Raw genomic sequence first — 505602 nt, forward strand, 5'->3', positions numbered from 1 at the left:
CAAATACAAGTGATAAAAGTGCAAATCCTGTTTCATGCCATACAAAGAAATACAGCATAGTTTTATGTAAATACAGTCCACATTAGGCCTGCAAGAAAGAGGATTGTGCTTTGTAAAACAGAAGGCATGTGGAGGGTGAAGATGGTAGGTAAGAAGGTGTGTGCAAAAAGTAAAAATAATTTCGGGGAATGAGGAAAGAGGTGAGGACACTGGAAAAAGAGAAGGAGAGGCAGAAAATGATATAAGAATAGATGAGAGTCAGGAGAGCAGTCCTGTGGTGTTTAATGAGGAAACAAAGGTACCAGAGTTAAACTAGGGACAGCAATAAGTGGGACAGATGGATGGCTTCTGAATATATAAACAGCCTCCGTCTGGAAGCCAGACTCCCTAAACTGCTTGAACTCAATCTGAGTTGCCCCTGAACTGCACCCACAATATGCCCACCAGTAGCCTATTTATTACTGATTTGTATTTTTTTTGCCTACCACTCAGCTCTAAGGTTCGTAACTGCGATTCTTACATCTTTGTCAAAAAGTCAGCTGGCCACATTCAGCTGTGAGGCGAGACAAGCATTGTTTTTTATTCATCCATAAAACTTTGAAACAGATGCACCCACCCTATATTTCATCCCTTTTAACTCTGAACTTGGTACTTAGTCGCAGAAAAGCTTGTTGCTCCAAATTCCCTTAATCAGAACTGAACTGAGAAAAAGTCATTCTCTTACAGTGCACCTTGAATATGAAATAATCTACAAAAGAACTTAAACTTGAACAGTCTTCTACCATTATGGCTGTTTAAAGCCCTTATTTCACATCTTGTTTTATTTGAGTGTAAATGTTTTTAATTATACTTCTACACCATAACATGTTTAAAGAGTCCCCTCAGAGATGACATCTTCCAGGCCATCCTGGAAGCTAATGTCAACCGGTTTCCTGGATTTTGCCACAAATAAGCTCTGTGTTAAACAAAAGTTTATTTTTAGTTGTTATACATTGCTGTTATTGTTTGTTGTTTTGGATGATTTTATTTCTATCTAAACTTTAAATGTCTTTGTTCATGCTCGGCATCCTTTAAAGTGAGGTCTCTGTCAATTGATTTCCTGAGATTTTTTAAATTTTTATACCTTTTTTGTTTTTGTTAACTTTTAATTCAACATTTTTCTTTAGAGACATTAAATACTCAAAACACACTTAATAAAAACAATATAATCAAACGAAAAAAAAACAAAAACAAAACAAAACAAAACAGCTGTTTAGGTGATGCTGTGTTGTGTATGAACCATACACTGTATATGAACCCATGCATGGATGGCTCCATGTTATTCTGCTCCAGCACCCTACCAGAACGTTCCCGAGTGCGCATGCGTGGCTAGCGCGCGCTGCCGCAGACAGGGGGCGTCAACATGGCGTACTCTCCTCGACGACCGCACTGACTGCAACCTGCCAATGAGAGAGAGAGACACAGACACAGAGAGAGGAGAGAGAAAGGAGCGTAGGCTACCATTCTGTTAAACCTCCATCCCTCTTTTTCCAGCCCTATGAGTCCCTACACATTTTCAGGAGGATAGGGTGAACTCCGAGGGTTTTTGAAACGCCGCTCTCCCTTGTTTTTCCTGCGCAGTGGATGTTTTTTGTGCAGCAGCAGACGCTCGAGCTTGTAGAGCAGGTGTGAGAGACAGCGGCGACCGCTCCTCTCCTCCCTGTTTCCAAGGGGAAATGTCGAGCGAGAAGCCGGTTTCAGCACCACCGGGCTCTGCTTCTTCGCTCACGGACACAGACTCCCATCCTCCGCCGGGCTCCTCCGTGCAGCAGCAGCCGCAGCAGCAGCAGGTCGCCGCGGGCGCTGGCTCCGGCTCCGCCACCGGGGAAAGGATGGTGTCTGCAGCCGGCTCTATGGTCCTCCCGGCCGGGGTGATCAACCCCGCTGTCCCGATCAGGAATATCCAGATGAAATTCGCCGTGTTGGTGGGCCTGATCCAGGTCGGGGAGGTTAGCAACAGGGACATCGTGGAGACGGTGCTGAACCTGGTGAGTGGATCAAACTGTAGAAAACACAGAAAGGCAGCCATAGAGAATCACTGTGTCCTAACCCGCTATGTTTTATTTACGATGCTTCACTCCCATGGTTGTGTGGCTTTCAGAGGATGATGTCATTTGTTTGTTCGGGGGATGGATGTGGGCTTTTTCTATTTTCTGCAGATATAAAGGAGCATAGCCTACATGGGGCTGTTGTGTTGCAGGATAAATAGGCTGAAGCTTTATTATTGTAAAGCCTGAATGAAGCATGTGACCCCACCAAGGCATGGAGGGTAGTCAAATCACCAGCCATTGTTGACTAAATGACCCGTTTGCGGTGCAACAAGGAAAACACATTTGCAGTGAAACTAGTGGATAGAGGAAAGTGTATGCAGGCTATTCTCCTGACCCCGATATGTACCCTGAAGTGATGCATAGGCAGGTTGTAGCAAACGGCAAATGGTTACAATGTTGCGCACAACACCGAGACCCAAACGGAAATATTTGGTTTTCCTAAAAAGCGAAATTATGCAGGAATGCAAGTCAGTCGAGCACCAAACTAAATCAGTTCGACACCGACAAAGGCCGACTAGCATTATGCTATCCATCGACATATGTGTGTGTATGAGAATGGCTCAAAATTATGCATAGGCCTATTGTTGAAGGCAGGGCCCTGCATCCTGTGCGCAGAGGAGTGATGTATAGGTAGCTGTGAAACGGTCAGTGCTTTATATTGCTGTGCTTCCAAAGGCGATCATTTTATTTATGGATCAGATATATGTTGCCACCCCCTCTCTTCCATCTTCACCCCTCCATTAGAGGTTGTATCGGCGATGCTGGGCCTACCCTACACAGGAGACGATTTAATCCAGCTGGGGCTTTTGACATGACTGGTGTTTCCCGTTACGAAACAGATGAGCAAAATGTACAGCAGACGTTGGTCTGGGAGACTAATGCGTTAGGAGGATATAGGACGTGTGTGTGTTGGATGCTGCTAGGCTGTTTTCCCTCCTCCATGCATCAGGCGATGGCGTGTACTGCATGATATTACATATCTGCCATGAAGAGGAGGGCTCTGATCATTATTTATTCTCTTTTGAGGAAGAAGTAGAATAATATAGGCATAATTTATAACCACATTTTAGTGCAGTGCTTTCTGGAGGTTAACTATTTCAGGGGTTTTCATGTAGCTGGTGGCCTATTTACTGAGTGGATGCTTGGAGCAGGACAGCCTACAGCTGGGCTAAACCATTTTCTTCTCAGTCAGACTGGTGAGCCGTCCGGATTCAGGTCGCCTCTCATCTCCCAATCGATTATTGGTACTACACGGAAGAGCAGGGGGGCTTTGCTGGCTCACTCCGACCTTGTCTCCTTCCCTTACAACCCCCCCACTGCCCCCCACCCCCTGGCTGCACAGGCTGATAACCATCCATCCTGTTCCACGGCCTCCTCCTTCACTCTGGAGGGGCTGAGAGGAGAGATGCTGCCTGCATAGACTGGCCTGGCAGGGCAGCGCCATGCATTTAAAAGCAGGTGGAGAGGAGGAGGAGGAGAGGGGGTTGAGGGAGGGTGGGGGAGGAGAAAAGAGAGAGTGGAGGAGGATGAGGTGGTAGGATGCTGCAGTGGCTATGTGCTCAGAAATCACCAGCTGATGCAGCGGAAGAGGAAAGGACTCTGGATTGGTCCACATCAGATCAGTGAAAGCTCATCAGAGCGTTCAACTGAAATGTGCCCCGTTTTACATAAATACCTGCGTTCAGGCACACACTTTATTTTGAGAATGCTGGTCCGATGCATTAACACACAAAGGCCCCGACACCCTGATAAATTAAAGCACTATGTGTTGTCCATACAAAGCTTTACTTGCTAAATCCTGAATTGAACAATCAGTTGTGGTTGCAAGGCTGCCAATAGCTAAGCCTGTTAGGGAATTCTGTTGCCCAGCTCCTTAATTAAAAGAGTTGAAACAAAGAGGTGTGGAGGCAGGAACCTCAGTGGTCATGCTGCTGGTACAATGAGTCCACTGTGACCCAAAAGCTGATCCATTATTCCAGTCAATGTGGGAGACCACAGCAGCCACATTCACCATCCACTGTGGCCGTATTGATCAGATCCCACTGCGGCTTGGGTGAACAGATGGCCTGTCCACTGGATCAGATATGCTCCCTCTTCTGTAGAGTAGGATGCTGGCCTTTTGGCGAGTGATGAACTGTACTGTCTGTAGAAAGAAAGAGAAGAAAAGGAGAGCGAAGACAATAATAATCAACTTGGGTTCTGGCTGTACTGATGCATTTGCGGTGGCAAAACACAGGGTGCAGCAACATAGGGCATGCTATAATTTGTAATAATATGTTATTTAAATAAAATCTACAGATGCAGTACATGCAGCGCACACATATGGAGACACTTACATTACGTGAGTGGGCTGCTGGTGGCGAGGTGCTCGGCTATTATCATCAAGGCATCACAGTTGTCAAGGCAACACTGCTCTTTGACTGCCTGCCTCCAGACGCTGAACCACCTGGTGTTGCTTTCCACTTCCGGACTCGCAGTACTCTGCCACAGCGTTTCTCTCTATCTCTCACGTTCTTTCTTTTGTCTGGTTGTCTCACCATCTCCTATTATGAGCTGATATTTTTTTGTCTTAACAGCAACAACAAACCACACAGCACTGAATAACTGAAAAAGTTGCTCACTAGTAGAGCAAAATTTGAGTGGGATCGTCTGTGAATGACCCTGGTTTGTGTACAGTTGGGTGTTTTAGATGGTGGGTCTTGATGAGCCACTTGATCAGTTTCAACGCTCCTCGCTTTAGGTTACACAAGTCTCTAGATGTCTAAAATATTCCCTAATTTTGTGTGCAAAGTATGTTGGACACATCACTTAAATCTCCCCTAGTTTTTTGCTTGGGTTGAGATTTGGGGGCCATAAAAGCTGGAGCATATGATTCACATTATTTTTATACTTATCAACCCATTCAGTGAAAGCATGTGTATTTGCAGTGTAGCTCCTTTCAGTTATTCATTTCCCACTTCATTGAAGTATATAGATGTGCATCGAGCCTTTTGGGTATTGTAGATGATAAATCTGAGGGGTCAGTGGATGAATAAAGAGAGACAAGGGAGCGGAAGAACACTTGTTTCTTCAGATGTTTTTTTTAATCTTTGCTCATTTAACTTAAAACTTACGGAGCAGTTCAGTATTTTTAGGCCCCTTGAGATTAGCTGGATGAAACAGGGCAACATAACCCCCTGTGGGTCAAGCTGGTCTTAACTAATAGGCATATTCAACTAGCGACGATGGGTTACAAGTTGGGCTGCAACTAACAATTATTATTGATTATTGATTAATCTGCTGATTGTTTTCTAAATTAATCGTTTAGTCTATAAAATGCCAGAAAGTAGCGAAAAATGTCCATAACAGTTTCTTAAAGGCCGAGGTAATGTCATATATAGTCAATTTAATGCAATGTAAAACAGAAACAGGAGGGAACAATCACAGTTGAGAGGCTAAAAACAGTATTTTTTTTCCCATTTTTTTGCATGCAAAAATACTGTAATTATTAATCATCAGAATAGTTGGCGATTATTTTTCTGTAGGTCGACGAAGCAATAAGTCCGCAACCGTTACAAGGATTATTATTAAGACTTTCCACTGTCACCTCATTTGCAGCTGTGTGAAACTTTTCACTCTGTCCTCTAGTGCCATCTATTAGCTGTATCTATGCCATCATAAAGGTTGCATGGAAGTATTAGGGCACGGACGTTTGCAACATTTGAAATGGACGCATCTATTTTTGTATGGATGTATAAATGGGCTCTTAAGTGAAAATGCATGAGTTTGGTAAGTACTGGGCATTCGACTGGATAAATGAAACTTGGATTATACCACAAGCTGTGTGAGAGATTGTAAATGGATATTTTTGACATTTCTTGTGTGTGGTCAAAGGCAAGGTTGGACACCGCTGTAATACTTGCCACTCTAGAGGACAGGATACTTTTTTGATGGACCCTTTTACTGATTGTGTCATCCCTTTGGAGGTCAGCGCTTTCTTTCCTATCTCTGCACTGGTATTTCTGTGGATTGAAACCTCATATTTCTAGTTAATGGTCAGCCACTTCTACCGCAGGCTGTGGTTATTTGCTTTGACATGTTGTGATGCTAGATATTGAAGGAAGCCAGGTGAGGAGGAATGTTTGTTGGCAGAGGGAAGAGGGTTGACGTGATCTATCTGAACTGTACCGTCATATCTTTATTTGAAGAATTCAGAGGTACATTTCAAATACATCTACAGGCAGTACTGTCAGTCTGGCCTAAGTATGGCACCAGCTGTGCTTATTTATAGACAGCTTTATCTAGTTGTAATGCCTTTTTTGGGATCAAAATGGAGTGTTTGTCTGGCAGAAAAAAAAGATTGGTGACACACTCTGGCACGCTCTTGATCTCCATGCCTGTTCTTGGCTTTTCATTCTCTCTTTCACCTTCCTTCTTGGTCGGATGAGATGTCTTCTGGCAGTGTCAATCCCCACCTGAGCCTTTTTAGTGGTCCCACTGAGTCTCTGTTAGCAAACGTCTCATTATTCTTGTCCACACACTCCACAATCACCAAGGTCACCTGATACTGAGTCCACAGCCAGCAGAGTCGGAGTCAGCACAACACACCGAGTCAGACACGATCACACAGACCCAAAAAATACACATACACTCACTGTTTGACATTCCGACACATAGGCATACAGCAGCAGGTTATACAAAAACCAAAAAAAAAGTCAGCAATAGAAAAAAAAGTGTTTCTATATTTTGTAAACACTGCTTGACTTCTTGTCTGGAGTGCAGTGACACTGGCATGCTCATTTATACCACACAGATTGGTAAAAGAATAGGTCACCCAATTTCAAACCTTATTACGTGACATGTTATTTGGCCCTAAGGGGTTCGAACTGCCAGCACAAAATTCAGTTTCGTTGTTTTCCTGAGTTTGCCCTGTGGCTGCACACTCAGGGCAGAGGCTAACTATTTCCCTGCAGCACTGTAATCTGCTTGCATGGCCATGCAGAGGAATAACAATGCGCCATCGTGTGCTCGCACAGCCGTGGCAGATGACTCTCATAACAAAAATCCCACTAATGGATTTAAATAGACTATTAAATAAAGGGTGGCCTTGCCCGGGCGTGTAGAAGATGAATTTTGATGGACTTTTGCATAAATACAATTAACATTTATTTGAAATTAGCAGTTTTCTGGTTAAAGGTTTTTCAGTTATGGAACATAGAGTACATGGTGGATTATACTATAGCTACAGCACACAACTATATTTACTATATACAGCATTACTATTTTATTATCATATGATATTTGGTGGTGGTTTTGCATTCAGGCTATGCTTTAGATAACAAGCTCTATGTCACACTAGCTCTGCAGTGTTACGAAGCTCACTGCCATTTTGCAAAGAGCATGTTGCTAGTTTCATCATCATGTGCTTTTTGTGCTTTTTCTTAACATGTTTTGAGTAATTCTTGTGTTTCTGTGAGTTTTTGCTTTAGTCTCTCTTTGTGTGGAAGCTGCCGAGCCCTCCTGCCTGGTTTCTGATCCAGGCAGTGTTGCCTTTTGCCGTGAAGTGACCCAAATGATTTTATATGTGGAATCTGATTCAATAGCACACTGATTCTCAACCTTTTTAGTATCAATGACCCCTAAATTGATACACATTAGGACACAGACCACCATTTGATAAGATTTGTGTCAGAGAGCTCCATCTGAAAAGACTTTGGTTGTTAGATATAAATAAGACCAGAATTCTGCATTTGTAAACTACAGCTGAGGAGATAACCATAGAGAAAGTGAAACCTATTATCAGAATAGTCACTGTTACGACTCTTACTCACATTGGACTCACATGTACAGTGAATTAAATAGTGAAGATTTATTCTTCATATTTCTGGGGACCCCCTGGAACTCACTCAAGGACCCCTGGGGTTCCCAGATGCTGGACTGGGAACCACTGTAGGGGATGTTGAAAAATAGTATAGAGGCCAATTGAGATCTCCAATGAGCTCAGCGGCGGTCTCATTTGATCATAAAATTTCATGTATTTATACAGTGTGCACATAAATAGCCTTTCCACAATCCTTTGTAATCTCTATTAAACAACAAACAAGGCTGCAACTAGCATTTATTTTAAGTATTGATTATTCTGCCAAATGTAGTATTGAGTCATTTCATGTTACAGTACACAACAATTTAGTCACATAGAAAAATGACTGACAAACATTTACGTGAACACATGGATGTCTTAATTATTATCATTAATTATTACTGTATTCTATAAAATGTCAGAAAATAGTCATTGTAAATAGTGTCCATCACAGTTTCCTAAAACCTGATGTTACAACTTCAAATGTTCAACCATCATGCCAGAATATTCTTACTGTCACAAGAAAAAAGAAAAGCTTGGGAATAGCTGTAACTTAGGATCATTTTTCTTCAGGCATTTTTACTCAAAAAAAAAACAAAACAACCACTGAAACAGTTAAACGGTTATCAAAATAGTTGCAAACTATTATTCTGTCAATCACCTAATCAATAAATCAACCAGCTTGAAATGTAATATCACTGTGGTTATATTTAAACGGAGTACTGAATTAATTTCTGTGCAGCAGAAGTGCTTGTGTATCCTGTCTTCATGAAGGGAAAGGAACATTAGCCTCAGGCTAACACTGCAGCAAAGAGAAGCAAAGTGTTTGGAGAAAACCCTGAAATTTCAAGACAAAAAATGTCTCAGAAAGAGGATGCACATTTTGTCAGTCTTCAGCGAGTGTTTAGCAGGCCCCTGTTAGATGCTGTCGGGGGTTATTTTTGGGGAAGATTAGCTGCCGTAATGCTTCCGGGAAGCTTAGTCAGTTTGTGCCTGGGGGCCACAGCCAGCGAGCAACGTTAGCTAACAGTAACAACTGTGTTGGTGCTGACCCAAGGAACAAAATAACAAGACAAAATGTTTTTAAATGGGCTGTCTCTTTCAGTGCATGAACACACACACACACACACACACACACACACACTTTATGCCTGTTTCTCCCTCACACACATATACATAGAGGTGCTGTCAAAGAGGTGGAAGAGAAAGGGTGTGGCTCCCTCTGCAAGGTCATGAATGACTTTGGTATCTATCACACAGCTGGGTTGTCCTGTCCTCTGCATGAGCCAGAAAGGTGGAAACAGATGCTATGGCAAGGATGCTCATCTTTACTGGACTAAGAGTGATAAAGGGAGAAAGATGGTAAACTAAAGGGAGAGAAATGAGAGAAGGAATCAGAAAGTTTCAGAGGTGGAAATTGGGAAGCCTGTGATTGTCCTTCAGGTGCTCTTTTCTTCTTGAACGTAACATAGGTCCGGCTATATGGTGTTCTGTGGGGGTCTGATGAGCTCCGGCCCCCCTGTGGAGCCTCATCACGCTGTGTGTATCACTGCACTCCTCTGCTCTGCTCCTGGTGATAGAGGAGTGAAATGCAGCAGGAATCTCAGTGGACCTGAGTAAATGGAGTGCTGCTTGCACACTTTTTTACATAAAGCACAAAGCCTGTTTGAAACACCCTGACATTCTGAGTTTTAATTGGCCATTTTTCATCATCAGTCACTTGTCACATTGTGTGGTTAGCCTCTCATGGCTTGTTAGCATGGTTAGCTGTGAAAGCGAGGGCTGCAGTTATAGTGAGCACGCTCTGAAGCATGCTGGACATATCTAGAAACCATTTCCCCTTTGTGACAAACATCTAAGGAAGGGAAAATAACCAATTAAAAATCTAAATGTTAAGTTGTCCCGTAATCCCGTAAAACCTGCTTAGACATAACTTTACTTATGCTGCCTTCAGACCTCTTTTGCAAGCTATTTAACACCTTGAACTCTAAGAATATTGGTTTGATTTCTTTTAAAAAACACAGGGGAATATCCAGTGACCTACTTGGCAAGAAATGTTCTGCAAATTGCAAGAAATGAATCAAAAGTGATAAAGAAAATGACCTGACAATGACCCGAAAATTAGTTTTAAAAAGGGGGTGGCAATTATTACAAAATTACAGTAAAATGCCCAGTAAACTATATGAATAATACTTAGAATTATATGTTTAACAGTATGCTACTTTTTGGGCCATGTGTTGTTAAGTTGCTTATTGCCCTCCTCCCAAAAAATCAAACCAATTTTGTCAAGTTTCATAACATCTCTAAAACACTGTTGCTCCAAAACCCTCTCATACCATTCTCCATGATAATGTACTTCAGAGCCAAATGACTCTTTTTAAGGTGTCATGCTGATTCTTCCTGGTTTCATTATAAATTCTATTTCGGTTTTCCGTGCTTAAATCACAACGCCATTTGTGTTTAAGTCTGATTTGTGTGTGAAAGTACAACGTGTTAAGCACCCAGGCTAAACCGTTGGTACTATCCGCGTCTTACAGCGCTTGAATTCTGCTCCAATTCTCTAAATTCCTCCTCATCCTTCGTTAGCTACTATTTCCAGATGCCGGGATTTTTTTTTTCCTGAGGATAAGCCACGACAGATTTTGGGTGAGGGCACCTTCTGGGAATTGGGGAACACAGAAAAAAATGTCCCATGCTTGCTTAACGACACCTTTTGTTACTTCTCTGTCGCTTCCTTTGTCTCTCCATGCTTTATCTCCTCTAAGCACATCCATCTCTCTAACCCCTCGGTGTAATCTCGTCCCTTGCTCCCTGAATCCCTGGTTGGGTGAAGCGGCTGGTGGATGTATGTGGATGATCCCCATTGTGAGGAGGTAATGGAGCTGTCTGCAGTGCTATTCCTCTCGGCTTCCTTTTCTCCACTCACTCTCTCCTTACACTCATCTTTTACACATTTGGGCTAAGAGACTATTTGCTGTTATGTCTGCCATACTTTGGCCACGCTTTTGTAAGAGTGGACGTAGAGTTGAGGTGAAAGACAGAGGGAGACAAAAGGAGCTCTTTAATATTTCCAGTTTTCAAGATTCTAGCTTATTTGTCATTTCTGAAGACGGTGACAAAAGTAAATCGTAGAACTGAGTAGCTGCGATGGCTTTTTGAACCTTCTTAGTTGTCATACAAATACACTGCATTGTATTTTTTGCCTCTTTGAGATGCAAGGAGTATTACACAGTCTTTTCCAATAGCGCTGTTACAATTCACTTTGCATTGATGCAGAAATCGCTATCAGACGTCAGAAATCTATTATAAATATATTGCACTGGCCTGCTGCAAGTGTGGATATTATGAATTAAACATGGGTTTTGCATGCAGAGCGTGTGATCACTGCTAGCTGCAGAGCTATACATTTTAATTACTGTTAAACCAAAAATTCACACCCCTTTTGCTACATTATGATGGCTTTTTTCAAATGCAGGGGTATTATTGGCAATCTTGACTATATTTCAATGAAAATTGTAATTATACTTAAAATATTTGGATATTTAAATAGGAGGAGTCTAGTTAGGTGTGAACTTGGGCTGTCTCGATGGCTTTGAAATTTCTATGTTGGCCATGGTCACCAACATGCAAATCAGTATTTGCTTTGTTGATGTTGTTGTTGATTTAAATATGCATTACCTCTAGGGTTACAACATTATGAGATACTCACGGTAACCATCACAGAAAATCTTCCGAATCCATAATATAGTGTAAGTGTTTCACGATTGTTATTATTATCAGTTAAAATTACCTTTTAAAGGATTTCTTAAAATTGAAAAAACACTTAAAGTGCAACTATTTTTTTTAATGTAAGTTTGTGTAATTTTAAGTACTGTAGGTAAGCAAGTTTACTGACAGGATATTTGACCTGAAAGTGACGTTTACATTTGTAAATTTAATGTTTGTTTTCTTTCACCCCCAGGGATTATATATCAAACATAAACAGGGATGGATTGTTCTTTGAAAAAAAAACCCAACTATAACATATTGGGCCCTTATAATAATTAACCCTATAAAATGTATAACCAAATAAAATGAAAACGTGACTAGAGCCCAAAGTAATGTCTGTGTGGGAAGTGTTTACTTCGTTTAACAGCTAACACTCAAAGTACTCGTTATATAATGAATGTGGACCAAAGACAAACAAGCGTCTCTTTGCATTTGTAAAACTAAGTGAAACTTCATTTCATTTTTACTCAATAAATAAATTGGTTATCGAAATGTTATTCAATACATTTTCTGTTATTTTACTAGTCCTAAAAATTATTCATTTCTTCATTCGTATCCATGTAAAGGCTTATGCTCTTATTTATTCTTGTTTTCATCCTCGATCCTCCACGTTATTGTGTCTGGCAGATTTGTGCTATTGTGTCTGGCTCTTTGGTGTTTCTCCCTTAAGTGTGTGTGTGTGTGTGTGTGTGTGTGTGTGTGTGTGTGTGTGTGTGTGTGTGTGTGTGTGTGTGTGTGTGTGTGTGTGTGTGTGTGTGTGTGTTAGAGAGAGAGACTGTTAGGAGGGGTTGTGGGTGTCATTTCTATGGGATCTTCATACAGCACATTTGGATCAAACACGCTGTGGAAACATGTTTTCGTTGCCATGTATTCATTTGCATTTGCCTGTACAGCATGTGTGTATGTGCGTGTGTGTTTCAGTCTAGCACCCCTACAATGCACTAATCTTCACATAATAACAAGCTGCTTTGTTTGCATTACCTGGTGTTTGTGAGCTGATGAGTGTGTGCCCCCAACATCCCAGAGAGTTGATAAATGAGCGCTCCTACAAACCCTTGCTTGCTTTAGTCTCCTACACCTTAATCTGCACATTTTTGCTGGCAGCATGCGCGCGCACACGCACACACACACACACACACACACACACACACACACACACACACACACACACACACTCTAACTCTAACACTTGCACAAATTCACACAAAAAATACACACACTGCTCCCTTCCTTCTTGTAGCCCACATCATTGCCTGGCAGGGGTGATTTTATATTCATGCTGGCCTACTTCGCCTTTCTCCCTTGGCTCCCCCCTCTCTCTCTCTCTCTCTCTCTCTCTCTCTCTCTCTCTCTCTGTGTCTGTCTCTCTCTCTCACACACACACACACACACACCCACACAAACACATCTGCTTTACTGTGAAGTATAGCTAACTGTGTAGCTATTCATCATGCTGCATACTGCAGTGGCCGAAGGTTGATTATAGCAAACTTTGTAGTGTGTGTTTATGTGTGTCTGTGTGTGTGTGTGTGTGTGTGTGTGTGTGTGTGTGTGTGTGTGTAACTTCGTTATTCAAGAACTCCTCCTAGTGTTATTTTATACCTTAGACATCTAGCATCTCCCTGCCATGCTCATACATCCCCCGCAGCATTGAAAACAGTGCCAGTTGTAACAAGTCATTTAGCATCACATTAGACTGGTTAGTAGATCTTCACTCGCTATCAAACCGACACATTTCCTACTTTAGTTTCTTATTGCTTCCATTTGTATTCTGCACCAAGTGAACAATGTTTCAGGACTGCATGTTCTCTCCATGAAATAGACTTTAACTAGTGAATGCAGATGAGAGCTACGATCCCTAAAGGAATTCATCTAATAAACCCACTTCAGTAATGACAGGGAGCTGTAGATGAAGCAGAGGGTTAAACAAGGATTTTTAAGCTTTTGGATGGGGATTTTTCATAAGACAGCACAGCTTGAAAAGAGACAGGCCTTGGTAATGTCTTGAACACGCATACGAAAACTAGTTAAATAGACCAAGAAGTGGCACAGTATGCTGCTTTATTGTGTCGCTTTTCTGTGGATGTGATCTTGCCTGGCCAGCACTGTGGCAGCATCGATGTTAGCGCACATAATAAAGTCAGGTCTGTGTGCTTTGGTCCATGTCAGCAAGGGAAATAAGAACAGTATCCTAATCTTCTGCGGGGCACTGAGACTTAATTCAACAATAACGTTTTGTACGAGTGCTGACTGTCATTTGGTACTGTCGACCACTAAAATTAATTCATTTGGTGCCAAATCTACATTGTAAAATCTTATATTAATCACATCTGTTACAAAAATATACAATATGAATATAATACATAAATATGTGACTAATGTATAGGGTTGGATACTATTCACTAATAGTAGTACTGCACCATTTGGGGAAAAAATGTGATACATAATGTGCAATAACATCGAATATCACAGTAATGGTATTACTTGCGATAAGTAAATAATGTTAAAGTGTACTCATTTCTGCCTCTGCTAAAATACAACCAATTGCTTGTTGAATTTAAAAAATGAAAGGAATTATTTCCAACTTTCTTGTATTGACTAAACTGAACCCCAAAATGAAATCAAACGGCACCAATAAAAAAAAGAAAAGTAATAACATTTGAAAGTTGTTTTTTTTTTTTTTTTGCTTATACTATCTGTTAACTGACTAAAAAAATCTGTCAGTGCAATATTGCAGTCTTTCGTGATGTGTTTATTGTGCAAGTCGACATCGAAATGACGATTGAAAAATTAGAAGTTGTACAGCTCTACCCATTGGTATCTTTACTTCCTCTGTAATAACAAAAATGTTAGGTCAGCTTTCCAAAAAGAAGTCCAAACTTCACAGTTTTAATATTGTTAATTTATTTACAACATTTCGTCGTTTATTTAGACACCAAAGAAAATGAAACTCTCCTCTCTCTACCTTCCTATCCCCTCTTACACTTATCCCTACATCCTCCAGCCTGTGACAGTCTGCACTGCAAGTTTCGCAGCGAGCGTTGTCTACATCATATTTTAAAAAAATTGGAACCAGATGTGTGACCTTATTCGTCCTGCTATTGCCCTGTCTCATTGTGACTTGAACAAGAAGCCAGAGTGACGTAGTCTCACTCACTGTTTTCTCTCTCTCTTCTCTAAATTAATCTCCTGATTTGGCACTGATTGATTTAACATGAATTGTTACTTGGTAGTACTGACAAGTACAGAATTTTGTATCCAACCCCACTTAAGAGAGATTTCTTGCTACGGAGGCAGAAAAAAGAAATTTGCAAGTTGCTACACATTTATCTCTTGCAACGAGGAAAAATATCAGATAAACACTCCAAATTCACCAGTGATGTTTAGTAAAGCACTTGATTGCATCATGCAAGGGAAGAAAGCTATATTGTTCAAGTATCAACACGTCTGCAGAATGGCTGTTTGGGTACAGTGGTGTTTTGAGCTAAATGCTAGCATGCCAACATGCTCACAATGACAATGCTAATGCTAAGCAAGTAAAATGTTTACCGTGTTTGCCATCTTTCAGCATGTAAGCATGCTAACATTGGCTAGTTAGCACTAAGCACAAAGTACAGCTGGTTTTGCAGGTATTGTAGTATTGTGCAAATTGGAATTTTTGTTCTGTGAAACATGCAGATAATCAATAATACACTGATTTCACCCAACCCAAGAAGTTACCTGTACTTGTATAAGTACACTACCAGGATTGATGCCCTGTAGCACCATGCCAGGTTCAGCCTCACCTCTCCTGCCAGCACTTTCACACTCAGAAATGCTGGTAGATGGGGGTGGAGGAAGAGGCTTTGCAGCCAACAACTGGCAGTGGTGACTCACTGTATTACCCCTCCCGCCTCAGCCCGCTCCCGCTACATTCAGACTCTGGTTCCAGGAAAACTATTAACTTGGAATAACAAATGTGAATGCAGAGGAGCATACTCTTATAATCAAGCTAATGTATGGATCCATAAGGGTCTGTGTTTGTTGTGTTACCACAGGGGTCATATGGAAATTTTAGTTCAATCTCAGTTAAACAATGAACTAAATGAGTGTGACTAATTTGCCATTGTTGTTATGAATCATGCACACATATTATTTATATGCATATATTTTTTTAAACTTGACCAGTGGCTTTAGACAATCTTTTGTTGCTTGTCTAAGGGGCTGGATTTTCACAGGGATATATTTTGCTTCCAAACTTAATATTTATAATGTATGATCTGTCTGTGTTTGTTTTTCAGAATTGATTCCCTTCCTCCTACCCTACCCCCAGGGTTGACAGTTTTTTTAAAAAACAAATCTTAATCTCGCAATCCATTTAAAATCAAATGTTTATTTTCTTTTTTTCTGGCATTCTCAAGGACGACAGTGTGAGCTCTCAAGGCTGCGAGTGCATGCTGGCACTGGGGCTGTGATATTTGAGTATGGATTCTGATGTTGATTTGACCTTTTGGTAGGAAATTGTTTTTTTCTGAGTGAATCTGACATCTGACATCATCTTTTTAAGGAAGTATCTAAATAACTTTATGCAATTATTGCTTGTATGTTAAGTACGTGTTGTTATAGAGTACAACACTATTGTAATAATTAGTTTCACTGTTAATGTTGTATTATTATATCTGAATTAGACTGTAACTGGAGTTAGTTTACCAGTGGTTCTCACAGAATTCTTACCTCGTCATGATGGTAGCTGCCGACAGCAGGAGTGGGTCGGATCAGAAAACTCAGATCAGTGCTTTTTTTTCTTGTGTCCCTTTGTGATCACCGTGTCCCCTCTCTGACTTTGGAAGTTTTTTTTTAACACAGGCGCAGGCGCTTTTTCCTTTTTCCTAGCAGCAGTTTGTTGTGTTTGTGTCGCTGGTTGGAGAATTGCTCATTTGATCAGTTTGTGATCAGGTCAATGGATTAGATGAGGAGCAGCTGCTGCAGAGGCAAATAAAAGCAAAATTGTGTGTGTGGTGCTCTGAATACCTAAATGGTATTCCAACGGGGCTCCAAATGAAAGGTCCAGCTCTAAGAATAGAAAAAACAATAAGTGGCAGCAAATACTAAAATTGTGGTTGATTGCATAAATAAATGAATGTGCGGGGAACCCTGTTGTCGGCCTCTAATACCCAACTGAATGGCAGCTTCATTGGGCCATTTAACTTTGATGACTTCACTAGCCCTGTTAGCGAATGGAAATAAAACATCAGTAATCTGCATTTCAGTCGCTGAAAAAGCCTTATAGATATTTGTGGCAGTTATGAAAAATTTGGACCTCTTCATTCTTCATTCAATATCATTCTTAACTGCAGTTGTAGCTATGTTGTTCTTAGCTTACTCATATCTGTTAGTTATCCATTAGTATTTATGAAAAATATCCTCCAGGATGATGTTTGTAAATTATTCCATTGTAATGGAAACCACGAAATTAAGCATTAATGCATTAGCTCCCCTCAGGGCATGCAAATAAGGCAAACTTCTCCAATGTAAAAACAGAAGGAGCTGATTTAAAAAATATGGTTTATGTTAAAATTTCACACTGGTCAAAATATGCAAAGGATGTGGATCTTAGTTGATCACCACAGATGCAAACTTCAAATGGTTCCCTTTCAAGGTTTTTACTTCCAAAGCACAAGCTTCTGACAAGTGCTACGCTGTTAGTGCTGTGTCTGCTGTACTTCAAACAACATGAGCTTCAAACAGCATGTCTTCACCACTGTCCACTGTGGAGGACAACTCTGAAGTAGAGCTGATGCCCTGACAGGCCCGTAGCACAGAAACACCTCGACAGATAAGAGGTTGGTGCTGATTCTTTGCACTGCACTTTTCATTAGAAACAGTTTTATCTAAATATTTAAAATAATAATACAGTTTCTGCATGTTTCTTCCGCTTAGTGTTGTTGTATAACTTATTATTATCTTGTGTGTACAGTATGTATGTGGTCTTTTTGCACAATAACATACCGTACATCATGCTCCACTAACCCCTCCAACCCTACTTTGTAGCTGTGCGTGTGCATGTGTCATTCCCAACCCTGTCTTATGATGATGGATTACTGAGACTCATTGGAGCTGCTTGCTGCCTCTCTTATCCTCCATCAGCTGTGGCTCAATGGAACAGTGCTCTCTATTGTTTCAGTGGATGGTGAACACGTGCACAATCTTGTGTGGGTGTATTTGCGTGCACGTACTAACACACAAGCATGCACACATCCTATCTGCTGCGGCACAAACTCTCAACCAAACCAAACAAAGAGATTAGTAATCCTGAATTGCCACCAGCCTGGCCTGAGTCGGGTCTGCAGGGCTTATCTGCTAACCTTTGAACTTAGCATCAGCTAGTCTACACCTGCCACATCTCACAGGCAGACACACACATACACACACACACACACACACATGCCCAGGTGCTTTCAATGAAAAAGGCAGTTGTCATTCATAAACGAGTATGAATCATTGATGTAACATATGAAACATGCATGCATTTGTTTTGTCATCCAGTAAACAAAAACTTTTCTTTTATATCTTTACTTAAATTTTAATGTCAGTTACATGAAACCCGAAAAAATGGTTCTTGACAGAGGATTCTTCTTTCTGTTTTGGTCTTTATCCATTTCAAAGTACTAGTTTGTACTTGTAATTCAGTACTAGTACCCCCTTTATTTGGTACTTTACTTTCTCTGTAAGAACAAAAATTGATTTTTTTGACCAAGCTGCAGGGGTGACGTAGACTAAAAAAGCAATTCTGCTCCTCTGCTCTCAAATCTTCTGTCTCTGCATGTCTTTGTGTGTCTTTTCTCATCTTGCAGTGATAATATGCTGTTACCAAAATAATATAGAAAAGAAAACAGACCAAATGCCAAAACTAACGCCACAGATCTGCGCTACAGAGATGGTTTTGGCTCGCTTGGAAGCTGATGGAGCGGACATGGAGGTCTGTGGCTTCCTGGCTTTAGGGTGCTTCAGTGTGTTGTATGAAGTTTAACCTGGCGGCTCTGTGGAGCTCTGTCGCTGGCTTCTAGGCTTTGGTGGGCTTTGCAGCACTTTGCCCCTTGTCTAAATCTGGTATTCACACCCAGATGCACTTTCAGATAACGAATTTTGGCACTGCTTTTCAGTCAGTACTCTTTAAAATACCAAGTTAGGTACCTAGCCCTACCTGTTCACATCCTAAATGTCTATCTTTATTTGAGGTTTTGCTGTGGCACATTGGATTGTGTAGGCTTGTTTCAGTCTCCTTGTCCACTGAGCTTGCACTGCCAGAAGGGCTTTTCTCCAATTAACAGTTACCATTTTTCTAGGAATCAGTAGAAGTGTGTATAGTATTTATCTTGCAGTATAAATAAACTCTGGTCTTTGTTGTCACATTGTTTGATGGTTCTCCACATAAAAACAACACAGGATTCATTAGGGTGTCAATTTTCATTATTTTTTTCAATCTCCTCTTCTAAATCCTGCCAAAATCCCTGCAGAATGCCTGAAAAATCCCTGAAAAAATGAGATGATCTCTGGCCATCCCACATTTTTTCCAACATACTACATACTATACTATACTACACCTTTATAAAACCCTGAGTCATCCTATAGAATTATTTCATAGAAGGCCGCTAATACTTCTTTGGCTACTCATTTAGATATCCTCAATACTCCTATCCTTAATAATCAATCAGTAGACCAAATTCTGATCCATTTCTTTGATGGACCAATCATTCCTTGTAGGTGCACAGTGAGAATAAGGAGTTCATAGTGACTTGTAACTCTCAGTTACATGCTCTTGCTCCTGTTTTCGTATCTGATAAGCCCAGTGAGGTGTAAGCAACATGCAGGATGCCCTATAGGACTTCACTTCCTGTCAGCTTCTTTGAAATGAGCACATTTGAGTTGAGTCAGGAGACAAGGCGCGAAGGCCTTGTCAAAGTACCGAATCTCAGCCTTGAGTCCTTCCTTCTTTAGTTCCCGTGACATAACACACAAGAATGCCCTGTTACTGCCTGTCTTGAGGAAAAAATGAAAAGAGAAGAAAATTGAGTTGCCTCTTGTCCTCGACAGAATGTACTTTTTTTTCTAGCCAAAGAGGGGGGTAAAAAACCAACAGCCAACACCTTAACACCCTTCCTACATCTTATGTCTCCTTTCTGCTCTCTCTGTGTCTGGTAGAATTCAATAGCATGTCTCATTTGTTGCATGCTGTCCGTTCAATGGTGCCCTCTCAATCACCTCCTCTCCTTGATGCTATTTTCTCTTTGCCTCTTCGGTGTTCTCTTTGCTCTTTGTTCTTTATCTCTCTCTCTCTCTGTGCCTTGGCACTTCTCTCTCCCTCTCTTACTCTTTCTTGCTCTCCTCTCTTATAGATCTCTTTGTCCCCTGGTGAGAGTAGTTGCCTTTGGTCCTTTTCTATTAAACCATAAGTCTTGAGGTCTTAACACATACTTTACAACAGTTTCTAGCCTGGTAAGGTCTTGGTATTTCATGGCAGAGGGCATGTGTTCCACTGCTACCGTAGCTTTAAGATTTTCTCTTCATCTTTTGAGGTATCACCTTTGAGTGTTGAATTAACAAAGATTACAGACTCATCACCTGCAGGGTTTCTATTTGTTGACATCTTTCGTAGCAAGTAATGATTCTGGAGTATTTTTTAATATAATGAGTTGTTAGAGTTGTGGAAAGGTTTTCCCTGAATAAAGGGACTTCTTGTAGATGTTAATGTTTCCAGTGTTACCTCATCAAACATGAGGGCTGGCATCACTGATGCTAAGCGTCCCATCCTTTGTATGTTTATTCCATATGATCCTTTTCTCTTCTTTTATTAAAAAGGACTAAACTATTGATGACATAGGATGAACCGCAAAGAAAAAAACCTCTATTGAAAAGGCCATAGTTTGAAATGTTATTGTGTTGAATAAAAAAAGATGTAAATTTATTCATGAGAAAGTGCAGCGGATTATTATTTTAGCTGGGAGGCATTATTCTAAGCAATTCTCCAACACTGTTAGTCTCAAACACATACTTTCTGTCACTAAATTTAAATACTAAATCATTTTTTTCTGCAGGGAATATATATAGAAATTAAATTCAAGTCTCCAACCCTCTCATGGTTAAAAAAATGACAGTTGGTTTGTAATGCCAAGAAATCCAAATCCAGATAACCACCAAAATTGAATTAATTGTTCATTGTCTCACAGCCTTTCTGTCCTTCAGATGTAGTTGAAATCAAAGACACTTCTTTAGACATCTTGCGGACAGTCATACATATACATGGTCATCTTTGCTTGCGTATTTGGTAAGATTTTGCATTACTCTTGACACATTTGAACTGCAGAATTTCTGTCAAACAGTCCCATATGGTGCAAATTAACCATATTAAGGAAATCACCTTTAAGTAGAGACCACCTTTGATGGGATCACTCCAGCCACAACTCAGTCCAGGACTTTAAAGGAGTGTGTGCCAGGGCATACATGGGGGGCCAGTGGGCCCTTACCTACTTCCTACCCACCTTCTTCTGGTGCCCTTGCTTGGAGCAAACCCATCATCAAACTCAACCTTCACTGTGATGTCAACTTGAATACACACCTATATAATTTAGTGACATTAGCTTGTAGTGTTGGAATGCTATCATGGTGACAAAATCTGCCCATAGACATTCATATACTACAAACACATGGTAAAATACGTTGGATGGCTTCTGTGGTAGGTGTCTCCAGGACCACATTTTGCCATGCTTACACATTCACAGGCACATCAATTGAAAACACTATCAGCCCAGCTGTTGTGGCTAATAAATATGGGTTATTATGCAGATGTTTTTGATCATCTAGTTTGGTGATTTGTGACGGCTACGTGAACGTATCTATCTATATCTAACAATGCGCATAGTAACGTAGGTCTGTGTGTAAGTGTTTCATATGCGGTGTTTTGCAAAACAAAAAGAAAAAAAGATGTTTTGTTTGTTGCCCAATAGCATGTGACAAGGCTTATTGCTAGATCCGTTAGTAAGCCTCCTTGGCCAATCAGGTGGCAGACATTTTAAACTGCAGTTGGATGAAGTCAGAGTTGTGATCACTTGGCTGCGATCCTCAGTCTTTTTAGTGTGTATGTGCATGCGTGTGTTTCTGACCTGGATTTTTTTTTTCTGAGAATATCAGCCGTGAACAGCGTGATTCTGTTCTGCTGCAACTACAAACGGCAGAGCTCTCACAGCTTCAGCTTTTATGTCAAAGCCATATTTTGCTGTCACAAACGTATAGGCCCTGAAAATATTGACAGTATTAATACAGCAATTAGTACAGTTGCAGTTTCAGCTGTTTGTCAATGAATTTTGCAGCCGTGGTGAAGGATTTCTACTGTAGCATCTCACCGCATTGTATCTGTCAGCAGAGAGAGCAGGAGCTGTCCATTGTGCTGAAAAGAGTCTCTGTATTTGTCTGTCTGCTCTGTCTATCTGTCATTTCTCCCTCCTTTCCCTAGCAAACATTCAGGCCATTACTGTTGCTGTGCATTTGCTATCTGCCCTGTTTGTGATGTCTGGCCTCACTTTCTTGCAGTCTCCCTTTCTTCTCTTGATCTCTTCCTCTTTGCTCTTTTTAAAGCTCCTTCGCCTCCCCCTTCAGTAAACAGACTTTTGAAAAATTAGATTTTTTTTTTTTTTTTTTTTACAGGCGGCTCATATGCTAATGAAATGGCGCCTCATTATTATTGGATTATTTTGGGAAGATTCTCTGTATCCCTCTACTTCTCTCACTCTTCCTCTATCTCCACCTCTTTCTCTTTTTGTGTGTGCTCTGGCTGTCATTCATGTGAATCGCTGCTGCTGCTGTGAGTGTGCATGAGTGTGTTGGTGACGAACCCAGCGAGAGTTTATGTGCAAATGACTAAGACCTACAAGATTTTTTGCAATGAATTGTTTAAAAGGCTTTTGCCCTTCGAACGCTGAGTATGTGTGTGTGTGTTGTGGCTGAGTTTGTCAAGTGTGTGCAAGTGCGCATTTGTCTGTATGTGTGTGTGTACAGTATGTTTTAAGCTTGCACTTGACAAGCTTTGAGTCAGATGTTGGAGGCGGGAAAAGGCACACTGAACTGGTCTGCTGAGAACTGGAGACTTTCATAAAGACAGATCACAGCAGGTATTACTGTCTTATCTCTCACTCCTCTTTTATCCAGCTCTTCCTCTTTGGTTTCTGGCAGTGTTAATAGAAACTGACAAGCCAATACATGGGAACGCTCAATAGCTTTGCCTCCCTTTGATGTATGCACAGACTCACATTCATGGTTATTTTTGTGGAAACTGTGCCCAGGGTACAGCTCTTGGCACCGAGAGCACAATTCTCTGTCTTTTGAATCTAATGGAACTGCAAAGCATACAGTTATTTGCAAAATTGGAGGTTGCAGTGGCTTGATTGGAATTTGTCACCTTGCCCGCTCAGCGCCCTTGACAGGATCACATGAGCTGATTGGAAACAAGCCTTCTTTGCCTAAGGACCACACTATTTACGCGTACATGACTTTTCCCATATGCCAAATTAAGCCATGAAATGGGCCATGCTGGAATAGCCTATTTTTCATTCAGTGCATCATGGCTCATACATACAGAAAACTTATTTTTAGCTCATCTCCATCAATAATCAATCAATTTGCCCCACAATCTGCCCTTCCTATTTAGTTTGTAAACTATCCCCAGGAGCTTTTGAAAAATGAATGCAGAAATTGATTGCCAGCTATGATGATCTCTTATGATTTTGCAGATTCACTGAATTTTTCCTTTGAAGTTTTATTTTATGTATTAATGCAAAACACAAAAATTCATGCATTCTGTAGCTTTGTTTTTTTTTTTTTGTACCGTAGCTGCTTGTAGGTTTTTGTTAGTTTGTGTTTTTTTAAATCCAAAATGTGGTCCATACTCTTAAAGGGAACAAACAAGCCAAAACTGTATGGGGGGATTGCTGATCCAAGAGTACAGTGGATAAGCAGCATTGTAAGGCAAACCAAACCTTTAGCCTAGCTTATTTTATCCCATTCCCTCTGCATTGGCTCGGTGATAGGATGGCTTATGTGTGAGAGAGAAGTGAGAGGGATGAGAGCAGTGTTGAAGTCAAAGGAAGTGTGGTTGCTGCATGGAGCTGCTGTATTGTATGTGGCTGATGAATCAGCTTGTAATAAACTGCCATCTGTACTCTCCTGCTGGGAAAATGCATTGTATGTAAAAAGATGCAATGAGCATGTTGTATGCCTTGTTCTGGTTTCTGATGGTTGTTTGAACCCGTAGGATTTTTGTTTTTTGATGGTGGTTTACAAAAGTCTTATATGCACACCAGCGTTATGTTTTTCTCACACATAAAATGCAACTTAGGGCTGGGACAATACACATGACCTTCGAAGTACCCATGAACTCGGGGTCGATACTAACCATCCTGCACTTGGGGGCTGATAGTAGCTTTGCGTCCATGGATCAGATATAGACAAAAGCCTTTCTTGGAATGCATCAGCTCCATCGAAGGGGAAGACTGACATGATGCCATCATGGTCGTCTTCTTGTTCCATTTCATACCTGTCTGATTTGTCAGTAAAATCCTCAGGCATAGTCGACCGTGGTGGAAACAAGTCCCTGACAACGAAGAGCAGGCTGTTATTGCTGTTCTCTATGTTTAGCTCAAAACATCGTCAATTTGAAATTTTGTGGAGACGGTGTATTGCACTTTCAGCATACTTGCTGCTGTAAATACTAGAAAGTATCCATGATATGCCCCCCCCAGCTTCTTATTTTTCTTATTTTTATTTTTTAACACATAAATATATTGAATCAAACACACTCTGCTAGCTGTTTCATGGGAACTAAAAAGGTAATGTAATTATTTTTCAAAGTTAGGCATATTTAGAGCTTTTCTTTTATCACAAAAAATACCCAAACATATTTTTAACATATGCAAGTACTTAATTAGAAAACAAGGCCAAGTACAAGGACAAGTGTCCAACAGTGATAGCCAAACTAACAGCTCTGTGAGGCAGTATTGAAGCACACAGGTGCTTTGACCTAATGTCAGTGTGCTAAAATGCTGATTTTTTTAACACACTGATATTTAGCACGGTGTTTTGCCGCCCTCACCTGCTCCTCGGAAATATTGTATTTACCAGATTCAGGAGTCACAAGCACATGAACAGCCCTCCGAAGTTTTATTTATGAGGGTGAAACTGGGAAAGATTGATGATATCCCAGTTAACAAGTACAGCTGAGGTTGCTGGGAATGTTGTTTTGATTGTTAGTTTTGCAGGTATTTGGTCATAAACTTACGTAATGGACAAAGTGCAATTTTGGTCTGATGATGGTGCTGGATGAAAAGTCAGGTAAACATAAGTTATTACAGTTCATCCTGAGGGTAACATGATCATCTGTTCCAAATATCAAGAAAGGTACAGTTGTGAGTTGTAAACTGAAATCACTAACTTAAACTAACAGTACGAACATTGATGACGAAACCTAATCCCTGCAACACTCATCAGGTGTCAAGATTTTTACAATGATTCATCCCTAATCTAACAGAATCTTGTTAGGGAGGCGCAGTCTGGTGTTCCTAGTACTGATTAAATGTAAGCTAATACAAGTAAAATTATTCAGAGGGACCACAAATTCTACAAAAATAATGCATGCATTTTATATCATGTTTTGGAGCTGCACAAAATGTTCCTGAGGGCCCCTCGATGACCCGCAGGCTGCACTTTGTGCGACAGTGCGCTAAATTAAGGGGATCACCAAAGTCAGTAACATTCATCGTCTAAGGAATATGAATGGCTGTGCCAAATTTGATTTAATAATTGTTTAGATATTTCAATCTGGAGCATGGCCTGAATGATAGTTGTAACAAGCAGTAAGATAAATCAATTAGACATACTGTGCATGTTCAGTACCACTCATTGTAGTTACAGAAGACTTCCTGCAATGCTTAACAGCACAGTTATTTGTTAGTGTCAGATTTTGCTCAATTAAATCACTTTCATGTCCAGAGGAGACTTTACTGCCTCTGGGAATCTGTGTCACTGTTGTTTTGTTGTTTGCCGAGACACGTTCCTAAGTCACTTTATAGTAATGTTCCGATTCAAAATAGCTAGTTACTTCACAGAACCAACTGTGAGATTGTTTGACAGTGTAATGAAATTACAAAGTCATAAACATCTGAGCAGAGCATTTAGAATTTCTTCAATTTCTTCATCACACATCCATAATGTAACTTGGCATGCAGTATGTACGCATAATGCTACTCTCTGTCCTTTTGCAATTTTTATGGAGGTGAAAATTATGTGCGGTCGACATCAAACATTCCTTATGATGTTTTGATATTTAGACATTTTATTATTGGCCCTCACCACCACCACCACGCTCGCACACACACACGCAGACACACACACAAACCTGCCTTGCTTGTGCTGGACTTAAACGCCCTTATATCCCCAGTGTGGATTTACGTAATCGTTGATGTATTTTTGCAGTGGTGTCTGATGTGTGTGTTGAAACCTTGTTTTTCTCTTCGTACCTCCTAAAACTGCTCTGCTGTGAATTCTGCAGTGCACTTGCCTTCTCTGTCTCCCTCTCTCTCTCTCTCTCTCTCTCTCACTGTGAAATCTGAGGTAAAAATCCACATTTCATGCGTAACAGCTCTTGGATATTCCATACGCTCATGGCTTATAACGTTTGTTTTGCTGACTCTGCGTGTGTGTGTGTGTTGACTGTGACATTGTCTCCATAAACAGGGTTTCATAAGTGGGGGCTGTGTGTTGTCCCATCTGCCATCTATGCAGACACTGGTGTAAAGGCCCATGGGAAATGCAGTCCAGCCCCCCTCCCGCCCTCTGTGTCTGGAGGCAACAGTCCGTCAACATGTCACTGTTGGTCAAAATCACAGAGGCAGAGACAGACATTTATGCTGCCCTTTTCCACTGCAACTCCTCATCCCCAACTTTTTCCTTTTCTCCTCTCTTTAGCTTTCCCTCCTTTATTTTTTATCATAGCAGTCTACCAGAGTTAGTAACCTAGGGCTCCAACTAATCCTTTTTTGTTATTATCTATTTATCTGATGATTATTTTGGGGAATTATTCAATTAATCATTCAGTTTCTAAAATGCGGGACCATAGATAGATTACTGAACAGGCCTACCGGGTACAGGCCCAGGGACCCAAAGTGTGAATGGACCCCCGTGGCCATCACCTGCGAAATTTCACTCAAATTAGCACATACTGACCAGTCTTCAGATTATTTGTTTTGTCCAAGAAATCCCTAACATATTTGGCTGATAATGATATAAAACAAAGGAAAAATAATCTGCATGTGTAAGAATTTGTGAAGCCCAAGATGACATATTCAGAATGCTTGTTTTTTGTGACCATCAGTCCAAAACCCAGAGACATTTCGATTTGTATCATGTAATGCAATGGAAAGTAGCAAATCCTCATTCATGAGAAGCTGGAGCCAGCAAACATTTGGCAGTTTTGCATGACAAATGACCTAAAAATCATTATTTGATTATTTTCTGTGGATAGACTGATTCCACGTAGATCCTCAATCTAAAGCCTTGAAAAACCAAGATTAGGAGAAGTTCATCCTGAATATGAATCTGAGCCAGTGATAGAATTAACTGCTGCTCTTATCAATGCTGTTTACCCAAAATGAGGTCATGCAGAAAACAGAATGTGGATTATTGAGTGTTTAGTGGCCAGTTTAGCCCCAGTGTAATCCATATCTTTTTAGAGATTTGCTATGGTCATCATCGAAGCACTAAACCCTCCACTGCACATTGTAAGGCTCTGGGCAATAAAATTGCTCTGCCACCCTGATAAGAAAGCACAATAGCATTCAGCCGCCGTCTCGCCCTCATTGTCTTTTTCGCTCCATCTCTCTTGTCCACACTCTCAAACATACACACACACACACACACACACACACACACACACACACACACATTCTCATCACTGTTTTCTCTTCTGCCCAATCTGCTTCCTCCTGCACTTCACACCATTCATTCTCTTGTTTGTTTTTCTGCCTTTTTCGCCTCCCTCTCTCTCGTTCCGTTTTTTCCTCACCCTCCTTCAATTTTGCTCTCCTGCGCTCCGTTGAGCCCTCTTGGCGAAGCGTCAAGTGTATAATCTGTGATCTCATGTCTAGATGGGCCTCTCGTCTCCTCACTCGCTCAGAGCACAAAGGGACTGAATGGCCGCGGCTCACTCAGGGGACACAAATGAGTAATGAGCCACACACACACACACAGCAAACAAACACACACACACACACGCCCGCACCTCTCCAGCTCACTCTCAGGGGCTTTGAAGTTGCATATTGATGATGCCAGCTCCAAAGGCTCAATTGAATGTGCAGAGGCAGAGGAGGTGGCTATTGACCGGCCACTCGCCTCTCTGACCTGTCATCTCTGACAGCAGTAATGAGCAACAGGTGCCTCTTTTGCCAGGTTTGGCCTTGAGTCATCCAATATTCAACAGACAGTCGTAGTAATCAGCCAGCGTAATGGCTCGTTTGATGTGCCATCACAGCACTACATAATGGGCTGTGGCTGGTCTATGAGAGATCGTTTTCAATTAAATAATGATCATTTTAATTAACATAGCACCTTTCAGAATACAAGTGAGAAAGCAGTGTTTAAAGTCTAATACTAATGAGGTTAAAACCAGCGGTATGAATAAAGAGTGTGATAAACAAACAAACAAACAAGTCAAGTCAGACAAGTCAACAGGAGTGTAACTTTAAAATCTGCAAGCTTATACATTGTAAAAAAAACAATGATAAAACAGTGCGGTGCCTTACAAGATAACCCATGTTTTAGTATGACATTTTGATGAACACACATTGATTTATCACAGTTATGAATAATACAATTATGGAAGGCCGAATTCCATTTAGCTGCTTCAGGTATAGTCCACATGAACACTTTTTAAAATGTAGCTTTTTTTTAAGCATTTTGGCCTTTTGTCCACATGGAAACTTCATTTTAGATCACTAAAAACTGACCTTTTGTAAAACTCCTTTCGCGGTGAGGTGTTTAGAAACTGCTCTCAGTGTTGAAGCACAGACAGGGAAAACAGATGTGTGCCCTTTTCTCCTTTGTGAGGCGCAACAAATGAGACATTTAATGCAACGGCGGTAATGGCCAAGATAATGCTGGTTCCTACCTTGCCAACAGGATTTTTTCTATGTTTACACATAAATGTACAGTTACTGTTTCCCTGAAAAACAGAGATATCCTAATGTGTGGCATTGCACATTTGCAGCTAAGTAGTCTTCCAATCATTTTTTTTTTTACAGGCTTCTTATTGGCCGACGTCTTCTTTGTCTTTGCTTGATTGAGTTATATTGTCACCTGTTAGTTTGGTATGGTCTTAACAGTGTTCACTGTTTTTGTTGATACATTTGCACAGATTTCTTTTAAAAACAGTGCTTATCTGGATAATACCATTTTCAAAAATAGACCTGTATGTATGGACTTTCCCTAAATGTCCATGTCCTGGTATTTATGCATGCAGGCTCATGTTTGCAATGTCAAGGCTTACTGGGACTCCTGATTGAACAAAGAAGTTCAATTATGTTATTAGTAAAACCTGTGCTTTTCCTACTCAAATTATCTGTTTTGAAAAAGGCCCTTACACCTGACTAGGACAGCATTTTCACACAAAATACTCTGACTTGTTATAGTTTATGTCTTTTGCTGTTTTTTAGGATTGACAATGTTTAGGAAATTGGCAAATTAACTGGTAAAAACCTTTTTTTTCTGGTGAAAATAAGTTGTATTTGTTAAAGTGTTAAATCTGCATAGCTATGTATTGCCTATTTCTAACAACCCCAGTGAATTACTGAGACTGTTCTCACCAGAAAATGTCAGCAATGGTTGTTTGTTCAAATGCTGAAAAAGACCAGTGTTGACATTTTTTGACAAGTGATAATTTTGGCACAACAACCGCTGTCCTTTCGAAAAAACAAAATTTTAAGTAGTGTGAAGTTGCTACTGATTTGGTTCACTCTCACCACTCTTATTTCATTGTTTTTGGCCACAGAAGCTTTAAAACCCCACTGTATGCTACCTGCTGAGCACCAAAAGGCAGACATACAAAGTCAGCAGCTAGGTGGAGAACATAGTGGAGCATTTAGCAGCGTGAGAGACAGATATTTCCCACAGGAATACCAGAGGCCAAAAACAGAGCTAAAAGATGATAAATATTGGGCTTAAATTCTTCAGATGCCTACAAATTTGAGTCCAAATAAGTGATAATCTTTCTCTGTATCTACTAGATGTGTAAATAAGCAATGGTTTGCTTACAAGTTTATGGTATAAACTTCTATGGTGATAATATGCCATTTTTTCCCCTGCTGCCCCCAAGTACAGCAGTTATTGCAGGTTTAACCACAGTCAAGGTGGCAGATTATAACGCTCATTTTTAAGGCAATGACAAAATTCCTTTTCTGTTGTTTAGGTATGAAGACTTGTTGGGATAAAAACAGCAGATATTTTGACTTTTGCAGGTGTTATTAATAACATTAGATCTGTACTGTTGAAGTGTGACAGTGAGCCAACAATACCAGGACCCTGAAACTGAGGCAGCTTAATGGTATTCAGCCATCATTAATTTTAATTTTTATTGATTTATACCACTGTGACATGTCAGAATGTCTTCAGAGTAAAAAGACTGTTGCCCTAAGAGCAACTGAGGACTGTTTTTGAGCAGTGCGGCTGGTGAGAAAGGGTCAGATGGACAGAGGGAGTGTTTGTTTTACCAGCCTCTTATGAGAGCTGGTTTTGGCTGGTCGAGGTGCCTGCTCATATAGGCTCTTTGTGGTGTGAAGACGGTCTTGGCACTGACCCCGCACCTCCCTTAAACTCCAGCCTCCTCAACACAGCCAGAGTGATGCCAAGCTGAGTGCCAGCTTCCTTCAGGGTCTGAATGAGCAGCGCTGCAAAGCTGGTCAGGCCAAAATTAGAAATACAAGGGACACATGTGTGCAAGTGCACAACTGATCATTGACATGAAATGAAATTTAAAAAAAAACAACAGTTAACTACAATTGAGTGAATAAAGTGAGAAAGAGGGTGTCTGGCAGACAGACAGACTTTCATAATGCTCCACAATACGAGTAGATTAGTCATCAGCGATAAAACCCAGTGGAAGTTATTCTTACACTTCAGGCTGTTACTGAAAATGTTTCAAGGTCACTGATGACAGACTCAATGCTCTGAAGCAAGAAATAAAGTTTTTCTCTCTAGTCATAACAAGAGAATAATATAATCCAATATTATGTGGCCTTGAGTATCTGTCAAATGTTCATAAAAAGCAGTGGGGATGTCCTGATCCAATCTCAAAAATTGGATAAAGGGCCGATCAAGGCATTTTTTTGACTGATTGGGAATGGGAATATTTAGCTTATAGAGCATCTGATCCTTTGTTTTATGTCAGCTGTCACGCCCAGCAACACGGAGCGCAGCCTTTGTCACCTCTGCTCCACTAAGCTGTCTGTCTTTCCTTTCCACTAAACATAAGAGCAGAGGCTGAGCCCCGCCCGCTGCAAAACACCACACACCATATACGAAAGCACAGTATGAGCTCAGTGGGAGAGTCTCAAGACAGCGAGGAAATGTTTTCTTCGACGAAGAGATTGAAGGGAGTTTTTTAAAAATGTTTTAATTGCATATTTTATTATGTAAAATAAATAAATAAATTGATAATGATAATAAACTAATACATTTAAAAAACATCAAGAAACAACTTGGTCGCAGGTATTTTTAAGTGTGCACTGTGCAGCTATATTATCTAGGAAAACAAACATAATCAAACACAATAGACCCATCCTTCAACTCCAAAGATTGTTAAACTTTGTTTAAAAAATGACTAATAAATCTTCTTCCTCCTTCTACTCGGTAACAAATGACTCGGCTTCGGGGGCAAAAAACATGTCAAGACATCCTCAAAAACCAGTCAACCATTGATCCTGCGAAAGAGGTTTTCACTCCCTTAGAAACTGCAGGACAACAGGTTCTTTGAGTCAGCTGGTCATTTCCTTGTTTTCTTTTTTTGTGAATGGAACATACAGACATGAGGGACACTTGGGGAGCAATCATTGTCATAATGCTGCCAAAGCAAATGTCTCGTCGAACCAGTTGCCAAGAAGACAGTGAGGTCGGTGTTCGCATCGCCTCCGAGGAGAGAGGGGGTGGCACTGCCAAGCCCCTTTATCCTAAGGCGAGTGGCATAATGTGGGTCCCTGTTTATGATTTACCCACCAGGGGTAGTGTCGGGGTAGTAGAGGCCTCTTGTGCGTGCTCATTGATGTGATTACTCGTCCCTTTGTGGGAACTTTCCCAATAGGTCTCTGACGCAAAGACGAGCTGACATTATGGACGCGCAGGGTCGGGTGAAGGACAAGATTGTAGGTTACAAGTGTTTATGCAAAACAAGCCTGTTCCCTCATAAAACTAATTAGCAATCTTTTGTCCGTGTGCATAGTGGCGGCGATGATGGTGCTTGAGTGCGCTCAATTGTGCTCAAGCTGCTCGTGATCAACCTTGTTGCCATCTCGTCAGCATGTTTATTTATACATCAATAAAAGCCCTACTCGAGCAAATAATCGGCGCAGAAGTGCTCAAGCATCTATCATTTTTATGGAAGCCGCATGAAGCGGAGGACATATATTTGACTTGAGCATTTTCATATTAAAAAATCTTTCTGTTTTCATTTCTCTCTCTGTGACTGTCCTGCAAATCACCTGATGTTCCTGGTCCAGGAGGCTCTTGGCAGTGTCACCCAGGCATTAGTCGCCTTTCCAGATGTTGTTTCTGGTGGAGGAGAGATAATAATTATCTGGGCACTTCCTTCTTTTCCTCCCCCTGTATTCACTGCGCTTGTCACCCTCCTTTTTCTCCGTATTGTTGGTCACGAGACCCAATTTGTTGCTGTCGTTTGCATCACCCCTCTCATCTTACTGAGATGTTCTGTACACGGATGGGAAGTGTGAGCAGAGAGAGATTACACTTGTGCTGTACATGTGTAGGTATGCCCCGAGGATGTGTGTGTTTCCGTGTTGAAGTTACTGCGTATCTGCGAGCAAGTTTCTACAAAGACTATCCTGGCTGTCTCCCCTTAAGCTTCCGTTGCGTGGTGTATCGAGCACCTTCAGACTGGCAGGTTATATAGATGTTGTAGGACGCAGTAGTCCCCAGCGTGCTCTATAATTGGGAACCTCAGAGGAGAGGGGAAAATTCGATGTGGGATGAATTAATTCTTCCCCCTTTTATTCCGTGCCTTGTTCAGAGGTCCTCTCTAATCTGTGCTAGTGCGTTGGCAGAGAGCACTGGATCAATTCACTTCACTGAGAGAGAGGAGAGGGAGAGGGGCAGAATAAAAGTGAGAAACAAGAGCCAGTTGGTTTGTCCGAAGAGAGGGAAGGGAGGAGGAGCGTGTAGAAGAATATGGAGGTTTTGCACTTGAACAGAAGAAGTCTAAAACCTGATCAATCACAAGGTGACATTAGTGGAACTTGACATAAAAAAAGAGCCACATCTCACAAATCTAAACCCTTAATCTTAGAGATCTCACTGGCGCTGAGACCTTTCGATGGGCCAACATGAAATTAAAGCAATCAAATATGATAAAGCACAGTATGGTCATTTTAAAAGATTAGTGTGTAAGATTTAAGAGGATTTAGTGGCATCTTGTGGTGATGATTGCACCCAGCTGAAACATCTCCCGGTTAGAATTCCTTCAGTGTTTTTTGTTCAGGAGGTTTTAACTGGGAACTAATTCATCAAAACCAGGAAAAAAAACACTAAATAAAGCAGTTTCACCTCACAAATCAGTTTCTTCAATGCTGTTTGGCATGTCGCGATGGGCTGCTTTTCTAGAACCTGCTAATGTGTGCACACATTTTTTTCTTTGATAATTTAAGATCCAGACGTCCAGGAGGATTTTACGGGGAGCCAAATGATCCTCTCCAAAGTAAACAGACCCGGTGATTTAAGCCAAAAAAAAAAAGATTTAAACAGTTTCACTTTTGAAAAATCTGTGTCTGCTCATGGCGAAGTGGCTGCTAACTACTATGGCACACGTGAAAACACGAACAGCCCTATCTAGAGCCAGCGTTTGGTTTGTCCATTCTGGATTGCTGTAAAAATATGGCGGTGCAAGATGACAGACTTTGGGACAAGGACGTGCTCCTTATGTAGATATAAACGGCTTATTCTAAGGTAATGAAAACACAACAACTCTTGTTTTCACAAATATTATACACAAATATAATAAACAAAAGAAAACATACTTTATTATATTACTTTTCTGCCAATATATCCCCCTAAATCCTACATACTGGACCTTTGGACTGGACGGAATAGTGGCAGTGTCATCATATAAAATTAGATATACAGTGATGGGAGATTTTGTCCATATTGCCCACCCCTACACCCACCTATGCAAGATCATAGACAGGTTTCCATCCTAATATAGAACAAATTTTAACACAAATTTCAGAAAATTTACAAGAGAATGCCAATTCTCTAGTTGGGTACAGTTAAATCATTGCGCTGACTTAGTTGTTGATGTTCAAACCATAAATGTATTCCACTTTTTATGCAATAAATTAGGAAAAAAAAAATCATTTTTTTTGTTGTTTGAGGTTTTTATTGATACTAGTGACCCTGACCGTGTTATTCACTGGATCCAACACCACTTATTCTCTAATTCTCTTCAGATAACATGCTATCCTCTCCTTTATCTCATTGTGAAACACACTAACTGTACTTGAGTTATCTTTTACTTTCATTCTCTCTGCCTGTGCAAAGACCGTCGTCACAGTCCAGCTTGGTGTGTTTACTCCTGCTTATAATCTTTTGTCTGGCTGCCTCTCATAACCTATTGCACGTTTCTGTTCCATCTGATTTAATAACCTCAATTGTCGTCTCTTAGCTTGTTGGTTGCCATGGCTACCGATTCCTGGATAGTGTAGTGTGCTGAGGATGAACTGCGTGGGTATGCTCATGTTCATGCGGTTCACGAGTGTGCAAGTGTGTGTGTGTGTGAGGCACAGTGATATGAAGGCTGTGCTCACATGTAATTAGAGTGCACCACCAGCCATTAAGAAACAGGACATTTGCACTTGATTTTAAAAGTATGATGTCCTCTGACTAATGCTAGCTGAGAGGACGGAGACTGAAATGTGTATTTGTCAGTGTCTGTGTGTGCTTGCATGGTTCTGTGTGTATCCGAGACAGTAGAGGGGGCCATTTTTATGCCTGCTGTATTTTGAGAGTGATTGTAGTTCACAGAGGAGAGTGCTGTGCTCCTCCTCACATAAGAGAGAGAGAGAAGGCAGAAGAGGAGATGTTGTGTGTGCACGTGTGAGTGTGCACAGATGAAGCACATTTATTTGTTGCAGTATGTGAGGCCCCCGGCAGAAGAAATGCTTTGCTAACCACAATCAGCATCCATCAGACGCCAGGCTTACCTCTCCTAAAGACAAAAGGTTAAATGCTTCACTAAATCATTCTCTCTTTTTGTTCCCTGTCTCCTCCCACTTGCTTCATCACCCTCCCCCTCTTTTTCCACCCCTGCATCCTAACACTTCCTCCATCCACCTTCCTCGGTACCCCGCCTCCCAAACCATGTCCCTCCTCCGCTTCCTGTCTTCTTCCTCCTCCTTCACCTTCTCTACAGCTGGTGGGCGGCGAGTTTGACCTGGAGATGAACTTCATCATTCAGGAAGCAGAGAGCATTGGGTGCATGGTGGAGTTGTTGTCCCACTGCGAAGTGACGTGCCAGGCTGAGATCTGGAGCATGTTCACCGCCATCCTCCGCAAGAGCGTGCGCAACCTGCAGACCAGCACTGAGGTCGGCCTCATCCAGCAGGTGCTGCTGAAGATGAGCACTGTGGACGACATGATCGCAGGTGAAGCAACTGTACATTTATGAGCAGGGTTTCCCACCCATTCATTTATTTGTGGAGGTCCATCATTGATTTTTTTAGTTTTGGACCATTCATTCAGAGTGCATATACCATTTAGTTATTCACCATACTCTCAGAGAGTATACTCTGGGCACAGAGGGAGCACCAGAACTTCAGGCACAGTGAATAAAGTAGGTAAATGACATCTTAGTTTGGGTAGGCCAGTGTCAGTCAACTAAGCAAATATCAACAGATACACTGATGCATCTCTATTACCTGCTTTTACCACCCAGCTGTGAGACAAACACACACGTGTTGAGAGATAGCTTTGTTGATCTTGATACTTTCACAAAATGTTAATTCATTAGTCTAATAATATTATCATATACAAAGGCTGTGCTCTTGCCGCAGTGGCCGTGAGTTCAGTTCCGCCCTCAGCCATTTGCTGCATGTCATCCCCTCTCTCTTCCTGTCACGCTAATATATCTGTCCTATCAAATAAAGGGAAAATCCCGCCCAAATTAAAAAACAAACAAACTTTGATCACAGTTTTACTACAAATATTGAAATCATTGCAAGTTGGCCAGATTTGGAAGTACAGAGGAAGTGCTTGTAGAGTATAAAAAAGTCTCACTTTTACACTCATATCAGCACTATAACATGTCATATTTGTATGATGTTAAGTGAGTACAAAGACTGTTGTTGTGAGGGTTTGTTATTCTACTCATTGTCCTCAATATGCTTGGCCAAGGTAGTGGTTTCTCACAGGTAGTCATTTTCCCACAAGTGCCTTTCAAAATCACACAAAGAGCATTAACTCCTGCATTCAGCCGTGGGTTGGGTGCGTAGGTGGAAAAACAACTGTAATACCATAGAGAGGAGCGAGTGGAGGCCACATGCCAGGTTTGAAAACACTGCATGTCTTGAGACTGTAGCTGAAAATTCAGATGCTCCTGGTGGAGAAATAAGCATCTCTGTCTCTTCTATAGTTGAATTTGCAAAATGGTGGGATAAGTTTGCCTTTATGTTGTATTTTTTCTTAATGTTCAGAACCCATAGTTGAAGATTTCTGTCACTCACTTCCAATTTTTTCTTCATACGGAACTATTTTGTGTGTGTGTGTGTGTGTGTGTGTGTGTATATATGTTTGCCCTGCAGTCAGACATTGATAACAACCAGCTGGTGCAGCAGGAGCCGAGCAATGACCTCAGTATGTTTCTGTGTGTGCTGCGATTTGTACGCAGGGCTTGATTGCAAAACAGCACATACACAGTCGACTCTCTACGTGATCATATTGACCTTGACTTCCCTTTAATGATGCCTCAGAGTGTGTGTCCTCTCCTTCCCTCCCCCTCAGTGTCCTCTCTGTCCTACCTACCGCCGCAGGATAATGTGCTTTATAACTTCTATGACTTATTACTGCTCACCACAGTAGAGCATACGCCGATCAAATCAATTTAATGCCAATTCTCACAGACTCCCTTTCTGAACCATGATTCTAACACTATTTAAAATGACCTACATGGATTGATTCTACCAAAAACAGAGCTTAGGGGTTTTGAATCTAGGACATTGTGTATTGCGTTTTTTCTCTCATACCAAGCACCTCAGTGAGCGAGCCTTCTGCTTTATTCCCTGTCGCTGGGCTCTGGCTAATGAAATATTATGGGAAGGCTCTATTCATATCTAGCAGGCCTAATGGGAAAGAAGAGCCTTTGTAAGCAGATTGCCTCACTGAGAGGGCGGTGCTGTGTCTCTGCCATATCCACACTGATCTGTTGTGGCCGTGTAAAATGAAAGTCAGTGAGGCCAGAAGGTCATTTTGACTTAACAAATATCTTTTAACACAGTGTACTTAAAATGACCTGCTTAAGCGTTTGTAGGAAAATATTTTTGAGATGTTATTTTTTTCAATTATATGACATTTAGTCATTAAACAAGAGCTCTTTGCCTGTTCAAATTAAGGATTGACCAGTTATCTGCTTCATACACCAGCATTGTAATGGTATCAGTCTTCTCATCTAAGTCTCAGTGAAAAAGCACTTTTCCCAATATGTCAAACAATTCCTTACAACAATTTTGACATAGATATGCAGCTTTTTAGTCCTGGACATACAATTTTGAGTCCAAGTTGGTTGAAGATAAAAGTATATGCCATTTCTCCTTAGATTGATTTCTTTGAAAATATCAGCTCATTGATACAGTGTCTTATAGTAGATCAGCATTCATTGACAAGCTCCTTGTACATTATATGTGAGTCTGTCACTGGTGTCGGTAATAGCTGAAGTGATATGTTGCTCTTAGTTTGTTTACCTTGTAGCTGAGAGCACTTAGCACTGTCTCCGTGTGCTTGGCCTCATATTACCTGATGCATTAAGATCAATATACACTAACACAAGAAGAATTTACATTGTGGTGTACACATTCAAGGTAGTAAGTAATGCTGTGTACTGCAACTCTGCTGGAGAATCAAGGCTATACATACTGTGTGTACAGTAAAGAAGCTCTGAGCACTTGGAACACACTTGAAGTTTGACTGCGCTGATTAATGCTCAGCATTTACAGTACACAACCTCTGTCTTATTAATGACCTCACCTTATTTTATCCATGTGTGTGAGGGCTGACTCACAAACACACTGACACACACACACACACACACACACACACACACACACACAATATGGTTGTTTCTGCTTTCTTGCACTCACTGTATTCACTTGTGTGTTTTCTCAGACCTCCTTGTAGACATGCTGGGAGTCATGGCCAGTTACAGCATCACAGTCAAGGAGCTGAAGCTGCTCTTCAGTATGCTGAGGGGAGACAACGGCATCTGGGTAAGTTGGTGGACATTTAAAGGGGTTTTAGAATGTGTATCAGTGGATATTGTTACTGTTTTAACCACAGTAATGTTTTTGTCTAAAAGACACATTAAAATCGATCAAGCCTTTGCAGGTTTTTGGGAAACAAACATACAAAAAAGTGAAAAAAGTATCATCATCATCATCATCATTGATATATACATGTGTTTATCGCAAAAAAACACTTTTGCAACTCCAAATAACACTGAAGTGGGAGAAGGAGCTTCACTTCCAAACACCTTGGTGTCCCTTAATTGCAAAGGAGTAACAAATACATTTGTCTCTTGTCTGTTTTGACTTTTGTTTAAAGGAATACTTCAACCACCAAAAGATCTTTTGTGGTTCAGTTACCCATCCTGTCTTAGGTTGAATTTGTGAAGAAAACTTTGTTTTTCTTGCATGCATCCATGGTGAATGAAGAATAAAGAAAAGTCCAAACATTCTTGATGAATCCAAGTAAATGGGGGCCACAGTGACCAATAGCAAAACTATATCAAAACATCAATTTACAAACTGTCAAACAACTCATGCAGTATAATCCAGGTCTCATTTAACCAGTCATAGGCCCAGGACTTCCCAAACATACACATTTTTAACACTTTGACAGGGATGAGTAGTGCACCCGTGCCGTTTCTGCTGAAGTGTTTTTAAATATTACAGTTTTAGCAAAAATGCCTATGTTTAGGAAGTACTGGGCATATGGCTGGTTAAATGAGACGTGGATTATACTGGAGGAGTTGTGTGAGAGTTACTAAAATAATGTTTTAGGACGTTTATGGCTTCAATTCATCGAGAATATTTGCCATTTGTGGATTTTCTGTGCTCTGTGGAGACATGCAAGAAAAAATAGTTTTCTTTACAAATTAAGCGTAACATGGAATGAGTAATATATATATATATATATATATATATATATATATATATATATATACATATATATATATATATATATATATATATATATATATATATATATATATACAAATGGTCATATGGGGGGTTATGTGATCCTTCACTAGAACTGCTATTCTTGATTGGATTCAGTTCAGTTCAATTTTGATTTTCTCCAATAACACAATGCCATATTTCCAGTTGGCCAGTTCTCTATTAATTCTACAAAAAAGCCTAAATTGAAGTTTATTGTGTCATTCTAACTGGATATATAGATCAACTTTATTTTTTAAAATAAAAGCAACTCAGGGTATCAAATTGACTATTAATGCTAAAAAAGAGACATTATACTTTTTCGTGATATGCCAGTATTCTGCAGTTAATAGCTATGGAAGCTATATTTATTTTATACTAGATTAATTATACAGTGTGAGCTTGTTTATATGCCATTTGTCTTGATGTCACTTAAGGGGATGGTTGTGCTAATAGACTAGAGTAATAGAGGATGGGTGTGTGTGTGTGTGTGTGTGTGTGTGTGTGTATTTATGTTTGGATTGATTTGCGAGTGTATGTCAAGACAAGGGCAATTTAGCTCGTGTATATTGTTTCTTTCTCTGTTAATCAACTTTATTAATGCAACAGAGGTTTAAGTGTGCTATTTTTATTAGCGTGATGGAGAAAAAAAAAGCCTAATCAGCTGTGAAGGTGAAACACTGTGAATTCAGTATTATTTTTCTCCAGGTGAGTGCCTGTGGGAAAGTTGACATTTTTTTCAGCATCAAATCAACATCTTCTTTTCCTACCCACCAAGCAGCTCCACAGGAGTAAAAGCATTGCTCATGGCTCATTGCTTTCTTCTTTCTGTCCTCTGTCAGACTTTTTCACTAAGTGAATAGAGATTACAGTTCGCCTCAACATCTCTTCATCTCTAACTTTCTCTACCTTTGCACAAGCAGCCCAGAAACTTTTCTTGTTGTGTGCTGCCAAAGAGGCAGTTTCTTTGGTTGGGAGTACTGTTAGTGGATGTAGGCCTGAATTACTTTGTAGGTGATCATTAGATTTGATTTGTACTTTTCATCATGAGCCACTCTTAAAAATAAAAAATGCTCACCTTAAGTCTTGTCAATCATGTTTGTACACTGATTTGAAAACTTTTGTCTGTCATTAAAGTTTTCTGAACAGTTTGATTTTTCTTTTTTTTTTTTTTTTGCATCCGTCTGTATGTGTTTGTTGCTACCTCAGACATGCTGCCAGTCACCGTTCAGGGTCAATGTGATCGCAGAAATTGGCGTTATTCTTTTTAATGTGTGATTCCAATATTGCTATCAGTGTATCAAACTGGACCACTGACATCCTGAAATAGATCTGGAAACAATCTCTACTTCCTCAGCTTTGCGGGTGACACGCTCTGGGTGCCTTCTCAGGATTGGATGGACCACATATTTTCTTTCTTTTTCTTTTTCTACTTTCACAGAATCATCCTCACTGTTTGACAACTTCATTTTGTTTCATATTTGGAATTTTTGCAATGAATAGAACAATAAAATGCGACACTCAGTGTGCATAGTTCCTGTGCGTAACGATTTTTTTCTTATGATTTTTAAAAACGCATACAAATTTGGTGTGAAAAGGCCTTTATACAGCTGTCTGCTTCAGGCTTTCAACCTGAAAATATGCAGTTTTAAACTTTAAACTGCAGGTTCATCTAAATTATCCCAAAAAAGAGTTAGATGAACTACTGTAGGCCTTGGAATTGCTGATTCATGCTTACTTTTAGAGCTACAATTCCATGTTTACTTTGATTTCCTCCACAGGAGATTAATTCTGGAGTTGTTGAGCATTGGGAGTTGTTAGTCCAGATTCCACTTTCAGTGCTATTTGTTGTCGTCATCGTAACTGCTCCCTGTAGTTGGATGATTGGCCAAACTTCCACTCTCTGGGTTTACTTGATGTTTTAAAACTGAGCTGTGGATAATTGGGATGGTTCTGTGAAGCTAAAACCTCTCTTCTGCCAACCCTGCTCACTTGTAGGGTTGGCGCGGTGTACAGGCAGTGCAATGCTTTGGCAGCTACTGATGTCCACCAGCTAAGTCAATACACCCTGGTCCCTTCTCGTCAATCTCCCCTGTACTCACGCTCTAGGACTACCACAATCAACAACCCCTGGTCACTGATCAGTGGTCCATAGCGACTCCATCATCCATCCCTTCAGCCCTCTCTCAGTACCTCCTCTGTCTAATAACTCCCCCCGCCCCATTCACCTCGCTTCTACTTCCCAGTCTTTTCCAATTTCTCCTCCCCCAGCAGCCTTCTCTAGAGACAGATCGATTAAGGGTTGCCATGGTATTGATGAGGTGTTGTCGGGGGATGGCGGGGGTGATTGAAGAGGTATTGATCCAGTAGGGTTGTGGTGGAGATTTGATGTCACACCATGTTTTTTTTTTAAACAGAGCCCCCCCCCCCTTGCCTCTGATAGTCGGCAGTTGGCACATAATGATGACAATCGCCCTCTCCTCTCCTCTCCTCTCCTCTCCTCTCCTCTCCTCTCCTCTCCCCTCCTCTCCTCTCCTCTCCTCTCCTCTCCCCTCCTCTCCTATCCTCTCCACTCTCTTCTCTTCCAGCCTAGACATGCTATCAAGCTCCTGTCAGTGCTGAACCAGATGCCTCAGAGACACGGTCCTGATACCTTCTTCAACTTTCCGGGGCGCAGTGCAGCGGTAAGACTGATCACTATGCAAACACACACACCTGAGCGTCATTATCAAAAATTAGCCAAATTTGTTCTTTGTGCACCCAAATTGCTCAAGAGCCCTCCATGGCATTCTCGTTGCATTTAGTCAGCACATCTTAATTGGCACTTTGCTCTGCCAGTGCACTGAGTTGAATGGTGAAAAAGAAGTAATGACTGACTGAGTGGTAAATTGATTATTATAAACATTGGCAAGAGCTGATCTGATGTGTGTTTCCTCCCGCCCCCCCCCCCAGGCCATAGCATTGCCGCCAATTGCCAAATGGCCTTACCAGAACGGATTCACTATCAACACTTGGTTCAGACAGGATCCACTCAACAACATCAATGTGGATAAGGACAAACCGTACCTCTATTGGTAAGTAGACTGCTGTTCATCTGGACTATTACATAATTAACATAAAATCCTTGAAAAGGAAACTGGGACTGAAAACATTTTAAACTAGAAGGGCTCTCAGAGAGCGCAGACCTCTGCCCAGGCCAAATGCCCTATCTTGCAGTGTTAACGAAAGTGAAAAATAATTAGTGTGTCTGCCCTGTGATTAGGATCCGCTCCAAAATTTAATGGGTTTGTCTTTGGTCCATGCTATAACCTTCCACCAAGTTTCCCAAAAATCAGGTCAGTAGTTTTTCTGTAATCCTGCTGACAAACTAACGAACCAAACCAGCGACATTACCTTGTTGGTGGAGGTAAAAATCCACTCTTCTACATTCAGTCCTGTCGCTATATTTCCACTGGCCTTGAATCTTTCATTTCTTTGTGTGTTTTGTTGACCCACTGACATCAGATTGATATTTTTGCCAGTGCAGTTACAGAGGAATCACAGTCACATCATCAGTGGCAGACATCAGGTTTTTGTGTCAGTCCTTCAGGATCACAGATGAAGGGCTTCTTTGTAGACTCTCTATTTTCAACACTCAAGCAGAGAAAAAACGATGCAGAAATACTGTTTTTCTACCAGCAGGAGTCCTAAATGTAGCACTGCTTTAAGAAATTTTACTTGTTGTGTAAGAAGTTTACCTCTTGTTCACTGTACAAACTGTCTCTTTTGCTTCTGCCATCGCTATTGATCCAAGCAAAGAAAAGCACACAGCTGAATAAAGCGAGTTCAGGCCTGTTCCCTCTGAGTGTCAAAAGGCATTCTGGTTAAAGTAAGAAGAAACTAACTGAAGTGAACATAAATGACGCAGGTTGAGGGTGAGTGCACTGTACTTAATCACAGTATGAGAAAGCACTCAGTGGACTGCAGACTTCTGCTCGGGCCGAATAATCTCCCACATTAGCTGTCAACACTGCACAGGGAGGGTGATCGAGTGCTTACGTACATGAACCTTAAGTTTTGCCTGCTGCTGGATTCTAGAGTGTTTAAAGGGGACCTATTATGCTCATTTTTTAGGTTTGTACTTGTATTTTGGGTTTTTGCCAGAACATGTTTACATGCCTTAATGGTCAAAAAACACTTTATTTTTCTCATATTGTCTGCGCTGGAACATCTGTACTCACCTTCTGACTGAAATGCTTCATTTTACCCTTCCTGAAAAAGCCTGGTCTGCTCTGATTGGTCAGCATTTCAGGTTTTTTCCAGGTCCTCTGTATCTGTGCTCTTGGTGTCTCTGCACCGTCATTTTAAGGGAGTAAAGCTTCACTTTCTGCTGCGAAAAATCACCAACAAAAGCTCCTAAGCTGGACATGTTCCAGCAAGAATATGATCCAAAACTGGGGAGAAATTAAAAACACTGGCAATAAAGATTACATATTTTTGTGATGCTAGCATGTAGCTCTGTGTAGCGGTGTACTCACATCCGGTAATGACTGAACATAGCGGCACTCTCTACCATCAGAAATGACCAATAAAAGCTTCTAAACACAACTGCACATATTATAGTCAAAATCTGGTCTGAAATCAGAAGGAAATTACATCTGCAGCCAAGATTACAGTGTCCCTTGACCTTAGTATGAAGCTACATGTAGCCATATACTTCTAAATGAATGATGATTGTAACAGAGAACTGCAGCAGTATCTACGGTTAAAAATCACTAATAAAAGCCTCAAAACCAAAATCTTTACAACCAAACATGTTCCAGCAGGAATATGATATGAAATCAGGGAGAAATTAACATCATTGGCAACCAAGGTCACAGGTTCCCTGAAGTTAGCATGTAGCTATATGCAGCAGTGTAGGCAACATAATGTAAACACTTGCAGTAGAATGCCTTGAGCAGATGACCACATAACGAAATCCATCATGTTTTCGTGTTAGCCTGTCAAGTCAAAAAAACTGTTGGAAACATGGTATTCAGAACAGTCTGAAGCCCGAGGCTTTTGCTCATAGTGATTACTTTTACATGCATAAACCTCATTATTTAAAACTTTGTAGGTGTTTAATATGGACATCCGACATTATAACATTATGACAGAAAATAAAGAAAACCATAAAAGGTTCCCTCTAAGGGACTTTTTTAGATTTCAGGGGTTGGTTTTCATGTTACAGTTTGTCATAATTTTAAAGCTCAGCCTAATTGTGAAGTCAAAGCAGAGGTCGTAGGATCAGCAATAATTTACAACTTCAGTATTATTTCTTTTATCAATGAATTATTCTTATTGAACACTTCATAGTTTAGCCTATCGAATGTCAAATTTTACAAGTCTATAAAACTAAGATCCGACAAATCTTTACATCTGAGGAGCTGTATTCAGATAAAGTGACATTTGTGTCCAATTGTTTCAGTGCTACCAAAAATTAAGTTTTTTTTTCTTTGTTTTTTTTGTGAGTTCAGCTAGTTTCTTAAAAATTAACAAAAGATCTGTCAGCCTCAGGCAGAGACGTGATCACATAGCTGATTGCACCTTGTACAAGATTAAGGGATTTCTGAACCAATCTAAAACTTTTCTGCATCTTCTTTCAGAACAATAAATTCTGCATCATTTTTTTAGTGCCTTTACTGAAGTGCAATGATGAAAATTTAACTTATTGGACTGAATGACACAGACACGAAGTTAATAGATAAACAGATAATGAATCAGAACATAACTTTAAATGTCAAGACACTCCATTATGAATGCGCTGTTGGGTGGATGCCTTCGCTCCTAGTTGTACAGCTCTGGACCTCGCTGGCCTCAACGTTAGTGTTGTAAGTGCAAGCCGTTAGCCACTATGAAGCTTCATTAGCTTTGACCTTTAATTTAATTGAACTCCTTTACTCCGCTGCTCGGCTTTTTCCTTCCACCTTTTCACTCTGTAACGCTAAGCAGCAGCGTCCCCTCTTTACCCCTCTTCCAACCTCACTGAGTCAAACTTCAGTTTATTATGAACAGAGATGTTTTTCTTAACAATCAGGGAGCTCGTTGTCCACAGGATGGATGACATGCATCCTTACATTCTCCAGATACCATCACAGGAATAAACTGTGATCATGCAAAGTGTTGGGACGTAATCTTGTTGCCTTAGTAACTGTTTTTCAAGTTGTCATGGTAAGTGCAGAGCGGGAGAGGGAGGGTGCCCCCCTCTCCTCTGGCCCAGGTCCTATCGTCCTCCCCCAGATACAGCTGCTACTCCAGCCGCCTGTCTCACAGTGGCCTCCACAGCTGCATGAAGGCCGCGATAACACACTGTACGCTCTCCTAACGTTCACCAGGGATTCACTTGAGAGGGATTTATATCTGCTCTCTGGCTCCGCTACGTGTGTGATCCTTCTGGGCCTATTTTAGAAGTGAAATTGGTCTTCTTGTTTTTGTGAGGAAGCTTAGTTGCGAAGCTGGGTTTTACGTGGAGGGTACCAGTGCGAGAAGAGAGCCATAATGGTGGAAAAATGGAGGGAGGGAGATTAGGAGTGTTTTCTCATAAACCTCTGATCTGAGACCCCTGCTACTGCTGCTGCTGCTGCTGCTGCTGCTGCTGCTGCTGCTGCTGCTGCTGCAAATAAAAAAATACTTTTGCTGTTATTTTGGTAGCTTCGAGAAACAAGAATATTATATACAGCCTGTCTGACATATCGAACTAGACAACTCGTTTAACATGTAACTTATTAGACAAGCATTTGCTTTACTCTTTTTGTAATATCCATTTAAAAATGTAAAGTCATTCAGTTTTACTCAAATCTAATGAAATACCATGAGGAGCAGTTGATATAGGCTCACAGGAGCTCAGATATTGTACCATTCATGAAGAATTCCCATCTAAAATAATCTTTTTTTTGACTGAAAGATGTTTTTCAAACACAAATCTTGGATGAGAATTAACATGGCAGCGCACAGGGACGCAGCCGCTTTGCTATTTCTGAAGTGGATTTTTGATTTAAATAGTTAAATAATCACAGTAAAACATATGAGCAGTATCCACTGAGTGGAATATCCTGCATATGTGCAATATTATTGTGACTGTGCAATATTAGTTATTGTTTACATATTCTGCTTCTGTGCCCTGCTTTTTCACAAAATTTTTTTTTTGCTCTTTGATAAAGAAGTTCTGCATCCTGTTTGTACCACAGGAGACACATAATTTCATTGTGCAGCTGTGCGATGACAATAAAGACATTAAACTGAAATTGAAATTTAAAACAAACTGAAATGTGTATAATTCTGATTCCTCCACAGTTTTCGCACCAGTAAAGGAATAGGTTACTCCGCACACTTTGTGGGAAACTGTCTCATCGTGACATCGTTGAAGTCAAAAGGAAAAGGCTTTCAGCACTGTGTGAAATACGATTTCCAACCTCGCAAGGTAAATAACACACACCAATCAAATCACTCAACGGAATAATACTTTGTCTTTGTACAATTTGGTAACCACTTGTTGGATGAGAGGGCGTCAGGGAGGTGTTGCTGCTCTCTTCTTCCATCTATCCTCACACTCACTGGGAGTGTTGATGAGTGTAGATAAGGTCTGTCAATTAAGACCTGCACACTGCCCCTTTACCGCACTGTCAGCATTCTGCAGCTGTTCTGTGTGCGCACACACACACACACACACACACACACACACACACACACACACACACACACACACACACACACAGACACTTGATGAGATGGCCTTCTGCAGTATTTGCTGACCCAGTAGAATCTCTGTGCTGCCTAACAAAGTTCCCAGTGGTTCCATTTGATCAATTTATAAGTCACCATGTCTCACAGCATTTTGTCCACCCTGTGCATGTGTTAATGTGTGTGTCAGTGCTTGCATACACGTGGTGTATTGTCCACTCCTAAGCTATGCATACAGCAGCAAAAAATTCTAGCTCCCTCACCCCCACCACCACCGCCACCACAGTCTTCCCTCCAGTCTCAGTATTCCCTCTAGGGAACCTGTGCGTATTGTCACCAGGGAAGATGCTTTCTAATCAAAAGACACACATACACACACTGTTATTGGAATATTAAGCTGAGCAAAGGGATACAAGCTTTGTGAAAGAGTTGTGGCGAATGAATACACATTGTAATCATCCATGTTTGCTAACCAATGCTGTTAGCAGGAGCATTTTCAGTATTACAAATGATTCACAAAAACATTAGATATTATAGACCAGGCCAGTTTAACCCTCCTTCCATCCAACTCCGGCCTTGATCAAGCCATACCGCCACAGCAATCAGCTCTGTTTACAAATAAATAAAAATTAAAGAAAAGTAAAGAAAACCAAAATGTGACTATCAGACATTTTGAAATGATTAATTCTTCAAACCAACAAAGGGCTCCTGCGCACTGTCCCGAATTGCCTCTGAACCCTACAATCCGCTGATGGGTTTGAACGGCAAGTTTTCTTTTAAAAAACATTTTAACATGTCGTACAAGGAAAAGCAAAGGTAAGCTCCCAAACCAATAAAAATGGGTTAGTTCCATTAAGTGTCCCAGTAAGCTATCCTAGGGAGCGAACATGCCAGCAACCATCATTAATGTTTATAAATACAACTGTGCTTTTTCTACCATGACAAGTCAAAATGTTTACTGTGAAAAAAGGTCTATCTGATGTTAAAATACTGATATTTCATCAAAATCACTTTATTCTACATGCCTCGTTTAAGTTTTAGCCAAAAATAAATCATTTGCACTAACCAGATCCTTTAAAAACCATCAAACACTAAAAGGCTCCTCAGCACATCTGGGAAGCATGAATGACTCAGCTGAGACCAACAGTCACGTGACAGAAATTCAGTGAAACTTCAGCTGAACTGCAGGCTGTTCAGAACAGACAGGAGAGGACAAAAGAGGCTGTAAATTACAGTTTCACAAAATAAATAAAATATGCTGTGGCATGTTTTGTCAAGATATAAAAAATGAAAATGATGAGAAAGTGTGGCCCCTTGAACAATACAGTTAATAGCCCTTGTATAAACACTGAAAGGCAGCGAGGCAACACCTTTCAAACACAAAGGCGATTCAAAGTGCATCACTAAAGGCAACGAAATGCATTACAATAAAATATAAAAACACACACATACACGAAAACATTCATTTAAATTCAAAACTGTTTACATCAAAATCACCAGAGATGCCTCCATCATTTGTTCAAATATAAGAGCCTGAAGGAAAAGAACAAAAACTGGCATTCTCATTCTTTAATATGAAGCTTTGTTGCACATGGAATTCGGTTGTTGCTCTTTTGATTCGTCATCTTGTCTCTTTCTGAATGTGTTTTTGTATTTTTCAGTGGTACATGATCAGCATCGTCCACATCTACAACCGCTGGAGGAACTCCGAGATCCGTTGCTATGTCAACGGTCAACTGGTGTCCTACGGCGATATGGCCTGGCACGTCAACACCAATGATGTAAGATGTTGGCCTATTGCTGAGGCGTTATGTTGTTATGTGTACTGATCTATTACATAAAAGATAAAAGAAAAAGCACACAGACGCAGGAGACAGCGGTGCAGAGACGGTTATGAACAGAGGTGGAAATAGTACTAGAATTTTGTACTCAAATAAACATTTGTAACTTTAAAGAAAGTGTACTCAAAAGTAAATGTACTTGTGTAAAAATACACTTAAAAAAACCCTAAAAAGTAGTTCAGTTAAAACGTGCTCTGAGTAAACGTTACTGTGACATTTTTATACAGGAAAGGGGGGGTGGATGCATGGAGGGATTCTTGACTGGGTATACTGGGCACACCTGGGGACCCAAGACTAAGTGCGTCCCTCTGGCCTTCACCTGCAGAATGCCACTCAAATTAACAGTTATTGAGCAGTAAGAGACTCAAAGTAACCACAAAGTGATGCAAAGGAACTACAAAGAGACACAAAATGACCAAAAAATGACACTAAATTACCTCAAAGAAAAACAAAACGACTATAAAGAGATACAAGACAAAAATATGCATTACAATGACAAAAAGATACAAACAACAACGCAAAAAGAGGCTCAACTGCACAGTGGCTTCAGCCACATATTACAACAAGTACTGCAGCAAAGTAGAGACTGCACAATTTTAATACACACCACGTAGCAGACAATATTGCTTGTTGTTTTTCTCACCTGTCTGAACATCACTCGGTGAGGATTGTTTTCATACAGTTTTTTATGACTGATTTATGTAACTTTTGTAACATATGCAAAATGAAATGTAGTGAAGTACGATACTTGTGATTTAATGTACTTGAGTAAAAATTAAAATTTCTCATTTTAAAAGTACAAGTATGAATGACTTTGTTACTGTATCAAGAGTCACCCCTAGTTCTAGATATAAAGAGAGTCCTCAAATAAAATTAGGCTGTCTCTGCAGTAGAAAGATGCATATATTTCTTAAATAGAGTAAACAAAAAAAGGACACTTGCTCAATAGGTAGAAAACCTCAAAGTACCAGCACGCCACGCCGGACCAATAAAGGAGAGCCCAGATACGAGACAATCTAAAGTGCTTCACATAAGAAGAAGAAATGCTTTGCAGGATGCATTTTTGAATTATATCATTATATCGTCGTGGAATGGTGACCACTTCCTGTTCGCAAACTCTCACTATTACTGCTGAACAGGGCGTTAAAATATGTTTATGAAACATTTAAGGAGAGAAATGGGCAGTGCAGTAACATTATCTTGGTTAAAATTTGATGGGCACTCTGTAGTTTTGATACGGACATTTGATTGGATTTACAAAGCACAAAATTGGTGAAGTGTCCCTTCAAGTTTATTATTCAGGTCTGTCTGGTAAAATAAAATAAAATAAAAAATAATAATAATAAACTTTGATCTTTGCTGAAAGACCTGTTTTCTGTAAATCACATGTTGCGATCAGAAGTTTTTCTCCCAAACACACTTCTGTAACTTCTGTAGCATCAGAAATCCAGTGTTGGTCTGGCTCCACACTTCCCTCCCACCGTGATATTGGCAAACATTCGAGGTTTGCCCTCTGCATCCGTCAGCTGGGGCAGAGTTGTCCTTGGGCCCCGTTCCAGCGCAGCTCGCCCAAACTCCAACTTCTAACTTTTCCATTTAGCTGGGGACAGGTAGCCTGACCTCTCTGTGGCAGCGGAGCCTTCATTACACTTCCTATCGGCTCACTCTTGACATTGCTGCAATTACCAGGGGCTGGTGTTATTCTCTGTAAGAAATTCGTCGGCCTTAGGGTAAAATGTCATACAGTTCACGCGGCTCAACGAAAGTCTCCTTAGCAAAAAAAAAAAAAAAAAATTACAGTACATGAGTGAAAGAACAGGTCTGAAAATGTGTTGATGTTATCAGGGTTTGTTTTGTCCTGAAGGCTGAAGATAAAACTTATTTCACTTATTTCATCACTTTGAAGAAGCGGATGAGTAAAGATCTCATTGTGATAAAAGGTATCAGAGGGACGGAGTGGATGAAAGGCGAGTGGACAGAGAGAATGTAATAGCAGGTGATGGCAAAGTTGTAATGGAGCGATTAGAAACGAGCGCCCATCAAAAGTTTATCTGCTTTTTCAGCATCCGCTGTGTTCATCGCTGCAGAGCACCACAGACTTCTGACCAGAGATTGAAAATTAGTGTTAAATCAACTCATGACACATAAAAAACTTTAAAGATTTCTTTTCTTTCTTCCTTTTTTTTCTTGGGTTTTATCCACGTGTGGTGACTACAGTCCTTGTTGTTAACAATGCACCCTCTAACAATAATACTTGGTGAATTAAGAAATGGATGTCCAAGTAGTTTTAAGTAGTTATTTTGTTGGGTAAGAGATTTATTTTTGAATTAAAAAAAAGGCCATTTGACATTTCCTAATTTTCTCTCTTTTTTTGAAACATTATTTTAGGTTGGAGGGCAAAATAGACAGGGAGCAATAAAGGACTTTGAAAGAAAATAGAGTGAATTAAGGCCATGTTTAGAAGACTCTTTAGTAATAGTGTCTTTGTCTCTGTGTCCTTTTTTCGGTCCTCTGTTTTTTCTAACTTGTTTTGTGGCATCTGCTTGAGGCATGTTGAGGGTTTGTGATCTGTTGGTAATAGGGTGAATCATTTAAATAGAATTAAAAGTTAATTAATTGATTAATTAATTAAAGAAAATCTTTAAACATTTATTTGTCAAAAGTGCCCTGAAATAGAAAAACACACAATCTGTGAGGGAAAAGATGTGAAACTTCAATAATTAATTTTGACTTTAACTAATTTTTTTGTGTTCTACTTTTTTTTCCAGAGCTATGACAAGTGTTTCCTTGGTTCATCAGAGACAGCGGATGCTAACAGAGTGTTTTGCGGTCAGCTTGGAGCTATTTACGTATTCAGCGAAGCTCTCAACCCAGCTCAGATCTTTGCCATTCACCAACTTGGCCCAGGATACAAGGTGAGGCGGCGCCCATGTACTACCTTATCATCCACTGTTCTGTATATTCTCTGTACGCTTTACAGAGCATCAATGTCATGCACTGTTTGGCAGGAAGAATCTCCTGGCAGCCTGAAGATTTCATTGTCAATGTTACTTAATGCTGTCGTTCCCGGCTCACGTCGTCAGCTGGATTTAGTTGAAACCATCAATCATTCTCCGGCTGTCAATCACAAAAATAGCCTGTACAGTGTACTGGTGCCAGGGTTTCCTTGTGGTCTGTGGGATGAGGTTTTTGTTGTTAGTTAATGTATGTGCTGTAGGTTTTGCATCCTTTGGATCCTCTCAAATAGTGGATTAAAGCTGGAGCATGAGTTTTATGACACTTTTTGTGTAGGCTAGAGCAGTGATTCCCAACATGTTTTTGTATTTTCTTTAAAGCCATTTCACCATTAAACCTATATCTCTTTATCCTTTCTTAGCTAACCACTTCAGGAATGTATTCATTGGTTTTAGCTATTGAACAATTTATCCAAAGCTATCAATTTCAAATATTTCAACTGCTCATCTTTTAAATGCAGTGTGGTAGAGTCAGAAGTAAATCAATCTCAGAACCCACTGGCTATTGTACTGGTAACAATTTAGCCTCTGGGACCAACGGCCAAAATTTTGGGTATTGTTGTGTAGCCAGCGGATGTCTGGATAATAATGATGGGCATTTGGCCCAAGACTTCCCTTTTGTGTGTCAGCCATTGTTCATGGTCCAATAGGCAACTTAAAACACAAGAATGGAGTTGGAGTTTACCAAATTAAATTCAACCACATTATTTCCATTCAGTGCATTCCTACGCTTTTGCTCCACACACAGCAGAGGTGGTGGACTTGAGTCATATGACCAGACTTGAGTCACCAATTTGAAGACTTAAGACTTGTCTGACCAACAAAGATAAAAGACTCGACTCCGACTTGATTTTTATGACATGAGACTTGCCTTACACTCTAAAAAATATGACTCAAAAGGGCTTAACTTTTCTAATTTAATACTCAGGTTTTTCTAGACATTCAGAATTTATGTTTTGTTAATGAAATGTTAATTGGTTGATTTCTGGTGCAGTGCGTGACCACCATAATATCCAACTTTTTTCATTGCTACAAAACACACAAAAAAGGAACATTAGTGTGTCTTTTTAGCTAACATAATTACTTATCGGCTGCTAAGATTAGATCATCAGAATATTATACGTGACGGACCACCCCTGATTTCTGATTTGCCACCACAAGGGCCATCCCATTGTAACTGGCTATCTGCCCAGTCAGTCTGAATTTTTGTTTGTAGGTGCAAATTCGGTTTCTAAACTTGAGAGGCACTAATATGTCAAAGTAGTGTCTAGCCTTACTAATTTTACAAATACATTGATACAACTCTTAAACATTTTGTTCACACAGGCTTATTTATTTTAATTTTAGGCACTTTCATTTCACTTTTGGAAGATTCATTTCTATAACAGCTTGTTGGAAGCTTTAGTTTACATTTATGTGGTCTCACTCTTTGGTTGTGATTGGTAGGTCTATTTATCTTTAAAACTAAATTTTAAACAGGAATATAAGACATTGTAATATTAGTAATTAAAGTAGGTATGGGTATTGGAGACAAAAATGGTCAATTAAAGCTATACCGACACATGCCTGCAGCAGTGCTCATACTTCATGTCACCCCTGCATAAATCAATGCCTCACTTGGCCACCCTACTATTGATTCTCAATACAGTAACTTGTGACTTGCTTTAGACTTAAAGGTTAAGATTTGAGACTCACACATGTATGACTCACCCCCACCTCTGCCACACAGACTGCTTACCTTCATGCAAACAAAGCCTGCTCAAATGTGATTACTGCTCAGACTACAACCATGGAGACTACAAACTGAAACCAAAATGCTTCAGATACCAATATCTTGTCTTGCATACATATGCAGATTTAGAGAGAATAGAGCTAATCAAATGTAAAACATCACTCCACACTCGTATTGCAACTTTGATGCAACAAATTTTATTGTCCAAAACCAAGCTTTTGACAGGGGAGCTGTCTTCCACTTGGTAATCTAGTAGGTGCAGGAACATTTTTCATTTTGATTAATTCTGCTCCTGTCAGCCAGAACATCACTGCTATCTGTGTGCATTTCTAACTCTGCTTCAGACAAGGCAGATATTCCAAAATCTCAACACTGGATCATGATGTCGTGCAGCTGAAACACGTTGTGATTTTCGTGAGAGGCGTAGCTGCAATTACAACCAAATTTTCAGGGAACTTAGTGGCTTTCTAGGTTTAAATGCGACACTTGCCTTTAATGCTTCCCTGCCAATGAACGAAGTCACTATATAAAGTTAAAGTAGATGAAACAGATTGAGATTAAAGGGTCCCAGCGGAAAGTAAACGCAGTAAAAGCACTATCTCTAAAAACCTCCTGGGAGATCACGAATTGATGATTGGAGTTTGCAGTTTGGAGGCGTGCGAGGCATGTTTTTGCCTTTAAACTCAAGAGTCTAGACACAGAACTTTGCGTTCCTGTCCTAATACAAAATTATTCAAATGAGCTTCACAATGTTGGGTGTGGAGCTGTGATAGCTTTAGAAATCACCATCTCTGCCTTTTGGCCTGGCTATCGGAGACAGCTGAGATGTCGCAACACCTTGCCAGCTGTCTGCTTCTTGTTTTGGCAGACTCGCACGCCTCGGGCCACTTACAGCTTGTTTATGAAGGTGTCCAAAGCTGTCAAGATTTCAGCACTGCAAGACTGCACGGAAATCTGAGGGTGCTGATGTGCGTGAGCAGCTGCTGGTATTTCAACAGCTCCTTAAAAAAGGGTATATACTGAATCAGGAATTTTTGCTTTAAATAGCACGACTTGATAAGGTGATACGTTAAGGAGGAACATATTGGCAGCATGCAGAGTTCATGTAGAATGCATGAGGCAGAGCAGAGATCATCCTCTCCTTCTCTCAGACTCTCTCACGTCATAAAGCATAAGGCACGTTATCAACGCTCGTGTTCCTCCTAATGATGGCATGCTTGGGGTTTGCTGTTTCTCGGCCATGAATACTGATTCCTCTCTCTGTCACAGCCCGCAGTTTCCTCTGGGCTGATCAGTCAGATGATTGCCTCTCTGCATGCCACAGAATGGGCTTCTCAGATGCCCAGAAGAGACCATTAAATGGCTCAGTTGTTTCAAAGCCGCAGGCCTCGGTGCTGCTATTGTAATGATGAGTGTGCGGGTTTTTCGGTCGGCTAAAGGAGAGCGCTACTGGGACTCAGCTTGTGTCGCACAGCTTCCTGTCTTAATGCGAATATAGGCTGGTGCTTGTTCGTACGACTACGCGCAGGATGTGTATATATGACAAGCTGCTCCTGAAATGTTGCCTAATCGCTGCTGAAGAGGACTGTGACTATGTATGTACTGTACAGTATATACAGTATGTGTATGTGCAGTCTCTTGGTCTCATCCACTGTCAGTGTTACTGTGCAGTAATGAGGAGCAAAAAGCAGACAGACACTCTGCTCGCTCTGCTAAACAAGCCTTCAGCACAGTGAGGGTGTTCAAGGTCTTCTCGCTCGACGCGGCTCATGATGGCCGACACGCTGTGTGCACTGAATGTCTGTACGTGTGTGCAGTTCACCTCTTCCATGCTCTCCTAATGACAGAAGAAGGTGGACGGTAACATCTTTTTTTTACCGTGTGGGCTATGATTGAAAGAAAGCTGGTGTTTTTATGTCTGTGTGTGCGTTCTGTGAATGTCCTGTCACTCATGTGTTGTCGAGTGTGTCACTGGTTGCACTCCTCATCAGGAGTCCAGATGTCCTCATGGCAGAGCACTGCCAACAATCTGGCCACAACGTAATTAATGGACCATGTGAGTCTATTTGGACACCTGTGTTGTACGTCGTTGTTTGTGTTTTTGCAGGCACATGTGCCCCATGTGCATTTGTCAGGTTTTATAGTAGTATTATTGAAAATCTTTTTCTTTTGTACAATATAAACTTTTAGAGAGTCATTTTCTAAAATCAGATTTGTGTAAGGCTCAGTTCGGTATTTAATAACCTGTCGTCATCTTAAAATACAGATTACTGTCCCAAAAGCTGGTATCAAGTGTTTTGGTAGCGTTTTAATATTGTTTATCTTTTTTTAATTTTTTTTTATGTATTTTGATAAATTTTATATATTATAAAAAGCTGTAGTTGGTAACCTTTACACAAAATAACTTTTTGGTCTACTGTCACAATATCCAGATAGAAGTACATGAGACAGATAATCTGTAAAAAAAACCAAGTTCCTCCGCCCTCTTGATTTGCTTTTAAAAGGTATTTGCAAGAATTCAGAGTCAAGCACTGTCACTATATCCAGACAGTAGTAATTGAGAAAGATAATCTGCAAAGAAAAAGCGTTTCCCTTCCTCCTTGCAGTGCTTCTAATGGCATTTGCTAAATTCTGTTGCTGCTTAATGAAAACAACCAATCAGAACTGTCTTTAACACAGCTGTCAATCATATCAGTCAATGCTCTTGCAATCAAACTGTCAAACTAGCAAGATTCAAGATTCAATCAAAATTCTGTCACTGCATTGCCTGTTGTTTCAGAAATGTTTTAGTGTACTGTTGTGACCCAGCTGCCAAGTTGAAAACATTTGATGCGAAAATGAAGCATCAATTACCAGCTGAAGCAAAAAGGCCCTCATTTCACAGCTACATAGTACCCTAAATTATGTTTATGAAAACATTTTGGGTGAGAAACAGGCAATGTAGTAACAAAATCTTGATTCATATTTGATCAGGGCTGCCAGTTTGAAAGTTTGACTGCAGTTATGAGCCGTGATTGACATTATTTAACAGCTGCATTAGATAATACTTGCCTCTGAGTGGTTGTTGCCATTAGAAGCACTAAGAGGAGAAGGAGGAGGAACATGATTTTTTTCACAAGTGTCTGCCTCATGTACTACTGTCTGGATATAGTGACAGCTTCATCAGATATGAAGTTTCATCAAATGTAAGCAAAGTTCTTGCATTGCTGTTTAGTATCACAACTGAAACTCAAAGTTTTGAATTGTCATATTCAGTACTGAAACAGTATTTTCATTTATTAAGATATTCATTCATCTGATAGCCTTACTAAGTTGCCAAAATCAGTTACACGACACTGTTGCCATATGCTGGAGAACTAATTTTGGAAGACTGCTTGTCATTCAGCAAATTCTGTAAAGATGCCGGCAGGCCCAGGCTGAGGTGAATGGAGTAGATGTGTGTGCGTGCTGTTATCACTGCAGGCCAGTGTCGTACCTGCAGCTGTCAGGTGTGACAAAGGCGGGAGTTGTTGCTTTCCTGTCTCTGTTTGTGTAACCAGATGAGGGACACATATGTGCTTAAACACAGCTGTGTAAAGCTCTCCACATGTAAATATTTGCACTTTCCTTCACCCTTGCCTTGCGTGCTTCTCCTACTGCATGTCATATGCCTCCGTACATCCCCTTAATACTTTAAAGAGTCAGCAAAGCTCTTTTACACTTTCAGCTACCTGCCTCCATCGTTAAGCACAGCAACATAAATACAAGCCCACATCTGCACAGCCACATCTATGCATATGCACAAGTGTACACACCTCATAAATGCGCCACAATAAATTGGCTTACACTGCACAAAATGTGCATCTTAATAAGTGTATTAATTTCACATTGAGGCTATTCAGTATTTTTTTGTGTGCAGAGGGCCCACTAACCTTCAGAATAAACCGAAGAGCAATTTATTTGTGTTTGTGATTGATTATCCCTGCACATAGCTGCAGTATTCTAGGTAACTTTAATGGATAAGCTTTTTAACACAGCTGTTTCATAGACTCACTTTTTAATGCCGGTGATCTCACTGAATTATTATCTTCAAAAGTCAGAAAATATAAACGTCCAGTAGGCATGCCTCCCTATCATGTAATTGCCACTGATTACTTATGAAGATTCTGCAGGAATGTGTGTGGAGGTGTGTGTGAAAAGTGTGCTTCAGATTTAGATTATAGGTTTAAACAAGTGAGTTTCCTGTGTCACAACTGATCCTGATAATTGAAAGGAAGGAGAAAGTAAAAGCTGCAGTGCTAGAAAACAGCAGATCTGTATTCAGCCCCTGGACCGAGATAAGGACGTTAACGCTGTGGAGGGGCTGTTTTCTCTTCAGATGTCTCCATTGTGCAGTGTGCTCTTTACTTCAGTGTGAAATTTTCTGCTGCATGGCTGAAACTGCTCAGGGCACATTTTCTACAGCAGACCTCAGATGAAAGGTTTAGAACAAGATGGGGCCTGCAGGTCTGTGAACAGCCCGGGGCTTTCCTGTACAGTAAGGCTGAGCAAGGCACCTGGGGACCCAGCCTGCTCGAAGGGGAGAGTACCCCTTTCCTGGAGCTGCTGCAAAGGATGGCACAGCAACTCGCTGGCCTTTTCATCTGCAGGGCTTCTTGTGTGTATCAGCACTGCTGCAGGAGACATGGACCCACTGACCTTTGCACACAGACAGATATAGACATGGATGTACACACACACAAAAACACACAAAACGCAGCCTACACTTTCTTCAATATCTGCATGGACAAAAAAGAAATCATTTTTACAAATAATTTTTCTTTAAGGTAGCCAAAGAGACAACATTGAATTCAGTTTTTTATATTTTAGTTTCCCCATGACAAAATGTTGGTCTCTATTTCAGTATTATTCTATTACAAACTGATATCCCCTCAAGGATGAAAAAGGATGAAAAGAAAAAGTCCATGATAAAGATATTTTAGATTTTTACAAGATAAAGATTTAAAAGGTTAAATCTTGTGTTATGTGAAGGACAAATGTAACAAAGTAAGGCAGCAAGTAACGATTATTTTCATTGACGATTAATCTTAACACTATTCCTCAATTAATTGATTAATTGTTTGACCCGTTGAAACTTGAACAAATTGGCTTGTTTTCTTTAAAAAACATAGGAAGAGAGCAATGAACATTAACAAGAAACTACCCCAAAAAAGCACAAAATTAAAAAAAGAAAATGACCTTAAGAAAATGAATGCATTTTTTTCTTTTAAAAAAAAATTAAATATAAAATGTATAATGAGAAGTCATAAATATAGTTTCATAATATAGTCTCAACATTTTTCCTTTTTTAATTATGTCTCACAAACTCCCCATCACTAATTTTCAGTAATTTTCTTGTCACCTTTTACTCATGTTTTGCATTTTTGCTGGACATTTCTTGTTGCTCATTGCCTTTTCTTTTGTTTTTCAAAAGAAATCAAATAAATATTCTCAGGTGTCAGAGGCTTTTATTGTTGTGAAAGGAATCTGAATGGAGTACAACAAAACTATTCTCAATCCAGTTTCTAAAGGGTTAATCTATGAAATGTCAGAAAGTGGTGAAAAATGTCAATCAGTGTTTCCCAAAGCCTAGGATGACATCATCAAATGTCTTGTTTTGCCCGTAATCCAAAGATATTCAGTTTACTGTCACAGAGGAGTAAATAAAGCCGAAGATGCTCACACTTAAGAAGCTGGAATCAGACAATTTTGAATTTTTCTTCTGAAAAAAATTACGTAAACCAATATATTAATTATCAGATTTGTTGGCAATTAATTGATTAATTGATGCAGCTCTAAATTTAATAAGTAGACATTTGATAAAACAAATGCTCTCAGTTTGTGTCCATACTCTAGTGTTTTTTGTTGGTGGACTGTAAAGACAGGAGATAAATTTGGATCTCTGGGTGCCTCTATCCCACACATCCGCTGGCCCTTTCCATCTCTTATTCTGGGCTAATTGAATTAGTGCCCGGGTTAGCGCTGTGTTCATTAAGCTAATGCTGTGTTGTTTACACATGGCTCACGCTGCAATTAAGCAGACATCATTTTGGGTGTTGTACTTGTACACACAGACACACACTCACACTTCTCTAGACAAGTCATTTGTCTCTTTGATTCAAAGTTTTTCCCTCACATGACCCCTCTGCAGAGCACCTTCAAGTTCAAGTCAGAGAGCGACATCCACCTGGCTGAGCACCACAAACAGGTGTTGTACGATGGCAAGCTGGCCAGCTCCATCTCCTTCACCTACAACGCCAAGGCGACGGACGCCCAGCTCTGCCTGGAGTCATCGCCCAGGGAAAACCCCTCCATCTTTGTCCACTCACCACATGCACTCATGCTACAGGTCAGTGTGGCTGGACTCTGCTCATCACTCGCTCTGAATCACTGCAACATCTCGTGATTTTCAGCAGTTCATGTATGAATGATTGATTTGAAATGAAATGGCGGTTCAGTCAGGCTAGTACACCACAGGCTGAATCCAATGCACTTCTGAAAAATCTGTATATTTACTGAAGTGCTGCATATATGAGGCTTACCGCAGCAGGACAATACAGGTGTTTGTTAAAAAAGTAAATATAAAATGCACCTTGTGAAAGACAGCTGCCACTATACCCTTCAGTAAATACCAATGTCTCGAAGCTCACATTTTTTAGACTTTAAGCTGTTAATGGTGCACTCTCTTTCTAGGGTATTGCTTTATTAAGCAAATATCTTTCCAGGCACCCTTAATTCAGGGCTTGTTGTTAAAAGTGGTTCTTTGTACCTCATCTTCATTCAAGATTTTCTCTCTGTTGTTTGTTGTGTGAAAATTTTACCAGCAATCCAGGCAGTAATTACTGTAATTTACAATTACAATGGCAGCAAGTGAGTCTCATTGTATTTTAGTTATTTCAATTTGTTAGTAGAGGTCACGCAATCATCAGTGAGTTTGGACAGCAAAAGACAGGCTACAAAGCTAAACAGGTGACACTTACAGCAGCAATTCATAATTAGTTCATTTTCAGAGTATTACATTTTTTCTCACTGAAATACAAAAGACAGCTTCTGTTTTGGGTTCCCATGGATCCTTAAAAAGCCTTAAAAGGCAATGAATCCATCACTCCGAAACTAAGGTACTTATTGGTATTTAAATGTTTTAAATCAGTATTTCAGAAGTCTTAAAGATGCTTGGCTGCTTAGACATGGTATGTAGGATTTTATTAATTGTTTTTTTCCTAACATTGTAAAACGCCAAAGTAATTGGTACCATTTTTTAAGAAATGTATAGATTGCCTCTTCCGCATGATCAGAGCATAGGATCACTAGTTCTTCATCGCTGTTTCTCTGCACGATGAAAATCAAGGCACTGGAATCCAACCTGCAGAGCGAAAAACAAAAAATCAACCAGAAAACCCACCAACAAATGGCAGATACTTCCCAAAAAAGTCATGCTTTATGTTACAATAAACATTTGGGCTAAACTGTCCTTAACACTGAGTAACTGATGTAGGTTAATATCGTTTTCTTCAGTTTTGGTTGCTGTAAAGTTGGTCTTTATGTAGGAACCCTATTATTACAACTTCAGAGAGATGAGAAATTGGGTTGTGGGAAAGGCAGCTAATGGATAAACAACAAAGAACATTATGTCCATCCATTGTGAAATCAGAGCTCTTAGTTGTCTCTCTGACAAATAAGTCTCAACAATAAATTCTGAGTAATAAGTCCCATATTGTGGTGGACGTTTTGAGGTTTAATTACCATTTAAAATTGTAGTAATGTTGTATTTGAGACCTGAAGTAGATGTTCTACTGTAAGTCTGATGTGAGATATGCTACATGGCAATGAGTGAGTGATTTTATCTCTGTTTGTGTGTCGATACAGTACAACACATGTTTTTGTCTGCTCTAACAGTCCATTTTCGTCCCACAGGATGTGAAGGCCATTGTTACCCACTCCATCCACAGTGCCATCCACTCCATAGGAGGCATCCAGGTCCTTTTCCCTCTCTTCGCTCAGCTGGACTACAAACAGCTCAATGACAGCAGTGTGGACACCACAGTCTGGTGAGTGGTCTACAAAAAATAACTGGATCCCAGTGGCTGCCTGGAATACAGTGATATCAACAGTACAAATTATTTAAAGCTTGTTTTGTTATTTAATGTGAAACATCTACAGTGGCTGATCCTGAAATTGAACCAAAAATCAAAGAAGAAAATGAAAAAGAAGTAAAACAAAACAACTATGAGCAACATTTTATAGAGATGAGTCCGCTATGTGTGAGGATTATCTTCCCTCTGAAAGACCAACCTTACAATTACGCCGCAGGCCAGAAATAACTGATTATAGAGAGCAGGGCATGTAAGAGTGAAAGGAAGAAGAGTTATGTGGTTTTCCCTGGAGCGATGAGCTGCTTTTAGAAAGTCGGAGTGTCTGCGTTCTTCTCACTCCAAGATACTATTCCAGCACACTAGCTTTAACACAGTTACATATCAGGCAGCATCTCCGCATCATGTTAGCAGCATCCGAGACGATTTGTCAAATATCATCAGGAAGATAACGATAACAAACAGAAGGAAAAACACATTCTTATTAAAGATAAATGATGAAGATGAATGTGGAGCGAGCAACGTGAACGTTTTTTTTTTTTTTTTTTGCCTCGTCACTCACATACTCCAGTGGAGAAATCCATCTGTGATTTCAACGCAGGGTCACTGAAATATGTGTGCACAATGTGTTTGTTTCAGTGCCACTCTGCTGGCGTTCCTGGTGGAGCTGTTGAAGAGCTCAGTGGCGATGCAGGAGCAAATGCTGGGAGGGAAGGGCTTTCTGGTGATTGGATACCTGCTTGAGAAGGTCAGTGAAAAGAAAGGCCTCCACAATTAAGCATTTTAAGTGTCACGCGTCATATTTATTTATTGTTGGGTGAATACATAGAGTGGCCTTGTATTTGCCATGGCCTCCATGGAAGTTTTTTAAAGCTTACATGTTTTGAATCCCGCTCAGTAATCAGTATCTTAGAACTGAACTTTTCAGTTTGATATGCACCAGATCATGGTCTTCAATGTTTTTCAGGTCCAGGATCCCTTAGCTGAAAGAGAGACAAAGCAGGGATCTCCTAATACATATACTGTTAAAAAAAAAAAGAAAAAAGTTGCCTATTAAACTGGGGCTACAATTATATGTATAGTGGCCTAAAGTGCCATGTATAAACATAGCCTTTTATGGGGCATACAATACTAAGCTACTCAAATAATAATTAATGGCAGCTTCATGGATTTGTGCATCATGTTAATTTCTTAGGTGGACAGTATATCACAGTCTCTTGCTTGAAAAGTTAAAAAATGTCCCATAGTGGCTCATAAGAATGTCCGCACACTTGAAAGATTACTACAGGTAATTGACCAATATGTTTTAATAGTACACAACTGTTAGTTAACCAGTTTGCTTCGCTGTTCTGGACCAGTGCTGCACAGTTAGCTAACTAATATGACTGCACAAAGATTTTGGGGTAACAGCCCATTAAAGGAGTATTATCCACAGAGGCCTCTTCCAAAACCAATAAAAACACTGAATAAAGCAATTTCACATTAAATTTTTTTTTTTTAAAAATGCTGTGTTTGTTAAAACGAATGACCCTATCTAGAAGCAGAACTAGGTTTGTTTGTTCTGGGCTACTGTAGGAACAGGGCAGTGCAATGTAGTGATCTATATACACAAGGACCTGGTCCCTTCTAAGGTAGCAAACACACAGTGATTCGTATTTTCAGTTGATTACATGCTGAAAAGAGCATACTTATTATATAATATTCAGTTTCTGCCAGTATATACCCCTAAATCCTACATGCTGGACCTTTTAACAACAATGTCATTTGCAAAAAAAGAGGGGTTTTATTACCATTCTGGTTAAATGACAGTTTATGTTTCTCATCTTTTGTCCAGTCATCACGAGTCCACATCACCAGGGCTGTACTTGAACAATTCTTGTCCTTCGCCAAGTATCTGGATGGTTTACCTCATGGAGCGCCTCTCCTCAAACAGCTCTGTGACCATGTCCTCTTCAACGCTGCCATCTGGATACACACCCCTGCCAAGGTCTGTTTATATGTGTGCATCTACTGCATATGTGTGTGTTTTTACGACCTTGCTGCAAAAAAAACAACAGAAGAAGATGGTCTGAAAAAAAGAATTAATGGCTTAATAGACTCACAGACAAAATAGAAAAAGAAAAAAGAATTTTCTGCTCATAGTTTTCAAGGAGATTTTTCTGAATGCAAGGAAAATTGAGACAAGCAAGCAAGTATGAAATGAAGAGGAAGAAGGGACTGACATCTTAGTGCCCATTGCCCTTTGCAATAATATAACAAAGGAGGTTACAGGACATGGAGGGAGGAGCTGGCACATCATGCAGGGAAGGACAGAACAGGCAAACGAAGGAAACAAAGAGAAACAGTGACATTTGAAAAGACCCCGGGACAGGCGAGAGATGCGTAGCTCCTTTTTTCCCCCCTCCTCACTCTGAACTAGACGTGAGTGTTCCTGGCGTTCCCGCGGGGCCAGTCAGCTCTTGCCTCCATTATTTTCAGAACTTCCTGACTCCCCGTCTTCTTCCCTCTGACCCTGAGACGTGATTGGCTCCTGGGTGCAGCAGTATCACTCTCCAGGGCAGGCTGCAGTTAAGACGGAGGAAATGTGACTGAGCAGGTGCTGCAGCTCAGGAGAAAAAGGGGGGTGTGAAAGTCAGAATCCAACACAGCAGAAACATGTAAACCACAGTCTGAAGTGGCAAGACTATTGCCTTCAACTGAGCACCAGCACAGAGACTAACAATGAATTATTAGTAAACATTACCACAGTTCAGCAGGGTCATCATGAGAACAAGACAAGCACAATAAATGTTATAAGCAGCAACAAAATAATAGCAAAAAAATAATCCTTTAATCTTACTTCACTGTACCATTCTTGTCTCCCACTGAGCTTTATTATTTTCCACTTCTCATGGTGTTATCATCACCCTCATTATTGGCAAGAATAGCCTTGGTCATATTCAGGACAGAAAACACTTGAAGAAATCATGTCTGAACCTCATCTCCCATCTCTCATATGGTCGCCCTCGCTCACACTGAAAATAAAGAGCTTGTTTTCTTCACCAAGGACTTCTGGCAAACATAATCCTCCCAGAGATGGGAGAATGTTTGTTACTGTTGCAGCAGCGCAGCCCAAACTATTGTGCAATGATGATCAAGGAGTTCCAGGTTTTCCTCCCCCCCAACCTGTTGTAAATCACACCACATAAACAGCTAAATGTTTGAAAAGTATTGTAATGAAGGCCATTTAAGCCAGCTGAGTGCACTCTCCATTCTAGATGAGCTGTGATGCGGTATGGTCAGGCCGCGGCACTCCGCTAATTTCATCCGCTTAACCAGCGTTACCTCGTTAAGGCTGGTCCTTAGCGTCGTGGTCACTGTAATGAGCTCAGAGATTTGTGAGCATGCAGCAGACGTGAGTTCTGTGTCGAGGCGATGGAGAGGATTGGTTAGTGGAATATTAAGAGAGGGAAAAAAGGAACGGTAGGAGGCAGGGAAGGAGCAAATAAGGCAATTGGAGAGCGCCCTCCTTAAATGTCAGCGCTGCATACGGAGCTCCTCAGAAGCTTGATGGCTTCAGGCACAAAACATCAAAAATAACACAAAGCTGAAAACATTGGCGCTTTTGCTGGAGGGAAGAATCCTTTCATTCCCCCATGGCAGTCTTTTCACAATAAAACTGCCTTTTGTTTGAACACCAGAAACACACAGATAATTTGTTTCTCACCCACCAGGTGTCTGACAATTTGTTTTTGTCCATCGACCTTTGTGTGTGTGTGTGTGTGTGTGTGTGTGTGTCTGTGTATGTGTATGTGTATGTGTATGTATATGTATATGCACTGTATAAATGGATGTGTGTGTATTCAGGTCCAGCTATCCCTCTACACATACCTGTCATCGGAGTTTATCGGCACAGCTACCATCTACACCACAATCCGCCGTGTCGGCACTGTGCTGCAGCTGATGCACACTCTGAAGTACTACTACTGGGCCATCAACCCGCTGGAGTGCAGTGGAATCACCCCCAAAGGTCTCGGTAGGTTCACACCTGCACAGACATTTGCACACATGAAGACATTATCGCTGTAAGACAAAGAAAAAAGATAAATCATATATACAATTTTTAATATCACGAGAACTTAACTGCTCACCCAGCGTGTTTGTCTGTACACTATATGACTTTGTTTGGTCTTATTCATTTCTGTCTTAAATTCTTTCTTAACCTTCTTCTTCTTTACTATCTCTCTGCCTTTATTCATCTCATTAACAAGGCTGTCTTGTCCTAACAAAAAAACACCAAAAAGTCCAAAGACATTGATTGATTGGTTGTATGTATAAATCTGAGCTTGTATGGTTGTCCGTCTTTATGTGTCAGCCCTGTCATAGTCTGGCAAACTGTCCTAGATGCACTGCGCCCAGTGTCGGCGGAGTGTCGGCCCCCTGCGACCCTTAACTGGATAAGCAGTTTTAGATGATGAATGATTGATTTTCGGGCTTTAACTCTACACTAAATAATAGCAAACAAGGATTACTTTTAATTGTATGTGGTTTATGATTAGCTTTTAAGATAAGTTACTAAGGTTCTGAATTCCTGTAATCGGTTTTAGTTTTAGCTTACAGCTGAAAACACCACAGAGAATACATTAAGTCAGTAGTCCTTAGACTTTAAAAAGTAACTAGATGTTTAATGGCTTTGAATTGCTTTGCAATTTTGTCAAAGCACCTTATGTAATGTCAGGTCAAATAACAACAGCTTCTTTAAAGTGTATGGAATAAAAAGTGATACTGACTGGAAAGAAAGTGGTCATTTATGTCATACACAGACACTTTATACATGCGTTCTCTCCTTCCCTAAACAACCTGTATGTTGCTCGTATGCACAGCTGAGCAGCTCCCTTTTTGTAAATCTTTTTGCATGTTAGAGAGTGAATAGGACTATTGTAGAAAAAGAGAATGCATATTCTTTTCTTTTGTAAAAAATTGGTTGTTGTCTCTTAAGTAGAATAACAGTGTTATGTGCATGTGAAGCCTGTGTAATAGAAGTCTATTTTTCCCTTTATTTAGAAGTGAAATGCACACACATCCTTTTGTGCTTCCTGTGAATACAGTGCATGTGGAAACAAAACTATGAAAGATTTGGCCATATTTGAAAAAGAAGTGCAATTATAAAACACATCTTATTCCAGACACAACACGGCGACAAATCAGATATATTTTCAGTGGCTTTGTAATTCAGCAGAGAGCAGAGGTAACACAGCCACTGTTGCCTCACAGCAGAGCTTCAGAAAGGTCGGAGCAGGCCTTTTCACTTTAATCAACATCTTCTTTCGCCTGGGACCCTCCGCTGACTATGAGTACGCATCCCATGTTGCCATGGCAACAGACGGATTTGATTGGCAGATCCAAGGGAGCTTTTGGAATTTCTAATCAAGTGGCTGTCTGGCTTCCTTTCTGTTTGGCGATATTGCTGTTTGACTGCAGGGATTCAGCCCCATAAAGAACCACTGATAACAGCAGCAATTAGCCTCAGACTCGTACTAATGGCCGTTCAAAGCTACAGGATGTGCTACTTGTGGTTTGGAAGTCTGCATGTGTGTGTACTTGGCTGTACTGTAAAAGTGTGATATGCATTGATGGAATTCATTTGCATAGTAATGAACAGATATTTTGAAACCCACAATGGGCTTTGTGGGGAGAATGTATTTAACTGTGCCTCAGTCTGAAGTAATGAGGTTGAATTCAAGTTGTAGATAGACAGTATTTTTTTGAATAAGTATATTTTTTCCCTGAACCTGCTTTAAGTCTTTGAAACCCTGCTTAGAAATACAGTTGATTCCCAGGCTTTTCTCGTATTTTACAAAAAGCTCCATTTAATGTTTAAAAATTGTTTTAAGAAATCACAAAAAGGGAGTGTGTACTGTACCTAATAAAAACACCTCCGACCTTTTGCACTAGTCAGGTACATTGCTTTTGAACTCAATACAACTGAAACAGCGATTAAACAGCTTCTATTAAGTGAAACAAGAATATGCCTGAAAATATTCATTATGATTTAAAAGTGTCTCCCTTTTTATTTATTTTTGTTTCATTCTGCTAACCTCAGTGATACAGTTAGTGTTATATATTATGTTTTAATTTTGTTGCGTTCTGCAATGTTTTGTATTATAACATAATGCAGTTTAACTGGCGTTAAATCCGAATAAATATCCTTCAAGTCCTTAAGTAATGAGCACTCACAGACTGAATGTAGATCAACAAACAAGCCTCAAATGAAAAGACTTCAACAAACTGCAAAAATTGACTATATTTTTAGATCAACTTGTGTGTGTTGTTTTTGCAAGGAGCCCATAGTCAGAATAAACACACGCTTATGAAGAGTCACTCACCCACATTCATAGGTTCATAATAAAAAAAACCCTCTTTGACTCCTTGCAGGTATGCATTATCTGGCAGAACAAAACAGTGTTTCCACAATGAATGGATAAAACTGTTGAGTCAGATTTGGATAAAAGGAGCATAAGAGGGAGAAAATTAATTTCAAAGAGTAAAAGATGATAATTAAAGCTGCCCTTGAGAAGCGGTTTAGATGAATATAAGCTTTGCTCAAATCTGCTTAAAAGGCCATTAAAATGAGGTTGCACTGGCACACACTCACCTGGCATGTTCACGTTTGACACAGAGCTGCTGCGTAACCGTGATGGATGGCAAGTGTCACTATTCCACCAACATGCACCAGCTTGACAGATAATGATGATGAATCATAGGGGAGTGCTTCGTTGTCATGTTTTGGCTTTGTGAAGAGCAGGTGAACAGACTGAGACACATACACAGTCATATGATTCAAGGCGAAACGGAAAAGCTTCCTTTTCTTTCACACCCTCTGTTTTTTATGTTTCTCTTTGCTTTTATTCCGCTGGCTAAGCAGCTACGGGTTAGATATCGGTTTAAATGTTCTGAGAGGGCAAGGTGCATTTTATTGAGCTTACAATAAACACTGTTTTCTATTGCAGTACTCTCGCTTTGTGTAAAATAAGGTCAATTCCAAATACCCTGACACAGCAGAGTGCACGGTGGCAAATGCACATAAGCCGGACATCATAAATGTTTATTGTAGCCTTATAAACTCAACAAACCTCTGTTGGGAATGTAGAGTGCTGATGAGAACAGGCAGCTTGTGAGGTTTATTGCGTACTGACTGTTTGTTTGTCAATGACATCTGTAGGAGAATAGTTGAAGAAGATGGAGGATGAGTGGGAAAGTTGGATAGAGAAAGTCATCTTTGTCTGGCTGCAATGGCCACTGGGACCATTAAAGGGATAGTTCAGAATTATTGAAGTGGCGTCATATAAGGTAATTATCTATACTCAGTGTTTAAAATAGAGTAGATGGTGGTCATCATGCCCCCAGTTTTAAGAAGCAGACAGGAGTACTATCAATGCACTGCTGTGGACAAGGGCAGTAGCAAAATGCATCTTGAGCCCCTTTCCACACCCACTAACGTCTGGCTTTTTTTTAATTAAGGAAAGATTATAATGGATATTCACTCCTGCATCAAATGACTGCAGTAGTCACGGGAATTTATCAGCACCATCTCCAACTGGCTTCCTTTAGCAGAGATGGAAATAAGACAACTGGATAGACATGCTAATTTTAGCCTCTTTGCTGGTGCAATGCAAAGACAGGCTGCCCCTAAATACCGTCCTTTTCCTCCCAAGCAGCGCTCAAACATTGTTCCAAATACGCTGCACTGACATTAAAAGAGAGACTGAATAAAAGGTGATATTAAAAAGAAGAAACCACCATAACATTTTCACTGACCTCCATGCTGCTTTCTACTGAATACTAACCATTTTCTATTTTCTGGCCCGTCCATGACATTGAACATGACACACCAGTAAAAAGGTACATGCTGGTAATGTGAGAGGAGTTTATAGCAAATTTTCAGCAAATCTTCACTTGTTTAACAAGCCCACAAATAAGCACTAATTTTGGTGGAAAATGGGTATTAGCCATATAAAAGAAGAAGTCTCTCTCTCTCTCTCTCTCTATATATATATATATATATATATATATATATATATAGTATATATAGTTTACGCTATATTTTGAATATTTTCATCTCTTTACCTCGCCGAATTCTCTGACAAGGAAATGATCTGAAAATGATGCTCTTTTCAAAGCCAGAGTCCACTGACAAAAACAGTCATTGTACCTCTCAGAACATGGGAGTTACTGGTCTACCGCTGCCTCAAGCGACTTTGGTGTTTTAAAGGGGTCGTTCAGATTTACCTGAGGCACAAAATAACAAACAAACTAAATGATCAAGGCAAGGGAGGAGTCTGCTGGCTTTAAAAAGAGTTATAGTGTGGCTTCAGTTTCCCATCAGAAAGTAGTGAAAATATTCTAAATATAGCGTACAATACATGTACTACACATAATATACTGATTGCAAATAAGTACCTCATACAACCCCACTTCAAAAAACTCAGAACTATCCCTTTAAAGGGAAAAAAAATGCCCGTATTTTTATTAAAGGCTAGGTCTTATATCATTATTGCTTTGATCCCAAACTATGTATCTTTTTTTCTTTGGCACTTAGATCCATTAGTTAGTTATTTGGCAGCTGTTTTGAGCCGATTCATCACAGCCGTAAGCTTCTGAGGATCTGGCGCACGCATTAAACACCTCAAAAATGACTGAAATGCTGTTACAACAATGAAAATGGATTGCCAACATCTGAGTTGTCAGGGTTGTTTTTTTTCTTTTAAAATGGGCTACTGTGCCATAGTGTCAGAGGTAAAAGGAAGCCTTTGCTGAAGCTAAAAGCACCCAAATTGCAGAATAAACTAACACAACAGTTGGAAACAGTGTCCCCAAACCTGGTGGCTCTTTGTGGCTCTTAAGGCACATGTTTAAAGGTAGTGGAGGTCTGTGGCAGTTATGAATCACAGCAAAATGGAGCTAAATGTGCCAAGAAGGGCAAAAGACCTTTCAGATATAAGCTATGACATCAGAACCACATGAAAAATTTTTCCTTTTGTGTGCGTCAGATGCTTTTGTGTTTTTAGCTTTATTATTTCTTGGTAGCTCAGCACAGCAAACAGCTGATGGAGTGCCAGAGCTTTAAAGTAGATACAGTGGATTACAGTGCTTGTTTGGTTTGGATCATTTAGACCATCAATCAGGTTTTTGTAAATTGCCATGTCTTTGCTGTAATCAGTTAGATTAGTATTACTATAAAATATCAAGATTGCCAAATTGCTCAGTTAATGACAGTGATGTAAAGTATCACAGATCTGTCGTGATCTGAGTGCTTGTATGTGTATGTTAACATGTTTTTCTCTGCTCTCCAGGAAGCCTAATAAAACCTAATATCGGCACACAGAAGGGCTCACTCAGACTGAGCTACAGACTTATTTAGATGATCATTATCGTGCATAAAAATGGATTTTTAACAGGAAATTATTCTTTTGTTTGGGTGTGTTTGTTTAGACGGACCACGGCCATCCCAGAAGGAGATCATCTCACTGAGAGCCTTCATGCTCCTCTTCCTCAAACAACTCATACTGAAGGTACAGTGAGAGAAACTGATTACCATTATCTTCATTATACTCCACGCATAAAGTTGCAAGAAATCGCTGTTTTCCATTATGTCCTCTGTTGTTTTCCTCCCTTCTGCGGATCTCAGGCTTAATCTGAAATGTGTGTGTGTGTGTGTGTTTGTGTGTGTGGAGGTGTGGAGAATCGCATTATAGATCAGAGTCCTGAATAAAGCACTGTGTCTTTTGTGTTTGTGTGTCCTTTGTATTGATTTCTTTCTGCATTTAGGTGTGTGTGTGCGCGGGAGCACACGTGCATGCATGTGTGTATGTGCATTGCTTCCTCATGGTTAAAATGCATCACCAGGAACAGAATAAATGAAGTCATCTGAGGTTAAGAAGATGTAAAAACAACTGAAGATCATGAATGTTTCAATGAAAGATGCCATGTCTGTTTTTCACAGGACCGGGGCGTGAAGGAGGACGAGCTGCAAAGCATTCTCAACTACCTACTGACCATGCATGAGGTAAACGCTAACTTCTGTGCCAAAGAGACACTGTGAGAGAGGGAGCAGTGAGAATGGTTGAGTGGAGCCGGTGGCAAAATGTGCATTATAATTTGTGGGCCGGAGTTATGGTCCACTTAAACGAGAGCGAGTGTGAGTCAGCTCAGGCGCTGTGACAGCGTGAAAAATGGCGCAACAATGGACTGAACAGAATGTACTCTTCTGTAACAATTATAGCTATTCTTGTTCTGAAATACCACCTGCTCCTTGCAATACTGGCTTCTTGTCCCCTACAACTCTCTCTCTTTTTGTCCTTTTAACCCTCCTCATGCTCCTTTTTTTCACCTGTTCAACTTTGCTTTCGTTTCTCTGCAGGATGAGAATATCCACGACGTGCTCCAGCTATTGGTGGCTCTTATGTCCGAACACCCAGCGTCTATGATCCCTGCATTTGACCAGAGAAATGGAATAAGGTGAATGCTGCCTGCCCACACACACACACACACACGCATGCACACACACAAATAAAGACATGAGGCAACACCGCATCGTACTGACATGAAAAAGAGCTTTCTTTATTAATTATGACACTAATCATTGTATGCCTGAACATATTTTGTTTACATTTCAAGTTAAACCTTTTTCTATTTATATATTTGTATTACAACAAAAGCCTCCATATGGTCTTAGATTTTGGATATTGTAAAATCGTTCAGTCTTGTCTTTTCTTGGTTTTAAAGAAACAACCAATCACAGTCACGGATATCTTTCATGTCTTCTGTAAATATCAGTCTGAGAAACATGGAAGAGACGTTGCTAATTTTAGTGAAGGGCTAGCTAGAGCCTCACAAGACAATATTTTCATACACACTTAAAAAAAAAAGTCTGGAAGAAGATCAGCTCCAGTATCTGAGCCATGATAACCATGGCGGTTATGGCCACTTAACAACATCAGGCGCAACTTTCAACTCTTATTGAAAGTTGCATCACAGTAGGCACAATATTATCATTCCCAGGCTATAAAATGTTTCCCTGGGTATTATTTCCACATTTCTGGTGATTATTTATCAAAAATATAGTTGTGAGTATTTTGTGAAAGCACCAATAGTTAATCCCACAATATCAGTGCAGTAATTATATAGAGGTATTTGGTCAAAAGTATTTTCTCCTTATTGCCTAGTCCTAATACTTGTGGATAAATAATATGAGCTCCTAAAAACTTAAATACATTTATAAATAAAAAGGCTGTAGCTTATGAAGTTAAAATCTCAGAAGAAATACACAAAGCAGTTTTATGCACACTTCCTGTTATTGATATTCCTTTGAGACTCAAAAAAATAATTGTGAATATTTTAAAAGCATGAAGAGACCTATGGATTTAAAGTGTTACCAAATGCAGTTATATTATCTGTTCTTTGTACAAAATAACATTTGTAACCTTTGTCTTTATTATATGATTGATGATATGATATTCTGATGAGCAAATAAATCTTGCACTGTGCCACAACAATAACATTAATGTGCTACTGCATGGTTTAGCCATTGTTTATACATTCATTTACAATACCGATGTTACACATACAAAGGGGAGCTTCATCCTCGCAGCGTGACTTCTCAAAGACGGCCCTCTAACTGTGCTGATAAGTCCCCTGAAGCACAATTGCACGTGGAGTTTCTGGTTGCTATGGTAAATCTGCTGTTGTCAGAGAGCTAGTCAGCAAACTGTGCTGTGTTTTTTTACTTTTATGTCCTCTGAGCACAGTCCTTTGAAGAAAATGCTTCAGTCAGCGCACGTGTTGCTAACTTTGAGGATGTTTACTGAGTATCAGGCAGCAGGTGTTTACTACCTACACAGAAAAACTGGGTTTCTCACTTTTAGCCTACATCTAAGGTATTATAATTCCTTCACTGATTTGTAATCAGTGCGGCTTTGTGTTTGACGTGTTACAGGGTGATCTGCAAGCTCCTGGCCTCTAAGAGCGAGAGTATCCGGGTCCAAGCTCTCAAAGTCCTGGGCTACTTCCTGAAGCACCTTGGTCACAAGTCAGTACCTCTTTGTCTCTGTGCTTTCTTTCTGGTATATTTCTTTGTGTTGCGTTTAGTGCTCAGTAAATGGAGAATTGTTGAAATAAGGGAGCACTTCAAATCTTTTTTTCTGTCACGGCTAAGACAGAAACACTGCATCAGGGTAGTGAGACTGAGGGGGCCTCGCATTTAGGTCTGAGAGTGAAAAAACACACTGCAGTAAAAACTGAAAAACTACAGCAGCGCAGCCTCCAGTGAGCCTTAGAAGTGCTGTTTGTTTGTGTGTGTGTGTGTGTGTGTGTGTGGAGATAATGTCCTCATCATCACGTCCAGGCGGAATAATCATTTTGACAGTGTGCACTGGCAGGGAGGTGGAACCTTGATGAGCAGCAATGAATGCTGGGGGATTTATTCATCCCATGTGACATACACGCCGCTCACTGCACGACATGGGAGCAAGCTGCTGAGCTGCACCTGAGCCCCCCACCTTCACCCCCCCCCCCACCTACTTAACATCTGCTCCAACCAAACATCCTGTCGGGCTGCCTCTTTAAGTTTACATGTCACTTCAATTTATTGATCCACACAGCAAATTAGTGATACATCAAACAGCATTTACTTCTTGGAAAGTAAATGCTAACTATATTTTTCCAAAATCGATTCACATAGCCTGATGTCATTCATTAATAAATAAAAAAAGAATTACAAATAAATAAAAAAATAAGATACAAAAGATATAATAATGCTTACAGCAGTAATAATAGTTTTAAAATATATATATATATATATACATATATATATTTAAATAAAAAAAAATCGAATTCTATGACAAACACAGAGCCATTGAACTGTTATCACAATTCAAACCACTAGATAGTTTACCTAGTGCAAAATTATACTGCATAAACACATATAAACATGCATACGTATGTACACGTAAAACAGGCATATGAAGCAAAATGTCAGATGATTTGCATGTATTTCCAGAAAAAAAATCTTAAATTGGATAAAGTCAGGTACAGAGTTCTTTCAGAGGGAAGTTTGGATGTTTCTTCTCAGCACTGAATCAGGAAATACTGTCAATAGCCATAAAAATATAAATTCTTGCCATGGTTTTTGGAAATAAAATGTTATATAAATCAGGCTATGAATTATGTCTGAATAAATGCCTCTGTAAAACCCTTATAGAATATAGAAAGGAACTAAACTGTAAAATTTTGCTTATGTAAGTATATGTATTGCAAAATTAAATACATTTGTAGACCAAAAGAAGACACTAGGGTTCGTCCTAAATGTAATTACTGATAACCGCATTTTATTTTGAACCAAATTATTCACCATACGGAATCACAGGTGCATCAACAGAGCAACATGAGCTATGATGGATGAGATTTTGCTGCCTGATTATGAGTGGATTCATAGACATAATGCATTTATTTCTGCGTGAAGTATGCTATCCTGCCCTCAGTTTTATATCTTCTGGTTGCTTTTTTTCACTTTACTTGCTCAAAAAGACAAAGGGGGCTGGGGCTGTATGTCAAAAACATCCACAATAAACTAGTTTAAAATGTGATTATGGAAGTTAAATGATTTGTTAGGAATATATATGATAAAACTTTTTTCTTATTTGTGATGACCTTGATCACAAACAAAAAATACACAGAAGCTCTGAGCATTATTCCCTTAATTCAATTTTTTAAAAGTTATTCTGAGCATCTTAAGCTAAAAGCCTCTTAGAGACACAATTTTCACCCACTGGCAAGGTTAATCATCAAAGTTAATACTTTGCAGCCATACAAACGTTGCCCCAGCGACGCCTGCAGTGTTGCCGTTCGTTAATGTCTCTCCTTAATTTCTCTTGTTGGTATTCAGTTCTTGTCCTCCTTAGTCCCATCATAACTGACAGGGCCACATGGTGCCACTTGCCAATATCAGACTGTCATCAGGGCAGTGACAATCAATGTCAACTTCAACTGTCATAAAGTCAGTAATGAACGGCAAGCTGTGTGTGTCTGTGTTTCCCTGCAGGAGGAAGGTAGAGATCATGCACACACACAGTCTGTTCACACTGCTGGGGGAGAGGCTGATGATGCACACCAACACTGTCTCTGTCACCACCTACAACACTCTGTATGAGGTAGGTGATTGGCTCATTAACATGAGGCATTACTATAGCAACGTGCATGAAGTGATGCCCTTTCTGTCTGTAAGTTGTCAGAATTTAAGTGATATTCTTATTTAATTGACGTCTGTTAACTCCTCTGTGTGTACAGATTCTGACAGAGCAGGTTTGCACTCAGGTGGTTCACAAACCCCACCCTGAGCCCGACTCTACCGTCAAAATCCAGAATCCCAGTAAGTACAAAAGCACTGTAGCCCACTTCTGCCTGTCTCTCTGTGTTCTTTGGTCTGCCAATAATACAGTGTTGTTTTAATGCGAGTAAACAAACAACAAAGGCTCATTTCAGAAGCCGACACCGCTGCCATCTCCCACTTATTGATCTGTCTCTCACTCTCTTGTCCTTCACATTTTTTCTCTCATTCAAAACTCTTTTTGACGACTTTCTTTTCTTACACTATTATCTCTTTCTTCTTCCGCTTCCTCTACCCATTTTTTGATTTTTACCTCCCACACAGTGATTCTAAAGGTAGTGGCCACCCTCCTGAAGAACTCCTCTCCAAGTGCAGAGCTGATGGAAGTCAGAAGACTCTTTCTCTCCGACATGATCAAGCTCTTCAGTAACAGCCGAGAAAACCGGCGGTAAGAGCACGTAAATGACGGGACTTGCATTTCTTTTGTTACATGTCTTTTGCTTCTTACACTGATTGTTACATTTTGATAATAAGCTCACACTGCTGCCCAACTCACAGTGTTTGTGTTTTGTCCCAGCTGCCTGCTGCAGTGCTCTGTATGGCAGGACTGGATGTTCTCCCTCGGATACATAAACCCCAAGAACCCCGAGGAGCAGAAAATAACCGAGATGGTGTACAACATCTTTAGGATCTTGCTTTACCACGCCATCAAATATGAATGGGGAGGATGGAGGGTCTGGGTTGACACCCTGTCCATCGCACACTCAAAGGTGAAGTCGAAATGTGCAATTTAAATATCAAAGACCAAATGCTTCTCTGTAGACTCACCATTTTGCATTTACAATCAACAAACAGATATGAATAAATCCCGTAGAGGTAAAAGCCAATTTGAGATGTGACTAAATTCCAGAGAAGCAGAGTTTAAGTAATAGCCTGGCGTCTGCGTTAATCTGGGACTTTTCAGTTCATTTTTGGTTTCCAAGGGGCATTTTCAACAGCTGTTGATAAAAAATGCCTCTGGATGGTATTGGATGCATCTACAACCACTCAGAGCGACCAAACATGTGACGTAACTCTGAGCAACAGAAGAATGTAAACAGACTCCAGCTTGTAGAGATGAGCTGTGATGGTGTTGCATCAGTTTGTCTGTGGATGAGCGCTGTGTTTTTGTCATCAAAATTTAAAAATAGTACTTCAACAGAAAGTTCAACATCAACTGCAGCCGTCGTGGTTGTTCTCAAAAGCTAAAGTTCAAGTTAATGTTATAACACAGCATTTGGGCAGCATCGTAACTGATTCAAACGAGGAAAAAAGAAATCAGTTTCATCAGTAACATTAGATGTATAGCCACAGAGACCTGACTCTGATTTATGAACATGCATAATGTTGAGACAGACTGTAAATATGTCTTTTTACAAAAAAAGACAGAAAAAGATGTAATTATGGTGTTAGTTTTAAAACACTTAAAATAAAAAACAAATCAAGACATTTTCTCCAAATTTCAGAAACAGAATTATTTCTTTTGTTTTTATTTGTTTATTTGTTCAAGTGGGCTTTATTTCTTTAATAAAAACATGAAAAGAGATAACCCAAAAATTAGCAAGAAATTGGTAAAAAGTACAAGAAAATTACATGAAAATTGGTAAAAAAGTTAAAATTTTAGTTAAAATTAATAAATAACTAGATTAATAACCAAAACAAACAAAAAATACTTGAAAAAGTGCCTAAAAAAATAAGAATTCTGTAACGTTTATATATGTAATATAATTATATTTTTGCAGGTAATGGAATATTAAGTTGCTAGCTGCCTTTTCCCCATGTTTTTGAAACGAATGGCACGCATTTGCTCAGTCTCCAGAGGTTTAAATACATGTCAAAGGTGTTTGAATGCAGCACATGAAAAGTGATGTCCCTCCAGGTTTCAGAGGGCTTATGTTGAATAAAGCCTTATTGATTTTTACATATTGACTATCGTTAATCATACTTGACCCGTAGGCACAGAGGGAGTACCATGCTGGCTTATTTATCATCATGGATATCATTTTCAATAACTGATCACCTCTCTGTTCACTGTTCATTGGTGGGAATTTCACTCACCCATTTTCTCATGGCAGTGCAACAGCAAGGGGACATCATGGATGAAGGTCTAATGGCCCTGTTAGGCTAGTGTCTCAGTTTTATCCGTGCAGCCTTTGGTACATTTGATCTATGAAGTCTGTAAGGACCACCTGGTGAACAAGTTCTTGATGTGAAGGTTAACTTTTTTCAGTGCTTCTGTTCTGATCACACAACCAATTATATCCCCACCATCTGTCACAGGTGACCTACGAAGCCCATAAAGAGTACTTGGCTAAGATGTACGAAGAGTATCAGCGCCAGGAGGAGGAAAACATGAAGAAGGGAAAGAAAGGTTCTGTGTCCACCATCTCTGGACTTTCCGCTACGCCCGCCCCTGTGGTCAACGGCAACCTGGAGATCGACGACAACTCCCAGACACAGACACCTGAGAGTGAGGCTGAGTACAGTGAGGGGGCTGGAGGAGACTCACGCAATCTCCTCGCAGAAGGCGCTGTGAAGAGACCCAACGGAGAAGCCCTGACACCTGGGGAACAGAGCGCTGGTCCAGGGGTGAGGGTGGAGGTCCACGACCTGTTGGTGGACATTAAAGCAGAGAAAGTAGAGGCTACGGAAGTGAAGCTGGATGACCTGGACTTGTCTCCAGAAGGCCTTGGCGGAGGTGTGGGTGGAGGAGGTGGGGGAGGAATAGAGAACGGACCTCTGGTGGAGGTGGATTCTCTCCTGGACAGTGCATACTGTGCTGTTGTTCAAAACCTAAATGGGAATCTGGCGCCTAAAGATGACACGCCAGTCTCAGGGGTTGGGATGGGGTCGAGTCTGGGGCTTTCGGGAGTCAGCCTGGAGGATGATGGGAACATGGGTCCGCTCATCACACTGGCTGACGAGAAGGACAGTGTCCCGAGCAACAATGGATTTCTCTTCAGCAAGGTAGGATGTGATATGAAGATTATTGTCTGTTATTATCTAAAGTCTGTGGAGCCACATATTTTTGTTGGTTTGTTTGTTTATTTTGAAGTCCTTATTGACAAACAGTCATACAACAAAATTAACATGCCAGGGGGTTGCATGTATACAGAAAAAAATAAAGAAAAGAAAATACAAAAATTAACATAAATAATAAAGAGCAATACAAAATCAAAATAATGTTTTAATTTCATGTGATTTTTTTCAAAAACTGCCTTTTTGTTCTAAAGGCCTCTTATTTTGGTGCCGTAATGTTTAAGTCCTTTTAAGTTTAAGCAATTGCACAAAAAAAAAAGATATCTTTCTCCATTTCATGGCTTATGAAATACTTACAAAGATATTTTTCCTGCAATTGAATTGTTTGTCCATTTGACCTTATTCCATAAAGTTGAACATCTGCCCAAAATATTCTGGTTTACATACAGTTATAAAACAAATGTCAAATTGTTTCTTCTTCTAATTCACAGAAATAGCAAGAATACTCAATATCACCCTAAATCTCTACAATGTCCGTTTTTTGTATTTGATGCTGTGGAGCCACGTATTCCCCTGCTGATCGAGGATAAACCTCATAGTTTTTCTACACTCTTAATGTTGTTATGTTCTTTTCTTTTCTTTATTGCGCCCTCTATCTCTTCCAGGTTGACGAGAAGCTGCTCCCAGCTCTGGCGGCCACAGACCCCCTTGTATTGCCGAGTCCAGACCAGCCCACTCCATCCGGCCCAGTCCCGGCTCACTCCACCACCAGCGCCAGTGATGACCTCAGCCTGCTGGCCCACATGACCAGCTGCGGCTCTGATTTAACACAGACCCAGAGCCACACTTCTGGGGAACTTCCAGAGGACGGGCCCTTCAAGATCCAGAGCCCTCTTGCTGACATCAGTTCGATTGCTGAGGCAGAGAGCCAAGCCCAGATTCAGGGAGCCTCTAGACCAGATTTCCCTGAGGGAGAGGGTACATCCGGAGCAGAGGGAGAGGTTGCGGGGCTTAAGACTGGGGGAGACACAGCCAGCACCACCTCGGATACAGAGAGGTCAGATGATGGGAAAGACAAGGACACAAAGAAGATCCAAACTACTGCGACTACTCAGGTGTGTTTATGTGTGTTCACGTTGTTCGCACAAGTCTTGAAGTTGCAGGGTCACTCTGATTGGACTGATTGTTGGCTGCAGTTGTACCTGCTGTGATGGTTTCATGCAGCTACAGTCCATACTGTATTTTAAATCATTTTTTAACTCTACTTTATATGAAAAAAAAATATAGAGATACATGTTGCTTCTCATGAGGGATATCTATTTAGGATCCTAAGCGCTATAGTCGGGAAAGCCATATTTAGAAAGTGGCTAAAACCAGCAATATCTACAGGTGATGATTGGATGACATGAAATGAAAGGATTACTTTTGCTATTAGACTGCAACAAGACAAATTTTTTGGGGAAAAAAATGGAAAAGCTAGAATTACACCTGTACGTCCTTCATTTGTTTATGGTGAATTTATGTGGGTGTTTTTGTTTTTGTTTTAAATATTTTTCACATCCTCGATGATGATTAGAGTGTCATGAAGACACACCCCAGCATTTTGGTTCTGTTTATTAAGTTCATTGTTATTTCTATGTTTGTACCTGTATTTATATTAACTTCATTGGCCCCCTGTGGCTTCTCTTTGTGTGTGTGTGTGTGTGTGTGTGTATATGTGTATGTATGTATGTATATATATATATATATATATATACACACACACATATATATATATAACTTTATATATATAACCTTAGGCCACGGCTGCCCCAATGCGATTATCTGCGTGTGCTGATTAGCGTAAAAAGCTCAGCCATGGACATTTTGTCTCACCAGAATAGCCAAGAGACTGCCCACACATGAACTAATTCTCTAATAAATGAGGGAGTACAGAAGTCCCACAGAGTCTTCTGTGGTTTCTATTATGAAATTGAATTTCAGAACTGTGTGTATGCCGAGTCTGACTAGTGAGAAATGTACTGAAAGTCCTCTGCCGGCTGAACGAATCTTTGCCCCCACCATGTCGCAGGCCCTCCATGGCCGTACCGCAGCTCAGCTGGAGCGGGACCTACGCGTTGATCTGGGTTTCAGGGGCATGCCCATGACGGAGGAGCAGCGCCGGCAGTTCAGCCCCGGCCCGCGCACAACAATGTTCCGCATCCCAGAATTCAAGTGGTCTCCCATGCACCAGAGGTTGCTCACTGACCTGCTGTTCGCTCTGGAGACTGACGTGCATGTGTGGAGGAGGTGAGTTAGGGTGGTGCATGTAAACCAACCTGTACTTTGGGTCAAACCTCGACAAGATCTTTATCCCATAAACCACTACGACTAGCACTCATGGCTTATTTTCGGTGCATCTGTTTTGCGCACACGTATATTTAAATTTAGATTAGACTGAGGATATATCTAAAAACTGACGTGTTAACTGTGATGTCTTCTTCCTATTATTTTTGTATCATCCATCTCACTCTTATTTTCCATTTCAGCCACTCCACCAAGTCGGTGATGGATTTTGTGAACAGCAACGAGAACATCATCTTCGTCCACAACACGATCCACCTCATTTCTCAGATGGTGGACAACATCATCATCGCCTGTGGAGGCATCCTGCCTCTCCTGTCTGCTGCCACCTCCCCTTCTGTAAGTGGCTCTACTCTGCCCCTCTGTGGTAGGAGGGAGAACTGCAGGTCAACAGCTGCAACATACACGTGTGCCTGTAACTAAGGTGCTAAGGCCAATCACAGACTTTGAGGAACATGTCCCTCTCCATGCTCAGGGCAGCGTTGATCTTGCATTATTGAATAGAAGGGCTTGACGATACCAGTACAAATACCAGTACCCTTAAAGTAATACCTTCCGATAGAGTACTTCATTTAATAATTTCTTTTTTATTCTTTACTCATCATCAGAACGGAAGCATAAAGTTGTGCAAAATGCCACCACCACTCCCCATCCAAATGGTTTTTACAAAAATACATTTAGAAAGTGTTCAAATTTTTAAAGTATTTATAAAATAACTGTACAAATAAAGACATCAAATACTTTACCACACCACAGACTGTATGGGGGTTTGAGCTGCTGCTGTAGTGGGCCAGTCACATGTTGCATTGCATTAAATCAAAGAAGGCTTGTGGTGATTGGCTGCGAGAAAAAAACATACAAATAGTCATTTTTTCCTGGATCTTCTTATCATTTGACTGAATAAGTTTAAATACTGCTTGGTACTTTCTTATTTTTAACTAAAAACCTTAAAAATGTTGAGTACTAATACCCAGCCCAATTTAATATGTTAAAGAATTTGTCATGTGTCATATTTTGTAACTTTTCTTAACCTATAAAATCATGATAGATCCAAAATGACTTTATAAGTCTTACGGGTTGAATTTTCTACTATCAAAAAGTTCTGTTAACTTTGGCCTCAAATTTAAAAATGGGTAAACTAATTACACTTTCAAGAACATTTTCAGGATTCTTCTCATCTGTATCTCCATATATTTAACTGTCAATCTAACACTTCTTGCACAGTATTTTATTTAATCTTTGTTCTAATCCAATAACAATCTATTTAATTTGATAGTTTGATAATCTATTTATTTTAATCATCTTTCTTTTTCTTTTTTTTTCCTCTCTGTGTTACATGTATTCTGTGTATTTTCTCGTCTTTTTTGTCTCTGTTTTTGTCTGTTTTTGCATGTGCAGAGTTCTAAGAGTAGTGCCAACACTGTAAGTTGCAGTTTCCTTCTCTCTTTCTATTCTACTAATACTTTGTTCTGGTTTATTTACCATTGTGACTGACACTAAACCTTGCTTGTCTGACATCCATAGTGTTTCTATTTGTTGTGCTTCTTTGCTGCTAATCAGTACTCCCCCCCTTATACTGTTTGTATCTGTTGTGGGTATGCATTGACCTCTCAGCCTCAGCGTATCTAGTTCTTTAAGTTAATTGAACTAGATATACTGAAGTAGATACACTTTGTGTAATATTCAAGTGCTGTTAGAATATTATACAAATAAGGGGGATAGAAAAAGCCAGGGGGTGGATCGACATTAAGGAGAAGATATTTTTGGAGGTGAAAATAGATGTTTTATGAAAAAAAGCATGAGAGATTTCCAGAAGTCCTTGGGGGTTGCATCTGCTAAGCCTGTCCCATTTGTATCAACACTAAAGAAGGCAGGAGGAGCCGGACCCCAGAGAGGGTCAAAGGGAGAGGAGGTGACCCCTGTTCCAGGGGGAGGAGGCGCAGGGGGAGAGGTGCGTAAAGAGCCTGAGAGTCCCACCATCACCAGAAGAGCTAAGAGCACCAACCCAAAGCCCTTCTGTCCTCCCCTTGTGTGTCTGTTCTTCCCCAAATGTCTGTGCTCACTTGCTCTGACAAGCCTCAAGATGCTTGCACTTTGTCAACTCTCCACAGCCCTGCACATCCTGCTTACTGAAGCAGAGATGCAGCAAACCACACACTTGGTTTGGTTGCAAGTTTTAACCCCTGCTTTGCTGCCTCCAGATTTATTTCCAATATAGAACATACAGAGCATATGGGAATTCGGATTGGTGTCAACATGAGGGGACTGTTTATTTTTTATGCTATAAACTCTAGGCGAGCTTCACCTGTCTGTGCACAAATACTGGGCCACACTGCTACTGTCACGATCCCACTGTTGCCATTACCTGTGTGTCATCAGGCTGTACTTCCTGTGTGTTGTGTAGAACACCTCATGTTGCCAGATTTCATCATTCAAGTATGTATTTCACCTAACCAGCATGATACTCAAATTTTCTTGTTTGCTGGTGCAAACATCTATGACTGTTGTGGTCATGCTCATGTGAGAGGTGATGATCATACATTTTCTAAAGGTTACTTCTGGTATTTAATAAAAAAAAAAAAAGAGGATGATACATTTTCTCACCATCTTTCCAGTGAGAGGGCATCCAGTTTATTGTGTTTACATGCTGGTTTTTCACTAATTAACTGGCTAGCGTGTGTGTATTTATCCTCCCTTTCTCAGACGGAGTTGGAGAACATCGAGGCAACACAGGGCATGTCGTCAGAGACAGCGGTCACCTTCCTGTCTCGTCTCATGGCCATGGTGGACGTACTGGTGTTTGCCAGCTCTCTCAACTTCAGTGAGATTGAAGCTGAGAAGAACATGTCGTCAGGAGGGCTGATGAGGCAATGCCTTCGCCTGGGTGTGTGATACTTCATTTTATTCAGTCCTGACCAAAGTTTTACTGCAGTTCTGAGTATGGAGTTGGTATATCATACAAGTTCATGGATTGCCTTGTTGAGTGGTGCTGCTTCTAACAATTATTTTCATTAATATTAACCAGTTAATCATTCTTTTGATGAAATGCTTTGTCTAAGATGTCAAAAAAATGCAAAAACATTCATAATTCGCTAGAGCCCAAGGGGACATCTTTAAATTTTCTTTCTTTTTTGTCTAAGAGTTCAAAACCCAAGGATATTGAAATTAGAATGATATACAACAAAGAAAAGCAGACACACATATGTAATTTATGATAATAAACGACGTAGGAAATTGTTGCATATTAACCTTCTGTCAATCAGCCAATTAATTAAATATTAACTATGTAATTCAGCACTATTATTCACAGGGAAAGAACATTTTCCACCAGTTGAAAAATGATATTTAGGACAACTTAATCTTTATAAACAGATAGCTGCATATGTGTTCAGAATTTGTAGGACGCAGGACAAGATTTTGGTATAAAAAAAAAAGTCTGTAGCCTGAGTAGTATTGGCCAATCAGGTTTGAGCCAGCTTTGGTTGTATTCAGGTATACAGTCCATGTGAAAAGTAGAGGAGGCAAAGGGCATTGGGTGGAATGCAATCTCAGAACCCATTGGCTATCGTCTGATTATGATTTAGCTTTTTATTCGCTTTTTAAAAAATATATCTCCATCCATATGCATATATCTGTTTGTAGAAATGAACCATAATCAACTTAAACTCTGTTTTCACATCTCAAGATGCTAATTGGACTGTTAACAATGACTGCTGCACAAAAGATTACATCTTTGCCTGGATATTCATTATCCAGATATCCACTGGCTACAATATTGGCTGCTGCCCCCAGACGCTAAACCGTTATCAGAACGACAGCCGATTAGTTACGAGATTAAAGATGACCTCAAATGAGTGTGCAATGCAATAGATGTGCTCACAGTCACTTAAAAAGGATAATATTTTGCAATACGAACTGTTAAACTATTAAATTCCATCTTTTCATTTATGCACCTACTTCCCTAATAAAGGCCCTATTTGTGTAATAGCTTTATATTGCATTTTCATTTTGTGGTATTGGTCTTGAATCAAATGTACATATCCTTAAAACAAATACATTTATGTAGGCCTTCCAGTATAAAATACTTACATGTTCTCTACTGTGTCCACCAGTGTGCTGCGTTGCAGTGAGGAACTGTCTGGAGTGCAGGCAGAGACAGAGAGACCGCAGCTGCAAGTCCTCCTTAACCAGCAGCAAGTCGCAGGACAGCCTCCACAGTGCCTCCACCACCAGCAAGGTATCACGCACATGCATACACACATGAATCAAATGCATATCCTACTCACAAGACTCAGGATCTGACATGGAGACATGCATTTGTATGATGCACCACATTTTACACCCTGCCCTCTATATTTAGCAGGATCCAGACAGACTCCTGCAGGATGTAGACATCAACCGTCTTCGAGCTGTGGTTTTTAGAGACGTGGTAAGCACGTGTTTATGCGTATTTTAAGTGTTCACAGAATCCCTGTGTAGGTAAAAGTTCAAAGAAAAAACACCTGTATATGTGTTTGAGTGCTGTTTTTACACTGAATAAATCTGTGTGTGTGTGTGTGTTATTTTGTTGTAGGATGACAGTAAGCAGGCTCAGTTTCTGGCACTGGCAGTCGTCTACTTTATCTCAGTTCTGATGGTGTCTAAGTACCGGGACATTTTGGAACCCCAGCGAGAGATTGGTAGGTCCACCAGCCTATCGGGGAGAAGCATCCGCCATGAGATCAACTCCCCAACCAGTACAGGTGACACTCCTTTTTCTTTTACTGCAATACCCTCAATGTTGGAGAGAAATCTTGGATGAGCTGGTGGTGACTCATCATTGTAGCATTTGTATAGTGAATACAGGCTTCAGGCAAACAATAATACCTTTGTCAGAGCGTGAGATAATTAGAGGATGAAAGAGAAGAAGAAGAAAGAAAGATATAACTTGACAGAGGGATAAAGCTTACAAGCATGATGAAATGGCTGAGAATGAATAAAAAACACAATATGTTGTGGAATTTCTCGGCAATGCATTTTATAAAAAGAAACTCTTTCATTCCTCCAGAGCACCCATCCACAGCCTTCTCCGACCGAGACAAACAGACCCCAACCCCCGTTGACGACTCACCCAGAGCCGGCCTCCCCCACACAGACTCTGGCATCGGTGAGGAGGGCCACGTGGCCGGATCCCTGAATGGCTCGGAGATGGGTCTGGGTCTTGGCCTCGGCCTGGTGGGGAGAGAGACGGACAGAGACAGAGACAGAGACATGGGGGGAGGAGGCGGGGGAGGAGGCACAGATCTGTTGTGTAGTCTGTCTGACGTGAGGAGGTCACAGGAGAGCCTCCTGGATTCTCCGCACAACCCCAGTTCCAACCCCAACTCCAGCCAAGCCCCGCCCTCGTCCATCTCCAGCATCAGCCAAACAAACAAAGGCATCAATGTCAAGGTGGGCCTGTGCGACGTCCTTTCAGACCTGGCTGCTTGTGTCAAGATATGCTAAAATTTGCTCAAAGAGATAATAAATCTGGTCAGGAAAAGCGTTTGCATTTAAAATACAGTATTGAGATCTTGCGCATCCTTGAGTGCTTTCAGATATGGGTTGAATGATTAAGCCACATCTGTATTTTAAACTCTGGTGGGATCACCTGAGACAGATTTTAAAAAGTAAGTATGGTATTGGTTATCCATGATCCAATTTGCCCATGGTTTGTGTCCAAGTGGGAACAAGAATTTTTGAAATTGGTCTAAGTCAAAGCAGTATTGAAACAGGCTTTATTGTAACCACTCATGGGCATTTGGTACCATCAATTAACGTCCATTCAAAGTGCTTGTTTTTGCCACTGACAGGCTAATATTGTTATTATACATGTCTGAAAATTGATGGATGTATCTCTACAGAAATAGAGCTTAATATATTTTTAGTTTAATCAAAAATAGCCCCAAAACCAAACATCAGAACCTCCAGATGCCTATTAAATAAACAGTAATTTTATTATCGAAAAAATACATTTAATTCAAAATCAACAAACAAAATGAAACACACAAATACTGCCTTGATTTGTCTTTCCTCTGTTCCAACAATCAAAAGCTCTGGTTAATAATAAACCCGTAATCTACCCAGTTAGATCTGAAAATATACTGGCTCCATACTTGCTAAAATTGCTGGGGATTTAGGGGCTGTTGTTGGTTAAACAAAAAGGATCTTACTCTTTAACATTAAAGTGTATCTCTGTAGGGATTCTTTTCATAAGTTGTCAAACACTTATAATAATAAGCCTGTCAGTGGAAAAAACAGAAACTTTTAGCAGATGTAAGTGACAGTGCAAACATGCCCCTGCTGGTTTCATCGCGGCCTGCTGCAGCACTCTCGCTCAATACTGGAAGAATTTCAAAGATTATTGTACCCATTAGTCATTTAAACACAAAAACAACTGCAAAATATGCTTCAGGTTGGAAAATACACAGCTCACTCTTTCAGGCCAAGTCTGACGAGGGACAGGATCATTCCACATCGGCAACTTTTATTGAGGTCATATTAGGTCATGTACTCTTAAACATGCCCACTGTTCTCATTTATGTACATTCAGAGTTTAGTGCTGAACATAATTTTTTTGGAGTCATGATACTATTTTAAGTAAAAAAAGAGCCAAGAATCAGTAAATCCATTAAACTCCTCACACTTTGTGACCTGTAGTCACCAGATGGGTTGTTCTCTCTGAAATGCAGGAGATCCTGAAGAGTTTGGTGGCGGCTCCAGTTGATGGTGGTGATTTGGGACAAGAGTCTGGGCCGACGCCCTATCACCCAGACCCTGCCCTGAAGACGCACCCCATGCTGCCCATGCAGTTCCACTCCTTCGACAGGTCAGTTACCTCCTGACCTAAAAGATGCAGAAAAATGTCAGAAAAATCAGAGTCAATGCAGCCCAGTGGATCTACCATAGAATTAATTTTGCAGCGAATACTCTTTTTTTCTGATGTTGTAGTACACCACAATTTGTCAAAATGCTGTGCATCAGTTTTGGAAAAACAACAAAAATCAATCAATTGATATTCTGGATGGTAGTATTTAAAAGCATACATAATGTGCTTTACTTGCCAGCAGTCATTGATTTTTTCTTGTGAAACTCCAATAATGCAGAGATAAGAAAAAAAGTGAATTCTGCACAATAGCTTGTCAATAGTGTCTTGCATTTGCTGGCATGTTTAGTTTGAGCATTCAATATAAAAACAGAAAACCAATCATTTGTTTTTCGTAGCAGTGATACCACTGTCAAAAAACATGACTGAGGTACTTTGGATTTAATTTCTTCTTCCCATTTTTGACATTGATTTTATACTCTTGTCAGATTAAAATCTTTTGAGAGAGATACTGTCGCTGAAAAATAAAGTTGTTGGACATGACAGGACATAAAGTCTGAGCAGAGGTTCAAATTTTTCTCTCTTGTCCAAACTGTTCACATATAGACTCCTGTTCACAAAGAGTGATGACCTGCTTATATCTGCCGTGCATCACTTAGTCTCCTTGATCCTGCTCTGTGGCAGTCCTTGAGAGCTAAGTTATTGATTGACGACAGTGTGCATAATAGATCATGAAAGGCTCCATATCTATCTCCAAGATGTCCGCAGCCCATGCAGACAACCTTGATACATAAATAAATGACAAATTCATAGTTACAAACAGAATTTTAATAGTTGTTTTTACACAAAAATATGATGGTTCCTCTAAACAATCACTGCTATATTAGACATACTTTTGAAATGTAAATGCCCAACACCCATACTTATAGTTAGAAGCTTAAAAGAAATGGAAATAATGTGATTGTATTGTGCTATATATTGTTAGAGGCAACTATTGTGACACCTTTGTATTTGTTTGACATGAAAATACTTCCTGGTGTTGATTTGCTGAAACCCCATATAGATATTCTAGCTCCCTGATGTGTTCAACTGTGTTGAGTTTTAAAACATTAACGATCAGGACACTCCTAGACCCTAACAATAATTAGCTGGTTAAGCTTAACCCCTTGAAACCTGAAAGAATTGGCTGGATTAAAAAAAAAAAAACATGGAGTGAAGACAATTAGCAACTAAACAGTGTTGGCCTGAAAAATGAGCAAGAAATTAGTAAAGGGTTACAAGAAAAGTACAGTTTCATTTGGCAAAAAAACTCCAAATTCATTGTATTCAGTTAGGAGAAGATGCCAATTCAAAAACACATGCAAAAATCCCAGACAAATACAGCAATGGAAACCTGCTGCAAATGAAAAAAAAACATGCTGCGCAAAGCCAAAACAAATACATTAACAGCAAACACACTGCACATAGAGAAACGATGCAAAGTCAAAAACACACACTCTTGAAAACAAATGCAACAGAGAAACACTGCATACTCAGTCAACGCACGGGAAGTGCTCCAGGCCTCTAGGGGGGGATATGTAAACTTTTATAATATTGTGAAAGACCAAGGCGAAATGTTAAAAAGAAACATACCTTTTTATGGTGCCTCATTAGTGCCCCCCAGACATTCGGAACTTCTGCTGTTTTGACTGAATATGCAATATTTTTCTAAAGGACGTTTTTTTTTCACTTTGAGTTATTTCTGTATTTGCAGCATGTTTGCTGTTAATGTATGTTTTATCTTTCTGCAGCATGTTGTTTTTTTCTTCAATTGCAGCACAATCCAATGTATTTTTGTACATGTTTTTGAATGTGCATCTTTTAAAGCTGCAGCACGTTTCTTCTAATGGGCTGTTAGACTGCGTTTTGGTATGTTTGCCTTTGTCAGCCACTGTAGTACAGACAGAATGTGCAAGACTTAAACCAACAACACACAGGCTTGAACATCCAATACAATCATCATACTGCTGTCAGTTAATCCTCACAGATGTTATCACACACTGACCAAGACCCAGAGCCAAGACATCACTGAGAAGTCTTTGCTAAAGCTTAGTGTGTGTGCAGGCTTGTCTGATGCCTTTGTGTCTCGCTTCTTACAGGAGTGTCGTGGTTCCGGTCAAAAAGCCGCCACCTGGCAGCCTGTCAGTCAACACTGTTGGCACGCCTACCACTAGCGGAGCGGCTACTGCAGGCAGCACACCCAACATTTTTGCAGCCGCAACCGCAACACCCAAGAGCATGATCAACACTACAGGTGAGAAATAACGCTGAGATGTTGTGCAGGTGAAAACATGTGTGTTCTTCACACCCATGTCTATTCATTTAACTACTAAATCTACATCTCTGGGTATTTTTACCCTCTTAACTTTTTGCTCTGCATCTATTCAGTGGAGAGGCAGCAGACAGACACGTGCAGTATGACGAAGGCGTTTGTGTGAAAGGCCTCCAGCTATTCAAAGACTGCTCCATGAAGCAGGGCCGAATTTCTTCTCTTGTTACTAAACTCTTTGATACCACGCTCTGCTGTCCTTTGAAAGCCAGAACAAACTAGAATAGAAACAAACTGAGCCAAAAGAGCCAGCAGATGCTTTCATGATGAGTTTTAATCTATTTCAAGGGCGGGATCCAGATCAGTCGAGCTGCAAACCACACAGCAAGTGAAAGATATTCTGGCCATGAATAAGAAAGTTCATTTGGTGAACTCTTTAATGTTGGACCATGTACCATTCACGCATTTTATTCTCTATGCAGGAATAAACAGATGAAAACAAGAGTGTGTGTTAGATATTCTTTGACCCAGACATGGTATTAAATAATAAAGTGATAACAAGATAAGACTCAAGTGTGCATCAAATGACATGCAGATCAGTGCTGTTTCCATGCAGCTTCATACTCGGCAGAGTGGATTTGTATTCACGGCTTTGTCAGCCTGTCAGACATATTGGACTGTATCATACATGCATAATGGACAAGGAAGGGATTTGTTCCCCGGAATGGATTCTGTATATTGATTGCAAAGCTATTTTCACAAACGGGGACCATTACCAGAAGACAAGCAGAAGGACATCAGCTGAAATACTATCCAAATTGAATTTGGTTGCAACTGACCGGGACATTAATACGTTTTCCTTATTGTTACCCCGCACAATAATCTTGGTCACACTTGATTCATCTTACGATAATACCCATCTTTTTTTTCTCATCACTTTCCCTTCTCTCTCACTGCCTAGGTGCCACAGACTCTGCCTCCTCTTCCTCCTCCTCTTCTTCATCGTTTGTGAATGGCGCGACTAGTAAGAATCTGCCAGCGGTGCAGACGGTGGCGCCAATGCCAGAAGACACTATGGAGAACATGAGGTCAGAGCTCTCCACACGACAAAGCTCTCTATCGCTTCAACCATTCACTCTCCTCCCGCTCTTTCTTTTTTTCTTTCTCCCTTTGGCTTTTGTTTTTATGTTGATTTGTCTGTTTTCTTGGGCGCCTGTCGTTTTTCCACTCCATTCTTGTCCCTCTTTCGCTTCACAGTTAGGTCTTCATCCTTTCCATAGACTCCTCACTAGCAGCTCACTCTCACGGTCATTACTGATATTATACAGTAGGGTTAGATTTGGAGCAGCTGGGGTGCACCCACATGTATTTTGAAGCCTAGGTCAAAACATACCTGACATTGCTCTTAACTTTTTAAGATTGTCAGAAGCAAAGCAGGTGAAAAAAAACGTTCTGACACGTTTAAAAAATTAAATCACTTTTAAACAAAAGACTTGTACTGGGTGACAAATGACTAGAAATTAAGTTACAAAAACACCAGTTTCACATTGCAATATCAGCCACAAAAAGAATATTGGACTTATTCCAATGATGCTCTTTAAAGCTGATATCTGATAAAAAATAGTCATCTGAAAGCTATAGTAAAAGTACTCAATCTATTGTAACCAATGACTGTATATAAAGCTGGACGACCCGTCTCCACTTTTTCCCACTGTACTGAAAATACGACCATTGCCATCTTGCCCTAGTGATGTCATTAGGAGCCAGAGTCTGCACAGTAGAAATGTCTACAGTATTGAGTTCTGCTGTCCAACCAATTGCAAGCAGCGCCATTAATCAGGAACAAACATTTTGGGATACACAACTGTCATTTATATTGCCATATACCCCTTTTTATGATGTCAAAAAAATAATTAAAGTCAAACTTATAAAAACAATAATAAAAAAAAAGATGAAAAACAGCTGAACATAAATCAGAGTGATAAAACTTCACAGAAGAACTGAACATATTTTTTGGAAGTGGCATTTGATGAACTTCAGTTTTGGCGCTTCTGCATTGGCTTCATTTCTCAGCCTCGGAGGTTGCTGCTTGAGTTTGGCCCATGTCCCTAATGCTAAAACGAAGGGGGCGGGGTTTATGACCTATACTACAGTCAGCCACTAGGGGGGGGCATTCACGAGGTTTTTGGCTTCACTTTTGGGGAGCTGTCGTTTCGTTCATCTTTATCATACAGTCAAAAACGGTAACTCACGTGCACATGTTTTCTGCTCACATGCACGCATACCACCCACACATCTCACTCAGTCCACACTATGGTGCTCTTCATCCCTAACATGGCAACTGTGTTTTAATGTCACAATCAATAGACCTTTATCATTATGTCAGTACACTGTAGAGTATGAAAATATTAACAGTCCTGAATGAATAACTTATTAAATATTGTCATAAACATAAATCTGTGTTTTAGTTGTGTTTTCATACTCTGTATAGGCATCTGATACTTGTTAATAAAATATAAGATGACATGCAGTATGTTAATAATAATTAGGTACTTGCAATAAGAAATAATCTATAATTCCGTTAAACATTGTAACAGTTTGTACTGTAACATTTTTGTTAATGTACTCTCTTCTTAGACATGTTAGACAGTTTGTTATGATATGTGCAGTTACGTGTGCTTCTGACAGTGCACACGCATGTGAGAGGCTGCGTGCGTGCGTGTGCATGTGTTCTTTAATCAGTGTGCATGTCTGTATGTGTGTGTTTGTATGTGTGTGGTTTGTATTGCAGTGCCTATTGTGAGGTGGCGCAGTGTGCGCTGCGCAGCGGTCAGACGCCCCCTGAGCTCAAGTCTTTTAGCTCTCTGGCAGGCTTCCAGGCAGCTCCCCGAGATGCAGGACAGTGTTTTAGGCAAGGAGATGCTCGTCCTGTCCCCATGCCCCCACCCCTCCCCTCCTCTGCCCCACCTCCACCACACACCCTCTGCTATGCCCAGCCACTACTAAATGTTCCCAGAATGCCATGGGAGAATGGACAGACTTCTTTGCTAACAGCTTCAACAGCTAGCTCACTCATATTTATACTATTAGCACAGTAATCTCTGTCAATTCTGGCATGGCCGTCTCCTCACACTAACCCCAAACTCAAGATCAGACCTGAGTCAAACTGTTTTGAAAATAACCTGTAGCAGCAGTTTGCTTTACTCAAAATGGTGTTTTAAAGCTATACTTTACCTCAAAAATGACTTGCTTATCAATTACTCACCCTACGTTTCATTGAATATGTGGAGAAAACTGTTTTATTCTCTTGTGCCTTCATGGTGAACGGAGAATCTAAAAACTGAGAACATTTTTTGTGAATTTAAGTAAATTTGGGGCCCTGTTTAACAACACAAAACTATATCAAAACATCTCTTTACAAACTCAAACAACTCCTGCAGTATAATCCATGCATTTTTACAAAAACCTTATAATTCAATACACTTTTGCCTAAATAGTCACAAGCACAGATGTGTAGCTACTCATATGCAGAAAGTATTTTAAATAATAAGGTTTAAATGAAAATGCACATTTTTAGGAGTAGTAAGCATACAGCTGAATATATAAGACTTGGATTATACTGCATGAGTTGTGTGCGAGTTTGTAAAAGGATGTTTTGATGTAGTTGTAGCTGATGTTAGACGTGGCTCCATTTATTTCTTTTCATCAACAATTTTTGAGTTTTTGAATTATTCATATTCCTAGAAGGCATGCCAGAAAAAGAAAGTTTTCTTCACAAATTCAATGTAACATGGGGTGAGTAAGTGGTGCCCTAATGATCATTTTGTGTGTGAAGTATTCCTTTAACCTTCATTGTATCTTTAGCAAATGTCACCCATCTGCTACTCTAAAACAAAATTATGATTTGAAAACACTAGTGACCCAGGTCTGTTTCAGAAATCACATACTTATTAGACCACGAATTTGCACTTCACTGCCATGGCTCCATATTTTAGTCTGCTTTGCTGTACTTTTCCTGCCTTTCTTTCTCCATTTCTAAACTGAACATAGAAAAGTTTTACTCAGCACGTGATCTGCACACACAAAAGCACTAATGTGTAGCAAGCAAACATACAATATAAAAAGTATTTTCTAATGCTGTTTAAAGTAAGGACAGTTTTTGCAGGTTTAGCTTCTAATGCACAAACAAGTTTCAGCCATCCCACAATGCTAAGTTAATTAACAATGAATCTTAAAACTGTAGTACCATCAACACTAACCCAGGCATAGTGCTTCCATACAGTCATTACACATGCTTCAACTCTGTACATTTTTTGTGTCTTGTGTGTCCATTTCAGATACTTTTTTTTTCTATTTTTCTGTTAAACGTCTCTTAGCTTGGCCTTTCCCGTCTCCTCTCCTGTGTAATATGTCTTGTGCTTTCCTGTCCTCCAGCACAGCTCTCCTCATTACCTCTTGCATGTCTCTCTCGCTCCTTTCTCACCTATTGTAAATCCCCTGAGTTTTTCCTCACATGCTCTTCTAACCTCACCTGTATGTTGCTTATTTTATCTTCACTCCTGTTCTCCTCATCTTTTCTCTCTCTCACTTATCCCCTGCCACAGCATCACCACCAAGCTGGAGCGCGCTCTGGAGAAGGTGGCCCCCTTGCTGAGGGAGATTTTTGTGGACTTTGCTCCCTTCCTGTCCAGGACACTTCTGGGTAGCCATGGGCAGGAACTGCTCATAGAAGGTACAGGTGCTGTACACGGCTCCTTTTTCTCTAACTGGCGTCTCTCTGTGGAGTCTCCCCATTCACTGTCCCTCACTGCGATGTTTGTGTGTGAGAAAGACTAGGAGAAAAAGAAACGAGAGAGTGCACGAGTGGATGTGTTACTGTGTGATTTGTTGAGAGTGAGTGGGTGTCTTTGAGCTGGCTGCTTCACTCATTCGTCAAGCAGGTATGAAATCAGCATTTTGCACTATTTTAAACAGCTAGCTAGATAATGTCAACATTTTTTAACTCAGATTATATTCAGTTTTAGCAATAATACTACTGGTGTTACAGATTGTACTAAATGTGATGCATTCCTCCCTCTGCCCACCTGCTTCCTGGCGTCCTGTTTTCGTGATCCACTGTCTCAATGTTGATCTCTCCCTCTCCTCACTTCCTGCTCCTTCCCCTCCCTCATCCCACTCTCTCCTTCCTCATCTTTCTCTCTACTGTTTGTTCCTGTCTTCTCTGTGGCATGCTTTTTATAAACCTGACTACGATGACTGTATACAATACCAAAAACCACTGACACTACAGTGTCTTCTTTGATGATATTTTTGTATCTTTCGGAGATGTGTGTGTGAGTGTGTGTGTGTGTGTGTGTGAGAGTGTGTGCGTGTGTGTATGTGTGTTTCGGAGAGAAAGAAAGCGAGCCTCCTGACGGCTGTATGTCTCCGTGCTGCAGGTCTGGTGTGCATGAAGTCTAGCACGTCTGTGGTGGAGCTCGTAATGCTGCTCTGTTCTCAGGTTGGTAACCCCTCACCTCTCCTCTCCGTCTCTCTGTTTACTGCCCTCACACGTGATCCATTTTGTCAAAGCCTGAAAAGTGGTCCTTAATTTGTCACGTTTCTAACTTGGGGTAGGGGAGAAAATTGATAAGGGATAAGTACTGCAATATTATGCTTGGCAGTACTGTATAGATACATGGATGGCAAGTATTGGTTTTTTTTTCTGAAATAGATTGTAAATATTATGATTTAAGACACTTATTTGCCATTGTAGATGAACAACGAAATGATGTTTGGCTGCTCTCAGACTGAAAGCTGTACACAAAGGAAATAAAAACATTCAAATGAAAGCTAAATTTAAAACACTAAGACACGATAAGAATAAGATAAAACCACAGATAATGACGTCATAAAACAGTGACAAATAACCGTAAGCATGAATAATAATAAATAGTAATAATTTTGGAAGCTATAATACTAAAATTAATTTCTTTTTCAGTCCACTAAATACATTTTTGCTGGAATAAAAATGATTGAAGTGAGATGAACATCTTATCTTATTATAAAACTGATAGTGTCATAGTGACCTTTTGAGACATAATTTACAGTGTAGAAAGGTTAATAAATTGCAGTTCATTGCAATATATCTATTACAATACTTGTGTATTACAATATAGTGTATTGCAAAACATTTAAAATATAATATTAATGGTATAGTATTGTGACTTACGTATCGTGATAATATCGTATCAAGAGGCCTCTGGTGATTTCACCCCTAATCCTAACCCATTATCAAAGTGTATTTGTTTTTTAGACCCATGGTGATCGGCTGAGTCGGTTGCACTTAGGAAACTGTCGAGTTATTGATCTGCCCTGAGAGGCAGGGTCGACTGTAATGAGCGCGTTGCAGATGTAACATAATATCAACTTATGAGCATCATCACATCCTGATTTTCCCTCATCAGTATCAAGGCCACAAAAAGACATTTCCATGTCAGTCACATGCACATGAACTTGTCCGACTGGACCTTTAAGAAGAAAATTACATCACAAAGGCATCACAGACTTTTTATCACAGAATTATTTTAGAATTTAGAAGTATCTCTATTTTCATTAATAATGCTGTAAAGACATAGAGACAACGGAGAGGCACTTACCATGACAGAGCTTTCCCCTAATGGCGACCAATATCCTTTTTCTTTTATATGATGAATTTTGTCTTACAACTGTTGTTAGTTTACTTGCTACTTCTAAGAGCCTTTGTCCTTGGAGGAGTGCCTCACTTCTTTTCTCGTCGTCTTCTTTTTCTTAAACTCTACAATCATGGTTGTGGCTTTCTTCTCTCCTTTTTTAACGGCTCCATCTTCCACCCTACCATCAGACACCTCCGCTTTTAGGTCCATTTTAACTTAGTGTTTCAGTGGCAACTGCTTTCATCTTCTACCACTCTCCAAACTGCCCTGTCCTCTCACCACTCCCTCTCCTGTCTCCTCCCTTCCACTCTCTGGTCTGGCTGCTCGTCAGCATGTATAGTATTACCCCTGGCTCTGGCCTTGTCTGCCATTAGATGCCCAGGAGAGCGAACCCTAGCCCAGATATCGATCCTCCGGATGGTGTAACAGGAGATGCTCCCACGTGTCCTTCACAGCCTTAAGAGCTAGTGGAGCTAATGGAGCACTGATAGTTTGAGGCTTTCAGCAACACTCTCATCCTGCTCAGAAATCTCCACTCTAATATGCACAGGCACATAAAACACTTAGATGGATGCATTTTCATGGAAACTTTTAAAGCTCTTACGATGTTTCCTCATCCTTACTATGTGCTGTTTTGTGCTACCTCTGCACTGGTGATGGAAAACTGTATATTTTCTCTCTATGACACTATTTTTAATGTACTGCCTCTAGCATTTTGATCAGCTGCTTAACCGTAACAAGCCGCCTAGCTCTGTGACAAGACATACTGTGAGACCATAGACATTGTGAGGGATTTTAGTCTACCATGCATACTGACTTAGCTCTGGTAACCATACACAGTTTACATTAGTCAAATTGATTAGCAAGACTGTTTATTAAAATTAGTTATTTTATTATTATTATTATTATTATTTCTTTCTGTAATTTGTTTCAGGCATTTAATTCACGATATTAGCCTAAAACAGACATTCAAATCTGGTTCTTTTATCTAAAATCTAAAAACAGGTTTTCAATTAAATTTCCAGTGTAAAATGTACTATATCAGTATAAAATTGACACACGTATTGACAGGTTTAATCCATAACAAACACCCCTACATCCAACCATATTAATTCTGGTGTATGCTCTCTACTTAGGAGTGGCAAAACTCCATTCAGAAGAACGCTGGTCTGGCCTTCATTGAGCTTATCAACGAGGGAAGGTAATCCATCACACAGACTGATTATCACCCCATATAATTCTCTGTGATTCACACATTACCAGCAGCACTGTTATCAGTGCTCCACAACTAATGGGTACCATAGAGCCCTAATGAGAACCTTGCCAAGATAAGTGCGCAGTGCCACATGTGTTCAGTAGGAAGTCGAATCATTACAGTGTAATTAAGTGTACAACTGATCTGTGCTGGCCTAATTTCAGTGCAAACTATTTTATATTGTACGTGATTAAAGCGCAACATAAAAAAGGATGCTACTTTTTTTAATAGTCCATTTACCCATACATACACACATAAGCGTCAGCAAAAATGGACTAGTGTTGTTGATTTAGTTAAGTAAAGGTTTCCATACTGAGGGAACTTTGTGTGCATTCCCTCTCAATGAGAATTAGATGTTTTCTAAATGGAGGTGTTGCTAATGCCTGTAATGTGTGTCGCTCTCTTCACTCTTTCATCAGACTTCTGTGCCACGCCATGAAGGATCATATTGTGCGTGTTGCCAATGAAGCAGAGTTCATCCTGAACAGACAGAGGGCGGAAGACGTACACAAACATGCTGAATTTGAGGTGAATACACTGAGCGTCACTTTTGTTTAAAGTTTCAGTAGGTAGGGTTTATATAAAATAACTTTTTTCATATTTAATAAAACAATATTCTGACAGTAGTGCATAGAAACAGATAGCTTACAAAGAAGAAGCAGGTTTCTCTGGCTCCTGATGGCGTTTGCCAGAATTCACTGTGCCTGAATGAAAGCAAGTTCTCAGAGCCAGGAGGAGTCTCCAATGCAATCATTGCACATGCTCTCACTGATGTTATTTGTTTTATCATAAACTTTTTCTTTTTAGCTTGCTTTTTGTCATTGGTACTCTTCTGTTAACTTGTCTTTGCCATGTATAATGTTGTTAGCAGTGCAGTGTGTGCACAAGCAGTGATTTTCACTGCATTTAACACTCCGTCTGGCTCTGATTGGTTGTTTTTATTCAGGTGTGGTGGATTCCTGCAAATGCCATTAACAGCATTAGACTGAGCCAGAGGGACAGATGATCAGTCTCATGTACTACTGTCAGGATGTTGTGACAGTTTGAGCAAATATTACAAACATTTTCTTTTAAAAGTCACCTATTTAGCTTGAAAGCCATGTGAAGTGGTGTTCTGCTTCTATTTTTAATGATTGTCACCAACAAATTCCTTTTTTTTTGCACATACCTCCAATTAGTACATTTAAATTGGTTGTCTGTTCTCTTACATCAGTAAGTGTTTCAGGAGAACGTTCTGTACAGCAACTGTCTCCTCGTCAACACAATCTCCTCATCACTGACAGTAGCACTCTGTGGTTTCTTACTGTTTCTATTCACTCTTTGCCTCCCACTCTCCTCCAGTCTAACTGTGCCCAGTACGCCGCAGACCGGAGAGAGGAGGAGAAAATGTGCGATCACCTCATCAGCGCCGCTAAGCACAGAGATCATGTGACCGCCAACCAGCTGAAACAAAAGATCCTCAACATCCTCACCAATAAGCACGGAGCGTGGGGGACAATGTCACAGAGGTGAGCGGGAGACGCGAGGAACTGCGTGTCAAATTATACCCTGGGACATTTTTAGATTGCTGTTCCACAGGATGTCATTTGACAGCAGACGTTACACCGGTTGAGTGCACATGGGGCGCTTCTTGCATATAATGAGATACTGGTATCAGTGTGTGTCGTGAGGCTATTATTTGCGTAAAAAAGTAGTATCATTTATATCATAAATTCACAAAGCCAGTGAAGTATCATCAGTGTCATACCACAGTCGGAAAAGCTTTTTCAAGTTTTCACATGCGTAATATGATCAGTGCTGAAATATAGACATTTCTAAAAGATGATATGGTTCGTGTACAGCAGGCTTCGTGAAACAATCAAGCCTTATTTAACGTAATTTATAGCACATCATCTTCAGCACACACAGACAGCTGAACCCTAACATCGCAGCTGCCTGGTAGCCGTGCAAGACTCATCTCCTTATTTAGCACACTCACATACGCACATTAAATCAATGATTGCTTGTTATCCAGATCTGCCTCCAGACTTGCGGAGGACATGTGATTTAATTTGAGGACATGTGACATGCAACATCTGAAGCCTGTCTTCCTCATGTCACTGTTGATTAAGTTAATTAGATGCCACAACGTGCATGCTGTTAATAAACACCTTTAGCGCTCAGATGAAAAATTAATTAAAGTTAAATTGCATCTGAAGTGGTCTGGCGTCTATTGTATTTTTAAAGTTTGTTCACATTAGCATAATGCTTATTGAAAATCCCAACAGTTGCATGACTGAACAATTTTTTTCATCTGTTTTCTTTGCTCTTGGGTACAGAACTCACTTTTATGTTTTTCCTCTCATCTTAAAGCCAGTTATTGGTGTTTGCAGAGTTGGAAATGTTTGTCAGACTCACCCCTCTGGTCAAATACTGCCCTTTATCCCAATAAAGAGGAACCTTTCGACGATAGAAATTAGTTTTGGAAGTTTCTCGTGTAAATGTCACCTGTAACTTCATCTCAAACTTTATTGTCCCTGAAGAAGAAAAAGTTCTAAAATGCGTACCTTGTTTCCCTCCCTCTACTGAAATTACTCATCTTTGTTCCTCCCCTTTTATGTGTGCAGTCAATTACATGACTTCTGGCGTCTAGACTACTGGGAGGACGACCTGAGGAGGAGACGAAGATTTGTGCGAAATGCCTCTGGATCCACTCATGCCGACGTGCCACTCAAAACTCTGGAGGATTACGGTGAGTAATGTGTGATGATGTCAACATGGTGTGTGCCTCTTGCATACACTCTGTCCTTACACACACTTCAAAACACACTTGAACAGGTTCAGAAGAGGACGAAGAGGGGCTTAAGTCGAAGAAGACTTTCCGCAGTCAATCAGTGGTCACCCAGAACCCAGAGGCAGAGTTAATGCTGGAGGGAGACGATGACGCCGTCAGCCTGCTGCAGGAAAAAGAGATTGATAACCTTGCAGGTAAGATGCACACTCCTAAACACACATACACAGACTTAATGCCACAGTAAGACTGAACAGTAAACTGTCTATGACTCTTGTTTTTAGTACGTTTCCGTCCAAGACTTTTTACCTCCAAAGGCAAGTTGGATATTTGAAAGTTTTGCAGCTGCACTAACCATCCGGCTGATTACCATGAAGATCAAATCATAATTCACTAAAAACTGATGCAAATCAGACCAAACGGCGAAATTAACCAAGTGGTTCCTCTCTGACTTACACGCCTGATGGGTTGCTTAACCCACTGAAACCTGAGCTTGATTTCCTCAAAAGATGGGAAGAAAGAAATGAACAATTTAACAAGAATTGGCCCAAAAATTGGAGAAACAATTAGTAGTTTACAAGTAAGTTATAAGAAAATTAGTTTTCCCTAAATAGTATAAGTTTTCTTGAAAAAAAGGAAGAAAGTAAAGTAAAAAATAGAAAAACTGAGCAAATCACCTGAAAAAACCATGTATTTATTATGCATGTATTATTATATATATATATGTATTTATTTTCTTCTGTAAATGTATAATTATAAGAAATAATACTGGGGGATTTTCCCTAGTTTTTAGACAATATTTCAGGTAATCTTCATGTCATCTTTTACCTTTACAGGGTGTTTCTTGATAAGTTGCTTATTTCATTTTTTCCCCATGGTTTAAAAAAAAACCCAAAAAAACAATTTGCCGGACTTTCCGAGGTTTAAACGCTTGTGAAAGGCGTCTGAACGCAGCATGATGTCGATCCAGGTTTCAGTGGGTTAATAAGAAGGCAAAGTAGAAGAAGCAAATGAATATTAAATCGAACATGAAATAACTTAAATTCTCTGCTATGTGTGATGATTATGTATTAATGTTGTGTATCATGAGCTTGTCAGTACTATGAATGTCTAATGTAGTGATACCTGACTAATACGTTTGTCCTCCCGCCAGGCCCTGTTGTTCTGAGTACTCCAGCTCAGTTGGTAGCTCCAGTGGTGGTGGCTCGAGGCACTCTGTCCATCACTACTACTGAGATCTACTTTGAGGTGGATGAAGAGGATCCTACATTCAAGACGATTGACGCTAAAGTAAGGGCAAGCTGTCTTTCTTTTGGAGACAGAATAGATAACCATGACAACTGTTTTCATGTTTAGGCACTGTCTTTTACTCATTGATCCAAATCATTTGGGATCAATTTGTCCATTTTGTTCTTTTTTCTTTATTTTAAAATACTTTATGTCCAACTTCAACAGGTACTTGCCTACTCAGAGGGTCTGCATGGCAAATGGATGTTCAGTGAGATCCGAGCTGTGTTTTCCAGACGCTACTTGCTGCAAAATACTGGGCTAGAGGTCTTCATGGCCAACAGAAGTAAGTCTTTCAGATTTCTGACTACTTACATCAACATGCTCACGTTAATTCATTTCTCAATATTGTATGCACCTGCTATAAAAAGTCTTTTACAAAATCTAAAGCACTGATTATTTATTTATATTAACTGATTATTTTCCATCAATATGGTCAACTCATCAGGTCTATAAATACATAAGGAGAGGCATGGCAGGTTGGCAACAATGGCACACATGCAAGCAGCGTATCTTTTATCCACTTAAAGGTGCAGTATGAAGGATTTAGTGGCATCTAGTGATGAGGTTGCAGATTGCAACCAACTAAATAACCTGGCGCCCACCTTCCCTTTCTAAGAACCCATGGTGGCCTTCGGGAAAGCCTCATTCCCACTGCACAAAACCCACCAACACCTGCAAGCATCTGGCTTTTTAATGCAATGGGAATGTGTATTATCAGCGTACACACCCAGGTTAAATGACTGCAGTAGACATGTATTTATCGACTCTGGCTCTGATGGAAACAAAACACCTGGGTGAACATGCTAATTTCAGTTCTTTAACCGGCAAAATGCAATGACAAGCCACCACTAATTACCATCCTTGTCCACCTAAGCAGCACTAAAACATTGTTTCAAAGTACTCTAAGAGATACATAAAGAGAAGTAACTACAGTAAAGTTTTCACAGACCTCTGCCCATACTGCTTTCTACTGTTTATCCCCTGCCTGTCTGTGACGTCAAACAGACACACCAAAATACCCCACAAACCCACACACAGAATACTCATCTGCTGAAGCGCCGTGTACACGGCTCTGCTCCACTGGCAATAGGAAAGCAGTCTATAGCCTATTTTAGTGGTTTTTTCCATGTTGGAAAAACCTGCCTGCATGCACCAATTTTGGTGTGAAAGGGGTAAGAGAAACATGAAGGGATGTCTCTAGAGCCAGTGTTTGGTTTGCCATGCAACATGGCAGGCTGTGTGGAGGAGCTCATGTGTTGATAAAGAGGGCTCATTCTAAGCCAACGAAAACTTGACTATTTGTTTCTGGTAATAATAAAATTATGACAACATAATTTAAAATATTATATTCTATGTCTGTCAATAGATGCCCCTAAATCCTACACACTGTGCCTTCAAAGTTCAAGTTGAGCACTTTTTTGGCACCAACATTCATTGACATGATGACTTGTCTCTTTGTCTCTCCAGCCTCTGTGATGTTTAACTTCCCTGACCAAGCCACAGTCAAAAGGGTGGTCTACAGTCTCCCACGGGTGGGGGTAGGAACGAGTTACGGCCTGCCACAGGCCAGGTGAGTGCAAGGTTCAATCAGCTGCTCCACCACTATTCTGAGAGAATAGATAGAAAAAAAATTTCAATGTGTGTGTGTGTGTGTGTGTGTGCGTGTGTGTGTGTGTGTCCCAGGCGGATTTCCTTGGCCACCCCTCGTCAGCTCTTTAAGTCGTCCAACATGACACAGCGCTGGCAGAGGAGAGAGATCTCCAACTTTGAGTACCTCATGTTCCTCAACACTATTGCAGGTAAAGTTCTGCTTAATCGGTTATTGTGGATCTTAGCTTCTAAGTAATAAATGGACAGGTAAGTCATTAAACCCACAACCCTGTGTAATGTTGCCTTCTTGGTCCTCAAACCAACAACTGAATATTTTGAGAGACTACATCCCGTTTCCATCATTTGCTCCCTTTCTTCTGTGTGGTGTTGACTTTGTCTGGCTTACTTTCTGTGAAAATGTTCCTAATGTGACCTTGTTTGGTTGCTCTGACAGTTCCTCTTGTGCTGTGTTGTTCAAAAATAACTCTAGAGACAAAAATTGCAGGCTCACCTCGTTTGTATTTCTCTCCATGTATAAAAAGATTTCATAGAGGAGACCAGATAAAGAACCTGGGAAATTTGAATAAGATGAACCATTGTCAGCTACAGTCTCAGCTCAGCTGCAGTTTACATAACAACAGTCATCAGTTTGACCTATAAATACATTTGCATACAAAATTAATATGAATAAAAGCAGCCATAATGACAATGTATGAATTCATTTAAGTAATGTATTGAAAACAATTACCACAGATGCACATTTGTTATTTAATTGGGTTTATAAGGGCTGTAAGTTGTAGAGAAAAATAATAGAAATTCAGACTAGATAAATGGCAGCCAATGAAAATGTGTTTAACCAATGAATCAATCAAATTAATTTATATAGCACCTGGAAACAAATCAATGCATTTTGAAGTGCTTTACAAGCAATTCAATAAACGGATATTAAAAATAGTAAAATGTTGATAAAATTAAATAAATTGTGATGATCAACAATAAAATTTTGATAAAAACCAAAAAGGGTATAATAAATACTATGATACTATGATAATAAAATATGCATATGTGATAAAACCACAAACTAAAGAAACAGCACTCAAAAGACAGACTAAAAAGATGGGTTTTTAGTTAATGTTTACAAATATCAGTATTTTCAGGACGCCCAGTTGCTCACCTGGTAAAGCTGGTGCCCCATGTACAAAAGCTGTGTCCTTGCTGCAGCGGCTGAGGGTTCAGTTCCGGCCTTGGCCCTTTGCTGCATGTCATTGTCACTGTCCTGTCCAATAAAGGCAAAAAAGCCCCCCAAATATCATTGAAACAAATCAATATTTTCAGCTCATCGCAGATCCTTTGGAGCGTAACGGCTGATAACATCATCACCAAATGTTTCTGCTCTGCTTTGTGGAACAGCTAAATGCTCATAACTTGAGGATCAACAAGAGGTTGTCTTGTGCATGAACTATTATATCAGTTTAAATCAGTGAGAAAACTAAAAGGTAACCAGTGCAAAAACTTAAAAAATAAGTGTAATCTGTGATCTCCTCTTGGTCTTAATCAGCACATGTGCTGCAAAATTTTGAATAAATTGTAGCTGATTTATTTAAAGGCCCTTACATGTGCTGTTGCAGTTTGTCAACAGCTTGTGTTTTTATGCCTCTCAGTTGGAAGTCTTTTATCACACTAACATACAACCTTGGCCAGTGTGATTGTAATACCAGTCTGCCATTTAATCTTTGCTGGCATCAGGAAGTTAGTGTCATTAATTAAACGTTTGAGTCTTCATTATTGGGTGTGGAGGTTTTAAAACCTGAAAATTGGTAGCATCAGTTCTGTAAATCACTATTCTTTTACAGTTTATACATTTAAGCCTGTAATGTAAAGCTTATGTGACAATAAGCAGACCTATAATGAAGCATGTCATCATAGCATGGGACCTTCTTGTGACAAAACTATAAATGCGATTTTGATCCTCTCTCATCTATCTTTTGTCCCTGCAGGGAGGACCTACAATGATCTGAACCAGTATCCCATCTTCCCCTGGGTCCTGACCAACTACGATTCAGAGGAGCTCGATCTCACTCTACCCGGCAACTTCAGAGACCTCTCCAAGGTTAGACTGCTCTGACACACAACGCACATATGAAAAGCATGTGGAAGGAATGTGCTTTAAACCCAGATTAGGGGATAATACAGGTTTAACAGAGCCACTCATGTACCAAGACTCAGCAGGAATCTCTTTGTGGTGCTTTTTCACCAATTAGAGTAAGAACAAAACAGAGCTACATTACATTACTGTGGAGGTAATTCATTGCATTCTCTTTTCCTGCAGAAGGTCAGAACTGGCACAAGCTTCTTAGCTTTATTGTCTGTTTTTGTCTTTATTGTCTAAGTTTTTACTGTTTTAAAGTATAATGTATGACCCACTTTCTGACAGGAAAAGAAGAGAAGTGCATATACTGTTTCTTGTGTAATTTAACTCAAGCCAGTTATTTGCCTCTGGTTTCTTCCAGCCAATCGGTGCACTGAATCCAAAGCGAGCAGCGTTTTATGCAGAACGCTACGAAACGTGGGACGACGACAGCACACCTCCTCACCACTATACTACCCTGTACTCCACTGCTCATTCAACACTGATGTGGATGCTCAGAATAGTAAGTACCTGCTGCACTTCACACACTTACAGACTTTAACCTTCAGCAGCCACTTGAGCTCACGGCAGGCACCTAAGGCTTCTGTTTTGAATGACTTTGTCCATTTGTGTGCCTGTAGGAGCCCTTTACAACATTTTTCCTCAACGCTAACGATAACAAGTTTGACCATCCGGAGAGGGCGTTCTCTGGCATCGGCTGCTCGTGGAGGAACTGCCAGAGGGACACGGCTGATGTCAAGGTAACCATTTTCTGATTGGCTGAGGGAATGTCCTGCTGAAGCCACTATTTTTTTGTTAAACAAAAGAAATCGGTCTGAAATTGGTCAGCACTAAGACACACAACTGGTGTTTTTCATCTAAATAGGTTAAAGAAAATGAAAGAGTTTGAAAACATAAGGTTCCTTGTCATTACTATCAGTAATTGTACCGTTGCGACATCCACACATTGTCAAACGCCCTTAATCACAACAAATTTCCTATTATCTATCAGTCATTAAAAAATATTTTTCCTTCGAACAAAGTAAGTACTGTGTTGAGAGGAGTGAGTGAATGAGCAGTACATACTTTATATAACAGTCCAAATAGTTAAAAAATACCTAATGTTTTGATTTTATAGCTGGAAAACTGAAGGAATTGTATGTTCTTGAGGGAATGGCTAAAGTATTGGTGAAAATGCCAGAATGTAAATATAAATGGAATTTTTTTTTTTTAAAAAAGGGTATTCAGGGATTTCAGTTCTAATAAACAATATGTTTCTATCGTACCCATCAGGAGCTGATCCCAGAGTTCTACTATTTGCCTGAGATGTTTGTCAACAGTAATGAGTACGAGCTCGGAGTGCGTGATGATGGAGTTCCTGTGTGTGACGTGGAGCTTCCTGCCTGGGCCAAGAAACCAGAAGACTTTGTCCGCATTAACCGGATGGTGAGAAAAAGGAAAAAAAAGAAAAGTTTTCTGTCTTTCTTTCAATCCATTGGAGAGATACTGACAAATATTCTTCTGTCTTTCTTCCTCTCTCTGAACCTTTTACTGCGACCAGGCCCTGGAGAGCGAGTTTGTGTCATGCCAGCTTCACCAGTGGATTGATCTTATATTTGGTTACAAGCAGCGAGGGCCAGAGGCAGTCCGAGCTCTCAATGTGTTTAACTTCTTGTCCTACGAGGGAGCAGTCAACCTAGACAATGCAGATGCTGCACAGCGTGAGGTCCGTTTCTATGACAACACATCACTCTTTTTGACTCACAAATTGATTATCACAAGGCAGAAATCTCCCCCTCATGAGTTTCTAATGCTGCAATAGAGTGCTATCTTCAATCATATCAGAGCATCAGATTGATGTTATGCTTAAAGCCCTAAAATAGTTACTAAATGACTACTCCTCATGGCTGAGAAAATAGTTTATTTTAATAGTTCTCACTAAGGATGAATTAAGAGAACATCAATTGCATTCAGGAAGCATACACAAAAGACAAACTGGCATATTTAGGAAAAGTAAAGCACAAGGGAAGGTACATGGGGAGAACATGTCTTTTCTCAGCTTGTTTTTAATGTTTCTCAAAAGTGTGTAGCCTTTCCCCTCCTCCCCTGTTTACCCCATCTTTGTCTCTCCCACTGCAGATGATTGAGTCCCAAATTCAGGCATGTGGTCAGATCCCCTCCCAACTGCTGATTGAGCCGCATCCACCTCGCTCCTCTGCCATGCACCTGGTGAGAACACCTCAACATCCTGAGCAAATCTTCCTTTACTTCAAGATTTCATAACAGTATTCACTGTATATGCTGACCAAAACACTCCCTCGAAATCTGTGAACCCACTAAAATACAAAACAGAACTTTTGTCAGGTCAACATTTATTATAATTTCATGTCACAAAGAATGTCTCATAGGGCTGTACATAAAATAAAACAAAAATAAACATCATCAAAATATGTAAGAATATAAAAGGTCAAATAAAATACATATTAAACATTGTCACAAAATGTTTTTCAAAAAAGCAATATAAAGTATGCGTGCCCAAACTGTACATGTATAGCTGGATACAGGTGAAAAAACATGCATACAAAAATCTTATACGTAACCATATACATACATAAAACTGTAGATATGCTGGATAAGTGTAGTTCAGTGCTTAGGGCAGACTAAATGAGGTTGAAGGCTAATATGAACACAAGTTTTGCATTGGCTTTTAAATGAGTCGAACAAGTTAGCCTCTCAAATTGGATAGTAATAAGATTCTAGAAAAGAGGAGTCCGGTAAGAGAAAGCCCTGCCACTTATTGAAGGTTTGTTTATTAATGTACAAAGGGGCAAATTAGAAAAGAATTGGGCCAGGTACAGATACTTGTGGCACACCATAACTCACTTAGTTTAGTCTCGTGAACAGTTCTGTCAGATCTGTCAGTTAGATATAATTTAAACCAGGAGAGAGCAGTGTCAGTGTCAGTGGGACCATTAAGACTTAGTAGTCTGTCTATAGTGTGCTGTAATCAGTTGTGTCGAATGCTGCGCTGAGGTCTATGGGTACTAATATTAAAATACACATTCTTATTTTTTGTATGCTTCTTAAGTTTATGTTTTGAGAGCTTGTTATTGAGGAAATGTTCACTTTGAGAACAGTGGGTCAGTATTGTGGGGTTTACTATGCCTCCGCACTGGTCATAGCAGAGGCTGGAGGGATTATGTTTTCGGCTGGTCCATCCGTCCTGCATATTCTTGTGAATCCGATAATTCAAGAATGCCTTGAGGGAAATTCTTAAAATTTGACACAAACAGTCACTTAGACTCAACAATGAGCTGATTAGATTTTTGTGGTCAAAGGTCGAGGTCCCTCTGACCTCATCTGTGTCATTCTTGTGTCTTGTTCTTGTCCCAAGAAAACCATAAGGGATTTTTTTCTAATTTGGCACAAATATTTGTGTGGACTCAGTAATGAGCTGATTAGATTTTGGTACTCAGAGTTCAAGGTCACTGTTAGCTTGCATCCGTCTGATTTTCATGAACACAAAATATAAAGATGGCCTTGAGAAGTTGTCCCAAATTTGGCACAAAAGTCCACTTGGACCCAATAATGAACTGATTAGAATCTGGTGGTCAAAAGTGAAAGGTCCATGTCAGTGAACTCAACTTGGCCTATAACCTAAGAACCTTGGGTGTCAACCTTGAAACTGTGCTGATTGTATAGATCTCCTGTGCTGCTGGGGTAAGATGTGTGTGAAACATCCATGTTTTCACAGAGAGGGATGTAAACTGTAAGTGTAACTTGACTTGAGCCACATACAAAAATGTGGCTGTACATCTAGTTTTTTCTTTTTTCCACTCATTTTATCCCTACATACCAATGTGAGATTTTGTTACATACAAGTGTATGTAATGGTGTATTTTCCAAGCAAGTTCTGTCCTGGTTTCAGCCTCTCTGTCCTCCCTGATACACAGCAAAACGAGACCTCAGTGTCCCCACATCAGCGCCATTCATGTCAACCCAAACCTGTCAGTCCTAAACCCCGACCAACCAACCAGTGCCTCCACCTCCTCTCCTAGACCTAGAGCCACCCTCAGTGTGTGTACCTGCTCTGACCCTGTGCTCCCACTAATATACCTTTTCCCTTCCCTCCCTCTGTCCCATCTGTTCTGTCTCTCCCTCTACCCTCATCTCCATTTTCCCCTCCTCCCTCTCTCCCCTGACCTTCCCTTCCTGCTCTGCCCTCCTATTCTTCTCTGTCCCTCTTGCTCTCTCTCTGTCTGTCTCACCAGTGTTTCCTTCCCCAGAGCCCACTGATGTTTAAGGATCAGATGCAGCAGGATGTCATCATGGTGCTCAAGTTCCCCTCCAACTCTCCCGTCACTCACGTCGCAGCCAACACGCTCCCCCACCTCAGCATACCAGCAGCCGTCACCGTCACATGTAGCCGGCTGTTTGCCGTCAACCGCTGGCACAACACAGTCGGTGAGTGTAAAACATAATCATCTACATATAGAAATGAAATCTAAACACCCTAACTTATGCATATTTTTATTTTTTTTAAAAGTTATATAACTTTGAAAAATGGAGCATCCAAAGTCATTTTAACAGTATACATTGTTGTTATTTTAGCTATTTTTAGCAAGTTTCTGGAACTATATTATTGCATTCCCTTGATAATACAGATACATGTTAAGTTTATAGTAGGGGTGACATTATTAGATAATTAAGCTACAGTTGCTAACTTACATAAAACAACTCTTTTTTCATATTTGCTGAAACTGTCATTACATCCACACAGCAGTACATGAGTCAGTCTCCAAAAAAATCACAGTCCTCCTCCTCCTCGTAGTGCTTCTGATGGCATTTGCTAGAATCTACCACAGCTGTTGGAAAACAACCAATCAGAATTGAGGAATCTCTTACACAGCTGTCAATCATGTCAAACACTGCTCGTGAACTATGGTCAAACTGTCTAACGCAGCAGCACTGATTAAATATGAATCAAGCTTCAATCACGGCATTGCCTATTTCTTATTTCAGATGTTTTCAGAAACATATTTTAGCGTACTGTTTAGCTGTAAAATGTGAAAGTTTGTGACCCAGCAGCCATGTTGGAAAAAGTGGAGCCAAAATGAAGCAGTGCCCACCAGTTAGAACAAACTTTATTATTTTACAGCTAAACAGTACACTAAAATATAATATAAGAAAATATATTAAAAAAGTTTTAATCAATAAAATAAATAACAGAAAATTAATTCACAAATATTTGATGTTACTTAATTAGTTGTTTAGGTCAGTTATTAAAAAACATGCTGCCAGCCTTTCAAATGTGGAGATTTGCTGCTTTTCTCCTTACTAATGGAATAACTTTTCTTCTTTTAGATGAGTGGCCAGACAAATACATTTTAAAAGCATCACTTTTGTAATGTAATTGGCATTTTTCATCATTTTCTAACATTTTACAGACGATAAGATTAAAGAATTATTCAAACATGTTCATATATTTCACATAATGAAAATGTTATCAGTAGCTATGCAATCAAGACAAACTTATGAACGATTCCTGAAGATGCTTAAAAACTCAATGGAATTTTAGTTCATTTCGGTGGTAGTTCTGTTAGTGTTTACTCATTTTGTTCACATGTTGTCACAGAAATATTTGTCAATTAAATCCCCAATTAACCTTTAATGACCTCATTAGCACAGCAGGGTAGGTTAATGAATCGTGGTAATGTAATTATGGAGTGCCATAAGGCAGCTAGAGTGACTTTTGTTATTGAGGCTTTTATTTTTTAACATAAGCATGCATCAGAGCTTTTATCAGAGAGCAGTTAACCAGGGGATTATATGAGAGGGTGTTTAGCTTTTATCCTTCACTGTTTTATGATGTGTGCATGTGCGGGGGGTGTGTATGTGTAACTGTCTGTGACGTTTGACCTTTATATCCTTCAGGCCTCCGTGGAGCTCCAGGATACTCCCTAGAGCAGGCTCATCATCTACCCATTGAGATGGACCCTCTCATAGGTCAGTGCACAGAAGTCTACACAGAAGATTTAATTGGTTTAACGTAATGACTTTATTAGGGACACAAGTACTGAAGTCAATATATCACACTCATGATTTATGCACATATATTGCTGAGACACAGGCTGCAAAACTAACCAGAGTGGTGAAAGATCAGGAAAGGTTAGAGGTCGTTTGATAAATTGTGAACCAAATTGCATTCTGATGCCCTCATTAACCTGTTGACGTCTTTGTGCTCCCACGTAGCTAACAACTCAGGCGTGAACAAGCGTCAGATCACTGACCTTGTGGACCAGAGCATCCAAATCAACACACACTGTTTTGTGGTTACTGCCGACAACCGCTACATCCTGGTCTGCGGCTTCTGGGACAAGAGCTTCCGTGTTTACTCCACTGAAACGGGTAGGTTTTGTATTATTTATGAGACATTTTGAGTACAGTAGAAATTTACTCTGAGCTAGCAGTTTATTTTTGTTGTTGTTGTTTTTTAATAGTGATACTGTCAGAGGTCCTAGTTTGAATTTGGATTATGGGGACTTACGCATTTGCAATTATATTTAGATTTGTGTTTGGGTTTAATATTGTTATTATTATTATTATTATTATAGTTACAAAGTGCTGTACAATAAAAAAAACATATAGAGAATAAAATAAACTAGGAGCCAAACACTAGGTGCAAAGTAAAAACAGATATGATGAGTAACAAATGTCATAAAACATAAGAAAATAAAACATTCTAAAAAAGTGGGGTTTTAAACATAATTTCTCAGGCAGGTTATTCCAAAGTCTTAGGAGCTCTAAATGCAAAGGCTCTATCCCCTTTATGAGTTAACTGGGACCTGGGAAGGACAAGGAGCGACACATCTGAGGATCTCATGGTGCAAGAAGGAGTGTAGGGCAATAACAGATCAGATAGGTAACTTGGAGCAAGGCTTCCCAGGGCTTTGAAAGTCATCAATAATATCTTAAAATCTATTCTAAAGCGGGGCGCCCAGTAGCTCAGCTGGTAGAGTGGGTGCCCCATGTACAGAGGCTGTGTCCTCGCTGCAGCGGCCATGGGTTCGATTTCGGCCTCATCCCTTTGCTGCATGTCGTCCCCTCTCTCTCCCCCTTTCACACTTAATATGTCCTATCCATTAAAGGCCAAAAAGCCCCCTGAAAAATATCTTTAAAAACAAATCTATTCCAAAGCAACAGATAGCCAGTGTAAGGAAGCCAGGATCTGTGAAATGTGATCATGTTTCCTAGTCATAGTCAGAATCCTGGCAGCAGAATTTCGGATGAGCTGGAGGCGGGAGAGGGCTGATGCTAGAGAGCAAGTATGACAGTAGTCTAATCGAGAAGTGATGAAGGCATGCATAACAATTTTTGTTTAAAAGTGACACCAAGATTTCTGCAATACTGGGTTATGGAATGGGACAATTAACCAGAGCTGTTGGATATTTAGAGTTTACACAATGCAACGCTCTTTTTTTTAACATATGCACCTCAACATAAAATACATTTCTCTATTTATCAGTCCAGAGATTTACTGAAACTCTAACCTGTTTGTTTAACCTGCGTATAAGTATCCTGAAAATTTAGCACTCATGGCCTTCACACTAATGAGCAGAAGGCACACACTGATGTAAACAACTCCCTTCCTTCTCTCTATAGGAAAGCTGACCCAGATAGTTTTTGGCCACTGGGATGTAGTGACGTGTCTGGCCAGGTCAGAGTCCTATATCGGAGGGGACTGCTACATCGTGTCAGGCTCCAGAGACGCCACTCTTCTTCTGTGGTACTGGAGTGGACGACACCACATTATTGGGGACAACCCCAACAACAGTGAGTGTGTGAATGTGTGCTAATCTCAGTGTGGACATGAGTAGATTTTTTGTTCATAAATTAGTTCAGAAAACACTGCAGCTCCCAAAGGTTTTATGGTGTCTCTAACTTGTCTTCCAGGTGACTACCCAGCCCCCAGGGCAGTACTGACAGGACATGACCACGAGGTGGTGTGTGTGTCCGTCTGTGCAGAGCTGGGATTGGTCATCAGTGGAGCTAAAGGTTTGTGTGTCCTCACGTCTGTCTGTGCCCCAGAGAGATTTCAATTTTACATTTATGTTTTACACAAAGTTTGTTTTCTGATTTTTTTAAGGTTGAGCTAATTTTTCCAAACAAATACATTGTTAACCCTTTGAAACCTGGAGCAACATCACTTTCTTATGCTGCTTTCACAGTATTTAAATCTTGAACTCTGGGCAAATTCGTGCAATTTCTTTTATAAAAACATGGGGAAAAGGCAATGAGTAACTTGGTGAGAAATGACCCCCTAATTGCAATAAATTAGTAGATTTAGAAAATTATTTTTAAAAAGCAAAGTAAAACTGTCTAGGGAAAAAAAGAAAAAAATCTAGGAAACTATATATAGGATTATCATTATTACATATTTAAAGTTATATATAGTTATAATTATATTTTTTTCAACACTTTTTTGAGGTCATTTCCTTTTTTTAAAACTATCTTTTTCTTTTCTTTTCTTCTTTTGAAATTGATTTTTGCTTATTTTCCTGCTAATTTTGGGTCATTTCTTTTTTTTTTTAGCTTAGTACATTCTTCCCATGTTTTTGAAAAAAATCAAGCCACCCTGCTCAGGTTTCAAAGGGTTAACTAACTTTACCATCACAAAAGCTGTCTTAACATTAAAAAAAAAATTGCTTCTTCACTATCCTTCTTTGTTGCTCCTCAGAGGGCCCGTGTCTGGTTCACACCATCACAGGGGATCTGCTTAGGGCCCTGGAGGGGCCAGAGCTGTGCCAGCGGCCCCGCCTCATTTCAGTATCCAGTGAGGGCCACTGCATCATCTACTATGAGAGAGGTCGCTTCTGCAACTTCAGCATAAATGGAAAACTGCTGGCACAAATGGAGGTCAATGATTCCACGCGGGTAAGGCTGTCAAAGTCGATATTGTTTATGTAAATGTACTGTAATATTCTTTTTGGTGTATATTCATGCATGAATACTGTCCTTATTCACCCCTAAACAATGCAATATACCATTGTCCAACACACTGAACACACTATTCTTTTTCTCTCTTCAGGCGATCCTGTTGAGCAGCGACGGGCAGAATTTGGTGACAGGAGGTGATAACGGAGTTGTGGAAGTGTGGCAGGCGTGCGACTTCAAACAGCTTTACATCTATCCAGGCTGCGATGCAGGAATCCGTGCCATGGACCTCTCGCATGACCAGAGGTAACACAGACAGGGTGCTACTCTGACAGACAAAGACAAAGCAGACAGTGTGACTTTTTTTAAACTGTTGTTGGGGAAAATGGGTCATCTCAAAGCAGACAACGTAAAATACTGAATGATCAGTCAGAGGGTTATTGTGCCCGAACCTCAGACTGATGCTCTGCAACCCTAAAAGAACTATTTAATGTCTGTAGTTTGGTTTCCAGTTGTGACTTTCTGTGTGCTCTGCACTCAGGACTCTCATCACCGGCATGGCGTCTGGCAGCATTGTGGCGTTCAACATAGACTTCAACCGCTGGCACTACGAACACCAGAACAGGTACTGAGGTGGACAGTGTGAGGAAGAGGAAGATGGAGAGAGGAGAGAAGAACAAGAGGGAGAGGAGGTGATGCATTCTGCTGCGTATCTGCAACGCGGGAAAACTAAAGGTACCGAGAGGAAGGAAAAACAAGTACCGGACCTTAGGCTCTAATCCCTTGTGAAGTTTACTTGATTTGAGGATGCAGCAGCGCTGGTGGAAAAAACTTCCTCTGTGCATACGTGTACGTACACACAGGTGTGTAACCACAGACACATAATACCCCGAAGATACACACCAAAACCTGCTAATAAAATAGACAGATTGCAGAATGGGGGGAAAAAGAGCAAGTCAAGCAGACCTTGTAGAGGTCGATCATACTCGTACCACTCACAGGACTGGTGCAGTTGCCGTTCCTGGTACGCTTAATGCTTCACACACAAAGAACCTAAGTTTTATTTTCCGTTATATTTTTCTTCTTTACCAATTTTTGTTGTATACTTTTCATTTTGCGGGGAATTAGTCTGGGAATTATTTGGGTGGGCTATAAATTCAGACTCCTTCAATGTGTCTAAACTGATTAGATATGGTCAGAAATGAACCAGCCCCGCCCACTGTTCAAAACCGGTGCTATTGGCTCAATCTTAAAATTCCCCTCCTTGAAAAATTGCTTGGGGTTATGATTTTATTTGCTTTTATCTTTATTTTATTTTATAATGCTAATTTAATTTCTTCTTTTACCCGCAGCAGGGTTAAATCTGATTTTTATGTAAATAAGGCTCTGCTTCCGTCAGAGTCTACACGTGTTCTTTCACTACACAAACTGCGCTTATCACCTTTAATTTATTAATGACTTGCTGTATGTAAAATATTGTGTAATAATTACTATAATGTCGACAAGACTGATGATAATAATGGCAGTGTCAAGGATGGTGATTGTTTTGCCGGAGATGGTAACGATACAGAGATGTTGCCAGTGCCACCAAGGATGACAACCACAAGACTGACATGATTTCCTTTGTATATTTGGTGATTGTTTTGTCAAATATGTACATATAGTCTTGGTTCAGGCTTGGTGGGAGACTTAATCAGCTGAATAAGACTGAAAGCGCAAAGGAAACCTTCACTTACCCACATTTGTTGATTATTTAAAAAAAGAGAATCGAATCAATGTAAAAGTTTGTTTTGTATTTGCACTTTGCACCAATCACATATCATTATTTATTAGCTTGGTTCTTTCTGGTCGGCTGCCATTTTGTTTAGGTCCATTTCCCCTTCGGGATTATTTGTGCATTGATGTTTGTATTTAAAGCGTTGAGCTCATGTGTGATTATTAGGTTTTACAACCTCACAGTTGTAAGCAATATCATGATTCTGTAGCTGATAGAGATGGGAAGGTGGGAGGAGAGGGGATGAAATGTGAGATGTACTGTATGTGTGAAGCCATCTTGATCAAATGCGCACATGCACATACTCTATCGACAGGTTCAACTTACGTATCCAAAAAAAGGTTAAATATTTTTGGATCTATGAAACCCTAAAAACTATTGTATTCATGTTTTATTGCAAAGATGTAAAATATGACATGTGTGAGTTGAAAAAAAAATCATGATAAGAAAAATAAAATATGCAAAGAATTTGATGACTTGACATTTCATTGGTCACATATTCTTTGGCTGAAAGGTTTCTTTTTGCTTCATGACAGTAGCGCTGCACAGAGGGAGCGAGCCATCAAGGACGTCTTATTGTAGCGTTCACAAGACATTATCCCGAAAGAAATCCTCCTCAAATGATTTTCAAGAGACTCCTGAGTTAAAATGTTGCACTCTGAACACACTTGACTATGTGGTTGAACTACCTGCTTTGCTGTGTTTTTTAGTTTCAGGCTTCTGTTTCTGTCAGTCATTTAATGTAGCACTTCCTAAGAACACAAACAAAGAAAGATAAATGTTAGTTTAACAAAATGTCCAATTTCTATTTGTAGCACTTGCTTTTCCATCTGTAGAGTCTGGTCCTGCGTCTCCTGCTTAATACAAATCCATAAAACAGTTTAAGTTCCCTTGAGCAAGGCAAAACCACTTCTGTGGAGCTTCTTAAAAGAAAATAGTGTAAAGTTTCGGGTGTGTGTTCTCTTTATTGCATGCGTCACGAGTTACTGTGGACTTGCTGTGCTCATGGTGCTCTGATTTTGAGTTAACAGGTTTTGAACGCACCTCTCGCATCAGCTCCAGTAACCAAATCAAGATAAAAGTAGGAATTAATTCCCTCAGAAGCATTAAAAAAAAGAGAAAATGTGCAAAGAGAAGATGAGATCATTAGTCGCATTCATTTAACCCATGGACAAAAGTCAGTTCAGTACAGTAAAGCATGTATCATAAGATAAGGTATTCATATAGGTATAAAGACACAGGTTACCCAAGATGGAAATTTAAATATATTAATCTACTATGTATCATCATTGATTCATGCTTTGTTTCCAGGACTGGCACTAAAAATAAGAGCTCCAATTAAAAAACAAAAAAAACAACTAGGGGATTTAATCTTTTTAACATCAGCAGACTTGAAAACAAATGTTAAGTGATTAAGTGTTAAGCCTCTTTTGTACAACATTAAAGGGAAAATTCATTAGAAATACAAAAATACATATTTTTCCTCTTACATGTAGTGCTGTTTATATACAGACTGTAGAGATGTCTGCTGTCTCTCTACTGTAATGGAACTAGATGGCACTGGGCTTGTGGTGCTCAAAATAAATATAAATATATTATAAAAAAATAAATATAAAAAAATATAATAAATATAAATAAATAAAAAAGCATTTTGAAAAACTCAACAGTAACATCTTTTTTTCCAGAAATCATGGCCTAGTTACTCAACATAATTCACAGACCTTGTTGTCAGCAGTTTCATGTAGGAACTATTTTCTACCGAACTACACCCCCCAACTGTATCAGTCCGCAGAGAGAAGCGTGGCTCTGCTCGCGGATGAGCGGCTCCTGCGACAAATGTAAACATTAATGGCGTCCTCCTCAGCTGAGCTGTAAGGTTAGCTCGCTAAGTGGTGCTAGACGAGCTAGCAGCAGATGCACATTCTGTCCTGGTTGGCTGGTGGAGTTTGGTAGAAAGAAAATAGTTTCTAAATTAAACTGCTTCAACTGCAATGAATAACTGGAATAACTTGAGTAAGTGGGGTCATGATTTCTGGACATGACATGCTGATGAGTTTTTTGAAATTTAATGTTTGAGCACCACACAACACAATCTACACTGATAAATAGCACCACAGGTAAGAGGAAAAATATGAATTTGGGATATAACCAAACAAGTTCTGGTCATGATAACATGTCGAGTGACGTGCATACAGATTCATCAAAAGTAATGTAATGAATATTGAACAAATATGTAAACACTGTGACTGTAACTGAGGCAACCAAAAAAAAAATGTCTGACAGTCACATCACCTGGCTGTGAAACACTTTGAGAAAACGACGAGGATTTATCAATAACCACGCTGACAGTCGTACCTCCTCGTCGTGTTTGTGGCTTGGTTGCCACCGTCGCTGCTCTCGGAGCCTTCAGTTGTTTTTGCATTTTGTGGGGAAAAAAGTGTGACAAAGACGAATAGTCCTCTTTCTAATCATTTGTTTTGAGCGGTGCACTTTTGCTGCCCTGTCAAAGACACTACATCTCTCCGTATTAAAACTAAAATGATGTCTTTTGAGCAGAAACAACCATTACTGAGGCTTAAGCCTGGAATACAGAAGAGGCTGACGGCTGCAGGCTGCAGTCAGAAGCCGTGTGAGCTGACAGGCAGGACGGCTAATCCGTCACGCTGGTCGACCTGCCTTTCAGGAGCAGGATTTCATCTCCTTGTTTATGCCGCTTTTGACCTGGTCTGTCTGTAGCTGCAGGCAGAGGCCGACTACCTGTCAATAGTAAGACACAGCCCTCATTTCTCTCTCACCTTCACATCCACATCAGCAGTTGTAAAATGTAACTAAGCACATGAACTCAAGTTCTGATTTGAGGTACTTGAACTTAACTTGAGTATATTCTTTTCATTCCACTTTATGCTTTTAGCCCACTACATTTGATAGGAAAATATTCTCCTTTTTGTTCTTAACTTCATTCATCTGAACACTTCAGTGACTTCACAAATCAAGATTTTTGCATTAAAACATTACAAGAGTTAATAAAATATGATGTTTTGTAATACATGAAATTCCCAAACAGTTTCTACAAGTACAGCTGCAACAGTAAGCTGATTATTAATTAATGTATTGATAGAAAATTGATTGCCAACCTTGTTTTGTTTTTTTAAATAATTTGAGTGTTTGGGGGTGTGTTTTTTTTTTATTTTTAAGTAATTTTTAGTTTGGGGATGTGTTGGTTTTTTTTTTTTTTAATAAAATAATTTTGAGGTTTGGTGGGGTGTATTTAGCGTGTTTTGCATTTGCTTTTTCTTTTTCTAAATTTGAGTTTATTGGGTTTTTTTGAAGAATTGTCTGCATTAGGTGCTTTTACTTTTAGCCTAATACTTAAAGTATATTGTGCTGAAAATAATCAGTTTTACTTCAGTAGCATTTTCCATGTCAGACTTTTTCTTGTAACAGAGTATTTTCACAAGGTGGTGTTAGTACTATTATTCAAGTAAAGGTTCTGCATACTTCCTTCACTACTGCACATCAGAACGTCTTATGTTCTTTTCCACTTTTGAAATCATGAAGCAATTTAATATGTATGCAGCTTTTAGGATATCTCACCCTTTGTCATGGTAAAAGCCTCCTAAAGTCTTATCAGACACCTGAGACACAAGCATGCATTTCTGTACAAAGTAATGGGCTTTAATATTATTGGAATTCTGATTTTACAACATAGACTGCAGACATTATGAGACATGCTGTGCAAACTTGAATATTATTGTCCTGCGGTAAACATGACAAGTACAGTACAAGAAATGAACTCTACAAAAACATAACGATTATAATGCACAGGGAAAGCAGTTTCTTGGGTTATTTGTCTTCGTTGCTGAAATGAGGCAAGAAGAGTTCAGTGACTCTCACCCCTCAAGACCTCCTCAGCTATATTTCCCCTGTGCCTGTGGAAAAATTGTATGGACACACAGTTATTGTACCACTGGGATTAGAATATGCATGCATGGAGTGCACAATAATGCCGTGCCGTCAGCTTCTTTGCGGCTGACAGAGTGTTTTTGTGTTTGTATGTCACAGTGAGGAGGTGCTAGGCCTCCATGTGCTTTGTGTGTGTGCATGCTTGCCGGCTGTTTGCACGTAAGCATGCATGCACAAGGATATGCACATGGACACATGTCTGTGCGTCCCATCTCCCTCAGGTGGACAGTGAGGAGATAGTGGACCTCTGAGACGAGATGCTGCAGATCTCCATGTTGGTAAAGGAGCTCCCTCCCTCGCTGCTGCAGTCGGGGACAGACGAGGAGGAGGAGATGATGTTCTTCAGCCTGTGCAGGGAGATGATGAGCAGCGTCAGGAGGAACACCAACAGGCCAAGGAAGAGCCACACGTAGACGTAAACGTTGCCCGGACGTCCTGGCGAGGAGGCGGCTGCAGACGTGGATGCAGAAGTTGGGGAGAAACGCAGGAAGGTCCCATTGTCTATTGGAGAGATTGCAGTCTCATTGTGGTCCACCAACAGGACGTCCATCCCTGACATCCTGGCTGGTGTTTGGCACAGATTTGCATGAGAGAAAAAGAAAGATGAGTGAGAATTACTGTGAAACAATAGAGAGACACTTCAACATTCATAATTTAAATGGCCTGAAGGAGAAATTCTCTTTTGTGTGCTGAAGCTGCCACAGATTTACTTTCTCCCCTCGGGACACTTCAGCATGGCAGATGCTTGCTGACACAAGCTTTCACCCTCATCCACAGCTTTGGCTGAGATTAAGAGGAAGACAGAGAGCACTTCTGCAGCTCTGATTCAGGGCCAACAATTTACTTCAAGAGTCCCTAGATACAAAACACTTCTATGAAATAATGGTTGAAAATAATAATCATTACTTTTTGGCCTTGTGGAGCACCACATGAAAATTAAGAAACACGAAATTGATTTGCAAATTCTCATATATTATTAATAAAAAATATATGACTGTGTTAACTAAGGTGCTTGACCTTGCCCATTTACCATCAGTCTGCCAAATAAATGTCTGAAATTATTTTTTAGGGCTACAGCTTATAAACTGCAGATAAAAATATTTGCATGTGTTAGCAGCAATGAAACGAGAAAAAGGTGCAAACATGTTATAATGTGTGAAATACCCCAAATATGCAAGTCTAGGTTATTTTATTCCGCTACAAACAGAATATGATACTTTAAAGTGGGCAGTTGCAGAAATGTTGTTTGACCCTTTGAAACCTGAGCAAATGGGTATTATTTGTTTCAAAAACACGGGAGAAGGCAAAGAGGAACTTAACCCTTTGAAATCTGGATTGACATTGGTTTGTTGTGCTGGATTCAGATGCCTTTCACAAGTTTTTTAATCTTTGAACCCTGAGCAGTTTGGTTGGGTTTCTTTCATAACATGGCAAAAGGCATATATGGCCCAAAAATTAACAAAATAATTAGTAAAAAAGTTCAAATAAAATTACATGAAAATAAGCAAAAACAAACAAAGGAAAAATGAAAACAAACAATAAAATGACCTATGAGAAAGTGCTGGAAAAAAATCTGTATTTTTGAAAAAATATATTTTACTATATTTTCTTCCTACAACATAATTTCATATAACCTTTTATATTCATGTGTATTGTTTTCTGGGTGTTTTTCCATATTTTGTAATTATCCCCCCTCCTTAAAAAAAAACAAAAAACATTTTTTGGTAATTATCTTGTCCCCTTTTTCTAATTTCTTAGAATTTATGGGACATTTCTTGCCATATTGGCCATTGCCTTTTTCCCCATTTTTTTGAAAAATCAAAATAAAAAAATAAAACCAATTTTCTCAGGTTTTAAAGAGTTGAATACCTTAGGAAAGACACCTGAACGCAGCAAATGATGTCAATCCACTTTAAACACTAAAAATTTGTGCAATGTAAATATTTATAATGATAAGGACAACTTTCTGGTTTATCAAAAAATAAAAAATGAAAAATCCCATGTATGCTACTCCTCTGTGTTCATCAAATAAAAACTGCGTCTCTGGGAGTATGACAGATATAAGGAGCAGCACTGAACACACTATATTGAACAGTAACAGCAGGGGGAGTGCTTGTCCCGTTGAATGCCTGTCAGGTTTGGTGCCTGGAGCCCGATGTGCTCATAAAGGAAGGCATCCTTATCTGATGAAATTAAACTCCTCATAATCAGCTTTCACAAAGACAGCTGAGAGCCAACCCTCCTCCACTGCATATTAATACTGCTAATAATGTACCACTGCAAATTGCTGCATGGCACGAAAGTGACCAGAAGATGTGACTGAGCATCGTAGTGTAGAAATGATCAGTCTTATTGTTATAGTGAGGCAGAGGGGATGTGAGGCTGTTTTGTATTTTTAGGGCCAGCTTTGTGTCTTGACTTGATCTATGACAGTGGAGAAAGACACTTCAAAGGGAGGAATGATTGACCATGACCAGAATGAAAGCACAGGGTCAGCACACCCTCTCTGCCTCACAGTGATGTGTGCTCATTTCTCTATTATCCGCCAGCTCTCCCCTCCTTCCTTCATGGTTATGCATTTCACCATGGACCATATGTGCGCCTGGTCACATTATATTCATGGGGGTAAAACTATATTAACCACACCTTCCCCACGAGCCTTTGAGATGCGATACAATACAATAACTGCATGTGTGGCCCCTAAAGGCTTAACCCATTTGAAACCTGGGCAAATCTGTTTGATTTCTTTCAAATACATGGAAAAGGGGCCATGAGCAAGTAAGGAAGAAATGACCAAGAGATTGTCAAGAAAAAAAAACAAAAAAACAAACAAAAAACCCCCCCTAACAAACAAAAGATGTGAAAGTCGAATACATAAATAATGGCCTTGAAAACTGCTTTTAAATAGATGTATAGTTTGCTGGAATTGTTTCCTAGCGTTATTAAAAATAATTTTCTAAATCTACTTATTTCTTACAATTTGCCGGACACTTCATGCCAAGTCCCCCCTCCTTTCCCATGTTTTTCTAAAAGAAATTGCACCAATTTTCTCAGTTTTCAAAGATTTGATTAATGTGTCGCAATGCAGCACAAGAAAAGTGGTGACGATGCAATTGTGATTTAAGGTTTAATATACAATTTTGAGTACTTTATGAAGTAGAAGACGGTAAAATTAGGTCATTTTGTAGTTTTACTGTGCTTTATTTACTATGTGTGTCTGTGGTAGTACACGAGTAGGTCAACAGAGGGCGTTCAGAGCTCAGCTACCTCAACATAAAAAACAAAAAAACAGCCTCGTTCACAGTCAAGACCGATACATAGCCGCACTCATGAACGCCGGTGTCTCGCCGACTATTGTTATAAAAATGCTTTGCACAGGTAAGACTACCATAATGCGACTGTTACCGTGACAAAATACATCATCAGGTTTTGTAAACACTACAAACATTTGTTCGGCGCTGACCTAATGCAGCGAAAGTGAGTTAAATATGTGGGGCTGGGATACGTGTATATGTTGGAAGCGTTAGCGATTAGCATTCGCAGGCTATGTAATGCTAGCTGTTAGCGGTTAGCATTAAGCTAATAAAAGTGTTAGATAGGTCATTAGGATTCCCCAAAGCACGGTAAAATGTTAAGTTAATGGATACCAACCATAGGAGTTTGTTTGGTGTTACTTGATAGGTTTTTATTGTGATCTTTAAACAGTGTTTTGTGTTTGGAGTATGTTAAATCCAACTACATTGTTACAGTCAGCTAGCTAGCACAGTTAACACTGTCAGTTTGTAGCAGATTAGTCAACCTAAAACAGTTGATAGGGGAATTATGTGGATTATGGAGAATTTTGCTCATGCATGTTGTAAAATATTGTTGTAGCCTGTATAATTTATGTAGTTTTTGTATTTTTGGAGCACTAAACAGTTTTTACTTTTGCACTGTCAGAGAGTGTGGGTGCAGTAAAAAGCCTTTACAGTGAAGTATTATAAGTTTATAGTAAGACTGTGGAGGATCAGGAGGTCAAAAGTGATAGCAGAGCTGATGTGCATTGTGCTAAATGGGTAGTTTGGATTGCTCTGGTGTGGGCATGTATGGGGTACTTATCCATAGTCACTGTGTTATCTACAGTGGATGTCTGTCGGCACACCTCCAGTTTGGAGAAGCAGGCTGGATTCTGACATGGAAGCTAAGCAATGCACTGCTGTGGATGGGGGTCAGCAACAGTGTCTAAATGTATGAATGTATTTTAGCCAGTCCCTCCTAAAAAAATCTTCATCGGGTTAAGCATACGCCATACTGAAAGTATTTTCACCACTATTTGTCAGACAGCCTGCTCTGACAGGGAAGCTGATAACGGCATTAGTTCCCTGTTTTAACAATTAGCTACAGACACATTCATCAATACAGTACAAACAACATTTACATGTAGTGGATTGAAGTGGGTAAAGGCAAATTCTAAAACAGCTAGCACACTCCAGAAAATTACATCACTCTGTAATGCAGCATCTAAAACCAGGAAAAGACAACACTTAACAATACTGAAAATCTTAATCTAGTCTCATATCACAGTATTGCCATAGACTAAGTAACACTACACATAGACAACACATTGCCCAGCCCTAGTCCCTATAATAAGTAACAATAGGCTGATTTAAATGCGTTGCACCACTTTGGACCGAGAAGTTAATTCTGTGCCTGTAACACTTGTCAGTGTTGGTACAAAACTTTTCTTAATCTTCTATTGAGCAATGTCACTTTTGAAGCTTAAGCAAACCACTCTGTCCCCAAACTCTTTTCTTCTTCACTTATTTGCTCTCTTTTATTCTCCCCGTTTGTCGCTCTCTGGGTGATACAGTTGACAAGAACTCTGCTCTCTTTAATTTGCGGCCCACTGTACCTTCAGGGAGATACACAGCATTAATGAAGAGGGAAGAGTTAGGCAGCTCTCTCTCTCTTATGATTGCATGCTCTCTTGCCCCAACTCTGTTTTCTTTATCAAATACTCCCAGTGGTGTTCCCAGCCCAATGAAAAACTGTCTTGTCACTTTTGTTGACTTATATGCTCTCTTTCTCTCCTGCAGTTTTCTTTTGAGTTGAAGTATTGATCACAGCACATGCATTGCCCTTCCTATCCTGTGCTGTCCTCTAATGATTTATCTTTTCTGTTTTTTTTTTCATCCTCAGGCCGCACTGACTTGACCATCTGGATTTCAGGTATACTAACAAGATTTTCATTCAAGGTTTTTATCACCGATGGTGGCAAAAAAAGGTACAACTGTAATTTTGTATCTCCAATTTCCACCTCAATTTTACTCTTGTAATTTCAGCTGAAAATGTGTCAACCACTAGTCATGTGCTTGTCAGAAATGACCATAAATGTGACACCGGTGCCCAGCCTGCTCGCTCATCTCTCTGCCCTAATTCGTTCCCCTCCTATCTTTTTCCCGCTCTGTATTGGTCGCTGTCATTAATGATATGTTGTTTTCCAATCTGTGATGAAGCTTGTTCATCGTGAGCTGAAGTGGCTGATAATTGGGCTTAATGATGCTTTTTGTATCCAGGCAACAGTGTACGCTCAGTTCTTTTTCAGGCTAATCTACTTTAAGAGGTCAAGCCATGCAGTCCCGCTGAGGCTGAAGAGGTCAAAGATATGCTCGCACACATACATCCGCCTACGTCAAATAAATACCAGTAGTTATTTTCCTTAGGAATAGCTACAAGCGTAATACAGAGTACACCAAGGGCTAATTGGGAAAATGATGCATCCTTTTTGAGGATAATTATATAAATGCTGAAAATGGCGTGGCTTTATATGTGATTGAGGTATCACGACATGTTGACTGAGTTTATTCAGGTCTCCAAATGGTCAGTAATGGTATGCATGCTTCCTGCTGAGCAACACAGTGTAACCTAACATCAGACACAAGTAGCAACCTCTGTGACTGAAAAATAAAGCCAACATGGAAGTGCCAAAAACTGCAGTTCCTAGATTGGCTACTGAAGACTGGCTGCAGAAGCCAATCACTCCTGTAGACACAAATATTTAAATGCCCAATTTTACAGCAGAAATTAACATGTTTACAGCCTGGGACAAAAAATGGTTTTGGGTTCTCTGTAGCTAATTCTCCCCTCCACAACAACTGTAGAGGTGGTGAATTTTTATAGAACTCACCCTTTTATTTTATTAAGGCTCAAAGTTACGCATTATCATAAGGGGGCCACTTCAGTGACAAGCTGTCTGCAGACTATCTTTGGGTTCTTAGTCAGATCTACTCTTCTCTCCTCTACAACTCCAGCCTCTTGCCCAGATATAGTCACTCTCGCTCCAAAAAAACAAGATGGAACTGGTCAAAATGCCAAACTTGAGGCTTCAGAATCAGAGTCTCCAAACCAGTGAGTGACATCTCGGTAGCTATGACCATTATTTTGACCGTTTAGGGTCAGGCACCAAGAAAAACAGTGTTTCACTGCAACACATCATGTGTAGGAAGGGAGTGGTCGGAGGATTTCTTTGTTGAACCTCTAACTACACCCAACAGTGATCACGGTGTGCTGACCACACCTCACCTTTACATCACCACAGCAAGGAGAGAAGTTAAACCACTTAGCAGCAGCAAAAATATTTTCATTTATCTCAATTTTCCTCTAAATGTGATGGATTTACTCTTCTTCAATATGTTATTTTCTCCAGTCATGCTTTGCTCGCTACACGTTCGGCTGGATGAAGTCACTCGCTGATCCCCAGTCTCCATGCTGCTTCTTCGTTGCCCAGGTCAGGACCTTTGAATCAGCGTACTCCACAGATTTGACTGATGCATCTTCGGTTTCTCTGTTGACAATCCAGTTATCTAGTGAGCGCCTTGGGTGCCATTAACGCTGTTGTCAAACAGTTTTCCAGCATTGTCAAGCTTTGCACCGCAACCAATGAGGAGTAATAACAAAGGTGACTGCTATAGACAAGATAAGAGACGCTGCTATCGAGGCTGTTCTAAATGGATGAGTCTTCCCAATATTGCCTGACATTGTAGTTTGTTTTTACTTTGCTTTGTCCCACTCTTAAAACCCTGGCAAAATCAGTACATTGACATGGCTACGCATAAGTGTGTACTTATAATGATGTTAGATTCAGGGAAATATGTTGGTCTATAGGGTGGTTTATTAGGGAAAATTGAATCCCCCAATGAAATCGGAGTGAAGGCGATGTGAGATTGAAGACGGAAACGGGTTGTAACTAGTTGACAATTCTGTCTGACATCAGGCAAGATTTTTTCCACATCCCAAAGACTAGTGTGACTTTGGTCAGTTCTTTGGTCAGCTAAGTTTTACTACATTTCTTATCTGAGACTGAGAGAATACATTTCTGCGCTCTTGAAGATAGACTTGATTTTATTTCTTTGTGCCTCATTTTTATCTCTGTCCCATTTAGCTGTAATCTCACTTGTTCCCCAGTTTCTGTAACGGGAGTCTGGCTTATCTTCAGCTGTTTCTTAACCCCTAGTGTTCGCGGAGACCTTGGGTCTTCTTAAACAATGCTTTTAAAAAAAGAAAACAAAACAAAAAAACCCCATAAAAATTAGTTTATCAGCTTAATACCTAATGACTTTTCCTAAATTTCTGAGGATTGCTTCTAAGCATGAACATTCATCAACAACTCGGTCTCATTTCCAACTTGTCAAATACCAACTCTTGGCTGGTGGCTCTTAGCGTTGGAGACTGACACAGGGGGGGCACCCTTTAGCAACAGCATGAGATGCCCCAGGTGGTGGATTTTTTTTTTTTTTTACAACTGCCGTAGTATAAACAGTGGGAAAATCTGCAGAGGATTGGCTGGTGTGGAGGTAAATGGGACAGACGAGCTCTGGACTTTCACCTGGGAGGCCGCTTTTTGTTTACAGTGTGAAACCAAAAGTCAATTGAGTTATTTTTAATAACAATATAGTGAGCCAGTATGCGTAGCATGATGTTGTCACTTGATGTTACATTAGGTTAATAGCAAACAAACGTATTTTAAGCCAAGCCATGTTTTTTTCCCTGAAAGCATCCATGTGCTTGTTGTCTAAACTGAGGAAAGTAAACATAAAAATGTAGGGTTTTTTTTACCGGCCCTCTAACATTATTTTGAAGAGATTGCAAACATTTGATAAGCAGAATCTGTATATTTCCTGTGAAATGAGCTTGTGTTGTCATTAAATTTGAAAGCTTATTTGGTGGCAAAAGGAATGTCTACCACTCCAATATTTATTGGAACCCCATATATACTGGGTTTTATTAAGGTAAATTTGGGAAAAAGTCACAAAAGTCTGTAAATAATGTGCAATTAATGTTATTTGTACAAACAGAGCAGAATGGTCTGCGGGACCTCAAATTACCGGGAATTTAAGCCATTGTCGACATAACCAAAGGGTTTAGGTCTGACACGGAGGTCCTCTGGGATCTCTGAAGTTCTGCTATAGTTGCTCTCTGACATTGCCAGTTTTTAAAGTTTAATTGAGACCATGTATAGCTGCCGCTTGCTCTTCTTGCTGTCATTCTTCATCTCACAGAGGAAAGGAAACTCACTCAGGTGTGATCTCAGCTGCTCCTACACTTCTCTCTTGAGCTGATGCAGCCTTTTTTCCATCGGATAGCTGGTCCAGGATAATAAAGACTGCTGGAAGCTGCTTCTCTGAGAAGAGGACATCACAGCCTGATGTTTTTTGACTTGCATTTACTTGACTTGGCTTACGTCTCGCTCCTTCTTTAACAATTCAACATAGAAGACCTGTCTCTTTGTCAGTCCCCGTAAGGGTAATGTGGAGTTCAGGCATTTTGAGACAGTTCTGCCTCTCGGCCTCCTCACTCTATTTCCTCCCGAGTCTTTCAGCCTGGAGCTCATCAATGGGTCCTTGCAGAAATGCCCTTCCTTTTCACTTCCAGCTATGAGTTTTTTTATGATTATATATTTCAGCTTTTTCAATGTCAGCATTGCCCTCTCGGCTACATCAGGAGCTTTTAATATACTCTATACAGCCTCGGCTATCTTTGCTGAACACTCTTCAAACCAGGCTGCCTTGAGAAAATTTCTCTACATGAGTTCCACGACTCTCTTCTTACTCTACTCCACTTCTGATGATTTGGTCTTGTTGAGCATATGTTTTGTCCACCGCCAGTCTGTATCAGTGACAGTGAGCCTTGACTTCTAAAGCTCCCTTTTGTCTTGATCAAACTCTTTCCAAAGCTGCGCAATCACTCCTCGAACTCATCCTCTGATGGTGGAGTGTGTTCAGCAAAACTCCTCCTGAGACATCGTGCCGTGAAGCTTCCTCTGCTCCACTTTCTCAATCTGTTCCTCACCCTCCTTCATTTTTCTCTTCATCTCACTAAAATCTTCCTCACTGTCAGTATTCAGTGGATACTTAGCACAATTTGTCTTATCTAAAGAGCTCTGTCCACAAAAATATCCTGTGCTCTTATTGGCTGCAGTATATTTTGTGGTTGTATGGTCTTGTATGTATTTGTATAGAGTCTTTTGCACAACATGTGTTTTTAACTACGTTTTTAGACTGCCAGACATTTTTTTAAATGTAAATGATAGCAATTCTTGTACATGTCTTTGCAGGTTTATACTCTGCAGGTGTTTGAAATGTTAGAATGTGATCAACCAGCTTTAATAATATGAAAGTAAACTCATAAAATAAAGCAATTATTGCTGTTTTCAGTGATTAGATTGTAATAGTTTGTTATTTGGTATAGCTGAAACCACATTTAATCTATTCAATTTCTATCTTTTTATTGCAAGAATTTACATGAGTCTGGCTTCACTTCTAAATGTATCATTTTTTTGCATTATTGTTTGTTTTTTTTACAATCACAATAACTTGTCCATTCAGGGATAAGCAGAGACAACATAGCCTTGGACCTTGAAGTGTTTGTAATTGAAACCTTGACTCTATCAAATAATGAAAATAGGCCTGGCCATAACTAGCATTTTTTTACAGTCTGTGCATGCAGCACATGCAAATATTTACTAAACCATAACCTCCCAAATGAACACAGTCTGTTGTTTTGTTCAGATCTGGTATTAGCTCTTCACTTCATGCATAATGGACAAGATCGATGTGTGGCAAAATGTCATGGCATTTGGCTCATATTCTTTTGTGCATGTGTGTGTGGGTGCATGTGTGTGTGCATACTTTCTCATAGTGTATTCATGCCACATGCCTGAAAGACAGACTCAGCCAATAGCAGGGATATCTATTGATTGACACACATGCATATATGTGGAAATATGCACAAGCATACAAATCCACCTCAAACAACAGATTGCCAGGAGATAAACTCAGCCTGAATTTCAAACATGTTAGATATTTCACATGCGGAGCCAGATCAGCTGAAAACAGACCTGAGGCTCAACCACATGAATTCCAAATCGCCTCTGCAGCCCCAAATACCACAGATAACCCACTTAGGGGTCAGAGATATGCAGGAATGATGAAAGTATGAAGAAAGTGATGCTCCAATGTGCGTCAGAAGCTCTCAGCCACCCCCACCCCCCCACCCCCCTTTTTTTTCCAGGACACTAATCTGTTTTTCTTGAGTGTTGATTGTTTTAGTATTTACTTTAAAATTGTGTCCCTCTTAAAAAACTATTGACAAATATAAATACAAGCAATGTATGCCGGACTCCAAATGTAGAAAAACAGGTTGAATCTTAATAAATCCACAAAACAATAAACTAATGTTTTTATTCATTGCTTTTACATTTGAATGATGAAAATCTCACACCGCACCTGAGTGCACTTGAAACGCCACCAGGGGTCGAGCACCACTGTTCAGGCTTTGTCTGAGATAATCAGTGTATGAAAGCGGGGATTTCAGAAAAGCTAGACTGTAATAAGACCTTAAAGGGCTTACTATAATCGACAGAAAGATAACAGGAGTGGGAACCTGAGAAACGGTGATTATTACAGATAGGAAATATTGGAAGATATTTTGGTCAGTGGCCAGTGTGGATAATGAGCTCTTTTGCTTTGATGTCTGAGTGTTTGTGTCTGTGTGAGTTCATCCCTGTGGTGAAGTGTATTTTTACACCTCGTTCTCATATCTGTTAATTACTCCTGCTACTTCTGAGTGCAGTTGCCAATATATTTGATACTGATTGTATGCAGCGTTATCATGATGAGTGAGACATCATTTTAAACTCAGACACATGCTGCTCTTGTTCTCATTGCCTTGAAAGGACACTTTTTTTATGTCCTCCTTCCTCCCCCTCAATCTGGGGGCACAATTGCTTCACTCATCACTCACCTCTTCCCTCTTTTTCTCAACTGCCACATAGGAAGCCCGCTTATTTCCCTAGTTAGTGAATGAATGTATACATAAATTCCTTCCCCACCACCATTATCCTTTCCTGTAAGTCTCATGGAACATTTATAACTTTCTCCTTCTTCATATTACTATATCATCCTCCTTTTATGTCTTCTTTTTCCATCTCTGTAACAATGTTTGCTCTCACGACTGCTCTGCAGGCAGTGATAACACATTGAGTAAAGTTGCTGGCAACTGCAAAGCGACAGATGCATTAGAGATGAATAATGGCTCTTTGTATTCAGATGGAATCCCCTCTTACAGAACAGATTAACGCCGTCCTCGTTCTGTCTCCCTCTTTAAAACAATTTGGAAACATTTCATAAAAAAGCACCGCAAAGCATCAGCAGCATACATGAAATTGTTAAAAAAAAGGAAAAGTTACAGACCTATTTTTTAATGTGTGAGGCAGGTGTTCCTCGCTCACGTCGTGCAGAAATCCATTCCGTTGTGTTTGGTGTTTTCAGCCGAGCAAACCAGATCTGTTGCCCCTGAGATCTTCCTTGTGAGTCTGTCCGCTCTCTCCCTCTCCCCCTCTCTCTTTCTCTGTCATTCAGTATGACACACACACACACACACACACACACACACACACACACAGAGGCACTACAGCCGGAGTAGACACTGTCAGATGTGGATCCTCTCTATGAATGGGCTCACATTCAAAAGGAAACACACGCATGCACAAGGTCTGTAACTGAGAGGCTGTAACTAATGAATTTTGTTTTTTTTTACTTGAGAAGTGGTGTAGAGGAAAGAAGAAAGAGAAGAGAGGGAGTAGAGCTTGCTCTAATCCCATCCCCTCTCTCTCTGTTGTGACTCCCTCGGTCTCTGCCCTCCCACTTTTCTCCCTGCTGCTCATCACCTTTCAATAATGATCCTACGAACAGTCAAATCTATTCTGTCTTTTGTGCTCTCTTTTTCGCTCAGCAAATATGCCTCACAGTAAGCGAGTTAGGACAGGAAAATTATTAGATCAATCCACATTAGGCCAGATAAATGTTTTGATAATTGACAAATAAATCAATATTTGTCATTACATGCACACCTTCCCACACACCTAATCAACCCTTTCTTTGGCTTGTCTCTAGTGTTTGTGTGGGGGTATGGCCTTGCTCTCAGCTGTCAGCAAACTGCGTCAGTAAACAGTATCCAGCGGTGAGCAATAACTGGATGTCGTGTGCTGGCGAACCCCAGATTGACAGATGATTGAAAAATGGCGACCAGAGAAGAAAGAAACGTACTTAAAAGCCTCTTATTTTTTCAGCCCAGTGCTTCTTGCCTCTCTTTATCCTAAAGCTTGTTTTTTTACTTCCCTCTATTTCAACAATAAGCTCTTAATCCAGAAATAGTGTTCAATTTGCTTTGCAGAACATGCTGTCAACGGTTTCCATAATTCATAATTTCTCTGATAGAAATTAGGCTACTTTAAGTTGAGAAAATATATTTTTGTAATTTGGGTGAACCCTTTAAAGTGCTTGACTATGATTGCACATGGCTCATTTTACAATCATACCCTCCAAATAAAGTTCAGTCTCCTCTGATCTAAAATAAATTTTGCTCATGACCCTGAATCTCACATAGGCTATGAGCTTGTTAGCACCTTAATCATATTCATGAAGGTGTTAATCAAGTGTCACATGACACCTGTCCCCGCTCTGTGAAGGGGGAAAGGCGCCCTCCTCTTTCACAGATGCCTCTGTCCTCCACCATCTGCCCGCTGACATAGGCACCAGAGGGGAATAGCAGCACTGGAGAACAGAGAGAGTAGAGATGAGAGGAAGACGACTTTATCCCACATCCGAATCCAACTTACATCACATGGTTCATATTCATGTGTACTTCACACAAAAAATGTGACAGGTCTGGGAATCATCCGATGAGCACAAGCTATATCCGTTTGTGAATATTTTCTTAATCTGAACTACCCAAAGGAAAAAAAAAAATGTTGATAAATATTTTTAATGAGATGCTGTAGGCTGCTTCACTGGTGTTGACTGTATTGAGGGAGAAACCAAGGACAGAGTAAAGGAACATCATTTCATTATTCAAATAATTATTTCCCCTGACCCCCACTCTGCTAATCACACCCTGAAAGACTGTTTCTAAATGTATCACAGGGAATCGTTACATTCACATAATTCTTTATTTTCCTGTAAAGGGAATATGTTTGGCAAAGCTAATTATCTCTGTGTGACTACATATTCTTGTGCTGTGCAAACTCTGGTGTTAATGTGTGCTTTTGTGTTGTGATGTGTGTGTGTGTATGTGTGTGTGTAAGAGAGAGAGAGAAAGAGACGACTGAAGGATGGAGATAAGAGCTTTGGCCTCAGCTGGTTTTTGTCACTAATCCCAGAAGGCGTGGCCGCCAATTCCGTGTCATTCCCTGATATCCCAGCCTGTTCTGACTCCATGCCATCCTAACACTGCCCTTGTGAGGACACCAATCTCTGCTCTGCATGTTAATGAGGGGGAGATGTGCAGAAATGAGGGGGGTGCAAATGCATTTTGGGACTATTTTGGGCTTAAGTGTGCATGTGTATGTTTGAGGTTTTAACAAGCTCATTCTGTTGAACTCAGGGGAACAACTTTAGACTCTTAACATACAGGAAATGGTGTCAAGATATTAGTTATTAGAAGTTCTGGGTATTGTAGATGTACTACCAGATATGCCTTACATCTCTGGTAATCTGCAGCATTTTGCAAAGCTCCCCACTGCGAGAGAGGCCCACCAAAGCAAAATTCAAGACTTTGATGAGTGCAGGAAAGCTAACTTTCACTTGTCTTCTCCTTTTTGTAGGAGAAAGCATTTTTGCATCCATAATCTTGGAGAAACAATTTGATATTTTAGTTATTTTTTATGTTCAGTTTGGTTTTTCAAAGATTTTGCAGATCAGACATCAGCCGGTAAATATGTACTGGCTCCGCTCCAGCTTTTTGTCTCATGGCAGTGTCATGCCAGTCAAAAAGAGCTCCACAGATCTGTTGGCACGGAGCAGAGAAGACATACTGAGGCATAACAGTGGCACACTCACACAGACACACACAGGACAGCAGCCTGACAGGCTCGTACTTGTCTGGAATAACAATGAGAGAGATGGAAATATGATATTGGCACTGTTTGGAAAGGGGCATAAACGACAACACCCATGTACAAGAACACATGTCTGAGCAAGATGCTCAAAACTGGAATGAAATCACTGCTCTACTAAAACCTTTACTACTAATAGTCTTGGTAATTTTGTCCGATCCCTCTGAAGGGTATACACTCTAAATTCATGAAAGAAGAGAAGAAAGGAAAAAAATGTCCTCAAAGTCAGATTCATTTGAATATATGAATAATTTAGTGCACCAAAAGATTTGGGGCCCTTAAATTGCAAATAAAAAAAAGCCCTTACTCTTCAGACATTCATAATTTATATGTACCATGGCTGAGGCATGGAGAGACAGAGATATCTGATGCACAAGTTATCCATAAAAGGTATAGTTGAATCAAGGACAAAGGCTAAAGCACTTTGTCTTTTATGCATTATTACTGAGTCAATTTATGCCTTTTTACATTTCAGTCAGTCAGTGAATATTACTTCTCCCGGTCGCTCACTGTCGTCCTGTGATTCACCCCAAATACTTAATGAATCGGAAGCAGACCCCAAAAGTAAACAATTAAACTTTAATCAAAGCATTGTTGCACGATGGTGGTTATTACCACATGTAATATCCTATGAAGTCTCGCCCTCTGGTTATAGTTTTTCTTTGTCTGTGTGTGTTGTAGTATCCTGGCTTGAGCAGCATAATTATTCCACCATCATGCAAAATCTACAATAAGAGATCTCAGTCTTGACACACGCATCCCTCCTCTCTCAGAGCTTATTTTCTTTCCGTGCCCCTGGCTCATTACAATGACAGGCCTTTTAATGGAGGAGATTGGCACTGAATTTTCACATCATATCCTCCAAGAAAATGTTCTTTGATCAGCTAGAGGATCATTAAATAAAGCATTATTATAGCACAAAGACTGCGTGAAACATTTGACCCCCAGACAGCAGACAAAGTGGAACATAGATTCACTGATGGATAAATTGCCTGTTGGTTGTTTTTAAACTTGTGATCACTACTTCTCATATTTGATGTACTGTGTTGGTGTTTGTCAGTTTTTAGACTCTTCCCCTCCGCATATTAAATTATTTTGCAGTTTTTACTTCACTGATGCCCCTGCAGCTTGGCACAGATGAGTTTGAGTCTCTCTGTTCTGTGAGTTGTCTCATGTTGCTTTGAAAACTTGGATATCAAAGTGCTGATTGCCAGCCCTCTTTTAGCGCCAATAAAAGCTGCTAATTGGCCCTCAACCTTACATGACCCATCTTTTAGCAGTGTTCAGTTTAAGACCTTTTCTAAGGGGTGTTTGCATTATTCAGCGTAGCCTACACACACATACAGTCCATAACAGATGGAAAAGGAGAGCTGATTGCTTGAAAAGTTGGGCATCAGCCTTATGTTCCCTCATCACCTATGAATTTCTTCCCATCTAAATAAGGCTCCATGTGCTCACAGACCAAAGTTTCTTCAGGTACTTTCTTCCATCCCAAATCAGCTCTTATGTTCGCTCATCTCCATGTTCCCTCAGCACCAGAGTTGACCCTTCCATATCTTGGTTACAGTTACCCATATTATTACAATGATGAAAACATGACATTGATGGAGGAACTGATCTGAGGGAACGTAGGGTTGAGGGAACAGTCCTGACATAACATAGGGCTGAGGAAGCAGAGGGCTAAGTGAACAGGGTTGTGGGAACGCAGGGTTGAGGGAACATAGGACTAAGCATATTTAGGGTGAGGGAATGTAGGGCTAAGATTATTTAGATATTATGGAACATGGGGTTAAGGAACAGCGTTTGAGGTAACATAGGGCAGAGGGAACATAGGGTTGTGTAAAGAGAGCTGAACTGACAGGATTGAAGGAATATAGAGTTAGGGAACATATTTCTGAGGAAACAGGGTTTGAGGGAACAGGGCTGATGGAACATTGGATTAAAAGAACAGAGGGCTGAGGAAGCAGAGGGTTTAGGGAACATGGGATGGAGAGAACTTACTGTGGGTCTGAAGGAACATAGTGCTTAGAGATCATTGGGTTTGAGGAACAGAGGGCTGAGAGAACATAGGGCTGAGGGAACAGGGCTGAGAAAAATCAAGGTAAGGGAACATAGGCTTGCAATCAGCTAAATGTGTAACTGCGCTCTGACATTGTTGATTTCTAGACCCATTTACTAACCCGGCTGGATGATTACTCACTCTGTCTCTGAGTGGTCATGTCAGTGGAATGAGTGGAAGTGGATGATTGTAGGTAAAATGACAAATGCTAAGGAGATGAAGAGATAACTGGGAAATTACATCGGCTGTGATTCTTAAATTCGGATTAATTCATGATTAGGTTATCAGCTTCTATTCCTGCAAAAGGCAATGGGAAAATGCCCGTTCAGCATGGATAAACCTCGGCAGATAATGTGCCTTTTCGTCTCTTTATCCTGCAGGTAGCATGTTTTAGTGTTTTCTGAATGCGTTTTTTGTGCTCAGGGTGAGAGACAATCTCAGCTGTGATCCTTCCCAACAGGGGTAACACCAGTGGATGAGGGTGCCACTGAGAGATGAGACGTGTCCATCCCCAGCTGGGAGGATTTTCCTGGATGGCACAGTATTTTAGAGGTGGTGCTCAAACCTCCAAAACCCATCTGGCCCAAGCCTGTCACCAGCAATACATCACGTTAATGAAATGGCAGCAGCCCAATGCTATCTGTCACAAGCAATCTGCATCTGCTGAGGGACTGAACGGAAATGAGGAAGAGGGATAAAAGACAGAGGAAGACAGAGAGACTTTGTGTCCCCCAAGCAGGTGCTGTGTTTGTGTGTGCAAGTTTGAATGTGTGTGTGTGTGTGTGTGTGTGTGTGTGTGTGTGTGTGTGTGTGTGTGCGCGCGTGTGTGTGGGTGTGTGTGGGTGTGTGTGTTCAGTCCTGCCTTTCAGCACAGTGTGAAAAATATCGATTTTACTTTGAGAGGAGAAAATAGCCACAGCAGGCCACCATATCTTACATCTCTACTGGACCAAATAGGTGAGGATATTTAATCGGTTCCGCAGTAGAACAAAGTTCCAATGCATCTTATCTGTCAGAGAGAAAATGACTCACTGCACCTCGTCTTGGCACTCGGGGCAACTGGTATTGATAGCTGTCTCAGCTTCACAAACTGTGAAATTTCACACAAATGATAAACTTCAAATGATTGTGAAAATGTGCGCTTAACACCCGAAGAACAGCAGTTGAATTACACAAAGATTCAGGAGGACTGAGAAAGAAGTGACTTCATTATCTTTAACCGTATGATCTTCTGTGCAGATACCAGCAGAGATATTCTTGTCAAATTTAATTTAGTTGAACTGAAATATGCTTTTCAGTCATGATATTTGCCCTGTAAATACCAAATCCTCGTCAGTGCCATTAAAAGAACATTATCAAAGTGTATTTTTGGTGTTAGCTATATTTAAGTGGCCTTTTCTACTCGAAAGGGTTCGTTTTTCAAATCTATTCAGTTGTTATCACAAAGTGGGGGAGGTTTTGTAAAATACAAAGCAGTTAGATTTGTCTTTCACCCAGTTTAGCATTTTATGTAGTTTTGAATTGTGTAAATATCATAAGGTATTTTACTCTAATATAGAATTGTATTATATTATGAATTAATGGTTTTGTAGAGGTAATATACTCTGTGTCTGACATGATAATGGAAAATGATAGAGTAATGCTATTGCTTTTGTTGTTGCATAACGGAAGCTTTTACATTTTGACTCTGGAAAATGGAAATGTTGTGTTTTAATCTGGCAAAAATGATGACAAATGGTGGCACCTGGCATGTTTAAGTTTTATTCCTAAATATGATGGATTGGAACTCTAGTTCATCATATCTGGGTAAGCATTAGGATGCAACTAAAATACTGCAAAAGAGTGTTAGGGTCAGGCATAAGGGAAAAAAGAGTAGGAGTATTTTTCAAAATATTTTGCATTTCCAAAATAAAGTTAAATGTCAAGAATAAAGGCTGAATTTTCAGTATTTGTGCTAGGCACGAAAAATTAAATCAGAGAAGTTTTTCTTTTTTTTGTGGTCGAAATGTTGGGAATAAAGTCAACTCCTCTGGTCCATTAAATTATATCTTGTAGTAGAACATATCCTCTCAATATTGCATAGTATAACCATTGTTACCCTTGTATCTGTCCATTAGCAGCCATTTAAGTTTGCAAGAAATCCTTTCACATATTCTAAGTTTATATGGTTTCTCCTTTACAGATGCAGTTTTCAGCACAATCCCTTCAAAGTACCAATACTTATTAACACACTGTGTTGATAATCTACTATTTACTTAAACCGATTTCTAAAGTACTATTTCACCAATTCATCTATACAAGGCATTGTGTAGCTGCAGCCACATGGACTAATACTAGTGGTTTGATTTATTCTCCAACAATCAGCTTTAATCTTAAAATGTCAAGTTTATTTTTGACTTTATTTTCAAAATGTAAAAAAACAACCTCTTTTTTTGTCCTCATGCCTAGCTCTAAAGCTCCTTTCCTTGAACTAAATTAAAGAAAGAAAAAATTAAAAAAAAAAAATTACATTTAGTTAAGAGGTGAAACACACTGCTCTTGTCAAATGAGGAGGGTAAAAGAGTTTACAATGATAAATGCAGAAAAAAATGACAAAATTTAACAAAAGTAGCCCACAGCTGTCAGGAAAGCATAGGAGTGACGGTTGGCTGAAGGTTCAAGAAGCAGCCATGTGACCAAAAGATTGCAAATTGGAATCTGTAATCCCCTGTTGCTCCACTGGAGCTGCTCAGCAGCGGCAGCATGACAACACTTCGGTTAATGCTCCCGGGTCCTCCCAGTCTCCCACTCCTGACTCTTCAGTTTACTGCCTGTAGTTCTTGCTGTGATCGAGATGTGAAAATAATATTCATCATAATAATTTCGGGCAATTCTAAACATCCGCTTGGTTTGAAGGCAAAGAAAGATACATACCACTTTGAGTCATTTTTTAAAATCAGCTGAATATTTCACTGCTTTGCACCATCTCCCTCCCTGAGGAGTTTGAGTAAGCAAAGGGTTCGTGGTAATTTGTAAAATTAGATTTAACAGGGTCACAATGTCATATGATCAATTATGAATGCATCTGAAATTATTCCTGTTATTTGACTTCTTGGGGCTGTAGCCTCATGATACGACTTGGCGTCTAAAGTTGCATATACTGACAAGCCCTAAAATGGTTATTTGACATAACAACATGTCAGACCTCTGCTCAAATTTGCTGCAGATGAAAAGCAGCCTACCATTATTACTGAAGAGAAATCCTGCCATCTGATGGACAATGGAGAATTTACAGGCACGCTGTAGTTCGAAATCTGACAAACATGCATCTTACTATACAGTATAGACATTTTGTCCAATGCATATCTTTCTATTGTCCTCAAATATCTGGCTTTTATTACATTATTTAAAATTTTTCTGTGTAAATCACGTTTCTTCTTGTACTGTCTATGGAGGTTTTAAACTATTCTCTTGCTTTGTTAATACTTACAATATAACTTCGGAGAGGGCCCACAGGACGATATACAGGCCCATCACTGTGAAGTCTATTGTAGATGGCTGTGTATTATTCACTGTCAATACTGTTTTTCTGTCCTGTCCCTGTGTTATCTGTACCTATCTTTGGGATAGAAAATCATTGGTACTTCTTTGACATGTGATGTAACCACACAGCTTGTGCAACAGCAACAACAAAGGCAACTGCAATGACAAGTAGAGTAAATAATCCAGTTCACAGTTTAACCCCAGCTGAGGACAAAACTGACAGGAAGGCATTTAACCAGCAGCAGCATCGCTTTCATCTTTGCAACGAAAAATCATGGAAACCGGGAGAAAAACAGTGTCTATGCTCTTGTGAAACAGACAGGACATAAATATAAATATATATAACACTTTGCTAGAACAAGCAGTCCTTGTGACGCTTGGTTTAATATGGCTTGGTATTGTAGTTCTGGAGATGTGAGAAATTTTTAAACATTTTGATGACAACTAGAAAAGGTGTGAGATTTTGCTGGTGCTGAGGTTGTAAACAAATGTCTTGTATTTAATTAAATGGGTAGCTGTATACCCTATACGATTGATTACACAATTTATGGCAATTTATTGTTCAACCACATGTCTCCACATGTTTATAAGCAACAGGCCACAGATGGCTGACTCAAAAGTAGACTTGGTTATGTCATGTTATGTCACAGCTGTGGTCACCAACAGTGGACCAGCCCATGGCTTTACGCCTTACCTTTCTACTTTCTTAAATCCATCTTGTCGCTCACAGTCCAAGTGTGACACTTCCATTCTTGTCCAACAACTTGTCAACAGTCCATACGTCATTTCATGGTATGGAGATAAAAGCTCCCTAAAGTGTCTCTAAAGTGACTCACGATGCACAGCCACACCCAAAAAGTCTTCAGGTTTCTGTGCTTTGGTTTAAACACCCAAACAGGTAACAGACTGAGTGTTTTCTGCAGGAATCATGTTCAAAACCAAATGTTGGTACTAACATTGTAAAGATTGTGAAGATATGTAGGCTATAAAACAAATTATAGTTAGGAGAAAGGACAATAAAATGAATATCAGATTAAACTTGATTTTTTTTTCTAAATAGTAATAAATTTCTTCTAATGAAATCTGGAAGTGCTTTCCAATTGACAAAGGATGTAAGAAATATGTTTTTATTCTATTTTAATTTGTAAATTATAGTTTTTACAGAAATGAGGTAGATTCACAAGATTGGCTTTTTGTTAAAACATAATTTATTGGCAAAATTAAGCAAAGCATATGAAGTTTTACAGTGGATCTCAGTTATTGTGAGAACAGTAGATAAAGATAGCATCCTCAACGTCAAGTTACATCAAGTCTAGTCAAGTATTTTAATCTTTCCTAAAGACACCTAATGAATATCTGCTCCCTCAAAAAAATCACTTGTGGTCTACATGGAATAGCCATGCAACACCGTAGCCAAATCAAAGGCCTTATTGATTAAAAATAGATATTAAAAAAGTGAGGGATTCCTGACGCACGACGTCTGCTCCTGTCAGCACGTTCGTGCACGTGATTGGCCAGAGCACCGTTTGAGGAAACAGCTGATTAGTTTACAGGGAAACCTGAAGGAAACTTCCCCGCAGGATTAATAACATCTGAGACAAAACAAGCTGCTTTAACTCGCTTGAACACTGCAAGAGGTCGCTGTTTGACTCCAAATAAGATACAAACTGAGATTTACCGGCCGTTTCTCCGCTTTAGTGGCATGCACAAGTTTAACGCTTCCACCGTCCCAAACTAACGTTAAACGACGTTGATCGTGATTATGGTGAGTTTGCAGTCAAGAACAAATGATGGTCTGTTTTATATTTGAAGCCGACAGGACACTGTTGTTGGGCTGTGCTTTGTGATACACTCGAGATGCACTAAGTTTGCAGCCCTGTTTTGATACCTCTGTTGTGTGTTTGTGGTTGAGGGACTGTAGTTTAAGTCTTGTAACCATGGTAATGATGTTACTTCAATGCGAATTCCTGCTGCAGACATTAGTAGAAATTAGTGCACCCCATTTTGCATTTTACTCAACTTTATTAAAGTTTACTGCTAAATATAATTTTAATAACATACTTAAAAATACTCATTTGGTTTTCCATAATTTTCTAAATTGCAAAAACATTTTTCTGAAAATTTCGGTTTTTCTCCTTTATTTCTTTATGTATTTTTTGGACTTTTAGGTGAAAAAACTACTAATCAGTTAATCGAAAAATTAATTGGCATCTATTTTCATACTTTGTTAATCATTTCAGTAATTTTTCAGGCAAAACTGACAAGCATTCACTGATCCCACCCTCTCAAATGTCATGACTTGATGCTCCCCTTTGTCATACATGACAATTAATTGAATATCTTTGTTTGTTTTTTAATGCAGACTATTTTCACTTCCACTATTTTCTGTCATATTATTGACTTTTTTTTTTTTTAAAGAGTCAATCAATATTGACCCCGTTTATGTGCTGTGGGCTACATTGGTCAGTGAGGCCATAAAATAACCACCCAGCCAACGTGACTAACATCATCCATTCTGCTTTGGTTTCCAACAAGTAATGTATTCCTCATTACAGGATGCACATCTAACACATTGCTGTGGGTGATGTGGGTGAGGCCAGAACAACTTGCAAACCCTCAGCATTATTTTGCAACTCCTTTTGGGCCTCTGACCCCATTTGGGGAACTATAAGTCTGCTATGGGAACTGACAATACAATATTATGTGGTTCACCTTTCAGTTGTAATGTTTTATGTACTTGTTATTATTATTATTATTTTCATGAAGTATGTGTTTTCTTATTTTATTTCCCCCACCATCTCCTTTTTAAAGATGGACTTAAGCACAAATGCCCATTGTGGCAGTCACACTAGCAAAGAAAACATCCCACCTTCAAGCAAAACAGATGCACTGCAGGTCCAGAGAGCCAAGCAGAGGACTGTCCTCGGTGTCCTGTCAGAGAATGAGCAACGTGGTCGACCCTTTAGCCAGGTCGGTGAGAAGGACACAGCAAGAGAGCATTCAATTTTAAGATTCAATTTCCCATCTCAGAACATTCACATTTCAACTTAACTTTAATCATCCTGACTCCTTTCTCTTCACAGGGCAGCCAATTTTCCAAACACAGTTCGATCTCAGACAGCTCCCTGCTCGTGTTCCTCGGCCATCCCTCCAGTTCCAGCTTCGATATTTATGTTGAAGAGGCTTGTGAAGTTGTTCTTGCTGCTTCTGGTCAAGAAGTTGTTTCAGACAGCTGTTACCTTGATTCTGAAACTGATGCCCTGCAAAATGAAGATTTTAGACTCCTGCTGGAACTGAGTTCAGGTGAGTTTAACAAATACAAAAAACATCTACCAGCGTCTTTTCTTCGTTCCGTCTATTTTTTTTTTACTCAGCTGTTGATCACTCTTATAGGTTCATGCCAGGATGCTTCTGTGCAGTCTGAAGCAGATGAATCTCTGATGTCAGAGGAGGTGCTGTGTGTGTCCGAGTATGCAGAGGACATTCACCTGCACTTGAGGGAGCGTGAAGTGCGTAATTATCTGAACTATGAGCACTGGCTCATTTCCGTCATATTACTGTGTATGCATTGTAGTTATTAGGTTCTCAGTTCACTGCAAATACCTCATAGTAACTGCTTCTGTTTCTACTGCCAGTTGAGGTCCAGGCCATGGCCAGGCTACTTAGAGAAACATAAAGACATCTCCAATGGCATGCGGGTCATCCTGGTGGACTGGATGGTGGAAGTCATTGAGGAATATAAGCTTCGTTCTGAAACCCTGCACCTTGCTGTCAACTATTTAGACCGCTTTCTCTCCCTCACTGCAAATGTGAAACGGAGCAGGCTGCAGCTGGTTGGCACAGCTGCATTGATGATAGCTGCGTAAGTAAATGTGTGTGCGTCTGTATGTTAATAACCAGATACCGGATGCCAAGATGGCACCTAATCATGCCAATGGAGTTGCTTGCCTGAGACAGGTATAGCTGCAGCCACATTCTGTCTGACGCCTACACAACACGTGAAACTACAAGTTTCAAGTTTATTTGTCACATGCATGATCATACAAGTACAATGCACAGTGAAATACTTACGTACCTGAACTGCTTAAGGCCACATACATTTTTTTCCAGAAGCACAAGACAAACCCACTACTGCCACTGCCACTCTACTAAAACACCACTTGTAGTGACTAAATGAAGAGGCCAAATGTAACAATCATCCACTTCATCCATTTAATGTTACTTTATTTAGTCATTATACATGAAGATGTGATTACCATATACTGCAAATCTTATAAGTAATAACCAGACGTAGTGCTTGGGGCCTGATTTATGCTCCTAAAGATTTGCAAACATTTAAAGATCCAGTGTGAAGAATTTATTGGCATCTAGCTGAGAAGTGTGGGAGAACTAGGGTGGCCAACACAAAAACCAGAATGGATTTATCTGGAGACAGTGTTTGGTTTGTCCATTCTGGGCTACTGTAGAAACAACATGACAGACTCTGTGTAGGAGGACCTTCTCAGTATGTACTGACAAACATAAATGGCTCATTCTGGACTCCGGAATATTTTCTGTATTTCAGTTAATGTGTCTGAATAATCCCATGTGGGATGGCTCATACAAATGACCAGACAGGTAAATAAATATTGATTGATTGATTGATTGATTCGTTCATTTCAAGGTAACAAAAACACAACGATCCATATTTTCGCATGATTATAACCAATGAAAGCATACTTGTGAATGTTAAATAATGCTATACGTCCTTAAATCCCACACACTGGATCTTTAATGGTTGTGGTAGGACGCCACCTTATTGCAATGCAGTCGCGTTGATTCGGTGATTGATGACAATTACGAGCCTAATGTGTCCTGATCTGTCACTTGTAGAAAATACGAGGAGATCTTCCCTCCAGAGCTGAACGAGTTTGTGTACACCACAGACAGCACCTACACCAAGAAGCAGCTGGTGCGGATGGAGCATGTGCTCCTAAAAGTGCTGTCTTTCGAGATGGCAGCCCCCACCACAAACCAGTTTCTCCGCCTTTTCATGTCCATCCATTCTGTCTGTGCCAACACTGAGAATCTTGCCCTGGTGAGCAAAATCAATAACGCAAAAGCCAGCCAGATTATCGATTTCTGCCCCACTGCAAACTAACTTTGTAGTTAGTTTTCTATTTCCCTTGATCATATTTTTGCTCATTGATGTGTATTTTTTTCTGCTTCTAGTATGTAGCAGAGTTAAGTCTGATGGAAGTTGATCCATTCCTGAAGTACACCCCATCTATAGTGGCAGCTGGAGCCTACTGCCTCGCCACCTACACAGTGAGCAAATCTTTGTGGGTAGGTTGGTCCAGATTGTTTTCTGGGGTCTCTTTTATGAGTATTTCTCAAAGGAAGTAGCTAAAACGTGACTTTTTAGACTAATTTCTTTTCACATTTCAGCCTGATTCCTTACATGCCTTTACTGGTTATACCACGGCTGAAATTGTGCCCTGCCTGACTGATCTCCACAAGCTATACATCAGCGCAGAGAGTCGCCCACAACAGGCCATCAGGGATAAGTATAAGAGTTCAAAGTAAGGCATAGCTTAGCTTTTTTAATTAAGTTTAAATATGTATATTTATACAGCTTATGTAAACTGTGGGCCTTTGGGATCTTTCATGTGTAGCTTGTAGATTGTTTGGGTCGGTAATACATCCAGGTCACAATTTTATATCTCTAAATTGATGTCTATTATCTCTCCATTTACAGGTATTGTCGTGTTTCATTGATCACTGCACCTGCTGTTCTGCCTTTCTCATGAATAATCGCTCCACCCGTCCTCTAATACTTCTGCCAGAGCCTAATTAGATTGAGAAAAAAACAAACACACCCGATTCTACTGCCAATCCCATATATGCTTCTCTCCTCTGGACACCTAATCACTTCATGATTTTTTAATATAGTTTATGCAAATACAATTAATCATTTTGAATAAAGCTTACTTCATGACTGAAGAAATTTAATACTTGCAGGTGTTCGTGCAGAAGAGTTTGAAAACTGGCAAGTCATCAGTTTTAACATATTTTGTTCTTAAATATGTTGTATTTAAACTATGAATAACAGAACTTTGCATATCTTTAGGAGTGATGTTATACAGGAATTATGTCCATTTTCAAAATTCATATATGCTATTTCTATGGGAAAAGACAGTCAAAAAATATGAGTAGCCATAACCAACTCTCCAAATTTCACAAGTGCTGAAACTCAAATTTGTGATGTCATAGGGTCTAAATTCTTGAGCTACTCTATAGACAAATAACTGGGAAAGATGTTACAGATTGCACTAGAGTGAGCAGGGCAATTTGCTGAGTATATGAGTACAGTTTCTCTTTCACAACGGAGAAAACTACAATAGGATGAAGCAAAAAATCAGTCTCCTATTAATTGTATATGAAGCAGCTCCAGACATTATACCTGATGACATCACATGTTTGAGACTTACTTCTCTGGTTTCTGGCTTTGAGAAAATATGTTAACAAATATTAAATGAACTAACTACCCCATAGAAATAACACTGGAATTCTTAATTTTTGTGTTTTCCTTAAAAATCTCTAAAGCTTTTCAGTGAACTTTATCTCACTGTAATGCTACATGTGTGACTGAAGGGTTTTAAAAAAACTACAGTTACACTAAATTAAATAAGTCTTACTGATCTCAGATTACCTCAAGTTTTTATTTGTTTAATAGTTTGTTTTTTAAACGTATTTTTTTATTTTCACAAAAAAACATCATAGATGTTGAATTTTAGTATATGGCTTTTATTTTGAAAGTGTTGTCCGGAAACCATTTTTGTCGCTCCAGTTGGTTTGACGCTCGTGTGACGCTGCATTAACCCAGTGAGTAAGTGAACACATATAGTCTATTGATAGATGTCGGTATTTTCACGTGTATTAAAGTACAGAAGAAGGGTCGGAAACTATAATAAGGACTTTTTGAAACCACTTCTTTTTTGACAGTTTTTTTTTTACTCTCCCTGGATATTGAAGTTTGCCATTTGAGGTAAGAAAATTTGAATTTTTTAATTTGTTCAGCAGTCAGACATGATTGCTGAAAAAATAACTTTGCTACATTTGTGACAGATGAGGAATAAACGTGTAAAGTGCCGTATTTAAAGTGTAAATCTGCTGTGTGGAGAGGACTCCTTAAAGGAAAGCTAACAGGCAAGTCCATGGTCTTGTTGTTCAGGTTAAACCTGATGTGTTCGCCAGTTCAGGCTATTTAAAACCTGCCACTGCTGCTAACAGAGATTTTTCTCTCATGAACTCATCTACTGTGTAGTAATGTGTCGAGAGTACCCAAGCCATTACTGAGGATGAATTCCAGCTCTTTCTTACTGTCTTTCCACACCTGGTTTAGTTTAAGATTGGTGATGGGTACATGCGCTCTCTTTTTCTGTTTCACTGTTACTTTATTTCTAATTCAAGTTTGGGGGGGTGCATATAAGAGTGGGACTTTGGGGGTCCTCTGCTGGTAATTTTTATGCATCCAACAATTAATGTCCTGCATTCTAGTGAATTATTATACACCAATTTGTATCTTTTCTGCATTACTTTATGGTGTAGATATCTTTAAATGCTACATTCATGATTTTTTTTAGGGCTGACAAATCCACATTTTCTGAATACTGTGGGAGCCTTGTCCCCTGCATCAACCCCCAAATCTACAACTACATTTGTGCATTGTTGGAAAAAAGACTTACTTGATTTCATTTATCTACATATTTTTTTAGGATTACTGTAAAATACTTAAAGAACTTAAAACTGCAGTTGCATCTCCTGGTTTACTTTGGAAATAACACTTGTGATTTGTTTTCCGCTTCCATTCTTAACTTCCCAGTCTCTTGTATCCCATCTTCTACTTAGGATGGCTGAGCCTGCTGAGCTGCTGCTCATCAAGGACCAGTATGAGATGGCGTTTCATTCTCTGAACTGTGGCTTGGCTGCTGAAGAGGCCGGGAAAAGAGCAGAGGCCCTGGAGTATTACAGGAAAGGTCGACAGCACCTTGCCCAAGGACTGGAAGTTCCCACTGGGGCAGAGAGGCAGCAGGGGGCAGTCTGGGACACAGCCAGGCAGCTTCAGCAAAGAATGAGGGAGACTCTGAAGACTGTCAACATTCACCTTTCTGACCTGGAGACCTCTCAGCTGACAACAGGAGCCCAGAGGGGCCGCCTATTGATGGATCTTCCTCCCAGTCTTTACCCAGACCTGGCACCAAGCAGCCAGCCTCCCCAAAGCTCCCTCCACCATCTGTACCCCACCGTGCCTGCCACCACCCAGAACACAATCCCAACCCCAAAAGTCCCTCCCAGGCCTCCCTCCCCTGCTGTTCTGCATAAACACACGCACCCTGCAGCAGCGCCAGGGACTGTAGCCATGGCTAACCCAGGGGACCAGCCTCCAGCATACACACCTAAGCCAACAATTGGCCACCGCAGTCTGTCTTACAGTCCTCCTGGAGGTGGCCTCGGGTCAGCAGGGCAGACCGGAGCAACATCAACAGATGGGACTGAACTGCTTTTTATCCCTTCTGGGGTGCAGATGTTTTTTGTGGCACCAAATGGGCAGGTCAGCTCCCTGTCTTACCCAGGCTACCTGCGCATCATCACATTTGACAATCAGCACAAGGACTCCACCGCTGGACAACCCTCAGCATATCTACATGTGAGTAAACAGTATGTTATATAAGTATATGTCATAATATGTTTCCGGATGCACTTAGGTGTGGGTACATCAGCAAAGCATTTTCCTCGACTGTGTGAAGAGTGACCCACTTCATCATTATTAGACCAGTTTTGGAACTAATTATGATTCGTAATATTGGTATATAGTGTATGTAATAAGTACAAGGCACAAATAATTACTCTGCTTACAAACTATGGTGTTGTCCAAGTAATATCAACTTTTGATTTGACAACACATGCACATTGTGATCAACCAAGCCAAAACTGAGCTTTAAAAGTGGCCTTGGATGTAGCATTAATTTGTACTTTATTGCTAAAGAGGGATTTGTTCTTCTTTGTACTGAATTTGTTAACTGATTAAGGGCTTTACAAAAACAGTTGCAACTGTTGATTGTTTTCATTAGGGATAAATCAGGTGATTATTTCCTAAATTTAAAAATCATTTTTTTCGTCTATAAAACATCAGAGAATAGCGAAAAGCACCTGTCACAGTGTTCCCATGGTCATGGAAAACCTCGAGAGGTTACTTTTTCCAGGCCTGCAAAAGTCATGAAAGTCATTGAAAGTTTTGGAAAGGTCATGGATTTTTTAAAACAAAATTTAAAACGAAAATTCGTCCATGAAAACATTTGGGAACCCTGCTGTCACTAATTTCCAAGAGCCCAATATGATTTAAATGTTGACCAACAGTCCAACACATAAAGATATTTCGTTGCAATAATGTAAAACAGAGAGAAGCAGAGTCCTCACATTATAAAAAAAAAATAACCAGTGAATTTCAGACATTTTTGCTTAAAAAAGATTAATTCATCATTGAATTGATTTTGAATCAATAGTCTAATTAAGTAATCAGCTTTTTTTAAGCTCTGTGATGTCATCAGTGCACTTACAGTCTTAACTATGTTTAGAGTATATTTATGTGATATGAAACTTAATATATTTACAGCTGAAACTGATATCATTGTCCTTGCATTTATGTTTGAGCAGGATTACTTTCCATTATGGCTTCTCTATATTCTAAGAAAGTGATCTCAGTTGCTTAAAGGAATACATCACTTACAAAGTGACTGTTTGTATCTTGATTAGTTATGCTGTGTTCCCTTGAATTTGTTTTTCTTGCATGCCTCCATGTAAAGTGGCATCATATTGATTTATTAATTGACTGGGGATCACCTTTTACAAAAGCAAAACTTTACCAAAACCTCTCCCCTCACCCTCTTATAAACTCTCACAACTCATGCAGTATAATCAAAGTATTAGTACTTCCCAAACATGCATGTTCACTTAAAAACCCTTAGCATTGGAGTGTGGCATTGAAGTTTAACTGCACTAAGTGTTAAATAGAAAGGTTTTAGCAAAAATGCATGAGAAGTACTGAACATACCTCTGGATAAAGATTAAACTACAGGAAATGCATGAGAGTTTGTAAACCAGTGTTTTGATATAGTTTTGCTGCTAAAGATTGTCCCCAATCAATAAATTCATACGTTAGCCATGTCCATGGAGGCATGCGAGAAAAACAGTTTTCATGTTCAAGGTAATATGCGATGACTGATATACAAAAGGTCATTTTGTGAGTGAAATAATCATTTAAGTAACTGAGATCAGTTTCTTAGAGTAGCCATGTGTATCCCTGTCATGTGGAGCTTTTATATATTGAGTTAATGTAGAATGTATAAAGTGGTAATACTGTGTTCTAGCAGCTCTACAATGTGTGAAATATGCCATGCAATATTCTGCAATGCAACCCATGACTGTGTTTCCCACCCGAGCAGGCTGGTGGGCTGCTCTCCTGTATTCTGGCCCTGCTTTGTTTCCCAGAAAGACAATGGTCCCATTAACAGATGACTCGGCGCTTCTGTTGTGCTGCTGGTCAGTGTCCTGCACCCTCACAGGGGTCACTCTGTCAGGCGGCATACCAGTGTCACGATGCAGCAGCGAGTCTGTATCTGTATTATGTCTGTGTGGATGACTGACGTCAGTCCTGATGGGGCTAAAATCCTGTAATGTGTCTTTGAGAGGGAAAAACATTGGGTCAAAAGGAGAGGTGGACACTTTGCTTGCTGGGAAATGCCGATGCATTTTTGTGCACCTTTGAGCCTCACAAGAAACCACCGTATACATATGAAGTCATATGGGAAAATAGCAGTTGACATGTTAATTTTCAGTTTACATTTTATGAATTGAAGAAACAATAAGGAATCAAAATAGAGGCTACCATGTCCTGTTTTTCTGTCTAATTTTATAAATCGGATAGAGTGGATGCAGTCCTCTTTGGTAATGATGGCACATGGATGATCTTCATTTCCAAATTCTTAATTTTGTGTGTCTTCTTGTTTTTTAAGGTGTGTGACTGGCTATACCCGCTGACTCCAGATACTCCGGTGCTGTTGGCTAACTCTGGGATCTTCATGTTCCCTGACATGTTGTCAGAGACGCCAGGGTCCTACGTTGGCTTAGTGTTGTCCTCCGAACTGCCTGCTGCCCAAAGAGAGACGTTTCAGGACCTCCTCTCGCAGCTCGCTGAACTCAGAGTCCAGGTCAGTCTTTAATATCAGTAAGAAGCAAATTTAAGGATGAATATGTATATTTTAGAACAGTATGTTTAGGCTTTTTTTCTGTGTTTGGAGAGAAAAGGAGGATGTTGTAATTAAACAATAGGCAATCATAAGTACACCTTGTAAGATGTAGTGTCTCATAGCATCACTTTTCTCTTTTGACACCTCAGGAGGAACTAAATAGTTGTCATGTTGTGGGTAAAACATTGTTAGCCAGCTGAGTCACGGCTTTAAAGGAATGTATGTAACCTGTTTGGGTGTATGCACATTTAAAAGCCTCTTACTGTGTGTCTTGTCATGATAATTGACTTAATGGATTCCCTGACAGGGTCCAGAGGGGTCAGGGTCAGAGATCATCAATCTGAGTGAGAAAATCCCCCTCGGTCCCACGAAAGAACTCGAAGGACTGATAGCGCCAACAGGGGTGAGGGATAAACCACCACTTCCTGGATGGAGTGAGAAGATGGCACAAGGAATCTTGACAGGTGAGTCTGTGTGAGTCATAATAAAAGAAAAAAAAAATCTAAATATCACAACAGTGTTATACACAGTCTGTGTACAGTGGTCAAAATCTAAAAGGAAGCAGTGAGCTCACTATCAATGCTTGCCAGGGCATGCACACTTATTTTACTCAATAATGTTATGATGTGAACAACTAATCAGTGTTACAATCATAAAAACAATGATGTCACATGTCTGCTTGTTTTGAAAGTATTTCTTATGTCGCAGAAACCAGTAAAAGCTTAACTTATAGGTTGGCTGTTATTATCATACTGTTGATGATGTGTTGATGTTTTTATTCTGGTGCTCTGCGCCGGTCTGATTCCTGTCTGCCGTCAGCTGTGGCGGTGGGCTGGCATGGAGGTCCCCAGGGACCACCAGTAGAAAGTTACATTATATTTTTAGGTTCATAACATGTATCTGAATTCATAAATATGTAGAATATTACTACAGACATTCCTGTTATCTTACGTCGCAACATCTGCTGTGACAGCAGATGCTGTATTCGCTCAGCATGTTGAAAAAATGTTTTCACTGGCAATGCCACTTTCTTACAGCATATATAATATATCTGGCACAAGACGAGATCCTGTTTTGTTCATAGCATAGAAATAAAATACCTCTATGCTTCATGGTCTACATTAGTGAAAGGAAGACAAAGAAACCCATCTCAGAAACAAAGAGAATAAATAATTCTCAAAACTTTAAACCATTAAATTTGATGAGGTTCACATTTTAATGGATTATCCTCAGAAATGATATTTGTATGGGAATATTTCATATTACAGTCATATATCACATTTAAACAGTACTGTTTTTGTCCCTGCACTTATGTGTGTCCTTGTGTGTTTTAAAGGATCTCTTTAAAATAAAATGTATTATTATTATTTGATTTACTTGAAAGTGGTTAGATGATATCAGAGCCTTTGTGTATTCTAGTGCACTAGCTGATATTAGTGCTCTCTATGCTCAACTCAAGATACAACATTTATATAATGTTTTGTACATACACTGCATATAAAGATACAGTCTGTGGTTTTGCAAATAAAGTTTTCATAATTAGGAATTTATTTGTTTCTTTTTCACATACATTTTCAATATGGATAAATTTATTTATTACAACCATGCAAAATCAAACATGACAATCAAAACAATTTCTCAAAAAACACAAATTTTGTTGGGGACTTACTCAAATGACCCCCTGCTGGTCCTCCGGACTCACTCACAATAACCCAGCAAAAAACAAAACTATCAATATCTTTGTTGATAGTTCACAAGATGTTCATCTGCTTACAAAAAGGACCACTGGAGGGCAGTATTACCATTGCAGCAGTCTCTCCTGAACAGGATTGAGTGCTGCAAAGACAACTTTATCCAACTACCTCCTAATTGCTTACAGCAGATATTTTAATGAAACAACAATCAATAACATTGCTAATTTACACGTAACACACATACTCTTTCTGTCTGTAGGAGCTACACGGTTGAGTGTAGGGTTTGTCAAAGGAGCCGAGGCCACCGGCAGGGCTATTCATAGAGGAGCAGCCAAGATCCGGGACCACATCACACCTGAGGAAACTCCCTCAGAGGTCAGCCCTCGGGTCACCAAAGGTCTGCATGTGGCTAAACAGGCCACGGGGGGTGCTGTGCGAGTCAGCCAGTTCTTGGGTAAGGACTTAAGGTCTTTACTGGGTACAGTGATGATACAAATGCAAACTTACACACAGCTGATGACACCTCTGATGGATGCTTGATTGCCTTATTCTTTCAGTGCATGCTGATCAATTCCTGTACTGTAAATTAATGTCTATGTACTGATATGCAATACAGTTAATGGAGTGAGTACAGTGGCGGAAAAAGTTGCAGATAAAGTGGCTCCCCATGTGAAGAAACAGGGCGCTAAGCTGGTCCCAGAGTCTATGAAGAGCAAAGATGGCAGCCCTTCCAACTGGGATGGAGCCAAGTTTGTGGCAGCCAAAAGTTTTCAAGGTATGTACCAATATGATGGAAATGACAGGATCAAATATAAGTTACATAATCACACACGTATATCTGTGTACATCGTTTTACACTGTTGTTATATCATTATGTAATATAAAATGTATTGAGTCATGTTTTACCATTTGAAATGTGTTGGCATTTTGGATATTTGCTTAATAATGGGTGACTGGATGATATGGATGATGGATGGATGATAATGTGTGGTCTTTCTGGAGTACTTAAACCTTTTTTTAAAATTTACATCCAAATCAGGTTTCACTACTGTTTGGTCTAGTCTGGAGACCGGAGCAAAGCTTGTTGGCAAAAGTGTTGCAGCAGAGACGGTCACAACTGTGACATACAAGTGAGTTCTGACATTTCCCATTTCTGCCTTTTTATGTATTGACAGAAATGTCTTTATTACTATTTTAGATCTTGTTTCCTGCGTGTTTCTGAATCGGTTACTCTAAATAGCAGTAGAACACTGGATCAGAAACCAGCCTACTGTGGTGCTTTCTTCTTGGTATGTTGGGAAACTGATCCTCTCTCTTTCACACCTATTTCTTTTCAGATTTAAGGGCTTAGAGAATCTATTAAAAATGTCCGGCAACATATGACTGCACTGGGGAGTAAAGACTTGCGACTGATCATCTCTTTCACGTACACTATTTCATTAACCCAAATCAAGTCAGAAAATAACCCTCAATAAGACCATTTCCAAATCTAACGCAAAACTTAAAACTGAATTGTTTTGTTTCATCAAACTGACTTTCTTTAATTCATACCTGGATATATAAACTATGCGTTTAGGGTTCTTTTTTGACTTGAAGCTTTTGTTATGTGTGTCTTTCTGGGTCTGCTAACTGCAGCTAAACATTTGCATGTGTTGGGTGGTGCTGCTTTTGCTGTTCATACTTTCTGTAGCCTCTTTTTCTTGGTTTGTTACTAATAAAACCACTACAAAGTGAAATATGATTTTTTTTCTTGACCTCTGGGGTGTTAATGGGAATGACAACAGTACCAATATCACATTGCTTCAGCATTTCAGTTCTGTACACACCCTCACTTTTTATTTTTTTACACCAAATCACTCTTTCCTCATTCCACCATATTATCCGTGGTGAAGGTATGGTAACAATGCAGGTGCAGCCACAGACACTGCGCTCAAGTCAGCGATCAATGTCGGTGTGACTGCCTACAATGTCGACAATCTGGGTCTCAAAGCCATCCTGAAGACTGCAGGGAAGAAGACAGCCAAGGCCATGGTCAAAAGCCCGGAGGGACAGACAGCAGAAGCTGAGGGGAAGGAGGCTCAGAAACGAGAACATCAAACAGAGACTAATGGGAAGGAAAAGATGAAGAGAAGGGAGGAAGCGCAGAAATAATAGATTCCTAGAGGATGTTTAACACTTTGCTTGATGCTTTCTGCCACACTGATGCATCAACTCCTCATTTACATATTTATACACCAAAATAGGCCACTTATTTCTGAAGTGGTTATTTAGTTGTATCAACTGGCAGTGTCAAAACAAGGAAGCAAAAATATAGGATTTAGCCCATTAAGTCAAAGTGCAATTTTACTTTACAAGTTATTGAATACTAACTTATTTATATCTCTCTAGGTCAGGGTTGGTTGCAGTGTTTTGTCTTACCTTTTTTTGTAGTGGTATTTAGGCATTTCATTATGCATTTATTGGTTTACATTTTGTGTATGTTTTTTAGAAGACAAAATATTAAGTATATATACCAGTAAAGAGTTTACTTATATATTGACCAAGCTTTATGTATGATATGCATGCAAGTGTAACATAATGTAGAACAAACACACAGATTGTGTTCATGAAAAATATCAATTTATCATTTTAACCACAGTTATACAGAGGTTAATTTCCCATGGGATGTTTCTCAAAAGGTGCTCTTGTAGACATGGATGTTTTTTTTGAATGAGCCTACAGGGCAAAGGTTCAGGGGCCCCAACTGTCAGGGGCCACCCTGGCCTTCACATGCTGACTGTCACTTGAATTAACATGCACTGACCAGGAGGAGTCAGAGGAGACAAAATGAGTACAAAGAGATACACAAAAAACAAAACTACAAATTGACAAAACAAACACAAGTAGACACAAAATGACTACAAAGATACATAAAATTAATTAAAAGGTACACTAAATCACAGAAAAAAAGATGCAAAATTACCAAAAAGATAAACAAAATAACCAAAAAAACAAAATGATCTCTAAGAGATGTGAACCACAAAAAAGATGCTTAAAGATCACAAAGGGACGAAAACCACCTTAAAGTCTCCGTGTTTTACTTTTATGTAGGCGAGGTGGTGGGGGGGCCTTACATGTCTGTGCCCAGAGGCACATTTTCTCATCATCTGCCCATGCTTCCCTCACACACACTCACACATGCACAGCTGTGTTACACCACTTGCGTGTTTTTTCCAGTTTTAATAAGATGCTCTGTGAGATAAATCAGCTGGCATTCATTGGCCATTAATGTTAACTGGTAAATTAAGAGCTCGGAATACAGAGGAAGTCAATTTTCAGGCCTAATTAAGCGCGAAATGAGCTTCATAAAAATGCCTGCTTGCAAAAATAAACCACTGTATGTGACGAATATGTAATTTACGAGTTATTTATTCGCATTTTGGCACATTAACGCCGAGGAGGAGGTTTTGTTTTCAAACCTTTCCGCTGATCTACGCCGTTATTGTCCGAGGCTGCCTGAACGAGCCGGAAACAGCGGTCTCCATGGAAACCACGGGGCACAAACTTTTCTTCAGCGGAGACTTTCAGAAACATGACTGGAGATAGCGACTACAGCAAATACGATTTGGCACGCCTGCGGGCAGAACTCGAGCAGGAGAGGGAAATTAAGTAAGTTTTTGTAAATCTATCACTGTCAAAGTTATGAATGTGATGAAATGTTATTTTCCACTGTAAAAAATAACGTCCTGATTCTTGTTTACAGAGAAATGCTTGAAGAGTCTGTGTCTGATCTGCGGAGTACCATGTGTGAACTGCAGGAAAGACTCCACAGTGTTGATGGGGAAGGTGAGTGACATTTAAGTGATTTTTAAAGAATATAGTTACATAGCCTATGAGTCACTTGCACCCAGTGACAAGATGTCACCCAACAGTGCACTGGTTTCCATCAGCCCATTCATGCCTCAGTGTTATCTGTAATGTGTCCTTGAACAAACATATATATATATATATATATATATCTTAGTAAGCTTAAGCAGGCTTACTTTAACAATGTATTTTTACCTCATTACATTACACTACTGGTCTTGTCCAAAATGTGACTGTAGTTTGGCAGTTTGCTGTGTTTATTCTGTGCCAGAAAATGAGTGGAAGACAAGGTATGAGACACAGACTGAGCTTAATGGGCAGTTGGACAGACAGATGTCTCTCATTCATGAGAGACTGGAAGACCTACGAGGAAACCCGATGGGTAAGTTCACAGGCTAGTGCCAGCTTTTAAAGGGCTTTGTGCTGGAAGTTTGTTATTAGAATCTGTAAACTTACAGTTACATATCTTAGACTAGTACAGTATGGTTTGATTTCACAACAGCAGTATCTTGCACTGAGGGTTGCATGACATGCAAAAATCATAACATTACGGTTGTTTTGAGCGATCATGCCATTTCAAGTCATGATTTTAGCGCGAAGGGTCATTTTTGCATGTAATTTTCACTGAGAAAAGCAAAAGAATGATGATGTGATTTTTGATGGAGTAACAAGCATTTGACACCTTTTACCCTTACCAAAAATGTTCAGCTCCTGCAATTTTGATATTGCACTTGGCCATATTGCAATTTCAATAATATTTCATTAAGTCTTGCAACCCTACTCACAAAACATCTTATGTAATACTTTTAAATAGCTACTCCTGTCGGATGTTTGGCCACCTTAAAAAAAAAATAGAGAAACTATTATGTGAGCCATATAAATTTACATGTGCTGTTGACATATCTCTGAAAGCTGTTGCAAGCATTTAGATATACTATATGCAGTGCCATATCAGACCATTTAATTTACAATGTCCCGATTTGAAATATATATTGTTTAAAGTGTGTATTATTGTATTTGAACAGCTGCTGTGGCAAACATTTGCCATAATTACTTGGATGAGTTTACTAGCATCCCATGAACGAACAATCCCTAACAAGTCTTCAAGTCATCTTCACCTTTAACTCTATTATATATCAAAAATTAAGAACTATGTTAACTGTGATATGTTCACCCATCTCAATGAAATTGTATTATTTAAAACATTCACACATAATTCTTACACACATTTTTTTTCACAGATCCATTGGCCTCCATCCGAATGTATGATGACATGCCGATAGTGAGTACAGACATATTCATTTTCTGTTTAGCTTTACCTTAATCTGTTTTGCTGTATTGGTGTTATTTAGTGTGTTCATTTCTTAGTGCAGATTAACAGAGAGATGACCCACAGGGAGCTGGGAAGGCATTTAAGTTAAGATTTAAGACAAACCAGCAGAGAGAGCCCGAGACACAGAATGAGGGGCGAAGGCAGGCACGACAGAGAGGATTGTAATGCCAGCTGCTCTCCATCCTCCCGCTGATGCAGGCTGAATCAACTAGAGTTTAATCACAGCACTGTAATCACGGGATTACAAACCATGGGAGAGCAATACACACTAATTACAATGCACAAGACACACTGAAATGTTGGACAATGCAGCCTAAATATGTGTGTGTCTGTTTGCCTTAAGGCAGAACTAACAGATGCTCATTAGTGTGTCCAAGGAGTGACTGTAAGACTGCGGACTGAAGGTCTGTAGACAAACTGTGAGCATGACAGTTAGATATATATATATATACATATATATATATATCTAACACATTACTCTCTCTCTCTCTATATATATATATATATAGAGAGAGAGAGAGAGTATGTGAGGAGAAAATGTATTATTTTGAATTAGTACAGTGTATACATGTTAAAACAATAGTGTTCTGTAAAAGCAAGAAGTACAAGACCATGTCACAGTTTCTGCAGCTCCAAAAAAAACCCACCAAAAACAGCAGAAGTTTTTACAGCTGCTGCTGTTGTGACATGATGCGTCACAGTCAGTGACTGAACTATTCATTATATAGTATGTAAATAAACAGAACATTTATGCTTTGCTCATATTCAAATGCACACATTCATGTTGCTGTAATTATGTACTTGTACAACAACAATGCACTTGCAAATACTGGGAGTACATTTACTCAAGTACAACACTTACTACAAATTCAACGCCATTTGATGCTACTTTATACTCTTACTCCATTACATGTAAGAGAGAAATACTGTACTCTTTACTTTACTTCATATGTTTGAGTTACTTTACCGTTTTAATACCCCTCATGTCCAGTGAAAACCATTTATCTTCAAATTTGGGAATTTAGATTTTTTTCTTTTTCTGCTAAACTGAAGGATGAAATTTTCCTTTACAGGTTGAGAAAATCCTCCTACATCTTAAGCTAAATATACTCTTTTAAAACACTAATGGATGAACTGACACTTCAAACATATATTATATCATATGATGCATTGTTGTGGATAAATAAATGAACAATATATAAAGGAGTTAAAATAAGCACAACCACATTTACCCAAAAACATCACATATCAGCGAAATACTAATAGGGACCAACTTTCTGCAGAATGACTACTTTTACTCATCATACTTTTTTTATGCTGATAATACTTGAATAATTTGACTGAAAGCTATAGTTGGTCACTTTTATAGATGACATAATTCCATCATATTTGCTGAAAATGTTGCTATATTTACATAGCACTAAATGAGACAGATATTATGTTAAAAAAAAAATCAGACTCCTCTTCCAACTCTATTGCCTTGTTACACTTCTAATGGCATTACAGCACATGGCTGAAAACAGCCAATCAGAGCAGAGGAGCCTCCCACACAGCTCATGTGTGGTCAAACTGTCCAAGTAAGCAGTGTTGATCAAATATGAACCAAGATTCTGTTACTGAATTGCATATTTCTTGCCTTAAGTGTTTTCAGAAGAGGAAATTTTAGTGTATTGTTTAGCTGTAAAAATAAGATGGCTGGTGTGGTATGGTTTGTGGTACTGTTGGTAACCATTTTCCAATGGTTGGGTCACAAACTTTCTCATAAACAGTGCACTAAAAGATGTTTCTGAAAACATTTGAAGTGAAAAATTGGCAACGCAGTAACAGAATCTTGATTCATTCGTTCATGCGTTCAAATATTTGTGTGCTCACTCAAAAAATTTGGTTTTGGCAATTTGACTGCTGTGTACTGGCAGTGATTGACAGTATTGACAGTTGCTTGAGAGACTCCCTAGCTCTTGATTGGTTGTTTTCGGTAAATTCTAGTGAATGCTAGTAGAAGCAGTAAGAAGAGGAGAGGGACATTTCCATGACAAATAAGACTTTTTTTTCCCACACACTATCTGTCTCAGGTACTTCTTTCAGAATATAGTGACAGTTTCAGCAAATATGATGCAAAGTTATTTTTAATAAAGTTAACAGCTGTAGCTTTAAGCAAGGTTTTGAATGCGAGGCTTTTACTTTTATTTTCACAGTGTGGTATTGCTACTTTTACTAAAGTGAAGGATCTGAACACTTCTTCCACCACTGACTGTAACATTTAACTATAAATACAATATTCAGCAGTTGGCTGATCCACAGGCAACGGCTGGGTTTGATGCATGTATAATGCTGCCCCTTTAAACATGCTGCTTATAGTATTATTCATTAAAGCTGTCTACAGCTGCTTATTTTGGCAGCACAGGAACAAGAAAGCTCCAAACCCAGATATATACTGTACCAAGACTCATTGCTTTGCTCTGTGCTCGAAATCTCATGTAGTTTTACCATATCTAAGCTCTAATGTGCTTATTTGGTTATTGAATAATGCATGAGCCTAATCCATTTTCATGCTCATGTTTTCTGCATTAAGTAATCTGTTATTGTTTGATCCTATAGTAGATTGCACTGTGTAATTCCAGTACAAATTGATTTGTAATTAGACATCAGCAGTGCAACACCTTCTTGGAGCCTTTTTGTTTTTAATGTTGTAAATTAATAGAAACACTTTGCCGCAGGAAACACTGAGACAGCGTCTGAAGCTCCTGACTGAAGAGAAATCCGACCTCCAGAGTCAGCTGATGGACTGTCATAGCAGAATTGAGCAGGAAGGAAAGGTGTGGACCTCAGCTGTTAAAGGGGTTTTGTGCTCAGTGTTGTTGAGGGTCACAATGTCTGCTGATCCAGTTTTATTATTTCTCAGAAATCTAAATCTTTCCAGGTAATAAATATTTCAGTAACAAATTACCATCATTAGCAAAGGATTGAGAAAGATTTGGCTGATATTTTTGTTTTGCATTCTTTCTTTTGAACAACCATTCATGCAAAAATTGAACTGCAACCTTTGTCCCGTGCTGCTACGTCCAGGCAGATATACCCCTTAGTTTGGCGACTCGGTTCTTTGTTTATTGTTCTGCTCAATAAACAGCGAGATATTAGTTGAATAAAGGTTTAACAAGCAGCATGTGCAGCCAGTAATCCATGCTGTAATCTGCTTGCTCAGTAACACTGAAGACCTCCTGAAACTCACTGTAATACAGACAGGCAGCAAACACATTACAAGCTCTTCTGAGAAAGATGATAACTGACACTTAAAACAAGTTGGCCTGATAAAACCATCCTGATCACAGGAGTTCATTCTGTTTTTCTCACTGTCATCAGTCTGGACTCGCTTTCAGCCCAAACAGTTTCAATCCACTGCAGTCTTGTCGGGCCAATCAGGGATCCCCTCTGTAGCTGAAGACATAGACAGCCAATCAGGGACTGCATTATAGTTGATGATGTAGCATGCAGGCTGCTGCTTTCAAAACAGTAATGGTGGCTCGTGCAGCAACAAGTATTAACCATAGACTGCATAAAAAGATGGATGATGCACACCCACTTACCCCCACTGTACTTAAGTAAGGATAAAATATCCGAGATACAGGCGTTGCCATCTTGCGATGGTAATGTTATTGAGAACTGGATTCTGTGCAGTAGCGACATCTGTGGTGGGGGAGTTCGCGCCAAAATATCTGTCTGACCAATCGCAAGGAGCCCTATTGAATGCAAGCCCATGGATCAGCTGTCACAGCTGTCAATCATGGCAGAAATCCCCTTTTGTATAATTTAATAACTCATTCAAACCAAACTTATCATAAAAACAAACACAAACAGGGTGATGAGAACTACCTTCAGTGACAGAAACAATCTTTGGGAAACATTTATTTGTTGTGTACTTTGAGTTTTTAGTTTGGCCTATGTCCCCTTCACTGACACGGAGGGGTGGACTTTATGACCTACACTGCAGTCAGACACCAGGGAGTGATCGAGATTGAAAAGTTACACTTTGGGGGAGCTGTCATGTACTGCACTAGCCATCATTATTTCCAGTTGAAGGTGACGTAGGTGTGTTATGTAAGTGATAATGAAAAGGTTAGCCCCCTATACGTGGGAGCGGCTGTGTGTGAGGAATTTCTGGGAGATGATAGTCCACAATTTCATACAGGAATTGTGGATTCAAAACTTCCAGATGATCCACCCAACTGAAGAGTTATGTGATGCCATGACACGTCTTGTAGCTCCTGCTGCATCATGCCTGAACAAGCCAGTTCCTACTGACAAGTGCATAGCGATAGCATCATGTGACCTATAAAAGCAAAAAAAGTGTTTCCGTTGCAGTTATGGGAAAATGTGCTTTTTTGAATTGCCTGAAATGCCACCTCATGTGAGCATAACAACTTTTTTTGTGAGAAATGGGAGTATTATTGAAATTGATGTGTTTCCATTAGCCATATTATATATTTGCAATTTCAATTTGCACAATTTAAGGGTTAATAGAAACCTGCCTACAGAGAGAAACAGAATGTAGAGCTCACATGATCAGTTTTTACCAGGCTAAGAACAAGTGTAGTGCATGAATGGAAAAATGTGACACTGTAGTTCTCTGTTTTGTTCAAATATTAGGCTTTTCATAAAACCAATGACGAGAGGCGGGCGTACCTTTCGGAAATCGCTAAGGTAAGCATTCTCTTTTATCCATGTCAAAAATAGGCACACATCTACTCGAGCAAGTAGCTCACAAACTAAACCTATTTCCTACTAATTGCATACATGCCACACTAAAGAACAGCCATCATGGGTAAATGATACAACAGTGTCGAGAGAAGGCTGTGTGTGCTCTCAGGCTTTTCTCTTTCAGGCCTAGTTATGATTTCTCATTCATCCTCCAGTGCTGCTCTCTCTTGTTATATAATAGGTGAGTCTGTATTCAACCAAAAAAGTGAGTCAAGGACTTTCTGCCTTATGCTGCAACAAAACTGGTCCCTACAGGGCTGAATGCAGCTTTCTGGAAACGACATTTCTCCTCAACCTTTTACCAACCAATTTTTACATTGGAAGTTAACTCAAAATCACATAAACATTACATGTGCATACAGCTAAACACAATGTTTATGTGTGAGTGCACTAACTGTTATGATTTTTTCCCCCATTGCTGTAGCTGTCCTCCACCCTTGAAGCCCAAAGAAGACAGTACTCCACCCAGCCAGAGAGGGCGCAAGAGAGCAAACAGAGGAGGTCAGTGAGGCACAAACATAAGGTTATGGATGCAATAATATTAACTCTCACAAACTCAAATAAAACTGGAGTTTTGAATTTCTTAAAAAATGAACATCATGAGCTCCATTTTAGGTGATATTTGTTTGCTTTGGTGTCTGAATTTGTGAACTTTGTTTTTTTGTTTTAACATTATTTTCACTTAACTTTGAAGATAACTTTAAATGCTTTAATTTTAAAGGGGTGTGTACAATATTATATACACAATAAGTGCAACCATTTGATGTATTTCAGTGTTAGCAGAGGCCTAATTTTCTTCTGCAGTCCATTGGCTGATCACAATAATCAGAATCAGGTTTATTTGTCACATCAATAATATACATTAAGCATACATTGGAACAAAATACCTAAAATATAAAAGACATTTAAAACCACTTAGACACATTAAATTAAAAAAATATATATACAATAAAGTGCAGGTGCATATATACTGTATATGTGCAATGTCATTTGGTGCAGATATAAAGTGCTGGTGAATTTGTTTGCATATTTATCATCCCATGGTGTTGGAGGGATGGATGGGGAACAGCATCTGGAGTGTGCTCAGTGTTTTGATGGTTTATTGGAAAAAATATTGCACAGTCTGGCAAGTCTTGCATGGATGCTCTGGAATATCCCTCCAATAAAACCCAACCATAAAATTACATCACTTGTACAATAAAAACATGAAACTTAAGTGATCAAATTAAAAGCAGCAAAAGTACATATAGAGCAGAAATTTAGTAAAATGCAGAGTCAGCAAGTACAGAGCAAAGTTACTGTTTTTAACCATTTAAAAAAAACAACAACTTAAAACCGCAACACTTCAAGGCTCAGTGACACCAAACTGACATCACAGAACTAGTGATGATGAAGGCTGATCATTTCTTCACTTCCTGACGCCTGTTTGTTACCCCAAAAGTTAATTATGACCACACCACAAGGACTACAGCCAAATATGTCCTACACCTACGTGAGTGGAAATGCAGTACAACAAAAGGGGGAACATTTGCTATGGAAGATATTCAAGGATACATAATAAAGGAGAATACAACATATTTAACATTTTATGTACAAGACATACTGAAATTTGTTTATAGACATGCTTGACTCTTTGTGTTTAAAGCATGACACATTGAATAAATATCATCTTGTAAATCATAATAACGTAATCATGTTGTAAAGATGTACTCAGCATCAATAAATAAATAAATTCTTAGATGTGTTATCTTAGACTATTAATGTTGCACGATTTGAATTGAGAAATTCTGTGATATTTTATCTCTCTGAATCACTTAGATAGAAAACAGTGTGGTATCTGTGACATGTTTCTGTTTAACTGACTTTGTTTTCTGATTGCATAGAGGGAGGCAGACCAGCAGGAAGGCAGAGGCTGAGTCTAAGAAAGGAAACGAGAGAGAAAATGATGGAGGAGGAGTGCGTGCAAAAGGAGGAGGAGGAGGTGGTGGTGGAGCAACAGCAGAGAGAAGAGATGAAAAGAAATCCCAAAGGGGAAGCAGGTTACCCACCCTAAAGTACTACCTGAAACACAATCCCTAACCGAAACCTGGTGTTAAAGCCCTTTTAAACAAGAGGTAATGTCTCTTCTGGGTATGATTGCAGTTAAAATTGCCATATGCTTATGTTTTCAGTGCCAAGTGTATTTAAAATCTTCCCATGGCTTTGTTCACTTTTCTTAAAGGCTGATTGTGAGGAAATAATGCAGTTCTTATATCGATTATTCACCCATGTTTACCAATCAGTATTGTGATTCGGCGATTATTTTACAATTTATGGCATATACAGTGTTACACTGATCTCACAGTACAAAATGTTACGTTTACGTTGAAGTCTGGCATTATTTCCTTACAAGTGTCTTTGTTTCAACAAAAAGTGAAGAGAGAGGAATATTACAGGCTTTGAGTGCAGTGAGGTCGCCTACTAATGTGCCAGAAGCCTGCTGAGTCTGACATTTCTAGTGTCACTGCAATTTTTTTTTCAGAACACCTACGACTTGTTTTACGTAAGCAACACCACATTCACCACTCTCTGCGAGTGTAGTTCATCCACAGAGCAACTAGTCAGCCCCATCCCACCCACTGACCGCCTTAACAAATGTAGGCGTAAGAAAACTGTTGCCATATGAAATGCAGGAGTGGTAAGAAAATTGCCAGAAGCAGTTTCTCTTGTGTATGACAAGTACTGTGGAGGATGGGCTCAGTTCTTGTCAGTCTCCAAACACTGAATTGAAACAATATCTCATATTGAAGGCATGGTCTCATAGGCAAAACCAGCATGAATTCATCATTTGTGTTTTCCCTTTATCTTTATAAATACAGCAGGTTCCTTGTTCACTGATTGGTCTGTAAATGCAATGGCATCATATTAATTAGCTCATAGATTGTGAGCTAAAATTAGGTTTTGAGACAAATAGGTCGCAAGGAAAAGAACAGTTCATAAAGGTGAATTATGTATTACCTACTCTGCGACTATATGTCCAAAGCCAGCATGGCAGTGCGTTGTACTGACAAGGAAACTAAAAGGTCAAAGAAGCCCTGGTGTCAACACGCATCAGGCCAGCTGAACTGTACTCATGCTGGACACCAATCCAGTTGACAGAAGAATTGTTGGCATTGTACATTTCTGCCACCCATGGATACATTACATATGTACGTTATGATGTAGGGCTGGGTTGGGGAAACTCTGGTCTCCTGGCCCTGTACGGCCCATGAGATCATTTGATCTGGCCCGCCACGCAATTCTAAAAATAAATATAAACAAAAAATGTCAACACCAATTATTTTTCTGAGATAACACTGACGGCTCTGCATGTCCGAGTCTGGTGCAGGGTCAGCGAACAACATGTCAGGTTACGTGCCATCGCGCTATAACATTGGGGATTGATTGACAAGTGATATGCGTCATGGCTAGTGCCAAGAAAAGGAAAGTGGATGCAGAATGACGTGTTTTCCAGACACGAAATACACTCAAGTTTGGTGGCGCAAAGTCTGCTGAAGACACAGCGACAACTAATTACAAAACACCCATGTTTGTTGGCTAAACCGAATGAATGCTTTGTAAAAAATCAAACAAACATTCATTAGGAAACAAACACTGCTTGAACCCCAGTGACATTTAACTTAAAAACACCCACATTAGGTGGCAAAAATGCCGCTGGAAACACAGTGACAACACACTAAAAACCCATGTTCTGTGGCATTATCACTGCTAGGAATGCAGAGATTGCACGCTAAAAACACCAGAGTTAGGTGGCGCAATCGCTGTTAGAAACACAGCAGTGGCTTGTTCAAAAAATACCTACATTCTGTGAAACAAACACTAATGGAAACCTTGGTAAAAAAAAAAAGCCGGTGCTGTTTGTTGGTCTTGAACAGTTTTCTGCAGTAGTCTGCTGGCAGTCATCTCAGTAGCCCAAACTCTGCTTGAAATGCAATAATGGTTTTCTTAAAACCACCCGTGTTCAGTGGCACAAATATCACTGGAAATGCAGCCACAGTTCGCTAACAAAGGATCATTGTTGGTGATGGTCTTGAAAAGTGGTCTGCAGCTTTACAGTCGTTTCAGGTGTCACATCATTCACCATCCTCGCCGCCTCCTGATGACAAAGTCTGCTCATATACATTTAATCAGCACTTTACTTTAGAAATGTTTTGATATGTGTGAAACATAAGAAGGTATCCGTGGTTTGCAGAAATGTACAATGCCAACATTTTCCTCTGGCTACTGAGCTGGTGATATTGAATGCTCATTCACCTAAAAAAATCCTTATATGAATTACTAGAAATAATATTTTTAGGGACAAATATGTCTTTTAAAGTATGTGATAGCAGAAGTCCACCCAAAAATGTGTGATATTATGCAACTCACTTCAGTGTGACCACTTAAACAAGTCATCATATTGCAGTGAAGCTGTATAGATACACCAGCACAATGCATCACAAATTTACCCTTCCATTTATTCAATAAAACAATTCCAAAAAGTATCACGTGATAACATCATCAATCCAAATCCAAACACTCTAATTTCCCGCTCTTTGTTTGTATTTGCTGGTACTGACTTTACTGTCTTATGTCATTGCAACAGCACAGTGTGATTTTTATTTTTGGGTGTACTTTTCCTTTTCAGGTCCACTGGTATTTCTGATATGGTCGGCTGACTCGGTGTACAATCCTAAATGTGCTGCAGTGGCAGGTTGTTTGTCTTAGATTAATGACTTAATTTAGCGATAGCCGCTCCATGTTGCCTTATGAAAGAGTGAGCACATTTACAGCACACCGCCCTCTACCTCTTTCTCTTCCTTCTCCTCTGTTTTCCTCTTGGTTTTGTGCAAAAGCTCGTATTACCACTGACTGCATCTAGCTCATGAATCACACAGACAGAGTAGCCACCTATAGTTGTCTTCTGCTGACAGGTAAAACACAGTGACAAATGACTACAGTATCTGTCAAAACACCACGAGACACACCACTGCTCATGCTAATTAAGTTAGCTCTTCTCTGTACACAGTGAGAATGCTGCAAATCAATTATGTGCATGTGCATATGAGAGAGTATAAGAAACAAATTTTAAAGTTTGCACACGTGCATTTACGTGACACGTGTCAGAGTGACAGGCTTTTACAGTCGTCCCTTTGTTTACACACCTCATTGTATTGTGTGAAATTGTAGTATAAAGATGCAGTGGTTAATGACAGAGAGGCAAGAGTATCTTTTACTGTAGCATCTGTCAACAGGCTGAGTGGGTAGGTTTTTAAATGTCTCTCCTAGGCTGTGAAATTAAGACAGATTTAATTTTCGGAATTATTCCAGATGGGTTACACCACAGTATGAATCATCAGTCCATCTATCCACATCTGAATGAGCTTCAACTTTGTGTTTATCATTCACTTCACAAGAATGCATCAGCAGATATGTGCTAAATTGTGCTTTTGCTTGTGTTTTTTAGTGTTTCTGAAACCAGGGGCTGGGGGGAAGGGGATCCTGGTATATTTTATTTTGCACTGGGGCAGCTATATACTCTATTTGTTTAACCCATTTGAGATAATAGAATGCCTCAAAATCAATATATAATTTGGAAAAAAACATTTGGAAAAACATGATAATTGTATGTAATGGTTTTTTGTCCTTAAATGTTGAGGATAAATAATTTTGCTCCTGCCACCTTAAAAGAGGCAAAATTATCTGAAGTTACTATTTTTTACATGACAAAGGTACGGGAGAAATTGGCCTAACTAGCATTATTAATCTTGAAACATATATTTGTCATACTATGCTGGATTAGAGTTCACAGAATTAATGTTTAGCTGACAAATTAATTGATGATAACTTCATCACTGCAATGCTGCGGCTACCGCATCACCATTGTCACCGCAGCCGATACAGCTGATGTGATGATTTCATTGAAAAACGTGCTTCTTTAGCTTTGATGTAGTCACCAGCCTGTAGCCTTGCTCAATGTCCTGCCAACAACATTATTTGGCTGGTTGTACATCACGAGTGTTGGCATATCAACACGGAAGCCTAATGTGTTGCAGAGGGTTAAGATAGTGACTGGAGCTCCTCGGGTGAGCAGGTGGACTGGCTTTACTCAATTAACTACCAAACTGCAGCGAAACTTTTAGTTTTCAAGGCAGAAAAGATCAAATCCATATTGTCACAGCTTAAGAAAAATGTGCTCATTTTGAATCAGCGCCACAGAACTCAATTATATTAGATTTCCTAAGGGAATAGCACAATAGGATAAACAGTGTGCACATATTTTAGTATCTAATGACACAAAGTTAAAAGTATTTTAAATACCTAAAATATTGATGGATTTTGAGAAAACATTCAAGGCTGGAGCTGCAGAGGCCACCTTTCTGCTCCGTCCCTGTCTGAAGCAACTTTTAGCATTGAGAACTTGCAGTCTACTGAGAGAAAGTGTTGGCACAAATTAAGTAATCTCTGTCCTTTTGTTAAGAGGGACAGCAGATCATAAAACTGTCCGATCCACATTAAATGTGCCCACAGAGACACTTTGACAGCCTTTATCACAAATGCCAAAATTCTCCATCGCTTTATATACAAGTCAGTTGAATCTCGGGAAATTGCCTAGTCATGCACCTGGAGCAAATGAACTCTATGAGGAATTGCATCCATTTTACTACTTGTATGGATGCAAATTTCACAAGTCTTCATCATTCCTATTTTATTTTGGCCAGTCAGTAGTTAGTCAGCTGCAGTCCTGATGTGGATGCAATTAACTGTTGTATTCTATATGCTTGATTACTTGGAAAGTTGCTGCATATATTATACAAAGCTGCACTTAAGACTGAATCTGGTCCAAATGTATTTATTCATATCAAAATCCATTTAATTTTTATTTCTCCCTCTGGTTATTTGAATCCATGTGGACACTGACAAATATCTGATTTGACTTGCAAATTCTGAGGCATTAAGAATGGAAATGAGACCACAGGCCAGCTGTTAAGTCCTTCACTGCGTCCTCCATCTTTCTTGGTCTAAAGACACATTCCCCCACGTGTGCTCTGTTTCCTCAGGATTAATTCAGACAGGAACACCTTGTCAGCCCTCGGTTTGTGACGCACATTGTGTCTTTGTGTGTGTATCTCCCCAAAATAGAAAATCTGTGTGGCGGAAAATGTATTTTTTTTTCTTGCTGTCACTGTCTCTCATTCTGATGCATTCATGTGCATACTGGGAAACAGCAGGTCATAAAACATGCAATCACATACTGTATCTGATCATTATAATGTCACATATATTCATGTATGTTCTAGATTAGTTGAACTGGATGGTATTATGATGTGTGACCTTTTAAAACAAGTGTCACAATCATTACATAAATGCAAAGTAAGTGAAGCATTTTACATCTTATCTGTTCAATGCATAAAACCTGTTAAACCAATGTAAATACAATGATAGGACAGAGATTGGGGCTGTGACTTTCACCATTAGTGGCACAGATGCTGGGGAACACACACACACACACACACACACACACACACTCACACACACACGCACACACACACACACACACACTCACACACAGTATATAGTTCATCAGGAAGTGGTGATGGAGCGGAATTGGGAGGTCTCTGGAGGCCATCCATGTAGGTCACTGGTCTTTATCTCTTCCATTGCTCACAGAGACTATTTCCTGCCGTCACACACATACAAACAAACTTCAGAGTTTTTAGGAAGAAACAAGCTTATGATGATGATGAGACAGCAGCATCCTCTCCTGTGCTCATCTGTCTTCCAGCATGTCATATTACGGAGTTGTGTGTAACTCAACCCAGTATGTTGAAATCATTCAGACATGTAATCCCAACTGAGACGTCATACACGACATAGATAAATGGGATTGGGTAAAAAGCATACTTGTCAAACTGCATTTGGATGGCATAGTTTGAATCTTACATAACCCTTTATTTCAATAATTCACCCACAGATAGTTTATAGGGTATCAGTAATATTTCAGTAGCTTATTAGTCGAGATGCAAAATTTCAGCTGTTGTGCTTTATTCTGCAGAACCAGAATATGCTAGTTAGAGTACTCTGAAATAAACAGCAAGCACAAAGGGAATGTGAATAGCCCAATTTCTCTGTGCTCATTTAAACACCATATATTGAATATAACCATAACCAGGATAAACCTTGTCAATGAGTTATTCATGACTACGTAACCGCAGTCATTGTTTTGCAAATTTACAGACATTAACAGCTGCTGTTCTTTTTCTTTGAGTTAGCAGCTAACAGCTAACCTGCTGACAGCTTCTGCCTTTTGTGTTGGTTTTGCATCTCTTTGTAGTTATCATGCATGTCTTTGTGGTCATTTGTGTCTTCTTGTGGTTGTTTTGTGTCTTTTGTAGTTGTTGGGGTTTCTTTAAGGTAATTGTGTCTTCTTGATTTAACTTTGTGTCTTCTGTCTGTTCTGTAGTCATTTTTGGTCTCTTTTTGGTTGTTTTGTTCATTTTCAAGTGATTTCGTGTCTCCTCTTTGTTCCTTGACATCTCTTTGTGGTCATTGTGAATCTCTTCTTGGTTTGTATGTGTTAATTTGAGGGACATTTTGCAAGTGAAGGCCAAGGGACCCCTGACAGTTTTGGACCTGGACCTGTGGCCAGTAGGCCTGTTCAGTAATCCATCCAAGAGGATCGATAGTCTAAACAGTTCAAGGTCGGCTAAATTATTCTGAAAAATGTAGTTAATTGTCACAAATGCTTTATAGATAGTCATGTACAGACAAAGTGAAACATCTGAATTGTTGAGCTAAACTAGTAAGCTGATGAAATGTTACAAATAAACAATCTGTAGGTGGACTATCCAAATAAAGAGTTACCTAATCTTAATGTTCAGGCTTTAGTTGCCTGGAGACCTTTAGTTCATGCACCTGAGTTAGTGTTACATAACATCTCTCATGCAAACATTCTTGTGAGTTAAAGCTGTTCTTTGCTTCATGACATGGATGTAATGAAATGTGATTACCCTTCATACCAAAATATAGCCTATATTGCTTGTTTTGATGATGAATTCACTTTTACAAACATGTCCTACATAAAGCCTGTATGTGAAATACAAAGAAAAGTAATACATAGATCAGTTGAGATCTGCGTGATGATTCTATGTGCAGAGAGATTCTCAGAAGTGTATATATTTTTGTCAAAGAAAGGCTAAAAAATGACAAACAAATAGATATTTTGATTTCTGTTCTTACTAATTGGGCATCAGAGTTATGTCAAATATGAGAAGTTGATCTTACTTAAAATAATCTTGGAAGCCGTTTGCCTTTAAAAAGGAAAGTATATATAACTATTAATCTTACTTTATGTGTACTTTATATCTAATTAAGTTCACTCGAAATGTAGCTGTATTTACTTGATTTTGTGAAGTTGTTGCAAATTAGAAAGAACAAGGTAATTTCACTTGTCATTTTTAAGTGTTAGCAACTTCAGTAAACCAAGTTTGTATGACGTAACTTGATAGACAAAGAGGATTCAGTAATGAAGTTTGGACATCTGTGTGTTCTGTTTTGTTATCATGTTTAAGAAAATATGAATATGATTGACAAGTTTCCATCACATGAATACAGATATATGGCACAGTAAACTTGGTTTGTTCAGGTTGCAAAAACTTTGGGGAACAAGTTTAATTAAATATGTCATTTTTAAGTTGCAACAACTTCACAAAATCATGTAATTATCACAAAATTGTGAGTAAACTCAACAAATATATATATATAAAGAAAACATTAATTAAGAATAAAAGTTATATTAACTTACATTTTTCAAGCCAATCGGTTTCCTAAATTTTTCTTTTCATAAAATCAACTTGTCAGATTTTACAGTGTAGATCATTTGTAATGTAAATGACAAGTCTATGATCAGAGAGATGTCTTTTTTTTTTTGCCACTGAAATACTAACAAAATACAGAAAAAAATACTTATTTTGATTGCTGCTATTCCTAATTGGGCATCAAAGTGATTTGGCTTGAAGCACTTAAATTGCCATAAAAGAGATCGACCCCCAGCTGACGCGTGTCTTCGGGGGCTGGGGGGTGCTGGTTGCAGGACCAGCAGCACCCCCTAGCACGAGTGGGAAGCGTGGGTTTGCATCCTAATGAGGGGCAAGGGTGGGTAAAGGGGGGGGCGCTGAATGAAAATCACGACAGTGACGTGGAGGAGGAGAGAGGAGGTGGGTGAAAAGAGAATGGGAGGGGAAACAGCTGCTGCCTAGTTCATTCCCAGTCCAGCCTCTGCTTGCTTCTCGCTTACACACATAAACACACACATACACACAGACACACACTGGTGTTTGGTGGTGGTGGGGCACTTCAGCCGGACAACAAAGGAACGCACAGGGGAGCTCACTGCAGCCAGGAGAGCATCACACGCTACCAGCATCCTGTGTCATAGATATTTAACTATTTTTTTTCATTTCTACTGGGAAATAAAGCATCAGTCAGACTGGAGGTGACCGTCACAGAAGCGTTAATTGCTCACGTAGGTAAGCAACGTCATCCTCGTCAACTGATATGAAAGTGAGTAATTCTTAAACATGTCATTTCCACCATTGTCTTATTGAAACAGACTTCTCGTAACGATCTTAAAAGTAGAAAGTGTATTTTAGCGATTGTTATGGGTCGCAGTTTGATGTTAGGCAGCTCCTGGTTAAGACTGCTGTTCGTCCGGCTGCGCGTGGAGGTTGTGAATATTTATAAAGAGGAAAATTAATAGGCTATTATTGATTCGTGACTGGCGCTCTCTCTCCATCCATCTGCGCCTCAAAGCAACTCAGGCGCACTCTGACAGGCAGTCGTCATGAGGCATGCTGTCCGCTGCTCGGCTTAAGAGCACTTAATCTGTCATTAGGGAGTTATTTTCAGACAGAGCACCAGCACCGGACACCGGCTGGCTACTTTACCGGCCGACCAAACCTCTCCTCGCTCCTTGTTTTTGTTTACTTCCTCGGCAGTGAAAACTTTTCACCGCAGCCTCTCCTGTGTGTCCCCCGCAGACAGTACGGCCGTACTTGTGAGCCTCAGCAGCGAGATGGAGATGGAGCACTTCGACGACCGGGACAAAGGTCAGAGACACGGCCGCTCCAGTGCGAAGATGAACGGGGTGCCGAGTCCCACGCACAGTGCCCACTGCAGCCTGTACCGGACCCGAACCCTGAAGACTCTGACCGCGGAGAAGAGAGCCAAGAAGGTCCGCTTCTACCGCAACGGAGACCGGTACTTCAACGGGATAGTGTACGCCATCTCCATAGACAGGTTCCGGACCTTTGACGCGCTGCTGGCGGACCTGACCCGCTCCCTGTCCGACAACGTCAACCTGCCGCAGGGCGTCCGGACCATCTACACCCTAGATGGATGCAAGAAGATCACCAGTATTGATCAACTGATAGAAGGTGGGTAGCTTACACAGCATTATAACACTCGAGACTAAACTTGCAGGTTTTGTGAGCCTCTCATGCACCTGGACCAGGACTGTTGCTGACCATTTGGGTGCCCTAAACAAAATTACTTCGGTGCCCCCAAACCTATCCAAAACAAACAAACAAATGTTTAGGAGTACTTTTAACTACAATAAATCGAAGAAACATACAGTGGGTGCCGGATATTAATAGCATGTCCAAAAGATGTTAAATTTTAGTTGGAATCGAAATTGTGCTAACAACATTTCAAATGTCCAAAGATGTTAGAATTTCATGTTGTGTGGTTGTTAACATTATGAAATTTTGCAGAATTTCATATTGAATTTGATTTAATGTTATCATTCTACGTGAAGATGACGGTGGCATGAGACGTTTTGAAGACGTTGTATTTCTGCTATTAAACAACGCCACATAACCTGTTGATACGTGAGTGAATTTCTTTTAAAAACATGGGAAAAAGGCAATGAGGCAACAACACAGAAAATACCAAGAGATTAGTAAAAACGTTATATGAAAATTACCTGAAAATAAGATAATAAAGAAAAGTAAAAAAAACAACAACAAACAAACAAGAAAATGACTTGGGGGGGAAAAAGTATAGAGAATGTTAAAATATATTTAAAAATGTCTTTCTGTATCATAATTTTAAATATGTAATCATAATTATTATAAATATAGTATTCTGAAAATTTTCCTTGGTTTTTGATACTTTCTAGTAATTTCCCACCCTTTTTAAAAATGGATCAAATTGCTCATTGCTTTTTTCTCTATGCTTTTGAAAGAAATCAAACCAGTTTGCTCAAGGGTTATATAGCTTATGAGAGGGGAATGAATGCAGCAGAAGAAAGCTGATGTTGAACCAGGTTTAAATCAACAAAATATCAACAAAATCAACAATATATCAACGTTATCTGATGTCAGTATTCTATTTTAAATTGAAGTTGGCAGTAGTTGTTGTCCTGGCATTGAATTTTGGTCACCCAACCTCACAATCAGAATTCAGCCAATGATGTTGGTGGCCAGCTGGGATATTCATTATTGTTATTACACATAAGTATACAATCAAAGTATATATTAAACTGTAAAACAAACTATACAACAGGCAACAAAACATACACAAATAGTCCCAACTCATTCCCTTATCAGCATCTATAATAATGTCTGTCTCTACATCTCTTCCTCTAAAAGAGCAAACACTGTCTCACATGTCAGCTGCCATGTTGTATGATCTTAACCTGCTCACTGTTGTGTTGAATGAAGTAACAAAGCTATGAAAAATGTGAAGTGAACCGTTTTTTACTGCCAGGTTTAAAATCAGGCTTAACAAGGGCACATTTTATGGGCACAGCTCTATAAAACTGGCTAAGCACACTGCAGATTATTATTATGAGGATTATATCACACATTTGGTGTCCATATGGTGATACAGACATATGTTTCAGCTCAGATTAGCTCTCTGTTGATCTGTTTTACTCTGTAAGAAGTGACATGGCAAAAGCCCCGGATGTTGTCTTTGGTTGATATGTGATATGACAGTATAGGAACCATATAAAGCCTATAATAAGTATGAAGGAAAGCAGTAAAATATGCCATATCAGTAAATTTTACCTTTTAATCTCTTTAGTAGTGTATTGTGCTGCCTGCTACTAGAATAATAGTGCTGTTGCATAGTTAAGAAATGTTGCACAGAGCAAAGTATTATGCTTCTGTACTTGCTTCCTATCTTTATTCTCTGTATTCTGTCATATTCTTCACCAAACTTGCTCTCTCTTTATAGAGATTCTCATCTCTTTTGTAATTTCTAGAGTTCATCTAATTTCTTCACATTTTCCTGTAAGGAATCTCTCATTGCTTCTCCTCCCCTCAACCCCATCAGGTGACAGCTATGTGTGCAGCTCCATCGAAGCTTACAAAAAGTTGGATTACACGAAAAACGTGAACCCCAACTGGTCAGTGAACGTCAAGGCCTCGGCCGCATCCTCGCGTGGGCCTCCTTCCCTGGGCAGCGCCAAGGCTGGTGCGGCCGAGAGCCGCGAAATCAAGGACTTTATACGTCCAAAGCTTGTGACGGTGGTGCGGAGTGGAGTGAAGCCCCGCAAGGCTGTGAGGATCCTGCTGAACAAGAAGACGGCCCATTCCTACGAACAAGTCCTGACTGACATTACCGATGCCATCAAGCTTGACTCAGGGGTGGTGAAGAAGATCTACACCCTGGAGGGCAAACTGGTGAGAAATCTCAAAAACATTATCATCATTGTTGTTTTTATGGTTGAAGAGGGTAAACAGCCCATTTTGTAAGCATTTGTTAGAGTTGTGGAGGGCAACACTAAGCCTTTTTCTGGTATTTGGCCTATTTTTGCTGGCATTGCTGATTGTCTGCCTGCATTTTTGGTAGCAAAAGTTTCTAAAGCTTCCTGTTTGAATGAGGTCTCTGGTGATGTTTTGTTGCAAGTGTCACACATGATGAGTGGTTCCACTGAAAGAAATAGACCAGACACTGAGACAAGAGAAAGTTTTTGTATTGCTGTTTTGACATGCAATAGAAAGACTCAAAATCACAGTGACTAACAGCTGTTGTTCTTTCATGAAGGCTGTGATGATGCTGGAAGAGGGGAAACAAAGATCAACAGGCTGATAGGGAGAATCAAAAAGGCTAAATATTTCAAGACCGTGCTCTCATTTTTCTTTCATGACCCTTTTATGAATGAAGAGACGTTTGTGTCCCCGTTCGCTGCCAGAGCTGTGGCGAGAACGAGTGACACAGAGACCGCAAAAAGGGTCGAGAGAAGGTAGAGATGAAAGAAATCTATGAATGGAGTCTGGGTTCTCACCCACGCTGCAGTGATGTGTGCCAGAGCTTTGCCTCCGAACACAGAGATAAATCAGAGTCACGGCCCCCTTGAAAGTCCACCCACCTATTCTGCTCCCTCTATCAGCTGTGGAGGGAGATGCTATAAAAAGACCAAAACAGTACTGTACATGTATATACAGTATGCATGGACCCGTATTTTCCACTAGAGCACTAAAATGGATGTGGAAATGGCTCTAAACTTGGCCTGTGCTGCTGTTGAATGAGGTCAAACACACTCTCCGTGCTGGCACATGTCCATGTTTGTGTGTATTTGTTAAAGAGGGGAGAGAAAGACGGTGTCTCTGCCAGCATGTCAAGGTTTCAGGTTGTATGCGAGACTTATGTTAGCGCTCTTGTCTCTTCCTGTTTGCCTCTGTGTCACCTCTCACTCTCTCAAGCCACCTCCCATCTGCCTCTCACTGGGTCACATTGTAGCTCCAAGTCATTGAATGTAGCGACACTAGAACCACTTCTCTCCTGGCAGCAGCATCAGAACGACGCCATTATTTTGAAACAGATTGCGTTTGACGTTGAGGGCGTCCTGCCATTTTGTGTCGCGCAGCAGTAATCATCTCCTAAATGGCCAATTTGTGACTCATCCTTATGAATATGCTCTTTGCCCCATGAGCTTTCCATCCTTAATTGCCAGCTTAGTGCTCAGTGTTAGCATTTATCCCACTTCTAAACATTAATCTTCATGTGTTGGCACTAGCATGTCCTGTCTCTGAAGCCATGCAGTCTATTTAATCATCCACTGTTAACCCATTAAGAAGTCATTCCAGATTTCCTGCCCTGACCTGCTGTCAGATCCCAGCACCAGCCAATAAAATCCCAGGATCAGGTTTTTCCTTGAGAAACCTCCTGTTCGGGATTAAACTCACGCTTTTGCACAACTAACTCTGTGGTTGCCAATGGTTACGATTATCTTGGAGATTACACAATAAATGCTGCTCTTGCCCTCTGCGATTGGAAGTAAGACTATTATGGTCATGCTATTTTTAGACATAGTATTGATTGGGCCTGTAGGCATGGTAACACGCTCACTGCCAAATTGGCTGGGTTGGGCTGAGTGCAGAACCAACTCTTTTTCTTTTTTTTTGTGTATATGTGTGTGGGTGAGTTTGTGATTATGTTATTATGAAAACAGAAAAGTGCGGAGTGAAGGACTGCAAAGAAAGATGGGAATTAATATTGATGAAACAGATTCAAACATGTGTGTTTAATGCATGAGAGGAAATCCTGGACAAGAGCTGAACAGCCTCCTGTTTCTGAATAGGTGAAAGGTCTCAGGAAACATTACAGTAGATAAGCTTGAAGCAAATTTAAACCCCCAAGGAAATGTGGTTAATCCATGTTAACTTGAGCATTACAGAGAGAGAGAATCAGGCTCAGTAAAACTGAAAAAAAAAAAAAACACATTACACATTACATAACCTGTGCCTAGAACTGCATCTGATTAAAAACATCATAACAATAACACACTTACACAAGGAAGGAACGATGAATAGTGAGCAAACTGTATATTAATGACACTTGAATATACATTATTGAATATCAGGAGTGTGCTAAAGGTAATTACCTGAGTGCACAGTGGGATAAGGTTACTTTGAGGGTTAAGTAGAGTACGTGTGTGCGTACACGTTTTTGTGTGTGTGGGCTGCTGCCGTCAGTTGAGCTGTGTCAGTCATGGAGCCCACGGCAGAAGTAGGTTTCTGGGCCTGACTGCCAGTTATGTTGAGTCCCAGCAGAGCTGCAGAGCCTAGAGAGAGAGAGCATATGAGCACCGGAGCTCAGCCTTCCTTGCTTTCATTAACCCCAGTAATGAGGCCAGAGACAGTGGGGCAGGATGTATGTGCATTCACAAAACCATTTTCTTTGTTTTCTGTGTGTCTTCAGTTGTTCCAAAGCATTTCAACAGCTTGCCATATATAAACTCCTTTTAGAGTTATTTTGATACAGATCCCAGTATCGGAAGTGTCTCCGATATTGTCTAAAATGCTGGATTGGATGTCAGCGAATATGCGAGTCTTTGCACTGATCTGATACCACATAATTTTGTAATAAACCTGAGAGTAGTGTCACACCTGGATAAAACATGGGTTTTCACAGAAATCAATTATTTGTTGCCTACAAAGCATGCACTGTGCAAAAATATGTGAATCCTAGAATAGTGAAGGAATGGCCTGCCTTACTCTGCCTCTGATCGGCTAACCCTGACCAATCCCATTCCTCTTGAACCCAACCAATCCAGACAATGAAGGCAATGAGTGCTTCTCATAGAGACAGAGTGTATTTATGTCCCGCCCCCACTGGGGGGGGGTGGTGACAGTCTATTGCTCTTTATTGATTGCCTTCTTGACGTTTACGTCTGCTAGCAAACAGAAAAATGGCAAAAAGCTGCCGTGTGATGGGATGCACTAACAACTGTGAAAAAAACCCAGAGCTAAGTTTTTATGAGCCGATGAACAAAAACAAAACTGGCTTTTAAGAGAACAAAAGTGGATACAGAAGTTAGCGATCAGCAGAGAGAATGGGAGGAAACTGTGGGATCCTGACACTCAAGTGTACCCCGAGCAGCAAATATTTTACTAATCTGACCAGACAAATTGTAGAGCCAACTATGGTTTTTCTTCTAATAAGGTGCTAAAATTATCCCTTGATCTGCAGATATCTTGTGTTTTTAGCAAGCTACAGGCATTTTTTTAAGCCTGTCAGCCCTTTTTGCATATATTTGTATATTTTTTACACAGGGTTTAACCTGGGCCATGTCATACAACACTGATAAAAAATCATGTCACATCCATACAGGGTTAGTAAATAGCTTTTGATTTTTTTAATGGAATGGGATCAGTACTCGGTTTGGGCCCATATGCAAGTCCAGATATGGGAATCGGTATTGGGAAGGAAAAAAATGGGATCGTACAAGCTCAATTTTCTTTTACATAATTTGTTTTATTTATTTATTTATTTATTTATTTTCAAAAGTTCATTTGGGTTCAAAAATACTGCAGCCAAGTGTGCTGAGATGAGTAATGGATTATGTTTTTGGTATTTGAAGTTTGGATAAGAGTTCAGCTGAGTCTGTTTTCAGCTGCAATTGCATCTGTCAGTCCTCGTATTATGTGTGTGTGTGTGTGTGTGTGTGTGTGTGTGTGTGTGTGTGTGTGTGTGTGTGTGTGTGTGTGTGTGTGTGCGTGTGTGTATACTGTATGAGTGTGCACTAGGTCTTTTTAATTCTATTTTCAAATAGATAACTGAGTTAAAGTTTTGATACCAAAACAATACTGTTTATGATAACTTGCTTGAAGGAGCATATTTCTACCAAACCCTTTTTCTTATTTTACAAACCCAAACTTCTCAAACATTAAATGTTGTCTAAACACAAGCAACCACAGAAGAACTTTGCCAAATGAAACACAGAATATAACTGCCAAAATAACATGTTATACTGTATGTCAGCTATGGAAATTAGACTCCAGGCATTCAGTGCCATTTTTAGCACTTGATTTCTGCTATGAGCACATTTCAGCAAAAAAATTCTCGCCTGCATGTTTGCTAAAATAAGGTTTAGATGTTTGTTATTACAGCATTTGGCAGTATCCTGCGAGAACTGATAATGATAATGAGATGGGGATAGAGAGGAGATGACATATGGCAGGCTGATGAATGATTCCCTGTGAGCATCTGATACATGACATATACTCGTCTGCCCACTTTACCCATGGGGAGCTTACTCTACTGTGATCCTTCTGGATATCGTATTTCTGTCTGTAACACGAGCAACTGTGTGAGAAAGAATATATCAAGTTTCACCTCCACTGTCATATTGATTCTGTCACTGTCTCAGGTCTCTCTGATAGGGGATATTTTTAGCTCTGCCCCCTCTCCTGTGGGGGTTACCACAACTTCATTTTTCTCGGCAGGCTCCTCACCTTGGCCAGTTTCTATGATGATTTGATCTAGTTGCCTAGAAACCGTCCGACCTGCTGTGATGTCATACAGTAACACAATGTGATGGTGTGGCTGGATTGGTCTGATAGAAGATAAACGACCCGTAAGTGGCTTAGAGCACGGACATGGCTGGCCTATTAATACATGTAAGCTCTGTTTACACACACAGACACAGACACGCACACACACAGACACTTTGTCGGACCCCAGCTGCCAGCCTTGAGCCTTCCTAGGCTCACGCACACTTGGGCAGGGGTAGTGACATACGCTTTTTTTAATGGACTCATCTAGATTTCTGCTCATGCATCAGTAGCCATTAACTGTAGGCGATTATCAACCAGTGCATGAAGTGAGGCCACTTAGTCTTCTCTAAGGTTGATTGCATTCTGTTTTTGAGTATCTCATTAATGAGCTCCTTTGGTGCATCAGAGTGTTTAGCATGGACAAAAGCTACGATTCCCACAATGACCGCCTATGCTAAAAATACATCTTAAACACTTTCAATCCATCCAAATGCCAAACATTTCTCCCTCATAAAGGGTACTTTGCCGATTTTCAACCAGCTTTGTGTCATGTGGGTCGTATGTGCAAATTAGCGCTGATAAACTTTCCACCATCTTAACAGAGTACACTCTGCTACTCCAAGAGTGCAGTGCTCTGTGAAACCGAATGGTTGTCTGAAATTTGCAAATGGCCCAGTTTGTGCCGGAGTGAGCTCCAGCACTCAGAGTGAGTTTCCAAACACACCCCAAAGTTCTGTTACTGCACTACCTATTTCTTGCCTGAAATGTTTTGGGAAACAGATTTTAGGTTGACTGTTTGGCTGAAATATGAGGATCTGTGAACAGGAAGTGGGTGCCATACTGTTTCATGTACTGTAAAAATGGAGGCCGAAAAAACTGAAATCAAATGATAAAACTAAGTAGCGCTGATCAATTCTAAACCACATTCTGTTACTGCGTTGCCTATTTCTTGCCTAAAATGTTTCAGTTCAGAAACATGCTTTAGCTTACCATTCAACTGTAATACAAAATTGTTTCTTACCAGCCAGCCTTCATGGTGTCAAACTGACAAGTTCGCATTATGTCACCTAGCCTTTATTGCGCCGTTGTGGCGCAGTGCATTCTGGTAGATGTAGATTTTCTACCTCTTAAGCAAAAGTGAATACCTCAGTCCTTTTTTTTTTAAAAGTATTTTTTGTCTTTCTACTGCAGACAGCCTAGTTTATTATTAAGACCATCTTTCCAGCAGTGAATATGAAAAATACTTCTTTAAGTAAAGCCTCACAGAGTGGCTGGCATGGCTGTAGACATATATTCTTCCTTTTATTGCACATACATACATACATACATACATACATACATATATATATATATTTACTCCAAACTGGTTCACCTTGACAATTTTAGAGATAAACTGACCTTGCTGGAGCTGCTTGTTGTCTCATGCATGGAAATGCTTATGGCCTTAATTGCATATATTGCTTCTTGCCTCTTCAACTTAATGTGATAAGTCCTTTTGGCAACATTCCTAATTGTAAACAAGATGCTTTAGACTTCATGTCCTTTTCTGTCAAGCATTATTTTTACCTTGACATGTTTTCACACTAATTAAATCAAGGTTATATGTAGGAGGAGAGTGTGCATGAACCACTTGTTCACTATCTGCAGTGCAGCTCTCACTTCTCAAACCGCATTGTTGGCCTGTTCTCCTTTTTGGCAAGGCTGAAGAGCTTTTAATATCCTTTTATCTTCGGTTTTCTCTGCAGCCTCCTTCTTCTCTCTGTGTCTCCCATTTTATTTTCATTTTCTCTCCACCAATCACCGTGTCTGTTTCTCTCTCCATCTGCGTCATTATTCCTCCTCTTATATAATGTTTAGCTTTCAACAAATTTGCTCTCATCACATCCATCAGCCATCCATGCTTTGTTTGATCTTTGATCTCTCACCTTCCTCTCCTACATTTCTCTCAGACTGTCTTTTGCTGTCAACTTGCCATTGTTTTTACGGCTATTTAGTCCCCATTTAATTAGCACACTCGGCATGCACCCTCAAATCCTAGAGCTGCAACATATGGCATTGCTCTGTCTCCCTTGTTCTCTGTCCCTCCCTCTCTCCTCCCCCTTCTCTGTCTCTCTCTATGTCTCTCTGCCACCCCAATCCACCGTAATTTTTCATCTTTCAGTTTTCTCAGTTTGTTCATCACTTTTTTTCCTACATTTGTTCCCTCCCTGTCCTCCTCTCCTCATTGGCCTGCATCCAGCTCTGCAGGGACTGAGTGCTACAGCAATTACTTTAAAAAACATGAAATATCAAAACATATTATAAAGTGCAGGGATTACTTTCTGCTCATATGCAAAGCATCTAGCTGTTTTTTAATCTTAATTTGATGGATTGTGTGATGATGATGTCACTTTTTGTTCTGCAGAGGAGGATTGTGGGAAGCAAAGTCCATCTGCTCCTGCTGATTTGCTGAGTCACAGCTACTCAGCACAGCATGGAGTGTGTGTGGAGGAGGAGTGTGTGAATGTGTGTCATGCACCTAGTTTGCAGTGATTTTGCTACTATATGGTGTATCAACAGTCAACGATCGATATCAAATCAGTAGAAATTTTAAGATTAAGCAGCTGTTCTTGTGTGTAAACAGTGTATTCAGGATATGCTGTTGGTTGATTGGTCTTTCTGTCTCTCTGTCTCGGTTTCAGCCAGTCTGTTAGCTTGTGTGTCTCTGTTTACCAGCAGAGAGTGACTGTGGCAGATTGGAGGGCTGTCTGTAGTCAGAGGACCCGCTGCCAAATTAGGATCGATGGCAGACGTTTCCAGCACTGGCAGACTGTTGAAAACCGAGTCACACCACAACTTCATCACACATACTGTCTGACTAATGCACTCTCTCTCTAATCTCTCTCAACCCAATCTGCATCTGAAAGATTGTGTCCCAGCTTTGTGCTTTTAGTTGCTTAAAGAGCAGGACCAACTCGACCCTCACAGGTTTTTTGTGATCATGACTCTGTGTGGGAGGCGCTGAGATGCCAGGTTGCAAACATTAGAAGGTGTAAACTTCTCCAAGCCAATTGGAAGGTGTAAGTGTTTTGCTTTGCTAACACTTTGGATTTTGTACCATCTTTAACATTTCAAGCACTTCAGTGACCCACTTTGAGAAAGTACATAGCAAATTCTTGTACTGCGCCATTTTGAACTACTATAAAATTCCTGCATCTGTAGAGTTGCAACTTCTATAAACACAACCTCTAATAATAAAAAAAAGCTATCAAATAAAGTTGTAGTTATTAACCTCAAAGATCAGCTAAGTTCATTCTGTGTGTTTGCTTTTTTTTAGTACCTTGTATTCTACTTTACTTTACTTTACTTTACTGATTAAAATTTGGTGACCAAAGGTCACAAAACATGTTTTTAGCCATAACTTAAGAATTAATTGTGGCAAAATTTCATTCAAATGTTTAAAAGGATAAAATCGGGATTACAATATCTCAGAAGGTCAAAGGTTGGCTTGCATAATGATCTGCAAAAACACATCTCTGCTCCATTATTAAACATATTATCTCAGGAAGAGAAGGGGAGACATTTGATCAGATACTCAATTAGTGACACTAATCGTGGGTGCCCCTTGCGTAGGCATACAACCGCAAAGCAGTAAATCCATTAAAAAAATAAAAATAAAAATCTGTAAATCTTTATATCTACACAGCATTTAATGCTTAAGATTGAAAAATAGTATAGTTTACTATATTTTTAAAAATATTATCACTATTATTATTATTATTATTATTATTATTATTATTATTATTATTATCTTCATCATCATTATTATTGTTGTTGTTGCTGTTTTTACCAGTTTTCAAATGTAGAGTACATGTACTGCACATTCAAAATGGGGCACGTTTTGCCATCCCTCAGTTAAACTGGGCAGTAACCTTTGTTGTATTGCTTAAAGACCCAAAATTATTTGCTGATTTATAAATTAGTCAATAATTGGAAAATTGAAAAAAAAAGTGCCAAAAAAAATCCTTCCTTTCAGCTCTCAAATGTAAATATTTGCTAGTTTTCTTTCTCTTCTGTGATAGGCAATTGAACAGCTGTAGGTTTTGAACTGTTTGTCGGACAAAACAAGACATCTGAATGCAGAATAATGGATCATGAAAACAATCATTAGTTGCAGCTGTCATCCTTGTATAGAGGTCAGTTAACTAAACTAAGAAGCAAACATACAAACAAACTCAGCCACCCACAATCCTCCTGCCTTCTCTTCACACAGTATTATGTGCGTGTGCTTCTGTCAGTGCTCCCTCGTGTATCCTGTGTACTTACACCTTCAGCTGCTCCTTAATGTAGTATAGTCATTATATTTTTGCACACACACGCTCATGCATGCACACATCCTTGGAAATGGATTAAAGCCAACATACTGAATGGGGGAGAGAGATCAATGTGGGGGAGATGAAAGAAACAAGTGATGGAATGAGGTTGGAGGAGAGAGACAGAAAGAGACAGATAAAAGCAAGACAGCATGACAAGACAACAGAGATGGGGTGAAACTGAGGAGACCCTAAAAAAATGGAGAGAAAAGGCCTGGAAGAGGGAAAGGAAGTTGAAGTTAGTGCCATGTTGTGTCCGATTTATGTCCTTATGGGAGCTGTGCTGCATAATTTCTGATTTTTTATTCATGATTGGCTCCCTTTAGACACATGAAGGACAGGAAAAAGCAGCAACACTCTGAGAGAAACACAGATACAGCTCCAAAAGAAAGTTTGCTCTCCCCCCATGGAGAGCAGAAGCTGTTACATAAGTTGTTATGCAACAGAGCAGCCAGTCTGCTGTGCTGGTTTGAGGCGAACGCAGTAACACCAGTGCCAACTCAGCCCGCTGCACAGTTAATTGGCCTCACGTCACCGCTGCTCTCTTTTCCTCTATTTGTTTTTATTTTGTGCTCTTCTTGACTTCCCTCGTTTCCTGGCTCTTGCTGTCTTTCTCCATCACCTCTCTGTCAGTTGTCAGCGTGCAGCACGCTGATTGAGGCAGCAGGAAGGCATGCGGCGTGTGCATTCTCCCTCGGGGATGCAGATGGTTTTATCCTTACCTATTGCCTCTTTCAGATCGATTTCTGCCTTCCTTCTCGCCATGACTCTTTGCCTGCCTGTGTCTCTGTGTCTCCCTTTGGCCCAAGATGAGATTACTTAAAGTCCTTTAGAGAGCAAGGAAATGTATTTTGTCAGTTTCATTTTGAGAGTGAGAGCAAGAGTTTTTCCTGCAGATATTTTGATATGCTATATATTCCTGACAGTGACAAGGAATTTGTTTCAGGGGGTTGTAACCCTACAGAGCCTCCAGTAGCAGCTGGCAGCATATCTCAAGGGCTGTACAGGAGTCGGATTGGTCTTTGGGCTCTAATGCAGCCATGATAGATACCAGTGAATGTCTTATGACAAAAGTGTGTATGTGGTAATACTTGTGATCATGTGATCATCACAATAATACAGTACATAAAGATATAATCATACAGACTCATACTTGAAGTAAATGTAGGTAGATAGATTGATTGGTAGATAAATTGATTGATTGATCGATTTAAATTTTTATTTCACACGTTAATGAAACAATAAAAAAAAGTAAAAGTAAAAAATCTATATACAGTATATGTGCGCACACACACACACACACATAAAAACACAATATATAAGATAATCCTTTATTAGTCCCACAGTGGGGAAATTTCCAAATAAATATATTTAAATAAACAAGCCTTATATACTTATGAACCTATTTAATCCTACCCCATCCCCCATAATGAAAATTAACTCTGTCTGTCTGTCTAGAAATATATCTATCTATAAATCTATAAAAACACATCAACATTGACCTGTTTTTAAACAAATTTATATAACATGACAACTATCATTCAAAAACAGCAAAGAATAGACATAAACATAAAACATACAATAAACATACAATAATACTTAAAACTCTCTGTTGTAAATGAATGTCAAACTCATTTTGTTATATTGATTATGTTCCCACCCCTAGGCCACTGCATGCAATTCCAAAAAAAACAAAAAACAACTGATGTCTGTTGCCGCCCTGACACACTGCTGCACAAATTTTAAAGCTCTGTCAGTCAGTTTTACGTCTTTACCTCAGACGCTCCTCTTGTTTACAACAAGCCCTTTGCCCTTTCTGTTTCTGTCTTGTATCAATACACCCACCTGTTACTATGTCAGTCTGCCTGTCTATCAGTATCCATCCTTCTGTCTCCTTGGTCTCTCAGTGGTTAGTGTTTCAGAGCAACATGATGTGCCTTGCTGGCCAGCTGCAGTCGATTCAGCACCATGGACAGCTCCACTGAGCTTATCTCCCCTGTCAGGGACAGCTCTTCCCTCCAAAATGTAGTCTTTCCATGGGCAGGATAATGTTGACCTCACCGTGTCCTCTGTGTAACCACTGTGAGTCCATTGTGGCGCAGGAGATTAGTGGCTGAGTCTCCAATCTCTTTTGTTTTTTTCTTTTCCTGGCTCTGTAGCCGTCTGTTTGTTTTTGTCTCAGAGAAATGCCTCTGCGTCTTATCAGATAAAAAACAAGCTTAAGAACACAAATACACACAAAACAGTTGAATTGGGCTGTTTTCAGTGTATAGTAATCAGACTGTATGAAAATAATAGATGTAGCAACAATAACCCCACCTATCTTTACCTATTGGTTTGTGGACTGTTGCTTAAATGCCTCCAATTTGGCATTTTGGCTGTTGCCATCTTGGATTTTTGGAACCAAAAATGACCTGAGGTGACCTTATTTGGATGAGAGTGAGGAGCTGTGGAGAGGCCTTGCAGACAGCCTGCCAGTCAAAGTGTCCCTGCCCTTAATTGTGCATAACTTAAGTCTTAATCAAATTTAAACAGGCAAGTTAAATAAAAATTCACCGACTTGCAATTGTCATGAAGGGGGACATTAGATTTAGAGACCAAAATTGCATTTTGTACCAGGCTGTAAATATATTTATTTCTGCTGTTAAGTTATACATTTTAACAGAGGGATCTATGGGGATTCAACCTGTTTTGGAGCCAGCCTCAAGTGGCCATCTGCTTTAGCTGCATTTTTGAGTAACCCTTTGATTATTAATCAAAGGGTTATTCAGTCTATAAAATGAATAAAAATAGAAAAAAAACATTCTATCACAAATTCCTAAAGCCAGTGCTAAACATTTTTTTTTGTCCAACCAGCCTAAAATCCAAAGATACTCAGTCTGACAGCAAATCCTCACATCCTCAAAAACACATCAACATTGACCTGTTTTTAAACAAATTTATATAACATGACAACTTTTAAGTATTTGCTGGGCTGAAACCAGCAAATACTTAAAATTGTCCTTGATAAATGACAATTATACAAATTGTTGATTCATTTTTTGTTGATCAACTAATCATTTTATTGTTCTAACACTAACTGTAACTACCTGAACTGATGCTTATTTTCCCTTCACACATTTACACTTCAATTAACTCTCTGAGTAGCTTTCAGGAACTCCCACTACAAAGTGAGGAGCTGACAGATGAGTCCTCAAGTACACCTGAAGTCTGACAGGGAGACAGAAATAGCCTATCTAAATGAGTGGAGTCAGCAGTGTTGTCACTGATCATTTATTCCCAGAAGTTGATTCTCAGGAGCTGCTGGCGAGAAGCAGACAGTCAGTTTGAACACAAAAAGCTGAGATTCTGCACCACTGGGGTGCATGTGCGTGCGTGTGTGCGTGCGAGAGTGTGTGTGTGTGTGTGTGTGTGTGTGTGTGTGTGTGTGTGTGCAGCTATCTAGTGATTCTTACAAAATAGCAGCTGAGATTGGACATATGGCTCTATATGTTCATGTGCTTTTTTTTTTTTTTTTTTACTGTTGCAGCTGTTGGTCTCTTTCCACACATTTGCTCTCGTGTCCCTGAGCATCTCAACTAAATCTCTGCACAGCAGCTCCACAGTTATCCCTCATGACATACACCAAACAAAGAACCACTCAGATATTATATACCTGACATATTGCTTTGCAGAGACCCACATTTAAAATGCTTTAATCTGTCTGCTGCTGCGGTCGGCTTACTCACATTCCTCAAGTTTCTGTGTGTTTCACATGTTGATGTTTGACAGGGTTCCTACACACAAGACATATTAAATCTAAGACTTTTTAATACTTTCAAATGCCGCTCAGAATGAAGTTAAAGACAAATTTTACAAATATGAAAATTTACGAAAAACAAAAGCATGAAACTAAATCAGTCAGTTAGTATTAAGCATAAATTTGTCCAGTGTTTATAGTAACATAAAAGCTCCAGTTAAAAAGTCTGATTATCTTTTTAAAAATGCTAAAACAAACACATGGAAAATATATTATCAGAAAAGTGTCCACTTGGTTTGTCTTAAAAAATAGAAATAAAACAAACAAAACTTAAATTTGTCATTTGATTGGATGTTGTACATCTGTTGTTGGTTCCTCTTTCCTTATTTACATGATGGTAATGCAAGAGCCATGCCTTAAATTATTTAAAGGTTAGTTAATACAAATTATTCAGAGATTTTACAATGCAACATCAGAAAAAAAAATCAATGAATCAAATCCTTTTTTTTCTCACATTTTTAAGACTTTTGAAAGATTGATTATGAAAATTTTAGTACCAATTAAGGCCATATTTTTACATAAATAAATCAAATCACTTTACCATTGCCTATCTCTCTATCGCTTTAGCTGTTTGATGTTTGACTTAAAATTCGAGGGATCATTATGTCTACACCAATATGACTAAAGTCTGAGAAATTGTCATCAAGCTTGTCTATTACTCTGCTTTTTTCTGGTGGTGAATATTTGTTGTTTGAATTGCCTGTAAATCTCTCCACATCATGTGGTTATTAAACAGTGCCACCATGTGGCAGCAGTGATTGCGTGCCTCAGTTTGTGATCCACCTTTGCACTACAAATAATATGACTTGCAGCACCACGTCTGCCCCAAAATAAATTGATTGCTTGAATGTGAACAGTATTTAATCACAGTGAAACTTAGAAAGAGAGGAAGAACAAAGAGGGAGAAACGGTCACTATAGTAGCTGTTTGTCGATTCTACACTAGGTGGCGTAGTCAGAACATGAATGGGTTTACTGAGAAACATTCATAGTGAGGAATCACTTGTGTGTAACACATGTTCAGGAGGATATGTTTATCACATTTATAAGAGGTTGCTCTTTTTTGAAGTTATATCTTTTTGTACAAGCCTGGCTGTGTTATTCTTGTTTTAATGGAATTATTTTTTGCTAAATATAAAAAAAAATGTGTTTTTCCCTTTGCTAAAAATAGCAACTTGGAAAGAAATATTCCACAAATAACAAGAAATCAATAGATTTAGAATTTCTTTTTTTTAAACTAGGAAAAGTGTCAACATTAAAAAGAAAAAAGCTAGAAAAAAGCTAGGGATAAACAATTATTATAATTTGAAAGCACTTTTTCAAATGTCATTACTTTTTTATACTTAAACTTTCCTTTCTTTATTTTTATTTTTATTTTTATTTTTTTTTTTATTAATGGGTAATTCTTTCTTTCATGGCTCATTGCCCTCTTCTCATTTTTTTTTGAAAGAAATCAAGCAAGTTTGCTCAGGTTTCAAAGGGTTAAGATGTGACACATAACTTGTAAACCTGTCAAACATCTGTCTTGTTCCAGCAGTCTTGATTCTGTTTCCCTCCAAACCAAAATACTGCTTGAACAAACTGATTAAAGAGCCTTTTTTAATGCAGGAAAGTGACTTCCCATCTTAAAGCCCATTTCTCACTCTACTAAAGAAGTGTCAGAGGTGATGGCAGGGTTATGAAATTACCAATTTCCACACTCCTCTGCTCTTTTCTCATCATCTTATTTTAGTCTGTCTTTCCCTCTGTTTCTCTGTTTGTTTCTTCCTTCGTCCTTGTTTCAGCAGCGGTGGATGTTGTGTAACTGCGCTGGTTCTCTGTGAGAAACGCAGCACCAGAGACATCAAAGCGGCTTGTTTTGTCATTGGGCTCAGAGAACGGCTCAGAGCAGCAGTCAGGAATAGATCTCCTCCTCTGTTGCTCGTTTCCCTCTGTCTGTTTGTTTCCTCTCTAACTCGGGGGATTTGGCTAGTTGGTTTCATCTTTGACTGTTTTTTTTCTTTCTTACCTTTACCAGCTCCCTCTCCTCTCCATCATTTATTGGTCCATCTGTCTGCATTTCAGGAGAGTTCTTCTTTTTTTTTTTTAAAAAAAAACCAAACAAAACAGGAGACGTTGCACGAGTATTTCAATATTAACCAGGTCATGTGCCATTTGTATGTGTTTGGATTTGTGTGAATGACACAGTTCTGTAGAGTATCGTGCCCATAGTAGATAAAATATGAATGATGCCGCTCTCTATCATAGTGTGCACATCGTGTAGTCAGTGGCACGCACCAGACATGCACCAATGCCTGGAGGGCATTATCACCATGGCAACCATACTTTTCACACCCCTCTCAGTATACAGTATGTGTTTGTGTGCTGCTCCATATTAGTTTACCCTCAGCTTAAAGGTGCCCTCAGAGGCTGCCCTACAAGAAGTCTGTCCCCGTTACCCCTCAATTCTCTCCTTGTTTCTTTATCACTGCGATTACGTTCTTTCCTCGCTGTTTACCAGATGTTTCTGGTGTGCTACAGTTTCTATCTATGGATGAGTTGCTTCAGAGGGCCTCATTTCAGCAGCCTCCTCTTGGTTGACTCCAGTAGCAGCAGCAGTTGTGGCCTGAGGACGTGGTCAGACTCACTCAGAGCAGCAAACACACATCCTGCTGTGAATAAAAATCATCATCCCTTCAAAAAGAAAACAAGCTTAAAATGGATAAATTATGCCCTCAAATGTAAAAAATGAAATGAAAAGACCTTCTAACTGGAAATTAATTGGCAACAAATTTGATAATTGATTACTATAGACATCAGCTAGAGCTCTGGGAAGTTGTGATACCGACTAGTTTCTGACATTTCATAGAATAAACTGGAAATAGATTACTTGAAAAAATAATTATTATTTATAAATATTTAGGGCTCATGGAGCATGCTCCCCTGGGGAGTTTTTTTTTTTTTTTTACCATTTCCCTGCCCACAGCTGCCATGCAGTATTTGTCAAGATATAAAGTCATAAAAGTGCCAAAAAAATCAGTAAATGATTTGGGAAAAAAAACATGATAGTTGCCTAGGAACACAAACCATCCTGCTGAGCCTATACAAGAAAGAAAGGTCATTGTGACAGCATTTGAATTTCACAGTGGTGCCAGACTTTGGTGCTGCTTTTGGTGAATTTAATGTGGTGGGCTTTGGCATGTCCCACTATCACTCTATTATCATGTCTGTGCTTTGTCACCTTTGACTGTCAAAATGTCAGTCGTGTAATGTATTTTTGTGGAAGAATCTTTCAGTCAAAGTTGAAATAGCACAGGTATGATGGGTACACTGCCCACTCCATTAACTTCAATAGAAGTGGCACCAAAGTCTGGTGCCAAATGATGTTTTTGTCACTCTGAAATGAAAAAAACACCAAAAATGTTGAGGATGACTAATTTTCACACAAGGCAGAAAATGACCAATGTACTATTTTTAAGTTACATCGCATAGGTAAGGAAAGAATTTGGCATAAACAGCATCACTAATCTTGAAACCTATTTTGTTATGCTGGAGTACAGCTCACATTATGAATGTTTATCTGACAAATCTGCTTCATTTGAATCATGATAGTTTCGGCTGCTCCTAATTGCAAATCAAGGATTCAAAACAATGTCAAGAAAATGTGATCTTCAATACTCTAAATTGAATATCAGGTCAATGACATGATATTCTAAATTATATTAGATTTCTACAGGGAATAATGTAGCCCAGTGGTCTTCCAGGCCCTTATAATAATTTGTCTTTCAGCAGATAAGCAACCCAATGTCTGACAGTGACTCCGACATTATTGTCAGGTTTCAGGCCCAGTAGGCAAGCTTTGGGATAGACTGGGAAATTAACATTGAAAAACTGACATGAGAGATATCACCTCTAACCAGAGCAGACACATGCAGAGAGGATGCTCAGGGTGCTTGAGCACCTGTCTGATTCCCTCTTGATATATATATATATATATATATATATATATATTGTGACGGCTTGCCCATGGCCCTTATCAAGTAGAACATTTAACAATTAGAGTAATAATGATGATCTAGCTGCTATCAGAGAGGTTTATCTCCTGATATGCACTTTGTTGCAAAACTGGACGCTTCTGACTCAGGGGTGACGTTCAGATGGTGAAATTCATTTGTGTTATTGATCATTATGCCATGTTTATTAATTGTGCTTCAGTGATGCAACATAAGTCTGATATTGGAGCTGATTGCTGGTTCCAGCTCTGGTCAAGTGAGCTGTTGTTTTGATTTTGATATTTTTCTATAATGGTTTAGGGGCTTGGAGCTATGAAAAAGCACAAAGAATTATATGTATTTCTGCAATAATTCCTTGATTTACCAAGTAAAATATTATATCGCACATTAGGCCTATATAAAAACCAGTTTTATTAAAATCTTAGTCCCCCTCCGATTTCATTTGATGGGTGACAATGACAATAGTTTGACGTGATTTGTTGTAAGATTCTCTGTTACATTCTATTTGAGTTTGGGTTGCAATAATTCAACAGTTTATGCTGTAAATTATGATGGTGTGTAGTGGTTTAAAAATATTCTTTCATGTGCCCCCTTTTAACTTGAGCACCTGACCCTCTAAAGATTTCTGCATGGCCCTGAACAGGAGTGTTTTAGCTGGACGGTCCCAGAGCGGGCAAAGTAATGAACGTCTGTTTCCACAGTTATGCCAGCATAAATCTTGTTGTCCATCTTGGATAATCTGGCAGGGGTTATGTATACCCTCCTCAGACTATTGTTTAATCCAAATCTCACACAAAGCCGACCTCCAAATTGTGAGACGCAGTCGAGGATATATTTAGGTCATGCTTCCAAGACAGCTGGTTAGAAAAATATGCATTGGGGGCAGCTCGAAACACCAAACTACAGATAATTAAGACTACACCTCTTGCAGAGGTGGCCTTCTTTAAAAGCTGATGAAGATTTTTCTTTTTAAAAAGAGTCCACAAGAATGAACATGGACAGCATGGACAAAAATACAAAATTCACAAGAACACACAATCCACATCCACAAAACAATGATTTCTCACCTCCTAAAAATCCTTTATTATTCCTCTTTGGTAGATGATTATGATATATAAACGGTTGCTGTGTTTACTGTGCTTAAGTAGTAAATCTGTTGTCATAATGGAAAAAAAGTCTTTCTTTAAATTGTAGGTTTTCTAGAAGTGTTTTTATGCACAATACGCTTCTAAATAGACCTTTCTGTCTGTGTTAATTTGTTTTTCACTCATAATCACACATTTAGTATATTGTTTTACCTCCCCCTTTTTAAAAATTGCTTGGACAAAACCATAGAAAAACATGTAAAATGTTAATTTTCTGTGTAATTGTTATCTCCTTTTAATTTGGACTATGTGAGGCTTCATATTATGGTCCCACTGCGTTTTCCCAGCTAATACATCCCACAAATCGTTGTCTGAAACATATTTTCTTTCAATATTCAGGTGAATATAAAAACCCCATATATTTCATGGTGCTGAAACTTGTATTACTCAAACTAAGTTACCTTTCAAATGACACTCTGCATGTACATGCACTAAAAATGGAACAAGAACAGCTTTCAATTTAACAGAAATGGAAAGATTATTTATAAAACCAATTGCAGTCACATTAACTTCACTATAGATTGATTTGATTTATGATTGATTTAATTTTATTATTGTGTCATGCATAAACAATATGCCTAGCCCAAATGGGCTTACAAGACACCATTAAGAAAACAAAAAGACCAGAAACCAAAAGCAGACGCTTGATAAAACTAACATTAACAAAATAAACCATCCTGACGTTTCTTCCAGGCTTTAGGCTATAATGTTTTGAAATCCTCAAAAAAAGAAATATTAATTCTTATGAGTCTTCCCAAACTCATCCTATTTGTGCATAGTATTTAAAACCAGTTTCTGTGCAGAAGCTAAAGTTAAACTGTCCTGTGTTTAGCTGATGCAACAGATAAGAATGCAACAGCAAGCAATATATAATCTATATATAAATGAAATTACTGTAAAACAACAACAACAACAGCAACAACACAGCACTATTAGAGGTAGAAGTGTCCACGGCTGCCCATCAGCGCTGCCACAGCAGGGAAATGTTAACAGCGCCAGCATCAGTATCACAGCCATCTTGTTAGGAAGTGGAGCCGCTCGCCCCTGAAATAATCACCAGCACACTGTCAGGGGATATTAGGGAACAAAGCAATATGCACTCTGTTATGAAACAAGAATATTAGCACTCACACACACACACACACACACACACACACGCACACACACTCACAAGTGTCCATATGTGCTTGTGCAGAAACGTGTGTGATGTGTTCGCAGACACACACAAATACACTAAGCCTTGATTTGAAAAGTTAAATGAAAACGACCCATACTCCGCAGAGAGTCTGTGTCTGAGATTAAACTTGTTTTTTGTCTCCCCGTTGGCCCATTTAGAGTCTGTGGGGGGTAAAGCAGGATGACACACACACACAAACACACACAGAATGGCCTCTTCGCTGTTTATTGGGTATTTGGTTGATAATGCAGTTATATCAGCTGTGACTTTCTTTTGGGCTGTTGATCGGTGTCTAATAGGAATCTTAATGGATTCTTGGATGTTAATTGCCATGAAAATGCAATAACGGTAGCTTTGTGTTTATGTGTTAACTCCAGGCGGTGCTAGACGTGCATGCAGCCTAAATTGTAATAGCTCTTAATAGGTTTTTGGCGGGAGATTTGTCATAGTGAATGAATGAACTATTGTCTTTCCCGTAAATCCCTTTCTGACTGTACCGTTGCCTATCGCGAAACATAATTTGGAATATTGATGGCTTGGAATTGAAATGTGATGGTTGCCTGTGGGGTGTAATTAAACTTGTTTGAGTAAATCATGCAGAGTGTACATCAGATATGGAATTAGCTGTCGACTAAATCAAATAGAAAACATTGAACAGCAGCGTGTTTCTTAGCCTATTTGTCATAATAAACACCCCATTGCTGAGATGTCTTCCTAGCAGAGTAAGAGTGAGTTTATAGATTTAAAAACAAATTGCATCTGTTTTGTGTGGACAGAATTAATATTTTTAAGACCTCAGGTTGAAGAGTTATGAATAATGTGTTAAAACCCCTTTCTTTTTTAAAGGTCCCCTATTATGCTCATTTTTAGGTTCATACTTATTTAGGGTGTCTTCTTGTACATTTATTTATTTATAACAGGGAATGACTGTAACTGCTCTGTAGCAGCACTTTTTACATTTAAATAGACAGTCACAATATTTACTTACCGACGTGGATTTTAAGCCGTTATAGCAAAAACACCAGACTCCACTGAACAACGTAGTTGCTGGTTTACTAGTGCCTTGATCACTTGTACACTTAAACTAATATTGATTTTTTTATGGTGGCTAAAATAAATGAGTGTAGCGAATTGACATATCTCTGCAATTAAAAACAGTTGCCATTCATCTATTCACAAGTGACTTTATTTGTTAGTGCAACGTCACAGTGATTTGTTCTATATTGTACTTGTGACATCACAGTTTCACGGAAGTCCTGACGGCTTGTTTATCAGCACCGTTTCTGAATATGAGTCATGCACATTTCTCTTTAGACTGAGCATTTTGATACTCTCAGAGTATTTATAGAGCTTTATAATAAGGATGACATAAAAATCTGATTTTTACAATATGGGACCTTTAATGATTCAGTTTCTGTTGTGTTGCATTTAGTGACCTAGTGTTTTCAAATCTTTGCCTGTCAGCATGTCACTGTGGTTTGGCATTAGCTTCACAGTATTCAGTCTGTCAAAGAGTGACAGTGACTCATTAAGATGTTGTTTTTTCCCCTGTAAGTCAGATATAGACTTAGTCAGATCTGTACTTATTCAAGAGTAATCTCTACTTTCTCCAATCTCTAATCTCTAAATTCCTCACCCGCTCACGCCCTCTCTCTCGTACCACTTTTTTTCATCTCTTTTTGCTCATAAATGAACTCCCCCTCTTTAAGATTTCCCTCTTCCTCACTCATTACCATTCATAATATGCTAATCCTCAAGGTACAGACTCCCCACTTCCTCACTCTGGATGTCCGGTGCACGTGCTTCGGTGCATCGGCAAATTAGTGACTCAGCAAGGTCTCATTATAGTCGCTGATAGACTGATTAACTGCAGAAACAACAACGCGCCAGAGCTTAGGGACATGTGAGGCATGCGCACAGATATTCACAGACGCCAGTGAGTGTGCATGCAAACAAAAACAAGCACGCACTAACAGACTCCCCTGGTGTTCCTTATCCGTGTCCTGGGGCTCAGTGCACGTGCCTTCTTACGTAAGCAAGGAGGGGAAAGTCAATTTTGTGAGCACGTGCAGTGTAGAGCAGTGTGTTAGACATCTGACTAAAAAGTGGTCATCAATAAATGTGCAGACCAGCTGGGAATTTTTTTTTAGAACCTCTACTTTCCCTCAACAAATAGTTGAAGTGCCTTTGAACATTCAGTCCCAAACAGTAGAAAGGTGGCATCGCTCTTCAGCTGCCAGAAGTGAATGAGCATAAGACTAAAACAGAGTAAGTGGGTTCTATTGACATGGATAATAATAATTGAAAATAATAATTGAACTCATCTGTGTGTGTTTGTCTCCAGGTGTCCTGTCTTCAAGACTTCTTTGGCGATGAGGATGTTTTTGTGGCGTGTGGACCGGAAAAGTTCCGCTACCAAGATGACCTGATGCTGGACGAGAGTGGTAAGGAGACTGGCAGCTTTTCCATGCTGACATCTCACATTTGACTGTTCATTCGACTAATTGTTTACAAATTGCTTTTTGGGGCATATACTAAGGCTGAGCATTGGTTTAGTGCAACCACACAGTGATAAAACAGAATTTGTGATACATCATTGTGTTATTTCAATAATTCTAAAAATTAGGGAGTAGATAGTTTCAAATCAGTAGTTTTAATAATATACTATGCAGGATTTCCTAAAAGGCAATGGATAGACTCAAACAGAAGTAATACTTGTTAATGATCACTAAAGACCTACTAGAAGTGTGTGGGGGTGTATTTATCTGCAGAGACTCTGCTCTCTGTCTGTATTTTCTCTTTTATCTTTGTTATTTTCTGTGTTTGGGGTGTTTATTAGGCGTGCATCCCCTCAGCGCTCAGGTGAGGTTGGGGCCCCCAATCCCTCTGTAGTATATATATAAATGGCCATGTATTTCAGTGCAGTGGACAACAATTTCCCTAAAGTAGGGCTGTAGCCATGGAATCATCATTGGGGTGGACCAAATCTACCAAGGGTGTCCGCCCCCCCATAAATCGGCAGCTATACAGAATAAAATACCAATATACAATAACTGAAAGCTGATACTCTCTACATTAATTACAAATGCAGTGCAACATAAATGATTGACACTTTACTCAGACTTCACATGGGCCATCTGACACATGTAATAAAATTAAATCATCAGGTTAGTCTAATTCCCCTGTGAGCCGTGTTCTGCTGGGGTATGGCAGCACAACTTGGACAAACCACATGCAGAACTGCAGTAAAGACATTAAGCTGACTTATCAGCTTGTTCAATAGTCCTTCAAATGTAAGCAGAACACAAAATAGCATCTCTGAATTTGTCTCACACTGGTGGGCATGTAAAAATAGCCAAATGTGGATGTGAGTACAGTATGGCAGCACATCGTATAACTATATATCAAGGCCATATCAATGCCCTACTTTCTGTGTATTAGTCAAAATATGGTTGTCTTTTATGAAAGATATTAAATACCTAAATGAAAGCAAATTAAACGTAGAAACAAAGTGAAATAAACACACTGGTCTATGTTTTTCCCTTTTAGTCATGTGTTATAATTAAATGAAAAGCATCTATTTGTGGCATGGAAAAATAACATCTCAATGAAAAACAGTTTTTTAAACAGAGTTTTTAAAGACAAAGGGGTAAACAATTTTCATTGTGAAATATGTTATTCATATAATATAATGTTACTACTGAAATAAGAAGCAAGTACATATAACCACGTGCCCTTTAAAATGTTTTTTGTTTGTTTTGTCTTAATTTAGGTATTTTAAATCTTCCATACTCTCCTAGTTGAATATTTATCTGTCTTTTGCTGTTTTGCCCTTTCATCACATCTTTTGAGTTGCACCCCTGTTTACGACACATTTCCCTGGTTCAGGTGGCAGAGGACTGTGCAGACCGTCCTGTTCATTATGCTCTGTTGTCTCTTGCCACTACTCCTCTCCTCTCTTATCCTCTGCTGCACTTAAGCCATCGTCTAACCTCATTGTTCTTCTTCGTCTTCCCTGCCTGTCTCTGCACCGAGGTCTGCTGAGGATACGTTCTGTCCTCACTTCACCCATCTGTGTTTCACTCTCAGTCTCTCCTCTTTCTGCATCACTGTTGAAAAACTCATGCCATTTAGTGCTCATCTGTATTCTCACCCTCTCATCTCTCTTCCTGTCTCCTACATGAATGGGTGTGCTTTGGCTTTTGTTCAAAGGTTTATTCAATTCATTTGTTTCCCCTCTATCCCCTCATCCATTAAATAATATCCATCCCACCTGGGTCGCCAACCTCCACCTCCTTCCCCCTTTTGTCTCTTTCCTTTTTCCCTCCCTTTCTTCCCCACTAATCCTCTTTCATTTGCAAAATATAATGGACAGCTGCTTCCATTAGTGTCTTTTTAGTGACCTTCTACTGTCTTGAGGAAGTACACAACAGAAACCTTATGCAACAAGATCTTTAAAGACCATGTTTCCTTGCAAGTCAAAGGGGACTTATTATGCTTATGCTTTTCCTTAACTCTTTGTCATATATATAATGTTACAATGCTGGATGTTCATATTAAACATGGCCAAAGTTTCAAGTACTTAGGTAACCTTATGTAAAAGTAATCCCTGTGTGCAAAAACCAAGACATCAGCTCATGACAGATTTCTTTATATGGTCATCTGCTCCAGGCACACTGCAATTTGTGTTTACATTACGTAGCCTGCACTGCTACATGTAGCTAGATGCTAATGCCATTAGAATGTGTAATATTAGTTGCCAATGTTGGTAATTTCTCTTTTTTTGGTGATTTTTTTTGTAGTAGAAAGGGTCACTATATTCTGCTTTGGTCATTCCCCAACTGCAAGTACACCGCTGCATGTAGCTATATAATAACACCAAGGAAGCGTGATCTTGTTTGCAGATGTTTGTTTTCTCCCCAATTTCGGACCATAGTCCTGCTGGAGCGTGTATTGATTTTGAAGATTTTGGTTTAGAGGCTTGTATTAGTGATTGCTCACCATACAAAATGATGCTATATTCTGTTACAGTCATTTGCCAGCTGCAGTGACAGTGCAGATAGCCAACAGAAGAACCAGAAAAGCAAGCTTAGCAGAACAAACTGGGCTTTTTCAGGATGGCGGCTTAAAAGACTTGCACTTAAACAGAATGTTTCAGACAGGGGGTGAATACAGGTGCTCTAGCACAGACAGTAGGATTAAAATAAAGTGTTTTTTGAACATTAAACATGCATAATAAGGTCACACCTACACAATAGGTCCCCCTTGAGCTCAGTTTTTTCTTTCACTGGTTGTATAATTGTAGTGGTCTGTGTGGCATAAATTTCATTTTCTGCCTGTCTTGAGGACAATATGTGCAGACTGCCCGTGATTCTCAGTTGGTGATTTAGACTTAAATTTTGATGGAAAAACTGATATGTCTGGAGCTGTGAGGAAATTTAATACAGATGGTGACATCAGATATGACCCCGCTCTACTTATGTCATTACAAAGGACATGAAAGCCTCCAAGAGTATACTGTGGAAAAACTTGGTTTAATTAAACTTTATGTCATTTTGATGAAATTATGATTCTCACAGCAGTATAAAATTTGTACATGAGAATCTTTCTAAGCTAAATCATGATGTAATACAATAATTTTTGACATGATTATAAAAAAAATCAACTCTTCCCAGTCTCCACATGTATCTTTATTTTCTTCCCTTAAAAAGAACTCTTAATATACATTAAAGACATTGACTTACATTATTTCCTTAGTTCACTGAAAGTTTACCTTAACCTCAGCCATAAGCTCCACCAAAAGTCTTTAGTAAATGTTTATATCTTTAGGGACTCAAATTTCGTCCCGACAGTGTATGAATGTATTTAGGTCCCCACATTATCATTACTACAAAACCCCACACACATACTACATTTTTTCTCTGTCTCCCGGGACACAAGGAGGTGTCAAATTGTGCTCTTTGTCTTCTGGGACAGAGAGCATGAGGCAGAGGGCAGAAGGCACAAGGGAGAAATAGTCAGACAGGAGAGCAGAGCAACAAACGCAACAGACAGAGAGATAGTCAGCTGCAGACAACTTCGCCCCCTCTCAGCATCACTATAATTATCGCCTCTGCCTCAGCTCTGGCACACTGTCATCATGTTAACACTCCGCATTGTACATTAATCACTGGGCCACGACTGCCATGCAAGCACACACACACACACACACACACACACACGCACAAACACAAACACACACACCCTTTTCCCGCTGGTCTAAACTGGTAATGAGCTATAATGGGGCTGGGTTAATGAACAGGAGAGGAGTGAAGTTTTGGGTACGAAGGAGTTAGCAAGGGTGTGTGAGTACTATCGCATGGCTCATCTATCAGGATGTGTGCGTCTGTAGAATATCAGACCTCCGTGAGTCAGAGCTGTCACTCCTGAAACACTACAATAATTGCGCTTGGAAAGCGAGCCCAGTGAAGGTCAGAACTCATTTTTGCTGGGGACCTGAAGGTAAAACCAATTACAGCAGTGTTGTTACATTAGTGGTTTGGTGTTTTCTTGCATGACTAAAGGTCAAAATCAATAAGCAAAAAAATTAAAACAGTAGTTGTTTACAAATCCATAAAACCTGAATTTTCAGTCACAACAGAATTGACGTGTGTCTCAGTTGTGATTATGTCAACGGCATCTGTGCCACAAAACATATTGTCATGTCACAGTGTCACGCTTATTATTCACTCTTCAGAGCTTCAGTTTCTGTCTGCTAATACCAAGAACGCAGCAGTTTTCTCTTTCTTCATTCCACCTGCTTTGATTTGGATTCAAAGGAACAGTTTGTAAGATGTAGTGGGATATAATGGCATCTAGTGGTGAGGATTGCAGATTGCACCCAGCTGAAACTTCTCCATGGCTGCGATCAGCAATGACAAAACTGGACACTAGACATTTATTTACATACACGTTGGTGGTGATTGAGTATAATCTTTGACACACCCACAAAATGAGAGAAAACGTACCTGAAAGCCTGTTGCACAATTTCAAAGACACATGTTCAATCTGGAAACTGTAGCAATATGGTACACACTGTTTTGAGATTGAAAGAGCCCCAGTTTAGAATTCCTTCAGTGTTCAGGTACTGGGAGCCGAATTATCTTCAGAGATATCCTCTTCAAAATAAATGGACCTGGCGATTTGAACCAGTAAAAACAATCAATAAAAGAGTTTCACATTAAAAATCAGTCTTTCTCTTGTACGCTGTTTGGGATGTGTGAGGCAAGCTGTTAGCCCAGCAACTGCTAATCTGAACTTGCTCACCTTTTTTCTCTGATAATTTAAGATCCAGATATTCAGGATTTATTTTGTTTTATTTTTTGGAGCCATATTATCCACACAGGTCTCTTCCTCTCCAAAACAAACAGTCTCTGTGATTTAAATCAGTAAAAGCACTGAATAAAGCAGTTTCACGTTAAAAATAGAATAAAAAAAACCCTGTGTTTTTCTGATGCTCTAGTCACATAGGGGCTGCTAACTATAGTGGCCGACACAAAAATGGGAATGGCCCTTTTTAGAGCCTATGTTTTTGTTCTGGGCTACCATAGAAACATTGCAACGTACTGTAGCAACATAGATCTCCGTGGACAAGGGCCCGCACTTTACATAAATGACTCATTTATGTAAAGATAATTCTAATTTTCAGGTGATTATAAACTAAATAAAAAATACTTGTCTATACTAGCATATTTTAGTGGAGGAATGAACAAGCACACCTCTGTCTGTCTTCTCTCCGTGCTTGCAGAGTGTCGTATGATGAAGTCGGTGACCTATGGAAAGATGTCTGGCTCTCTGAGCCGAGGCTCCCCCAGGACCGTCATCCAATCACGACGCAGCAAGTCCCCTGCATCCGGTAACTTTCTTTCTTGTTCTTCTTGTCTCCTCTTCCTCTCAAAGAACTCATTTGTTAATGGAATTTGGCGTGGTGTCGTTGTCCTTAAAGTATCCTTGCTTGTGTGTGTTTGTGCACAAGGAGTGTGTGCAGCAGTTTTTCTGACCTGATGGACACAGTTGGGAGTTGTTTGTATCCTAATACTACCTCATGTGATTGCTTAGTATTTTCTAGCTCATTACTTAATCAGCGCCCCAGCAAATGAAAACAGTATGAGTAAACACTGCAATAATATCAGAGCTCTGCGGAGTGTCTGGCTGTATTTACCGTGTGTGTGTGTGTGTGTGTGTGTGTGAGCTGTGTCTCATTGCACGTAGAATATGAATTCAAATGAGAATGATTTCACAAGGGAGTGGAAAAAAAGGCAAATAGGGATGAGAGAGGTAAAAAAAAGAGGGGGAGTGAAGATGAGAGGGAAAGAAGAGGAAAGGGGGTTGGTGACTCAATCCTGCAGCTCCTCAGTAGCCGTTCTTCACCTGACATACTAATGAAATGTAATGAAATGGTGAGAGCTTGCACTGCTTACCTGCTGCATTGTTTGTGCCTGATAATGATGTTTTTATGAAAAAAACAGCAAAGCACAAAATGGACTCAAATAAAACAGAGCATTAGTTCTAACAATTGAATGCAGCTTTCATGAATTCTTCAGAGTGGCAAACATTCAGTCTGGCTCAAAGCTACTGAGGACTTGGTGATTTTCCTGATTGCACAGCTTGAGCTTTGGCTGTGTGTAAAACGCCTAGTTATGCACAGCTCTCTTGACTTTTCATCCTTATTATTTTGAGATTTACAGAGACCTATTGGGTTGGGGATAATTCAATGGGGTGATGCAACATACTGAAACTCCCCGAGAGGAAGTTGTTCCACCTGCTGTTGGAGCACACAAGCATACACAGACACACACCATGCAGCAGAGTGAAAACAGTTGTTTATATGTTTTGTGTCAGCAGTGGAGGAAAAGGTGAGGCAGAGGAAACAGCGAGGGGAGGAAGGAAACAGCTGGGGTGAGCAGAGAAAGTTCTGGATGCTGATAGCTTGAAAACTTTGGGAAAAAGGTTATGAGAGTGAGTCATACGCTATCTGATCTCATCGTCGAATGAAGGTGTATACCGGTGTGTGTGTGTGTGTGTGTGTGAGAGAGAGACAGAGAGAAAGAGAAAACAAGAGACTGAGACAGAGGAGGAGAAAAAAAGACTGACTCGTCTTGGTTGCCATGGAAACATAGCACAGTAGAATCATGTAGCTACAGACACAATAGTCTGTGACAGCCATATATGGCAGTGACTTCCTGTGAAATGGCCTGCGGTTGAGAGCAGAGCTGACTGACGCTCGGTCCTCGCTGTGGATCCCTGAGTCAGACCGTCCCGGCGTTTTCACTTCTGAGAAATGTTCCCCTTCTGGCACCGCTTCCGCTACTTTAGCATCATCAGATGTTCCCAGATTGATGTTGACTGTCGTGCGCTGCACTGTATTCATCCCTTTATACATCATAACTTTGTTTTTGAGGAGGTCAGAGTGGAGCGACAGGAGGAAATGACAGATAATTGAATGATCTGCTTTCTGACCCTGATTTTCAGTCAGCTTGCTTTTTCACTCTAATGTTGATATTGTCTGAGGAGATGTTGTTCATTTCACTTTAAAAGCACAACATGCCCCCTTCCCTTGGGGACAATTTGTCCTAGAATTATGCTAATAGTCAACAACAGCTGATACTGTGTGCAGCACCACATGGCTTATTATAAAGGTGCCCATTCTGTTATTCCATGTGTTCACACGAAGGCTTCATTGGAGTCCAGTCTCTGCACAGAAATCTTACATAACTATGTATGATATGAGAAATTATACGTTTCTGTTGAAGCAGATGAGTGTAATAATTTACAAATTTTATAGATGAACCGTGTTACAGCTGTGCTATGATTTGATGCAGCTAGTAGAGTATGCCTTATATTTGCACTTGTGATTTATTTGCAGTTTATGATCACATAAAAGCTTAATGATTGAAGGATAATATTTGAGAAAGAGCGAGTGAGCATTTTCTGAACTGTATCAAAACTTGTGCAACTTCTGGGAAATTTTGCTGAGCATTTTCCAAATTGGTTGTACATTTATAGACTAAACATTTATTCAATTAATTTAAGAAAATGACTGAAGGGGTTTATTACTCCTGGAAATATGGTGTTTTGATAAAGCTGGGCTGTCTATGCAGTACATAGACACAAATACTTTTGAAATCGGTGCTACATAGCTAGTGAAAACAGAGAAAAAGGGCTGTGGCATTTACTTTTGCCGAAGAGGTAGAAAACATACAACTACCAGAATGCACTGTGCTGCATCAGACTAATAAACACTCCTGGTGGATGACATAATGTGAGCTGACTGATGACAAATGATCTCTAATTACAGTTAAACAGTAAGCTAAAATATGTCTTGAAAACATCTGAGGCAAGAAATGTTGCAAGAAACAATGCTGTAACAGAGCCATGGTTTACAATAGATCAGCGCTGCTTAGTTTTACATTTGGAACTCATTTTTTTCAGCCTCTGTTTTTCAAACAACTGAAGCAGTATGGCACCCACTTCCTTCTCACAAATTCTCATATTTCAGCCAGACGGTGCATTAAAATATGTTTCCCACAACATTTTAAGTGATAATTAGGGTGCAGTTGCAGAATTTTGGTTTATATGTGATCAGCGCTGCCTAGTTTTATATTTTAATCTGAGTTTGGTCTGCATGTTAGAGAGAGAGGGGCAGTTCTCTCTGAGATGAACAAGGAGATTTGGTGGATGGTAGTTTACCAGAGTTTACATATCCACATTGTTATGATACAACGTTGGTTTGAAATTGGCAAAGTATCCCTTGCAAAGATTGATCAGTAATAAAACCAATGGATAGTTGCAGCCCTAAATATTACAAAAACATACAGTTGCTACAGTTACAGTTGACAAAACGAGGGGATTCCATCTCTTGTCAACAACAACAGTGGATCTAAAAAGGGTGCCTGAGTTTCCAGCCTCATCAGGAAAGTGTGTGTGACTTGCAGATCCTTATCAAGCATTCTTGCTATTTTTATTGTCAGGAAATGTGGGATTACTGTCATTTTAATGTTGTCTGATGGACCTTTGACCTCACAGCACACTGTCAACAAGTTAATCTCCTGCAGTAGAGAAAGATATTCACCTTAATTGATGACAGGCCAATCTAATCTCCAGCTAAAACAGTTTGTCTGGTATGTTACATCACCGTATTCATTGTATTAAATATAATAATAATGTAGACCTTTAAGCCCATTAAATCTGAAAGATGATTCATTATTCAAAATGTTATCGCTGCTGCCGTCAGTTATTTAATTGCAGCTCCATTCAAAACCCTTTTATCTCAGAGCTCGGCGATGAAATTAAAAGTATGGACGCCAGATGAGAAAGCTCAGTCCATTTATTGATATTTAGAAACCAGCAGCTCGTAGGATTTTATTATTTCTCGTCCACACTCTGAGAGAGCACAGTAAAGTACGAAATTCATTCAAAACCTTTGCTGCAGGTCTTCAGGTGTTTGAAAAAGCAGCCTTGAAGTCCCATATTCATTTTCTAGCCAGCCAGCACAGGCATTAATAACATTCTTTATCAATTCTAATAATCTGGACCAAAGGAGCCGCACAGAGAAGATGTGAAGCGTGAATTTTGTGTGAGATAGTGAACGAGACAGAGAGAGATGGGGAGGGTGAAAGAGCATGTAACACAACACGTGTGCTTTCAAACACCACCTGGTGTCCTTCTGCATGTCTGGCCGCTCCTCACTGTGTGTGTTTGAAGCTTAGACCTCGACACCACTGAGGAGCACAAGTGTGTGTAAGAGACGGACAAACAGACTGGTGAGACAGTCAGTGAGACAGTCGCAGTACAAACAGAGGATCTAATACTGTTTTTATGATTTAATGTTGATCATACTGAACATTTGTTGACTATGTGGTGGAGATAGGCACATTAGATGTGTCTGTAGAGTCTCAGTTTCATAATTAGTGAATTACTTTTGACATGGTAATTTAATTACAAGTGCATTAGCTTGTAAACATAAATACAACATTTTATGTGTGCAACTACCGCAAGAGAATTAAAAAGCAGCTAACAGCAGTTAGTGGCTAATTCAAAAAAGAACAGCAACTGAAAAATGTTTTCAGATTGGGAAAAATATGACATCCAGTAACTCCTTCCCTCCAAGCAGAGGAAAAGATCAGCCATTATATCACAGGGACGTTTAGTTATAATTGTTGCCATGTCATGCCATTATTAATGAATAGAAATTGCTGCCGACATGTTTGCTATATGTCAATCTAGAAGTTGACGCTGTTGTATGAAAAGATGGTGTAAAGAAGGCACTTTGTAGTGACCCTACAGTGCAATCCTGGGAATTATGACTCCGCTCACATTTCATTTGAAGTGGAAGTTTGTAAAAAGTTAAATATTGTAGATGTGTATGTGTATAGACTTGTAAACCTGTAGATAAGGGAGAGTGTAAATTAGTCGTGATCAGAAGTGAAAATGGAGGACTGAAAGTTTTACTGAGGATTGAGTTGCAGCCAACAGCCATTATGGCTCCTTCCTTTTTCTGTACATGTGCATATGTACAGGTATATAGATACGTGGGATTTAATGTAAAAATATCTGAAGGACTTCGTACACCCTATGATATTACTTTTTTTTTCTTTTTTTACTTAGCAAAAACGTCACTATGTAAATATTTTTTGAAAGCACTAATGATCAACTCTACAATATTGTAGAAAATATCGATATTGACGTTTTTTTGTCAAAAATGTTATATATTTTATGTGATATTTGATTTTCTCCATATAGCCCAGCTCTGTTTTTTTTTTTAGCACAAAAAATGTTCATGCTAATTCTCCATAGTATTGATACACTGGCGCCAGCTACTTTTTCTTCCTCTCTCTTATTATTAATGCTTATCACAGTCATTCTGATGTTCTCTGCTACTGATCAGGAAAAGAAAAGTCTTTGTCATGTTATAGTGCTGTTATATCTATTTCTTTTGAAAAATAAGTGTATTTTATATCCTGAATTTCTGTTTTTCCCAACTGTATCAAAGATGCTATTGGATATCAATATTTAAAGGCACTATATTGAAGTTAAAAAGTCCAGTAGAACAAACACAGATTTCCAAAACTAAATGTTTTATGTGTTTGTAATGATCCAAAAAGTTAAAATGGTTAAACAAAACAAAAACTTTTCATTACACTAAGCAATCACAGTCATTTTATGTGTAGCGAGTTCTCTGCCAGTTTACAGCATTACACAGGGAAAAATGTTTAAAACATTATTATATTTCAAAAATTGAGAAGAAAAGATGAAAAATAAAGGAAAACAATTCTATCACAAACTGTAAATAAAAAATCAAAAGCAGTCAGAGGATGAAATGAAAACAACTTTGAAACTTTTTAATTTGTTCCATCTTCAGTAGGGTTTAATCAGACTCGATGAACACCTTTTGTCTGGTCTCGTCTGTTTTGGGAACACGAGCCTTCTGAGAGATATTCTGAATCAATTTAGAAAGTCAGTAATACCAAACAATCAGACCTCTTCCCGGCACTGACACAGCTGAACACTCTTTCCTTGTTCTAATTGAAAACATCAAGTATGTGCTGTTGGCATGTTTGGGAGGTGAATCATAGGTCTCAGTCTAATGCAGTCGATGAATCACGGGTCTTTATCTAATACCGTACGCGGATATGAAATGATAATTCACTTAATAAATGCGGAGCAAAATTAATGAAAAAGTAACACTAAAATGTTTCATTCTTTTATGAATTCCAGCTGATTAAATCTTAAGAGACAAATTACATCTCGCCCTTTTCTGACTGACCTTCGATGATTAAACAACAGAGAAAATTCCAGCTATTAAACGCAATTTCAGTGACATTGCAATTTAAAAGTGACAAAGAAATATCTTAGGTGTTCACACTTATACTGTTGAGGGTCTGATGTGGCGTTGTGTTCTCTCAGGTGTGAGTGTGGCCAAGTTTTTTTGCGTGCGAGCTTCATTTTGCAATGATCTCACAACCCCAGCTGAGTGCCTATACACACACAGACCTAAAATAATGTGAGAAAACAATTTGCACTCTTACATACTTTCTCTGCCTCTGTCGCCATCTGCCTCCCTGCTCTCCTCTGATGCCTCATGTCAGCTAAAATTAACAGAGGAGTGCAGATGGTGTCAGCAAGCGTCACTCCTGATACTTAGGGGTCTCACCTTTCTCTTTCTGTCATAAGCAACTGCGTATGACGGGAGAGACTTGATGGTGAAGTGTGCGGGGAGGCCGACCCACTCACAAATCCAGAGTAGTCTCCAGAGGATCAGCTGCTGCTGGCTTTGACACTCTGAACTGCCATTGCGTGATGTCTGCAGCCTTCACCACCACTCATGAAGGGTACAAATGTACTTTCTGAAAAACAGATAAGCACAGGGAGCGTAACAAATAACAAAGACCAAACCAAATAATAGAGGCTGCAAGAAAAACAAATTATGGTATTGATATTTGCACTAAAGGCAGGATAATGACATGCCTCCAGGCAGCTTCGGGTTTATGGAACAGCATTGTGTCTGAAAAAATCCACTCTTATGTACATTCAGCCATCATTAATTTGTGTTTGACTGTGTTTTTCATATTATACATGTCAAATTGTTCCAAAACATTTGTTACAAGGTATAGCTCCTCTAAACTCACAGAATTTGCGTGTCGAATTTTCAAGAATACCTTTCGACAACCGTGATATATTATGCACAAATTTTATTATTTATTACAAATTACAGATATGTCAGATTTGTATTTCATTTTTGGCAGAAGTGTGGAAACTTCAGTTTCCATTTTCTTGTTGTAACAGTGCTGTGGTTGGTATGTGGCTAGATTTAGGCCTGAAACCCACATGGTATATGATTAGGAGAACATTATGTTTTGGCCTAAAATACATGGTTTGATCGCTGCTTAGCAGCCATCTCACTCAGGTGTCATGCCAGTCACCTCCTTCTTCTGATTAAACACTCAGCTCACATACATGGAATCTAAACCATGTCACATTTGAAATGTTGATATGATACTCATGAAACGTACAGATTTATCTGCAGAGACGTACAATGACAATTTATTCTAGTGACGACTGATGATCTCATGTTTACTTAAGAACCACGTGTTTTTCATTATGCTGTCCTATTTTTACAATACCATGTGTGTACAATAAGGTGTAGTTCTCAGATTAAAGACCTGATTATATACACACGGGGGAGCACATTTGATAAGCAACATACAGGGAAGAACATGATTAGGCGGTCCCACAAAATGATCATTTGTAAATCAAAACTTCAGTGTTAGCTTTGGATACTGCTGAAATATAATGTTGGAAAAACAGACATTTCAGCATTTTACTTAAGAACAGACAAAAAACAGCCTAATAGAATTTAGGAAAACATGATTTTCCATTTTACAAAGCAAATATTAATCCATCAGCTTTTTTTGTCAATTTCTCACACTTTCTTCACTAACTTAATGTAACATTAAATTAGTGAAGAAAGCTATGTTTTTCTCGCATGCATCTATGGTGGACAAAATTCCCACAATAACAAAAAAAAAAAAAAAACCCAAGCTGATTGAATTGATATGCAAACGGTCATTGGGGGTAAACTATGTACTAATCCATTATGTGAAGATAAAGAAGCAAAATACCAGCACTCTTCTTTTGCATAAAAATATTAGAACTCCTGTTCAGCCACTATAGCCTAATTCCGCTAGATATGCACTCAGTATATTCCATGATCACTGTGAGGCCTTCATTTTTGAAATCTATTTCACAATATTTAGCCATCTAGCACATGGCACAGCTAGAGCCAGCAGACACATGAGGTACTTTTCCATATTCATTGCTAGCACAGCTAGCAATGAAGCTTCCTTGTGGTTCTTTGTGCAGCCATAGTGTTTAACACAGCAGGTGCAGAAAAAGCTGGAGACACACCATCTTTCTGGCTGCAGTGCATTCCAGTCAAATTGGTATCATCAACTGTTCTCTCCGTGTGTGCTAGTGTTAAGTTTCTATACAAGAGGAATCTAGAAAGAACACATTGCACTTTGCATCTAACCAACCACCAACCCTATGAGTAAATGGCCGACTGGTTCTTCAGAAACATGTGCCACTGATGTCTCACATTATCTGTCTACATTTAGCCTTTGAGCTGCTTCACAAGTACCTCAACTGGGGCTCAAAGAGTTCACAATAACAATGTTATTGAAATATCTATAGGGAGTATTAAAAATGCTATCAGTCTAATTGATTTTTTACAAACATGATTGTGAGTTTTTTGGCAAGTGAATTCTGAAAACAGGAGTGAAGGGAAGTGGAGAGAGAGTCTGTGACCATAATTGTACAAATGTGTACAAAAAAGAGCAGTTACACTTCTAGAATGGTGATAAGGCAACCAGATGGTGTAGAGGAGGAACGCAAAGCAAGAACAGAAAGAAATGCGAATAATTAGTGAGGTGCTGGATTAGTTACATGATATAATACAACATAAACATACATAAGTATGTATGTTTATGCATTTATGTATAGTTTAGAGATAAATTTCATGAACTAATTGAGTATTGTAGAAGGGGAAGTAAGAAATAAGTTTATACTTCCTCTTACTCCTTTTTGATAGGGATGCATGAAAATATCTGCAAATCGTATTAGCAGACATTGGCTTAAAAAAGGAAATATGGGAATCGGCCAACATGCTGATTTCTGCCGATATCACAAACCAATAAATATATTTATTTACTGACAAAATGAACATGTTAAAAAAAATCAACCCTAAATTGAAGTATTTTTCTTATTGTGCACAGTGAATGAATATTAGATATATTGAAAAGCATTGCATTTTATGTCGCCGTCTGCTGGGGGGCCATCACAGCAAGAGCATGCATGATATGATGTTAATTTCACTACAGAAGAGGCCTGATGATCACTTAAATTAGATGGGGGAAAAAAGTGGATGTATCGATATTGGTATCGGTTATTGGCCAAATGAGTTGATATATCGGTATATCAGAAAACAGATATTGACAAAAAAAATTCTAATATCGGGAATCCATACTTCTTGAACCTGTAAGATTCATTCATTTTGTCACAACCTAATCATTTGGTTTGTTGTATAGATTATTAGCAATTTAGATTTTTTTTTTTTTTTACCTTTTTGTAATAAATATAAATTAATTTAAAACAACAACTATATATATATATATATATATATATATATATATATATATATATATATATATATATAGTCATGGATATTACTTAAACCAGTATATCAAGATACCCCTAATGTCAACACAGCTTAAAAACCCCTTAAATACAGAGCACACTGCCTCTATTGCTGTTGCTTTGGGTGAACATTTTTAGTTTAAAAATAGCAGCATTTGTTTCTTGAGGATGTTTGGACAACGAACAATAGAGCCTTCAGAATCCACAAAGAACAGACTGCCTCCTCCTCCTGACCACCATCACTCTATCCATATCCCATTCACCCAATCCGCATCCCCTCCTTCTCCCAGTTTCTCTCCCAGTTCAAAATCTCAATGTAAACCTGCTCTCATGGAACGAAAAATGATCAAAAATCATAGTTTTTTTTTTTTTTTTTTACCCATCCCTCTCTCTCTCTCTCTCTCTCTCTCCATCTCTCCATCTCTCTTTCTCTCTCTCTCTCTCCCCGGTGCGCGTCACAGTTTGCGCAATCAGCCTCTCCGCCTCCCGGTGTAGTACAGCTCTGCTCCGTCTCTCCCATTCACCAGTTTACTATCACACTCGGACGGAGCGCGTGCAGAGGTGCTGTTCTCCTTTTTATCTGTTTTACCCCGCGTTGGATTATCACTGTGTTTTTCATCATGCTGGAAGTGGAAGGTAGGAACCGAAAACAAACATTTTTATTCGGCTTTTACGTAACCGGCGTTTGTCATCCGCCCACCCTGACAGCGTAAACTCCACGTGTACCTGCTCATATATGTGTGAATATATATGTTATTTTCTTCGCCGTCTTTAATACCATTTCCTTTGTTTAAGGTTTTTGTAAGATATCTTTGAATATTAACGCTAACCGCCGGTTGTGTAACCGGGGAGGAGTGTCTGTCCGTGCGTGATCTTCATTGCTGAATTTCATCAATGAAGATATCCAGGAATTGCTTCAACAATAGCCCATTCTTTTATTTTTTTTCACGGCCGGTTTAGAAAATAAGAATACTAATGTAGAAGCAGCCTGTGCTATTTTAGTCTGCTGTGGGCTTTATCTCCTTTGTCTTGAATAATTTACAAAGTTCTTTGATCTCGGCAGGGGAATAAACATTATACAGTGATGGTTGGACCTCTTTGCTCCCACAGGTTTCACTTCTCTGCTGCATCGAGAACGATGCTTTCTGAAAATACAACAAAGGTGGAGTCTGCAAATGAAATATTGTTTACATGCAACAATACAATATAGGCATGAAGGTGGCATATATTAAAAACAAAGGCTGGAAAATGGAAGAAAATATAGAATTTTTCATTTTTATTTTTGAACATTTCACGCTATATCTTTTTGATTCAGATGTTATTTATCTAAATTCTATGGAAGAGTCGCATTTTTGGCTATAAATCAGTTCATTTAAATACCTTCCACCACCCTTAAAGTCACCTAATTTTAGGGATCGGAGAAAAAATCGAAAAATCGCAATATTTGGGCAATTTTGTAATATTGTATCTAAGGTACGATAAAAAGACTAAAAACTTTGTCATATCAGATGAAAACAGATACTGACAAAGTTTACCCATGGGAATATACATTCCAATTAAAAAAATGCAGTATATCTCAGTATATGTTACAGAATTACTCAGCATATCACAAAATATTTGAATTGCAGAAATTATATATTATGACTCAGGTATTGTAATCACATTGTGGGGCCTTGGGTCATTCCCACCTGTACCTAATTTGTCGGACAAGTTGATGTTCAACCATTCAGACCATCAAAGCTGATTTTCAGAGCTCTCGACTGCCCGCCTAGAGGTGCCTGGAGCCTTTAACCCACCAAAAATGACATATTCCTCAAGTTGGACTCACTCTGTCGACATTGTTTTGCAGCCAGTTTTTGTCTTCCCCAATTACTGCAGTTTCACCGATCTGCGTGTCACTTAAGGCAACCTTGGTTGACTTGAGGTGAAGCCCTGCCTTGTTGCCATGAGACAATAACCTGTGTTTTCAGTTAGACCAAGAACTCCTGTTTTTGTGCAGGTTAATGATGCTGTTAGGGTTTTTTGGAATCTGCTTGACCACACACAAGATTCGGACACAGCGTTGATTAATCTCATGTTCTTGTTTAATGAGGTGATGCTGCTGGGTTTTTGTGCTGCAGCTGGAAAAGTAGACCGAGCTGAGGTCACAAGTGCAGAGAATACAGGATCTGGTTGAAAATGAGGACAGCCTGGTGTTGTGGGTTGACTTCCAGCCATGCACTGAAAGCCTGGAGCATGCTGTAATTATTTGGTGCACATATGTTTGAAGGTTCAGGTTTGATTGGTTTGTTTCAGCAAGATATGGAGCAACAGGATTTTGGCTGTGGTTTAAAAAAAAAAAAAAAAAAAAAAAAAAAAGAGCAATGTGGACTTCGGTGTTCTTTTCCTTTTCTCTTACTCCCCCTCTTGTCCTCCTACTCCTCTGCCTCATTCATGTGAATGGCTAGATGCTGAGGGCGGAAGTGTGGGCTGCTGCTAGACACTCAGAAATAAAACTGTTCTAGAAATTCACATTTAAAGGATCATCTATTTCAATATTCTTCACCAAACTCATGCGCCCCCTGCTCCATTTTCTCTCTCCCTCCAGTGAACGGGACGCCGGCCAGTCAGCTGTCCACCCCTCATTCGGGAAAATCTCCCAGCCCCTCCCCGACCAGCCCGGGCAGCCTCAGCCGACGCCGGGTAAGAGGCAAATACACACACACACACACACACAAATAGCCACGCATAACATTTAGTAGCACTAAATCTAAAGCACATTCCCTCTATGTTCTCAGGAAAAGGACAAATCTGTGACTGAGCATAGGCCGACTACATCTTAGAGTCACTAGAAACACGAAGAAACCACAACATCCCAACATCTTTAGTGTCTCTGAAAAGGGCGGGGCTTTGACCTTTGACCTCATGCAGTGCTACTCTGGGATTCCAAGAAATGCAGTCTCATGTTAGCATCCTCTAATGTTACATCTCTTAACCAGTGTTGCTAGAGCTCAAGGGCAATTCCTCATTTCACACATATGCTGATCCATAGCTCCTGATGGAGAACTCTATCTGCCTTTGGTAGCTAATGAATGAACGACGCTATCACAGACTTGTAGAGATCTGTCAGTCAGTAATTTGTGCAATAACTGATCTGAAAATGAGACTGATGGTTGGTTTGCATCTTTTGTTAGCCACCATGCAGTGAAACCCTAAAAAAACAAAAAAGAAAAAAAGACCCAATCAGTACCAACTGCTGATTTAGGATTACTTTTTTATCAAGTCATTTTGTACATGTTCTTTTGTGAAAAGAATTTAGAAACATTTTATACTAGTGAATCAGATTATTTCGGTAGACTTTTCATCATGTATACTGTAGGGTTGCAGCTGTATGGCAGTGTCAAGGTATGCCATGGTCTGAAAACTGATGATTATCATACCATTATTGTATATTTGCTTATTTACGGTATTGAAAAAACAAATGCAATTGGACAGAGAATCTGTATTTTTAAAGAGGAGACTTTTTAAATATACTTTCATTTAAAAAAAGATTGGTTTCAAGTTTTAATTATAAGAATAAAACACTTGTTCAACCCTTTGAAACCTGGAGCAACATCACTTTCATGTGTTGCTTTCAGATGCCTTTCACAAGTATTTAAACCTCTTAAACTATGAGCAAATTGGTGTGATTTCTTTCAAGAACATGGGGAAAATGCATATACCAACTATGTAAGAAATATTCCACAGATTTCAAGAAAATTAGTAGATTTAGGAAATTATTTTTAAAAAGATAGGGAAAAATGTCTGGGAAAAAAAGCTAGGGAAAAACTATATTTATATTACAAAATCATTATAATTTTTTAAGCACTTTTTCAGGTCATTTCCTTGTCTGTTTGTTTTTAACTTTCCCCTTCCTTTAAAAAAAATATCTGGTAATTTTCTTGAACTTTTTTACTAATTTCTTGAGCTTTCTTTTAGCAAGAAATAAGCCAATTTGCTCAGGTTTTAAAGGGTTAACTAAAAAACCCATCTGTTTTCATTTCTTTAAGGGTAATTGTGACTGATAATAATAATAATTATTATAACATTGTTTAATACCATGATACCCTTACATCCCAATATTTTCTAAAAAGGTTATGAAAGTCTCATACTGTTGCAACTCTAGTATACTGTCACCAATCTGGGTTTTTTAAAAAATCCCTGTTAAAACGTCAAAAATCATAATATGTTTTATGTAGCCAACAGGTCTGAGATAAAAACGCACTGTAACTCTGTAGAGAAAATACTGCTGTGCAGAGAGTGAGCATGCAATTCAAACGGAAACACCTTGAATTCCACATTAGAGAGTTCATATGCAGGTTGTCGTGTGTTTGTGTGCGTGTGCATGTGCTCAAGATCAAAGTATTTGTTAATCCAGTCCTTGACAGTGACTATGGCGAGCTTTTAATATCGGCCTCAAATCCTAATCAGACTCTGTTTTCTCGCAGCAGCTCTTTAATTTGCAGGAACTTTAAGCCCGCTGCTGATTTAGATCCTTCTCCTTCGCAAACAAACACTTGCGCGCTTGCTTCCCTTCACCCTCTTAAATACACACACAGCTGTATATGTGAACTTGTCATGTATTTAATGGGCTCCCACCTGCATGTGTTTTTCTCAAGCAAACTGAGTGTACCACTTTCCCACCTGACAGCAGAGGTGTAGCTGTGATTTATTTTGCAATTATTTAGCTACTATATTGATGTTGCCACAACACTTTTTTTAGGGAGGAGAAGGCAAGAATGTGGTTGAGTCAATATGTTTTAATAGGACACAGAAAATTGAGTGGTTTGTGAATCATTTCTGTACGTAAACGAGTGTGTATGAGCTAAAATCAGCACAGCATAAAGAATTCATCTCTTGGGCTCAGTAGCTTCGGTCTCGTGCTGCATACGATGTGCCAGGGAGAATTAATGGATGGTGGGTAGTCTGGCCCGTAGGCTGCTGAATCCATCAGTGATGAGGTTATGATGATGTGATATGAAGGTCAGCCAGGGAACAGATCAGGAACACGTCAGATTTGGGTTGTAGCTGCAGAGAACAGAACAAGGTGCACTGGAACTAACACAGTCGTCTGTGTAATGGAAATGGGTCACCATAGATTTCAGTGTTGAAAGGGGGAAGAGGTTGGCAAGCACACACATTTATGAACTCCTTCTCTCTAAATGGATACATTCAAGGTAGATAATATAGGCTTGGGGTGTCAAACAAAAAGCCCACGGACGAGAACCGGCCCAACAAAGGGTCCAGTCTGGCCCTGTAGATGACTTTGCAAAGTGTGAAAATTTTATAGAAATCATGAAAGTATAAAAGTGTGAAATAAGTTATGTCCCTTATTAATTTAAAGTAAGTACGACTGTATTGTGAGAAAAATGTCTTAATTCTTTGATTTTCGGATTTTTGGAAGTAAAAATTAAATAGATCATTTTTGACTGATACATTTCAGGGAAGTACATTTCTGACTACCTAAAGACATAAAGATCAAGCTATTTTACTGTAACAATTTAGAAATATTCCAAAGTAAAAGTCACACATTTCTATCTTAAAAATGCTTTCAAATCTGAAACTGGAGGTGCTATTTAAACAAAAAACAGTTTCTCCATAGTGCCTGACAATACCTGAAATATATGAGTTAAAGACACCTCAAAGCATTTTTACTGTATCAAAGTTTAACTGTAAAATATCTTTACATATATGTTTTTTTGGTGTGGCCCACTTGACATCAAATTGGTTTGTTTGTGGCCCCCAAGCCTGATTGAGTTTGGCACCCCTGATATTGACAGTCATTGTGCCCAGTCTCTGTCGCTGTGTTCTTTTCTTCCAGTTTCAGACAGAAATTTGGAAAAGAGAGGTGAGAAATGGCTAACCAGATGTAATGAGAAAAAAAAAAGTGCCCCCACCACTTCCACTCCAAATTCAACCACGCTGCCTGTTTTTTCGCCTCCGTCCACTCTTCTCATCACACATTAGCCTTTGCAAATTAGCTTTGTATTGCAATCCTGACCTCGGTGATAGTGCCGTTAAATTCTCATTTTACAGAGTTTCACGAGCGTGTACGTCTCAACGAGAGATTATTCGGGTCTTTGTACTGGCTGACACTCTGTGCTAAGCCTGCAATGGCTTGGCTGGGAGGAGGGGAGGAAGCCTCACAGTCCATTATCTCTCCTCTCCACTCTGCAGCTTCACACTCTTCAGCCATATGATGGTGTAATTCTCTCCTCCACTTCTTACTTTTTCTATCCGCCCTGTTAGCAATCCTCCCTCTGTCCCCTACCATTCCTGACAGCTTCTAATTTCACTCCATCTCTCACCCATTCTCGCTTCCCATTCCGCTCCCTCCCCCTCCCCCTTTAACTTCCCCATATGAAAGGGTATTAACTTCACAGGGATAAATTATATTCCATCATTTCCCTTGTAGATTAATTCTAAGCTTCTTTGAGAAGTAGGCACCAAGTTTCTGACAGTATATTTGCACATTCCCTCTCTCTCTCTGTCACCTCCGTGTAAACATGCATGAATAATCACAAAGTAGAGTATACACACACACACACACACACACACACACAATAAGAAATCCTTTTATTGTTATGCTCACAATAGCAAGTGAGTAACGTTCTCGCCCTAACTCAATCTAACCAAGCTGTGACTCAGAAGTGACCCTTTCCCTTCAAATGAAACATCAATTTTACCATCTGTGTTCTTAAAAGAGCATCAAGGGCTTAAAAATAGCTAAATTCTTTGTGAATTTTCAGCTTATAAAGCATTGAAAGCCACAATAAAATCCATTTCCCAAGCAACCACACAGCCTCAGTGACCTGCTACGAGTGTAGCAGTTAAAATAGTTCACCTCGCTGGACCCTGCATTTAAACACTTAGAGGCACTTTGCTGCCTGATGTAGGTTGCTCGTACAGCTCAGGCCACCCTAACCTATTTCCCCGAGCAGAATACACAGACATAGCTTTGTGCTGTGGCTTTTCCCTTTCCCTTTCACACATGCATAGCTGCGAACACATAGACGCGCACTCATCTTCACAGCAGTTGCACACAGAATCACTTATACGTTCATGAATGCCTCATAAAAAGACACTTTCATACATGAAATTGCCATTTGTGCACTAGCAGAAGACCACAGCCAGATGCATACTTGCATGTAATGTCTCATACATTTGGAGCACGTTCGTATGACCCATTTCAATGATTTGGCAACAGAGGCGTGAAAGACTGGTCTACATTCATGATGACATCCATCCCCCTCCTCTTCTTTGCGCTTGTAGTTCTTTCAGGGCATCACTAAATGCACTCTAGCTTTCCATATTTATGTTGCTTTAACGGAATACTTAATTCACCAAATTATTATTTGTATATCAATTACTCACAGAGTGTTACGCTGAATTTGTGAAGAAAACTTTTTTTTTTTCACCTGCCTCCATGGTGACTAAAGAATCCAAACACAAAGCAAATTATTGATGAAGTAGAGTAAAAGGGGACTGTTCACAACAGCAAAACTATATAAAAAACATCTGTTTACAAACTCTCATACAACTTGTGCAGTATAATCCCAATTCAATTTATGCAGTCTTGTGGTCAGTACTTTCTAAAAACATGCACATTTGTATGTTTTGATATAGTTTTGTTGTTGTTAACACAGGCTCTATTGGCTATAATTCATAATACATTTCCTCTGTTTTTGGATTCTTCATTCACTATGGAGGCGTGCAAGAAGAACAAAGTTTTCTTTTTGAATTAAACATAGCACAGGGTGAGTAATTGATTTACAAATGCATATTTTTATATCCCAGTAATGTCTTATTTGAAACATAAAGACACATATGTCCATACAGAAACGCATCCTGAACTCTCTTTTTGTGGTCAATATCTGCTCTAAAGCATGTACAGATGAATCGAATGAGCTGCCGAGGTCACAGCTCTACTCTGTCTGTTTCCTCCATTAGATGTGAAAAACACAGACCGCAAAATAAATCATTAAAAAAAAACCAAAAACGACAATACGCAGTACTGCTGGACAGATTGAAAGCAACACAAGGTCTATGATGCCAATACAACAGCTGTGACACAGTCAGGTAGCTGTTTGTGCGAACGTATGAGAAAAAGAAAGTGCTAATTGTCAACCGTAGTATGTCACCTACATCCTCCTCTCACCATTGAGTCATTCACGTCCGTAATCCATTGAATTGCATGCTCCATCTCTTATTACGTCCATATTTTGTGTTGGGTGATTCATAATTAAATTATGTGTGTGTGTGTGTGTGTGTGTGTGTGTGTGTGTGTGTGTGTGCGTGTGTGTGCGCGTGTGTGCGTGTGTGTGCGCGTGAGAGAGAGAGAGCAGACTGAAGTTGTGTATTTTGAAGTTGTTAATTATTGTCTCATCTCCTCCATGTGAGTGTTACTAAAGATTGTATTTGTTATTTGGCTGTATTATATTTCTTATTTCATGTTGTGTTGATGTCATTAGATGGTTTGTCCAATTTTTGTTCCTTTGTCTGCCAAAAAGACTGGCTGCATCTCATGAGAAAACTGTGGAAGATGCAGTTTAAAGCTCAAACAGTTTCTTGAACATTTTCTCCTTAAATTGTTCACAAATCTGGCTCATATTTACATATCTTTTAATCTGGAACATTAACTTTTGCAGAGAGCTTCAGAATATTATTGTCACTGCCATTAACATACATTAAGATATGTAAATATGGAGATTATCTGTGTGCTTTATCACAGGCAAATTATATGTAATAACCTGGTCCATCATTTACATATTGTGATTTTTGTCATGTAAGGTTGCCAGCTCTTCTTGGCTCATTTGTTTGTATTTTTTCTTTGCTTAATGTATTAATTTCCATTTGTTGATGTCATCATTAAATTCATTTTCATTTCATTTTAATTTTGTCATTCTTCTCGTGCTCCTCATTTGTGTTCATTTACAGTTCATCGTGTTCATTGCGTACGAAAACAAACAGTAGCTGGAGGATGCTTGTGATGATGATGATCGGTTCTCCTTTGTTAGCCTTACAAAGTCAGCAGAGCAGAGAAGAGATTACAAAACACTCAGTCCCAGAGGTGTATTCATCTCCCCGTCCCACTTCTTCTGTTCTGGATGCTTTTTTTTCTGTCTGAGTCTCTCATTTTTTTAATTTTCCCTGAAGTATTTAATCACGTTCCTGTGATTCCCCGGGACTGTGCTCCATAAGGATCGTGATTAGAAAACCTCCCTTTGTCCAACTGGCAGAGCAGAAAGTCCCAAAACACTGTTGATCTCTTCAACTGAGAGTCAAATAGATTATGTTTCCTGTCTGTCTAGACACCAAAATAAGAGCCAAGAATTATTATCTCCTGTACCTTGCGTCCTTACGAGAGGCAGAGTGGGAACTTGGGACAAAACAAAGTACCCTGTTTCTATCAAATCTTATTAGATTTTTTTCCACAGAAGCAAACACCAATAAATCCTGCTTCGGCTGGATAGTGCGTGACAGCGAAAGTGACAAGAAATGCTGCTGGAGGTTTGGCTCTCTCAGCCTGAGGGACAGAGAGAAAGACGGCTTTAGGATGTGTTATGTAATCCGATTCAGACAGGGTCATCGAGGACAAGGCTAGCAGTGCTCTTAAGTCGGTTTTAGTGAAGTGCATTTTTAATGCTGAATTCTACACTTGACAGACTTCCTTTTCATTATTTCTGCCGCTACACGTCTGAGATGATGCTCCACGTTTAAAGTCAATCATGGACATTCTGTTTAATTCACATTTATGCGCTCATCAGTATTCAGCTGCTGAGTGTTGCCCTTGCGGGTTTGAAGAGCAGCGGCTCCAGCCATGATGTAAAAGGTTTGTCAGTGTGTGTGTTTTTTTTTGTGTGTGTGGTGTGAGTCATAGCCAGAGCAAAAGAGTAGAGATGTAGAGCTAGGAATAGTGTATGTTGTGTTGTGCAACAGGGAGAAAGCTGGATGGTCTAACTATAACAAGACAGTTGCTTTCAAATGTTATGATCAATATCAAGCAGACCAGACTCCATACATCTTTCTCACCGTGTCTTTGTTTCCCTTTCTCTCTCTCTCGCTGTGTCTGTCTTTCTGTCTGTCTCGTAGTTTTACACACAGGAAAGAGAGACACAATGTTCATAGAAGGTTGAACCTACCTCCCAGCCCGCAGACAGGAAATGGCCATATATAGGCTTCTGTCTCCACACTGGAAGTCTCATAAGCTGCCTCTCCTCTCTCCTCTCTGTGAGCAGTTTCCATAGCAACAGTATTTTGTTTCCCTCGGTGGCAGAAAGAGAGAGATAGGAGTCCAAAATGAGAAAGCAAGTAAAGGACAGGGCTGGATGTGAGATAAGGGGCACAAGAGAGGTAAATATACGAGCCGGGATGAGGGAATAAAAGAGCAGGAGAAGGATGTTTTGCAGATAAAGCACAGGAGGGTCATCGCCTTTATGGGTATTAAGTGGGTTTTCTTGTTCCGGGATGAGTGCCCAAGCAAAAACAACATTACATAAACCAAATCCAGAATGACTCACAGCTACATTTCACCTGGGTGGCTTTCAGGTCACAGCAGTGGAGATGAGCAAAAGAGTTGACAGTTACTTGGGCAGAGATACAGGGCAGCTCAGCTCTGTAAATACTTTTCAGATTTAAGTCATTATGATGGGTGGCCTTTTCCTCTTTCTGCTGGGAACTCTGTGGTGTTCATCACAGTCTGACTGGACACCAGAGAAACAAGAGGTTATTTCTACTTCCCAGCGTGCTTTTATACATTGAAAAAATGTTGATGCGTTGTTGAAAGCCACATTTGTAAAATCAGAAGCATGATATCGCACTTAAATTTGCACAAAACTTTAAAGAAGTTTTGTTAAATGAACTTTTAGCAGGCCATAACACAACACATTCAGTCTCACTCCCAACTCATCGAATACAGAGACTTGGTCATTGGCCTTACACATCAAACTATAGCCCTTTTTACAACTTTTTTACACAGAACTAAACAACAGTAGCATAATGCTGCTCCAGTGTGTAATTTTAGACAGCATGCTGGCATCACGGAATTGAAAGAGGCCTGACACATACACGTCTAAAGCCCAAACAATACAATGACATAACGTGCCTCTTTTGCAGTGGCTGATCTCGTACTCTGCTGGGAGGGTAAAGAGCTCCCGGACCTGTTTTCCCAATTTGAGTTTTCTTCTTCTTTGAGTAAGCTGCTAACTGATTTTTAGTTCCCCCCTGGTGGGTTGGACATATAACATGCCATCAAAACATCACACTCACCCTGCTCGTTGTCCTTTATAAGCGTTTTGACACTGTTACTACCTCCTATGTTGGCTTTAAGGAGAGACAACTCTGTTGCCCCACTTTGTGATCGTACCTTTTACATAGAGAAGTGAGGGGGCATAACAATATGTTATTCCCACTTAAATAGCCAATGTAAACAGGCTTATGATGCTGTAGGTGCCCCTCCAGCATCAGCTCTGGACTTTCATGCATTGTGTCTTTTTGAAATAAACTTTCATTTTTAAAGGAAATATAAAGTTTCCCCTTGTCACATGTGTGAAAAATGCCACCACCTAGTGTGTCTTAAACTGCCGCCAAAAGGTGCCTCTGTGCTTCGTTATCCCACACTGAGGGCCACTTTCCAAACGTCTGTATGAGATAATTTGGGAGTGAGACCAGGTTGCATAATGACATTTTTGATGCCAAACTCAGTCTGCTTTTGCACGTAACCTGCAGGGTTATTGTCATAACAACTGGCAGCATCCATTTATTCAGCAGCACTTTTTCGATCTCATCTCTTCTAAGGAGTTGGGACTGATTGGTGTGTGAACTATGTGGTGTGAATTCGCTATGAGAGAGCATCAAAAACTACACTTGCACTAAAATGAGAGATGAAACAAAAATGTATCAGATAGACAATATTAGTCACCAAACAAACTGCTGATGCTCTGCTCTCACTCGCACATCTAGATTCGCCCATGCATCACATGCATATAGTGAAGACCATTTATAGTGCAAACTACACTTGTTAATAATTCACATTGGCCAGGGGGCTCCGCTTATATTTCAGAGGAATTATGATGGCGTCCACTTTCATCACTGGCTGGGCTGCAAGTGCCAGCTGCACCTGCGCTGGGATTTATTTGAGCACTGGAAACCTCCCAAACCACAAAGATTTTTCACTGCTGTGTCCTCAGGAGAGGGGAGACTGAGGAAAGTGAGAAAAACACCCATCTTACAAATGAAGAGACAAACTGTCCTGACAGGTGTCTGCTGAGACAAATGAAGTATAGTCAAAATTGTCCAAAAAATTTTGAAGCCAACAATATTTGATTTATTATGAAACAGGTTTTGGAAGTGAAGAGAAGAGAAAGATGGACAGAAGTGGAGGAATAGCAGAGGGGTAGATTCTCATTTACAGTCCCGACTAGATCCTTGCTCCCCGCCCTCGTTGCTTCCATGACAACCAGACAGAAGGTTACGAGGTGGAGGGCGTAATGAGTTTTTGTCTTTAGATAGATGCACAAGCTGCATCTCTTTCCCCTTAATGACCTCCTACTCGCCAATCACATGAAAGGCAGAATTCATCAGCTTTTATTAGTGCCACCTAAATATGTGTTTGTAGGTGTTATTAAAGGTAATAAAAATAAGGTACAATTAGATAGGGATGACTTAAAGTTCTGTAAATGCTGAGGAGCTTATTGGGATGCAATCGTCTGTCCAATGTGGACACACACAGGTGGTTTGCTGAATAAGTAACCGGTTTATATTCAGCTCAGTAGCTTAAGTAAATCTGTTCTGGCTTTTTTTTGTGAGCACAGTGTACACACAATACAGGGCAGCACAATACAAAAGACAGACATGCAAATACAAAGACAGACTTAAGGATGTTCTGGGGATGAGTCGAGTTGCACAATGTCCTTTTGTCTATTTTTGGACATACATATTTGTTTCGGCTGGAATTATAGCAGAAGGGACTGCTCCATGGTGTTTAAAGTGGATTACAAACTATTTTGGGTAATAATACAGATTTAAATATTTACCATCCTCCTCTCCCTCTCTGCAGGGGTCCCAGGGTTCCTCCACCTCTCTGTCTTCCACTAAAGTTTCCAGCTCAGTGGAAGACGGGGACGGACCTGTTACTGAAGGTGAGGAAACGTATCGTTACAGAAATGTCCCATCTGTCCATCAGTGGGCTAAGGCGATGTACTTGCAAATATCATGTATGTCTGAATCATGTTCATGACCTTTGATGCATCTCCCTCTGTCACTCCCATCTCTCCAGTCTCTGTCTGTGTTGCACATCCTGTTCTCATCACCCTGTTCTCTCACACTTTCCCCTCCTCTGGTGTTTTTCTCTGCCTCTCAAGCTCTATGACACACAAACAATGAGGTGCTGGCACATTTTGTAAAGGTTATATCAAGAATGTTAACTTTTTTTTTTGATGAGTTGCAGGAGTTGCAGAGCATTTTCATTGTTGATTTTATTTACATTTTGAGGGGCCAGGGGACCTTTTCAAATGTCATAAATCAGTTAATTCATTCATATTTAACTGAACATTGATTGCGTATATTTGCAATTAAATTTACCCCATAGTTCCGTGTTTACTTTTCCATTTGCCACCTTGATTACCATTTACAGAGCTCTCTGTAGAGCCGTAGTCTGACAAAAAGTTGACCCTGGGATGTAAATATATTTCTTTGTAACTCATTTGGAAAATTAAAATTCATGGTCATATTGATTTATATTTGATTATTGTTCCATGTTTAAATACTTTTAATAATCCATATATGTTCAAGTATCTGTGCTATCTGCATTTATTTGTTTTATATCAGCCCTTTTACATTTTCTTTACAATTTGATCCCTTTATCAAAGTATTCTAGACTTTTACAAATCCCAACTTTTTGTGCTGTAAAATATCAAAGAATTAATTAATTGCTATTGCCTTTGACAAAGCTTTTTAGGTCTTTTACTTACCTGTGTGCATACAATGAAATCTCATCACCCTCAAAAGTGTACAAACCACACAAGTGTAAGCTCAAGTCCCTCAGCCCATCTAAACCTTGTTTTTTCCTCCCTGCAGCTGAGGTTCTGGTCGATGAGGTTCCAGCTGTGCCGTCCTACATATCAGACCGCTACAAGGTGGGACGCATGTTAGGCGATGGGAACTTTGCAGTCGTGCGGGAATGTGTGGAGCACTCCACAGGACGGGAGTACGCTCTGAAGATCATCAACAAGGGCAAATGTAGAGGCAAGGTAAACTATGAGTCCAAAGGGAAAACAGTGATGTGCAAGACTGTCCCACTCAAATAGGAATGATGTTGTTTTGACTTACTCATGTGGAGGAAAAGATTACTTGTGTTCAAAACTGCTTTTATGAAGATCATTCCTAATGCTTTGGTAAACTTTTTTTTTAATGAGAATAAAGCTAAGAAACATCTAAGACAATCAACAGTTTGCATTTCATCAATGTATTTTATATGCATGATTATTGTAACAGGAGATGCAATTAAAAAAAAATCACTTGAGCTACATTTTAGGTTGGCTAATTGTAATTTGTATCATTTAACAGGCAAATTCTTACCAACTGACCTCCAGTGATTTAGCTTCTCAACTTGCTGCAGGGACGTAGAAATGCACTTCAACATGTGTCAGTACAACATCACTGTTAGGTGTGGTTAGAGGTGCAGCCGAGCACACCATCACCGCAACGGAGGGTCATAGTGTTAAGCTGCTATTTATTCCAATGAATTTGTTTTACATGGCTATAAAATCAGTTTCAATTCTTATACCTAGGAGCACATGATCCAGAACGAGGTGGCCATCCTCCGCAGGGTCAAACATCCAAACATCGTCCTGCTCATAGAGGAGGTGGACACATACAGCGAACTCTATCTGGTCATGGAGCTGGTCAAGGTGTGTGTCCATGTTTGTATACTGTGATTACATGTTTGTCTTTATGTGTTTGTGCATCATTTGCTCTCAGATCAGGTCATGGACAGGCTGGAATATTTGGCCAAACTGGGATAATAGATGGGTATATTCTCTATATATGTTGCTGATCATTATCTCCAACAATAAAGAGGAGCAGAGACTGAAACAACAACAGAGACAAAGCTGCAACATCCAACCTGTGAAGCAAATGATAAATTCCAAACAGTCACACACTCTGAGATCCAGAGAGTCGGTCTGTGCCCTGAAATGCTTGTGTGTTCGCATTCTTTATTCTCTCTCGCTCTCGGAGTCAAGAAATGTTTGTGCATAATTCAGGAGGCAGGAATGTGATCCATCTGTTCGTGTTGTGGTGTAGAGTACTACAGAATATAGATGAGAGGCAATCTGTGGAAGAAGTGTGTGTACGTGTGAGTGTGTCCAAAGTAGGAGGATCGAGAGGCGGCTGTGGATGAATGAGGTGGAGAGAGTCTCTGTGAGAGTGGCAGGAGCTATGAGAGGAAGAGAGACAGATGGAGGCATTGAAAGGGGAGGAGAAGGGTAAGAGCAGTGAGAGAGAGAGGGAGATGATACTTAATATTAGGGCTGCAACTTATGGTTATTTTCAATTTTTCAATGTCATTTATTTTTTCGATAAATTGATTAGGTGTTAGTAGGGATGGGCGATATCGTCAAAATCTTCTATCACAGTATGTGTATGTCATGGTAATAACATCACTAATTAATTGTTCTGTAAAGCCAATGAGTGGTTATAATATCCAAATTGCACTTCATTAAGTTTGGTTATTTGTCATCTTTAATTGAAAATTCCTAGGAACAAAAAACAAAAATGCCTCACATGACACAACATGTGAGTTAGATACAAAAAGCTCAAATTAGTTAAACTAAAATTCTTTCAAAATGAAAGCTTTAAGGTTCCCGAAACAATCATTTTTATTGTTACAGGTTTCTGTATTTAGAGCTTCACTCTCCTCTTGCATGTCTGCCCGAATCACATTACCACGTAAGCCAGCAGGATTTGCAAGATCATGGGAAAATCCCAGCTATGATTTGCTACATATCCTGCCCTGAATAGCTTCTTGTAATTTTCTACCGCCTGACACATCTTTACCTTTGCACAATATATACAGTCATATTGCCCTGCCATAGTCCAACCACTTGTTGGAATATAAAATGTCAGCGAATGGTAAAAAATGTCAATCAGTGTTTTTCTAGGCCCAATGTTATGTGCTTAGATATCTTGTTTTATCAGTGATGAGTAAAGAAACCAGAAAATATTAACATCAAAGAAGAATCTGAGAATTTTGACTTTTTTTTTTTTTAAAGAAAAACGTTAGTATTTTTCAATCCTCACCCTATCTTCCCTTTTTAAAAAAAAAAAAAAAATCATCTGAGTGACTAGTGTAGACAACAATTTTTAAAATTTGTCAATTATTGAGTGAGACACTGCAGCTGCAGTGGTGAAACAGGCTGCAATGTAATTCCTGCGGGAAATTCAGCACCGATAATTTCATTCAGTTACAGGTGCTTGATTTGGCAACAGACAGGCTCAGGTGTTATAAGTTGGTGTTTAAATAAATAGTTGACAACTAAGTAATAAATTGTTGCAGCTCCACAAAAAATATGTATAATATAGTATAGTATATATAGTTTTTTGTTATAGCATGGAAGTGATTTGTACAGATGCCATATAACAGGAGAAAAGTTCCTGTAGCCATGTTCAAAAAATCTTGTGAAAAACCTCCCAAGAGATTGAGGATGTGATAGTAGCATATTGATGTCTATGCTTTTGGAAATTAGATGTTCAACAATCACATATAAGTGTGAAGTTTGAGTGTTCACATACTTCTGACCACGTAGTGGAGGCAGAGAAGTGCAAAAACACTGGTTAGAAGCTGACAGCACTCATGTTTAAATAACCGTCGCTGTGCAGGCCGGACACTGACAGCATGTCTGTATGGGGAGAGAGAGATCCAGCCCTATTTTAAGCCCCTGTTCCACTTAGTCCACTCAGGGAGAGAGGGAGAGAGGGAGAGAGAGAGGGAGAGAGAGAGAGTGTGTGTGTGTGAGAGAGAGAGAGAGAGAGAGAGAGAGAGAGAGAAATTTAACAGAATAAAAAAATATGAGAAATGAGGAAAAACCCTGCAAGACAAGAGGAAAAGAGGAATTAAAGGAAAATTAAAATGAAAGGGGAATATTAAAGACAAGGAGGAGGAGATGTTTCAACTTAGGTGAGGAATGAGGACACAGTTTATCTTTCTAGCTGCTGAGCAGACAAAAACCCTCCCTACTAAATGGACTTTCTTGCCAAAAACTCTTCTCACCAGAAAAAAAGAGCAACGGTGAAAACTTGAAAGTGAACCTGTCAGGGTCTGCGTGTGAAAGCGCCAAACAAAGACTCCTATTTCGAATACTGACAACCCACCCGTCTGTTGTGATGTGTCCGCAGGGGGGAGATCTGTTCGACGCCATCACCTCTGCCAACAGGTACACAGAGAGAGACGCCAGCGGCATGCTCTACAATCTGGCCAATGCCATCAAATACCTTCACAGCCTCAACATTGTGCACAGAGACATCAAACCAGAAAACCTGCTGGTGAGTTCACGCACACACAGTGGTTCTTGTGCATACTGTGTTCACCGTCATGTAACCTGCCGCAGTGTAGCCTCCCTCCTTTCTGAATGAACGGTGAAGTAATATCACTCACTCTGGACTCTCACAGAGGAGTGAGATGACTCATCCCTGCTGCCCTCACACCTCCCGCACACTCCTTCTCCAGCCTCCCTCGGATGTAGCTGCCCTCCCTCCTTCTTCCTTCTGTCCACCTCCTCGTTGTCTTCTCACCCTCTTTCCTCAACTGCTGTTCTTCATCCCCTCTTTTGCCCCTTTAACCACTTGTTACATGTGATGGTTGGGCCACACTTGTGAAAGAAGTTGGGAGCCATAAATCCAAAACAATGAGTTCAAAGACACTGAAGCGTCTGTTTATATTAAGATATGTCTTAAAGAAGCTTTAAAGTCATAGTTTTTTTGCAGTCATACTTTATTATAAAGTGCTCCTACACCAGTGCAAATGTTGATTGAAAGTCGCAGGAAGTGTGCACCCAATATGCTGTAATCAGATGCCTTTTACAAGCATTTAAACCTTTGAAATCTGAGCAAATTTATTTCAAAAACACAGGCAGAAAAAGCAATCAGCAACTTGGCATGAAATATCTCAGAACCCCCCCCAAAATTGTGAAAGTTGACGAGAAAATTACCCCCAAATTAGCTTTAAAAAGAGAGAGAATAATTTAAGAATGATCAGATAACTAGGGAAAAATATCAATAAAACTAATTATAATTCTATATTTAAAATTTGGAGAAAAAACATTAATATTTATTTTTATATTATTTCATCACTTTTTCAGGTAATTTCCTGCTCTTGTTCTTTTACTCTCTTTTTCTTTTTTTGCTTATTTCAGATACTTTTCTTGTAGGTTTTTACTAATTTCTTGCTTATATTGGGGTAATTTCTTGTTAAGTTACTCATTGCCTTTTTTCCATGTTTTTGTGAGAAATCAAGCCAATATGCTCTGGTTTCAAAGGGTTAAATCCACTATGTGTAGGATTTGAATATACCTGACTTTGGTGCCCCCTAGTGACACTGTAGCAGACCAACTTCAACTCCCTCACCAATTTGACCCAGGGACACTGATAATGCAAAGTTGAGGCTGCATCAGTCATCCCTGGGAAAGCTTTTTTTTCTTCAAACAAAAACTGAATCATTTGAAAGATGCTATATTCACATAAAAAATCTATACAGCCATTAGATGTCCTCTTTAATGGCATTTGTTGTATGCATATTTTTTGTATGTGCTTAGGTGTATGAGCATGCAGATGGCAGCAAAAGCCTGAAACTGGGAGACTTTGGTTTGGCGACTGTAGTGGACGGACCCCTCTACACTGTCTGCGGGACCCCGACATATGTAGCACCTGAAATCATCGCAGAAACAGGGTAAGAGCATCAGTATGAACCAGCCACACTGGCACAATGAGTCCTGTCTTAAAGGAGAACACCAACTAAATTAAGAATTCCAATATGTTATTTCCATGACCTAGTGAAGTTTAATCAACATTAATGTTAAAATCCCTTAGAGCCAGAAACCAGAGAATAAGTCTAGAGATGTTCCATTGACAATGATCGGAAGCCTGATTTTGTGGAGCCACATTTTGTGTGATTTTTTAATTCCCAAATAAGCATAATTCTACTGTTTTTGAGTTCTAATGTCTGAAACAGAAAATGTACCCATATACTCAGAATATGCCTTTGGGTGCTCTCAGTGTCATCTACAACCTCTTTCACTCACTCATTCATTGTCTATGGAGCAACCCCAGAATTTGTACCCTGTGACATCACAAATATGAGTTTTAGCACTCAAGTTTTTGGATTTTGGAGTTGATTTTTTCTAAAATTCTTTGACTCTCTTAGAGACCATAGGACTAACATTCAGGAATTTCGAAAATAGGCGAAGTTCACTTTAATGTAGCTGCAGGTGACAGCTGGAAATTTTTTCTATTCTCAACACAAAATTTTGAATTTTATGACGTAAGTCTAGATTTTAGGGTGGAAGCAGGGAACAGCGCCCTCAATATCTTTTTTAACATATAACAGAGGACTTTCTGTTATTTTGACAAAATCAAAAAAATTTACACCAATTGATGCCTCGAAGTTCACCAAAATGCAAATTAAGTGCTTGATGCTCAAAATTTTCTGGTAGAGGACTCCCAAACCCATATATGTGTTACAGTATATGTTGTGCATGTTCCTTTCTTTATCTTGATCTGTGCCTTTAAGTCATCATATTTCTTTGTCTTTGTGCAGGTATGGCCTTAAGGTGGACATCTGGGCAGCTGGAGTCATTACCTACATCCTGCTGTGTGGTTTCCCGCCTTTTCGAGGGTAAGCCAACATCAAGAGCCTCTCCTTGAAGTGAAATTTCAATATCACTTTTATATAGACACATTCACATGGACATATTTTGTTTTCAGGAGCAGTGACGATCAGGAAGTGCTTTTTGATCAGATACTAATGGGACAGCTAGAATTCCCTCTACCGTACTGGGACAACGTGTCAGAGACAGCTAAGGTGAGTGTCTGTGTTGGTATAAAGACATGATCTGTTTGTGGTTCCACATGTTGGAGGAAATTGACTTGACTCACCAGTGTTTGTTTGCTGCTGAAGGAGCTGATTCGATCCATGCTGGAGGTGGAGGTGGATCAGAGATACACGGCCCTCCAGGTGCTAGAGCACCCTTGGGTCACTGTAAGTATGGTGTTAATTGAACTCACATTTTTTGAGCTTCAGTGTTTTCCCATGAGCACTGAATTAATTTTCCTGTCCTCTCGCCTGATACAGGATGAGGGTCTATGTGAGAACGATCATCAGCTGTCAGTAGCAGGGAAGATAAAGAAGCACTTCAACACCAGCCCGAAAGGCAACGACACAACTGCAGGAGTGTCCGTCATTTCTGTAAGTCACCACTACAGTTCCCACAAACCAACTGACCTTTTAGATTGTTTGAAACTTTCTTTTTAGTTATTTTGTTCTGCTTTTTAAGATAGATAGGACTCTCTGAGTAAAGTTTGTCTTTCGTTGTTCAAGTGAACTGGTGTTTAGATTGATTGTGCCGGTTTCTCTTTGTGTTCAGTTGGATGACAGCTTTTCTATGCAGAGATCTGGGTCGTTGGATTTCTACCAGCACCCGGCCATGTACTGGATAAGGTACGCCAGGTTTCCATAGTTACACAAGCGGCTAGATGGTCAAAAACCAGCGCAAAATCAAAACAAAGCAAAAGCGTGTCTCTGAAATTGCTGCGGCCCTGCTGACTGGCTGCTGCTGCGCTGCTTTGACAGCTTCATGTTGTCCCTGCTCTGTGGTCTTTGTGCTTGGCTTTTTGCTTCTCCCCTTTCATCCCTCGCTGGCTGTAAACACATATTTCACACAGCACATGCATCGTTGTCGTCTGTCTTTTGCTGAACTCTTGTCACTGTGTATCGGTGTCTCCTGGTTTTGAGAGTGTGTGAATAAGTAGGTGCAGGTTACCCTTAAAATTACCCTTGTGAATGTTTACCCTCTCTTTCTGTTTACACAATTTCTTTGTGAATGCCGCCTTCCAAAGAAATAACCCTGTCTTGCCTGTCACAATTTCAGTGATTTTTTTTGATTGATGTCATGCTCCCTAGCTGACAGCCTCTACTAATACTTGAGCTTGCTATTCAGCTCCCATTGCTCCTGTTGTGTGACCTTATCCATTAATGATTAATGGAGAACTTGGAGAGTCATGGTTAAGTTAGTCATGAATTATCTGGTTGATATTAACAGTTTATTGGAGGAAGAGGAATCAATAAGAGACCTGCATATATTAATAAGAAATTAGCATTTTTAATGTTAAAAATGCTAATTGAGGAATAATTGAAGAGTTTTGAAGTTGATTTAAGTTATTCCACTTTTAATTAGCATTGATAAATATATTTTTATGATTAAAAAGATTATAGATCGCTGAATTAACTTACTGTTTTTGCTTTTGTTAATCCCTCTTCTGCCTGTCCTGTTAAATATCCATTAATAACTTTTAGTGTGGGTAAATAAAATCAGGCATTTGTTTTCAAACACATTTGTGAGAATAATTGCTAAAAACGTTTCAAAAGAATGCAAACTAGTACTGAACTGTGGCATTGGACCGTTAAACTATTTTTCACCATTTTTGTGTAGGATTTTTTGGGCGCCCATAAATCATGGCTCAATGATGCACTGGAGCCATCCTTATCTTGGCCCCTCCCCTGCACTATAGAAACACTATAGTGGATAACATCAGTGGTTCTCCTCCAACCCCCGCTCTATCGCTAGTTACGACACTTGCTTACCATAACCTACAGTGTGCTGGCGAGCTATTAGCTATTATTAATACCCACTCTCACCAGTCCACAAAATCAGCCACCCAACCCAAAAACGTTATGAATCATAGCAGCGCAGTTGTCAGGACTGAGGACTGAGTGACACGGCATCATTCTGTTTGTTTTTGAGAGAGAGAGTGACAGAAAGGGGGAAAAAGAGGGTGGGATGTGGACTATTGCATGCAATATTTTCATAAGTTAAACTTACCTGCAGTGCTGCTTTGTAACTTTGGCACACATAGATGCCACATTGACCATTTGCTAAAGGCTCGTTGCTGCGTCATGTCAGCATCACCATAAAAATTGGACCAGCTGAAAAATCCTGTTTCAGGGCAGAGAATGCATCTTATTTTTTTCATGATTCTGAAACCTTTTTATATTTTTTGATGATTTTTTTAATCATTTAAGTTTGGCTTGGTGAATAATAACACATTTTTCAAACTCAGAGCACATATTTATTCCTTTTTTCCCTGGAACTTATAAACCTGTTGAAGGCTCTCCTGGTCCTCCATACTGGATTTTCATCCATTGTGCTACTAGATCCCTGTGTCAGAGGATCTAATCACAATGCTCTTGTGTTCCTCCCTCTCTCAGGCCACCCCTCTTGATAAGGAGGGGCAGGTTTTCAGACGAGGACGCCACCCGGATGTGAGGCCGCTGCCTTTGCAGCTGAAGCCGACGATGATAACTGTAACAACATCAACAACTAAAACACAACGGGCGGAGCCTCCCAGTTGCCTCCCTGGTCTGCCCGTGGCCCCTTCCTCTCTGACCCCTGACACCTGCTCTGACCCTTCCCCAAACCCCAGCCTCCCATCTGACTCTGATGACATCTCCATCAGCTCAGCCAGTACCGTCTACTCCCCCAACTCGCCCTTCTAGAGAGGAGGTGGAGGGGAGGAGGAGGAGGAAGAAACAAGGAGATGAAATCCTCATCCAGCTCCTCCTTTTATGCGGAGGAGAAGGAAGAGGAGACATCAGCTTCCCCACAGTCTCTCACCTAAGGCTTGGGATGAACAGGGGAAAACTTTGAAGGGGAAAAAAAATCAGAGAGAACTTTTAGCTCCCCTCAATCCATCTTTCCACACCCGGAGGAGAGATCGATTAAAGGGTGGATCGAGGAAAAATAGGGTAGAGAGGTTGGGAGAAAGGCTAAAGAGGCAACAAGAAACGGAGAACATGAGGAAGAAGAAAAAATGCGTAATGAGGCGGAAGACTTTTTATTAATTTCTTTTCAACGTTCTCTCATCTGAGCACATGTTGCAGAGCTCAAGGAGCGAAAAGGGGTGACAGTATCGTTAACCCCTCAGTAATGATCCGGGCTCAACATGAAAACTTCCTGGTGGAGCAGCTCTACAAGGCAATATGAGAATATGGACCAATGTTCATGTTTTATTGAACCTTATTTACTCATTCTTTACTCACTGCATTTTTTATATGTATTGCCCTTTTTCATAAAGGACATGTTTTTGATTGACTTGTCCGAAGAGCTCTGTAGGATGAAATTAATGGAAAAGTGTGTAGAAAGTAGAGCTCAGAAACGTTAAAGTAGGGTACGTAGACTAATGTGGGAAATCGAGAGCTACAGGGTGTAGAGAAATGAGTTTTTTCTTACTATGTGTTAAATTTAGTGTTTATAGGGAAAAAAAAGATAAATGACAGATCAAAGACAGCACTTGTGCTATGATTTCTGTGCTCCACACAGTTTTGGCGATGCCTTTCTGTAATGTTGGATTGCAGTATTACAGTTTACATTTTACACAGACTGCTATTAAGAAAATAATGGTGCATTCGATCCCTCCTTGTAATTTTGCTTCGTTCATGACATTTCGATACACATAATTAAGCAGTATTCGGGTGCTTGTGTAGCAAACTTAACATTTTTTCCTCAATGCACACAGTTTCACAATCATTCTGAACTGATATCATTTTAATCTTGATATTTTGCGATGCTCATTTACACATATAAAGCCTTGTTTACATTTTTTTTCCAACACTAAAGGCATATTTCATCCACATATTCCAGCAGTTAAAGGTATAATTGTTGCAGCAGGTGTACCACTGAGGAAATGTTTTAGTTGGTAAATGTGTACAATTAGCTGTATATGAAGGCTGCCTATTTGCACAAAGTACTGCAGTCTAGGTGCAGTCAAACAGAGACAGTATGGATGCCAGAGAACCAGCAGCACCTTTGGAAAGCAGTACAGGTATAAAAGGATGGAGGAGGGTTTATTTCAGCTCTGTACAACCTCATTCATGGCTTCATTTATTCAGATGAAAGCATGACAGACATACAGTAGCCTATTCTTATAAAAACAAACAAACAGTGCTTTCGTGATGAGGTATCGTTTATATGTTATGTAAATAACATAATTTCATTTATTTTGATAGTTCACAATACAGTATATTTCTTTACAAGTAGTAAGTCTATGAGAACTCTAATAAAGCAGTCATACATGTGTATCAGCAAAGAAAAAAAAACCTAGAGGAGATCATGAAATGAAATGATGCAGGCGAGTTTAAGAAGACCATTTCCACCTGACATTGTATTGCCTGAATGAATCTTCACAGACAAATCGAGAAAAGATGAGACCATCATCTTTGCTCCTTGTCAGACACTGGGAATGATGTCCTGTAAATGGATTTCCAGTTACTGATGCAAGATAACAGAGAGGAGAAGCCAGAGGAGTGAGAGAAGTGCAGTGATTTCTTTTTTTTAACAGATGATCTCCCTGCAATCGTCACACTTGTCTGTAAGTTTCTGTATTTATTCTCATTGCTACAAATATACAGTAATGTGCCGCCATATTGACCAGATCAGTATGAACTTATTGTGCTGTTGAAATCCATTCTCTCCAGCACATGGGCACATGTGGTTTACCAAAGTGCTCTCACAGCTGCACCATAATATTACAATCTGTTGCAATACCAATACCTGTACCTCTGTTCAACAATGGTCTGTCAATAATAAGAGTAATAATTAAAATATGGCTCAAAAATTGTGTCTCCTTTATGCGGGTTTAATGGGGTTTAATGTGTTTAGTAGGTGCAATATTTTAAAACTGTAAAAGAGACAAAAAGTATGTGAAAACTGTCATTTTATAGTATAACTAAAATGTCATTAAAATCTGGCACTATATAATGTCAAAAGTGTCATAGTATGGTATGACATTAAAAAATGTCATAGTATTGACATACTATGTCAAAGTTGTCATAGTTTAGTATGGCATAAGAAATCCTTATGTTGTCATAGTATTGTATGGCATAAAAAGTTTCATAATAATGACATTTATGAAAAAGATTCCTTGGATAATGTAAAATGTCATGAATGTAAAACTTAAGTATGTAAAAAAAAAGTGCAATACAGATTGCCAAGAAAGAGCCCATATGTGACATGGTATAGAATGTCAAAAATGTAATAGTATAGTATGACATTAAAAAACATGTCAAATGTTAACATGTCAAAAAAGTCATAGTGTGGTAGGTAAAAATATCAGAGTATAGCGTTACAAAAAATTACATACTATATGTTAAACATGTTGTAGTACAATAAGACATAAAATATATTATACTTTAGTTTGCCATGCAGGATGACCTCTGCTCAACCCATCTCAATTTTGGCAAGGTGCTGGAAACAATTCATTTGATTCTGAGCTTTTGGTCTGTCACACCTAATTAGAGTATGTGTGCTTACTATAGTAAGACATAAAAAATGTCAGAGTATAGTATGATTTTTTTTTTTAATAGTATAGTATGACAATAAATATCATTTACTAGAATGTAAAAAACATCAATATATAATACGTCAAAAATGTGGTGGTATAGTATGAAATACAGAATATAATTATTGTAATGGAATGATATGACATAAAAAAACAACAACCAAAAAACAGCAAATTAAAAAACAGAATAAAACATTATAACTGAAATTATTCTTGATTTATTCTTGCTTTGAAAAAATCAAATCAGAGGCAGAATAACCCAAAAGCAATATAATGATAGGAGCCAGACAGTAAAGGCGAATAAAGTCCAGATAAGGAAGAATTAAACAAGAGAATAGAGATAGAAACATTTTAGAAAAATACAATAAGAATACTAATACTACTTATAAGAAAAATTAAAATAAGATTAAGAAGAACAAGAAGAACAGGAAGAAGCAAGATCAAGACAGAATAAGATGATAAGTTCAAAGAAACATTAAAAGACAAAAGAGATAACATCACATAAAAGCAAAAAAAAAAAAAAAAAAAGGTTTTAAGAGGTGATTTTAAAAAAGTCACTGATTCTGTAAGGCTCATCTCCTCAGCCAGGTCATTCCAAAGCCGAGGGGCCCTTATTACTGTAAGCTGTCAGTTGCTTTAAGAATGTGAAGGGTAGGGTTTGGGGTAGAAAACATATTATTTCTGATTTGTGTTTTGAGCTGAAAGTATTTTTTTTTCCTTTTTAGTGGATAAGACGGAGTAAGTAAGAAAGGGGACAACATACATGAAAGGGCCAAGGCCAGAGTCGAGCCCATGGCTGCTGCGGCAAGGACAAAGCCTCTGTACATGAAGCACCCACTCCATCAACTGAGCTACTGGGCACCCCAAACCAAAGGTAATTTTGTACCACCTTTGTGCGTATTGTCCTGTGGTGCACCACTCTCTAAACTGCTCCACAACCCAACTTTCCAGCTCTTACAACCAAACAGAAGGTCGCTTACTCTCGGAGCTGCCGCCGCATCTCCGTCTTAGCCTTCATCTTCTTGAGTTGAGCCCTCATCCTCAACCTTACCATCTTCTGGGTTGTGGCTGGGCGAGAGTGTAGCTCCCAACTCACATACAGATTTGCTACCTGCCAAGCCGCCAGCATTAGCTGCGTGTGTCTCTACTCCGCTTTTGTTGTTTTTCCAACTCAGCTTTTATGTAGTGAATCCAAAATTATCAAGCAATGAACTCATCAGATCTCAAGTGTCAATCAAGGGGTCTCAGACCCCCCTGAGACTCCTCGTATTTCGCACCCAGATTATGACATATTAAAGCTAAATGTTGGGTTGAAACCACTTTTTCTAAAACTTTTACTCTAATTTTTTTTCATAATTGGAAGGATACAGATTAGGTTTCTTTAAAAGTGGTTGGACCCACAGCATGGTTGGAATAAGAGGGAAAAAAACTCCTTCTCAACTGTATAAAAAAACCTCTATTAGAAACTTAATGGGAATAAAATCAAGGCTTTACACAGTTTGTTTCATCTAAAGAATGATTTCTGAAAGAGGACAGAGAAAAGAGAGAAAAAGAATGCTCTTAACTTGAACTACTTTTTGATAGTTCTTCATTGTGTCTTTCCAGATCATATGAGATACATGTCAACCCGTCATTTCATTTTCTTTCCCTTTTCCTACAGTCTCTCTTTATTTTTCTGTGTGGAGTTGTTTAGCCAGGTTTGGGGTGTTGTTTTTTGTTTTTTTTTGTAAACGAATGGGGCAATAGAGTCCAGGACAGTCTGATAGGTGTAGGTAAAAAGAGAGACATGCTTCTCCATGTTAAAATTTGGATTAAAAGCACCCATAAGAACCTCAGAAAATTTGCTGGCAGACATAGCAACACAGAGTTAAAAATCTGGCAGGGGACAGATGTGCTTTGATTAAAAGGTGTTGGGTTGAAACCAGATTGAATGAAAATGCTTTGTGATCAGACCCACAAAAATAATGAATGATGAAAAATAATACAATAGCATGTCATCCCTAATAGAAAAAAAACCTTGGTATAATAGGACAAAAACATTGGAAAAAGAAAGTTACAATACAGTTGCATGTTGTCAAATAAAAGTAACAAAAAAAGTCATACTATAGTATGTTGTCCAAAATAGCATAAAAAGTCATACTATAGCATGTTGTCTTGAATAGCATTGAAAAGGCGTAGTAAAATCTGTAATCCAAAAAAACAAGTAAAAAAAAAAACTGTCGCCCAAAATAGAATATAAAAGTCACAGTCCAGTATGCCTATTAAAATAACAAAAAGTCATAGTACAGTATGTTGTCGACCATACTATTAAAACCATATAGTGTTTTATATCATCTGAAATAGCACAAATCACTCAAGCTATAGTACGCCATTTAAAATAGCAAAAAAAAAAGTCATGCTATAATATGTTGTTCAAAATACCATTAAAAATTTATACTAAGCATGTTGTCTAAATATTATAGGAAAATCATACAACAGTATGTCATCCCAATTAGCATTAAAAAAAATTGTAGTATAGCATTGTGTCCAAAATAGAATTAAAATGTGGGAGTATAGCAGGTTGTTAAAAATTACGTTAAAAGTCAAAGTATATCATATTGTTAAAAAGCATAAAAAGTCATAGAATAGTATGTTGTCGAAAATAGTAAAAGAAAAAAGGCATACTGTAGTGTGTTGTTCAAAATAAAATAAAAAAAGTCAGAAAAGAGGATGTTGTCAAAAATAGCATGAATAAGTCATACTATAGTATGCGGTTCAAAATACCCCCCCCCCCTCCTCCAAAAAGGCAAATAAGAAAATGTTGTCAAAAATAGCATAGAAAAGTCAAGTATAGAATGTTTTGAGGTGTTTTTAGCTGTTTTTGGGACATGCCATTTTTTCACATTTTAGCCTTACTATAGCCTTGCCTTTTCGCTCATTTTTTCAACATACATTATTTTGCTGTTTTTGGTAGTTTTTGCACCAATCTATGCTATGGCGTGTCTCGGTATGCTATTTTATGCTGTTTTGAGGTGTTTTCAGCTGTTTTTGGGACATGCCATTTTTGATATTTTAGCCTTACTATAGCCTTGCCTTTTCGCTCATTTTTTCAGCATGCATAATTTTGCTGTTTTTGGTAGTTTTTGCACCCTTCTATGCTATGGCGTGTCTCGGTATGCTATTTTATGCTGTTTTGAGGTGTTTTCAGCTGTTTTTGGGACATGCCATTTTTGACATTTTAGCCTTACTATAGCCTTGCCTTTTCGCTCATTTTTTCAACATGCATTATTTTGCTGTTTTTGGTAGTTTTTGCACCCTTCTATGCTATGGCGTGTCTCGGCATGCTATTTTATGCTGTTTTGAGGTGTTTTTAGCTGTTTTTGGGACATGCCATTTTTTGACATTTTAGCCTTACTATAGCCTTGCCTTTTCGCTCACTTTTTCAACATGCATTATTTTGCTGTTTTTGGTAGTTTTTGCACCCTTCTATGCTATGGTGTGTCTCGGCATGCTATTTTATGCTGTTTTGAGGTGTTTTCAGCTGTTTTTGGGACATGCCATTTTTTCACATTTTAGCCTTACTATAGCCTTGCCTTTTCGCTCATTTTTTCAGCATGCATTATTTGGCTGTTTTTGGTAGTTTTTGCAAAAATCTATGCTATGGCGTGTCTCGGCATGCTATTTTATGCTGTTTTGAGGTGTTTTTAGCTGTTTTTGGGACATGCCATTTTTTGACATTTTAGCCTTAGCCTTGCTTTCAGCTCATTTTTTCAACATGCATTATTTTGCTGTTTTGGTAGTTTTGCACCCTTCTATGCTATGGTGTGTCTCGGCATGCTATTTTATGCTGTTTTGAGGTGTTTTTAGCTGTTTTTGGGTCATGCCATTTTTTGAAATTTTAGCAAGGTAAGTAAGGCTAAGATGTCAAAAATGGCATGTCCTCAAAACAGCAGAAAACACCTCAAAACAGCATAAAATAGCATGCCGAGACACGCCATAGCATAGAAGGGTGCAAAAACTACCAAAAACAGCAAAATAATGCATGTTGAAAAAATGAGTGAAAAGGCAAGGCTATAGTAAGGCTAAAATTTGAAAAAATGGCATGTCCCAAAAACAGCTAAAAACACCTCAAAACAGCATAAAATAGCATGCCGAGACACGCCATAGCATAGAAGGGTGCAAAACTACCAAAACAGCAAAATAATGCATGTTGAAAAATGAGCGAAAAGGCAAGGCTATAGTAAGGCTAAAATGTGAAAAATGGCATGTCCCTAAAACAGCTAAAACACACCTCAAAACAGCATAAAATAGCATGCCGAGACACGCCATAGCATAGAAGGGTGCAAAACTACCAAAAACATCAAAATAATGCATGTTGAAAAAATGAGCGAAAAGGCAAGGCTATAGTAAGGCTAAAATGTGAAAAAATGGCATCTCCCAAAAACAGCTAAAAACACCTCAAAACAGCATAAAATAGCATGCCGAGACACACCATAGCATAGAAGGGTGCAAAAACTACCAAAAACAGCAAAATAATGCATGTGGAAAAAATGAGCGAAAAGGCAAGGCTATAGTAAGGCTAAAATGTCAAAAATGGTATGTCCTAAAAACAGCTAAAAACACCTCAAAACAGCATAAAATAGCATGCCGAGACACGCCATAGCATAGATTTTTGCAAAACTACCAAAACAGCCAAATAATGCATGCTGAAAAATGAGCGAAAAGGCAAGGCTATAGTAAGGCTAAAATGTGAAAAATGGCATGTCCCAAAAACAGCTGAAAACACCTCAAAACAGCATAAAATAGCATGCCAAGACACACCAAAGCATAGAAGGGTGCAAAACTCCCAAAAACAGCCAAATAATGCATGTTGAAAAATGAGCGAAAAGGCAAGGCTATAGTAAGGCTAAAATGTGAAAAATGGTATGTCCCAAAAACAGCTGAAAACACCTCAAAACAGCATAAAATAGCATGCCGAGACACACCAAAGCATAGAAGGGTGCAAAACTACCAAAAACAGCAAAATAATGCATGTTGAAAAATGAGCGAAAAGGCAAGGCTATAGTAAGGCTAAAATATGAAAAAATGGCATGTCCCAAAACCAGCTAAAAACACCTCAAAACAGCATAAAATAGCATGCCGAGACACGCCATAGCATAGATTTTGCAAAACTACCAAAACAGCCAAATTATGCATGTTGAAAAATGAGCTAAAAGGCAAGGCTATAGTAAGGCTAAAAATCAAAAATGGCATCTCCCAAAAACAGCTAAAAACACCTCAAAACAGCATAAAATAGCATGCCGAGACACACCATAGCATAGATTTTTGCAAAACTACCAAAACAGCCAAATAATGCATGCTGAAAAATGAGCGAAAAGGCAAGGCTATAGTAAGGCTAAAATGTGAAAAATGGCATGTCCCAAAAACAGCTAAAAACACCTCAAAACAGCATAAAATAGCATGCCGAGACACGCCATAGCATAGAAGGGTGCAAAACTACCAAAAACAGCAAAATAATGCATGTTGAAAAATGAGCGAAAGGCAAGGCTATAGTAAGGCTAAAATGTCAAAAAATGGCATGTCCCAAAAACAGCTAAAAACACCTCAAAACAGCATAAAATAGCATGCCGAGACACGCCATAGCATAGAAGGGTGCAAAAACTACCAAAAACAGCAAAATAATGCATGTTGAAAAAATGAGCGAAAAGGCAAGGCTATAGTAAGGCTAAAATGTGAAAAAATGGCATGTCCCAAAAACAGCTAAAAACACCTCAAACCAGCATAAAATAGCATGCCGAGACACGCCATAGCATAGAAGGGTGCAAAACTACCAAAACAGCAAAATAATGCATGTTGAAAAATGAGCTAAAAGGAAAGGCTATAGTAAGGCTAAAATGTCAAAAATGGCATGTCCCAAAAACAGCTGAAACACCTCAAAACAGCATAAAATAGCATACCGAGACACACCATAGCATAGATTGGTGCAAAAACTACCAAAAACAGCAAAATAATGCATGTTGAAAAATGAGCGAAAAGGCAAGGCTATAGTAAGGCTAAAATGTGAAAAAATGGCATGTCCCAAAACCAGCTAAAAACACCTCAAAACAGCATAAAATAGCATGCCGAGACACACCATAGCATAGAAGGGTGCAAAAACTACCAAAAACAGCAAAATAATGCATGTTGAAAAAATGAGCGAAAAGGCAAGGCTATAGTAAGGCTAAAATGTCAAAAAATGGCATGTCCCAAAAACAGCTAAAAACACCTCAAAACAGCATAAAATAGCATGCCGAGACACGCCATAGCATAGAAGGGTGCAAAAACTACCAAAAACAGCAAAATAATGCATGTTGAAAAAATGAGCGAAAAGGCAAGGCTATAGTAAGGCTAAAATGTGAAAAAATGGCATGTCCCAAAAACAGCTAAAAACACCTCAAAACAGCATAAAATAGCATGCCGAGACACGCCATAGCATAGAAGGGTGCAAAAACTACCAAAAACAGCCAAATAATGCATGCTGAAAAATGAGCGAAAAGGCAAGGCTATAGTAAGGCTAAAAATGAAAAATGGCATGTCCCAAAAACAGCTGAAAACACCTCAAAACAGCATAAAATAGCATGCCGAGACACACCATAGCATAGAAGGGTGCAAAACTACCAAAACAGCCAAATAATGCATGCTTAAAAAATGAGCGAAAAAGGCAAGGCTATAGTAAGGCTAAAATGTGAAAAAATGGCATGTCCCAAAAACAGCTGAAAACACCTCAAAACAGCATAAAATAGCATGCCGAGACACACCATAGCATAGAAGGGTGCAAAAACTACCAAAAACAGCAAAATAATGCATGTTGAAAAAATGAGCGAAAAGGCAAGGCTATAGTAAGGCTAAAATGTGAAAAAATGGCATGTCCCAAAAACAGCTAAAAACACCTCAAAACAGCATAAAATAGCATGCCGAGACACGCCATAGCATAGAATATTGCAAAAACTACCAAAAACAGCAAAATAATGCATGCTGAAAAAATGAGCGAAAAGGCAAGGCTATAGTAAGGCTAAAATGTCAAAAATGGCATCTCCCAAAACAGCTAAAACACCTCAAAACAGCATAAAATAGCATGCCGAGACACACCATAGCATAGATTTTTGCAAAAACTACCAAAAACAGCCAAATAATGCATGTTGAAAAAATGAGCGAAAAGGCAAGGCTATAGTAAGGCTAAAATGTGAAAAAATGGCATGTCCCAAAAACAGCTAAAAACACCTCAAAACAGCATAAAATAGCATGCCGAGACACGCCATAGCATAGAAGGGTGCAAAACTACAAAAAACAGAAAAGTAATGCATGCTAAAAATGAGCGAAAAGGCAAGGCTATAGTAAGGCTAAAATGTCAAAAATGGCATGTCCCAAAAACAGCTGAAAACACCTCAAAACAGCATAAAATAGCATGCCGAGACACGCCATAGCATAGAAGGGTGCAAAAACTACCAAAAACAGCAAAATAATGCATGTTGAAAAAATGAGCGAAAAGGCAAGGCTATAGTAAGGCTAAAATGTCAAAAAATGGCATGTCCCAAAAACAGCTGAAAACACCTCAAAACAGCATAAAATACAATGCCGAGACACACCAAAGCATAGAAGGGTGCAAAAACTACCAAAAACAGCCAAATAATGCATGTTGAAAAAATGAGCGAAAAGGCAAGGCTATAGTAAGGCTAAAAGATGAAAAAATGGCATGTCCCAAAAACAGCTAAAAACACCTCAAAACAGCATAAAATAGCATGCCGAGACACGCCATAGCATAGATTTTTGCAAAAACTACCAAAAACAGCCAAATTATGCACGTTGAAAAAATGAGCGAAAAGGCAAGGCTATAGTAAGGCTAAAATGTGAAAAAATGGCATCTCCCAAAAACAGCTAAAAACACCTCAAAACAGCATAAAATAGCATGCCGAGACACACCATAGCATAGATTTTTGCAAAAACTACCAAAAACAGCCAAGTAATGCATGCTGAAAATGAGCAAAAAGGCAAGGCTATAGTAAGGCTGAAATGTCAAAAATGGCATGTCCCAAAAACAGCTGAAAACACCTCAAAACAGCATAAAATAGCATACCGAGACACGCCATAGCATAGAAGGGTGCAAAACTACCAAAAACAGCAAAAAAATGCATGTTGAAAAAATGAGCAAAAAGGCAAGGCTATAGTATGGCTATAGTATGGCAAAAATGGCGTGTCCCAAAAACAGCTGAAAACACCTCAAAACAGCATAAAATAGCATGCCGAGTCACGCCATAGCATGGAATGTTGCAAAACTACCAAAACAGCAAAATAATGCATGCTGAAAAATGAGCGAAAAGGCAATGCTATAGTAAGGCTAAAATGTGAAAAAATGGCATGTCCCAAAAACAGCTAAAAACACCTCAAAACAGCATAAAATAGCATGCCGAGACACGCCATAGCATAGAAGGGTGCAAAAACTACCAAAAACAGCAAAATAATGCATGTTGAAAAAATGAGCGAAAAGGCAAGGCTATAGTAAGGCTAAAATGTCAAAAAATGGCATGTCCCAAAAACAGCTAAAAACACCTCAAAACAGCATAAAATAGCATGCCGAGACACGCCATAGCATAGAAGGGTGCAAAACTACCAAAAACAGCAAAATAATGCATGTTGAAAAATGAGCGAAAAGGCAAGGCTATAGTAAGGCTAAAATGTGGAAAAAATGGCATGTCCCAAAAACAGCTGAAAACACCTCAAAACAGCATAAAATAGCATGCCGAGACACACCATAGCATAGAAGGGTGCAAAAACTACCAAAAACAGCCAAATAATGCATGCAAATGAGTGAAAAGGCAAGGCTATAGTAAGGCTAAAATGTGAAAAAATGGCATGTCCCAAAAACAGCTAAAAACACCTCAAAACAGCATAAAATAGCATGCCGAGACACACCATAGCATAGAAGGGTGCAAAAACTACCAAAAACAGCCAAATAATGCATGTTGAAAAAATGAGCGAAAAGGCAAGGCTATAGTAAGGCTAAAATGTCAAAAAATGGCATGTCCCAAAAACAGCTGAAAACACCTCAAAACAGCATAAAATAGCATGCCGAGACACGCCATAGCATAGAAGGGTGCAAAAACTACCAAAAACAGCAAAATAATGCATGCAAATGAGTGAAAAGGCAAGGCTATAGTAAGGCTAAAATGTGAAAAATGGCATGTCCCAAAAACAGCTAAAAACACCTCAAAACAGCATAAAATAGCATACCGAGACACGCCATAGCATAGATGTTTGCAAAAACTACCAAAAACAGCAAAATAATGCATGTTGAAAAAATGAGCGAAAAGGCAAGGCTATAGTAAGGCTAAAATGTCAAAAAATGGCATGTCCCAAAAACAGCTAAAAACACCTCAAAACAGCATAAAATAGCATGCCGAGACACGCCATAGCATAGATTTTTGCAAAAACTACCAAAAACAGCAAAATAATGCATGCTGAAAAAATGAGCGAAAAGGCAAGGCTATAGTAAGGCTAAAATGTGAAAAAATGGCATGTCCCAAAAACAGCTGAAAACACCTCAAAACAGCATAAAATAGCATGCCGAGACACGCCATAGCATAGAAGGGTGCAAAAACTACCAAAAACAGCCAAATAATGCATGCTGAAAAAATGAGCGAAAAGGCAAGGCTATAGTAAGGCTAAAATGTGAAAAAATGGCATGTCCCAAAAACAGCTGAAAACACCTCAAAACAGCATAAAATAGCATGCCGAGACACGCCATAGCATAGAAGGGTGCAAAAACTACCAAAAACAGCAAAATAATGCATGTTGAAAAATGAGCGAAAAGGAAAGGCTATAGTAAGGCTAAAAGGTGAAAAAAGGGAAGGTCCCAAAACAGCTAAAAACACCTCAAAACAGCATAAAATAGCATGCCGAGACACGCCATAGCATAGATTTTTGCAAAAACTACCAAAAACAGCAAAATAATGCATGTTGAAAAAATGAGCGAAAAGGCAAGGCTATAGTAAGGCTAAAATGTGAAAAAATGGCATGTCCCAAAAACAGCTGAAAACACCTCAAAACAGCATAAAATAGCATGCCGAGACACGCCATAGCATAGATTTTTGCAAAAACTACCAAAAACAGCCAAATAATGCATGTTGAAAAAATGAGCGAAAAGGCAAGGCTATAGTAAGGCTAAAATGTCAAAGAATGGCATGTCCCAAAACAGCTAAAAACACCTCAAAACAGCATAAAATAGCATGCCGAGACACACCAAAGCATAGAAGGGTGCAAAAACTACCAAAAACAGCAAAATAATGCATGTTGAAAAAATGAGCGAAAAGGCAAGGCTATAGTAAGGCTAAAATGTCAAAAAATGGCATGTCCCAAAAACAGCTAAAAACACCTCAAAACAGCATAAAATAGCATGCCGAGACACGCCATAGCATAGAAGGGTGCAAAAACTACCAAAAACAGCAAAATAATGCATGCAGAAAAGATGAACGAAAAGGCAAGGCAATAGTAAGGCTAAAATGTGAAAAAATGGCATGTCCCAAAAACAGCTGAAAACACCTCAAAACAGCATAAAATAGCATGCCGAGACACGCCATAGCATAGAAGGGTGCAAAAACTACCAAAAACAGCAAAATAATGCATGCAAATGAGTGAAAAGGCAAGGCTATAGTAAGGCTAAAATGTGAAAAAAATGGCATGTCCCAAAAACAGCTGAAAACACCTCACAACAGCATAAAATAGCATGCCGAGACACGCCATAGCATAGAAGGGTGCAAAAACTACCAAAAACAGCAAAATAATGCATGTTGAAAAAATGAGCGAAAAGGCAAGGCTATAGTAAGGCTAAAATGTGAAAAAATGGCATGTCCCAAAAACAGCTAAAAACACCTCAAAACAGCATAAAATAGCATGCCGAGACACGCCATAGCATAGAAGGGTGCAAAAACTACCAAAAACAGCAAAATAATGCATGTTGAAAAAATGAGCGAAAAGGCAAGGCTATAGTAAGGCTAAAATGTCAAAAAATGGCATGTCCCAAAAACAGCTAAAAACACCTCAAAACAGCATAAAATAGAATACCGAGACACGCCATAGCATAGAAGGGTGCAAAACTACCAAAACAGCAAAATAATGCATGTTGAAAAATGAGCGAAAAAGGCAAGCCTAAAGTAAGGCTAAAATGTCAAAAAATGGCATGTCCCAAAAACAGCTAAAAACACCTCAAAACAGCATAAAATAGCATGCCGAGACACGCCATAGCATAGAAGGGTGCAAAAACTACCAAAACAGCAAAATAATGCATGTTGAAAAATGAGCGAAAAGGCAAGGCTATAGTAAGGCTAAAATGTGAAAAATGGCATGTCCCAAAAAACAGCTGAAAACACCTCAAAACAGCATAAAATAGCATGCCGAGACACGCCATAGCATAGAAGGGTGCAAAAACTACCAAAAACAGCAAAATAATGCATGTTGAAAAAATGAGCGAAAAGGCAAGGCTATAGTAAGGCTAAAATGTGAAAAAATGGCATGTCCCAAAAACAGCTAAAAACACCTCAAAACAGCATAAAATAGCATGCCGAGACACGCCATAGCATAGAAGGGTGCAAAAACTACCAAAAACAGCAAAATAATGCATGTTGAAAAAATGAGCGAAAAGGCAAGGCTATAGTAAGGCTAAAATGTCAAAAAATGGCATGTCCCAAAAACAGCTAAAAACACCTCAAAACAGCATAAAATAGCATGCCGAGACACGCCATAGCATAGAAAGGGTGCAAAACTACCAAAAACAGCCAAGTAATGCATGCTGAAAATGAGCAAAAAGGCAAGGCTATAGTAAGGCTGAAATGTCAAAGAATGGCATGTCCCAAAAACAGCTGAAAACACCTCAAAACAGCATAAAATAGCATGCCGAGACACGCCATAGCATAGAAGGGTGCAAAAACTACCAAAAACAGCAAAATAATGCATGTTGAAAAAATGAGCGAAAAGGCAAGGCTATAGTAAGGCTAAAATGTCAAAAAATGGCATGTCCCAAAAACAGCTAAAAACACCTCAAAACAGCATAAAATAGCATGCCGAGACACGCCATAGCATAGATTTTTGCAAAAACTACCAAAAACAGCCAAATAATGCATGCTGAAAAAATGAGCGAAAAGGCAAGGCTATAGTAAGGCTAAAATGTGAAAAAATGGCATGTCCCAAAAACAGCTGAAAACACCTCAAAACAGCATAAAATAGCATGCCGAGACACACCAAAGCATAGAAGGGTGCAAAAACTACCAAAAACAGCAAAATAATGCATGTTGAAAAAATGAGCGAAAAGGCAAGGCTATAGTAAGGCTAAAATGTGAAAAAATGGCATGTCCCAAAAACAGCTGAAAACACCTCAAAACAGCATAAAATAGCATGCCGAGACACGCCATAGCATAGAAGGGTGCAAAAACTACCAAAAACAGCAAAATAATGCATGTTGAAAAAATGAGCGAAAAGGCAAGGCTATAGTAAGGCTAAAATGTGAAAAAATGGCATGTCCCAAAAACAGCTAAAAACACCTCAAAACAGCATAAAATAGCATGCCGAGACACGCCATAGCATAGATTTTTGCAAAAACTACCAAAAACAGCCAAATAATGCATGTTGAAAAAATGAGCGAAAAGGCAAGGCTATAGTAAGGCTAAAATGTGAAAAAATGGCATGTCCCAAAAACAGCTAAAAACACCTCAAAACAGCATAAAATAGCATGCCGAGACACGCCATAGCATAGAAGGGTGCAAAAACTACCAAAAACAGCAAAATAATGCATGTTGAAAAAATGAGCGAAAAGGCAAGGCTATAGTAAGGCTAAAATGTCAAAAAATGGCATGTCCCAAAAACTGCTGAAAACACCTCAAAACAGCATAAAATAGCATGCCGAGACACGCCATAGCATAGAATGTTGCAATAAAGCAAATCATTTGTCCCCAAAACAGCTGAAATCCGCATAAAATGGCGTGCTGAGAAACGCCATGGCACAGAATGTTACAAAGTCGAGCAATAACACCATAATATGGAATGTCGAAAAAATGACCCAAAAAGAAATTCAATAGTATGGTGAAAAATGTCAAAATATGACATGTCTAAAAAACAGCTGAAAACCGCATAATCAGCGTGCCGAGATACATCATGGCATAGAATGTTGCAGAAACATCCCAAAAGATCCTTATATTGCATCTTTAACAAAAGACAGAAAATGCCATACTATAGTATGGCTAAAAATGTCAAAATATGAAATGTCCAAAAAACAGCCAAAAACCACATTGTATAGCACAGTGGTACTCAAACTTTTTTTCTGTAATGCACCTTCTTTAAAATATTGTTTTCAGCCAAGTACCCCTTGATCAGTGCAAAACATTTTTGGTAGAAAAAAAAAGACTTACAACACAGCGCTGTTTGATAAGTGCCTGATTTATTAAACAACATTGTAAATGAAACACACTTTCAAATTTCACACATTTGAAAAAAACTCATTTTCAACATTTCAAATGTAAAGAAACCATGACTTAATTCATAGCGAATCATTTCTTCTAACATCATGCAGTGTTTCATACATAGGAATGTTTAATAAGCACAGCTGAACTGAAATTGAATATTGAATATAAAATTAAGCTTATGAATTTAGATTAATATTTTTTCAAACTTTTTATAACATTAATATTTTTTAGGAGTTATGCATGACTACTTTTTTTTTTTACTACCAGTGCCATTTTGGGAATCCTGTGCTTTAGTATGACTTTTTGGTGCCATTTTGAGCCCTGTGCTATAGAATGAATTTTTGGTGCCTTCATGGGCCCTTAATCGCATCTCATCCACCCCACTCTCCTGCGACCGGACATTAGCCAGAAGAAGGCTTGATAGAGGAACAGCTCTCAGTCCAAGTTGGGTCAGCCTCGCCCTGATGCCGATTCTCCTTCCCTCTCTTTGTCGGGTGCTTTCGGTTTCATTGCTCCCCACTGGTCTAACTTGCCGCTCAGCACATGCCTCTGGTGGGGATCCTCTCACAGTCTGCTGCATTCAGTCCAAAACCCACACAACTTTTCCTGATGTTGATAAGTGCCTCTCCATCGTAGTAAAGTCGTGCTTCAGCAGAAGGGGTCATGGTATCAAATAAAAATAGAAAAATATGGCAAAAAAGTAGCAAGGATTTCAGAAGCTACTGGCTGCTGCGTCTATATGCGCTGCCGTCATCTACGTTTTTAATTATCCATGTTCAGTTTAAAGCCCAAAGACAAAGTTCACCTAAATCAGTTTGCTGTAGTCCATACTCCTCCCCAGTCTGCTTGTCACTGCAGAACTACCTGATCCAAACCAAAACCCAAACCATATGTGATTCATCAGGGGGAGCAGGTCCTCCATTAATCACATTACTTGGCCCAGTGCCACCTCACCAAGAATTATCTCATGGGTCCAACCCCTTATAGAATGACTTTTTGAGGCAAATTTGGGCCCTGTGCTATATAGTATGACTATTTGATGCCATTTTGGACCTTGTGCTATAGTATGACTTTTTGGTGCCATATTGGACCCTATGATATAGTATGATGTTTTAAGGTGATTTTGGGCCCTGTGCTATAGTATGATGTTTTGAGGTGATTTAGGGCCCTGTGCCATTATTTGACTTTTTGAGGCAATTTTGGGCCCTATGCTGTAGTATGACTTTTTGAGGCAATTTTGGGACCTGTGCTATAGTATGACTATTTGGAGTGATTTTGGACCATATGCTATAGTATGACTTTTTGGTACCATATTGGGCCCTGTGTTATAGTGTGACTCTTTGAGGCTATTTTGGGCCCTGTGTTATAGTGTGACTTTTTAGATGATTTTGGGTCATGTGCTATCGTATGAGTTTTTGGTGCGATTTTGGTCCCTGTGTCATAGTATGACTTTTTGGTGCCATATAGGAACTTGTGTTATAGTATTATTTTTCAAGGTGACTTTGGGCTGTGTGCTATAGTACGAGTTTTTGAGGAGATTTTGGGCCCTGTGCTAAAGTACGACTTTTTGGTTCCATTTTGGACCCTGTGCTATAGTATGATAGTATGTAGTATGTAGTATGAGTCCTCTCCCCTGTGTGAAAGGGGAGAGGAAACTGCCATTAAAGGCATCAGCAGTTAGCAAGGTTTTAAGTGGCTGCAATGGAAATCCACACTGGATAGATAACTGGTAGTCTATCAGATTATTTCAATCCCTAGAGTCTATTAATGCCTGCAGTGGTTAAGACAAATTCTTAAAACATTAAGCGGTCAGAAAAGCAAATCTAGATGTGTGTGAGGAAAGAGAGGATGTGCTACTCACCAGTACCCCCACCGCTACTGGTGAGCTCCCTCCTCTGGGCGTACTGGGCAAGTGGTGACACAGTTACCAGCCTGGCTGCAGTAAAGGCAGTCACCAGTCCAGGATCTCCTCTGCTGAGAGCTTGGCCTGACCCAACTGCATGGGCTCTTCGGGTGTTGAAGGGGCATCAAGGTTGTGCATTGTGTGGGAGTTTTCTGAGCTGTTGGAGATTGTTGGGGCATGGTGAGTTAGTGAGAGATGAGGGGCCGCCAGCAAGATGGTCCAAGCGCATTTCTGACATTGTGTCCTCGTCCTGTCTTTCACTCTGGTGGTAAGAGAAAGCAGAGACTTTAAATCGTCAGTTAAGTCACGTGTTGCAAGCTAGACTTTTGACCGTTCAGTCATGCTTTACCAAAAAAACTTACATAATGCTTCCTAATACCAATGTAAATCTACTGCTTCAGTCCAGAAGTCTACAGAAAAGTCTGCTAGACTCTTCCCCACTATTTCAGATTTAGGAGCCTGCCCGAGGCATCTCCCATGTAGTCTGGGTGATCGAGAATGGATTTAATAATCTTCACAAAATCCTTAAATGATACGTTGTCTAGAAGGTTAGCTCACTGATATGCTAGTGCTCTTCCCCATATTATCCCAGCACATACTGTACCTTATCTTCATGATATCAGTAGTAAAGGTTAATGGTCGCTGACTAAAAACCATGCAACATTGTAGCAAAAAGCCTCTGCATTGGTTGCAATCACCTGTGAACGGTGCTGGGTCTGTGGCGTATGACTCCCTCTTAATTGGTGACGTGACTGCTGGTGTCAGAGCAGCCGACTCCAGCTGGGGCTGAGCAGGTGGTGGAGCTGGGGAGGCAGAGGAAGTAAGGAATGACACTAAATCTGCATTGTGTCACCTGATTCAATAGAGCCTGGTTCTGTTGTGCTTACGTTTGCGAGTGTTTATCTGTCTTGTTCCAGCAGGTTTCCTTGTATGGTGAGTGTGCACTGCATGTTGCTGATTTCTGAATCTGAGCTAGCTGGGTCCATGATGGTCAGTCCTTTCTGTTATGAATTAACCAGGACAGACAGGACCCAAACACTGAGACTCAGAGACAAAGGCAAGAAGTCAGACTATAATATAGAAATCCAAAATTGCATAAAAAGTCATTATAGACTATATTACATCATTCAAATTAGCATAAAAGGTTAAATTATGCTGTGTCATCCAAAGTAGCATTAAAAAGTCACACTATAGTTTTTTTGTACAAACATGAAAATGTCATTATACAGTAGATGTATAGTATTTCATCCAATTTAGCATTAAAAGTCATAATATATTATGTAATTTAACATAGCATAAACAAGTCATACTATAGTATGTCGTTAAAAATAGCATAAAAAATAGTTGTGCAACATTTAGTTAAAAGCAGACAAGAAATGTCACACTATATACTGTTGTCTAAAATTGAATAAAAAGTCATACTGTCAAGTTGTTCAAAATAGCATAAAACGGTCATAGTATAGTATGTTGTCAAAAAACAACATAGAAACATCATACTATAGTATGTCGTTGAAAATACCAGAAAAAACAGTTGCATATACTTCGTTGTCCAAAGTATCATTAAAGTCATAGGCTACAGTAGTATGTTGTTAAAAACAGCATTTAAAAAGTCAGAATATAGTATATAGTAATGATACTTTATGTGCCATCCGTGTAATAAAGGTGGGAGACACCTTGTTTCTGAATGATCTGACTTGAAAGGAGCATTTGGAAAACAACAGTGGACCAAAAGTGGACCCTGGAGGAACCCCTTAGTGAAGATGAGCAACAGAGGAGATGGTACTTTCGACAACAATGGAGAAGGTTCTATTTGAGAGGTAAGTATTTAGCAGTTGTTTCCTTTAAACTAACCCAGGATTTAGATGTTGCAGGAGAACAGAGTGATCCTCTGTATCGAATGCAGGTACTCAAAGATAAAAGCACCAGGATGGGGCAGTCACCACGGTTGGCTCTTAAAATAAAGTCAATGCAGACCTTGACAAGGGCTGTCTTTGTGCTATGGCAGACGCTGAAACCAGACTGCAAGCTGTAAAAAGTATTCTTTTTAATTAATAAAAGAGACTAATTTGGTTGAAATAACCCTCTACAGCACCTTATATTTCAGTGGTGGTTGAATTAACTACTAATCTTTAAAACCATTTGGAAAGATGACGGAAGTCAGTGAACTATTAATAATAGATAAAACAAAAGGACCAACAATGTTAGGGTTAGGGTTAGCTAACCCTAACCTCCTTCAAAAACTTGTGGATTCTGTCTATGGAATCTCAAAAAATGTAATAGTATGCTACTGAAAAAAACATCATATAACATTTTGAAAATATAATACAGTATGCCATACGTTATTTAAAAGTAGTGTAGTGGTAGTAGTAGTGTGGCATGACATGAAATGTCATGGAACAGTATCCCAAAAAATGGAATATAAAAATCATAGTATAGTGTGTCACAAAAAATTCAGTTTTGTATTTTATTACACTGTCATCAAGAATCATGTGCTGTAAAAAAAAAAAAAAAAAAGAAAATCATAAAATATATATATATATATATATATATATATATATATATAACATCTCATAAGAAATATCTCTGTTTGCTCTGCATGGCTTCTTTGGGTTTTAATTGGAGTTACTAAAACCCATCAGTCTAATCATACATGCTGCATGCGATTATCAGTTTGGCCACTAGAGGTCTATCTAATGTATTGAACTAATGCATTGACATGCTAATGCAGTGACAGGCTAGCACTTATTAGGTCAACATTAGATTGTGGGTGTGTAGTTTATAGAGCAGCATCAAAATCAGAACTACAAAAAGTGGACAGACTGCAGTATAGAGCTTGCAGAGGTGCTATGAGGACAACCCCAGTGAATGCAATAATAATAGAGGCAAATGGAACTCCTCTTGATATAAGGAGGGAAAATCCAGCACTTGCATACTGGGTCAAGCTTAAAGGAAGTGGAGAGGAAAACCCAGTCACCAACGCATTACAGAACTGTTGGGAGTATGCCAAGTTTCAAAGGCGAGGGTTTGGGTGGTTCCTCCATGGCTATACCCTGAGGTGAAGCTTGATAAGAGCATCCTGGAAAATGAAAAGGGAATGGAGAATAAGTGAGGTGGGTGTTTAAATAAGTGTATACCTAAGGAGTAACTATTTCGGCTACTTTTATGCAGATGGGTCTAAGAATACACAGGGGTGTGTGGGAATACGTGTGCACATACCAGAGACTGTCAGATCATTTGTCGATATATACTGCAGAGATGGCGGCTGTCATTGTCAGTCTGCAGTGGGTAAAGGAGGTCAGACCAGATAGGGTGGTGGTGTGCACAGACTCACAAGCTTTTTTGGAAAGTTTACAGTCAACAAACTGTCAGAGAAGACTTAGTCATTGAACTTCAGCACAGCTTGCTCAGACTTTACAGGGATGGTATTGACACACAGTTTTGCTGGGTGCCTGCACATGAGGGTGTTAAAGAAAATGAAGCTGCTGACAAATTAGCTAAAGGAGCACCACAGAAAAACATCACAGCCCCACTTCCCTTGGAAAAGGAGAAGAAAAAGCAATGATAAAGATGACAGGAATGGAAATATGGCAGAGAAGGTGGGAGGAGGATCAGAAAAGAAGGGGTCTTTACAAAATTAAAAAATCAGTTCTTACAACAAGCTGTAAAGAAAGGAATAGAAGGGAGGAAGTCGTCATAATGAGACTTACAGAGGGTCATACAGGCTTAAACGACACATTACACCTGCTGGGGAAAAGGAATACTAACTGTTGTGAGAGATGTGGAGTTACAGAAAATGTAGAGCACATCATAATACTCTGTGCCAAGTACTCAGCTGAGCCAGACATGCTGCAGGAGAAAGTCAGGGCAGAGGTGCATGAGTGGAGTTTGAAAGGAATCTTAGGAGCTGAAGGGGAGGGAGAAGGAATAAGAGCTGTTGCTGAAGGTGCTCTTTACTTTCTCATTCATCACTCGGCTGACAGCCAGAATTTAAATACAGTGGCTAGAAGACATGATGCTACACACGATTGTACAATAGGTGGCGGTATGCACCTTATGGCTGTTTACGATCCGCCAATAACAAAAGAAGAAGAAGACGAAGCAGAAGAAGACAGGCTAGCACAGATGTCCGACTGCTGGCGGCTAGTGGGTTTATCTATTTAAGATTTATTGGCCAAATCATGGTGTTTTCCTGACATACCAACTTGACAAAGCAGCTACACGTCAATTAGTATAAGAAACTGTCGGATAAATGGCAACAAGCTGCTGTATTAGCTAGAGCGGACTACGAACGATGGTAGCAAGCTAGCTTCTGCTGCTACACTGTGTTTGTTCACTGCAGTCATGAGTGAAGAGGACAATTCAGCATCAACAAACAAAGACAAAGACTCCACACTCCTGCTCACTAAAGACGGACAAAGGTACTACGTGAGTAAGAGCGGGGTTGTGGACAGCAGAAATGTGATAACGCCACACGAACCGGAAAACAACGTCTCCTCCTACGACATGGATGATCCGGATGAGGAGAGCGACGTTCTGGACACTTCGGATCCCAGAGACAGCGCTGCCAGCCCGGAGGAACTAAACGATGAGGAGACTTCGGAGGGGGACAACGCTCCTAAACAGTGCACGTATGAAGGATGCACGGAGACCACAACGCAGGTGGCAAAGCAGAGGAAACCGTGGATGTGCAAAAAACACCGCAACAAGATGTACAAAGACAAGTACAAGAAGAAGAAGAGTGATCAAGCCATGTCCAGTGGAAAACTTGATGTAAGATCCATCGTTATTGATACTTTCTTACTTAGATGCATTCATGTGAACCCATCATCGTGTTGTACAGTAAACTCTACAGTAATGTGCAAAAATCTTAGGCCGCCTTAAACTGTGTTATTTTAGCAAGTTTATAATTATCATACATATTTATTCAGTCCTCGGTAGACTCTTTAGTAAAATACAACCAGAACAAACAGGAAATATGTGTACAGTATTAAAACGCAAATATTTCAGAGTTAAAAAATCAACAACAAAAAACAGGCTAAGTTGCAAGTATTTAGTGTGACCTGTCTTTCCACTTGAACTATCTTAGGCAAACAATGTGAGATTTACAATACTAATCTTCTAGTGTGTTTACAACAGGTTGCATTCAAGACAGGTCCAAAGCTCAGTATTGATTGTCTGAGATACCTTTTGTTCTGGTTGTACAATTCCATGATTCACACTAAATATTGACTTTAGCCTGAAGATGCGATATTGTTTTGACTTTTTGTACGTTTTCATGCATTGTTACAAATGAATTTGAGAGGTATTAACACAGTTTATAATAAGCGGTCAACAGATTATCCCCGTGGTCATTTATTTTAATGACTGCCAAAAAAATCAATTAAGTAAAAAGCATAAAGAAAGTGCAAGCATGGGAGGAACTTTTACTGTGTAAAACCTCAGGGAGCTGTTTTTATTCATTCTTTTTTTTTTTTTTTTTTTAATTTTCACTTGACTTGATAAAAAAATTGCAGGGAAATTGCTGTATATGACGTTGAACCTTTCAGTTTCGATTAAACATTTGCTAAAGGCATTTAAAGTTTTGTATTGGAGTTTGGTAAAGCTGATTAAATTAAAATTCTAAGTATTGACCGAAAGATTTTTATTTTTATTTTAAATGGATATGGTTTCCAAATATGAGTTATCAGTTTCATTAACTACTAATAACCTGCATTGGTATCGGCCCTGAAAAACCAATGTCAGTCGACCCCTACTTATAATTCAGTTTACATGACCTGAGTCCAACTCTTTGGTTCATGGGATTCCCCGACCCGGTTTTCCAGATTTTTGTAAACCATAATGTAAACACAATTCCCCCAGTTAATTGCTTGTGTTTTGGTCTTTTTTGTGTGTGTATTTAGCCGGAAAACCCAGAAGATCGTCCTGTGTCTGTGAACAAACAGCGTCTGGGTGCCATGGGGGACCGACCAGCCAGACCGTCTCTGATAGAGCAGGTCCTCAACCAGAAGAGACTGGTAAGTTATTTTTGTCATAAGTAAGTCAAGTCAACCCCTCCCTTTAAGGGGATATGTAGATTAGGGGTGGGGGTTGGGGGAATCGGCAACATAGTAATGTGATATTTTGCATGGCAATATTGTAATGATACACAGATGCCAAGTATGTAAGTATATATATATATATATATATATATATATATATAGAGAGAGAGAGAGAGAGAGAGCAAATACAAATGAAGTTTTTTGGTAGTCTACTGGAATAATAAAATCTTTTTTTTATTTCAGTCCACTAGATGCATGTTGCTACAATAAATTTAATAATAAACTTTTTTCAAAATGCAGTTGAAGAAAGGTAATAAATTGCAATATATCACCATAGCTGTTATTGGAATACTCACAAAACATTTAAAATAGCATTAATATTATATTGTGACCTAAGTATCGTAATAATATCATATCGTTGGGGCTTCTGGTGATTCCCACCCGTGATGTGAACCCAAGCCTGAGAGACATCAGTTTTTGAGTTTAAGAGGATTTGGCTTCTTTCCATCTACAGAAATATTTCTTACATTTTTTTCTAAAATTTTAATATGTGTTCGTGTGTGTGTGTCCTTCAGTCCCTGCTCAGAAGTCCAGAGGTGATCAGCTTCCTGCAGCAGCAGCAGCAGCTCCTGGCCACACAGAGCCGCAGCCAATCACAGCAGCAGTTCCAGGGCTGCTGACGCCGGCAGGTCACTGTTTTAGCTTAGTATTTATGATGTGTAAAGAGCACTGAAGAAACACTGGCACATCACGTGGAAATGGATTAACCCAACACTGTAAACATGAATTCTCTCAGCCAGACAGAGGACAAATTAACATGGAATCAAAGGAATGTTTTCAAGGTGGTGAAAGTGAGGGTGTGAATTTCTGAAGCAGCAGACTAGCCATGTAATCAAACCATGTGTGGTGCTAATTATTTAAATGTGTACTTATTGTGATTTTACTTTTTAGTCCCCATGCTTTCTGTTAGTTATCTTTCTTCATGTGGCAATAATAATCAAGACATTGGATCATACATGCGCAGACTTAAGTTGTATAGATGACAAAGCCTCTAACACAGTCATACTGTGGGCTAAATTTGATCCTTCTTTTCATTGCTAAAAAAATAACATTACCATTTATTTGTGTGTTTGAGTGTCTTATGTCTGTTTTCTCTTGAATATGAAGTGTTTTTACATGTGACAATCAATTGTGTACTGCATGTCTGGAGCCGGTTTTTAGTCATATGCAGCTTTCAGGACTTATTTTTATCACAAGATTTTCTATTTACCTTAAACAGTAAATTCAAACTGTATACAACAAGGAACACAACTTAAGTTTGGTGGGATGAATATTGGTCATGCTAGTTCTGTTGTACTGAACTCTACTGTATGTTCTTCCTTTGGTTTTAAGTTGAAGTTTGCATCCTGCTGTGAAAACGCAAGTAAAATTATGATGCTAATATTGACCAATTTGTCAGACTTTGTGCCTATATTGCGATGAGATGCTTTGTTTTTTAACATGAGGAAAATAGTTTTGTAAATTAAAGTTAAATTTGAATTCTTAAAGAAAAACAACTTTAATGCAACAAGTATAAAGCAAACAGTACATGAAGTCAAAACATTAGTCAACACATAGAAAGTCCATACAACTGTGATAACATTTACAACAACACAGTCTTTGAGTACCTATAAATGTATCCCATTTTGTCTTGGAGTGCAGTTAATGTCCCACTAACAACAGTCATCACAGTCTCACTGAAATTAAGGAACACTGTTATTTTACATGAGCTGTAAATATCACTCACATGTTTCAGTTATGCACCATGATGTGACAACGCTTTGGGTAACAGATAGTTCTGTAATTTTGTTTGAGATGTCAAGAGAACGACCACAGGACAGAAAACCTGAAATAAGCTGAACACAGAATCTACAACTACCTGTATAAAGAATGAACAGCACACACACCTGTGTCCATGTTATGATACTGAAGAGATGGGGTTGTGAGGGGAGCCCATCTGTGTGAGGACCTTGTCCAGCCACTGCAGGGGCCCATGCAGATGTACCTCGATCCAGCAGGGGGTGCTGGTCACATCTTGACGGTGGTATTCAGCGCCCCAGCCCTGAGGAGAGGACACAGGCATAAATCTCAGCTGTGCATGTTATTAACTATTATTAACTATTAAAATTAACAGGCTGTAAGTGAGCAAGTGTAATCCCACTTTGTGTACAGAAGGGTTTCACATACTCAACAGCACATTAGGTCCAAAATATAACAGCATATTAAACTATAGCTGCAAGCAGAGATGAATGGGCCCGTGGGGGTGCAAGTACTGGTACTAGTGAACTCCAGCTGCTTTAGCTGTCCAAATATGAAAGGTAAAAGAAACATCCAAAATGGTATAAATAACTGAAGTCTGGCTCAGGAGAAAATACAGCTGGTTGGAGTCTCCAAGGTCGGCAGTTTGAGCAACAGAAAACTCGACTGATATATGAATCAGGCCGATATTCCTTGATTTTGACAGATGCATCTGCCGATAGTGGTTTTAGCTGTTTCGGGACAACTTCACCTGATTTATCACCCAAAACGATATCACTCAACTTTACTTGCCTCTATTTGTTGTGCAATATCACAGTCAGTGTCTAAATTGTATAAAACTACAGTCAAATGATATTTTATGGCATTAGAAAAAAAAATATTGGCTGATATCTGTCTACTCTGCTGATATAAGGGTCATATGGTGTTGAAATGGAAAATTCAGTATCGGCAGTGACGTCTGTCAAAAACTCGACTGATAAATGAGTCAGACAGATATTCCTTGATTTTGACAGACGCATCTGCCGATACTGGTTTTAGCTGTTTCGGGACAACTTCACCTGGTTTAACACCCAAAACAATATCACTCAACTTTAAGTGCCTTAATTTATTCTGCAATATCATAGTCAGTGTCTAAACTGTATGAAGCTCCAGTGAAATTATATTTTATGGCATAAATAAAATAACATATCAGCTGATATTTGTCTGCTCTGCTGACATAAGGGTCATATGGTGTTGAAACAGAAAATTCGGTATCAGCAGTGACATCTGTCAAAAACTCAACTGCTATATTTCATCTTTTCAGACTCGCACTACACTGCATCTTCCTATGTTCCTGACTTTCCTACCTTACTACACTGTCTCTTTCTTGACTATTCCAGTCACTTACTTTCTACTTTGTGACCCTGTTCTGATTCCTATTTTTAACCTCTTATACTCTCATCCTCTGCCTTCACTCAACTTCCTGTTTCTCACCTCAACTTCTTGTCTCTTGACTGTCCTTCCTGTCTCACAAGTCAACTAGCTGTAACTTGACCGACTTTCCTGTCTCTTAACCTAACTACTTGCCTTTTCCCCAACTTCCTGTCTCTTGACTGTCCTTCCTGTCTCTCAACCCAACTTTAAAACTCACCTGTCCCAGATAAGACTTGAACCACCAACCTCAGAAACATTAAACGCCTGATTTACCCACTGAGCCAAACCCCTGGGCACTTTGCATGTTTTCGACATTCCCTTTAACTGTGCTTTGGACAGCAGTCTTCAAAAGTCACCTGTCCCAGATAAGAGTTGAACCACCAACCTCAGGCACATTAACCACCTGATTTACCCACTGAGCCAAACCTCCTGCTATGATGCACATTTTCGACATTCTGCAAGGAGCAATGAAAGGGCCCTCACACCGCCACTTATGTCGGGGTACTCGTGAACTCCAACTAAAGTGGTTGTTATTTCTATTAGTCAGATATAAGTCAGATAATGCACACAGAGAGTTTGGATCCTGGAGTCAGATATTTCACATGATGTAATACTTCCAGCACCCACTAGATGGCACTGGAGGGCACATAAATTCCACATCATTTGTAGACCAAATCATGAAAATGTCAATAAAACACAACTGTCCTGCAAGGCTTACTTCCTGTTGCCAGTAGGTGGCACTATTCCAGATAGTGAATATTGTCATACAGATGTGTTCATAGTGGGATCTATTTTAAACCTATGAAGTTTCAGGCAGATTGGACAATGTACACTAAAGTTACAACAATTTATTGTTTTATAGCAAAACATTAAAATTTTACGCCACACCGCAGAAAAACTGTAAAAGTTCTGCGCTGTCTTTTGATAACTTTTCATCACCATTGGGTTAAAATTGGACACTTGGTCGACTGGATTAATCCTAAAGGACAAGTTTGCAAAAATAGGAGGCTGGAAATCACCAAAAATGAGCACAAAATTCAATATGGCCGACTTCCTGTTGGGTTTATGGGGTGGGTCCAGAGGCTTTTTGTGCGTCTGGGCATGACGCATAAGTGTGCCGAATTTCGTAATTGTAGGTAAACTGGCCATTGTGGCTACACATTCGGTGGCGCTGTGGAGTCATTTTGCCACGCCCCTTTTGCCAGGCCAGACATGGTACCAAGTTTCATGAGTTTTTAAGCATATTTAGGCCTTAAAAAATTTGATCACTATCTATATTTCTGTGGCATTTTGGCCTCTTTCCAATTGGACTAGAAGCTTTATACCTTAACAAAGCTCATTCGGATGGTACACATCTTAGTCAGTTCATAGACGACCTCAAAGCCATGGTTAACAGACTGGGCTAGGAGCTGGGCAAACAGCTGGTTGTTGAAGATCTTGAGGCTGCAGCCGCTGGGGATCTTGCACACTGTGGTGGCGTGGAAACCATGTTGGAAATTACAGTTGCGGCTCTGGACAAAGATACTGCTGTCGCTCAGACACTCCGCATACACCTCACCACCCACATAGTACAGGTGTAAACCTGAGAGGAAGGAAGGAGAAAAACAAATAAAGTCTGTATTACAATTGTAATGTGTAGAACTCTGCACCACAGTAAAAGGACTTTTTTTTCTTTTGCAAACACTTAAACTGTCACCATATGTCAAAAGAGCACAAAAAAAGTTTTGATCCAAGAAAACATGTAATCAAAAATGTACATATTCAATGACTTCATTGTATACAAACTGAAAACGCCGTATTTCTTTCATATTCTGCCAGAGGAAAACCACATGGGCATCTTTGCTTGTAAATAAGGAATGTCTGGGTAGTGTTGGTGGTGTCTGTGAGTTGGGGACCAACTTCCCTCAACCCTTTGTGTTGCCACTGTCATTTAAACCACAGAGTGCACAGTTTACTGTAGACCACAGAGGCTTGATGTCTGTCCAACAATGGACGGCTTTCTCAACTCTTTTCCCAACAGACAAAAAAAACACCCTTAAAACATTTGGCCTGAAGGCCAGAACACAAGTGATGTGATGTGATTGCTTACAAAAGGCACATGTACTCAGTGGGCATCTTAAAAAAAATTTAAAAACCCTTTGTACAGTCCATTAAGAAATTATTCAAAAGTGTGTGTTCTGTTATGAATTACCTGCATGAGTTATCCAGCCTACCTTTGCCTATGTGCCTGCGTGTGTGTTCAATGGTGGAGTTGCGGTTGACGTTGGATAGCAGGCCAAGGCAGAAGCGGTTCTTGTTGTTGGATGGGTCTGTGAAGCCATCCACCAAGACGCTGCGGGACGACGCGTGGAAAGTTTCCCCCACCCGGTTGTTGAGCTCATAGTAAGCTACTGAACACCAGTACTCCGGTTCCTCGTAACATACGGGCCGTAAATCTAAACAGGTACACAAGTATGGGTTGACGTATAAGGATAAAATACTGTGTGTAAATACTTTATCACACTGATACTAACATTTTCAACATTTCCTGCAGTGGTAAAAATACAAACAGTGCCTCAGTATAAAGAGTATGACAAAGTTTCTATCCATTAGGGCTGGGTACTCGATACCTTTAAGGTATCCTCTGATTAACCCAATAACAAGTATCGAAACTTCGTGAGTCAAAGATACCTGGATTTGATCCTTTTAGCACTGAGGATGTGATCCTGGACTGTCCCAAATTCATGCCAGATCAGCAAATTTTCTGTTGCTGCCATCACAGGAGTTCCTCTCCTCCTGGCACCAGCCAATGGTCAGTTCAACATATGCGCGGTTAGCACGGGCTAACACAGCAGCAGTGGCTAATATCTGACACAGGGCCACTTAACAAGTCTGACAAACTCACACCAACACTGAAACAGCTTAACTTGTCATTAAACATGTTAATAATGTTAGCTGTGTGTTGCTAACAGTAAGCTGTGTATGGGCGCATTCTGTCCCTGGAACAGAACTCACACTCCTGCAGCAGCAGCAGCTACAACTAATGTGAAGTCAAGCACAGTGTTTCGACAAAGTTGGCAGTTCAGCGTGCCGATTTTCCACCAAAACGTTTAAAAGTAAGACCATGCTACATGCCATTCCATTTATATTTTAGGTATCAATTGATTTATCTCGATTGGTATCAGTATCACTTTAAGGGGATGGGTATTGTAACTTTTTAAACAATACCCAGCCCTACCCTCCATAGACACTTATCTTGTTGCTTATTTCTAAATGTGTACAAATACTGCTTATATTACATGCATTTTCTCTTGTGTGAACTACAGTTACCTCTGTGCGGTGCTGAAAATGTGAGTTTAATGGTTTCTGTGGAGTTGCTGGGCTTTACATCCTCTTGAGGGCTTGTCTCCATCATGCTGTACGGAGGTGGTGGAGTCTCAGCTGAAATAAATCACAGGAAGAGGGTTATCAAGTAAAGTAATTGATGTGCACTCATCAGAGAATTGAGGTCATGAATAAAGTCATAAACCTGCTTACGTGATGAGGTGTTTCCCTGTTCTTTCACATTGACTGCAACGCATCAACTTGCGTGTTTAGATTCCTACCTGTGATGTGATACGGGCTCCCAGGCTCTGCAGAGCTGTTGGGGGAGTTGGGGTAGCTCTGTGAGGTGGGAGATTGGGCGAGGGAGGATGAGGGGGAAGAGGAGAAGGAGGAGCAGGGCAGCGCAGGAAAGGAGTCGGGGTAGGTGGCGTTCTGGGGCATCAGAGGCTCATTGTGCAGTGAGGCGTTCCTGAACTTTGCCAGTAAACTGTGTTGAGGGTTGAACTCGCTATGGCGAGGGACCAGAACTGGCGGCAGCACTGAGAGGAGACGAGAGAAAGGAAAAGAAAAAGGTAGAGAGGGAGGGAGCAGAGACAAAGAGGGACCCAGAACAAGAGCCAAATGCTGTTATGAAAGATCATATTACTGCAAAACCTTTTGGCTTGGGAACACTGTATTAGATCAAATGTCCCATTTCTGTTTTGGAATCCACAATAGCTTTGCTCTTATGATATTAAAATTCAACAATAACCTCATTTGTTACAGCAAGTTTGGGAGATGTTCTGGAGCTAATGCGAGTACCTGGAGTCTCCACGCGCCTGTAGTGGTACGGGTTGACACAGATGTCCTTCTGCTTGGAGCCAAAGGGGAACTCGCAGCACTCCAGGGCCTTGAGCTCGTGGTGGGACTGTAGATCAGGCCAGCGCCACACCCTGCAGTAGATGACATGGGGCAGTCCCTTCCTGTGGGACACCTGCAACCTGCCGTCCAGCGACCGTGGAATTGTCACGCACTTGCCTGAAGTGTTGAAATTAAACAAGAGAGATTGTGAGTGAGTTTAAACTTCTGTTCTGTTGTTTGGAGGCATAATCATGATGAGACACATTTGTTGTCATAACGATAAGACAGAAATTAGCTTTGTCTTGTATTTTATAGAGCATGAAAAGTATTTCTTATACAGTTACTACCTCTAGAGTGCTTAAAATATTAGTCTGCAAGGTGAAAGAAGGTAATTGGAAGCGTCAAAGTCCAATAGAAACTGCAGCACTTTACTGTATTTACTACTGTGTATATGTTCAGCTAATTACTGGGATGATCTGCTTGTACCAACTTTTTGTCTTCACTTAGCCTGATGCTGTTGTAGTGTAAGTTACTCTACATGAGATTTAAATGATTACCAGACTAGTATAATTTCACATTTCAGGCTTTTAGTAATAAGATTTTTTCCAGAGCAGTTAAAAATAGTCATCTTGTGCAAGAGCCCTTTGTGACAAGGGATGCACGATATTGGATTTTTTTTGCCTATATCCAATATACCAATATGTAACTACTCATTTGGCAGCTATTGATATATCCGCTTTTCCCCTACCACCTAATTCAAGTGATCATTACGTCTCTTTTGTAGTGGAATTAACATCATATTATGCATATTCTGATCGTGATTATCCACCTGCACACTTAAAAAACAATGCTTTTCAACGTATGTAATAGTCATTCATTGTGCAAAGTAAGAAAAATGCTTCCAACTTTGGCTTAATTTTTTTGTCCATGTTCACTTGGTCAATAATAAATATATATATATATTCAATATCTGCCGATACCAATGACGTACTGATACTATTGTGCCTTTCTAATTGTGATTTCACAGGTATAAACATCTTCTTTACTGACTAGACCAGTGATGCCAACCTTTTAACCCATTACTTGTGTCAACTTCTCACTTGCATAATGTCAGTGAGTTGCAAGTATTTTTTTCCCTCTCCAACTGTTTCATTTAAAAACATTTTAGAGGCTCAGAGAGGTACAAGCAGTACTTCTTTCACCAGAAACAAGCAAAACATTAGACATTAATATGGCAAAGCATGTTTTGTCTTTGTTCCTATCCTGTGACTCATCTTTAGACCCCTCACGTTTATCTTGTGACTCTCCCCTTGGGGGACCTCCACTTTGGGAGCCACTGTACTAGACTTCTAGTGAATGTTTGCTACTCACTGGGCTGCCCAGGGCAGCTGAGGGCTCTCTCCAGCTCCTCCATCGCCCCCTTCTTCTTTTTCAGTTTCTTCACTAGAGAATCCACAGCCTTTTCTGCCCACTTCTCCTCCTCATCCCCTTGTTTCCAGCCAAGCAGGCGCTTCACCGCCGGGCTGGTGAAGGAGAATAGGGACGTAATGGATGCAGAGGAGTTCATTATGAGATGAATAAACAGGGAGGCGAGATGACGTGATAGATGTCGTTAAGGGATAAAACTTCCCTTGAGGACAGGAGACAATTGATGAGAAGCCAGGTCAGGAGTGAGGATAAAAGCGGTAGCGTGATGAGTCTGTGTAAACAGAGGCTGCTTTTTGTATTCCGCTGTTACTTCTGAGCACTGCTGGTGGAGGAGCTGAACTTCCCCAGTGCAGCACAGACTCTAAATCCCCTCTCTGTGTTGGCACAGAAGGGATCCGTCAGCGCTGGATTGGAAGCCTCCTGTAGGGATGGTTGTTCCTCACACAGTCAGAAATCCCGGTCAAGTTTCAATCATCTGGCAAGAGAAGAGAGAAATAGTATTAACGGATAATTTAGTTGAAACAGATGCACGGCTGGAGAAAGACTACAGTGGTTAGGTAGAAAAGAGACCTTAGGAGTCAATTATGAGGAGAATTAAGCCAAAGTCACTGAGGTGATAAGCTGGAGTAAAGACAGCCAACAGAGTGAAACCAAAGACTGAACACCACATGAGCAAAATCTACTCGTATCTAACAATGTGGGCATTAGAGATGGATTTCCATGATAAGGAGGCTGTATCAGCAGAGACCATGCCTGCATCAAACCAGTCTCTCACAAGCTGCACAGCAAGGCTTTTATTCTCTGTGGAGAAAATGAAACACGTACCAAAAACAGTCTCAGAAAGAGCAGAGCGAGATGGCCAGGCTCATTTCTAGATTCACCAACAATGAGGAATGTCCTTTCTGGCCTCTGTTTCTATGATCATGCCACTGACGCCCAGGAGCCATACTGTCTGGCCAGAACACATCACAGGACAGGAGGGGGAGAGAGAGGGAGGGAGGGAGGCAGACACAGAAAGAGAGAGAGAGAGAGCGCTCCCTGTTTTTGTGTTTGTCTCTGACCATGTAAAACCTAGGTGATATAAAATATAGAAGGATTTAGCCTATTCCACTTTGTTAAGGTAACCTACTTGAGCTCCAATCCATCACAAATTTCTCAGTGCGCATCACTCCAGAAGCACCATCTTACAATAAACCACTTAAACTTTTCCCAAATATTCATACAGTAAAGTATGTCTTGTTTGCTCATTCTGCTCTTAAAGCTCACTTGTTTGTTTATGTATCTAATGCATATAAGAAGAAAACCCTCTAGGCAGACAAAGAGTTTATGAAGGTAAACTGTAGGCGCTTTAAGCTTTGTCAAACTATTATAAAATACACAACAGAACCACATTGTATTTTCTACTTAAATTTAAGACTTTGTGGCTCTCCACCAAAGATGCATCTAAAAATACATACAGGTAATAAGTAGTGTGAATCAGCATACCTACATTCTGTCCTATGATCATGTGACCACCACTGGTTTCCCGCAGACAAACAAGACAGCTGGGGTTTACAATGACAGCAAAAGCGCACCAGCTCAATGCGGCATCAGTCTGCCGCTGCTGCTTTATGGAGGCTGGCGTCACCCAGTCTGCAGGCTCAGATAGGCTAATTACCTAATGCTTTATCATCAGGACACCCCTTCCCAAAATGTAAACACGCCAGCTTCCTTTTACTACGACTGCAGCGAGTCGTTTTGCCCCAACAAAATCCAGATCTGCCCTAATCTCTGAACGCACACCTTGACAGTTGAGGCTACAATGTGTGACGAGAAACTGGCATCCAAAATAGTTTGATAACATGTCAATGTGTTGTTAGGTTTAATCAGACAGTCAAGTACACTGAATCAAAAAGAACTCGTGTTTTTCAACAGACTTACATTTGTGCTAATAGTATACTTTCTAATTACTGATCTATACTATACTATAACATTGTATTTGTCTAAAAGCAGCCATGTAAATATATGCAGATAACAGAAACATACTGAGTTCGCAAAAAGTTGCATGCCAGTACCCGCGAGCAAGTTATTACGAGTATTTAGCAATAAGCTTCCTAAAATCAACTTGTCAACAGATACACAACCACTCTATAAGACATAAAAAACAAATTGTGATTTTTGGAAATATATAATGTGTTATTTACTCACCTCTGTTGTGATAACAAGTGCGCCGCAGACAGTCTTGTGCGTGTGGAGACTTCCCTGTCTGTATGTAGTAGGGTCGAGCCAGCACACTGGAGCAACGAAGGTGTGTGTGTGTGTGTGTGTGTGTGTGTGTGTGTGTGTGTGTTCACGTTGAAGTGTCAAGTAAGCCTCAATAGGCTACAAATTGCATCTACTTAGACGTTTCAAAATAAAAGCGTTGTTGACTAAATATGTGTGTTGCAAGATGTCATAAATATTGACAGCAAAAATAAGTCTGGTACCACAGCCTATAGGTCGAAAGCAAATGAGATGCATAAATTAGTACATTGTTAATAACAATAACAACAACAACAACAACAACAATAGTAATGATAATAATGGTGATGTGTGCCGGCTATAAATTAAATTGTGGTTGTACTGAGCTATGGTTTTACTTAGCTTTTTGACAGGTTTTACGAAACTTAGCTTCATGAAAAGGTGCACGATTTTTTATATATAATAAATTATATTTTTGTGCTAATATAAATGGTATAGATATAAATGGCAATAATATAGATATAAATGGCATTATTCATTTAAAACGGAAATATAAAATTATAGTAACGTTTAAAAATAGCTTTTAAATATTTATTTCATCTGCCTTTAAAGCAGCAAAGACGCATCAGAACATACAATTATGAACAAAACAACAAAAACATAAAAATAAACCTAACAATATAAATTAATATATACATTTATTAAATGAATGTATATCCAACACTACTCAGTTCTACATGCAAATTCCACGATCATAATGCGATATTTTATGTAGCAATTCATAAATACATAACTCACCACTTCCAATTTTTTTTCAGTAGCAGGCTCCAGGCTCTTCTGGCCACCGGTGGTCTTCCGAGCCACCCCACTCATATTGTGAAGGTACAGTCCCAGTCTCTTCCGGCATGGCCCTGGCAGTCTGCGGTGGTGTTGACGCAGGTTTGTAGAGCCCGGAGCCTCCGCTCCTCCAGCAGCCCCAGCCGAGCGCCACACAGCCTCGGCGGCGTCAGCCTGGCTGGAACCGCAGCGCCTGCATGCAAAATCCCTCCGCCTTCCCCCTCCTGGAACTTTCCCAGGATTTCAGGGATTTCATTCAGGCCCCGCAGCTGCATGCATGTGGGCGCGCGCGTACGTGTGCGTCCCACCTGAGCCTGACCAGTCTCCGACATACAGCAGTTGGCTCTAACTACCTGCGGCCAAGAGGAAAAACAATCACACCTGTTCCTCTTTATAGTATGTTGTAATGAATGGATACACATCCTTACAGAACAGATGCAGTGCAGTCCTTGTCTTATAATGTAACCGCAGTGTGTTTATATCAATCAAAACATTTAATATTTATGGTTGTTTTTTGATAGCCGTTTAATAAAAAAATATTTTGTGATTTGTTTGCTCATACCAGACAGTAAAGTGGCAGAACCCAGTGAAATTAAGATGGAAGTGACTTTGATAAGTTTGCCTTTAGCGCAGGCTGAATCTATTTGCCAATGGTGTGTCGATTATAGAGGCTGGAGCCTGAAATGAAGTTATCTAACGTTTATGAGTTTGTAAAGTTATGTAGCTATTGCAACTTGGACATAAAATTTAGAATTAAAAACATGATAAAACAACAGTACTGTGCAAAAGTCCTAGGCCATCGTACATTTCTTGTTATATATATATTTCTTCAGAATGAAATCAATATTTAGAATGAAAAATAGTATCAGACAATCTTAACTAAAGGTAGCTGAACAATCAGCATTGACCTTTGGAGATGTCTTAAATGCAGCCTGGTGTAAATACACCATAAGACTCATATTGTCTGCCCAAGAGAGTTCAAGACATTCAAAGTGAAAAGGGAAGTCACTCTTAATACTTTCAACTTTTGTCTGTTGAAGTTGTTTTATTCTGAAATATTTGCGTTTGTAATGCTGTATACACATATCCTATGTGTTTTGGTCGTATTTTAGTAAAGAGACTACTAAGAAATAAGTACGTATGATCATTATAACCTTGCTAAAATAACAAAGGTTAAGGTGAGCATGGACTTTTGCACAGTACCGTATTTCGGCAATTACTTTCACGTGCACGCGCGCACATGCACAGTGGCGGCACCTGTTGTAAAAGGAGGGACGGTCCGCCGTCCTGCAAAGCGTATTCAATCGTGCTGAGAAATCAAGCATCGCTCTCCTTTAAATCGATTTTTCCCCCGTTATCTATTGTCGGGAGCCACACAGAGGTCTCTCTCATTGCGGATGGATACGATCCTTTATTGGGAGTGCCGTGACTAGTCCAGTTAATGACGCAAGCCCGGCTGGCGACAGTGAGTCTACAAGTTTGACATTTTCAGTTTACAGCAACTGCTGCGGACCGTAACAATACTCCCAACACCAAGTGAAAGCACTCTGGGGATCCTGTCAAAAACATTATGATTTTTGTCTCCAACCACCACCAGGTGCATCATCAAACTGCCGGTGTACACAAATAGGTGGTCTATCACTAATCAATGATTTCCAATGTCTGGTTCGGGGACCTGAAGGGGAGCCGCGGGGAAAATAGTTTGACCAGACTCTAAAAATGACCAAAAGGACAATCCATGTGCTCTGAGAGTTTCTATCCCTACAACTGACAGGTATCTATTTTGGCAGAGAGAGATCAATGAAATTCCCTCCTCTTGTAAATCTTTTACTCATCACCTCTTCACTGAAGAGCCGACTCCTGAGGCAGGAAGCTGGAAAAGAGCAGCCAGATTATGATTCATTGGCTCTCTGAGTCTTGTCTGGTGGCAGAGGACAGGCAGGCAGACAGACAGGCATGGCAAAAACAGGATGCGCTCCCTGGGGCTCCGGGAGGCCCTAGAGACATCCGCATCAGCACAAAGCCCAGACCTCAGGCTTGCATAAGAAAACAGCACTGTGAAGAACTTCATATACTCTGACCGCAAAAACGCTTGCTGGACAGTCTCCAAGAAGATGTCCACATGAGGTTAAGGAGACAGGCAAAGGGATGACTTAAGTGAGATGAATAATGTAATCCCTTGTTTCCCACTCTTTCATGTCAAAGAAGGGGCAAAGTCATGATAACGCAACCTCCCAACTCCCATAATATTTCATATAGCAAATCCAAGCTTATTCATATGAGGATTTTAGCTGTTAAATCTAATTTCATACAAAATTAAATAAACCACGAATGAAGTCAGATCCTGCAGATTTCTCGTAAGAATATTGAATGTTCCTGAGTTGTTCTCTGAGCCCAGCAATTTTGCTATAGATGGCTTGCTCCTAGACTCTCTCCACAAAGTGTCAGAAAAGTCAAATTTGTGCACTAGAAAAATAAAAAAAATATATATATAATTGTATTCCATGCTTTGTGCACTTTACCATTCTTTTTACATATTTGCTGTCTTTATTAATTCTGTGTCTTTGTTCGTCTTGTTGAGCACTTTCTAAGTTCTGTTTGGTGAAGTTTCCTTTTACATTGTAAGTCGTGAGCCTGTAATGTTTGTTGATCATGGTGACAACATTAAATGTCTTGTTTTATCTGATCAACAGTGGAAAGCAACCAAATATTAATTTACGTAGGATCAAAGAAAACAGCAAATTCTAGCATTTGAGAAACTGAAATCATCAAATGTTTGGCATTTTTGCAAATTAAATTAATAACAAATTATTCATAACAGTTACAACATAAAGGTATACGATGCAGGATTGTTGGTTACGGATTAACACGCTTACTCGTAAAAGTAAACCTCAGATTCACTCGTTTGGTGTTTTGCATGGCTATATTTGTGTTTTGTTTTGGGTTTATTTTCAGTGCTTTGCCTCTTGGATGCCTGCTGCTGGTGGTCTGGCAACCTGGTCATGCCGTAAACATCCTGAACACCGAAAATGAGAAGAAAATACTAATATACAGACAGAGGGCTGAGTTTCTGCAGAAAATTCACTGCCACACACTTCTAGGGGGTCATAAGTGATGACAGAGTAATTACTTCAGTATGTACATTGCCTTTTTATTTTAAATCCTGTATAATATATCTTTCACCTTGTGTTGACCAATTAAAAAAATCGACTAATTGTTGCCACTGTCTTTAGTAGGTTAAAAATGATTAGCAAATCATAAATCAATGACATTTTTATTTTGGTTCAAGTCATCCAACCCATCAATCCACAGCCATGTTTCCTAAAAAATACAACCCCTCCCTTTTTGAAAATCTCAGAGTAACATTCATTCTACCTGTCCGAATCATGACACACAGATCATCAGATCCTCCGTATTTCACTACGAGTCTCTCTCTTACAGCTGATTGGCCACAAAATAAAACATAAAGTAACTTAGTACATCAGTCATACAGACATTCTGTAAGCCGTGGCGACAGAAATGTGCGTGTAACGGCGGCCATCACAAGCCAAAATCCAAATAAAAAAAATTAAAGGCAGAACCAAGAAGAACTCGCAACTGTGTCACTAAGTCACATCCAGTGATGCCTGAAGAGGACACGGATGTGATATATTGTACTTTGCTGTTTATTACAGTGAATGATGGACACAGTTATTAATCCCACCTCATCCAAAGGCTCGATGACCCTATCATAGGCTGTCTCTAGGACACCAGAGCTTGTCTTGATTAGCTAGTCAGTCTTTTCTGGTGACTGCAGCTTCCAGGCTCCGGTGAGGTAACGCAGGCGAATGAAAATCAGGTCTCGTCCCATCTGCAGCCAGCTCCAAAATGGGACCAGCTTGGACCCTAGAAGAGCAAACACACAAACACTTCATTCTGAAATCATACTTTGACAGGAAATATGCCAGTGTGCTGACACTGACTGCCGATAGGCCATGAAATATTCCACCAGAAGACACATCAAATAGTACCAAGCAGGAAAATGTATTTTAGAAACTGAGTGAAGCATTGATGGGAAAGAAATACTCACATTTTTAATGTCAATCAAAAACAGATGAACAAAACAAAAGAGAACAAAATTCAAAGAGAATGTGCAACCATTAAAAAAAATGTTCAGAAAAGTGAGGAAATACTAGAAGATATGCAAAATCAACTCGTCACAGACATACACAAGCATCCAGCAGAGATATTTATAGAACAACAGTAGAATGCATGATGGGAGGACACATGTCCACATGTTCCATGAAAATCCTACCTTCTATTTCAGTCCAGTTGACCGCCACTTCTGCTATTGGGATTTTAAAACACTGGGCAATATACAGGAGCTCCACATCAAAAGCCCTGCGAGAAGAGGGATAAAAGTGCACGACAGATGTTCAAAAGTTGCATTACAATTCACTTTTTAAACAATGCATAGCCTTGCTAGTCACAGCAACCTTTATCAGACAGTATTATAGCCCCTACACACCCATACAAGTGTTTGACGTGGATAGATAGGGTACATGGTCCATATTTTAATTGAGTAATAGCTAAAAAGACGGTAAATTTCGAGTCAATTGCTGACATTCTTAAGTCTTAACTACATAACATTAAAAAAAGGTTGTCTGAAGTTTGCTGGTGTTTGCTCGGAACAAACATAGCTGATTTTACGAATGTCAAACCTCAGCTTTTGAGAAATGTAGCTTTTTCAAGGCACAAATGTGGTACTTCAATATTGACACTTCTCCACATTGATATAAATGCTTGATTTTGAGCCTGTATGTAGCTAGAGATCAGTGTCAGGATTGATTTTTTTCTCACAGCAAATCAAATAATACATTTGCCTGACAATTTAGTGGGATTTCCTATTCATAAGGTAAATAATAAAAAAATAAATCAATCTAATTTCCATAAAAGTATTTTGTTTATTATCTATGTTGACACTTGATTCTGAAATGCTGACACAGTCATGTGTATTCTGGTCCGTTCCAATTTGTTTAAGGTCAGAAAACAGGTGTACTCCAACTTTAGCTGCAGCTGGTTTCACTTTTGAGATGTGAGTGACGGTGGACTTGACTGCAGACTTATCAGTCAGCTGATGCGCTTTGCAGGTAGTTCTGAGGCAGCGTCTGATGTCTCTGCATCGCCTAAGCCATCAGGTTAACGGTGTTCATCTCTTCGAAAGAACTTAAATAAAGTGTGTCGTGCTGCATCTTTGCGTGCTAAAACTAAAGTGAATAATGCAGTCTTTTGAAAGATAAACTAAGAAAGGATAAAGTGGAAATAACACTACAATGTTGATAAACACAATACTTAAAGTATACATGATAATGGGACATTATTTCAACTTGATTTGTTTTTTCTCATTTTTTATAAAGAGATATCTTTTATTAAAAAAAACCCCAGAATGAAATCAATAATTTCTCATTGGTCAGTGGGGCGGGGGGGCTGGTAAGTGGGGCAGCCCTTCCTCAAACAAACACTGGTTATTGTTGCATCATTGAACAAAGTAAAGTGTCCATGGTTGAGTGCGAGTCGTTACCATCGCTCCACGTGGAGAGAAGAGAAGGTCTTGAGCGCTGCCTCACGTGTGAAAAGCTTGAAGCCACACTGTGTGTCTCTGATCCCTCTCACACAAAAGAACCACACCAGGAAGTGAAAGCCATACATGAGGAATGTACGAAACACAGATCGCTATGGCGGAAACACAACACTGGTTATTTAAAGGTTAGATGGACACAGTCTGAGAAAAACTACAAAAACAGATGAGGCTACAGTTACCTGAGCTACTGATTCTTGCTCCAGGTGAGCTCTGGAACCACAGGAAATGGCCATGTTCTCCTAAATGTACAGATGTGCTTTATTATTAGGACAAACCACCTTCTTTTGATACATGCATGTGAGAAGGAACAGACGGAATAGAGTCCGCACCAGTTTAGGGTTGAGGTCATTAAGTCCAGCCTCCACTTTCTCAATGTCAGAAAACTTTGTGGCTCCGTCAGCGTCTGCCATAAGAATGACTTTCCCTCTGGAGCTCATAGTTCCCTTAAGTAAGAGAGAGAAAAAACACTTATAAAATCAACACAAAGTCAAATCCTTACTGTTGCTTTTGTGCCGCACTCAGAAATACCATAGTTTCATATCTACAGTCTCACCATCCGCACAGCTCCTCCTTTCCCCCTGTTCTCCACCAGCGTCAGGACCCGAACTTTGTCAGCACCATACTTCCTACTGTACCGCAAAGCAACCTGACAGCACAGCACAACAGAAAATAAAAATCTCTTCTGGTATCACTTTGACATGATTGGTTATGCAGAAGTGAGCGGAGCAAAAATAGAACTCTTGGTGAAATATTTTCCAAACGAAGACTTAAAATGATCACCTCTGTGGTTTTGTCTTTGCTGCCATCGTCAACCACGATGACCTCATAGGTGAAAGAAGAATGCTGTTTCTGCAGTGAGGAAACAACATGAGGGTTATTTCACATCAGGCATTTTTAAGCTAATTGCTTCCACCTAGTGGTTACTTTGAGAATAACTGATCCAGCCATTTGAGCTTTCTCAGCTGAGATAACCTCGCTTTTAACAGGGTTCCTACAGCTTAAGGCAAGTTAGATTTAAAACTTTTAAAGATGTTTTTAATGCCACTCTGGATTTAAGACCAATTTTACAATAACACAAAATTACAAGAAAAAAACATGAACTAACATAAATTATTTAGGGGTAGGGACAATTTCATTTAAATGTCTATTGTAACATGTCAAAATAAAATGTCGGATTATCTGCTTCGAATGTTGACAGAAAAAGTTAAAACCAACTATCCTGATCTGCGTTCATGCAAGAGGCATTTGGTAACATATACAAAAACAAGATATTACTCATTATTTTGAGATTTTACAATGTTACATCTGAAATAATGATTCATAATATTCTTATATATATATATGGTCTTGGCATTTTTAAGGCTTTTGAAAGATTGATATAAGACATTTAAATGCAAATTAAGGCCTTATTTTTAAATGAATTAATTTAAGGCCTCTTAAGACTTTTTAAGGATCTGTTGGAACCCAGTTTAAGAGGATGATAAAACTGCTCCTCATGCTATCATTGATTAGATTATTTAAGACCTCTTAAACTGTGTGCCTTTGAACAATCAGCAATAAACGTATCATTAGGATTTAGTTGTCTAAATGAGGCTAAAGACTTACCTGTCTGTTTTCCAAGTACTCCATAGCTTCATCCAACATCACAGGCACTGTAATGACATATAGCCATGCATGTATTAGCATCAGTTACCTTCAGCAGGTGTGCAGTGAAATGAAGCCTGAGAGAACAAGATTATTGGATTTAATCTGCAACTACATGGATGGTAACTGAATGCTTTATAGTCACTTGTTGGTGCACAATTTATCAATAAAAACACAGTAAACTGTGCATTTTTTAATTTTTAGCTGGAGGAATAATGAAGATGCAAATGAAGGTCCTTAAAACACAGACTTGTAATGTACTCTATCCTTAATATTCCTTATGTATACTGTCAATGTCAAGCAAAACTGAACGTTGATAGGGCATCAACATGTAAAAATCACATGCTGCACCAGTTACTGAGAAGAGTTTCCTGACAGGAAATCCCCATCACTCACTTCTGAGTTCCTCGTTGTAGGCCGGGATCACCACAGAGAGCTCCCTGGAATAGGGATCATGCAGGCTGGGGAAAAGCTCCTTTTCTCCTGTTGGGGTGAGGTAGTATTTCTCCTTCTCATGGCGTGTGAGGTTCACCATTCCAGCAGTGACGTGTGCTATTATGAACACCTGAAAAGCAAGAAATATGAGAATTGCACTCTTGTTGCTCTTGCTGTGGGCACTTTAGAGTTTGTGTAAAAAAAAAAATGAAGAGAGCAGTGGGATAGTATTTAAGATTTTAAAGTGTATACTATTTGTATAATGTGTAACACCTATGATAACTAAATCTGCATCTCAGAGCTTCAACTATATTGTGTCACATAGCAGAGGAACAGTCTCTGTTGTTACCATTGTCTAGGGCGGCCAGAAATAAGTCTCATCAACTTTGTTTTTATCTTGTGTTATACTTTGATTAAATGTCCTACATCTTCTTTTTGTTACATGGTATTTACAGTTTGTTTTCTAAATTTATTCTTTACTTGTTTTTGCATTTCCATATCATATGGTGGAATGAATCTATTTTAATTTTGTTTTTCTTCTAATCAATCTAGATCAAATTTTTGTCTTTTTTTCCATTATGTTACTTACAATGGATTTTAGCTCTTCTGAGAATTGTTTACAACATATAAGCGTTTAACTTTTGCTGCTGATTTGTAACATTTAAGCCATAAATTGCTCAGGATAAACACCTGCATTTTAGTGTTTCATACACAGAAAGAAACAACATTCAGTGTAGGGGGAGTTACAGGTTGAATATATTGCTCAAAGACTTCTTAAACGGGAAAAAAGCAGACGGAGAAGGAGATCCACACTGTCAGACATTGTCAGTGGGTGCAGCAGCTTTTGCTTCACATTTCAGATATCAAACATTTTCTAAAACAACTAACAACACTTCTCTGCCAACACTGTAATAAGTAAGCATTATAACTACTTACCACAATTAAGCAAAGAGCTGCCAATGCGACTAAGGCTTGAAATATTTCACAGAGAAAATCCATTTTCCATAAGTTAGCCTGCAGCCACTGACAGACCAGCACACAAGTGGCTAGCTAAAAAGCTAGCTTGCTTTCTTTTGTCTTTCTTCTTGTCTTGCTGTCGGTCCTCTGACTTTTCAAGATACGCAAGAAAAAACAAGCTTAGGAGATTGTTTAGAAGGTGGAAGCAACAAACAAGAGCCCTTAAATTTCCATTACTCTGTGGGAAGTTCAGACAGCTCCACTTCCAATCACAACTGCACACAGCGGCGACGCGGAAGTGACAGCGATTTGGATTTCTCGACACATCATCAGTCTGAGGCAAGAGAGCACCGAGCGGCCTCGCGACGGCCGGCAGTGACGTCACACTGCCACCTACCGGGCAGGAGTGGAAACGACCGCAACAACATAAGAGTCATCAAATAATCTTATACTTGGATTTGGGAGGTTTTAATTTCCACAAACACTATCTAATTGAATTTATCCATCTTATCATTTATTTTTGTCAAAATAAGCAAAGCTCTAGCCTGCGGGCAGTGAGGTGCTGGGTGGTTACCAACCATTTTTAATTCATCATAAAAATAAAGTCATTCACGCTTTGAATTGTTTGGGGGCTTTTAGTATACATAAGGGGCCAGAGTGCACAAAAAAGCATCAAAGCAGAGCCTGTTTATCAAAAAAGTGCCAGTGGAAGATCCCCCCCCCAACAGAGGCCATAGCTCAAACCCCCGATGTTCTAGAAAAGTCCTAAAATCCAAGAAAAGACCCAAAATCCTACAAACGTCCGTCATATACCTGCTTCATGGCTGTTTACCTCAGAGCATAAGCTGTTTTACTGCCACTTACATTAATGATTCAAGTAAGCTATACTTCAAATAGAAACTCTCACATTGCTGTGTTTACTGAAAATGTATTATTCAGTGAGTTTTGACTGATATCAAACTCATTTAATAAGCACAATGAAACTGACAAACATGTAATTTTAATTGCATAATAATTTTTAAAACGTTTTCTTCGAAAAAAGATAACGAGGACCAAATGTAAAATAATATGTAATTGAGGTATTTAGCCTATTGGATTTATCTACGATGTTATTTACAAAGCCATTCAAACTAAGAAACCTTGATAAACCAAGAGAAAAAACAGACAGAAATCCCAGTTGGTTTCTTTGAAGACCGTTTATCATTTTAGGGTAAATAATAATTGAAAGGCAGATATCACATAAAGGTCTAATAAAAAGAAAAAAGAAAGATTATATCGTTTTTAAAATGTACTTTGCCGTACAAATCATGTCTGGCAGCTTTCGCTATATGTTGTGCGCGCTCCCGCGAGGAGCGTACAAGTCTCGGCGGACAAGCAGAACACCTTCCGGCTACCGTAGTGCGTACATCAAAACCACGTGGTCAATCAAAACATCATGGCGGCTGGTTTCAAGTAAGACTAATAAGACAGAGGCTATTACACCGAAAGTAGCACTTATTGTGTATTTTACGTTTAAGTAGATGTTCAATTCATTTATTTATGGCACCAGATCTGATCGGATCTGTTGTTAGAAAAATAAGCGCACTTCATTCAGACCTGTTAAGGAGTTGTGTCCTGTTCTGCTGATTCCTGCCGCAGTTTATACATTTACAGAGTACTGTTATATATGTGTGGCTGCTGAATACTGAGCTAATACACCACAGAGGCAGTAACTAGACCATTTAATGGGACTTTTCTCACTGTCGTATTGTCATTGATCTGATCGCAGGCGTTTCTAACAGTTATTGGTCATAAACTGAATTCTGAATTAAAGGCAAATAAGTAGATCTGTCACTGCGGACAAATGTGAAGCTGTTTCTATCTGTGTGCATACCTCACTGTAATCTTGAACACTTGCAGGATTGCAGAGCCTCTGGAGTACCACAGGAGCTTTCTGGTCAGTGATTAAAACACAAAATTATTCACACAGTTGACATAAGCTTGTTTTGCAGTGACTGGTTATGATTTCCTGTGTATCATTCATGTCAGTATCAGCAGTCATATAACATTCAAATGTGTCCTTTTCAGAAAGAAAACTGTCGACCTGATGGACGGGAGCTGTCCGAATTCAGAACCACAACACTAAACATAGGCAAGACACTGTTCTTACCCTCAGTATCACTTATGTAGTACTTTGTTTGTGTTTGTTAGTCTTCATGGGGTAATTTTCTCTGTGTGACTGCTCTGTCCAGGGTCCATATCCACTGCAGATGGCTCAGCCCTGGTTAAAGTTGGAAACACCACAGTCATCTGTGGGATCAAAGCGGTAAATGATCATTAACACACCATTTCAATGAATCTGAATCAGGTGAGCCAAATGATTTCTTGTGTTTCTTTATCCAGGAGCTGGCAAACCCTCTAGTGGAGACACCTGGTAAAGGATACATAGGCAAGTACAGTTTGAAGGGTTCAAATGTTGATTTAAGGTGACACACACTAAAGGGGGTCCAAGTAAACAAAGAAAAAAACTGACTGCAGTGCTCTCTCCCCTCGTCAGTGCCCAATGTGGACCTACCGCCGCTGTGTTCCTCTCGGTTTCGACCGGGTCCACCAGGAGAGCAGGCTCAGGCTGCCAGCCAGTTCATCGCTGATGTTATTGAAAGGTGTGAGAGACTTTAACACACATTTTTCATTTCACAGCACCATTGTGTCAGCTTAACCTCTTCATGCCTGTTACTTATGGTTTTTATATGGGTGTTGCAGCTCTGAGGTGATGCAAACTGAGGACCTGTGCATTGAGAGGGGAAAGGTAAATCCAAGCACATACTCTGGTGATGTGAGACTGTTGTTTATGTTGTGTCGCTGGTCCTGATTCTGCACATTTTGGTTGTAGCTCTGCTGGGTGCTCTACTGTGACATGATGTGTCTCGACTGTGATGGCAATGTGTTGGATGCGTGTGTCATCGCTCTGCTGGCTGCACTGAAGAACAGTACGTGCTGTAAACAAAACTGGTAGCAATAAAGTTCACTGTTATCACAACTAAAATGAAAACACATGCAATTACTTGTTTTTAAGTGTGTCCAGTATTTATAGTAATTTGTCCATGATCGTGAACCTTTGCCTCTCATATAACTTTTTTTTTTTTGTTTGTTTGTTTATTGCAGTATTATTCTAGCAAATACTCAAGTCCATGCACTCAACTATCCTCCCTCCCACTTTTAGTTCTCGGCCACAAAGAGATCTGTGTTTTTTAAGTATATTTACAGTTTCCCTGCTCCCCACAGCACAACTCCCAGAAGTCACCATCAGCACAGAGACTGGTGTGCCAGAAGTAAATTTAGAAAAGAGACGTGGGCTGCATATTCACAAGCATCCTGTTGGGGCCTCTTTTTGTGTCTTTGATGAGTAAGTGAAAGATTTTTACTTTGTCTAGACAGGATTTAAAAAAAAATGTATTCTGTGTTGTGTAATCCCGTCCTGCTGTCTGTGCAGCTCTATACTGATCGTAGACCCCACAGCTGAGGAGGAGACGCTGTCCACCGCTCACCTCACTGTGGTGACAGATGAGGAGGATCGGCTCTGCGTTGTTCACAAACCAGGTCAGAAACACAGCGTAATGATTCGCCTCTCTGAGCAGCTTATACTCAGTGGGAATCCAATTTGTTATTGACTATATAAAGGACAAACTCAGCAGGAACTCCCAACTGTTAAAAATGTAGAGCTGAAGAAGCAGATCTACCCTACATAGTTTTTTGTGTACAGAAAATAAATTTTAATTTATACCATTAGTCTAGCTCATTGTGGGGTTTATTATGTACTTCAGTAGTCTTTTTAGAGTCAGATAATTTGGAAAAATGACTAAAAGTCACTTTTAGTCATCAGAATCAATTAAAAATATTAAATGTATCGGAAACTTTTATAGTCTAGATTCTCACTACCGCCTCCTTGTGTTGCTGGTTGTTTCCATTTCTGTCAGATTCAGATTTCTCTCTCCCACCTTTCCGTTCTCTCTTAAGCTATAGAATCAATAAGCACAAGATGTCCCCAAAAAAATTATCTAAAAAAAGACAAAAGAAGATATTTTAAGTCCTTAAAGGACCTAGAAAAAAAACAAAAAAAAAACGGACAATGCTGCTAATAATCTTCTCCTTTTCCTCAGGTGGAACGTCACTGTCAGCGGAGAAGCTGCAGGAGTGTATCAGCAGAGCAACGGCACGACAAAGAGAGATCCAAAAACTCATCGACAAAGTCATACATAGTGTGAAAATGGCACAATGAATAGCCTCAGACGACGCTTTTTATCTAAAAGCTGTATTTTCCACTGTCAATATATATTCTTTTTTTTTAATAACAATAAAACTGCTGACAAAGACTGCTTAAAAAATTATTTCTCAGTGTCCAGAAATGTCTCACACACACACACTTGATGTCTCGTAAGAATACGCTCATGGCTCCCTAAAGTAATTAAAAGGAAATGCCTTTTTCAAAATGTGCTGTACAAAAGCAGGTACACCGTCTTTGCATGTTCATCTTGAGTCCTCGGTTGAGCCCTGTGCCTGGATGGCTAACAGAAGAAAGACTTCCAACAGACTGAGAGGTAGAGAGCTGCCCCCAGGCACTACTCCAAGATCAGATTTGCATTTTCACATGTAATGGTTATATGGAGGATTTGGTGTCAATAAGCTCACTGGGATCCGTGCTTAAAGGGCAGTTTCTACCGGGGTCAACCAAGCAGAGGCAGGAGGATCAGGCAGGCTCACAAGGAATCCTCTGAGAATGTGCATTCATAATCCCTTCAGTCCTGCGGTCCCCGATAGAGAAAAGTCTTCCTGAAGGGGCAATGTGTTATTGTGAAAGCCTGCTACCTACGAGAACCATCTTATTCTGTTTCATCTCAAAAAATATCACTACGGTTCTTTAAGTGTAGGGCTCTCTGTTCTAAAAAAACCCCATCCTCTATGGTGGACACAGTTTTGGTTCTCCAAAACCTCACACAACCATTACATACAAATTTGTCAGCTAGAAAAAGACACAGAAAGGACAATTTTTTTTTTTTGTCTGCAGTCTCCACAGTGAGGCAGACAAAGAGCACAGTATGGATCATTCACGTCCTCGTGTAGCTGGGGGAAGGTTTTAGTGTGATTTTAGTCTGTCATGACTTAGGGAGGGGCTGTGGCATGCTCCTCTTCCTCTTACTTCTTGGTTGGTTGGCGGTATGTTGCCGTGGCACTCCCCCCTGCGGAGCTGCTGCTCCCATAGCCATTTGCTGCTGCTGCATTTGGTGCTGCAAGAATTGCAACTGTACCAGTGCAGGAGAAAGATACAGAAAACATCAGAGGAGATTTCAGTATGTCACCACTCGCAAATGCATGTTTTTGTCAATGGATGTATGTGTTAGCATCTACGGCATGATAAAAACACATTCACTGGCACCAGACTCCCTCACTGAAACTGGAATCAAATTACCAGCAGAATGTTCTGTGCCATAGAACGTCTGTGAGTGGCATGGGTTAGTGAAGCTCAACTAAAGCCTGGTACGACATACAAGAGGAGTGTGCGGAGAAACACAGAAGAGTGGTTAATGGGTTGCAGAGGGGAGGGAGGAGAAAGTAGAGATACAGATTTGGGACAAGGTGGGGTGTGTTGGGGAGTGAGGCAGGATACAGTCAAGCAGCACCAGTGGCGTTCTGGAGACACACATAATTGCCTGTGGTCCTGGCAAAAAACAGACATGCAGCTCAGCAACCGTGCTTTCTGCTCGGAGTAAGTCAGCAACTTCAACTGGGCAAAAAAAAAAAAAAAAAAATATCTGAAACCACCTTACAATTCATGCTTAACAGCCTATCGTCTCTAATCTGTCATGATGCAGTCAGCAACATTTCAACAGTGTGCACCCAAATGACAATATTTCAGATCCTGTTGCTTTGTAAGAACATGCCTCCCAATGCGACACCCTGTTAGTTGCTGCCATTGGAGGTGCCACAAGCTCTGGTGTGTGGGTTGCTGGGAGTGCTGGGACTGCTGTGCTCTATGTCAAACAACATATTAACCAAACAAACAACACAAGATGGAGTGAATCTACAACAGAGAAATCTGGATGAAAAACAGACCTGGGGTGATACAGTTTGACCTACTATCTTGTGTTGGAGGTAAAAATAAATAAAACAGCACATAATCTACACTCCACTATTCTTTAGGATTTTAAAGGTATATACAAACCAAATTTAAAGGTCCAGTGTGTAAGATTTTGTGGAATCTAGCGGTGAGGTTGCAGAATTGAAAGTTCTGCTGTATGCCAAGTGTGTAGAACAACTATGGTGGCCTATGGCCACAACCAACAATTATTTTCATTATTGATTAATCAGCTAATAATTTTCTTGATTGAATAATTAATTGTTTGATCTATAAAATATCAGAAAATAGTGAAAAATGTCCACTCCAGTTTCTCAAAGTCCAAGGTAATGTCTCTTGTTTAGTCAGTCTAAACCCGGAGATATTCAGTTTAATATATGAAACAGGAAAGCAGGAAATCTCCATATCCGAGAGGCTGAAAAAAGCAACACTTGCATGAAAAATTACTTTAGCAATTCTAAAAATAGTTATTTTTCTGTCAATCCACTGATAAATTAGTGGACTGATCATTGCAGCTCTGAAATGAAAATGTGAATAGCTCTATCAAGAGCCAGTGTTTGGTTTGTCTGTTTTCGGCAACTGTAGAAACGATATGGTGGAATACATGCAAGAGGACCCACTCTGTATGTAGACATAAACTCATTTTTGGTTAACAAAAAGACAAAGATTATTTTTTTTAGGTTATAATAAACTAATCACAACATAGTTTTGAATATCATATACCATTACTACCAAATGATGTCCTAAATCCTACACACTGGACCTTTAAGAAAACAGTAAACATCTTTTTAAAAAATTTTGTTGGTTGGCTAACAAAATGTTTTCAAAAGTCCAAAACCTTAAAATTTAGCTTGGTCGGGGCCATAGATTTATTTTTATTCTGTGACAACTCTTTGCAAAGTGTTCTTTAAAATCTATTTAAATGTACCCAGGTCTGATGGATGATGAATGATAAATAAAGTTATGTGAAAAGAAAGATGAAGAAATCCTTGTTTTTGTTTAGACCTAAATGCTGATCATCAAGTTCATTGCTCTTATTCTCTGACAGCTTATAGTGTAAAACAACAAACACCTGCCTGCTAAATAAAGGCATGGAGAGTTGGCTGATAAATCTACACTCAGTGTTCTTAAAAACATGTATATGTGTATATAGATGTTAAAGTTGCTGTATTACTTGGATCTGTGGCTGGTGCTGCTGCTGAAGCCTTGGAGAAGGCAGCGGGGGCCCAGACCCGTCCAGCCCACAGCCCAACTGGGACAGCACTAAGGGGGGGGGGAGGGAGAGGGAACCCCAGAGGGAAGGATTTGATGGCAAGAGGGAGAGAAACAGAAGAAGGAATGGAGTGAAGTATGAAGAGAGAAAATGCACATACAGGCAACAGAGGGAAGAGTTTGAGGGGGAAGAAGGGATGGTCACGGTTTCAGTGATGCATAACCACACAAGACAAGAAGGTGAAAAGAAAGAGAGAAGACAAAAAGAGGGGACATAGCAGGGAGGCCAACAGCACAGGTAAATGTCCATGGACATTTTTAAGTGGATCATGGGTAAATTGCATAGATGGGGTGAGCCGTAAAGGTGTGAATAAGCAGGACAAGTTGAGAAAGGAGGACAGGAGGGCAGTCCAGGGGGGAAAGAAATAAGGGTGGGGGCAAAAAACAACAGAGAAAAAATAAAAAGAGAGAATGTAGCAGAGAAGAAGGGGAAGTTGAGTCTCTCCTGTCAGTTGTTACATGCTCAACTGAGAGGAACAATGGCTAACTTTAATAAAATGATCATGTTTAGTTGGAGACTGAGTCCTGATGTACAGTAATTACAATAACGAATACATTAGTAAATCTTATCTTATTAGTACTAGTTAGTGGCATGGTGTCAATTTGTTTTGAGACAGGCTAAAGGACTGGACAAAGAGAAATGTTTTAGAGGAATTTGTATGTTTTGATTGTGTGTCTGTGTGTGTATGTGGTTCGTACCTGCTGCCTGTGGAGACATGAAGCCTCCAACTCCCAGGTTAATGACCGCTGTTTGCTGGTTTCCTAAACTTTGATCTGACCCCTGGTCACCCTGCAAAAACAGTCAAAGGATAATAAAGACATCACAAGCGTTTCCCAGATAATTAAAATTTGTGTGTGGCTGTAGCTGTTTTTTTTTTTGTTGTTGAGTTTTTTTTTGTCCCTTTGCAATCATTTTGTGTCCTCTCTCTGAATTTGGGGATTTTTGCAGCTCCATGAATGCAGCACAGGTGGAACTCTTCATACTTTTTTTTTTTCCCCAGCAGCAGTTTGTTGAGTTTAAGTCGTGGTGTTCATGTGATCAGTTCGTGGATGGATCGATCAGAGCTGATCAAATCAGACTGCTGAATCAGAGGAGCAGCTGCTGCAGAGGCGAGCGAGAGCAAACTTTTAAAACTAGCACTAGACCTACGCAGAATCCACTGGAACACAGCTGGTTTTGTCTAAAGTTAGTTGGATAAATAATGGACAACACTAAAATGTGAGCGCTATTGTTTTGAATTAATGAACGGGTTAACTTTCAATGCGCTTGGTGTTCTAGTGTTCAGTCTGTGCCCAGAGTAGAATTTGCAACCCAGCTCCAAAAGAGAAAAACAATATGCAGCAGCAAATGATGATACCCTGGCAGCAACCACAAATAAATAAATGTGCAGGAAACCCTGCACACAATTGAAGCCTACACCTGTTCAGTGCCATCACATAACACTTGGACAACAAAGACTTGGGCAGTAATGAGCAGTGTCTCACCATGTTATTCAACACTTTTATGAAACTGTATTTTTATGGCACTTCTCAAAAGAAAGTTACAAAATCTACAAAAAGCAAACTTGAAGCACTTGTACAAGTTCTAAAAATGTGATAATAAAAATCTTTAAATTGTAACTTCCACACTGCTGTTTTTGTTTTTTTTTTGTTTTGTTTTTTTTTACATTTTTTAAAGGTTTAAACTATTTTACCTTCAAGCGTGCAACCATAAACCTTTAACTTGCAAAGTACTTTACAAGAAAGATACTATTGTTCAAGAGAAAAAAAACACCAAGAAAACCAAGTTTTAAAGGATGATACTGATTTTGCTAGTTCTAATGAGGGTCCAGAAACAACAATCATTAGGTGGTTATGAGGTGTTCTGGCTGTGGTTACAGCTTCTCCCACAGCATTTTCTTGAATATGTCAGTATCACCTCAGCCTACTGGATTCTGGGCTTTTCTCTTGTTATTTCTTGCAGATTTGGTCAGACTTGCTCTGGTGTGATGAGGGGGGATCTCAATAGCTGTCATGAGGTAATTCAACAAATGTTTTCATTGTGACTAACGTCTGGGGCTCGGCAAGGTCATCCTTACCCCGCCTTTTTATTAAGAGTAGCTTCCTTTTGGACTTCTGGTCATTCTGTCTTTAGACATTCCACAAAACTAAGCGAGAAATCAGTTGTCTCTCTGGTTCCCAATGGTCCTTTTATCATTTATCACGTAGGATTGGGTCCTATATCGCCCCTGCAGTGATAGTTTTGGCTTGCTGTGAAGCCAACAGAGCACTTTCCTGCTTAACCTTGAACTCCAGGACTTGCCTCCAGGCTTCAGGGCATTTCCAGGCACTTCCAAATTACAATGGGCACATATCTGACTCAATGTGGTTCGTACCCTTAAGTACAGAGTTAAGTACACTTGGTAATAACATATTTTTTTAATATCTCTATGAAATGAATTGCTTTACTTTTGTGAACTTGTAACACTCTCTAGACAATTGATATCTCAGTATCTACTTTGCCATGCCATTGTTTGGAGCCCAGTTTCGATATGTGCTAACATGGACACTATAAATAACTTTTATATATATTTTATGAAACTTTTTTCTAACTTTAACATTATTAAACTCAAATGTTTCAATTCCGGTTTTAATATAATACAATTTGCAGTTTTCTACTGTCGCAATTAATATGGTTCTATTGACTGTGTGTGTATGCGAGTGCATGTACAGTAACAGTGTGTCTCACCGTTTCCCCCTGCTGTTGAGGGCTGGAGGTGGCTGACTGACTCTGCTGTGGGGAGAACTGAGACAGCTGCTGCTGCTGCAGAGAGTTAAAGATGAGAGGACCAGTGGGGATCTGGAGATGTATAACATAAAGAAACACACACAAACACCAAAAAAACAAAAAGGGGGAGAGTAACAGACAACAAATAAAGGGTTGGAGACGGGAGAGAGGAAAGGCAGAGGGAAAGGAATGATGCAAAAAGGACAAAAGCAGAGGGAGATGGGAGAATTAACAAAGCAATCAAATGACAAAGGGTAACTAGACCATTACCACAATCCGAATATCACAACTAGAACTATTCAATATGCTCACTACGTGGGATATTCAGTGAGGTGCAGGAAAAGAGGAGGAAACTGAGCTGTGCAGTTGATTCACAAACACAGCACATCACTACTCAAGGTGTGGTAACAGAGGTGCAGGATCAGGACAGTCTTTATACCAAACAAATACCCAGTGCATGCTGCTATCAGTGGTACCGAGTCTTACCTGCAGTAGGTTCAGTGGTCTCAACCCAGCACTACTGTTCAGGCCAAAAGGACTCCCTGCAACACAAATCAGAGCTAAATTCACCAAACACAAAAAACAACTTTACTCTAGACCCATTCAGCTTATTTTACTCCCTCTTGTGTTTCCATTTACGATTACAACTTTCAGTTAGTTTTTGGTATATGTGTTTTTGAAACTAATGACTCCTGTTGCATGCCCAGCCAGTTAGGAAAAGTGGATCTCTTTGAAATGCTTCTTCCAAGGTTACGTCCAATTTTTCCCTTTATATAATACAATATTCTATATTGTATATAATAAAAACTTTTTTAATAAAAACATTAAAAAAAATAACATTTACAGAGAATTTAAAAGACAAATTGTAGAGGAAAAAAAATATTTCAAATGGGGGTTAGCCTCACAAGCAGGTAAAACGTAACAACATCCTGACAGCTAAAGAGAAAATACACCTGCGAGAATGTATCCAGAAGAAGCTAAAATACTTGTTGCTGTCTGGGGGATTTATTGATTGCAAAAAGTGGTCAAGTTCCTTTATGTCACTCCTGTAATCTTGGAGCGAGTTTTAACAATGCTGTTTAGAGTGTTTCTGTCTTTTAGTGTGAGGATGTGAAACTAGCAGATAAATGAAAAACACAGGAGGCTCTCTATGAAAGGCTGATTAAAACAAACGAGGGTGACAGGACTGACTGAAAAGTAATTAAGATTATGAAGGAGGTGAATTCCCTGTTGCCCTCACTTCACATTTAGTGCAGCATGTTTGTCTGCAGGTCAAATGCTGACTGGTCGTAACAGATAACAGTCATTATTAAGGGGACGGGGCACTGAAATCTCTTACCAGTCTGTGCTGCCGACTGCATGGTGGGCATCAGCCCTCCAGGTGGCAAGATTCCACTCAGGTTAAGGCCTGGACCAAGCATGGGGTTAGAGCTGCTCATCAAGGTCTGAGGACTGCTGCACACACAGTACAGGATCATTATGAAAAGTGACAGTGGCCGGCAAGTGACAGAGAGGCATCAGAGACAATTTATTTTCCTACCAGACGGAGCTGACCACATTGATGAAATTGAGTCCTGCTGGGTTGGCCATGACCTGCGACGAGGTGGTTCCCGTGGTGATGGACGTGCCCATGGTGGGCAGGGGAATGGTCATGACGGGCAACGGCTGGCTCAGAGCCAGTTGCTGCTGGGCGAAGGACGTAAGGAGGGCGGGCTGCGACTGGCTCTGAACCATGGGAGGGTCTGAAGGGGTAGGGGTCACCGAGAGAGGAGCAGAGAGGGAGTCGTTGGGGTGTGGGGTTGAGCATGGTGTGTTGGTGGGTGTGGGGGTGGATGGCTTCGGGGTCCCCGATCCTAAAGTTGGGGAAAGTGGGTCAAAACAGGCAAAACAATTAACAAGAAAGAGAAGGGCACTTTTCAGCATGTGATACTTATAGAGTTTTGTAAGTAAGAGCATTGCATGACAAAAATCATACGCTAATTTTGTAAAATTAGTAATTGATTAGATGCTCTTCAAAATACAAAGATGCATCACTAACATATACTTTTTGACTTCCTACTTGCTCTCTGGCTTTCTTCTTTTATATTGCCTTTGGGGTATCTTGCTTCTACTTTGCTTTGTTTATCAAATCTGTTTGTAAACTCTGTTTTTAAAAGGTGCTATATAAGTAGTTAATTTTTTAGTACTAAAAATCTACAACACTGACTACATGGCTAAATGATGGCTTTCAAAGCAGCTGATTTTAGTCAGAATACATAAAACTATAGTGCTTCCACAAATGCAGTATACGTGTGCCTGTCAAGTATCGGATACGTCCCTGCGGTTTTATACTTTTTCATGCGCTTTCATTTTTCTTAAGACCTGGAAACTTGTCAAATTCATTTTTCATAATTTGTCCCAAAAAATCCAGGTCTGGAAAACTTGGGAGAACTGAGGGGAGCTGATGTAAGACATTCCAGTACATGTCATTCCCACAACTGCCACTGATGAAAGCAAGCAGCCCGTAACAGTTAGTCAGACTCAGCTGTACTTACTCTGTGTGGAGCTCATGGGGGAGAGGGACGCAGGTGACAGCAGGCCCACCTGGCTCAGCTCCATGGAGTGCTTCCTGTTCAGAGATTGGCTTTTGGCTGGAGGGGGCGTAGGACACTTGAGTAGACCACTGGTTGTTTGTGAACTATATGGATTACCTGTTGATGAAAGAAGAATTGGGATACCAGAAAACTTCAATTAATAGCCTGTGCTATTACTTGCTTAGACCACTGAACTCAACAGGCTTTTATTTGGGACAGGTGTCTGTGTGTTTTTATGTTTTAACACTTGCTGTAACACAAATTGCCCTATGGGACAAATAATAAAGCTGAATTGGATTTAACTGTATGAAACAAGCTTTTATTTCCTTTCACACAAAACTTTCTCTAAAAAAGATGGGAAATACAATCAAATTGTTTTTTAAAACTGACTGAACTGCAGATAATCTTACCAAGCTAACCATGTGTGTAACATGCCCATACTGACAAAAGTTTAAACATTTATATTTGTATGCGTGATCTAAGCAGCTAACTAACGTTAACTCCAGCAGGTGGCCATGGACCCAGTTTTTACATCCAAAGAACTTCTGTAAAAATTAACTGCAACCAGGACAGGCTTCTAATGTTTCTTTGTTAAAATTTGTAGCCACACCAAACTAGTAAAAGGGACTGGGTGTTTAATTGACACTAGGCTAATATTTGAAGTTTTAACTGTATCAACTGCATCTTTTCTATAATCACAAACAGTGAGTATGGAATAGCTCTGTTGTGGTTACACTAAGCCTATCACATGGAAAAATCATTTTAATATGTTACCAGTCATGTCTAAGTCAGTATTTATGCATTTTGTACTTGACACCCAACTGAAAAACAAAGATAAGACAATATATACAGTGTGCCCCTCAGCTTGACCCTTTCCATGACCCGTCATGTTGCAGGGTCAATCCCTCCCCCGTATTATTTGACCTCAGTATGACCCAGCAGTCTAAATGCTCTCCATGAAAGGAAAACTCTACTGCAGACACTTCTGTTCAGCTAGAGTTAATCAATCTGTGGTGTCTGATGCAGTCCAGAGGTTTTTTGTTGCCATTTAAGGTTTGTTTGCACCCTTTTTCCACCAGTGTTTCTTGTCTAGCTTTGGTTTGTGTTTTTTGACAATTTCCAGATTTCCTTCCAGCTGACCTCTCGAGAAAGGGTGTGAATTTGGTTCTCTGAACTGTGAAATATTTGCTGTTTTTTTTTTTTTTTGAAATACTAAGGCTATTTTCCCTTTCCCCTCCTTACTGTATCTGTTTTTTACCACAGTGTTCTCAGGGATCATGCAAAGCCAACACTTGTTTGCGCTTAATCTTTGTCAGGAGTCGCAGACGCACCTGAGGAGCTGCTGCCTGATCCCGAAGGCAGTTTGATGGGAGGGGGTCGATGCTTCACCCCTTTCCCCAAAACAGACGTCTGGACAAGTGGAGAAATACCATCACCCTGCAGATGACATTTAAACCACTTTGTTAGCCAAAGTGCATCACAACAGAAACACAAAAGTAATCTTTGCACAAATGGTGATTGCAACAGCACAGTCAATCCTTCAGCCACAGTGCTCATTAACCTCAATATACTTTAAAAAACAATTATTTTTTACTTTAAAAATCAATGTTTATTTTTTAGGAGAATTCTAATATTTGTTTCTTCAAAAACAAAAAAAGATATCAGGAAAGTAACACACTAAACTCCCATTAGATGAATCAGTTGAGGTGTCAATTCCATTCAAACTCTATTTTAAAGAAAAACACAGAGCAACCTCTAACTTTTTCTACATCCAAGCAAGGCAGTGCTTACCTCATCTTTGCTGGGGGAGGGAGGCCCCTGTCCCACGCTGCCTGAGTTATGGGACATCTTGACCTGACACTTCACATCTCTCTCATACACTCCTTTGTACTGAGTAAGAAACCTATAAAACAGAACACAAAAAGTATAATACGCTCTCCAACAGCTTAACCTTAAGAACTGTATTTGACAGGAGTAGCTTCTAAACAAAAGCAAACGGTGACTCACCGGTCTGCATCTATCTTGGAGCCTATGAGAAAGCTGTGAAAGAGATAAAAAAGACAAAGTCAAGTGAATTCAGAGTGTCTGCTAAATTTGTTACGCCTGGAAACCAGACGACTCTACAAGCGCAGGTTTTATTTGCTCTGGCAGACACTTCTGGTCCGCGACTGCTTTGGACCGATTTCCAGCGGCTTGAGGCGTGCCAGCCAAATCACACCCGTCAATCCAATATGGGGCTTGTTTAAGACAAAGACCAATATGAGAAGCGCTACTGAGGCATTTTCAAAAACAACTGAGATAGCTGCAGCTGAAGTAGAACTTTCTGCTGAAGCCGCTATCTGGTTGGTATTAAATGAACGGAAAGATGTATTTTTATGAAAAGAACAACAAACAACAACTACACTTAAAGCTTTTCTTGAGAAAGAAGATGTGTTTGCCATATTTCTGAAAGACAACTCTAAAATACAAACTCATAATACAGCAGCTCATCTCTATGTGATGTAGCCTTTTTAAATTTGTCTGTCGCTAAGACATTATTTTTTCTTGTGTCCTGGCCTAATACTCTTTGATTGGCTGGTAATACTTTGCCGTGATGGGCCTCGTCACTGGCAACTCAACTCTATGTCACATGTTGAAAACCTGCTGAAAACACCTTTGGAAATTAAAAAAATGAACTGAGAAATTCCAAAGGAATTTGCAACTGCAATGTGGTCTGGCGATATAAGGGTAGAATTTGTCTCACAAACTGTCCTTACGGGGGATGTATGAGCTTTAGGTCCGTGTTGTCCTCCTCTGCTTTTGGTTCTTTAGCACAGTAGATCTTCCCATACACCAGTGGGTCTCCCATTGACTGAAAGATAGACACCTTGGTCCTTTGGGGTTGGCCCCCAACCTCACACTCAAACGTGTAGTCATCTACGACTTCCTGTGTAAAGAAAAACATAAATGACAATGTTTTAAGACAAAATGCAGAAGATGGAGAGAAATGAGAAGCATGGGTAAATTGTAAATGCATAATGAAAATGTGCATTGTCAAAAGTTTAGTAACTGGCCTTGTGACCTTGCCTCTGCCTAACACCACCTGTTTCACAGCCTAGCCCCCTGAAAACATTACTCTCTGTCTCACTGACTTACATAAGAGAAGAAGTATGTTGGAAATATATGAAAGAGTCCCACCGACTTCATGGACAGAGGCAATGTCCCTGATCTATCTGTAGTTCAGTATTGTCTTTTTTTTCCAAAAATAGCAAAAGCATCTGTGAATTCAGAACTGTTCCACATTTGCTGCAGTTTTGTGGTCATTTTATGGTCCATCAAAAAGGAATCTGAGTTCACACTCTTCTCATTGTTTCAAATAAACAAAAACCTCTTTTAGTATAAAACCAAGAGGCTGTGTGGTAATAGTGCACTATGTGTGGTGGTGGAATGGGGGCACTGACCCGTATTCTCAGAGAGTGTTAATGCTGCTGTAACACTTACCTCAGCAGGCCAGATCACAGTAGTGGGTTGAGAGTCCTCCAACTGCAGAGATTTCTCAACCACAGCGTACTTTTCCACCTAGAGAAGGACACCAACAAATCCATCTGGTTTGTTATGCCCTACATTATTACTGCCAAACGATGACTTGAGTGGGTTTTAAGTGGTGTTGGCTAAAGTGTGTAAATGACAGTGTTATAGAGGACCGTTGAGCTACTTACATCAATTTCCTTCGGTACAGTTAGTTGGCAGTTGCTCTGCTTCCACATGTCAACACACTGCAAAGTGATGACAACCGAGAAGCCAGGATGACAGCCGGAGAGGTTTGAGCAAAAAAGAACGTCAGAGCAAAATGACAAAATGCATTGACCTGTGATTAAGCAAGTTAACAGATGTTTTGCAGCAGCAGTTAATGGTAAACAAAAAAAAGTGCAGATCTGAAATATCAGCTTGTTTATAACAATTATTTTGGGGGTTCCCTTGAGGTATTCAGACCACTTTTAACATGGCTGAACACAATCATGGGAAGCAACATTTCCTTAAGTTTCATTTCAATGTGACTAGTGAATGAACAGACGTCATGTTAGAGAGGATCTACCAAATAGTAAACAGCCTCAGTCAACTCTATCTTTTCTGCGTATGTACACAATGTATACACGCTTGTAAAATCTTGGGCATGTTGACTACTTACGTTTCCAATCTTTGAGATCTTCAGGTCTATGACAGGAGCAGGTTTCCTCTCCTTCCTCCTCTGAAGGTAGTCATAGAGTCGTAGCTGTGGTGGCATGGGCAGATGGGAAAGCTCCTGCTGCCTGTTCAGCGCAGCTCGAGAGTGCCTCTTGAAACACCTACAATGCAAACGATGATCAAGGCCCTTGCTCCATTCACTTACTTTTTCCTTTTAACAATCACAGAGCTTTCATTTTTATGTGTTTCATTTCCAAAAGGAGGAACATTCATAAATGAGCATTTATTTTCTGGCATGACTAATTTCAAAGTGGGTTACAGAGTGCGTGAGTGTATTCAGTACCGTTTCATGGAGCGAGTGTTCATTTTCTGTTTGTTGTAGAGCAGGCGGTTTGCTGTGCAGGTGACAGAAATGGAAGGGTCCAGGCACAGAGGTTCAGCTGTGGCCAAAATCAACTGACTTTCCAGCTGTAATTTGTCATCCTGAAGCAGAGGAAAACAAACGATACCGAAATCACCTGTGCAATGTGCTAATGCTTTAAGGAGAACGCCATCCCCCAAATTACCATCTGTATGTCAATTACTCAGTCCATGTTGCTCAGTCCATTTGTGAAGACAACTTTGTTTTTCTCACATGCCTCGATGGTGAATGGAGAAACCAAAAATTGAGAAAATGATCGATTAATTTAAAGAGGCTTAGAGTCATACAGGTCCACTTTTAACAACAGCAAAACTGTATCAGAACAGTAGTGAAATTGAGTAAATTCCAAGTCTCATTTATCCAGTCGCATGCTCAGTTCCTCCCAAACAGACAGAGCTGACCTGAGAGTAAAACTTATAAATGCTATCTTCAAGCCAGACTCCACTGAAAAAAAACTGTGATTAGAAGTCGCTAAAAACAGAAGCTGCTGGTCTAGCCACTGCCTCGATCGGTTAGTTTGTGTTATAGTGTGATTTTACTCTTTTAAAGGGTTAGTTTAGATTCATCAAAATCACACAATAACTCAAACAAACTACCAGTTGGAGGCAGTGGCAGACCAGCAGCTCCTGTGTTTTGAAGCAAAATTACTGTTTTTGTCAATGGAGTGTGGCGTTGAAGAGAGCCTTCGTAAGTTTAAGTTTCAGTTCAGTTCCCCATTGGAAAGGGCTGTCTGGGGGTGTTTGGGAAATAGCGAGCATACAACTGAATAAATGAGATGTGGATTATAAGGCACGACTTGTGTCAGAGCTTGTAAACAGATGTTTCAATGTAGTTTTGCTGTTGTTAAATGCACAATTTTAATTTGTAAATTTTCTTCACGAATTAACGTAACACGGGGTGAGTAATTGATATACAAATGAATATCTGGGGGTTTAAGAATTATTTTTTAAAAACTCAAGACACACAAGAGATGCTTGCCTACTATTATGCCTTAAGTAAATGAGACAGAATTAATAGTTTTGTTTCTCATTGAGATAGTAAACATGACACTTTACCTGCGTCCATTTGTGGTGGTCACTAGTCATGGCATGGACGTCACAGATCAGAGTCTGCAGGGCAAAAAGACAGATAAAAACAACTCAGTTATATCAGCAAGCTGACAAATTATCACTCGTTCCAGGTCATATTTATCTGTAGTAAAGCATTTGTTCTACAGTTTGTTTTGGCCTATGTGAAAGAGGATTCCCATGTATTCCATAGATTTACCTGCATGGTAGGTCGCAGCAGGATGTGTCTGCTCTGATAGGTGGGCATCTTGGTATTACCAGACTGCCTGTAGTCTCTCACTTCAACTATTACACAGCCACAGTGAAAGATGTTCACCTGAGACAAATTGCATATGGAGGATGTCAACCAGCAGCTGGTACACAAATTACTGAGAAAGACTTAATACAAACTATTCTAAACTATTAAAATGTAATTGTTCTTTTATTACATTTAAGACATAAATACGAATAAGAGGTCTGAAACTTTTGAATTTGCGTCACATCTACATTATTGTAACCTCACATTCAAATGATTTTGATCTTAAATCTATTGTTGATAAAGGGGGGGGGTATTTCAGCATCTACAAAATGATTTGTGCACATGCATATTTACATCTGTACATCTTAATAAACACATACACACCTGGGATTTCTCCAAAAGATCCACCAGAATAGGTGGCAACTCCTCAGCATCTAGGTATTCCAGGAGTTCTCCTTCTTCATATGGCAGACGGATGGTTTCAGAATCTTGAGAACAACACAAGCATTGATTGTTACAGATGAGACAACTGAGGTACACAGATAAGAAAAACAAACCTGAATGGGCTAACCATCTTCTCTTACCAGATCCATTTTTGCCCCTGAGCATTAAAGAATAGCCTTCATTCCCAGGGTACAAGTTGACCACCAGACATGATACAGACTCCTGAGACACCAGCTTCTCCAGTAGATTCACATTTCTCCTCAAATTCTTCAGAAGGACAACAAAAAGGAAACACAAACAAAAGTGAAACCCTCCAGATTATCTACAAAAATCTCACACATATTGTAACCATGCCAAATATATGTGAGAAAAGCTTGCTATCATTGTGTTCCACCCACATTAACCTTGAGTGGATGCTGTTAGGTAGTGGTTTCACATGTTTTTCTAAAAGATGACTTCAGACAAGGATAAGCATTGCTTTGGTTTATTACGTTAAATATATAACATGTATTTGCTAATGTACAAATATGTTAGCATACTGTGATATATTGTAGCAAATGATAAAAGAGCAAAAGTGATTACTCATGAGGTTTTAGTGGATGTGTGTGCTTAGTATTGTTATGTGTATGAATAAAACTGGATTGATGTACCTTTTTTCCACACTGATACACTTTAAACATTTTCATGAAATTGACAAATGTGCATGCATGTTTAGAAACCATTATCAAGACAGTTTAATGTCCTGAAAATCAATGTTTTTCCCCACAGACTGGAATGAACAGGGACTAATGCATGCCCATAATGACTTAGTCATAACTGAGAGTCAAATTGCATAACACAAACCTTTAACTCTGGCTCTTTCTCACATTCCTCTATGTACAGCTCATAGAGCTTCTGATACAAACTCTTCCTCCCGCCAGATGAAACTCTTCTTTTGGCTGGTCGTTGTCGAGCACTTTCAACAATGTACTGAAAAACAAATTATATGCTGTATTAAAGAATGATAGGCGAGATTGTGACTTACACGGATAGTACATAGTGCATACAAAGGTTGCACAGGGATAAAACACATTTAAGGGGTTGACCATTAGTGGTTTTTCAGGGCTGATGCCGATTTTTAGTAGTTAATGATACTGATAACTGATATTTGGACTCAATATTCATGTATAATGAAAATCTTTCTGTCAATATTTAGAATTTGGAATATAACAAACTCCAACACAAAACCTTGTTTATTTAAATGCCTTTAGCAGATGTTTAATCAAAACTGAAATATTCAACATAATGTACAGCAAGTTCCCTGTATTTTTAAAAAAATAAAGCCAACTGGTAATTTAAATTAAAAAATGGAATACATAACAATAGCTCTCTGATGTTTTACAAAGTCAGAGTTCCTCCGATGCTGACAATTTCTTTGCACTTTTTAATGAATGCATTTGATCACCGATCATTAAATCAAAATGCCGATAGACAATCGGTAAAATACCAAATATCGGCCCCAATAATTACCCAGGCCTATAATATGTCGACGCTTAATTCTTTCATCTTTCTACAAATATACAAACACACAAGAATGAAATAATGTTTTATTTTACCTCGGCTCGATCCAATGCATATTCCAAAACTTGTTGCTTTGGAAAGTAAGAGTAAAAAGAGACAGATCAGTCGCAGTGGAAACTCCCAAATTAGTAAAAACAAGCTGTGCAAGTCCAGGGGAATGTTTCTGGTTTGGTGCGTTACCTGACGTTAAACATCACTGTTGATGTCTACTAAACATATAGTGATTCATTTATCTGAAAGAGGTGAAACTTACCATTGTGGTCCACCGCCAGCTGCAAGGCGAGTGACGGTAGACGATGCTGTCCTTTCTGCCCCACACTGTCACCTTCCTAAAGTGACCATTCACACCCTGCACAGCAACACAGGAGACGTATTGCACGCAGCACGGTCAAACAAACGCATATAACACATGAACTCACACAGATACACTCAGTGTGGCTGGCGGGTTGTTAAGAAAGTGCAGATGCCAAATACACTGGCTGGCACTCAGGCAGATGCCACACACAAACAGCTAAGAAGACTGGCGAGCGAAATTGTTTCATCTTAGTTGTTTCATCATTTGAGTACACTTTAAATGCTCCAGCGAAGTAAATATACGCCTAAAATGTCTCAGCGTCGATATAACGGTGTAGCTCAGTTTAGTAAACTCTGACGGCTGTGAGCCCAGTCAGGAGAGAGGCTGAATAGCAACAAGCTCGTTGATGCCTGACCGTTGAGGCTAACATGGCTAACGTTAGCATGCTAGCCCGTTCCTAGTGGGCAAGCTGCAAGTTACCAGCTACGCTAACGATGTTACGTCGTCCGAGACACAAACCGATAGAGCGACGTCAATCTCAACTAGCAGGATGGACTTGCCTTCTAGGTTGCATAGCGGTCGACTGTGGCTCCAATGCAAGAAAACGAAATGAAATTGAAATATCAGTGTCTTCATTGAAAAAAACTCGGAGCAGCAGCCATTTTCTTCCAGTGTGACAACAACAGCTAAACTTCCGGTTTGGGCAGCGGTGGGCGGAGCCAAACTAAGCGCCCACTTCACAAGTGATGTTTGATCTGAGAAATGGAGACAACTTTTCTGCACATCATCACTCTGTGCAAAACGTATGCTGGCCTCGTTTTTCAGGGAGAATTTGCACATTTTTACTGCTGGTATTTCGCTAAGAGAAAAACAGTTATTATTTATTGTTATTAAATATAAATGATGGCCCCAGTAGGCTATTTATTGTTCAGATTGCTAAATGATAAACAAATAAGCCCAAGGGACTGTTCATTATTCACGAGAGGGGAGGAGGTAGTGAATACGACGGAGTTTTAGGGACATTTAGGGAATTTCAAGAACAAATATTATGAGACAAAAGTCACAATAGCCTATTGCAAGAATAAGTTCTAGTTTTACATGAAAAAAGTCGTGATTTTCTGAGACTATAGCTGTAATATTACAAGAATAAATACATAATTTTACAAAAAAAACAATTCACAAGTATAAAGTCATATTCTTACGAGAAAGGGGATATCATATTACAGAAATAAAATATTACCAGCAAACTATAAAACAGGCGAGAGCACAGGCAGCCTCTTTGGCAACCACCGTCCCCGGTGTCGTGCTGTGCCACACACAGTCAGCAGGTAACCTGTTGATCTCTCTTTTTTTTCATAATATTACAGCGTTCACCTTGCATTTTTTTCCCTTTTTCCCTTGCTGCACTATCACACAGTTTGCAGACATGCACCAAATAGGAATGGCATTGGCAAAACAGACAGTAAACAAACAAACAAACAAACAGTTACCTAACAGTTGACATTTCCTGCTATGTAGCAAACATGGCCACAGCAAAGAAGCTGACAGTGAGGGTGGTCACTTTTAGGAGTTTGTTTATTTTCAGTAGCTACATTTTCACTGAAAGATGAAACAGTTGCATTTGTCTTGTTTGTGTGTGATTTAAAATAAATAATTATTATTTTTTATAATAAAAATAATAATAATAATAATAATAATAATAATAATAATAATAATAATAATAATAATAATAGCCTATTTGATGTAAGAAGCAGTTGGCCCCCAGGTATTTTCACATTATTCAATCTGGCCCCCATTCAAAAAAGTTAGGGAAGGGACATTCAACTTTAAATGGTCATTTGTTTTGTTGTTGTTTTTTTAATTTTATTTTAATATGCAATGACGATAAAATATCTAATACAGTATCTTTCTAAATGTCTATCTAATATCGTATTTTAAATACCCTCAGAACCCCAGAACCCACAAGTAGGTTTAATATGCATGTTTTCTTTAAAAACTTCCACAATCACAGAATTGATCATGGCCATAAACTGCGAAATATGGTTATTCATGGTGGAGGCAGTCAGTCAAGAAGCTTCAAGAAAACGTATTTGTAGCTCAAGGGAGCATCATGATAAAAAAAAAAAGATAAAGTCACATTCCAGCTATCCCATTACTCTAATAAGGTGCAGTCCCTAAAGAAACAGAAAAACCTCAGGTTTACAGTGTGTCAACTGGTTTATGTTAATTTAATTGAAAGATTGTTTGAGAAATGTTCACCGCTTATATACAGTATCGGCTCGTATGGGAATTAGTTTTGCTCTTTTATTACCCAATTTCAAGACCCTGTCTTGAAGAAGTTCTAGAAGTCAAACTATTCCCTGGACCTTTATCATTAAACTATACTTTGTGCTTATACAATATGTTGCATAATCCTAAAATAATGTTTTTAATCATATTACCGCACAGCAAACCTGAAGACTGGTACTATGGCTATTCCAGACAGACAAAATAGGCCTGCAGACATTGCATAAAGGGCAGGGGGAAAGGTGGGTTAATGGCTGCCCAGCAGTTTATTTATTGCCCAGGGCCATAGCAAAGTCATCTTTTCATGCTTGACCTTAACATACGATAAAAGCGAGTGGAATTCATACCATCAAGGAGACTGCCTGAGGATAAGCGATGCACATGAACACTAACCTATTTGAATTTATTTGTAACGCAATGCATGTTTTGTTACAGTCACTCTTTTGCTATGTTCCTTTAATACAGTGTGAACAGCTGTAATCCATACTTCTACTTTTTGAAAGCAAAGAGCTTTAAGTGGTCTTTTTGTTGATTCCCCTTGGGTCTATTTGGAAGCCCTTTTATTTTTTATGTTTAAAATACTACCTGGATTCACCACTGACCATAAACAGATTGTGAAAGCTATTTAATTGAGATTATATCCTGCTGTCAGAATATAAATATTGATCAATGTACGAATAATTAGTGGGTAATTGGACTGGTGACCCTGAATTCAGCTGTATGGATATTATGGCGTAACACCAATCAGCTTGTGACAGCTGCATAAATAGTTCAAAAAATTACAGGATGTATAATGGAAGGGGACTGACTCTACATCTTAATCTGAGCTAATATTTAAATATAAAAAAACATTTTTTTTTATCCAGTACTGTTGATATGCAGGCTGTCAGCAATATAGCAGGATCCTAAGCTAATGTTATATTAACATCGTTGTCTTAAAGTAAACTATCTGAAGGGGGGCAATTAATAAAATAAGTTGCATAAAAACAATTAAAGACAGAAGTGTCAGAGGGAAGCGAGGACAGAGCAGTGATATGTATATACTCTGTATTGTTACTTCCTTTTTTCATTATCGGCTAAGAATAGCTTTGTTATTCAAAATGTGGCCATTTGAGTTTGTTGCACAAGGTCAAAAGGACACGATTTTAACATCAAAGGATATCTTAAATTTTGGCATATCTGAAAGAAAATGAAAAATACTGCTCAAGAGGGGAAGGTGTAGGGCAAAATTTCAAAACATAGACATCACCACAAAATGTCCCCTTTTGATTACTTTAAGACAATTTTTTTAACATGTATTACATGTTTTAAAAAAGGTTTAAATATGCAAATGGAACACTATTTAATTAACTAAGCACCTATTTGCACACATTTCCAGAACAAAAAATCTGAACACTGGATAAAGTCAGGTTCAAATTTCATTTTGTTGACACATTATAGTCAAAGGTTTTTACAGAGGGGATTCTGGATATTTCTTTTATGCCTCCATACATCAGAAAATACTGTCAACTGCCAAAAAAAAAACTAAACCGAACCAAACCAAACAAAACCAAAAAAAACCAAAACAAAGCAAACAAAGCAAAACATGGCTTTAGGAATAAAATCAATCAGGCTTGATAGGCTATATCAACAAACAACAAATCCTTCAGAATATATATAAGAATATAATTGGAAAGTTTGATGAATGTAAGTGCTACTGAAGTGGGGACTTTTGACTTCATTTTTGAGAAAACAATAAGACACATGGGCCAAAAGGGTAAACTTTTTACAAATGGATATCACCATGAAACTTCCTCAGTAGATTACTAATATTTAGAGTATTATTTTTTGGATCACATTATTTCTGAAATTCTATGTTTAAATGTGCAACTGAGGAGTTCTCTAATTAATCAAACATTGTTTTGCATACATTTCCTGAATCGAAATCTAAACTAAAATAAATGTGTATTTTGGACTTTTTTTTAATCAACTGAAAGGAGACATGACAGCAAAAAATCTCAAAACTGATGTTCTCACCCACAGCCTTTTGCCCTAAAACAATTCACTCATAACTTCAGCCCTACGCATATATGATGCATACATTGGTAGGTTGAAGTCCCCTAATTGTACAGTAGGGGGAAGAGCAGGATAGCAGATTCATTAGGCTGAATGCCACGGTGGAGCAGACCAACAGCAGCAACATACAGTAAGGGACAGCAAGATCCAGTAGATGTGTAAGAACTTTATATTTCCTCTCATAAACACAGAACAGTTTATGAAGAAATTGCCCATACAATTTTCCATAGAGGTCTGTAAACATATCCAGTGAACTAAGAACAAATCAGATTTACAAGTTTACTCGTCACCACTGTTACATGTTGCTATTTAATCACTTTGGTTTTACAGAAAAGTTACATAAAATTACTGCAAAAATTACTGATTTAAGCATCAGTGAGCTGTTTCCTATTTTGGCTGTCTGCCTTGAAAAGTGTTCTTTCAACAGAACGTCTACATCAACCATATAAGTGGTTCTTTATGAGGGCAGAAAGGTTCTGGGTGGGGCTCAGTTAGGGCCAGTCCTCACCTGCTGTGCGACACACACACACACACACACACACACACACACACACACACACACACACACACACACACACACACACACACAGTCATCCTTTATTTTAAGAGCTAAAAGTCTGCATACATGACAGGGCTTGCTTGGGGTCGGTCATGTTTCAAATGTGAGCTTGTAAGAGCTTTTTTTCTGTGCGCATAGAACAGATTTCATGTGGTCACAGTTAGTTTGAATCCACTTGTTGCTCATGCTGCCAGTGTGTCATTTCTAATATATTCGTCAAATTGAACTGGTTTGGATTTCCTCAATGCTGCACATTTCTCTGTTGACTCAAATCCCAGAGCTTACTTTATTAAGTGACTAATTGAGCAGAAATGACTCATCACTGGTTTTAATAAGAGTTATACACGGCAACACCACTTGCTGGACAGTGATCTAAAAAATTCCCATAAACAAGCCTATGGGTGTCTGGCTATTAATGTCTATAAACAAAGAAAAAAAGTGGATAAAAAGTCAGTTTCACATTGGCTGCTCAGCATCATCTCTGTTTCTTTTTACTGGTTTCCATCCAGGCTGTTGTGTTGGACATGCATCCTCAACAAAAATCCATTCTTCATGTCCTCACCAGTGGAGACTGTGTTTGGTTGGGACTTGGAATGAATACGGATATAATGCTGAACAGCTGGAGAGTTGATGTTGTACTGAAGAAAACCATAATGTATAAAGAGGTATATGTGAGATGTAAGTGCGTGGCAGTATTCCCAAGAAACAGTGTCTGCAGTCAGACATGTAGATAAGACTTACATACTGGATTTGGAACATGTGATAGTGGTAGCTTCATAGCTTGTACAATAAGCTGAGTCAAATACATCTGCCAGAATTACTGCGGGCGGGCATGTTTATTATGATTTTACATGTGAGGTATACTGACAATGATGATAAAGATTATGACTTAAGGTGCTCTGTGAAATTCTATCTCTTGTGATGGGAAATATTTGGCAGGCTGTCAGGTGTACATTGTGTTGGGCAGCTGTGGTTTGGGAGGTGGAGCAGGTCGTCTACTTATCACAAGGTTGGTGGTAAGTTTCCAAGCTCTACATGTCAAAGTGTCCATGGGCGAGACGCTGAGCCACAGATTGCTCCAGATGATCAGACCAGTAAATTGCATGGTAGCTCACTGCCATCAATGTGTGTGTGTGTTTGTGTGTGTAAATGGGTGGATAAAAGTGCTGTATAAATGCATATATTTTCTCTATTCATTTTACTGAATGTCATTCCTTTCCACACTTAACATCCTCATCAACAACAGAACTAGAATCAATGCCATATTAATGCTGTGCACCAATCAAGTTGCACTTACAGTTTATATCCATGTCTGTGAAAATATGGGTGCTTCACATACACCTTTCCCTATACAGTCACACAAGATTAGTGTCACACCAAGTCAGTATCTGACCCAGTGACTCCCCTTCTGTACTTGTGCTATGACACTGAGTAATGACAGAAAAGTGTTTAGGCAGAACATTATCATGTCACACTGACGTTGACCTTTTGGATATAAAATGTCAACACTTCATAATTTTATCCCGTTAGACATTTGTGGGGAAATTTTGTCGTAATTACTGTATGAATTCTTCAACTATGGCCAAAAACATGTTTTGTGAGGTAACGGTGACCTTTGACCACCAAGTTCTAATCAGTTCATTTTTGAGTCTAGTGGGCGTTTTTACCAAATTTGAGGAAACTTACTCAAACTCTTCTTGAGATATTGTGTTCATGAGATGGATGAAAGGCCACAGTGACCTTGACCTTTGACCACCAAACTATAATAAGGTCATTTTTGAGTCCAAGTGGGCATTTGTGCCAAATTTGAAGAAATGCCCTTAAAGGGGTGTTCTCAAGATATCACTTTCACCAGATGAGACGGATGCAAGGTGTGTGTGTTTTTTTTATTACAGAGTCCAAGTGGACGTTTGTGCCAAATTTGAGAAAATTCCCCCAAGGCATTCCTGAGATATTGCATTCACAAGAATGGGACAGATGTACATACGGAGACACAACCAAAAACATAATGCCTCGCGCCACAGCTACACTGAGGATACTATTTACTTGATAGACAAGGGGGAACACTGACGGTGACCCAAACAAATTAACACACTGATGAAAGCATCACTATCTATCAAAGAGCTGCCATCAGAATGAGGCAATGTGTGGGAACTTATTTTCATACAGATGCTGATGTCCTGACAAATTAAAAACGACAGCCGAAGAGCTACAAACATTTAACCTAATTCCTGCATTGCAGCCGTGTGGAAAAGATACAGGATTTGAGGATTTTAAGTACGCTTTTCTCCGAATTAGGACCTGCAATCAATTAGTCAGCTCATCCAATGTACACTCCAGCTAGGGTGAGGTGGCGAGTGGCCCATTCTGATGACTTACTGTCGAAAATGTCTGCGTAAACAGCATTTTGATTTTCATGTAAACGACCCTTGGTTTTCATAAATGCATCCAGAGTCAAGACCTCAGGAGAATTTGAACTGTCTACATTATTTTGTATGCACATGTGTAGATAGAGGGGACAATAAGTGTGTGCAGTGTTTATTCAAGTATGTTTTCAATGTTTGTTTGTTTTTATATACCAAGTACGTCTGTGACTATAATTTAAAACAGACCCCGAAATGGCCTTAGTTATAGCAGTCTCCTCTCTGATCTGCTGCAGATGTTTTAAACATTACTGAAAGTAAAGATGATTAAACTGAATATTGCAAAGAATAGTTATAAGTCATTTAATGTTCTCTTGATCTGAAATTATCTTTCTCACCTTTTTATGAATAACCACACAAAGAACAAAAATTACAAAAATTGGCATTTGTTAAACATGCCAGTGAAAGATGATGTTTGTTAACTGGCTTCCATTCACTTTTACTTTTCTCTTCAGATTACTTTACTGCAGATTACTTTTTGCGGTAGGTTACTAAATAATAATTACATGGCAATTTTGGGATAAGAAAAAATGTAGCCTAATCTCATCTGAATGCTTTTATATTACTTATGAACAAGGGTTTTTCATAAGGACACATATAAAACAGGGGAGGTTGGGGGTCTTCCCCCAGGAAATATTGAGCATTAAACATACAATTTCCTAAATATCTGTGAATTTTTATGCACCAATTTGTGCGTTTTCTTCATCACTTTCAGGTGGAAATATCTTGTATTTCACTTTATATTACATTAAATGTATACAGCCACAAAATCTGTCCCACAAATATTCCCTTTTCTCTTTAAACATCTTTTCTGTTTGGCATTAGCTATGCTAGGCTAATTGAGAAGGAAATTTACCTCTAAGTGTGTCTTCAGATTTGAGGTCGAGGTCTTTGCAGATGACAGCAACTTTATTTTTTGTTTGCACATATTGCACTGGACATGTAATCCCTTACTACCCAGCCCTTTCCAAACCTACTCTATTTATCCATTGAATTGCTACTGTGATTTTAGTAGACTGGCAATAAGATAAGTTGAAAGGTGGTCTGTTATACATCTGTACCTGCCAACATTTGCCTCTTATGAGCCATAGCATCTGTAAATAAAATCTATATTATTATCATTTTATCATATATTAGTAATGAACACAATCAGACAACTTTGCAAACTTCTTACATGTGGCAGCCTTTTCAGCCTAAGCTATTGGAGGCTTTCAAATCCAAAAAGTGTTGAGGCGTGATAAATCACTCATCATAAAAAAAGCCCTTCACAATAAGAGCCATGTTGTTTTGTTTACAGAGGATGGAGGGACTTTACCCTGATGCAGTCATTATTTTTCTCTGGCATGAGTTGTGGTCACGTTTTTTCCAGTCTGGGATGAGCTCTGGGTGAACAAACTCACACAGAAACACACACTGTGGAGAAAGGAGATGACATAAATTAAGCATTGGGATGTGCCAGTGGATCATGTAATATAGTAGGGTGTGTTTTTTTGTGTCTGTGTGGCACAGATGAACTTGTGTGTCCAGTTGGAACAGCAGAAACAAACTCTTTGCGCAGTGTTGACACGTAGTTGGCAGAATCTGAAATATATTGCACCTACATCTACTCTTATTTCCCTGCACTCCTCTGTCTCCCCTTCACGCCTCTCTCACCTTGATGGACCTGGAGACTAGAAGAAAAGGCTTTTCCATCTCAGTCTGTTTTTTCTCTCAAGCAAAGAGATGAGGACTGCAGCTGTGCGGCAGTTAACAAAATCAACCTCAGGCCCATGTGAAGACATGTCATCATTTTCCAAGTCCAAAACTTTCTGAAGCAGATTTTCAGATAAAATCATTCCTTGGAGGGGGTTGCATTTCAAAGCATATGGTGCAAAAGTAAAAGTAAAAACTAAAAGTTTATGATGTGTTACACTGTTTTACTGACCATCTTAAATTAAAATAACCTAAAAATGCTCTTATCTTATACATAAATATTTAAAGCAAAAAGAGATGGAAAGGTAGAAATTAAACAGAAAGAAATTAAAGGTCCAGTGTGTAGGATTTAGGGCAGGCATGTCAAACTGGTCCACAGGGGGGCCGGTGTGGCTGCAGGTTTTGTTTCCAACCAAGTAGCAGCACACCAGACTTGACTCATTTAATCAACTGATCTCCGTCTTCAGACAGTTGATTGGTCAAACTGTGTGCTCTTGGTTGGTTGGCACAAAAACCTGCAGCCACACCAGCCCCCCTGTGGACCAGTTTGACATGCCCGATTTAGGGGGACATATTGGCATTAATGGAATACAATATAAGTATGTTTTCTTTAGTTTCTTTTCATTTGAAAATAAGAATCATGGTGTTTTTGTTACCTTGAGCCATTATATTTTAAGGAGATCCCACTGTTGCACCATCATGCTTTCACAGTAGCCCAGAATGGACAAGCCAAACTCTGGATCTAGACAGGGCCATTTGTGCTTTTGTGTTCTTGCGTTTTTACATTTCTGTGTTGGCCACTGCAGTTTACAACCCCTCCGCAACAAGCTGTCGGAAAAACAAAAAAATTCTGTTTTTTAGGAAATCACTTTATTCAGTGTTTTTCCTTGTTTAAAGCGCTGTGTCTGTTTGTTTTGGGGAGGAGGAGGCCTCTTTGGATAATTTGGCTGATGGCAAAAAACTTCCTGAACAGCTGGATCTGAAATAAAGTTAGCATAAGTTAGCAGAAAAAATAGGTGAGTACAAATAAGTAGGTGCTGGATTGGCCACATGCCAAACAGCATAGGAGAAACACTGATGAAACTGTTTTCTTTTTAGTGTTTTTACCAGTTTAAATCACCCAGTACATTTGTTCTGAAGACGAGGAGACCTCTGCAGATAATTTTGATCGCAAAAACAACAAGAAATACTGAAGAATTTCAAAACAGGAGAAGTTTCAGCTGGTTGCTATTTGCAATCTTTGACACTAGATGCCACTAAATCCCACCAAATTACTCATTGTTTCTTTAAATGAAAGTTGGGATACTGCAAAATAATATTGAAGAGCTAATTACAATTAATTTAGTGCAATAAAAACAAATATCATTACACCTTCTAAATACATGAAGCTTATAAACCAAAAGCAGTCAATCTTGAAGATAAATCATATAGTGGCATTCTAATGTGTCGACACTCAGTAAGTCATTTTAATATTATTTGTTTTACAAAAAATTTATTATGTGATTTAGAAATGCACCATTATTTACATCTCTATAATTAACCCCAGTTTGTATTCCCATTTCACTAATTATCTCACTTATTGTTACTTTATGAATTGTGGAAAAGCTAACTACTTGGTGTCGAGAGCCAGTTTAAAGGGTCCAGTTGTGGTCCTGAGGGGATTATAGCTGGATATCTAGACTCCGCACACTATGAGCTTGTGACTCAGCTATTGTTCCAAACAATGAGCCATTCTGTCGTGTTGTATGGGATTACAGTGCTGAAGAAAAATCTCATGATTTCACATGGGGAAAGGAGCAAAAAGACCCACAGAGAGTTGGCTGGTAGCTGCAGTGAGACAAATGGCTTTCTCTTTATGTATCTGCTTGAAACGTGCTCATATCTTTCATTTGTGGTTAGAAAAACAAAACAGCAGCACTTCTGTTAGTTCATTGTATTTGACTTTGTTTCACATTCAATATTTACTGAGTGAAACACTTCTAATCCAGATTTGGGAGTATGTTTAATTTGTGTTTTCAAGTACAGTTTTTATAAAGTAGTGTGTTGGTGAGTTATAATTACGTACCATAAGCAGAAACAGAGGCGGAAAAAGAGCAGGCTTTCTAAAGACTGCCTTCAATTATGCAACAGATCTTCAGTTCAAAGGCCTCCATTACTGTGAGTTTTTCTAAACACTGACAGAAATTAATTCAGTTTTTTCATTTTTTCTTTAGCAGCAGTCCTTTTTTTCTGTGAGGTCAAAACTGACCTCATCCATCACAAACAGGAGGCAGGACCGAGAGGGAGAGAGAATGACAGAGGGTCAGAGAGAGAATTTCTCTGGTAATTTGCTCAAGTTCAGTCTAACAATTCCCCTAAGGCTCAGAGGAATTCCAAACTTCTCAGTATTACATTTGCTCGGGGTAAAATCAGGAGATTTGGAGGGGAGAATATGTCAAGGTCATGGTTTTAGTCCGCTGAGATCACAGCTGGATCGGTCTAATGACCTGTATGTACTCAGTATTGCATGTTTTTTAATCCAAAAGACTACGGAAACCTGTAAAAAGTTTATGTGAAGTATATAGCAACAGTAACCACGCCCAATATTTTGCCACATTTATTGTCATGGTCACACTTATCCCTCATTTGCTCATGATAGACAAGAACTAATTCCTAAAGCCACTACAGGGTGAAGAGATGGCATTTGTAGGAGTTACTGAAACAACTGATGCTGCTGTTTTTCAGGACTGTCTCATTATTTTTGAGGTTTTGGCCATCATCCCTAATGATAATAATCAGGTTGTACTCACTAATTGCTGAGATCTGGGAACTTTTTGACATAGCTAAATTTAGCTAGATTCATTCAGACAATCACCAGACACAGCTTAGCTAAACTTGTTTGAACACCCTGTTCTATTTCCCAACTTGTCAAATACCAGCACTTGGTCAGACACTGATGTAAAAAGGCAGCTATTGTGGTGATAAGATGTGCCGCCAAACAGTGCCAGTTTGGAAGGTTGCAACAACATTATATAATGATCTGGAGTGTTGGCTGGGAGGGGAGGTGGTTTGGTCCAACAAACCCCGAACTTTCACCAAGCAGCCCACCGTTTGCTTCCTGTATGTTGAGCCAAACAATGTTTTTTTTTTTTTTTAATCTAAACCTAACCACTTTAGTTGCCTAAACCTATGTGCTGTTCTTTTGTGGCACAAGGAAATAAACATAAATACAAAGTGTTTTACAAGCGAAAGTTTATTTAGAAAAAGACTGTGTGCAACTAATGACTAGAAACTGTAAATTTTCTGTGAAAACAGATGTGTATTTTGAAAGGACACAATGTGTGTAATAGGCATAAACTGATACAGTATTTCGGAACATCAAACGCAGAAGGATAGCTAGTGTGTCATATGTAAACCTGAAAGTCCACTGACCTAACAGTTATATTTGATAAGCTGGGATGAGAATCTGTTGATTTGAAAGTAAAAACACTTACACACTCTACATTCCTGATGTTCCTATTTTGATTAGTTCAAGTTCTAATATGACCCACAGGAGTGTTTCCAAAATGTGGTTCCAGTTTGGTTAGGTTTAGGAAAAAAATCACTATATGAGGATGTGACGTGAGTATGTGATGTAACAATGTGATGTGGCGTGAAAATGTGACATCATGTGACGTGATGACATGACATTACTTACATATGTAACTTAAAATAACTCAATAATGACTTTTGGTTTCACGCAGAGCACAAATAGCGGCGTCCTCGGTCAAAGTCCTGTGTTTGCTGATCCATCTATTTATCTCAGCTGTCTCAGTTCACAGACTATTCCCTTTTTACACTTTGTCACTTGACCTTTTCCTTTGCTCCTGTCATAATTACTGCAGCCTCTATAGGTTGCTGCCTTCACTAATCATAAATATGGATAATTAGCTGTCTGTAGAAACGACAAAACGCAAAGACTGATAGAGACAATGGACAAGGCACAAAAGCAAGACCCAAGTTGTGCTAAAATGATATTAGTATTTAACATAGTAATGTATGTTGGTGTTTGTGCGTTTATTTGTGAGGTTTTGGATCCTGCACTGGTGCTGGGGGACAAGCAACAGCTGAAGGCCTCCCCTCTGAATTTTGGAGAACGATAAGAACAACCATATGGACTTCCAGTGTGCAACATTTTATAATGAGAAGGAAACAGAATTTAAGACCTGAAGCTCTGGCAGCTGCCCTTCTGTACTTGTAATAGCCTGGTAGCAGACTGTGCGTCTACATTTCAATAACGTGACCTTTTGTGATTCTTTGGCACTCCCTGTGGTTAATAGCAGCCTTAGAGTCCAGCGGTCTCTGCGCCAAAACGGGGTGATTCACTCCCAGAGAAACCACACAAGAGCTGCTGAGTGAGTGAGAGCAAAAGTCAATGTTGGACATCATCCCATAACAGCAGGACGGACCAGGGGATATAGGGGAAAGGGATGGTGGGGAGAACAGAGTGAGCAATGCATAGTGCTGTCCAAACCAACAAACACTTTAATTTCAGTGGGTTAGCATGATGTGGTTATTAGTCTTGGATGTATTTCCCCTGTGGAGCCATAAACAATAGTCTTGATTGATTAAGTGCGTAATGAGGTCTTCACTGGCTGAAGGAGTGGGCCTCTTTGTTTCTTTTTGTTTATTTCAACTTGTCTTTTTTGGAATCAAAAGGAATACACATTTGTCTCACCGCAACACTTATCATCCCAGTGGTTTTAATTTCTTATAGTGTTTACGGGCTTCCTAATCTGTGATTAGTGATAAACTATAGGGAGTTCAGAGCGCCAAGCGCATTAGAAATACTACAAATACTCAAACACATGGTGTCATATAAAGGAATGAGAGAAGGAACAGGGAACATATGGCTGAAATCTTTCAACTTGGCACCACTGACTGCACTTCTACCTACGTCTTCCTGTTGTGCCAATTATCGAATCAACAAGCTGAAACTGAGCTGTGTTCAGAAGGCAGCTTCTCTCTCTCCGTCTGAAATTGAGTCCACTGGAAGCGAGTAAACCTCTAAGAGGAATAAACTGCCCGCAAAGACGGTTCCAGGAAATGACCGGATATATTTTTCCTCCACTCTCATTACTGCTGCTAACACAAAACTGAGGCGTTAATTATCTTTGTCGTGAGTGGACATGTGAGCCTCATTTTTACAGCCTAGGTCCAGCTCAGTTTAAACTGACAGCGTGTTGTCTGCAGACACATGGACGTGTGAATGCACGCACAGGCAAGAGCAAAGGGTCACTTTCTTCCTCTGTAACTGCATGACTCACTCTCTCTCACTTTTTTTTAGCTACATACAAAGGGCAGACAACACACACACACACACACACACACACACACACACACACACACACACACACACACACACACACACAGAGCTTCTGTTTTTTTCTCCCAGATAAGCAGCTGTATGGGTGTTTGGGTTGGAGCAGGGATTAACCGGCCTCAAACCTCGTCAGCAGCCCGGCATCCAACTGGAAACCAACCACTGAGCTAAGGTTCACATGCATGCATAAACATCCATCCACAGTGGGAACATTTGGACACACTCACACACACACATGAAAGCATAGACTTAATGAAGCTAATGACTATAAAAAAAAAAGACAGATGGTCCAACTTGACTGACATGTGACTGACAGACCACTTTGGCTGCTGACATGGTGACATAATGTCACACACAAAAACTACTGACGGCAAATGGAGGAAATTGTCAGCGCGGGGTGAAGCTTGTAATGGCAGCACAGATAGTGGAGAATATATTAGCTTCTGCACATTTAGTTTTTCAGGTAGCTAACATGGTATACAACTACAACTAAGTGATACTGAGATATAGGCTATGGCCTAAAAAAAATTGGAGATGAGCACTGAAGTTGGTGCCATGCAGACATAAACATTTAAGGGCAACTCCACTCCATTCAGTTACACTGTTGTAAGAGTCATCAGGTCATTGCTTTGCGAATCACGAATGATTCTCAAGTCTTTGCGCTTAAGTCCTACGTAAATTCTGAAGTCCGGCAAGTACCAAGTCAAGTCCCAAGTCAAGACAGGCAACTCCCAAGTCATGTCCTATGTCAAGACTAACATGTCCCAAGTCAAGGCCCAATTCAAGAAAGGCGAGTCCCAAGTCTCAAGTCCTAAACTTTGAGTTCTGAGTACTAAACAAGTCAGAATGTGTTTGTCACCAAATGTAATCCATTTAACAACAGAATAATAGTATATTAAATTTACAAAAATAAATAATGCTTAAAACAAGTTGTTAAAACAAGTTTTTTGTATACTGTAATTAGTTTTTTATTGACTTTTCTTTGAACACAAATGAAATATTGTTCCTCAGTAGTATAATAGTTCTTCATGGTTCTCTGCTGAAACTTGATTGGATGCTGACGGATCGATTTAAACAATTGATCATCTGGATAATTTAATTTTATGTTAGAATTAATAGTGTTATAGTGTTGAGTACTTTTAAATCTTTAGGGTTGGGGGAAGTTATCAAGTATTTTCAAGTCAAAAGGCCCAAGTCCAAGTGAAGCTACAAGTCCTAGTCGAGTTGCAAGTCTCTTTTGATTTTAGCAAGTCGAAACTTAAGTTAAGTTTGTGATTCAATTCTGACTTAAATCCAAGTAATGTGACTCGAAACCACACCTCTTATAAATGTAGCGTAATAATCACTAATTTGTGATTCAGTTACTGCTCCGTTATTAATGTACTTTTTAAATAAGTGGAAAAAAATCTAAAAACTATTATCTTTCCATTTGTTATGAAATATAACACACAAACAAGCAAAAACAGATGTGAAAACAAATACCAACATCTGCTTTCAAGTGTTGCTCCCTTCTTGTGACCATAAAGTTTTAAAGAAGTAGAACGTGAAGCTGATGTTTGCCACTAATAACTTCCATTTACAGCACCATCTTTATTTATTTCAGCGCCATGGACACAAAAATAACACCAGCAGCGAGCAATTAAGTAAATGGAAGCGGTGAGTTTGCAAGAAAAGAGCAAAAACAATCGCTCATCATCACCTTTTTTTATGGAAGACTCAAAAGAAGTTTTTGATTTCCATAACCTCATTGTAATAACTGCCTCTATGGGAAAAATCAGCTCTTCCGAACATCAGTCTGATGAGTCATTTAGATTCTGTGGAAGGTTGAAAGGAAATGAGGAGTGACAAAAGTCAGATATCAGAGGAAACATGTGGGGAATTCCTCTAGGTTTAACAAATGTATTAGTTAGGTATTAAAGGAAGATGACAAATAATTTTAATGGATCAAACCATATCACGTGTCAAGAACCAAAACTGACTTGGAGTGGATTATCATATAAAGTAATGATAAATCACACAAAGACACAGAAATGTGCTGAATAACAAAGCTGTGAGCTGTGATAAAATTCCTCTATAATAAATGTATCCCAAAGTGATTTATGTAACAAATCACACCCAATTAAAAGAAAGAAAATGCTATAAAAGCTGGAAATACATGTCGAGACAAACTAGGCAGTTGTTCACCTTAGGGGAGGAAAATTAATCTAGTAGTCATGTCTGGCACCAGCGATATTTCTGCCTTCAAATCCTATAATAGAAAAAAGTGCTTGGAACGGGTTTTAAAGGTTTCAGGCATTCATATCTTGAATAAAATGAATTGCAGTTCAACAGGTGTTCAAGCCTTTGTCCTTCAAGGTCCACATGTGGGAACGCCAGACTCAGCAAGTTATCAGTGAGTCACTCTGAAGTGCGAGCTGATTCTCATTATAAAGTACTGCTCTGGGAATGACTCAGGTTTGGTCTTTGTTTCCCTCAGGTCGACATTTGGCAGAGCAGTGCATCTCTTTGCATGAGAATTTATATGTTTTTACATCTGATCTCACTGCCAGATCTAGGACATTTGGCACTCCAGGCAAGCATTCTTGGTTCATGCTGATTCAGAGCACGGAGCATCCGTGTTTACCGTGTACACATCACTTTATTTCAGCTATTAGTTGTACTTTACTGCAAACCAAGATAGGCGTTAGCACCTTCCCAGTTAGTCAAAGAGTAACTGAATCATCAATTTTGGCTTGAGTACCTCCTCCTCTGAATGTGACAAAAAAGTCTCAAATGGGCAGGGCTGGGAGGGAGGCTAAGACATGCCCAGTCACCCAATTGTGCTGCCTTTTGATCCACAGCACCTCCCTGCCCCCCGCACACATACAAAATAGTAAGTTGGTGACAGAGCAGCGATGGGGCGGCAACAGGGGGCTCAGTTGGTGATGAAAGCAAGCTCCTGCCACCAGGATCAGCCCATAGCAAGAAGAATATTTATACACAATATGTAAAAAAATTAAACATTTTAATATTTTGCACTGAAATGTCAAGAGTGGGACCTAAGTCAATCAACAACGCTGATAAATGCCCATGTATATTGCTTTTCAGCTGAAAAAAGTGGTTTGCCGGTTTAGTTACTTTTTGAGCACAATGGTTAGCTGTTATGGGTGAACATAAGATAGCTACAAGATAGGCTATCCCAAAAAACACTAGCATGCCACCAAAACTGGCATCACATTCGCTGTAAACACACTAATATACTCTCCACAGACGCCTCACATCATCATTTCCCTTTATGTTTGAGTACTTTTAAAGGCAACAAAAAGGGGACTGGGAACAATTTTGCCACTGGGTTGTGCTCCTGCCCATGTTGTCTATAGAAAGATCCACAACTGTCTGATCTAATTTATGCTTTTATCTATCACTGTAAATGCTATTAAAGGGATGGTTTTAATTTGAAACTTCACCATAGCTGATTGTATCTTTGTGTGGCCAAACCTTAAGACTTGTGTCAACACATGCAGTGTTTTACACACACACACACACACACGCACGCACACACACGAAGCTGGAAAGACAGCCATGGTGTGTTTGATAATGTAGACTTCTTTGGGTGTGTGTGTGTGTGTGTGTGTGTGTGTGAGAGAGAGAAAGCCAGGAATCATTTCAGACAGGAATGGCCTGATGGGACAACACAGCATGAGGTCTTGGCCAAGGGAAACACACAACGAGCCAGCAAGTGAACACATGTCCTCTATTTTCCAATGCAGTGACAAGTTTACTCCATTACCACTCTGCCCACTTTCCTACTACAATTGTCTGAGTGGATTAACTGGACATTCGGGGCACACACTTGTAGAACAACTGCTTCGAACTCAACAAATGGAAAGTGCTGTCATGTAACTAAAATGGTAAAAGGACTATTAGCCTCACTTACGTCTTGTAATAAGCTCCAGAAAACTCAGATCATCATTAGGAGCTTTAAATATATGAAATCAGTGGAGTTGTACATAAGGTTTCGACCCTATAAAGTGAAAAGTTCATACAGAGCGTTTTAGCTGAAGAGCCACTGCGCAGGCACTGCAAATCCCCATGCAGAACACGGGCCTTAAACCTCTGCACAACTATATCATGGCATAAGTTGTTTTTCTAAATGTCTTTCACAATTCAAACCGTACTGGCAAAAATGTTGAGAGGTTGGCCAAAACACACACAGACTAAATGGCTCCATAAAGTTAAAGCAACTGACATTCGTCGGGCCACTGACTTCAGGCATTTCTGAGACTTACTTCAGTTTATGTTTCGACATTTGGCAGGAGAGAAATATTTGGATTCTTTTGATTTAGATTTAGTTGCCTACAGGTTGAAGAGTTGAAGAGTTTATTGAAATGGCCTCTGAATTCATAGCAGATGAGGTTACTTTAATTTTGACACGATTCCAGCTTCTGACGGTTCGACAATGAACACTACTTTTTGCAGCCCAGTCGCCAAAGGAAAATGTTGGCATTGTATGTTGCTGCAAACCACAAATGTGTTACATTTGCACGTTTCATATAAACCATATCAACGTTTTAAGGGACTACGCAGGAATGTTTTATGGCGACTTGTCCCTGTTTTTCCAGTTGGGATATGACGTTTTTTTGGGTTTGTTTTCTTTTAATCAATTCAAAGCTGCATTTCCTGCTGGGATAGTAACATGAAAAGTTTTTGCTTTTCACTGAGACATTGCTCTGTTTCCTGCCAGGATAGTGGCACAATAGTGGTTGTTTTTTTACAGAGACATCACTGCTTTTCCAGCTGGGACTGTGCCTTAAAACTGGGTAATCACGGCCAAAACACGACTGTTTCCTAAACATAACAATGCTATAGGAACTCTTCGATTAGTAAGGTTTTCAAAGAATAAAAAACATTTAACTTGTTAACACTTAAGTAATAATAGGCAAATTTACCTTTTTAATTTATTTTAGTTGCATGTACCAACTATTTCTTCATTCTTAAGACACACCCAGCAATGCTTTTTTAAAAAAAAACAAAACTGTTGAATCAATATTTTGTCCAATCGAAACTTTCAAACTTGTATGAACTTCTTTGTATTTGATCCTCTGCCCTTTTCATACCAATCCTGAATGTGCCAATTTCCATTGTTTGTGTAGAAGAAGTTGACATAGTGCTATAGTAAGTGACTCACAGTAACATCAACTCTTAATATCCTGTTTCAGCATGTTGAATATACAAAACTGCAACTCACTTTGTACCTTCATCTCCATCTTTCCTGCCCACTGCAGTCACACATGGTGTAAGAAAAATATTCAGACACAAGCCATCTGCTGAAGTCAGTGTGGTGACTATGTAGAATTTAATTCCTTTATTATTCACAAATGTTCAGAAGCCAAACAAGGTGACTATAGAGTGTAAGGTGATGGTGTTGAACTGTTTTTTGTTTTTTTTTTTTGCAGTGTTTTATTACGGTAAAATGCCTTTAAAGTTAAATGTATCAGGATTTATATTAAACCAGCGATTGTGAGTATCACTATTGCCATGGCATCATTTTCAGGCAGCTGATTTTACAAAAAAAAAGCTGTGCAGAAAAAAAACGCAATCTATATACACTCTGCTAATTGCTAAACAGCAAAAAGTCATAGTTAGCAACTAGCAGATAAAGAACAGTAGAAGAGTCAAATATTTCCAACATATTTTAGAGCTAAAAGACAGTGAATATTAGACTAACATTCTTCAGGTGGACACAAACCTGACTTAAAATGAATGATAACGTTGCCCTGTTATTACATTAAATGTGTGAATATAAATTTGTATGTAATTTAAGTAAAAGGTGATATGTCATGTTGTGTTCATGACCAGCTTCTGCTGCCCCCAAGTGGCCAAGTGGCCCCCAAGTCACATCATCTTTTTTCTGTAATTATTTAACACAACCTTCTGCACAGCAGTAAAAAAAAAAGGAAAAGGAAGAAGACTTCAAAAGAAACATTTTAAATAATTAAAATGTGTCTGTCCCATACAAAAAAGTATTTAAAAGATTTTATTGAAACATAATGCTCAGAAAAGGAATATGTCAATGACCAAAAAAAGGCTAAAACACATAATGTCTACACTTTTTGTAATAACATTTTTGTTCTGAATGCTTAAACACTAACAGTGACAGTTTTTGCACAACTGTGAACACAATTACCTGTTCTAAACTCAGTTTACAATTTAATATCACACTTCAACCAAAACTGTAAAATTTCTGTCTGCACTGCTATACTTTTTTTTCCAATTGCCTTTCCACATTGACATATTTGCTGCCTGGTAATGTGATGTGATTCAAGTCTTATGGCCAGGCGAGATCTAGCCTAATTTTGTTTTCTTCTACTGTGCTTTTGTAGCTTGCAGTGTATATAGTGTATATATTGAGAAAAAAATCTTTCCCAATTACAGTATTTGTATTAATAGTGTGCTATTGTATGTTCAGAATACCAATCCATACTTTACAGTAAACATTTGGATACCTGTGCTGTGTTTGTATGTGTTTTCTACATGTATGACAACTTTATGATATTGCAAAAAGCAAAAGCCTCAAGTGTTTGTCATTATATCAGTATGTAGTTGGTGCTTTGTGTAAGAGTTTGAAGTGTATTGCAAGAATTGTTTCCTTTTGTAAGGTTTTGTGGTTAGTGTGCAAAGTTTTGCAAAAATAGCCTATAGTTTCAAAGACCGTACCTAAGTAATCTAAAAAAACTGCAAGGATTTTTGAATCCAACAAGCAGTCTAAAATCTTACCATGATTAAGGAAAGCACTGACCTATGAAATGTCATACATCATTGCATTGGAGCATATTGGCTGATTGTTTATGAACCACTTCAAGGTAAAAGATCATATAAGGAGAACTCAGCTGCACTGACGCTGGTAGGAACTGCAATGCTTGTCAAACATCCAGGCAGCTGGAGATTTTAGTATTTCCTCCGTCTGTCTGCCTCAGACTTGTAGGTCAGATCTTGTTGTTAGACTGATCCACAGCTGCCTGCGGCTGCTGGAAGCTCTGCCTCTCCTCCCACCCAAACTTCATAACTCTGCTTTGTTAAATCATTGCTGTGACCCTGAGTCATAAGACTGTTGCTTTTTATGTCTCGTCCAAGAATACTGTTGACCGGCTGATTTATTGCTCTGTGATGGGGATCAGACTGAGAATGGAAAGGGAGTTTAGACAGCATTGTACAGAATTACAGTCACAGTGGTATACATATATATCATTATGGTATGTGGACTTGCCTATTAGAAGCAGGCCAAATGTTACTGAAGTCTGTCTTTGAGAGTAAAAGTGGGTAAAAGTGAGGCCAATCATGGGCCCACACTGTCAAAATCAGACTGAGCCAAGTCTTACGTGACCATAAATCAATCATTTTGTTTTATGGTTTGATACTATTATTATTATTTTATAGCCTATTCGTTGTGCTGGGCTTTTCCCTGTGTAAAGGCAATGAGGACGCCAAATTGTTGGCATGTGTTTTATGCGTTTGGCATTGGTGTTGCTCCCTAACTTCTTTTGTCACAATAATGAATACTCCCTCTGAGAAAAGTGTTAAGATGATGGGATGCATCCCCAGGGCCTGTCCACACATGTGTTTTCAGTCGCGCTCATGTTAAACACACCGCCGGAGTCACTGACTGTCTGCTGCCCTGTATGGAAAGAGTGCCTCTCTATTTGAAAGTGGAGTGATTATACTGAAATAAACAATGAATTACCTGATGATCGCTTGTGGGAAAGAAACTCAGAAACTGGAGAACGGAAAGAGATTTCAGTGAGATCTCCCGGATTATGATTGAATTTCAGGGTTTAATGAGCCGGTTCAAACTTAACCTCCGACCCCAGTGTAGCAACACAATGACCTCACTTTTATTAAAATGCATTTGTTCAAGCCTTGGCATCCTCCTGAGATGTTAGAAATAAAGACAATGTTGGCCTCAAAGTGTCAACTCGAATAACTGGTCCTGTATTGAACAATACATTTCTATACAGAACTCAAGTCCAATCGTCAAAGATGACTTGTGTGTTTACAAACAGTAAGCGACAATCCTGTATGGTATTCCTTTCGTTTATCAAAACCTTATTCACAGTTGGAAATTAACTAATACATTTACCCAAAAGCTGCAAAAGTTTGGCACTGTCAACAGACCTTGTGTAAGTTCTGTTTTTCAAAATCATGTTTAATTGCAGCACATTTATAGTATAATAGTATTGCCAACGAAAGTGAAATTCTTGATATGGAATGAGCTTTCTCTGATTGGCATTTTGCTTCTCTAATACACTCTTTTAAGCATCACAAACCCTTGAAAATGACTAATTTCACAATTTGGATTTGTTCCATTTGGTTCTACGACATTTGAAAGTCTATAAAAGCTGTACATTTGAATCATGTCACCCCCGTTTAAGTCAACCGAGGGCTTAACCAGAAGTAGCTGGCTCTGCTCATGGAAGCCTCTAGCCTGCTCTATGGGCCACACAGTGCAGAATCAATGCCGATCATTCAGATCATTTTATATGTTGCAGTTGAACTTGACTTTGGGAAGGATTGTATGAGTCTATAGATTGTTTAAGCAAAATCCTGCATAGTATACCTTTATGAATAAGGTCTCCATTTACGATGATGAGGTATTGTGAGGTCACATTCGCTTATCTGTGAAACCTTGATGCACTTACTAGCTTCTGAAAATTGTACAGTTTCTTTAAAAAAAAAAAAAACATTTCATTTTGTTGGACAATCAACTTCAGTTGCTGACAACAGTAATGTCAACATCAAGTAAAGAATGGAGAAACTTGGGAAGCACAGATCCAATTTTTTCTCTTCAAAAGCCGATTCTGATACCTCAACTCTTGATATCTTCCAATACAGAGTACTTAATGATGCCAATGCTTTTTAACTTAAAATCTGCAAACTTCACTAACATTGCTTGGCATGTGAAAGAGAGAATGTAACTGATAGGCATGGAAACACAGAATTTTCTTATGTCTTGATAGACGGTGAATAAAAGTGGCGAACATGTGAATGGACTGAGGTGATGTGAACAAGATGTCAGAGCAATGACTTATGGCTCCCTCCCTCCTGTTTCATCTTAAAAAGCCTGTGAGAAATAGTATCATGAGGACTCAGCAGTCAGAGGATCTCAGTTGACCTTCTCTGCCCTGGCTTGGTTTTCCAAGGTTGACATGTTTATATCACTCCCTTGCCTTGCATAACCTTGTACAGTTGCATCCAGTGGGATGAGAGGAAGAGAGCGACAGCAGGTACTAAAAAACCAAAGGAACCCTGGAGGATCAAGAAGAATAAATATCCAAAGCATTTTCTAATTGAAACTGAAAAGCAGGATGCCTTGTTGCTGTTTGTTTTGTTATAAAAACTTAGATTTTGTGGTGCTCCACTAACCCCCCAAAGGCGAAATCTGTCTTTTTGGGTTGCTCCCTCCACAAAGATCAGGGTCAAATACAGAGAAGTGCTGCAAAAGAGCTGCGAAAGAGTCAGTAGAGACTTTCTTGTTTAAGGACAGTTTGGCGGCATGGATGATTTCTGTCACACTGACTTTAGGATTCATAAATCACTGCTGGTCTGGATAAATCCTTGAAAAGTGAAATGGTGGATTCCTGCAGAGCTAAAGACGGCACTAATTGACTGACTCTGAATTTCTTTTGGGAGCAAAATTCACAGCAAAGATAGGAATAATTATTATGTGAACCACAACAAAGTTATGATAACTTGGCAAGAAAAACATTATTCACTCCAACACAGCGATGTTGGAGTTCTGGTGTTGCAACCTCACAAGATTACAATGAGCTGAAGTCAGGGCTTTTTGAATTGCCATACTCAGCACCTCACCCTGTGTCTTCCCAGTTTGACAATTAATTGTTTCTCATCTGGTTTACGTTGGTTTCTAGTTTGCAAGAAAAAAAATGGCACACTGCAAAGTACAGCTGGTAAGACACCACATGCGGTGCTTAATATTGCTGTTGTGGGGTGAAAAAATGAATTACGAGGAGTAATGATGACACTGCTGATTGTGCCATTGATTGCTGTTCAAAAAATTAGACACAGGCCTGATTTGAGAAACACATGCTACCACACACACATACTTATGTGGGGAAATCCCCTTGTGTCTCAGAGATGATATAAATCCTCAGATTCCCATCACTTCTTGCACATTGTCACATGAACTCACTGACTCTCCATTAGCATTGCGTCTTTCTCTCTCTTAGTGTTGCCAAACATAAAATCTCTCTTGTGTGTGAGAGGAGGCTGGCTCAGACATGACTGTAACCTGCAGGCATCTGTGTGTTTAAGTTCATGACTTTGAGCCTACCTCTCTGTTATAAAAGTCATGCTTGGATAGCTTTGATGAGATGGTGCGAGGACTTTGCATGGGAGGGCTGAAACCTTTCTACATTCGCTTTGTCACAAGGTTTTATAACAGCAATGACATTTTAATTAAAGAAGAAAAAAACATTCATAGGCACAGAAACAGAAAGAGAACTTCAGCTCTAAACAATAATCAAACAAACAAAAAGAATTCAAGAAAGCAATAAAAGCTGACCAATTAAGCAAAAACAGAAGAGTTACTGTGTGTTGCATGTGTGTCTGTGTGTGTGTGTGTGTATGTCTCACATCTGTTTACTTTCTGTGTGGCGCAGCTCACTGCATCAAACGGTGAAAACATGCTGTAGTAATGAGAAAGCTCTGTTTGCACAATAAATAAACCTTGAACCTCTCATACACACCTTACCTTCATTGTCACATAACCTCACTGGCCAAAAATGTCATGACCTGAGCCGCACTTGCTGCAACAAAACCCCGCGTGACATTGATGGAGTATGATTTTTGGCATGTGCATATTTGCTCGTAAAGCTCTTAAATGGACTGACATTTTCAGTGTTTGGTTGATGATGTCAGAGCTCAAAAAGGGATGATATAACTTTGTATTGCACTGGTTAAAGGTTGTTAGATGTTAACGAGAGCACTAAATGAACTGTGGTTTACCAATAAGTCAAACTTAGACATCATGTTTCAAATTGGATTAATAAAAAAAAAAATAGCAGCTCACTTCAATCATATCTAAATGCCAATTATCACAAATCTTATATAATTTTCTGCTGAGGGCTTTACAATATATGACATCCCTCTGTCATTGGATCCTGCACTGCAGATAAGGAACCCCCCCAACACAATTACAGTTATCCATATGACAAAATGACACATAGAAAGAGACAGAGGTCGAGACAGAGGTCAAGAGGTCGAGAGAGCGAGAGATGCATAGCAGCAAAATAATAATGATAACTATACCAATATAAATATAAATAATAATAGTACTACAGTATATGATGGAATAAAATGGCTCCCAACTGGTTCAGTCGCAGGGTCCATTACGGGTCTTTAGGAATTAGTTTATATTCAATTTTATTTCACAAAATGTTAACATGTGGCTTAGAGCATAAAGAAATTAAACATGATGCAAAAAACAAACAAAAAAATAACAAAACATAATATAAAGCCTCAGTGCCGAAATTTACTGAACTCCAAAAATAAAGTGTGTTTTCTATCAACTAAAAATTCACAAGTCACTTGCAGTCCATTCAGAGTGGGACTCTGCCGCCTTTTGGGCTGTGACCCACCAGCTGGGAACCACTGGTATATTTTTATATGTATATATCAATATATGATAGTTCATTTATGTGACAGAGATGTTTAATAATAGTATAAATATGACTAATAATAATAAGTAGTAGGCATCAGGTACGACAAGAGCAGCAGCAGCAACGCAACCTTGACCCACGATTGAGGCGCAACCTCAATCCAAAGGAACCTTGTGAGATAAGGGAGCACAAAGGCTCTAAAGAGGAAGCTAGGTTACTAATTATACACTATGTATAATTGAAACATGCATGTTTGCAAATGAAGAGTGAGAGGAACTCAGTGTATCACAAGAAGTCCATCAGCAGACTAAGCTTATATCAGCCTAACTAGGGGCTGGTCCAAGACAAGCCTGAGCCAGTCCTAACTATAAGCTTTATCAAAGAAGAGAGTCTTAAGTCTACTCTTAAATGTGAGGTCAGTGTCTGCTGGAAGATTGTTCCACAGAAGAGGAGTCTGATAGCTGAAGGCCCTGGCTCCCATTCTACATTTTTCTATTCTGGTAAAAGCATCAGTTAAATTAATATTTTTTTACTATCCTCTGAGGGTGTTTATCCATGCCTATCGTTGAAAAAGTTTCTTTCCGCAAACAATATCTCATTATTTTGGATAATCCCCAAACCTCTTCGTGGACAGTGCTAGAAAGTAGCTCCAATTAAAACCGTCTGACTTTCTCTTAACCAAGACATTGTTTCTGGAAAGACACATTGGTGACTATTTTAGAAGATTTTTCTTTAAATGTGGTGAGCTCTACAATTAAAATTCCATTAACCTCTGCTGTATTGGGTTAGCACCAGAAATAAATTGTCTGCATTTCCAGACACCGGCTGTGGTAAGTGAGAAAATATGATATGTTTTCCTTGTGATTACAGTGAAAGACCCATTTAACCAACATTTAATACATGTTCTAAACAATATGTTTTTACTTTATCGCCTAACATCTGTAAAGTTTACCACTTATTTAAAGGTCATTTGTGTTTTGGTGTGCATTATACCTCACTTAGATGAGTGTGTCTACACTAAGAAACATTACCTTTCACTAAATCACCCAAACTGTCTAAAGTTCAATATATGAGTCATTTGAAAGCCATTCATCACTTTCCCCTCAGAGGTAAGGTTTACATGGATATCTTTACCATGAGTCGTGTAAGCTTTGTGCTTAACAAATGAATACTTAAATCAGTAAAGTGAAAGCTGAGAATATAACATCAGACGTGGCCACATGCTTCGGTTGTTCTCCAGATGTAGACTTATGGTTCCCCCTTCTGCTTCATCATTCAGAATGAATGAGTAATGATGTTAAGCGGGCCCAGCAGTTGAAGTCGGGTCCGGGCCAGTCTGTGCTGGCCTTGTGTGCTGTGGCCCTCGTGCCTTACATAACCATCTACAAATGTATCCAATGGGAATCCATCTTCAAACGAATAACAGAAAGAAAGAAAGACAGGAAAATGCACGAGGAAGGCAGAAAGCAATTGCCCAACAGATTCTCAACAAAGAAAGAAAAAACAGAAAGGTCAAAGGAGCTTCTTCTGGGATATTAGCAGAGAGCCAACACAATGGAGTGTTGTTTTTGTAAATCATATTTGATGCTTGGATGCTGCTCAATTTGACAATTTGAGAAGTTATTCACTAGAGAATAGTGGTTCCTCCAGTGGCCACAATTGAAGCCACTAGTTTTGAGAAATGAGCTTATTGTTACTTCACTGAGATGGTTGACCTTAACTGTGCAGAATGATGTATGTGCAGAATTTGTCCCCTGACAGGTTATACTCATCTGCCAAGGGGGGAAAGTTTCTTTTTGCTCTTCTACGTATAATCCGAGTTTAACGTGTACATATGAGCAGGATTTGTGAAATCCCTTCTAGTTCGGAAGCCAGTCGTCCAATGTCCAATAGTGTGGTGCGGGTTGTTGAAGCCTCCAGTGCACATATACTGAGAATGAACCTTTGCTTATTTCTCTAGAGCCGCTCAACCAAACAACTTCGCTTTCAACACTGTGCCTCCTTGGGTGCTAAATTATTCTTGCCATAACACAGTTGTGTCCCCTGTAATGCCATTTGCTAAAGCCTATTTGGGACCAGGTTTGGGACCACCTGGGAACAAAAGAAGTCATTCCAAAATATACATATATAAAAAATACATCACTGATACTTGAAATGTTTGAGGTGGCTACATGTAACATCTCCAGTGTCTCGGTCTTCATCTCTTCATAAATGTAAAGTAGTGAGCAATGGAGAGCAAGCTGTACTCACTAAGCTGTTCACAAGCTGCACTTTGTTGGGTCCTCAGCAATACACCTGCCAAGCGTGAGGTCAATCAGATAAGCAGTTGTTAAAAAGTGGGTTTAATGTTGATATAACCTACAGCATAGATGAACATTTTACTGCACATTAGATTTGACATTAATTTATCTATTTAACTGGGAACAAACAAGTTAGTGTGGAGATACTCTTACAACTCGTACATGCATTATGTTTTGTAAAAAATATTGACTCAAACACAAAGTGTATATACAGATGCTTTTTTTACTGTGCTTCAACTTTAGAAAGAATCACTATCATATTATCTTTCCGTCTGGCTTTTACAGTATGTGGTCCCTGTTTCTCATGCTGGAACTTGCTCCACTGCTTAAGACAGTATCCAGCATGACCATTAAAGAAAGAAATAAAAGCCTGTTGCCTGTGTGATGGAAGCTATGACTCAGCCCCAACATCACATGTCGTGTTTCCAATCTGTTATGGAGACATCATCTGTAATCTGTCCGTCAACACAAACTCTACAACTTCCTATTACATACCTGAACGTACACAATTATTATTAACAGCGCTCATGTGTTAAGTGACCTCAAGTATAATATGTTGACATTGAAATGTTTGATGAGTAATGCCTTCATTATTCATGTAGCAGGCCTTTAATGTATTATTCTAAGGTATACTGCCTGAGGATATTACATGTGGGAAACTATAATCAATAAAGTTAAGACACAGTGGGATCCCTCTATGGTTTTAAAATCTGACACAGTCATATCTGTTATTGAGTAAATTATATACAGATGACATTTTGTTAAACAGTTAACAAGACAATAATTTATATTAACTGATACATTTAAGCAAAAGTAATAATAACAATAATTGTTTTGTTGCCGTCTGGCAAATACCATGTATCAGCACTATAACAATGCACTTTTTCAGATGATCACAAGTTTTCAAATGGTTAGTTTCAATGAACTCTATACGATATTCTGAGCATTAATGAAGCAGAAAACAACTTTTTGCTATGAAAAGACATACTGTGGTAACAATGTTCTGAGCAGAGAATCAAGTCAAGCTAACTTTCTGCCCAAATAATCCAAGCGTCTTTGACTTTTGTAGTGACTGACAGTCCAGCCACACATGCATGTTGATCCTGTGTGTGTAGTCCATTGGCTAGCTAATAGCCACATTTGCGCTCATATAGCAGTTACAACTGATATCGGTATAGCCTTATCATGTAAGTGTAATGCACCCTCTGGTTCCCCGTTTTAACATCGTTACCCATGTCAGCTCTTGACATTGTTAGTGTTGTTCATGCTGTTAGCTGCTAGTTGCCATGTTGAGAGCCAGATGCAGACAACCCCTGCTTAATAGATACACTCTGAATATTGCTTAGCGCCCCTTAGACGTAGGAGAATTTTCTTGACTCATGAAGGAAACATTAATCCTTTTACCAGAAAAATTCAAAATCGCAAAAAGATTTTCACACAACAACAAGAAAATAGCCCTGAAGAACCCTTCAACAACAACAAAAAACTTTTAGCAACAAACTTTTTTTTTTATTTCACTGTCACTTTATATTTCTGTGAACAGGTAGCTTTGAGCTAAAGCTCTGAATTTCAAAAGAACAGTTTAAGATTTAGGAGCCAAAATCAGAAGATTAATTAATAACGTATTTTTCACCAAATCACTATCGTACAGATTTATCAGGCAGCTCTCCCTTGTGAAAAACAAAATTGTTTCTCACATGTGTGATATTGTTATTTTACAGTTAAACTGATACTTTCTGGTTAGTACGAAATTCTGAATGGTAGGAAAGAATGAATGATTTGAAAATAATAAAAACACAGCGGTCGTCTGTTATGCACTTCATGTCTGCTTGCCACAAGTGTTTAGATTCATGCTGCATCACAGCCATCGACCCTCCACAGGAAAAATAAGTGTGCACACTCTGTCCTGTGAATACGACTGTCTCTCATCACAGCAGAGGTGGGGTATTCAGTGCATTGGCCAGCAGCCAGTTGGCACCTCACCAGAATTCGATTGACAGTTACAATGTGTGGTGATGAAAAGGTAAAAGAGGTGTTTTAAAGAGCACCGACCAGTATATACATTATACAGCTGTATCCATAAGGGTAAGCATGAGTTGAGCTTGGAAATCTTGTTGCTTTTGGTATTATCATAGGGGATAATAGTGCCAGGTTTTGGATGATCAGTGTGTGTCAGACAAACCAGCCCTCTGGAGACACCTAAAGAGCTGTCAATCAGCCACTTTTATCACAACCCTTATGTTGATGAGGAGGATTAATTGTGAATTCCTTACCCTTAAATCACTCAACAAAACTGTCAAATGGATGGGATGCTGGAAAATCTGAGGAAGAGGATAAGACACAAAAGACAGAACAAGGGAAAGGTTGTGCATTATTGTGTGTGTATTGTGTGCGTGTGAGTGTGTGTGCTGTTGAGTGACATCACTGGCGATGCCTGTTCGAATGGAGTGTGGATGTCTGACTCTTCTGTCTGCAGACAGAACAGTATTCCAGAAATGGCAGATCAGGGGGATTTTGTCTGTTTTTCAGTCTGTTGGCTGCTAATTCAGATTGATCGACCACATAAATTGGCCTTGGTAATCTGATAGATGACTAGAAACCTCAATGAATTCATGCACTAACAGAGGCCAATGTATTACAACAAAGGGTCTGTCTTCTGTCTAGTTCCCATCCTGCAGAGAATACATTTATATTGTTAAAGACAAATGATAAATAGCAACAAGATGATGAAAGGAAGAGTCAGAGTTTAGCATAGCCTCTGAGATACTGTCACAGTTTTGAGAATTTTTATGTGTGTGCAGCTCAGTTTCTGTTGAAAAATGCACACATAGGGGCTGGTGATTTGTTTTAAGCCAATCGACATTTATCAACAGTAAAAAGAGAACAGTGCTGCGAGGATAGGGGAAAAAAATGCTGCCTTGTTAGTAATGTTGATGCAAGTTTTTTCAAGTTGAGTGAGAGTACTTGAACTTTCTGTGGATTAGATAAGGTGGCACTTCCTCAGTCTGGTCTGCGTCAAGGAAAAAGTCCAATGTGTCAATCACAGTCCCCAAAACAGCCCCTCCTCTCTGGAAAAAGAAATTTAGCTCACTCCTTTGTCTGTAAAAGCAAGTCAGTATAGACTGAATCACCATAACATTTTGCTAATAACAACAGTCACTTCCAGATATATGACTGCTATGACAGATAATTTCTGTTGTAATTTTCAGCAGTAGTCATAACATTTAAACATATATAGTTTGATGGATCAAATCTACCAGCACAGAAGCTAAACAAAGTAGTCCTGAAGATGGTGGCCACAGGAAAACCATAGGCTGTATATATAATGGATGTAGCTACCATGTTGTCATCCATTGGTTTGTTGACTGCTGAAATGAAGCCTTGAGTTTGGCATTTTGGCAGTCAGCATCTTGGTTTTTTGGAACCAGATGTGACCATATTTGGAAGAGTTGCTGAAGCTGTGCAAGACTTAGGGGTGACTCACTGACTGTAATATACAAGGTAGATTGATTAGTCATTTCTTAAACACTTTAAAAAATGAAATTAAAATTCATCCTTTATCCTGCTACATCTATAGCGATGCCTCACAGACAGCCTGTCACTTAAGCATGCTTAACTTTGTGCCTTAATAAAATGTAAACTGGTGAGTTATAAAAATTCACTCCCTGTACAGTTAAAGTGTTGCAATTAGCTATCAAGGCCAAAAACGATTTTTGCACCAGACTGCAAACATGTTTATTTCTGCTGTAAAGTTGGGCATTTTAATATGGGGGTCTATGGGGATTGACTCTGTTTTGGAGCCAGCCTCCGGTGGCCATTCGATGAAATTAGGTTCTTGGCTCTTCCGCATTGGCCTCATTTTTCAGCCTTGGAGGCTGCCACTTGAGCACAACCTATTTTAACTGCCAAAGACAATCCACCCAAAAATACAACCAAAAAACAAAAGAGATCACAGCTTCCATTTCCCCTCAAAAAGCACTGTCTGACAGCAAGGTGAAGCTGTGAAAATCTACCCAATATAGTGTACATTTAAACTGTTGCTAACCAATAGAGGCAGTGTTAGTACATGAAGCAAGAGCTTTCTTCCCAGAAGTTATTATAAACAAACAATGATTTGGTATATATGCTAAACTTCAAATCTCACAGTTACTGTACATGATGCTCTTACATAACAGCGTCAGTGTGCATCCATACATTTGTGTTTAAACCTGAATTGGCACAGCAGAATATGACTTCCATTATTAGTTGTGGGTCACTTATGTAAGCAGCTATTATTCTGTTTCATGCACAGTGTGGTGGGCCTCTAAAAAGAAACTCTGGTCCAAAAAAGAAAGAAATTGAAGCCGGCTGTAAGAGACGTAACATGAATTTCACTGTCTATGAGTGAATGGAAGTAGACATGATTTTGTAACTGACCTTACTTTGCTTTTCCTAACTGAGTTACAGCAAAATAATAGTCGCACATTGGACCATGTGTCGTTAAGATAAACACTGGCATGAATGAATGCACAAGTGATTGCACACATACACAGTGGAAGGCAGGGAAGTGTGTAATAATTTTTGTAAGCTCCTCTAACTGTTCTTTTCCATTATTAGAAAGATTTTATCATAACTGAAACTCACAGTGGAGCGAAAACAGAGACAAGGCAGAGATTTCCCCTTATTTTTGTCAGTGTAAAAGTAGAGAACTGAATTCATTCGCCCTATATTTGAGAGACAGACAAGCCTCAATCATGCCTTGATATTGCAAAATGGTTTTTTTTCTCTCCCAAATTTGCTTTACTTGTAGTATTCAATGGAGAAACTGCCACATAGAACAATCCAGTGCTTTTAAGTCAACTTTTGTACAACCATGATACATTCTTGACTTGTCTTGTGCTGACAACACCAGAAAAATACAAGCGCTCTTAAATTAATTTGAACAAGTACAGACACCAAGTTTGATATCAAAGTTGTGTTAACTTAGACTAACTGTACAGCCTTAATACATGTTAAAAACTGCATTGGTTTCTTTCTTGTGTGTATGTGTAGTGTGGGAGGGTCTGTGGATTGTCTGGAAAATAATTTGAGAGTAAATACATTGATATCTTTTTGCACATTCCATGTGATGTATTGGGTCTGTGGTAGAGGGGGAGTTATGGTACTATGAGGAAGGAGTTGAGACTCCTTTGAGTGGGAGACAGATATTTGGCACTAGTTTGGGCCTGGAAAGTCATTGAACTGGTGTCCAGGCTATGATACTGTGCGGAAGACACTGGGGGTGGAAGGAACAGGTCTGAGTCTGGGGCCCCTGGGATGTAATTACTGTCTAAAGTGATCCTGAGTGGGATTTTAAGGTGGGCGAGTCCAGAGCATAGGTAGTTTAGTTTATGTTTCTCAGACATGCTCTGTGTTAAACTACTCAGAAGTTCTCTGTATGGTATTCAGAAAGAGTTTTAGCTGTAACCTTACAGACTTTACAGACCAATAGCACAGTAAGCCTGTGCTTTGTGCTAAATGCATACATGTAAAAAATGCTCACAATGACAATGCTAACAGGCTTGTACTATATATATATATATGATGAAATGTTGGTGGGCCAACAAATTCATTAAGATTCATCAACTGGGAACCACAAATATATGTAACATTTCATAACATGAGCCAAAGTGATGACCAACAGAGCCACACTGCCATCCCCAGAGCCAGGCTGCTGACAAAGATAAAAATACTTTTTCTTGTCCGGACCAAGTGCTGTCTGACTGTCTGGGACAGCGGAAACAAAAGCAACAACTGAATACAAATTGAGTAAACTGCTGCTTGTAATAAGGTCCTTGAGGTTCTTGCTAAATAATAACATCACCAATGATACAGTGACAACAACATTTTGAATGGATGTGTTGATTTTATTAGTTCCCCTGCAATCTTATTGATAGTAGAAATATTTATGTCCACTGATTATTACAGTTCCAAATGCTCACCTGCATGATTTTTAAAAAATACATATATACATTTCTTCAACAATCATGCAAAGGCAACTGCAAATCAGTCAAAGTGCAGTTACTGAAACCACTTGTTAACTCCCCCACTGATCCATTTCCAGTATTACTGTCGAGTGTGGGTTGCTGGTGGTGGTTTTAGTGTGTGTGCATGTGTGTGTGTGTGTGTGTGTGTGTGTGTGTGTGGGTGTGTGTGTGTGTGTGGTGGTTTCATGAGTTCATTTCTCCACTGCTTACATCACGCTGTGACCTTCACCTTTTTCACTGTTTATGGATATTTACAATAGACTCTCCAGTGTAAACTTTAAGCCTTAGGAAGTTACGGGGATCTATGAACTAGGTGTGACTGAACTATTCTGTGTTCTGCACAAGGTCCTCATTCCCAAACACAGGCCCCGTTTCATGCAAAACACTTCAGACTATTACTTTGGATTTTGTAAACTGATCTGACCCTCTGGGACCTTTTTCCTATACACAACATACGTGATGTTTAGCCATTTAATGCCTTGTACAGATTCCTATTATACAAAGACGTGGGGTGCAAGCGTTGTTTGGTTTGTGTCCTAAATGGTTGTTCATAGGGCTATAAATCTGTCTCTGTGGATGTTATATACAGTAAACTAACTACAATCAGTCTTTCCCTAGGTTGTAAGCACAGAAAATGGATATCAGGTATCCCTCTCTGATAAGACCACTTGCCCTCTCACACACTTTGGGCTGAACTCTGAAGAGTCCAAAGTCCGCTTATGTCATATGAAACACATTCAGAGGCTTATGAAGCCCATGAGTAGAATATTGGCATGTTAGAGATGTGACGACAACTTCACGTTGTTTCTTAATACAGCTGAATGCACAGCAATCAGTGGAGGTGGACAATCCACACAGCTTACTGTTGTGTGCAATCCATAATGCAAAGTTTATGGTTTGATCAGGTCTGACAGCTGGAGAGCTGCAGAGTTTCAAATTTGGCCTTCAGTGTTCTTTAAGAGGATGCAGTTAAGTGATTAAAGTGTTTCAACAAAGTGGAATTTCACCAGTAAGAGCGAAAGTGATTCCCATGTGGAATGACGTACAGCAGACATGCCCTTTCCTCTTCCTGTGTATGCTCTTTGTTAGCCAGCAAGTGTTCGCCACAGAGGTCAATGTTGTCTGTGAAGATTAATGTACAAAAAAGCAACCTGCACAGATTGCTTTTCTTTGAACAGGCTTGTGAGGGCCATTTGTCTGATCATCTTTCAAGTTTTTGAGACCTTACGAAAAGCTTGTTTCTTTCTAAAAGGGGATGTTTGACACCAAAACGTTTTTAAAATTTTTTTGCATTAGAATGAGGGGTTAACAGACAGCTCTTTAGGTGTCAATCCACCAGCACAGGTTTACTAGTGTTCCTGTCATCAACTTTCGTTTGTAACGTGTTTCTGAGTCTTTGAAAACCAATATTCTGTGATTATGTATTGATTTTTTTGCAAACTGAGGCTCATGCATACAACATGAGGTTTAAACTCAAATTACTGTCTCATAGACCACAGTAACCCATATGAACTGTTTCATTCACACTCACTCAAGTTAGAGATCAGGACTTTCCTGTGCAAAGCTAACGAGCCCACTAAAAGAACTGCATCCAACAAGCTTAAGAAAAATAAAGAACCAGTTGGATTCGAGAATCAGATGTCAAAAATAGGAATGCATTAGACAACACTAATCAATCATCATTACTTCCTTACTTTGTGTGTGTGCATGTTTGAATGTGTGTCACATGCATGTGTGCTTTTAAATGCCCTCTCCAGAGAGCTGTCAGTGCTACAGTGACGTTCCCCATGTCCAGAATAGAAGACAGATTGAGCACTATGGATGGAAAAATAATCACCGTGTTCACACGTGCATGCAAATTTGAGTGCACACGTGGAGGGGGCCGTTACAGGGCCCCCGCGCTGAATCATGTCCAGTGATGAAGATGGTGAAATAGAATGAAATCATAAACCTTGAGGAGTTTTTGATGTCTCCCAGATGATTGAACTGACTCCACGGTGCAGAAAGCAAAGCAGAGGTCAAAGCTGCTAAACTTTGGACCTTGATGTGAATGGAGTGGATGGTATGTATCAGTGGTTAAAGCTGATTCTTGAACATTGAGTTGTTTTCTTTCTTTTGGATATCTACTATAGATATACATTTTAGACTCATCAGTCAAATATGCGGTACGTCTGAGACATTCAGTCAGTAAGCCAAAAAAAAAAAAAAAACACAGATAGCTTTTTATTGGTAACTTTCATAGACTGTAAATGATGCAACAGGCTCCATTACTGTGTGGGGTCTTTACGCAGTCCAAAAGGTCATGATGTTTACAACTGTTTATGTGAATGACTTTTTGGTGGATTGCACTATGGGTTGTTGACTGATAGAGACAAGTTTGTTTTCAGCACATCTCAGATGCTGGTAACAGTTTGCATTTTTAAAGATATATAAAAGGACTTTGGAAATCTATTTGGTTAAAGCCATTTTTTAGTGGTGAAGGTGAAGATGTCATGCTGTCTCATGTAATTTCTTTGTTCTCTTTAATGGCTCCATACTTTCTAATCAAGTTTTCTGTTTGGGATAATAAATAATAAAAAATGAAAAGCGAATGAAGCACCATGAGAAGATTTTCTGGCAAGTCATGCTGGAAATATAAGAAAGACAGGCCATTATTAAGGTTATTGAAGGTTCATTTTGTGATGAAATAGTAGCCCAACTCGAAAGAGTATAATAAAGACAAACAGATTCCAAGAACAGTTTCGAAACTCCTGTTGGCATGACTAAGTGCTTGTAAGAGAACTTTAAAAACAGAAGATGGCCAAATAAATGCAATTACTTTCACAAAGTCTGTGTCATCCTATTGTTTGTCATCTGGGATTGATTTTTGATAAATCTGCTTCATAGGGCAATTGTTTTTGACAGGTAACTTTTAAATTTTGCTCTCTAAACTCCCTTGAATGCACTAATGAGGAAGGCTTTTGTAACAATGCCTGCTTGCAACTGCATTAGCAGGCACGCAACAATGACAGCAAATTTAATTTAACAAAATGGCTGAATAAAGTGCACTTATGCCTCTCTAGCCTTTAATTCTTTGCATGTTTATTTGCAGTTATTGAGGCATAAAATGAAACATATGATCAATCCAATGAAATTGGTGACAGTGAATATTGCATATTCTACACTGTTGAGTGTTGCATATAAGACATATAGGTACGGTCTTTTAATACAGACTATATTTGCATATGGTAAATTACTTAAAAATGGCAATGAAAAATTGAATTATCGTTCAAAATGTTGAATTTTGGGTGGTAAACAACCAGTTTGAGTGTTCACCTTTTTGTACAACTTCATGACATTTTCTAAATTGTAATTTTTTGTGAACAGAGACAGATGTCATTAAATCCCTGCGGTGAGCTGGGCTGATCCCATTTGATTCCATAATAAAACATATTCTTCAGTCACATCTATGAAGTTATTCTGCAAGGTGTAATTGAAATAAGCAACTAAAGCAAAGAAAGGGTAAATCAAAGGCAGCCGATTCAGTTCGTGCCTGTAATCAGCTTTATATATTTTCTCTGAAGACTTATCTGTCCTTTAATTCAGGCTGTGTATAGGAAGTTTGAAAAATTAAAGGTCAGTTTGCTCGTGTTTATCTGAGTGGGTGCTTATGGCCAACAAGTCCTGCAATGAGTAACAAAACCAAGGCTGGTCTCTACTCCTGAAGAGAGTTTTTGTTCACAAAGGGCAAAGAATTTGACATTTTTTTTCCTGAGAAACCATCCATCACTGAAACACTGAGACGGCATGTGCAGTGCCTTTTATTCCTCCTGCAGGTTGGCACACGAGAGAGAAACTTCATCAGGGCGTCTCATGCAGTTGTGTTTGTTTTTTAACGTTTTCATCTGTCAGCTGCAGGATCCTGCTAACGCACTGAGATCATCATCATCTCCACCCCAAGGAAACTTGAACAGCTCTGTTCCAAACACACACATACAGAGGATGTCACCATAATGGGAGAATCATTTGGCAAGTGCATACCTGCTCTCCCTCAATCTCAAAATGAAAAAAGGCAAACAGAGGAATGTGAGAATGTGTGTCTGTTCAACAGAGGTGACACTGACCGAGGTTTCACTTATCTGACTAGATTGATGAGTTCATATTGAGCACTTTAAAGGGACACGTCATTTTTCAATAGTTCCAACAAAGGTAAAAGTCTTTCCTCCTCATCAACAAACCACTAGATGATGGAATTTGTCATGGAAGGAATTGCAACAGGGTTGCAGCCTCCTCCAGCTGACTTGCAAGTACTTTTTAAAACCTTACAGTGAGAAAGCCTATATTTTTAGTAGGCTGTGGTGAAATTGATTTTCTATGGGGGATTGAGAAAAGCTCGAAGCAACTGGAACAAGGCATTTACTTGTACGTGGGAATTTCTGTATGTGGGATTGGGAGCAGGAAATGAGTAATTCTATATGTTCCATTTGCTTGTCCATGAGTATGTCTGGTGTCCTTATGCAGGTGGCAAAGCAATATGAGAATATTCCCATTCCAAGACTTTGATGTGCACTTTCACCACAGTCATAGGATTTTTGAATTGATGAACCTCTTTGCCTCTTAACCAATGTATGTACCAATGTACCATGTATTTGAAAATTCCCCACAATCAAAAATGAGTTTTCCTTGTGTTTTTGTCCCCTCAAATGTCTGACCTTGACTTCACTGACTTGTATTTGAACAAAGTTTGTTGCAAGAGAGGCACATTCCTCTACTACAATGGGCGATATCTGTGCATTTCCCTAAAATCTGAGATTGAAACAGGGATGACGTTTTTCTGTAGGCTGACATGAAAATTAGCGTCGCCCTGGTTTCCTAATCAAAACATTATGGGATTTTTCCATTGGATCTTAGACTACTGCAGAAAAGAAGCTCTATGGCAAACAAAAATTTACTTACATGCTTTGTTCAGCACGATAATCTTCACAAATGGGCGCCACTTGTATAGTTTTAAAAGTCTATATGCAATTGCCAGAAGTAAAAAGCTAACATTAGGCTATAAATGGACTACACCACGGTCACATGACCTAATGTCGTCACCGCAATTCATTTGTAAAGCTGTGTTCAGTATGATAACGTTCTGTAGCCTCATTTAGTCACTTGGTAGCATTCATCTTTTCACATACAAGCTTCAAAATTCATGAGTGGGGTATTTACTGACATTTTATATATATAACAAATCATGAAAGTCTCTTAGGCTTTTGTCAACCACAGTTCTTATTTCAGGCATCTAACCAAAAACCAACTGATGTTAAGATGGGAACAGAGAGTGCTGAAATGTTAACTCATTTCCAGGTTTTAGAACTTGATATTGACTGCAATAGTAGTAGGATTGGAGGATGTCATTGTGCATTATAATTAGCCATGTGCTTCTGTTTGGGAGTGGCTAGTGTGTATTTCTGGAGAAGCTGGCATTCCTAACAATGACAATGCATGCATGTTTTCATCAGGCTGTAGGACTAATTGACTTTTGGTCCAATGGGACATTTTTCAGACAATTTGGTTAAAACTAGCCTTCGCAACAAAGGCCATTCCTTGAAGTAAACTGAACATATTGTAGTCCACATTAAGTATCATCTAGTGAATATACTTTTTATCATCTGATGTATTGATGGCATCTGCTTCTTCCTCCCTGAACTGTAAGTATTCATTTTTGTAAAAGAGATGTATATTCTTAAGACTCTAAATCGAGACAACCAATCAGAAGCCCAAATGCAGGTGCTGCAGGTCCCACCTATACAGCAAATTCATTCAACCACATTACTGCTGTGCTGAAGAATTTCAATGGCAGCCAAACACGCAATCATATACAGGTGTGAGGCACCATTCAGACAGAAAAACAAGGTGTCCACTATTTTTTTTTATCTTAGTTCACCTGAAAAAATATAGCAACATAGCAGTAATGCCATCATGGCTGTAACTCACACTAGTTGAAATATGAGGTTTCTCCTGTGTGAATTTCAAATGTTAAATCCAGTGTTGAAGTTTATGCCATAAATGTGTCACAGTCAAACAGATTAAAGAATTGTTCTCTTGGGAGTCTCTCTTGCTTAAACTAATATCTAAGTAGCAATAAAATAAATAAACCGTCAGTGTTGGAAATATTTTAGGCATTTGCACTTTACTTTTAGTGCTTTTAATGAGGAAAAAGATCTGAATAATTCTTCCACCACTGATATTAAGTGTATGCGTTGAGTTGAGTCCTGACACCTGGAACCTACAGCACATTGAACTGGCAGCTCTATTTGGCATACATTGTAGTAAACAAACCTTCGATTAAAAAACTAAAAATAACTGTCTGACTAACTGCTTAAAACATGATAGTTCAGGTATTTACTTGCACTTTTAACATGAAATGCATAAAAGTCATGTGGGGTCATATTGCACAACTCAGTCGAATATTCTTACGGAACAGGTCACAGGTTCTTCTAATGCAAGCCTGTGTGAAAGAGAGAAACCCAGTCACACTGTGCAGGACACTACCAGCAGTTAAACATCATCACAAACAATAGACTAGGTAAACTTTAAAGACATTACAAAGAAGAAATGATCACTTTGTCTGCCATCTACAGAACATTTGTAGCAGTGTTATGTAGTTTCATGTGACGCACCATATTTAGTAACTCATTGACCTATGAAAGGGCCTTTCAACTCTGAGACTGGAGTTTGAACTCAAATATATAAGGAATTGTTTAGATGAACTGTCAGTCTGCAGGCAAGTGGCATTACTGTTGGTACTCTTGAGCATGGGTGAGTGAATTTCAGAAATATTATCAAGTTTGTTTTCATAAAATACTATGTATTATAAAAATAAAAATGACCGGTAGATGCACATTTATTTTATAAACAGTAACTGTATCTTTACATTGAAGAAAAAATGTGTTTAGCATATTCTAGATGATGTTAAAACTAAGGAGATCTCTCTTGTTATTATATCTCTGTGTTACATTTCAGGAACCAAGCCAGTGCATACTGGGTGTGGAATATTTGTATTCCTCAGTGTATTGCTGATTTCTTTCACACCACCTTGCAATGGAGGAAACATTCTGGTGTTCCCAGTGGACGGGAGCCACTGGATCAATATGAAGATCTTGCTGGAGGAGCTTCATGCTAAAGGACACAACGTCACTGTGATGAGGGCCTCCACCAGCTGGTACATCCCAGAAAAGTCTCCGCTCTACACATCCATTACCATGAAATTTGATGAAGGTTTAGAAGACTTTTTTGATGTCTACCTACAGGAGCATATGAGGGTATGTAATTATGAATCACAGATTGAGCCTAGTGTGGGTCAATTTGTCACTCAAGTATCAAAATAATCACTTTTTCACCACTTTTGTTTATCTGTTTTCAGGCGCAGAGAGAGGGGGCTTCAGCTCTTACTTTTTTCAAACTGACCAAAGATTTCCTTTCTATGATTTCTGAGGCTCATTCAATATCAGCTGTTGCTCTTACTCAAGTCTTTGAAGACGAAAATATGGTCAAAAGCTTAATGGATTCCCAATATGATCTTGTTCTCACTGACCCAGCCTTAGCTACAGGGGTTGTACTGGCCAAGTATCTCAAACTGCCCGTGGTTCTCAATGTTCGCTGGATCACCAGCGGAGAAGGCCACTTTGTAATAGCCCCCTCACCACTCTCTTATATCCCAGTGCCAGGATCGGGCTTAACGGACAAAATGAATTTCATCCAAAGGGTCAAGAACATGCTTTTTCACAGCATTATAGTGTTCCAGCAGAAATTCCTGGTGGGGCCAACCTATGATGCCATTTGTGATAAATACATTGAAGGGGGCTGTGACATCATCTCACTTCTTCAGGAAGCAGACATTTGGCTGTTCAGGTCAGACTTTGTGTTTGAATTCCCTCGGCCCACAATGCCAAACATCATCTACATAGGAGGGTTCCAGTGCAAACCGGCCCAACCTCTTCCAGCAGACCTGGAGGACTTTGTTCAGGGTGCTGGGGAGCATGGAGTCATCATCATGACTCTGGGAACTTTGGTGAACGCTTTGCCCAAAGAGGTTGCAGAAGAAATCGCCAGCATCTTTGCCAAGATGCCTCAGAAGGTAACACATGCTTACTGATTCACTTCTGCAATGACTGCACTTTGCATATGCTGGAATGTGCAGGTCAAAATGCTAATTTTTCATCCAGAAAATCTTACAGGCATTAAGGCAGCAATTAATCTGTCATTAAATACATTAAATTAAAGAAAATATTAATTATGAAATAGACAGAGACATTAACTTAAAAGCACTGCAAATGAACAAATTAGGCCAACTAGGGACATGTCCAAAAGGGATTAATAGCCCTGTGATAGACTGGAAATCTGCCCAGAGAGTCTAATGAGTCATTAAGAGTGGGAATAGAAATTGCATGGATAGATTTATAGAGGAAATAAACCAGTGGTCATTCTTGTGTCCAAGTGGGAGTTTTTGCCAAATTTGAGAAATTTCCCTCAAGGTGTTCTTGAGATATTACATGCACAACAATAATACATATGCAAGGTAGAAGGAACCTTGACCTTCAAACACCAAATTCTAGTAGTTCATCCTTGAGTCCCATTTGATGTCTGTGCCAAATTTGAAGAACTTCCTTCAAGGTGTTTTTGAGATACCACGTTCACAAAAATATCACGGATAAGGTCACAGTGACTTGAACCTTTGGCTATCAAATTCCAATCACTTCATTCTTGACTTAAAGTGGACGTCTGTGCCAAATTTGAATAGATTCCCTCAAGGCGTTTTGTAAATATAGGACTCCATCTGTGAAACACTATACACTGCACTACATAATGTTAAAGAAAATACAAAAACGCACCTTTTTAAACCTTTTATGTCCCACACTACCTTGCACTTGTTATGTTTTGAGGTTGTTTTGTTTAAAGCATTCTTGAGTATCTTTAAAACTACTCTCTATATAAAATGTATTACTATTGTTATCACTATGACAAATTTGACAGTTGTGTCTCAAGTCAAGAGAGGCTGCAGCGATGGCAACATCATTATGTTGTATATAAACTCATAATGCATTTATTTTGTGATCAGGTGATATGGAGGCACATAGGGGAGCGTCCCTCTACTTTGGGCAACAACACCCTGATAGTGGACTGGATGCCACAGAAGGACCTCCTGGGCCACCCACAGACCAAAGTCTTTGTAGCTCATGGAGGAACCAATGGAGTCCAGGAGGCCATTTACCACGGGGTCCCTGTGCTCGGCATACCATTGTTCTTTGACCAATATGACAACCTTTTACGTCTGCAGGAGAGAGGAGCCGCAAAGATAATTGAGCTAGGTGATGTTAACGGCCACAGTTTTGAGCAAGGTATCAATGAAGTGCTCCATCATGAGGGCTACAGACAGAACATGCAAAGACTGTCACGTCTGCACAGAGATCAGCCAATGACACCCATGGACCAGGCCATCTTCTGGGTGGAATATGTGATGCGCCATAAAGGGGCTCCTCACCTGCGTACAGAGGCCTATAAGATGCCCTGGTACTCTTATTACTGTTTGGATGTACTGCTACTATTGTTGACTGCAGCAACTGTACTGCTGCTCTCTGCTTTGGCCTTTTTCAGATTTCTGTGCTGCAGAGGTAGAAGGACGACCAAAGCCAAACAACACTGATTAATATTAAATATATTTAGAAATAATGAGTTATCTAAAGCACTGCATTTGAAAAAAATATATAAATTTTATGACATCTCATTTTTATCTATTTATTATTTATGGAGTAAAATAACAACCAGGCACTTGGTTTAGTCATGTTAAATATAGATATAGTTAAAAGAAATGTACTGTTTCAAAATCAATTGTCAAATGTATTTAACAGATTAAGAGTTGTAAAATACCCATGAATCATTTGTAATAGTCTGATCTTGGGATAGTCAGTTAATGATACTCCTTTTACAGGACCCCAAGGATTTACGTCAGCAGGCATGGTGACACAAGCCTGGCATGGCTGTTGCTAATAGCAATTCAGACAATGCACTTACAAATGCTGAAGCCAGTTCATATAGATATTTGACAGACTTTTACAAGCAAATCAGTACAGATAACATCCATTTGTGCCCACCATGTCCAAAAAAGCAAGTCCGGACATCAGCCAGCACCTGAATAGTTTTGGGAAATATCTGCAGATGACCGATGAGTGGAAGAAATCATTAGTATTGGGTAAGAAAAACAATTCAACAGCTGCAAAGTTCCTCCATCCAAGTCACACTTGAAGCATCTTTTAAAAGGACCTGGTCATTTTTTCCCATTACTCCTTTCTCTAAATCCTGTGCTCTGCAGAACTGAAATCATAACACATCTATCAGCTACAGTGGCTGTAATTTAACCAGAGGTGGAGCCTGTACTTAGTTTGCTTGAAAGCATATGAATTTTGTATTTTAAGACTGTGACATTATTTGGTTCACGCAGACTAAATACATTTTCCATTGTGTTTACAGAGTACCTTTACTCCTACTCTGTTTTTAATTTTCTGCATAATATGATACATTGTTTAAGTGATAAAACATATACTCACATTAGTTTTTCTTGGCTTTTAAAAGTAATCTCTGCCTATGATTTTATAGTACAGTAAATCATTTAGTTTTGGAAGTGGGTACTGGTGACGATTAGAGTGTGGGAATGGATGGCTAGGAGAAAGTTCTACTCACTGACAAACAACAGAAGAAATTAACATGAACTAGTTATTTTTTTGCGACTGTGAACTCTGCTTAAAAGTCAAATTGTAAACATTAAACGTGAACTCTGACTTGACTTTCACAACTGTGAACATAGCCGCCGTTACATTACCTTATGGTTTGTGGACTACTGGTCTGAAGCCTTACATTTGGCATTATAGCCATCATCATCAGGTTTTTGGGGTCTAGAAGTGGCCATATTTTGAGGAGAGGACTGACTGATGCATTGTCAATAACATATTGCTAAGGCTCTATCCTGATTGACAGGTCATGACTTGTCAATCACAATGTAGCCACAATTTAAAACTTTCAATAATCAGACTTTTTGAAACCAGTGGAGTTGTTTCCTGTTGGCCATTAGAAAGAATGAAAGTTTTTTTTGCCCCCTGGTGCGTACCTGCTCCCAGTCCTACAATAAAAAAAGGAAGCAAACAGTGAAATGTGAGTCGACATTGACTGAGGTTCCAGTTATCTGACAAAACTGATGTTTACTATACTGGGAAATTTACAGGGCTGTTACATGTTTATCCAGCTGGAGTTCCCCCAAAGGTATTTACCTACTCATTAAAAATACTACCAACAGTCAGTTCACTAATGATTAATTCAGTTACTTTGATCTCTGATCTTTCCAACAACTAATTTAAAAAAAATTAGGCGTCAAACCAAAGATCCTTATCTGCCCTTGGAGCATTCCAAAGACAAAACTAATATTCAGCCTCATTTCCCTCTGTTGCACTTCAACTTTTGTGTTCCTACAGTCACACAGTGGGGCACTCCATGATCCTCCACTCTTAAATCACTATAGCAGGTAACACTGGATCCAGTGAGGAAGAGGAAAATTTTTGCCCTCATCTTATAATCCAAGTCAAAAGAGAACTATGCCAGTCACACTGATAAGTCAGCTGTAACAGCAGCAATTGTGACAACAACAATTACCCAGTACTGACCTTTAAATGTGCAGTGTGCAAATACAAAGGAAGACATTTGAATGTTGAGTCTCATTCCCATATTGTCAAAAACTGACACTTTGAGTGGTTGGTTTGGTCTGACTGACAACTAAAAGCATCAGTATTTGTCAATCTGGAAGTGAATGAACAATCTTTCTCCAGAATCTCACACTGCACCTTTAAGAGAGAAGGTTCCTACTTTAAAATTGATTTTTCAAAACTTTGTTTCACTTTGCTAATGTATTTATTCTACCATTAACAGGACTTACATGACCAGATTTGCTGTTTTCAAGTAGCTACAAGTAATAGTAATAGTCATAGATTACAATGACATGTTTGGCAAGTATTGAATGCTCCGTGTGTTGGTAGTTTTTTTTCTTTAGCTATTGTATTTTACTTATGGGCAGAGTCAAGTGATTAGTAAAAAAAAAATCACTGCTTAACATTTGTTGAAGTTGCACATCTTTTCCACTTGTCATTGCCAGTGAGTTCCCTCACTCTCAAGCCTTTGAAAGCAGGAAAGCTTCTGGCTCTTTTCAGATAGAGTGTCTCAGATAGAGCTCTCTGTTATTTAAGTTCACCATTACCTTGCCCTAACATAAACACATTCTGTAGATGCCCCTTTTTTTTACTTTATCTATTCCATTCCCTCTTATCCAGCCTTGGTTCAGTGACTTAAGTCATTGTCAAAGGTCCTTTGTGTCAGACATAGGAAATAATCATACTCTAAGCTTCAGGGAACAAACTCATTTCCTTCATAATTCACAATTATATTTCCCTGGTTCATCATTGTCTGGTTTTTCTCTCCACTGTACCTATGATTCACACAACTAAATTAAGCCATAAGTGAAGGGGGATTATACAGTAAATGTTGGAAAATGGCACTATAAACCATGGGCTTTATTATTAAGTGTTACCAAAAACTGTTACACATTACTGTTACTGTTAGTTTCACAGTAACTGACACGGCTGAGTGTGTTGTGTTGTGGTGCTGGCAAAAGACAGCAGGAAGCCATGCAAATTAAAAAGGCACCTCGCCACCAAACATTTTGACTTAAGAGAGAAGCCTGTAGATTTCTTTAAAACGGAAACGTGATGGCCTCCTACAACAAACCACCATCTCGCATCAAGCATAGCACTTTCTCCAAGCAGTGTCTGGAGGCATCATATGTAGTTGCTAAAAGAATTGCTAAGCTTGGAAAACCCCATACAATTACCGAAACACTGATTTTGCCAGCGGCGCAAGAGTAGGATCATGATAGGAGAGAGCGCAGCTGCTAAACTCGGAGCAATACCTATATCAAATGACACTGTCACGCAGAATATCAGACATGTCTAGTGATATCAAACAGCAACTAAAAAACTACATTGAAATCAGTCCTTACTATGCGCTGCAGCTGAATGAATCCACTGACATCGCTGGACAGGCCCAGCTTCTCACCTACTTCAGGTATGTGCGGGGGTGGGGGGGCCTAACTACACCTAACCAGCTTCGGGGGCCCAGCTTTCAAACGTTTGAGAACCCCTGCTCTAAGCCATCAGTCAGTCCATCATGATGTGCACTGTGCATTCATCAGCCTTGCATAGCCAGATTTAACTCCACACCTTTTTATCACACATTTTATCGCTATACCAGCACTGGAGAAAATGGAAAGCGAAACCTGCTTCAATCAGGAGTGATGGGTGAGGCAGAGGCCAGATACACCATTTCTCAATGAGATGGAAAGAGTAAATGTGCTTCCAGTCAATTTTCTTCTTTTTTGTTTGATGTGGGGAAAACATGTTAACCCAAATATTAATTAATTAATATTTTTACATATTTCAAAACATGTCTGGAGGGAGAGTTTAATCGATCTGAGACTATTCTGTAACTTTGTGGTGGGGACTACTGTTGTCAATGAGAGACACTAGAAAGGTTGCAGGCAGTAGGACCAAGCAGAAGCTGCAAAAACAGTGGATTTTTTTATTTCCTGGTATGAATGGTGAGACGTTGTTCCCCTTCATGTGTGCTTGAAGAAATCTGTGAAACTAAAGAAGCCACAACGGACTCAAGAAGAGAAAGAAACGGTATAATCACTCACAGTTCTGCAGTTTATATTTGAAATTTAACCCTGATGATCAAACAAATGTGTTTGTATTGTTGGTTACTGTTGGTTAACACGCTTGCCAATGAATATAAAAGCTAACCACAGATTCACTGTTGTTTGGCATTTTGCCTCACTGTATTTGCATTTTTTACAGTGCTTTTTTCTCTTTCGTTATTTCTCTCTGCTTACAGTGTGGCATCTGGTTGCCACCTTTTTAAAAAGCCTTCAGTTCACTTGAACGCTGAGGCAGTACATGCCCATAAACGTCCTGAACACAGACTACAAGAAAAAAACAAGAAAATAGGCACAGAGGGCAGAGTCTTTGCAGATAAAAACACAACCGCACAAAAAGTGATGATTGAGAGTGACGATTGGCATACTTTTATATGAGTCTGTACATTGTTGTTGTTGTTGTTCAGAAAATTCCTGCATGACATACTTTTAAGTGATTATTCGATTTTCGATTTTAACAAATCATCCACATCTGGAAGTAATGGTCCCATGCCTCTGTTCCCAGAGCACATTATTCCAAAACCCCAATGGTACAAAGAGTAGGAAGGAGGCAGAGGAGTATTATTAGATTTAATGCCTGACCTTGAACTCCAACAGCCTAGCTTCTGCATTTTTTTTCTACTGTAATTCCACTGATGAAGGTATGACCCAAGCTATACTGTCTCTGACTGATTTACCCAGATTCTTTTTCCCTAATCCTAATTAATCTCATTCCTCATGCCTAAACCAACCAAACCAAAAAAAGCAAGTGTTAGCCAATCAGAGGCAGAGTAGGGCAGATCGTGCCTTAATAGCAAAGTTCAAACTTGCATAATAATTAGCTATGTGCTACAATATGGGAGACTGTGGTCCATTTTTCGAGCAATTGGCCAATTCAGAACAAAGTGTGATTGGTTTCGGGATAGTGGGCAGTAGGAAAAATTGGCTTTTGGTCCAAGCAGATATTTTTTGGTATACTAGGGTTCTGGAATAATGTGCCATTGCAACAATGGAAAGTAGGCTGAGCATACTGTAGTTCACATGACTTTTCAACTAGTAAACTCTAATATTCTGATCTATTAATGACTTAGCATTTGCTTCCTCCTCCCTGAGCTGTAAGTTTTAATTTTCATAAGAGACATGTATAGAAATATCCATCTGTATGTGAATGAAAATAGCAGATCAGAAACTCAAACACAGAAGCTGCAGTCCTCCCTTTACAGGGGATTCATTCAGCCACATTACTGCTGTGCTGAGGAATTTTGAAAGCAGCCAAATACACAATCACGTGCATGTGTGAGGCACCATTCAGACAAAGAAATACAAGGTCTCCACTATATTCATCTCATTTCAACATTACTGTTGCTGCTTTTGAACATGGATGAGTGAATTTCAGAAACATTATCAAGTTGTTGTTTCTCCTTCTAGATGATTTGTTAAAACTGAGGAGGACTCTCGTGTTATTATATCTCTCCAGGAACAATGCCAGTGCATACTGGGTGTGGAATATTTGTATTCCTCAGTGTATTGCTGATTTCTTTCACACCACCTTGCAATGGAGGAAACATTCTGGTGTTCCCAGTGGACGGGAGCCACTGGATCAATATGAAGATCTTGCTGGAGGAGCTTCATGCTAAAGGACACAACATCACTGTAATGAGGGCCTCCACCAGCTGGTACATCCCAGAAAAGTCTCCGCTCTACACATCCATTACCATGAAATTTGATGAAAATTTAAAAGGCTTTTTTGATGTCTACCTACAGGAGCATATGAGGGTATGTAATTATGAATCATAGAATGGGGGTATGAGGGTATGTCATCATGGATTATGGATTCGGCCTCACGCAGGTCATTTGGTCATTCAAGTATCAAAATAATCACTTTTTCACCACTTTTGTTTATCTGTTTTCAGGCGCAGAGAGAGGGGGCTTCAGCTCTTACTTTCTTCAAACTGACCAAAAATTTCCTTTCTATGATTTCTGAGGGTCATTCAATATCAGCTGTTGCTCTTACTCAAGTCTTTGAAGACGAAAATATGGTCAAAAGCTTAATGGATTCCCAATATGATCTTGTTCTCACTGACCCAGCCATAGCTACAGGGGTTGTACTGGCCAAGTATCTCAAACTGCCCGTGGTTCTCAATGTTCGCTGGATCACCAGCGGAGAAGGCCACTTTGCACTAGCCCCCTCACCACTCTCTTATATCCCAGTGCCAGGATCGGGCTTAACGGACAAAATGAATTTCATCCAGAGGGTCAAGAACATGCTTTTTCACAGCATTATAGAGTTCCAGCAGAAATTCCTGGTGGGGCCAACCTATGATGCCATTTGTGATAAATACATTGAAGGGGGCTGTGACATCATCTCACTTCTTCAGGAAGCAGACATTTGGCTGTTCAGGTCAGACTTTGTGTTTGACTTCCCTCGGCCCACAATGCCAAACGTTGTCTACATAGGAGGGTTCCAGTGCAAACCGGCCCAACCTCTTCCAGCAGACCTGGAGGACTTTGTTCAGGGTGCTGGGGAGCATGGAGTCATCATCATGACTCTGGGAGCTTCGGTGAACACTTTGCCCAAAGAGGTTGCAGAAGAAATCGCCAGCATCTTTGCCAGGATACCTCAGAAGGTAACACATGCTTACTGATTCACTTCTGCAATGACTGCACTTTGGAAAGACTGGAATGTGCAGGTCAAAATGCTAATTTTTCACCCAGAGTATCTTACAGGCATTAAGGCAGCAAATATCTGTTATTGATTACATTAAATTAAAGCCAATAATGATGATGACAGAAACAATTAAAAAAAAACTGCAAATACCAATACAGTTAATGCTTGCTCTACAATCCTGTTTCTATAATCGTGTTTCATATACAGGTTTGGCAATTCATTGTTTTTCATACATGCTTGTTGTCCTTTTGCTTAAAAAGACAAATATACAGCTTTACATTAAAGGAATACATTGATTGTGAGGAACAAAATATAATGGGAACTTAACTGGAACAAGCCATCTCAAGTTTAGGGTGACTGGTAGGTACCCACAGAACCCATTTTCATTTATTTCATTAAATTCCCTCAAGGTGTTCTTGAGATATTGCATTCACAAGAATGAGACAAATGCAAGGTAACATGAACCATAACCTTTTTTGACCAAATTCCAATCAGTTTGTCCTTGAATCCATGTAGATGTAAGTGCCATATTTCGAAGAAATTCCCTTGAGGATGTCTTGAGACACCACGCTCATGAAAATGCGATGGATGGGGTCACAGTGAATTTGACCTTTGACCACCAAAGTCTAATCAGTTCATCTTTGACTCAAAGTGGATGTTTGTTGCAAATTTGAAAAAAAGGGCTCAAGGTGTTCTTGAGATATCCTGTTCATGAGAATGAGACAAGGCCACGGTGAACTTGACCAGTGACCAGCAAAATCTAATTACTTCATCCTTGAATCCAAGTAGACATTTGTGCCAAATCTGAAAATATTCTCATGAGACTCCATTTGTGCAACACGATATACTGTACTACATATTATTAAAGAAGTTAAACAAAACTTGCCTTTAAAAAAGTTGTGTCCCACACTACTGTGGAATTGTGTCTTTTTGAGGTTCTCTTATCTAAAGCATCTTTGAGTATTGCAGAACGTAAACTCACCAGAAAGTGTATTAGTATTGTTATCACTATGACATAATAGACAATTGCGTGGTAAGTGAAGACAGGCTGCAGCGATGGCAACATCATTATGTTGTATAAACATCAATAATGTATTCATTTTATTATCAGGTGATATGGAGGCACATAGGGGAGCGTCCCTCTACTTTGGGCAACAACACCCTGATAGTGGACTGGATGCCACAGAAGGACCTCCTGGGTCACCCACAGACCAAAGTCTTTGTAGCTCATGGAGGAACCAATGGAGTCCAGGAGGCCATTTACTACGGGGTCCCTGTGCTCGGCATACCATTGTTCTTTGACCAATATGACAACCTTTTACGTCTGCAGGAGAGAGGAGCCGCAAAGATCATTGAGCTAGGTGATGTTAACGGCCACAGTTTTGAGCAAGGTATCAATGAAGTGCTCCATCATGAGGGCTACAGACAGAACATGCAAAGACTGTCACGTCTGCACAGAGATCAGCCAATGACACCCATGGACCAGGCCATCTTCTGGGTGGAATATGTGATGCGCCATAAAGGGGCTCCTCACCTGCGTACAGAGGCCTATAAGATGCCCTGGTACTCTTATTACTGTTTGGATGCACTGCTACTATTGCTGACTGCGGCAACTGTACTGCTGCTCTCTGCTTTGGCCTTTTTCAGATTTCTGTGCTGCAGAGGTAGAAAGATGACCAAAGCCAAACAACACTGATTAAAATTCAATTTATTTAGAAATATTCTACAATGAGTTCTCTAAAGAGTTACATTTAGATAAAAACATATATCCTCACACATGTCATTTATATCTGCTTATTAGGTTTAGGAAAAGAAACATGGTTGGGCGTTGTAAAGTTTAGGTAAGGATAAAGTTAGGAAGGTTAGTTTCAGGAGAAGACATATGATGACCACATAACTATAAATAACTCAAAGTTCACTTAGTTTCAAACAGGACAGGGTCGTGGGTCTTTTGAGGGGAAAGTCCTGTGAATGTTGGACCTATCCACCACCCAAACCTTCCACCTTACTCAGATTTTCACTCTTTTCCTACTTTCTTCTTTACTTCCACAGCGCTTCAGTAATGCATGAGAACAGCCTGCATAAACAAAACAGTAGTTTGCTATTGCTCAAGATGGAGAGCAAAACCAAGCAAGAGCTCTTACTGTAACTGAATTCAGATTCAGAGTGAATGAGCAGAGTGTCACTGAATAAACAAACTGCAGGTGAAAAACTTCTCATCATTTATTTGTCCATCTGTTCTTAGAATCTCAGCGCTCCCTGGTTTCAAGCCATTTTCACATTCATCATGTGTGTGCCTGCAGAGACCCCTCAGTGATGCATGAGTCAGACATCTCTGGGTTTCCACATGGTCATTATCCTGTCCAGAGCCCTTCTGAAAAATGAAAATGGCTTGTGCAGACTGTAACAAAAATAACTCTTCCAATACTGTAATGGCAACTTTTATTTATTCAGACTTAAGCTGTTACATAAGATATATGGCACGACAGACTTCTGTAGGCATGCCTGAGTGGGTTTGTGCTTTAATGCTATTTTGATTGTTTACATTTTGCTGTTAATCATTTTTAAAGCAGTTCCTTTATGTGAAATATTTGACAGCTGAAGATTAACAGAGTCCGTCAAACCAACCGTAGAACAGGTTCTGGTGCACAGGGTGTGTTTGCCTTCCCTGATATAGGTGCGGAAAGAATCAACCACCATAATAAAGGAAGCACCTGGAAAAATAACGTACATGAAGTATATACGCTGATGGGGAGCAGTTTCCTGTAATGTCTGGTCAATGCCCTGGGGGGCAAGTTAAACACCATTGTACACAAAGTAATTCTGAACTATCATTTGATTCTTATAAAGCCTGTAATTTGTAACGGCAGAGGAGTTGATGGCATCTGTCAAGTTGTCACATGTTCTAGTCTTTTAACTCTGAACACAAAGAATCCTTCAATCAGCTCAAGCAAAAGCAATAAATGTTATCATGAGTGTGATTTTTTTCTTTTTCCATCTTAGTCACATCTTTTCACTCTTGCTGTATGGGAGATCTCGGAGCACTGCCTAAAAACAATGTTTCCTCCATCAACAAACCACTACAGGATGGAATTTGTCATGGAAGAAATTGTCGTTGGGTTTCAGCCTCCTCCCGCTGACCTCCAAGCAGTTTTTCAAATCATACAGAGGGAAAGCCCTTATTTTTAGTCAGCTGTGTGGTGAAATTGATTTTCTACAGGGGATTAACAAAAACCTGATGTCACTGGAACAAAGCAAATGCATTTGCCAATTTCTGTATGCCGGATTGAGAGCAGGAAATGAGTAATTCCATATGTTGCATGCTGCTTGTTTAAGACTGTGTCTGGTGTCCTGTGATGCAGGTGGCAAAGTCATGTAAGACCATTCCCATCCCAACACTTGGACCTGGACTTTCACTGTGGAAGTGTTGATGTTTAGTTTAATGACAGAAAAACCTCTAATCAAATCTCTATAAACAGAAATCTGCATATGCATATGCACAAGGGGACAACATTTTGGTAATTAAAGTGTTCTGGTTTCCATTTGTAATCTGTAGTCTGTGTAGTATTAACCAATCACGTTAAAGCGGCAGGCAAGCAGTGAAGAGGCAGCGCACTTTGGCCCAAACGCAATCTCGGAATCCACTATCTATTGTCTGACAAGTTTTCTTTACTTTATTTTATTTTTTCTGTTTGGTATCTGTTCAAAGAGATTAGCTGAAATAATTGGCACATAAAAAAGTTTAGCCAATGGATTATAAGATTACCACACACCCACTGCAAATAAATTATCATTAGTTACCATCAAAGTGTAAGGGAATGTTTATTGGTGAAGCACTGCACACACAAGACTATTAAATGGACACCTACTTCACCTCATGTGGAGATACATCGTTGAAATTTTGTTTCCTCTTACAAAATTGCCACACACTAAGCATTCACCTTGCTCCAGTTGCTCTATGTAGAGAAAAGGAATGTGACACTTGTAGATGTCTTAAACTATCAGAGATTTTGTAACTCTGTGGCACTTTCTGAAAAAAAAAAAAAAATGTCATAAACAAACCTCCAGGTCAAGAATCTGAACAAAAACTACAAAACAGCTGACAGAGTATACATGAATCCAGGAAACCCATTTGTATTTCCTCAGGATATTTATTTGCACCTAATGCAATATTCAAAAAAGGAACGGGTTAATATTAAACAACCCACTCTCTTTTGAAAGCGGTAACAGGTTCTGCTGATACTACACGATTCACAAGGACACGTATTTACATGTATTTAATTATGAAATTGAGATGTTAGTAAAAATAAAAATCAAATAAAAACTACAAATAAACAAATCAGGCCTTCAGGGAATATGTCAAAAAGGGATTTATAGCTTTGTTACATACTGGCAGCCTGCCCAGTGAGTCTAATGAGTCATAACAACTAGGTACAAAAAAGGGATTGATTGATTTACAGAAGAATAAAACTTGCTAAATGGTGAACTGTGTAAACACTTTACACTGCATAAATGCCACAGCTTAAACATACCATGACTATCATGTGTGCGCAGAGATCAGCTGATTGCACCTATGGATCAGGCCGTCTTCTGTGTGGAATATGTGATGTGCCATATATGGGGTTCTCCTTTAAGATGCCCTGGTACTCAGCTGTATTTCACTTTACTGCTGCTCTCTATTTTGGCCATTTTTAGATTTCAGTGCTGCAGAGGAAGGACGACCGAAACGAAACAACACTGATTAAGGTTGAATTTGTTCAGAAATATGTTACAATGAGTTCTCTTAAACATTTTATTCAGACAAAAACAGGTATCTCATTTGTATCTGTTTATTATTTTTAAAGTTAAATGACAATTAGTCAATTGATTTAGCCAAATTAAATATAGATACAGGAAATATATCTTTTTATTGTTTCAGATTTATCAAACGTATTTGGACACAATAAGCTTTCACTTAACCATAAATCATTTGTGATTGTCTGATTTGCTGTTCAACATGACTATCTTATTCTACTGCATTTACACTGTAGTAAGCCACTGACTCACTGCCCAGACACTGATCATGACCTTTAAAGTTGTTGCCATCCATTTACAATATAACAAAACCCTTGACATCTTTTTTGGATAACCAATTCAGATTTGACAAAACTAAGAAAGTCAAAATCCCAAATTTGTAGAACAAATGCCAACATGATACATTAGACATCACAGCTATGAGGCCAAATTTCCACTGGACCAGGGGGTAAATGAAACTGTTGTTCATTACCTATTCAGGAAGATTTGAAAATGTTTAGAAAATAATGTGCATGTTAAGAGATTGGAAAAACTCAGATAAACATAATCTGACATGAGTTACAAAAGACAATACATTGTTTTCTTTGAAATGCTATATGACTGCTTGAGAAAACAGTGAAGAAAATCTTAATATCAAGAACACATGTAGGCCTATGCATCACTACCAGGATGCCACAGGCAATGTTTTTATGGAAAACTTGCAGAGTGATTATGTCCTGCTTGTTATTCTTTGTATTTGTATCAATCCATATAAATGACATCATCTTCTAAACTAAAACTAATGCCAGTGAGAAGACAAACCTTAAAAATGACTGTGGAAAATCCTATAATTTCAGAAAATAGACCGTATTAAAACCGTTTCCCTTTCCCGAACAGTCCAAAAACAGATGCCTTGAAGCAATCAGTGGCTGGAGAGGAAAGCTCTCTTTGATAAAGCATAAGCTCATATGTTTTTGATTTATAAGATGAGTGAGGTTGTCTTGGTAAATTCAACTGTGAGCTAAATTACATTTCAGTTATCACTTGGTGATGCAGTGCTTGAGGCTCCTGAGCTTACTGATGAGGGAAGCAAAGCTGTGAAAATGTTCCAAAGTGCGGAGGCGAAGGTGATTCATGAGTGCAGGAACCACATAAAGTATTTTATTCAAAAGAAATGCAGATGAATAAAGAAACAGGAAAGAGAAGGATTCTGTGTGGTTTGCATATCCAATGTGTGTGTGTACAGTCAGCCGTGATGTTAACCTGTTATTATTCGAAAATGTAAATCTGAAAAGTTTTGTGAACCAAAACAAAAAGGGTCAAATTTTAATGTAGTTTTGCAATTATTAGCATGACCTCACCCCTTATTTACTGTAATGACAGAAGTAATGCTTTACTGCATATATTCACGTAAATAATCCATTATTGTCACTCCCCAATATATTTTTGATGAATGATTTGATTAAAAAAACATCAACACAATCAAGAACTCTGTGATTCATAACTAATGATTCAATAAAATTTAGCACATTCAGGGCTGTTGGAATACACAGTAGCAATGCTAACAGTTTCATTTTAAAAATAAATATTGATATCGTGTTAGCAATACACACAACTAAATCTATTTGGCGTTGTAAAGTACACTTGTCTGTTCAAAGCCACTATTTTAAATCTATATACAAGCAAACTGTCTTGTTTTTTTCTTTTTTATAATTTTTAAAAAAAATTAAGGTGTAGTTTTGCTTTATCTATTAACTTTGGCCTGGGTGAGATAGAGAGAGTGCTTTGGAAGTTGTAAAATATTGTTGCTTGCTGCAGAGTCCACGCTGTCGTTGTCCACCAGCTTATTGCATAACGCACGTACTCTCACTGTTGGATTAAGCTGCAGCTGTGATTTTAGAGTTTCTTTGAACATTTTGATTCTTTTCTTTCCAAAATATCTTATCACCACTGTAGCCAACATGAATTCAAGCTGACCACAGCTGCTATTCTCTGCCAGGTAGGAAACTGCAAACTTTTAACAGCCACCTTTCAACCCTAAAGGGGAAAGAGCGTCTAATACTCATAGGATTTTTTGTGGTATATTGGAGTAATGGAAGTGACCACAGACCTCAAACTGTGCTTTGAAATAAGGGTGAATGAGTTACAATTAAAACTGAATGGAGAAATAAAATGGAAGAATTGATGCAATAGTGTCTTGAGTTTAAATCACATTTTAATGACATGGTGAAACAGGCCAAACCGATAAATGTAATTCAGTCTGTTTTATTCAAACAAAACTAATTTGAATTGGTCCAACAACATACTCAAGAAGACGTAAACAGTCTTATTTTGTCTTTATGTAGAAAGGCAATTGCTGAATACATTTAAAGTGTTGTGGACACATTCCAGTTTTCCCTATTCAAGTCAGATACAACATTTCCAAACTCACATACCTCCATTGTGTTGTAAAAATGTGCTCAGCAGATGAGCTGCATTGTCTCTAAATTTACTTAAGCTCAAGGACAAATCTGACTGCCAACATGTACTGCAACTCTGGTTGTGTTACAGTCCACATAACTCTAAGTTGCTGTGCACTGCACAACTTTTAAGTGTAGTTCTCCACATTATTGTTGCCTTGAGGGATCCTTCGGCTAGTCCAGACAAAAGGTCAGGCACCAAAACATCTGCTGCAGGAAGGGCCAACATGCAAACATAAAACAGGTGCTGCGCATGTCTCTGTCTGATCACTGGTATCAGCAACAGTGACAGTGCGCACACGGCCTTCCTCCCTTTGTGTCCTCATATCCCTCCCCTGGCTTGTTTTCAACTCTGGCTCTTTTCCCGTCCCTCTCCCTCTCTGATTTTACACCCCCTTCCTGTGATCATGGTTGGTATTGGATGATGTCACTGTGCATGTTCTGTGTTAAGAGACTAGTCAAGGCCTGGAAAGATCCCTTCACTGGATTAAAAACTACATTTTAAGTCTACCACCACAACAAAGGTATACTAAAAACTAAACTAAAACTGCCAAATAATAAAGGAGTAACAAAGGTAAATAACTGAGCAAGAAATGTTTGATTTTATTCCATTGTTTTATAGAGGAAGCATCCCTGCTGCACCTACTGAATTTTACTGTGTCTGCTGTGGAAACTGGAAATAAAGAATTACAGCTAATATTGCACCTAGTTGGAACACCTTCATTTGCTTGGAGTCTGGACTGCATCAAATCTTTGTTTTTTCAACTCCAAAACACTCCAAAACTGACACATTCATTTATTGATCTCAGTGTAATGAGCTGTACTGAAAACCATTTTTGACATAAAGGATGTTAAAAGTCCTCATTATTTGATTTGGCAGCCTGTGTTACTACAAATCTAGAGATTGCTTTCACTCTTAATTCTCTGAGAGAATTAAGCCGGAAAAGAAAAATATTAATTAATAATTACTAATAATTAATTAGCCAATACTATGCAGACTCTAGACTTTTGTGCTTGAACGTAGCAAATTCAAAGAAGGGTCTTTGTCTCGAGGATAAAGGGGTTAGTTCCCTATTCTTTTTCTTAACCTGGATCCTATTTTCCCATATTTTTGTGTCTGATGAGAATGCTGCAAAGGGCAACAGCGAATCAGGCTGCAATGTAACTACTTGGGGCATGTACACCACCCTTAGGTGCTTGTTTTGGACACTGACATGTTCAGATTATTATCGGACAACTTATGAAAAGTACTTTTACAGGGGTCCAACTTTTTGTTAAAGAGTAAGATCAGTGTTTCCCCAACCATTATATTGGGTTTTATATGGATATATTCATAACATAGTCATCTAAGGTCACTTTTCATACAGTTTTTTAAAATTTTGATTATTAAATAAACAAAAATAAACTTAAATAAACTAAATCTACTTCTGTTATTTCATCAGTCAATACCTTTGCAATAGCACAAACATGGCCATAATAGTTACATTGCAGCTTTTTTGTTGCTGCTGGCTGCAGTCCTCTCACTCAATACTGGACCAATTTCAAAAATTGTACCCATTTGTCACTTAAGACACAAAAACATGGGAAAATAGGGACCAGGTTGAAAATATCAAACTCAACCTACAGTTTGTGTGTATGAAAAGCCACATTTCTCCATACCTCTTAAGCAACCGAACATTCACTTATAGTTTTATGTACCCTTTTCTCACCAATCAGCACCCCCCCCAACAAACACACACACACACATACACACACAGCCTATTGGATTGTGCTCCCAAAGGGCATCTACAAAGCGTGACATCATTCTCTCCACACACACACAGATCACAATAATTGCTCTCTCTGCGGAGGGACTACTGGCCAGAAGCACAACTGGATCCACTGATCTGCACAGCAAATTCTGCTCTGCTTCGGTTTGGTGTTTGCACGTGTTTCTGTCTGTTGAGTCTTGGAAATAATAGTCATACTTAAGCTATGTGAAATTGTGAAATTTTCCCTGCAAGACCATATCATCCATCCCAAAACTCTGCTGGATCACATGGCTAAAAACATTGCAGCACCTGCAATGTTTGTGATATTTTGCTGACTTCTGCTGTCTTAATTTCGTTTCCTTTTGTTTTGTTTTGAGCACTTGTAGCAGTGAAATATGACTGCTGAAAACATATTGTAATATTATGATAATCATTCCAGACAATAGACTGTGTTTTCTGGCATGACAGGTGAAGGCAAAGATAGGTCCTATACAGCACATATACAACATGTACTGAATGTGGACAAGAAATGAATGTAGGCATGTATTAATAAATAAAAAATGTCATTTTTATTCTCAAAAATATACAATATACACTCACTTGCTGCTTAATATGTCACACCTGTTTAACTGCTTGATGAAGCAAAAATAATCAAACAATCACGTGGCAGCAGCTCAGTTCATTAAGGCATGTAGAAATGATAAAGATGATCTGAAATTCAAACCAAGCATCAGAATGAGTAAACAGGTGAGTGACTTTGAATGTGGCATGGTTGTTGGTAGCAGATGGGCTGGTTTAAGTATTTCAGAAACTGCTGATCAACTAAAATGTTCACACACAGGTATCTCAAGGGTTTACAGCGAACAGTCCAAAAAAGAGGAAATATCCAGTGATTAGTTTTCGGGGCAAAAATGCTTGGTTGACAGAATATGTCAGAGGAGAACAACCAGACTGGTTCAAGCTGATAGAGAGGTAGCAGTAGCTCAAATAACCACTCGCTGCAATCAATGTAGAAGCATCTCTGTCAACACAACACATTAAACTTTGAAGCAGATGTCTGCAGCAGCAGAGGACCACACCGGGTGCCACTCCTCTCAGCTAAGAACAAGAAACTGAGGCTACACTTGGCACAGGCTCGCCAAAATTGGACAGCAGAAGACTGGAAAAACATTGCCTTGTCTGATGACTCTCAGTTTCTGCTGCCACATTCAGATGGTTGATTAAAAAATTGGAGCAGCCAATGTGAAAGCATGGATCCTCTCCACCTTGTATTAATGGTTCAGGCTGGTTGTGTTGGTGTTATGGTGTGGTGGATGTTTTCTTAGAACTTTTGGGCCCGGTATAGTAATTAAGTGTGTTGAAACGCCACAGAGTGCCTGAGTATTATTGCTGAATATGTCCATCCCTTTATGACCACAGTGTATCAGCTAACAGTGGCTACTTCCAGCAGGATAACGCACCATGTCGCAAAGCTCAGATCATCTCAAACGGGTTTCTAAAACATGACAAAGAGATCATTGTACTAAAATGACTTCCACAGTCAGCAGATCTCAATCCAACAGTGCACCTTTGGGATGTGGAGGAACCCAAGATTTTGCATCAGGGATATGCAGCTGACAGATCTGCAGCAACTGCATGATGTTATCATGTCAATATGGGCAATAATCTCTGAGTAATGTTTTCAGCACCTTGTTGAATCGATGCCACAAAGACTTAAGGCAGCTCTGGAGGCAAAAGCAGGTCCAACCTTGTACTAAAGTGGACAGTAAGTGCAGGTAACATCTGCAAGCTCTATTTTTTACTCATGCACATCAATCTTTTGACTTCATTACTATAGCATACAAAACCCAAACATATCGTCTGAGATCAGTGAAAGTGGCACATTAAGAGTGGTTTTGAAATGTTTTTCTGTCACAGTACATCGATCATAAAGTGAATCCTGGATGGCACTTTGCTCTGGTCTTTGCAGAGACTACCCTCGATCCCTATAAATTTCAGATCCTTTGCTGTGGTCAGCTGGTATTAATTTAGAATTGGAGGACACACAACAGAGCTGTCTGGCACTGAGCTTGGAAGGGAAGAGTGTGCTAAGCCTTTGGGTCAAATCCTGGGAGGGGATATAGAATACGTAATTTCAATGTAGTAAAATTTATCCAAAGTGTGCGTTCATCGGAGAAAGCAGCAGTACGGGAACTACTTATCCCTTAATAAATTGTCACAAGGCCACTAAAAATAAATTACTGTAATATTTTTATATTCATCAAAAACTGTGCCAAAATTTGACTATTAAACTAATGCGTTTTCTTTGATTGGCTACACAAATCGAGCGCCTAAAATAATGTAAACAAAAAATGCAGGAACAACACTTGGAGAGCGCAGACCTTTAACGAGGACATATGCTCTATCTCGCAATGTTAACAAAAGTGTAAAATAATTTGTGAATCCGCCCTGGGATTTAGATCAGCTCCAAAATTGAATTGGTTTCCCACTTGGCCCATGTTACACCCTTCCATGAAGTTTCATCACATTTTGGCCAGTATTTTTTTTTTTGGTCATACTAATGACAAACAGACAAGCAAGGAAACCGAACCGAAAAATAACCTCCTTAGCTGAGGTAAAACCTCTCGCTCATATAAAGGCATTACAAAATGAAAATGTGGGGTTTTATTGGGTGGTGAATTATTAAACTACAAAACAAGAGAAAACCAAACAATGGGCCACATGCAGCAACACTCTCTTAAATTTCTCTCAAATTTTCTATTAATTTTTCAGGAAAAAGAGATATTTTAACGGAAGTCAACTCTAGATGCACCAAACGTTCTTAACCATCCAAATCTGCTCTGACTCAGGTGTGCTAAATGATGAATACCACTTGATCATAAGTCAGCTATAAGCACAGGTAATGCCCCTTAAACATCACATAAGGGCAGGTGTGGTGCCCTGTGTAATATGAACATAATGTGAACGTTCCTCCAATATGTACTTTAGGACAATACTTGAGTAAATGTACTTAGTTATATTCCATCACTGGTCAGCAGAGGGATGCACAATAACGGAAATGTCAGTAGTTGGGATCAAAGGACCAACTAGTATTTCTTTAGCTGTGAAATGTAATAATCCATCATTACACTGAAACATTATCTAAATGTATTTCAATGATATTCATGCAAAATGTTGCTCAAATTCAAAATTGATTTTGCTTTGCGCTGGGCAAGTATTTGAGAAAATTTGTTCCTACAGTATATCTTTCCTGGCATGAGGCCCAATGCATGTCACGTGGAGCAGCCAATATCAGTTTAATGCATATACAAATATGGGCCAAATTATGCTTAAATGTTTGACAAAAATTACAAGGACATATTCTCCCTTTTTCTTTTTTAAACCGATTTACTTACTAACATCATTTACAAATGTGTGTCTCTGCCCTAGCTAGCGTCAACTCCCTACCTATCAGGTGATCCATTATCACCCAAGACAAGAGAAGAATGTAAATGCTTGACATAAGGCACCTCTTGCATGGTCATATAGCACCCTCATCGAGACCTAGAACCAGCTTTGTGCAGAAGGCCCTGCACCTCCACCTCCAAATGAACATACAAGAAGCAAGAACCAACACCTGGAAAGATGACTGGAAAAAAATATAATACCCAAGCTCTGGAACGGCTGGACAGAGGTATTACATAACTTGCCAATGGTAATGACCTTGGCTGGACAACCTGGAGGTCTTTAAACCGACTGAGCGTGGAGCGGGGGAGGTGCAAAGCACTGACAAAAGCCTGAAACTACACAACAGAAAACACCCACAGCTCTGGATTAGTGCAGACCCTGATGTCCCACCTGCTGAAATATGCCAGTGCTTGTAACCTTGAATACTTGGCAGAACCCATCCCCTTACTATATATGGCCTACGCCTGATACTGACAGAACAATAACTGAGGTTTGCTAAGGACTCGAAAAGAAGAAGACCAAAATTAACAGTTTTGATTCCTTTTATGTTTAGTTATTGTACCACTTTATTATTGTATAAATCTGTGGAGGACTGTGAGTTCATATTTGGCCAACTGTAGCCTCTGGAATAAGATGATATGATCTAAATCACATCCATGATTTTGGACTGAATGTGTCTTTGTGAGTTTCATCCAGCAGTTGTATTTCTTCAATTGTTCGTGACAATGTTAAACAATACGGCTATTCTATCAGCCCTGCAATGTCTTCATGGGGGACTCATTTCATCATTAATGCCCCCAAAGAGAGACACTGTCCATGTGATATTGGTATTACTCAAAACACATTTGGTTGTTTCTGAAAAGTGAAGCCTGAGCGTCCTAACCAGAGACTTCTGTTCAGCCAATATTCAAATTTTGCATGGAAGATATTTAAATATTTCTCAACACATTTTATCAGAGGATGGGAATATAGACAAAAAATAAAGTGTCCTGTTGTCGAGACACAAGATCTCATCCAGTTTGACGCCTGGGCCCTGTTCATTGTACATGGATAACATATTCAAGTGTTGAGAACTTGAAATGAATCTGGATTTTTTGGTTCTTCAAAGCTGGCTTAATTTATAACTGGAACTGTCAGAGCAGCGAGCCTTAAGCCCAAACCTGCAAAAGGGCACGCTTATTGACGGTTAGCTGGATCATGACTTAAATGTTTTTGTGAAAATCACATTTAATTTTTAAATATCAGTGGTCTGCTTGGCTAAATTCATAATAAAAGTGATGATTATGATTTTAGAAGAGAACAAACAGGTTATTGAGAAATCATTCTGACCTGCTGGTGTCCTTTTCACAATATATGAAAAGTGACTTATGTGTGATAAAATATCAACCCAGTCACCAGAACAAAGGCCTTAACTTTGTGTTTCTTTATGTTTAAATCATACTGTGGTTAATGTGTGGTTACCCAAATAAAAAAACCCACTTGGTTAGGGTAAGAGAAAGATTTTGCTGAAAGTATTTGGTTTTGTTGCCACAACTACTGCTGAAAAAGCTGCAATGTATTACTAAAAATCACCATGTTTTGGTGCCACAAATGTCACTGGGCGCTGTATTAGTTAAACTTCAGAATAATCCAGTCTTCCATATTCATTTGTGGCTCATGCCAAGAAGTAAAGTAAAATGTTTAGTACAGTACAGTTAAAAACATTGATTCAATTGGTGCTCATTTGTTTAAAGTCACAACCTATGGTTTGCTGGCAAGCAAAATAAAGGTGTCAGCAAGTGTAAGTGGCCAGTGAAGTAAGACAAATGGTGAGATCGACTGCAATAATTGAGTCTGAACAGCTACACACTGTTTGACAACAGATAACCAAAAACTTAAAAATGAGAAAGCTTGTCTTCAGTAGGGGCCAATCAATACTGTTTTTTCAGGGCCAATACCGATTAATAGTAGGTAATAAGACCGATAACCGATAGCCCTATTTAGAACTGATATGAATTTATAAGAAAAACAATATTTAGAGTTTATAAAAAAAAACTCTAACACAAAACGTTTTTCACGTGCCTTTGGTAAATGTTCCATCAAAACTGAGACTCTTAGCATCACATACAGCAACATTTTTTGACCAAGTCATGTAAATTTAAATTAAAAATGAATAAATAAAAATAGCTCCCTGAGGTTTTACAAAGTTCATCCCATGCTGACACTTTCTTTGCACTTTGTAATTAATTTATTTTATAGACCATCATTAAAATATAACACCAATTCAGGAAATAGTTAAAATGTCAAATATCAGCCCAAAAATAAGCTGGGCCAATAATCTCTTGACCCTTAGTTTTTAATGCTGTTATCCCCATGTTGACATGAACTGAATGCAGACAAAGCAGTGTATGGCTTTTTTCTTTTCTTTCTTACAAGTGTCTGTCATTGAAGTATCGAAGTTAATATATTGTAGCTTAAATTTCTTGGGTCAGCCTTTCTAAATCATGTTCGATCAACTGAACTCACCACAGGTGGAATTCAGTCAAGATGCAGGACAAGAGAAATGGGAAGCACCTGAGCTAAATTTCAAGTGTCAAAGCAAACAAAGGCTCTGAATACATGCAGTTTTCTCTTTTAAATAATTGTGCAAACATTTCAAAATCCTGTTTCCACTTGTAATTGTGGGGTATTGTACGTAGATTATTGACAGAAAAATAAAATTAAGGCAATTTTAGTGTGAGGCTGCAGCATGACAAAATCTGAAAAAGGTAAAGGTGTCTGAACACTCCCTGAATGCATAATATACATAGTGCCTGTATTTTAACATTAGAGTAAGCATTATTGTGTTACTGTTACACGGAATCTTCTACTACCAGTACTACACACGCACTATGACTGCAACCACTAATAAGAAAAATGACCGAAAGTAAAAGTATCACTATAACAAGGGTCAATTAGGAGATTAAATGGAGGAGGCCAAATTATATTTTTTAAGGGACACTGAATGGATCAAGACTGAGCTAAGACAGAATTTTCTCCTGGCAATGAATCCAAATGATAAACTGTCAAAACAAAGTAAAGCAGTTCTATGTAGTTATTACTCTTTGTGTTGACTGTTTCAGTCGAAATAAAAAACGCAAAGACCCTGAGCTTCTACACCCCTGTGCTTCATGAGCACACCTTGTAAACTCACACACTATCACAGCCTCTTTTCATCACCTTTTCATGAGCACTGTGTGACGTTAAGCCAGCAGTCTTTGTGCAAACTTCTACTCCCCTCTGCTGCAGTCAACTCCCCTCGGTTGCTGCTGCCCTGGACAAGCTGCCATGGATCATTTTAATGATGTTGCAACAGAGCTACACCGCACATAAGGTACTATTTCATTATGTCAAAAGCTAACTGTCCCATGTTTGTGTTCTTCTCAGAAGGAAAATATGATATGATAAAGTGGAGGAAAATATGAGTTGCACATGAGATACACACTTGTGTAACATTGCTGGTGAATGTACTACAGTGAAAGAGCATTGTGTAACGGTTATGCAACTTCTGAGATCTGGTATATTTTTTGCTACGATGTTTATGTACATATTCTCACCATGCAGATAGCTTTTGATCTGGCGATGCAAATCGACACAAAATGTTTAGCTTTTCAGGAAATCGTTCATCAGATGAAGATCATAAGATTCATGTGGCAGATGAGCCACGTGAGGTACACAACTGGCGGTCCAAAGAGATTTGCAATTGTAAATACTCACGAAAAAGAAGTCTGGAACATTGTGATGGAGTGATTAAGATGTAGTCAACAAGGACATGTTTTTTTTGTTTTTTATTAAACCATATGCATTTTGACCTTTTGTCCAAAACTGCATGTTTTTTGTCTTATTTCCTTTTTTTGTTTTTTTTTTGTTTTTTTTTTTACTTTTTCACTTAAAACAGACCTTTGGTAAATTTCCTTCAACAGTGGAGATGTTCCTCATACTCTGTTTTGTGTCGACATGTCGACAGGGAAATCAGAGTTTTGGGCTTATGACGCCTGAGTGTACACTGTTACATCTGTTGTGCGGCAGCACAAATTATGCAGCATTTTATGTATTGCAAAAATAGTACTTTTGTGAGAAAGAATGACGGAAAACCCTGTTTTTTAAAAAAAACCTGTATATGTGTGGACTAGGCCTAGAAATAGGGATAAACATATAGTTTTTATGTGTTTGGATAACTCATAATAATGTTTGTTATTTGATGCTTTGCATGTTCATCTTTCCCTCTTCACATTAGTATATGAGCAGAAAAACAGGTAAACAGTGGCAAGTATAACTTTGAGTTAGAACATAAAGGAAATTATGTAATAGGATGAAAAACAGAAAATAATATAAAATGTGAAAATTATCTTGAATGAAATTGAAACTAATCTTTCATCCCCAGAAACTTATGTTCTATTAAACATTTTTACCTCCACTGTTTCAATTAGTTTTGTTCTCTGTCTGTTTATTAGCAGGATTACAGAAAGTTGACTGGCCAAATTTCCATGAGACTTGGTTGAAGGGTGTGGCTTGGGCAAAGAAAGAACCCATAACATTTTGGAGAGGTCCGTACCAGGAGTTGGCATCACAAATTTTCACATTTGTTGAAGTTATGAGATGGGGCAGTATGCAATCACTGAATAAATGGCATACATCCTTAAATCAAGCAGACAGTGAAGTTCACAATCATGTGTACTTGTAATCCTCTGAGGTAGCCTACATATGGAGTTGCTCAAACTTTATACAGAAAGCAGACATTCTTCAAAATTAGGGGACAGTGGTTTCATGGGAGAATTGGCACAATTGTAACAATGCTTTTTCTCAAACTAAAGTGTAGTTTAAACACGTTATGCAACTAATTATACTTTTACTCACATCCAAATGTTAATATCTGCAATAAACACTACCAGATATTTAAGGTAAAGTTCAGTATTTCCACTTAAGTAGCACAAATAAATGCACAACTGAGATGATAAGGCTTCAGCTAAGCACAACCGTATTTTTATAGCCTGACATATGTAGTGGAAGCCCTTGCAGATTCGCGTATCATAGAAGACTGGACCAATGGCATAAGTTAGTAGCCTCAGGATGGGCCCCAGTGCAGGGTATTTAGTTAGCAAGCACACATACACAAACACACACACATGCACTCACTTAGGTATGCACACATCGGACTTTTTCGGGCACTTTTAGTACAGCAACAACATCACGACTCACGACAGCCACACTCCTCTTCAGCATAGAGGCAGGAGATTACAGAAAATACGAGTGAAGAGAGCTGCAATGCTCATCAACAAACAACAACTAATAAGTGAAATATTGTTCATGAAAATAATGGAGACCCCAGGGAGGGTAGCTACTGTTCAAAACAGAGGCTAATGGGGGTCTTAGCAAACAAAAAACAAACAAACAAAAAACACCGGTCCCTAAAACTGGCCAGCTACAACTGCGTGCACACAGTTTAACCACAGTTTAACACACACACACACACACACACAAACACGAACGGTGCTCGGCGGCGACCTGACATCATCATCGAAATCATAACAAACTTTTCGACAGGGGCACGGCGGCCCATCAGATACCCAAAATCATATGAAAAGACACTTGTACTCACCGATTTGAATGATCCGGACTCTCTGATTGGTTGGGCCTGCAGCCGTCGGTATGCAAATATAAGGGTCATTTTATGCTAGGAAGAGCTAGCATCTACTAGGCTATTAGTTAGCTTATCATGATCATTTGTAGGGTGCTAGAAGTCTACAACTTAGCCTACAGCACATGAATGCCTTGTCTTAAAATGCACATCTAACACACGAGCCAAACGTTACGATTATTTAGAGTCTAAATATTTTGAAGGGATTTTGAACGGACGCCTGTAAACTGACCCTTGAACTCGACACGTGACGATTTAAACGTCATACGCTCGCCTCTGCTGTAAACGTTGCCATGACAACGACGTAAAACAGGGAAATTATTAGGATTTAGGCCTAGTCTTGAGCCAGGATCGCTGCAACGAGCTCCAAACTAACATTTATTTTTTTTCAAAGTAAGAAACGTACACTTCCTTTCTAGTTATAAATGTTTTTATGATGCATTTGTTTTGACTTTGGTTTTTATATTATTATACCACTTTTACATCATGACAAAAATTCTGCAATAGTAGCCCTCTGTGTATTAGTATTAGATTACCTTTTTTTTAAAAAAAAATAATAAAATGCAGTGCTATACCTTCTTTTAAAGCCACAGTTGGTAAAATTACATTTTTTTTTAAATATTTGCTGTAACTGTAACTATATCCACACAGCACTAAATAAGAGAGATAATCTGTGAAAAAAATGCTCCTCTGCCTATTCTGTTGCCTTTTAGGCCATACCACATGTGAACAAAAGCAACAGCTTTTTTTCACGGAGTATCTGTCTCATGTATTTCTTTCAGAATATGGTGACAGTTATTTATATAACAGTATTTTCATAAGAGTGACCAATTGTAACTTTAATTTAGCTGCAATGGGAACTTTAGTATAGTTAAGGCCGGCAGTAATATGAAAAGGTAATGTCACTGAGGCAAATTTTAACTATGTTTGGGCATGGTGCATGAATGAAAGGAACTTTTTTTGTTTTCTAAATTTACTATAAACATTTTATTTACCACTTTTTTTTAAGTAAAAAAAAATATATGAATGTGAGGCCTGGTTTTGGGAAATAAAAACAGTCATGGAAGTTGGAAAAATGACTGAAAACTGTATAAAAATTATTTGTATTTTTTAATCACCATGTGATAATTTACAGAGGTTCAGTACAGCATCTAATGGTAGCAAAACACTTTTCAATTGTCGTATTCTTTGAAATGCATCCATTGTACAGAATGCGAGCACCATAAAAAGCATACAAAAATCTTCCCAAGCCATCCGTTTATAAAGTGACATAATTAAAAAAAAAAAAAAGCAAACCTTTTAAAAAAATCTCTCTGTGGTAGAATACATCTCACTTTACACACCATCTACCCCACAGCATAAGTCCACAATTCCCTTGCACACTTACATTACTTACATAAAGGGTATTCTAATGTCATTGCTATTACACATCATGCCTATCACATACAGTATGGTCCAGATGGAATAGTAAACAATCATTCTTACAGGTGGTTTGGGCAAAGAAATAGCTAGATCGATGTCATCTCTCCCTATTCATCCACAGTTTTTCAATCCTCCAGCACTCGACCAGGAGCTCTGGAGATGCATTCAGTCTCTGCGGTGAGCCCGAAGGTGTTTTCTCTCTGTTGGATTCACTGCCTTGGTCTGTGGTGACGCCTGACCAGCCTTGTTCTCCTCCTCATTCCAGCTGTAAAAGATTAGTTAATGGACCGATTAGAATACAAAGACAAAAAAAACAAGTCGAGTTGGAAAGAGACAAGTGAAGAATAGGTGGAAGGACTCAAAGGTAGATAATGGAAAGGAAAAAAAATTGAAAGGAGTAAAAGGAAAATCCAACAATGGCAATTTGCGGTTAGAGAGCTGACTTCTGCTATGCATATTTTCCAGCTTATGATAATGTGTTTTTTGGCAAACTCTTTTCAGTCCGATCCAACATCGGTGTTGATGGATGTGTCATCCGCTAACTATGCTCTTACCTGGAGCTTTCCTGGCAGCAGCGAATTTACCTCCCTCTGTAAAACGAAGAGACGACGCAGTCAATCACTGCATTCTGGCAAACACACGCATGTAATCTGTGCAGATCTGCAGTAATGAGCGCTCACCTTTAATGATTTTGGTAATTCTCTCCGATTCCTCATCAATCAGATTTGGGTTGCCATGGATGGTGGTGATCTTAGAGAAGTCTGGCCCTGAATGTTCAAAACAAAACCATTAGATCCAGAACAATTTGTCTCTCACATACAATTTCAAACATAGAGTTAAATCAGTTTTTAAAATGCATCACATTCTCATTTCCTACCTTGAAGTAACCACTTATCTTGCACATGAATGAATGCAGGTAAACATGATTATTTCAAGGACAGGACACAAACATTTGAAAGAAACCTGTTTGGTGTGAAGAGTTTATGTAAGGAGACCCTACCCTCAATGATAACAGGCTCGTTCGCCGTGGTGTATCTGGCTCCACCTTCAGACCGGCAGCGGAGAAGGGTGTTGAAAGTCATTTAACGACTTAGCAACTGTACTGACTGACAGACGGACAGACTGACAGGTACATACACCCCGTAAAACACCTCCTCCGCCACCGCCAACACAAAGTCAAGCACAGTTGTGCAGTATTGATGAACATATACACACACTCACAGGGTGAGAAGTACAGGTGTGCAGGTGTGCAAATTATTTATCTTAGCCTGCAAACTAAGCTGCAAGACACCAGTAAAGCAGTTGTACAGCTTAAAAGCTCACCTGCACCCACACAAATCAAAGGCCCAACGGACTGAGCTGGGCAGCCGAAAATGGCGCATTATAATTTGCACACTACTCACACATACACATCACAGCTGTATTAGACAGAGAGTGAGTAATAGGATGGATGAGATGGACAGACATCCAAATCATGGTGCACCATGGGCAGTAGAAGAATTTGGCTTTATCTTCATGTAGTGATGTGAGCCAAAATAGAAGCTGGACTCTCAAAATCCACCTAATTTCTTCTGTAGGATTTTTACTGAGCCGATGCAAACGTCATAAACCTGAATGAGTTTGTGATGGTTTGAATGGTGGCTCTCTAAAGCTTGCCTTAACATACTGTGCAATTCTTAGGAAGTAAGCGTTCACCAAAGTGTTCTCTGTGTAAAACGTCCATTATTGCAGCATTTTACTGCAAATGATTTGATGATTTTATCCCCTAAACATTACAGCAGCCAGGAAGCGGTATAACTGCTCCAGCTATTAACATTCACTGGCACTGGCCTACTTCATGTCCAACTGTAATGAATATATAAGCAGGCAGGACTGTCCAAGGTAAAAATTAAGCAGTGTAACCATATTCTGACTTCAGGATGATTTTTGCATGATTGCTCAGGGCACTCCTAACTTTGAGCCTTAATTTATAGCTGGATAAATGGATAGGCCATGATCAAACAGAGCATGTTTTGCAGGTTGCAAAGTGCAAGGCAAACCACAAAGTCTTTTTTGTTAAGGCTGGTCCTAATCAGAAAGGGCACCAACTTGTGGTGGCTGTTGCCTGTTCTCATTTTGAACTAATGCGATGCCCAACTTTTGCATGCGCATGAAACAAAGGCAGTTCAAACTGTATTAAGAATCTTACGTTGCGTCCAGTTCATGGTTTTTGTAAGGTAACATTAGCTCACTTTTAATGCGCTACTCAGCAAGCTGCAAGACATCTTACAGATTTGTAGCTTTAACTGCTTAAGTTGTGGTTTAATGTTGAGCAACTGACAAGCTGTTGGCTAACATCCTTTTTACTCTGCATTGCTGTTTTCTGTTCAGATCATGGTTAACTATGGTTGGTTAGGTCACACATGTATCCACCAACAGCCTCCATTGGTTTGTTGTCATTGCCACCACAGAAGGCCCATCTCTCAATTCATACAATTGGACAGTGTCAAAAAAAAAATATCAAGACGTTACATGCTCTCCGCTCTGTTTTGAAGAGTTGTCATCTCAAGGTTTCAAGGTCGCTCCTGCAAAAATGCGAGGCGCACAGAGCAGAAAAATGCAGGGTGCCGAGTAATGCAAAAGCAGCGAGCAAAATGCCTCACCATCATTGAAAATAACTACATAAAGCTGCCCCCTGGCTGATTAACCCTTTGAAACCTGGAGCGACATCACTTTTCTTGTGCTAGTTTCAGACACCTTGTACAAGTATTCAAACCTTTGAATCCTGAACAAAATGGTACGATTTCTTTCATTGCATGGAAAAAAGGCAATTAAAAACTTGGTAAGAAATGTTCCACAAATAACAAGAAATTAGTAGATTTAAGAAATTATTTTTAAAAAGCTAGGGGTAAATGTCTCAGGGAAAAAAAGAAAAATCCAGGAAAAAATTAGATTTATAGATAATTTTGATTATTACATATTTAAAATGATCTAACAGAATTATTGTATGTATGTGTTAAGCTCTTTTTTTCAGGCCATTATTTTTCTTTTTTCTTCATTTTTTTTCCCCAGGCAATTTTCTTGTCCTTTTTACTGATTTGTACTTTCTTTAGATCATTTCTTCTTTTGTTGCTCATTGCCTTTTCCCAATAAAATAAAATAAAAGAATCAAGCCAATTTGCCAAAGTTTCAAAGGATTAAATTTGCAATGTCTGATCAGGGCCATATAGGTCCAGTAGCCAATACTGTACACAGATTCTCTGTGGGGTTTCCATGAGGTCAGATGTAGAGTAGATGCTTAGCGTTAGGAGCCAATACTGAATGCAAGATGTTAAGAAACTCAAAAGACAGGCTCAGGCAGCAACAGAAACTTTGGCTCTTAACACTTAGCCAGCCAAAGCAGAGCAGGACAAAAACCACATGGGTTTTTGGTTTGACTTTGAACCACCATTGGTAAGCCAAACCGCTCGCCTCAAAGATAAACAAATAGCTGGAAACCACCATTGGTAGCGGAAACAACAAAATCACTATGCTTGTGACTGAAAATAAATGTTTGTTAAACATGGGCAATGTAGCTTTTACAGTCTAACATTCTTAAATTTGAAAAATGGTTTTGATTTCCAAATACATTAAACATTTTGCAAAGCACTTAAAGCTATAATGGTGTACACCATGAAAATGATGCGTCTGATGACTTAATCAATGATTACTAAGGAAACATGAAATGTAATGTGAAAATAACTTCACATTAGATGATGATGCTCAGTTAACTGTGGTCAACAGGACCGCAGATGCATTTGTTAAAAGAGCGGTTAGAAGATGCATGAAAGTTCTTCTAAATACTACCGTGCTCTTGAAAAGATTAAACGTTTAGAGAAACTGACCTGTTCCATCCACACCACGATCGCCACCTGTGTTAAATGAAACATGCCAAAAAATTTAAGTCCAAACCTTTGTCCAGATACGATCATCTAACTTATCATTTGCACTTAAAATATGAATTTAAACATTCTTAGACGTTCAGAAACTCACCCTCAATAACTCTTGTAACCTTGGTAATAGTAGGCTTTCCTTCAACGACCCTGCTTACTGTTGTGATGGTAGGTTCTCCCCCGATGACCCTGGTTACCTTGGTGATCACTGGCTCCCCTTCGACGACCACCTTGGTGACGATTGGCTCTGTCTCGATGACTCTTGTAACCTTGGTAATGGTAGGCTGTTCAATGACCCTGGTTACTTTGGTGATTGAAGGCTCTCCTGTCTCGATGACCCTGGTAACCTTGGTTTTAGGGGGTTCAGCCTCAAAGACTCTAGTCACCTTTGTTACTCCAGGGTCTGTGGAGAGGCAACATGAGTTTACCCTAAAGAATAATAGACATTATAAACACCCCCTCATTCTCTCTATTATGAGCAAAGAAGGACCCTGGAGGGACAGTGCTTGAAGTTATCAAAGCATGCAGAATAAATAAAGGCTGATATGTGTGAAATATTAGATTACATCACTGAAAAAAAGATAGACTTTAATATCTCCTGCTGCTGTGTTCCATGGTCCAGTGGACGAGGGTGACGCCATCACCCTTGTTAGCAAAATTACCAAAATGCATCCCCCTTGTTAACCTGCCATCCCTCTCCATTCCCGGAGTCTGGACCCAGACACCATCCTATCTGGAACCAGACCTATAACCAATGAATGATTGAGAATTATTACATTTTGATGGAGCTAAAAACTGTATAAATAATGGATATAGCTACAATGATGTCACCCATTGGTTTGAGCTTTGTGACTCGTGTGAGTGAGGCACACATAAGGGAGAGATGAAATGGGAGACAACAGGCGGATAAGAGAGTTAAAGCAAAGTAATTTTACATTGTATATGTTCATTCTTCCCATGCAGTTGAGTTCAAATAGTTCAAATATATAAATATGTCTTATACAGGCTGTTTCATGCACTGAATGTACATATACCTACAAAAAGTGATGCACCACAATTCATGTATAATCCACGTATTTATTAACCAGTTATCTGTGTATAACCCAAGTATCCTGAAAGCAAAGTCATGAAAGGAACCTAAGGGAGAGGGCAGGCATGTTGGGATGATGGAAAGGTCACAAAACATAGTACTTTCCCCCTGAAAACTGGTGTTCTTAGACATAGAGTTATTTTAAGGTATGTCCACACCTAACCCCATCAACCCCTCCACCCAGCCCAATCCTATAACCCTAGTCCTAAATCAGACTCTCCTTGCTTAAATCTAATGAGGCCCAGCCATGCTTCTTTTCCTAAACCTAACCAAAGTAGCCAAACCACGGTACTTTACATTAAGTATGTAACTTTATGTTCAGTACATAACATCACTGGTAGGGCTCTAATTCATTAAATATCATACAAACTGTTGTATGTGCATTTTCATGAGATATCATATGAATCATTGAATCATGATATGTTGCTTCACATGTTCCAAGAGCATGGCAGTTACTAAAATTGGCAATGTGAAGCCCCACTATGAGACAAAGCCAAGAGCATCTTTGGAACAAACATACCTACTCAAATATAAACTAAAGGAAAATAAAATCAAATATTTTATATCATTCAGTGAATTCACTTGTTACACTTAACCATAAAACGTACAACTCCAGTGAAATGGCACTGAGTGGCAAAGTCCCCTTCTGTTAAAAATGAACAAATAGCCTACTGGACAGCAACATTTACAAGTTTCTCTATTTAAAGAATCTTTTCTACTGTTCTGGAAATCCTACAAGAGGAGAAGATATAGAGTGACATGTTAGATAATCCTTTAACATGTTTTTCTGCAGTCAGTGAATTCCCATCAGTGACCAGATATCTCTGTAAAACCCTAAAACTGCTCATTTGAAACGGTTTCAACAGAAACCTCGGCTGGAAACATTTTTCCTCGTCTTTTGTAGTTTCTGCCTGAGTGATAGGTGGTTTTTAATGTGACAGTATTTGTGTGAACGATAAAGAGATTAAAGCGGACCGATGTGTGTGTATCAGAGGCTCTCTAATCTTTGGCCTGAGGTCCCTTGATGTGTGCCCTACTCTGGTAATCCGAGCCAGACTCATGTCTGTCTTTCTAACAAAGTAATGAAGAGATTTATGTAACTAATGCTTAAAACTGAGGCTGCCTTGCCTTGTGAGTTTTCAATATACTACAGCAAGGACACATGATGCTGCCTATAATAGATGATTCCAACAATTATCAAAACGGCAAAGATAATAAATTATCATTGTGTGTATGTGTGTGTGTGTGTGTGTAAAAGTGAGAGTATGTTGTCTGCATTATCTTACAACTACAACCATTTGTGTAGTTTATCGATGATATACAGGTTTTATTTCTCCTCAGTCCTGTAGATCAAAACTATAACTTCTTAAAACTGAAATGGGCTACTTTAATCTAAACTCTTATTGTGCAGTATATCAATAGTATTTCCGTAATCTCCCACAGGTCTGGACTTTAAACTCTGTAGTCCATGTAATGTGTCTAAATACCCTTAAAGAATCGGACTTCATCTCTTCTATGTTACCCTATACATGGAGGCGAGCTCCCATCTGTGTAATAGTGCACTGGACTCAGTCCAATTGAATGAATGTCGTCCAAGAGTCGTCTGGTCTCTGACCCTGTAATGCTCTGACAGCCTAATTACCTCATCCCTAAAGGAGTTGATTAAATATGCCAAGAAGTCCAAGTGGACTTAAGCAACAGCGAGAGTGGATAATCAGAGGAACAAAGAAGAGAAGCATGCAGAGGCCTGAATGGAGCGATGACATGCATGTATTATGCAGACGGCTGCAGGTCGGATTTCACTTTAACAGTGGATGGTCATTTTTGAACAAAGGACATGAACTGGTGCCAAAGACAGTCATGCCTTTTATATGCATCCCTGATGATAATTAGTATATGGTATGACCATGATGGATTAAAAATCTTTACTTGAACCCTTTGAAACCTTGAACAACATCAGTTTTTTTCTGCTGAATTCAGACACCTTTCATATGAATTTCAACCTTTGAAATGTGAGCAAATTGTTTTTTTGGTTGTCTGTTTATCTAGACAACATGACTAAAAAGGAAATTAGCAACTTGGCAAGAGATGTACCAAAAGTTGCAATAAGATAGGAAAAAGTGACAATAAAATAACCTGAAAATTTGCTTCAAAAAGGAGAGAGAGGAAAATTACTAGAAGTTAATGATATTAAATATATATTAAAATAAAATAAAACTATATTTTATTACTAACTAATATATACAATTAATTAACTATGTGTGTGTGTGTGTGTGTTTTATTTTTGTTTTGTTTTTACCTCTTTTTGTTAGTGTTTTTAACCTTTTTTCTTTTGCTAAATTTTGGGTATTTTTTTTGTAACTTTACAGGTTTCAAAGGGTTAATCATGTGGTTAGTAATAATGGCCTTACCTGTTTCAATGTAACGTGTAGTTGTGATGATCCTCTCTGAGAAGCAGCAAAAGCAGTTTTTAGTTGCTGCGGATGCAAAAATATTCACACATGCAGTGACAATGGTGGGAAAGAAACTTACTGATGAAGGTGAGTGGGATCTCAGCATAGGTATATCCAGATTCAAACTAAAGAAAAGGCATAAGAGAATGCAAGGTATAAGAAGCACAAAATATTGATGAATGCATATCTAGACATATGTGTATGTTCTCTTCTTCTACCTTTATCTGGATGTACTTAATCAGCTTCTTCAGGAGGACCAGGAGGTCCTGGCGGCCCACAGGAAGGTCTGTAAGTAATATCCATCATCAGATGAAAATAATGCATCCTAATGCAGAGTGTGCATTCATGAATGTATAATAATGTCTGCTTTTCTCACCTGCAGGATAGAGAACGTTCTTTACCACGTGGATCACACCATTTGTTGCCATCAGGTCACTGTCTGGCACATTCACAGAGTTGACATGAATAGAGTTGTTAACCTGGAAAGAAAATAGAAAAATCAGTGTTTATTTTCCAGGAGTAACATTCCTTTTTTGTAAGCTACGTCAACTTTTGTCAAATAATTACCATACTGAGACTTTTTTCGAAATGGTTTGACAAGAGAGATTTTGAGGTCAGGTGAGATTTAATGGGAATCCCAGGCAGTCTGCTCCATTGTTAAAAGTAAGATCTGGGAATTCCATTCGTGATCAATTTCCTGCAATTTAAAGTGGAGCTGACTGAATGTGGACATGCTGAGTCAGTTAGTAAGGGATACTGTTCCCATCTCATCTGCCTCCTCTTTAACCCAAAGAGTTAAGCCACATCAGTCCACTTTTTAAAAACCGAACTGCATGCTTCAATGAATCACTGCCCCCTCTTTTTGGTGAATTATCTCAAACAAGCTTTCCTGTGTCCATTAAGGAAGTCCTGTAGGCCTGATATGAGACCTTGACTGATAACCTGATCAGCACGATAGGAGAAAGAGGCAGGGCAGAGTTGAGGTAATGGGTGAAATGACGATAAAGCCAACATTAAGACTGATGAGGAAGAGCGATGCAGACAGAGAAGAATGGCAGGTGTGTGGTGGGGGAATACCAAGAGTGGGCGTTGATGGAAATGACAGGAAGCCAGATTTTATTACGTCTGGCCTTACTCCAGAAAATATCCAGCTTTGAAGTAATAGATTAGCTTTGGCTCTTTGATGCTAATGTCTAAATGAGAATGTGGGGAAAGATTGGGTTTAAGCAAGCAGCAACCACTGAGGCTGAAAAATGAAGCCAATGCAAAAGTGCCCAAAACTGCATTTCATCGAATGGCCACTTGAGGCTGGCTCAAAATGTGAGTCAACCCCCATAGGTCCCATGTTAGGATGCCGCGGAAATAAACATATTTACGGCCTGGTACAAAAAACAGTTTTCCCCCTTCGTGACAACTGTATGAGGGATTAATTTTTATATGATTCATCCATATACATTTTATTATAGCTTAAAGTGGTCTACAGTCTGTCTGCTGCATCACCACAGTATGAGTCAGACCAACCCCTCACTCCTACAGAGCTCCATCCACTCGTCCAAATTTGGTCACTTCTGGTTTCAAAAATCTATGATGGCGCTGGCCAAAATGCCAAACTCTGGTCCATTTTTATTTATTTATTTATTTATTTATTTTACAGTCTATGTGTTAAATGGTTTAGTGTGCAAGTTTTGGGGGAACTGATTTTTAGAAATGCTACAAAATATTCAGAACTATGTTTTCATTAGTTTCTAATCATCTGAAAATAAGAATCATTAGGTAGAGATCACCAGATCACGTGGTAGGGCAGATGTCCCATATACAAAGGCTGAGTTTTTGCCGCAGCAGCTGTGGGTTTGATTCCAACCCCTTCATGCAACCCCTCTAATGCCATGACCTTTGCTGCATGTCATCTGCTCTCTCCCCCTTTCACTCTAAAAACTGGCCTGTCAAATAAGGGAAAACTCCCCCAAAAATAATCATCTTATCTTTGTCTTGACTCAGTCTCGTCGTCTCGTTATTCCTTCACTCCCACAGCTGCACATCTTACTAAACACATTCTTGATGTGTTGAATTTGACATTCTGATGCAACTGTTGGTGCAGAAATGTTTTTCCTACAAAGGATTTATCCCTGTTTGATTGTTCAGTGACAGATTCAGAAAATCAGCCCTATATCATTGATTCGGAGGACACAAATACACACTAAAATGTTGGCTGAATGTACATACAGCCATAACTTGCAGGTTGTTGCCCTGGAGGGTTTTGAGCAGATTGGTAACTCCTCCCTCTAATCCTCCATTGATGAAGATGCCGTTACTGAAGTGGTACAGCAGAATGACCCTCAAAGCATTCAGATCACCTGTCAATGACAACCAAAGGGAAACATGATTTATATACCTTGCAGGAGGGCTAGCATTCTTAATGTTTCTCTCATCATCCCGGCATCACATAACCTTAATCAGAACTAACTACTTTGACAGCAATGCCTGATCTTCAAAGGGGAGACGCATCAAAGGATGTGTTCATTTCAGCGCAGTACTCACTCTTGAGCAGTGCAAGGTCCTCTTTAGTGAGACCATCAAAGGCTTCGTCTGTTGGTGCAAAGATGGTGTAGGAGCCTTCTTGCTTAAGCAGATCAGTCAGATCTGCTGTCTCCATCAGTGACAGGAAAATCCTATGTTTATTCAAAAATAAAAGAAAGAAAAGAAGAAATTCACACAATCAACAGACAGCCAGAACTGTAGGTGTGAAGTTAAGCCTAAACTTAATAGTATGTTCTGGTTGATTTTTTACACCTGTGGGTTTATGGAAAAGATAATGTTGATTACATTTTACAATCCACACAGGCAGAATGAAGAAATAAAAAGTAGACATTTTTAGCCAGCTCTGTCAATGTCAGTTTTTCATTATGGTTAACTACTTTATTTCAGGCTGTCAAAACTCAAGCCAGTTAGGACATCAACTTTCTGGCTATAATTGCACAATGAGTTCTGCACAGTGAGGAGACCAGATCATATGTCCCATTTGGACCTAAAACCAGTGGTGTGTTGGCGTTGCCCATTTCAGACAGGAGGATTATGGTTTTGGGAATATGATAGGATGGAGTTTGGGTAGGAATTTGTGTGAGACTTGTGTGGTCCCACTGATTCACACATCTGCCCCCTCAGTTATTCATCGCCAGCCTCCACTGGTGCCAATATCTGTCACAAGGCCACAAAATGTGGAAGGTGTATGGTAATGCATTGCCACTAACATCTGTTTCTTTTATTGTCAGGACAACAGCCCAGTTGCCAAAAGAAAATGTTGGGATTGTACATTTCTGTAAACCACAAATATGTTACATCTGTATTTTTTATACACATCATAAAGTTAAGTAGCTTATGAGCTGACTTTCTTATCAGGAAGTGGAGGGGTTTTGTGGATGGCGTGACACCTAGGTGAAATACCTGCCATGCTGCAGACCACTGTGCAAGACCAACAAACAACAAAACCATTTTTTTAGCAAGTCATTGCTGTGCTTCTATCAAGAATTGTGACACATAAAGCAATTATTTTTTACTGAGCCATCACTTTATTTGCTGCCAGGATAGTGCTGCAAAAAGTGGTTGTTTTTTAACCAACACATCAATGGCCTTTCCAGCTGTGATTGTGCACCAAAACTGGTTATTTAAAAGCAAACATGATCTTTTACTCAACATAACCAAGGGTTTTTGTGCCTAAACCCAACCTCACCTTAACCACAGCATTGTTGAAATGTAAAATTTCAATGTATCCGCTGCATAGTATCAAAACAATGCAATGTATCTGATTTGCTGAAACATACAATGCCAACATTTATTCTTGGGTCACAAATATTTTAAAACAAAAAACAAACAATGATTACATCCAAGCTGATTAATAATTCATTTAAAAACAAGTACAGCAAACAACTCATAAAATAAGATACTTACTTGAACCGTCCGTCAGCAATCAGGAGTTCATAGATTGTTTTCTCTGCCGGTTTGATGATGGACCTCATAACATGGAGGGCACTATGGCTTCCCTCTTTACTGCCACGCAGCATACATGCATTTTCTATGCACACAGCCTAACAAAGACAGAACATCCAAAGAGCAGTGTTATAGGTCTGGAAGTCACTGTACAAATCTGGTAACTATTGAGCTGGGGGGAGGAGGACAGTCACACTGTCTGGTTTGATTGCAATTAATCAAAAAGAAGAATGCAAAAGTCTCTGTAAGAAAATCAAACCCAGCTGTTTCTGATATCTGAACCACTTGAGCAGAGACACACTTCCTCTGCCAAGAGCTGGACTAATTAGCTGTTTTATTGCATTTGCTTACAGTTGAGAGACAGCAAAATCATGTTAACACTTGAAAAGGGGCCCGATAATGGCTTTCAGATTTCCAATAAGGAAGCCGATGCTCTTCATTGTCTTTCCATCACTTCTTATTTATCTATTCCCTCCTGACTCTGTTTGACTCTCTCACACACCCACACCCACACATAGTTCTCACAGTGCGGTAAATGAAGACTCGGAGCAGTTTGCCAGCCAGTGTTTCCAGCATCTGTCCATTGTAGAGCTCACTCAGTGTAATTTTCAGCTTCAAGATGTGGTTTTCCACAATGTATCTTAGCAGGCTCTCCTCAGTATTGATCAACTCGTCTGACAGGAACAGAGAAAAGACAGAAAAGAAAGATTCAAGATGACTATTATAATAATAGCAGATGCCAGTCCTGATAAATCATCAAAATTAGTTATGTTTTATCTGTATGAGGTGTTATTTTTGTTTTACATTCTTATTCAAGGTCAGTTCTGTAAATTAATATGCCGCTCTGCTCACCATAAGACTTTATTGGAGATCAACTCACTTGTAAAGGCAGTGTTGACAGGAGTGAGGAGTGTGTACTCTGTCTTCGGACCCAAAGCAGCGGCTAAGCCCAGTTCAGAAACCAAGTCGTTAAACATGCTCATGGACTCTCCCATTAGCTCAAGCCCATCCTTGGCTGATATGAAAAAAATGAAAATGGCATGATGGTGATTACAAAAATGATGGTGATTACAACAATTTGAGCAAATGTTAGTATTTAGGGAGAAGTTGCACTAAAGATGCGTTTTACCTGAGTCAGGGACAAGCACCTGGTCGATAAGGTGGATGACACCATTGGTGGTGACAATGTCCTTCTTCAGGACCATCTTGATTCCATTGACTGTCAAACTGTCACCATCACAGCCGATCTCTATGGTGTTGCCCTCTGCGGTCTCATACACCGACCCTGCCATGATTGCTTCAGAACACTGGACGCTCTTCAGCAGGTGGTACTTCACCAGGGCTGCGTAGATGGATCAAAGCGTGAGAGCGATAGGGTGAGAAACAGAAAAGGTTGCTGCTCAGATTGCACACTTTCTTGCCTTTGTGAGTTGTCCTTAGCTATTTTTGTAATGTGTTGATGCAATGCAAGGTTTACAGTTACGGTCATTCCTCGTATGCACGCGGACACACATATCCTTTCACCTCTTCTGGAAATATTTGGCTACTTCTCTTAACATTTAGATTGGATTACACCTCTGACTGAGTCCAGCAGTCAAACTAAGAGAGCAAAACTGGCCTGCAAAAGCACAACATGAAAAAAGCCTTCCAAACCCACACAAATTCAAATGCAATCAGTGTCATACTGCAGGCCAAATAACCCCTCGGCCCAAACCTTCCCTTGTAGAAACAGGGCACAAGGCTCCATATCGTCTTTACTTTGGAGGCTGTTCTGACATGGTTGGTCAGCAAAGCCTGTTTGCCAAGTGTCTGAGAATTTATCTGAGGTTATATTTTGTCCCCAGAGGGAGCCAGTCAGTGAAGACACTGCAAACTGGCTTCAAGCTACAGACGTTCCTGGCATGCCAGTGACTCAGCAAACAAGCAGATAAGCTGCCACTCTGGAGACATGAGTTTCCCGCAATCATTGTGTGGTTTGTGAGTCTATGTTTACTCCTTTACCTCGGAGAATTTGATGGGTATCTAAGTTTAGACTTGGCAGGAATTTGCATCATAGGTTTAGAAATTGGGTCCAGTAGTTTAGGTTTAATTTGACATTAACATCATTTAAGCGCACTCCAGGTCAAATAAAGGTTAGATGTCAAATGATCAAAACATCAACCAGTATGAGTCTGCAGCCATGCTAGCAGCTGTGTGATGCTGCACTTCGGAGCTTTGAGCTAAATGCTAATGTAAGCAGGTTAACATGTTTACAATGACAATCCTAACATGGTGATGCTAAGTAGGTTTAATGTTTACCATGATCGCCATCGTAATTTAGCACGTCAGTATGCTATTATTAGTTATTTAGCACTAAACACAAAGTAAGCTGAGGTTGAGGGGAATATTGTTGATTTTTCAAGTATTAAGCCATTAATGAAAGCATCAGGCCTTCAGGAAAGCAGCTTAGCCTTTCTGGGATTTTTCCCAGAGGCCGTTCCCGTTATTGCAGTAGAAAATTCTTATGCAACCCAAAAAGCATTTTCCCCAAGGGGAGAGACATCTGTAAAACAGTTGTGGGGACACCTGGAACTGCACACAAGGTCAACTGTGATCTTTCTATTATGAATTTTTGATCCAAGGAGGTTTTGTATTTGTAAAACTCTCCTCAAGCCAAGAAAAGTGATTTAAAATCTATGTGACATTATCATGATGTAAATGCAATGAAATGAGCATTGCAGGGATTTGCAGATGGGGCCAGCAAACAATCTGCCCATTTGCAAGGGCCACACACTCAAGTTGAAAGCTTCTAGCGTATGTTTTATGAGAGTATGTAGTTATTATTAAACATCCATGTAAACTATTGGATAAATTTATATTTTAATGTGATGACTGGGCTAAATGAAAGTCAGGTAATCTCAAAAGTGATAACAATTCATCCTAAAGAAAACATAAATGTCTGCATGAAATTTAATGGCAATCTATTAGACTGTTGTTGAGATATTTCAATAAAAACAAAGCTCACGTTGGCAAAAGGGTATCCCCAAACTCATTAGACAAAATCATCTGGGAACCAACAATTACTGTACAAAAGTGTTTGATATTTATTTTTTTGACCACATAAGTGAAAACTTTGACCTGAAAACTTTGACCTGCTAGTGCTAGAGGAGCACAAAAGTCACAGGATTCATCCTCTTGGGACCAGGCAAGTCTGCACTGAATTTCATAGTAATCGATTCAACAATTATTTTTCCATCTGCACCAAAGTGGTGGACCAACCTTCTGTCCAGCCTACACTGGCTACAGCATGGCTAAGTGTTCTTAACCTCTGCACACCAATATCAAACAATCACAATCATATCATCATTAGTGTATCACATGTACCTTTAATAACATCCTTGTCTCCCATTACGCGCTCAAGGTAGCCTGGGCTCAATTTGTCAAAGGCCTCATCGGTGGGAGCAAACAGCGTGTAGTGGCCAGGCTGATCCAGCATGTCCATCATATCAGCAGCCAACGCAGCAGCCTAGATAACAAGACAATGTGGTTAAAACATGATGCTGTCAGTCTGGAATTTTCCAATGAATACAGTTTTTAGTAAATCAGTGTGTACACTTCCCATCTCAAGCACATTAGTAAAATGAAATGTTGTCTTTTCAGCTTTGAGGGCTGTTAATTTTACATACTCTGAAGGTGGAGAGGTCATCGCTGACATCCAGGACTTCCTTGATGTTGTTGCCCACACTGCTGATGACCCGATCAATGACATGCACCACACCATTTGTGGCCACCTGATTACCATAAATGATCCTGGCACAGTTCACTGTCACAATCTACAGAGAAAGGGGATGTCATTTAAGTCAAGACCATAATTGGGGCCAGAAGTCAAATGATACGATCTCGTTCATAACGACACGAGGCAAAAACTTACCCCATTTGAGTAGTGGTTGATGTAGAGCCCCAGGTCATTGTACATGGAAAGGACGGTCATATCGTTCTTTAAGTCTTTGGTGAGAAGGCGGCGGTTTACCATGTGGTAGTGAAGAGCGTTGTACAGCTCGATGTTCACGTTGCCTATCAGTGCAGATCGTACAGTCTGGGGAAATCACAACATTAGTTAAAAAGCAGTATGTGTCAGTAATGATTGTATTTATTTGTACTCCCCAAAAAAGTTTGAAAACCTCAAGTTTACTTACAGAGTCCAGCATTTCCCAGGCTTCATTGCTAGGTGCAAACATGGTGAAGGAGCCTTTGCCTTCAATTTCCGCTCTCAGCTTGGACATGTCAGCGTATTGCTGTGTGGTCGTAGCCTTTACAAGCCCCAGGGTACCATAGACATGGTCAATGGGAGCCACTGAGGGAGAGAGCAGAGAAATAGTTCAGAATTAGACTGGTCTATAGTATGAACAATTTGACATTTTGAGCAGAAAAGAAGACCAGAAAGGGGCTGTGGTGAAAGCCACCTACCTGCAGGGCATCCTCTCATGCCCTCCAGCGTAATGTACCCAGGACAGCATTCATATAGGACTTGGCTTCCAGAAAAGAAAAAAAAGGACAAATATTATAGACTGGTAAGACAAAAGAAAAATAGTCAGGTGCCCCAAAAATACCATACATTAAGAAATAGTTATCCAAAGTTAATTATGCATCGACATCAATAATTATTAGTTATTTTCTTACACAAGGACATTTAAAATTAATGATTTTTCTGAGTCAGACTTGCTCTCATGTAATGTCAGCCAGCAGCAGTCCAGCACTTCTTAAACTGGGACAGTCTGACCACAGAGGTTAACATATATGCAAGCGAGATGTCATAAATGTCAAGTATCTGGAATAGTTTCAAAATTTGCAATGATGATCCCCAGAAGTTGAGTACCAGGTAAAAGCTGGAATGTAACAAATTCACAAAGAGCTTGGCAAATGACCTGAAACTGTAAGAAAAAGCAATAGTCGTTTTGCAAAGTTTTCTTCTTTTCTTGCTACTATGGCTAATGTGCGACTTATACCTGACAGTATAAAAAAAAGAATTAATGCAAGCAAGATGCAATGTGAATGTAATGCAAGTTAAGAAAAATAAGGAAGCTTGCCAGATCAACAAAGCAGATTTGACATCCGAGTGGAAGAAAACAAAACCCTCAAGCCATAATAGGAGAGAATGACGAGCGCTTGGTTTGAGAAGGTTGAGGACATTTGAGACAGGAGAGCACGGCTGCACAAAGAGCCAATCTTACTCACTAAATAAATCCATAATTGGGCAAAGCACATTAAAAAAACAAGACGGTGTGAGAAAACATCCAAAAATGAAGCAAGTCAAGGAGATTAGAAAAAAAAGACAAGAAAAACACCATTAACATGAAAGTGGTTCATTTAACACTTCCACGGGAAACTGGAAGAGAGTTTGCACAGCTCCCAGCAGGCCAATCACAGAGTTGAAAAAGCTGGACTGGACTCAGACACAAAGAATAGCTCGGGACACTCGCTTCAAGAGAGCCAGCCAGCGTCATTTCCAATATTTCATGCAGTCATTTCATGCAAAAGCATAGTCTCAGAAATGTAAGGGGAACTCATAGCTACCACATTCCTGAGAAAATCCGAGCTTTGCACGCAGTTTATATTTTATATTAATCTACTGTACTCTATGTTAACATGAAAACCAGACAGGGGCATCTGCTGCCCCCCTGCACTCTCTCTTGGCCATTAATCTAATTCCAGAGGATGTCTCCAAGAAAAGCAAGATACACAGTTGACTTCTTGTGATTGATTCACATTTTGGGGCGGAAAGAGCAGCTTATGAACATTTGTGAAAACAGAGCGCAAAGAAGTAGAAACATCCTGTCTGGCAGGAAGCTGAGAGGACCTGCAAACACGATCGAGCTGTGCAGCTGACCCCTGCTCCGAAATCATTTTTTACAGTAATTCAAGTTGCACTTTATTGCAATGTTATGAATGACGGAATAAGGTGAGAGATGACTGACAGTGTAAGCCACAAGTGAGCATTCTGTCAATTTAGGTTTAATGGAGGAATACATTAGGTTTTTACTGAAAATGAACTTTATATGGTGATCCAGTATTCAGACATTAGATTGGAAATTATCCCAAACTAACACACATCTTCCAAGACACAAACAAACTAGCTGTGAGTCAACATTGGACGCCTCACAATGATTCTCCAGAGAAAAAAGCCATGAAGTTCTTTAACGCTGGAATAACTTTAATTAGGGTTTAACTCAAAGGACTTTTGGTTTCCAGTTTGAGTTTCCCGTGTATTTGCTAAAGAGGTTTGGGGCAGAGTTTTAAGGTTTCCTGCTTTCTGTTTTTTCACCAAAATACCATGTTTCTATATGAACTTTTTGCTTTCTCTTTCATTCATGTCCAAAGAAGTTACTGTTTGCTCTCCTTTCAGAAATGACCAGTAGTGATATACTGTGCAAGAGCAAATCACGCCCTTCATAACCACTAAAAACATACACAAACAGCAAAGCAACATCACTCACTTTCTCCCCTCTACTCCCCAACATGACTCACATGTTTTGGCAAACCCCTCTAATCCACTTTTGTGTGATTATGGAAATGCATGCAATGACATTTAGCATTGTGAATTTTGCTATTTTGTGCACACAGCCGTGTCGCTTATATTCCAATAATTCTATGCGCTGACACTGATTGTTATTATGTAAAATACATAAATGTCCACGCACAGCTGGCTGTCAGGAAGGCATGAAGTCATCGCTCCCCGGCTGCGGTCTGACAGGATAATGGATGCAGCACGGAGCAGAGACAGAACCAGCCAGCGCACTGCAAACCAGGCCTCTGGCAGTGTCACTGCACGAACCAGCTCAATGTGGCCTCCAGATGAGCAGATGTGCAAACACGGGGGCATGAATACACACACACACACACACACACACACATACTGTACCCTCACAGGAACAAGAGGTGGGGTTGTCTGGCATCAGATACAAACATTACAGTTTTTTCCTGTTATGTAATTACTAATCAACAGTGTCTCCTGTGTCCTCATCAAGTTGGCTTTTTTTCCTTCAGTGCCAGCGGCTTCCTGAATCCTGTGCCAATGTTTTCTTTTTTTATATAAATACATGGGAGTAGACTTCACCGCCTTCTCCAACATTATTATACTTCAACCAGAAATTAAACACTTGTCCTCTGCTCCCTGCATGTTGCGTCGTCACCTTCAGCACTTTATCACTTTGAAGAAAATCGCTTCCACCTGAACCTCCAGCAACGCATCTCAAGAGCCCTTTGTGGAAATGAAGGCATTAAGAAATCCCCATGGTATCATTTAACTCCAGAGTAGAGAATTAGAAGAACAAAGTGCAGGTTGAATTCACACCAATGTATTTTTTTCTTTGCAAAAGTGGTTTCTAAGAGGTTTAGTGCAGGTATTACATCAAATGCTGCACCCTCAAGACTTGTTTAAACACCAGCTTGTTCGCACACCAGCAGCTTGCAATATACACTGGATTGTCCAAACAGCCGGACTGTAAACTCAAACTACCCCTTACTAATCTCTCATCAACACCAAATCCAACTGAGACATATTCACAGCTGGCTGGATTTCCTCCGCTGCTGCTGAACAATGTCTCACTGTGACCACAGACACACAGCCAAAGAGGATTTCTGCTTTGGTTTTTTTAGTCTGTTTAAGATGTATTATTTTCTTTTTTATTTGCTTGTCAATGGAAAATTTAAACACTTAGAATACACAAAGTGCTGTATATTTAATGTATTTATGTTGTAATAGTTAATATTGTCCTACAAATGATATGTGTTTCTCTGCTATCAATTTTCTGAAACAAAAAACAGTGAAATTGCCATTAATTAATGTTTGTTTTTTTCTTTAAATTTACTTTTACTTGTTTATTGGTTGTGTAGCCCTAATAATAATACAATAATACAACTTAATTCTGTAAGTCCAAAATAACAATGTGGAATTATTCCTGCCGATATATACATCTTAAATGATAAATGAATGAATTAGTTTGGTGACTTAAGGTAATAAAATAAACAAAAATATAACAGTAACTATGGTTAGAGTTGTTTCCAAAGGCAGACTTTTTAATTCCTGATTTATTTTTGACTTTTTTGCTGTTTTGTTTTAAGTTTGTTCTTTGATGAGAAACTTATTTTGCCGCTGTTTTGGCCAGGACTCCAATGTAAAAGTGATTTTGAATCTTCCTGGTTAATGAAGGTTACAATTTAAAAATAAAATAAAAATACTTAACGTTAAAGTAAAATTTTTTATCACATCTTTTGACTTACTTACTTTTTATACGTAACCTTAGTCCATTTTGTTTGAACTTAATACATTTCTTTTAACTTGTTTTAAGAACCTAATACAAAGAACAGATAAAATCAATGAAACATGTTTGGTAAACACTAATTTCCTCCTATTATGCACTCTTGTGTTATGTAATCTTTTTCTTTTTCCTCTTTCTTTTTTGTGTTTTGTCATTGCTGGGTGGTTCCATGTATCATTATTTCAGTGGAGGCTATCACTGCACCGTGTAGGGAAAAATTGACTCACTTCTGGACCCAGTCCTTCTTTTATCCATTCCCTCTCTCATCACCTTATTTCCAGGCTTATCCCTACACTGCAGCAGGTGTTACAGCTGATTGCATGACTAAAAGAAAGTGTGTGTTTTTGTGTATGTGTGCATGTGTGTCCTTGTATGGGCATGTGTGTGTACAGCTCCAGCCGAGCCTTACACTCCATCAACACAGTGGCTATTTTTCATATTTTAATATGTTTTACTCTGATATCTACTAATTCCACAGATTATGTCACTATAAATAAAATATTACATAGACTAAAATCTATCAACAATATGCTCTCTGATATAAATGTCTTGCAAAAGTTCAAAAATCTGAAAATCTGAACGTGCTCAACTTTTTTGCAGGCATCCTAAATTTCCTCTCAATAAAATACATGACATTTTTAATTCAAAAGTGGCTAACTCTCTTCTCTTTGGGGCAGAACATTAATAAAGAAGAGTCATTTGCCTCAGAATAACAAATAACTGAATTTCAAAACTAAGAGTTAAAAACACACACACATAGCAGAAATCAAGCACACACTTCCAGGCCACGAACCAAAAGCTGGGGAAACTGGAGCTACATTACATCCTCTGTTTCACCCGACTGCACACACAAACACTAAAAACATAAGCACATAGCTGAATTTTTTCCAGAACACCTGAAACACGTCAGAGGGGAAGTCATTAACTCTGCTGTCAATCACCGTTGAGCAGAGTTTACACTGTCAAAACGCACAAAACAGAGTGAGCCCCCTGCACGCAGGCTACAAAGCATGCCCAGACATGAGCGCAGGAGAGGGGTGGATGAGGACAAAGACAGATAGTTGCCCTGTACAAGCTTCTATTTGTTGGACACTGAGTGTGAAATCCAGTTGTAAAGGGAAAACATTTGTGTGCATGTTGAGCTGGAGCTCCATGAATTATGTGCTGCTGATTTGGTCTGCACTATTTCCATGTTTTAAACAAAAAACCTTTAAATACATCTTTAAAAAGCTTTTAATCGAAAAAATCAATTATGATCACCTATGGTGTGAAGGTTTAGTGAAGAAAGTGAGACCACTACGTGTTAAGACGAAAAGAGCCCGAGGGTCCAGGAAACAAATCTGACCTCGGCTGTTAAAACCATAATTAAGAGGGTGCCAGGTAACAGTTGGTAAGGTGAGCATGTACTGAGACGTTTTGGAGGTCAAGTATTTAATGTTTACCTGACATGTTGAAAAATTCTAAAATACTCTTGTCTACGTATGCGTAGGGTATGTGGAAACTGGGAGTGTTTTGCACTTTGGGTGAGGTCATTTGGGTTCTGTGCAATCAATAATAATACTAATAAAAAAAAGATTTAAAAATTGTATAAATTTCAGTAATTTATTGTTTTTGTAAAAACTTACGTCTTCTTGCCACAGATTGAGCCTTTGTACCAGTTCCTACATGTGCTGAAGTACTTCTTTTTTGTCCCCTCGACCTGCTGCAGAGCGCACATATTGGGTCTGTAAGAGAGGGGAGGGGGAGGAGGAGGATGGTGAGGGAGAGACAAAAAAAGTGAGAAGGTGAGGCATGATGTGAGAGGGGGTGGAGGAGGTAAGGTGAAGGAGGAACAATGACTGAATGAGTACAATTTTATTTATTAATGCTAAGGCTTTTATACAGTGCTTCTTATCACTATCACGAATATTTTCACTGAAGAAACTGTCATTTAAAGTTTATCCTTTGAATCCTTATTTTGTCTTATCTTCTTAATAAACATGAATTCAAAAAGAAATTTTAAATCATAACTTCCTTTAATTTAAATTTCCAACTCTAAATCAATTTCAAAGGCAAACTGAGCACATTTTTTTTTTTACAGTGGATGAAAGTGAGAGATGATATTGAACTTTCCATTATGGCTTAAATCAATATTTTCATCAATGTGGCTGACCTGTTTCTCAAATCACCATTGAGTGCATTTTGTGATTAAATACCACCTTAAAACATGTCACAAACATAAAACCTGACATGCACATCACTCCTTTATGAATGCATATCTGTCATCTTCTTACTAAATGTGCAATTAATGTTCTTACATCTGCAAACAAGTTGATCAGAGGAGTTAAAATCACAAGTAATCTGCTAAAATAAAATTTAAAAGAAAAGCTGCAGGACTGTTAAGTTTGACATGTTATTTATCTCTCCATTCACACTGTCTTCTTACCCCTCCCTTCTGCCCTCCCTTCTTCTTGTCCCATCTCCTTACCCTTCCTTCCTGGCCCGTATGCGACTGTGGGTGACTATCTTGTCATAAGCCGAAGAATCCACGCTCCCTAAAGAGCAGAGTGCCACAAGCACTGAGGTCACCACGAGCAGCTGATGCATCCTGAGGGAGTTATCAGTCCTCTGTATGCTGCAAGGGTACAAACACACACACTCCTCTTGTCTTATTAAGAAACACACGCGCACACACACACACCCACACCCCCCTAAAAAATACACAGGAGATATGGGAGTACGAGTGAGAGAGGGAGCTTTTATACAGACACACACCCGTACCCACCCACTGACTGTCTTTTCCATACCATTACGTCCTGTTCTCACCCGCACACACCCTTCTCTTTAGCCAAAAATCCTCCCTCCTGCTCTGACTCGAGCATGAGCTTATTGCCCCCCCCTTCCTCTCTCACTTTGTTGCACATGAATTTCTTTACCACCATCACATCCCAGAGCACCGAGGACACCCTGCAACTCAAACTTTACATCACTCTGCACTGTGTTATGACAGCCTTATCTACCAACTGTGGATAGTCTTTTAAAAGTATATTAGACTACTATGCAATGCAAATTTTGACCCATGCATTTAATATTTAGAGGCAATTTTGACAGGGGAACACATTTGAAGTCCTTGGCAAGGTTAAAAGATGCTGAAAAAGGAAAAAAATCAACTTAAAAGTCACTCTATTTCACACATGCAGGCAGTAAGCACACCACTAATATGTGTCCTTGGGACATTTGGCATCAAAATGTGTGAATTCAACTGACTGAAGTGTTTTTAATAAGCTACAAAACAAGGCTGTAAATCAAACTCAAAGACCCATAGTGATAAATGTCCCTAGATGATAGGTTTACACTTTGCTTGACAGAAGCCTAACTATATTTTTATCATCCATCCCCCGGGACACCACTCTCCACCTCATTACTTTCACAATGTGGATTCATCATTTCCACCAGCCTTTCCTCCCCTGGACTCCCGTTTGCGCTCCGGCTCCTCTTTTCCCTCTTCATCCTCCCTGCTGTCATGTTCGTCGTTCATCAGCTCAACTCCTTCCTGGTCCCAACTTTTCCCTGCAGCTGTCTACATCTCCTGTGCTGAAGCCAGATCTGATACAGCTTCAAAGAGAAAATCCATCATGAAATGAGCTTCCTGGACATCCTCGTGTACGGTCTTGACTTCCAAGCATGAACAGGTATTTGGAGACAAGTTGGAGACAAGCAGGTAAGGACTCTCTTAAAGAAATCTTACTGTTTACTCCACAAATGTGTCCTCACACAAAATGCACCTAGGTAGAGTTAAATATTTCTTATATAATAAATTCATTTGATGCAGTAAAGCTGAGCTAAACTAATCAAAAATATGTGATCTGCTTAGTTTTATCGTTTAACAGAAATCACTTTCATTAACCAGCAGCACGTCACAGATTTACTGACTCATCGCGAACTCAAATGACCTCTCTGATCCCAGGGACGACAGCAGCATGCACAAAGCTGAGCAGTCTTATACTTGGCCTCCTCCCTTAGGAGACAAGTTCCTATCTATGATGCTATCTTAGCAATTAGGACAATCTTTGGAGAAAGACATGTTCAGCCCAGCCTGCAATTTACAGTCATTCAAACCACATTAATTCCCTTTTTGTTCCCTCTCCTGCTGGAGGCTTCTTACACACACTTGTAAACAGACAAAAACACCTCCAGTAGGCTATAAAATGGTTCATCACTTAGATTACAGTTAAAAATAAATTAAATGCCTGTCTTCTCTTTGTCACAGTTTTCCATCCTTTAAGACAAACCTTTAAGGGGAATTTAAATCCTAGTGAGCCCCATGTTGCTTCCCACAGCGCTGCACCACACACACTCCTCCCCAGGTAGCAGGTGGTTGTTTGGGATCTCAGATTCTGCTGCAGCTTTATGGTACAGAGGAAGCAGAGAGCAGGAACCCCATCCTAAAAAGACACCTCCCCCTAGTGGGAGAGACTTGTCAGTGCAGTCATGTGTGAGGCATCAGTAATTTGGAAAACACAAAGTTCTCAAAATCGCATAAACACAAGTAACAACAGGAACAAGTTTCTGGGTTTATGGTAAGGACTTGTACAACAGATCTGCATTTACATACTAAATTCTTTTATATGTTTTTATGAATGAAACATGTTTGTGCCTGTTTATTTTTGCATGTGTGTGTTCAGCAAGTCTTATTGTGTTATTTACTTTATTAAATCTAACTGGAATTATGAAGCATATGTGTGTGGATTCTTAACTTTTACAAACATGAGCCAGATTTGGAACAACAAAATGTGGTCGTATAAAGTGTACATGCATGTCTGTTTGCATTAGGTTCATGAATATACTGCATGCAGTCTGTTACTGTCGCTGCTGGAGCCTTTAAGCACAAGGTACTCACTTCTCTGTCCCTTGCTGTGGGATAAAACCCATAGTTTTTTCTCATCAATTTAGTTATAACTGAATATATACAGATTATAGCATGCAGAAATTGCACCTTTTTTTCCTCCAAATTTTGACTTACACAGGTCATTTCTGGTGGGACACGAAGGGATAAGAACACAGAATTCCTTTCAATATAAGGAAAATAATTGAGAAAAAGCTCACCATCACAAATTACTGGAATCTGATTTCTTTTCTTTTTTTTCTAAAATTAAATATCAATTTTGATTCAACATATGCTCGGATATTTGGGGATATTTTAAAGGTATCACATTAATATGTAAGTACTGAAGGAAAAAATAGAGGTTTAGGACCAGTCTGTTTGGTCATAAGTGAAAGTTACACAAAACTTTAAACTAATATGTAGCATTACATAATACTTATATTACTGAATAAGACTAAAGTGCTGAGAGTGTAGGCATGTATACAGCAGTGAACATAATATTCTTTGATCTTAGATCTTTTACTTGAGAAGTAGTAATAAAATTCAAAAATACTCTGTTACAAGTAAAAGTCATGCATTAAAAAGTAATAGTACTAAGGCATTAGCATTAAAATATATTTAAAGTTCCAAAAGTAAAAGTTGTAATTATCTAGATTGTAGTTCAGATTCATATTTTATATTGATAAATTAGAAATATTGATGCATTCTTGTGTTCACCACTTTAATGTTGCAGCTGGTAAAAGTGGAAGTAATTTAAAATGCATCTATATATTGCTGGGAGGCTTTACTTATCAGAATTATAACCTATTTACAAGTTTAGATTATTGATACAAAATATAAATCAATTAAGTAACTAGTAACTAAAGTTTTTAAAATAAATGTGGTGGATTAAAAAGTATAGTATTTACCTCTGAAAGGTGGTGGAGTAATAGTAGAAAACAGAATAAAATGGATAATAATACTCAAGTAAAATACTTGAGCAGAAACCTTAAAATTATACTTAAGTACAGTACTTGAGTAAATGTACATGTAAAAATTATGTTCCACTACTGCATGCATTTGGGCTCGTTTGGGTGCTTTCTATTCAAGTGTTTCTACATCTGTGTCAGCTGGTTCAGAGCAGCTGAAAGATGCATCACAAACCCAGGAGCATTTCAGTGCAGGCTTTTGATCACACACTGAGAGCAGTTTCATCATCTGTTGAATATTTCATCTCTTTTTCAGTCGCTTGGTCACTTGTTCGGCGATTGAAGTTATTGAAGTACAAACAGTAAAGTGACAGAATGCAGCCACTTCAGAGAACACAAAAATGTCCAGTCTGTGGGAGAACACACGGCACGATTTTGCTTTCATGCATGAGTTTTTGAACAGAGAGACTGCCTTCTGTTTGAAGCAACAGGAAAGTGTTACAAAGTTGTTGGAACCTGTGATATCTGCTGAGCTTTTCTTGTTCTTTGCACGGATTTTAAGAGAAGAAAAGTACTTCTTTGTCTTTCTCTCTACATCTTTTTCCACTTACAGAGGGTCATTACGAATGGCTTGGGTTCCTGGGTTAAACATCACGTTCACACACACAAATACTTGTCTCTAAAGGAGAAAAAGGCAAAGTTAATCAGCCAGTTTCACAGTGTGAGAAAGGAACTACTTTGCAAATGTCTGCAATCTGCTGATGAGCACAAAATGTGATTTCTGCTGATAACATAGGTTTGCAAAAGAAAATGAGACAGAAAAAAATCTAAGCAAAAATCGGGACTGCGTCTTACACTGAAAAAGAGATTCACACATGAAGACTCTTAAAGTCTGGACAAATGAGCCTGAAAGATTAACACATTGGGCCACACATTAATTATAGTGGCTGGTGTTAATCCCTCGCTTCTCTTGTTCTTGAGCATGATTCCCAAATTAATATAATGTAATCTCATAAGAATAATACACATTTGATTAACGATGTCATGCAGCTCAGAGGACCAACAGAGTTTTCAGTGTCAGCTCATGAAGTGGAAACATCTTGGCAGAGAGATGACACATTTTCAGTTTCCACTGGTTGTGTGTTTTGTTGCACTCACTGTTTGAACTAATGGAAAGACATTTCAGCTGTTAATGGTAAGATTGTTGTTGGAGAATAAACAAAAAGCTTTTTGAAAGGATTCAGTAATTCTGGGCAGTACTCTGTCTAAAGCCATTAATGCACTCACACGCTTCTGAGAATCACAAAGCATTATGAATATTTAACATGTTAACAATATTTAACAATACCTCCATTCAAAACAAGAGGGAAGTTAAAACTAAAAAATTTGACATATAAAGTTTAGTGTATTAAGGGCAGTACATTAAAATGTAACTGAAAGAAGATTTTGCAATAAACAAAATCAAAACTAGATGTTTTTAATAGAAATTATGAAATATTTCTGGTTTATAATGTTGTTGATGTAATTTATAATCTACCAAGAACAGTTACCGTGGATAACCACAGGCCTGTAACTCATTCTGCCACAAAGCCACAGACACTCTGCACCATCCTTCATTATATGCTGTATGCATGTGTTTTTAATTTGGAGCCTCAGGAAAGGAGTGAACCTTGTGGACATTATTATTTTATTTTGAGAGCATAAGCCAAGTTAATAACAGACTTTAAACTAGCCAAACAAATATAAATGTGTGAGCTACATGTCAGCTGTTAAAAGATCCTTGTATGCATGCATCATTTGATGACTAGGTCATGGTACTATGTCGTTATGCTGTCATGGCTTGAAAGTCTTGGTAACACTTTCTATGATGACAATATAACCATAATGCATTATATGCATACTTAAAATGCAATAAAATCTGCCTCTAAGCACTGTATAATTGGAAACACTCATAAATATTCATAATGTTTAAAAGCAATAACAATATGCAACACATTATGTAAGTATTATGATACTTGATCCTAAAAATCATTATAATATGCTTTATGTTATGATTACTGCTGCAAAGCATTATGGATATTTATGAGTGCTTCTAACTATAATTATACAATGCTATAAGCATACTATAACGCATTATTAAGTATGTTTATAATGCATGGGCACCATACAAAGTGTTGCTATAAATACAGTAAAGGAAATAGGGCTGAGCTTTTTTAAGCAACTTTTTAACCCAAACCAAGTCTGTTTTTCTAAAATTATTTCTTTTGAAGATCTCACAGGTTTTCATTGGAATAGATAAGCTTTTATGAAAGAACAAATAAGTCGCTCTTAAACATCATTATTTTTAAACAAACAGCACATATACAACACTTACCCACGAGCAGCTATATAGAATATAATATCGTCAGCGTAAAGTAAAATCCTCCGAAGTGACATCTGTCAGCAATCTGCATTGAACAAAAGAAAAATAAGCCAAATAAAGAATGTATTTGATCTATGTTTTAATTTCTAGAACATCATTCATTTAAACTAACATTACATCTAAATGTATCAGTTAAAAACAGCAAATCTCTTCAAAATAATAAGTTTATTTTCTAGAGTAGCGATAAAACATGAATAATATGTTGCTTTAAATGGTTGATAGGCTGTGTTCATATTGTATATCTCATATTATTCTTCAGCGGCCACATTCTACTTTACATATGAGAACACTTATCATGAACTGTCACCATTTAATCTACCACTGTCCTCCTTAGAATGATGATAATCACAATCCCAGGTTTTTGCATAGAAAAACATTGACAGAATTGTTGCATGATCAGAGCTTGACACATCTTTGAGATACTGTATGCCAGACTGTAAAGTGTGTAAAGTGCAGAAACATACAGAGTAAGGCAGAGAGTTGGGTCTAAAACAAACACATCTATTGCTCTAGTGAAATAAGGATGGGGAGAGTTAAGCAATGAAGAAATAAACGGGAAAGGGAAAGAGGTAGAGAGAGATTGATGAAGGAGAGAAAGTAATGAATGATGGCAAACTTGAACAGAAGGGCACAAGTCAGATACTGAATCGCGAGGTTACAACGAGAGGAAATGATCAGTTTAAGGAAATAACAATACGTCCTCCAACCCACACGACCACATAGGTCATTTGTTTCTACCCTCTAATACAACCCACAGTAGCATTTAAATAAATAAATACCCCTATCAGTAGCAGGTAATTAACCTAAAAACAACAGATATGACCGTTAACAGTCACAGTTTTAAACGCGAGGTTTAACGTTGTGAAACAGTCGTGGTTAGGTTTAGGCCACAAACTATGAGGTTAGGTTTAGGAAAAGACCATGTTTTAGGTAACATATTACAAACATGATGCGTTTACATTTATACGTTAACTTTTGGTTTCACATGGGACACACACAGTGGTCTCCTGGGTCAAAGTCATGTGTTTGTTTGACACAGCCAACCACCCCAACCTCCTCTATATGCGGACCTTGTTGCTCTATGTACTACATCACATGACCTCCTCCTTTGCTCCTATCATAATGTTACTACAGCTGTGATTCAGGAGGTAGAGCAGTCATCTACTAATCAGAAGGTCCCCGCCCCTGCAGTCTTTGTGACGAAGTATCCTTGGGCAAAATAGTGAATCCTACTTTGCTCCAAATAGCTGTGCCATTGGTGTGTAAATGTGTATGAATGATTGACTGATGAGCAGGTGGCATCTTGTATGATAGCTTCAGGCACCAGTGTATGAATGGATGTGAGTGGAACGAAAGGTGCCTGTAGAATAAAGCGCTATGAGTGGTCGCTATAAATGAAGTCCATTTACCATTCAGTCCATTACTATGGCCACAAGAGGTACGGGGCATAATAAGCTGCTGTACAAACGACTTATGGGGTCGTTTTTAGGGGGAGGACAGTCAGAGTTAAGATGAAATGACTTTATCCTTTAATCTTAATCCTTGCGATGCTCACACAGAGCTCCGTTTACCTTTGCTGCATCTCCACTGCTAATATAACAGCTTTGAAAACACTTGAACCAAAGGCCTCCCTGAGTCTCCAAAGATCAGAGCTGATCATTAGTGTAGTAATAACTGGAAAAGTTAGACTCTTTGCAAAACAAACACCCTCACTTGTAGCTCACTTTGATTGTCAGTCTCTCCGTCCAGCATTACTTGGCCTGTATAGTTAACTTCATGTAACATCACAACCTATGCTTCTTCTCTAGATGACAGACATCCACTAGCTACTGAGTCACTGCAGGGTAAACTCTCTTTATCCTTGTCCTCTGTTTCTTTTCTTCCACATCCATCCGAGCTGTTGGTGTTCGAGACCTCACTGTTTTCATTTGGGGCCCCATTTACCGCAGCTTCCTCCTCCTTTTCTGTCTGCAGGAATCCCTTCTCATCCCCACCTCTTCCCTTTCGCTCTTTGTCCTGCTGCTCTGTGTCTGAGCCCCCAGACTCCCCTGCTTCCTCAGACAAAGAGTACATCTCTCTGGAAAGCTCTCCTGCAACGGATGCGGCTTCGCTGCCACCCCAGTGGTGTTTCTGGAACAAGCCAAAGTCAGTGATATCTTTGGGGGAATTTCTCTTCTGGCTTGACTTTTCACTGGAGCTCTCCTCAGAGACTACAAGTCCATTGGGTAGACCATTGGAGGCTTCAGGCGGCCGGGGTGAAGCTGTAGAAGAACCCTGCTTGAGGATGGATGCAATAATCTTGAATCGGTTGAGTTTGCTTTTCCCCTGGCTGCTCTGAGGGGATGGAGAGACCTTGAGTGAGGAGTTGGGGTAGGCAAAACTGGACTCCACTGAGCTGCTGCTGGCTTTTGCACCCTGTAGTGCAGGCTTCCCTGTCTTCATCATGCCCATCACCTCGTAACGAAAACTGGAGATATCTTGTTTCAGCTCCTGGGAGAGAAAAGCAAAAAGTGAACTTACGTGGTCAATAAACGTATGCCTTTCATTGGACAATTAATCCCAGCTGTATTAGCAGAGCAATCTGCAGCGTATTGAATTTTAACTGAGTCGATACTAAGCGGACAAGGGTAATTCATAAGATAATGACAGCACTTATGTTTCCTCAAAAAACATAAAAGAACATTCTACTGTGGGATATTTTTAGGCACATTCATGTCTTGGAAGATCAAAATCACAGTTGACTAATAACTGACAGTATGTCCTAACTAGCCAAAGGTCTATTTTGCTAAATGGTGGCTGATTAAACTCTTTGTGTATGGAAAACGTAATTTCAGGTGTCTGACCAAAAACTAAATATTGCAATTCAGTTTTCTTAAAACCTGCAGTAACTGACATATTTGGCCACTTGAGGGTACTGGAGACAAGCAATAAACACAACAGCTACTTACTTAAAGTGGGTTTGGCAAACTTGCTAGTAAACTGTAGCCCTTTTGAACACCCAACAGACATAAAGCAACACTAAGTCATTTGGACGTTTGTCCTCACCTGATGACTGTAAAACCAATATTCACTCTCCTTTTAGCTCAGGTTTTGATCACAACCAGCTCCTGAGAGAAATATCTGGCTATTTACATGTGCAAATGTATGAAAAAATGAGTCTCTGGGCACTGATATGCAAAAGGACCCGCAACCTCTTGTGTAAAGGAGTAAGACACACAGACTTCATGGTAGTTTTTCCTCTTTTTTTGGTTGTTTTGTGTGTCTTTGTTGTCATTTTTTGTGGTTTTGTGTCTCTGTGATAATTTTGTTTCTCCTTGTGGTAGTTTGGCATGTCTGTTGTCGTTTAATGTCTCTTTGAGGGAATTGTGCATCTTATTTTGGTTATTTTGTGTCTTTTTGTGGTTATTTTTCCTCTTGGTTATTTTGTGTGTCCATACAGTTCTTTTGCATTTGTTTTGTAGTTCAGTTTGCATTTTCTTTGTGGTCATGTTCCTGGCTGGCACGCAATGACATTTAAATGACATTTTGCAGGTGAAATCCAGAGGGACCCCCTCACAATTTAGTCCATGTCTATTTAACATTTAAATGCTCCACTATGTTCACCAGCTAGTTGCTAAGTGTGCCTGTCTGCCATTTGGTGCTGAACAGGTATCATAAAAAGCTTTTTCAACTGTTTGCTCAGGGCAGTAAGAGTTCTGGGCCGCAAAATCGAAACAATTAACAGAAAGATGCTACAAAATCCTGCTTTGAATGCAGAGTTGGGTGGTAATTCTTTGTGGGTTCAAAATGTAAATATTGATTATAACAGCTTTTTCTTTTCTCTGCAAGAACTGTTCTTACCTTGAAGTTCTCTTCAGTCAAGCCCTCCTCTGTTTTGGCATCTCTGATCATGGCAGCCACATAACGTTTTACCAAGTTTCTCAGTACCTCCTACGTCAGTGAGAAAAAAAGGCTTTTGAACACAGAAACATCTGCTAATATTGAAGAAAAGTGTTGTTTCGATATCAAAACTCTCAGTCAATCAGCCAGGAAAAAATATGAGAAATGTATGCACACAAAAGGAATTATATTTCAAGCTGTATCTCAAATAAAATTTCTACAATAACCACCTGCAGATATGAGCAAATGGGAAATCCTCTACAGAGAGCACGATGAACATCCCACTGGGTGTAATTGTTAGGCCTATTGTATGAGACATCGCAGAGGCATTCTATTGACAGATGGGAATCGAAAGTGTAGAAAGGCACTTGGAGAGCAGAGTGTGTGATCCGTAACACACACACACACACACACACACACACACACCGCACACACCACACACGCACACACCGCACACAACACACACACACACACACACACACACACACACACACACGCACACACACACACACACACACACACACACACACACACACACACACACACACACACGCACACACCGCACACACCACACACGCACACACAGAAGACAGCGATGTTCTCAGCTTGCTTTGAAAGAGACTACATTTACCTGATACTGATTGTTTATCCTCAGGTTCTCTGCTGCTCGCTTCTGCACAGACATCATATGCCAGGGAGGATGAGTTAGTAAAAGAGTAGGAGATGAGAGAAAAAGCATATTTAATTTTTTCTTCACAGCATCACACATTTGTATTAAACTTTGCTGTCTGTGGGTCTCACTGCATATGGCCCCTGAGTGTTGCAACACAGAAAAGTAAGCTCTAAAATTAGATTTCTATCTACTGAAAAAAAGTGGTTTCTACTCTTTAAAGCTGGAGTGCAGGACTCTTACATATAAATGAATTTCTGTTACAATACATTCAAGCTCTTGCCAAACAATTTCACACAGTGCTCATTAAGCCTATCACCGCAAGGAAATGTTCTATGTATTCTCTAGTATATTAGTATATTGTGTAGTTTGTGGTATCTATGGTGATTTTCCTTCACTGGTACACCATTAGGGATGTGTTTCACAGAGGCAGGAAGGGGGGAGAGACCATAGCAAAGAAGCCATGGATGTATAAAGAAAACTAGATACAGCTTTGGAGCCAGGCCCCCCATTCATTCCGATGAAACAGGCACATGAAGACAAAAAACCTTGTTTTACGTGAAATGAAATTACCTGGATCTTCCGCACTGTGGGGCATAGAGTGAGCATACTGGAGAATTATGGCTGCCAAGCAGGTAACCCTCAGCTACACTGTAAAATCTATCATGTTGATTTTACTTTAAAAAAATCTAGGAAACCAATTGTCTTGAAAAATATAAGTAAATATAATTATAAATCTTAATTGTTTAAAATTGTTTGGATATAAAATTAGATATAAAAATGTTTTATATCTAATTGTTAAGTTTATTTAAAATTTTGTTTCATTTATTCATTTTTCGCCTTTTTATCTCTGTGAAATTCATATAAATGTGTTTTTCAGTGTATTACACCTGACTTACTCCAAGACTTCCGAACGTTTCTGGCCGCTTGGATCTTGTCCTCTTGCACACTTGTCTCTTGATCCAACACATGAGATACCAGAATGATTTAGGACTGGGGATGATGTTGAACGGGGCCGGCAGAGTGGCCCCTTCTTCAAAGTAACTCATCCACAGCTTTGTCCTGGCAAACTTCCACTCAATGTCTGCGTGATCCTGAAACCGAGAATAGGGTACATGAGAAGCCCTGTCGACACAAACACGATCTATTACACACGCTCATATGAATTTTTGTGTACAGTGTGTTTAATCTGTGCTTACAGCAATGTGCTGATATGAGTTGTTCATCATGGCTATGAGCATGTTGAGGAGCACCACAAGCGAGATAATGTTGTAGGTGCCAAACATAGTGGCGCCTACGAACTCAGTGAACTGATGGTCGGCATCAACGTTGGTCACATACAGACTTATCAGACCAAAGATTGACCAGAAGAGAGACTGCAGTGTCTCAAATAACCTGCAAGGTAAAGATAAGTGTTACTCAGATTCAGCTAAAAACATCAGTTCCTCTTAGCAACTGAATTTTTTATTTAGAGTTTTCACACATTTTGCATGACTCACAACTCTCTCTTTCTTTGCCACTAAACTTCACAATTTCACACTTTTACACTATGCATGCAAGCCAGTTTAGACTCGTGTACTCACGTTGAGAAAGCATTATTCTGCTCCACACAGCGGATGCCTTTGCATTTTCCCTTCTCATCTGAAGCCTTGGTTTCATAATAAAAGTACAACTGGTTTAGCCCATTAGCAAAAGCCAAAAGGACCTGGAGAAAGGGATGAGAGTCAGTACTTCAACGTCTGACACCATCGTTCTCTAATGGAAAATGGTGGATTTCCTCCTCTGGGTTTGGAGTGAGTTCAAGTATCTTCAGGTCTTGAGGGTAAAGTAGTGAGAGATGGACGGGCAGTTTGGAGAAGCTGAGCCGGAAGGCAAAACTCTCAATTTACCGACCCATCAACGTCCCAATACTTGCCTATGGTTATGAGCTTTGTCTAGAAAATGAAAGAATGAGATTGAGAATAAAAGTGACCTCACTGGGTTTACTGTGTGGGGTGCCTGGGCTCAGCCTTAGAGTTAGGGTGAGGAGCTCAGACAATCAAATTGATCTTGAAGTACAGAGGCAGCTTCTTTCATTGAAAAGGGCCAGTTAAAGTGGTTTGGGTGTCTGATCAGGATGCCTGGATGCCACTTGTAGAGAGGTTTTCATGGCTGACCTAGGAACGCCTGGACTACCTTCCTCAGCCTGCTGCCCCTGCAACCCGGCTTAAGATAGGCAGAAGATTATGGCATATTTACCAAGCAGTAGATGAAGAGGAACTTCAGGATGTCCAGCAGCATTCTCCCCAGAGAGATCTGCAGTGGCCCCAGGTGAGAGTTGGCAGTGAACAGTGAAATGAGGCGCAGGGAACTGAAAATGTTTGCTATGGCAAACACTGCCTCAGCAACTAGTGTTGGGTGCCACATCTCCCACTGGTTCCTGGGTTTACTACCACTGTACTGAACAGGACAAAAAGATGGCAAACACACAACACAAAGTGAGAACATAAGAAAGCTACACTATACCTGTTTATTTCACTGCTACTCATAGATAATTAAATACCTTAGTGTAGGCTACAATCTTGAGGGAGATGGTGGCTAGGTACAGAGAATTCATGACAAAGTCCATCAGGTTCCACCAGTCATGGACGTAGTCTTGGAAACCACCATCCCACATTTGTTTGATTTCTGCCCAGATGAATCCTAAAAATACAACAACTGTTTGATCATCTCTTCAATAAATGTCCTTATGCCATTACCATGAAAAACACTTGTTTCTGATTGGCTGGCAGTTAATATTTCTAGCAGTCATTTTGGCGTTAATATTAGGTGATTCAAGAAATGAAGGGAAATTAATTTATCTGTGGCACACTTTTTCAATAACATAATTCTTAATGTTTGGGCTTGGGGTTAGGTAAAAAGTGTTTTCAAATCAAAGAGTTTGAGTCCAGGTTAATCCATGAGTTATTGGTGTTAAAGTCAAACTCGAGTTGCAAGTCTTTTTTGATTTCCTTAAGTCAAATCTAAAGGCATCATATTTGTAACTTGAGTCTGACTCAAGTCCCATGACTTGTACTCGAGTCCAAGTCATGTGACTCAAGTCCACATCTCTGGATTACACTAAATACAAAATACAGCAGTTGATGGGTCACAGGATCAACAAACATATGACAATTCATGCTGGGGGAAAAATTTCATGGCAATCCATTAAACTTTTGAGACAATTCACTAAAACTACATGGCGGTGCTCGAGGAAAAAATAAAAAACAATTTGTAAAAACCAAAGAATACATTTAGCACCTCTCTGCTTTGGGCCTCTGACAGGCGTCTTCTATATAACAACACCAGTTTCAGCTAATGGGTATCATAGTAATGGTGCAATTTACCAAATGATGGAGCAAAACACTATCTTTTAGGAATAAAAGACACACTGTTGTGTTGTCTTTTTGCCCATGTTAAGTGGACACTGTGTTATTTTTTTGAACATCAGGACATTCACTTACATTCATCCTCAACTATAAACACCCTCAGTCCTCATCCCTCCAACTCACCCAGAACCCATGGCAGAATCATCCACTCCACAGTGGTTGGTGCAGGACCCTGCCTGTCCTGCCTGTCCTGCTCTGTGGTGACAATATGCTGGGAGGCGAGGAGCAGCAGGAATAAAAAGGTCAGGTAGGACGCCGTGTGGCAGATGAACTTGATGAAGGGCTTGCGTATGAAAAGGCCGTGGCGACTCTTGGGAGCGATGAGGTAGCAGAGAGCAAACACGGGGTAGAGGAGTCCGATGAAGACACAGGTGATGAACTTCCCTGCCCAGTGGCGCCGCCTCCAGCCGGGAAACTCATCGTACCAGCGGGACGCCAAAAGCTGCTGGCAGTTTGGCTGAGCTACAAACTTAAAGAAATGAGGAAGGAGTTATATTTTCTGTTTGATCTATGGAGACAAAAAATAAATCATCATACACCAGTCTAAGGTATTATTCCAGCATTTAAACCTGCTGGGACACTGCATCCTCCGCCTGAGGCTATTTAGTAGTTTTGCACAGAACATAATGCTCTGGTGACCACAAGCCAGAATTAGCACCTGCAGTAGTTCCAGTTCAGAGCAAACAAACGTAGGAGTAGGATGTGTTGGTGGTGTCGAAAAATGAAGAGTAATCATCAACACATATAGTGAAAGGAAATCAGGTAACGGCTGTCTCGACACACAAACAAGCAAAGGGGAAGCTTACACAGGCTGTGAGGTCAGTGAAAAGGAATCTAAATGTCAAGAAACTATGGATCATGTTTTTAGATGACTGCATTGGATTTGTTCTGGATTTTTCTTGAGATAATAATAACAATACTCACTCCTGAGATCTCTGAGGATGATTGGGACTTTATCTAAAACAGACAACCTTTAACGTCTCTTACCCATGACAAGTCTGATTGAAAATGTTTGCAACATGAATCAACATGTGGGAAATATTTTGTTTTCTCTTCTGTTGTTTGGCTTGTTTGATGTTTGTGGGATCAATGCCTTATGTGACTGCGAGAATCAAAGGAATAGCATGGAAAAAGATATCACCACTCTCCTCTTGGTAACTGAGTACAGGTTTGAAATGATCAGCGAGGCCAAAATGTCGATGCATCAGAACTGCATCTGTGCTGCGGGACCGCCTCAGGCAATTGGACTGAAGCATCAGCAGCATCTGGTGATAATCTAGAGCTATCTGGGATACATTAAAAAAACAAAAAGCAAACTCATACTTGACTGTAAAAATGAGTCTCACAGCATGGGCACATACAAACACACTTACACAGGCACACACAGCGTCGGGAAATATCATGTTGAGCCTCTATATCAGAGTCAAAGTGTCGACCGGCACCGTTGGGTGCCAATTCACCAACTCTGCAGCCTGGTTACCATGGGAACCAAAGATCCCTATCTACGTTGGGGTCTGGAGTAGAACAACTCATATTTCCATACTTCAGCTACAGTGTTGCTGCAAAACTTGAGAGGAAATGTAGGGAGGGAATAGGAGGGGACACTTTTCATGGATGAGTGGCGATGAAGAGGGATACTTTTTCTTTTTACAAATGAGAGAGAAAAAATGAGAGAAAGAGCGAGAGAAAGAGCATAACGATGATAGGGGTGACAATGATACGGCTTCCACTCACCAACACCACAGCATATTCTGACGATGGGAGAATAAAGAGGGATGGAAAAAGGGAAAAAGGTTCCCCTGCTGCTTTTCTGTTTTCATATACCTCCTTTGAGCGTGAACCTTATTATAGACAAAACGGCTAACCTCATTAAGTTGCAACCACAGCCTGAAGAAGACCCATGGGTGCAGGCTAAATCTAGTAATGAAGTACTTTGGCCCCGTAAATAATAAAATAAAAAATAAAAACAGACATGTTTCGATTCTGCAGAAGCTATAGATAGACTTGTTCCCATCTATTTAAAGATAGCTTTGATCATTTTATCACATCTGTTTTGTCGCAGGTATTTTGGAGCACAAGCAACTCGTCCAATGATAAACAAAAGAGCTCCTTTTCAACTTTCATCTTTCGCTTCTTGTCAGAACATCATTCCTAATTAATGATAGAAAACAAGAGGTACTTGAGCTGCCTGATGTCTTGCCTTAATCAGCATGATATATTAAACACTGACAGTGGTGCTAACAAGGTCAGAAATTAAGCTAATTAGAATTATAATTAGGAAATATAGCCATGCAGATATTTGTCTTAGCACATAAGCTGTAATAATAATGTTATCTTCAAAACCTAATTAGATTATCTGTTTTACAAGGGCATCTGTGGACTCAATAGAAAGTTTATATTTAGTTATTTTTGTTATTTTACAGCAAAATGAGGTGGAAAAAGACACTGTCATCTTTTAAAAAAGTCCAAATGTGTTCTGTTAACTTCTGTTATTTCAACCTCCCTTCATCTGTCACAGTCACTTCCAAAACTCAGTGGTTGTAAAGTGTCATGTATGCCTCAGGTGACTTGTTCGCACAATTCAAACAGAATCCCCCCTGGTCCACAGTCCACTTGGGAAAGTGTCTTTCTACAAGCTCTCCTGCCTCTCTGCACTGTCAACTGTCTAAAAGTGCCAGGAAAGTGCTTACAGTATGAGTGTGTGAGTGGACAAGTGAGGGTGCTTTCTAGCTGTGTGAAGACATGTCCCCCTGCAGCGTTACCAAACATGAAAGGTCTGCTGAAACCCTTTTCTGTGCTTTCACAGACACACACACAGTGACAAGCACACAACTGAGAGCTGGTTATTTTTTAGCATTTGGTTTGACAAGAGTTGAAATACAGAGGGATATGAAGTCTGCAGATTTTTACGGCACTGGACTAATGACTTAAAATATTTTCAAAGACTCTGCCAAAAGAGCACAAATATGAGAAATGGTGCTGAAAATCTTCAAAATGTTTCCTTGAGTAAATGTTTTTTTATATATAATACATTATACATTAACAGTCATATCACATAAAGCATAACATCGTCCTGACAACACTGGCCATTCAGTTTAAAAGTGAAAAACTCAAACAGATATTTCACCTACAAATAAACTTGCATGTGTATTTTTCAAACTGCACTGAGAACAAGCAGCGTCATCTCTCTCTTGTTCGTACATTGCTTAACACTGGAGACTGAACTGTGAAGACAGATCTTTGTTGCAATGAATTGCTGAGTGCTAATGGTCTTTCACTACAAAACACTGACTCCTCCTAGTGCAATTTCATCTCCGTTTAATGGAGGCATTAAAAACATCTTAAAATACTGGATTGCAGTTTTTATGAGACATCACAAGGGGGCAACGTCAAACTACAGCATGTAAAATTGATAGGTTTCCCTTGGCGCCAGATGAGAATTTCAAACGTTAAAGAGACAGTGTGTTTTCACTCACACTCTGAAATCTTCAATGTACACACCTACTTTTTTAAAGTAAATCACTACAAATGAGAGTAATCCACTGCTGAGGCCCTCGGGGATGTCGAGGGGATAATCTGCACTTTATTGTGTATGTGCTACTGATCATATTTATCTGATTTGGCCTCCTGCTGCATCAAAGCACAGACTGCTCTGTTAGCTCAGCTCTTTAGACCGGAGGCCTGCGGAGATTTCTCTTCAGACCATAATAAATTACGTTTTTAAACCCTGTGAGCACAGCAGCAGTAAAGCCAAAAAACACACACAGATGCAAGGATAAATACAAAAAAGCGTAAGTGCACGCACATGACACACATAAGAGGGTTAAGAGGAGAAATGTCCTTCAGTGTTTTTTTCAGCTGAGGGTCAAAAACATGCTCCTCATGACTCACTGCAACTCTCATCAACAGCTAGTGCTATAAAAAAAAAATCACACATTCAGGCTGAGTGTCATGCCAATTACAAGAACTCAAGTGTTTGTCTGCAAAATCACTGAAAGAGATGAGTGGTGATCACACTGCAGACAAAATATCCTGAACATAAATAACTGCTCTCTGCAGAAACAGTCAAACAAGCCTTTCCAGTCCAAATGAGCGTCCACTTAACCCTTTATGTCTCTCAGGGGCCAAAACCGTGTCTGGTTTAAAGATCATCGGTCACAGGGACAAAGCAATCACTTCACATACCTCTGTAAGTGTGTGTGTACATACATTTACTCTGTGCACATCCACTTATAGCAATAGGTCAGATTACTACATTGACAATATCTACTTACTCACTCCCACTGCAAATTCTCATTGGAGTGGCAATTCTGTCTTTGGTTCTGTTTAATGCTTCACACATTTTATGTTTTCCTCTCTCTGACTCAGTGAACTGTTTACGAAAGAATGTCTGAAAAGTCCCACAAAATGCTACACCTTATGGCATAAAGCTGCCAGTGGAATATTTGCTTGTGTGGTTAACTTTTTTTAAAAGCTACATGCAGCTTCTTTGGCAAGGCTGTAATATTTGCACCACATACTGCAATGGTAAAACACATAGATACGGTGAGGTCTGGAAATATACGGGGCACTTTTTGGTAGATTACCAAGAAAAAAAACTAAATATTTTTTAGTCTTATATGATGTATAAAGACTAAAATAGGACCTTACAGACAGAAACTACTTTATAAAAGGAAGATTTTCGTATCAATTACACTACTGCACTCCATAATATTTTCTCACACATACATAAAGTGCATTTCCAGCAGAATAACTTTACCTTGAAATGACTTCTGTCTAGGCAGCTGGGACATTTATCATTTAAAAAGGGCAGCTGGGTGGATTGTTAACCACATCATGAGACGCTGTCCTCCATCAAAGTCCCAGCACGATCGAAAGGTGTTATAGATAGGATGCGGGAGAAGGGCATATTGGGACATCGCCTGAATAATTAAGGCACCCCTGGGGAGAGGCAATGTGTGGTGGAACAGTGGCAGAGACAGTGGGAGGGGATGATTGTTTACAATCCGATGACAGATTAACTGCACACAACAGAGCGGTTGGGTAAGATGACAGGGGACTGTCCATCATCATGTCCACCTGTGCACTTGTGCTACTCCCAATTGTCCTTTCGTGACTCAACGTGCTCATCTGCCAACCTGAGTCTCTGTGGGCAACAATTGGATGGATGAAGGAGGAAACAGCAGCATCATAAATCGAGATGCCTCCAAAAGTGCATCTGCTCTGACAGCCGGGCAGAGCTCCCAGTAAAAGACAGCTGAATGAATTATAAGACGCTTCTGGGAGTAATGTGTCTGCTTCCTCATCATTTTGCTTCACCTGTATATTCAGCCAAACACTTCTGCAATGTAATATCTATTTAACCCTTTTTTCTTGTTGCCTGAGGAAACCATCAGCCATCCCATAACTTAGCAACGCTATAAACAGCAGGTTTCCCGCATCCTCCATTAAAACAAGAAAACAGCTCATGCATCAGTTTTTGGATTTTCTGGTAATATATATATATATATATATATATATAAAAAGGTATATATATTCCATATATATATTCCATATTTCTGGGGCAATTTTCTAATAATCCTCCCCTTTTAAATCAATTTTAAAGTAATTTTCTTGTCACCTTTTATCTATTTCTCTCGATCTCTTGCTAAGCTGGTCATTGCTTTTATCCCCCATGTTTTTCTTGTGTTTCAAATAGTTGAACAGGTTGTGAATGTTTGCCTCACTGTATGGAAGTGACTGGGGTCATTCATTTATGCGTAAGGCAACAACAGGCTTGGATTAAACATTGCTTTCCTTACGTTGTTAAACAAAATGTAACAAAATAATCAATTGATTTTAATTTACTAAATTATTATTTATTATTAGAAATAAATCGTTCACCAGCAACTTGGTACAAAACTTATTAAAATAAAAGGAATTTCAGTTAATGTGTAAACCCTCTAAATGCTGCACAAATTGGTTTATCCATCAGTGGGATTATGACTGACCACCTCTAGCTCTGAATCGTGCCTGGATGTAACAATACCATATGGCTTTTAATTCCATAAACAGGAATTAAAGGTCCACTATAAAAGTAAACAACTGCATCAAATGTGAGCATAATGCGGCTCGCTGCTGATGCATGGTGGACTATGTGCACATGTTATCAGATGCAAAAAGAATTGGATTTAGTAGATCAGCCTCATTGTCACCAATATCCAAACAAGCTATTTGACTCAGTATCTGTCCGACCCCAACCTGTCTGCTAGGATTTACATTTGTATTTTACTAAACCATTTTCTTAATTATGTTGGTGTCGAAACGTAAACTCTGTCTGGATTATGTTTGTAGGCATAGTTTCTTTCTGGTAGAGAAACGTTACATATTTGCACCATGTACTCTTTCAGAGTCCCACACAATTTCATGGTCAAGAAACAAACAAAACGATGCCTTTCACAAAACAAACAAAATACTGTCACACATCAAAACATATTAGAGCGATGATGTCTCCAGCTACAGGGAATACATTTCCGGTTATGTGATATTATTTGGAAGATTATCCATGGAAGATTACTGTAATAAATTAATTACATACAACAAAATTCAGTGACTTTTCCAAAACTTTGAATGATTTTTGAAAAGTCCATGGCTTTTCTTGGCCTGGAAAAAGTGATTGTGATATTCCATGACTTTTGCAGGTTTTTCATGACCATAGGAACCCTGGGCTTTGAAGGGAGTTGGTTGGGGAGCAGGGTGGGTTTACACGTCCAGACTCAGGCAACAAAAGCACATTAGGTAAATTTAGGAAAAGATTACAATTTTGGTGATATTTTATTAAAAACAAAAAACAACCTTAAAAATGGATTACAAAGACTCTTGTCTTGGGTTCAGGCAATAATTACCCTTTGGTTATGTTTTGATAAAGATTTGTGATTTCTGTTGAATGTCGTTTTTTAATTACTAAAAAACAACGCTGCAGTCACTACAAGTGGATACTGTATCACAAGACCGCCTATTTTGGTGGAAAACAACTGAAATACTAAATTGTTTGTGAACATTTTGCTCATAACAGAAACAACTTCTCTGTGATAAGTTCAGTAAAATTTTGCATTTTGCTAGATGTGTTAATTAGCAACATTTCCTCATTATGTGAATAGGAAACATAATTTTCTTGGCTTTGGGGTTTCCTCAAACGTGTTTGCTGTTTCTAATTAGTTGTAGATAAATGTAATTTCTAGAAGACAGGGCTGGAGATCCAATATCATTATTGGATTGGTAGATTTCTGATTTTAACTTAAACTAATTACAGAGTCAGCATGCAGATGAATCATCTGAAATATATCTTGTATGACTCATCAGTAACAGCTAAAACATCTTTGTGGTGAAAACAGATTACATCCTAAATAGGAAGGGGACAATGCAATGCATTTTAGAGACGCTTTCTATTAGTCACACTAAAGGTTTAAATAGCAGTAGCACATATTTAATATAGTTAATAGGAGTCTAAATGTACCTTTTAATTAGCTTTTTTTCTGTACAAATTGTTTATGACTCTACCCGCTGAGAAAATGTTTATCACTCAATAAAAACAAAAACGTGAAGTCAGTGGACTGTAGAGAGAATATTGCTGTGGAGTTATCTTTGGAACCGTTTCCCTCATAATTAATTATGTGTTTAAAATGCAGTTCAGGACCTACAGAGTTGATGAATAAAACGATCCAATTTACTCTCAGGAAACTGAAACTGGACTGTGAAAGCAATCAACACTTAATTACCGCTTTTTCCTGCACATTAAAAATGCATGTACTTCACATGTTCTGCATTAAACACTACAGACATGATAGAGCATTAATGTTTAACTGGATGCACTGTATGTAGAAAATCCACCGGCAGGATATCATCTTTTCATTTAGTGAATGAGTGAAAACCATTCAGTTGATCTATCTGTGTGCTATTTTAAGCCGGTGAACATCCTACATACAGTATATAGCTACGGTTATAAGTTTTACCTTGCAGCTGAAACGCTTTGGTAATGAAAATCAAGCTTTGCGTATCAGTCATCTGCGTGAGCTGCCAAAGCAGAAACAGATAACGTCCAAACCAGCGTCTGCCACCATCAAAAAAAGAACCTGATGCTAATCTAACATCATTACACCGCTTCATATGAGCTGGCAATGACACCTGTGAGAAGACATTAACTTGGTGCAGCACAAACTGCAGCCTTGGCGGTCTCATCAAGGAGATGTACAGTGAATGTTGCCTGGGGCATGTGGCACTGAACTCTAACAACAAGCTGTGCAGCAGATAATGCAGTGCACATTACTCGACAAAAGGGAAAAAATACTTGAGGTGGACCAAGGACAAGCCTGAGAAAAAACCCCTGGATGAGTTCTTGTATGTTGTACAATTTGAAAGGCTAAAACTGTGATATTGCAATCATATCTGACCCTCACAGCTCACAGCAAAGAGGGGGCGGGTGCACTTGACTGAGGGATAGTAAGAGTGTGAGAACATTTTGCTGATAGCCAACAGGAAGACATTCCCTGTTTTCTACCCAAAATAAAGAATCAAGAAGCTTTTTTTCTGAGCCCTTCATGATTTGCCCTTCACATTTTTGTGTTTTCATTGTGATAGCATCAAGTATTTTCTTTTCACAGTCTTTGCAATCCAACCTAGTCATGAAGCTATGAATCATTAACTGAATACTAGATTATGAATCACGCTTACCTCTTTTTGGTGGTACTTGATCGCTAGTTTGAGTCTTGCCAGGTCGTTGTTGCCCTCCTCGTCCAATAAGTTGATGTCGTCTCTATAGTTAAGGATCATCTCCAGCTCTCTGGAGCTTCTTGTCTGGTCCAGAAGGTCCTTGGCAAACTGTTTGCACTGCTGAGAGAGCTCCTCGTACTCTGATTTAAACTCATTCTCCACCTTGGAAAAAGTGTATACAGAATTCATTCAAACCTTCATTTAAGACTCAGGAAATCAACTGAGGGAAACCCTCATTTTCATTGATGCCGAGCATAAACAAAGGCATCAAAAACAATCAAACAAATAACAGTTAAAATATAAATAAAAAATAGAGATAGAACAGAGTAGAGATACCGCTGAACATCAAGGCCAAATCTCAAGACACCCCTTGCTCCTTCCACTAAGCCCTTAACCTTAGGGGTTTTTCGTTGTTTGGGCTACATTACTCTCCAAAGTAAGTATTTTTGTTTAAAAACACATCAGAATCGAGAGAAATCAACCCAAGATGGCTGTGTGAACAACAAAAGATACCCACCAATGTAATTGCTTCTTTAATAAAGATTTAAAGATACAATACCCATCATATTATCTTAGTTTAATGTTGTTTAAATATACTGTGATACATTTGTGATGGTTTGTTTAGTGAAGCGTTGTTTTTTAAATTTTTTTATTTGACAACTTGTTTGATGATAGAGTAAAACTTAAGTTGTGAAGAAATCATATGTGTCCTGACAACTGCAAAAGGAAGCCTCTAACCCACACAAGAGAAATTACCACTGCAGAAGCTGGCATATTCACAATGTCTGGCAACATCTGCTGCATCTATTTACATAAACACCAGCATCGATGACTACAGATGTATTGTTGTCCCATTTCATAGGGGAAGTTCTCAACCACTATCATAAGTAACTCTGTTCAGAGGGGCAAAGGGCCACTTGAAAACAAGGAGCAGGGGTAAAAATATGAAATTGAATTAGCCCTGCAAGGATCTGGCAATGTAAATCAAGAGATTAATAAAAATCTCAGAGTACAGTTGTGTCTAGAAAGTAGTGTTTTTAAATTAAATCTTGCCTCAGGGTATTTTGTGTAATGAAAGCATCTGACATTTTCATTTGCTATTAAGCTTTACTAAATAAATACTTTGTAAAAAAATAAATAAAGATTAAAGTTTTACAATATTTCATCTGGAAATATTAATATAGCAGGCAAGGATCCGGTCCTTGTAATAATTCTTGTGACTTAAACAGCTGACCCTGACAGCTGACCCTTATTTTATAAAATTACATTTACTAAGAGCAATTTATATTAATTCTGTGCTAATAAATTGAAAGTACATTAAATGTCACGTGTCACGTTTCATGAATGGGCACTGAGCGGTTAATCAATGTAACGTGCAGCCAGTCAAATTCTACCCAAGCATGTCCCTCACCTTACTGAGCTCCTGCAGCTCCCAGCTGAGCCTGAACGCAGTGAGAAAGGGGTCTTCACTGGAGAGCGCAATTAGCGAGGGACTCGACAGCGCTTTGTAGATGTTGAGGCGGGAGCGCGAGTGCCGCAGGCTGTCCACATCTGAACTAGACACACACTCCACACAGTTGCAGCGCACCTGCAACATCAAACAAAGCACGGACACATTTTGATGAGGCCTCCCAGTGTTTAGTAATAGATCATATTTCGGTTCTGCAATCCAAGCGCTGCATTCATTATGTCAACAGAGTACTGTACTGTCATGCCTGGGGAAGTTATTTGTACATTAACCCTTCAAAACTTGAGCATATTGGCTTGTTTTCTCCCAAAAACATGGGAACAAGAAATGGCTCAAAAAATAGCAAGAAATTAGTAAAAAAAAGATACATGAGAAAATTTCTGGAAAGTTAGCATAAAGAAAGAAAGAAAGAAAGAATGAATGAACAGAAGAACGAAAGAAAGAAAGAATAGGTAAAAAAAACAAAACAAAACGACAACAAAATTTAAATAAATAATTCATAAATATAGTTTTCTGGACATTTCCCTATAGTGTTATGATAATATCTAATAATCCATCCCAGTTAATTTTTGTATAATTTTCTTCTGACCTTTTGTTATCTTGTTTTGGAATTTGCAGGACAATTATTGCCAAGTTGCTCATTATGTCTTTCCCGTTTATTTATCTATTTTCTGAGAAATAATCTTCTCAGGTTTCAGAGGTTAAAATAATTGTGAAAGGGATCTGAATGCAGTAAGAAAACTGATGTTCATCTAGGCATTAAACCAATTAGTTTGACAGATTCTACCTCATAGACAAGATCCTAAATCAAATACTGCATCATATAACACACACACACACACACACACACACACACACATTAAAAACACACACACACACACACACACACACACACACACACACACACACACACACACACACACACACACACACACACACACACACACACACACACACACTTTGGAGATATGGGGGGTTTCACACTGATAATCACAACAAAATACAAATGGTTTACTCACCTCATGTGGCTGCGGCATGGACACGCCTTTCTGCACCAGGAGCTTAATAATTTCATAGTTATTGGTGTGTGCAGCGAGGATGATGGGAGTGATGTCAGGGGTGAAGTCAGAGAACTGCTTGTCCAATAAGATAGGAGGAACCTTTCAGGGGAGAGCAGAGAATAAAAGCTTTAATCACACATATACAGTATGGGATAAGCTCTTGAAGCAGTACGTTTTGTCTTGGCTTTATTTGATCTATTGCCAGGTTATAGACCTCAGTCTTTTTCCTTCTGTCAGGTTTACCTGACACGCTCGACACACAGTAGAAGTAATTGGTTTAGTTAAACACAAAGCCTGTGAGATCTTCTGCTTACCTCAGAATGCAGTTCAAAGGTCTTTACATTAAAGTTAAATGGAATAAGCAGGATCAAAAAAACAGTCTTTAGCGATTTTGGTGGATGCAACAGTTCTAATACCAGCAAGAAGATGCCCTTGGTCAAAGTCACAGATAAAATGTCATCCATATCAAGACGACTGTAAAGTGTATAGGCCACAATGTGATGAAAAGCATCAGTATTTCACACATTTCACTGGGAATCATTATGCTCAGAAAGAAATTCATTTCACCTATCCCTCTTATCACCCACTCCAGCTAAGCCCTTTTGCTTCCCATGTCACTCAGTGGGAATACACAGCTGCAGGCTGCAGAGGAGTAAGCTGGCACTTTTCACTTCTTTTAATTGAAGGCCCATTATCTGATTCTGTGTTGAGGGAGACAGGGAGCAGAGAGAGAGTAAAGTCAGAGAATTATTGGAGGATAACCATGTGATAGGTTAGGACCTATTCTGCAACTTGGAGGCAGTGGACAGATGGGAATAAGGGGCTCTAGTTTTTGTGAGAGAGCTTTGCTAAGACTAATGTTTAAGACGTGAGAACCTACTATCTTATAAAAACAGACCCTCTCTATACAGTAACTACAAAACCAGGAAAATGTATCAGCTGTATAACAGGTATACTGTTATATCCTTATTTTTGTGTCGACAAACAAAATGCGAGCTTTCACATGAACAAATTAACTGGTAGTATAAATTAACCTCTAGATTTAAAATGTGCAATTTAACCTCCTGAGCCACGAGCTTTTGTTTTGCATGCATTTTTAATTTCTATCTAACAAAAAATATACTATTTGGAATTAGTAGGACCTGATAAGTACAAAAAACTAAACATTGTCTTTGAACAGTTAATTGTTTTTGAAAAAAATGATGCCTCATATGGAGACAGTGGATTTATTTTTAATAGTCAGATGTGTGCAATAAAGTGTAAAACTATTTATTTCAATGCCTGAACACTATTGTGCAAAAACAAAATTACAAACAATGCAACAGTTCATGATTTGCAACTGTGGGTTAGGGGTCACTGATCAAGACTAAAACTGTTCAAAACTATTCATGTCAATGCCAGAACATGGCTATACATAAAAAAACAAATTTGTCAATAATTCAACATGTGTAAACTGCTTTTTGAGTTAATGCCAATGTTAGCATGCTAATGTGCACACAGAGACATTTAATTTAAAACCCCCAGACCTCATGGTGGCGCTATAGGGAAAGTCAAGGTATCACAAAAGTCATTCATTTCTGTACCATATTTTGTTATCCACTGGGAAGATGTTGATAAATTCTACTAAATAGACTGAAACTAAATGAAAAGTAAAGGGATCACCAAAGTCATTCAGATGTATCCTCTGCACACCAAAAATATCAAATGACGATTTCATAAGTAGCAAGTGATAGTTGTTGAAATACTTTATTCCAAATATGTCAACCTATTGGGGAGCAATAGGTAAAGTCAAGGGAGCAACAAAATCAATAAAAATTAATCCTCTGGAGACCAGAAATATCAGTAAAAACTCTCACGTTAATCCATCCAATAGTCTGAACCTAAGTGGTGGACTTATACCTCTTTTCCACCAACATGGAACGGATTCCGTTCTGGTTTGCACACCTGATTTTGAGCATTTTGAGCAGGGCATTTTGACCAAAATCAGATTTGTTCAGGACCTAAAAAGTTGTTTCCCAGCCTGAACCAAAAAATGTCAGGTTTTCCTTGACCTGAAGTGCAAACTGTGACAACATCAGTGGGCTTGTCATATTCTACAGGTTAGAAAGAGAAGAAGGAGTCTTGCATGTAATAGTCCTCTATCATTAGTTGGTTCATGTTTGTTGGATAAAAAAACAATATATGTAATAATAACTGAACAAAAACTTGCATGTAATCAGTGTGAACCCCCATGTTGCTACTACTGTTTTCTTCTGTTGGGCATTGTGCGACGCCCTCTGTTAACGACATATGCTTGAATACTGTGGTTCTGCTCAAAGTCTTTGGAAACGTGGGCTGATCTACTAGAAAGCACCAAGGCTTCAATAATCCTGATGGGCATCAGTTCAAGAACCGGACCTAATTTGGTGGAAAAGAGCTGTGACTGACGAGTCGATAGATAGACATTGCCATCCATTAAGCCATGTATACAATATAGACTGAATTTGCTTTTTTTTTTTTTTAACTGACACTAAAAGACAATAGATGTGAATGCACAAGTCACATTTACAACAAGATATGAAAAGTACTGTAGGCTCTTTGAGAAATGTTTCACTCTAAATTGGTCTTTTATGAGTAGAAACAGTCACCACCATTCTATGAGTAACACAATATGAAGAATCCTTAGGCAGGGGATTGGTTCATTTTTTCAAAAATGTTTCATCATCCGTTGTACACCCAAAAGTCATTTTTATCACAAAACACTAATTAGTTGCGTAGTTTACTCTCGGAGCAGTCACAGGGCAGCAGCAACTCCAAAGAGTGGCACAGAGCCATGTCTGAGAGTTGTCATATTTCGCAGAGGAGGGTGATCTAATAAGCTATATACTCTGTTCTGCACGTGGGAGGAGGAGGGACATCAAATAATCTACATCAAACAGCTTTGGCCTGAGACCAAGTACAGAGCAGGAGGAGCGCGGGCTGGTAGATGTGAAGTTATGATAATAGTGGAGAAAAGAAACGAAATTATAGCCCACTTGTCCGTGTAATGCATATTTGTTACTCATATCAGAGTGAGGCATCCACCGTCGGCACACTGATTAAAATTAGCCTCCACAAAAAGCAATGTCTTTTTGTTTTCACTGTGCTGCTTTTTTAAGCCTCCCCATTGGTTTTCACCTGTCATCCTACAACATCACAAACATTGTTTAGCTAATGCGGGTATAAAATGGGACACTGCAGTTCTGCTTTTGAATGACACTGCGGAAAATAAGCCCATGTTTTTGTGGATTCAAACGGGCATGACTGTGCTTAAATGTAGAAAGAAGAGGGATTTCCTCATTATCTTTATGTGCACATGATATTTTGGTTGCACAGTTACCCAAAAAACAATGAGAAAAGTGTGGACTATAAAAAGAAACACACAAAAACAAAGAAGCACCCAAAGGCCCTTATAATTGAGCAACACAGTGAGCTCCAGTGTTTGTGCCTCTGACAGATGCGTATCTGCACTCAGAGGATAATGCATGAAGCTGTTCAAAATGCTGATATCCAATGAGCTCCTTGGCGGAAAACAAATAAACTGCAACACTGTGAGATTATTACAAACGCATCATTCAGACAGCCTGCAAAGCAGGAAGACAAATACCCACAATTCTGGCAAAACACAGACTGAATCTTTGTCTAAATAAATCTCATAGAAGACACAGTTAGGATGCACTTTTCCCAGGCAGCCTTTTAATATAATCAATGAGCTTCTCTTGGGGAATTTGTTAGCGCTAAAGTAATCAGTTTCACAACCCGGCCATGACAGAAAGATGCAATAACTTACAAAGACAAGGAAAAGTGCAGCAGCTGATAGATGTCAAAGGGAGACTGTGTATTTTTGGCCTCTATCTCATTCCCCCCACATCCCTCTGACAAACACGCCTGAGCTACAATATCTCTTGTGCTCTCTTTTGTTCCCTAATTTTATTCCTTTCATTTCCCCCTTTTTTTACAATTTCACTTTATTCTATCAAAGACAAACGCAGAGCTTCCAACAGGACACAACAGGCACAGCAATAACATCCCCCTTCAGCTAATCGATGAAGCCCCAAAACAGCTGTTCCTTTGTGGTGTGTGGTGCATTACTGCTGAGAGAGGAAGAGATGTAAGAGATGTGTGTGTGTGTGCCTGTACAGTACAAGTGTGGCAGGAATAAGTCAAAGTAAATGCTCCTTGAGTGCAAAGCAATCAGTGCAAAGGGGCACCAATCTGAAATTAATTAAACCATATTTTGTTTTTGATTACAGTAATTAAAGCTCCAAACAGGCACCTCTCAAAGACAAAAGACAAGAAGAAAGGAGGTTTGTTAATGAACAGTGGTGAGATAATCTTGCTGAATTCTTGCAAAAATTTAATAATAATATACTGTAACTTTGAATAAAATATACATCATATTCTCTCCCAGTGAACGAACTCATTAAATCTCTTTCTGTGAGAACTGTTCTTTTGCCAAAAGAAGGAACAAGTCTTAGGAAGACAGCTTTTTGAAGTGTCAGCTTTTGTTGCTGCCAACAATACTGGGTCAATTATTTTAGATGGTGTAAAAAGCTCCAGGCAACGGCATGCAGCTTATGAGCTCCACAATGAATCCAGAATTTCACTGGATGACACTGCACTCTACCATTCACTTAGACCTGAAATTCCTCCTTTGATTTGGCACATGGGCCGCGGTGCACTTTGACCTCACTGATCAGTTTTCTGGGGTTTCCTGGCTTTCCTTGCCTTTCATTAAGTTATATAAATGACTATTCATACATCTTATGACAGGACTGGGCAATATATCAATACTGTATCAATATTGTAATATGAGACTTGATATCATCTTAGATTTTGGACATTGTAATATTGTTAGTGTTGTCTTTTCCTAATTTTAAAGGCTGCAATACAGTAAAGTGATGTAATTTTCTGAACTTACAGAGTATCCCCATCACGTTTTTCTGTCGGCCAATCTGGAAGCTAACTTTGTCCTGGTTCCCTCATCAAAAAGCCTATGTGATTTTGCCACTGGATTTTGGATTATTGCAAAAAATAAAGTCTGTGGTAAACCAACATTTGTGTTACTTACACATTTTGTTCAAAAAGATAATCTTCATTAAACTGCTTTCAGGATTTTTTAAGCCTAAATTCAGTTGCCACAACTTAAAGCTAATGCTGGGCTATAAGCAACCACACTATGATCGTGTGGTCACAATTCATTCATGAGGTAGCAGATGTTAGCTGCTGTTAGTGGGTTTTTTCCAGTAGGAAAGGGGCTTTATTTGCCTTTACCCACTGAGTCATTATATCCACATTACCAATGATTATTTATGAAAAATCTCATTGTGTTAATGTTTCTAAAAGCCCCAATAGTCAACCCCACAATATTGTCACAATATCGATATCATTATTATTGATTTGATAAACTATAACAAACAGAACCTAATTGATGGTAAAAATTCTAGAACGTGGTTTGGTTGCAGAAAAAAACTGGGAGAAAATAAGGATTTCTTTTGGAGTTGAAGTAAAGGCCAACAATCCTAGTTTCTCTCCCGCTATCCCCCCAGCCTTGTCAGCAGCTCACTGTCTGCGCACTGCCACACTGCTACCTCATGAATAAAGCACTCAGAATTTATAACTCCTTCCAACCCCCCTCAGTCCTCTTCTCACCTGCATGCCCCCACTGGGCTTTTTGTGATTTAACAGCAGCTCCACAGCTCCCACCACTTCCTTGCGGATGGCGTGCAGGAGGGCATCGCCGACGTAGACGCTGAAGCTCAGCAAGAGTTCAATGATTTCCAAGTTTTCATTCTCGATGGCAATCAGCAGAGCCGTGCGGCCAAGAGGGTCGATGCAGTTGATGTTGATCTTGAAGTAGATCTCTGCCTCCTGGCAAAATAAGGTTGTGATTAAAAGTCAGGGGTTTGTTGCAAGAGCAATGCTGGGACTTGGTTTAAAAGAACAGCATCGATTAGAAGGGAAATTAGTCATTGACACAGAATACACATTGATTTTTGTATGGAAATTTTAGCACCTTTCAGATCCGGCAGAGCAACTCAAAGTCTGCAGAGTTGTGATTTGAGAAAGCTGCACAAAATTTATTACATTGCCTTGAGTGAGGTTGTTTGAGGCTGAAGACTACAAGTTTAAAAAATGAAAAAGATATCTGAGAGTGTGAAGATAAGAGGAAGTACATTTACCTAGCTTGCTCGTCATCTCTGCTTGAGGCTGACAGCTAAAGGCTTTGTCAGCAACTAACATGCATGACTCTCTGATTTAACTGTCTGCAGTTGTGTTGCATTGTGGGTAATGTAGGCACCAATTTTTGACAAGGAAGGAGGATCTGTAGAATAAAAAAGACAATATAACCGAATGTGCAACATTGATTTTGATCCTTTAAATAAACTGTCCAATATGAATGTTATAGGAGTTTAATACTAAATTGTTTTTTAAGTAGTATCTTTGACCGTAACATTTTACCCTTTTTTTTCTCACCTTACTGTATTGCTATAGGACAAGTCCTCTATTTGTTTAAGGGTTTTTTACATCATTTTGGGCACTGCAGGTGCAGCGGGACAACTGAACAGCTGGTCTCTAGCAATATTTCCTGTCTGCTAAAGGTCTGACACCTGTCAAGGTAAATAAATGCACCAGATGTTATTGGAAATGAGTATGGAATAAACATGTCTGCACATGTTACTCACAAATCTCTTCTAAATGAGTCCAATTAGGTGGAAGCTTTAATTTCCACCCATTTATTGAGCCATAATATAGAGTTTCAGTGGCTGAATTCATTCATCCATTTACCGATGAAGTCACCAGTTTGTCCATGCATTTATACACATACACACACCTCCAGAGCCTGTTTGACACTTGCAAAGTCCCCCTTCTCCACAGCTCCGAGGTAGGCTTTCTCCAAAGGTGACAGCTCCGACTCAGCCCGCACAATTCTCAGCGGGATGCGGTCCCGGTATGAGGAGCTGTCAGTCCGCCGGTAGTACAGCTGTGACATCTCCCTGGCCTTCAGCTTACCAGCACTCTGCAAACACTGCTACAGCTGCTGCCAAGCTGGGGGAGTTCACACCAGAGGGGACAGGAGCAAAAGGTGTTACAGGAAGAAGACACTTGTTGTTGGTATTGAATTTCACAAGAAAAGATGAGGAGAGGAAGGGAGGGTAGAGGCAGAGATGAGAGGATTACGGAGACAGAGATATGAAGCTGCTAGAAGCACTGTCTGGTGGTTATATGCCTCTGTGAACCAGTCAAGTTGCAGTTCTAGTCAACATTCATGTCTGTCCAGACTCAAATGTAGCCATGCCAGTTAATAACGCTTCAAATATGAATGTTGCTGCAAAGAAGCTACATATTCTAAAACATGGATGCTACACACACCATCAGCAGGGCAGCACAGAGGATCTATACAATCAGCTCAGTTTCAAGTTGGGAACCCAGGATAAGTGTCACCAATTTAGTATCTGTTCAAAGAACCTACTTCTGTTCTCGAGTTATGATAATGACTAGTGTCCAGAAAAGGGTTTTTTCATAACATTTTGAAGTCACAGTGAAGTTGACCTTTGATTTTTTAAAATATAAAATGTTATCAATTTATCATTATCCTATTAGACATTTGCGAGAGATTTTGTCATAATTATCTAATGATTTTTTAAGTTATGGCCCAAAACATGTTTTGTAAGGTAACAGTGTCCTTTTTAACGTCAAATTCTAATCAGTTCATCTTTGAGTCGAGATTGACGCTTGTGCCAAATTTGAGGAAATTTCCCTCAAGGCATTCTTGAGATATCACTATCACAATAATGGGACAAATGGACAGATAACGCAAAAACATAATGCCTCTGGCCACAGCTATTGCCAGCGTGGAGGCATAAATAAAGTCTGGAGTATAATAATTTAACAAATTTTCAAACTGTATTAGTTGAATGTGTCCACTAGAAGTTGCGTGTTCTGTGTACAAGACCCCCAAATGGTAATTGACACAACAGTTATGTAACACACTGTGCTTTTCTTTTTACAGTAAGAGGTATCTTTCAATGACCGTGGAGCATTAAGCAATTTGCTTTTCCGTTGTCTCACATTACTCTTACAGAGTAATAAAAAGATGTAAATGTCACTGCACTGTTGTCCTTTCAGGTTAATCTAAACTAAGCAAAAGAAACGTAGGAAACGACTGCAGTGGTTGCTCCAACTTAACCTGTTTCACCGAGAATGTCCTGCATCCGGCTCTTAAGTGTTGCAGCTGAAACTGATGGTAAGATCTTTAATTCTTGGGTTACTAATGGCTCCAGTTAATGCCATTAGTGGCGCTTGCTAATTGATCCACATCAGCTGACTGGGAGGTTGCCTGGTGACAGCAAAATGACGCTTCCAGTGCTGTAGCAGCTTCACAGAAACAAGACTTCACAGTGACACTGTGCAGTGATTGTCTCCTAACAAGGCAGCAGTCCAGATCTCTTGGTTCTCTGGAATCTGGCAGTGGTGAGATCTACAAATACACTGTCAAAATAAAACACTGACCATGAATAGAAGATGAGGAAATGGTGTTTACAATTAAATAAATAAGTGGCATTTGCAAACTGTTTCTGTGACAAGATAATCCAAAAGATGAGGCAACCCTTTATTTCTATCTGGACCTCTTTAGATTATGCAACCATAATAATGAGCTCATTCTAAAAACATTATCATCAGTAGGTTGACTATAACCAGCACACAGATGCAAAAAAGAAAACAGGGAACATAAACACAAGGGATTGGTTTTTGCTCTAGAGGATTTAAAACCACATCTGATGCAGAGACGACACAAAAAAGGAGGCGCGGGAGTTGGAGAAGGTGAAGAACAAATCAGAGTAAAACCACTAATCCAGATAAAGAGGAAAAGGTTACATGTTACTAAATATAAAAAAGGAAGGAGTTCAAGTAGTGCATAATGCCCCTCTCTCTCTCTCTTCTCTCTCAGGACAACTCATTACTGCTCTGTGTCTGTTCAATAAGTAATGAGTAGATTAAGAGACTCACAGCAGCCCAATTAGTCTATAAGAACAAGAGGAAAAACAGCAATTTAATTTATAAATATGTGCAAAACTATCTGTGATGTGCCTATAGTGTTGTATTCTAAAATAGCAACTTTAAAGAAGTACTCCAACATTTTCAGAAAATATGCTCATTAGCATTTTTTTTACTGTGAGTTAGACAAGATGATTGATGCCACTCTCATCTCTGTATGGTTAATATTAAGTAAAAGCAATGACTCTATGTAAAGATTGAAAACTCTAAAATGAAGCCAAGATATTGGATATGGTCACTACCATCTAGTGCTGGTAAAGTCATTTGAAGCCAGGGATTAACAGTAGTAACTATCTCTGCTGTATTGAGTTCCCACCCATACACCCCTCCAAACAATCGGGATCGGAGCTATTAAACGCGAGCCAACTGATTGGCATACACAACTGTCAACCATAATGTCAGACCCTTTTTTTTTTAGCACCAAATAACAAGATATAAACAAACTTATCAGAAAAAATAACACTTGTACATATATCAGCTCAATAAAAACTTCTTAAAATTACAGAAACCATCAATGGGAAAAATAATTTGGAATGTACTTTGAGTTTTTAAGTTCGACCCATTTCCTATTTGCAAACATCGAGAGGGCAGGCTTAATGACCTATACTGCAACCAGCCACCAGGGGGCGATCAAGATGTTTTGGCTTCACTTTTACTGAGCTGTTATGTCACCCATCTTTATATACAGTCTATGAACCAGAGCCAGCATGGGTTAGTTTAGCTGAGCACAAAGACTGGAAACAAGGGGAAACAGTTACCCTGGCTTTGTCAACATCAACTCTAAAGTTCTCTTATTAACATGTTAAATCTTGTTTGTCTGATCAAAGCCACTATGTGAAAAATAGACATTGTGGATTTACGGAGGTTATGTGACATGAGATCCCTCAATCTTCGCTTCTAATCTAATTCTCAGCAAGAAAGCAAAAAATGACCAAAATGTAAAACTACTCCTTAAATTGAGTTAACACGACACATTTCCAACTGACACGGTTTATCTTCTAAGTTTTAGCAGTACATTTTCTGAGGCAGGTGGCAAGCTTAATGTGGCTGTTCAGGTTTTGAACTTAATGTGCTGCAGGAATTTAAGATAGCTGAAATGCAAGTTAATAACACCAAAGTAGTGCATATCAAAGAAACAACATGCAATTCACTGTAGGCCGTGTTCCTAAGCAACATTTTTTCCCCATTATGTCACCTGTCATCGCTGCTTACACTCAAGGTGCCACTTTAATGCTGCAGAAATGCTCTCCGGTGCCCTTTAATTTCCCTCTATGAAGAAATAGAACTTCAAAAATTGTCACAAAAAGAAAGATTTGCTTCACTGAGAACTTTCTCCTACTGGGGAGCCCTTTTGGCAGCCGCGTTTCACACCTCATTTGAGATCCTGGGCATTAGTTTCATACTGCTGCAGCACCTTTGTGGTACAATTTCACTTTGATTCAAAAATACCCCTGAACTGGCCACACGAGGACCCTGTAGTCAAAAACACCAAATGACTTAAATCTTGAGAGGGTAAAAATCATGCAGTCTGCAGAGAATGTGCATGCACTACTGTAAGGAAGACTCACTAAAATTAGATCTTGAATGTGAGACTATAAGCCCACATCAAAGTAGCAAAATGATGACCGAAACATCCAATGTGTAGGATTTAGGGAGATATATCAGTATCAATTGAGTATAATAAGTTGGCTGTGTTTTCTTCTCTGTATAATAACCTGAAAATAAGAACTGTCATGTTTTTGTTATCTTAGAATGAGCTTTTTATATCTACATAGGGAGTGGGTCCTCATCCATGAAGTCCACCATGTTGCACTGCCATGTTTCAACAGTAGCCCAGAATGGACAAACCAAACACTGGCCAAGCAGCCCCTCTGCAACAAGCCAAACAGCAACAGAAAAACGGCGTAGATCACTTGGTCTGTTTATTTTAAAGAGGAAGAGACCTCAGCAGATAATTCGTCTCCCAGTAAAAACCTCCTGAACGTCCAGATCATAAGTTATCAGATAGAAAGATGATGATTCCACCTTGGCCCTTTATTGTATGTTATCCCCTCTCTTTTCCTCTTGCTTGACTTGTCATATCAAATAAAAGGCAAAAAGTCCAAAAATCAGTCTTTAAAAAAAGAAAAAGAAAAAAGAAAATAAGATGAGCACACGTTAGCAGGTTCTGGACAGGCCTCCCATCCATGATGTGCTGAACAGCATCTGAGAAACACTGATTTGTAAAATAAAACTGCTTTATTCTGTGCTTTTACTGGTTTTAATCACCTGGTCCGTTTGTTTTGGAGAGGAAGAGACCTCTGCAGATAATTCTGCTCGGGGTAAAAGCCCCCTATACAATGAACGCTGACGGAAGTTCACATTTGGCACAAGGGAAAAGTGTCAGCTGGTTTCAATCTGCGATCCTCACTGTCAGATGCCACTAAATCCTGTGAATTCTACACACTGCTCCTTTAAATATATTTAAATATTACATTAAAATATATTCAAAGGTCTTTTTTCTCTTAAAGTATGTTTTCCACTTTTAGCTATGGTCTCAATAGTCTATTCCACTTTTAGTTATGATTTATATATGGTTATATAAATATTGAGAAAGACACATTTTAGTGCTTGTTTGATGGATACCTCAGACATCATGTTTGTGATGTCACCTTGCCTGCTTTTAAGTGTTATTTTAATTTGGCTTTTTCTAGTGGGAAAAAACCACATGCAGATGTGATTGCTAATTGTGAACTTGGCAAAGAAACTGCCACAACATACAGCAGCTATAAAGTAAGGCTCTCCACCAGGAAGAAACACCAGCACCAGAGGATTTGTGGATGGTCTTCTGATATCTGTGTGCTATTGTTGAAACACACACTCAGCCTTCTGTGCGGAGGGCCCTTTCTTCTGGTATAATCACACTTTCCTGGATCAATACAAGATTTGGAAATAGAAAATCTGAGCTGTTTTGTTACACAGAGCGCAGCTCCACTCAAGTGTGATGGCACGGAACATGTTGAGCAAAATGTCTTTTATTTCTGAAAGTTGCATTGATTAAAAGGGCACACAATGCATAGATGAGCTCTCCAGTAGACCATAAAGCCCATTTACGGGAGCCTATCCTGTGTTTACAATGTCAGTAAAGCAGACGTAAAATTGTCAGCATTCGCTAATTAAGGACAACAGGTCTGTGCAAATTGGCAGACTGCAGTTTGTAGTGCATGGCGCCTGCGTGCACTCACAGGTGAGATCTTGACATTTTTATTTGTTTGTGCGCCAGAAAGGTTCCAGGGAACAGCGTGGATATGATATAAATAAAAATGGTTGTGAAAATAAGAGCGCGGCTCTTTTTTGTACTACCTGCTGGGGTACAGTTACAAGCCGAGGGATCCTAAAGGCACACATTTATCTTTACTCTACCAGAGTGAAAAAACCTTTAGCCTATAGGAAATTTTGAATTTTTAATAACTAACCTGTGGGATGTAGAGCATTGGAAGTTCGCCCATGGAGATCAATGTTCTTCCTTTGGATAATATTCCGAGGCAACATGCAGCCTGATAAAAACAGATGCTTAAAGCTTTGAAAAATTCATTCGTCTCAACTTCTTTCACTCAATAGTGAAAACTGCAGTGTGGATCTGCATGAAGACCCTGTTAATGTGTTGGTGCGCTGTGATGCCAGTCCGTCTTTTTTAGTCTAGGCTGCATTCTCCCCTCTCATTTTTTGGAGACTTGACAGTATCCCCACTGTACATCCAGTCAGTTTTCATCACGACTTCCATTCGGTTCCATTTGAGGGAGAAAAAAAACGCAGACCGGCGCACACCGCATTCAGCTCACCGCGCTACAAATCCTGGAGACGAAAATAAGCGACAACCAAGTTTCCTCGGCGGATTACACCTGGTTCGGCAAAGCGTCCAGTTCTCCCCAGGGCGTGTTTTTCACCAATGTTCTTTCCCGCTCGACTTATCCACCTGTTGGGGAAGATTGAGCGAAAAGCAGCGCCTCCAGGAATAAACGCAGAGCGGCCAGATGCCTGGCGAGTGGTCTGCGGAGCGCTGCTGCAGACTGGTCGTGCGCACTTGGAGACGCATTGAGCACTGTGGCACTGCAAGAGGGGGGGAAATCATCTAAACAAGCAACTCAGCCAGACATCCAGCCCTCTCCTTGAAACAAATGAAGATCACACTTAACACAACTACGCAATTCCAGTTTCCTATTTAGCTTTGCCTGTCTTAGGAATGAAACCCAAGACAAGAAACAGTGATAAATTATAGTGCGGATTATTCTAAGAGCACCAGACACAACCTGGAGTTTTTTTTTTAAATTTCCATTGGAAACCAGTGAAAGTCCTTAAAAATATCATCTGTTTTTGGCTGTTTTGAATGAAAGACAATTAAAACACGCAATTCTGTATTCAGCTCTTATCGTGAAAGCCTAAATGTTTACCTATATTTGATGGTGATCTGTTAAAAAAGAACAACATAATACAGTAAAGCCAAACACACATTATAGCAGGAATACTCAGGCTGCACCTGCGGGGCACTTTTGCAAGATAAAAGGAGCACGGGGCCAGTTTTCAATAACAATTAATATTTATCAGTATAAATACATTGACCTTTCGACGTTTGCCGTCCTCATTCACTCAGGTCAGGTAGTGGCAGGGGCATCTCTAAGATTTATTGACACTGGGGGCTCAGCCCAGGGTATTCATTTTTTCATACTGTCATACCTTCCTGGAATTTCACCTGGGGTATAATATGGTATATGGCGATACCAGTGTGCAACGGTGTTGGGGTTGTCCACTGTTTGGAACTTTTTCTTAATAAACAAGCTCCGTTTTGTAGCTTTTTTAAAGGCACTTCAGCACCAATTTTGCATTCAAGGCACACACGCACACACACACACACACACACACAAATTATAATAATAAATAAATAAATCTAGTGTGAATCAATTTATTTTCATTGTAAATTAGAAAATGGTCAACTGGCAATGCTGCACCCTATCATGGGCCAAATGTGGCCCACAGATGGTAAGATGAGCATCACTGCTGCAAGATATCTATCAACTTTCTAATGCCTATTATTTGAAGATCTAAAAAAACAAAAAAAAAACTGTTTTTGTAAACTGACTTAACAGTTTTAATTCTCATGCTGAGGCCACACTGCCTGTCCACTGCATTATGAGTGTGTTTATGTGAGGCATAATGGATTTAGGAGAACATTGAGGAGGACGCCCCCAGTCGGACTTATTTATTAGTGTGCTGGACACCGCACACTTGATGTTGGGGTCAAGTTACATATCATGGTTTACCCATTAATTGCTCACTAATTTTTCAGACATATTCAGTGTCTCTCTCTCGCTCTCTCTCTACCTCTCTCTGTTATACTTATAGGCCTGTTGATGCTGTAAATTCTTCCTCATAGTGTGTATTACTGCTGAATGTCCTCTGACATGTTTACAGTCTCCAGGCCAAACTCATTCCTTGTGTCTTGTCTGTGTGTGTGTATGTTTGTGTGTGAGTTTATGTTGGCAGAACTTGCGTTTAAACTGCAGTTTCCAGTCGCAATGAAATGTCACCGAGGACAGATTTTTGGATATGGAGAGCCTTTGATTACCGTCCCAGTCGCCAGAAGAAAATGTTGGCATTGTACTAGCTGCAAACCACAGACATTTTGCAGTTGTGCATTTCGAATGAATCATATAAAAGTTTCAAAGGTGACATAGTTCTGATCACATGAATTTGAGCTGACCTTGTCATTGGGAGATGGAGGTGATGGTGGATGGTGTGACACCTAAGTGAGAGAGCTTCAGAATTACAAACAGACTGTTTGAGAACAACAAAAAACACTTTTTTTTTCCTCAAGATAATTTTAGTCATCCAAAACACGTTCTTTTCCTGACCGAAACCAAGTGTTTCTTGTGCCTATACATGAGCACTCATTAACCAAAGTGTTTTTGATATGTAAAGTTTTAACATGGCTACATAATAATGCACACATTTACATATCTGCTGTTTGCAGAAACATACAATGCCAACATTTATTCTGGCAGGATTAGTCAATGTTTGCTTCTGGGACATGTGTTTGTGTGACTTGCACAGAAGATGGATTTGTGGGTTTATGCTTCTTACCCATCATTGTTCTGTGTTGCAATGTTGTACAGTAAGTAATGCATATTATCAAACATTTGCATGCTCAACACATACCAATTTAATCATAAAAAAATTGAAATAACCTCTCCTTCGGTCTTTGCACTTTTGGCTGCCACCTGGGGCATTTCTAATTAGAAAATAATTTAAGGCTTCATGTCCCTGTGCTGCTAATTTCTTTGATGCACACTATAGAGTCATATTAAATGGCTGAACCCCAGGGATAACAGGGTTCCCTGAAACGCAGCCTGAATCCCACATGGAGGCTCCTCCTGGGCAACTCTCTGTGCCTCCCCTGTCTTTATGTATCGGGTTCAATCATAATTATTACCACAAAGTATATCATTAAGAATACTTCCCTTGAGGTTCAGTAACTACAGTTAATCCAATCAAACTGATTTAGGAACACATACTCACAGGTGTTCCAAACAGCAATCCATTGACAGGCAGGTAGGAAATTAAAACCTAAGATTTAAATTAATGTGACATATTGGCAATGCCTGTAGCTATAGAAAAGATAGATAATCAATAGTCATTAAAGATAAGATACTACGTCAATAACTCTCTTTAGGTTTGTTCTCATACAAAAGCTAAAGTACATTCAGGAGTATATACAGAACACATTTAAATTGCAGTACAGTGTGTATGGCTGACAGGTCACAAAACAGAAAATATTGATTCTAAAAATAGTCCCTGAAGCTAATTCTTCTCCCATAAAAGGGCCTTTAAAGGGGGCTGATTGGAGCAGACATTTAAACAACATCTGATGTGATGTGGAGAGGGAACAGTGGATTCTACTTGCCTCACTAACAATGATTTATTCACTTTTTAAAGCTGGCTCATGACAGTAAAGACTGTTTGTTTTAATAAAGGTAGAGTTTCTTGCATTGGCTGATACGATTTTGCATGGAGGAGAAGCTGTACGACTTCTGCAGCAGGGGGATTTAGACACAAGGGGCTCCTTGTCTATTTTTACTTCACATTTGCCAGATGATGGTGAATTCCCCTTATCAGAAATGCAGCTCTACTTGTTACAGCATATTGCAGAATGGGTATAAACACAGCGTAAGTGCTGCGCTTGTTGATAAGACTTTATTTAACAAACTATTCAGCTGCTGCAGCACATTTTAGAGCTTTTGGGGTTGTTGCATCCCGGTGTTGGGTTTTAGTGCAGTAACTTTTCACGCAAAAGGGGTTTTTACAGATGTCCATTTATAAACAACTGGTGAGCTTCCCTGTAGTTAGGAGTTGCATGAGTTTTAACAGATGGTGCCGTTCTTATCAAGGTAAGAGGAGACTCAAGTAGCAAGCTGTCTCTGCGGCTACAAAGCCAACAGGAACCCTCTCTGTCTGTGTAATGTAAGAAGCCCGCTATTCCAATATGAGCATCCAGTTGGGAGTGATTTGTCTTTTGCAGCCTCCCCCATCCATCCATCGGACCCGTCCATCCGTCTACCCTCTATTTCTTGTTCCTATCTCTGCCTCACACTCTCTCAAACAGCCGCAGGTTAAAACCCACTTTTGTTTGAAAGCTAAACAAAGAGTTGGACTGCTCTCTGTTACAGAGGTAGCCTATCTGTGTGTGTGTGTGTGTGTGTGTGTGTGTGTGTGTGTGTGTGTGTGTGTGTGTGTTCCCCTGAAATCTAAACTTGAGCTCCCACCCAGAGTTTCTCTTTTATCTCCATGGAAACGCAGTGCCGTCCTCATCCTGTCCTACGCGTCTGAGAATAATCAGTCACCCTTTCATGAAGTTATACCACGCCATGTATAGAATCAGTTTTTGAAAAGGCAGTGCCCCTGTCAACATCACGATTATATAAGTCACAGGTTTTCATAATCCCTCTTTTTTTTTCGTCCGGGTGCATCTGTGGGAGCTGTATTTTGTGCCGGTGGCTCTCGGGGTTCCCCGAGGTTAGTGTGGCCATCTGAGCTGTTTAAATCCCCATTACTCTCATGCTCTCTGAGAAGCTACTGGGTAATTAAAATTGATCTGTCTCTATCCTCCCCGGAGATGCACCGAGGCTGAGACTGCCACCCTGGCTCCCTGACACACAGTTCATATTAGATACAGTAAGCAAAAATGAGCAAAAAGAGGATGAATGTTTCCTCTGCAATGCACAGAGGAGGGTAATCATTTACTTTTGCATGCTTTATATTGTTGTCATACTGTCACTGCTGATACCTGCACTGTGTTTAATTTCCTATCATTTCTTTTCTGGCAAAAGACAGTCAACTAAAATTACCTTTGTATAAAACTAATTTGCTTTGCCAAATATCTTTGGTTGGAAACATAACTTGGATTATGTTTTCTTTTTCTTTTTGTCTAGTGAGTGTGACAACCTTATATTGCACAGAAATTGCAGGGAAGATGTCTGGGTGGATGGTTGGGCTTTGACATAAGACGGCACAGTTCATGTCCCAGATATGGAAGTCTTTGGCTGCAAAAACTCTTTGAAGTTTGTCAAAGATATTTTTCTAAAACCACAATCTTGCCCAATCATATAACAATATTATTACAGCTTTAGCTGCAAGAAATGAACAGGGAAACAAATGACATACTTTTATCATTCTAAAGGTGTGTTCAGTAAAAACATTTTGTGATGTTGATAACATCTGTAATCTCAGAGGATTACATTTTAACGTCTATGATAATAAACTCCTTGAATTTGCAGTACAAAATGTACAATTATTTAAAAAAAAATAATCATGTACAAAGTCTTTAGGAAACAAAGTATTAGAACTATCAGTATTGAGTCTAAAGTTTGTTTTTTGTCCTAGAAAAACAGAAGCTACAACTATACTTCTAAGAATTTAACTGTAAAATACTATCTCTTCTTCAAGGTAGGGAGGTTAAAATTTAGTGTGTTTTTTTTTGGTTGAGACTTGTTAGTAATCTGTTAATCTAAAAACATACCTTCTTTTAAGGAATATTACCCCCAAAATGATCATTTACATATCAATTACTCATCCACTGTAATTGAATTTGTGAGGAAAAATTTGTTTTTCTCGAATGGCTCCATGATGAAAGAAGAATCCAACAATGGAGAAACTTCTTGATGAATTTAAGCAGGGTCCATGTTTAACAACAGCAAAACGACATCAAAACATCCATTTACAAACTCTTACAAAACAGTTGTATGCTCAATACTCCCAAACGCATAATTTTTCACAGACACCTTTTGCATCAACTGTCTTACACACGGATGAGAGGCGCCCCTCGGCAAGCATGCATGTTTGCTCAGTTTTCCCAAATGCATGAGTTTGGCAAGTACTAAGCATACCACTGGAAAAATGAGACTTGGATTACACTGCATGAGTTGTGTGAGTTGTTGTTCATTGTGTTATTAAATTTTGCCTCACTTTATTTCATAAAGACTTTTCTGTTTTTGGATTCTTTGTTTACCATGGAGGCACGCAAGAAAAACAAAGGATTTCTTACAAATTCATTGCAACAAAGGGTAAGTAATTTAAAGGCAAATTCTTGGGGATGAAGTATTCCTTTAAATCTTGATTCTTATACATATTCTGTGAGTAATTTAGCCATTTATTCTTGGACAAATATACAGTATAGTTAGTATAAATTCCAGTGTCTCTTGAAAGCCATTTCCTGTGTAATGCTGATACACTTTCCAACTTCCACTTTCACAGGAGTTGTATTAGTGAATGGTGCCAAGGATGAGTAAATAGCTCTTTCTAAGGAACCAGGGGTTGCAGCAGCTGAAATGGCTCACTCTGCTCAGCTATCACTCTCCAGACCCCAGAGAGAATAAACAGATTTGAGGAGAGTACACACGTCCTCTGAGAGTACATCCTGAAGCTCTGGGCTACTGTGCAGGATGTTCACCGACACTGACCCTTTATGAAAGAGCAGCTTTGACTCCGCTGCAGTGATCTGTCAAGGACATAGCAGTTATCTTTGGCTTATGTAACACTAAATGCAATGCTACATTTTTCCCCTCACTTTTATGAAGGCATACAATGTTTTTAGAGTGCTGCGTGATTTCCTTTTGATTTGTTTTTTAATAATGCTTTTTAAAGACTGGAGAGTTTTATTTGGTGATTAAACTGTGATAGACCAGGGTTATTAAAACTTGACTGTTAATGTCACCCATTCAAACAAATGTTTTACATCTGATCTTTAAGGGCAATGAAATAAGTCTTTTCATCTCCCTTGCCTGCTCCTCTGGTTTTGCAGTAACCATGCCATTATTGTCAGGACTCAACTGACAGCTGCTGACCTTGGATTCTCTACAGCTTTCAAAGCAACATAATGTATCCATATGCCCACTCTCCCCTTTATCTGTCACCTTCAGCTGTGCATTTGACAAAGTGGAATGGCCTGCTGCTAAATTGAATGTCTACTGTCTGCTTTTAAGGCAACTTTGCAAAAGAAAAGGAGCTGTATTCTGACATAAGTCACTTAACAGTAATCAGTCTTCAGGCCTTTCCGAGTTGACAGTAAAATAACTTTAGCATGATGAATATTATTATTATTTTTTTTAAAAGAGCAGCCTTAACTCAGGAGAAATGTTCCAGCACACATTTGCAGACTGAAGTGCAACAGAGTGCATCACTTTACTTTTAAACATATGAAATTAGAGAGCAAAATCTTTTTAGATCTCTGTCTGTTATAGGCAAAACAGATGACATAATAAAGAAAATGTAAAAAGAAAAGAGTATTGGTAAATGGTTATAAACAAGTGTCTGCATGTATATTCTCTGAAAAAAAAATCTATTCTATTATGAGAAAGCAATAGCTATTTATAAATGTATGGGTTGGTGGGTTGGTTTATTAATAATATTGACCAGAAAGACGACAAAGTATAACGGGTCAGCTGAGTGAAAGTGGAGATAACTGAGATGATCTTTAAGTGCAGGATGGAAGCCTTGGATAACTCCGAAGCTGGACATAGGTGGGGGTTTGGGGGGGGGGGTTCAAACTGAAACTCTTTTGTTGTGAGTAGTGCAGTGCCGTGCTAATCATTGCACCACTGTGCCACCCAAAATTTTATCATATATATTTTTTATAATGTATTATTCTAATAGTATTTTTAATGCATTTCTATGATTTGTTTTGTCTTTTATATTTGTATATTGATATAAATATGTATCTTCTATGTTTCTCGAAAAATTGAAGTAAATATGAAATTGATTTGAAAAAAACTGCAAGTGGAAATTACTTTGGCATATTATAGACTTCATGATGCAGTCAATGGAACACACTGTAAAAGCCACAAATTGTCTGCTTTTTTTCATTTTGCAGAATTTGGTTCATAGCTCTTACGATTCTACTTTTTATTGTCTCGAATCTTTAAACTGAGCGAGTTGTATGCCCTGAAGTCACTCAAAATTTCCAGATGAACCCAAATACTTCTAGTGATACTGTAAGAGACTGTCTTCCCCAGAAAAAAATGACTGCATCAGTCGTCTAACTGTGTGCCGTAAGACGACGCATGTTCAAGTTACAAAGCCCTCAAGCTGCTGTAGTGATTATGAGAAAGTCAGGTGTCATTATTACAGAACAACACAGTCTGCTCAAGGAGGCAGCAGAGGTACACGGACAAATGATGCACTTTGTCATTTAATTTGGAAGTCTTGTACTGAAAACAGTAGAGGTAAATTAAAGTACAGGGATTTAATCTACTGTATGTATAAAACTGTTTTGCAACAGCTTACTCTATCACTTATTCAGTGTCTGTTGTCCATATGATCGACTGGGAGGATAATTTAAGCATCAATGCAGAGCTGATACTTTTATATTGTCACTCCATATTATTCAGTCAGTATCCAACACATCGCTGATTGCTCATCATAGCATCTGAATACTAGAAAATGAAAGGAAGGGTTACTCCAGCAATTTACTGCACCCCACTGATGCTGGGGGACTTCTGAGTGACAGATTCTTTAAATGGTCAAAATTGGAGCCGCAGGGAGCGACACATCCTGACACATCCTGACACATCTTGACTTTTAGTAGTCAGCAGTGCTCCTCGTGACAAATTAACTTTTTCCACATTTATTTCCAACTTCAAAACCGGTGTCAAAATTAATGTTACGTACGGTATGTAGTTTCTGTTTGCAATCTGTCTGCATTTTTTGGCACAGTCCACTGCAGGAGAAGCTCTCCGACGGCGCCAACGTTTGGGTGATTCTGAAAAACAGGACACCACATTTATTTCTCTGGTGGCGGCACAAATCTGTGCTCAAGTGCTAAGCTTTTGTGTGGGTTGCTTTCATATCAGCGCTGCAGCATCAGCATTCAACTGATTGAGCACGGCTGGCTGTGCGACCACTAGGGCAATGTAATCATCCTGACTACATGATAGAGATCAGCAAAACTTTCTACTTTTCTGACCACTTTTTGAGGATTTTTTTTCTGCAATTCAGAGTTATTAGACAGTTTTCAGCTTCAATAGAAAAACATATTGATGTGCACTAGTTTTCAATCTTTAAAGCAGCACTAATGTATACAGCTGTGGAAAAAAAAAAAATCTGAAATCAGCATCTCTACATGTATAGCAACTACTCCATTCCACTCCAACACCAGCACACCTCACTTTTAGATTTAATTAGGTACTGATTATATGTTAACCTGAACCAAACCATATTCAACAAAGTATAAAAACGCCTGCTGTGATCATCACTATCATCCTGCAGAAGGACCAGCTGGATTGCAAAAACAGTGCCTGTAGTACCTCAAAAATCATTGGAATAAAAAAAAAATACAATATTGACCATGCCAAAAGAGATGAAAAGAAAAGTTGGACAAAGCTTTGAAAAAACTGTTCATCCAGGGGAAGCAAAGAGCCAGGCTGAAGTTTGAAAAAGACAGTAAGTATAGAACAGTACAGGACTGAATAAGGTCATTTCATCATCTAATTGTTAGATGGAGAGCTAGAGAGGCCTTCACTTAGCTGTGAAATTTGGTGGAAGATTGGTGATAAACTTGGGCTGCTTCAGTCAGGAATCAGGCAAATTTGTCTTTGTAAAGGATGCATGAAAAAATCCACATACAAGATTAAACTGGAAGAAAACTTGCTTTCTTCCGCTCTGTCAATGTTCCCCAACTCTGAGGATTGTTTTTTCCAGCAGGACGATGCTCCACACCACACAGCCATGTCAATCAAGGTTCGGACAGAGGTACACCATATCAAGACTCTATCATGGCCAGTTCAGTCACCAGATGTGAACCCCAATGAAAACCTCTGGAATGTTATCAGGACGAATATGGATCATAAAAAGCCATCAAACAAAGCTGAGCTGCTTGAATTTTTTTTTTGTCACCCAGCAGTAATATCAGAGACTGATGGAGAGTCTGCCACCATATATACTGTAATGTTTAAAATGAGTGTAAGTGTTAACGCGTTAATCGTGATGTCCATACATAATGCGTTAATTTTTTAAATCGCGTTAATTGCTGGCCAACATTCCTGTCTTTAAGAGGCTGTACCAGACTGAGTTTTAAAGCTAGAGTGATGATAGAGTGATCATTTGAAACTAGAAGACTTTATAAATCCAACCACGTCATGCTATCATCTCAGGAAGTAAGGCAAAATTTTGGCGATAGAAAAACGGCATGGTGATTTCAGAGGTCCCTTGACCTCTGACCTCAGGATATCTGATTGAAAATGAGTTCCCACTTAATGCTAGTCCCATGTACAATCTGGTAAGAATTGCTTTATCTTGTTAATACAGACTTCCTAACTGTTTTGAAATGCAAAATAATGACACTGATAATATGGGATTAAAAAATGCATTTCATCGCAATTAACTACTGAAGTTCTGCAATTAATCCTAATTTCAAAGATTAATCCTTTGACAGCCCTATTAAAAAGGATTATAAATTCGTCTTCTTTGCATGTTTTGAGGTCTGAAAACATTCTCTTTTCACATGTTATTTTGATCAGTTGTTATTTGGCGCTAAGAAATAGTCTAAATGACAATGTTTTTATGTAGAATTTGGTAAAAATATTGTGGGTAGTATATACAATAATACAAAAGTGTTCATTTTACACAAACACATACCTATATATAGTTTAACCAGAGAAACTGATCATTTTACAGTGCTCTCTAATTTTTCCAGAGCTGTAATTTGCTAGTATTTATTGGTCATTATATTGAAATATCCCGTGCTTTTGCTTGTTAAGCCTTTACAAACTTAGGAGCTATTTCCTGCCTCACTTTTAATTTGAAGTCTTTTGTCTAAAATCGATAATCGTTTATACTAAGTGAACTGTCTGTGCAGGTTCTTAATAGACACATGGATACTGACACACACATTAGCCTCTGCTGGTTTCAAACCCCCATTAGACCCAATTTACTGAGCATCTTACTCTTTCTCTCTGTCATCAATTTGTACTGGTGGGTCTATCATGTCCTGCTCACACCAGGAAAAACCACAGAGGAATCACTACACAAAGGAATCAGTCAGGGCCAGTTAATGAAGACACATGTATCAGGAACCAATATGTCTTGTGGAATCAAACTCGCATGAATCGAGCCTGTTACATGCACTGTCAGGAGTCGTGTTTTACAGCTACTATTTGGATACTTTAAAAGGATGAAATTCCTTTAACTGTCTGAAGTTTGAAGAAGTCCAAAGAAGGTGGCTCAGTGCTTTGACTCCCTCCCTTAACTATGCTGTAGTTTACATTCTGGCAAACAGTGAGATAAAATGCAGCTAATGAAACAAAATATTATTGTACATTGAAAAACTGCATGCATGTGTGGATTTTCTTTCCTTTTTTGCTATTTTGGTTACATAACACGACCACTGCAGGTGCGATTTCTATTTTCTTCTGCTGTTCATTTCCTTCCAAATTTCCAACACATGCAAATCAGTGGGAGTGGAGGCATGACTGTAATTATCTGTCATCCCTTTAATTGACGGACAAGCAGTCCAAAGTCGTTTTCTTGCAGCGGAACAAATATTCAAGGACAAAATGCAAGACGATAAAGTAGAAAAAAAAAGGAAAAAAGCTAAAGAAAAAAACCAAAAGCAAAGCCACTTAGAGATTTGGAGTGCTTTCTAAATGCCAATTACACTAAAAAACATTGTGTATAAATGCGCCTAAGCATCTCAGAAGAACTATTTAACATTCAGAATTTGCAAGCTGGTAAGTATGAGATATTGTCAAATATGATTTTAAAAAAGTTGAAATTTAAAACTGGAACTGCATAATGAAGAAATCACTAGCAAAGCACAAACCATGAAGGGATTTGGGCAAAATTTAATAATATATATGTTTATCTTGTTCAAAAACATTTCAAACTGTTTTTTCCTCAATTGTTTTAAGTATGATCTGAAAGCATGTGTTCAGAGAGACTGTAAAAATGAGGGGAGAAATAACTGGCGCGACTCCTGTTGCTAAGGCTACTGTTGTCCCTTGAGATGCAGCTTAGTGTGCCGGTGTGTGTGTGCGTGTAGCTGTGAGGGTGTGCCCGTATGTATGCTTTAGGCCTCTGTGTGTGTGTGTGTGTGTGTGTGTGTGTGTGTGTGTGTGTGTGTGTGTGTGTGTGTGTGTGTGTGTGTGTGTGTGTGTGTGTGTGTGTGTGTGTGTGCGCATTAGATTTTATGACAGATCCTCTCACTTCAGGGAATTAATGTGTGAGCTTCTGTGCCCCAAGGGAGCTGGTGGAGAGCCAGGTGTTGCCCTCTGTCTGACCCTCTCTATCAAGGTGGACGACCAGATGGGGAAGTCTAAAGGCCCTTTTTGGGAGCAATGTTACTGAATGATATCACAGAGCGACTCAGACACCTGCACAGAGATGACAAAGAGTGAGGGTGTTGACATGTGTGATGTGAACATGGAAAAAAGGGGGATCTAAGTAAAATACTCAGTGTGAGTCTCTCTTTGTCTCTGAAGCTTTTGCAGTGTCTGACTATAAACTGGATAAAGCAAGTGGACATGGCCACCTGTGACATCCATCATGCTGACTACTGTTCTGAAGCCCTGAATTTGAGATTTTGGCCGTTGCCAAATTGTTTTCGGAGTCAGCAGTGACATTTTTTGGATGCAAGGTTGGAGCAATAGGGGAGCGAGGGGTAGTTCTGACTGGATACACACTGACATGCCTCTAAAGAGAACCCCAGTAATGAGTCCTAAAAGCTAGAAATTTGTTAGCATTTCAGTACCTCCTGTTCCCTCGTCTCAAAGAGTTTTTGGTTAGAAGCCTGACATAAGGTCTGTGGTTGACACAAGTTTAAGAGACTCTAATCCAGATGCTTTAAGTGAGCTGTGTCAGGCAGTCTTTTGATTTGGCTTGACTGGCTATTGGCCAGTCTGTCGATCATGACGTGTGTTGTACTCGGCTGGAAGTAGAGTAGCTTCCGGTGATCCTGTGTCCTAATATGAGGACATTATATTTTGGGTTTGCTGCACCCTTTACTTCTTTCTGCTTAACTTGGAACGGTTGTCCTTGTTCATGGACACTTATTTGTGCAATCGAGTGGTAGCAAAAGCAATACACTAATCCATGTAAAAACAACATGGCGGTAATCTCTGCCAAATCAGTCTACAGCCAATCATGACTCAAAATGGGACAGCATACAGCACTGGATTAAACTTTACAATTGAAACTTGTTTATAGATGCTTAATAATGTCTATAGTTATAACTTAGGGAATAGAGCAAGGACAATTCATACACTGTTACAAAAAAGACATATCTGAAATCGTTAAGATATTTTGGTTTCAGCCATGTTGAAAACAATGTTACAAAACATTGAACAAATGTTACATTGATTGTAATTTTGTTTTTGCAGAACAATGTAAAAAATATCAGTTTAATACTTTAATATACACTTCGACTATTGAAAATGCACCCATTGTCCCAAAACAAGAACACTGTTTTTACATTACAACAACAGTACAAAGACAGTGCTTAGTTTATTTTTTTGCTCATTAGGTCCAACTGATCCAAAGTAGATAGGAGAAATTTAAAATGTATACCAAACAAAAGCTTGGCCTTCAGGAGGGGAGTGTAGAGTAGAGTCATTCCCACACATGGTCCATAACAGGCCACTTTGCAAAACCCACTAAAAAAAATGTAACGTTTCAGTATTTTCAAGTGATTAGTCTCACAATATCTGCAATAGCAACTACACAACTGAAATATTTGGTTAAGGGAAGATCAAGGTGTGAAGTGATTTGGAGGATGATTCTTAAACAGCTCATATTTTGTTGTTTTTTCGGCTGCTTTCCTTGTTGACTGTAAAATTATGATGTATTTACAAAGAGTCAGCAGCCACTACTACTTGTAAGTTGGAGGGCATAAACTATGCTTGAAATGAGGATATAAATCAGCTTGTTCAAATTAGCAAAGTTCTTTAGCCGCTCATGATTACATTTTACTGCAAAAATTGTAATTAATGTTGTTTACACAAATCATTGTTGCCCTTGCCAGAGGTGTTTTCACAGATCTCTGTCTGTGACTGGCTTACAACACAAACATTCATTCAGGCTCCAGTTTGTTTTGGAGATATTCTTATACTGTTTCAACAAAGGCTTTCAACTATCCCTTGCTTGCGTGGGGGGGAGGGGGATTAAGAACGGGCTGACAAACTAACAAATCCTAGGTTATGGAGACGCTTTCCTTTTGTGAGTTGCAATTTCTTTTGTTTTTGCAAACACCATGTTCATGCAGTCGCTGCCAAAATGTTCCCATAATTGATGTTGCAGGGAGCTCCTGCTGCAAGCGGTTAAGCAGGACCTTATGAAAGCTGTTCGAAACGCAAAAACAGTGCCTTAGATGCAGACATACAGAGGCACTGCATTGAATTACGGTCCCTCTGATATTCGGTTCTCAACTTTCACAAACTTTTCAGGCAGAGAGGTAATTGGACAAAATTTAAATATTCATGTCTGATATCCAAGTTTAAAGATGACTTTTACTTTATTTTTTTTTAATTGAAATATTTTCACTTATGCAAAATTCTGCGGGGATAATTTTCATCAATACAAGCATTCAAATAACATGCAGGCTACCTAACACTGGAGTGTAATGATCCTTCAAACTGGATCGTTGTATTGATTAAATGACCTATGACTTAATATCACTAATGCAGAGTGAAAACATCAATTCATATCATCTTTAAGATTTGCCCTTATTTTGAAATTACCATGGCACATCTGTGTCACCATCAACCAGTGTGCCAGGCAGGTAATGGCAAGCAGACAAGAAAAAGACAATGAGGACAGTAACCCCCTCAGTGTGGAAATATCTGGGATTGCTGTGGAAAGTTGACAGACAAAGCGCATGCCATATGCAATCAGTGCTATTACAGATTAAATGCACAGGAAACGGAGCTGGCAGATATTACCTGTATCTGTGCTTTATTTTAATGATTGCCGATAAAATAATAAAATATGCAAATAAAGTGTCAACATGGCAGTAACTTTTACTTTGTAAAACCTAAGGTAGCTGGGTTTTTTTATTCATCTTTATTTAAATTTCCAATTGACTTTGATGTTAAAAATTTCACTTTTGATTAAATATTTATTAAAGGCATTTAAACAAAGTTTTGTGTTGGAGTGTTATATTCCAAATTCTAAATATTGACAGAAAGATTTTCTTTTTTTTTTTTAAGTTTATTTTTTTAATTGGATGGAAAAGTCAAGTGTGAATGGGGGGGCACATGCAGCAAAGGGCTGAGGCTGGAATCAAGCTCACGGCCACTGTGGCAAGGACACAGCCTCTGTACATGGGGCGCCCACCCTATCCACCAAGCCACCGGGCGCCCCAACATTTTCATTTTTGTTGTAAATGCATATCGGCCTCATTACCTATTACTAATTAGTATATTGGCCCTGAAAAACCAATATCAGCCAACTACTACTTTATTGCATAAGTGCAAAAAAACCCCAAACAAACAGAAAGTAAATTTTCTTCTGTAACCAACTGTGTTAAATACATAGACTGTATGAATAATGGACATATCTACCATTACATCACCCATTTGTTTGCAGACTGCTGTTCTGAAGGCTCGCATTCGGCATTTTGTTCGTCTTCAGCTTGTTTTTTGGAGCCAGAAGAGGCCATAATTGGATGACAGGCTGGAGTTGTGGAGGAGGGAGGGGTGCATCTGACTAACAGTGGTTTAACTGTACACTGCTGCACATAAAAAATAAACTCCAGACTGCCCAAAACAAGTTAATAAGGGCTGTGTTAAAGTAACCTCCCCATACCTATTTTGATTCAGCACATATTCTACAACTTCATTGGCTTCCTGTCAATAAGATATACAAATACAGTTGGGACTTTCACATAAAATTGTTTATAATGATGTCCCCACATATCTGTCCAACTACTTAAATTGCTTCAGGGGCAACCATAGCTATTCGACAAGACACAGCCCAACAATTTTTGTCTTTTAAGATTTACAAATTTAATGGACAAAAATACCTTTTTATATACGGCTGGATGGAATAAACTTCTGGTGTCTCTGAAACTGACTGTAAAGTTGGACATTTTAACATGGGTGTACCTTTGGATTTAGTCTGTTTTGGAGTCAGCCTCAAGTGGCCGTTGGAGGAACTGTTTTTAGCACTTCCACATTGGCTTAATTTTTCAGCCCCAAGGGTTGCTTGCATACAAGATCGATCCCAGTCCCCTGAATTGAAATTAATCAAAATTGTATCAAAGTAGACTTTGTGATACAAGCAAATATTGTTTTGTCCAAAAAGTCAACATAATATTGTGATGAAACTAGTAATTTACACTCCAACACACACATAAGCTTTTGAGTCATTAACATGTCAGAAGTATAAAACAGTACAATATTTGTGGATGTAAATGCATCTCACAGTCTTCGAGAAAGTGTTTTGCAGACGGCTGTGTTTATCATAGTGGCCCAGACCTCCTATTAGTGGTGTCTCTGCACACATGGCTGATAAATATGATGCACTGGCTTAAATGTGTGGGGGTTTTTCTTGCGGGGTTTCTACAAGGACATGTTTTGTTGTAGTGTGGATGCTGCTGATACGAGAATTTCTTTTTTTGTTTTATTTTGCTGGGAATAATAAATTGAAGAAAGGTTAGATAACATGTACCACATGTTTGAACTGACACTACTCTTCATCACAGCACTGAGTTCATTGATAAATTTAATTGCAGTCAGCTGCAATCATGCACTGTAAGATATCTAATCATTTTAGACAACCATACAGGAAAGACTTTATATTCTAATTTCTAGTTCATGTGTCAACCCTCTGTGTGCATTAATAATGTGTTGATTGAAATAGCAGTGGGATTAATACACACTGAACCCCTCATTATCTGTTTTTTTTTTTACAAAAATATCAATTTTACTTCTTTGTCTTGTTCCATTCACTTGAAAACAGCAACCATACTTAAGTAGTATCGTCACCTTCTGTCAAAGAATGGAAATGTCACAAGCTGTGAGACTGTGTAGGAAGGCTGTCAGCTAACAGGGTGATACAACAGATTTGTGTATAATATCAAAGTTAATCAGGGAAAAGGGCAAACATGGGAGGTGGATTTTTTGGAGGTTTTGCTCATTACTTGTCAGCATATGTTTCCCTCAGCGTTTAACAAAACATGAAGCTGTTCTGGTGCTCTGGAGTAATTTGATTGTGGATGTGATTGTAATCTGTCCATCACAAATGCACGCACAAGCACACATACGTGCACGCACACTTACTTTGAGACATCTCCAGTCATGCTTGTACTAATGCCTTGGGAGAGGCTCATGGTAATTGCCCTTATCGACCTCTCCAGAGGTAACACAGTCACAGGTTATCAGACCAAGGATCCAATCACAATGCAAATAAAGGTAAGTTGAGCAGAGCGCTGGAAGTCATGTTTCATGTTTTATTCGATCTCCCTCTTGCCTTGGGTGAAAAGAGTACCCAGAGAAATCCAATTATTAGCTCAAACTGCATTGATTGTGTCCTCACCTAATAGGGTATTCAGAAAACCCATGGGGGAAAAGACAGGCAGCATCTACCACAAAAATAATAGCCTGGTCTGAGGACGTGGGGACAACTTTTGTAGAACAACACATAACAAGGGCTTTGTCATATAATCAGACAGACGTTCTGTATCCTCCAATGCCTCACTGAAACCTGTACTTTTGATTATCGTTTTGCATTTGAAACAGCTGTGCAATTACACTTGCCACATGTTACACATCACATACACCATGTGTGCATAGTAAATTAAACGTTTACTGAATGTCACACACGGGCAACAAAAAGCAATAACGAGTCTTTATTAAGGTTTTGTGACATCCGTGCACACTGTAGGGGGTCCTATTAGAGAACAAACCCTGTGTTGACCACCCGCATCAAATACACAACCCACGTAGGAGTCAAATGCACATGAATGAGAAAATCCTGCCACACGTGTGCTGGATTTAAATCAGTTCATCATGACCATCTGCTATGTGTGCTGTATCAGAGGGCAAGAAGAGAGAAACAGAGTGAAGGACTGAAAGGTGGTACACTGATGGAAAAAATATGTATGTCCATATAGCATGGATGGAGAGAGTACTCGAATATTTTATGGGGCAAATCTAAATTAGAAATTTCACTATTGGGAGCAATAAGCTACAACAGCTTTTTGATTACAGGAGCTAATACTGTAGCATTATGATACTAACAGACTTGCATTTACAATTGCATTCAGTTTCCCTCTTACCATTATGAATTATGCAGCAAAGACTGCAGTCCCAGGCTACTTCAATGGAAAAAGGCAAGTAGAACAGTTTTGGATCTGCAGGTCTGCACTTAATGTGTGAGTCTGACAGCATATGGCAAACTAATCATTAAATATCAATCTTTATCCATTTCTTTGTGTATCTATGAGTGCATTTGTCACCATTCATCAGCTGTCCATCACTTTCATATTTTATTTCATGTACCTTAAAGGTTTATAGCCTTTGATTTTTAAGGGGAAAAGTTTTGTGTCTCTCATATGCACCAATGTTCTAAAAACAGTTGTAGCACTTTATTTCCCTGATATTAGACAGAACTGTCAATTTGTTTCACTCCATTTTTTAACCTTCAGTATGACATTGTGTCCACCCTTACCAATTTTTGTGGTGGTGGAGGAGGAGGTTTGATTTTCCCTCACCAATCACCAGAGACCAATGTATCTGCCTGAATGGGTCCGCATCATTAGCAGGCTTGCATACGCATGCAGTGCGCCGAATACGAGGAGTGTGCACAGCATTTGACAGCTGTCATAGCCACCAGATATGCCGGATCTGCTGCTTTATTTCAATGGTGAGAGCAACGCATACATTACCACGACCACATGACCCATACAAACACAAACAAGTCTAGGGAGATTGACAAGACAGAGAACTGATAAATGTTATTCAGGCTGAAATAACATGACATTGTGTACATTACTGTCCATGCCAGCAATTATTTTTCAACTTGGAGAGCCACCATGGGTTTTGCTCTGTAGGCTGACCTTGTTATTTGTTTAGTCAGCTGACAATTATGTGATGGTTGCTGCCGCTGACTGACAGATTACACTGCAATAAACAGTTTTTTTACAGTCCTAACTGTTTTGTGTTAAGCGGAATACCGGCACACTGAAAGAGAATTGACCAATCTAACATTTTTTTTAAGTCCATACTGATGCGTAACCATGCTGACATATCTGTTTGGCAGGGTTCTAAGAGTGGAGCAGAGTACAAACAAATTAGGGATGCACTATAATATCGGCAGATATTAAAGTGCATATATCGATATCGGTATTGGTTCTTTGTTAAATGAGTTGTAACATATTGGCATATCAGATATTGGCAAAAAATCCAATGTAATGCATCCCTTAAACAAACCATGATGTCAACCAATACTGGGAAGACATGCCAAAACCCAGCAGCCTCCACAGCAGCATCTGTCTTGGGTATTGTGCTCGCCATTGTTGTTTACTCATTGCTTCTAGCACATCTCTTGACAGCTGCTTTACAACGGCGTTAGTGCTCCAGCAGCGCTCATTGGCTGTTTTTTTTTCTCTGTTGTTTTTTTCTTTTTTACCAAGGAGCTTCTGTTTTTTTGACCTGATGCCAGACCAGAATCCGTGAACTCAATCTCAGTGGAGTGAGCAGATTTAAAGGTCTGGACTCTGGCAAGCACTTTACTGGTCTCTTTAAAATTTTATGGAAAGAATAAAATGTCTGCAAGTTAACTTTTTCACAGCAAATAAACAGGTGGATATTTTACTATAAATGCAACAGGTTACTAAAATACCACACTAAACAAAAAGGAAAGGGAGAACCTCAGTGTTATTCGTGACTTATTTATTTTTAATGGAGAACAAGTGAAAATGCTGCACAAAAACTTTTTTGTGTTTTTTTTTTGTGGTGTAGAAATGTAACCTTTAAATTATTCATGCGTGCAACAACACAAGGTCTACATTTCACAGACTTTTATGAGGTAGCGTTGGGGGTTAAGTGCCTTGCTTGACAGCACTTCAGCGATAATTGGCGAAGGAGGGAAGGGTATTATTCAACAATGCACAATTGCTGGTTACATAAGAGCAGATGAGAAAGAAAATGCTACAAAATCATAAATCAGGGCAGAGAGCTGAACAAAGAGTCCTTAGATGACTTATGTGCGAGCAGAAACCACAGCTTCGCACTAATGTTTCAACCTTTTTTGTCTGACCTAACTCATTTTTAGATGCACTGATGCAGCTTGGAGCGGGCAAGGACATATTTACCATCACTGCATTATAGTGAAAGTTTCAAATAAGACTTGCAATATTGCAAAATCCTTCACTTTTTCTCCTGAGAGTATTAAGATGCCCTGCTGGCTTTACTCTTTCGCTTTACACATCTTACACTTAAAACACCATGCTTCTCTGTTAATCCGATGAGAGTTTAGGTACCATCAAAATAACCACGCAACTGGGCTCCTCACTTTTCATTTTGCGTAATATCTGGTTTTACTGTGTAATTACTGCAGATGGGTGCAAAACGACAGCAAATTGCTCAAAAAGTGTAATCTAGCACCTTGGGAGGAGAGAGCTTTCTAGGGCCTCTCAAAGGACACCATCACCATGGAAATGACCAGTCTCAATAACAGAAATTATCAGTGCGCTGTAATTATAGGTGTGGAAACATGCACTCTGTATTTTATTTGTCTGTGTTTTCTCTTTAGAAGGACTCTGCATATATGAGTAATGAGTCAAAGAACATGAACATGAATATAAGTTGTGGATATCTATTTTTAAAGGACAAACAAGTGGTTTACAAGAAAAAATAAAATGAAAACAAGACATAGTGTCCTGTTGTTTGTTTCCTGTATAGCTTGTTGTTATAGCCCAACAGTAATTATATATGTATCTCCTCATTAATCAAGCAGCATCGCATCTCCTTCTGGTTTATGTAATTTCTGTGGCAATTAGGGATCTTCCTTTCCTTTTCAGTTGGTGGGGAAACAATCACCAGACAACAGCAACATTATGTTGCAGTATTTGCCCCAAATGTATGGAACCTGACTACAAAAAATACACCATAAACCTCATCAGAGCTGAACTTCAAGGTTACTATGAGTTGCAGTTTGATGGTTGCTGCAATAGTTTTCAGGAAAGTTCTATAGTTTGATGCATAGCTTTCAAAGCCGTAGATTTAAAGGGTTGGTTCCGCAATGAAGAAAACATGATTTTCCTCTTACTAGGAGTACTATTTTTCAATCTTGTTTTGGTGTGAGTTGCAGAGTGTTGGAGATTTCTGCCGTAGATGTAGATTTTCAAAAGATTTTGCCTTCTCTCGAGGATAATGAAACTAAATGGCACTCAACTTGTGGCAGAAACAGAATACATTTTATAATCTCATCACAGTGTTGTGTGTGACCTGGTTACTCAAGAAAATCCGCAGACCTTAGTGTGAGCAGTTTCATGTCTACTGCTAGCTCACCTAGAACCACTGAGCAGGCTAACGTTTCAGCCTAGCCAAGGAAGACACCATAAATGTTTACATCTCACGTCATGAGTATGAGACTCTAGTATAAACGCTTCCTTTGGCAGAGTGTACCGGTTGGTCTGCGTGGCTCAGTAAAAAGAAAATAGTTCCTACATGAAAGTGCTCACAACAAGGTCTGTGGATTATCTTTAGTAATGAGGTCATGATTTCTGGAGAAAGACATTGCTGTTGCATTGCTCAAATGATTTTCTTGTTTTATTTGGCTTCTTGAATACAACAAGTTGAGTGCCATCTAGTTTCACTATGTGTGAGAGAAGGCAGACATCTCTACGGCCAATATCTCCAATGCTCAGCAACTCACACCAAATCAGTTCAGAAAGACAAACAGCACTACATTACAATAAGAGGAAAAATCAATTTTTTTCAACTTCTGGGGTGAACTGCTCCTTTCAGTCAGCCAGTCCTTTGGGGTTCCCCTTCCTCTTGACAACTACAAGCAGTGTTTTGAATAGGCTGCCATTTGCCTCTAACCATTTAATCTGTTTCAGCCCTATTTTTCTTTTGGAAATTATCCATCTCGTCTGATGTCAGTGATATTTGTGAAGGACTAAATAGGCCGACAATAATCTGGTCTGATAGACATTTACAGGAGGGTTTCGTCTGCATAACGATGAATACTTGTTTTATGATTACAGATGATGGCTTCACTGACCCACTGGAATGTCAAGGGCAGAAGATGGAGGGAAATGTGGTGATACATCATGCATTTTTTAGAAAAGGATCATCGCTTTGACTAATGTTACAGTTATCCTACCCTCATTAAAAGTCAGTCCGCTGCTGCCATGAAGCCATGTATTGATTCTGAGCTGACGGCTTTGTCAAATTTCATCAAATCCCTTATTGTGGTTTTCTGATGGCAGTGTCTAAACGTACTGCTGCACTGTAGCCTTGAGACTGCATGTTATAAGTAAAGATGTTTCTGACATTCTGTGGTGTACTCCTTTGAAAGAATAACATTTCTTTACAGCTTTCAGTTTCAGAGTGTGTAACTACTGCTCCATAGTGACTTCTTCTACCTATTTCTTCTTCACCTTATTCCAAATCACTATTGCTGCTTCCACAAAAGTAAAACATATAACTGTGCAGCAGAGGATTTCCCCTGCAGATATAACTGTTCAGAGGTTGTGGATAAATGTAGTGACAACATAGAAATATGAAGTGATAAAACAGACATTTATTCATTGAAAAAGATTCAAAAACCTAAAGATATAGCCTGTTTTCACAACGTGTATGTATGCCTTTAAAACTAAACTGAACAATAGGGGCACTGAAGCCTGACTCTTACTTCTAAAGAGCTCCTCTGCACCTCGGGCAATGCCAAAAGGTCAGGCTTGCACTGGTTATCCTTTTATACCCGCAGATACAAACTTACTGAAGGTGATTACAGGGACAAACCGTGTTCAGATTATTAACCTGTTTATATAGAAAACATGAGCTATAATTAAGATGCATATACATGGAATTATTAGTGTATTATGCAATTAGTATATTATGCACTTTTACTTTCCATGATCACAGACATACTCTTTCACCTACCCTGACATCAACAGTTTATCATGACGGCCACCAATGTGAGGAAAATGGTGGTGACGAAAATGGGTAATTAAGACGTGACAGTGATTTGATTATTGTTCACATAAGCTGAACTGGAACTTTCAGCGGTGTCACTCCAAACTGCTATAACCATCAGGTTAATGGACTTGCCTGCAGGGAATGAGGCGGATGGGTGAAGAGGGGACAAATGAAAGTAACTGTGAAAAGACAGCAGCGCAGTGAGGTCAGACTAAATGTCTACAAGGCTTTTATTTCTCCAGCTTTAAGACGGAAAAAGAACTCTTAAGCCCCCGAGGGCTTAACCAGTGAATGTCATAGCATTTAGCAACACATCCATCTTTTTCTACAGTCTGAACTCCAAGGTACAGTGCAAGTTCAGTCACAGAAACAGTGAAGAGTAAACAAATGGAAAGAGGAGGTACAGTAAAGTGAATGTGATAAAGGACATGTTGCTTTCTGTAATATTATTTACAATCCAATCTGTTCTGTTTGGCCACTGTAAACTCATTTCTGTTTTCATTTCCCTTCATATGGAGTCTTTCACTTCATCTGTCATATTAGCATGTGGTGGTGTTCTTGTTACCTCAGTGGACTAAAGGTGCTAAGAGTGCTCGCTGCGCTCACTGAACCATATGGGAACTGGTCAAGTGAAATTGAAATCAACAGCCTAAGCGAGTAACATAATGGAATTAGCAGGTGTTATATGTTTAAGTGTGTTAGAGTATTCACATGAGGTTAAGCTTATTACTGTAAGATCTGTTATCTGTTACTGTTATCTTATTTGTATGAAAGGAAGATATGTTAATCAGCTGCAGGATGGAGATACAGAGAAGCAATTAGTTGAGAAATAGAAATTAAGTTGTTTGTTATCTTATCTATTGGTTTAATTAAAATGATCCCATAAAAGAAAAAGGCAATTTGCCGATGCTATCTGTAGAAAATGAAATATCTAAGTAAAACACACACAGAGACACTAAATTCTATTTGGAGAGATGCATGTGCATTTGTGTCTCATGTCTGATTCATGTTATACATAGATACAAAGAGAGAGGGACAGAAGGCTCAGAGCTTTGCTAGACACATTAAGGCTTAAAGCATTTCAATCAAGAGACTGAATAAAAAACCACAGGGAATCTGTGTCAAAGACATCAAGCAACCAGAGAAAGAGGCAGCAGAAAAGCATGCAATATGGCATGTTAAACATGTAGAAATGATACGAATAGTGACATTTTTTTATTTCTCTCCTGAGGCATTTGCCTCCAGTTACTAAGTAGACACATCTGAATCCCACTGGAGTTTGATGGCATTGAATCTGAAAGTTATATAACCTGATTTCTTCTTCAAATGAACTATTAAGAACTGCACAGAATATATTATAAGATTCTATCCTCATCACATCTTCGCTTTTTACTGCTTCTCCAGAATCTATGTACTTTTTTTATATACTTATAATCTTTATAAACAGATATATTCATATGTATGCAGAATTTGGCTATGGGACAAGACTTTAGTATCAGAATCATTCTGTTTTTGGTAAGTCTGTTTGTAGTCACAGCGGTGCTGACAAATCACTTTTAAGCACCTTTGGTTGCTTGCATAGACTGTATAATAAAGATAGACAACATGACAGCTCCCCAAAAGTAAAGCTAAAACATCTCGATCACCCCCTGGTGGCTGGCTGCAGTCACAAACCCCACTCCCTCAGTGTCAGCGGATGGGACATGTCAAACTAAAAAAATGAAATTACACATTAAATACATTTTTTCCCAAAGATTGTTTCTGTCATTTAAGGTAGTTCCCATCATGCTCATGTATGTTCAAGTGTTTATATTTTTCTTAAAACCTTGGTTTTAAATCAGGTATTTGATGTTATCAAAAGCGGGATTTGACATAATGACTGAAAGCTTTATGTGCCAATCGGCCAACGGTGCTGCTCGGGATTGGTCAGATGGGTGTTTGGGTGGGAATTCCATACAGCAGAGACTCTGGCTCCAAATGATGTCACCAGCACAAGATGGCGGCAGTCATATCCAGGATATTTCAGCGTCATTTTTTAACAGTGGGAGCAAGCGAAAACATGTTGTCCATCTATATGTGCAGTCATTAGTTACATGCAGGTAAAATTCTATTTAGAGAGCAAAAGAGGTGGAACATAATGGTCAAAATGCAATTTTGCAGCCCATGAGCTATTGTCTGATAACAACTGAGCTTTTGTTACTTTAAAAAAAAAATAAATAAAAAAAAATAAAAGTATTTCCATTCATAGATTAGCCGAAATGTCGTCCAGACCAATTCTAGCGTCTCAAATTGCTGATAGAAACCGGAAAGCCCATTGATTTTCGAGATTGGTATACCCGTGATGAATGCCACATTGTAAAGTGTAATCCAAAATGTTGCCAATATGCATTGCTCAAACTTCGTAAATGCCAACACTCTGGTGAGTCGTGAGATAAGAATAATTTCTTTCAGAAGCATTCAAAAACCTGTTAGGAATCCTACTTTTCATGGTGTAGAACAGGCATGTCAAACTGGTCCACAGGGGGGCCCGGTGTGGCTGCAGGTTTTTGTGCCAACCAACCAAGAGCACACAGTTTGATCAATCAACTGTCTGAAGACGGAGATCAGTTGATTAAATAAGTCAAGTCTGGTGTGCTGCTACTTGGTTGGAAACAAAACCTGCAGCCACACCGGCCCCCCTGTGGACTGGTTTGACATGCCTGGTGTAGAATAATCAAAAGGTATACTTTATGCTGGGGAAATACAGTGGCAAATGGTATCATACTCTGCAAGGTCTTTGCAGCATTTTTTATACAACTTCAGGTCTTAATCCTCAGCTTGTTTGACTTGCTTTTTTTAAAAGCTGAACAATGGGCAAATATCAAGCAATGGGACTTGGTTTCAGCTGTATGAAATAACTGCTTTGACTCATCCATTGTTTGTAATTTTTTGTCAACACTTCATGCTGATCAGTAGAGATGACAGTTTTCTGCATTATAAACGTTTAAAAAAATGAAACTATCCAGTGTCAAATACCATGCTTGTAATTTTCAAGGTTTATAAACAAAATGTACCCTTACAGTTGTCCTATTGATTTGTTCATTCATATTTTCCATTGCTGTACACATGTGTTTCCATGATACTGAGAGCATATTCAATTTAAAGATCATCAGTTTACTTCAGTGACATTCAGGATGGATGTAGTTATTAATGCCTTGTTACTGATGTGACACTTATTGAGCTGGGTTGCTCATTTCGCTCTGACACTGAAGTCTGTCTGTGTGGCTAATGGTACAGCAACATTAGCTGGCTAGCATTTCTGTCTAATGGCCATGTTTAAGACTGCCTTTAAATTCAACTTGCATGTCAGCACAGACAGTGGGACACTATCACACCAATTTGCTGCATCGTACTGATAGCACAATGAATCACAGTCAATATAGTACAACATAACAAGCTTTGGGTGTTTGTCAACATTCTTGACTGAGGACAACATGTCCTTGACTGAGGACAACATGTGTCAAAATTCATCTTCATGGCGAAAATTGATCTAAAACAAAATCATATTAGATGGACTGTTCATATGTTAGAGAAAGATAAAAATAGAGAAAAAGTACTGATGGCTCAAAATATGATTCTCTAAGGAATTATACAATACAGTCTTCTCTCAGAATAGATAATCAATGAGACAGCTGATGAATGATATGGTGGTGACTATTACAGAGGATCTAGTGGCACCTCTGAACTCTCTTCGACTGGACCTTCAAATTAGCCATTTAATAGGTTGGCCTTGCTGTCTTTGTAACCTCTCTCCACTTAAACAGCACAAACTGCTCACAGTTTATACAGTCATATTTATCCAGAGAGTCTGACCAAAGTGTCATCCATCATATTGTCTACATTTTTTTTTTTTTCACTTCGACTTACATTTTATCAATTCTGGAACCTCCTCATTTATCATCCCCAGGCACTTTTGCAACTGCCCAGATAATAAAGCCATCACTGTTTCCTTCCAGTGGCTTAAAGGGTAACTTGTATTTTTCATCTTGGACCTAATTTTCCCATGTTCTTGTGTCTCTGTGACTAATGGGACAAACAGTTTTGGAAACTGGCCTAATATTGAGTGAGAGCGCTGCAGCCAGCAGCAGCAAAACCGGCTTCAATGTAATCCCTGCAGGAAACTTAGCATCATAAACTAAAAGTGCCTATTTTTGCCACTGATGGGCTAAGTGCTTGTTTTTTGCCACTGAAAGGTTGAGGCTAGAAAGGATCTCTGCAGAGACAGTAAGATCCTTTTCTGCAGAGACAGCCTCTAAATTGCTATCATCAAACCTACCAAACAAAATAATGTTATCATCATAAAACACATTTTATTCAAAGTTGACAGAAGCAAAATAAAACTCACAGTAGCAATCTTGGTATGTCTTCTTCTACTGTTCCAACAATCATCAACTCTGATTTGGTTGAAATAAATCCCTTATTCACCAAATTAAATGGAAAATTTGCTGTCTATAAAAGACTTTATTTACATAGGGTTGGGTAGGCTTGGCAATAGCAACTTCAGGGCTGCTTTTGGTATAAATAAACAACAAAAAGATCTAGCTCTGAAGGGATGCTTTCCATAATGTTGTCAGACACTTAGAATAACAACCTGAAGCCTGTCAGTGGCAAAAACAAGCACTTCTAGTGAACATACACTGACACTGACGTACAATTGTGCTCATTTGCCCATGGGGACTACATTGCGGCCGCTTTCACAACTGCTAGCTGCAGCCTTTTCACTTAATACTGGACCAATTTCAAGAATTGTTGTTCCCATTAGTCACTTGGACACAAAAACATGGGAAAGTAGGGTCCAGATTAGATAATACCAAAGTTACCATTTAAGATGTTTTTTTATTTCTATTTCCTATTAAAATAACAAAAGTCAGCTATGAAGCAAAAACATATAAATGTTGTTGTTGTATCCTATACTGCTGAAAAGAGTTATTTTTAGAATTAAGAGCCCATTAGATATTTCCCACAACTTGCTCAAGTAACTACTGGTGGATCATTACAATTCAGTGTAATTGGATTACTGCATTAAAGCCCAGTTAACCTGACAGGTCTCAGCTTTGCCATGGTGCTTCATTTCACGATATCAATGTTTTCTTCCTGAACCGTTACAATTTGCCATGCATTTTGATAGATCCATGAATTAGTCATTTGTGCGTAATGCAAACTATAAGAGATACAGTGAAATTAGATAGTTTAGGGTAAAAAGATATATTAATATTAAAATAACAAAAATATCATCATAGTGCATGGGTGCCTTAATAAAGCAAAGGAAAGCCAAAATATGAATAAACAACAGTAAAATCTGTTGACATATAGCACCTTAATGGCCATACTTAGCTGCAATTTTTAGCATTTTAAACATGTGCATAATTACAACTAACTAGTTTGAGATAACATGGGCTGTAATGGTAGAAATAAAATGTAGCACAGATCTCTATAGGAGATATGATAAGACCAGGATTCAATGGGGCTTTGCTGATATGTGGGAACAAAGTAATTGCAGCGGAATGAGAGATATCCTCCTGTGAAGAAAAGAGACTTTTTCTTTTTTTTTAAATTCAAAGTAAAGGTCTGTCTTTTCATGCACCAAAGACCAGCTGGTGTTTGAGTGTATGGTTCAACTATAAAAGCAAAGACTTAGGGGATACAGAAGGAGATGATGAGATAGAACTGCAGTGTAGGGAGATTTTTTAGATGGTATGTTCATGGATCTGGTTTTCTGATGAGGCTAAATAAGGGAATAAGCTACTCAACGGTCACACTCGATCTCCCCTCTGTGTTTTCTAACATCATTATGGCATTACAGATAACTTGCTGCGTGTAACTTGAGCTCAACCATTTGGGAAACATCCCCTCTGTTCTAAATACTAAAAATCTCCCGAGGAAGTAATGCCTTAAATTAGATTTACTCTCCATCCAGCATCTTTTAACTCAACACCACCGAGGCCTTTTGTTCAAAACAGCAGGAAATCATTATCATTAAATTTTACAAGACATCGTTAACTTTTAGTGAGTCTTTTTTGTACTTTGTGTGGCAGTGCGTTGTGTGTGAGATATCCACAATAATATCTTTTCACTTGTGCTAATCACACTGGCCGCTTCTTCAGAATTTCTAATGACAGATACAGCGCAGAAGAAACCTTTGACACTGCACTCAAAGAACTGTCTAATCAGAAGATTTATATTCATAAGATATCTTCCAATTGCATTATATCACTCCTCTGAGTCACAACACTTTAACATCATCCCAGATAGCTATAATTGCTTTAGAAAATGCCTGTTTCAGATATGCACTGGGGAGAAGAACCCCTTTGAGAGGACGCACTCAGCTGAAGCAACGTGAAAGTACATGCAGTATGATGTCAGAAGTGCAGAGCCGCCACTCGATTTAATTGGTTTACGCCATGTAAAAGTGGAACTGATTCTTTGCCATCTGTAAGGATAAACTTGGATAAGAGTTTAGGGTAAATTCTCTCAACTATGTAAGGACACATTTCTGACATTCTCAATGAATTACATAAAGGACTTTGCTGTTCTTGTTCTATTATGAGCATTGATTGATATGGACTTTCATTGAACAAGCAGTTCTTTGAGTCTCTGAGTGCCTTTCCTCTCACACAAAGAGTCCACAGCCATGCTTGTGGTTCTGTAAGGTTGTAATTGGGCATACAATGGCTATGTTTCCATGCTTATCCTAGACTGTATATAAAGATGGACAATGCATCCCCCTTACCTCCGCTATGCATATGTGACGCTAAAACATCCCAGATACTGCCATATTGTGCTGATGACGTCATTCTGAGCTGGAGTCTGTACTGTAGCGATATTCAAGGTGGGGACGTTCCCACGAAAACACCAGCTAGACCAGTCGCAAGCAACCCCATTGAACGCAAGTGCAAGGATTGGCTGACACAGCTGTTAATCATGCAGAAAACACCTTTTTTGTAGAATCGAATAACTCATTAAAAACAAACCTATTATAAAAACGATCACTTGAACAAACTACCTTCAGTGACAGAAACCATCTTTGGGAAAAATGTATTTGGCATGCACTTTGAGTTTTTAGTTTGGCCCATGTCCCATTCACTAACATCAAGACTGAAAAGCTTCACTTTGAGGGAATTGGAATGTTGTCCATTTTTATATACAGTCTATGATGCTGATATTTAGCAGGTATAAAATTAGTCTGTTCAGTGTCCACACAGTGACATCACACAAAACTAAGCTGTCTGCAGTAGAAAGATGCAAATAGTTTTGAAACTGATGTTACATGACCACAGAAAATAGAGAAAAAGGGCGCTTTTGCTCAAGAGGTAGAAAACATATGCAGAATGCATTGCCCCTTACCAGATGCTCCCACTGGTGGGTGAAATAATGTGGACTGGTCTGAGTGAAAGAATGGCGCCGGCGATCTCTTATTACAGTTAAATGCTAAGGTACAACATTTGAGGCGAGAAATATGCAACTCAGTAACAGAATCTTAGTTTGTATTTGATCAGCGGTACTCCGTTTTTTTGGCCTCTGTTTACTGTGCAGAGACATATGGCGCTATGGCGCCAACTTTCTGTTCACAAACTCTCACTATTACAGCTGAACAGGGCGTTTAAATATGTTTCTGAAAACATTTTTGGAGAGAAATAAGCAGTGCAGTTACATAATCATAATCTTAATCTTGATTATATTCCATCAGTACTGTCTAGTTTTACCATTTGATTGGATTTTGGTCTGAATTTAAGAGAAAAACAGATAGGGGCAAGTAACTTTCTTGATCAGCTGTATATTCTTTGTCCTTGCTATTGGCGGCACGGGAGTATGCAAAACAAAAATGCAAAAGTACAGCCTTTGCTGGCAGAACTCCTTCAAGTGACGTAAATTACATCATTTGGAGGAGTTTTGCCATAGTGGGAGAAGGGATATGTACGCACTGGTAAGGTGGAGGGAAGTTCATCGATGCATATTACCGACACTGTTTTGATCCAAAGCTGGTTAAAATTCTGCGAAATATCCCTTTAAAAGGAGCTTCTTTATATGACATTTAGTGCCTGGGCTAAGATTGCCTAAAGTATCTTTTACCTTTGATGACCCAGGAAACATGGAGGCGCCTAAGCCGAAATGGATGGGGATTAGATGGTGCTAACAGTGCTAACAGCAATAATGCTGAAAGCTCCCCCCAGGTACTTACCCGGGGTGAACTGGAGGGTAGGTGTTCTGCTTTGCAATGACACCCAAAGTTACCAGCATTTACTGGTGTATAAGCACAGTGCAGAGTAGCAGTGATTAACTATGAAGGGACAGACTCATATGCACTAATAACATGCACCTGCAGCCAGACAATAGACCGAAACAAAGAGCAGAGAAGCTTGATTTACAACAATCACAGAGCGAGTGTGACTTCATTTTCTGCTCAGGACTCCATTACTCCACTATATCAAAAATAGTTCATAGTTTCTGCTTTATTAATGTTCAAAATCTTATGTATAGAACTTTAAAGTTCAAGACTTTGAAAGCCCAGAAGAGATCAAGGAGTTGTTTTATAGTTGTTTTATACTTTTGTCTCTCCCACTTCTCTGGAAATGGCTTAACAGGGGTCGATAAATGATGAAAGAATATTTGATCTGTTGACAATCCATAAAAGGTTAAGAGACATCATCGGAGGCTCTGTATTTTATTTTATGCCGAAAGATAATATCAAAGGATTTGCTTCTTCACCATTTTATGCCTATCCTAATATGTTAAAAGTTTCTGTTTCATCCTAAATTGAGTCACAAATAGTTGGAAATAAAGAAAAAGAGGGCAGTAAAAAGGTTGAGCAGATGTGAAAACATTTTCATCATCCAAATAAGTACTGTATTGTGAGAGTACCGCAGCACAATCTTTTCAAAAGGCCAGCTAAATGGAGCATCAAGGTGTAATTTTCAACAGCAACTATAATATCATGTTAATATTTGAATAGAACTAATGCACGTATTGCAAGTATAAAAAAAATGGCTAGAAAGACAGCAGCTTGAGACGGCATAAGCCCCCACTGTGGCATCACATTGGTAAGGTGACCTTTAATAGTCTTTTTATTAAACGTCATCTGAGCTCAATGGAAGACTGATGTTATTTGGTGTTTTACCCGAGAGGGAAAAGAGTTTTTGAAATATCCTGAGCTAATAAATATTCAGCCGGTGACATTTTAGAGCTCATGCTAGACACCCGAAAATCTATCATATTATGTGGCTGATTCCATAACACTATAGCCAAACAAATGATTACTACATCTAAAGGACAATTAATGTAGATGACCCGGTAGCGAACATTTGACAAACAATATCAGCAGGTGCATATTATAAAGAGAAAATAACATCTATCTTGGAGAAGGTAAGGTTGTAATTTTCTTTCTTCTGCAAAAAGCAGGTCTATTATTCTAAAGAAGCTAAGTGAGAAGGTGTAAGCTCTATTAATCATATTTATCTGTGAAGCCCCTGAGGTGACAAATTAAAGTAAGCACATTACAATGTTTCCCTCTGTTGTGTGCCACTGTTTGACCACATCAAGGATGATTTACTTCACTCAGATATGCTGCTTAAATCTTCACGTTGCTTCTTTCTGCATAAATTTCACACGGCTTTGCTGCTAATGTCACAATGCTTAGGACATCCTTATTATTACTATTTAAGCAACAACATGCAAGAATAGGTATTTTTATGATTTTGTGCCCCTGCAGCTCTGGAGTGGTACACCGCTGTCATAAATACCGACCCTCAGTAAGTGTCGATAGAAACTTAGCCAGCTCAAAGCGCAGCGCCAGGGGTCTAGTTCCAGATCACCCTGACTTCCTGCCGGACCAGCAAACTTTTGGTTGTTGCCATTATACCAGCCTGCTGTGCAGCCCTGCCTCCTAGAAATAACTTTCATATAAAACTGAACTGCAGTAACGAACATGTTTTTTTGGAAATGAAATGATGAGAAAATTATGTTTTCTATTAACATTATGAGGAAATGTTGCTAATTAACATATCTGGCAAGTAACAAAAATGTTGTTATTGATCTTATCAGCAAAATGTTCACAGAAAACTTATTTCAGTTTTTTTCTGCCAAAACAGGCAATCTTGCAGTACAGTATCCACTCACTGTGATTACAGCTTTTTATTCACCTTTTTCATTAACATTTAACCAAAATCATGATTTTCCTTAACCCTATCCAAAGTGGTTTTGTTGCCTTAGTGGTTTGTTGCCTAACCAACACAGTGCATGAATGTATTGTTTAATCATACGAAAGTAATTTTTAACTGAAGGCTGTCGCTTGCTCTCAACCTTGGTACGTAGTCTCATAGTATGCAGAGTGAGGCGGATGGACCATAGCTTGTTAATTACCGAGTCACTTGTGGTCTGATAAACATAGAGAGAGGACAAGACAATAAAAGGCTGCACTGTGTTCTGCTTTACAATGATATGAGCTTTATCCATTTTTAAAAGTTAAAAAAAAAAAAATCAACATGTGGTTGTCAATATTGATGTTGTGGCGGAATGCCACAGAAAAATCAACGGGAAACATATATGGGGAATATGGGAAACTTTGGACATTGGCACTCCTGTTGGATTGGCATTGTTTTCCCATAAACTGTGACTACAGCTTAAATTAAAACAGTATAAACAGTTAAACAGTTTGCAACTCTACTTTAGTTTGATCATTTACACAGTATTATTCATGCACTGCTAGTGGTGCATGAGGTTTGGAATCTTACAGCAATAGTTCTTTGTCTGTGCCATGATGTCCGTACTTAGAATACCAAGCTAGCATTGTTTTTTCTTTTTTCCTTTTTTTTGGAGCTTCTTCTCATGCCTCGCTAGTGGTGTATGCGGTAGTTACGCACTTATTCTGAAAAATCCTACATGCTCAAGAAAGTTGCATATTGCAAAAACAGGCGTTCATGGCAAAGAGTGGCAATAAAAGAGAGGCAATTCTTTACATTGGCTACAAGGTAGTGTATCACCGACATGATCTTGAAACAGTTAATTTAAGGTTAAAAAAAAATAAACTGTTGCATAATGTTTTTGCAATGTCAATGGGTTATAGTCAATGGAGTGAATAGGTCTCTGATTATGATCAGACACACACACGCTTTAAATCTTACTCCTAGATCTTTAGTAATTGTGCTGAGAGAAGAAAATTACATTCAGACACACCCACCACAATCTGAATGAACAATCTGAGCAAATGTCAGTGTCATCAGGCAGTCTTTTCAGTCCAGGTATGTGGTAACAGCATAAGAGCACATGATAGATGTGATAATCTGTAGTGGAAAATCAGTGCAGCAATCACTCGGGGTATTGCTTTATTACATCCTCTGTCATCCATCAGACAGAAAGCTAAAAAATATGAAAATTTTATTTTTGCAATTTTCTTGGGGGTTGGGTGAGGACAATGTGATGGCTGTGTGCACGTGTGTGTTTGTGTGAATGTGCATGTCATTTTCATTTCTCATGCAGTATTTTTAGCTTTGAATATATTATTAGAGCAAATCAGGTGGGTGTGCTTCGCCATGTGTTGGTTCCAGATATGGTTACTCAGTGCCCTTCTCTTTGACATGAGGGGGAGAGATGGGGAACCCTGGAGCTTTACAAACTGCCCAGTCTATGTATCATCAACACCTTTGAATAGTCAAAACACATTACTTAATCACCCTGACAAAATACTGACTCACTGGACACGTAACAAATTCCAGTGGGTGAGCTGATGTGGCCCGATATGGTTTAACAGCACAGAACCTCTGTACCACCTTCAACCTACACTCTTGTGCTGTAAAAGTAGCTTCAGAGGAGCACGGGTGGTAATGATTCTTGACTCTGTGAAGACATGTCTCTTATTTCACAAATTAGATATAATGAAAATTGAAATAACACAGACTAAGTTCATCTTCAGATTAATCTGGGCTTGAATTGCTAACACATTTTCCACATATGTTTCATTTTCATCCCTATATTCCTGCTTTTAAAAAATATACCCTCGTCATTTGTATCATGAGCATCTTTTTCTGGCAGTCAACAGTTCCATACATATGCTAATATATCTTCTTAGATCAAATCACTAACCTGCATTTTTCACATTTAATGTGGTTTACATACACAAATAGGCTTCCTCTGAACAAAGCTATATCAGTTATGCAAGTGAGAAGCTGCACTTAGGATTTTCTCTGGAACTGTTGCCCTTTTTACAAGAAATGAAAACTGGTGATTTGATCAAATTATGTTCAAATTGGCTTTATTGTCATGACCATAATTGAATAGAGCCAGTTCCTACAACAACCATTTATAACATATCCCCCTTTTGTTCCATCAGTTTCCATCAGTGAGTGTGTTTACATGTTTAGAATAACCTGCTTATAATTTGGTTTTTCGAGTATCCCATTTATGTGTTTGAGCATGTAAACACTGTATCCGTTTTATGAGAAACCCAAATATGCTACCTGGAGTATTCTGAAAGAAATTAGGATACAGTTGCATATATACATACACCTTGTCCTGGTTACGGAAAGCCACCGACTACTTGTGCAGGTACAAGTTAGCCAAGTTGAGGTTACAGAAATACAAAAAAATGGCAGTAACAACACTGTCTCAATTCCAGGGTGATTAAGAAACTGTGTTTTATCATTTGGTAATGAAAGAGGCTGCGTATCTCCATCCACTGCTCCAATGTCCTGCTCAGTAGCAGTGACAGCAACAGGCTAGCATTGTCAAAGCGGAGGACAGTGCTTTAATAGTAGAGTAGTTGCTCTCAATAATAAGGTTATATTTGTTAACTACAATGTGTGCAATTCAGAGAGAGATGAGGACGCACTCAGTCAGAACAGACAGCTGTTGGCAATCGAAGCAGAGAAGAAATTCGTAATCAAGTTGTAAAGAGTTGGAAAATGTAAGGTGTAGTGTTTAATATTTCCTGTCATTTTCATCTCCTATTGTCAGTTTGTTTTTGTCATCATCACAGCTCCTGCGCAAATAGACTGTAGTAATTAGTAACTGGGTTACTATTTTTCATGTATATGGGCAATATAATTGACTTTATTTCTCTATCCTCAATTAAATACCATATCCAATATACAATCATAACTAGGAAAAGTCTCATAAATGGGTCTTTTTTGTCCATGTAAATGCACTCACTAAATCAGTTCCACAAGACTCCTATCACAAAATTCCCGAAGTTAGTAACCACTGCCGGCCCATTTGCAGTAAACTGACTGTGCTTTGCAACATGAACCATTAATTTTACTCAAACAGAGCATTTAAATTGTTTGTTAATCAAGGTCAACACAATTTGACTTCCAGCACATCACCCCTCCTTATATGGCAGCAAAGAGCATCATGACAGTATCCCTCTTTGGTCTTGCAGAGGCTTACAATTGGCCTTTTCATTAATGTGCAGCAAAAATCTGTATATTTGCACCTTATATTTTATAAAACATTGTGTAAATGATTTGTCACAGCTGTTGTTGAATTTTCTTTCAGTTATTATTGATATTCATCCAGTCCTTCATATACAACCTACAGAAATGAGGTGAATACATACAATATACTCTACGTAAATCATGGTCCCATGTCTGCCTCTGAGTTAAAAATGTCACTGCGTGCAGCTGTGAGAGTAAATAACATTTGTGGAGATTTCTTCCAGTTGACCTTCACAAAAAGCAGGAAATTCTTCCAGGATAAAAACTGATGTTACAAAAGTGGCTGCTGTTGCCTTGGGGATATATGTGCAGTGAAAATATGCTGAATATGACTGACTGAAAAGTGTTTTTTTTTTTTTTTACACAACACTTTTTGACATCTAGGTAATTTTTCTCATTATTAACTTATCATAATATTTAATTAGTGTGCATAACCTCAGAAAAAAGAGCATGTACCCCAATATATGCTGGACATATAGCAAAGGTATATATATTTTATGTGGTCAAATTCTCAAAGTAAGTAAAATCTACAGTGTGACTAATTGGAGTTTCCAAAACTATCTATCTTCCCTAATCTATAACATCTCCTGGTGTAGCCACTTAATGTAAGGAAAAATTATTCTTCCTCTGACAATGAGCCGCAATGTGTCTCCATGGTTACCAGGTGTGCTACGGATAATGTCAATAGCTGGCTGGTGTCTAATCTCCTTATTGTGAGATTCCTCACTTTCTGTCCGTGTCTCTCTGTCTCTGTTCACCTACAGTACAGTACACAGGGTGCAGTGGTATGGGTGCTCACTGTGGTAAATTATGGTGGACATTTTGGTATCGATCAGGTCTGACCTGTAGTGTAACCATTACATATATCAGTTGTATGATGACTTATTACTTCACGGAGACGGAGCCACATGGAGCTCTGTCCATAAAAATGATTAAGGATGGTAAATGAGCTTTGCTCACAATCTATACTGCCCCCTGCCTCTCTATTATCTACATTATCTACTGCAATATCCATTAACCTCTACCCCAACCCTTATGCAGACACACGCACACACACGCGCACACACGCGCGCACGCGCACACACACACACTTCCTGATTTGTGTTTTCTCTTAACATGTTATAAATCTTCCTAAAGGGCACCACATATGACAAACAGATGCGTATTATACCAGAGAGCACACCAACTTTGAGCTTTTTGTGTACTGAAAAAAGGGACAAACACTGAACTCAGCCACTGTGACGTTGTGAACAAAACACGGTTGACAAAAGCAAGAAGGCCTTCGGGCATTTGGGAATCTCTTAAGCTCTTGTAAGTTGTCACAGGAACTGCATATGGCTCTTCAAAGACAAAAGCATGTTTAGACAGAAATATGTTAAACAGGCAGGAGGGGAGGCACTTCACGAACATGCAGAAGAGTTCATTTGAATGAACTGTTAATAGCCTTAAAAAGACAATGGATTAAGACATTGGCATAACTGAATATTAACAAAAAAAGTGGTTCTAGAAAACAAGCCGTGGCCTCAAGCGTCATACGCCACCACTGTGCTGAATGTGCAGTTGAAGATAAAGTCATGATCAACCAGTCAACAGTGACAAGTCAAGTCAACAAACAATGTGACTGAATAGAAGTAACAGAAATACAAGAATGGCTTTTTTTAAATCTCTATGAACACAATGGTGTGGCTCATTGTTTCAGGCCTGTCAGCTAAAATTAGATCACGGAGATTCTCCATTGAGAATAAAACACCTCTTCTCTTACTGCATGATAAAGTTAATAATCTAATACAATACTGATTTGCTGTAACCCGTTTAAACACAGCCTGCCTGCATGTCACTACTAAAGCAAAACGGGAAAAATGCGTCATCATTAAGGCCACATTATTGCAATAATTGACTGTAGCGTTCAGTAATTGACTTTGTTGCTGTAATAAAACAGCTGGAGGGGACCAGAGGGCCAAGGTTTGGAGAATCATCTAGTAAAGTAATTGCAGCTATTGCGCATAAGTTATGGAGGGAAATGCTGATTTTGTTCCAGAGAAATAACCACTTGGACCCATTTGACATGCATTAGCTGTCATTTAAATATAAGGAGCTTGTTGCAACAGAAGAAGTGATATAATCCATTTAATGTCTCCCAGATAAAAAAAGGTAAAACTGTTATTCCACAGGTTGTATTTCAAGATTTAAATAAGTTTATTGTCATACGCACAGTTAAAAACAGAGCTTTACTTAGTTGCCAGTCTTCCTTCATGTACAATGACAAAATTAAAATAGGTTACATTTAAAAATAAAATAAGCAGAAACAAAGAACTAAGAAAAAGGACTAATTGTACAACAAAGGCGCACTATGCATCGTGCACATATTGCAAACAAATATTTGTACGGGCTCTGTTTTTTTTTAATCACTGGCGTGCAACACTGCATGGGGTTTTGCAGTGTCATGGTAGAGGAGGGATGAGGAGGAATACATCTTTAGCTTACTGAGGGGTATGGAAAGCACCATAACCAGCAAATTGCCCATTTTCCTTCACTAAGGTGCATTTACAGGGAAAGATCCTGCCACTAAAGCTTGTCCCAAGAGGAAACTGATATTCATGCTGGATGAGGAGAAACACCACAAGCTAATATACAGCATCTAAAATTAAATTGGTTCAGAGGGAGCTAAAACATTTGTTTACCGAGTTACTCTGCTCCTAGGAGATGAGTTGCCCTGAGTGAGAAATGGTTTATATTAGAGCCAAACAGATGCCGTGGTGGACGGCAGTGACAGCTTTGCTACAGGATGACATGTTTACTATAATTCTCTAACAACTACAGGGTGCTGGCATGGTCACTGTCGTCACGTCATGCAATCATTATATGCAACATGTTGCAAAACAACAGTTTAAAAGCTGACATATGCATTGCTTGCTTAAGCCATAAAAATGGCACAAGCGAGAGAATATATAGATCAATTTGTGATATGAGACAAGACATTGTCTTATATTTTGAATATCATATTTTGTGACTGTTTTCTTTTCCTTTTTAATGGCTGCATTCCAGTACAGCAGGGATTCTTAATTTGCATCACCCAGGGGCCACTTCTGTGAAATGGCAGGAGGCCAGGGGCCAGTTATAAACAAACATTAATTATTTATCAGATAAAATGAATAAATTAGGCATATCCAGTTTCAGCAGCCCTGCCTGGGTCAGGTGTACACTGGAGTGTTTCTAGGATTTAAGGACATTTGGGGCTTAGTCCAAACCTCTCTGGGGGGGTCTGGAGAATTCTCCCCTGGCACTTGTTTTGATAAACAAGCTCTATTATGATGCTTTTTTAAATGATCTCTGGCACCTTATTTACATTCAAAGTACACAAAAAATCCACCAGTGAATCATTTTATTTTCACTGTGAATTACAAAATAGTTGTGGGGCTCCCCTACACCCTATTATGGGCCAGATTTGGCCTGCCAGCCATAAATTGGGTATTACTGCTATAAAGTGACGTAATGGTGTCAATTTACTAGACTAGATAATCTACTACTTGCCTTCACCAACATAGTAATTTTATCCGCATAACTGACTTTTATTATTTATCAAATATCTCATTGTGTGAATATTATGTGAAGCACCAATTGTCAACCCACAATTTCATTATAATATTGATATTGGGATATTTGGTCAAACATGTTGTGATATTTGAGTGGCTATGGTTACATGCAAACCAGAATTCCCCTATTATTCTGACAATATTATAAATTTGAAGCGGGTCATAAACAGCATGTTTAAATATTCCCAATTAGGCTGTATTTTAGAATTTTGCATTTTTTCAGTTAAGACGTGGGATATGCCGGTATTATTCGAGATTAAGGAACATTATTTGGACAAATATACTGCCAATTCGGAATGTGAATGTCAGCTGGGGTTTTGTTGCAGTTTGTGACACACACAATCTCGTCTGCTTCCGGGCAGCTCTGTGCGTTGTCATGAACATGTTGTAAACAAACCAAATCACCAAGAGTTTGCAAAGCTTTGGGGTGGATATACGCAAATATTGCAGCACCGACCTTTTAAAGATGGTGAAGGAAGGGAAGAGAGAGTCAAGCTAGTCCACCAAAAAAATATTTTTTTTGATGCGAAGAAGCAAAATGATAAGCGGCTTCAGCTGTTGTACTTTTGCATATTTTATTAAGATAAGGAGCATATTAGGGCACGTTAATCGGAACATGGACGACTGCACGTAAATGGGAGTGGTAGTGAAATATTCATTTTCATTAGACATGTAAACAGCTTAGTAGATATATTGTCTGAATAAGGGCAAAAACAGGACTGTTTTGTGCATGTCAACATACTAATTTTCTTCATATCGCCTATCCCTGTTTGTGGCACACGTCTTGATGAGCAACTGGGCGTTACAGGCACAAAAATCATAGACTGTCAACAAAAAGTGAGTGCATCCAACCAAACTGCCACTTAGGCAGTGCAAATTGCTGCTATGCACCAAGGGCTGTGCAAAACTAATGCCGAATTGTCTCTGAAAGATCACGCTGTCCTCTGGGGGCCAAAGCCGTTTGAAATCCCACTGCCTCTCTCTGTCTGCAGGGGTGTGTGCCAGTGTGTGTGAGACAGACACATCCTCAGTCAGACCTCCATCACTTCAATATAGCTTCAGCAGTTTCCCAGGCCAGTCATCCATTAAGCCTCTGATTGCTGAAGGAGGCCCTAGGTACACTCTGTGCTGACACCCTGGTGCCAAAAACAGCAGGCGGATCTCCACCAGCTTCACATCCTTAACTGCTTTTCATTCTCTGACCATCTCTGTCCTGCATGCCTGGTTACGATTTAGCATCAGTATCTTATTGATTTTTTGCTGCATTAGGTCACGACTGGGTATGCACAAAACAAGTGCAAAGCATGAAAACTGGTTGATGTTAAAGCTGTTTTACAATCGGCAATTATGACAAGCTGCACTAGAAGCATGACTGTTAATTAAGAAGGGACTTTGGTTCAGAGGATACCAATTGGAAATGTTTTGCAGAGAAAACTATGTTTCAACCTTAATTCCCCTTCAGTATGTTTTAATGTGGTTTCAGAATAAAATAAACAGGAGCTGTAATTTATCTGCTAAATACACTTAAAATAAAGTAAAATGTAGATGCACATTTCTAGTATCTAATTTAAAAAATATACACACACCCCATCCCCTTGAGGTTGTATAAACTGAAATAATTAAAGCTGTGATCTATTAAATTATGTAAAATTGTGAAATTGCTAACTTAAAATCTTTGCATCAATGGCATACAACACAGATGAAAGCTGGCACACCATTTACATCAGTGATTTGCTCCTGCCGTGCTACTGTACCAGTGTCAGGACAGTAAGGTTGGCCTAATTCTTCTGTTTTGCAAAGGAAAAACTCATCTCTGTGCAACATCCTCCTCTTCCACTAAATCACATCTCCAGCTCCTAAATCCCTCTTCTCTGCTACCCCTTAAAATGAAATCTTGGGAAACTAATTGCGAGATATTTCAGAACACCACACATAACAGCAAAGATTGGGTCATCATCTTCCAGCAATTGCTGAGGGAATAGTGGGGGAACGGATTACAATCTTAGCCACATTTTCTGACCATGTAACACACTGAAGTGGTACTCAAACGAGATTTACATAGCTCTCGATTCCTTTTTTTAAAATACATACCCTGCAAGAACCATTGGTTGCTTTACTGGGAGTTATAACCAATGGAGTTGAAAACAGAAATCACTCATATCTTCCTCAGATTCTCTCTGTGGCAGCCATTAAGGGAATCACTGTAAACTGGTTAAAACCTACTGTACAAACATCTCAGTCAGGGGGTACAGCGCTTGTAGTTAATTCTTGAGAAGGTGGAGCCCTGCTGTTAGTCATAAGAAAAACACCCTTATTTTAATAACAAAAGCAGGGACTAATTCATCTTGTATCATGCCTAATTTTTGTAGGTAATAACATACTGGTTACAGAAATAATCTGCAGATGCTTTGATTCAAAATACAACCAAAATTTTCTATAAATGCCATTTTTTTTGAGCCACGATAAAGGCCAAAATGTTGCCTGCAACAGATGGTAGGGCTTGTTGATTTCAGCCAAACCGATTATAATCGATTATGTCAATATAACAGCTGATCAATGTAGTCTTTACTCTATGTAGATCTTATTGTATACCTCATTCCTAAATGTTAAATTCTGTATTATCTCATATTTCAAGGTGTTTCACTTTACCGTTTCCACATTTTTACTATTGTAGCTGCACTCATTGACATATTTCCTTAAACGAGCATCAGCTTTTTGCCTTAAATGTAAACTAGTTTTAATTTTTTACAACAGTGACGTACAGCCATGGAACAGAGTTTGATGCACATCAGGTGCTTTGTGTAATTTGTTGGTACTAATTTGCACCACAATGTTTTGATGTGCGCTATTGTACTACACACTTGACCCTCCCTTTTATCTCTGTTTCATCCTCTATATGAGGTGAAACAGACGAGCTCGGTTTTCACATGTTTCTAACTGTGTCTGTTAAATCAAAATTCACCGTAGCAACACTTTCTCATTCACAATGCTGAATTTACAATGACGCAAATAACCTGTCAGAGGACAAGGTGTAAAGATGAGCTCCCCCTCCCTGGACTGCATCTATCAGCATTAAACTCTGACAGGGCTTCAATTCAAGCTCCTCTAAACTGAATACGAGTGGCTCTGCCGCATGTTAACTGTCAAACATTACGTACAATGACAGGCTCTGAGAAGTCCCCCCAACCGCCCTAAGAATTAGGTTCTGCCTTTGCTGCATTGGTGCAGAAACATATTACTCAACCGCATGCCGTCACAGCACATATTGAAAGAGAGGACAATGTAAAATAATATACAGCAATGAAAATACTGTACATAATAAACACTAACATGCACAGGTCACATTTACATTCAGCATTCAATTTCTATGTGCATTCAAGCAACATAGCCATGCAATATTAGGCTGCAGCCAAAAGTAACAGGCGGTTGACTGAACAGAATGACATCCATGAAATTAATAAAGAGTACAAGATGGAAAAAATTCTCAAGCTAATGAGTGGTAAAAAAGCATGTGCCTATATGGCTGTGAGTGAGTGAATGTGAGATAGGACATTGGCCATCTGCAATGACTGGCTAGTGTTTATATGGTAGAGGATGGAGAGTGTGCCAGACAGATTAGAGCGAAACACAGCTACTTAGCCATAAAACGTGGTCACCAGTCCAATACCACAAAAACTGGACTACGAATCCATCTGACAATGAACATACCACACGTACATAATTGCTCTGCATGCCTATAATTCTACAATTCATTTTATTCCTATCTATAAGATCCTAAAATACACATTTTATCACCATGCTGCTGGTTTGGACGCATTTATTTGCACATGTGACAATGTTGGCATTCATGCGTATTTGCATGCTCGAACACAATTTTGTATGTTTTTTTCCAAAGGGAAAAGTTGTGAATAAACAATTTTGCTCCTTTTACTTTATACAGTTTTTCTGTATAAATATAAAGCAAACAGTAATGCACTTATTTTACATATATTTATCCTCTAGATTTGTGGCTTTTTTTTTAAAAAAAAAAAATGCAAACGTGTTATCATAGAAATTTGTCATTTATAAGATATCTCTAAAACCACTAGTGTTAGCCTTCCTGTGACCCTTAAGTGGATAAACAGTTAGGCTAATGAATGAACGAATTAAACAATGAATGCATTTTTGCAAGTTATGTTTTTCATTCAAAATGGATTAACATTTCTCTCAAAGTTGCTCTATTTTCTTGAAGTAACCAAGTCAAATACTGGATGCATAACAATGCAGAGTTTGAATGGACAAACGGTTTAAGACATGTAAATCTTCTTTTTTTCTTAACTCAGAATAACAACACGTAAGAGAAGAAGGTTGGTAGTCACATTCATTAGCTCTCGTTCCCTGGAGGAGAAAATGTTTAAAAATGTTGGTACTGAAATTTTCAGAATTGGGGTCAGAGGTCACTTACAAAGTCATTTCAGGAGAAGACACTGAAATTAGATAATTTTTAGTGTTTTCATCATGTCAAAATGTGAGTATCCAGCTTGTCAGTACTTCTCTTCTAGGCTTTCACACATTGGGTCTATATGAAAGTAATTATTACCATTAAAATGTACAAAGGGGGAGGTATAGTTGAGATGTGTATCTTTCTTAGCTGGGCTACAACATGTGGTTGTTCCCTTAGTCATTAGCAAAAAACAAAATCTAGGATGCTTGTCATATTTTTTAGGGTCAGGTATCACATGTATTAATGTTTATGGTGTTCATATCTTTTGAACAGAATAAGAGTAACAAGAGTTGGGTCACTATCTTTACCTGACAGTTTAGACTTCCATTGTGTGAAAGATTATCTATTATGGATGGAGTTTTGGAGGGATTCAAATGAAAGTAAAAAGTGTGACAACCATTCTCGCCTACTGTATTTTGTTGCTTGTACGGTTTTTGGCTGATTGCAAGCTTTCATAGCTGGACTCAAACTTTATTTTAAAACCTACAGATTTTTCATAGCTGTTAAGAAATGCTCCATCCATTAAGCAAATGCTTTAGCAAAATCACTGTGTGGATGACTGAAATGGCCTGGCAGGTTGAAAAAGAGGGAGATTTATTAAGGAAGGTAAGCTGTTAATCAATCCACTTTAACTTCCAAATGCCATGAACATCCTGCAGAGGAGACTGCACTTTTCATTTACTTCTTGAGTCACCTGTGTGATTAAAAGATCTTTTGCAAAGCATGCTTGGCAGGTTCAGTTACATTTATGAATGCGGCCAGGAAACCACACGCTTAGATTTCACTGATTAGACGAAGCCGTCTTAAACAAAAAACTTAAAAAGCTCCTTGCAGCATAACAAATGATACCCACTAAGCAGGTTAGTATTGATTTCACAAAGGCTATCTAATCTCAACTTAATCTGATGAGTCAGGTAAGGACAAAAACATCGGTGGTGCAAACGCTGCAACTCCTATTGATTTTCTTCATTCAGCGTAAATTGAATGATCATTGGCGTAGGCGGAATTTTGCAACCCCGGGGCTTATGGGCGCCTATCAAAATGCAGTGAATAAAGTCAAAACATTTTATAGCTTTGGCTTTAATATACCTATTTACCTTGGTAGAGATGCCAATCATGCACATGCAAGACTGATTATTGCACAGTGTTTTTTTTTCTGGCAGAAACACTGATTTTCCTCATCTAAATATAGTTGGCTACGTCTGGCAGTGTGTGAGTGATGGCAGAAGAAGGGGATTGAGCGGTAATCATAGGCGCTCTAATTAGTGCTTTAGGCCTCATCTTCTGTAGTGTAGGCAGCTGAGGCACAAATAGATGTACTCCTCATGCCTGCACATACACAAATACACACAAACAAATACACATTATCTATGCTATGCACATGCTTTTTGGGGAATATCCATGAGGGGTAGGCAGCTGCACAAAAGTCTAGTACTGGAGGAGTTTGTAGTTAAAAGCTTGGTAATTACGACGATTAATTTGTAAATTGCCACTATTAATCTCTGAGAGCAATCCACCACGAATAACAGTCTTATTTATTGATTCCGTAATTCTGTGCTTTCGGTTAACCTTTGGAGAATTTGAGGAGGTGGAAGCCACAGGTAAAGCCACCTTAATGCTGTTAAGCTCGACTGTGATAAGAGGCTGCTTTAACTGTCAGCAGCACATTCGATTCCAATCTTTGAGGCCGGACAAGGGTGACAGAACGACGGTAAATGACAAATTGGATGCAGAATTGTGAAGATGAACGGAGACAGGAGAGGAGAGTGGTGCTAAATCTGGAAAGCCGTGGCAGCACATCAGTGAGGAAACTTTTAAAAAGACACATGACAAAAGGGGGAGAAAAGGAGGAGAGGAGCTGGAAAGAAGATGATGGTGTGGAACAAACTGAGTGGAAAACAAGCAAGGATTTCCATAAGAAGAATCATATCACAACAACAACTTGTGTTATATGATGAACACTTTTGTACACTTGGAATACAATATTATTCTATGAAAGAAATGTTTCACTCACACTGTATGGTACAGTGTGGTGCAAAATTATCACGCTAAACATGCAAGTTTTTACTTTATGGAAGCAGTTTGTAAGTTTAAGGGGATTTGGCGTCTAGCAGTGAGGATTGCACAAACTCCTCCCGTTTAGAATTCCTAAATTGTTAATTTTTAGGAGGTTTCTTCTGTAATAACTTGATATATGCTCACTGTATTTCTGACCCAGACGTTCAGGAGGTTTTTAGCCAGTGATGAAATATCTGCAGGGGTCTCCTCCTCTCCAAAACAAACAGACTCGCTTATTTAAACCAGTAAAACACTGAATAAAACAGTTACAAGTTACAAGTCAGTATTTCTCTGACGGAGTTCATGTGTGTATTGCTAATGAGTAGTTGCTTTCCTGATAACTTAAGATCCAGGTTTCCTCTTCTTCTCTTAAACAAAAAGACTCAGTGTTTTTAACCAGTAAAAGTACTGAATAAAGTCACAATTAAGAAATCAGAGTTTTTTTGCAATGCTCGCGTCACGCAGAGGCTGCTTACTGTGGTGGCCGATGCGAAAACATGAATGGCCTTATCTAGAGCCTGTGTTTTTTCCATTCTGGGCTACTGTAGGAACATGACAATATCTGTAAACAAGAACATGTTCCCTATTGATAAAACTGTTCATTCTAAAGTAATGAAAATGCAACATATCTTTTTTTTCAGGTGATTAAACACTGAACATAATCATTATATTCTATTTCTGCAAATATATCTCCCTCAGTCCTATACACTGAACCTTTAACACCTTTTTATCATGTTATGTAAAAACATACTGCGATCAGACTGAAATAGAGGCTGCTGCTAATTACCTGTCTGACGTGTTGATTCATCACCAGAACCACACAAACACACTCACACACACCACAACCTGTCCACATATTCACCACCCTTTGTGATGCCTGACTGCTGCCTTCTGTTTTCTTCTCTTTCCTGCCTCCTCTCTTAACACTTATCTTCAGTTTACACTGCATAAGCATCACACTGCTCGCCATCAATTTTCTCGTTACCTTTGGCTATTCGTGCATCTTTTCAGAACTGGTCGGGAGATCTTCTTAGCAACATCTGATCCACTCTGAATGAAGCGTGTAATTAAAATGGATGCTTGTCTGCTCTTGGCTGTTGCCCTTTAATGTGCTCCTATCTTGACATCACATTGACAACCCTTTTACTCGGCTGCTACCTGAGCACAGTCCTGTTGGCAGAAATGACGTGCTGTTGACTGCAGATTATAAATATGCAACGTGCATGAGAAGTCAGGGTCATGCTGATAGATGAGATATAGCTTTTTCAAAGAGAAGAATTGTCAGCCATCGAGGGTGTACATTAGAGAGCATCATTAATGTAAAATGGTGTTTGAACGGAAATGTGAAATAAATAGAAACATGTTTTTATCCCCAGCTGCTTTTCATTTCCTAAACCCACAGTGCAAACACCTAACTAAATTATTCTGTCACGCATCATTAGATTTTGGTAACCTTGTGTGTGTGTGTGTGTGTGTATGTTTTAATGACACACTGTATATTCGGTCTCTCACTTGTATCTGTGATTCATTTTGTTTGGGTTCAGTGTACCACCAGGATAATGACTTGTCTCCCGAAGAGCATTTGGGGAAAGCATTAACAACATGAAGCAGATAGATCTATCACACTGTGGAGCAGTGTGGTATATCAGGGAGTTACTGACTGTATACAGACAACATGCCATGTAACTGTGTCATTGGAAAATCTGCTTTGGTGCTTTGCTTGTCATGCCCTCTCCGTGTTAACACAGACCAGGCAACTTATTCTTCAGCTCAAATTTAATTATAACTCTGTGTGCTGGGGATTATGTAAAGTAAGTAAACATTAGAAGAGTGACACAGGAGGTTTCTCTCCTCAGGTCTCTGCAATTGTTTTCATGGATGATTAGTCATCCTCATGTTTGAAAATAAATGAAATACCAAACTGTTGGTAATGTTACCTATGTAGGGCCTGTTTCCACATTGTCCACAAAGCGTTTCTTTTTTTTTTTTTTTGTGGGCAGGAGGTATTTACCAATTGTTCAGAGAGAGCATATGTGAAGTTGAAAGAGGGCAGTAATACGCACATAACGTAGCTGCAAGGCTTTCAAAAAGCAGCTTACATGAGGAAAAGGGTAACACCTGCTCACTTACTCCATGCTACACAAGTTTATCAAAGACAACATTTCAATCCTGCTTGGATCTTCGTCAGGTCCCGACACAGATTCATTTTGTGCGGTCGCTCCAAGCGTTTCTAGTTAAAAGTCCCTGAACTTTAACCTTTAGCTACTTTCCATCCTGAGCTGTATGATATGTCAGACAGAGACTCTCAAAAAGACAGAAAACCCATTTGTGTGAGCAGATCAGCTGGACACTGAATGTTGATTATGAGTGTTGTGCTTTTATCACCATATGCATTGTAAGGTTGTTGTTAATTGTGTAATCAACCCTCTGTTTACGTAGTGTTACATTAGCTACCTAGCTAGCGTTAACATCAAGATATTGTTGTCATATAAACAAAACCTACAGTAGCGTTTTGCGTTCAGCGTGTTGAACGCATGTTTTTAAAGAAAGGTCTGAGATAAAGCGCTCCCCAGCACCTTGCTGCCACTTTTCTGCTTAATAAAAACACAATGTTGACACGTGCCCTTAATATGGATGATCACTGTTGGGGAATATTTTATGCCAAATTATCAACACCAATAAATCAGTGTAATACTCCTTAGTTGAGAATAATAATAAATGTAACTCTTCAATCAAAGAGTTAATACAAGATAGTACAGTATAAGATAATACAAATGCCTAAAAATAAATAAAATAAATAAACTGCCACTGTGAGAGATAAGTAGATAATCAAACATGGCTATGTAAGTCTATCGGATCACATAATGTGTCGGTTACACTGTGAGCTTTTCACTGACAGAAACTGACATCTGTGGGAGACAAGTTGCATCTTTGTCAGATTATTTGTGGAGAGATTTTAGACAGTTGTCAGCTGAACCACAAAGACCAAATCAGCATGAGGAAAAGATTTCAACTTCATGAACTGCAAGGTCTACTGTACTGAATCTGTTTGGACTGGAGCCATCTCTTTAATAGCAGCAAGCATATTTTAGTGACATTTATAATTACATTGTTTGCTGCACATTAATTTTCTTGCAACAGAATAATACTGAGAGCACAATAGATCTTTTGTAAGCTCTTCTCGATGGTTAATTACCAGGGATCATGCTATTATTTGGGATATATTATATTATTATTTGTGATTCACTGCAATTGAGCAGTGGGTAACCTACTGAATATTTTGTCCACCTATAGTATCCTGCGAACTGTTAGAATGAAAAGATACTGCTGCCAGCTGCTCTGTCGCACGCACGCGCACACGCACACGCGTGCACACACAGAGGACCTTTGTCTTATAAAAGTGTGAGAAATTCTAAGTTGCCTTACAAGGCAGAGAAATAATGAGTAAGAGATCACCATATTTCCAGATGACATCCAAATATTTCAATAACACATTAGTATAGGTACAGATGTGTAATACAGTGTGTGATGTAAATACTAAGGGCTACAAGTCAGGGGACACTAATACTTCATTTTTATTCTCTGGACTACACACTATTTCTAGATTTTTGGGAGGGACTCTGATTTTTTACTCCACAAATTAGGTCTGTGAACTGCAAAATGTGCCCTCCTGATGACCTTTTGCTCCACTGTAGCAGGTAGGTACTGTTTAATAAGCTGCTTAGAGGTTAGAGGCTCCTTTTTATGGCATTAATTATGGACTACCTCTCTATCTGGAGCAGTAGATTTGCGGAGTCTTCTGTATATTTTAACAGGAGGAAAATCAAGCAAGCAAATGTCTACTATAGACCAATACAAGCCGGAAATATGCAGAGTAGCAACCAGGCCACCGCCAGTGTGGAGAGAGGTGAGGTCAGGGAGCAAATGAAAGGAGAGTTTAGGTTTTTCAGATATCTACATTGTATGCTGAGCACTGATATATCTTTCAGGTCAACTCCACATCTTTTAAAAACTACCTACATGAGCCCTGCCGGCTGATTTTATGTGGCCAGTAGAAATATGAAACACAGAAACATAAAACTGCTGAATCAAAAGCCGGCACACACAAATCTAACAACTTGGAACTCAAAAAGATTACTGAGGGGGTGTTGCAGAGTATTTGTAGCAACACAATGTCCTACATATAAATAGAGAATGATATGTGTTTTTTAAGTTCTCCAACAGAGCCTGTAAGTTTCATTTACAATCTGTGTGCGCTACTTACCGATGCTGCTTTGTTTTTCTTCCTAGGACACCATGACGTCTGCGCCCTGTCCCTGAGGGTAAGTGTACTCGATGATTTCAATATTTCTGTTGATCCAGTGAGAAATAATACAGATAGTTCTTCAGCAACTGACCTTTGTTGACCACTGTTGCACAAGCACATGCATTATGCATGTCCTATATACATATATGTGCAGATCGGTTTGTTTGCACGTGTGTGCACATGCTTGCATGCATAAGTAGCAGTATTAGGACTGATCACTGTTATACTTCTGCAGGTAATTGGCATTTTTCTCACTCTTCCAATGAGGCCTTCTTTTGGTATGTTAATAAGCTCCTTCGGGGGAGGTTGCTCAATGCACTGAATGCAGTCGTTGTATTTTGCATATTGAGCATTCTGCTCCATAAGGATGATGGACAACTGTCACATTGTTATCGGGCCTTTCTGCTTTGAAGAAAATGTTTTCTTCTTTTCAGACAGTCTGACAAAAAATCTGTTTCTGTATTTTATCGCCCCCTGATTATGTAATTCTCCCTGTGATCAAGGAGAATAAGATCCAGCAAGAAAACTTCAATCCGACTTCTACATTAAAAAATGTTCTACTGTGTCCTGAATATGCTGAAATAAGTCACTGTTTTCATGCCAATTGTAAAACAGAAAATTAAAAAAAAGCTCAGGGGATCTTGTTTACTTTTGATATATTCAATGCCTAGACCTAATGTGTTATCTATAAAATCATTTACTTGCAAACAAGATTCTACAAGATATATTTTCTAATACATGCCACAGCCCTCAACATTTCTTTTTCCACATGCTCCTGTTAAAATTGTCTTCCTTTGTTCTTTTTCCAGCACCAACTCTGCCTCTGTGTTTGTACTTCTTTCTGGGAAAGACCCACCACTGAAATCCCAGAGGTGTGTGCCTGAGTTTCTGCACTGTAACTCTGAGTCATCATAATAAGTCGGCTGCTCCCATTCTCTTTGCCGGTTGTCATTCTGCTGCCTACACTGCATATCTGTCTCTGTCTCTCTCTGTCTCTCTCTGTCTCTATCTCTCTGTCTGTCTGTCTGTCTGTCTGTCTGTCTGTCTGTCTGTCTGTCTCACACTGACTTCCAAAAACGCTTTTAAATATACATGTGTGATATGGCATGTTTTTTTGTCAATGTAAACTGCAAGTTTCATAATAATAATCAAAGCTAAAACGTCAACTTACGATCTTCAGAGGTTTCAACTTCATCTCTAAATCTTCTTCAGCGAATACAGCTGACTCGGTTTTCGTTACTTCATCTATGTGTGGAGCCTCTTCTGCGATCCTTCTCTATCTGTCCACTGACTCCTGTTTGATGCAAAGGCCAGTTTTGCTCTTCACAGACACTTGAGGTTTTCTGTTTCTGATGTTCATTTGGTCTCTTGTCGAGGGTCGTCATCATCCTCTCCTTAAAAAAAACATGTTAAACAAAAAATAGAATATATCATGTATGTGTTTTTTTTAAATACAAGTTCCTTTCAGACACATTATGAATCAGAACAGAAAAGTGGACATCATACACTTACAGTGTTTCCCCTTGTAGGCCTAACCGATCAGTCAGCTGATGAAAATATTTGATTGAATGACCTAACAATATCATAACCCCACCAGGAGACTTGCATTCTGATTAGACCAACACAATCAGACTTGAAGAAATATCTGTACAGTCTGCGCTGCTCCTGGGATAAACTCTCATCTAGACTTCCAGTAATATCACTTGCCTATCCACCACTAATCAAATGTGTAATCATTCAAAGCTAGAACATAAAGTAGCTGAACAAATCTCTTTTATGCTCTCAGTTTTGGATTGATGAGAACAGCCTGACTTGGCTGACCTTGACAGTTAGGGTCTCTGATGAAAATGGAACTTCTGAAAAGGACAGCTCTTGGATGGTGAAATGCTGAAACGCTGCCATTGTGGCAATCCAGGCATAATAAAATGGTTTGACACATTTACTGGGTTTGAACCAAGCTCCTATACTTGGTTGTGGATCCACATTTGCCTTGTTGCACTCACTGTCTGTAAACATTAACGTGACAAGTTTCTCAATTTTGCATTCTGCTGTATCAATTTTTATATGACCTATTTGTAGAAGACCATGGTTTAACTTATTGTCTGTAAATAATGTTTACCTTACCATCACGGTAACCTAAACATTATAAATGTTGTAAATTAGTTGTAAAAAGTTACAGTATTGTTATGCAGCTGAAAGCAGAGACTGATTTACAATTTGTGGTGCATTCTTGTGTTGTCTGCAGAGTCCAGCATTCAGGAGTGACATCTAGCTGCCAGACAGCAGTGCAAACACAAACCACTGTATTTTATCACAACACAAAAGCTGTAAAAATGAGAATATCTAAATGTTTACCGTAAAAAAGTTCATTATTTCATTTCACAGTTGTGAGTTAGATAATTATTACAAAAAATATGGACGTTACGTCACAATACTAGGCAGCAAGTGAGTCCAAAAAAAAATGACATGCGACACATTCACAGTGATTAGCTAACACCTGCTGCCAGAAAGTTTCAAACCTCTGCTGGCACATTTTCTCACGTCCGTCTAATGACAGTAAAGGCAGTTCATAGCAATGCACCCCGTGTAAAAAAAAATAAAAGCACTTCTTTCATTACGAAAAGAAAAATAAGGTTACCTGAAGTTTACCTGAGACGAGAGCCAAGTATCCATCTCCATTTATACACAGAAAAAGTCAGCGCGCCGCCACCTCCTCAATGTGTGCGCCTTTTATTGTCAATTACGGTAATCGTTAGTTGTTTGGTATGAATGCCTGACAAATAATAGCACAAATGATACCTACAATTTTTACAACATTGCTACATTTTAGGCGCGAAAATTCAACATCTAAAAATCATACTGAAATACTCCCGAAAAGACTAAACATACACAGATATGTGGCAAAGATAGAACTGAATGGATGACGTGTATGTAAGGGTCCTTCGGACTTCCGGGTGTGTATAAACAGATAGCAAACGGACTCGCCTCGCCTGGAAGATGTGAGTTTCTGCATTTTTTGCGTATTTTACCCCTTAATACATTGTACATTTATTTGCCAGCATCACAGTGGTAATAATGCTCTTCTCGTCCTCTTCATTAGGTCTAAAGTAACGTTTAAAATCACCCTAACGTCGGACCCCAAGATGCCATACAAAGTGTGAGTACACTGACAGCTCAGCAGTCTCAGCTGTTCATTCTGCTACATTTCACGTTTTTTGAACCATTTTTTTTAGTATTTTTAGCTTACCGTCACCGCAGATTGCGGTATTTCATAGTGTTGTTGAAACCTGTGCTGGTGTGTTTAACAAAAGCTACAGAAAATGTGTTCAGTGAGGCAACATCTGTTAGCGTAAAGCTGTGATTCACATGCTGACACTGAATAAAACGGTTCACCAGCCATCAGCTCCGTTAACTTTTTGACATTTTATATAGAATACGGTTAGTAATACAGTATTTTTTGAGTTCTATTATGAATGAAAATGACCTGTCACTTTGTCACTCGGCGATATTTTTCTGTGACAGCTTTGAGTCAAAATCAAAACAGATGGCAGACAGGAGGAGCAGCGACAGAAATAATCACAGACAAGCTAAATGCACACTCTTGGGCAGGCTGTGAGCAGTGTATTTATACTAGTAACAAGTTATGGCTGCGACATTCATTTTGCAGCATCAGACTGATTACAAAAAATACAGACAGAAATAGAAATGGTGGAGGGGGTCATCCTGTATAGGAAAGGATCCATAATATTTAGGTATGCCACTCTGTGTGCAGTTTAATTCATGTTTCTTGTTTTTTTTCTCAAGCACAAGTATGTTTTTAGACATCCGGAAACATTTGGCGTGATGATTAGGGTCTGATATGTTTTTCTGCAGAAAAAAAGAAAAGCAAATCCTTAAATGTCATCTATTTCCTCTCTTCATTGAAACATCCTCAGTGTATAAATATACATGTTGCTGGAGAAAAAATGTCTCCAACTTCACTGTAAAGTCAGTTTTTAGTGTATGTACTTGAGGCTTTATGTTTTTACATCACACTTATAATGCATACAATCTTTTTGCGATTTCACATAATTATTAACTTGTCTTAAACTCAGATTGCATGTGTGCAAAGAAAAGCTTTCCCCATTTAGAAGATTAATTTGAAAACTGTCTTTCAGAGTCAAACTTGGCACGTCAGCACATTTTGGAGTGGAGGGGGATTTCATGCAGTTACTTGAAAACACAATTACATTTTTGATTGCTTTAATTATAATCTTGTCACTGCGGATTAAGTCATTTTACTTTGAAGTGCATAGACAGTAGTGCTTAAATATTTGATTCACTACAATTTTCTGGTAGTTTTAAGCAGTGTGTAGGCATCATGATCCTAGAAAGTGGAGGCCCTATAAAGTGCTAACATTTGAATAGTATTTAAGTGTGTGTACAGCTCTGTCACTATAGCTTAATACTTTAACGGGGTATGATTTACAGCTGACATGTTTTGATTAAAAGCATCAAAACTTAACTGGCGTTCCTACATAACAAATGACATAATGCAAAATGCCAGCAATAGACTCACTTAAAAAAAACAGTCTTGCATTGTGTTTGAATTGACATATTTTAGATCTCTTTGATTTCTATCTTTGTCCTGTTGTTAAATATAGTGCTGGAATAAGCCACGTTGTTGCCAAAAACAGCATATCTGCCATAGGTCAAACAGATTTTGAGAGATGAAAGTCAACAGTACATCTGAGTGTGTTTTTGCCCCACACCTCATAATGTGTGTTCAAATTTCCCAACAGAGCTTCATGCTGAATTTTGACTTGAGTACTTGCAAATAAGTAGTTACAAAATACTGAGGCTGTGCAGATGATTCCAGCCTTAACGTGCTGACAGAGAGTCAATTCTCTAATGAGGTCAGACATGGTCTCGCCGTAGCTGTTTAAGCATTAGCATGAATAGAGGGATAATAATGACAGTAAATGAGGCATCGTATTAACACTGGCAGAGGACTGAACTTGAGCACAACATCAGCTTCTGTTTTATAATCACCAGTCACATTCAAACAAGTTACTGCTCACTCGCTTGGTCTTTATAATGTGACAAGCTTTCACTCCAACTCATAACGCTGGAGCTGCAACTTATGCTTTACTGCTCTCGGCTACTTGCTGCTGTGCCAAATGATTTTTTCCCTATGTCACCACAGTTCCTTCTGCACTAATTTAATTGCTAATTGCATCTCTGACCCTGTGATTTTTTTTTTTTTTTTTTTCCAGATCTCAGAAAAATATGTCTGTTGGTTTCTGTTTTTTTATAGCCTTTAGTGGGTGTTGGCACTTCCTGCTGATAACTAAACCGCAGGATTCATTGCAGAAGCATCCCACTGAAAGTGTATAAATTCTTATCCTATAAATGGTCCCATGTACTCTGACAGAAATTAATCTGGCTGAAGTTAGTGTTACACATAAATTGGTCCTCTTTGGAAGTTTTTCTTTTGCTCCTTTGTGCTCTGTGGAAGTCAGAGTGAATGGTTAGCTACAGAATTGTACTTCTAGAGCTGTTAAGGTGAAAATGACTTGCTCTACAACACTATAACAGCTCAGACACTTGTCGATCGAAGCTCAGGCCAATAGGTTGAGAAATTACATTTAATCATGAGGCATTCTTCCATTAAAAAAGTCAAACTTTGGGGGATAAAGTAAAGGCTGGATTTTATGGTGGTTTTAAAATCCTGTTCAATGCTTTGATTTGTTACAGATTAAGTGTCCCGGACAGCACGCCGTTCACAGCAGTTTTAAAGTTTGCAGCTGAGGAGGTAAGCTTACTCTTGTGTTATACTATAAATATGTTATCACCAGCAGGGAGTGAGGTGGAGTATAACTGGACATTATTAGGAAAACTAACCATAATGATATTTTTATTTGGGACTGCGCAGCGTTGATTTTAGCCCTAACATCCTGTAGATGCATATGGCATAAAGGTGCGTGCTTTAATGTGTTTGAGGTAATTTACAATTCCTGCAATAATTGCACAGTTGGTGCCCCAGAGAGTATTTATTTATTTATTATTTAATGCAGATTTAGTTAAAAAAAAAACAAAAAACCTGATGCATTAACATTGACATACGCTTAAAACAAGACTCAACATTTGTCAATTAAAAGACAACCAAATAAGGGAAAGGCAGAAAAATGAAACTGTAGTAAAAAATGTTCAAATAATGATGATAACAAAGGCAAAAAAATACATGTACATGTACTATATTAGTAGTTCCTCCTGCAGGAGATATGCATACAAGTACTAAAACATGTAAACATATTGTACTAAGGGCGTCATGTTGCAGTGGTTAGCACTGTCGATCATAGCAAGAGGGCTCCAGATTTGAACCCGCTGGCCTGCTGAGAACCTTCTGTGTGTGTTCTCCTTGTGCCAGCGAGGGTTATCTATGGGCTCTCCAGCTTCTTCCCACAGTCCAAACACATGCAGGTTCATTGGTGACTCTAAATTGTCCGTATGTGTGAATGTGGGCACAAATGGGTGTTTGTCTTTATGTGTCAGCCCTGTGAAAATCTGGCGACCTGCCCAGGGTGTACCCTGCCTCTCACCCAGAGTCAGTCTGGATAGGCTCCAGCCAGCTGCAACCCTGATCAGGATAATTAATGAATGAATTAGGTACTTTCATGGACATGCACTTGAATGCACACACTCAAGGTCAAGACAGTTTGTCTGTTTACAATGAGAGTTGAATTTCATGATCTGTTTGTTTTATTTGTTTTTAGTTTTATATATGTATCAGTATTGGCCTCAAAAACTAGTATCAGCAGGGCTTTGATCTCTACATGGCCTTTAACCAATAAAAGAAATCTGATGTCAGCAGTTGTCAGTAGTAGACTTTTGCAAAACTAAATTTAGGTCTTGGTGCGTTTCAGCCTCCTGATAGGACAGATTGGCTTACACTTGTCTATAGAGGCCATGTACAGCTCATGCATAATTGTGACCCAAAGCCTCTCTTTAGGCTATTTTCTTCCACTGGACTGGAGCTGCTGCTGAGGGGCTGATGTGCCGCTTTTACAATTTGTATATTAGGTGTTTAGTGCTTCTATTATAAATAGACTGTTTTGGCTGATCTGTTGGACAGAGATGCAGAAAAATGAAAAGATAAAGACATGACTGAAGATGTTTATTTTTAATATACCAACAGTTGGTGATTCAATCTCAGTCATGTGGTGGAATTTGGGATTTTACTGTAATCCTTTATAAACTATATTTTATCTGCCAATTTTACACTACATGAAACAAACACCCTGTCTTTTCTGATCTAAACTGTATTTCATGCATCCTGCTTGGGCTACCTGGCAGTAGTTTAGTGAGCAGCACTTTGTTAACCTTATCTCTCCAGTGACAGACTGCCCCCTCTATGCTTTCGCTGCAAATCTCACCAGCCCACATCCTCTTCTGTCGAACAGTGAAGTAGGACATGTTTTGTGACCATGCTGAGTGATTTGCTTCCAGAAATTGAAGCGTGGCTATCTTCCCCTCAGGCTCTCTCCCTAACTGTTTGTATGAGTGTGAGCATGCACGGGTGAATTTGTTTGAAAACGCGAACAGTCACGTGTCTGTCAAATATTAAGACAAAATGCAGTACACAGCATTTTCTTTCTGCTGCTTCCACCAACTTTGTTTCTGAAGACATCCTAACTAAAGCCCCAATTTTGAAGTTGTCACCCAACAAAGTCAGTGAATCTCAGTGCGCTGACTCAGTGGATGAGGCTTCCCTTTTTGATGATTTATTCACACTGCATCTTCAGGCCAAGTGGAAATGGGTTGCAACATGTCCCTGGTTATTTTTTACCCCAGATATTTTTGTGCTGCTGAAATTTCTGACATGTCAGTGTTGTGAATTTCACTGATGCTTAATTCTCTATTTGATTTTCTTTCACAGTTCAGAGTGCCACCTGCAACCAGTGCAATAATAACAAATGGTGAGTTTTGGGGGAAAAGTCTTTCAACTAATGATTTTCTGTCTCTTTTGCAAACTACTCCATGTGCAGGAGTGACATGTTTACCAGTTTGGCAGTTATTAAGGACTTTGTGACTTCAGAGAGAGTGTCATTCTATGAGACACAATGCTCTTTGACAGAAATGTTTGGAAACTTAGCTGAGTTTCAAAACTTCAACAACAAGCTGTGAGATTTGAGGAAGCTCTAACAAAATCATTCTTTGAACTGCAGTGCGCAATGCTGGTGAATAGTGTCAAATCAGATAACGATATATCATGATGAACGCTGAAAACGTTGTCATCTTCCTTTTGGCGTGTTTGTGCTGTATTGCAACTGAAAGCCAAAATGATTTACTCAACTATTACTTCATGTCTGAAACACATAGGATGCAAATCCAAGTAAATTTAATTAATAAGACAAAGGAGAAAAATCCTTGTTGTCTCACTGTTTTACTTGTTTTAAATTGTGATCTGAGAGATAAACTTAAAATGCGCCTACATTTTCTTTACATTACAGTACATTATCAGACATAAGGTTCCTTTAAGTCCTGGGGTTTCAAAGGAAAAATTGCTGTGTTTCTATCATTTTCAACTCCCAGAAAGTGCAGCTACTTTGACCATCAATCCACAGACTACAAGCAGTCCTCTGTTTCTCCTGCTAATTCTACTGAAGAGGCATGGAATAATTCATGACCTTTAGTGATCTGTGCCCGCTATCAGTGGGAATTATACGATCTCAGTCCCTGGACCCCACAACACAGTGGCCAATAATTGACACAATATTTTCACATTAGAGACAAGTAAAGTTCGCTAGCTAATTCAATCTAATTAGAGCTTAAATACAACAGAAAAAAATATTAAAAATATATCATACTTCATATACTGCTACCAGTATTACCTCATAAGTCAGTTGAAATGTGATTATTTTATGTGTGATTAATGGGAACCTATTGTTTTTGGGTTCATACTTGCATTAAAGGTTTCTACTAACATGTTTGCATGCTTTAATATTGAAAAAACAACAACATTTTCCTCCATCTGTCTGTGCTGGAACATTTGTATTCAACCCTGTCTGCTCTGATTGGTCAGTATCAGGCATCTCTGTACTGTAGTTGCAGCCAGCGGAATGATTATAAAGAAATCTGCATATAAAGAAATCTGACAAACTATAATGTCATACTGTTGCCGGAGTAGAAAAAACTGTTGGAAACAGATTATTCAGAACAGCCTGACGCCTGAGGTTTTTTGTTTACGGAGATACTTCCACAAACATTTACCTCATTATTTAAAACGTTAGCCTCGTTTAAGATGAACATCCTTCATTTGACACTATATATATGTGTGTGTGTGTGTGTGTGTGTGTGTATGTGTATGTGTGTATGTGTGTGTATGTGTGTGTGTGTGTGTGTGTGTGTATGACAAATAACACAAAAAGGTATAATCATTAAATCTTGTGCACTGTAATTAAGTGATTTGCTTCTTCTTACATTTTTTGCTGGTGCTGGATGGTTTTGGTAATCCATGGTTTCTGGTTGTGGAATGATTTAACTGTACCCTTAAAGTATTGAGGCTAAAATTCTAAAATTAAACTAAATTCAAGGAGATTGGACTCTGGCTGGCAGAATAATGGCCAATCAGGAAAGTGTTTATATGAGCTACCCAACAAATGTGTATGTCTAAAATAACCTGAGCCAGTAAAATGTAAACATACTCAGCTGAATTCATCGCCCTACAGAACACTTGTAAATACAGTTATAGTAATCACCAGGACAAATTACAGTAAATGGCTTTTGTGGCTGAAGGAAACTTGTTGTCTCTTTCATTGTTTCCCAACAATTAAACCGTGCAGCGCCACATAAAAACTGATTTTGTTTTTGTTTACCTCTGCTCTGCATTGATAGTGATAGGCAATTGAGCAAGAGTAGTTCAGTGAATGTATACCTGATGTATTCTTTCATAGAAAGATGACATTTTTAGGGCACTGGGGGAATAATTGGACACAGGACTGTGCCAAAATAAGACTGATATGAGATTTGGGTTAAAATGGTTGGAGATATGACTGTAATGTCAAATATGAGGTTTAGCTTTATCAGTGCAGAATTAATGACTGGTCGGTTATTATTCCAGATGGAATTGCCTGCTTCTGCACTCGCTCTCTTTTTTTCAACATCATTATGGATAAACTGGTGATATTGTAAATTATATTTTTTTTCATTTCTGTGCTCGTGTCAGTTCCCTGACAATCTTCTCGGCTCACACTGGGTTGTGTTTTCTTTCATCTTGCAGATGGAATAGGAATCAACCCTGCCCAGACAGCAGGTGAGTTGTTATGTTGTTTTGGAGCCCATGCCTATGATAATCCTTTTCTTCACAGTAAGAGAGGCTTTTGTAGAGATATTTTTTTTTAAAAAATCTCTACAAAAGCCTCTCTTAATGGCTTAAGATGTTGTTTTTTCCTTCTATTCAAGTATATGAAGGTTCTTGGAAGCACAATCAACCTCGGGGCTTTTTTAAGCGCTTTGCCACTTGTCAATGTGCTTTCATCAAAGCAGGACTGGAATATAATATGTTTCATAATGCACTTTGGTAATGCTGGTGGCACTGTGTTAATAGTCTAAAAGATTAATTTGATAGAGCCCCCAGAGGCAGTCACTTATGTGGGTGGTTCCACAAAGAAGGCAAAGAAATGTTAGGCTTAATATAAAAAGCCTTACTTGAGGGAACATAACAAATCGATCTGGGATTGGGCAGTTCTAGCTAATTTAATCTGCGTTATTTAAATCAGATATGAACAGTGCTGTTAAATTGGTATTAAATCTGTAGTCTGTAACTTTAATAAAAACAACTTTTTAGCATATTTTCTGTCACTAATTATCCACTCAGCATCACATGAGACCGATAACCTTTGAAAAAATAATTTAAAAAATTCCTCTGCACTGTCCAAAATTGCCAAGCCAAAAACTAAGCACCGCCCACTGGACTGAGTAACTTTCTCATTTTGCAGTTAAACAGTAAACTAAAATATCTTTCTGCAAACATTTTAGGCAAGAAATAATCAATACGGCTACAGAATCTGAATTCGTATTTGAGCAGCGCTGCATCGTTTGACAGTTTTACCTCAATTCACAAACCGTGATTAACATAATGGACAGCTGCGTTAGAGACTCCTCAGCTCTGATTGGTTGTTTTTCAGTAGCTTCTAGCAAATGCTGTTAGAAGCACAAGAAGTGGAGGGAAGAACCTGATTTCTTACCACAGACTCTCTGCCTCATATAAAACTGTGGATACAGTTAAAGTTTCAACAAATATGACTAAAACATACTTTTGTAAAAGTTACCAACTGTATCTTTAAAGGATACCGAGCAGGGACGATTGATTGAAATTGTTAAGGAGAGAAATGTATGACTCAGACATAGGCAGAGCTGAAAACCACCTAAAGGGTTTTGACTCATTTGCTAAAGCGTTTACCATGTAACTGTGACATCCTGAGTTGGACTCTGCCCCATGACTGTTGCCCAGTCTCTCATCTTTTCTCTCTCTGTATTCCAATTTTTTTCAGAAGGGCAGGAGAGTCCAAGCTCATGATGCTTTTCTGGGAAGGAAATTTTGAAAGTCTTTATTTGTAGAGTACCTACTGCACAAAATCTGTCTTTGACCTAACGGTGATGTAATATTGCACCTCAATGCAAGGTTACATCACCATTTGGGTGCTAATTTGGATTTAGATTTATGTATTCTGGACCACAAATCATGTTATGAAGTAAAAACATAAAATGAGACAACAATACAAAGGTAAACAACAAGAATAGATGGTTTGCACAAACTGAGTCGAATAAAGGGAGGCAGAACATTACTCATAAAAGCACCCAGTTTACATATTGTCCTTGTTTTGTCTGTATAAATAATAATGTATGTTTATACATGGATGGGTGGTTATAAAGTATTTAGGCAGGTACTTCTTCCTTCTCCTAACAATGTTTTTGTTTTCACATTTAAACAAAATATGTAAATCATCACCCAGGCGGTTGTCATTACATAAATGACAAAACCTTTTATTTATTTCTAGACCTTTCGATCTTTCTTCTATTATTTTTTCTGCAATAAGAAACTCAAAGATTACAAATTGCATCTACATTAAGGTTAAATAAGCTTGACTTACTAAAATAATCCATACTAAAGTGACATTTCTGTGTTGGAGCAGGCCTCCATGCTTGTTTGCATGGAAACGGTGTTTACTGATTCATTAATATAGATGCAGTGTCTCCAGAGGCAGCGCTTAATGTTAAATTAAATTAAAAAGCAACCTCTGACTGGAGGCAAACAACTTGCACCAAGCTGTTGAGTCAGAATTCACTTGACTTAAGATTCCCACATTATTGCCAAGCCCTGGTGAATCACTTTTCCTCTTTGTCAGCCTCCTTGGTGTTTCCCCGAGGTTCATACTTAACTGTGTAGCCGGGTAATGGATGAGTTGGTTTTCTGCATAGCGCAGGATAAGGTAAATGCCTGCTTTGACTGAAGGCAACATTGAGCCTTTTTCTGCCAAGAAAGGGAAGAGTGGTGGGCATTCACAACGGCTTTTTATCTGCGTAACATTGGTGCTGCCAAGAATAGCCTCAGTTCAGACACCTCTGTCAAATTGCTGTTTTTCACCCACTACAGCCATTCTACCTCATGTTCACAGAATTGAGTACACGGCAGAAAGTGAGCCGATGTAATTTTACAATCTCTTTAGCTTCACACGTCTTTATAGGACTAACATCACACATTTTCTGCGGTATAATGACAGCATACTTATACCGATGGTGCTGGGAATGATTTAAACATGTATGATGTCTGCATTATTGCTGATTGAATGAACAAATTAATAACTGAGATTGCTATCTTGGTTCCATAATGCAGTATAAATTATAAAACATTCAAATTAACTCACTGTGTGAGCTCTCTAAAGTCCTGATTGCCCCCTAAGTTGCCACGATAAAAATTAGAAAAATTAGACCTCAGGAAATCTTTATCCTTGAGTTTAGACATGTCCTCGACTTTTTTTTTTTAGACCTTTACATTTAATCAAAATATCTGTGTAACTACCAAACTTGTGTACAACTTTGTGAACAAATCTGTGAATTTTAATTACAGTGTCTTATAATTTATCTTCGTATCAAGGTTTAAGCTTTGTGGATGCAGTTATACAACTCAAGTCATATACTGTAGCTGTCAGTGTTTTTCATCCATATTTTAGACAAACCATCATTTCTGAGTCCATATTTCTCTCCCAACTGGTGAGTCGACATGTTGTTTGCAGTGCATCAGCTTCAGTGACAGTAAAACCCCTTATCAAAGAACCCAGATTATAAACTGTGATCTTTATGTGGTGCTCTGTCCTGTGTTGCAGGGAACGTGTTTCTTAAACACGGCTCAGAGCTTCGCATCATTCCCAGAGACAGAGTGGGAGGACAAGGAGACTGATGCTGCTTTTCCTCGTTGACAGCATAATGACTCACACCGGCAGAATCATATAACACTTGAGACCTAGGAAACACCTCAGCGTGTTTCATATTTTTTTTTCTGGCCCACAACTGACAGTGACTCACATGAGAATATACATATATATATATATTTAAACTTAATGACATGCATACACACTTGCATGCCCCTTGCTTCTTCATTCTCAGTCAAGTTTTTTTTTTTTCTGTATGTGTAGTTGCATCAAAAGATTGGAGTGGCATCAAGAGTTTTCAGAGGTAATGAGTAATTAAAAAGCAAACGCAGCAGCTGCATCATGGGAAACATTTCAGCTAAGATTAACAAACAACAATTCTAGCTTTTGTATCTTTGTAAAAACAACGACAAATGCCTATTTTGCAATGTTTACCTTTGTTTTTATTAGCATTGTTAATATGGTAAAGTGAAGTTTTTAAAAGGTATGCAGAACATGATTTAAAGGACCATTGTCGTTATAGTAAGTGGCTGTTGATACTCGAATTGTCACATTAGCGGTTCTTTTCTATGTCAGGCTGTTATCACTATTCCTCAAACACAAGATAAATAAATTTGCATCATTGATCTGTACTGAATGTGTATCATGAACCCACTCCTTCCATATTTAGAAGTTTACATTTCAGCTAATCAAAGGACATATTGTTCATCTGTCAAACTGCAGGCGCGTGGATCTTTGCTGCCCTCTGTCAGGTTGCATTTTAACATCAGTTTGTGCTCACCCAAAGGCCTTGCCTCTCTATTTTCAAGCCATGTATTATGCCCCATCTTTGTACAATAAATATAAAACATTACATTAATTAGGAGTTAAATCAGGTGCTGACGAGCAGGTGGTGTGAAAGCAAGGCAAGCGTCCAAAAGGCTTTAATTAGAATGCAGAGGCCTCAGAGTGTCACACAATAACTATCACTGAGGTTCATCAAACACCAAAAACACCACTTTTTATCTGGGAAATAAAATGTTTGACTGCATTTTTTCATGCTGAGTGTTTTCTCCTGGCATGATCTGCTGGCAATTTGAAATATCAGTAAATAGAAGATGCACCTTTATAATAAGCCTCCAAATAATCTGATTCCAAAAAAAAACATGATCAATGGGAGGAGCAGTTGTTTTTTCTGAGTTGTGTTTTATTGTTCCTCTGACTGATTAATGAGGGAAAACAGCTTATTATCCTCTTCACATTAATCAGTATTATCATAGAAGGTGTGGGTCATTTGTTTCTGAATTTGCTCCCTTTCTCCACCAAGGAAAAGCATACTTGGTAAAGAAAAATGGGCTTGAGAGAATAATGGAGCGTGCATGTTGTAATGCGCAGGGGAAAGCGCACCGTTGTGTCTCACCATCCATTAGGATGCAGACTCAGATGGGGGGGCTGGCTGCTGGAGTGCCATCACAAATGGATTTTCTCATTTATTTTAATCAAAGTCGCTGCTGGGCACATTCACCAGAAATTTACTTCAGAAAAAGGAGAAGACCACAGAGTGCCCTGGATGCAGCAGATGTTATCTATCGCAGCGTTGGCCTAAATAAGGCCTAATTACTGCAGTTGTTTGCAAAATACAAATGTTATGCGTACCTGGTTAAAATGGTAATTAAAATCTTAATAATCCAACAGTTTTTCTTAATAAAAATGCTTGACGTAAATACTTGACATTTTCACATGATGACTAAGCATAAGAATAAAAGATAACATGGGTTCGTTTAAAACGAGAAATCATCTCTTTTCTTCACGTCCTCTCATTCTTTGCTCTTTTAGGCATGAAATTAATATTTCACACTTAAACATAACGGCTGCTGCAGTTTTAATCTTTACGAGCAACGAGGTAGAAAGATGCTTCATAATCACATTTCAGGTTGAGCTGTCTGTCCCGAGCCAAGTTCAGGATGAACTTCTTCTCACCGCGCTGGCTCACTGTCGCCTGGATGAAGTTCTGACTGGGACTCACACAAGAGGAGAGTTTCTTTTGATGTGCCACCACCGCATCAGCAGCAGAACCATTCCAGGCGTCTGCAAGTCCATCATTGCTCCCAGGAAACATGTTTTCAGGCAGCCTCCAGACGGACAAATGATAAAACGTAGTCTAGTGGTTCTGCTGTGGCACAGATCCTGCAGGCGGATGTCCATCGTGGACTGTGACAACTGTGGGAGTCTTTTAGTTTAGATGAGGCAATGCAAAGAGAAATTGGAGAGAGAATTCATGAGTAGCTGTGGGTTGATTTAAAGTTTAAGTGTGTAGGATTTATGGGGAGTTACTGGCAGGAATGGAATATAATAAGTATGTTTTAGTTATGTAAAAAATAGGAATCATTGTGTTTCCATGGAGTCTGCCATGTTGCACTGCCATCTTTTTACAGTAGCTCAGAACAGAAAAACCAAACATTCAACTTTGTGTATCGCCCACCAGCATGGCACCCCGTCCATGACAAGCAACATCAGAAAAACAGATTGAAAGTGCTTTATTTAATCTGTTACCTGTTTTAATCATCTGGTCTGTTTGTTTGAAGCAGAAGAGACCTTTGTGCATAATTCACCCCCTGATAAATATCTCCTGAGTATAACAGAGGATTAGGGCCATGTTAAAGAAAGAGTTTTGACATTTTGAAAATAAAGTCATAACTTCGTGAATAAAGTCATACTGTTATGAGAAAAAAAGTTGTAACATTATGAGAAAAAAGTCTTAATATTCCGAGAATTAAGTCCTAGTTTTACGAGAAAATTTTTTTTCTTGTAAAATAACAACTTTATTATGTAAAATTAAGACTTTATTCTCATAACGACTACTTTCTTGTAAAACTACAACTTTATTCTCATGATATTATGATTTTTTTCTCACAATATTACAACTTTAGTCTCCAAGTCTCTTTTTTGGTCCTCAATGTGGCCCTTAAACTGGTACCTGGGCAATGACACACAGGCTGACGGTCGGCCGACAGTCTGTCGGTCAGTGTCTGTAGCACTAGTAGCTCCCGTCGGTTTTTTTTTTTTTTTTTAATTTGACCGATTCGGCACTTTTGGAGACAGGGGAGCCAATCAGTGAGCGAAATCACTCTGATTGGCAGTTCATCTCAGCGCACGAGAAGAGAAACGGAAGTGAGGAGTGTCAACAAAGAGCTAAAGTCAAGAGAGAGTGAAATTTAAACAAACTTGTTTTGTAAGGTAAGGCCGTTTTTCTTCAGCCATTGTGCTCTTTAACAGAAACATTTCCTGGTGGTTTGTGCTGCGCGGTAAATATGCTGTGTACTATCAACTTTGGATTGTGTACTTAATGTGCTAACTGGCTAACTAGCATCATGAAAGTTTTCCAGTTTCCCTTTAAAGATGGTGAATAGACAACCACCACCTGCTGATATGGAGATTTATTTCATCCCATGCAGTCGCTTAACGTACATGTTGGTTGTTCCGTCGGCTATAGTATTTGAAGTGTGTTCATTTGCAACTTTTTGGCCGAGACACAAACGACACAAGAGTCGACATTTGTAGCTGCTCGGCTGGAATTCTAACCGGGATATCATAGAAGCCACATGGGAGAAGTTTCACCCGGTAGCAATCTGCAATACTCACAGCTAAATGCCATTAAACCTTTGAACCCTGAGCACATTGGTTTGGTTTAAAAACACATTTAGAAACGGACAATAATCAATTTGGCAAATAATGTTCCTAAAAATTGCAGGAAATTAGTAGAATTGCAATCTTATTTTTAAAAATTATATATTTAAAAAAAATTTTTTTACAAAATTATTTTGAACGCAATTTTGTAGTCATTTCCTTGATTTTTTAAAATTATATTATTACTATTATTGTTATTTACTTTTTCTTATTTTCTTGTACTTTCTTTCAATTATTTTAGTTTCAAATGCTTAAACCCCACACATTGCTCTGTCAGTTGTTGTTGCTGTCTCTTTTGTAGTTTGTAAACCACAAGACAGTTGCTCAAATTGTGGCTTCGAATTTCAAAATTCACAATTAGTAAACTTGTCACATTGATTGATTGATTTCTCTTGTGATGAAGGTTGGCCCATGCACAGCTCATGATCTGAGAGTGGTTTGAAGTCTCCAGTTTTGTTTTATAGTTTCAGTTTGACATGCAGAGAAATAGCAAACAGGATGCTTACATGGAGCTGACATAGTATTGACTGATCGCAGTGCATGAAGCTCTGTGTGTGTGTGTGTGTGTGTGTGTGTGTGTGTGTGTGTGTGTGTAAAGTATGGAGGAATCAAAACCCACTTGCTATAAAATGGGTTTCCCCACTGCTTTATAAATGACATGTTGAGCATGCTCCTTGCCCCCGCCCCATTAAAGGCGGCCCATCTAAAATGAGATCTCATGGTCCTCCACAGACGCAGCATAGATAAAACCAGCGCTTCCGCCACAGGTCAGTGAGCCAGATAAAGAAATAGGGAACCGGGGGAATAGAAACAGGCCCCCTCCTCTGACAGCCCATCCAGCTCATTTTCACTTCAGTTTCACACATCTGTCACTCAAACACAAGCAGCACGTGTATAAGGAAGTGTGTGTGCAGAAAATGTCCCAAATGAGCTGGAACCTCAATCACCAAACAGCCAGGTGGGATCACACCTCAGGGAAATTGATGCATGTACAAAAACCATTTGAAGTTCTGCGTCAGGATTATTTAATTATATGAATGACCTGACTCTGCCCCCTTCTGTCTTGATATTAGCATGACAGCTGGAGGAAAACTCCATGATCTGCTCTGATTCATGTTCTTGTATGTCTTTTTCTGCAACTAATTCATCTTGATGGAGTATAGATAATAAGGCATATTTAGATATGCTGCAATTTTCTCTAAATCAGCAATGGGGAGGGGGATACTTCACATATCTCTGCTAAGAAGATTCTCTATCGTACATCAGAGCCTCTGATATCCTTCAAGCTTAAGTGAGATAAATAATGTGGCTTTAATACAGCATCTTAGAGCAGTGGTTCTCAAACGTTTTACAAAGCATATTATCTCATAAAATAATAGGCTTTGTAGGTACACACACTATGACTGACATTAAAATTACGTTGCGTAGACGGTTCACTTAGGAGGCAGCTTTATTCCTAATCAGAAGACTATTAAAAATAATACTTCATGTGTGGAGACACAATTGCAGTGTTTTTACCACCACTTACTACTTGCCATTACAGTTTAGAATGTAAGTAATCACTGATGTATGAACACCCTATGATCATGAATGTGAATATGTAGCAGGCTGTTATCAAAACAAAAACACTACAGGAAAGACTTGATAGTATTATATAACTTTAAATTGATTTATTACATTTTAAAAATATTTCAAAGATTCCTCCATGTATCACTCAAGGAAACTCGCATACCACTATTGGTGTTTGGACCATAGTTTGGGAATCGGGGTCTCAGAGTATTACTTTTTCACTGATATATATTTTCATACAGATGCTTCACATTGTTTCCATTTTTTCTTTGTCTTTTAAAATTAAAGGCACTTAAAAATCTACAATTTGATATGAACTAAAACATTCAACCTGTTTTTTTCCTCTCAAATGTAGATTAATTTCTGAAGTTTGCATCCAATCAAAATGATTTTTAATAATAGTCATCATTTAAATCACATCATGTATTTGGAAAAAAAAGGCCAACACACATGCTCATCAGATGCAAAATGATCGATTTACTTCATATCCTAAAGGTGACTCAGCAGCCTTTTTGATGAGTACATAGAGTACACCTTCTGACTCTTAACATTCTTCTCCTCCTTTGCTGTTTGTCTGATGGCCTATTCAAGTTTTTTTTTTTTTCAATTATATGAAAGCTGAATGTCACCTTTTAGCTATGAAGTGACTCAATCCTTTTCGCATCTGAAGAGCCTCCTCTACTTTTTCAAATTTGCAGACCTTACTGCGATAGAACTGTTCACCTTGGCTACAAGCACCTGATGCTTTTCTTGGTGAAAAAAAGATGTGGAAAACAAGTGTTGCACACTCTGGCTCTATATACATTTCTGTTTTATTTAGATGATGAAATATGAGAGATGCATATGGATTTAGAGTGTGTGACATTTGTTTTCTACTTTCAAGTCTACTGCCAGTGAGCAGCACCTTGCTACAACCCTTGGTGTGCATTACTTTTCTATATAATAATAATGGGTTCAAAATCTCTCCACATCAACATTTATAACAGATATTGTATGTTTGCCATGGTATCCCACTCACTGTAAATGAAATTGTGATGTATTAGGATGTAGATTTTGCTAATATTAACTAATTTGCAAATATTTTGTTCTTCATATTAGAGATGGAGACATGATGTACAAACTGAGATTACATAAAAAAAAAAGCTAATTTAATAGATTGGTGATTTTACAGCAAGCTGTTTTTCAGCTGCATAAGAGAAACTTTTAAAAACATTTGAAAGTCGCCTCACTAAACTGTTTTCCTCCTTTGAGTTAAGTGGTCTCCTAAATCTGTTGAGGCAGTCCGAGAGCTAATCTTTTATAATCCCCCGTTCTTTGTATATCTCCTCTCCCTCTGCACCAACTCGCTGTACCAATGTGTTTAAAGGGCTTGTGGGAGTATTAATAAACCACTCGGAGAGTGTGTTCTAAGGACACAACAGCCACAGGCTGAGTTTAGCTTGTTTTTGCTATATCCATGAAGCTTGGTCAAAACAGAGAGGGAGCAAAGTCTCTGCCAGTCCACTTCTGCAACAGCAGCTCATTTTGTCTTAGTGATAGCCTGCTGCGTGTGAGCACCCAGAGTGCAGGGATATACTGTAAAGCTTCACAAGCGCTTTCTATCTCTGTCTTCTTTTGTTGTTTTTAGCCATTCCAGCCAGGGAAAGTCAGGCTGTTGGTCCACTGCTTTGGTCCAGACCAAAATATCTCAACAACTACTGGATGGATTGGACATTCTTGATCCTCAGACGATAAATGCCACTGACTTTAGTGGTCCCTTGTCTTTTCACCATGCAGTTGGCATGAAATTTGGTGCCCACTTTGGTGACCCCTACTTTTCCTTAAGCGTCAATTGAAAATAAGTCGTTTATCACCAAATATCTGCAAAACTACTGTCATTCCCATCAGTTTAGGCCACATGTTGTGCTAAGTGCTAATTAGCACATGTTAGGATGCTAACATGCTAAACACCGATGTGATTAAAAAAAAAGTCCTCTAAATCATCAAAAGTTGATCTCTCTGACATACTTCTGCTGATTTATGTCTTCTGGGATAAATAAAGTTGTTTGAATCTGAATTTGAAAATGAGAAATGTAATTAGATTAGAATTAATGCCTTAATCATCTCAAAATAATGAGGAATGATCAAAGTCGTTATTTTGAGGAGGTCTCTTATATTGAGAAACCAAGTGTTTTTTAAATTTAGATAGGCCTAAGTGAGTCATTCTTTTGAGATAACTTAATATTTCAAGATACTAATCTATTCGTTTGAGATAAAATGTCTTTTTGGATGAAGTTTGTCATTATTTTGAGAAACTTAGTCATTCCGTTGAGATAAGTGGTTGATTATAATAACTAACAGGGTCTTTTTTTCCCTATCTTACTGGCATAAATGGACTTCCGTACTGAAGTAATTCAGTGAACTGGGTAAATATTGTACCCACTAAACGTCAGCATGTTGGAATTTCCATTGTTAGCACATTCACATGAAAAATTCAGTATTTAGCTCAAAGCACTGCATGCTGTCCCTTGTCTGACAGAGTTACCAGCTGTAGACTGCTGTATGTTGAAGCATGAATGCAACATGAGTGACTATTATTATAGCCACGGACAAAACTGACTACAGTTTATACTTCTACTAATAATATACAATAGGCCTGTGGTAATAAAAGCTAGATTAGACTTCAAAATGCTCTTCTAAGCAGTTATCATTATGAGGCCTTGAGCTGACTCATTTTTAATCTCCCAAGTGTCAAGAAATCAGATCTAAATTTAAATCCTGTCCTCTGTAACCTACAGTTCATAAACTCTAAGCATTTTGGGACCGGTAAAGCCTTCAACAGGCAACATTAACATGAAAATCAGTCAGTGTGAACTTATCCAAGGACTAATACTGTTTGTGTTCCTCCAGGGAGCGCCATGGTGTCTATCCCAAGGTATTGCTAGAAATTTTACTTCAGTATATGTTATAAGTAATTCTCTTAAAACTTTGTTCATTGCGAGCATGTATCAGTGAGCAAGACTGGGTCTGTTACAGTGTCACTGCACCGATTTTCCACATGAAGTTCAGCTTGTGTCATTCAGCTTCTGAAACAGCTGCATTATGTCGTCTGCGGTTCTGGAGGGAGCTCCCTAAAGTCTGAGAAGAAAAGCTGATGGTGTCGTCAGGGTTATCTCGCCCTGGGCTCCAGAGTTCCATTTTTAACAAAGAGCCAGCATTACAAATTGGAGGTGTGGGGTGAGAAAGAAATTGGTTTTTAGGAGGCAGGGAGGGTCTAATGAAAGACATAATTGAGTATCAGTCGCCATACTAGAGGATGAAAAGTCAGAATCTCAGTCTCTGCTGCTTTGATTTTCACCATTATTTTTTTTTCTTAAATCTGTCTCCTGTGAGTCCCTCAATTTTAGAGAGGTGCAAATGGCTAAAAAAAAAGGTGAAGTTTTGTCTTTTTTCCTTCATCATCATCCCTTGTTTGGTAAGCTGCCCTCTACA

General features: G+C 39.2%; 16 protein-coding genes and 1 long non-coding RNA gene across 54 annotated transcripts; 10 read left to right on the top strand and 7 right to left on the bottom strand.

Annotated features, from left to right (window-relative positions):
* Positions 1 to 1396: 1396 nt before the first annotated feature.
* On the top strand, positions 1397 to 117579 carry nbeaa (neurobeachin a). 21 transcript variants are annotated; one of them, XM_088088768.1, is made up of 62 exons: positions 1397 to 2027; positions 35405 to 35636; positions 38368 to 38468; positions 42005 to 42100; positions 42369 to 42490; positions 46728 to 46854; positions 48776 to 48895; positions 51724 to 51870; positions 59871 to 60068; positions 61634 to 61767; positions 62449 to 62557; positions 63644 to 63796; positions 65656 to 65824; positions 71281 to 71360; positions 71792 to 71854; positions 72209 to 72306; positions 73784 to 73876; positions 75887 to 75995; positions 76132 to 76213; positions 76496 to 76619; positions 76749 to 76941; positions 78491 to 79177; positions 79855 to 80304; positions 81261 to 81478; positions 81718 to 81871; positions 82931 to 82954; positions 83400 to 83483; positions 84236 to 84416; positions 85645 to 85769; positions 85893 to 85961; positions 86106 to 86274; positions 86580 to 86962; positions 88243 to 88379; positions 90515 to 90669; positions 91646 to 91772; positions 93476 to 93595; positions 95289 to 95422; positions 96123 to 96184; positions 98495 to 98559; positions 99033 to 99141; positions 99955 to 100121; positions 101220 to 101344; positions 101431 to 101580; positions 101668 to 101700; positions 102537 to 102673; positions 102839 to 102956; positions 104141 to 104243; positions 104357 to 104472; positions 106261 to 106373; positions 106774 to 106914; positions 107033 to 107152; positions 107685 to 107837; positions 107953 to 108117; positions 108531 to 108620; positions 110663 to 110855; positions 112326 to 112397; positions 112644 to 112799; positions 114054 to 114224; positions 114345 to 114446; positions 115129 to 115325; positions 115480 to 115631; positions 115867 to 117579. In XM_088088768.1, exons 1-62 carry the CDS (start codon positions 1716 to 1718, stop codon positions 115955 to 115957), a joined length of 9180 nt encoding a protein of 3059 aa, XP_087944894.1. In that variant the 5' UTR covers positions 1397 to 1715; the 3' UTR covers positions 115958 to 117579. The 21 variants fall into 21 exon arrangements, with proteins under 21 accessions (XP_087944894.1, XP_087944897.1, XP_087944896.1 ...); XM_088088771.1 differs by having other exon boundaries at positions 110678 to 110855; XM_088088770.1 differs by having other exon boundaries at positions 95289 to 95416.
* A 3173-nt stretch (positions 117580 to 120752) lies between these two features.
* On the bottom strand, positions 120753 to 133136 carry sertm1 (serine rich and transmembrane domain containing 1). The gene is made up of 2 exons (XM_042499351.2): positions 132792 to 133136; positions 120753 to 121626 (listed from the first exon to the last, which is right to left on the bottom strand). The coding sequence occupies exon 2, from the start codon at positions 121619 to 121621 to the stop codon at positions 121280 to 121282; it is 342 nt and encodes a 113-aa protein (XP_042355285.1). The 5' UTR covers positions 121622 to 121626; positions 132792 to 133136; the 3' UTR covers positions 120753 to 121279.
* Positions 121621 to 147510, top strand: ccna1 (cyclin A1). Of its 5 annotated transcripts, XM_088088790.1 has the most exons (12): positions 121621 to 124440; positions 126241 to 126270; positions 127353 to 127449; positions 127748 to 127828; positions 143886 to 144044; positions 144158 to 144377; positions 144468 to 144583; positions 144710 to 144936; positions 145947 to 146151; positions 146286 to 146399; positions 146502 to 146635; positions 146812 to 147510. In XM_088088790.1, exons 4-12 carry the CDS (start codon positions 127778 to 127780, stop codon positions 146861 to 146863), a joined length of 1278 nt encoding a protein of 425 aa, XP_087944916.1. In that variant the 5' UTR covers positions 121621 to 124440; positions 126241 to 126270; positions 127353 to 127449; positions 127748 to 127777; the 3' UTR covers positions 146864 to 147510. The 5 variants fall into 5 exon arrangements, with proteins under 5 accessions (XP_087944916.1, XP_087944917.1, XP_087944915.1 ...); XM_088088791.1 differs by lacking the exon at positions 127353 to 127449 and having other exon boundaries at positions 126241 to 126325; XM_088088789.1 differs by lacking the exon at positions 127353 to 127449.
* Positions 147511 to 147960: 450 nt separating this feature from the next.
* sparta (spartin a) lies at positions 147961 to 156589 on the top strand. 3 transcript variants are annotated; one of them, XM_042499323.2, is made up of 8 exons: positions 147961 to 148101; positions 148965 to 149763; positions 152129 to 152323; positions 152670 to 152826; positions 154316 to 154510; positions 154673 to 154831; positions 155096 to 155186; positions 155949 to 156589. In XM_042499323.2, the coding sequence occupies exons 2-8, from the start codon at positions 148966 to 148968 to the stop codon at positions 156205 to 156207; spliced, it is 1854 nt and encodes a 617-aa protein (XP_042355257.1). In that variant the 5' UTR covers positions 147961 to 148101; position 148965; the 3' UTR covers positions 156208 to 156589. The 3 variants fall into 3 exon arrangements, with proteins under 3 accessions (XP_042355257.1, XP_042355260.1, XP_087944914.1); XM_042499326.2 differs by lacking the exon at positions 155949 to 156589 and adding an exon at positions 155394 to 155792; XM_088088788.1 differs by lacking the exon at positions 147961 to 148101 and adding an exon at positions 148182 to 148262.
* A 147-nt stretch (positions 156590 to 156736) lies between these two features.
* On the top strand, positions 156737 to 173512 carry ccdc169 (coiled-coil domain containing 169). Its single transcript, XM_042498695.2, has 8 exons — positions 156737 to 157704; positions 157799 to 157881; positions 158174 to 158284; positions 159144 to 159184; positions 161953 to 162051; positions 163880 to 163933; positions 164415 to 164491; positions 165874 to 173512. The coding sequence occupies exons 1-8, from the start codon at positions 157628 to 157630 to the stop codon at positions 166067 to 166069; spliced, it is 738 nt and encodes a 245-aa protein (XP_042354629.2). The 5' UTR covers positions 156737 to 157627; the 3' UTR covers positions 166070 to 173512.
* Positions 173513 to 174269: 757 nt separating this feature from the next.
* Positions 174270 to 238891, top strand: dclk1a (doublecortin-like kinase 1a). Of its 3 annotated transcripts, XM_088088253.1 has the most exons (17): positions 174272 to 174537; positions 175048 to 175443; positions 177347 to 177696; positions 199104 to 199203; positions 204546 to 204653; positions 216579 to 216673; positions 227067 to 227148; positions 228086 to 228258; positions 228799 to 228918; positions 231404 to 231550; positions 232819 to 232952; positions 233820 to 233897; positions 233987 to 234083; positions 234180 to 234260; positions 234354 to 234467; positions 234646 to 234719; positions 236487 to 236694. In XM_088088253.1, the coding sequence occupies exons 2-17, from the start codon at positions 175083 to 175085 to the stop codon at positions 236542 to 236544; spliced, it is 2172 nt and encodes a 723-aa protein (XP_087944379.1). In that variant the 5' UTR covers positions 174272 to 174537; positions 175048 to 175082; the 3' UTR covers positions 236545 to 236694. The 3 variants fall into 3 exon arrangements, with proteins under 3 accessions (XP_042354739.1, XP_087944379.1, XP_087944378.1); XM_042498805.2 differs by lacking the exon at positions 234646 to 234719 and having other exon boundaries at positions 174270 to 174537; positions 236487 to 238891; XM_088088252.1 differs by lacking the exons at positions 174272 to 174537; positions 234646 to 234719 and having other exon boundaries at positions 174724 to 175443; positions 236487 to 238891.
* Positions 238892 to 253043: 14152 nt separating this feature from the next.
* On the bottom strand, positions 253044 to 256527 carry LOC148187290 (uncharacterized). The gene is made up of 4 exons (XR_015778932.1): positions 255871 to 256527; positions 255682 to 255786; positions 254942 to 255245; positions 253044 to 253726 (listed from the first exon to the last, which is right to left on the bottom strand). It is a non-coding gene; the product is annotated as an uncharacterized LOC148187290 (long non-coding RNA).
* A 2513-nt stretch (positions 256528 to 259040) lies between these two features.
* Positions 259041 to 262468, top strand: rfxap (regulatory factor X-associated protein). The gene is made up of 3 exons (XM_088088349.1): positions 259041 to 259753; positions 260884 to 260997; positions 261597 to 262468. The coding sequence occupies exons 1-3, from the start codon at positions 259325 to 259327 to the stop codon at positions 261699 to 261701; spliced, it is 648 nt and encodes a 215-aa protein (XP_087944475.1). The 5' UTR covers positions 259041 to 259324; the 3' UTR covers positions 261702 to 262468.
* A 92-nt stretch (positions 262469 to 262560) lies between these two features.
* smad9 (SMAD family member 9) lies at positions 262561 to 272971 on the bottom strand. Of its 2 annotated transcripts, XM_088088348.1 has the most exons (10): positions 272821 to 272971; positions 271990 to 272273; positions 270628 to 270754; positions 269746 to 270277; positions 268336 to 268551; positions 267816 to 268073; positions 267541 to 267651; positions 266445 to 266666; positions 265557 to 265813; positions 262561 to 263122 (listed from the first exon to the last, which is right to left on the bottom strand). In XM_088088348.1, exons 4-10 carry the CDS (start codon positions 269939 to 269941, stop codon positions 262979 to 262981), a joined length of 1404 nt encoding a protein of 467 aa, XP_087944474.1. In that variant the 5' UTR covers positions 269942 to 270277; positions 270628 to 270754; positions 271990 to 272273; positions 272821 to 272971; the 3' UTR covers positions 262561 to 262978. The 2 variants fall into 2 exon arrangements, with proteins under 2 accessions (XP_087944474.1, XP_087944473.1); XM_088088347.1 differs by lacking the exon at positions 270628 to 270754.
* Positions 272972 to 276117: 3146 nt separating this feature from the next.
* alg5 (ALG5 dolichyl-phosphate beta-glucosyltransferase) lies at positions 276118 to 283798 on the bottom strand. Of its 2 annotated transcripts, XM_088088318.1 has the most exons (11): positions 283665 to 283798; positions 283389 to 283448; positions 280520 to 280688; positions 280085 to 280131; positions 279260 to 279328; positions 279033 to 279125; positions 278809 to 278922; positions 278659 to 278718; positions 278420 to 278571; positions 277154 to 277239; positions 276118 to 276744 (listed from the first exon to the last, which is right to left on the bottom strand). In XM_088088318.1, exons 3-11 carry the CDS (start codon positions 280656 to 280658, stop codon positions 276629 to 276631), a joined length of 876 nt encoding a protein of 291 aa, XP_087944444.1. In that variant the 5' UTR covers positions 280659 to 280688; positions 283389 to 283448; positions 283665 to 283798; the 3' UTR covers positions 276118 to 276628. The 2 variants fall into 2 exon arrangements, with proteins under 2 accessions (XP_087944444.1, XP_042355212.2); XM_042499278.2 differs by lacking the exons at positions 283389 to 283448; positions 283665 to 283798 and adding an exon at positions 281495 to 281814.
* exosc8 (exosome component 8) lies at positions 282854 to 285867 on the top strand. The gene is made up of 11 exons (XM_042499024.2): positions 282854 to 282967; positions 283415 to 283451; positions 283583 to 283646; positions 283747 to 283820; positions 283898 to 283943; positions 284052 to 284157; positions 284258 to 284303; positions 284388 to 284484; positions 284780 to 284900; positions 284988 to 285094; positions 285655 to 285867. Exons 1-11 carry the CDS (start codon positions 282951 to 282953, stop codon positions 285771 to 285773), a joined length of 834 nt encoding a protein of 277 aa, XP_042354958.2. The 5' UTR covers positions 282854 to 282950; the 3' UTR covers positions 285774 to 285867.
* On the bottom strand, positions 285791 to 303147 carry supt20h (SPT20 homolog, SAGA complex component). Of its 4 annotated transcripts, none has more exons than XM_088088316.1 (24): positions 302989 to 303147; positions 302387 to 302482; positions 302169 to 302204; positions 301417 to 301542; positions 300714 to 300840; positions 300514 to 300617; positions 300091 to 300207; positions 299880 to 299933; positions 298747 to 298886; positions 298408 to 298564; positions 297938 to 297994; positions 297720 to 297797; positions 296996 to 297165; positions 296247 to 296279; positions 296031 to 296142; positions 295571 to 295676; positions 294201 to 294356; positions 293207 to 293519; positions 293006 to 293121; positions 292153 to 292208; positions 291628 to 291702; positions 289599 to 289689; positions 288802 to 288890; positions 285791 to 286794 (listed from the first exon to the last, which is right to left on the bottom strand). In XM_088088316.1, exons 2-24 carry the CDS (start codon positions 302387 to 302389, stop codon positions 286648 to 286650), a joined length of 2463 nt encoding a protein of 820 aa, XP_087944442.1. In that variant the 5' UTR covers positions 302390 to 302482; positions 302989 to 303147; the 3' UTR covers positions 285791 to 286647. The 4 variants fall into 4 exon arrangements, with proteins under 4 accessions (XP_087944442.1, XP_042354956.1, XP_042354955.1 ...); XM_042499022.2 differs by having other exon boundaries at positions 291628 to 291738; positions 293006 to 293118; positions 302989 to 303145; XM_042499021.2 differs by having other exon boundaries at positions 291628 to 291738; positions 302989 to 303145.
* A 40363-nt stretch (positions 303148 to 343510) lies between these two features.
* Positions 343511 to 346443, top strand: LOC121952764 (UDP-glucuronosyltransferase 2C1-like). Its single transcript, XM_042499591.2, has 4 exons — positions 343511 to 343529; positions 343734 to 344032; positions 344134 to 344847; positions 345829 to 346443. Exons 1-4 carry the CDS (start codon positions 343526 to 343528, stop codon positions 346411 to 346413), a joined length of 1602 nt encoding a protein of 533 aa, XP_042355525.2. The 5' UTR covers positions 343511 to 343525; the 3' UTR covers positions 346414 to 346443.
* A 3935-nt stretch (positions 346444 to 350378) lies between these two features.
* LOC121952534 (UDP-glucuronosyltransferase 2C1-like) lies at positions 350379 to 356716 on the top strand. The gene is made up of 4 exons (XM_042499279.2): positions 350379 to 350488; positions 351977 to 352275; positions 352413 to 353126; positions 354279 to 356716. The coding sequence occupies exons 1-4, from the start codon at positions 350401 to 350403 to the stop codon at positions 354861 to 354863; spliced, it is 1686 nt and encodes a 561-aa protein (XP_042355213.2). The 5' UTR covers positions 350379 to 350400; the 3' UTR covers positions 354864 to 356716.
* A 15628-nt stretch (positions 356717 to 372344) lies between these two features.
* Positions 372345 to 395128, bottom strand: LOC121952137 (periostin-like). 3 transcript variants are annotated; one of them, XM_042498646.2, is made up of 23 exons: positions 394878 to 395128; positions 394036 to 394134; positions 388560 to 388624; positions 388289 to 388446; positions 388024 to 388188; positions 387779 to 387925; positions 387477 to 387618; positions 385243 to 385455; positions 384994 to 385128; positions 384639 to 384787; positions 384075 to 384211; positions 382668 to 382798; positions 382353 to 382483; positions 380506 to 380608; positions 380348 to 380415; positions 380209 to 380254; positions 380088 to 380123; positions 376687 to 376989; positions 376539 to 376565; positions 373676 to 373720; positions 373356 to 373442; positions 373230 to 373265; positions 372345 to 372940 (listed from the first exon to the last, which is right to left on the bottom strand). In XM_042498646.2, exons 1-23 carry the CDS (start codon positions 394994 to 394996, stop codon positions 372885 to 372887), a joined length of 2598 nt encoding a protein of 865 aa, XP_042354580.1. In that variant the 5' UTR covers positions 394997 to 395128; the 3' UTR covers positions 372345 to 372884. The 3 variants fall into 3 exon arrangements, with proteins under 3 accessions (XP_042354580.1, XP_042354582.1, XP_042354583.1); XM_042498648.2 differs by lacking the exon at positions 380088 to 380123; XM_042498649.2 differs by lacking the exon at positions 373676 to 373720.
* Positions 395129 to 400661: 5533 nt separating this feature from the next.
* Positions 400662 to 486207, bottom strand: LOC121952136 (short transient receptor potential channel 4-like). Of its 3 annotated transcripts, none has more exons than XM_088088137.1 (17): positions 486134 to 486207; positions 484656 to 484878; positions 483443 to 483528; positions 426691 to 426905; positions 425508 to 425726; positions 419796 to 419936; positions 418720 to 418896; positions 417270 to 417470; positions 408684 to 409029; positions 407696 to 407835; positions 407392 to 407592; positions 406737 to 406858; positions 406353 to 406548; positions 406053 to 406247; positions 405115 to 405156; positions 404445 to 404534; positions 400662 to 403094 (listed from the first exon to the last, which is right to left on the bottom strand). In XM_088088137.1, the coding sequence occupies exons 4-17, from the start codon at positions 426847 to 426849 to the stop codon at positions 402396 to 402398; spliced, it is 2928 nt and encodes a 975-aa protein (XP_087944263.1). In that variant the 5' UTR covers positions 426850 to 426905; positions 483443 to 483528; positions 484656 to 484878; positions 486134 to 486207; the 3' UTR covers positions 400662 to 402395. The 3 variants fall into 3 exon arrangements, with proteins under 3 accessions (XP_087944263.1, XP_087944262.1, XP_042354579.1); XM_088088136.1 differs by having other exon boundaries at positions 486123 to 486207; XM_042498645.2 differs by lacking the exons at positions 483443 to 483528; positions 484656 to 484878; positions 486134 to 486207 and adding an exon at positions 432371 to 433227.
* Positions 486208 to 486345: 138 nt separating this feature from the next.
* ufm1 (ubiquitin-fold modifier 1) lies at positions 486346 to 497528 on the top strand. The gene is made up of 6 exons (XM_042499925.2): positions 486346 to 486483; positions 486585 to 486641; positions 489221 to 489278; positions 491403 to 491442; positions 493746 to 493778; positions 496852 to 497528. Coding segments are annotated over exons 1-6 (264 nt in total). The 5' UTR covers positions 486346 to 486481; the 3' UTR covers positions 496926 to 497528.
* The last annotated feature ends 8074 nt before the right edge of the window (positions 497529 to 505602 follow it).

Source organism: Plectropomus leopardus, chromosome 15, assembly GCF_026936395.1.
Source record: "Plectropomus leopardus strain MGB_pleo_1.0 chromosome 15, ASM2693639v1, whole genome shotgun sequence".
NCBI lineage: Eukaryota > Metazoa > Chordata > Actinopteri > Perciformes > Serranidae > Plectropomus > Plectropomus leopardus.

Coding starts and splice junctions, on each gene's coding strand:
- nbeaa (XM_088088768.1), top strand. CDS start 1,716: ATGTCGAGCGAGAAGCCGGTTTCAGCACCACCGGGCTCTGCTTCTTCG. Junction 76,620..76,748: donor AACAGCCGAGAAAACCGGCG/GTAAGAGCACGT, acceptor GTTTTGTCCCAG/CTGCCTGCTGCAGTGCTCTG. Junction 98,560..99,032: donor GAGCTTATCAACGAGGGAAG/GTAATCCATCAC, acceptor CTCTTTCATCAG/ACTTCTGTGCCACGCCATGA.
- sparta (XM_042499323.2), top strand. CDS start 148,966: ATGGCTGAGCCTGCTGAGCTGCTGCTCATCAAGGACCAGTATGAGATG. Junction 149,764..152,128: donor AACCCTCAGCATATCTACAT/GTGAGTAAACAG, acceptor TTGTTTTTTAAG/GTGTGTGACTGGCTATACCC. Junction 152,827..154,315: donor GGCACAAGGAATCTTGACAG/GTGAGTCTGTGT, acceptor TTCTGTCTGTAG/GAGCTACACGGTTGAGTGTA.
- ccdc169 (XM_042498695.2), top strand. CDS start 157,628: ATGACTGGAGATAGCGACTACAGCAAATACGATTTGGCACGCCTGCGG. Junction 157,705..157,798: donor GAGCAGGAGAGGGAAATTAA/GTAAGTTTTTGT, acceptor TCTTGTTTACAG/AGAAATGCTTGAAGAGTCTG. Junction 164,492..165,873: donor CAAGAGAGCAAACAGAGGAG/GTCAGTGAGGCA, acceptor CTGATTGCATAG/AGGGAGGCAGACCAGCAGGA.
- LOC121952534 (XM_042499279.2), top strand. CDS start 350,401: ATGGTGAGACGTTGTTCCCCTTCATGTGTGCTTGAAGAAATCTGTGAA. Junction 350,489..351,976: donor CTCAAGAAGAGAAAGAAACG/GTATAATCACTC, acceptor ATATCTCTCCAG/GAACAATGCCAGTGCATACT. Junction 352,276..352,412: donor ACCTACAGGAGCATATGAGG/GTATGTAATTAT, acceptor ATCTGTTTTCAG/GCGCAGAGAGAGGGGGCTTC.
- exosc8 (XM_042499024.2), top strand. Junction 283,821..283,897: donor TCATCTGTGGGATCAAAGCG/GTAAATGATCAT, acceptor TTCTTTATCCAG/GAGCTGGCAAACCCTCTAGT. Junction 284,485..284,779: donor GCTGGCTGCACTGAAGAACA/GTACGTGCTGTA, acceptor TGCTCCCCACAG/CACAACTCCCAGAAGTCACC.
- LOC121952137 (XM_042498646.2), bottom strand. CDS start 394,996: ATGCATCAGCTGCTCGTGGTGACCTCAGTGCTTGTGGCACTCTGCTCT. Junction 382,484..382,667: donor GGACCTTGCACTGCTCAAGA/GTGAGTACTGCG, acceptor TGTCATTGACAG/GTGATCTGAATGCTTTGAGG. Junction 372,941..373,229: donor TGCTGCCAGGAAAGCTCCAG/GTAAGAGCATAG, acceptor AATCTTTTACAG/CTGGAATGAGGAGGAGAACA.
- ufm1 (XM_042499925.2), top strand. Junction 489,279..491,402: donor TAAAGTTTGCAGCTGAGGAG/GTAAGCTTACTC, acceptor TTTCTTTCACAG/TTCAGAGTGCCACCTGCAAC. Junction 491,443..493,745: donor CAGTGCAATAATAACAAATG/GTGAGTTTTGGG, acceptor TTCATCTTGCAG/ATGGAATAGGAATCAACCCT.
- LOC121952136 (XM_088088137.1), bottom strand. CDS start 426,849: ATGTCACAGCTGTACTACCGGCGGACTGACAGCTCCTCATACCGGGAC. Junction 406,859..407,391: donor TCCTCTTCATCTACTGCTTG/GTAAATATGCCA, acceptor CCCTTTCTCCAG/GTCCTTTTGGCTTTTGCTAA. Junction 406,248..406,352: donor ACTCATATCAGCACATTGCT/GTAAGCACAGAT, acceptor TCTCGGTTTCAG/GATCACGCAGACATTGAGTG.
- alg5 (XM_042499278.2), bottom strand. CDS start 281,557: ATGGATTTTCTCTGTGAAATATTTCAAGCCTTAGTCGCATTGGCAGCT. Junction 280,132..280,519: donor CTACAACGAGGAACTCAGAA/GTGAGTGATGGG, acceptor ATGTCATTACAG/TGCCTGTGATGTTGGATGAA. Junction 279,329..280,084: donor AGTACTTGGAAAACAGACAG/GTAAGTCTTTAG, acceptor TCCTCACTGCAG/AAACAGCATTCTTCTTTCAC.
- dclk1a (XM_042498805.2), top strand. CDS start 175,083: ATGGAGATGGAGCACTTCGACGACCGGGACAAAGGTCAGAGACACGGC. Junction 228,259..228,798: donor AGGGCAAATGTAGAGGCAAG/GTAAACTATGAG, acceptor TCTTATACCTAG/GAGCACATGATCCAGAACGA. Junction 231,551..232,818: donor TCAAACCAGAAAACCTGCTG/GTGAGTTCACGC, acceptor GTATGTGCTTAG/GTGTATGAGCATGCAGATGG.
- supt20h (XM_042499021.2), bottom strand. Junction 297,995..298,407: donor AGATCTCAAAGATTGGAAAC/GTAAGTAGTCAA, acceptor ATCACTTTGCAG/TGTGTTGACATGTGGAAGCA. Junction 293,122..293,206: donor AATGTGGTCAGCTCCGTCTG/GTAGGAAAATAA, acceptor CTGTGTGTGCAG/CAGTCCTCAGACCTTGATGA.
- rfxap (XM_088088349.1), top strand. CDS start 259,325: ATGAGTGAAGAGGACAATTCAGCATCAACAAACAAAGACAAAGACTCC. Junction 259,754..260,883: donor TGTCCAGTGGAAAACTTGAT/GTAAGATCCATC, acceptor GTGTGTATTTAG/CCGGAAAACCCAGAAGATCG. Junction 260,998..261,596: donor TCCTCAACCAGAAGAGACTG/GTAAGTTATTTT, acceptor TGTGTCCTTCAG/TCCCTGCTCAGAAGTCCAGA.
- sertm1 (XM_042499351.2), bottom strand. CDS start 121,621: ATGTCAGGGATGGACGTCCTGTTGGTGGACCACAATGAGACTGCAATC.
- LOC121952764 (XM_042499591.2), top strand. Junction 344,033..344,133: donor ACCTACAGGAGCATATGAGG/GTATGTAATTAT, acceptor ATCTGTTTTCAG/GCGCAGAGAGAGGGGGCTTC. Junction 344,848..345,828: donor TTGCCAAGATGCCTCAGAAG/GTAACACATGCT, acceptor TTTTGTGATCAG/GTGATATGGAGGCACATAGG.
- smad9 (XM_088088347.1), bottom strand. CDS start 269,941: ATGAACTCCTCTGCATCCATTACGTCCCTATTCTCCTTCACCAGCCCG. Junction 268,074..268,335: donor CAGGCGCGTGGAGACTCCAG/GTACTCGCATTA, acceptor GTCTCCTCTCAG/TGCTGCCGCCAGTTCTGGTC. Junction 266,667..267,540: donor ATTTTCAGCACCGCACAGAG/GTAACTGTAGTT, acceptor GTACCTGTTTAG/ATTTACGGCCCGTATGTTAC.
- ccna1 (XM_088088791.1), top strand. CDS start 127,778: ATGAAGTCACTCGCTGATCCCCAGTCTCCATGCTGCTTCTTCGTTGCC. Junction 144,045..144,157: donor GTGGTCGACCCTTTAGCCAG/GTCGGTGAGAAG, acceptor TTCTCTTCACAG/GGCAGCCAATTTTCCAAACA. Junction 144,937..145,946: donor GCTGCATTGATGATAGCTGC/GTAAGTAAATGT, acceptor TGTCACTTGTAG/AAAATACGAGGAGATCTTCC.